Source organism: Pogona vitticeps, chromosome 4 (genome assembly GCF_051106095.1).
Source record: "Pogona vitticeps strain Pit_001003342236 chromosome 4, PviZW2.1, whole genome shotgun sequence".
In the NCBI taxonomy this organism is placed as follows: domain Eukaryota; kingdom Metazoa; phylum Chordata; class Lepidosauria; order Squamata; family Agamidae; genus Pogona; species Pogona vitticeps.
In genome coordinates, this window is record NC_135786.1 from 81,547,273 (window position 1) to 82,010,610 (window position 463,338).

Genomic DNA, 463,338 nt, shown 5'->3' on the forward strand with positions numbered 1-463,338 from the left:
AAAAAGTAAACTTTTTCTGCCTCTACCTACCTCATGGTTCCACCCAGCTATAAGCTGAAGACTCCACAAAGATCTTGTGGTGTTAAAAAAAACAAGAAACACAGAATTGACCTTCAAACAGCATCTGCAACTGAGTCCTAGCAATGGAATATACTAAAACATAGGCACACATATAAGGCAAAGGACAGCATCTCATTCAGAATGAATCAGCTACAGTATTGTGCTGCTGCTTTTTAAGCAGACACCACCTGATCTTTTTGTGTGAATACAAATGAAGCTTCTTTGCAGTGTCTCCGGGCTTCCCACTGAAGGATGTGACCTGCTGTGCAGCCTTGGTCAGTTAACCAAGTCTGAAAAGAAGCAAACTAGAGGAGACTTCAAAGAAAAACTTTTACACCCAGTGGGGCCATCTTAAGTGAATGCAAAACAGTCTATAATGAGGTAATGAAACCCTAGAAAATCTGTAGGATGGTTATGCTTCTTCAAGGTACTAATTATATATATACACACTTAATTGAATGGATGTCTGCTGCATTCTTCCAAAGTCCTTTCAGACAGGCTGATCCTGGGTTTCTATTAATAATTGCCCTGACTCCCCTACTCCTGGGGGGTTGCAGTTTGAAAAGAATGTCGTTAATTATTGTACAATTACAAGATTCAGGATTCCAAAAGAAAGGATAACAGAACTATTGTACAGTATGTCTTTCAGGATCGCTATCTAAAAGAACACATAAAAGTAAGAGGAGTTGTCCAAGAGGATGCACAATGAAAGCAGTATGAAAGTTTTCCCCCCAACACATCCCTATCAATTATTTATCTGCACCACTATTATTGTGGTTGTCATTATGGGCTACCTCTAACATCATTTTCTGCCTCAGGTCCCCATTTTGTATAGCGCCATCTGTATACAGTATATCACAGAACTGAGTACACCCTTTCACATTTCATAAATACTTTAGTACTGTATATCTTTTCATGTGACAACACTGAAGAAATGACACTTGGCTACAATGTAAAAGACTTGTAGAATAGTGTAAATGTGCTGTCCCCTCAAAATAATGCAACACACAGCCATTAATGTCTAAACTGCTGTCAATAAAAGTGAATACACCACATTATGAAATGTGAGGGGGTGTACTCACTTCTGTGATATACTGTATGTGTCCAGATCCCGAATTGCTACATGGTTATCACAGCCTGATAGTTCAGGCAGCCATTGTAGTTGCTTGCTCCTTGCCTTTCAAGCCTGATTCTATTTGGTAGGAAAGGGACGAACCTTTCTTTAACACAAAAAAGGCTGAACAATTATGAACTCTTTCTTAAGCAAGGCAGTGGTCCCAATGGGGCAATAGTGTGGCCATTCTGAAATCAATCTTGCTGGCACTGGAACAATTGGCCAGTGGCCAACAACCTCTTCCTAGGAAGATGCTTGAACGTGTGGACCAGCCAAATGCAGGCACATATGGGTGAAACTGATCTTCTGGACCTATTGGTGTTGGGATTTAGCCCTGGTTAGGGCACTCTGCTCATCCTATGAAATGGCCTGTGCCATTAGAGAGACAGTGAGTGCATCGTGTGAGATAATTTAGCAATCTAGAATGTCTATGCATATGCTACATGACCATTAGCCTATACTTTGTCATGTCTTCTGCCTCTGGTCTATCAGATTCTCTTGGGACATGGTCTGGTTGGACTATGTGTTTCACCTCTGATACTATTGAGTCCTGACACTGCTGTCTTTCTTTGGATCATATTGTGAATAATATTGTGACCTTAAGCAACCTGCTAGGCTGCTTTTAAACTCAGGTTGAGCTTGGCTATATATACTTGACCTTGCTCTCCGCCTCCAGTAAGAACTCAGGTTGACCTTGGATATACAGTATAGCTTCTTCTTCCTCTTTCTCCTCAGGTTGGAACTGCTTGTCTTTACCTCTCCTTCTTTCTGCTGCAAGCTACATGTGTATTATATATGGTGTGTATAAAATACTCCAAAGCAATGCAATGGAAGATGTGTCCTGAAAAACAAACAGAAGTGAAGTAGCGACATTACAGAAATGTAAATGTCACTGAAAACACTCCAGGGCTGGAGAGTCAGCTTTGAAGATTCACAGATCTATCTTTTCACCTCTTGAGCACCTTCTCTTGTGGTGGCATTAAAACAACAACGTTACACTTTTGGATAAAGTGCCTGCCATTTCTATCTCCATTTTCAAATGTAATTGGACAGACATGTGTTGGCTTTTCATCTACCAATTCCACCCCAATGCTGTTCTGCTGAAATTAGGTGTCAGTCAGCTAGACTCTTCGCTGTTTACCTTTCCAACTAGGGGCCAGTTTTTCCTCACAGAAATTGTTGACACTGTTTGTGTGCACTTTCTGTGACCATCTTTTAAAAAAATAAATGGTATAGCTGTAAGAAAGGAAAAATTAGTAAGGGAAATATATTTATCGATAAATAGAAGTGAGCTAGAAATAAACTTTTTAAATCATGTCCTTAAATTTCCCATGGTGCAACAGTATCTTCATTTTCTCACATTAATTTTCTCATATGATTCTTCCTTCTCCAAACTGTCACTCATTTTCTCAAATTATTCTGATACTATAAGATAAAAAGTTGCTTAGAAGACAGATGAGATCCAGTGGAGTAGAGTGGTCTTGGGTAGAGTGTCAGACTAGGATGCAGGGGACCAGGGTTCAAGTCTCCACTTAGCATCAGAAACTCACCAAGGGGTAGCAATAGTAAACTACTCCTTGAACATCTCTCGTATTTCAAAAACCCTATAAGAGCTTCCATAATTGGGAAATGAAGTGACAGTACAGAACAACAATAACAGGAAATGGTATCTTGGCCAAAGAGTCACAGTGGCTTGGTTCAAACCAATGTAAGACTGAAGAAATGCAAATGTAAACAAGCAGACAAATGATCATGTGCAAATCTGACACTGTATCCTCTTTTTTTAAAAAGCCCAATTTGGTTCCCATTTTCTAAGGTAAAGCAAAGCAAAGTAAAGCGTGCTGCTTATATATCACCCCATAGTGCTTCAAGCACTCTCTGGGCGGTTTACAAGTTAATTATGCAGGCTGCACATTGCCCCCCCCCCCCAGTGAGCTGGGTACTCATTTTACCGACCTTGGAAGGATAGAAGGCTGAGTCAACCTTGAGCCGGCTACCTGGGATTGAACCCCAGGTCGTGAGCATAGTTTTGGCTGCAGTACAGTGGTTTAATCACTGCACCATGAGGTACTGCATAGATCTGAATTCACCACAAAAGTTAACCACAAAAAAATGGTTGCCAGGAGGAGTAACTGTGTAAACACACCAAAAATTCACAAAGTTGTGACCAGACAGTCCTTGTAGAAAATAACCAGAAACAAAATTTTTATAGATTGGGTGAATGGTATTGCAGTTTTCCTGACACAAGATGTTGGGCTATTGTTTGAGTCTACACACGTCTTTGCTTCCTTCCTTCTTTGTCCTACTATAACCTCTCAACAAAATGCTAAGGCTTCAATATGTTTTTCACCAAACAGATGCAACATTTACTGTGCATTCTTCCTCCAAGGTTAGTGCTAGTGTGCCAAAAGGTTTCAGGGGGATAATCCATGGCAGATAGGACATGGGGACGGAATAGCCTGTCCCCTCGTCCAGGATAATAATAACTGGAAGGAGGAAGTGAATGTTCCAAGCATTATGCACTGAGTAGTACAGACAGGATCCAGTGGTACCCTGCCAGAAACTGAGTGTTGGGAAATAGGTCAAATCCTCTGGAACATCCCCCAATCCTCCAGAGCAGAGTGGTGAGTTCTAGGAACTCACCAGTCTGCTCTGAAGGATTGGGGGATCCTCCAGAATACATTTATGGTGAGCATAGGGAAGAAGAGAGATTCCTGTTGTGTGAGTGAAATCCCACTTTTATAATCTTTGGGCTTGGCTTCATGTGCAGATTTGGGGTGCTGGATGTTTGTTTATAGTTTTATATCCTGTTTTTATCCAGTTAGCTCAAGGTTGTGTACATAGTTTTGCTGCTCTCTACCTTGATCCTTTACAACAGCCCGGTTTTGTACTTAGGCAAAGAACAAGTCTACCTCAAGGTCACACAGTATGCTTCGGTCCTATACCCCGACCATTACACTGCACTGGCTCTCCTATGGCTAGGATGGGTGGAAACAGATTATTTAAGCAATGAATACAGATGATTCTCATGGTCCCTATAATTTCACTTCTCTTAAGATGTTAATGCTTCAAGACAAAATCTCAACATGAGAATAGATTTCTGTCCTCTTTTACTTTCTTGGCAAAGTTTTAAAATTAAGCATGTGTCATACTTCTGCAAATGCTATGAAAAAAAAATCAGCATAGCAATTCTAAAATGAATCTCAGACAATAAAATGTGCTATTTCTTATGTTGTAAGGGACGTGGTGGCACTGCGGGCTAAACCGCAGAAGCCTGTGCTACAGGGTCAGAAGACCAAGCAGTCGTAAGATCGAATCCACGCAACGGAGTGAGCTCCCGCCGCTTTGTCCCAGCTCCCGGCAACCTAGTGGTTCGAAAGCATGCAAATGCAAGTAGATAAATAGGGACCACCTCGGTGGGAAGGTAACAGCGTTCCGTGTCTAAGTCGCACTGGCCATGTGACCACGGAAGATTGTCTTCGGACAAAATGCTGGCTCTGTGGCTTGGAAACGGGGATGAGCACCGCCCCCTAGAGTCGAACACGACTGGACAAAAAAAATTGTCAAGGGGAACCTTTATCTTTACCTATGGGGAAAATACTGTTAAGCTTAGTGCTGTCAGATCTTGATAAAAGACACACTGGGAAGTTTTAGATATAATAAGAGCAACTTATTTAGCTGTACTTCAGTGTTTATGGAAAACTGTAGGCTATTTTTAAACACACAGTTGATAATTTCCAGTTTATAAAGCAACCTTGGGTAGCTTATTTTCTTAATCATAAATCATGAGGTTGAAGTGTAGAAATAACTGAGGATCCTAATCCTCAGTGTCATTAGTGGAAATCCTTCTTTTTCCCGAAAAGCATTCTCACCTGTTTTGTGTGTGCAAATCGTTGAAGTTTCTCGTTCCATGCATAAGCACTAATGTGAGAACATGTCTGTGGGTTGGATCCAAACTAAGAGCAGATCCATTGAAATCAATAGGATTTAGGGTAGTCATTGACTAACTTAATTCCTATTGATTTCCATAGGTCTGCTTTATGTAAGATTCAGGGGATTCTTCCGTTTTATGAGTTGCTGGTTTTGATTTAATGAGTCTGTTTCCCCTCCTTGGATGCATTACCTTAATGTGGCGAGGAGTCTGATTGTGTCAGGGAAGCTGAGAGCAATGCTGCCAGGAAGCCAGACTCTATTATGACCCTGGACTTCTAGCGGGGTCATTCAAGGCAGAATGGTCACAGCCAAGGCACCAAACTCAGATGAATCAACCCTCTTCGGGAGTAATGATTGCATCAACAAGTTCCAGTGGTGATGAGGATGGAGAAACCTCTGGACAGCAGCTACAGGACAGCAGCAGTAGTTAAAAGTGACTCTGGTGGAGGATCTTTTACAGACAATAGCAGTGCCACTCAAGCTCACTTTTGTTAGTATTGGGCTGAAGAAGGCAATGGTAAACCACTGCTGAACATTTCTTACTTTGAAAACCTTGAGACAGTACAAAATGAAACAAGGGATAGTGCTTGTAGCTGAGAAATCAGAGAGATTAGGAATGCTGAAAAACCAAGAGAGAAGCAGACGTATCTGGTCAGGGGAAAATCAAGAGGATATGAAAACATCATACTGAAGACCTATACATTTACAGAATTGAAAAAAAAAAGATGATAGATTCCTTTGAAAAGGAATCCTGTGATGAAGAACCTGCAATTCTAGAAAATGAAGTGGAAACTGCTTTGAAAGTCCTGGAAAGAAATAAATCATCAAGGTAGAAGGAATGCCAATAGAACTATTTCAAATCACAGAGATGGAATATGCCAAAATCGAAATAAGAATATATCAACAAACATGGGAAACAAAAGAATGCTCCACAGATTGGAAACATTTAATATACATTCCATTCCCCAAGAAAGGAGATGCCCAGGGAGTGCAGTAACAAAACAAGCATTTCTTTAATTTCCCATGCAAGCAAAATGATGCTCAAGGTGACAACAAAGGCTTTTACCTCATGCAGAGTAAGAGAAATAACTGATGTTCAAACTGGATTCTGAAAAGGAGGAGGCACTCAAGGTCATATTGCAAATATATGCTGGCTACTGGAGTGCACAAAAGAATTTCAGAAGAAAATCTGTCTGTACTTGATAGACTACTATATGAATCATAAGAAACTATGGATTGTTCTGAAAGAAATATGTGTGCTCAGCACTTGACTGTCTTTTTGGACAAGAAGCTAGTTAAGAGAAAATATGGAGAGACAGAATGGCTTCCTATAGGGTAAAAAGGGAAGACCACATATGAGATGGATTGACTTCCTAAAGGAAGCCACAGGCTTGGGTTTATAAGAGCTGAGCAAGGCTGTTGAGGACAGTTAATTCTGAAGATCACTCCTTCATATGATTGCCATAGGCTGGAGGTGACTTGACAGCATGTAACAACAACAATCTGTTTGCTTCAACATTTCTCTGGTATGTTAGGCACCACAGAATGTAGCTTCAAAATGATGACATTTTTCTTCTTTTATGTAGGAAATGAATAGCTGGATTCAAGATAAAGACATCCCTTTGTTCTGAAAGATTTTTTTTGGGGGGGGGGAGTGTCCTGGCTAGATGTTGAAGCTGCAGGAGCTGAAGAGGTGGAAAAAAATCAATAGATCTGCATCCCTTGAGGTGCAAATGGATATAATTATTGGTGAAGCTGACTCTTCAAATTCGTTATCTTCATCTTGGAACTTTAATTTAACTTGAGCTCATGTTGCTTCTAGAATGCTTTTTTAACTTGTTTATTCAAGATATGTGTTGACCAACCGAATGAAAATGTCTGCAGGACTAGAAAGGATACCTTTTTAAATGGTATTTTTGTGACCTAATAAATATATTACCCAACCCTCATTTGGGATTTTGCAAAAGACCACGGGGTTATGTTACTTTTTTGTTGAAATGCCATTCTTTTTACTTTGTATCCTCTCTCTATGCACACATGTGCATGTACGTGCAGACACGCACACACACACACACACACAGACGGGGGGGCAGAGGGGGTGGGAAAGAAATAAAGAGGAATTATGTAGTCTAAGCCCAATTCAAAGGATAATAAAACAGTGAAGTTAGCGAATGAAAAAAACAAATGGACCTTGCATATTTGGCAAATGAGAAACAGCATGGCAAAATCCACTCAATTTACTGTCCATGTGCTTACCTAGTTGCATTTAGGGGGATTTCATTTTGTTTATTTTGATTTTCAAAAATGGTAATGAGTTTCTAGGCAGATAGTATGGCTTGCAGTGCCTTGAGGGATCTTATTAAATTTCAGTAAAGGGACACTAATAAAGCTACAAATGCTTTCCATTAGTGTTTATGGAGAGTTAAAAAAACACTATTAGGATCTACAGTACCCTGAAGAGCTTTATACACTTGCTTTTTCAATTAAAGAAAAATTATCGGGGAAGATGGACAACGGCAATGTTGTCTGTGTTGCATGTCTCTAGGTCAGTTTCTCAATAAAACCAGTGTGTATGGTGGCTCAGGTGTGACTGGGTGATTTACATGTATATGAAGGTTTTATTGTTAGTTGTTCTTATTTTGTTTTATTGTTTTGTTTTAGCATCATCCATGCCAAGCAGAAAATAGCCTAACTTACTATGTGCTTTTCAGAAGTCTCAACTCAAGATTTCAAGGGCTATAATTCTAATTAGTCACTACTAAAATCAGGACCTTCGTGATGGAAATAAAGCTAGAAAGTTAGGAATTAGAAATCGATACAACCTCTTGCATACCCTTAAGGTGCAATCAGTAAAGCATGGTCAGTCCAAGTAATTTTAATGCCTGAAGTTGAACATGAAATGGTGCGCCTTCCACTAAGCTAAGATATATAGGCCAAAATCCTGTTGGGAAAATGTGAAGCAGAAGGGCAATTGTGTTGGGTTGTCCTTTCCCTGGCCAGCTGCATACTTCTTGTGAAATTGGTTGTGTCACCAATTATATGACTAGCTGCACAAATAACAGCCAGAGAGGAACTACTTGTTATAAGAATATTGATTATCTATGGGTTTGCTCTGTTAGCAGATCCCTTTGTAGGGCTGCAAGGGTGTTTAAAACCACCTTGATCTGTCTATTCCCTGGAGCAGTAAAACTAGGCAAAGGTTGAACTTTCTTTCTATCCAGTGTTGCACAATTTAAAAGCATGGATGTATAAGGAATATAGGTAAAATTAAAAACAAATTAAAATTAAAAGATAATTAGACTATTTTGGACCAGAAGCAGGCTACTTACGGTGTTATCTTGGCCATTTGCTAGATCTTCTTTTGTACACATGGTGGGGCATAAATTGCATGTACCTAGGTGCTGCATTGATAGAATTTATCCACAGCAACAGAAATTTATCCTCTATTCAAGTAATCCTATTTTGCTTCATACTGTAGTTCTTTGACCTTCCTACTTCACTTTTAAGTCTATTAAGGGACTTCCAGGTGGTCCAGCTAGTGTTTTATCCTTGTAAGAGATACTCTTCAGCATTCATCCATTTGGCAAGGCGTGTTCTTTTTTGTTTTGCCTAGCCTCTTCTGGTTTAATATTTAGAGCTTGACATGTGTGCAAAAAAACCTTTTCACCGTTTTAGATGTTGTCTAGTAGGTTGATGGATGGGTTTGCTCATCATTTGCTAGCACTTCTCTATGAACTTCTGGACGGGCAAAGCCAGCCAAATAATAGACTTTTGAAAGAGGTGTAGAGGCTGAACTTTAGTAACAAGATTATATCTAGAAGATTCTTCCAAAATCACTTGCATGATTGCTTGTGCACACATGACTTTTGCAAAAGGATGTTGGCCATATTACTCAAACTAGATAAATTATTTTGCCATATAAGGAACAAAATCCCACAAACATGTCTCGTCATCCTTGTGAGTAAAAACACAATAATAACAAGTAAACACTAAAAAATTGCTGCCTAGATTCACTGTCTAGGAAAGCCACTTTACTGCACCTAATAGTAGAGGTAGTCCTACCTCAATGTGTCCTACAGCTGGCAAAGATGTGTCAGTCATGTGGCACTGATTTATTGTCCTGGCTGGATTTTGGCTGAGAAATCCATTCTGTAGAGACAATGGTTTACTACATCCATCATTACATCTTCTTGTTTATCTGCTCTAAGTAAGGTAAGTGTACATCTTAAGGATCTGCATACCTATACCAAATGTTGAACTTTCTTTATGCAGAACAAGTATACCCCTAAACCTAGCAGGCATCTTGCTTTCAATGTTGTCTTGATTTGAAAATGCTGTAAAAAAATTTCTTGACTCCTGAAATGTTGGGGTAAGTTGGCCCCCTCATTTATAAATGCCTTCTGGTTTCAGCAGTCCCATACTTTCATATAGTATTTAACCTCTTGAATTGTTCTACAGACTGAAATTCTGCACATTTGATGCAGTAGATCCTAACAGTGACCTCCTGTGGATGATAGATTTTGTTTACTCAGTGGATAAATCTTTTTTCATATAGCAACCAGAAAACCCAGAAAGAATAGAAGTGCAAACATTATAGGTAGTGAAGCAAACAGAAAGTGAGTTTATAGTGCAGACCTCTTGGCATAGAAGAGCTGATTAATGTGGGCATTGAGAGAAAAGGTGCTGAAAACTTTTCCCATGAGAATTTCCGCTGTTCGCCATTCAATTCGATATAAAATAAATTTCTTTTGATTCAATGGTCCTACTTTAGTTGGGACTAGCAATTAAATTGAATCAGCTTTTTGACCCTGGTAAATTAAACCATTTTGTTTCTGTTCACAGAGGGGGCAGAGGAACTAGAGACCAAATTGCTAACCTGTGCTGGATTATGGAGAAAGCCAGAGAGTTCCAGAAAAACATCTACTTCTGCTTCATTGACTACGCAAAAGCCTTTGACTGTGTGGACCACAGCAAACTATGGCAAGTTTTTAAAGAAATGGGAGTGCCTGACCACCTTATCTATCTCCTGAGAAATCTATATGTGAGACAGGAAGCAACAGTTAGACCTGGATATGGAACAACTGATTAGTTCAAAATTGGAAAAGGAGTACGACAAGGCTGTATATTGTCTCCCTGCTTATTTAACTGATATGCAGAATACATCATGTGAAAGGCAGGACTGGATGACTCTGAAACCGGAATTAAGATTGTCGGGAGAAATATCAACAACCTCCAATATGCAGATGATACTACGCTGATGGCAGAAAGTGAGGAGGAATTAAAGAACTTCTTAATGAGGGTGAAAGAGGAGAGCGCAAAAAAATAGTCTGAAGCTCAACATCAAAAAAACTAAGATTGTGGCCACTGGTCCCATCAGCTCCTGGCAAACCACCATCAAACCAAACAGCTCCTGGCAAATAGAAGGGGAAGATATGGAGGCAGTGACAGCTTTTACTTTCTTGGGCTCCATGATCACTGCAGATGGTGACAGCAGCCCCAAAATTAAAAGACGCCTGCTTCTTGGGAGGAAAGTGATGACAAACCTTGACAGCATCTTTAAAAGCAGATACATCACCTTGCCGACAAAGGTCCACATAGTCAAAGCTATGGTTTTTCCTGTAGTGATGCATGGAAGTGAGAGCTGGACCATACAGAAGGTTGACCGCCGAAGAATTGATGCTTTTGAGTTGTGCTGGAGGAGACTCTTGAGAGTCCCCTTGACTGCAAAGAGAACAAACCTATCCATTTTGAAGGAAATCAACCCTGAGTGCTCACTGGAAGGGCAGATCCTGAAGTGGAGGCTCCAATCCTTTGGCCATCTCATGAGAAGACTCCCTAGAAAAGACTCTGATGTTGGGAAAGTATGAAGGAAAGAGGAGAAGGGGACGTCAGAGGATGAGATGGTTGGACAGTGTCACCGAAGGTACCAACATGAATTTGACCCCTCCGAGAGACAGTGGAACATAAGAGGGCCTGGCGTGCTCTGGTCCATGGCGTCACGAAGAGTCAGACACGACTTAACGGCTAAACAACAAGAACAAAATTAAACCCTCACTATTTTTAAAATGTTGTCACTAAGATGAAACATCTACATCCGGTTATCGTTTTCCACAGGTCATGACGTGTTTGTGACAGGCCACAATAGGATATTGCTGGCAAATGGCTACATATAGTAAACTGGGAGATGAAAAGGTGTACAAATCCCTGATAGTATGTGTTCCATTTTTCAGTCTTCTAACAATGCTTCTACTAATTGTTTTCCTCATTCAAGTACACATGGGGACCAAGCTGGTATCTGGGTCTGTCAACTAGACCTTCATGTAGAAGTTCAACCAGGTCAGCTTGTGGTACCAGCAACAGAACGACCCACCCTCAAGTTTTGGTGTGAGTTCCCTCCTGGTGCTCAGATCACAGAATGCCTACAGATTAAAATAAATCATTAGTGTTTAATATGGCTCAAGAGTCTTTGTTATTTTGGATGGTCATGATGCCATTGAAGCTTGGCAGGTGGAAGAAGTTAACATGACTGTCTGGTAGCCAAAAGAATTATCCCACTAGTTCTGGTATATGAAAGGGGGCTTTGGGTTTTGGTCCCTTATATAGGAAACTGAGGACTGCTGAGGTGTCTGTGGGTGTCTCTATTTCTACAGTGGGTGTGGAAGGAATCAGCAATGAGATGGCTGAAACTTCTGAGGGAATCCAGAGGTACTCTTGGGAACCTGGCCAGCATATGTCCTAGTTTTGTGTACAGATGAGAGAATGCTCTTGGATGTGGCTCGGAAATCAGTTTCCAATTGGCAGCAGCTTGTTGTGAAACAAACCTTAATTCTTGAAGTGTTTAAATTATTATAAAGGGTGTAAATGAACATAAAACTCAGGATGACACTACATGACACTGATGGTGGGGCTTAGGGGTACATTTGGGGTAGTGCTGGTGCACCATTTTCCCTGTGACCCAGCACTTTCCCTGCCAGGACTGAAGGAGTTTCTCTCAGTTTGTAGTGTTGAGCTGTCCCAGATTGCTTCATTTTAAAAGTGGGATTCCTGTGAAACCACTATCAAATCAGAGATCCCATTTAGGCCCACAAGTTACACCGCAGAAATAATGAATTGTTTGGTGCATGATCCTGCAGTGGCACAGAAATATGCATCCAATGCATGGATCCACATGATTTCCTATGATTCTTAGATGTAATCCTGCCTAAACCATTGTCAGGCCGTAGGTCCCATATGCACCCACAGACTGCACCACAGAAATAATGGCACAAAAATCGAAAGCACAGATCCTCATGGATCCACATGATTTTTCTGCAGGATCACCCCAAACAACCACCCAGTCATAGGCCCCATCTCTGCTCACAGTCTAAAATACAGAACTCATGGGTCCCCGAGCACATGACTTTGCAGTGGTGCAAACACATGGATCTGATGCATGATTTTTATCTTAATTTCATAAATCTGCCTTTTACTTTCCTCCTTGAAATCCTTAGTCAGAGATGGAAAAAGTTACTGTATTGGACCACTGTTCCCAAAACACCTCACACTTATTTCTGCACTTAATAAAAGAATCACCTCAGCAATGTCAGGTGGATGACAGAGCCCAGCTGGGGGAAAGTTCTGGTCCTGTTGCTCAGCAGTTCCAGATAGCCGCCAAACCTTGTGGTGTGCCTGGAGAAACAAAACTAATTTATTTGTCCCTTTCTTTCTGCTAAGAGAAGGACAGAATCCAAGGAGAGGCACAAGCAGGGCAAAGCTAGAGTCTCTGTGTGTGTTGTGTGTGCTGTTGTTACCGCGGTGAAGCTTTCCCTCCTTTTTTCTCCACCCCAGACTGTTGGTACAAAGGATTTTGGGACAAAAGAGAGTTTGTTCTGTGTGCCAGTGAAGCCTACAGGGTGGCATTTGGTATCTATTCGGAGATTCATAATTTTTTTTGTGAGGTTGTGTGCGTGTGCGGTAGTGTGTGGCGATCTCAACACACTTGAGAGAAACCTTCTTTTAAAATAACCAGCAAGGGGAAAGAAAGGATTCCCTATTAAGTCTTCCCTTAGGACTGAGATGAGGGGAAATAACCGTTTAAATGCCTTTCTTTAAAGAAAGCAAACAACCACAGAGCAAAACGCGAGGCATCTTCACGCCACAGACCTCGCTTCTCGTTCAGAGAGAGAAAGCGCCCCAAAGCCAAAGCTCCGACTTAACAAAAAGAGGAAAAAAGGAAAATTAAAAAGAAAAAAAGGAAACCCCAGCTCCAGAGAGCGAGAGAGCGGGACGAATCAAACCCCGTCACGTGACGGAGAGGAGGTGCGGGGCTGGCGCCCAGCCAGTGGCAGAAGCTGATGGGTGGAACAAGCGGGGCACGAAAAAAAGACCAGCATGACTAACGGATCTTGAGGACTGTTGTGGGCTCCTTATTTGGATCTCCAGGAATGTAGGCACGGGCAGTTTGGCGGCTCTTCCAACCCTCCTGCCTCAGCCTGGATCCCTTGTTTTACTCACAAAGCAGATCCCTCCCGCTTTGGGAGGTAAGGAAGGATACAACATGGCCTGCATTTTGAAGGTAAATCTCTATCTGTTGCTTGAATGGCTTGTCTGAAAAAAAAAAAGAACGACCCCCCCCCCCCGCAAAGGAAAGCCCCATTTGCCGCTCTGAGCAACCTAGTCCTGTTGCTGCATCTTAATCGGAATGGTTTTTCGGGGGAATGATTCCTCCCCCCATTAAAAAAAAAACCTTTGTTGCAAAATGAGTACCGAGCGATTCTCAAGCGTTGCAACCGTGTGGAAGCTCATCTCTTTCCCCCTTTCTCTCTCTCTTTCTCTCTCTCTTTCCACCTCTGTCATTTTTTTCCTGCCCTTTCTCTGCATTGTCGGAACTGCAGGCGACCAGCTAGCGGGGAGATGGATGGAGAAAGGGGGCGGGCAGAGGCGCCTCCACTGGCAGCAGAATGGGCCCGGCGGGAGGGAGGCAGGGCAGGCAGGGAAGGCTGGATCTCCTTCCCGGCTTTTGCTTTTTTGGCGGAATTTCGTGAGGCTTCGCCGCAGGGAGAGCGACACGGCCTTCGGCCGGGAGGGAGACGGGCGAAAACCGGAGGCACCTTCTCCCGCCTCTTCTTGCCAAACCCCCTTCTTGCAACCTCACGCTGCAGAATTTCGCAGGGTTTCCTTCCTGGCAAAAGCCGTACAAGTTGCTCCATTAAGCACAGACACAGACACACACAGACACACAAACGCATCTACCGGCCCCTTTCCCTCTCTTTGGAGTTTTGCCAAACGCATGTCCTGAGTCCTTTTCAGACGACCGAGCGCCACTCGACACAGCATCTCTTCCTCTCGCCCACAAAAACACACACATTATAGACAGCAAGGAAATCCTCTCCGTTGGAATGACCTCCTTGAACCCAGCGCCCCGCTTCCCCCCCCCTTTTTTTAATGCTAAACCCGTGTGGTGGCTGGGTTGAACACCGGCGGACCTGGGGGAGGAGGCGGAAGTGTGGGCAAAGCCGAGCCGGTCCGCTTTCCGACGACGCGGCCGACCCCCCCCCCCTTGCTGCTTGGCCTCAGGGACTGCCTCGAGTCGCCTGCTTCCCCCTCCCTGCTCCCGGACGATGCCCCCGCCTGCAGCCTCCAGCCTGGCATCCTGCTGGCGTCACTGGAGCCACCCAGCCCGCCCCTCCTCGTCTCAAAGCCCAGGTCTGGCCAACCCAGGGGACAGCGGAGCTTGGTCTGGCTTTTGTTGTCTCTCAGAAATTTGCCACCTGGGGTGAAGTCCGCCACCGCCACCCCCCTACCTACACACACTGCCGCGCTTGCTGCTCGTGGGAATAGGTTCTAGGGACCGTTCTGGGTGGTGTCACAAGGCCCTGCTTTTGATAGTAAACACGCCCACTTTCTTTGTAAGCCTTAGTAGCTAATTTAGGAAAAGATCCTGCAGTAAAATGTTACAGTGTGAAGGAAGGATACATGGCTCTTAAGTGGCCTACCTTTACATTCCCCACACCCTCAACCCCACAATCCTCACTGAGTATGCTCAGTTACCTTGGGCTTCTTCTTGTAGAGGTCCCCCCAAGAGTTTATGCGCCCACCCAAGAGTCACTGGTGGAACTGTAAATCCAGGGGTTCTCCCCTTCTCTCTGTGGGAATGTTTTGGCTACATAAGGACCTCAGACACAGGTCAGAGATGGTCATGTCATGTCATGTCTGAGGGGCTACTTTTTTTGGGAAGATGTCTCATTAAGAAGGCCGGGTTTTGCAACGTTTCTTTTTGGACTGCTAGTCTCAGAGGCTTCCAACAGGCAGATCACTGGGGATTCTGGGATTTGTACACAAAAAAAGTAACTTTGCCATCTCTGTTAGGAAAACCTACTGTGCTTCTGGCAATACTTGCACCCCATGAAGATAGTGACGCAAAGCTAGCAATGCAGAGTCAATCTGTGAGCTCCTTTATCTTAATATTATTTGCATTGCCTGGTTGCAGTTCTCTGGGGATTTAGACAGATCCTATCCGCAGTTCTAGCTTGTGATAACCAGGATGAAACCAGGGAGTTTCGCTATTAAAAGGACACACACTAAGTCTGAATGTACTGCTCTGATGTTCTCCTGGGCCTTGAACCTACTTCCTTGCAGCTAAAAAAACCAACGTTTTTCCGTTTAGCTGCCCCTGACTCACTGGAGCAAGGCAACATTGAAACCAAGTGTTGTCAAACTGGGAGACTTAATTTGAGTTGTTGAGTTCAGTGCAGAGGAAAAATAAATAAATGCTTACACTCCCGGTTCTAGTTTCAGAAATATACAAATACGTAACTGTTGTCTGCCAGTCTCATTTATACTGTCCCCATCCTTTCCAGGAAGATCTTTGACCACGAGGGCTGGCCTTCCTGTTAGAAAAAAATGAGACAGCCACCTTGGGCTGTACATTTTGGGTGGCATGAACCAGTAGCAAATAGCTATTTAATTTGATATTGTAAGTTTGTTATTGTGTCTGAAAAGGAGGGAGAAAGGCATTTGTAAGATTTTCTGCCTCAGGTATCAAAGTTCCCTGTGGCTGGTATCGTCAGAGTTCTGACTCCTGTCCTCTGAAGATGCCAGCCACAGATTGGTGAAACGGTAGGAAGACAAACCTCCAGAACACGGCCAAACAGCCCGAAAAACCTTACAACCACCATTGGATCCTGACCGCGAAAGCCTTTGAGAATTCCTTGGTAATCTTTGGGTACTGTTTCTGCCATGGCTAGGCCAGGTGTGGCAGTCGCTACTTTGGTCCAGGCAGCAAAATATCTTGAGACAGCTCTGGAATGTTTCTGGGAAGTAAGCCATGACTTCTTGAGTGTTCCTCATCGTATGGGACGTGCAGGCTCTTCTGCCTCCCTCCTCCCTCAGAGGCAGTTTAATCAGAACAAATTTGTGGATGCCTAGTTTATGGCATTCTTCTGCTTCAGGACAATGTGAACTGAAATATTGAGAAGAAGTATTCAGATTTTCTGGAAAGTGGTTAAAATACACGTATGTATCTTTGCAGACGAACGACATTCTTTTTCAAGCTGTTTGAAAAGAATCTTACAGGGAGGGGCAAGTTTGGTAACTTTGTTATAAGACTTCTGGACACAGAAACTTGTGACTTATGTGAAAATCTCATTGACGATGTGTCCTTCCTTCCTTCCCTTTTTATAAAACTACTGTATCATTGAGATATGATCCCTTCTCAAACATTTTGATCCATTACTTCCCTTCACTATTAAATGCAGATACATGCATGCATGCACAGGAAAGCATGGGAATTCTATAACCAAACAGTATTGTCCAGGCTAATGCTTAATCTTGTTAATTCTGGAAGGTGTGAGGATGAAAAGAAGAAGAGATAATGGGGAGATTAACCACACCATAAGGTGAACTACATGATTCCAGCTAAGAAGTCATAGAGGAAGCAATCTCTAGTTAACTGTGTAGGTTTTGTATCAAGATGGTCTGGCATATTACATACTTACAGAAATGCAATGATTAAAGGTAGACTGCTTCTAAATCATGGTGCTAAAGTGTACAGTTTTTATTGGGTGGCTTTTTACTGTTGAAAACTTGACATAAACCAAATCCACTTTCATTGGGTTTATTTCCTGATGAGGAGTCTTATTTCAGTTTTTCTTCAATGAAATGTGAGGCTTCCCTAGTGCATGGTGTTACTACTCTTGTTGTTTGTAGATTTTAGTGGAAAGACAAGTGCTGGTGTGTTTTACTGTAGTTTTTTTTTGGAAACGAGCAAGGTGAAATAAAATGAATAACAATGATGGCAGGAGGTTTATAAAAGGGTTCGTGGCCCTCAGTTTCCCTGGATATTGTGGCTGAAAATAAAGGTTTTTGGAGTGGTATCAAAGATAGTCTCTACCACTTTATATGATGCCCGGCAATATATTTTACAAATCCTTCAGTAAAGTGTCTGCATTGGTTACAGATGCTAATTTGTGAATGAAGCGGGCATTTCTTGATGAAACTTATACATTATATTTGTGTATAATCTTTTAAATCTACATGTATGTGTTGTGCGTGCACACATGGACACCTTTTAATAAAACCTTTTAAATTTGATGAACATATCAGTGGTCATAATTTTTTTGTAAGTACTTTTTTTTTTTAAAGGTAGCTGTGCTAATCTGTTTCCATCACAACCAAAGGCAAAACAAAACTATCAGTTCTGAAGAACTGAGTTGTAAGCCACAAAAACCTACACTGAAATACTTTTGTTTTTGTGCTTGTTTTGTTTTTTAAGTACATGTGTTGCATTGCATTGCATCACCTGCATTTAGATTATGTGTTTTATATATTGCATTGATGATTCATGTAATTTAATGAGGATAAAGTACTTTTGCAAGGTGCCCACATATCCAATGAACAGGATTTTTTACATCGGAGCCTACAGGATGCACCCCTGCACCCCACTGTGTTTCTTTGGGTTTAGGTTTCTCCTTGTGCATTTTCAAAGAACAGGTCATCCATTGTCTCCTTCCCCAACTGCCCATAGCAATGGGAAGAGATTGCAGTAGCCGAGTGCTGGCACGTGGTTGCCAGGTCTCATGCTAGTCTAGTGGCTCTGGCAGCAATCATCTGCAGAGGCTTGTGATGGCTGGGAATTTTTTGCCATGGCAAAACTGAGCGAGAAGGTCATGTCTGGAGACTTATGAGATGGTGCAGTCGTTTTCTGTCATAATAACTGGGCCTGCAATACTCAAGAGCACCTCTTAAGGAGAGATTGGCCTTTGTGCTGCAGCTCTGGACAGTATGATTGCCCTCTTTCCTTCTGTCTGAAGGCCCCCAGCTCTGTGCTGGGCACCTTTTGTAGGTGCTGGGAAGAAACATTTTCAAGTCATTGTGGCATTTTTTTTAATCTTAGGGGATGATTCTGTGAAGTTATGTTGTTTCCTGTGTGTGTGTTTGTGCATGCAGGCGTGCACACACATACACATTCTAAATACTGAATATGCTTTATGCTCCTGGTGTTTTAATCACAGCCGTATGTCTTTCTTTTTTCATAGTTAGCAGGTGTGAAGATAAGTGAGGGACACATGGAGCCCAACATTGGTGGGGGGGATGGAAACTGTGGAGCAGAGTGACTCCCCTATAGCATTTCCTGGTCCTTTTGGATTGGTGGCAGCTGGTCTTGAGCATGGGCCCCAAGAAGATTCCTGCTAAACTGGGCATGTGCACACAACTCTGCATCCTTCTGCACCACTGTCTTCTTCCTCTGTGCAGCGATCATGTTAGATTCCGGTTGTGGTAGAAATCAGCGTGCCGTGGGCAGAGTCACGCACGTACACGGGGCAAAGCTGAGCACGCAGGAGGGTACGTTGGCCTAAGTGGTTGGGACTACAAGCCTCAGGACACCCTCAGGTAACTGACGCATATGGGTTCTGTTCCCTTTCTCTTCTGGGTCAAATTTTCTGTGATAAATGCAATAAATGGTGTCCACCAGTTTTGATCCATACTGGATGTGCTGCTGATCCTTCTAGACACAAATGGTGATAGATATATGAGAGGATAAATGTTGGCCTAAACTGGGTCCGGTAAAAAAACAAACAAAAAAACCCCAAACCGAACAAGCAGCACCCTCCATTCACAAGAATTTCCTGTTTATTTACATATCTCAGGAAGCAAATACTAAAGCTTGGGAAAACTGAATGTGTGGTGCTAGAAGGCCTTTGTTATCCCTGGTGAATATACACATTTCTTTTGTCCACTGTTATTTACAGTAGAATGGATTTTGTAGGCTTTTGAAAAATTGGCATTCGCCAAGCCAGTTCACCAGGGTTGGCTGTGGAAATGAGTGTACGCACCACAAGCATTGATCCAAAGCTTGAAAAAGTGACTTCTTTGGGACCACATCTTCCAGATCACCCCTGCCAATATGCAGCTGTTGTCTGAAAAAATCAACTTTTTCCCCCATTCTGTTTTTATGCTGGTTTTATGCCATCTCCAACATTCTGAGACAAACCAAATTTGGGTTTCACATGATAAACATATACATTTGTGACCACTTTCCCAAATCTGTTTTCAAACTACAAGTAGGAACTATTATGACAGAATTGAACCTAATGTTGATCATAAAGTTCATTTAAGAAATGGGTGTGTTTTAAAAAGATCTGAGTCACATTGTCCCGGCAGTGAATGACTGTTGCTAACTGTATTAGGCTCTTTCTGATATTTCAATGGGAGAGCAATATAGATGGAAATTATGGGTGTGTGTACGTGTGTGTGTGTGTCTTCCTTTGGTTCCAATGGATTTTATAGAAGGCATGTGGCTATTTCAAAAGCTTTATTTTGTGGCTTCTAAAATCGTTACAGGACTCTGCAATTGAGACTATTATCTTCTGTATCTGAAATGGCTATCTTCTGTATCCGCTTGTACCTCTGAAAACTGGAGGGGGTAATAATGTTGAGAAGCCAGTAAGGCACAATGTTTCCTGTATTGTACAAGGAGCCCTGGGTTCAAATCCCTATATGGCTGTGAAACTCACTACGTAGTTGGCCTTGAACCAATCACACTCTAATCACAACCTTTTTTGTCATCAGAGGACAAAGGAGAGAGGAGGAGAGCCTGTGTACGTCACCTTGAGCTCATCAGGTAAAAAGTGTCATATAAGTGGGCAGAGTGTGGTTGCCTTCATATGCAGCAATGTTCACAGTGGCTGCATTTAGATGATTCTTGAGATGGTTTATAAAATGATGGACATCATTTTATAAACCAGCTTTTGCATCCTTCCTTCTATCCATTGCATTCTGGTTTATTATCTTCCATAGATCTTAGCGGATTCTCTTGGGTTTTTTAACGAACATCAAATCGGAGCTGTCCAATTTGGACTGGGAGTTGTGGGATCCAGATTCAAGTCCCGACTGAGCTGTGAAATTTACTGGGTGACCTTGGGTCAGTCGCTCACTTTCCAAGGCTAGCTGTTGCAGGTACCTTAATCACAGATAGAGGTTCACACTTTCAATGGGGTTGGAGGCAGAACAATGGAGAAGAAGGGAGGTAGCCCAAGCAGTTTATTCCACATGGAGGTGCATTTTGTACTAAGGCACAAAAATTGTGTTTCCACACAGCTTTTATAGCATCTTTGAGGAGGAAGGAGAACAGCGGCTATCATTTTCTACTGATCAATAAGCTACAGGCAGTCATCCATTTACCTATCAGCATACTATGTTTAAAGGGTCACCAAATAAGGCAGAGAAAGTGGAAAGCATGTAAGCAGATGACAATGGGAATGTTTTCACAGTAAGCAGTGTAAGACACTATCCTTGATGCAAGGGCATCCTGAATGTACACACTGGCGTTTTCATGTCAAGCAATACTGGACACTTTGAGTGAGGCTGTCTGGTTTACACAACTCTGTGGCAAGGAGACTAGTTGCTCAACCAGTTTAGACACTGACAGAAGTCAAAAGACTTCTACAAAGAAAGAGAAATATTAGGTGGAAAGAGAAGCATTGATAAGACAACTGTAGACACCCTTCAGTCTTGAGAGACTATGGTAACGTGCTGTGAATAGAGGTTTTGGAACAGTGTCTAGTGTGGCTGAGAAGGCCAATTCAAGAGTGACCATTCCTTCCACACTGAAGACAGATACAATAGCTCCCTGGTTTTGCTGGTTTCGGGACTGCCTCTTTGCCTCTGCCTGCTGGACAAGGGTCTCTTCAGATTGGGAAAGGCCATGCTGCACCGCCTGCCTCCAGGCTGAACACTCAGATGTCAAGGTTTCCCATCTGTTGAGGTCCATTCCTAAGGCCTTCAGATCCTGCTTGCAGATTGAGGCACAAGGATTGAAAATTAAAATTTCTCTAACACTAGCCTACCTAATCAAGTTTGTTTTTGTGAATAGAAAGTGGGGAGCAAAGCAAAACGAAGTGTGCTGCTTATATACTGCCCCACAGTGCTTAAAGCACTCACTAGGCACTTTACAATTTAATTATGCAGGCTATACCTTGTCTCCTCCTTGGTTACTCAGTTCACTGACATTGGAAGGATGGAAGGCAGACTCAACCTTGAACTGGCTACCTGAGCCCATTCGAAGTCAGCTTTTGAGCAGAGTCTTCACTGCGGTACTGCAATTTAACCACTGCCATTAGCAGAAGAACCATGTGCACTGTTTTCAGCCTAATGGAGGGAAAGAAGTAAAGAAGTACAACTAATGGGTAATAAAGAAATAATAAATAGCTTAATGCCACATATAGGTCATCAGAGTTCATCCTCAAAACATAGGACATTAATTATGTTAAGCTTATACCTCTCAGTCACTTAAAATTCCTTTTTTGGATATTGTTTCTCTAACAATGTAGGATTAGGATTATAGTTAGCCTCTCTTTCTGATACCATACACAACAAGCCAGTGAACTCACATGCAGTAGTGGAAGCAGCTACCATCATCAGCTGAATAGACTGTGGACTGGGATATGGAAGATACTTGTTCTTGGCCCCACTGAACCTTTACTTCCATGGAGTGACTGTGGGTGGCCAATTACACCCTCTCAGTCTGACCTACCATAGAGGGCAGTTCTAAAGGTTGCAAGAGTGTGTAGATGAAGGCTCTGCATGCCTTCTTGACTTCATTGGAAGAGAAGAAGGACAAGAGAAGGAGGACGCCAGTGAAACTGGGAGAAGATAATAATCTCCATTCTGAGTTATGAAAAGAAAGTGGAAAGGTGTATCAGTCTCAGTACTTGTCTGCAGCTTTATCTTTTATGGTTTGTGAAGCTGTTGCTGACTGTCCAACTGCAACCCGTGCGATTTCCAGTAAAATGAATCTGTTTCTGCTCTGGAGATTTCTGAAGCATGGTACAAGTCCATGCTGGTCTTTTTAGATCTCAGAAGACATTGCCCTTTTTGTTGTATTTGTGAGTACCTTCTATATTTTCTTATCCACAAGCTTCAAGTTAGGAAATAATGTATCCTGTACACCAAAAGCTGAATAACTTGTTGTAACTCACCATGTCAGAATGAGCCTCCTGGTCATTATCTTGTGGTCTGCCAAGGACTTAGCACCTTCTATTCCATTTTTTTCCAAAATTCCAAACAGTAAAAATAGGGAACCTAACACACTTCCGGGGAGGTTCTATAGAAGGCTTGGGATGTGCCAATTCATGACTTGGGGGGGCTGAAACTTGGGTTGGCCTCATACTTGTACACACTTGTGTTCGTATACTCACTGGAGTTGTAGCACCCTTGACTTGACTCTTTGGTCAACTCAAATAGTTTGGTTCTGCTTCTTGTCCCTTTCACACAAACCATCTCTGCCTAAAGGAAAGAGCAGACCTTTTAAAAAAATTGGGGAAAGTATAGCTTATCAACATTACAATTTGTATCATGTTGGAGGATTCAACTCCTGCAGTTTCCTTAACTGACACAGCTAATGATTTGTTCAAACTCTGTTTTTTAAATCAGAAATTGCGTGAGAGACACTGCATTCTCCAGAGCATGCTTTGTTGGTAACATTAAGGTGGCTGTTCTTGAACAGAAGAACTTCAGAGACAGATTTCAATGCAAAATGGCTGCAGAAGAAATCACCAGGAGCTCCAGATCATTATCCTATGGCTTGAATAGGGATAAAAGCTTTTCAGTCTCACTATATATGTTAAACAATCCATCAGAATGAAACTCTCCACTATCACCTAACTACTGATTGTTAATTACCACTATTAAAATTATAATTGCTCTTCATATTTTTTCTTGTATTTCCGACTCCACTGATTTTTATCCCCCATTCTGACCCCACTAATTACTATCCTCCACCACGGTGGAGTTGATTTAAATTAAATCAATGTAAACCATGATTTGAATTACTAGTTAGTAATCATTTTAATTTTTTTAAAAGTCTAATTTAAAATTTAAAAAATCTGATTTAAATTAAATTTTTAAAAAATTTTTAAATTAGATCTTTTTAAAAATAAAATGCTTACTGACTAATGATTTAAAACAGTTTGATTTAATGTCCTCCACCTAGGGATGCATATAACAAGCTGTGAACTGTGACAGTATTTTGTGCATCTAATGAAGCAGGCTGCATTCCACAAATGTTTGTGGCAAAATATGTTAGTCTTTTAGGTGCCCCAAGGCTATGTTGTTTCTGTATTAACAGTATAACACAGTTCTCTGTGATGCTTTTTAAAATTGGAGCCTGGTCAAGTTACCATTTTCAGAAAACCAGATGCTTGTTTAAAAAAAAAGAAAACCCCAGAAATAGGTTGGTGAAAAACTTGTTTGTATTGGGCTTTGCTTTCTGTTGCTGAAAATGGGTTTAGCCCAATCACCCATGGTACTTAACGTGATAAAGAAACTCAGCTGGCTCGGTATTGTCAGGATATAATTATGCCATTCTTCAAAGATTATCCACTTCCCTTTCCAAGGCTAGTATTTTCTTTTCTAAATCAAATTTCTTGTTCTTCTGATGTCAGTCTTTTGCGATATAAATGCAGCACATGATTATTGGCTAAATATAATCTTGGAAGAAAGTGTAGGAAGGAGATAAAACTGAAGATCCACCAATGTCTTTTCATCACATTTAAGATCTAGCTCTTCTCTCTCTCTCTGTCTACTCTCTGAGTACTCATGGTCTAGAGGGGCTGGGTAAAAATCGAATAAATAAATAAATAAATAAAATTAATCTCTCTCTCTCTCTCTCTCTCTCTCTCTCTCTCTCTCTCTCTGTGTGTGTGTGTGTGTGTGGGGGGGGTGTCCTCATGATCTCTCTCATCCTCTTCCCCAAGTGGCTGACTCTGATACTACCATTCCAGAAGCCACTGAGGACAGATGTTATGGCATGATTGCTGTTTTTACACTGGTGTGAGTGGGAACCTCATTCTTTCTACTTCAGAGTGGGAAGAGTGCAGCCTGTCTCCAGATGTTGTTGGACTGCTGTTGCCAGCATACTGGTTGTACTGGCTAGGTTTGATGGGAGCAGCAGTCCCCCACCGTGTGGAAGGATCCATTTTGCCTGTCCCTACCTGTGGTTGTTGTTTGCTTCTTTTGTCAAAATCAGACCTCTACTTGCTTTGGCCACTGCCCAATCAATTAAAATAACACTGTGCTTGGTCTTCTCTCTGTAGTATATTTAAATTTAAGAGCATTTTATTATCAGAATGATGGGATGACACAGCATCAAGAAATCACAGGCTAACATTTTATTGGCTCATTATTGTACATTCCAATATGGCTGCAAACCTTCCCTGGGCATGCATTAATAAGCCCGTTAAGGAAAAAAAAAACTCCTGAGGATTTTTAATAATACTAATAATGACATGTTTTTGTGATGTGTGAAATTGTGAGAGTACCTTTTTCTCCCCATAATATCTCTTGCCTTTAAACCTCATAATTCCTTCCACAAAGTAACAGGCTTTTTTATTACCTCATGCTACCATAGTATTTATGGAGAAGAAGGGGAAGACCCTGGCTCACAGCCTCAAGGGAGTCAGCTCTCTTTCAGATTATGCTTTAGCTGGAAGAAAGAGTGAAAGGTTAGAAATTATGAGAAAATAGGTGTATTGATTCTTCTTATGATTTCTGCTGCTTCTCCAGAAAGCCGCTGATAATTGCTCATAACCCTTGTCAGTGAAATAAAAGTCTTGTGTTCCTCTGTCTAATGGGTGGGCGGTAACTATCATTTCTGCTTGAAAATACATCAAGCTGTTATGTCAGAGATAGAAAATAGTTTGAAAGAGCTTGAAAGTAGCACAATGGAGGCATTGCTACCCTTGATGCTCTTGTTCATTTCTTTTTCTCTAATGTCACTACAAAAAGCACCTGTTTATTAGAGATAAGTGTGAAACAGTGTGTGAACTGCAAGCAGCACAGTCAGTTTTATGCTGTATACAGGTCTTTAAGACAAACAAAAAAATAAACAAAGGAACAAATCTGTCTTCAGTGGAAGGGCAATTATGAGAAGCAAGATCTTTTGCATACTCTCTTCCATTTCTGTCAATCCACACTAACATTCATATTTTACTTTAAAGCCATTGCAATTAAGTCTGCAATTAAATTCAGTTCATCAAAAAACCTCCTGTTTATGAATGTGGGATATTGTGCTTCTGTATCCATGATTCAAAACACCAGGAAATGGCCCAACATGGCTATGTAATGTTGTGCCCGTGTTGCCACCAGGAAAAAGGATGCCAAGCTTTACATAGCAAAGGGCAGGCTGAATGTTGACAGCACCAGTGGCAGTAGTTAAGATGGTTTACACCAGCCATTCTCAACAGGGTCCATATGAGTCCCTGGAGGGGGCCCTGGCCCATTTGAAGGGGGTCACAGACTAGAAACAATTTTCCACACACCGCCTTATAAGGTTTATTATGTGACTTATGCAATCCTGATTCGGTCTATATTTCTTTCATATTGTGTTTATGTCTGTGACCCACAAAAAAGGTTGGGAATGGCTGGTCTACTCTACAGGATGCCTTCATCTGCTCTCGACCATTCACAAAGTGACACCAAGCAAGAGAAAATGCCATTAAGCTGAATCCTTTTTTATCTGTTAACCACTTCTAACCCAAACTAAAAGCAATTCTTAGGACTGTTTTTCGACACGCGTGAGTGGTAGTGCTGGGATAAAATATGCGCTGTGCTTTTTGTAATGCAGGAATAATTTGAATATACCTTACAAACCTGTATGCAGATTCCCTGTAGCTACATGGCAAATGTCTCTTTCTGGAGGACTGTCACTCTATTACTTTTTAAAAGCAAACCTGTTTTTTGCAATCTTCAAAGAAAACCTGTCTTTTGACTCTCCTAGTGACATTTCATTGCCCTACTGTCTCCTCCTCCACAAAGGTGCAGCAATGTATCTACTGTGGAACCCCCTTGCTGGTAAGTGTGTGTAACAGAGTCACTGTTTTTCCCTGTACTGTAGCTTGGTTCCCTTAAACATTTAAAAAAAGTCAGTGGGACCAACCACTTTCTAAATAAGCAAGATTAGTCTTATCAAGTTACATCTGGGGAAATAAAAATTGCTTGTTTCTACATAAGGGGAAACAGTTTTACTTTAAAAAAATCATAACTAAAAATTCTTTACCCAAACTTCCCCAGATTTGATACAGAGCAAGAGCATACTGTTTGCTACATCTGTGCCAAATGTGGGGATATCTGAATTCCAGTTTCAAGGTTATAATGTTTTGTTTGGGGTGTTCCTCTTTTTAGAATTGCCTCGTAAAATATTGGCTCACTCTGCCAGCATGATAACATCACTGCACTCTCATGCAGTGGTAATATGGCTAGGGAGATGTAGACTAAGAGACAATTTAGATTTAGATTTTGACAGCTTTGTATTAAGGACATGTCGAGTTTTATTTTATTTTATTATGATTTTAAGATGATCAGATAAGTAAAGGTAAAGGTAAAGGTTCCCCTTGACAATTTTTGTCCAGTCGTGTTCAACTCTAGGGGGCGGTGCTCATCCCTGTTTCCAAGCCATGGAGCCAGCGTTTGTCCGAAGACAATCTTCCGTGGTCACATGGCCAGTGCGACTTAGACACGGAACGCTGTCTAAATCAAATAAGTAACTGATGCAAATAGAAGCAAAGAGCAGCAGCAAATATACTTTAAAAGAGAACATCAAGACTATGAGCCAGTAACTAGAAATGATTCTGTGTTCCCGGGCTAGAACTAGTTCACTGTTCTAAGAACTGTTGAAAACCCAGATGTCTCCTTGGCTTCATGCTGCTCTGCCAGTCCTTTCACTTGCCTACGTGATTGGCCCCTTCTGTTAGAGAAACATACAGTTTGAGTCAGCCAGTTTTATCTCTGCAATGATCTATGTTCAGATCAATATTAAGACATTTTTCTCACCAAACCTATCTTTCTCTCTAAATTGCTTGCTGCTCTATGACGTTGCCATCTCCGTAAACTATGCCAGTTGGCCATGATAATTTGGATTGCTTAATTGGAGTTGGTCTTGGATTTGGCTTTCTCACTATACATCTGCCTTTTCTTTCAATTAAACATCTTTAGCTGTTTCCATTGGGAAGAGCCATTCTGGCAGTATTTACATTGTTGCTTAATCACTAGCGGGCATTCTGTACTGCCCCAAATATGGAAATAATCGTATATGTCTCTGTAGCGATCACCCTGCTTTGGCTCAGGTAGAAGATTATATGCATGTACCAATGAGAGTTGTTGAGGGGCGGAGCCAGAGAAACTAGAAGGGAGGGGTGAATCAGACTCTAGTGAGTTCAGTCTGAGACAGAGAAAAAAGTTAGTTTTGGGGGTTAGAGGCAGAGAAAGTGTTTAAGGAGTGATTAGTCAGAGTGTGTCCTGTATTAATTAAGATGGAAGAGGTTAAAGTAAAATACTGAAGCTTTGTATAACTTTAACAAAGTGCTTAAGAACTATTACTAAAACAACTTGTAATCAATAAACCTGTTTCTGTTTGAAAGTTAAGTACTGAATGGACCTCAGTCTTTCATAGGAATTATAGGTTGATAAAGAGATCAACTGGTGTTGGGATACTTGGGTGAGCTCTTTGTTTGGTGAAACAAGCAGGGGCTATGCAGTAAATGTCACAGTATCCATACAATCTTATATGTATCCATTCAGTGGGACCCATTCTTAGATAAGTGAATATAAGGTCGCAGCCTTAGGCTGCATCTTGTTATTACTTACCCTAATCTTTAATCACATCCAGCAAATGTTTACCTACAATCACTTACCACGAGGCCAGTTGGTACTTGGGCCACTCATATGTACAGTGGTGCCTCGCTTTACGACGTTAATTCATTCCAGTGAAATCGCTGTAGAGTGAAAACGTCATCAAACGAAACTAAAAAACCCATTGAAACGCATTGAAAACCCCTCAATGCGTTCCAATGGGCTGAAAACTCACAATCCAGCGAAGGTCCTCCATAGGGGCGGCCATTTTTGGGTGCCTGTAAAGGGAAAAATGGCTCCTAAACACAGCGGGGAGCCATTTTGAAAACCCGACGATCAGTTGTTTTCATTGTCGTAAAGCGAAAATCGGTTCCCGAAGCAGGGAACCAATCATCGCAAAGTGGGAAACCCCATTCAAATCATCGGTTTGCGATCGCAAAAGCGATCACAAAAACCTCACCGTCAAGCGGATTCGTTGTTAAAGGGGGCAATCGTAAAGCGGGGCATGACTATATTCAGTAAAATCGAGTACATATGGATAGGTCTGTTTCCATGCAAAAAATGTAACTCATTAAGGTGCTGTTTTTGGTAGATTTCCACTCTGAATCCATGTGTATTGTAAGAAAGGCTGTCTCTGAGATGGGAAAATTTACCCTTTTGATGACTATTGTCAGGATGCCCCAGCAAGCCCAGTTAATGACTGTGCTGGCTGGGGGATTCTGGTAGTTGTAGTTTAAAAAACTAGCTTCTCCAAGCTGTAGCTGTAATGACTGCTAACATCCATTTACCCTTTCCCCCAGCTCTGTGTTTAATAATTAGAATAGCAGAAACATTTGACTAATATGTGAAATCTTGTTGAAATCCTGTTTTTCAGCTACACCCATGTAAGGCTGATGACATGATCAGTAGGGGTGATCCTACAGAAAATAAAATGTATTTCGTAATTCCCTTTTTCATTTGGAAGCTCTGGGAGGCCAAGGCAGGAGGAGGAAGTCTTTAATTACTGAAAATCACCACTGGCAGTAATCTTATCCATGTAGTGATTTTTGATCATTAAAGACTTCTTCCTCCTGTCCTGAGGATCCCAGACTTCCAAATGATAAAAGGGATTACACAGGAACTGTGGGAGCTACAGGATAGAATAAGAAGTGCTTACTTTCTGAAAAATTGCCCCTGCTGATGACATCATCAGCCTTATGTGGGCTTAGCTGCATGAACAGGAGTTCAACTTCTGCATTGTAGTGGGTCTTTTGACATCATATATAGTTTCTTCCATTTGACACAGTGAATGTTTGAATTGTACATACTGTAATTTCTTAGGTGGATGGGAGTATCACTGACATTTAGTTAGTGGAATGTCCTAATTTTGAATGCCACAAGCTTCCCTTTCTGGGAGTCATGATTCTTTTTAGGTCTAGGTATTATACCTGGGTGAAAATCCTTTGGGGATTTTACTCCAGGGTAAGTATAATTATATACATTGTAATGGCAAATTGTAATTGATTAAGAAGGTGCCAGTTGTGTGCCTGGTTTTGGCCTGATTGTATGCTTGTCACACAACAAGGAATGCAACCAGCAACTTGTTAATCAGCATCAGTTTGCTGTTGCATTTTATGTGATTTCACTTACTGTGGAGTAAAATCCTAACTGGATTCTGGTCCTGGTTTCCCAACACCCTTGATTCACTGGCTGGAAAATGTTGTGGATTCTCAAAAGAAATAAGGCATTGACTTAAGACTGCCATGCAGAATGCCCATTATATGGAGCATGTCACTTTGCAGTACTGTACTTCTGCCCTGTTAGTTTTAGGAAATGAGATGCAGTGTTAGGTAACTTAATTTTGTTTGGTTGGATTTTTGTCTGTTCATGAGTGTGTACAAGACTTCTGGTTGCTTTCTTTGTTATGCTAATCCAGTTTTGCATGACTTCACAAGTTCACTGTGTCCAAACTGAAAATGCAAGCATGGTGTGCCATAGGATTTGCAGTCATGATCAGCTTTTGAACGTGCTGCTGCAGAACTACACTGGAACAGTGTTTATACAGCTAACTAGGAACAAATGTGGTTAAAAGAAAATATGAAACTGAACTGGCAATTTCTAGCCTTAATGCTAACAGTTTCAAAGTAATTGGGTCACTGGACAAGGGAGTCCATTTGGGACATTGAGCTCATTTTTTCTTCATTGTATACAAAACGTGAGGAGATCTAACTAACATTCAGTCACCTTTGCACTTATGATCACTATCTACTGTTTTTGCTGAGGAACTTGTTAATTATCCAGAAAATACTTTCCCCCTCTCTTTAGGGCATCATATCGGACTTTCCCAGAAGCTAATTAACCTCTCTCCCCTTCTTCTGTCACACTCAGAATGTGCTGAGTGAATAAAAATGGCTAAAATAACTTCAGTAGTTGTATTCTGAATAATAGCCGGAGGTGTCACCCAACCTATTGCTCATTCACTTATCATTCCCTACGTTATCTATTATTTGAGAGATGGGGAGAAATTATAAAGATGAAGATGAAGAAGTGTGAAAGAAAAAACAGGGAACTATCCCTGTGGTGAAGTGTGAATTTTGCCTTCCTCTTTGAGTTGTATTCCTTACAAAAATGGAGTGTGGCTGCTTTCAAGGACAGTAAAAGTCATGGCACCATGTGTTACCAGCCAAATCTGAACTCAGGTTAGACCAGTGCTGGGTTCGAGTTCTCTGCCAAGGACCACAGGCTAAGGCACAAGACAGCTGAACAAGCCGATTTTATTTAAGTACAAAAGTACAGAAGTTCAGCTGGGCCTCCCATCTTAAAAGCAGGGGGAGACCCAGAACAAAGAGTGAGCCTATGTTTTATAATGGTTACAGACAAAGAGCCATAAAAGTACTACATTGCTATTGGTCATCTGTATCCCAACTTTTGGATCTCCATTGGAATGTCAGAGGAGGAAGGGAGCAATAATGGATACTCTTGTTCCCAGACTTTCAGGCAGCACCTTGGACACAGGTCAAAGAAACATCAGGCATAAAATTGATATTTTTTTCTGACCAATAGATTGGCTAAGTGAGCATCTCAGATCCAATGAGGAGCAGAATCCAGGGCTGGGGTACAGATGACCAATTGGTCAACTGCAGAAACACCTGAAGTCCAATCACGGCCGAGACCCAAAAGTTGGGCTACAGATGACCAATAGCAAGGTAGTACTTTTATGGCTCTTTGTCTGTAACCATTATAAAACATAAGCTCACTCTTTGCTCTGGGTCTCCCCCTGCTTTTAAGATGGGAGGCCCAGCTGAACTTTTGTAGTGTACTTTTGTACTTAAATAAAATCGACTTGTTCAGCTGTCTTGTGCCTTAGCTTGTGGTCCTTGGCGGAGAACTCGAACCCAGCACTGGTCCAACCTGAATTCAGATTTGGCCGGTAACACTATCCCTTTGGTGAAGTGTGAATTTTGCCTTCCTCTTTGAGTTGTATTCCTTACAAAAATGGACTCCGGCTGCTTTTAAGGACAGTAAAAGCAGAGAGAGAGAAAACATTGGAAACTGTTATCTCTGCTGCTCTTCCAAAAAAAAAAAAAAAAAGTCTAGAGAAAAGTCTTTCTCTTCTTTGTCAACAAGGCCCAGGGCATAGCCGTGATGCAAGGAGCTGTGACTGACCATGCCCTCCTAATGGCTCTATTAACACTTATCACTCCAGCTTTATCGGGAAAGTGCCTTGTGAAATGCTGCCTGAGTGGAACCAGGGAGCACTTCATGGGGAAGCTTAATCCATTTATGAAAATACGCATCCCTGTGGAGGGTGGCAAATGGAAAGTGTATTGATACGTAGTTCAGCTGTAGCACGAGGAAGGTCTTGTACAGAAAAAAAATCACATGTGGAAGCTTCCCAAACTATTTGTGGATTAAGAAAACAAATTTATTTAAATGCCAGAACATTATGCAATTTTGTAATCGTATACATATTTATTTGGAGAATGAGCTTGGAAAAGTTAGTTTTCTGGATTATAGTTCCTAGCATGAGGGATCTCTAGTCCAACCGGTAACTCTTGAAAGCTTTGTTTGTATTTCCATTGTATATAAAGGCCGATCTCCCTAAAATCCTCTAGATGCTTACTAAAGATTATGCCTTTTTGAGCATAGTGGAGCTCACTTCTGGGCTAGGTTGCATGGGATTGTGCTGTTAGCCTTTCTAAGCATGCCAGGCTTGCAGAGAAAGGCCACAAATGATCCCCTCAATTATCTTGTGTTTTAATCCCAGTCAATGATGTGGCATAATACGGTTCAGCTTATTTCTGGCCTCTTGATTGCAGCTGGGATTACTCAGAGCACGCGTACATTAGGTGACATGGGTGCAAACAGAAGGAAACAAGTGGCAAATAAGGGAAAATTTGGGGATTTTTCCAGTTGTCCTTGCATCCAAGGAGGAAGGACTGTAAAATTATTCTCCTCAGCCTCGTAAGGACGAGATATTTTTGTGGCATGAGGGAAGAGAAAGAGAAATGGGACAATTCTTTTCCACTCAGTAAGTAATGTTTTGCGGGGGGGGGGGGGAAGAAGATAGAAAACAAGTGACGCAAACTGTATAAAATGGCAGCAGCCACTGTTTTGTTGCTTTTTTTAAATGGGCTTTTGAGGATTAGAAGCATCAGAGGGGTTCTTTGCTTCCTTTTTAACCACCCCCCCAGCCATTCTGGGCTTGCTGTTATGCATGTGTTTTGTTTCTCAAAGGGGAAAGATACTGCTCTTGCCATTTGTGCAACCTACAGTATTATTGACAAGAAAAAAATCCTCTTCATCTTGCTTTTGCCTGGAGGCATGGAACCTTCTGAATAACCGAAAATCCATTTGCTGGCCTGTCTCATTGAGTTGCAGGAGCCTCAGCCAATGAGAATGAAGAATTTGGCCAATACAGTGGTGCCCCGCATAGCGAGGTTAATCCGTTCCGGATTAACCTTTGCTATGGGGAAACATCGCTAAACGGAACGGAAAAGTTCCATCGGGGCCCAAACTCATCGTTGAGCGAAGTTTCCCCATCCGGCCGCCATTTTTGCGCCTTCGGTAAGCGAGGGCAGGGCGCGAAAACGCTGCGCGCGGCCATTTTGGGTGTTCCGGCGGCCATTTTGGAACCGCCGATCAGCTGTTCCCCTGACATCGCAATGCGAAGATCGGTAAGCAAAACGCTTACCAATCATCGCAAAGTTATTTTTGCCCTATTCAAACATCGGTATGCGATCGCATTAGCAATCGCAAAATCCGCATCACTATGTGGATTCATCGTTAAACGGTGCGCTCGTCATGCGAGGCACCACTGTATTCTTTACATCCTTAGGCCATGCATTTCTGTAGGTTGTGGTGGTGGTGGTGTGTATGTGCACTTTTTGTATGAGCATGTTTGTATAAAAGCTGTTCGTATATGTCTGATGGATACTGTATAAGTCTTTCACCAATTGTATCACACTAGAGATGGGCCTCTGTATGCATTCCCTTTCCCCACCTCACCCTGGCCGGCTTCTCCACTCACCACTGGTGCTTGCTGCTCTTTCCCTCCTCTTCACCCAATTGTCCAGTTGCAGCAGGAGCGGATGCTTGCCTCCTCCAGCAGCCGCCCACTCAAACGAGGAGGTGGGGCAGGGATTCCTGCAGGGCTGCCTTTGAGTGGGCGGCTGCCAGAGGAGACAGAGGAAGGAAGCACGTGCTCCTGCTGCAACTGGACAATTGCGCAAAGAGGAGGGAGAGAGTGGCATGCACTGGTGGGTGAGTGGGGGAGCTGGCCCAGGATGGGGGAAGGGAAAGACTGGCACCTGTGGTGCTTGCACTGATGAACCTCCTCTACCTCTGATGGGTTCGTGCCCATCTCTATGTCACACCAATATGAATTTAGTTTAGACGGCCCTGATTTTCTGCCCCCTGCCCCCTTTTAAAAGCATAGTTGCAGTTGAATATGTGCAGGTAGTCTGGGCAGGGGAGAAAAGAGACACTTTGGGTAAAGTGAGCAGGATTTGAACTGGTTTAGAAGCAGCCTTCAATGCCTTGCATCATTCAGTAGCTATGGGTTGCTGCAGGTTAAATGGTTCTTAAAGGCCTAAAGAGCCCTTTGGCAAACCTAGCTGAGAAAGTGGCTGCTCAGTTCCTCTTGGTTTCATACGTTTCTCCGTATTGTCTTTGAAGTGGAGAATGAGGATGCTTGTGGGAGCCACAATTCCGGTTTTCTTAGCACTAGCAACAGGTGTGTGGTCCAAAGGCTGTTATTTACTGTAGTGGTCTGGAATATAAAAGGGCAGCTGGAAAGGCTTTTGGTGGTTTCATTAGCTTACAAATCAGGTTCTTAAAGAGCTGGAGAAAAATGTTTCCCTTCCTGTTTTGTGTATGGTTTTCTATTCACCTCCTGGGATGTGCCTGTGAGGAGCAGACCAAGCATCCCACCCAGCTCAAAGGATGAGGGCCGAGCAGAATAACTTTCTCCTCAGCTATCTTTCTTTCATCTTCCTAGCAGAGCTTGAAAGTAACTCCCTACAAAGAGCAACCTGCATATTATAAATCCCTTCCTGCAGTAATCAAAGGGCAAGTAAGTTACATTTAATGTAATGTAACCTAGCTATCTTTTGTATAAGGGCAACTGTACATTTTAGTTACTTTTATAGTTGCAGGATTTCAGCCTTGCTATTTACATATTTTTTGTGTCACACAGCAGCAACCTGAAGGATTCTGTTTTTTAGAATGCAACCGAAAGTGACTGCTTTCTTATTTTCAATAACAGGATAGTAACCAGTTGATTTTTGTTTTAAAAAAAGAATGTAATTGCAGTGGTAACCAGTGATAACTATTGGGAGACCTTGATGCTGTGACTGCCAGTAGCTACTTCTGAAAAGTAACTTTCCAAACTATGCGGTAGAGATACTCAGTAAATATCAATTTGATGTTCTCTGCTTGTCAAGAGCAGTCTTTCTATAGCAGGTATTTGTCAGCATATCCCTTGGCTTCCAGACTGGTGAGTCCCACAGTTTTAGGCTCACTGCCGTCACCCCTAACTTATTAATGTACTGCTGGATAACTCAGTGGTTTAGGCATCTGACTGTGGAGCCAGAGAATGGGAGTTTGATTCTCCACTGCGCCTTCTTGACAAAGGCTGGACTCGATCCATAGGTTCCATTCCAGCTCTGCAGGTCTAAAATTATTATATTTATGTTCACATACATGTACTAGGGACTCCTCTGTGGTTGCTTGCCCTCTCATAATTGCTACCTTTTAAGATGCAACCTTTCTCATGCAAGTCACAGAAAGAGGTAATGAAATATAATAGGTGTCACTCTCAGTATGAAAATAGAGGAGGATGTAATTTAATTTAGTCGATGGCGTTTCTTTGAAGTATAATGGCAGGTTCAAAGCACCACAACAAAGCAAGTTTAAAGCAACATATGTTTTGAAACTCTGGCTTCCAAATCCATAATTAATACCATTGAAAAAAGAGCTTGTAGCTAAAAGTCCTTCTTGAGCCTCTGTAAGAACAGATAACGAAGTTCAAGGAGAGTTTAAATTATATGGTTTAACCACTAGGATATCTCCCTGGTCCCAATGGGGTTTCTAGGTTTATATTGACACTTATAATGGGTTTCACCTGCTACTTCAGTTTTTTAATGTATTACATGTTTTTTCATCTCAAGATGAGACTGCAGATGAGCAACCATCATTTTAACTATGTTCCTGTCATCTGCTGCAGAATTAGGAGTCTGAATGGAGTCCTCCTGGAGATGCTCTCAGAGTGGAATCCTATTATATGCAGCATCTTTAGCATCTGGAGTAGATCAGTTTTCACATTTAGAAGGCTGGAGAAACAGCACTAATTAGGAGAAATCAAATTACTGTTACTTAGAAACGGCTGCTTGACAGGTGTAAAGAGATTTTGTATGTACCCAGAATGTTAGAAACTTCAGAATTTCAGTTAATGTGATCTAAAGAGTCTCAGTAAGTTTCGGTTCTGAAACGAATGGGAAAATTTATGCCTTTGGTTTTGTGCATAGTCTAAATGCAAAACACATCCTTAACATTTGCATCCTCTTGTTTATTGAACTGAAGAGCTGCTTCGTGGTACGACACTTTGCAAGACTAATACAGTGGACCCTCGACTTACAGACGGCTCGACTTACAGACTTTTCAAGTTACAGACTTCTCTGGCTGCAAAATTTAGATTCGACTTGCAGCCAGAGAATCGACTTTCAGACCAGAAAAAAACCAAAATGGAATAAAAATAGAATAAAAACCACTGGTTATGGGATTAATCGGCTTTCAGTGCATTGTAGGTCAATGGAGATTCGACTTACAGACTTTTCGACTTGCAGCCACCATTCCAATACGGATTAATTCCTTAAGTAGAGGGTCCACTGTACAAGCAGGCATGCTTCCAACATAAAGTTGAAACCCCAGGGCTGCAAAATACCAATTAAGAATCCTCTACTAACCTTACTGTACAGTATTCAGCTTAGGAGCAGATGAAGAAATTATGGATCTCAGCTGAGAGGTTTGTTTTCATCTTTCTATCTGTCTCTCACTGTCCTAACCAAGATGTATTGTCATGGAAGAACGAGCAGTGTTGTCACCAAAATGACCTCTGGAGGTCCATTTGCCCCAATGAAGGGTAGAAACAGCAGCTAAAGTGAGCAGAGTGGGCTTAAGAAGAAAGGGGATGTATAGTTACTGGGTAAAAAGAGATGCAACCACAGAGTAGAGGATCAAAAGGAATACACAGAAAGCATGTTTGGTGGCACAGCTATAAAACCTTTTATACCTTTTCTAAACAACAATGTAGCATTTAGTCAATAGTAAAGAAATCTTATAGTTTACGTGTACCAATTAATCTTGCTCAAATTACTTTCTCATAAACAGGATATAGGGACTTTCCATTGCATAACATTTCCAGCTTACATACTTGAGCACTTCTTGAGGTATTAACAATCACAATCATCATCATCATCATCATGATCATGATCATGATGTGCCATCAAGTCAATTCTGACTTATGGTGAACCTTTTCAGGGTTTCCCACATAAAGAGTACTTAGAAGTGACTTACCATTCTCTTCTTCTGGGGGTGCCCTGGGACTGTGCAGCTTGCCTAAGGCCACACAGGCAGGCTCTAATCACTGGTGGCACAGTGGGGAATCAAACTCCTAACCTCTGCCTCTGAAGTCAATTCTGATATATGGCATCCCTTTCCAGTCAGGTTGTTGAAATCATACGTGGTGATAATTGCACATCTCTAGCTATTATTACGCAGTTATGTGTATGGGGGCTTTCATCGAGGGGCTTTCATCTTGGCTAAGCATATCTGTTTATCTACATTAAAAACTAGGCATGCTAGAAAACTAACCTCTCTCAATGACAATACAGGTGCAAGAACATATCTGAGCCAACATTTTGACACTTATCACACAGAAACAACTTTCTCTTGTAAACAGTACTTAAGCACTTTGTAAGAAAAAGGTTAGCACAGTAAGATGGACGGACAGACGGACGGACGGACGGACGGACAGGTCGGTCGGTCGGTCGGTCGGTCGGTAGATAGATAGATAGATAGATAGATAGACAGATAGACAGATAGACAGATAGACAGATAGATGGTAAAAGGGAAAAACAGATTTTACATGCATTACCAGAACTAGCCACTAGAAGGTGCCAGAGTCCATGCTATATATTCCTTGCTGACTATTCATAACGTGTTCTTTGTCTTCCTCTAGTGGCCACTTCTGGTAATACAATGAAAATAATGTTTTCTGGATTTTTTTCTTTTAATATTTTTAATATTTTCAGACCATGGATAAGTGAATCAGTAGATAGTGATCCTGTGGACAAGGGGGTCCTACTGTATAAGCCTTTTAAGCAGATATGAATAGAGTGTTCCCACAAATGGCGAATAATTGCGGACATATATGACATTATTTGGGATTCTTTTCCCACAAGTAGTAAAGTCTAAAACGTTTCTTTAAAAAACAAAACAAATGCAGAAGCTTTGAAATTGGCTAGTCAGAATCTTTGCCTAGAGCCACAGTGTTCAGCTTCCTACTCCTTTCCAAATGGCTTCTTCATTGATTTTTTTTGATGTGGCATCCTTTTGTTATGTAGAGGATTTGTGTGTGTGTGTGAATTTTGGGAGGAGAGAATCTTGCTAAGGTGCTAGCATTGGGCAAAGAGAGTTAGTGGCTTTAGATGGCAAATTGTAAGGTGTGAGGATTGGACAAAAGTGTGTGTCTATGTCATATTCTGTGCCTCTGCTAAATTAGCCTGCCATGAACAGTTTCTTTTTCTTTCTTTCTTTCTTTCTTTCTTTCTTTCTTTCTTTCTTTCTTTCTTTCTTTCTTTCTTTCTTTCTTTCTTTCTTTCTTTCTTTCTTTCTTTCTTTCTTTCTTTCTTTCTTTCTTTCTTTCTTTCTTTCTTTCTTTCTTGGACAGCTACAAAAGAAATAAACATGGGTGCACAAAAACAGCAATTAAAACAATAAGCATACAAAAACAAAACTCATCCCCAAACCTCAGTGTCTAACTCATGTCACATGACTCACAAGAAAGAAAGAACAGTTGATGCAATACTAAAGAGTAGACCATCAACCTAGAGCCATCACAAAATTATCTTTGAATTAGGTTAAGAAGGAATGAAGTTTTCAAAGGCATGGGAGAAAAGCCAGGTTTTAATCTGCTTCCTGATGCTAAGGAGGGTGGGGGCTGATGCACCTCCAATAGAAAAGAATTCCAGAGTAAGGTGGCCACTATCAAGAATGCCTGGTTTGTAGCTGACCACTTTCAGATCTCCCTTGGAGTGGCCATCTGCAACATCAGTGTTTGGGAGGTGCATGTGCGGTGGAAGGTTGACCTGAGGGAAAGATGCTCTGGTAGGTAGGAAGGTCCTAAACCATACAGGGCTTTATAACATTTCAATTTGGCCCGGAAGCATGCTGGCATCCAGTGTAAACAGGCCAACATAAGCATGATATGATCAAATTTCAATGTATCTGTGACCAGTCTAGCAACTGTGTTTTGCATTTGCTGAAGCTTCAAACTGCTTTCAAGGACAGCCCCACGTAGAGAGCATTGAAATAGCCAGTGCTTCAGAATACCAACGAACCAGAGTTATTAGGGATCTTCTGTTGAGAAAGGAGCAAAGGTGCGCAATTTGCCTAAGATGTAACAAGGCAGATTTGGCCATGTCCAACATCTCATTCTCTGTCAAGAGGGCTGGGTTGAAAAGCACACTGAAAGTGCATATCTGATCCTTCAGGGTGACTGTGGCTCATCGAGACCAGGCAACAAACTCCTTAACCAATCATGGTGCCCCTTCCAACAAGAGGATCTCCGTCTTTTCAGCATTCAGCCTATTAGCCCTCATCCAGGCCACAATTGCAGCTAGGCAGCACTTCGGCTTCCCCTGCTGAAGAGGAAAATAAAAGATAGTGGTGTCATCAGTGGCAACACACTTCAAATCTCCAAATGACCTCTCCCAGTGGCCTCGTGTAGATGTTGAACTGCAATGGGGAGATGATCAACCCCTATGAGACACTACATTGCATCACCCATGGAGATAAAACAGCATCCCTAAGCTGAACTGTCTGGCACCAGTTGCTGAGAAAGGAATGAAACCAGTGTAATGCTGTGCCTCTGATCCCCAATTCTTGTTAACTGGTCCAGGAGGATACTGTGGTTGACAGTATCAAAGGCTGCTGACAGATCTAGGAGTACTAACAGGGTCACGTTCTCCCAGTTATCCTTCCATAACAGGTCACCTAGCAGGGCAACCAGAACTGTCTCAGTCCTTTGGCATGGCCTGAACCCCAACTGAAATGTATCCAGATTATCAGTGTTCTCCAATAATGTCTGGGAGCTGGTCAGCTACTACCCTCTCCACCAGTTTCCTGCTGAATGTTGTATTTGCAACAAGGTGATAGTTGTTTAAATTGTCTGTTGGCAAGCTGGCTTTTTTTCAGAATAGGCTGGATAGTCATATCATTCAAGGAGGAGAGCATATGTCCCTCCTGCATGGAAGAGTTTACGATCTGAGTGGCGCATTCAACCATCACCTCACTGCCCAGTTTTAAGAGCCATGAGGTGCATGGTCTGACCGAGAGATGGTGGCATTAGAGCATGCAAGCACCTTGCCAACATTATCAGACACCACAGACCAAAACTGATCCAGAATAACCAGACAAAATGGGGTGTTGGACATCTCAGTCTGGCTTATTGCGCTAACAGAGTCAAGGTCCCTATAGATTACTTCAATCGTCATACAAAAGAGGGTTGTAAATTGCTTACAATTGAGACAACAGATGTTGTCCGTCTCAAGTGTGGTCACAGAACACCCTAAAGAGCCCCACTTGGTGGTTAACTGCTGTGACGTGCCCCTTATATGTCCCCAGATTATTTTACTAGCCTGAGGCCCACGCCATGTTCCCTTTTACGTTGCCACCAGTTGATCTCTGTCAACAGTATTTACTTAGAAAGATGTAGGTCCATACTGCGTGTAAAGTTTAACAAAAAGAGGTTTATTGGATACAGTTCGCATAAACAGGTTACTCAAAGACTTTAAAGTGCTCAATGGTTTTGTAATAATTTGTTTCACACTTAACTCTCTATAAGTTCCACACTCTCAACTGCCTCCTCACAGACTAACTCTCCTCTCTGACTCTCTGAGTGACTTTTCACTATCTCTAACTCTCACTGACTAACTGACCAGTTGCTCTTATCTGCCTCACCCCTCCCTTCTTGTTTCTCTGGCTCCGCCTCCCAGCAGCTCCCATTGGTGCATGCAAATAACCTCCCATATGAGTCAAAGCAGGGTGATCGTTACAGCTGCCTCACTGTTATACCTGATGTTGTATGCTTTATTGAATGATATTACAATACATGCCAGACCGCTTTTTTAACTTCAGCCGATCCGAGGGAGCTTCCCTGCAAATGCTCTCTAACCTTCTTTTAGCTTGTTTCATGCCTCACAACTCTTCTATGAACCCAGGAGAAGGGTGACCCCTGAGACAGAGAAAACATTTGGGTGCAGTGGAGTCAACCGCCAAATACCATTCAACCTCTGGCCACCTCATCCGGAAATCCACCCAAGCCTCCAGTCGGCTCCTGGGTGGACCGTCCTAATTGGTCCCACCTCCCTGAAAGATTGCAGCAGAGTTTGTAGTTTATTTTGCCAGTATAAAAACAAGATTCAGCAGCAGGGCTAATATTTTTTTGTACATGGAAAGATGAAGGTGTCCTTAATCTCAGGTAGCAAAATGCCTTGTTATGGCCCTGAGAAACTGTGTGTGTCCTTAGAATGTACACATAAGCCACTCAATGCCAGCTGTGCATACAGTACATCTTAACTGAACAGAGGCCATGGCATCTGTTCATCAAGAGTGCAATGTGCATGGAGGGAATTACCATGGGGAGAATTGGTATGCTTTCTCTTGATTTGGATTAGTATCCATTCTGTGGTTTCCTGTCTGTTGAAATACAAGGCTTCTCAGGAATATTGGACTCAATTAGCTCATAGAATCCTGGAACTGGAAGGGATCTTGGAGGTCACAGTGTCCTCTTGCTCACTGGCAATCTGCAGTGAGCGCGGGGGGGGGAGTGACACATCCCTGATGGACTCCTTTACTAGCCTCCCTGAAGGCAAGTCCCCACACCACTACCCATCTGTCTAGACCATCTGTTCCACTGTTGAATGTTTCTTGCTGTTAGGAGGTTTTTTTCCCCAAAGATTTGTCTGCCACGTGTCTGGAATGCTTCTTGTCCAGCCTGTTAGAGCAACATAAAACAACTTCGCTACATCTTCATCATGACAAGCCTTCGGAGGTTTAAAGTCTGCCGTCATACCTTTCCTTAGGATGGAACAGAGCTTGGAAACGCAAGATTAAGGATTAGAAATACCAAGATCTTAATTGATTGACAACTCCTAAACTGCAATCTACAAAATCTCTTTAGGACTATATCTATCCTTGGACTAGAATTCCCAGAATCCTCTAGCCAGCCATGTAACCAAGCTCTGGTTAAAAAAGACATACCAGAGAAGAATTTGTTTAACAGAGCTCCTGTTCAGAAATCCATATTTCTGAACAGGAGCCTCCGTGCTTAGACAATGGAACCTCCATGCTTAGACATGGAGGTTCCATTTTAAAAAAGAATACAGTACTTTACCCTTTACATAGCAGGTAGGTTTTCTCTTGCCTGGTTTGTTCTTTGCCAATGTAATTCAGCAACTAACTGCAGCCCAATGTCTGCTCTGCCATTCCAGCCGAATGTGATTATTCCAGACATATGTGACTAGGGAAGAGGCTGTTACAGTTTCTCAGCTCAAATGTCCAAATTAACGTGCTGTTCTTTTTTGCTGGGCGTGAAGCCGACTCATCCCTGCACTGACTCTCTTTCTAAACTGGGGGTGACAGAACATTGCAAGCAGAAAGAATATCTTGGGGAGAGGGATTGATTCACTGAATTGTAGCCGTGCTTTGTCTTGATTTCCCCCTGGGCTCTGTTTAAAGTCCATATTCAGGTTGATTAACTTTCTCATTGAAAGAAGATGGCTCTGTGAAATTATACAACAGGGAGTTAGCACGAGGGGGGTGGGTAACTCGTTACTGATAGACCATTTCCATCAGGTTTCTTAAATGTAAAGCAGTGAATGGCTTATGAATAAGATCTTTATAAGTACTGAACATGATGAGCTCAGGATGATTGGATCCAGCTGTCTGTCCCTGCAGGAAGCTCTGCCTATGATCTCAGAATGTCTGAGAATTTTCTTCTTCTTCATAGTTAAATAATCTACTTCAGCTTTTGCAACTAATTGCTTAAACCCTCTTGAGTTTTGCCTGTAAGTCATGTTATGCCAGAAAAAAACGATTTTCCATTTGCATGCCCTTTCCCACTGGTAACAAACAACAAACTTGATTGGCATCTTGAGGTATTGGCTGGCATATTGCCTGCTCATAATGTCACTTAATTGCCTTATAGTTGCTATGTAGGGAAGGCAGTGAGCCTTTTATTGATAATAGAGAAGCATGTTCAAATTGCACTGAAACCTTGGGGCCGTAGTTTCTTCTGTATGCTTCCTATGCATGCGCACGCACATATACACAGAATGAGAATATATTTGAGCTCCAAAGTTGCATTGTGAATGTAATTATTCAGACTCTGGTGATGCCTTTCCATAGCAATGGTGGCTTATCTCCATTCAACCTATCTTTCTCATATAAAATCTTGTGAAGACGGCAGCTTGAAGTCTGAGAGTTTATGAACTGAGCTTGACCTTTCTTGGAGCACTAACAGTGCTGCATTGATAATAGCATATTGGACTTGAATATGATGGAGGAGATCTCGCAACAGAGCCCTCAGAGTGCACATGCTCTCAAGCAGGGCCACGGCAAGCCTTTGAACCTCTTTTCCTAATACCAGGCTGCTTTTCGAACTTTAGGTTGACATGGCAGAAACCAGTTCATGCCGGTATCAAGCATATTCATGTGGAGAGTGATATCCTGCTAGCTACCTTCCCTTGGGTTGTGGCTTCACCAAACAATATTTCTTATGTGCTGCAGAAAGGAGTAGAGCTTACTGGAAAAAAATGCCCTGGAGTGAAGATGTTTTCTTAATATGAAAATATATTTATTTCCTTAAGAAGCAACAGTTAGCTTAGACTTCCTTGATACTGTTATGTTCCCCGCATGTCCCTGCCCTTTCCTCAGCATTACCTCTTTTTTGAACTTGATTAACATTCACTAATATTGACTTAAAATGGACTGAGGCACAAGAGGGACTTTCTGGGTCAAAATGAAATAGAAATGGAGGTGCATGTGGATGTACTGGTGGCTTCGGGGTGCATTTGGGCCCCGGGGGGGGGGAGAATATATGGATCATAGGCTTCATGTATACCGGCTTTAAGGGAACCACTAGTGGAATAGTTGTTACCCATTTGTTTCCTTTCATCCCAGACAGTCTCTATCAGAGGAGAAGCTGGAGGTGGTGGGGTGGGTTTAGTGACGTAATATTCGACTGCATACTTCTAGGGTCCCTGGGACTGTTTCTCTCTCTCTCTCTCTCTCTCTCTCTCTCTCTGTGTGTCTGTGTGTCTGTGTCTGTGTCTGTGTCTGTTGTCTGTGTCTGTGTCTGTGAATACTGGTAGCCAGGTCATTATAAAAATTGTACACATTTTTACACCTGCTTATTTCATGTAGTAAATAAATTATGAATCTGTCATAGTCCATTCAGTCCAACTGCTGTACTCTTAACATTTGTGTAACTGTGGACGGCTGGTTGATGACGGGTCGGAGTGTTTCTTGGTCACATGCCTAGTTGTGCCCCGGATTGCCCAGTTGAGATGTGTCCCAGTACTTAAATCAGTTAGTCACAATTCGCCTTGCTAAATTATGCAAAACTTGACACCAAAAAGATTCTAGCCACTGTTAAAATAAAAAAGTAAAACCTAAGAAGAAGCAGTTGTCAAAATTATCATAGAATCTTGAAGTTGGAAGGGGCCTATAAGGCTATCGAGTCCAACCCCATGCTCGATGCAGGAATACAAATCAAAGGATGTCTGCCAGGTGGTTGTCTAAATTTCTCTTGAATGTGTCCAGTGTTGGAGCATTTACCATCTCTTGAGGTCATTGGTTCCATTGCCATACTGCTCTAACAGTTAAGATGTTTTTCCTGATATTCAACCATAATCTGGCTTCCTGTAATCATTATAGCATGGTTATGGAAGGAATCAGACATTAAACTGCCAAACAATACTGCCTTATATAAAACTTTTATATACCATACCACTTTACAGTTCCTGAAAGCACTGCTAGAAAAATGCTAAAAACGGTTAAGGAGAACGATCGAAAGACTGGAGTAACTCCCCTATAAGCTTGTGATTGCTTAGAAAAGGACAAGTAGGGCAGACATTGTGAGATGTATAGAATTATGCATGGTGAAGAAAAAGTTGGCGAAAAGAAGCTTTTTACCTTCTCTTACAGTACTAAAACACAGTGGGATCACCATAGGGGATTTGCTTAATAAAGTTTCACCTATATACTCTTCTGAAAACCGAATAGATTGCTTGACTGAGCTGTGAAAATGCCACTTTTTCTGTTCTTTGCCTATTAGAACAGTAGGGGATCCTGAGGCTTTCGATAAGCTGTAATTTTCTGGCCTTGTTTCTTTTCTGGGGGAAAAAAGAACGAAGTCTGGCACATCTTAACCAAAACCAAAAGAACATTGGGACACAGACAAAAAAAGGAAAAAGAAATGCACCCCATATCAACAACAGCTATTATAACGCCTGTACCCAGTGTAGTGTAGTAGATAGAGTGACGGACTAGGACTCAGGAAATACTGGGTCTGAATCCCTGCTTGGCCATGGAAGCTCGCTGGGGGACTGCAACTGGTAAAACCACTCCTTAAATATCTCACTTACCTTGAAAACCTCATTAAGATCCCTATAAATCAGTCCTGACTTGATGGCTCAGCACAACAACAACAATATCATAATGCCTAGGACACACTTAGGGGAGCTCAGGTATTTGTTATAAGCACAGCTACAGAGACTGCCTTTGGTTTGTGTTCATTTGAGCTTAATTCAGCACACAAATATGCATGCTTGGTCATGGCTTTAGTTACTTCTGATGGGCTTCAAGTATAGCAGCAGTCTTACCCTTTTTCCCTGCTTGACTCTTTTTTAGTAGACCTCTAATTCTGAATTTTGAGCATTATACATTCCTCCTAGGTTCAAACCATTTAAAAACATCTGTATGTCTTCATATGTCCATGCACACATGCATACATCTTTTGTTAGGGTTAGCTTTAGTTCACTTCACATGGAACTAATTAGCCTGCTAACTTGGATTTCCCCCCATGTAAGAGAGTATCTAGTTTCTTACAGAATAAATATCTCTTTCTTGGCAGCAGTATAATATAGAACAGGAGCTTTTTCTTCCTTGCATTCAAAAATAATTCTCTTCCTGTTAAAAGTAAAAACAATGAGTGGAAATAGCTATGCAAAATTATTCATGGACAGCCATTTTTATTGTACTTCAGGAAGGGCTCAGCAGTTTGCTTTATATTTATAAAATATGTTTCTCGCAGCAACTAGGCTACAGTACTTGTGACCCTTACCTAGAGACACCTTTTTGCTCTTACATATTGTATCAACCCTGAAAGACTGAGGAGAATATTTGATGTACTAGGGCTTCTTTGGCTTTCAAGAAAGAAAGAATGAAATCCAATTTAACAGGAAACAAAAGAAGATCGGGGATACGCAAAAGCTGGAACTGAATATTTTGGTATTCTGTACAGATTACCCCAACTGTGTGTGGAGGCATTAGCAAACAGGCTGGGAGATTGATATAAACTGGAACAACTTTCAGCGCTATAGGATGGATTGGAAATAGAGCCTTTAAGAAACAGACAGGGCCTTAAAATCTCCATATCTGGATAGTGAGAATAAGAGTCACAATTGTACTGGCTCTCCCATTCATGTAAGTACCAGGGAAGGAAAATCACTGACAAGCCTTCAATGGATCTTGCAAACTATGAATGAATGTTGTGGTGGTAGCTGACTGTTCTGTTTCCATTTCTAGCTGGTCGAAACACAGAGAGAGAAAGAAAATTGATGTAAAAAAAAGCAGAAACAGAGCTTGGAAGTTGGAATAGTTCCTTTGTTTGAGTATAACTTTCAGGCAGCGCACCCACCACTATCACCATAACCACTGGGTGATGCATGGAAGTTGTAGTCCAAGAAATCACTTTTCCAAACTTTGTAAAGTAAGAGGCAACAGGTTAATAGAGTGAGAGGATTGGGGGGAAGATGAGGTTAAGGGGATCCTCCAAAGGCGAGAACAACTGTGAAGGAGAGCAGCAGATAGTTGCTTTTGAACTGATGATTGTTCCTCATGGTCCAAAATTAGGGAATGATGGTGTAAATGACTTGTTAAATCAAACTTCTGAGGAAACAATACTATACATGATGTCTTCTGAATTGTGAGGTGACAGTTCACAACATGTGCTAGAACTCCAGTGTTCTAAATGCTGATGGTGCAAACACACGTAGAAGGTACAAGCGGCTCACTCCGTCGTGTGGATTCAATCTTATGACAGCTGGTCTTCTGACCTTGTAGCATAGAGGCTTCTGCGGTTTAATCCACAGCACCAACACGTCTGTTCTAGGGTTCATTTTCATCTGGCTAAGCTGGGCTCCTGGGATATTGCCCAAATACAGATGTCACTTGAGCAGTGTGTAGTTTAGGAAGAGACAGAAGACCAGTGTTGGAAAAATTCACATCAAAGAGCATTTAAAAATAATACTAGGTGTAATATTACATTTGTTAATGTGTAAGCATCCTTCAGTCTCAAGAGACTGTGGTAACGTGCTTTGTATGGAGGATGTGGAATAGCGTCTAGGGTGGCTGAGAAGGCCAATTCGAGAGTGACAATCCCTTCCACACTGAGACAGATACAATCTGTCTCCTGTCCAGCTCTCTGATTTTGGTTCAACACTGTATGTGAAGCTGGAGTGTCCTCTCCAGAGCACAAAGGCTGGGTAAAAATACAGTTGTGCCCCGCATAATGACAATAATTCGTTCCGTGAAAATAGCTGTTTAGCGAAATCCTCGTCATGCGAAAACCGTTTCCCCACTGGAATGCATTGAAACCCATTTAATGCGTTCCAATGGGGAAAAATCATTGTTGTTTTGCAAAGATTGCCCATAGGGAAGCCATTTTGTGAAACACTGATCAGCTGTAAAAATGGCTGTCCTGCGAAAAAACGGTCTGCAAAGCACGGACCAAATCATCATCAAGCGAAAATCAGCCATTGGAATGACTGTTTTGCGAATTGCTATAGCAATCGCAAAACTCATAGTCATGCGGATTCGCCGTTTTGCAAGGTCATCGTCTAGCGAGGTACCACTGTAATATGGAGGATAAGCTGTTACCCAAGGAGTAAATCCCCCCTCTCCACATCGCTGAAATAGTCCAATGGAAAAGCAAAAGCCAATTCAACTGGTTCCAGCGATGTTGCAGGAGTTGCCAGAATGACACGAACTGCCTCTGGGACTCCGGCTCTGAATTTTGCTTTGAGGTTAACTCCTGAAGCCTTTTCCATTGGTGGATATAGCCACAAGGCAGTGGAGGTTTGAAATCAGAGTTTTCCTTCTCTTAGATGGGCTGCCTTCCAAGGCTGACGAGCCCCACCTACTCTACATTGTTAATGTATACTTCAAAATAAATATCTAATCCTCTACATGATAACTGCACCAATACATCACTAGTGTTAAGAGGCCTGTCTACCATAATTTTTATGAAAAGTTACCTATTTTCGTAGTAAATAATTTCCTAAGAAATGGAACTGTGTACACAGTCTATACCAAGCCAGTTCTATGAATGCTTCATTAAGCAGTTGATCAATAACTGCTTTGCAAATGAATTTACGGCATTCACTAAAATTCCAAGGGCTGTCAACTTCATTATAAGTGACTTATTGAACATCACTAAAGCCATTTGGGAGAGATGGGCTGCCTTTAAAATAATGCATTTCTTGCAGTGATTGATATTTTAAATACTTTGAAAATTGCTAGCACGGTGTGAGTCAATTTGCTGTGCATCATCTAAAAGTGCTTGTTTATGAACAGCTTCTTAGTCCTCATTATTTGGCAATTTTTAAAGCACCTGTGGTTGTGACCCAACTTGCTCTTGAGTAATCTTACATACACTGAGATTAGAGTGCAGTGAAGGGCTGAGGTTTGGGGCCATAGTCATTCAGGTTTTGCCTAACAGCGGTGAGAACTTTCAAAAGATCAGCCTTGAATTAATATATTAGTGGCAAGATAATTTCTTGAATACAGTTTTTAAAATAAATAAGAATGAGTAATTGTTAATAGTGGCATGGAAGGAGGTGGTTGGATGGAGCCTCATGGCACAGTGGTTAAACTGCTGTATTGCAGTGAAAACTCTGTTCATGACCTGATTCAGTCCTAGCAGATTCAGGGAGCCGGCTCAAGGTTCGCTCAGCCTTCCAGCCTTCCAAATGAGTGCCCTGCTCGCTGGGGGAGGCAATGTGTAGCCTGCATAATTAAATGATAACCTCCCAGAGAGAGAGCTTTAAACACTATGGAGGGGGTATATACTGTATTTTTCCATGTATAAAATGACACTTTCCCCTAAAATAATTAGATAAAAAATTGAGTATTGTTTTATACGTGGAAGGAGGCAGTTGCACGTGTGCTTGGGTGCCTCTTGCTGCCGATGCCCAATGGCTTCTTCCAGAGCTGAAGGCTTGTCCCCTCCGATGGCCATGGCCAAGGCAGCGGCAGCAGCAGGAAGCGGAGGTGAAGGAGCAGTCACACGCGATCGGGCGCCTCATGCTGCTGCCTCCCCCACCCGCCCGATCACCACCTCCAGTGGGACTGGACTCAGCTCATGTCGCTTTTGTGGTGAAAAAAAAAAGCAGGCAAGGGTTCAGGAAACAGAGATTGGCTTTCAGCTTTCCAGATGGTACACTGATACAGTGGGGTCTTGACTTGAGAACTTAATCCGTATTGGAAGGCGGTTCTCAAGTCAAAAAGTTCTCAGGTCAAATCTGCATTTCCCATAGGAATGCATTGAAAACCATTTGATCCGTATCTGCTCTTTTCCGTCCATAGAAACTAATGGGAAGCTGCTATTCCGCCTTCAATCACTAGAGGGGGATATTTTGTTTCTTTTTTTTCCCCTTAGGTCAAGAAAGGTTCAGGGAAGGCAGGGAAAATACAGTCCAGGCAGTCCAGTACCAGGCAGTCCGAAGACTGTCTCCCAATCCACTCTCTAAACACTGGGAGGAGTGAGGAAGCAGACAGGCACCCTTTTCACTGGCCAACAGTTAACTGAAAGTTCAAATTTTGCACTTTCCCTGCCTCCCACGTGGTTTTTTTTTTCAGTTCTTAACTCAAATCTAAGTATTTAAGTCAAGTCAATATTTTCCCATGAGAGTGGTTCTTAAGTCAAAATGTTCTTAATTCAAGCCGTTCTTAAGTCAAGACCCCACTGTATTTTTTCCAGCCTGCAACTGACCCTTTTGTGGCTGTGCTGGCTTGGGCTCCACCCAGAACCTAGCTGCAGATCTTCTAGCATGAGATCTCTCTGAAGGAGAGTCTTCATCAATACTTCATTGGTTTGAATAAAGACTGTGCTCATGTCTTTATTCAGCCGCACTGTCTTGGGGCCCATCTTGTCCTCTATCCCTGCACTCTACATCTCTGCAGGAGAGGATTCTACAACCCTCTCTGAGGGTCCAGGTATTTCAGAGGCTGACTGTTTCTCAGTCCTTTCTGGGCCTTGAGGCTCTTGGTCCTCCTCTGAGAAGGATTCCTCCATGACAATATATTGAGTAAGTTGATTTGTCCTCTCACTTTCTCTTACTATTATGAGAATGCTCTACATTTTTATGACATTTCTATGTGGTTTTCTTGTTATTAAATAAATCAAGATTTTATTTGGGGGGGGGGGAGAACCAGACATTGTAATCTTTGTAGTTTCATCAGAGTAAGAGCATTTTCTGGCTAAATGGGGGGGGTCCTGCCTTGTCTTGGCATGGTCTGGTGAGGTGTCTTTTCTCAGATCAAGAGCCTTCAGTGGCTGTCATTTTTCACAGAAGAAGGGACGGCACTCATGAAAACCACTGGATTTTGATGTGATTCCTAGCTTTTCTCATCATCGGGCAGAGCTTTTTAAAATTATTGTTGTTGTCGTCGTCCTGTTTGCCTGAGTGGTTTGTTACACTGTATGTTATTAAGATGCTGTCTTGTCTTCACTGGCCTGTCAGAAACACACAAGGAAATACTGTCCAGTGGCCAATCCTGAAAAGGTACCTTCAAAGTAGTTAGAAAAATACAAAAAATGAAATGAAACTGCATTTGCCTTGCCACTTAACATTAATAAGAAGATGGTATAAAACTTCAACCATTCTGGTAAAAATGCCCCTTTACATGCCCTTTGAAAGTAAGTAAGGATGTGATCAGATGGCTGCAAAGGCATGTGTGTGATGGGACTGGAAAGGGTGTTTTGATGAGAGTGATCTTGATGAGAGCAACCCTTCCGACTGCTGGGGCCTTGCTCCAGCTGGACCCAAAAAGAGTAGTTCTACAGCTGGACCAAAAAGGTCCAGCTCAGGTATGGGTCAGGGTTGGGCAGAAGTGCCTTTTTTTGTACAATATGTGCTCACCAGGGAAATGGATTACACTGGACAGCTCCATAAACAGTCCTAATTGCAATCTAATTTCTTGTGTGATCATACCCAAACTTATTTAAATGATGAGAAAGTATCACTTGTTATACCAAAACCAAGTTCGTGAATGCTCATTATGCCACTTCCAACAGGTAACTTTCCCCCATCCTCATTATCTGCCAAGTAATTACTTACAGTTAACAATGTTATTTGTAACTAGTTACTTTCAAGCAGAGTGATTGGGTATGTTAGCTAGGTCATTGCAGTCCAACAGCATTTTGGGGGGGGGGCATACATTTGACACCCTTGTCATGCCCATTCTGATTTTTAAATATATAAATCAAGATTTTATGGGGGGGGGGAACCAGAAAGAAAGAAAGAAAGAAAGAAAGAAAGAAAGAAAGAAAGAAAGAAAGAAAGAAAGAAAGAAAGAAAGAAAGAAAGAAAGAAAGAAAGAACATTTCTGTTTCGGCAGTGGAGGGGATATTATTTTCATTCTCCAAATAATTTGGTGCACACTAATTCCTATTTCTCAGTTGGGAAGCGTCTGTTTCTTAACTCCTGCAGTGAACCTGCCTAAATGGCTCCATGTGAAATGAACAACTTTCTTCACAAAAAAATGGCTCTTGAAGGAACAGTGCTGAAGCCCTCCGCCCCCAGTGTGTCTCTTAATGGTTTTGGAACTTTTGAAGTCAATAGTATAACATCCCAATGTTGTTCTCCTAGCACAAGCAGAATCAGGTCTCCACAGTCTCTTTGCTGAGTGGTATTGACTCCTGATTGATTGCGGAGCATGCTGGGTGGGAACGTCTGTGCTGCTCTGCCTCCAGGGTGTCAGGCTAAAGATAAGCAGATCAGGTCTAGCCTTTCTCTCCTCTAACATAACCTATTAATCAGATAGCTAGGGAGGAACAACAAATCACCTTCTCATAACTTTCTCCCTTAATGTTTGCAAGCTGTAATTCAGAGTCAAGAGTTAAAATTTACAAGAATTTAGGGGGAGAAATTCTGCATGTGAATGTCTTCTCTTCCAAGGAAAGGTCACATTTTTGGTAGTAGATAAACCCTAAAATTAGAGCTGACTCTCAAACAATGTATGCATAGTAATATGACATGATCTGCCATCAGCACGTTTGAAAGATTTTAATGTTTCTGTGATGATGCAGTCTCTTAGAACCCCTGTGAACAATTATTTTAAAAGGCCAGTCCACTGAAAGATGACAGTGAGACTTTGAATGTGGCTATTTGTAGTTTATAAAATTCTAATGGGGGCAAAAAGTGCAACAACGACATTGGCAACACAGTTGTAACATAAAAAATTAAAAAAGCAGTAGTACAGTCCCAACTAACTCTTTTATGTTTCATATAAACTTGTTACCGCAAGGGCTAGGAACTCCCAGTTGACCTTTTTGAAACTTCCACAAAGATGCATCCATGTACATCTTCATGCAAGTTACTCGTTTTTCTCTCAGCTGTAGCTCTGCACCTTCTCGAGCCAAGGATGACCACTGATTGGCCAGAGGCAGGCTGAGTTGGAGGCGCCTAGCAACTTTTGTTGATGGTGGAACAACCCAATATCGCTTGCAGTTGCCACTGGTAGACTGATGAGGCTTTTGATTCCACCAGTGTTACACAGGATTTATTTGTTTATTATTTACTTCTTTGATTTCTGTGTGTTTGTGTGTTTAGTCGTTTAGTCGTGTCCGACTCTTCGTGACCCCATGGACCAGAGCACGCCAGGCCCTCCTGTCTTCTACTGCCTCCCGGAGTTGTGTCAGGTTCATGTTGGTTGCTTCGCAGACACTGTCCAGCCATCTCATCCTCGGTCGTCCCCTTCTCCTCTTGCCATCACACCAAGAGGAGAAGGGGACGACCGAGGATGAGATGGCTGGACAGTGTCTGCGAAGCAACCAACATGAACCTGACACAACTCCGGGAGGCAGTAGAAGACCAGGAGGGCCTATACCACCCTATTGTTGTGAAGCACTATTCTGGGTGGTTTACAATGTCATTTAAAAAAAGAGACACAAACAAGGACAATAGAATCGTAAATAAAACCAATCGGACAAATAAAACAACTCTAGAGTTCTGGCCTTGGGTGCTTATATGTGGTTTTTCTGATAGTGTGAGTTCGAACACTGAAAAAAGAAAGGGGGCACTATTACACTGTTTAAGATCTGCAGTTCACAATAGAGGTGCTCAGATTTGTGCTTTTAGGTAACAGCTCCAGAATTCCCCAGAGAGCCTGGGGCATCTGGGAGTCACAGTTCAAAAATACAAAGCTGTGGATCTCTAGTTTACAACATCATAGGCATTGGCCAAATGTTGCCAGAAATAGTTCACCAGGTTTTGTTATGAAATCTTCTCCCAGAAGTGGTTGGTATTCAATAGATACATGTGTTATACGGTACTAAGTGTAGATTATTATGAGCATTATTAAAGATGCTTGGAAAAATGACTCTATTGGATAGTACATATACTCTGTGCCTAACAAATGCAGTGTTAGTATTGCCGGAGGATTGATGAAGCCTTGTGTGTTGTATTGATTATCTCTCTCACACTGTTCAAATGAGTACTGTATTTATTTTAGAAAATGATGATTTCTGGGTGTTTTAAACCTCCTCCAAGAGAAACAGCAGCTAGAATACTGCAAGCATTCTTTTTATGACTTCAGTGCGATTATGTTTGGTAGCTTTAATGTGACCTCTGCTTCTGCCCTCATCTTAAGCTCTTCTTTAAGTCTTAATGGCCAAATGTCTTACTTTTTGAATCCTCAAAATTCCATATGCTTGTACTGACCTAGATTTTCTCAGCCAAGGCTGATAGCTGGGGGTGAGCTAAGCTGTTCTTTGCTAAAGCCTGAAATTTTATCCCTTATGATAGAAAGATGAGTATTCTTTTGTTTCCTGGTAGGGGTTTGTGTCATGTGAATCAGAATCAGGTGACTTAACAAGCTCTTTGTTCTGTTGTCTTCATCAGGGATCGCAAACTCTTATCAAATCCAATTCACACATCTCTCTCTCTCTCTCTCTCTCCCACCCCTTTCTCCTTTTATCCTCAGATTGCTTTTCAAAGGCAATAAATGTCCTTTTTTGTGGGTGCTTGGAGATCTGGGTGAGAAAGCCAGTTTCATGAGGTCTGAACTGTCCTGCAACCTCAAGTTGGGCAGGAATAGTAGCTTGTGGTGGCTCCAATTAGCCATTTTGCTAGTGCTGGCACTTGACATAAAGCATGGTGGGAAAGTGAGCAGGGGAGTTCTTTTCCTTTGTCAACAAGTAGAGATGTATGGAAGTGAGAGCTGGATCATAAAGAAGGCTGACCACCGAATAACTGATGCTTTTGAATTGTGGTGCTCGATGAGACTCTTGAGAGTCCCCTGGACTGCAAGGAGAACAAACCTATCCATTTTGAAGGGAATCAACCCTGTGTGCTCACTGGAAGGACAGATCCTGAAGCTGAGGCTTCAGTACTTTGGCCATCTCATGAAAACACTCCCTGGAAAAGACCCTGATGTTGGGAAAAGGTGAAGGCAAGAGGAGAAGGGGATGACAGAAGACGAGATGGTTGGACAGCGTCACCAAAGCTAACAACATGAATTTGACCCAACTCCGCGAGGCAGTGGAAGACAGGAGGGCTTGGCGTGCTCTGGTCCATGGGGTCACGAAGAGTCGGACATGACTTAACGACTCAACAACAACAACAACAACAACAACAACAACAACAACAACAACAACAACAACAACAAAGTGATCCTTGACTACGGATAGGTAGCCTTATGACTAAGGAAGTTTGGACTATAGTTCCCAGCAGCCTCAGTCAGCATGGCCATTGTTGTTACCATCAAGTCGCCTCTGGCTTACAGTGACCTTAGGAATAAGTGATTTCTAAAATGTCCTGTCTTCAACTCCCCTGCTTAGCTGTTGTACACTCAAGCCAGTGTCTTCTTTTAGGGTGTAAGTCTACCTTGTATTTGAGCTTCTTCTTTTCTTGCAGCTTTCCACCTTTCCCAGTATGGCTATTCACCAGCAATTTTTTTCCGGACTACATTTCCCAGAATACCCACCCAGAATATCCATCTCCCGGAATGCATCTATTTTAGAAACTGCTGTCCAACATGCAATGTTTGCCATTGCTGGATAGTATAGAGCCAAACCCTTGCTTAGGAAAGTCTCTCACTCCTTCAGCATATGGAAATATGTTTACTTGTGTTTGTTTGTTTGTTTGCTGTCTGAATTCACAACCTGCAATGTCTATAGTGTTGCCTTGGTTGCAGGAAACGTGGATTCACATTTTTTAACAAATTTAATAACTTGGGATAGGGTATGGGATACAGAAGGTAAAGGGAAATATAAGGGGGGGGGAAGGGGGGAGGAGAAACACAAAATATACAGTGGGGTCTCTACTTAAGAACTTAATCCGTATTGGAAGGTGGTTCTCAAGTTGAAAAGTTCTTATGTTGAATCTGCATTTCCCATAGGAATGCATTGAAAACCATTTAATCTGTATCTGCTCTTTTCCGTCCATAGAAACTACAGTGGAACCTCTACTTAAGAACTTAATCCGTTTTGGAATGGTGTTCTTAAGTTGAAACGTTCTTAAGTTGAAGCAAGATTTCCCATAGGAATGGACTGAAAACCAATTAATCCGTTCTGGCTGCTTTTTTGTTATGTAGAGGTGCGTTCGTACATTGAAGCATTAGTTCCCATAGGAACTAATGCAAAGCTGGTTAATATGTACTCTACCACTAGGGGGAGAATTTTTTTTTTAACCTAAGATGACCTAAGGTTAAAAAAAGAGCAGGAAAGGTTTTTTTCCCTGTTCTTATCTTGGATTTCTGTTCTCAAGTAGAAGCAAAATTTAGCAAATGGAGCTGTTCTTAAATTGGATTGTTCTTAAGTAGAGACGTTCTTAAGTAGAGACCCCACTGTACTGACATACATTCTACTCATATTGCAATATCCAAATTTAAACTTTCCGCTTTTCTACTATTCACTGCCTTCCAGATTTTAATTCACATTTACATCCTAGTTTTGATCTATGTTATTCAAGCACAATCTGGTGACTCTAACCATTTAATAAATAAATAAATCCCATCGTTCAGTTGCCTTTCGTATAGGAAACGTGGATTCACATTTTGACTCAGTTCTGGAAGTCACGAAACAGGCCTGGGCAACTCAACCTTTCCCAACCAACATGAAAGATTTAGGCTGAGTACAGCCCACAGCATTTTCATTTGATTTTAATCATGTTTCAGTAATAGAATGAGTTTAATTGTACTTTAATATTTGTATTAATTGTGTTATTTTACTGGATAGCTCAGTAGTTCAGGCATCTCACAGTGGAGCCAAACGTTGGGAATTTGATTCCCCGCCGTGCCTCCTTAACACAAGCAAGACTCTGTGATCGATATGGTCCCTTCCAGGTCTGCAGTTCTCAGATTATGATCATTATTAATTGTGCTTTTAAAACTATATCATAAGCTGCTTTGAGGCCCATTTTTGAGAGAAAAGTAGCAAGTAGATAAATAAATATATATATACATAAATAAGTAAGCAATTAAATCTCTTTCCAGCAGAGGGGTGTGTCCCTGTGTATATGACTGAGGCAAAATGACAGAAAATATCTCTAGAGAGTTGGACATGAGCTGACTCCAACTGTGTGGTCATCCCTAAGGAAGAGGGTACTGGAAGTAGTCACCGAGGCAGCATTAAGTCGGAGGGCTGAAGGCTACTTTCTTAGCCAGACTAAAAGCAAGCCAAGCTGCCTGGGAAAAACTTGAGGGAAATGAGATGAACTGCAGTCTCAGAGGTACTACTGACCATTTCACTTTTGGCAGATCTCCCTGCATGCAAAGCTGTGTGCTTTGTGAACTGAGGAGTTCCTTTGCCCTGCTGTTTTTCGCGTAGCAAAGTTTCTGCCCTTATTATTTTATCCAAAGTATTTATATTTCTTTTGAAATCAAGAGAGCAGATCAACTTTTACACACACACACACACACACACACACACACACACACACACACACACACACACACACACACACACACAGAGAGAGAGAGAGAGAGAGAGAGAGAGAGAGAGAGAGAGAGAGAGAGAGAGAGTTAAATAAAATATTGCAACAATATAAACTCCACAAAGTACAACAAACATAATTATCAAATGCCTGTTGGAATAAACCTTGAGAACTATCTGTGACGGTCCAGAGAATTTCACAGCTGTGTATTGGCTGGATTTGAGTTAAAATTATGATTTAATTTTAAAAAAAAATCAGATTTTTTTACTATTTGAATAATTGTTTTTTTTTTAAAAATTAAATTGTGATTAAATTCAATTTGAATTTTTTTAAAAATATATCTATTTTTACCCACCCTGGCTGTGTGGAAAGAGCCTAAAAGTAACCTATGTGCCCTCATAGCATTTGCTGAGACTGAAAGGTGACTCAAGATTATTAGTATACAGGATTTAGACTGAGGTGTTGTATTCCTGACATTGTGTTTTACTGGGCATTTTGGCGATCCAACTCCAAAGATTTAACTGGTAGTTTTGGCAGAAGCTGGTTGTCTGTGCACCTCCAGTTCGGGTCGTTTCATTATGCTATATTTTTCTGTAGAGAAACGTTTGAGGTCACCGAGCCCTGATTACGCAGGCAATCCTTTATCTGGAACACTTTGCCCTACAAGATTAGGTCATCTTCCTTTTTATCTGTGTTTCACTAGCAATTGAAGACATTTCTCTTTGAACAAGCATTTGACTCCGCTCTCGCTTAATTTGATGTATTGATTGTTCCTTTTTCCTCGTGTTTTTGCTGTAGCTACTGCTTTTCACTTTTTGTTAAAGTCTTTAAATCAGAAGTAACTATTTACAGGTAACATAGATACCTGCAACTAGTTATGACAGGACTTTTTAGATGTAGTGACAGTCACCTAGTTACTTTCAAAAGTTACTTTTAAAAGTTCATTATAAGACATTGTAGAGTCATTTTAGTGCAGATTCAACTACTTTTAAAATTATATAGCTATTTATTTTCTCTTCTGTTGGTTCCCTTGTTTGAGAGGTAGTCAACCCTCAGGGGCCCACATTCATACAATTTTCTACTGGAGACCCCTGCAAGGCACAAGGTTTCAGGAAAAAGAATTTTTTTCCCAAGGGATGACAAGATGTGTGGGGATCTTATGTTAAGTGAGAATCATATCACATGATCCTACTGGATAGACCACCTTTTTCAGTAGGTACCAGTAGGACACAGAGTTTGTAAACTTCCAGGAATTTTGATTACTGGAATCTCTGAGCCAGCTTGGCTGGGGAGATTTGCTGGTACTTTTTACACTGTCATTTCAGCACTAGGCAAAAACTGAACAAGCAAAGGAATTCCTAAACATTTTAGACTGTGTTTTAATCCTGGTTGCTCTTTTTTTTCTGCATGTTTGATTTTGTGGCTTTTAGATGGTTATACTTTTTCTATATAAATTTTAATTGTTAAAATCTTTTTGTGAAACATTCTGGGAGTGTAATTGAAGAGCAGTATAACCTATAATCAAATTGTCTACCTATCTATGGATCAGTAATAAATGATATAACAACGGAGTATAGAGTGTGTTTAGCTTTAAAGTTTGCTTGGATTTCCTGATTTTGTTTCATCCTATGCGGAGCTTTTTCTTCACTGATGTTCTGGCCTTCATAATAATAGCACTAGCTAATTACTATTCTTGGTATTCAAAGAAGAAGAAAGTGTTGGTAACCAGGCAACTCCTAACAGATGGGAGAAGTGAGATAATGAAGCTTTAGAACATTCAAGCTCCATCTTGTATAACATAGTAAAAAGAATAACAGGATGAATTGGCTCCCCCTCTTTTATAGATAAAGAAAATGGGGTAGAATGCTTGAATAGAACTTGGTCAGATCTTGGAAAACATCAAATACTTCCATAAATCATATTCATGCAAAATTTATCAAAAGGTTCATATGAGAATCAGTGTGACAGTAGACTTCATTTTTAGGCATTGTAGGCATGGAAGATAGTTTAATAAAGGACATTATCTCAGATCCTGACTCTTTTTCTGTAAACAGAAGCAAACTCAGATTCAGCAAGTGTTTTTTCCCCTCTGCTACCCTGTAACTTTTGCAGCCCCTTTCACCCCCACCAGAATCTGGTCCATAAAGTTGGGTGATCCTTTGGAATAGTTGGGGATATGATGCCAGGAGAGAGGAGCAGATGGAAAAGAAATGGATGGCAATCTGTTTTCACTTGTCCAAGTGGAAAAGCCATTCAGGCTGTAGCACCCTCCTTGGGCATAAACCTCACTGAACATAGTAAGTACTTGTTGCTAAGTAGGCATTTATAGGATTATTGTTGCTCTGTGCCCTAAAGTTGTTAGTTATTACAGCAACCCTATCAATTAATGATCTCTAAAAAGTTCCTACATTAACAGCCTGCCTCAGGTCTTAAAATTAAAGGCTGTGGCATCCATTATCAAGTTAATTCATTTCATGTTAGGCTTTCTTCTTTTCCTATTGCCTTGTACTTTTCCTGGCATTATTGGTTCCCCCCCACAACTGGATCTTATCTTCTCATTATGTTTCCAAAGTATGATAGCCTTTGTTTAGTTGCTTTGGCGTCCTGTGAGAGCTCAGGCTTGATTTCATATAGAACCCATTTTAATTGTCTTCCTGTTAGTCCATGGTATCTGTAAAGCCCTCCTCCAACGGCACATTTCAAATGAACTGATTATTTCCCCTTCAGCTTTCTTCACAGCCCAGATTTTACATACATACATAATAAACAGAAATGCCACAACGTAGATAATAATTTCCGTGGCCTCTCACAAATGCACTCTTGCACTTGAGGATGTTGTATACAGTAGTTTCTTCTAGGTTTCACTCTTATGATTTCTCGGCTGCAGTTTTGACTGATGACTGAAACATGGGCTGAATTTAGTCATGGGATTTTTGACATTTCTAGACTACAGCCCTCAAAAGTCTAGAGGAATTTCCCCAATAAGACTTCTGGTGGCTTTAGCCAAGATGAAATAACAATAACAAAAAAACACTTTCTGTAATCATTTTCAGCTGAGAAATAATGGCTTCTAGACATGAGAAAGACAGAGGAAATAGCTAGGTAGGACTAACGTTTCTGGGAACTTCAAGGCATTATGGGTCTGGTAATTTCCTGAGAAGCACCCTGGATAAAGCATAATAAGCAGAGAGACTACCAGACCTATCAGTCCTTGCAGTTCCCACAAAATGTAGCTCTGTCCAGCTGCTTTCTCTGTTTTCCTGATGTCCAGAAGAAGCCATTATTTCTCAGCTGAAAGTGATTTTGTTGTTTAGTCGTTAAGTCATGTCCAACTCTTCGTGATCCCATGGACCACAGCACGCCAGGCCCTCCTGTCTTCCACTGCCTCCCGGAGTTGGGTCAAATTCATGTTGGTTGCTTCGATGACACTGTCCAACCATCTCATCCTCTGTCGTCCCCTTCTCCTCTTGCCTTCACACTTTCCCAACATCAGGGTCTTTTCCAGGGAGTCTTCTCTTCTCAACAGATGGCCAAAGTGTTGGAGCCTCATCTTCAGGATCTGTCGTTCCAGTGATTCGGGACTGTGAAGTTTTTTTTAATCAAACCTCCCCCCCCCCCCAAATTAAGGCTACGGGAATTCTGGGTGCTATAGTAAATTGCACTGGAGTCATCTCATTGAATTAGTGGAGATTTGGTGAGTCATCTCTTCCATATGTTCCATTGATTCAAATGGAACTACTCTAGTTGTTACTCACAATGGAAAATCACAGGATTTAAGCCATAGTTTAGAAGATCTTTAACCATTTAGATTTCCTCCTTGTCAACTTTAAAAGTTATGAAAATCTGTTTTAAGTCCTTCTTGTCCTAATATTCAACTAAAATTCTGCTTTCGTGGTTTCTTTTTTAAATCTCCATCAGTCATTTCAGATCATTGCAGTTTTCTGCCAGTTACATGGTACTGTATATGATTATGTATCTGTATAAGAGGAAAGTCAAAAGAGACAGGACATGGTGCTGTTTAGTTTCCTATTATTCATCAGTAAATTTGGCTCTGGATTTTGATGTACTCTAAACTTTGGTGCCCTGAGGCAAAGCTGCCGTTGCTCCAACCCAGTTGCAGCCCTGTTTTGCACTCTTATTTTAAACCTTTGCCAGCCCTGCGGTCCTCATCAAGATCATGAATTGCCTGAAATTTATATTTGCTTCTATTTCAGTGCATTACTTTTTGGCAAGATAAATTACAGGTTTCCCCTCTGACCTTGACTGGGACAACACCAGGGGGCAAAACCTGTCTCCCGTCTACCTCTATGCTTGTATCACACTAAAGATCAATTTCTGTGTAGTTTCAAGTTTAAAAATGAGAAGATATAGCTGCGAGCTATAATGTTAAAGCAGGTGTTCCCAAATCTGTGTCCCCAAAAGTTACATAGCATCAGTTCCCAGAAGCTCAACCCACTGTGGCTAGTCATCATGAATTCTTGTGGTCCAGAACCTCTGAGGGCCGAGGCTTGGCAACTACTTCCTTTTTTAAAAAAGTCTACTTGACCTTCTGATCAATTCTCGGACTGAGGTTTAAAGAAGTATTGTGAGCATAGCATTTCACATTAGGGTTGTTCTAGAATTTTAGGTAAATAAAGCAAAGTATATATTTGGACTCCCAGTGTGGTGTAGTGGATGGAGTGATGATACCAGGACTCTGGAGAATCCTCACTTGGCCATGGAAACTCGCTGAGGGAGTGGAACTGGTAAATCCACTCCTTAAATATCTCACTTACCTTGGAAGCCCTGTTAGGGTATCTATAAGTCGATTCTGACTTGATAGCATAGTACACACCCACCCACCCACACGTATTTGGACTACAATGCAAGTTATTCCCAAATGACTGTAAGGTGTTTGCTATAATGATCAGCTACTGTACTGCCTGTTTATTCAGAGATGATCACTGAATGTAAGTCTGTCACTAAAACTCGATATTTTGTTGGTTCCATTTATAGTATTCATTATACCGTAGAAACATTCGGGATCCCTCCCCCATGTTCTAAGAACCATTTTCTTGTGACATCTTTCCCTGCAGTCATTCTGCCTCTGGAGTGATGGTAGCTTCCACTGAAATTTGTGCACCTGCCCCTCTAAATCTGGCTTTGCTTTTGCTGGTAACAGTTGTGAGGGCTAATGAGCACCTGCAGTTTTGAAATCCCTGGCATTAGTCAATATGTTACCTCCAGGCTACTGCTGCTGAGCCTTTCAGTTTTCATTTCCCTTTGTGCCAAATGATTCTCTCTTCAGACATCCCTGAGTAAATAGGCCATTATCCTCTGGAAATCGCCCACTGAAACCTGTCTTGAGCTGAAGACAGGCATCGAGGAACGCAGGGAAGCTTTTCACTTTATTTCGATTGTCTCCAGTATTTCCTGTTTCCAGGGAAGGTTTGCTTTGCTTTATATTGAGAAACCGGTATGTCTCACTGTTTCGGTCCATAAGAAGGATGGCTCCTATAGCACTGAATTCAGCCAGAGCATCTTGATGAAGTCTTTTTCTGTCATGGGCGGGGGGGGGAGGAGGGATAATACAGAGGAAATGCTTCAGCCTGTTGTCCTCCCCACCCACATGCATTCACATTTATGGAGAACATTTAAAAAAAAATCAGTGGAACAAATCCAGCTTAGAATATAGAAATTGGCTAGAATACAGAAACAGGTCAATGCAAAGTAGCATATGGAGAATAGTGTAAACTACTTTGTTGCAAGAGATTGCATAGGGGGGCATCTTTGTAAGTACTGTAGGTATAATATTAAAGCATTTGTTCACGCCAGAGGGCGCTCTTGCCACCTCAAAAGAAATACAAGGAACTCATTTACAGGCTCCGGGAAGGCAGACTGAACCGATTGCATTGGCTTGCTTTTGTCTGACATGGGATAATCTAGTTAGAAACTATAAACCCTGTTAACTTTACAAATGTGTATGGATTTGTTTGTTTGTTTGTTTTTTTGCATTGAAGTAGGTGGGTTTTCCTTTGAGGGCTTTCTGAAAGGAAAGTGCCCTGTGTTTGCAAATGTTACAATTAAACAGAGAAAACGATCAGGCCTTTCAGAAGATATTTGCTAATTTATATTTTCTGTCCTTTTCTTTTGTATGGCATTTGAGGTGTGGCATAATACTAAAGAGCCCCTCTTGTCTTGTGTTGCCAATCATATTTTAAGCAGGGGCGAGCAACACCCCGCCCCCCAGGTTTTTATATTGCTACTTCAGTCATTCCTCACCCTTGGCTACGCTGGCTAGGTCTAATGGAAGTGGCAGCAAAATTCAATCCAGTCTGCACAGTCAGAGGTTGCTTACCTCCCTTCTCTCTCTCCCCCCCCCCCCCCCGTTCTAAGACAAGGTCTTGTTCTGACCCTTAATGGCTACTTGAGAGGAAAGGCATGGAGCCACTGCTGGTGGGATGCAAATGGATTACATCTGCCTGGATGCAAGGGTTCCTGTTCTTAGCATCTTTTTAGAGAAACTGCAATGTCTGGAAGCATGAAAACCGAGTGCAATTCATGTGCCTTTTTGTTTCAGCACCAGTTGGGAATTCCCAAGTCCCCCTTTTCTGAATTGCTTTCTGGCTTCTCCTCAGTGAATGTTTGCCCTAAGGTCGTTAGGTTTTTGCTGACAGCTGCCAAAGAGTAACGCCTAACAAACACAGCTGTCGGTAACCTTTTGTGGCAGCAGGAAAACAATGAGGAATTGAATCCCATGTTGAATGCTGTCAGGTCTTATTTCTCTCTTCCCACTCTTAAAAGTGCCAGAGGCCATGCTGCAACAGTACTTCTGACAGCTGGTGTACCAGTCTGTAGGTCAGGGCGAGATGTTGCATTTTATATACATGTAGTGGTGGTGAGATTTCTGCTTGCATCCATGGCTGTTTGTTCCATTCCAGATGGGCCGATGATGATGGTGATGGTGATGAGAGGGTGGGTACCACCATCACCACTTTCCACTTGGGAATAGCCAGAGAGGGACCTTCAACTCAGTCATGCTTTTTTGGAGGCAAGAAATAAACTTTGGAGATCATGGTGGGAGGACAGATGTTTACCTGCTTGGGTTCTTTCAATGGTCTCATCAAATAGTTCAACACCATTCAAACAGGGTTAGATCCAGTGTCCTCCATAAGTTTTGGATTACAACTTCCTCCATCCAAGCTTGCTGGGGATGAAAGGATTTGTAGTATCTAATTTCATGGAGGGTGCCAGTTTGCCTATCCCTGCTCTGCAAAATTTGGTTTGTTCTGGAAAAACGGTCAAAGAGCTTGAGCAACAAAGAGAACACCACATGTTTTATCTAGTACACGTTTTCATGGACTTTGAATGCATTTGAAGAAGTGGACTGGAATCTATGGATGCTAATGCCAAATGGATACATCAGAGGCACACTTCAGAAAAACTTGTGTCTAATAAAACTTGTTCAGTCTTTAAAATGCCACAAGACTCTTTTTTTTTGCCTTTGATGTAAAAAAGTTGGGTCCATCAGGTTGAACTTCAACCTCCATAATCTCAGCAGAAAACGGCAGTGTTAGGATTAGAGTTCCTACCTGAAGAAGGAGATCCATAAGGTGGCTGTTCGCCAACCCTATTAGGAGCAGTGCTGGTGAGCTGTCCATCCTTTCTTTCCCAGAGGAGAGATTATGTTTGGCCTTGGGGGGAGCTACAGTCCATTACCAGAACACAGGAATTGTTCAGAATATTTGGTTGCAGCAAGTTAACATAATTCCTGCTTCACTTTCAAGAAATCTTTTTTCAAAAATTATCCCTGCTATGGTAAGGTAGCATTTTATCTCTATGGTAATCACTTGAAATTGGTTTTAAGGACAAACATGTTTCCAACTCAGGAGAGGAACTTTAATATAAGAAATAGGATGAAAAGTGGCTGATGATTATTAAGCATTCATTTGGCCAGAGCAGTACTTGGGAAGGTTTTTTGAACTACAGTGCCCAGAATTCTCTGAATAGTATGGCTGCTTTTCCAGGCTGAGGACTTGGCTACTCAGTGCTTGTTATTGCTAAAGATATTCTTCGCTCATTTATTTTCAGTTCTTCACTAAGGCGTTTGCTGCCAATCTTTTTGAACCATCTCTTTCCCATTTTTTTAAAAAATAAAATAGAGCTGAAATTTCTTTTAGAAAAGAGAAGAAGAAAAAATAATGTCACCTCCAGGAATGTACAAACATGGCGTTCAGATTCCACCCCTTCCGTTGCTTTTATGGAACAGTTCAGAGCTAATGGTGAAATATTGGATGTGTCTCGCAGACTGTCAGTACCTTCATTTATAATTCTGTCAGCTATTTATGCCAGCCACTAATGATGGGAGAAGAGGTGGCATTTTGTTGCTGGTGGGGAGAAAAAAAAAACCTACATTATATTCCAGACAGGTTGACACTGATACCCCAAAGAACAGGTTTGCAAGATAATTCTTAATCTCAATAGAAAAGAGGTGTCAAATTCAATTTCACTGAGGGACTGATCGTAATTTGCCTTTTAACTCCAGAAGTCCGCTGAAAGAAGAAAATGGCTTGACTTTCCCGCAAGTGTTTTCACTGCAGTGTCTGACCGTGTGCAAATGTCATGTAGTCTCCATACGTTACCAGTTCTCTTGCGCTTTGAATCAAATCACAGCTTGCTCTTGTCTTCTAAGTGTGTGACTGCATTTCTACATTGTATCCATATAGGAGGAGCCTCCCCCCCACCCCGAAACTGAAACTGGAAGTCAGTCTTGATTCTGAAAACCTTGGCAAAGTTAAAGGGGATGGAGGAGAAAAGAATATGAGAGAGATAGAGCTTGAAAGGCAAAATAGTCTAGTATTTTACGGATTTACTTCAGTTTGAGCTTTTGTGGCTCAAAATCCACTTCTTCAGACATAAGGAGAGCTAAGCTGGATAGCCCAGCCACCAGAAATATAGATGAGGATGCATATTGGCATTCCTTGTGTCTGAAGAAGTTGATTTGGATCCCCAAAAGCTCTCACTGATCTAAACCTGTTAGTCTTTAAAGTGCCTTCCTCCCCCCTCTTTTTTCCCTTTTAATTTTGCCAACATGCTGAGACAGATTAGCATGGCCACATTTTGGGAAACTGAAAAAAGGCCCTGTGGCCTAAAATGTGGAGGGAGTGACAAAATGGGCCTCTGCATCCATTAGATAACATGAGGGTTTTTTAAAAAATGTTAAAATAAAATAGACTGTAGCGGTGCTGGGGGCACAGGACTGTTCAGGACAACTAGGGCCTACCATGGAAGCCTTAGGGAACCTCATCCATCCCCTGGGCTGCCCTTTGATCCCATCTCATCTCACCTCCACCATCAACTGTAGACTAATCTGTCAGGAAGACTGATGGTGTATAACAAACAAAATGTAGAAGATGGTGTGCATTTCGTTCCCTGCAGGAAATAAAATGCATGCACATACAGCTTAATCTTGACAAAGAGAAATCTGGCTAAAATGACAGATAATAAAGCCCCAACTAGTTTCTACAACACCGCTTCTTATTTACAGTGTCTTTTGCTGTCATTCAGCTTATACCAGGAAGCACCTCAAAATTCTGAAAATGGAAAATTTAAATATCTTGCAAAAAAACTGCTTTTTTATTTTTAGCATTAAAAAGAGTTTTAGACGGTTGCTCCCTCCCTATTACACCACAAGCTGTAGCAGCAAGGTTGCCCTTTCTGCTGTTGAATTCCAACTGTGGGCTCTTCTATTCACTCGCTGTATGACCTTGAACAGCTCATTTCTTCCTAATTTGCTCAGCTATGTGTGTGTGTTTTTAAAAGGAGGCTCGCTGTAGCGTTACACTGGCATTGTGTGGGTTGATTAGTTAAATTTTGAACAGCACTTTGCATGGATAAAGTGCTATTATTCTGGAAGCTGAAATGTCAGTCATCTATATAGAGGGAGGGGGAATGGAAATGAAAATTAATCTTTGAAATCTGAAAACTACCTTGGCTACTGAATAGAATTTTGAATATGGAAAACATTGTTCCGACCAGAGTTGACTCAGCAGGGATTTTTTTTTTAAAAAAATGTTACTTAGGTCTTGCAGAAATATTAACAGGGTAATATTCATAATAACGACATATATGAAGCTGCTATTCTTTGGGCACACACCCATGATGGTTTAGCCTAAAGGTATGTTAACCCACGCCTTTCTTTCAGATGTGTCTCTGTGTTAAAATGACCAGACCAAAGGGAGAAGGTGAGAGAGGGGTAGCTTTTCAGAAGGTGTGGAAGCACAATGCCCATTATCCCTCATATTTGCCTTTGCTGGCCATGGCTAGTAGGAATCGCCGTGCAAGAGCACCTGGAGGGCCACATGTATCCCACCTCTGGCATATGTGGTAGGCGGGGAGGCCAGATGGGAGAGGAAGTTGTCACCACATTTGATGAAGCTGACAGATAGAGGGGATGAAGGAACTGTGATATAGGAATTGTTGGAGTACTGTGGGAAGATTGACAACAGAGGAGGAAAGTACATTGAAGCACTACGAGTAGAGGTCCAGTGACTTCATCCATCAGCAGGTTATCCATTTTGAGAGAATGTTGCAGACCTGGAAGCAGCATTGCAGGCAGGAATATAGGACAGATTGTCTGTGTGAACATAGACTTCTGCCCAGAGATTTAGGTGTTACTTTTTTGACTACTGTCCCCAGAATCCTCAGCCACTGGTCATATTGGTTGAGGAATTCGGGGAATGGTATTTCAAAGGAGTAATTGTTTCAAGTTTTGTCCCTTGGTTAAGTGGTGAGAGTGTTCTGCCATGCTTTCATCCTTGCTTGAATTACCAGCTTTCTCCCATGCTTTGACCTGTCTGTCACTTTGCTGACACAGGAACAATAATTCCTATGAAGGTCTTTAACTTTGAGCATCACTGTGCCTAGCTATGAAGGAAACTAATTGGTCCTTTGCAGTATAAACAGCTGCCAGAGTGGAAACGGTCAGATGGAAGAGAACTAGTGCACAATTGTACATAAGGGGCTTATGTCACTTCGAAGCAACTTCCCTTTGATATTTTAGCCCTTCTCCATATCATATACAATATTAAACTTGTCTAAAAAGTTGGGTGCATCATTAACAAGGTACCAGGAAGTCAGCTTGAGGTAGTTAATTGAACAGGATCTCCCAGAATCCTATGGCCAATGGATTCAGGAAGCTACAACCCCCCCCCCAAAAAAAGCAACTTTCCCAAGCTCCTCAGTAACTACGGATATGTACTTTTCTTCCTCACAGATTTCCAACTAAATATTGAGTTGGTTGAATCTAGCAAATTAAATTGTTTATAAATTGCTGCCTCCATTTTTACACTTGGAATGCTGCATTCTTTATAGGTTTGCAAGCGCAACTAAATATTTGATCCAGGCTCACTATGAAAAATGAGAAGTTCAAAGCATTCTAAGTTGCAGCATGTTTTATGGTTGTGACAACCACTCTCAGTGTACTTAGTGTGATTACTCTGCCACCATATATCACGTAATAAATACACTGGATGATAACTTATGTCACCCTTAATATGCTGTGGTGAAATATAGCTCTTGATCTGATCTACCAGACTTCTTCAGGGAGTATTTCACTAGATCTTACATATGTGACAGTGACAACAAAGTAAAAACAAAAATGGAACCCCATCTCCTTCTTTTTGTCCTAAGATACCTCTTGTGTGCAGGGTGGAGACTTAGCATTTCTGTTGTTAGGCGACTGGTCTTTTATTCATACAAGAATTCATATGAATTCCGTTAAACACCGTAAAGGTGAATTGGCCTATTTCTGAATATATCTTGAACCTGGAGGAATTTCTGTGAGACATTATAAAAGGGTCTCAAAAGTATCAGCAACAGTTTCAGATGTGTGCTATTAGAAGAACTGTGACAATTGTAAGAGCCCATGTGGGGTAGCGATTAGAGGAAACTTTGAAAAATCCAGTTTCTAGTCCCCAGTGGGATGTGAAAATTGGTGAGTGGCCATGGACAAATTCCTGTTAGGGTTCTGCTGAACATAAAATGGGAAGGAGGAGAAGAGCTGCTGTGTGTGCCCCTTTGGGCTCATTGAAGGAAAGATGGGGCATGGAGGTTACTGGTACTATTGTATCACGTTGTATCACATTGTATTTATTATGGTAATGGACTGAAATTGTATAGGAAACTGTGTGGAAAAGAAAATTCATCCATTCTAGTTTAAAATATCTCTACTGATTGTTGTGCTGTGTATGAACTGGGAACCCACCTCTGTGCAGTGATATGTCCATGACGTGCTGACCTGTATGGAACACATCTCTCTCTCACACAAACACACTGCAAGGCAGGCCCAAGCAGCCTTCCTTTGCTTGTCACACAGGAAGTGCGAACAAAAGTGAACATGTTACCCACACTACTGTTGCTACTATTGCTATTACTTCTGCTGCCACTTTGGCAGCTGCTGGTTCTGCTGCCACCTCTTCTACTGTTGGCTGAATGTCCTCATGACTATCTTGTCTTGAGATGTGGCAGCTCTAAACAGTGATGTGGGGCTGGATCCAAACGACTCCTTAAAGGCCTTTAGCTGATAGGCTTTTACTGGGTGGGAGACTGTGGGAACCATAATTCAGAGGAGTTACTTTTGCAAAGACTTAGTAATCATTACAGCACTTGGTCAGATGCTATTTACAGGAAGTGGGTGCTGTGTTCAGTCAGTAGAATGAGAGGATATCCTGCCTCTTGGAATCCATTTTAACTTTGCCTGAGATGAGATGTGCAAATATATGCTAACCCATTTAAAACAGCAGTTCCCCCCTTTTCAGTACCTAGTGGGAAGGGACCCTGCTTCTTATACCTGTGATAGTTTAAAAATCATGCATTATATTGAGTTATCCAACTGTTCTATATACATTTTATGTGCATTTTGGCACAGAACACATATGCTGTTCAGCACAGAGACAGTCAAGCTGCAATTCCAGCCTAGACGGATATCTTCACAACTACCGGTATTTACGATGTTTCCATGTTTTCAGAGGAAATTCTGTAAAAATCTTTTTCATTTTCAAGCAGAAAACAGGAAGCCATACACGCTGATTATTATATACAATTATCATCTTATTTAAAAAATTACAAACTCTGGGGATTTATTTAGAAGAGAACAGCATCACTTTGACACAGCAAATCCAGAAATGCATATAATTGCAATGACTTAGAACTTCTTGTTCATATTTTAGCTGCTCTTTGTAACAAATTACAGCCTTCGCTGGGTGGTTTAGGTACCCTTGCAGTGACTGCTGTACAGTGAAAATGGCTTCAGATTGAACAGTACTGGGCTTAATTACTGCTTTCATTATGACAAATGACAGATGAGTATTTTTAATACTAACCCCCCCCCAAACCTTCAATGTCTTTAATGAAAAATCCTGTAGTTATTTTCCAGGCACTTGTACTATAATTGATTCCTTTATAGCCATCTTTGTGACTTTTGAAAAAAGGCCTCCTTTTGCATATTCTAGTTTTGTTTTAAAGCAAGATGAAGAAGAACATTTTGAGTGACCACTAGGAAACTCATCATTCATTCAGTTAGATCAGTTTTATGCAGGTCTGGATAGACCCATGGATTAAGTTTCCGTCAAGTATGTCATTTATATTTTGTTTCCCATTTAAATGGGGATGTTGTGTTACTTTTTTAAAAACCCCAAACGAGATAGTAGATGAAAAAATGTTAATTTTGATCTGTCTGGAAATAAACAGTGGTGTAATAGGCACTGTTTTTCAAACATGGCACTTAAATTACTTTTCAAACATTAACCAGATGTGTGAGAAGCTTAGCACTTTGGTGTACTGGCCCTCCTTCTACATTTTCCTCTTAAAAAGCAGTTTGCTATATCCCTCAAAAGTAATTTGTATTATTTGTGTTGTAGAAAGGGGAAATCTGGCTGTGGCTATGTATTCAGACAGCTGTAGAGCAGAACAAAGATAACTCTGAGCAATTGATGTTTTAAAATCTGCATTAGTTATTAGTGGTCTCTTTGTCTCTGAAAAGAGAACTGCCTAGATTTATGACTACTATTATAATATAATGTCACTACCTTATAAAGCAGTGCCCCCCTCCCTTTGAAAGTGATATATGTTCATCTGAAACTGGGAGAAAAAATAAGGTCTACAACTGGTACAAAGAGGACTAGGATCTGGTTGTGGATTGTCCCAATCCAGGAATGGGGAAAAGTTGCTAACGATGCTGCCTGGAGGATTCTGGGAATGGTAGTCTATAAAAATAGTTTTGCTAAGCTCTGTCATCTTATGATGAATGGTTTTACTTCTCTCTTGTGCCTTTTGATTATCTGTGGGAGATCAAAGAAATTGGCGAGGGTGTAAGATTTCCCTTAGAACCATATGCTTTTATACCTCCACCACTTTCCCCACAAAGGTCTAAAGTTATTTTACACTTCTTGCAAGATGTTTAGAGCATCATATCCAATGGTTGTTGTGCTCTAGCATTACAACAGTCCAGTGAAGCAGGAAAGCTAGGATGGAAAGAGATGAGTGGCCCATGGCCGTGGTAACAGGGTGCTTTCAAGAGGCTGGAACCCAGGTCTTACCAATTCAGCTCCCATCATAACATCCCTGTGAGTGCACTATGCTATTGTAGTGCTGTATGGATATTTTAATGTTGTCATTCCTCCCTCCCCCCCCCCAAACAAAATAAGGAGCCATATTTGGATAGATAGCTTTTCCAACAAGGATCAACAATGCTGGCCAAAGAAATGGATGAAAGTCTGAGTTATTTTCTACTGTAGCAGCCACAGTGGAATTGACATACAGTATGTTGAGTATTTAGTATTCAGTGGCTATCATCTGCTGCTTTCTTTCATAAAGCATGCTAAATATTGAACCCAAGTCAAATATCTGAAGTGATGACCTTCAGGCTAAGGGGGCTTTTCAGTTGGCTTTTCCATCACTCATGGAAGACCTGTATGTGTCTTCATTCTGGCAGAAGTACTGTGTAAATATATCACTTTCAGTGTACCTGTTGGATGATATACGGTCAGCCTTGTGACTGGAGAAGCAGAAAGACCACAGATGGAGACTACGGCTTTGGAAATAAATAGCCTGCAACATTTGTAAACCCAGGGAAGAGTTTGGCCTGAGTCATCAGTCAAGGCCATAGAGAAAATTTTCTTTTTGATAGAAACATGTACTTCAGTATACTGGAAATAAAGGCCTACTTCCATTGATTCCATCTACCATACCAGCCTTCTTTCTTCCTTCCATTTAGCAGAAATTCAATGCCCAAAACATCCTTGACCCCAAAGGAGGCCCAGAGGGAAAGAACAAGAAACCAGGCCTCCTTGGTGGTTGCCCCCCGCCTATGGAACAATCTGCCCATGAAGATCCGCCTGGCACCCTCGCTGGATGAGTTCAAAAGAGCACTGAAGACCTGGCTCTTCCGCCAGGCTTCCCGGAGCATTAGGATCTCACCCTCCCTTTTTACCATTTTTGCCATCCTCTCCATCACCCTTTTTACCACCTTTATTGCCATCTGTTTTAATTTCCCTATATGTTGTGTATTAATTTATTTTTATTATGTTTTTAATATTATGTCTTATATTGTTGTTAGCCGCCCAGAGTGGCCTGGTTGCCAGCTGGTGTGGGATATAAATTCAAGTAATACCTACCTACCTACCTACCTACCTACCTACCTACCTACCTACCTACCTACCTACCTACCTACCTACCTACCTACCTACCTACCTACCTACCTACGCACTTGTACGGTATGTGTACACACATAATCCTGTCAAGTCAAGCTTTTAGAAAGCTTCCAGAAGGACCTATTGAAGTTTTTTTTAAAACAGCTCCAACTTTGACATAGAGGTGATTTTTAAAAAAAAGTTTTGGGGGACCCTACTGCTTAAAGGATCTTCCTCTCCTTCTCAAGCAGCACTACCACAAAACCACTGTGATAATAAAGCTTCGTTTCTTTTTTTAAAAAAATCATCAATTGGCAGCAGTGGAGCGTTTCACAGCTTAATAGTTGTACTGGGAAGGGGCAGTGGGCAGGAGACCACAGGACAGGGTGGGAGGCTGGGAGCTCCCCCCTCCCTACCTTTGGATTTCTAGTAGTATTTGGATTAAAGTGGACTGTAATTTGTTTTTGGAGATATGTTTGTGTATATATATACAGTGGTGCCTCGCATAACGTTTTTAATTGGTTCAAAAAAAAAAACCTTATGCGAAAAAAACTTTATGCGAAACACCATTTCCCATAGGAATGCATTGGAAACTGGTTAATCCGTTCCAATAGGCACGGATTGGCGTCCTTAAGCGAAAAAACCCATAGGAAACATTGTTAAACGATACAATGTTTCCTCCATTGGAATGTATTGAAGCCGACTCAATACATTTCAATGGCTTTGCGAAGTCAATTTTTGCAAATTTAAGTGTGTCATAAAAGGGTCAAAAATGGTTTTAAATGCTTGGATTAGCTTCCGCACCCTCTAAAACGGATGCAAAAGTTAATTTGGCTTTGATCTGACTTTTCGTTAATTTATGGTGAATTTTTTCCCCCCAACTTTTGACAGCTGTCAAAATCTGACAGCTCCATTGTTTCCTATGGGGGAGAAAAAAATTCACAAAAAATTAACGAAAAGTCAGATCAACGCCAAATTAAGTATGCATACATTTTAGAAGGTGCACTAATGATTCCAAGCATTTAAAACCGTTTTTCAACATGTTAAGACACTTTTGTAATTGAAAAAATGAACATCGTTAAGTGAAGCAGGGGACCTAAAACCAAAAACGTTAAGCGAAGCATGGTCCCAAAATCGCTATGTGAAAATCGCCCATAGGGAAAAACGTTATACGAAGCACAATCTGACTCTGAAAAAATAAACGTTAAGCGAAAAAAACGTTAAACGAAGCAAACGTTATGCGAGGCACCACTGTATTTTAAAAATGTAAACACAGGTTTTGCACACTGAGGTTGCCATTTGGGTTTTTATTTTCAGGTTAATTGCATAGGTCTCACCCTTGTGTTTATGGAGGCCATGGCATTCATAAGTATTTGATCACATATTAGTGAATTCATTTCTATAAATTACAGACCTTTGTTTGGACTACATGCGGACCGATTTCTGTCCCTACTCAGATATAACAGTGAGAAACAGCAAAGTACACAAATCTATTTTATACATGTTTATGCCTAAATACAAAGGACTATATTAGTCAGGTGTGAGTACAGGCAGTAAGTTCTGAACATCCAAAATATACCTGTCCTTATGGCTTTCCGTATCTACTCAGATGCAAGAAGCCTTACAGTTTTAAAACACAGTATATACATGCTTATTCCCAAATGGGAATGATAAGATTAGTCAACAGTAAGCAGGAGTGTCCAAACTTCATCCTTTGGTAATGTTTACTGAAATACAGAAACACCTTTTTCATCCTAGACATCTATCCATTTATGTAGATAAACCATCACCCCATTTATCCAGCCACAGAAACTACTACACCTATCCATTCTATCTCTGTAATATCAGCTATCCAACAAAAAACATACATGCCTTAGAGCCTAGTTACTTCCAAGGAAAACACACGCACAAAGGCCCCATGTTCCTGCCCACAAGGCACCCTGTGATTTAAGTAGACACATTCTAGATGGGTGGTATATAAATCTAATAAATAAATATAAATAAATCATGTCAGAGTTCTGACTCCTGTCCCCTGAAGATGCCGGCCACAGAGACTGGCGAAACGTTAGGAAGAACAACCTTCAGAACATGACCAAAGAGCCTGAAAAACTCACAACAACCATCAGATCCCGGCTGTGAAAGCCTTCGAGAATACAAAAATAAATCACCTCTGGCTTCCTGCCAGTTTTGTGCTGCTGCCTCCAGTCTTTACTCCTTTGGCAACTTCTTTTTCCTCTACAGAAAATGCAAGCTTTCCATGGCTGCTTTGGGCAGACCCTGGCATAGCAATGTGGATTTTGTCAACCAAATTGGATTGGATTTCTGGAGAATCAATTCCCATCACCTTCATCAAAGAAAAATCTAGGTTCTGTGGAGGCGTCTCAAACAGTACCACATAGGCTTCCTTCTCTCCCCCCCCCCCCACCGCTGATAGCTTTGTCGGTGAAGTAAAGTTCTGGAATGTGCACCTAGCATTCATATTTCATATCAGTTGTGGAATCCACAGTGTATCCAGGTCTCAGTGGAGCTTTCTGTGACTGCAAATGGTGTAATGGACAAGAAGAGGACCAGCAGGAGGCAAGCGTAGGAACAATGGGTCCCCTTTTGAAAGAAAGAAATAGAGTAAATGAATAAAGAGTTGGAGGAACATCAGAGCAAAAGGTTCAGGGTAAGAGCAAGATTAGGGCTCTCTGTCCTTACTATGTCTTTTTGTCCCAGCCCTGGGGCCATCTCTGTGTGGTTGTTCTGTTTTTGTCTGAAAGTAGGCTTCATATTCTTCTAGCTGTCTTTCTTTTGAAGCTTTTCTACCTTGTCTTTACCTAAACCTGAATTCTAGTAATTTCATTACAATTTATTTTTTATTATCATTTACGAATGAATGAATGAATGAATGAATGAATGAATGAATGAATGAATGAATGAAATTACAGAATTTTAATTAGGGGAAAAGAAAAACTGATGTATTTACCCATACCAACTGGTCATGTGTTTTATATTACAGTGGTGCCTCACTTGACGACGATAATCCGTTCCAGCAAAATCGCTGTACAACGAAATAGTCGTCAAGCGAAAGTAAAAAAAACCATTAGAATGCATTAAAAACCAGTTAATGCGTTCTAATGGGCGAAATACCTCATTGTCCAGCGAAGATACTCCATAGGGCGGCCATTTTCTGGTGCCTGTAATGCGAGGAATCCATCCTTAACACAGCGGGGAGCCATTTTGCACAGCAGGGAGCCATTTTGAAACCCGATGATCAGCTGTTTTCTGATCGTTGTTAAGTGAAAAATCGGTTCCCGAAACAGGGAACCGATCATCGTCAAGCGAAAAAGCCCATAGGAACATCGTTTTGCGATCGCAAAAGCGATTGCAGAAAACATTGTCATGAAGCAATTTCATCGTAGAGCAGAGTAATCGTTATGCGGGGTACCACTTTACTTTGCTTCACTTAATTTTTGTTGAAAGCAAAATTTCACAAAATTCTTTCATGGATAAAAATGAAATGGGCAGACTTTCTCACCTCTAATGCCATTACATTTAGTGGTGGCAAAGGCTGTGGAAGTGATGACGTCTCCAAGAGTCAACAGTCCATAACATCTGTGGTTAAATTCCTAAGCGACTCAGATGGATTGGGGATATTGACAAATCACCTAAAGACCAAAACCGGTGGTTACATTGGCCTCACCTGTGCAATAGGTTGATGATGTAAACCTTAGCAAGTTGCTTTTATCATACCCCTGTGCAGAGAGAGTGTGCGGGGTAGTAAAAAACTTTTTAGTTATGGGGAAGGTATCATTTGCTTGTATCAGGCCGAGAAGGCAATTATAAATTACAAGAAGGTTGTCATTTGCAAAAGCAGTTGTTTGACAGTCTGGAAAGAGTAGTAGCATGTGTGGAGACACAAGGGAGTCTGTTTTCTGCAAGTCTATGTATATATGTTTATGAATTACGAAAACATTCTTTCAGTGGAAGAACTACCATTCCAATTAATGGGGGCCCATACTGTGCTGAGAAGGCTATGGTAGTAATTAAAACTGTCTCCAGCAGTCGCTGCCAAAACAAATCATACTACGGTCTGGCCCAGCAAAAAGAATCAGAATGCTTCCCTGCTTCTCGCCCAAAAAATGCCCATTCTTCCTTCCATGCCTGATAGAAGGAAGTTGTTACAGAACCACAAAGGTATGTCAGGAAATGCCTTGCCCATTGCCTTACTGTCAGCAGTAGCTCCAGCTGGGTATCAACAAGACTGCTCTTGGCCTGTTTTCTTGTAAAATCTAGGATCTCATAGCATTCTAGTTTGGCTCTGTATCAAATCTGTTTCCATGGCTATTAGCGTGTTTATTGTTTTCAACATCATAAATACACAGCAGGCTGAATAGAAGGTTTGGCCAGTATGGTTTTGCTGTTAATTTTACAAATGAATGAAATCCTTTAAATTTATCGTGTGTGCTTTGGAATTAGCATTCTGGATATTAGACAAATTATTTCTTATTTTTAAAAGTTGTACATCACACTATCATTCCACAAAGGATGTCAGTGTGGTATACTTAAAATTTTAGCACAATCAAGCATTAATGATAAGGGTAACAAATAAATAACCATAGAGTAAGACTGCTGTACGTTCCATAAGCAATATGAGCTAGTGAGCTGTGAATTTGTTTAAATGTCACTGACTCACTACAGATGTAAATTTACAGTGGCAATACTGGTTTCCAACAAAATAATCCCCACTGTGCCTGACTGATACCCTCATGTCTGATTAAAATTAAACCCCACTGTGTTCACTGGGGATTCACCCCAAGTAAGCATGCACAGAACATAATCCCTCATTTGTACTGTTGGATTAATAAATCTGGTCTACCATAGAGTGTTATGGTAAGAAGAGGTAATGGATGTGATGTACTTTGAAGACTGTATCAATGGATAGAGAATGGGTGGTCTTTCAGATATTGCTGGATGACATCTTTCATTTGCCTTAGCTAGCACAACCAAGGTAAGGCATGGTGGGCATTCCAGTCCAACAACATCTGGAGGGCCACATGTTTCTCAGCCCTGGCATAAATGCTAAATGTCACTGCAAAATCTCTGCAATGTTTGAATAGAGAATATAAACATCTGAATGGAAAATACAACTAAGTTATGGCCATATTGTAGGCAAGCCAAAAACAGATATGTTGGTACTTCTGACATTTTTGTGTACAATGAGTAATGAAGAATAATATGTTGTACGGAATGTTGCAAATTGGGACATGTTTCTTCTCTAGTGGCCTTTTCACCTATTTGAAGAAGTAGTGTAGTTTGGGGAAGGACTCAGCACTCAATTTTAGAGCAGATGTCTCACTTGCAAGAAGAACCTAGGTTGATTTCTGGGATCTCCGGTTAAAAGAATCAGGTGGAGAAGATCTGCTGGATACCTTGGAGAGACACAGCTAAAGTAGAATCACAGGTCTTGGAAAAGTAAAAATTATGGGCTACAACTTCCAAAATCTATCAACCAGCAGTATCCTTGAGAGCTGCAAGTGCAAAAAGTAACTTTTGTAAGCTCCACTGTAGAGTGTACTGGGCAAGAAGGAAACCTGAAGTTGGGTACAAGGCAGTATCAAATGTTCTTTATTCCAACATGGCGGCATATTACAATGGAGGAAATGCTGGACTTGGTACAGGAAAACCTATGAAAATACAGCATAGCCATGATGTCTGCTGTTTGAAGTTGGGTTTAAATCTACGTAGAGCTGTAGAATTATGTGATGTTACAATAAAGTAACAATTAAAAGTGTGTTGAAAAGAATGGGGGGATACAAGTGTAATACATAAACTTCAGTGGAAATAAATTCAGGAGAAACATTTGAGTCCCCTCCCTTGCTTACAGATTTATTTTAGGAGACATTTTAGATTCTCCACCCTTGCTTACAGATTGGAACTGCGTTCATTGTACTGTAGAATTTTATTTCAATTCAGCAGTGTTTGGGCTTTGCTCAGCGTATTCACTGACCCACAAGGTGATGTTGGATTTTGTAGGAAGTAAGAATACTTTGCCCAAATGGCAAAAAAACTTTTCTGTTATTCAGAGAGACAAAGTTATTAGTATAAATTTGAAATTAAGTCCATGCGAAAAGCTTATAAAAGGAACATTTCTCTAGTTGATGTGTCCAATCATTATGTATTTTGTGCTTGAAAGAGTTGAAAATTAATGCTGGCAGTAAGACCTGAATATCTGTGGGTGAATGACAGATTAAGCACAAGGGATTTTAAAGTAGATTAGAACCACAGATGTCTATATCATTGCATATCAAACTTTTGAATGAAATTGTCTTATGTTTCATGTAAAAGCGGACTCAGTTATATTGTATATTCTCTCCTGGTGAGACATCTAACCATTTTAGGTAACTCAGTTTGACAGCTCAGTATAACCACTGTGCTCTTTCACTGATATAATTTTAGGGCAAACTTAAAGGTGTAAGTTCAACAGGCTATGTGAGCCAGTTTTCTTGCTATTTAATATTATTTGTAATGTTATTTACAAAGGGTGCATACCAACATGTTGGTCTGTCTTTGGTCACAAAAGAATGTGTGTTGTTCATATTGCATTGAACTTTCCTTCAGGAATAATAAAGGTGAGGAGAGTGTGGTCTCTGCTTTTCATCTAGATTTTTTAAAAAAACAATCCTGAATCAGTTACAATAAAAACAAATAAAAATCTCCCATAAAAACAGTTGCTAAAAACGATTTAAAAAACAATGAAAGAGAACTGAAAACAGTGTGTAACTGAGAGTGAGATCAGGAAAATAGTCAGGAAATGCTTCAGTAGACATAAGTCATTAACTACCAGTTAATTAGAAACTATTTCATTTTTTATGTTAAGTTAAATAGTGCTACTGTGTTTCCCTGAAAATAAGACATGGTCTATATTAATTTTTGCTCCAAAAATGCATTAAGGCTTATTTTCAGGGGATTTTTTTTTACATCTACATTTATTCAAATAAAGTGATGGCATCGTCTTCTGGTTGCTGCACAATGGTGGAAGGCAGGGTTTCACTTAAGTGGGGTTTATTTTTGGGGTAGGGCTTATATTACGAGCATCCTGAAAAATCATACTAGCGCTTATTTTCAGGTTAGGTCTTATTTTTGGGGAAACGGTAGTATATAGCATTCTAATATTTCAGGATCTTGATACAATTTGCCTGGTAAGTTTTGATTATAACTTTTGTGATTTTTCTATTTGTTATTTCCCTACCTTTTCTATTTGGTTGATTCTGTAATTAATTAATTGCAATATTAATGATCTTACTGTTTCTGTTGTTCTTGTATTTATATATTATAATAATATCAATAATAATTAATATTGTTCTCTGTGTTGTTTAGGGCTGATGGGGAATGTTGCTCAAACTCATCTGGGGGCACCTTGTAGGGGGGAAAAATCTAATGTTCAGAAATTTCTCCAGTGTATCACTGATTTCAGATGTAGAAATGCATGTGGGTGGCACTCTAAGATTTGTTTTTGGAAGCTGATATTTAGTCCCAAAACTGTTCATAGAGCTTGGACTGCTTTTCTTGCTTATGCTTAGAATAACATGTCGGAGATTGTTATTTATCTACCTCTCAGCTGCCATATCCAGTTCCCGGAACAACACTTACAAACTTATTTGAGGAAGTGTAAAGTGTTGTATATTTCTATTCATCCTTGTCTCAAAGGATCCTAGTGAGACACCCATTGTCCTCTCCCATTTCATAAGAATAGCACAGTGGTTAAATAAAGAAAATTGTCTCCACAAACCCTTCCAGTTGTCTCTCATATTTTCATTTTTCCAGTATCAGATAAAAATAGACCTCTTTGTTCAAGCTTTTGAAGAATAAGCCAGTGTTGGGTTTGTCTTTTACTACTGGTTGTTTGTATTTATTTTGCCAGATTTTAGCAGACGTGTATAACTGGCAGTTTAGAGATCTGTAATTGGTGATTATAAATCGATATAACTGGTGATTTTAACTGTGTGCTTTTATGTAGATTGTTTGCTTCCATGAGATTTTATGAGCAAGGATGGAGTATAAACTGATTAGACGCTGGTGTTGGTGGTGTTGGTATTCCTTCTGCTGCTGGCAATGATGAAAAGGAGGATAAGAATGGCTTTAATTTTTTTTAAACTCACATGTATGGAAGGGGGCTTTCAAAAAGCAGCCAATTGCCTGAGTATGTCCTGCTTCAGATTGAGTATCTTACAATTACATTAGACTAAGAAAGTGAGCCAGAGGTTGGCAGTTCGATTTCCCGCTGTGCCTCCTTGATAGGGGCTGGACTCAGTGATCCATAGGTCACTTTCAGTTTTGCAGTTCTAAGATTATGATGATGATTTGACAGTGCAGTGTGTAAAATGAAAGTCCTAAGTATTTGAACTGTTTTTGACAAGGACAGTCCAAAGGCATATAACATAACAAGCTGGCTTGGAGAAAAGGAGAAATTATATTCGTTGAGTGCCTGAATGGGGGAAATCTTATCAAAGTTTAGAAAAGTTGCTTTTTAGGGGTCTGCAGCACCCAGAGTCCCTTAGCCAGCATGCATCTTGTGTATATTGCCTTGAGTTCACCACTGAAAAAAGGCGAAATAGAATTATAATAAACAACTGTGTACACAAAAAGCTGAGCTTCCATGTGTTCAGTGGTGATAGTGTCACCTGTTTGGGAGAACAGAATAGAACTGGGATGAGGGAGCACATCTTCTTATCCCACCAGGGCCCTGTTGTGTGGAAGCTAAAACATCAATCAACTGTTTAGCGAACATGGGAAGGTCCTTGCACTTATCAGCTTCCTACCAGCTTGTAGCGATGTTGGAGAATATCTGGGTTGGAGCCAACTTGGTTTACAGAAGTCAATGTGGCTGGTAGTGATACACAACAGGTGTATCATTTTACTTTGATTTATCTGTCAGTGTTTTCAGATTCCATAAAGATGAGAAAACAAGCTATGCCTTTTAGATAAGCAAAACTGAGACAAATGCTTGTTTGCTGACCCTTACAACTGCCCCAAACTATAACAACTGCTGCTAATTTAAGACCATTAAGGAAGGAAGGAAGAACCCAGGTCTGTGGTTTTTATCCTAAGGCAAACCTTTTCCAGTAGAAATAAAAGTTAGAAATGCTAGAAAGAATTCTATCTTCTGGAAACAAATGTTGACCTATTATAGGAAAAGCTAGAAATATACTTCAGTTTCTTACGTAATTCCCTTTGTGTCAAGCTGATATTTACAACCGTGACAATGGCAGCCCGGATAGCTGTGTGAGCCCTTGATTAACGGTGGGAACTGCGCCTTATGAATCATTGCTTCCTTGGAGTTCTTGTCACTTCCTGAACCTCCCAAGACCATGCTGAAAAATGTCAAGTGTAAGCTTTCCATCCTCCTCCCCTGTACTGAGGAGAGCACAGAGGAGCTGAGAGAGGAGCTTATTAACTTTGGGGGAGTGAGAGACCATGTTCCTGTCATAATGGCATTCCGAGTGCTGCTCGAGAAGACAGATTATTTCCTTTTTCATGCTGTCTGAAAAGAACTTGTTGGGCAGGAAGCTGAATGAATGATACACAGAGGGAGGAAGACCTCCTAACACTTTGATTAGTTCTGATTTAAGACAATTTGTGCAATGGGTAGCCATTTTCTGTCTCAGTGCACTTCGGCATTCATCACTTGGAATTCTGATAACAAGTGGGTCAATTTCTGCATTTTAAGCACATTTGATAGCGGAAATGCTTATCATAAACTTTAGTCTTCGTTTTAGTACTTTTCCATGTGCGTTTTTGACAAACACATGATGGACGTGCAACCATCAAACGTAAATGAAACATCAACATATGGGAAAATGTAAAAAGAAATAGTAGATGTTTACGTGAAAAGGTTTATAACAGAAAACAGATTGTGGAGCCCAGATAAAAATGAGAGAGGGGGGTTTACAGACCACTCTGAGGATAAAATGCCAACACTGTGAGAACATAATGTTTGATTTAGAGTGCAGCGGTGCATCTAGGCCAGTAGTTCTCAACCTTGGCTAACACAAGTGTTCTTGAACTGCAACTCCCAGAAACTCTGGCCAGCACAGGTGGTGGTGAAGACTTCTGGGAAATGCAGTCCAGGAATACAGTATCTGGGTTACCCAAGGTTGGAAACCACTGACCTAGGTTGATGTGTATTAGATTGCAGGCTTTAAAATACAGATGCCTGAAATCACAGCATTTTTAGTACATACTGAAACAGAGATTTTACTCAAGCAGATGAATGAATTGATGAGCTCTCTGTTATATTCAGCATAATATGTCTATTTCACTGTAATCTTGTCCACCTCCCTTCACCTACCTGTTGATCTACATGTTCCTGCACTGAAGTGAAAAAATGAAAAGTAAAACTGATTTTGTATGTTGCTGGTATAGTGAGCCATAAAAACAGGTGATTACAAACACATATGCATATACATACTGAGTTCAAATAATTTATCTGTGGGTGTTGCATTGCCTGTCTTGGGTATAGTTCATGAGTCTTCTTAAAATACAGCTTTTAGAAAATCACAGGATACAGGGAATATGTGTGATGGAGTGATTCAGATATGTATATTTTCTAAGATTGTGGCAGTAGGGCAAATAAATTAGTGGTAATGGATATAGATGTTCCCATTGTGATTGCTGAGGAGTAACGTAATGTTTTTTTTCAGTTAAGCATGCAAAATTGAGTCAAACTGAAAAGGAAAGTACAGTTAAAAATGATTTGGCTTTGACTGGGAAATGGGAATCACTTCTTTCCCATGAATGAAAAATATGTGGATTTACCTATATCAGTTGATTTACATGTGTTTGTCATGAATGAATCCTAAAAGCTCTTGTTTCTGATTCTTCTGACAGACCTGCAGTAACTGTAACAACAGTTTTTAGGAATTCTGAAGCCTGAACTTCAGAATTGTCTCACTGCTAAGTAATGAGCTATGCCCATAAAACAGTGGTGAGGAAGCTGTTGGTGTAAATTCAAAGGCATAAATTGGCCTTTAAAATGTCCCTGCTCTATCATTACTTTTTGAAATTAATCTATTTTATAATGGCCTGTTCTATGCAGAACAACTGCTTCTCTTGGGTGACTCATATCCAGTTTTTCATTCCTCATCTCTAATTTAATTACATTTTCTTTAGGTTTATGATTTTATAATAGCTTACCTTGTGCCTCTGGCAGGTTTGGCTCCTTTGATAACAAAACATGCTATGCAAATATTTTGTTGTTCTGTAATGACATAGCTAATTACTAGCAGAAGACTTGTAATTTGCTACATGGAGAGCCTGATCAGAAAACTGATAGTAAGAGAGATATTGCAGATGGACACTAATGTTTGTATAAAGTCTTGTTGCCTTAGGGATAGCATTAAAAATAAAAATAAGATATGAGTGTCAAAGCGTCATGCATCAGAGCAAAGCACATTGCCAACAATCTTTTCTCTCTTTCCTGTTGGGTAACAGATGTATGTCTACATTCCTAACACTGTGTTGATAACTCTTCATATTTTTAATGAAGTGATGTCCTGGGATGGAACACATATGGACAATGGGAGTGATAGTTTGTGTCCAAGCTGAGAGGACTTCCAAATGGAAGACTTCTAGTGCATTTGGCAGCTGTTCTATCTTCTTGTCTTGTACCAAAAAAAGATGAAAGAATTGGTGGGAAAATATCAGGGCAGGAATGAAATGATGCAGGCTTTCTAGGGCTCTGTACTAAACAGATGGCAGCCCCAATGCACATGGCCTATTTTTACTGAGTCAAATGAATAACCAGCTGGGTAGCTCAGTGAGTTAGGTATCTGACTATAGAGACAGAGGTTGGAAGTTCAGTTCTCCACTGTGCATCCCTGAAGAGGCAGCTTGTGTGGTCGTCAGCAAGCTGTGGAGTCCCAGGAAGCCCCCAGAAGAAGGGAACAGAAAACCAGTTCTGAGTACTGTGCTCTCTACCTAGAAAGCCCTGAAAAGGATTGTAATAAGTCAAAATTGACTTGACGGCACATCATTGTTATTGTTATATGAATTGGGCATATCTTCAGCCAGCGCTGGAATGGCTGTTTTGCTTGCAGTGCCATATAAATGAATTGCTGTTTAAGATTGAACCAGGCAGGTGTGTGGTCAGGAAAACGAGGAATTTGGTCTGGTCTCCAGAGCATCAAGCAAAGGGTGGGAGATAAGACAAGACAGAGGAGGCTATGTTGTTGTAGTAGCAATCGTTCAGTCAGACTGAATGCATGACCTAGTGGTATGCCTGGGAATTTATTTTTATTTATTTATTTATTTATTTATTTTATATCCCGCTTATCTAGTCTCATTGAGTCCACTCTAGGAAGTCCCCCTCATTGGGATAAAGACAGCCTACAAACAAACAAACAAACAGCTGAAAGAGGAGTGGTTGTCATAGCATTTACTTTCACTATTTACTTTCACTCAGCTATGTGTCTTGTGTCCCACTGAGCTCTCTTTTGTGTTGGGTCACTGAAAGGTAAATCCATATTTAATTCGAAAGTCTCATTGTCCCGATTCATGACTCTGAGACAATTATGTTGCCTAAAACAGGCTCTCAGCTTGAACTAAGTATTTAATCTGATTTGTGTGAGTGTCAGCTAAGTATCGAACCTGGTTTGATACTGAGAAAGCAAGCCTAAATCAACCATTACTGTATACAAGGCCAACAAAGACTGTTTTGCCTTCCAGACCACTCTGGGAAGCCATTCTGCTTTGACCAGGCTGACTGGCTGCAATATCTTTCTTTGGACATTATGTTTGGCACCCAGGAGGCCAAGAGTTCCACATTGCTTGAGAGGACCTTCTACGAGAGCCCTTGTTTGAACATCCTTGCCCTTTACAGATCAATCAATTGCCTCTTTAGGATTATGATGGACAGAATTATCAACTTGGGCCAGCAATTTACTGGGCAGATCACAGAATGAGATTGGACAGTCTTTACTTCATGGAAGAAAGAAATGATATAAGCAAGGCAGATTCCACATTGTGCAATGGCTTCTTTTTCCTCATGCTAGTTTAGACCAATTTGGTGTTCCCATTTGGCTTGAACAGATTTGCTATCTGAAAAAAAAACCTGTCCTTTGGTACAGAACATGTACTCAGACACACCTAAAGTGATCAAATAAATATTGGAATCCTTCAGGTTTTTTTTTCTTGTAGGCATCCTGGAAAAGAATGCAGACTGTGCAAAATAAAGCATAAAAATGGACAAGTGCATAAAAAATGTTTCCTTTTGCTGTGCTGTAAAAATATATGTTCCTACTCAGAATATATATTCTTTTCTTGAACTAAGTCCAGTTACTACTGTTTTTAAAACCTTGTATGATACAAAGCCACTTGTCAGAGAAATAAATAAAAAAGATACCATTAATCTTCATAACATTGCATTCCAGTAGCATTACTACCGCACTCTGTTAACAGATGAAAAAAAAAGGCTGAAGACAAGAAGAGAAGAAGGAATCAAACATAAGTCCTGGAATTTGCTCTTAGGTTACTCTCAACCTAGTGTGGGTACCTTAGGTGGGTCTGAGAACCTCTGGAACCTACTGTAGGCCCTGCCCCAACCTTGCAGACAGTGCATGGTCCAAATTTAAAATGTTATCTGTACTGCGGCAGAGCTGGAAAAGCCCTTAAGTAAGATATGTTGCACTTTGCTACTGAAATTTAACACTGCGGTTTGCCCTCCGGTTTCAAGTTGTGCAATTTTGGGGACTCTGAGATTTAAAATGTGTCACCCATCCTCCTGCTAAAACACAGGGGAGGGGAGGTATCCCACAAGCCAACCAACCCCCCCAAAACAAACAAACAAACAAAACAAAACAAAGCAAAAAAAAAAAAAAACCCACAAGCAAACCCAAATATCTTGAAAATCACAACTACAGTAAGTCTATTAAGATACAATAATTATGAAAACATAGTATTAGGTCTTTAAGAAGAAGAAATGCAATTAACAATTGGTTAGTGCAGGTGGGGTTATTTAGTCACGGCCTACATGACAAGAAGGACACAGCCATGTGGAATTAACTACCATGAGGTGAACCACTAATTTGATTGGTTGGAGGTAGTATAAATTAAGAGGCTGGTTAGTGTGTCCTTCACAGTTCTATTTTGACTGACTGCTGAATGCCTATGTTTATGTTCCTGTGAGCACTATGTAAATATACACAGCATGTAAATATTCTCCGCACTTATTCCTGGTGTCTTTCTGTGTGCCTTACTATGTTAGAGCTTCTGGTCCAAACCTTCGTAAGGAGAAAATCTTCTGCTGTGATTTTAAATGCTAACTCATCCTTGGTCTTTAGCAATGAAAATATATACAAATACAAGAATCTATCTAGACACGGTAATTGTAAGCACTGTGGGTGATAATAGCAAAACTATGTGTTGCCAATTTGTAGGTAGACACTAGTTACAAAGTAAGAAGTCAATGTTTGTACTCCTCATTGTGTACCAACTTGCTTCTGATGTTTGAAGAGAAATACTAGCCTCAGCTTCTTAGTTGCAATGATTGACACTTTTTGACTTATGCCAAAGAACATTAATAATAGGATTTTGGCCAATGATTCAGTTTGGACTGGCACTGACACCTCAGGATTTCCCAGTAGATCCTTTCTCTGACCTGCTTGGAGACACCTGGTAATCCTTGGTCTCCCACCCAGGTACTAACCCGGATCGACAAAGCTTATCTTCTGAAGTAAAATGAGGCCAGATGTATTCAGAATGGTGTGGTGGTGTTTCATTAGCCAATAACAAATTATGATTTCTAATTATGGTTTGTAACTGCCTGAGAAACCAAAGTTTTCCTTTGAGGAGAATTTAAAACGATAGCACTAAAAGAAGTAGGTCAAATCTCTTTAGATAAGGAAGTCAAGAGGGAAGATTGGAATGTGGAATAGATGAATAATGAAAAATATGTCAATAAGGGTCAAGGAAAACTGTTACAAAACTGATGGTACCCAATGCCTGTTAAAATGAATTTAATAAATGAAACAGTATCTTTATGCTGGGGATTTTTTTAAAAAAGGGGTACTTATTTACATATGTCTTTGTTTTGTGAAAAGAGAGAAAAAAAGGAATGGTCACAAATTCAAAGAAGTAAATGGCATTTTAGATAAGGATGTACAAATGTCTTCAAAGATTGCTGAATATGGTTAGTAATAATTAAGTCAAGGAAAAAAAGAATTAACTTTTTATTATGGTGACAGTGGCATGGCTTATTATAGCAAAGAACTGGAAATCCAATAGCCAGCTTAATATGGGAGACTGATACAGTATAAGGAAATGTAGAATACGGCTATTAATGATAAACTAACTTGTGAGCTTAAAATAAGACAAGGAGTATTGTGCATCAGTGATTTTAGAGACATACGGAAACCACTTGTGTCATGTGTGTTTGAGAAGGGGAAAGGCTTTACTCCCTGTGAAGAGTCATTGTGCTTTTGGAGAGAAACAGGGCACTAATATAATAATTTAAAATAAATAAGTAATTAGTTATAAATGTTGGCATGAGAATAGAGAAGCTATCTCAAGTTGTTAAATGAGCACAAGAACGTGTAAGTATGTGTAGTTTTTCCCATTTTCTTTTCATTTTCTTTTATTGTTGTGATAATGTAATTGTAGTAAATGTCTTGTGTATTTTGTTTAATAAAAAAAAGAAAAAAAGGAAGAAAAAAGCCCAAAATTTGACTGTGGGGACTGATAAAGCAAGAACAACCCAGTATTTAACAAATCACAACCTGACTTCCTGCTGTGTAGACCTGACCCTCACTTTGAAGTGTTCTGCACAGTCTTGGTCTTTTGTCTATATCCTCCACAGAATCCACTCAAAGTGCATCTAATTATCTCAATTTCTGACCATCTATATTTATTCTCTGTGAAAAGCTAATCAAGTTCTCTTGCTTTTGCTGGTATAAAAGCAGATGACTTTATCGGTGCAAATATATTATGGCTGCTCTGACATTTATGGTTTCCACCGTGATAGCAGAATTATTTCAATGGAAGTAAATCATGTACATAAAACTAATGGTATAAAATGCCACATTAGGGTATTTATTCCTATTTGGGCAGGCAATGGAAATTTTAAAATGATTTTATACTTGACTTAATAGGATTTATTTCCCCACTATACGCCCAAGAAGCATTAACCTTAGGATCAAACACAGAGTCCTTTTGAGATAGGAAGGTTGGATATTCAGTGGGGAGAACATTAAGACTGTAAAGTTTTCCCTGGTTTTCAATGACTGAAACCTTATGAATAATGAATTTTAAATTAATAGATCTCCCATGCCTCCACCACAGCCAGATGGCGCTAATAAGTGTTATTTTCAGAATTACTTGGGAATAATTCTGTATGATTGCCTCATTCACTGAATAGGTACCACTATGCAACAGGTAACTTTAAATGAACTGATAACAAAATGAAAATGAATTGAATTAACTGTAAAGTAAAAATTGTCCAAAATCCTGTTGCTTAGCATACTAAATTGCAATTATAGCAGACCATCGAATTACTGGGAATTTGAAGAGTCAACTCCTCCGTAAGTTCCAGTGATTCAAATGGACATAATCTAATTGCAACTTATATTAAATTATGGAGAAGCTACTTTGCTGAGTATTTTGTAAGCACTTCAGAGTAGAAATGTTTAACAGTGTTTCTCACTCAATCCATGCAAGTTCTTTTTGTGTGTGTGTGTGCAATAATGTTTTTAATGTCAATTACATCTATTTGGTTTCACTAATCTCTAGATATTTACTAGAAGGTTTTTAAAAAATATGTTCCAAATACCTCAGAAGCTGTTGTTATTACCACCTAATACTCAGAAATCCTTGCAACATACTTTGAAATTCTTTGTTTAAAGTAAGGTAAATGTAAATGTTCCCCTTGACAATTTTTGTCCAGTCGTGTTCGACTTTAGGGGGCGGTGCTCATCCCCATTTCCAAGCCATAGAGCCAGTGTTTTTGTCCGAAGACAATCTTCCGTGGTCGCATGGCCAGTGCGACTTAGACACGGAACGCTGTTACCTTCCCACTGAGGTGGTCCCTATTTATCTACTTGCATTTGCATGCTTTCGAACCGCTAGGTTGGCGGGAGCTGGGACAAGCGATGGGCGCTCACTCCGTTGTGTGGATTCGATCTTACGACTGCTTGGTCTTCTGACCCTGCAGCACAGGCTTCTGCGGTTTAGCCCGCAGCGCCACCACATCCCTGTTTGTTTAAAGTAAATGCAGATAAATATACATATGCCCTTTAAAGACAGGTAGTTTACTGGTGTGAAGATTTTTTTTTCTAGAAAGAAAGTAGAATGGCAATTCAGAGTGAACCTTTCATCTGGAATGATGTAATAGACTGTTGTGTCACCTTCACTTGCCATGTATGTGACCTCCAGTTCTCCATCCCACCCCAATACCTAGGAGTAAAAGGTACATGAGAATAGTTACTGGGGCAATTTGATTGAATTCCTTAGCCCTGTTCCACTGCATCCCTGGAATAAATGTATGTGAAGAAGACTTTGGTTTATTCGCGAAGGCTTTCATGGCCGGGATCTAATGGTTGTTGTGGGTTTTTCAGGCCCTTTGGCCATGTTCTGAAGGTTGTTCTTCCTAATGTTTCGCCAGTCTCTGTGGTTGGCATCTCAAGAGGAGAGCATTGCATCTTCAGAGGACAACCCACAACAACACAAGACTTTGGTTACTTTGCTTTTCTTGTCAACTTATTGAGCATATGTGATGGTGTGCCAGACCCAGCTCACCCTGGAAACCACCGTGTTATGGTACTGAAATCTGGATTAAGATATCCCGGGGCCCTAAACTGTGTCAACAGTCCCCTGAGGAGTACTATAACAAGTGCATTATATAAAATGTGAAGTGTAAATCCAGCTGTTGGCCCCAGTCACTTGAGACCCACTGATTCAATGAAAACTACATAAGTTACCAAGATCCTAATGATTCAGGGTGTGTCAGCTCTAACTGGAATGAGGAATTAGGTGAGACATTTGCGGGGAGGGGGGTTCTTGGCTATATTTTGTTGTTGCTTTTATTTTTAGTTCATGTTTTCCTTATGACTTGGAGCCCTAAACTGTAGATTACATAGTTTGTGCTTCTGTCTGGCACTGGGAGCAGGGATCTATCCTCAGGTATGATGATGGTTCGTTGCTTTCACACACACACACAAAATGGAACAAAAGTTTGCTAACTATTATTAGATGTTGTGCTTAAATGGGACATCTCTGGCTGGAGGTGTCCCACAGCAGGGTATGGGAGGGCTAAATGATGGGCAATTGTCACCTTTAGGTCTTGCTTCTCAGATTTCAAAGCCATTTGGACAAAAGTCTTAGGGAAAAAAGATGTTAAAGTGGGTGGGCCTTTCAACTAATTCAGTAAGATGATTCTTAACGATCTGTTGAGGGTTTCATAATTCCCTAAATTAGGCCAGATGGTATTAGCATTTACCTGGGTGTCTTACTAATGGGATGAATTTTTTAATGTGTGTCCTTCTTACCTTGTTCATGAGCTTCATGTGAATGGTATCTCACTAAGAATTTTTTTAAAAAAAACTTCTGTTTCAAGTACCAAATTGATAGTCTTCTCATCTGCAACACGGCTGACCTGTGAGAAACAGGAAAGATGACCAGGCGGTGGAAATTAAGAGGGAAAAAAAATAAGAGCAAAGGCCACAGTAGTAAAGCACTTGGCTAAATGTCAGTGAATATAAAGAGATATTAAAATTCAGAAAATGTACTCTTTTGGGGGATAAGAGTGAAAGAGAACAGACGCAGCACACACATCTGCTATGAACCAGAGATCAGTAGGATAAACCTTTTCTTGAAAGCATATGGCTAAAACCCCAGTAAATGTCTTTGCAAGGAAAGAGTGTTATTAATTAGCTTTTTTGAAATGCATGCAAAACCCTGACCTAATTATTTAGGGCTTGTTCTTTCTCAGTGTTTGAAGACTAGGGGGGAAACAATGAGTTCCTTCATTTAACTAAAGCAGTCCTTTGGGTGACTGCTAGGTTTATTAGGTTTAATCTGATGCAGCACTGACATCAAAGCAAAGGCATTCATGGAAACAGCACAAAGTCATGTGGCACCTTAAAGACTAACAAATTTTAGTGAGCAGATGACTTTGAAGACTACCACCCGCACCATTAGATAGGAGTGTAGCATTGGTAGAACCACAGGGAAATTTGAAATGAGAGCGCAAAAAATGGCCTGAAGCTCAACATCAAAAAAACTAAGATCATGGCCACTGGTCCCATCACCTCCTGGGAAATAGAAGGGGAAGATATGGAGGCAGTGACAGATTTTATTTTCCTGGGCTCCATGATCACTGCAGATGGAGACAGCAGCCACGAAATTAAAAGACGCCTGCTTCTTGGGAGGAAACGATGACAAATCTCGACAGCATCTTAAAAAGCAGAGACATCACCTTGCTGACAAAGGTCCACATAGTCAAAGCTATGTTTTTTTCCGGTAGTGATGTATGGAAGTGAGAGCTGGACCATAAAGAAGGCTGACCGCCAAAGAATTGATGCTTTTGAATTGTGATGCTGGCGGAGGCTCTTGAGAGTCCCCTGGACTTCCAAGAGAACAAACCTATGCATTTTGAAGGAAATCAACCCTGAGTGCTCACTGGAAGGATAGATCCTGAAGCTAAGGCTCCAAAACTTTGGCCATCTCATGAGAAGAGAAGACTCCCTGGAAAAGACCCTGATGTTGGGAAAGTGTGAAGGCAAGAGGAGAAGGGGACGACATAGGACGAGATGGTTGGACAGTGTCATCAAAGCTACCAACATGAATTTGACCCCTCCGGGAGGCAGTGAAAGACAGGAGGGCCTGGCGTGCTCTGGTCCATGGGGTCATGAAGAGTTGTCGTTGTCATTTAGTCGTGTCCAACGAAGAGTCAGACAAGACTTAATGACTAAACAGCAACAACAAACTTCCACAAACTAGCTGTGGCTCCTTGTCCAGATGGAAGCCATATTCAGACATTCTCTAATGTGCCTTCCTCAACACAGTTGGAGAGGAGTAGCCAGCCCAGCACACTCCCTTGTCACTTTCTCCAGTGAGCAGGGATGAGTCTGAGGAGATGAGGCTGCAGCTTGCCATCGTGCACATAGGTCTGCACACGAGAAAGGATCCTGGAGAATCTCAACTTGTTAACAAAAAGGGGGGCAGCACTAGAGACAAGAGGAAAACATTACTTTGAACTAGTTATGTAGGGAACTACATTTGGGGCCAAAGTCCTGCTTTCTTCAGGTAACAATAGTTGCAAATCTGAGAGGTTTAGAGACATAGAGGTCTAAATCTAATGCTAGCAGCCAACTGCCTGTGTCGCAGTGCTTTCGTCTTCTCCCCACTTCCTGCCTCTTGAAAACATGATCCAAAGGGTCCCCACTCCTCCAAAACAGGTTTGGGAAGTGCTCAGAGAGCAGTAGGCTTGTTTGCACATGTAGCTTTTGCTCTTAATGTTTGTTTGTTGATGTGGCTTTAAATATAATTATGTTTTTATTTGTCTCCTCAAGATAAGTACAATATGAATATTCGGGGGGGGGGGGAAGAAATCTTTCTAACTCAAAGTTGTGGAGGTTTAAAAGCAGCCTGACCTAGATATATGTAGATGACACTCTGCTTTCCTGAATTTTAGCTTTTGGACAAGTAAAGAAATGCATCTTGAGTCTTAGCTTGATCTGCTGCTTTAAAATACAAACTAATTATTGCTGCTGCCGACCCCTTGTGTGTCAGTTCTGTTATACCATCTGTGACTCTGAAGTGGTTTACTATTCTGGGGGGGGGGGGGCACCCTGGGACTGTGCTCCTTGCCCAAAGCAACACAGGATGGCTCTTCTCTCAGGAGGCAGGCTGGGGAATTGAATTCCCAACCTCTAGCTCCACATCCAAATATCTAAACCACTAAGCTAAGCCAGCTAAGAACTATAAAGCCTGACATAAAATATAATGGTACTACAAATAGCAGCAAGAATACATTATAAATATATCCATACTATGCTTAGCATAGTAAGTTACAACTAGAGTTAGACCCATTGAATCAGTGGAATTTACAGAGGATTTGATTCACCAAATCCCCACTGATCCAGTAGGCCTGCTCTAGTTGCAACTTAGTACACAAAACAACAGGATTTCATTCATAGAGCAATTGCCTATCTAAACAGGAAAGCATTTGGCACCTTGGAAACTGTTTGTTGTTAAAGAGAATGCCTGCAAAGACATGCATCAATCTTTTTGCCCTTAAATCCATCCGGTTTTTAATTATGAACAATTCATATTGCACTTTTCGCTTTGTTCCAATTCATTGTTGTGCTATCTATAATTACATGAATCACGATGCACAATTGGTCCATAACTATTTTGTGTCTTTCCAGAAATTCAAGACATCAGTACAGTATTAGCCAGTGTTCAAGGTGAGGCACTAGACTTAATACATAGAGCCAGACAGTACTATAGCAGAACTGTTTCCTCCTCAGCAGTGTAAAACAGAAGATCAATGTAACAAATGGCAGAAGTGATATCAACAAACTTTATTGTGTGGTTGAAATCCTGTTGCACAACTTTATGCCACACAATGAGGATGATGTCACCAGCTATGGTTGTCTTGGGGCAATCCATAACTTCCTAGGGACAGGAAACTGCTGCTGCCAAGTGGCGGAAGTAGAACCACCAGCAGTAATTTCCCATCTTTAAATCATCCCTCCTCCTCTTTTGCGGCTTTCGACGGCTGTCTCCTGATCCCCAAAACTTGGTGGTCAGGAGAGTGTTCTAGGAAGCTTCTTATTACCTTGAAATGACTGTAGCATGGCCTTGGCTAATGATGACATCATCATCCTCCTTGCACAGTGCAAAGTTGCACAACAGAATTTCAGCCACTGTAATTTGAAGCTGTTGTTTTAAAGGCAGCAGTGTGTTTCATTCAGACAAATTTCTACCATACTTAAATGTCTGTGTATGCCACTAGTTGAATGTATCAGTCTAATCAGTGACACGTTGTAGATTATCTCAGCTTTGTGCAAGATAGGACAATCTTTGCTGCTGAAATAAATTTTTCAGTTAACATTCTCTGCATGTACGGGTATAAAGATTCTACATTACTTCTTTGCTTTCAGATTTTTGAGGAATAATATTACATGATCTTTTCCTATAGTTTCTTCTATTTCAGCAAATAATAGTCAAGTCTAACTTATAATTGAAGTTATTTCTAGGCTCCTGGTTGACAGGTGATTTTTTTTTTTTTTAGCAGAGCAGGTAACCACAACACAGAAATGTGGAAAAAAATCCTAGATCTTTCCCTCTTGTGCTTTACACTTCCAACACACATTGCTGTCTTGATTAAGACCACAGTTACCTCCTGCACATGCTGTGACTGCCAATGAGGTCAGAGATTAATATCTGGCTATAAACACTATGGTTTTCCCCTGCCTCATCTTGCCCCTGTTACATCTACAGTATGTTCTTAAAAGATCACATATGCTATTAATATATCCTTTTTGGCCCTCAGTGAGTGGTTGTCATATACAGTAGCAGTGGTTCACAACCTTGGCTTCCCAGATCTTCTTGGACTACAATTGCCAGAAATCCTGGCCAGCACAGCAAGTAGTGAAGGCTTCTGGGAGTTTTAGTCCAAGAACATCTGGGGACCAAAAGTTGGGAACCACTGTCATATAGGCACACAATGTTTTGTTGCAGATGATAGTCAAAGAAAGTTCGACTAGTAGTTTAATAGGACAGTGGTCCCCAAGCTTGGGCCTCCAGATCTTTGTTGGACTACAACTCCCAGAAGCCTTCACCACCACCTCTGCTGGCCAGGGGCTCTGGAGTTGAAGTCCAAGAATATCTGGAGGCCGGAGGTTGGGGACCACTGTAGTAGGCAATCAGAGTCAAAGTAGGACCATGGACAGCTCCAGTTGGAAGAGGGACAGGCATCTCATGTAAACAGAATGGGACGATATTTCAGCAGCAGACAACTCTCATTTGAGACTTTAAATGTGGCTGCACTTTCATCTGGGTTTCCATGTTCCAGCTTTTCTGTGAGGAGGTATTGGTAGTTAAAGAGGTCTTGCCTCTTTAGCAACTGTTGGCTCCAGCATTGCTGGGGACACTGGCTAAACAGCTGTTCATGGTATGGCATTTTGGATGTTGAGAACCAGGTGTACTGTCTGCTGTGGCTGAACAGGTGACAGCAAAGTAGGCCTTGTGTTGCAGTTTATTCTAGAAAAGGGAAGGTTATACAGGGATAGTGTTAAGTGGAGTTCCACCACACTGGTCATTTGTTCAGCCCATGGACTTGTCTGCCATATCTGCATTCCCCTGACACTCAGCATAAGAGATTTTAAGAGAAAAGCCAATGGCAAACTTGTATTTAATTTAAATCAAAGACTGTACATTCTTTTGCATGGTTGAATTACATCTTAGTGAATTTGGGGACTGGCCAGCTTGCTATATAAAATTATAAACATCCTTCAGTGTGTTTACAACTTGGAAATATCATCCTATACCTATTTGTCATGAAGACTAGTTATTAGTCAGGAGTGGATCGTGAGCACACTGTTGAGATCTATGAATCTGAACCCAAATTCTTTCAATCTCTCCTCATGGAATACATATGTTCACTCTTCCTTGATGACGGATTCATATATTTAATTAAGTGGATCCAACTTTGCTTAGGGCATGATCCAATGCCAAAAATAAAAGAAAAATCGACTGGTCTTACAGGTTCTCCTTTTAAAAAACTGCTTCCCTGCCAGAGGTCCATTTATTTTGGAGCAGATGTGGAATGAATTCATTGAAATCAATTCTGCGTATGTGAAAGCACCATCTACTTTTTTGAACATTCCTATCACCAGATAGCAGGAATAATAATGATAATAAAGTACTGGGTGTGCTTAAAAAGCTGGTGCCTATGTGGTTGCCTCCTCAGTTGCCCCATTGCCAGTCTCACCTGCCATCTCGCCCACCCCCTGCCCACCCCTTAGGCAACTGTCCAAAAGCCCTCCTATCTTAATCACTTCCCCCTTTCCCTCTCATCTTCCTCCCCTCCCTTTCCATTATTCCCATAATTGCCCCTGCCTGATCAGTCACCCCCCTTGCATGCCCTCTGTTTCTTTGCTCACCTCACCCCCAATCAGGCACCTGCCCCTGTTCCCTCCTACCCTCACCCCATTCCCTCTCCTCCTCCTCTCCCTGCTCCCCTCCCCGTTGGACTAATCCAAGAGGTGGTGGAGGTGCTACTGATGATAGCAGCAGGGAGCCGGAGGAGGAGGAGGTAGCAGCGGCGGTGGCAAGGTGAGGATGTGTAAACCGCCACAAAAGTTTTGGATTCATCCAAAGTCCACGTGAATTTAGGCCAAGTAAAAAATACAATCCCTCCACCAGTTGGGTGAGGATGTGTAAACCGCCAGAAAAGTTTTGGATTCATCCAAATCCACGTGAATTTAGGCCAAATAAAAAATACAGTCCCTCTGCCAGTTGGGTGAGGATGTGTAAACTGCCACAGAAGTTTTGGATTCATCCAAAGTTCATGTGACTTTAGGCCAAATTAAAAAAAATACAATCCCTCTTCCGGTTTATTCCAACAGTGGGGACAGGCCCTTTTTTGAGTCAACCAAGAGAGGTGTTCATAATATTTTCCATTCCCCCAACATCCTGGATAACATATTGCAGTCCCAGAAAGGTATATCAATATTCTGTGATTTTTCCCCCTCATCATCTTATACAACATAGATACTTTGCTCATACATCTTTTATTACTGTTTTATTACTGTTTTAATATTCTAGCTGTAATAGGGATCTGTGCAACTGTTAGGTATCTAAATATATGAGATATATTTAGTCCCTGCCCCTCAATTCCCCCAGTCATTCCACCCTATGTTTGCCCATCAATTCCTTTGAGAGTTCAGGATACTACAGCTTTTTGGATTATCCCTCCTTTCTCCCCAACCTTTTGTCTTCCTGTATTGTCATGAGAGAATGTAACTACAACTCTATTAAGATCATAGTGCTCTATGGAGGCTACTTTTGCAGATGTGGCTTTACTTTGCAAGGATCTGCCTTCATTATCTTCTATCTTTTGAAAGGTCGTTACCTGTATACCATAGATAAAGATAGTACTATCCTTCTAGGAAACATCTTCACATTTGTATGGATAACTCCATTTCAAAGGACTAACATACCTGGATGTGATATATCTACCAGAAGATCAATTTTTCAATTAGAAAATGCCTTAATCCCCAAAGCACTGTGCAAGTAGAATAATATATGTGATAATGTCAAGTCAATCACATTTATGATTCAAAAGAATTCATCAGTGCTCAAGCCATTGGGGCATATCTAGCCAATTAGGGGGGGAAAAAGCACTAGAGAAAATGATGTATTTAACATTGTGTATCAAATGAAGGTGATGGTTAAAATTTAACCTCAAACATGGATAACAGTTCATTCCCTAAAGGGGAAAAAAACACATCACTATAAAATAGAAAGTTATGCTTGAAATTCTACCCCCAAAGTAAGAACATTAAAGCCATAGTTTTTAAGTTCAAAACCACCCACAGGTGACACTTTTATTAGATCCCTAAATAAATCACAGACCAAAGCCAGCTTTCAACCCCTTACAGCGGTTCATCAGACAGGGTGGCACAGAGCTGTGCATGGTGCAGAAGAAAGTTAAAAGCTCCAAAAGTGATGGCTAGATGGCCATGCCAGCTTCCTTTTTTGAAAGTGAGTTTGAAAATGGGAATTGAAAACTTAAGCCAGGAATTTAGCTTTCAGATTCCACCCTTTGTGATATTGATTGGAATTCTGCCAATCTTGTTAGACAAACAGCTTTCATTCTAGACTAAATTTCAGCTTCTCTGATATAGGATTTAATTCATTTCTATTTACCTCTATCCTCAGCATAAAAAGGAACCTTGTGTTTCAATATAGGGCAACAGAGGCGGGGGAGAAATGCCAAATTACTGGCAACTCTTTGTCTACCAAGATTAGGAAAGGCATTCTAGTCTACACCAGCCTCCTGACTTACTAGTAACCACAGATGGCTTTAGCTTCCATGAATTTATTTAATGCCATTTCTAAGCAATCCAAAGAGGCAGTGATCACTATGTTTCATCACTAGTGAATTCCCCAGGATAACTACATGTTGTGTGTGATGAAGTACTTTTCTATCTGTGTTTCACCTCTCAGGTTTCTAGATTTACTTTTGCTTTTTCATTCACTGTCTCACAGATACAATTTGAAGTTACCTCCCAAATCCTCATCTGATCTTTCTTTGGGTCGTATTCCCCCATACCTTCTCTTTCCTTGTAATATCATTCCCTGCATTGAGTGACATTGCCAACATCTTGATGATTTATAAATTTTTTGATCATAATGCTCATATATATGGCACATATAACCATTGTTAGATGTGAACTGTCAGGAAGCACAAACCTAGTTGAGCCGTTGAAAACTTGGAATTGGCATTAAGGACAACTTAAAGACCACCTTCTGCATCAAGATTCCCTGATTTCATTCTTATGTCATTTTTATGTCAGATTTCATTCTTACTTTTTTTTTCTAGATCTCCGTGATCCACCTGCATGATCTAAACATATGTAGCATATGCATGTACAGAATCTCATTAAGTTTAGGTAGAAATATTTAATGCAATTGTAGTTTGGGCAAGAAAGGGCACATTTTAGACTACAGCTCCCAGAACACCCTAGATCAGTGGTCCCCAGCCTTGGGCCTCCAGATGTTCTTGGACCACAAGTCCCAGAAGCCTTCACCACCATCTCTGTTAGCCAGGATTTCTGGGAGTTGAAGTCCAAGAACATCTGGAGGCCCAAGGTTGGGGACCACTGCCCTAGATGCTTTGGTATCATCAAATGAAGGCATGCCTAGTCAAGAATTCTTTGACAATAACTGGCCTGTAGGAAATTTATCAGCAGTTTAACTATAGAGCATGTTCTAGCTTTTGTCCACCCCTTATCTATATGAGTGCAAAGTGAAAGATCTCTGGAGTTATTCATAATTCATAAATCATTTCATAGATTGTATTCCGTTTGAATTTATATCTTAAGTAATACAGTATTGTAAGCGGTGTTTTAACAGTAGAAGATTGCCAATGTAATTCAAATAAAATTTATTTTTTAATGATCAAAATAATGGAATGTAATAAGCAATGAGCCCTTTATTTTATTTTCTGAGAATGTGCTATGAAAATATAAAAACAACACTTCCCTTCCCAGGCATCCAGTTTATAATTAAAGAATATTCTACCCCTCTGTTCTGTTGTATGTTCATTTGCTGAGAAAAAACAAGGAAAAATTAAAATGTGAATAGATGTTCTAGAAAAGCTTTTTACAGGTTTTAAAAATTGTATTTGTTTTAGGGTCAATACAAGTGATAACTGAATAACTTTTGCCCATCATTTCTGATGAAGCCATTTATAATGCCTCTGTAGTCGCAGTAAGAGCGGTAGTAGAAAGAAGAAGGAGAAGTAGTGGCTCATTTGTATTTGAAGGCATAAACTAATCTGATAAGGATGTAGTCCAATAGTTAGCAACCTGGTCTGAATGCATTAATCAATAATCAGTGCAATTAAGTGGCCTGTAGCTTGATTGCACTTTAAAAATAGATTCTGTTATTAATTGAAGCAGGTACTTCTGCTCTTCCACTGCTAGCACCTTGACCTAATGGATGCTTTGGGAAGTAGCTTTGTCTCCGATAAAACCTTTACTGTTGGAATGAGGCACTGATCAAATACACTGTCTTAAATAAGAGAGCCAGGAGAGATGGCAGTTAATTTGTTTTCTTTTTGCTTTCCTCTCGTTTTGTTTCTTGATGTGGCAAAGCACCACATTTACATGCAGTGCCAGGCGTCTCATTGACCGTGGCATCTTCAGCTGGTATCATATATTCTTATAATCAGGCTGTGTCTCATCATATTTTGGATCGCCAGTTGTAAAAGTAGTCTTTAGGGTGATAGGAGTACCTTGTGAGTTTCTTGGATTGGTTCCTCCAGTGTGCAGGAAAATGCAAAGCATATATGGTACCTGCTGACATTGCAAGATGAATGTAATTATCACATGCCTATTTTACTGTGAATGTACTCCCTGTAGATATTATCTCGTAACCAGTCACATCTTTGCAGCAGTTATATTATTTGGTGTAGTGGTAAGAGTGGTGAAGCAGCGTCTGGAAGACCTTTGCAGAATCCTGCTCAATGCAGTGGAGCACATCCCTGTTCTGTTACCATGCCATTCTGAATGGAATACTCACTGAAATAAACAGAACTGCTTTCAGTGTAAGAAGGTATTGGGTACCTCTTCCCTCAACTTCATGGCTGATGAATTGCTTGTTCAACAGCCCATGCCACAAGTAGAACGAGTTAACACAATTCTGACCTGACTTTCCAGTCCTCACTTGGCCATGAAACTTGATGTGTGAAGCCTTGACAACTTTACAAGGTTATTGTAAAGATAAATTGGGGAAGAAGAGAGCCCCGAATGCCCACATTGAGGAAGGAAGAGATATAAATGCCAGGTCATACCATGTAATGGATGCAATAAAAGAAAAGCATATGAATACAATTACTCTAAAGAATATATCTTATGCAGAATAGGAGACATTGTAGATATTCCTTTTTCTTTTCTTTCTTTCTTTTTGTTTTCATAGTGAACCTTTTGAGAAAAGATGTTCTCAGACAGATAGTTACCCATGCCTAAGGGCCAAATGAATTTTTGTGTTATTCACACTTTTTTAAAAAAATGTACTTATTCTGAAGACATTTATCTTGAAGAAAAATCAACCATGGGGTCCTGATCTGGATTGCACCCCCAATACAGAATAGCCCCCAATTTGGAACCCTACAAGTCACTCCTCTGTTTATGCCTATGGCTAAGGGGTGGATGGGGGTGGAAATATGGGTGCACATAGAAGCCACTCCTAGCAGCATCTCAGGCCTTCGTGCATTGAGAATTCAATCTGCTTGGGTTCTGTAAGGAGACTTGGTTCAACATTCATCAAGGCAGAATGAAAAGGAGTTATAGATTCTCCTATAGACCTTCATGCTGAGTACATGAAGGCATGGAATGGTACTGGATATATAGTGAATCTAATGGATGGAGCATGTATCTATGTCCATGTCCCCATTTAGCTCCAAAGACACAACTTTGCAATGTATTTAGGGCTCAGTGTATTGCCAAAAATTGCCTTCCCCTCAGCTAGGGTTTACAGTGGACCCTTGACTTACAGAATTAATCCGTATTGGAACGGTGGCTGCAGGTCAAAAAGTCTGTAGGTCAAGTCTCCATTGACCTACAATGCATTGAAAACCGATTAATCCCGTAACAGGCCGTTCTTCAACGTGGTTCTCCATGAATCCACACTAATGGGTTAAGTCAGCACTTGTGCTGGCCTCTCGGAATCTTCTAGAGCTGCAAGAGAAAAGTAACAATGTTCAGGTTGCCCTGCACTGAGCATGCTCAGCCCGCCAACGGCTCAGTTCCTTTTTTCCGCTTGTGAAAGTTGGAACCTCTCGGACTGAGCTCCTGTTTTTTGGCTATTTTTCGTGATTTATCTTGACCGGACTGAATATCGCTGATCTGCCTGTTGTTGCCCTGACTCTGGACTGGATTTTGACCTCGCTTTTGCCTCTGGCGGCTTTGTTTACTCCTCTTTTGGCCTTATTGGCCTTTCAGGCCACCCTCTGAGGCGCCACGCGCCAGTTGGACTTACCGATCAACGGTAATTGGCCCCCTGCGGGGCGCCACGCGCCTGCCGGATTTCTTCAATTTTTTGGTATCCGGCGTCTTGGCCTACCTCCCTTTACCTGGGACTCCTGGTCTACTAGCCTTCACTACGTCCGTCGAAAGCTCCATAGCCTTCGAGACTCCTGGTCTTCCGACCTTTACCAAGCCCAGCAAACGATCCGCTACTCGGGACTCCTGGTCTACTTCCATCTACCGGTTAGTCTATGCCTCCAAAGGACAAACCATCCCCGAGGAGAGGACCCTTTCGCCTCTGTACCGCCTGTTCCCGGAAACTCCCTTTCCAGGACGGACATTCTCTTTGCCTGTACTGTCTTGGAGAATCCCACTCAGTCTCCAACTGTCAGCACTGCAAAAGATTCACTAAGGTGACTTTGAAGGCTCGGCAGCAACGTCTCAGATATTCCCTTTGGAAACAAACGTTGTCGGCCTCTCAACCATCGGAAATGGAGGTAGTCCAATCCTCCTCCTCCGTGCGGTCAGAGATCAGAGTGGTCCAATCCACCTCATCGGACACTCTCCAGGATGTTCCTAAGAAGGCTAAAACTAAGTCCAAGGCGAAAACCTCGTCCAAGAAGGTACTTACCTCAACATCGACTGGCTCCATATCTCCACCGAAGCCGGAACACCTGAAAAAGAAGAAACAAAAGCTGAAGGGAGCATCGACATCGAAGGAGGTTACACTGGTAGTTCCTCCTATCTCCACCTCACTCCCTTCTCCTTTCCTGGAGGACTCTTCGAGAGACCGAGAGTCCGCGTCAGAGCCTGGAGCCTCTCTTCCACCACGACAGGAACCATTGGTCGTCATCGAGAGGTCTCCCACGGCAAGCCAGATTGACAAAATCATCTCTGGCTTGACCGATGCGCCTCGGAGCCCTATTCTACCTGGGCAGGCGTCTCGATCCCGATCGTCTACACCGGGATTGCCGGCTACTAAGTCTCCGACACCCTCTCCGAGGAGACCTGGGGAGCCGAATGTACCGGTCCCTCCTCGACGCCCAACACTCGAGACCGAGGAGGAGACCATCCCTAAGAAACCTAAGCGCCATCGCAAGCGAAAACGTACTGCGGATGGCGATAGACGACGGAAACATCGACGTCGGGATTATTCTTCATCGGACTCCGATGACAGCCGTGAGAGGCGGAGGTCTCGCCGCCGTCATCGCCATAAGCGGGACTATACTTCTGATTCCTCTTCCACGTCGAGGGACAGATGGCGTCGACGAAAGAGGACCTACTCTTCCTCGTCGTCCACTTCCACCACGCCGCCTCCAAAAAAGGGTCGACGTCGAAAGCGCCCTCTTCCAGATAACGAGGAGCGCGCTACTCCGGCGGAGGGACGGTTTACCAAGCACCGTCTCCCGACGCCGACACCTTCTGACAAGCCCTCGGCGCCCTTGCCGAGCCCGAGTAGACCGTTACCCACTAAACCTCCCAAGCCTACAGAGGGCATGCCACAGCCTGTCGCCCCTCGGCTTTTGGAGGAGGAGGATGAACCTGGTTCGGTTTCCTCCTCTGACCACGAGGACGAAGGCACATCAGACGCCTCCTTGGAGACACCGGTACCAGCAGAACCACTGGGGTCTGATGCGGCGGATATCTATCCTTCATCTCCATCGGAGGATTTTTCGTCCTATCCTCAGATGGTCGCGAGAATGGCTGCTACCTTGAGGATGGAGGTGGAGAAGTCTCCTTCTCGTGAGGATGACCTCATCTTTGGGGACATTCACAAGGACAGGTCTCGTCCAGTTAGCCTTTCCTATGTGCCAGAGCTCATGGACCTTATCACTGGCTACTGGGACCATCCAGCTGATTCTCCCACTTTTTCAAGGAGGACTGAGAACATGTATCGGGTCCATGGTCCAAAGACGGAGTGCCTTCTCAAACACCCAGCTCCTAATTCTCTGGTGGTGGAATCTAGTGCAGGGCGTTTGCCCACTAAGGGTCATCCGACACCAACTAACAAAGAGGGTAGAGACCTAGAGGTGCTCGGGAGACGGCTCTACTCAATGACCACCTTTGCCCTCAGAGCCCTCAACTACTTGGTGGCCATGGGGGCTTATCAAAAACAATTATGGGCGAGAGTGCTCCCAGCGCTCCAAGTGGCACCAGAGGACATCAGGCAAGTATGCCTTGATGCTTATGCTGAGGCACAGACTGTGTCTAAACATCAACGTCTGGCTTCACGGCATGTGGCAGATGCCAATGCCAGAAATCTGGCATCCATCATCACATTGAGACGGCATGCCTGGTTACGGTCCGCCAATATATTGGATGACATTAAAGCCAGAATCAAGAACCTAGCCTTTGACGCCACTGGTCTTTTCAGTGAGAAAACAGACGAGAACTTGAAATCCCTCCATGAGAGTAAGAAAACGGCTAAATCTTATGCCATACAGCAACAACCGAGGCCTTCTAAACCTCAGTGGCGTGCCAGGCCACAACAGCAGTCGTACCAGCAGGCTCCAACCTCCACTTATCGCCAGTTCAGGCCACAACCACCTGCAAGATCTTCTCAGGCCTCTTCCTCCGCCTCTAGCTTCAAGACACACAGCAAGCGCCAGTCATTCAAGCCTTCTGGCCGGAAGTTCAAGCAATACCTTTGACTTCCCAGTCAGCATCCGGATTCACCATCATCTGACTCGCCTTTCTCCTTACCTTCAGAACTGGTACAAGATCACTCGAAACACCTGGGTCTTGAAAATTATCAGCTCCGGCTACCGCCTGGAGTTTATAGAATTGCCTCCTCTAGGATGGGTCAGGCATACATCCTTCGACCCCGTCCTAGAGGAAGAGATTCTCACTCTGCTACAGAAGCGAGCCATCCAGAAGGTACCCTACAGAGACATCCTGAACGGGTTTTACTCCCGATACTTTGCTGTTCCAAAGAAGGACGGGGGTCTTCGACCCATACTGGATCTGAGGGATCTCAACACCTACCTCAATCCTCGGAAGTTCCGGATGGTTACTCTGGAAGGGATCGTCCACTGCTCAAGAAAGGAGATTGGTTTGTAGTGGTGGATCTGAAGGATGCTTACTTTCATGTAGCGATCCACGAGGCCTACAGAAAGTACCTTCGACTGATTTTCGAGAACACCATATACCAATTTGTAGCTCTCCCATTCGGCCTTTCTACCGCCCCACGGACCTTCACCAAGTGTATGGCCCCCGTGGCGGCTTATCTACGTCTCCAAGGGATTCAAATTTACCCATATATCGACGATTGGCTGATCGTGTCAAAGTCCAAACACCAAGCCTACCGGGACGCTCGTCAAGTTCTGCAGACCCTACAGGCCTTGGGCCTATCCATCAATTACGACAAGTCTCATTTACAACCCTCTCAAGTGATGGACTACATAGGCGCCAGGCTGGATGCTGTGCAAGCCCGCCTGTTTATACTTCCAGAACGTATCCAGAAAATAAGGAAAGCAGTTCTGAGGTTCAAACCGAGGAGGACAGTATCTGCGAAGCTAGCACAACACCTGCTGGGCCTCATGGCCTCGACAACAGCCACCTTGCCCCATGCGAGACTCAAAATGCGCTCTCTACAATCTTGGCTGATGGCCCTGTTCAACCCTGTGGCAGACAGTCAGCACAAACGCCTCAGGGTCACTCCAGAACTGGCAAGGCAGTTGCAGTGGTGGCTTTTTCTTCCACATCTGCTAATTGGGAGGCCTTTTCGTCCTCTACAACTTACCATACAAGTGACAACGGACGTCAGCCCAGTGGGATGGGGAGCCCATTGTCTACATCACCAGATACATGCTCTGTGGCCCCCGCAGGAAGCATCCCTGCATATCAACCATCTAGAGATGCTAGCGGTGATAAAGGCCTTCAGGGCATTTCTTCCTCTTCTCAGAGGCGCAGCTGTGCAGGTAGTAACAGACAATACCACCACGATGTACTACCTGAACAAGCAAGGGGGAACGAGGTCCAAGTCTCTGCTGTTTCTCGCAGTACGTTTCTGGGAATGGTGCTACCTGAGGCACATTTTTCCAGTAGCTATCCATGTGGCCACATCAGACAACCAGTTGGCGGATGAACTCAGTCGTCGCCCGTTTCAATCCCACGAGTGGCAACTGGACCAGAAGGTGTTCACCTCCCTTTGCCAACGGTGGGGGCATCCACTGGTGGACATGTTTGCGAAGTGTCCACTCTATGCGTCCCGTGCGGGCGGAGGAGAAGGCTCCCTCGGAGACGCCTTCATGGTACCATGGAAGAGAGGCCTCATTTACCTGTTTCCCCCTCTACCACTCCTTCAGAGGGTCATAGTCCGTCTGCTACAGATGAGGGCAGAAGCAATACTAATTGCCCCTTGGTGGCCACGTCGACCGTGGTTCTCCACTCTGTCTCAAGCGTCAGTGGACAGGGTGACACTTCCATTGCAACCCAACTTACTCACTCAGAGCGGAGGGAATGTTCTTCATCCAGACCTCGATGCACTCCACTTGACTGCGTGGAGGATTTCCCATCATTGACAGAGGTCATCGACAAGGCACGGAAACCTGCCACTAAGTTGCTTTACAGCTACAAGTGGAGAAACTTTCTTAGATTTGCTGAGGAACGTGGACTGCATTCCTCACCTGTCGCCTTATCGACTCTGCTGTTATACCTTAGGCACCTTTTTGATTTCGGTCTGTCTAAGTCAACGCTGAAGGTTTACGCTGCAGCTATTGTGGCTTTTCAACCTCCGGGTTCAGAGTCATCCAGATGGTTCTCTCACCCAACCCTTAAAGCCTTTTTCAAAGGACTTGACAACATGCGACCCCCGACTAAAAGACCAATACCTCAGTGGTCGCTGCAGACTGTCTTGCATTGTCTTACAAGGCATCCTTTTGAGCCCATGGCCTCTTGTGACTTGAAATTCTTGTCCTTCAAGACGCTGTTTTTGGTGGCCATTACTTCGGCTCGGAGAGCTAGTGAGTTAGCTGCCCTACGTGCCGATCCTCCTTATTTGCAGTTTTTTAAGGATAAAGTTGTCCTTCATCCTGATGTCACTTTTCTGCCTAAGGTTGTGTCTACCTTCCACGTTAACCAGCCGTTGATCTTACCAACCCTTTTTCCTGATGCAGTTACAGAAGTCGAACGCATGCTCCATGCCTTAGATGTTCGTAGAGCACTGGCCTATTATGTTACCAGGACTAAAGATTTCAGGAAGGCCCACAGACTGTTTCTTTGCTTTTATGGGCCCCGTAAAGGTTCTCCTGCGTCCTCCTCTTCCCTCTCAAGATGGCTAGTCTCTACCATCTCTCTGGCATATGAACTGCTAAAGAAACCTGTTCCAGAAGGTCTCAAAGCCCATTCCACTAGGGCCATGGCTACCTCTACGGCCCTGCTAAGAGGAATCGACATCCAAGAGATTTGTCGGTCTGCTACTTGGTCCAATGCTTCTACCTTTGTTACCCACTACAAGTTGGACCTTCGGGCTAAAGCCGAGACCAAGTTTGGAAGGGCTGTTTTGACTTCATTACTTCAGTGACGGCCCACCATCCTGTAAGTGTGCTTGCTAGTCACCCATTAGTGTGGATTCATGGAGAACCACGTTGAAGAAGGACAGGTTACTTACCTGTAAACATGGTTCTTCAAGTGGATTCTCCATGAATACACACGTCCCGCCCGGCCTCCCCACATGTTCGTCACTGAGGAGTGTTCTGGGTTCCAACTCTTCACATGGCGGACAGGGGGAACTGAGCCGTTGGCGGGCTGAGCATGCTCAGTGCAGGGCAACCTGAACATTGTTACTTTTCTCTTGCAGCTCTAGAAGATTCCGAGAGGCCAGCACAAGTGCTGACTTAACCCATTAGTGTGTATTCATGGAGAATGCACTTGAAGAACCATGTTTACAGGTAAGTAACCTGTCCTTTTTGTTCCATTTTGGTTTTTTTCTGGTCTGTAAGTCAATTCTCAGGCTGCAAGTCAAACCTAAATTTTGCGGCCAGAGAAGTCTGTAACTCAAAGTCTGTAAGTCAAGCCGTCTGTAAGTCAAGGGTCCACTGTACAGTATAGTGTCGAAGGTGACATTTTGGCCTGTAACTTGTGGTAGCTCGGATGGAACATTTTCTGCTTCAGTGGCTGCTTTTTCAAAACAGGCATATTGTGTGTGTGCATGCAAGCATGTGCATACATGCACACACACTTCAAACTTGGATAAACCTAACTTCCACCTTAAAATTCAAATACCTTTTGGGGTCAAATCACATGTTACAGTGCATACCCCTCCATACATGCACTGTACCATGACCCTGGAAGATATCTGAATGTTAAGGCAGAAGTTAAGTTTACCCAGGTTACATTGAAAGAGTTTGAATTTGTATATTGGGGGAGATATTTCAAAAGATATACAAAAAACCACAAATGTTCCTGAGAGACTTTATAATACTACAATACAGTTTCGAAGTGTGGCAGTTCCTTGAGAAGCTTCATCTCTGAAGCTAGAGTTGCGTATGCTCATTTAGAAAGCAATATGTTTTTTCTACCTTTGAATTGTCTAATCTGGCAGGAATATCCGGTGTTCCTTCTGAAGTGCTCCTCTAACACCCATGACTGCTTCTCAGTTGCTGAGTGAGTGCCTCTTGAATATGTATGAGAAGAATATTCTTGTGCATGATAAATTTCCCTCTTTTTCTTTAATTGTTTGTTCACAGCTCAATGATACTGCCACAAAACCTGTAATTCTTGGCCAGGACAAACATAAATCATTATAACTTTCTTTTCGTTTTTCATGAAAAAGCAGCTGAGGAAAAAAAAGTTGTTGTCCAGGACTCTGCCTGAGACACATCAGCAAATGGTGCCTCATTCTAGAGTCACAGTTTGTACATACTACCTAAAGTCAACCATGTTACTTTGGCACTTGAGGCAGGAAATCCTCCAAGCACCTCTCCCTTCCTTGGCAGTAAAAAGGGCAATCATAAGGACTTAATAACTAACCATTTTCTGCCTTCTCATGACACTAAAGACCTGCTGCCAAAGAGGCCATATGTAGCTCTGCCCAGAAAGATGTGGTACTTAGGATGAATGTCTCCTTCTGGGTTGAGACCAAATTTAGAAATTGAACTAGGGATATTTGAATTAATTCAATTCTAATTCATGTCAGTTTTACATGTGCCCATTCATAATCACTTTTGTCCCATTTCCATATAGATTGAAAAAAAAACAGAAGCAAAATTGGCATATATAATTTTTTCCCCTAGAAAACCTACACTTGTGTACGAATATCTATATGCAAATTTTATCCTAACATATTGACATTGGTGGATATCGGTACAAGAACTGTACTGGAAAGACTTGAAGGAGTGCAAAAATCGAATGGTAATCGTGCTCCTCTTATTTTTATATTAGTCCGAGAAATATGCTTGTATGTATCAAAGAAAATCTTCTAGTACTTATAGTTAAATGTCAATTTATTTAAGGTATGAATTTTATTTATGTTATTTATATCCCTCCTTTGTTGCAAACTGGCGTCTTGAAAGACAGTAGTGATAACAACCGTATCTCACCTGAAGTTCTCTGGGTATTGGGAGAGGCTGCCACATCCAGCTAAAGACTTTTATTGAGCTTGTTTCAGTTTAAGGGTTTTTGGCTACCTCAGTCTCCTGTTGTGCCTGTTCCTCAGATACAGAGAACATTAGTTTTTCCTACTACAACTCTCAGAATATCCCTAGTTACTATGGTCATTGGCCGTGATAGGCAGGATGTTCTGAAAAGTGTCTAGAAAGTAATTTTCCACAGCTTTGTGGTTCTTCTATATTCTCCCTTTCTCCCTCTGTGTCCACTGGCTTTTTATCATAGAACTTGTGCAGATTTTCCACCTTGAATCCTACCAATCTGACTCCTTAATGCTTTGATTACTGGTTCCTTCTTCCACTTAAGAAACCATTTCATTTCTTACTTGAGTCCCACCCATCATGTATTCCTTCCTTCCTCCTCTGACACATGGCACGTTTGTCCAGTAGAAGCAGAAAAAGCCATCTAGATAAGTGCATGAGCTCACAAGCATGGCATGAAGTTGGTTACCTCCAGTTATTGCTTGTCTGTTCCTGCAGCATTTAGCACCCAGAGATTTGCTGCCTCTGAAAAAACAGATTAGCTGCTAATGCTGTACCTATATGAGCTAGAACAGTGATAGATAGAGGTATGTAAGCCTTCACATATTTTGAAATGTAACTTCCATCAGTCTCAGCATGCATTGCCCATTATCAGGGAATGTGGGACCTTTAGACCAAAGTATCTGGTGGAGGAGCAGGTAACCAACCTCTAGATGGGAACATGAAGAGTGAAGCGTTTCACCAAGTATTTTGTAGGAATGGCATCTGGAAAATGGAGCAGAATTCTCAGAAAGGAGGACCTGAATGAATGTATTCAAATCATTCAAAAGGAGATTTTGTTTAAACATAATGGCCGTATGCCCACGGAGAAGAAAACAACACACACATACACAAGGGTGTTGTTATTTAATATAGTAAATAAGGGTATTCACACAGCATCATCATCATCATCATCATCATCATCATCATCATCATCATCATCATCATTATTATTATTATTATTATTATTATTATTATTATTATTATTATTATTATTATTATTATTATTATTATTATTAGCCTTATGGCTTGCTATCCAGCATGTGACAGATTTCAGAACAATTTCTTCAGCCGGAGGAAATAGAGAAGTGTGATGGACAGACAGGGCATAGAAAAGTTTGCTTGTATGATTGTCTGTGTGCTCTGCGTGGATCCAAGAGGATTCTGGCCTAGGAAGAACTTCCTGATAGTAAAGGTTGTTCAGTCTTTACTGTCAGCCCTACGAACTACCTTAGAAGGTGGCAGGCTCTCCTTCATTGGAGATTTTTAAGCAGAGGTTGGTTGCCTCTTTGTCAGGACTGCTTTAGTTGTGGGTGTCCTGTTTCAGCAGAAGATTGGACTCTGTGACTCTTGACATTCCTGCAAGTTCTTAAGTGTATGACATGCTGCCTTTAGATGCCTTCCCTTGTCCAAAACTTTGCTGGATTATCTGACAGAAAACAGCATATATGAGAGTGTGCAGAACAGAGGCAGGATGTCTTTTATGACTGCCAGAATATTGGGAGTAAAAAAAGTAATATGTCTGCTTTGATACCGGATCATCCTTTAAACCAATGATGAGGAATACACACCCCTTCAAATGTTGTTGGACTGCACCTCCCGTCAGTCTAGTCAGCATTGCTACTGGGTAGCAGTGGATACAGGGACTTGAAGCTCGACAATGTCAGGCAGACCGGTTTATGCTCAAATACACAGCATCTTGTTTGAAACAAGTAAAATAATCAAATTATTTTGACAGGCCTTTAAGTGCCTATGTGCAATCAGTTTTAGAAATGTCATGGCACTTGACTCCCTTCTGTAGCAGGAGTGTATTCATAACCTGTGCCTTACATATGCATAGATTACATATAAAGCCTGCATTGGGTTCTGCTCATGGTTTTGCAGTGAATACAGATGCTATAATCCAGCAAAGAAATATTGGCTCTGCTGTCTTTAAAAGGTCATTATGGCTCAGGACTGTGGCACTGACTTCCATTTAATCAGCTGAAAGATTTCCTTGCTCAGAAAGTATGTGAATACTTTCTGAATTTCCACTTTACAAGGGGAGAGAAAAATTCACAAAGTAGCTGCAAGTAATTTTCGCTGAGCTTTGAAGAAGGTCTCTCATAGACTCTAAAAAAATGACATTAAAAAAAAGGATGGAAAGTTCTGGTGATGGCAGATGAAGTCAGGCTGATAGTGAACTGAGTCACCAGCACCATATCTTGAAGAAGCCAGCCTTATGGTTTCAAAGGCTAACCCTTTCCAAAGCCTTTAATTGTGATTTAGTAACTAACTAACTGACTAACTGACAATTTGAACTCTGGAAACTGGTCCAGAAAATTCCCCAAGCCACCCTGCACTTGGGGAATAGATGTGTATAATACATTGGTGTATGGAGAAAGCCAGAGAGTTTCAGAAAAATATCTACTTCTGCTTCATTGACTATGCAAAAGCCTTTGACTGTGTGGACCACAACAAACTATGGCAAGTTCTTAAAGAAATGGGAGTGCCTGACCACCTTATCTATCTACTGAGAAACCTATATGTGGGACAGGAAGCAACAGTTAGAACTGGATATGGAACAACTGATTGCTTCAAAATTGGGAAAGAAGTACGACAAGGCTGTATATTGTCCCCCAGCTTATTCAACTTATATGCAGAATACATCATGCGGAAGGCTGGACTGGAGGAATCCCAAGCCGGAATTAAGATTGCCGGAAGAAATATCAACAACCTCCGATATGCAGATGACACCACTCTGATGGCAGAAAGTGAGGAGGAATTAAAGAACCTCTTGATGAGGGTGAAAGAGGAGAGTGCAAAAAACAGTCTGAAACTCAACATCAAAAAAACTAAGATCATGGCCACTGGTTCCATCACCTCCTGGGAAATAGAAGGGGAAGATATGGAGGCAGTGACAGATTTCACTTTCTTGGGCTCCATGATCACTGCAGATGGAGACAGCAGCCATGAAATTAAAAGACGCCTGCTTCTTGGGAGGAAACGATGACAAACCTTGACAGCATCTTAAAAAGCAGAGACATCACCTTGCCAACAAAAGTCCGAATAGTCAAAGCTATGGTTTTTCCTGTCGTGATGTATGGAAGTGAGAGCTGGACCATAAAGAAAGCAGACCGCCGAAGAATTGATGCCTTTGAATTGTGGTGTTGGAGGAGACTCTTGAGAATCCCCTGGACTGCAAGGAGAACAAACCTATCAATTCTAAAGGAAATCAACCCTGAGTGTTCACTGGAAGGACAGATCCTGAAGCTGAGGCTCCAGTACTTTGGCCATCTAATGAGAAGAAAAGACTCCCTGGAAAAGACCCTGATGTTGGGAAAGTATGAAGGAAAGAGGAGAAGGGGTCGACCGAGGATGAGATGGCTGGACAGTGTCTGCGAAGCAACCAACATGAATTTGACACAACTCCGGGAGGCAGTAGAAGATAGGAGGGCCTGGCGTGCTCTGGTCCATGGGGTCACGAAGAGTCGGACACGACTAAACGACTAAACGACGACGAATACATTGGTGAGAGGTGCCTTCCCTGTTTAGGTCAAGGACCACTTGTTATCTAGAATAAGTTAACTGAACTTATTTCTCAGTTCATTGGAATTTAAATCATGACTAACGTCTCTTAAGGGTCTTCCAGACTGTTACTTTGGCCCCTTTTCTTATACTTGGTGATCAAAGTTCACAGTTAGGGATTTGGGCTTGCATTCATACACACCATGTAATCCTATACTTTTTCCCTCTTCCTCCTTTCTTTTAGCCCCCCTTGCCCCCAGTTCAAATCTCTTCTTTTTATTTGTTTATTGCCTCTTCTTTGTTTTCCACCTTTCTTAATCCCTGCCTCCTGTTGGGGTTGGCCACATAAATGGTGGTCACCTTGCGACTTGCTGTCCCTTTCTCCCAGCCCTGGCTGTTTCTTCTCTCATACAGAAAGGCACATGATCCCATTTCCTGGGCCTTCTCTTCCCCTCAGAGTCCTTCTCTCCTTCTGTTGTTCCCCTCATCCCACCTCTGTTCAAGGTGAAACTGAAGATACTGAAATGATAGTTTCCGGACAGTAGAAGGTGCTAGGAAAAAGCACTGAAGCGAGGCAAGAAAAATACCACACGGATGTCACAGGAAATGTGCAGATCAGATACTTAAAGGGGACCAAATGGCTAACCTGAAAGGGGCCCATGTCTGGAGCCAGCTGAATGCGATCTACGCTCAGTCAACTGTCAGCATCTAAGGCACTATATTGAGAGAAGCCAAGTGAGGGAAGCAGAAGTAACAGAGTTCATAAGAGAGGGACAGATGAGTATGAAATATGGGCAGGTTGGAGGTCCATAGTGCTCTTGGGATGTGTACCTTTTGAGCATTTCATTTCTCAATAAATAAAATAGAAAAAAAGTTTTATTTCAGAATATGGCTGATGGTTTTTGTTTGTTTGCAAGAGCAGAAGTGATGTAAAAGTGATTGACAACCCAGACCTGTCCAGCATGGTATCCAGCATTCAATCACATGTTTTTATAGAATGAAAAGCTGTTGGTAAGCAGTATGAGAAAACCTGTAGTTAGTTTTAGAAGGTGAGGAGAGAAAGGAGTGACAGACAGAAAAAGGCACTGGAGGGTAAGGCCAGCAAATATATAACAAAAGCAGACTCACATCTGCTAATAAGGGAATTGTCAGACAGGAAAAGGGAAAGAGAACAAATCCGAGACATGGAGCTCGTGAGGGCACGTAATGAGATAGGGGAAAAAACAGATTCAGAATGAAATCTTGTAATAAAAGAACTGTCAGGCAAATAATGAACCAAACCAAGACAGAGAATAATAAAGTGCAGAAAAAGAAAAATGAGACTCTCTTTTAAGGACTGAAAATAATCAGGAGGAATCTACAGAGGCAATGTTTGAGAGAGAAAGAGCTTCAGGTTTCTAAAGGCAAATTGTGACAAATAAAATAAAAAATAAAATATCAAGACAAATGTTTTACAAATTAATGAATATAGGTGTGGAGGGACAAATAGGTAATAGAAGTACGGAAGCCCGGATTACCAGGACTACTCCTGTGATCCAAATGAAGATTCAGCAGGTAACGCATTTCAAATCTTTGTCTTATGTGGTCAGAATAAAACTTCATCTCAGAGGACTGCAAGAACAAAAATTTGATGTGTGTTGTCTTACTATGTCATTAACACAGGAGCAGTATGTGAACAGAAGCTTGCCCTAAAAGCTGCAATTTATTAAAAAATAAATTGCATAAGTAACTTTTTATGATCATGCTCTGAAGGGAGAGAGAGAGAGAGAAGAAACTTATCTGGACCAGAGATGCCATGCTGGCCACAGTATTCCTTTTGTTGTTGTTGAAAAAAAAATTAGATGTTATCATTCAAGCCCTATTCAGGAATCAATGATGGGGCCAAACTCAACATAAGTGAAAAGGTAGCAGCCGAGCCCCATGTCCTCCCCTTCTTGCTTTCTCCGCATGGAACATGATAGCCTGAAGAAGATAATGCCCTCTAGGCAGGCAGCCTTTGCACATGAACAGAAAGCCTCTACACACAGCAGAGGTTCTGATTATTTCTTTCCCTGTGAAGAAAATGATGACCAAGGCTAGTGTAATCCTCTCCTCATGTGTTCATATCAGCCAAATTCCTCAACAGGGCTTCAGCATTACAGTAAACAAGAGTAAATTCAAACAGAATGGTTTAGGCTGAAAAACACTTCAGTATAGCAATGATTCCACATAAGGTGAAGTGAGAATAACCCTACACACCCACCCACACCCACATCCACACACCTACCCACACATACACCCCTTTTCCACATGTGTCAGAGAAATCTTTAAGATAACCATCCCACTACTGTAAATTTCTGCTACTTTTTTAAAAAAAAGTATTTTCCCAAACCATCAGAAAAAGAGAAAAGTCTAATAAACAAACATACAGCGCTCCCCTCCACCAGGGCCTTTTGGGACTAGCAACATATACCATTTACCTTTTGTGGACCCCCATCTCTCTTCCAGAATTGCATTCACTCTTACAATGGGCTTTGCCCCTTCCCCTTTATTAGTGTAAAATCAGTGAATTCTCCTCATATATCTATAAATTTTTCCTTGCCTGTTACTTCCCTCTTAAGTTTTATACTGTATTACATGGAAGTTTATCGTCCATAGCTATGTCCCAAACTCCCCTATACCAATCACAAAACTGGAAATTATATGTTCTGATTCCTATTAATAATCAATCTTGCCACTGTTAACAAATTAGAAATTAATTCTTTACACTCAATTACCTTCCTCCTTTTCAAATATTGATAAAAGTGCTATTTTAGGACATAATGGCTAAATTTAACTTGCTTTATTTATTTTATTTATTTCCTTGAATACCAATTGCCAAAACGTCAGTATATTCCCACACTCCCACCACATAAGAAAATAAATACCTGTTTTCTGGCACCTTCTCCAGCACATCTTGGAATAGTTACCATCCGTCTGATTTAATTTCATTTGACTGTGGTATTTGGGAGTTGTAATCTAACAACGGAGCTCTCACTTGTGCATGAAGGTGCTTCCCTCGGCGTGACTTTTCCATCCTTCCCACGGGAGAAGGAGCGGAGGAAGGAGAGGGAGAGAATATTGGTGCTGCCAAGGGTCTCCCAATTTATCACCGGGCGAGATGGGGGTATGATTTGCTTCGGGGACTCGGCCACTCTTTCTGCCTCATGCCTGGGATGAACTGAAGCCAGCGGGAGCCTTTCTTGACAGGGTTCTCGAGTAGCCTCTTTCGCCCCACCAGACCTTCCAAAAACTGTTTCTTCCTCAGCTTCTCTTCTCCGGTGACTGCAGGGCTGCAGCTGTCCTTTCCTTCATGGTCTCCCGCTGTTTCTCAGCAGTGTGGCAGTGCTTGGTCACTTCATTTCTTCCCAGAGCTGTGCAGGTTCAGGGACTCTAGTAGGGGTTGTCCCTCAAAAGTAACATCCCAGAGCACCATTTGCTCCCTCCATCCTGTTTTAGTTTATTAAATATTAAACATCCTCTAAAAATTAAGTGCATCAGGTGTGTTTTATGGAGCGAAAAATATGGTAATTACCCAAGGAGATTCATCTTCTTTGTTTTTTTTAGACAGCAGGCCGAGGAAGTTGTATTCATGATCAACTGTTTTTGCAGTTTGTTTATTTTGAGGGTTTATTTAACTATGAGCAGTTGTGTTTTGGTCTTTGTTGTTTTAATTTTGTTTCTGTTTTCAAGTTTTATTCACCACTTTGTGGACCAAGCTGGGCTAAAAAGCAGGAATAGAAAAAGTGGGGGGCATACTTGACATACGACTAATAGCTAGTCAGCAGTACCCCATCACAACACTCAATAACACTCAAAAGGAAAGTGAAGAAATTAATTCCAGAAGAGAAACCTCTGTGAACTAATACCTTTTCATAAGGAAGTTATCAAGAAATCTTGGCTTTCTATTATAAAAGTAAATAAACAGGTACTGTACAGTTAGGAGTTTGTGTAATGAAATGCATAATCTATAAGGTAGGCATGAGACAGAAACACACAATCATCAGGTTACTTGTCTGAAGATTTTTTAAAAAAGAATTGTTACTCTTGCTTGTAGTTTACAGGATCACTTTTCTTCTCTGTACTCATCAAAGTAAATGTCCCTTCACACCTAAAGAAGCTGACACTAAAAGTTACTGAGGAATGCAGACGTTTGGGCTCCAGGCAATACATGTCATATTTGGAGATGAAAAAGTTAAAAATTTATGTGGTTCTATTGGAATTAAGCTACCTAGGGTGCTACGTGCTTTCAGAGAAGACAAAGGGACTACATGCAGAATGATGCCTCAAGGATTAGAACTTCCAATGGTGACAATAAATTATGTACAAGATTCAAATATGAAATAAAAAAGAGATCTCAGTCAGCTACCTCTTGCTGTGACTCCCTTCCGCATAGTGCTATTCATACTTCCTTCTACTGATAATTCTTAGAACTATCAGGGCCACCCTGTGAGAATTTTATTGCAGAGCTGTATATGCATTTTAGTATAGTTTGAAACTGCATACCCAACCTGTGATAATAATGAAAGGGAAATAGGATCTAGCCGTGTTAAGCCCTAAAGATGAGTTTCATGAACATTATGCTTAGTTACTTACTGTAATAATACTTTAAAATGTGCTTCTGGAGCTTAAATAGTACAATGCTTGAATAGTACTATGCATGTTTGCACCTTGTATGTGTGGTTGCTTAGATAACACTGGCCTTTAAATAACACTTTCACAACTAGTATGGCTGTTATGGCAACTAATATACTGCCCCATATTGTTAGAGCACATCCTAGGCAGTTTGCAACATAATTATGCAAGGAACTCTCCCCCCCCCCCCCCCCCAGCAAACTGGGTATTAATTTTACCAACCTTGGAAAGGTGGAAGGCTGAGTCAACCTTGAGCCAGCTACTTGAACCCGTTGAGATTGAACTCGGGTTGTGAGCAGAGGCTTGACTGCAGTATTGGGGCTTGCAAATACAAGGTCTAAGGCAGAGACAAGCAACCTAGCAACATCCAAACAATTAGGCCTATGGTTCCCATATAATCTCTTACTATTGACTATATTACCCTGGGCCAATGGGGATTTATTCAGAGCAATTTGGGCAGTTGACTGGATGCTGATGAGGGGTTATATTTTTTATTGGCTTTTCATTGGCCTATTGAGGGAACAGGTTGGGTAGGTGGGACAAGTCACTCCTGGAAGGCAGCCCATCTAGGAGAAGGAAAACTCTGACTTCAAACTCCACTGCCTTGTGGCTATATCCATTCATGGAAAAGGCTTCAGGAGTTAACCTTGAGGCAAAATCCGGAGCCGGAGTCCCGGAGGCAGTTCGTGTCATTCTGTCAACTCCTGCGACATCGCTGTTGTATTGGCTCTTGCCTTTCCATTGGACTATTTCAGTGATGTGGAGAGGGGGGATCTGCTGCTTGGGTAACAGCCTTTCCTCCATATTATTTTATCCAGGCTTCGTGCCCTAGAGAGGACACTCCAGCTTCGCGTACAGCGTCAAAACACTAGACACTGTTCCAAGTCCTCCATACAGGGCACGTTACCATAGTCTCTCAAGACTGAAGGATGACTATGATGCCCTATATAAATGGTTTTGGGTCACCATAAGTACCAACTTTGAGAGAAAAGCGGCATATAAATTAAATAAAATGAATGAATAAATGCTAGTGGGAGTTAAGATAAAAAATATCTGTAAGACACCAAGTTTTCTGCTTATAATTTCATAAACTGCAATTGTCTTGCTCTTATGACATCTCCACCCCCCTCTCCCAAATTACAGTACCCAAGCTATTAAATGTTTCATCCCAGGTAAGCAGCTCATTTGGATCACAGCAACAAGAACTGGAATGACAGAGCAGAATATCTGTACCAACTGTTAAAAAAGCAACTTGAAGTGTGTGTTTCTCTTCTTGATTTTTATAATTATCACTCAACAGTAACAATTCTTCACATTTGTTCAAAGCAATGAGCATGCAATGTCTTGTAATTCTCATAGCGGTTGGAGGTGACAGTTAACTTGTACTGAAGATGCATGTCTTTGCCTGATGAGGAACAGAAAAAAAAGATACCTCCTTGGGTTTCTTAGACTATCCTTTGCTCAAACCTTGCCTGGCCTTTATTTGGCATATTAGGCTGATAGCCTCCTAAGGCTGTTGACTTTGTGTCTTCCTTCTTCTCATACTCTTTTAGCCTCTTTCCTGGGGAAGAGCATTTTGGCTTCACGGAGGGCAGCCAGAGTTCCCTTGCTTAGTCTTAGGGTCCTTATAACCTTGCAAAGTGTATTTCCTGAAATAAATATGAACTTTCTTGTTCTCTTCAGGAAGGAGTTTGGATGTGATCATCACCTTTCAGGGTAACCTCTTTTATTCTCTCAACATTCTGATGTTTCAGTGGAGCAAGTCCACATGCTCGCTCACTTTGATAACCACCACCATCTAATACACTAGGTCAGTATTACTGCAGATGAAGGAACTGAGGCTGAGAAAGAGTGCAGTCCCAAGTAGTATTTACAGGGAAATTCACATTTCTAGGAGTCTTCCATAAATATGACCACCTGTAAGCAAGGCAGACAGAAGGGGTATACATTAGAGATAGGGGTACAGTATTCGTATTTGTATATGAATATGAATATCCCCGCACAGATGGCAATAATGAGGGTCCAGCCCCATGGGGCTGGATGGTCCATTTATTGATCCGCCAGTGCCGCAGACACCGTAATCCTTCTAATGACTCCGGAGCTTACGATAGACGAGCCACTCTTCAACCTGGCTGGAAGGCTTGTCATCCTGCCTCCTCCCAGGAGTGGTGAGCTGATCACAAGCTCCAGAGTCATTGAAGGATTGTGGTGCCCACAGTAGCAGTGGATCGGTGAGTGGACCATCAGGCCCCATGGAGCTGGACCCTCTTTATCGCCACCTGTGTGGGGATATTCATATATTAATACCCCCATCCCTAGTATACATCTGAAAGGGGAGGGATGAAAAAGGGATGTAGGCACATATAGCCTATTGCTACATATTGCCCACCCCTTATTCTACTCTACTCTGACATACCTTCTCTGAGTGACCTGTTCGGACTTGCAGCAGCTCTCCCATTATCTGCTACCCAGTACTTTTTGTGAAAGATGTCAAGGAGGGAATCAAGAATGTATAAAGTATGCTGTCTGCTACAGAGCCACTTTCATGGAGGTCAGCTTCATAGAAAACAGTGGGGTGCTCTTCAGGGTAAATGTGTACAGGATTTGGCTAATGGATTCTCGGAGTGGTAGCCCTAGAGAGTAACTTTTCCAAAGTAATCATAGTTACAGATTAAACACTATTGCAGTGATAGATTGGGAAGTACTACAATCTTAGTTAGGTAGTAAATTCCATTGAAGTCAACATCACCTTTTAGTTCCAAGGTTGAATACGATAATGGGGGTGGTCATGAATCTTGGTCATATCTGACACTGCAATAAAGTGCCCACTTTGCAATCCATGGGATGTACACAAGCCAGGTAGGCCACTTTGCCACTAGATAAGAGGAAAAGCTACATCTTTCTATGTGCCTAGAGCAAACTGTCAGCAGAAACAGGTGGCAAGTGTTTTGTTTAAACTACTAGCATCGTACCAGAAGATACCACAAGTTGGGCCGATGGAGTGCCAGGATGTAGTGTGGGCTGCTGTTAGAAGAGAAGAACGAATGTCTGAAGACTGAAAACATGGTTCATTATTACATCCCATTTCTGATGAAATCGCACCATTTCACAGGAGTGCTTTTGATTGATGCAGATTTGACAGCTCTGCATAACTTACTACTGCATAATTTAGGGATTCTATTGGTGACTGTTGGAGTTTTTCCATGGTAGACAGTGTTCATTTTTTAAAACTAGCAAAGCACTACAAGCAGAAGAATTACTTACTGTTTGAATTACCACTTACTAGGGTAGCTCAGTGGTTTAGGTATCTGACTATGGAGCAGAGTTTGGGAGTTTGGTTCCCTACTGTGCCTCCAGGGTGAAGATCCAGCCTGTGTGGCCCTGGGCAAGCTGCACAGTCCCAGGAAGTCCCCAGAAGAAGGGAATGGTGATAAACCACTTCTGTGTATCCTCTACCTAGAAAACTCTGAAAAGGGCCACCACGAGTCAGAATTGACTTGAGAACACACTCACACTGTTACAGCAAAGACATAAAGATGATGACAACAGCTTATGATGGCAATTAGCTTATCTAATACTTCACAGTAAGAGTATGCTACTCACATTGTTACAGTTCATGACCATGCTACTCCATGGAACTGTTATGGGAGTTGTTGATGTCAGTTATTCTACTAGAGCGGTGAACAACACAGTGTAAAATATTAATATTATTACTGAACTTATGCCATGGATATTTGCAGATATTTACTAGAACAGACTCCTAATTCAGGCGGTTGAGAAGCTGCTTGTTATTTTAACCCATTTTTTAAAAGGTTTCTTTGGACCATTTTGGCCAAGGGATTCTGGAAGTTGTATTTTCATAGAGTAACTTCTCCTAATTCCATGTTCGATCCATTCTTAGCTTGCATTTACAAGTCATTCTGTTTGTCAGAACCTGACAGTGGGAGGCGGGGCTTTGTTGCGGTGCTGCCAGCAACTCCAGAGAGGAGCTCTCTCTGGAAAAAGCTGGAACCCTCCGGTCCGGGATCCCCCTTTTGAAATGGGGATCAAAGGAGAGTCTAGAAGAAGTCTCTCTGAAGCAGATGGTGAGCAGCAGAAGGAGAAGAAAGGGAGGCAGACCCGGACTTTTTTCTTCTGAAGAAATCACCGTGCACGGACTGGAGCGGGCGCCATTTTTTGGCACTGAGCCGCGAGGAACCCTTTACCGGGGGAGAGGAGAGCAATCAATATAAACTAATAATATATAACAAGTAAGTAAGCCGAAGCCTCTGATTTATGAAACAGCCTCATTAAGCTGAAATAAGAATGAAAATATTTGGCTGAAAGAATAAATGCAGTGGCGGGTTTATCTTATCAGTCTGACTCAAAAACGAAACTAAGCTTCTCCAAGTGAACTTTTAAACACCAGGCTGATTCTAAAGCCGAGAGTCTGAGATGGAAAAATAAATCTTATGTTTCTGGAGAAGAATCCCAGACAGCAACACCGTCTGACTGGATTTAAGAGACTTCGGTGGATGCAGTGTGGCTGGGATACGTTACTCTTTGCCTTCTCTGGACTTTGTGAACTATAAATAATAGAATCTGGTGATTTTCGGGAGAAGGAGCTGACGTGGCCGACTGGACTAAGGAGCATTAAGGGGTTAATGAAGATCACAAGACGAGCTCCAAGGACAATCTACTGGACAGTTTGAGACTCTGTGACTGTTGTTTTGTTTATCGGACTGCAGACCGCGTGTGAGTCTAATAATAGAAGCTTGCTGAACTCAGGAGAAGAAGAAATAACTGCGTCACGGTTCTAATTGATATTGTATTTGCTGGGCTAAAGTTGATTTTTATACTACAATATTTGGACAAAGATTGGAGGGAGATCTAAGGGGAGGTTTATGATGAGGGGTTTGAATTGTTGATAAAATTGTGGAAACTGGAAGGATTTCTAGGGGGTGATTATTGTGGTATTTATACAAACCCCAAAGCCTGAGATGGACCCCAAAAATTCAAAAGAACAAATGGAGACTTGGTCTGTTCAATCCCAAAGTTCTGGAATAGTGGTGCAAGAAATAGAAAAGGAATGGCAGATTAATATACAAAGGCTAATATTAACAGGGTTTCAGCAAGTGAATGCAGGTCTTAGCAAAATAGAAAATTTGATGAAAGGGACGAAAGAGGGGACAGTAGATGCCAAACAAAACTTAAATGAAGTTGTACAGACTTTAGAATCGTCTGTATTAGACATGACACCAGGTAATATGAATGCAGTAGAGAGTTATCCAGTGACCCATGCAGCTTCCAAAATTAAAAAGCATTATGACAAAAATCTTAAGGAGGCAGAGATACTGAAACCAGATAATTTTATGGTGAAAATATGGGAAGTGAAAAAAATGGATATTCTGTCAGATGGGCTGAAAGACTGTTCAATTCAAAAAGAAACTGAACGATGGGATGTATTGTATAAATGGCAGCAGCTACCAGACAATGTTGGAATAACATAGAATAAAATCAAAATTAAATGATAAGATAAAAGCAGGAGGGTAATCAAACTGTGAAAAAGCAAAAAGTTGATATGTATTAGTAATATGAATTGATTGGATGATGTTATACTTTATGCTCTCCTATCCCCCAAAACCATTTTTCCTTTCCTATCCCCTCTTTCTTTCTGTACCCTCTATCCCTGTTCCTAAATAAAATAAAGAATAATTAAAAAAAAAAAAAGAACCTGACAGTGGAGTGTAGCACAGTCCAAAGAAAATACCCGGACTTCTGAAAATGGAACATATTGCTCTGTGTAGCAAAACAAACATCCCCCAAAACCTGTGTGATCAGAATGAAGGTGCATCATTCTTCCTAAAGGGGAGGGGGAATCCTTTTTGTGAATGTTGTTGAAAATATCTTTATCATCTGTGAGTCCCAGTGTTGTGGTCTTCAGAAAGCCAGTACTGTCATCAATCAAATTATTCAATTCCTGAAGAATGGGATTTTTTCCCCTTTGTTATAGAAAAGCTTTTTTTCTCTCTTAAAAGGCTCTTGTCCACAGTTTGTTATACACCAAGGCTAGTGTGCTGCTTTTGTGCATGCTGAGAAGTAGCACTTGAGATTCATATACTGTACTGTACCTTCACGAAACATTTTTTGCTCGATGCCCTTCAGCAGTTGTACAAATCGGAAATGTAAGCTTGCAGGTTGTAATCCTTTAAGACAGCTTTCTCAATCTTCTGGGCCCAGGTATAATGAGCCGGTCTTTTGAGAACATGCCAAACCGATTGGGAGCCAGACTCCCCCTGCATGCAATTTAAACCCTGCTATTCCACTAGTTTGTGGTAAACATTCAACACTCAGATGCTAATTGAAGAGCATCAGGCTCTCCTGTTCCCATTTCATTTGCTTTAAATTAGTCTTAACAGTGGGAGTATGTAAGAAGCCTGGTAGTTGAAGCAGGGTTGTACACCTGAGTTGCCCCTAGTGATTTGACTCTGTTTTTCTTTCATTAATTCAATAGCCAACATTTGTAGCCTTCTCATTTCTCCCTTGTTTGAATTAGATCAGTTACTATTCACAAACCATTTTAATACACCTGGCAATTGTAAACGCATTATTGCCTCGAAAATGTGTTCAGAGCATCCACAGGAATAGCAGAATGGACTGTTTGATGTATGTTTGTTTTGTCCTAATTTAAAGATTTAAAACCATCCCCCCCCCTAATAATAAATATTTTACAGTAATATTATTTGTTACTCTTACACAACAGTAAAGTTCTACTGAAATCAATATCTTATGCTCATGCAAACATGATTAGAATTGAAAATCTAAATTATTGCTAGACTTGATGCACCAGGGTAATGTTTAATTCAAGTCACCTATGACATTCTTTCATTCTAAACTTCAAACATAGTACACTCTTTTGGAGATATGTTATGTAAAGATTTCTAAAGGATCTTGATATTATCACAATTATTCTTCTCCTTCTCCCTCTTCCTCTTCTTCTCCTGGATACCATTCTGACTTCGGTCCGTATTAGAGATAGCATAGTACATTGATTTCACCCAATACTTTTACTGTTCCAGTCTTACAAGTGAATTTTCTAAAATATAAAGCTATTCTCTCTTTGATGTTTGCAGAATTCATCTCCAAATAAACATGACTATCGTAGCCGAGCCACGTTGTACTTCACAAGGTTTTTCTAAGTTGTGGTAAAAAGAGACACATGGTTGTTCTGAGAGGGAAAAAAATCTTGAAAGCACAACTCACTCTTTATTTAAAGTATGAACAAGTTGTGTTTCCAAGCTCTGATTTAATATATGCAGAAGTAAAATGGTTTATATATATACAGTGGTGCCTCGCATAACGTTTTTAATTGGTTCCAAAAAAAAAAACCTTATGCGAAAAAAACTTTATGCGAAACACCATTTCCCATAGAGATGCATTGGAAACCGGTTAATCCGTTCCAATAGGCACGGATTGCCGTCCTTAAGCGAAAAAACCCATAGGAAACATCGTTAAACGATACAATGTATCCTCCATTGGAATGTATTGTAGCTGACTCAATAGGTTTCAATGGCTTTGCGAAGTCAATTTTTGCAAAATTAAGTGTGTCATAAAAGGGTCAGAAATGGTTTTAAATGCTTGGATTAGCTTCTGCACCCTCTAAAACGGATGCAAAAGTTAATTTGGCTTTGATCTGACTTTTCGTTAATTAATGGTGAATTTTTTTCCCCCAACTTTTGACAGCTGTCAAAATCTGACAGCTCCATTATTTCCTATGGGGGAAGAAAAAATTCACAAAAAATTAATGAAGACTCAGCAACTGTTCTAAATTCTTGGGTTCGTTAGAGGACCCCCTAAGTTGTGTGCAAACCTGATTTGGCTTTGATCTGAACTTTCGTTAATTTTTTGTAAATTGTTTTCTCCCCCATAGGAAAGCATGGAGCTGTCAGATTTTGACAGGTCCATTGGTTCCTATGGGCCAAAAAACAAAAATTCACAAAAAATTAACGAAACGTCAGATCAAAGCCAAATCAGGTTTGCACATGACTTAAGGGGTCCTCTAACGAATCCAAGCATTTAGAACCATTTTGGACCCTTCTAAGACACTTTTTAAATTGAAAACAAAAAAAACGTTAAGCGAAGCAGGGGACCTAAAACCAAAAACGTTAAGCGAAGCATGGTCCCAAAAACGCTATGCGAAAATCGCCCATAGGGAAAAACGTTATACGAAGCACAATCTGCCTCTGAAAAAATAAACGTTAAGCGAAAAAAACGTTAAACGAAGCAAACGTTAAGCGAGGCACCACTGTATATGCTTTTGGCTGGGGGGTGGGTGGAGGGGACACTGTATGGCAGAAGAAAATCAAACACAGCATGTTTGTATTTTTTTTTCCAAGTGCTGACAATTAGCACAGTATTAATACTGATATTCATAAACATCAATATTATTTCCCATAGCACGTATCTTTTAAGTAAGCCCCATACATCCATTGGTTAGAGTGACATTTGTATATACAGGTTTTCTATGGAAAATCTGGCATCACGAAGTCTATGTTTGCATTGTTTTTTTGTAGCATTAAACATCTGCTGGAGTTTTCTGTTTCAAACGATCTGTGTAGTCTATTTCTTCCGTTCTTTTATGTGCGATGGAAGCAGAAACAGCTTGCTTAGCATCATGTTCTCCTGGGGGATAGAATTAAAATAGAGCCTTGGGCCCGGATTCTTGAACCATGGGTGGTACCCCAGAACTGGGTCAGCAGAAAGTGGGAAAAGCTGGAAAGCTAAATGTTTGATGCATTGAACTCATTTTTCAATTCGATGCACTGAAGCGATGTTGCTATTGTATTGCAGGACATGTTACTTGTTTCCTCAATTTATACTCTTCTTTTTGGTCACAGTAGAAGCCACAGAGGCCAAAAGACAAAAATAATCTGATTTAACAAGTTCAAGTATTGCTTATATGCCCTGGATGCTTGAGGCTTTGCTAAAGAATGCATCGTGCTTTGAATGCCTGTAAACACTTCATAAAAGAACTGCAACTTAGAATTGTGTTTCCTGTATTTAAACAGATCGGACCATGCTCTTGTTTTGAATCTTTTTCTCAGATTGCCTTTATGAGTGTTCCAAATGGAACATGTGGCCTTCCAAATATCCAGGCCAGATATCCCATTGAGCCCCCCCCCCGCCCTCACCCCAATATTTAATGTGTCTTTGGTAAAGACAGGCCCTCTAATTATACAGAGTGAGATATCTGCCTCAGGCAGGAAATTTGGGGTGTCATGAAAATACAGTTGTTAATTTGTTAACAGGCTTGTGCATGGGGGAGTGATTTGGGAGGTTATAGTTCCAAAAGCAAGGTTTCCAAGTATTCTAGTCAAACAGCTGGAAAGTGTCTGTATATGAAGTATATCCTTGACCTCATGTACTATGAAGGCCTGCCAATAAATGTGGATTTTCAATAGGGGGTGGAAGAAAGTGTATATGGCGCTAAACAGTGATTGTTCCATTTGTTTTTGAATGGGTGCTGCAGTTATTTGCATCTTCATAAAAGTGAGAAGGAGTTGACAGTAAGTTATAATATTGTGTGACTTTATATAATATCGTTCTGGTTAGTGGAGTATGTTGAAATTAAATCTCAGCTGGGTATTAGAAACATCTTTGATGGAATGGTAATTACTTTAAAACTCACTCTAGTAAAGTTCGAAGGTTTATATTTAGGGGAAAGACATTAAAATTGAATGGCTCCCAAGCCATTAATTACTAGGGAGTCTCATAATTAAAGCATTGTTCATACCTTAAATCAGCTTTGAAAAGAAGAGTTAAGGACAGGGTAGCCAAGCTTATTTTTCTTGGCAAGGTTTAGAGATCTAAGTCCTCACTTATTTGATCTTTGCAAACAGAAAGAGAAATTTCAAAAGTTTTTGTGTTTTTTATTTTATTTTATTTTCCCTTTCTTTTTATGAATTTTGGGACTTTTTCCTCTGAGAAGTTCCTATGCTTCCTGCACAAAAAAGCCAAACAAACCACAAAAACTCGTGTTCTGTGGAAGAAATGTGTATTTTGAGCAAGATATACAAATTATATTTTTATTTACACAAAATACAATTTTGCAAAATGCCCATGTTTTGCTAATTTTTTTTAAAAAAGATGAAACAAGTGCCTAGTGCGTATTACTTATCTGCATGAAAACTAAGTGATATATTTCTATCTGTGCATGTATTGCGAAAATATGTGAGATCAGGAAAATTAAAACCCCTCTTTTTTCAAAAGAGATTATTTGGGTTCTTGAGGGCTCAAAGGGACAGTCAGCTGCATAAATACTTTTTTGTGGAATATACCAAAAACAGCATCCAAGGGGGGATTTTCCATTTTAGGATGAAATGAATTATCTTCAAACCTAATTTTATTGTGACTCAGACCTTCCGCTCATTTACTGACATAAAACGGATTAGTCAGTCACCCTCTATTTCCATACAGAGCTCTGAATTTCCGAAGTTGGTTGCTGCTATGTAGAATGCTAGGTGGTTATGTGTGCATGCAGCCCCAGTGGTACCTTGTATACTTTTAACCCTTCAAAACAGACTTTTAATTTGTTGCTTGACAGACAAAGAAGAAAATAAATTATTTAGCATGGACATTCCTCTTTAAAACACATTGTAATGTGACTGAAAAGGAGGTTATACAATTTGACATGAACAATCCTGTCCCAGAGCATAGTCTTTGCATGACTGGTTTCCTCAGGAGATTTTCAAAGTAACATCACTTGGATGTAGACAGTGACAAGGTGTGCTTTCGAAGTATTTCTGAAATGGTGAAATATTTAAAGGCAAGTACTTTAGAGGCAGCCTGTGTGTACATGTCCAGAACGCTGAATCCAGATGTGTTTATGAAGATGGTGGAAATGAGAGAAGGGCCTGCCGGAAGAGTTCAAGAGCCAAGAAGGCTAATATGGGGTGAGAATATTTCTTCAGATTAGGAAATTGGAATGCCACTTTCCCACCCACTGAGCTCACTGCATATTCTTTGGTTTAGGGATGAGCTTTGGTTTGCAATCTTGGGTCCCCCAGCTCTTGTTGGACCTCAAATACCAGGAGCCCAAACCTGTCAGTGGTGGAGCTTCTCAGAAGCGGAATCGAACAACATCACAGGACTCAAGGTTGAGAGCAGTTAGACTAGAAAATACAGTCAGACTCCAAGCGTGAGCCAATCTGTTTGTTATTAAATTATTAGACTAAATCTCACCCCTCACCCCCGCTGAAGGCCTTATTCCTTCAGAATAATCTGTTAGTGGCCGCGTAATGTGGCTATGGAGTGTCTCGAGCCCCATTCCACATCCATCCCTTTTCTTACTTTTTCTTCCCACATTCTTTTGTTTCCCTCTGGTCAAATAAATCAAGAAAGTTAATGTTTGTGTATCACTGCAATGGCTGGCATGTTTTCCTTGTTTGATAAAACCACATACACAATGTACAAATATTATGTGAGCACTCGTGTATTACCCATTGAAGTCAATCGGCCTTGAATGTTTTCATCTTTAATGGAATTGTGTGTCCTAGCATATTGACACAAAGACAGGTTGATAAAATCTGCAAATAAAAGAGCTGCCCGTATATCCAATATATCCAATCCATGTTAGTAAATGTTACTTTTTCTGAAGTCATAAAACTAATTTTTAAATATATTTTGGGAGTTGAAAAATAGAAGTTGACAATGTGGATGCTGTTCAGACTCATGGTCTATGTCCATTGGGGTTCACTGAATGTATGAAGGCAAGAAAGTGTGTGTGATTGAGAGAGAGAAAGATCGATATATAGATCGATATATAGATCGATAGATAGAGAGATAGAGAGAGAGAGAGAGAGAGAGAGAGAGACCCTGATTTTCAACATATTTAATTTCAAGCTGAAAAGATAGATCTAATGAAAAATGAATGGCCTCATTAATTTTGGACATCTGCAGGCAAATGAAAAATGATCAGTTGATGAGTGATCTGCAATTTGTTCTCTAGCTCCTCTAATAATGTGTGAATGTCACATTACATAATAGTTACAATGATTTAGGTTGATGATGACATTAGATAGGCTAGATCTTGTGTTCTTTCTCTTGACAAGTGGACGTCTGATTAATATTTCTCAGGGGAGTGGTCTTGAATTAAACAAACAAAAATATTTGTTGAGATGTGTGACTAAGAAAAGATTCTGAGACCCACTAACAAGATTTTCATAGTTAATGTTTAGGTTCTGGAGGAAAGCTTTTGAAGACCTGTGATGATGAAACCGAACGCTAATTTAAATAGTTGTTAGCGTGCAGAACATGTGAAAGCATAATAATGTTGCAACAGAGTTAAATTTGAGGTACTGTAATGCCAGTGTTCACAACTGAAGAGCTTATTTTGACTTTAGATTTATTTTCTTATCAGGATATTCTGTTTCAGAATCGGGATGGCAACAGTGGGATAATGGCCAAAATCTTGTTGAGTAACTGCCCTTGAGTAACTCGACATTATGTAATAGTAATGTTCATAGTGTCAAGGTGGAAGTGGCATTCACAAAGTAGTTCCACAGGTACATTGCACATTTGGTCAAAACAGAAAATGTGTTACTGATTGTTCAAATGAATTGCACAGACCTTGTTCCGTTGGCAGAATACCCAGCACTTCTATGTAGGCTTAACGTTACACTGCACCCAGACAAACAAGATTCCAGCCCCCTCAAAAAGGTGAAAACATTTGATTTAACAATGAAAGTATTGGTGCTGCTACCTACTATCTGCTTTTTTAGGCAGAAGTAAGTTTCTATCTGAGACAATATGTGCAACAGAGTTGGGCAACCTGGTGCCCTCCAGATATTTTGGACTATAACTTCCATTTGTGATCACTGCCCATGGTATCTGAGACTGTTGTGTGGGTCCTGATTCACCCTATATTTCCTGTCTACCTTTGCCTGCATGGCCAAAGATCTGAGATGATGGGTCTTACAGTACAAGATATCCAGGGCACCATGTTGGAAAATGCAATTTCAAAGGAACTGTTGTGCATTCATGTTCCCTGTGCTAAGAACAGCCCACAAACATATCTTGAGAGTCATCATCCGTAGAAAGTAGGACTCCCCCACCACATGGAGAAATAGTAATTCAATATGAGCAAACATTAGGAGTGTTAACATACCTTTTGGTTTTATTAAGCCCAATGAAGTGTTTGCTAAATTGGAGAATTAGAGGTATGTGGACCTGGTTTCCACTGAAAATCCATTGAACATCCTTAAGAAGGAGCCTCCACATTTGTTTTTATTGTTGCTTTAGACCAGTGGTTCTCAACTTTGGGTCCCCAGAAGCTCTTGGACTAAAACTCCCAGAAGCTTTTACCGCTTACTGTGCTGGCCAGCATTTCTGGGAGTTGTAGTCCAGGAAGATGTGAGGACACCAGGTTGAGAACCTCTGCTTTAAACAAAAGTTAAAGCCATACTTGCAGCAGGTGTGAGAAGGTGGGCCAAAGATTACGTACTAGTAGAGCCATTTTTGTTTTTGTTGGTGGTGGCTAATTCAGTTAAATTCAGTTAGAAATAAAACATTACTACAGATTTACTTCATGAAATTAAGACATATATACAGGAAACGTTGATCTTCCTTGGATGGGTGGGTGGGAAATGTAAATGTAAATCTTATATTTGGTTATATTTCTTCTGTGGTATCCCACATTGAATCAATCAGTTTTTCCTTTCCATGGTTTATCAGAGTTCATAGGAGGTCTGTACAGATAGCTTTCACCATTATTCTCAGGGTAATAAAGGAAGCCATGCAGAAAAGCCACCCATAAATGTCAGGAAACTGAGATGTTTTGTTGCATTCCAAGGGCTTTGAAGGTCGAGTTCAGTTAGCTCACCTAGGAGGACAGTGGTGTGATATGATGATCAAATATATGTTTAGGTGAGATATTGTATATGTTACTTGCCCTCTATTACTCTGTCAGGAGCAGTGGGAGATTAACCTTCAGTACCTAGAGGTAATGAAGATTGACCAAACTCCGGGAGGCAGTGGAAGACAGGAGGGCCCGGCGTGCTCTGGTCCATGGGGTCACGAAGAGTCAGACATAACTTAATGACTAAACAACAACAACAACACCTAGAGGAACTTCTCTGGAAAAACTCTATTAAACACTGAGTTTTCTCTTATTCTACATAAATCATTATAGAAAATGATGAGATCATGTTTTGCACACCTCTTAGCATGTTGGCATCTTAAATTTGACTTGGGCCTTTGGGCTGTTGTCATTATTTGAAAAACATGAAACTAATAATAATGGCGAAAAATATGCTTACATATCACCTGTTAAAACAACTGAAAATGTGGGTTCTTGCTCTTCATTCTAAACTACTGAACTTCCTGCAGGCAAAAGCAGTAGCAGCTTTTACCACCTGATTACTGACATAGCAAAAAAAAGAAGTCCAGCATTCAGATTACTACTGAAGGTTTGAGGCAGATATTTTCTACTAGAGTTGTAAATATAATGACTAGTTCTCCAAACTCTGTACACACTGTGGAGGTATTAAAAATTATATTTTAGAAAAGTTGTATTTTCACTCATTCCCAGAAGGCCTGGTGACTCTGAGTCACTTTACTCTTTACTCTTAGTTTCAAGGCCTTGGGTTCAAGGCCCATGGAATAAGTCAGGGGTGGGCAATTAATTTCTATAGGGGGCCACATGAAAAATCTGAACTGCGTTGGCCGAACCAACTTTACTTAAAAATAAAATGAAACTGTGATGTTATGATTGTTTTTATTTTAAACTTGTTAATCTTCGCAAATACTAAAGAGGTTTCTTGCGGTATGTTAAAGATAAGCAACTGATCAACTTTAGACAAAAAGGTATAAATGGTTTTGATGTTCAACTTGTTCAGTGAGAGAAATCCAGTCTGTCTTGGGCTTGAACAAGTGCACTGAAATCTGGCGGGCCGGACTGGAGCGACGACCGGCGGGCCAGACAGGAGCGGCTCAAGGGCCATACGCGGCCCGTGGGCCGCATTTTGCCCAGGTCTGAATAAGTGGTAGAGAACAAGATTTTCATGAAGAAAATCTTTAATTTAATATCATTTCTTCAAGATAGAAAACACAGAAAGTAACTGACAGTCAATATAAAGAATCTAGGCCAGAGCTCAGGACATTGTGGCCCTTGAGATGTTGTTGAACGTCTACCAGTCCTAACCTACATAGCCAAAGATAAGAGAGGGTTGAAAATGCAGTCCAATGACTTCTTGAGAGCCATAAATTGCCCAGTTGTGGTCATGAAACTACTGAACTAAATGGTATGATTTGGTGTAAGGCAGCTATCTATGCCTCAATTTACATGCTTTCAATGTTTCTATTTTATGTCTTAAAGTTAAACTTGAACATTCTCCTCTTTCCCCATCTCTAGTGCAATGCCTGAGCTGTCTTGAAGAGTCTGTCTACACAATTGCAGGGGTTTGATGCTACGTTAACTACCAAGTCTTTATGAAATCCTCAGATGTATAGTTTGGTGAGATGCTTAGAATTCTGTGCTCTATTCTAATGGAATGCACTAGTACTTTCTAGCACAGAATTTATCTCACCAAGCTACAACTTCCAGGATTCTGCAGCATGGAACCAGGAGAGTTAAAGTAGTATCAAATAATTACAACTCTACAGTGGAGACCATATGTCTCAGTGGGAGGCCATGTACATCTGTGATGGTAGAGGAGACAGAAACAAGATCCTCTTCAATTTTATGCAAATTATTGAGATTAATTGTGGCTGTAATCTCTACCTCTCTTATTGAAATTAGTTTACTATACAGAACATTCAGACAGAAAGAACAGCTAGCTTGAATAGCTTGCAATAAGCTGGCAGCTCTGATTCCCTGTCCCCCCATTTTCTGAGTTTGGTCACACTACAGCTCTAGAAATCCCCCAGCCTCCATTGCTGTTCTGTGTGGGGGTTTCTAGATGTTATCATCTGAAAAAGTAATTTTAGCATGCTAGGGCCACAGAGGGACCTTTCTTTCGTAGAAAAAAAGTGGAAAAGAAGTCACATTGTAACTCTACAATATGAATGTATATGTAAATCAGGCAGATAGAAGATAATCCTGATATCTCATGGCAAGGGAGTTTAAGATACCAGTTTCTGCTATAATACATTTTGTATGAGCCAATTGTTCAGAAAGTCTTGGTTCTAATGCTGGACTCAGCAAACCATTGCCAGCCCACTCTGATACTTGGAGCCCTTCCTGCACAGATGTTGCAATCTTAGAATAACAGAATCATAGAAAAGTGATGTTGGAAGGTGTCTACAAGGCCATCAACCCCCTGCTCAACGCGGGAATACAATCAAAGCATATCTGCCATGTGATTGTCCACGTTTTTCTTGAATGCCTCCAGTGTTGGAGCACTCACCGACTCCTCAGGTAACTGGTTCCACTGCCCTACTGCTCTAACAGTTAGGACATTTTCCCTGATATTCAACTGAAATCTGGCTTCCTTTAACCTGAGCCCATTGTTGCATGTCCTGGACTCTGGGATGATCTAGAACAGATCTTGCCCCTCCTCTGTATGACAGCCTTTCAAATACTGTATTTGAAAAGTGCTATCATATCTCCCCCCAGCCTTCTTTTCTCAAGGCTAAACATGTTCAGTTATTTCAATTTTTCCTCATAAAGTTTTGTTTCTAGCCCCCTGATCATCCTTGTTGCTCTCCTCTGAACTTGTTCCAATTTGTTATCATCCTGACTGGGGCTTCTGTAGTGACACTGGGGGAAAGCCCTCACCTCTGCATAGAATCACAAAGCCAGCCCCACATTAGACAGAATGAGGTGAGTGCCTGAGGCAGTAGATTTGAGGTGCCATGAACTTTTTTCTTTTTAAAAACTTTGCTGCTGTATTTTTACTGCCACACACAAAAGGAGCTATTTGTGAGATTTTTGCCTTGTATGCAAAATTAACTTGACTTGGTTTTGATGCTAAACATTTGCACATAAATGGATAAGAGATACAACTTGTTGCTTTGAGTCACTCACCAAAATGTTTTGGATTGACCCCGACTGGACCACCTCAAGGGGACTTTTGATGAGGAGGACAGGTAATCCTGAATATCCACATGAATATAATGCTAATACACTGTGACATCAACATAAAAGCATAGCAAGGAACTTGACAAGAAGTTCCTAGTTACACAAGGAAATGCTTTGACTCTCAGCTCCTACAGCGCTCAGGATGCTAAAATTTAAAAGGAACATCCCGTGCTACTCTTTACTGCTCTGTTGCCAGGTAGCTGCTGCCTACTTTTGTTGCTCCACTTGCAACATCTCCACAATAACATTTTCCATGTTTTTTTTTGTTGTTGCATTCCTGGAGGAAAACACACAAACCAATTGTGTTGTCTCCTGAGAGTATTTCTAGAAAGGATGGAAAGGGGGTGGGGAGGAAAACAGTTGCATTGCATGTTATTAACTAGAGGTGTGCAGATTTGTGGAACTGTAGTCTGATAACACAAACCTGCATACCTCTATTATTAACCAGTTGCATTGCCATTATTAATAGACTAGGGAAAAACAGGGAAGTATTCTATTTCTATCTAATGGTCAGTTCTGTTAACAGTAAAACTTACTTAGAACAATATGAACAACAACAATACCGCCAAAGAATTCCATTGCCACTGACATTTGTTAAGAGAATGGTATAAAACCTTTTTTAAAATCCTGTCAGCATGACTTAAAATGTCCTTTAAAGTTAACTTATGAAAGTAATGTGTTAATCATTATATCTGAAAAGTAACACTATGGCTACTTGTTACCTCACTTGTTACAAAAAATGACTTAATAGCAATTGCATTACTCACGAGCTTACATTCACAATCATCTTGAGCTGTATTGTTGAGGCTCTTGGATTTTCTCACACAACTAGCACTACGGGAACAATCAGTATAGGAGCATTAAGATTCCATAATATTGTACAGTACATGTGGTTGTTTTTTTAAAAAAACTGGAGAATTTTTTTAAGGCAAACAATAATAAACTTTAGATGAGACTTTGGGGAATGAATAAAGAATAAATATCTAAACACACAAGAAAAGAATGAAGTTGTGCACAAAGGACAGAAAATGCTTGTAGGCACTTCCACCATGGTGGCTTCCCTGCTGTTGTGATTATATTGGTTATTACAACTTAAAGAGGTCAGGCCATGTCACTGAATAACAGCTGATCTCTTGGGAATTTCTTGGAAGCCTCAGGAAATGGAGATTCAGTTAAGTGATTTTTGTAACTGTCAAATGCGGACAAAATGTTAGCAGACACTGTACAGCAAGAGGTAGTTGCCTGCAGATAGAGTTGGTAGCTGGCCTGAAACTAAGGATAGATGACTTGTCAAGGTGGTGCTTCGATCTCTCTCTCCTGCCCAAACGTAGTCTGTTTATACCCCAAATGACAGCTGCACTCCAGCTTTGTTGCTTAGAGAAGCTTTTTCAGAATCTGCATTTGTTCATACTATCACTGGTTGAAAATTTTGTATATAACAGCATTTAAATTCTGTATATAACAGCCCTTCACTTACGAATGGCCATATGAAACATGCACCCACACATACAATATATGACATATACAAGATAATTTTAAGCAAGACGTATACCCATATGGTAGATTTGGTACATTCTTTTGATTCTCTCTCTCTCTGTCTTTATAGAGGGTAAATACTGTACACATCAGGTTTAGAGCTATAAATTAGGTGAATAGGATCTTACTTTCCAGATTCCTCTACACAGGAAGGGCATTACTAATTTGTCTTTGGAGTTAAGTAGATATGGAAGTATCTTGCCTAACAGCAATCTATGGAAGTCCTTAATCTTGAGTGGGGTTTAACTGTGAAGAGTATACAGTGACAAGGCATGAATTTCTGACTCTGCTTTATACCCAGTTGAATATTTTTATTCAGTTTTTGGGCTTAAATCCCAACTTTCTGCCAAAGATGGGGCTTTGCATGACCCGCAATAAGACTGAGTTTTGAAAAATGCAATTAAGGCACAAAACAAGGTCAAGTATAAAAACTCAATTAAATTCAAAATAAGACTCAAACGGTAAAGAAAACAGAGCACCCAGTAGAAAGATGCTTCCTTTGCAATTGGTCAGTATCAGATGGGCAGGGTACAAATCAAATAAATAAATAAATACTGTAAATAAATAAATGAATAAATGAATAAATAAATAAATATATACATAAATAAACAAACATATATATAATATTAAATATTAAATATTTATTTAATAATATTTAATATATATAATAAATTATATATTTATATATATAACAAAAAGCCCACTAAATTAAAGTTTTTTCCCAAGTGGTAGAAAGACAACAAAGAGGAGGCAGTCTGTCTCTCTTAATACATAGTTCCATGCTAATGTATGATGTCTGTGTTACACAACCATGGAAGAGGTACTTCTAAAAATACCTGCAGTGGCTTTTTATTACCATACCTAGAAAATATATGAGGTGAAGCTGTTATTTCAGAACCTTACCCCAAAGTGAGTCCCTTCTGTGATCGTGTAAAATGATCATATACAAGCAGTGAGGACACCAAAGACAGAGACTGACCTAGGAGAACATTTTAAGTGGGTTTGTTTACCTCAGCTGTCTGGCTAACTCAATGTTAGGTCTCTGGCTGTGGAGCCAGAGGTTGGGAGTTCAATTGCCCATTGTGCCTCACGGGGTAACAGCCAGTCTTGGCTAAGCTGCACAAGCTTAGGATGCTCCCAGAAGAAGGGAGTGGTAAACTGTATTTGCGAAGGCTTTCACGGCCAGGATCTAATGGTTGTTGTGGGTTTTTGGTAAACTGCTTCTGAGTACTTTGTACCTAGAAAACCCTGGTAAGTGTCGCCATAAGTCAGAACTGAATTGATGTCACGATGACGATGACGACGACGATGATGGTGACAACCGCCTTAGATACATTTCTTCTGTCCAGCTATTATTACCTCTGATAATAATCTTTTTGTAACAATGTAGGACTTTTGTCAGTAGATGAAAGGGAAATGAAAATACATCCTGAGTAGTGCTGTATGTTTTAAATATTTAAATACTTTCCAACTCTCTTGGTGGTGGCAGGGGAGAAGAACGGCCATCTCGAGAATTGAGGTTTTTTTTTCAGTATGAAGTAACTGGAACAGACTTGAGCATCTTGGTTGAGTTTTTGCCCTTTGCTTTATGTATCTCTCTTTTGTGCTAAACCATCAGAGATCCCATCCATTCACACAACAATGTGCCTGTTGCTGCCCACACCATTCAGATTTCATAGGTAAGGCATGAGTGTCTGATAAGAGACAGGTTGCCATCATAAGCTTTTTTGTGATCCTTTGTAGTCTCTGAGGGCTATTGGGTGATACTTCTTTGCCATGGTTAAGTAGCTCTCATCCCCTGCAGGGCTATGCTCTTTGAAATGATTCTGACTTGCCTTGCTTTCATACCAATCTGGATTTTACAGCACCGTTGCTGCAGATGGCTGGTTACTTAGAAGTCAGTGTTACTAATTCCATTAGACTTACTTAGATGTTGCCCCTACTTCCCTCAGCAGAGTTTATGTTCATGTGTTACGGATGCCAGCCCCCAAGCTCCAAAGTGGAGGGATCATTCAGAGTAGAAAACCATATAACTTGACCATTCACCTCTTGGTTTCCTGTAACAATTAAGAAATGTTGCAGAAAAATGCAAATCCAGCATGAACAGCAAGATTCGCGTACTGTATTACTATGAATACTTGCTTTGTACAAGCAGCAAATTATGGCTTTAGCAAATGGACCCAAAGCGAGAATGTTGTTGAGCCAGGGAGATGAAATGTCCTTGGATGTGTGTGTGTGAATGTGTGTGTTGTGTGGCATGGGGGGTGAGGAAAAAGAAAGGGAATGGAAGAGAGTGTCTATATTTCAAGCTAAATATGGCAGGTTTTATCCTCAGACGTCCACTAAATCTGGTTGTCTGTCAGAGAAATATGGCTCTGCCAATTCTTTTTGAAGCAATAATAATCTTTTTGTTTTATTTCGCCTTTCACTTCAAGGGTGTGAGGGAAATGGTTGTTCACTTTCCCTCAGCTTTGAAAGCAAGCTGCTCACCTTATGGATGCTTGAAATTCTTTTTTAGTGAGAGTGGTATTGACTGAGGGATATGAAAGTCATAAGGAAAAGTACAAAAAAATGACTGCCTGGTTTCTTTTTCTTTTCTTTTTCTTTTTCTCTCTCTTTTTTTAGTGCCACTGAAAAGTCAGCACCCAATTTTGATAGATGGGGAAGAATACTTAAAAGAATTAGGGTTGACTTCCCACATGCCATGTGGTTGAGCCTTAGGCCCCCATGGGTCCATGTCATGAATCCTGAAGATTTCCTATAGTTTGCAGTTATAAGTGAAGCAAGCTGATTTTTGCTTTCAAGACTAATAATATGGAGTGGAACAAATTTCTCTTTTAGTTCTTCGTAGTGGCCTCTGTGAATGCACACAAATGGGTTTGTTCTGCACCTGCGCAGGTCGTTTGGAACATTCTAGAGCTTAAGGAAAAAAAAGAAACAATTTAGTCCCCCCCGCTAAGGAGCCAGCTCTGCCTCCTCAACCTTCCTTTCAGTTCCCTTTTTTCCGCTGTTTGGGTAGGACATTTGGAACAGCAGAGCAAGCAAGGAAAGTAATTCCTAGCATACTAGCTATTTTCCCCCTTATCTGCCTTTTCTTGTTTGTTTGTTTGTTTTTTACTCATTAGGGCGATAGAACCCTGAGTCTTGTTTTTCTTTGCCTTTTCCCACATTCTACCGCCCTTCCCGCCCCCCCCCCCCGGATTCCCCTTTTTGATTTTTCTCCCGTGTTCCTTTTTTTGTTTTATGGCCCCTCGGGGCTTCAAAACATGTTCCGTTTGCCTGAGAAAGATCCCGCTAACAGACAGACACGATCAGTGTCTTTTTTTCTATCTCGGGGAATCCCACCAAACCCATTCGTGCATCACGTGCAGGAGCCTTTCTAAACAGGCTATTAAGCTGCAGCTTCAACAATTGAGATCCTTTCTCTTCGAAAAGACTTTGAACCCTAATATGGAGGTACCATCCCTCCCTTCACCTAACCCTCCTCCCCTGGAGGCTACTAAAACAGCTCCTAGCCGACTTCTGGCTTGACGTCGCAACGAGACAGCAGCAGGAGGACAGAGCTCTGTCCCCTGGGCTGAATTCTGACCTGTTCGGGACACCCCAGGGTGTCAGAACCACCCTGGAGAGGTGGTGAACTGGGGGGGAAGCCTGTTGATCACGGGGGGGACGGTGGTCACCCCCGTTCGATCCAGGAAACTCCCTAATCAGCCAACGGGCAGAAACAAGCAGCTTGGGCTCGCTTGCAAGTCATCGGCAGCCGGCTAAAAGGAGCAAGAATCAGCTTTCTGGCATTGGTGTTACTATCGGGTGAGATATATTTTTACAACTAATTGCTTATGATTACCCCTGGAGAAGACAATTCCTATATACAGAAAAAAGAACCTGCTATCAATCTCAGTAATTATAAAGTGGCAAAAAATCTGGAGAGAGGGATAGCTGATGGAAAGAAAATAATTTAAAGATTAATGGAACATTAACTATTCATTCAAATACATTTAAAATATACTTCAAGGATATTGTAATTTGGCGCTATAAAGCTTAAGAAATTTTCTCATAAGTTATACTTGATAAATCTGGACTTTGTTTTGGCTACTTGAAGTCTTTTGGCATAAAGCCCAGGAAAAGTGACTTTGAGTACTCTACTGTTGCTTAAAGCTTGGAAATTTGTTTATTTCTTTTTGATTTTTTTTATGCCTGGTTGGATAAATTAACCCTAAAGTGGACCTTTAAAAACTGTGCCTTGGGAATTCGTAAACCTGTGGAATTAGACCATCAGGCCACGGATACAAACATTGCAATTTACCCTAGTACTTTGGGGGTTTAAATTTGATTCAGGCCTATTTAGCCAAAGCGGACCTTTTGAAATGACTCTGGAAACTTGGAATATCTGTTTAGCCGGCATCAATTTGCCAGGGATCAATTAGGATACAATCAATTTGCCAGGGATCAATCATCGACTGGACTGTGAGACTTGGGAACTTCGAATCTTGGCTTAAGCACTTGGGCTTAAGAATGGCACAACAAGGACAATTTTGGGATGAAACAAAAGCTACCCTTCAAACAATACTAGAAATAGTGAGATCCCATTACCAAGAGACAAAATTATTCAATCAACATCTGAAGAATTACAGTCAGCAAGCGACAGGGAACAACGAAGAAGAAAATGAGAGTGTTCCAGAAGATGTATGCCAATCAAAACAAGAGCTGGAGGAAATTAACCTAAGAGAAACGTCAGTCTTGGATCAGAGGAGAGTACCAAGGGAAGACAAAGGCACAAAATCAGCAAAATTAACAAAAAAGCCTGGAAGATCCATTGAAGATAGACCAAGTACATAAAGAGTTAGTGGACATAAATCAGATGTACAGAATGGTTTCAGAGGACATGAAAGATGGCAGAATGCTTAGAGACACAGAAATACAAAGTGAAAAAAGAGAAATCAGAGAGGGAATTACTTAGAAAGATGAAAAAGGGGAAAACAAGAAGGGGCCCCTTAATATTGAAAAACATGTATATATTTAACATCGGGAATTGTAAAAGGGTGTATATATTAAGAAGGAGAATTAAATTGAAATAAGGGAGCCTTAATCAGGGTAAAGATGTAATATGGTGGTTTTTTCATTTTAGGTAAACTAAACTAGATATAAAGCTGGGTCATGGATCTGGAACCACTTTCAATAAGAATGTTATTAGAAGACCTTAAGAATATTGTACAATATGAGAGTAATATTTGATAGTAGTCATATTATATACTAAAATATGTACATGAATGGTTTGAATGTTTGAAAGATGTTTGGAATTTGGGGGGACAACCGGGAAGACACTGAGATGTAAAAAGCATGTAACACAATGTTTGATAAGCACAAACCAATGTAGATAGATTGAAAAACTAATAAAATGTTTTTAAAAACAAAAACAAAAAACAGCTCCTAGCCCACTCGAGCAGCCTCTATCCAGCACGGCCTCTTCACTTACCAAATCCAAAAACTCCCATAAGCCACCTAAGCCAGCTTCGGCTAAGACTCAACTGCGGTCCAATGATCCTACAAAAACGAAAAAGGACAAACATAAAGTTACGAGGCAAAAGAAGACTGCTACGCCAAATACCAAACCTCTTCCCATGGCTCCTATATCGGTGGAGGATTCTTCAAGGGAAACTATTGGGCTCTCGGACAGGGAGGATTCTACCATTCCTCCAGCCCAAACGTCTCATCCAGGGGCCGCAGTTAGAGTCCCATCCCTTGACTTGAGTGGAGGATTCTTATCTCGCTATTTTGCGGTCCCTAAGAAGGATGGTGGTATTAGACCCATTATGGACCTTAGAGACCTTAATGAATACATACGCTACAGAAAATTCCATATGCTAACACTTGACTCCATTCTCCCTCTTCTATCCCAGGGGAGCTGGTTTGTCACCATCGACCTCAAGGTCGCATACTTTCATATATCAATCCATCTGTCTCATTGTCAATTCCTCAGGTTCCGATTTCAGCACACAACCTACCTGTTCACTGCCCTCCCCTTCAGGCTCTCTACAGCCCCCAGGACACTCACAAAGTTTATGGCCCCCATGATCTCCTACCCCTGTACCAAGGAAATAAAACTCTTCCCCTATATTGACGACTGGCTTCTCGTTGCCAAATCCTATCAAGATGCCATTGTAGTTATGAAAAACACACTCGACGCCTTAAGCAAGTTAGGCTTGGAAATAAACCAAGAAACCGTCACAGCTTGTCAACTACATAGGGGCGCAGCTAAATGCCATACAAGCAAGGGCATTTCTGCCACCACAAAGAATCTTAAAGATCCAAAAGGTGATATGGAACTCAATCCCTGAACCTCCTTCGCTTAACTATAAAGTTTTGGGAATGGTGCCACAGCCACCATGTTTTCCCCCAAGCAATCTACATTTCCTCAGAGGACAACTACCTGGCAGACTGCCTCAGCAGACTCCCCACCAGGATGCATGAATGGTCCCTTAACGATGTCAGCTTCACGCTGTGAAATGTGCAGAGTTTTCTGATTGAAGAAACACACACACGCTCTTCTTCTGTACAAAAAGACATGTGTATTAACAAATATACAAATATACAATGTAGCAGAGCTTCGGCGTAGCAGGCAAAAATATAAACAAAGTGGCATAGAGGATAGTAGCATAGGAAAGAAGGAGAAGATACATCAGTGTCCACACTGTTCCCTTATATACAGTTACACTGCTCCTTCTGTCCAATCTCTGGAAGTATTGCATCATCTTCCTCCACATGAGTGTCACCTCTTCTCCAGGCATTGCATCATCTTCTCCTTTGTCACAGTGACTCAGCAGGCACACAGCTGTTCATTATGGCAGCTCATTAATGTTACATCCAATAACTGTTCAGGCCTATAAAATTTTCAATATCTTGACAAACGACACGGTCTTCTGGGACATCTGTCTCAGGTGGGGCCGGCCTTCGATAGACTTCTTTGCATCCCATCTCAACACCGTGCCCTAAGTATTGCTCAAGAGCGGGCGTAGAAGTGAGGTCACTCAGAGATGCATTCATGATACCGTGGTCCGGAGAACTCTTTTACATTTTCCCTCCAATACCTCTACTGCTCAAGACAATAACCAGAATAATTCAGTACCGAACATACGCTATACTCATCGCCAACCTCAAGGAGATAACGGAGGAGATGTTTCACCTACCTTCGATACCGTTGATCCTCTCCCAGAATGACAGAGCCATTCTTCATCCAGATGTCCAATCACTGCACCTCACGGTGTGGAGGATAACCCCGAATTCCTCGCAGTCTTTGCTCGGGCTCAGAAACCGTTCTACATCTCGCCTATACCAGAACAAATTGACATCTTTGGTAAAATATACTCAGTCTAAAGGACTTACCTCAATCCCTACATCTGTCATGAGTACAGCCGAAGATCCGGAACCTGAAGGGTTAACTGTAGCTGAGGAGAATGCTGGGCGATTAGAAATACAAACAGTTGAATTGCCTCCAGATTCTCCTCCCCCAGTAGACAGGCTTCAGGCCAGGCTTCGGGGAAGACTTATGTCGAAAAGGTCAGAGGATCGCTTGAAGGCTGCCCGCAGAAACATCTGTTCAACTAGCCCTGAGTTCTGACAAGATGAAAAGGCTTCCAGCAGTTCAAGGACTGTTTTACCATATAAACGGCTCTCAGATGGCTGAAAGTCTGTGGAAGCAACAAGTCAAACCTCTGGCTTGCATCCACATCCTGACAACCTTGAACCTTGTTTTCTGAACCGTTGGCTTTGGACTCTGACCCTGGACTACGTTGTGTGAGTTGGCTTTGGTATTTGGATATTTGCTCTGCATTCCCAGAATTCCTGACATAGGACTGGCTTATCAGACTCTGCTGTTGTAACCCCGGGAACGTAACAACATCCCTCACAACCATACTTACCTTCATTCTGCGTCTGTTTAATCTTGGACTTGCGCACTCCACTATTAAAGTATATATCTCTGCCGCAGTGGCTCACCAACCTCCTGGATCCCGCTCTGCTAAGCTTTTTTCTCACCTCACTGTCAAAAAATGTCTTAAAGGTCTGCAGAACGTCAGGCCACCATCTCAACGTATTGTACCTCAGTGGTCGCTTCAACTCGTCCTTGAATCTCTTACAAAACCACCATTTGAGCCTATGGCAACCTGTAGTGACAAATTGCTATTTTTCAAGACCGCCTTTCTCGTGGCGATAACTTCTGAAAGAAGAGCTAGCGAACTATCCGCTCTCGGATCATACCCTCCATATCCCCAAATGCACCCTGATAAGGTCACTCTGTACCCTGATGTGTCTTTTCTACCCAAGGTGGTATCAGACTTCCACTGAAATCAACCTATTATACTTCCAATGCTGTTTCCATCCCCAACCACACCGATTGAGTGCAAGTTCCACACACTGGATGTTCGAAGGGCCCTCGCCTTCTACCTTAATAGGACTAAGCATTCCAGACGCTCCTTTTATCGATTCCAGTGGTACTACAGACCCAACGGGGTGCACCTGCCTCTCCACAGACTATAGGTGGATAGTTCAGACAGTACAGTTGGCATACCAGCTTGCAGGCAAGGCAGTACCAGACCATCTGAAAGCGCACTCTACATCGACCACTGTCCACAGAGGCATACAGATACAGAACATCTGTAAAGCGGCTACCTGGTCCAATCCTCTAACATTTACGAAGTACTACTGTGTCAACGTCAGAGCCAAGCATGATGCTGCTTTTGGAAGTGAGGTATTGTCATCCTTGTTACTGTGATGGCCCTCCATCCGTTGAGTAAGCTTGCTGTTCACCCATTTGTGTGCATTCACAGAGGCCACTACGAAGAAAGTTAGGTTGCCTACCTGTAACCATGGTTCTTTTAGTGGACCTCTGTGAATTCACACATCCGTCCCTTCCTCCCCTCTGTCCGTCACGTTCACTTAGTGTTCATACCGATTCTTGGTACCGGCGGACACAGGGAACTGAAAGGAAGGTTGAGGTGAGGAGGTGGACCTGGCCCCTTGGGGGGGAGGTGAAATTGTTTCTTTTTTTCTTAAGCTCTAGAATGTTCCGAATGTCCTGTGCAGGTGCAGAACAAACCCATTTCTGTGAATTCACAGAGGTCCACTAGAAGAACCATGGTTACAGGTAGGTAACCTAACCTTTTCCCACTTCACTAATTCTGTGATGAAGTCTTTTGTCTTTGCTGGAGAGAAGGTGGAGTACCACAGGATGGTACTGTGATTCATTTCAAAAGATATGCCAAGATTTTTGGACAAAATGCACACAAAAATCTATATTTTGAAGTAAAATGCATGCAAACCATGTATCAAAATGAGTTATGAATCAACACATGTGAATAGCCTCATTGAAATCAACCGCCCATAGCCCACACAACCTCCTATGCATAACAGTGTATGTGCACATGCCACACAAAATGTAATACCACATTATGTGGTAAAGCCTATATACTCAATTCTTGTGTTGTTTCATCATTTCAGGGGGAAGAAGGGGTCTGCTTGTCTGGTGGGATTCTGTGCCCAAAACGTTTTACAGTTGTTCTGGGACCATCTCTGTATGTGCTTGGTGATACCCACCAAGCACTAAGGCGCTTGGGTGGACAGAGGTTCGGATGCAGTCTTCCAGGGAAAGAAAACTATGCAGATCAAATACACATATGTTTGCCAGCACCACCTGTATCACATGCAGAACTTGGAAAAGTTAGGTTTTTTTTTTCCAATGGCAACTTTCAGAACCTTCAGACTAGAATTCCCAGAAACCCTGGCCAACACAACTGGTGGTGAAGGCTTCTGGGAACTGCAACCCAATAATAACTGAGTTACACAAGGTTGGGAAACACTTTTCTAGAAGTTACAGGTAAGAACCTTAGCTGTTCCAATCTCTGTTTACACACTGCAGCCTATCACTAGTCCATGTGTATGCGATTTCTGGCTCGTGTCTGTATGAACTTGTCATTAACTTCCAGAAGCAGCAACTTCTTGGAGTCAGGATGTGTTTTGTTGTTGTTGCTTTGTTCTGCTTTTGAGGTGTGTATGTGGAGGAGAGAAAATGTATACAAGTACCTTGCAAAAACAAGCTGTGGACGTCCTTCTGTTCTCGAGTGGCTTTTCAAAGGAAGATGAAGCGGAAAGTGGTTTCTATTGTTAGCTACAAATCAGACATGCCTGCTAGTAAATGTATCCAGAATTTTTAAAGGGCCAGCAATTTTGTCCACCTGGCAGGAGGCAACTAAATTTCACTTGCTTGAGAGTTCTGCTTTTCTTTATTTTCTTACCCTTTTCCCAGCAAGTATAAACCAGACATCATCAGAGGGTGATTTCTTGGCCACAAATACTTTTTTTTTCCACTGGACTTGGCTCAGCTGAGAGACTTGTTAACTGGACAGAGCATCTTCTCATGTTTCACAGTGATAAGAAGGGCCTTCAGTTCTTTTTCTCAATAAGATGACAATCCTTATTATTTACTGTTCAAATTAAAAAAAAACAAAGAAGAGTAATACTCTGTGTTTACTGGTTTGACAGGCATATGGAAACCTATGAGCAAAAGAAGGGAGTTCTCTTTCAAACACACACCCTATTTAGTTCCTGGCTGGATTACAGGAACATGCTCTATGTGGGGCTGCCGATGGAAAGTGTCAGGAAATTTCAGTGGGTCCAAAATGCAGCAGCCAGATTGCTGACTGGGGCTGGTTACAGGGACCACATAACCCCTCTGTTACAGCAGCTCCAGTGCCTGCTGATCAGTTTCCGGGCACAATGTTGTAAGCTGCCCAGAGGCCTTTGGGTAGTGTGGGTGGCATATAAGTTAATAAATAAATAAATAAATTTGAAGTGCTGGTTTTAACCTATAAATGGTCTGGGTTCAAGCTATCTCAAAGACAGTATTTCTCTTTATGGGTGTTAAGATCATCAGGAGAAGCCTCTCTCGGCCCCACCACCCTTGCAGGTGTATCTGATGGGGACACAGGAGAAGCCCTTCTCTGTTGCTGCAGAGGGAACTCCCTCCCACAGGAGGCCAGTCCAGTCCCGTCTTTGGTATTCTTCCACAAGCAGGCAAAACCATTTTTCTTCAGGCAAGCCTTTCCTCTGTACCTGGCTACCTATGTGTGATTTTTATATGGATTGTTATGCTTTGACTTGTGTTTTCCATTTTTCTGTTTTCCATTTCTCAGAGTGGCATTTGTTTTTCCCCTCCTTTTCAATATTGGTATACTTACTTTTCTTAGCTTTAAATATTGTATTTTAATGTTGTCAGCCACCATTGTATACTCATTGTTTTCAGCTTTAAATATTGTCCTTCAGTGTTGTAAGCCACCTTGGGTCCTTTTCAAGGAGAAAGGCGGGGTAAAACATTTTAAATAATAATAATAAATAATAATAAATAGGTCAAAAAGCTACATGCTTTTAAGCTTTTAAAGACCAAATGGATTAACCCAACAGAGCTTCCCCCACATTTTGTATAGTATATCTGAGATCTACAGCTTACATCCATGTGAGGATGTGGAATCTGTAGGCAGCCACATGTTGCTGTCCTACAACCCCAATCAACTCCATTGGGCAGGGGATAGTGGCACTGGAGATGATGCCAGGCATCAGTGGTAGTATCTATTATCACTTTCTTTCTTTTCTTTTCTTTTTTAGTTAGCTGTGTAGTTTTTTTCACACCAGTGTGACATGAACAGCAATTTTAAGAGTACTATTTAGTTTAGAGATATGAAACTACTTCTTTAGTGCCACTGTTGCAATTAGATTTTTAAAATATAGAGAAAGAACTGGGGAGGGAGATGTGTTTTTCTTTACTAGAATTCCCAGAATCCCCCAGCCAATCCCCTCTCACACTTCCCTCCTCCCCAGCTCTTCAAAAGACCCAGCCCTTGAAATCCCATAGCACATCTGGATGATCTATCTCCGTGGGAGCTGCGAACAACTACAGGCAACAAGAAAAGCAAGCTGGCTATGCCAAAAGTAGTAGAACCCCCTGCCCTGCCGATCTCCCAAAACCCAATTCTGAGTGCATCTTTAGAGATCATTGAATGGCACACCTGTTTTGATCTCAGTCCCAAAAACTTTGTGTTTTTACAGGGCTATTCAGGCCTATTACTGAAAAAAAACAACAGTGGAAATATTTCAGAGAGTTTTTTCAAAGGCTGTATAACTTTCTCATAAACATGATGGGGAGCTGATCATTGAAAGTATGAGGTGGTAGAGGATTGCATTCAAATCTTTTTTTAAAAATTGTAAATAATACTTTTCCTTTATTGATGATCCATCTTGGACTGAGAATAAGCAGCAACCCATAATGATACATGGGCTATTGTTTCTTCTTCTTCTTCTTCTTCTTCTTCTTCTTCTTCTTCTTCTTCTTCTTCTTCTTCTTCTTCTTCTTCTTCTTCTTCTTCTTCTTCTTCTTCTTCTTCTTCTTCTTCTTCTTCTTCTTCTTCTTCTTCTTCTTCTTCTTCTTCTTCTTCTTCTTCTTCTTCTTCTTCTTCATGGTGAGCCAAACATGCTGAAAAATTTGAGAAAATTCTGTAAATCCCCAAAGCAAGCACAGAACTTCTAGAGATTCCCTTCTCCCACTTTCCCTGCTTAAGAAATCTGGAGTTAATAATTCAGCCTGGCACTCATTTGAGCTGCATTTCAGACATAGGGTTAAGTTGACGAAGGGTAGAGAGCCAATGTAGTGTAGTGGCTGGAGTACTGGACTGGGATTGAAGAGTTACAAATCTGGGTTTCGACGGAGTCATGAAGCACACAGGGTAATGTGAGACTTGTCACAGTTTCTTAGCCTAACCTGTTTGTGAGAAAAAATTAGGGAGGAGAAAAGCCATATACCCCATCTAGGGATGTGCCATTCAGATTTTTTTAAAACTCCAACTGCCAAAATTCTCCACAGCTGCTGAAGTGCTGCCTGGGTGTTGTAGTGTTTCAGGAGGCAGCTCCTAGAGCATATCGGACAGTGAGGCTATCATTCCCAGAAAGAATTATGGTAGCTTCCTCCCAGGAAACATTTCATCTGGAAATGAAAACCTAAAATGCCATGCAGCCTAGAAGGAGCAGGCCCTGCTCCAGAGGAGCAAAATAGAGGTGTCTAAGGGGGCCCCAGAATTCTGCCAGGCAAATTCTTAGAGAATTCTGGAAAATGGAGTAAAAAAACCAAACAAAATTGAATGGTTCATCCCTAAAGCTATCTTGAGCTCATTGCCATAAAGCCACAATGTAAACCGAAAAATAAAGGCTTATAACCATATTTTAATGTGTTGAAATTACATTCAAAATGGTCTAGTTTATGTCTCTTTCTCCCTCCATCCTTCTTAGTCTTCAGAATGGGACAAGCTTTACATCTGAATAAACACTGAAATTGTAAATATTATCTACAAAATGAAAATTAGCAAGAGTGAGGTAAAATGTCTCTTTATGGAAGTATTTCATTTCCTATTCATTTAAAAAGATTTCATTTGTTTATTTTCTGATTGGTAGTAGCATTTGAATGAGACCACGCTAAAAGAAAAATGGAATAAAACAGGTTCTTGAAATGAAGCAAATTTACTAAGTGCAGCCTTTATTGTTTTCAATGGATATTACACATGAGTAAAAATCAAATGAAGCCTGAAAACCTGTACCAGTTGATAATAAAAGTATTATGATGTGCAGGTGTATTAAAAAGTGATTGAGTTCTTCATGACAGTCATAAAAATAGATATTGTAAAGCCAGCATAATATTACACCATATCATGTCATCTAAGAGAATCAAACCCTTTGCATTAATCTTAACTTTGAATTGTCCTTCTAGGTTTACTGTTACCGTATATTCAGGAAAACACTGTAGCAGATAAAATAGGGCCTATAAAAACATATTGGGGTGGGAAGCGGGGAATGAGAGAGAGAGAGAGAGAGAGAGAGAGAGGAGTTTCCACCACCAAGAATGACTGCATTGCATGTTAAGCTGCTTTTTGTAACTGGAGCTGCCTTTGTTCTGCCAAGATATAGATGGCATGTAAAGCGAAAAAGTTTATGAACAGCAATTCTAAGGACTAGCTAGTGATTGAAGTCATATTCTCTCTCCCCCTCTCTTTCTTTTTCTCTGCTTCTGGCTCTTGATCTCAATTTATCTGCAAGCTATCATTTGTCTGTTAGTTCCACTGCCTGTCTGCCAATGAGTGCACATTCATAGCTGTTTTCCCCATGTATTGTACAACAACCCTTTGGGGTAGGTCAGGCTGGATAAGAGTGGCTGATCCAAAACCAGTCTATTAGTTTCATGACTCAGTGAGAATTAGAAATTAGATTTCTTTGTCCCAGTACAATGTTCTAACTACAGTGGTGCCTCGCAAGTCAAATGCCTCGCCGGACAAAAAACTTGCAAGACAAATGGTTTTGACAAGGTGGGGGTTGATGACTCGCAAGACAAATGTTCCTATGGCCATGCTTCGCAAGATGAATGTTTTCCGTTTTTTGTTCCTGTCTCATGTTTGCTGATTTTTAAATGTTTTTCTATGATGTTTAAAAAGTTAAAGTTTTTTGATTGAAATTTTTTAAATCATCTGCACAATATGCATGGCTTTAAAAAGCGCTTAATAAGCTCTCTGTAAACCCAATTTGACTTTGTTCTGACTTTTTTGCCCATAGGAACGCATTAATTAGATTCCATTGCATTCCTATGGGAAAACACATTTCTCAAGATGAATTTTTCGCAAGACAACATTAACCGCGGAATGAGTTAAATTCGTCTTGCGAGGCACCACTGTACTGCATCAGACTGGGTCTCTTGACTGCTTCACATCAGCTCTGTGTCTTGTATGTGTCTGTGCTGTATTCATCTCTTGGTGGCTCTGGTGGTCACCAATATGTAAAAAAGTGTCCCTTTTTTACATATTGGTGGCCTGCAGAGGTGTTTGACTATAACCCTACGGGATCTGCCAGGTTGAAAAAGGCTGATCATGGGCTGAAATCCAGTAGTAAGCCACAGTTACTCTATGCCCTTTGAATCAGTGGGGTTTTGGTGAGTCAATTCCTCCGTAAATTCTGTTGAATCAGTGGGCCTATTCTAGCAGCAGCTTACAAATGGATTTCAACCAGGGTGCTTCCACTGAACTACAGAATGTTTTAAAATGGTCATATTTCAGTAAATCTGTGGATGAGGCAGGGGTGTACAGGTGTGATCCTTGTGTTCGGCCTACAGGCTACATTAGCACAGTCACTGATAAGCCAGCAGAGCCAGTTGTGGGGGGCTGTGGGAATTGACCACAAAGGGTATCCAAAAGTATCCTGACAACCACAGCCATCCAGCCCACCCCCGCATGGAAAAGGATGTTTAGTATCTATTGCTTTAAAATTGTCATGGGCTAGAACCTGAGTTATCATGACTGTATCTACAGTGGTTCCCTGCTTGACGTTAATCCGTTCCATTAAAATCGCTGTTAAGCGATATCGTCGTCAAGCAAAAGGAAAAACCCATTGAAATGCATTGAAAACCAGTTCAATGCGTTCCAATGGGCGAAATACCTCATCATCCAGTGAAGATCCTCCATAGGGGAAGCCATTTTCAATCTCTGTCTTCCGGAAATAGGTTTGGAAAACAGCGGGCAGCCATTTTGAAAACCTGACGATCAGCTGTTTTTGATTGTTGTGAAGCGAAAAATTGGTTCCTGAAGCAGGGAACCGATCATCGTGAAGCAGATTTTCCCCATTGAAACATCGCTTTGCAATCGCAATAGTGATCACAAAAACCTCATTGTTAAGTGATTTCGACGTCTACCAGGGTAATCGTCAAGCGGGGCACCGCTGTACTTGAAATGCAATTGTGCTTGAAAACATACAGAAGCATTTTGCATACGCATTCTGTACCAGTAATACATTTTACCCTACAAAATCATTCATCATTCTTATTTCCATACTAGGAAGATAGGAAGCATAGGTAGGAACATAGGAGTCACACAATTGATGGCTAAGGAAAAAAAAAGAGAAGAAGATGCAGGGCAAGACATGTGGCCCTCACAGCTCTATCCTCCAATATTTCACTGTCAGTTTCTTCAACTTTCTGTTGATAGGGCCAGCTGAAGTACAGTCTTTACTGTCAAGCCTGACTGTATCTGATCTCATCTGACTTCAAAAGCCAGGCAGGGTAGATAGAGCCAGGTTAGTACTAGTGGTGACGGCTTTAGGGAGTTGCAGTCCAAGAACACCTGGGTTACCAGGGAACCACTTCAGTGCAGCAATACAAGGTTTGAGATGAGGCTTTCTCAAACTTTTCTGGAAATGAAGATGGAAAGTTGAAGGTGCATATGTCTAAACACCTCGTGAACTTGTGAGGGGTGCTGCGTGCAGTTTGTAATTGAATGCATATTGTACAGTATGTAGAAATTTGCACCTTAGCCAGGCTGGACTAAGTTTTATTCAGTTTACCTTATTTTATTTGGTTTATCTTAAAAATATTGTGGTAAAAGTGTTCCTTAGAACTGCCTTTACACGAGACAGAGAGGGATTCAGAATGATCAGTCCCTATTGCCTGCAAAATCGGGTCCTGTAATTTTGCTCTAGGCGACTTCTCACTCCTTCACCCAAGTCTGTCTCGATTTTAAATAAACAATCTGGAAGGTCTGCTCTTCCTCTTTTATTACTTTAGGACCCTCATTTGGTAGCGTAATGTGGCCAGATCAAAACAATCCTAGTTCTAAAATATCCAATTTACTACAGTAGCTTGGTCTAAACAAGGAGACAGCTTACAGACAATTTGTCTTTTTATATTTTATTACAAAAGATATCATTTCAACAAGCTCATTTTAACGTCATTCAGTATTTTCAAATTATTTCCAAAATAACCCCCAGCCTTAGCCACCAGTCATTTCCTCTATAAAGTGAAAATAATGAAAATAATGAAAGTCTAACTATATCTTAAATAAGCATTCTTACGCAATCTCAAAATAAAGTCCTGTCGGCTGCATATCTCTCTGTGTGTCGTCTCTGGCTGTCGTGAAAGCAAACTCTTCCCCCATCTCTCTTCTCCGTTCTCTCTCTTTCTCTCTTCGCCCATCTTTCTTAAATTAAGAAGTTATGTCCTTGTCCATCGGAGTTGAGATAAGATAAGGGTCAGCTTGCTCTTCTTAACTCTTTTTTTTTTCTTTAGTTGGAGAAGAAGTGACCTTGTACATTTTTCTCTCCAATTAGCACCTGGGCACAAGCAGATTTCTAGCTTTTTCGTTGCAGCTCTGAAATAAATCCTATGAAATACAACTCTATTCTATTTTCATAATCAAATTCATGACAAATATTACCAACAGAATTGTAAGCCAGACTTTAGACTGTTCTCCATCTTCACAAAACATAAATTTTGTCCTAAAAAGAGTGATTCATCATGTGTTCTGCTTATTGATTTTGATGTATGTGCCAGGCAGAATGATTCTGACTGCTTAGAACTAAATGAGAGAAAAATCAAGGTTATTTTATTACTGAGATTGAATTTTTAAAATTGCTAGAAAAAGCAGTAAATCCCACATGTATTGCCAAGTTGTACTAGATGCGTCTGCAGGTTATTGCATTGTGTATATTAAACAATTTCATGTTCATCCAATTTTACCATATGGAAGAGATTAAGCATAGTGATTCTGAATTAACGTCTAGTTCAGTTATTCAGCAAAGTTAAGCACACACCCCAGTTCATTTATAAATATAATAATTTTCTTTTAATGGTTTGAATAGTGATGTGTGTTAAAAGAATGAGAGCATATGAAAATTATTATAATTTGCAAGTCTTCAAGCTATAAATCTGTTAAAAGAAGTCTCCGTGAGGGATTTTACTGTGCCTTCTTGGCAGCAGCAGTTTTTATAAAATATGAGCACAATTTACTGAGCGCTTTCCCTGCATAAAGTTTCATTGAAATGAAATGGTAGTTGCATCATGGTTAATGTCTACACTCTTCTTGTAGAAATTGTGTTATTGTACATCCTCCATTCATTTTAATGGAGCATTAAAGCTGGTCTCCCTAGTGAGCTGTGAACAGCTTTCACTTACCCAAAGTGGACGGAGGTCTCCTTCCCTGTAACAAACACAAATTCAAGTACATATTGGTTTTTCAGTGTTCCAAATGATTAGTTTTGTGGATCTTTACGCAGGCAGGCTGAAGACTAACTATGGCACAATAAATTTTAAATATGCTTTGGGATCTCTTGATAAAGTATCCTGTATTAAACGGGAACAACATTTATATTTCATCGATACGTAGTTGTCAACTTTGAGCAGGAGGTATTCCAGAAATAAGTGTACAAATGTTTCCTCCGTGCCTCATTTAAACAATAGTGTGCTTTTCATCAATGTCATTGTGGAACCAACCATACCATTACAGTAAGGCAGCCATCTTAGGCAGTTGATGCTGAGAACTTGGAGACAGTGATAAGATGCCAGACTACAAAGCTTTGTGACTGCTGCACAACTTGCTCTGCGTCCACTAAGCTAGTTTTCTATTTCAGGTGTGGTAGAAGGTTTGATCCAATAACTTCTGCTTAAGTAATTTTTGACTATTACTCTGGTTGACTTCTGTGTGTGGGATGAAAGGGAGAGGATATCAATTCATCCTTTACCTCTGGAAACAAAATATTTTTGGCTGGTCGTACTGCCTGGAGGGTTGTGGGATTTATAGTAAAACAACAACAACAACAACAACAATGTTTATAAGCTGTGAATGTTTGAAATCTTGCCTGCTGTGTTCTATCTGTTAATAACAGTCTACAAAAGCAAAACTAGAGGTTCAATGCCTGTTCCCTGCAATTAGCCTGTTTTTTCTTCCACAGTGCCCTTTCCAAAGAAATATGTGCCTTGACTTGCACAATAAGCTCTTGTTTACCTTTTGTGGTTAAAAACAAAAAACAAAGCAAAGTCTGCTGCTTATATGTGACCTCAAAGTACTTAAAGCACTCTCTGAGTGGTTTACAATAGAATTATACAAGCGACACATTGACCCCACCACCCACCCAGTGAGCTGAATACTCAATTTATTGACCTTGGAAGGATGGAAGGCTGTGTCATAGGCCTTATGCACCATCCCACCATTACCTAAGCCCATCGCAACCGAACTCAGGTTGTGTGTAGAGTCTTGATTGTGATACTGCAGGTTAACCATTATGCCACGAGGCTCTCAAAACAAAGGATGCTAAATGCAAAACACCAGGCTGAGCGAAATCTTGTGGTGTGGCAGAGCTTTTCCATCACTGAAGCAAGCATCTCTTCTAAAAGCATGCCAAGCAGGCGATTTAGTTTGACCCTGACATAGCTGTGCAGAATGACTAGGTCTGAGATTATCTTCTAGACTTGCCCGTTCGGTCTTTGTGTTCTCTCACTGCTGCCATTAAACACCCATGCAACTACCATAGCTGGTAACAGATGCTGTGCTGTACTCAGTAAAAGCCCTGTTTCGCTAGTAATTACATGTAGTGTCTGGAAGTCAATCTTCAAAAGCCATCATTAAGGCATAATATCACATTAAAGAGTACCAGAATATTTCAAAAGCATTAATTTGGTTTCCATTGCTGAAGCTTCTTTTCTAATACTGTAGGCCATCATGGAATTGCTGTCAGTACAGTGATTAAATATCTGGCGATGTAATGTTCCAGTAGGAGGAGGGATGGCAACTGACCCAGACATGAAAAATAGACAGATTTAATTTGCACATTTCCCTCTGCATCCTCCCTCTGCTGCTCAATTTCCACATCAAGCCACACACACACACCCAGCTTTGAGTATCACCACCTACCCTTTGGGTCCTCTTGGTGCCCCTCATGTCTTTATTAACTCATCACCTGAAACCACACTGAAGTGACAGCACTTCTACATACACCCCCACACTCTTGTGTTGACCCTGAGAAGCAAATGAGTGGTCCTCAGATAGCTGCTCTTACCTTAAGGGATGGCCATTACAAAAAAAAAAACAAAACAAAAAAAAAAAACAAAAAAAAAAACAAAAACCAGTACACTTCACTCTTAACAGGTGATTTCCCCCCTCTAAAAATATGGGGGCTGGGAGGTGAATGGGAATCTGTTGCTGGTAGTTTCAGGGACACTGTTTGCTGCCTGCTGCTCTACATAGTACAGGCCATATGTGCTCAGGACAGATGTGAGCACTAAATTACTGTGCTGGCAGAAAGGTGGTTGACAAGAAATTGTTTCCCACCATTTTCTAAATAAATAAGCCAACCAATAAACAAACAACCAACCAGAGAGGAGAGAAATAATATTGACAAAATCCTTTGTTCTCTCTCCGAAACACATTTCTTTGAGAGGCAGCCAGCCTTGTGTTTTCAAAAATGTTGAGTGCTCATTCGTTCTTCATCCCTATATGTACTGTTGTTGTTCCCTGCCATCAAGTTCCTTCCAACTTTGATGGTGATCCTGCTATGGTTTTTGAGTTATGTGAGATGTTCAAGGAGTGGTTTACCAGTGCTACCTTCCAGAGTTTCCATGATCAAGTGAGGATTTGAACCAAGGGCTCACTATAATACATTGGCTCTTTTATGTATTGTTAGGTGTAGCGTAAATATCTGCACATCTACCAATTGCTCATTTCGCCTCCAATCTTCATTTAGAGATTGGGGGCAAAATGATGTAATTTTATGGTAATAAAATATAATCCAATTTTTTCGGCTTTTCTGTTTCTTTTCTGGTAAAATGTAGCTTTATGAAAAGTGGCAGGGCGATTCCTGACCTTTTTGCTAGATTAAGTGTAGTATCTATTCTTATCAGTTCAATATCAGAAATGTCCTCCGCTTGAAGGCTATTAAATGAAGACTTATGTAGATGTTTTTCTCATGGGGCCAATAGTTATTAATAAAAATAACTGCTTATGTTAAATTGGTAAATGGGAATTTATTCCCATTCATGCCCTTTTGTGCAACCAACTAATTAAAAAAAAACCCATTGAAATGTCACTTTAGGAAACCCTTGAGAGTTTTCATCTTAGTGGCTTGATCCAGAGATCTCAATTGCTTACTTAGAGCTCTTTTAAATTGTAATAGCCTGTCCAAGCTATTCCTCTGATGAACAGAGAATAGTATTCTCATGTGTGCAAGAACTTCCCGTGAATATCAAATACATATGTAGAACACTGAACAGAGCCCCTAGTCTGTTTTCCCCTCAGTTGAGTAAGTCTTACAATTTTCTCTTTTACATTTGCAGCGCAAGGCTGTGATTGTATTTGGCTTCGTGGTGGCATTTCTGCTTCTGATCATTGTCCGCCTTACAAATGAATTTGACTTTCCTCTGCTGCTCAACTGCTTTGGAGAAGCCACTGTCAAATGGATGCCATTTTCTTATATACAGAGACGACCTCTAAGGACACACTATGGCTATATTAATGTGAGAACACAAGAGGTAAGCATTCATATCAAAGCGTATTTAATATAGAAAATGCACTGGCTGGAATCTAGCAGAAAACATATGCCAGTATAAGTCAGTTGATGTAAATTTTAGTCGTGAATTGCTTCAAGTTAAGAAGTTAGCATAGGTGTGTTTGCTCTTGCATGCTAAGTCATGCAACTAAAATATGACAGCAAATGGCTACATCAGCTTCTTACGTTGTGGCAATTCACACTGAGATTTATGCCAACACACTTAAGCCGGCTGGCATAGGTCATAGTCAACTGTACAACTGGAAAGTGGGAAGGCCTATGTAGTATAGCTGTATTTTTGAAATGATAAGTAATTGATCTAGTTATCGTATACTGTACATCTTTTGCTCTCGTTAGATGATTTTGCCCTCCTGGACCCTGCTGTGCACCACATAGATTCCCCACCACCGTTGTCAGTATTTCCCTCCATCTGCAGGTCTTTCCTCAAATTTTATGTTAAACATGGCTTGTAGGGAGTGGGCATCTTCTTTTAGAGGAGAATCATGCTTCCTGGGGGCTTCTTTGCTAAAGCGAAACATGGAGTCCTTTTATGACTTATTTAAAATTCTTCTTTTTTTAAAAAAATGGTGGGTTGATACATAAGGCCTATGGTCTTGTGAAGCCCTCCCTCGTTGAAAAAAAAAGCTGTAGGAGCTTTAGCCATTTTCACTGAAGACAAGAGGAATAGGTAAACAAACAGTAAAATTGTTTCAGATACTGTCAAACAGCAAGAAAAAATTGTGGTTTTTTTCCCCTGAATTCACTGGGAACTTATTATTTTACTTTTTTGGGGGGAGGTTAAGTTGGCCTTTCTTCAACAAATGGAACTTCTTCATAAACACATATAATTAAAATGTTCTCAGCCATGTTTAGTACAAACTGCATTGAGTGGAAAAACAAGTCTTGGCTACTTGGCTAACTTTCTTTATGGCTCTTTATGGGTCTATTGTTCTCCTTAGTCTCTTGGAGTTGTCGCTATAGCAACAGTTATAAGAGAACATTTAGCTGGAGATTCTCTTGAAGTCATTTAGTGCTGCATCTGCTTTGGATTTGGGGTTTTGCAGGTTGGAATATAGGGTTATTTCAGAGTTTTATTAGATTTAAATTGTTAAACTTTTCTAAGATCTAGCATAAACTTAAAGAGATGGAGAGGTACAGTTCAGTTGGATACAATCCTGTACACATTCCAGCATAAAATCACAACACATTTCTTGTGTGTGTCTACTCAGACATACGTCCCTTTAACTATTACTGCACTTACTCCCAAGTAATAGCATACAGGATTAGAGCTCTAATCTTCAAGTTAGGAATGTGACTTTTAAAAGACTATTCTGAATGCCTAATTTTAGCTGATGTACTGAAGGTATTTTAATTAGTAGCCCTAATTAATTACTTAACCTCTGTCACCCTCTTAATTAATCTGGATGAAATATGTGCAGTGAAATAAACAGAAGAAAAATCAGTTGCAACAATTAGTTCTACAGGATTTTAAGGATAAATTGTATAGGAGAGTTGATGTGAACTTCTGTAATTTAAAAAAGAATTATATATGCTGAAGTAGAATCTTTGTTACTGTTTTTGTTTCATACACCGTCATGGAGGTTTCTAAACCAAGCTCAGATTCTGTCTTACCTTCCTTTAAGCATGGGAATCAAGGCCAAACATCAGTGGCTCCCAAATGGTTCTCCATCTAGTCATGAACCCAGATCAAGACTGCAGTACTGTGTGCTCTCAGACCAGGATGTGGCCAAGGTATATATCTGGATTTGGGATATGGATGTGGCTAGGAATGGGAAAGTCAATCTTTTCCTTACTGCTCTGGTTAAATCTTAAATTGCAGCCTTGGAGTTTTTCTCTATCACAATAATTGCTTAGCTGTGCAAAATATAAGTAAAATTCTGCACACTTTCTCTTTAAATCAAAAGGAAAAGAAGTGAAAAATATCTAAGGTATCAGAGTTTGGGATGTTTCACTTAATCATATATATATATACCCAAATTCTCTTATACAATATACCTCGGCCAGCCCAGGAGAGTGTTATCTCTGGTAGAAGCTAATTAAAGAATTCCTGTTTCAAATTTGGGTTGTGTGTGACTATTTTCATTACATATTTGTTGTGCCTCACTTGAAGCTGAAGGAGAAAACTTTACTTAGAAGCAATCTGCTGCTCCCATTGATCTCACTCCTGCTATGCTAGGATACTGGCCGTAAACTATAATTTAATCTCATAGTTTGTCATGTCCAGGAAGCACAGGGTGAATAAATGTATTTCTTTTCTCGTGACCTTATTCTATATGATTTTTATAATTTTCCTCCTACTCCAAGATTGTTTTTTCTTGCCACAACTCTTGATTCTCTTGTTTTGCTTTTGCTTTTACTCCCCATTTATTGTTTCAATTTTGTAAAGTCTTGTTTATTGATCTATTGATCAATTCTTCTTCCATACCATAATTTTCTCTCTGCCTAGAAAACATTACAATTAGGTGGGATTATTGTCTCCAACACCTAATATGTTAGAAGTATCTTTTTGGAAATGGTAGATTTTTTTTATAACAGTGTAATCCTAAATCAAAGATCCACTGGTTGCATTGGGCTTGGCATGCACAGAAGCCATGTGTCTCAGCACAATAGCCCTTGGGTGACAGAACTCATTTGCATTGACTGATCTCAGCGATTGACAAACCAGAAGACAAGGCAAAGAGGGGATTGGGTGAAGGAGGAGCTGCATTATGGGAGTCCGAACCTCCTATGGCCACTATAGTAGTACAAAGTTAGGCCACAATAGTTTCTAGCATCCTAGGCTTCAATACAGGTTCAACTAGCTGACTCAGCTGTCAGCCATCTTGCTTCGTTAGGAGAGCATCCCAACACGAATGTTTCAACATGGAGGCATTAGCAATTCTTGCTCTGTTATTCTTTTTTTATAGCTACATAAATTTGGACACAAAAACGAAATTATTCTCCCAGACCAAGTCAAAATGCCAAATCCTTTTTTGTATTCTGAAAATTAGGAAATGGACAGGGGGGTGGGAGGGGGAAAGACTTTTTTTAAAATGACACGTAGATCTTGGTGGCATCTCATATTGAATTTACTGACATATTATGAGGGACTGCTTATTTTCCTTTATAGGATTATTCAATAGGATGTACTGCCAGTGGTCTTCATCAAGCACACAGGGTATAAATTCCAAATAGTTCAAAAATTAGGCCAGATGTGATGCTCATGGTTCTTAAACCAGACTGCCAACAGAACAAGATGGAGTTTGCAGATTCCAAGTGACACCGAGGTGTCAAACGTACTGATTTACAGTCTGCTTATACGTAGGCCAAAATGCTGTTGCACAGTTCTGTTGTATCATCAGTGGCATTTTGCCACTGGCTAAAGTCATATCGCTGCCAATTAAAGGCCAGTTTGAGGTTCACAAACTGCTATGTACCTTCGCATAATTCTGCTTTAAGCCTACGAGGAGGTGATGGATAGATCTGCAAGGTCAGTAGTCCATTGTTTGCACTGAATTCTGGACGGAGCTTACCTTGCCTCTTAGGGGTTTTTTGTCATTCAATAAAGTTATTGCCTAACGCAGAACATTTTTTCTCTGGACAGACTGCATGGCTGCTTTTTTTTTTAACTTGCACAATAAACCTGTCAGTTCCTGGGTGCCAAAAGTCTCCTTTTTAAACTGCAGTTTTGTATCCTGGTGTCTTGATCCCATCCTAGATGTAACATTTTTTTCTTACTTTAGTTGTCTTTTTTCCTTAAGGCAATTTTTAATTTTCAGTACCTCATCCTCTGAACAGTGAATTGTTCTTCTAGCTGCAGTTCTTCAAAGAGCTATGCAAGCCTACCTACGCTTCAACATCCCCAGATCTTGTAATGAATATCTGTACATATCCTCTTGACTGTGTGATGTTATAAAAGCACAGTATCATATAAAACGGGTTCTAACATGTAAAAACTGCCTGTCAAAAGCTATGTGAACAGCAAAAAGTGTTTAGTGAAATTAATCCTTTGCCTGTATTGAAATGACACCAGTATGACTTCCATTTAAAACTCATTAAGAGCATCAAGTCTTATGTTAAGGAAGCTGGAAAAATGAAATTTGTGAGAATTTGAGTGTGTTTACTGGAAGTTTTGTCTGTGGTACATATATTTTATATTCCGCTGTTAGGGCTCGAGTTCCCTTACCCTTCCTCTGCACAGCATCCCACAGTAATGACAGATTTTTCTTTTCTATCTTGCCTGTTTTTTAACTTTTTATGAATTGACATTTTCCAGCATTTTATTTTTCTGTTTTTTATACTGTGTACATTGCTCTGGGACGTACTTTTCAGAATGAAGGGCACTATAAAATTTGATGCCTGCAATATGGAAATAAATAATTCACTTGGAAGACAATCATACGGTGGATTGTTCTACATAAACTTCTCAGAGTAGGATGGTTGCTCAATAAGCTTTGACATACAGCATCCATTAGAGGTGAAGAAGTATGGTCTTCCAGATACTGTTGGACTGCAAGAGAAGAACTTTGAAAATGTGACCCGGATTGCTCCAAATACTCCTGTTTAGTTGTGTCTAAAAGGGCCCAGCAGAAGAGAAGAGAGGTAGAAGAAGAACCTTCCCCTCCCAGTTCTCCATCCCTAAGCACTTCAAATAGGACTTTGCTTGAAAAGCTAATGAGATGGAAAAAAATGAAAGTAGCCATCTCAACAGTTAAGGCAAATTCTTGGCCTATGGCTATGATGGGAAAAGGGGATAGAACTGAAGATGACAGGAAAAAAAACTTTGAAGTTTTGGTGGCATCTGGTTGGTTTAATCTGATCTATGAGGGCTCTTTTTAAAATGTCCCTGTCTTCTTTGAGCCATTTATATACTGCAAGTGCAACAGTGGCTTCACTGAAAGACTGCATGAGGGGTGTACAGTATGAGACATCTCTGCCCATCTGTAGGGCCTTCAACTAACCTGTTGTCATGATGGAAACTAGGAGTAGCAGGAAACTAGGAGTAGCAGGAAACTAGGAGTAGCAGGAGACTTCCTGGAGCTTAGAAAAATTGTTTTGGACCATAGGTCTTAGACATTTGTCTTTCTGGCTGGAGGATTTGGGGAATTGTAGTCCAAAAATATAATATCCAGGCTCCATGGCTTACAAATACATTCACCTGCTCCCACACCACTCTCCAGCTACGCCAATTAGTTGTATTGGTCGTTAGTGATTAACTGTATTAATTCCTGCAGTTCTTTCTTGTCTAAAAGGAGTGAGAGGGTGTTGGGAGCATTTGTTACCTGCCATGTTCATCCAAACATCTTTCTGCATCAATGGTATCTCTGATTCATTGATGTGTAATAAATAATTGTGGAACACTTAGTACTTGTCTGGAAATTGTATTTCTTCCCTGAGATATAATACGTAGCACTTAATAGGGTGAAATGTAGAGGCAAACTGAGATTGCTGATTTATTGACTATAGCACAGTGAATTGATGTCGGTATTTTTCTAACCATTGTGTTATTTCTACTTCAAGTTACAAGAGACTTGTATCAGCAGACTGATGTGAAAATCTCATTGTAAGATGAGGGACCTATCCAGTTGAAGTCCATGGGACTCCCACTGCTTTCTGTTTTGGAAGTTCAAAATAAAAACTCAGACAGTTATGGTTCCTGTAACTGCTTACTGCTTATATTTGTAAGATAGGGTGTATACATACCTACTCTTCATGCCTATGATTGTCTCATGTCCATAAGAGTGTAAAAGAATCACAGAAACTCTGCATTTTATACCAGAGCTTGGAAATAATGGCTGAAGTCCGTTTGCTTACCATAGTAAGTCATAAGGTTTGGTTCCTCAGTGTATTTCAGAAGTGGAGATACAAGTGTTTTCCCTTTGAGGAAGAGGCCAAATGGATTGAGTTTGCCTGTATAGGGAGCAGGACAATAGATTGACATAATGTACTTCATTGTGCTTGAAGCACTATGGGGCGATATTTTTTATATATATATATATATATATATATATATATACATATATATATACCATATATATATAAATAAACAGCATACTTTTTTTTTTTGCTTTGCATTGAGAGTGCATCAAACTAACAGTGCTAATTTTTAAACAAGTGTTCTGAGCATTGCACTCATGCATATACCTGTACTTTATTCTACATGCAGTGGGACAGATACCCAGGAATGTTGCTGACAGAGAGATTCCAGAAATTTTTCAAACCTTGGGCCTGCATTCTGTTGTGTGTTTTGGTTTCAGTGTTTCCAGCAGTGTGAACTGACGCCAATATTGGAATATTTTGCTGCTGAAACAGAAGTGGCACCCTGTCCTCCACATGCTATGATGATACTAAGGCAAGGTTACGTAGTTTGGCATTTGAAGTAGGCAGGAAAGCCCCCAAAATGCTTCCCCTCCATCCCTGGCAAAAACAGAATAAAATGAAATGAAGTAAAATTTAAAACCCTGAGAAACTATAGTGAATTAAGAGGCCTTTTATTGCCCTTTCATGGCACTCAAAGTCTTCTGCCTAAAGTGACCTCCTCACCTTTCCTAATGGTAGGGCTGGTCCTCCAGGGAGTGATTCAGCCCTTTGTCCTGCCCTTTGTGTAGCGTTTCCATCGCTTGACACTTTATTCTGCACTTATTCATTGTCTGATATGCCAAATGACACAGTAGCTTTTTGTAGGATTTCTGCTTTCATAGGCTTCTTCAGAGTGTGCACAACAAAGAGAAGAATACAATTTCTGGCATTTACTTTTATGTTCTGTGAGGACTAGAGCAGAGTATAGATATTTCAAATTGTGCAGCTCAGGGAAGCAGGGGGAATAACTTGCACTTCCTCCACCCTCTTCCACAAATAACTTAGACTGTGGGGTGTGTTGTGATCCCAACAATGTGGTGGGATATAAAACTGCTCAATGTCTAACGGACAGTATATGTGTTCTGAATCAAGTGTGTTCCGTCTGAACACCCTGTTCCAGAAAACTCTACGTGGAATAAAAGTGAAGTGATCTAAAGTAAGAGTGTGTGTGTGTCTGTGTGTCTGTATGTGTCTGTGTCTGTGTGTGTCTGTGTCTGTGTGTCTGTGTCTGTGTCTCTCTGTGTGTCTGTGTTTAACTGTTTAACTGTTTAAGTGCATGCTTCTTCTAACTCTACAACTTCCACCCCTCTTTCTCAAAGACAATTGGAATGCTTCCTTTTCTCTGAACTTTTTCTTCTTCTTGATATTCCATCAAGTCAGTTCTGACTTATGTTGACCCTTTTGAGGGCTTTCTAGCTGTACAATTTTTAGAAGTGGTCTACCATTTCCTTCATCTGGGGCATTATGGAGCTGTGCAGCCTGTCCAAGGCTAAACAGGATGGCTGTTGTCCTACAAGCACAGTAAGGGGTTGAACTACCCAGTTCCCTTGGAGGTGCTCCTTCACACTGAGCTATGCTCCTATGATAGGTCGGAAAGCTATACAGTACTACTCTGCAGATATTAGCTGCAAAAAATTTTGAACTCTGTGTCAGGTATGGATTGGGAAAGGCTGTCAGTCTGCTGTATTGATAACCCTGAAGTCATTTTTAAATGACAAATGGTAAGATAAAAAAAAGGTTTGTATAAAAATTATTTTTTTAAAGTACAGAGCAACCCAATACCTTTCGTTTTGGTCAATGTAAGTTAATTGGTTCATGCCTTGGCCATACATTTTCAACATACAAATCCTTGATCTCCATAGAACACCTTTGCTAGGTAGATAGAGAATGGAGATAGAATGGGAATATGTGGTTGTACAGTGGACCCTCTACTTACGGAATTAATCTGTATTGGAACGGTGGCTGCAGGTCGAAAAGTCTGTAGGTTGAGTCTCCATTGACCCTACAGTGCATTGAAAACCAATTAATCCGTAACCGGCCGTTTTTGTTCCATTTTTGTTCCATTTTTTTTCTGGTCTGTAGGTCGATTCTTCGGCTGCAAGTCGAACCTAAATTTTGTGGCCAGAGAAGTCTGTAACTCAAAAAGTCTGTAAGTCAAGGGTCCACTGCACTTGGGAATGTCCTTTGGAAATTCCCTCATTAAAGGGACAGAACTGGATCCTGATCCTCACTAGAGACTGCTTGATAGATCAGACAGTGCCACAAAGCTTTTAAACTCCTGCCCATGTTATACGCTGCATTCCTGCAAGTTTGAAGAAGATATCCAGGCTCCCTCTTCATTACACATGTAATATGCAGGGAGATCAGATGTGTGCTTTCTAGCTCCTTTCTGCATGAACATGGAGACCTTTTTCTGCATGGAGGTGTTGTTCTGTCCACCAGAGGAAGCATCAGGAGCCTGGTTACAAACTCAAATAATCTATATTGTCCTCTGTCACAGAGAGATGAACATTTTCTGGAATATGTACTGATATTTTAAGCTTACATTGTCAACAGATTTTTTTAAATTTATCAATGTAAATTCGGTTTCAGCCTTAGCATTCAAAACTAGGGCAGTCATTCTTTGTTTCTGAATAGATGAAACACAAAAAGTGTGCATTTATTGTGTGATATTTCATTATAACCTGCCCCTTTCCTTTCATTCCTCAGACCCCTCCTCAGCCTGTATATTCATTTGTTTTCAATGTCTTCTACTTTACATTTCAGTGTAGAACCTCGGTTGGTTGGTTTTAAAGGGTGATAGGAAGAAAATACCAGATTTAATTAATATCTCACTATTCCATCAGTATTAGTTACATCTGCCAGCGTAAAGCTAGTAACATAAATTTCATAGGTAAGTTGCCACGTTGAGTCACATAGATGTTTCCTGTTGTGTAACAGTAGCATGACTTAGTGTGCAACAGGAAATGCCTACACTGACTTCTTAACATGGCAGTTTATTTCTGAAAATGGCATCAGTGTTGCTACACCAGCAGAAATATACAATAGAATTCCAGCCATTACAATGCAATTACCAGCTATGTTATCCACAGGCTGCCAGGTAAGCATGGAGATGCTTTGCATGAGGTGGCCAGCTGAGGTAAACTGGTGTGTATATCATGTGTGCTTTGCTTTTGGCCTTACTCATATATATATGAGTAAATTAGTTGTCTAAATGGCTGTTGTGAAGAATTAAATGTGAGGTAGGACTCAACAATGATATGTCCTCTGTGCTACAACAGACCAGAGTGACACAAGGCAACATTGTCAACCAGGTGAAAAAGGAGACAGTCATGCCCACATTTGATCTAGCATGAAATGATGATGTGCCATGATCATACATAACAGTGCAAAGGGTTCTGAGGGGGACACAGTCACACCAAAGCCTTTTTCCTCCCATATGACCATCACTTCATTCTATCACAGCTCTATAAGACAAAATCTCCATACAGTCTATAAAAAGAGTTCGTCTGAACTTTAGGAAGGAGAAGAATGTTAGCATTGCCCTTCCCTGTTGTGGAGAGTGAGCAACTGCAGATGAAAGCATCCTTTACACATGGAGCTCTTCCTTGCAATTGAGGACCCTGAAAAATCAGTGTCATGTGGAGAGGATCCTACATGTAGAAGATTTTCTCCTTATCAGACAGTTGTTTCCCATATAAAAATGAGGTGGGGGCAGAATTGTCTTCCCATCTCACCGTTCCAAGTGGTTTTTTAATGTTTTTTTGTTTTAAACTTACCTGAATAGGGCTAAAAGGACTGTAGTATTTGGGATATGATACTACAGTGTTGGGGATATGAGATCAAACTAAAGACGTATCTATCTGGTCAAGAACATTGTTTCCCTTAGTCACCAGTGAGAAAACTCTAGGAAGCCCACAAACAAGGCATGAAAAACTTAAGCTTCTTCTGTTGTTGCGCTCCTGCAAATAGTCCTCAGAGATACGCTGACTTTGAATTCAGAGGTTATATACAGGCATCTTTTAAAGGCAAGGTTACTTACTTTGGCATCTGAGGGGGAAGGTGACTTCTCTTATTGTCAATACTAGTAATGATTTTTAATATAAATGTGCAGCAGTGTGCAAGGTACATTCCACAGAGGCAGCTAAAGATCAAGATTCGTTAAACTGAAACATTATAGCTTGTTTTACACATAACTCAAGGTGACTTCAATAGAACAACTTCTCACATACAGTTATGTAATTGAGAAGGGCAGGCTCTTTAGACAATTCATATAATCAATATAAACATGAGATTAGTTCACTATTGCAGAAGACTGACTGAATAATAATGCCTGGAACACTTTGCCGACATCAATCACTCGCTTTCTTATAAAATTTTTATCTCTGTTGCTCTTTAAGAACTCTCACACATTTTACTGAAGTGGAAAATCATCTTTCATAATTTATTATCTTTCATAATTTAACCTCCCATCCCTACGGTATCTCTGGTTTGGTTGTTCACCTATCACATTTCTTTACCTTTAGACATTTCCATATTATTATAATTAAGACAGAATTGTACATTGTATAACATCCCTCTAAATGTGGTCCCATAAATGCTTCATGAGTTGTATAGATATGGTGAGAGCAAAGTGTACTCCATGTTGCATAGTGAGCCTTAATAAATAACCCTGGAGATGTTTAATTTAAGAGTAAATTAGTCTGTCAAGCTCAGTGGAGTTCAAACCTCTCTGCAGTAAGCTTGAAACTTGCCCATCGTGTAGTAAACCCCATACAGTGTAATTGCATCTGTTTTGAAAGTCAAATCCAAGAGGAGAATAAGGCAGGACTATAACAGTGAAAATAGAAATGCAACAATTTAAGGAAGAAGGAAGAAACTGTAGCTCATACAAACCCTCCAAGGCTACTATTATACATTGATAATGTTACATTTCCCTCATCTTTGTGTAAGACATGGCTACAAGATTTACATCATGTAACAGGAGAATGTAAGGAGAAACAATTCTAAGGAAGAAAAATGCACTGCTGTTAATCTTCCTAATACAGTGGGGTCTTGACTTAAGAACGGCTTCAGTTAAGAACATTTTGACTTAAGAACCACTCTCATAGGAAAATATTGACTTGACTTACATACTTAGATTTGAGTTAAGAACTGAAAAAACCACGTGGGAGGCAGGGAAAGTGCAAAATTTGAACTTTCAGTTAACTGTTGGCCAGTGAAAAGGGTGCCTGTCTGCTTCCTCACTCCTCCCAGCGTTTAGAGAGTGGATTGGGAGTCTTCAGACTGCCTGGTACTGCCTGGACTGTATTTTCCCTGCCTTCCCTGAACCTTTCTTGACCTAAGGAAAAAAGAAACAAAATATCCCCCTCTAGGGGTCGAAGGCAGAATAGCAGCTTCCCATTAGTTTCTATGGTCGGAAAAGAGCAGATACGGATCAAATGGTTTTCAATGCATTCCTATGGGAAATGCAGATTTGACCTGAGAACTTTTTGACTTGAGAACCACCTTCCAATACGGATTAAGTTCTCAAGTCAAGACCCCACTGTAGTCTGTTATAATCCATAATTAACAGTGAGAAAAAATTTGAGCCTTGTGGGTTCTTGCTTGAAGAAGTTGACAAAATGGTGCCTAAAAATGTCTCTCTGAAAGATGCAAACCAAGCCTCTTGAAAATACAAGAAATCAGTATTGGTTTTTTTTTTCTGGTTCATGAGCATTCTTTGATCACCACCACCAAAGTCATAGACAGATGTAATCATTATTACGGATAATTGTTTATGCCCTGATAGAAGCAAGAGGCAATCAAAAGCAGTGTTCCTGTGTGTCTTGCACCTATTTCAGTGCACAGGAAACATCCTCATAGCACTCTATTGGTGGTTCTGCCTAAGATATAAGACATGATAGTCTCATTTGCGTTATCTATATATGCTCTGAGATCATCTTCTCATCCCTCAATTCTGCTACTAGTGATGAGGTGGGTATGATATATTCTAATGTTGGTAGTGCATGGCCAGGACTGCTTAAAAAGATGAAAACTGAGGTCAGTCAAGGTGGAGTTACAGCTTTCTCTAATTGTGGAGGCTTTTTGGCCTTTTGGGTAAGATCAAGGGTAATTGTAGCAAAAGAGACAAAAAAAAACATTTGAAGTACAGCTCCTCACAGTCAGTTGAAGTGGCATTGTATTATATTCAAAATGATGGTGCTTTGCTGTCTGGCAGAATGAAAGTTAAATTTGATGTCATGAAAACCTGGAATGCCAGTTTGATGATTATCAGGCTGTTAAGTGTTTTGCACATGTTCCAGTCAAATTTTAGCTTCTCCTTCTTCAGGTACCTGACGTCAGATATCTTAATATCAGATAGGGATAAACCCAGCCATGAAAATAATGAAAGGACCTCAATTGTTTCCAGATTTCCAATATCCCCTGTACTGAATAAGGCTGGCTGCATATGTAACAAAATACTCCTCCAAAAAGTCTTATGTCTCATCTTCAGGTGTACTTCTGCTTGCAGTGCTGACCCTCGGTGCTTTGTCAGTACAACATGGATACTAAATTATGGATGCCGGGGACTACCAGCTGGTGACTTGGATGCCACTTCTGTACTTTTTTCCAATTTTGATTCTATAATTCTTGAAATTATATATTGAATTTCCTAATGCAGCAACATCAACTGCCTTTGCCTATCTTTGCCAGCCAGATTGTTAACTGGGGCTGGTTACAGGGATCACATAACTCCCCTGTTACTCCAGCTGCACTGATTGCCAATCAAGGTAAAGTGCTGGTTCTTACCTACAAAGCCCTAAATGGCTTGGGACCAGTCTATCTCAAGGACTGCTTCTCCCTTTATGAGTCTGTCCTGGTGTAACATCATCAGGGGAGAGAGCGTTCTCTCAGTCCCATAATCCTCACAGTTGTTTTTGGTTAGAGCATAGGAGATGGCCTTCTCCGTCACTAGCAGGCGGAGAACATTCTTGTTAGGTAGGTTTTCCTTGGTGACTGTCTGTCTGGGAGGGGTTTTAAAATGAGTGTTGTGCCTTGTTGCTTTGAATGTGTTCTTGGTGTTGATTATTTCTACAGATTTAGTGTGGTATTTGTTTGAGTGTGGTATTTGTTTAATATGAGCATGTTTATTGTTTTTAGCTTTTAAATATTAAATATTGTCTTCTTATGATGTAAACCACCTAGGGTCCTTTTAAAGGATAGGGTAGGGAGCAGAATGGCTCTCATCTCTCTCTGTCTCTATACATACATACATACATACATACATACATACATACATACATACATACATACATACATACGTATGCATAAACATATATATATATATATATATATATATATATATATATATATATATATATATACACACACACACACACACATATATACATATACATGTATATGTATATTTATGTGTGTGTGTGTGTGTGTGTATGTATGTATGTATGTATGTATGTGTATGTATATGTATATGTATATGTATATGTATATGTATATGTACTGTATATGCATGTATATGTATGTATGTGTGTGTGTATATATGTGTGTGTGTGTGTGTGTGTGTGTGAGTAAAATAGTTGTGTTTTCTGTTTTACCAGATCTAGCCATTAGATTATTGGCATAGATAACTTAACCAGTGCCTTCCCTGCAGGAATAGTTTATCGGCTTGATTCCAGTTTTTCTCTAAGGGCCAATGGTCATGCAGCTTCAGGTTGGGCTGGAAAAGCTTCCTGCAACACTCAGTGGTCAGCAACTTCCTAGCTGATGAGAGATTATTTTATGAAACCTAATTTATGATATAATGTGTCCATTAAGGTCACCTAAAATGGTTTCAGACCCTCTAAATTACTGTGATTCTACATGTTTTAGATTTAGGTAACATGGTGAGGGAACATCCATTTGAGTTACAGCCACAGTTAACACTGTACATGTGGCATTTGGAATTCACTATTTATCTCCAGATTATTCAGGATAATCAGTAATATTAATGTAGATCCTCAAGTGCTATTTGATGCCCAGTTTAATTTTAAACTTCAAGCTTTGATCCGTGTATAATAACTTCCTGAAGGTGTAGTCTATGTCACTTTCAGTGGAATTTAAATCTATGGCAGTTGGTGTACCAGCAGCTATCTAGACTTTCGTCCTGTCCTGTTAAGATGCATTTGGTCCTAATACATCTGAATGGTTTCATTATGAAACACACTAATATTTTAAAAGAATTGTTTTTCTGTTAAATTTTCCCACACCATTAATATGAAGGCTTGTGAAGAACATTTTCTCTCCATGTAAAATAAGTTTGCTATTTATTCCATTATTCATGATAATAGCAAGATTAACACAGTATTTCTGTTTAGCTGTCTGTCATCATAAAATAAAGTTTTGTGAGAATATCTAAGGTAGTGTTTTTTTTTAAAAAAAATTGACTGTTCATTTTATTATATTTAGTTTTGTTTCCTGTTTTACTAGCTCTAGCTATTAGATTATTGGCTTAGAAGGCCCTCCCTAAACTCCATGGTCAAATCAGGGTGGATTTAATTTAAATCATGATTTAAATTTTTTAAAATTGGATTTTTTCATGATTTAAATAACAATGTTTTTATTAAAATCATGATTTAAGTCATGACATAAATTTGCATTTTATTCACCCTGATTACAGTAGAAAAAAGGGCCATGTTTATTAAATATTAAATATATTAAACATTAACTTTCTTGCTCTCTTCCACCCCCATACCCCCTTTGGTTGCCTGTCTGCCTTTAGCAAGCCTTAGTTTAATAGAAAAAAGAAAAAAAATAGAATGGGAAAAGGAAAGCAGATCCAGGCACCAGGTTTGTGGAGGAGAGGATTTGAATAGCACCTAGTTTCCCTGCTGCTCTGCCTCTCTAACTGAGTGAAATGGCTTGAAATAGAATGATTACAAACCCCGCTGCACTGCTTCATGTGATCACACATCTGAACTAATGCTAATGCATTCAGTTCCAAAAAAGTAGAAGGCCCATGGGCGGAGAAAAAATATATATGACTTTTTAGGTGGTGGGGGCGAAATCTCCAAGCTAATTCACATTGTATCATGTAGTCAATGGAAAATAATGTGAATCTACCTGTATTAATTTGGGAACATTTCGCACATTAGTTGTCAGTTGAGATCCCCTTAGTTTGGTACAAAATTGCATATCAGAATCAAATCCCCCAACCCAAATGGCTATGGTATGTGAGAAGTCACCCTGATAGACAAAAATGCTTATGACTTATCCTCCAACTGTAGAGTAGATAATTTTGGACAAGAGCAGGAATGGGAAATATGCAGCCCCTCCCCTGATATTGTTGGACTGCAACCATGGTTCTGCTAATGAAGGTTTCTAGGAATTGCAATCCAACAATACTAGAAGGAACCATGTTTCCCACAATTAGATGAGGATGCAAACCATATTTTAGTATAGAATAGACTCTTTAAGTTCTTTGCAAAGCAGTACTGAGGATGCTAGCTGTACAATGCTTCCAGTTAGGGAAGTTATTTTTGTATATAGGGAAGATTTTTGGATATAAACACAACAAATGCATCCACATGTTTGCATGTTGACTGTAGCAGCCAAATAAGTTGAGTTTTTGTTTTGAACTTGATGTCCTCTCACTTCAATGTGCCGTTTTGAATTTTTCATCTAACAGCACTCTAAACGGCAGGAGTGAATAGCTTTAAGTTTAATAAGCCATGTTCAAGGGGACAAAATACCAAACAACATTTAAGCTGATAGTGACTAAAACTGCCAGCATAGTTGTTAGTTCACTTGAAGAGTGAGCACTAAAGTAGGGAGGCATAAATATTGCAGCACTAATATGTTCCACTGGGATTGTGAATCCCTGTTGTGAATACATGAATGGAAGATGGAATAATAATGTATACATGAGAAATAGGGATGGTTTATTTCTTTATTTAGTGGAAATATTTGTATGTCACGTTTCCTCCAAAGAGCTCAAGGAAGCTAACCATAACGTGATTTATGTTATTAGTTTAAAACAGTTCTTATAATACAACAGTAAAACACCAAACTCCAGGAAAAACAACATAATTTCACTTGAAAAACATTGAAATCTACAAGTGGAAAGCTGGGACAAGAATAGAACAGTAAAGTGCCAAAACTACGGCAGAAAATGACATAATTGTATTTTGCAAATATTCAAAATATACACATGAAAAGTCATTGTAGGAAGATAGTGGTAAAACACCACCAAACCAATAGCAGAATATAAGAGAATGTTATTTAAAGAATATTCAAAATCCTGAGCCAGAAAGAAAGCATTCACATGCATTCCTATAAAGGAAGGTTTTCATCAACTGATGAAAAGCCAGTGGAGAAAAGGCAAGAGGTGTTTCCCTTGAAATAAGGTTTTAAAGCCTGCGCATGCTCACTAGAACGTGTTATGAATCTACATAAATTGGATGTGCTGTATTTTGAGTCATGTCATTGGGTCATCTAACCACTATTGTCTACGCTGACTCTAGCTCTGGACTGAACTCAGCTTTAGGTTGGACCTAGAACTATTAACTATTTGCATGTGCCATCTCTAAACACTAGACCTAGCCCTTAAAAGAAGAGGTGGGAAACGTGGCTTTCCAAGTGCTCTTAACTACAGTTCCCTTTGACTCTAGTTTTTGGGCATTCTTGTTGGAGATGATGGAAGGTGGTGTTCAACAAAACCTGAACGTCAACAGATTCTCCACCCCTTGAAACATGGTGGGAAGATGAGGCTGCCAAATTCAGGTATATGTGTACAAGTAGGAGCAATCTGTATCGGACCCAAATAGTGCATTTATGCGAACAAGACATGTGCATCAATAAAAAATAGATAATGGCATTTGAAGCAAAAATGCCTCCATGAATTTTCTCAAGACATACTGCTATAAATGGATTTCAATGCACATAAAGGCAAACATGAATGCAAATTTTACATGTTGCTCCCTGTGCAGCAACAGAGATATCTTAGACCTCAATGGATAAGATATTTACAACTCAATGGCTCATGTTCAGAACCATGAACAGCTGTGCTGCAAACTGAAAACACATATCTTGAGTAAGACAAGCAGGCTGAAAATTATGTGCTGGCAGTTAACATTTTTATTTGTACACACTGCTATGCAAAGCTGAGAGGAAATATCACTCTTCTAGGATTAATACATTTTGCAGCATAAATGGAGAAAATAGGCTGTCGCAGAGGACGATACTGCTGATTATAAATATCCCCCCCTCCCCGTTTCCCCTTCAGCACTGGTCTAAAATGACAACAATCAATACACGGGAGATTTTGTTGCCAAGTTAATTATATTTCCTTGGCGGTATGGGTGGCCAGTTTAATAATCTTGAGTAGCCAAATGGATCCGTCTTCTGGAAGAGAAAGAGGGAAATACAATCATCTTTGAAATTTCCTATATTAAACTCCTACGATGGCCATATATCTAAGGCAACCTTTGTAACACAGAATGTCTGTCAGCCTCAAGCCTCATCCTTATTGGTACAGCTATGGAAATTGGGTAGCTAAGTCTTTTGAGAGAGCATCACAGAATGTGAATGTTTGCAGGAATTGGGTTTATTTGATATATACCTCCTAGACCCAAAGGCAGTGCCTCCAGCGATTTCATGTGCAGCCTTATGGAAGCATCTCCACCTTCTGTTCTCTATTCTCTGAAGTCCAACAAACAGCCAGGAGGTCAAAATCATTGTTCTGCTATCTTACTTATGTATGGCAAAATCTAAGCTGTCTGCACTGACATCACAAAGAGACTTTACCTATCAAAGGAAAAAATTATTTCTTCCCTGGAATGTTCCACTGTCAGAGATGTAAACTCTTTCCATTTATGCATTTACTTACAATGTTTATGTGCATCTCAATATTACCTCTTTGGCAGCTTACAACGGAAGTTGCAGAACAGAATTTTAACCAGTGTGTTATAAGTAACCCTATCACTTTTAAAGCATTATGTCTAAGCTTTGTCTGAGTGCTTCATGTGGCAAATGCAAAGCTGCCAAATATTTATTTTTTATTTTTTAAAACTCCCAAGTAGTATAACCAGCAGGCATGTACCTTTGTCCAAAAAACAACTTTTCCCCTGACCTGGGCAATATGATTGCTGCATGTAGATATTGCAGTGCTTTCCACTGTAAAAGTATAATGTGTGGCTGCATACTACTTTTCAGAGTGACCAAATTGGGGATTCTCAATGTATGTGTTTAAAGATGTGTGGCCATGTATATTTCCCACTTATAGTGTATATGACTATTGAAGGAAATATAAGAATTAGAGATGGGGACAAATTAAAAAATGAATCACCAAATTTGTTGCAAAACTCACTAATTCATCAATTTGTGTTCATATGAATCAATGCCCCTGACAAATACAAATCACTGAATTTTAGTGATTTCTGATGATTTGTTGATTCATTTGGCTGTAAAACGGCCCCCAGGCACCTAGAGACACCAAAATTGCAGGGAAATTTCCCATGACTCTCCTCTACAATCCCTCCAAGTTTGGTGAAGATTTGGTTCACTGTCCTGGGGGGAACCACTTTGTAGATGTATAACTTGGACGTGCAAAACCCAAACTTTGCTAAACTTGCAGAGCTTGTAAAGGAGACTCGGGGAAAGCTTCCCTGTGATTTTGGTGTCTCAAGGTGCTTGGGGGATGTTTCATAGGGTTTTTAAAGGCAAAAACAGATAGACAAATTGATTCATTGATCGATTCATCAGGAAAAAAATCATAAATTCTTAATTCATGTTTTGTCGACCTTGACAAATCATGGATCAAAACAAATAATCGTTTTTCCAATTTGTGCCCATCTTTATTAAGAATTATAGTAAATGCATTGGTAGCTTGAGGTTGTAGTTATATCTTCTGGAGCCATTTCTGTTACACGAAATTCTGAAATTCAGGATCTTTCTCCTTTTTTGAACGCAGTAGATCGAGCAAAGACATCCAGCACTCCGCCTTGCCCAATGAGACTCGATCTCTTTCAGCCTGTGATGCCTGATATGATGGACAAAGCGTTTGTTTCTTTCCTCAGCTAAGTGGTAGAGATGGTGGTGGCTGACCACGTCCAGGCCCTTTTGGATGAAACCAACACCCTGGATTCATTTCAGTCAGGCTTCAGGCCACGTCGTGGTATGGAAACAGCATTGGTTGCCCTGTTTGATGACCTGCTGAGGGACGCCGACAGGGGCAAAATGTCTCTGTTGGTCCTTCTCGATATCTCAGCCACCTTTGATACTGTTGACCATGGTATCCTCCTGGGGAGGCTCTCTGAGCTGGGAATCGGTGGTCTGGCACCTGTCTGGCTCTGATCCTTCTTGGAGGAATGTCTCCATAGAGTACATCCTGAGGAGAGTGTATCACCTCCATGGAATCTCAACTGTAGGGTTCTGCAGGGCTTGATTATCCCCCCAATGCTGTTTAATATCTACATGATGCGCTGGGTCAGGTCCTCAGGGGGTGTGGGGCTTCGTGTCATCAGTACGCTGATGACACCCACCTCTACATTTTTTTCCAACAACAGTGGATGCCGTTTCGTCCTGTCAGCTCTGTCTGGAGACTGTATTGAAATGGATGCGGGTGAATGGTTTGAGGCTGAACCCGGACAAGACGGAGCTCCTGAGGGTGGATGGCCCCAATGTTAGTGGTTTTGGAAACTCCCTCACTTTCAGTGGTGTGACTCTCACCACAAAGAGTGGAGTTCGCAGCTTGGGGGTCCATCTGGATATGGTGCTTACCATGGAAACCAGTGGTCCACACTGCCTACTTCCATCTTCGGCAGATTGCCCAGCTGGGTTCCTATCTTGATGTTGGGGCCCTTACCACTCTGGTCCATCCGCTTGTAGTCTTGAGATTAGACTACTGTAGTGCGCTCTACATGGGGCTACCTTTGAGATTGATGCGGAAGCTTCAAATGGTGCAGAACGCAGTGGCCAGACTTCTTACTGGGGTGAGAAAACATAAACATGTCTCCCCCACTCTGGCGGCCTTGCATTGGCTGCCCATTCATTTCCACATTGATTTCAAAGTACTAATGATGACATATAAAGCCCTAAACGGTTTAGGACCTCAATATCTAGTGGAATGCCTCCTCCCACCTAGATCTACCCAAATCACTCTCTTTAGCCTGGATGGGCAGCTGAGAGGCCTAACTCCGAGGGAGGCCCTAGAGAAAGAACAAGAAAGTGGCCCTTCTCAGCACTGACCCCTCGCCTCTGGAACAATCTTCCCCCAGAAATGTTTCTGGCTCCCTCGCTGGGTGTTTTTAAGAGCAAACTCAAGATATTCGCGAAGGCTTTCACGGCCGGGATCTAATGGTTGTTCTGGGTTTTTCCAGCTTTTTGTGGCCGGCATCTTCCAAGGACAGCAACCTGTGCTCTGGCTGTCCTCCGAAGATGCTGGCCACAGAGATTGGTGAAACGTTAGGAAGAACAACCTTCAGAACACGGCCAAAGAGCCCGAAAAACCCAGAACAACCAGCAAACTCAAGATCTGGCTCTTTAGGCAGGGCTTCCCTCCTTTCAACACCTAATTTATTTCACCATCCTCAATTGTATTAATGTTGTTATTTTGTTTTATTTTATCATTATTTGGAGTGTTGTTAGCCACCCAGAGTATATTTCGGTCTAGGTGGGTGGGGTATAAATTAAATAAAATTAATAAAATTAAATTATATCCATACTAAAACTTCCATGTTAAGAAAGATCAAGAAAATAGAATAGTTAGGGATGGGATTCAAAGGTGACCCAGAATGATGAATGTCAGAAACAGAAAGAGACCATGAAAATAACCAGATTCACAGCAGTGTAGTCACTATAGAGACAGTTTGCAACCAGTCAACGTACCCTCTACTTTTCAGCTCCACCTCTCTCTTGTGGAACTTCTCCCCTGCATGTGAATGCAACTCTGCCCCCTGCAAATATGCGGGGTTCTGTCATGACCAGAACCAAAGGAGTTGTGTGGTGGAGGAGGAAAGCTGCACAGAGAGAGGCTTGACTCCCATACTCCTTAGAGGGATCCTCCCACCTAGCTTTGTGCCCTTCAAGTGAGAGTTCTGCATAGATCATGTCTGATGCATGTATTGCCTCCTTGTTAAAATCTGGTCATGAAAGCTTAATTGGAGCAGGTTATAGATATCAGGTTCTAATATCCATCAGCCAATTTCAGTGAATTTAAGTGACCCTGATAATTCTTACAGAGTTGATGATGGTATAATCAAAATGTTGTTTCCTCTGGCTATTCTAAGTTTAACCCATGTCAATTAGAGTGCATTTAATGTACAACCTGAAGTGGCTGGATCTGTGCAGTATGGACAAATAAAGCAAAGACTTTGAAAGGGTGAGAACCTCTTAGCTATCTCAATACTGCCTTCTTATCATAGCTAGCTATTGCTGTGGCCCAAGACGAAGCCCAAACTGTGTGCACAAAGGAAATCATAAATGAAAGAGATGAAAGTTGTTGTGATTATCTTAGGGTTCCCAGACTTAATGGCAGTGCATTTGTCTTGCAAGAAAAGAGTATCCATTTCAGTCCTTGCATCTGCATCCAAAAGGAATAGTTGCCAGGTGATGGGAAAGGCTTTTTCAAGTTTCAATGAACAAGGTGGGGCAAGAAGGACAAGCAGTTTGACCTCACATAACATTCTGAGTAGCAAAGGGTACCACTACTGAAACCCGAAGATTTTTCCTGCTTTTAAGCAATTAAGGAAAACTGCAACTGAATTAAATTTAAAAGCCTTGTTGAGTATTTTTGTTGTTGAGTCATTAAGTCATGTCTGACTCTTCGTGACCCCATGGACCAGAGCACACCAGGCCCTCCTGTCTTCCACTGCCTCCTGGAGTTGGGTCAAATTCATGTTGGTAGCTTCAGTGACACTGTCCAACCATCTCGTCCTCTGACGTCCCCTTCTCCTCTTGCCTTCACACTTTCCCAACATCAGGGTCTTTTCCAGGGAGTCTTCTCATGAGATGGCCAAAGTATTGAAGCCTCAGCTTCAGGATCTGTCCTCCCAGTGAGCACTCAGGGTCGATTTCTTCCAAAATGGATAGGTTTGTTCTCTTTGCAGTCCAGGGAACTCTCAAGAGTATACTGGTCCTCATAAAATTTCATGACAGCATGCAGTGAATTACATACAAAAGGAATGTTGTTGTTATGTGCCATCAAGTCAGAACTGACTCGTAGTGACCCTTATAGGGTTTTCAAAGTCATGAGACATTTATGGAGTGGCTTGACAAATTTGCCCCCCCGTGTGTTTCCATGGCAGAGCTGGGGAATTGAACCCAGGTCTTCTGAGTCCTAGTCCATTACTCTATGCCCCTTGAATGTAGTCTCAGCATAATTTAAGGGAAAAAATGTTGAGAATAAAGCAAAGTCCTCAGCCATACGTGTCTAAACAAATCACATTTCAATGGAGCATTTAACCAATTAAAGATAAAATAATTTCTGAAATTATGAAGAATAACCTGACAGTGTCTTTTTTCATGTAATTAATTTAAAAATCTATTTTAGTTTGCTTTGGGTCTGTTTTAGCTGTACTTGCTATTAATTATTTGTCACTTACTAATAGCATTCATTCTGTCAGTCTGAAACCTGCATACCGCTGCAAGATATCTGTAGGCAGTGAAAATGAATGGATAAAAAAAGTGGAAGTCATATTGATTCTTTTATCATCCTGTTTTTAACTCTATTATAGCAGACTTTTTAAAGAGACATGCTTGTTTCTTTAAAAATGATCTGACATTGGTTTGAAATCATTTCACAACGAATTATATTAGGGTGTATCTCAAGATTATTGTTTTATCTTTCATGAAGTATGAAGCATTAACAATGTGCAGTGTGTTTTCTTTTTTCCACAGGATTGCATTGATACAGGATCTGACAATCTTAGAGTGAAATGTAGGCTTCAGAAGCTTTCCGCTTGCCCTATTATTTTGATATATGTGGCAGTACTATTTTGGGCTCAATTTTTCCAACAGTGTTCTTCACCACATTTATAGCTGTGAAGGCTTTATGGTCTTATACATTCATGTAGCATGCTGTTCATGTGAATTAAGATTGAAAATGTGTGGAAATAACACCTAGAAATGTTAAGCTGGCAGCAAGCTCTGGATAGTAAAAGGAACAAAAGAGCACAGGAGAGGTGTTTCTTTCAATGTATCTCTCAGATCGCTTGGTGGTAGCAAGCTGCTCTTGAGATCAGGACCAGGATGCAAAAGGGATGTTGTTTCCTCTGGCCCCACAAAGTTGTTCACAAATGTCAGTGGCCTTTCACAGCCTCACAGTGTCTCCATATACATGGGTCTTGGGAGGAGGGGGGTGTCCCATTGAACTTACTTCATGTGCGATTAGAATGTTATCCCACTGATTTTGTTTAAAGAGTTCTGAAACCTAACAGAATGCTTTTTTTAATATGTCAGAATGTGTTGTGGATATAATGGCATGTACAGTATTTAATTGTCATACAGAAGGAGAATCTAAGCTCATGAGGGCATGGCCCTAGGTTTCCTCCAAATGTCTCTGGTCTAATTTTATGATATTGTGTACAGTCAAGTTAGATTGTAAAGGAAATACATTTTCTCTGTGATTATATGTTTTTTCCTCCAGCCAGGGAATGTTCTTAGATGTATCTGTCTCAGCAGTTAGACCTGCCAGGCACGCCTGGGTTTACCTGCAGTGGTCAGTGACAAAACAAATCACAGTTAAATGAAAGATACATACTGAAGGTGACGAGAACTGCATCCTGTGGCAAAAGAAAAAAAGATAAAAAAGAGATAAATGCATCATATAGTCTCAGCCTTACTCGTTTACAGTTATATTCTGCATACTAGTGTTGTTTCACAGAGAAGCACCCTGGCTTGCCTCCCTCTTCTGATTACATTCAGCGCTTTGGCACACCAGTGGCTAGCTCATTACTTCAGGCTACACCACATTTCCTTTTCATTAGCTCAAGGAACTGACGGGTCATTCTCCAATCCCAATATTGGAGTGGGTCTGTTTATCTGCATAGATGCTTTGTAGAGTCAGAGTAAAGGAGAGAAGATGGGGGTGAATGTGCGCTTCTGCTTATCTTTGGTATAATTTATTCCCAACCTTTTCCATAACCGTGGAATGAAATTACATATGACACCAATCCAAGTGGAGTTCCTAGTTATGCCTTTGAAAGTCAAGACTTCAGCTTCTGCTAAAGATACATAGTACAGATGGTTTTTTAATGTATAAAGCATTGTGCAGATGGTTTTGATGTATAATTCATGATCGCTACTGAGTCTTCTCACTGCTAAGGGCACTCTATTGTTCATCCTTACTTTTTTTTCTGTTTGAGCTTATATGATTGTTATTGCCCCTCTGCCTTGCTTACAATCTTCTATATTGCTCTACAAAAGTCATTTATTAAGACATGAGTTATGTCTACCAAAGTGCTGTGCTTCTCTATATCCCAGCTTGGCACAGTGACACATGTAATTTAGAAATGAGTGCTATGTAAGAAGCAGATTTTACATATTGGATTTTAGAGGAAGGCTGCAGCTTAGAAGGTATTAGTGGGGAGAGATTTATGATTGCACACTGCTATATTGTAGTGTGGATTTTAATTTGCAGAATAGGTCACTGAAGCGCAGGAAAGGCACCTGTAGCTATTTGTGTTAATTTGAGGACTCAGTCAAAGAGAATATACTCCATAACTTTATTGCCTTGAGTGGAATATTTCACCTGACATTACAGTTTGCATCTGACAAAATAACTGGAAGCTGCTTCAGTTCATTTTGAAACAAAATATATTATTGTTCAAGTACTAACATGAGGAATCGTTGCTGCTACTAAGAACAGAATGAGCCCAGCGTGGAAAAATAACTTTTGGATTTTGTAGTGACTAGACTCCCCAATTCACCGTGGTCTCTGGATATGCTAGATGAAGGTTTTTGTGAAGTAACTTTCCATAAAGTAGCTCCAAAAAACAACTTTTCCAAACCCTGAACTGCACAACCATCCAAAACCTTCCCTGCCGGCCTAGGTTATCTCCTGCTTCCTTCTACATGCAGGCATCTTTCTCTCACATTACCTTGGCCATGGCTCCATCACCAGAAAAGCAGGACATTCGTCACCCCAAAGGGAGCAAATAGTTGCATTATATTAATTATTATAAACTCATATGCACAGATATAATCATAATTACACTTATTACTTTAATTTGAGTAGAAATATCATACAGCATATCAGAATACAAAAGACAGTGACCTGTTATTTGGTCCCATTCTTGGGAGAAAGATGGGAGATAAATTAAATGGGTGATTAAAACATGGTGCCTCATCGCTCTCTGAACTTTCCTCACTCTTTAAATTTTTCTGCAGCTCATGGAATATGAATATATGTGACAAATAAATATTTCTATAAGCATGACAAAAACATAAAAGTAGCCACACTTATACTTCGTTGTTTGTTAAATGAAATAAAAACTAAAGTAATCAGAACTTTGGCTCCCCATCAAAACTGTAAGAGAAAAGTATCAGAAAAACCTGATGGCCATTTTTGTTGAAACTACCAACCCCTCCCCCTCAAAACAAACAAACAAAAAAAACAAAACCCAAACAAACAAGGAAAGCAGCATGCACCACTGGCTTCTGCTACAGGGATAGATCAAATTTCTTACCACTGGTTCTCCTTGTTTCGGTAGAGAATGAGGCAGGTGCACAGGTAGTCTTCAGAACCTTAAGGAAAAGCAGAGAGTTTTGGAGAAGGAATGTACACAATAAAAAATTTTCTTTTTCTTCTGGGATTGCTAGCCTCAATTTTCAGACATTTAACACTCCCACTTATTTGTCTTGCTGTCCCAAGGGCTTCCCCAAAGGTCCTAGGGGAACCCAGGATCCTGGAGAGGAAGAAGAAAATATGGCCATGGCTGATTATTTCATCAGGCTTATGTGGTGTAGCTCTGTGTTACTGGATTTCAGCCAGAGTTTTAGGAGGTTAAATGGTAAGACAAAAGTCAAAAGAAATGTTAAAAAAATCCATAGTATTTTTGTATGAGACAAATATTCTTCAAATTGTAAAAGTAACGTTGCACTCCGATACCCACTTTCATGAGAACATGCCCTACAGAACTCAGTGGAACTTACTGCTGAGTGGACATGCATAGAATTGCACTGGAAGGGCTCAGTCTTAACTCACTAAATTCTCTGTGGGCGCACTGAGCTTACACTAAGCCAGATGAGGCTGTGCTGAATCCAAACCGGCCCTCAATTTAAGAATGTTATGTAGGAGATGCTACTGTGAGCCTCGCCTAACTTGGTGCCAGCATAAGAGGTGCAACTCTAGTTTGGATCTGACATAACTCATCCTCTGCCTTGCACTACCTCTTTTCTTTCCCTTTTTTGCCCTTCTGCTAGCTGTAACCCTACGGGTTGTGTGGACAGATGTGCTAGTTGTGCTAGCACATCTGCGACCAATCAGCACAAGGGGGTTGTTCCACCACGAGAGGCTGCTTCTGCTTCCAAGCCCACTATAGGTAAACTATCTTTGAATTTGGTTCACACTGTAAATCTCTATGTCAAGTTGGCTTATTGTTGCATGACAACTGCCGTGATAAAAGAAAGTTATTCCTTTTTATGGGAAATCAAGTTGAGTGGAAGAGAGGACATTCCCCAAATAACATTAAGCAATCTCCTCACCATATCAGTGCTCTCTCCTACTCAACCCTCCCACCATACTGGTTCACCCGTCCTTTGCCAGCTATGTGGATCTTTTCTCTTCTTGCTCTTTCATTCTAGCCAAATGGAACTCCTGTCCTGTCCTGCATCTTGAATTACCCAGCATCCTGGGGGGGGGGTGTCACCTGGCTGTCTGGCTATTGGGAATAATTAAAATGTTTGATGTTAAAGAAAAAATAGCACTACTGAAGTGGAAAGTATAGGAAAAAATAATGAGGAGGGAAGCTGTGGCTGTGCATCGCTTGTCATACAAGGACCTCAGGAGGGAGGTTTTTAGGGAGGACAGGGAGAGAAGTGACGGGAAGGGAGGAGCCCCACCACAAGGCACAGCCATAGCAATAGATGATGAGGACAAAGAGGAAGGGATGATGATGATGGCATCTTTTTTTTAAAAGAAAAACATACACCACCAGCACACTGCCTGTCCAGACTGTGCAGAATCCGGATCAATTATAGGACAAAGGATCCATATGGAGGATATTTCAGCCCAGATCCAGACTATTGGCCACTTTATCCCACTCATACAGGTTTGATAGCTTCATTTGATGCAGAGTTCCACAACCCAGGTCTTCATAGGGAAGATGCACTACCAGACATTATGTAGCCTATTCTATCTACTATCCTTTGGCCTCAGTTTCCCACTGTGTTCTTAAAATGTGAATAGGGGTACATTCCCACCAATGATACTATTGTCTCCTTGAAACCTGACTTTCTTAGAGTTTCCAGTTTGGAGGCAATTAAATTTAAATGGAAGACTGAGGTTTCAGGATCAGACAGTTCCTGTTTTTAAAATATAAATGGTTGGCTGTAGAATTGTAGAAAATAAAACTCTCCTAAACATGCTTCACTGGGTAGGGTGAGAAGGAAATTTTCCATCATTTTCTCCTTTTTTCTTTCAACCAACTCTTCCGCCTAAGAAGCTTATCAGGATGGTTGGTGGGGCCAACTTGGAATACCATGGGAAGTGGTGTTAGGGCTGAAGAGCAAAAGAAGAAACAAGAGAAAATAACTTCTGTTTTCACTAATTCTATACTGGATCTCAAGCTCTTGTGCGAATGGAAGGAGCCCTTCTGGTCACATACAAAAAAAAAAAAAATTCTGAATCCAGCCAATGTTCTTTCTACTTAGCCCACTCCTACTCTAACTACAGTGACCCAGTGGGGCATACTGAACATTCTTAGATGTATCTCTTCCTGAAACTATGCTAAGAAAAAGATCAGTTACCTAGCATTCAGCAGATATGATTATTTCTTCATTTAGCCCCTTCCCCTCCCTTACTTTGTATTCCTTTGAGGGTATTGTTTTATGTCATCTCTGTTTCTTCTCTGTAAATTGTCAATAATCTTTACGACATTCTGTTTTTTCACAGTCATTATAAACACAAAAATCTTTCACAAATCATACTACTAATGTTTATCTGATAAGGAATATTAAAGCAGGTAATGTACCTCACAGATAAAATGTAATGTGTTGCATTAATGAGCCACTGTTATTTAATTCAAAACAAAGCAACCTTAAAACCTTTCTACATACTTGTGCACACTGACATCTTTCACTCAGAAGTAAGTTCTCACTGAGCCCAGGTCAGTTGCTATAGTAAATTACTTCCAGGAAAGTAAACATAGCAGTCTTAGGGTGCAATCCTAACTGGCCAAGGTGGCTGAGGCCAGCTGAGTTGACATTTAGGGTGGGAGGTTTTGATTTCTTAGACTGCAGATTTCATAATTATCCATTCTTGGAGTTCCACCAGATTTATAGACACTTAAATATGGCTTATCTGGGAGAAAGGCCTAAATTGGAAGGCTTTGAGTCTTAGCTGTGCCTAGACCTGCCCACATTTTGAGTTCCTGCCCTGGTGTTAAGTGGAAGCTTTTTTTCTGAACAGGAAGCTAGATTGTGCTAGGCTTAGCTCAGCCACAGAGGCTTCTAATTGAAGCCCCTCTCTTAAGTAAGCCATGTTTTGAAGTCTGTAAAATCTAACTCTGGTAGATCTCCCAGAATGGAGAAATGTGGGATTATGTTGGCACAAGAGTAGTTGTGCTGGCATAAGAGGCTTCTGCCCATTCCATATCCACTCTAGCTGATGTATCTCTGAGTTTGCACTTTTAAACTCTTGATTTTAACAGCTAACATTCTGGCCATTGTAACATTCAAGATCAGTTTAAGAAAAACTTGTTGTATGGCAGTTGACCATGTGAACAATGCACTTGTTTCCTATTTGTATGAAAAACACTTTTTTACTGCAGTATGAACAGTTACTGGTATTATGAGTATTACATGTTAATTAGTATTAAAATATTATTTAATATATTATTTATGATATTTACTATATTATTAGTATTAAAATACTAATAAGATTAAACGCACATCACCTTCAGTTTTATACAAATAGTATTTAAATCTGATTTGATTTTTGCCCATTTGGGTTGATATTTTTTTCTTCAGGTTAGATTTTTTTTATGTGAAAACAAGCAAACAATCACTTCTGCTATGAAATATTTTCCAGTCTAATGAAGTAAATTTTGAATGTTGACATAATTATACAGATATATTTTGGTAACGAGGTGGGCCATTATTATAGAATTTTGACCATTTGATCATTTCTGATCAAATACCGTTTTTAAAAAATACTGGCAACAAATGCAAATCTTTTGAATGAACAGAAAATATTGCTATTTTCTTCATCCAAACTAGTCAACAGGCCACTGTTACCTCATACAATTTGCATATTTAATCTTTTTTGTCAGTGGTTAAGCCATTTTCCTTAAACAAACCAAAAACACAGTAAACACAGCTTGCAATAAAATGGTTGTAGCCACGTCCTTGTGGTGCAACATATTTTTCTACTCAGACCTCGAAGTGTTTGGGTTTTACAGACAGTCACCATTTCTTCATTTTGTGGAATGATTTACAGTGCCTTCTGCTTGGCCTCTTCTTCAGTGCCATGCTTTCTTTCATTATAAATCAATTGGGTAGGTGAAACAGTATAAAACTCTTTCCTGAGATCCAGATAAATTATGTCCACTCTTTTACCACTGTGGAGATGCACTTGAGAAATTCACTCATACACAATCACCCTTTAAATAACCCATTCTCACTGGCCCTTGACTGTTCAATGATAACATAATGTTTTGTCATCTTGACACCTGATGGGTGCCATTTTGTAATAAGAAATGCCTTTGAAATATACAATTTTATCTCAGGAAACTGTTTTTTTGGAAACTGTTTTTTTGATTATAGCCCCCTCTCCGAATGTTCACTGCCCGTACTTGTTAGTGGATCCTGGCAGTTGTATTCTAAAAGAAGTAACTTTTTCAGGCTCAGCTCCAAGCCAAGCATGCTTGAATGGGGAAAAACTAAGGATGATTGAATGGGGAAAATGGCAGCAGGGTTCAATGGCATCCCTACATTAGGCAGTAAATTAGCTGTGGCTTCTGGACCACCCATGGGTGACTCTAGGGTCATTTTGACCACTCTAGGCGGCTTTCACCTGTTGAATGGCATCATGAAAAATGGTTTTGACTCCGGGCCAAGTATTTGGAAGGAAAGCTAGAGAAGACTGCATCTTTTCACAGAGTTTGATAGTAAGATATCTTGGCCATCAAAATGACCAAGGCCATGCATTTCAAAGAGAAACTGAGTTCAGGCTATTGAAATAAAGGATAGTCATGTGGTCCAAACAAAAATAAAAGACAAATGCAAAAATAGGCAATACCTTTATGGACCACTAAAAAATCATCCAATACATGAGCTTTTGTGGATCAAAACACCACTTCATCAGGTTTGTACCAGCGCGAAGAACTTAAAATCTCAAAGTTCATGGCAAAATGGATTTTGCCAAGAAAGTTACTCTTAGATGTAAAGTCCAGACATTCTGGGCTAAATCAGGCTAAATCCCCCCCCCCATCCATATGATAGACATATGCTTAAAAAACATAACATTTCAAAGCTTCTTGCTCTTGTACTGGACCAAATGTGTGCATCATCTCTACATCAGCATTACACAGTGTTAGCTCCACAACATGGCTATGGATATACAGCATGTCTTTGCACTGACATACAGAAAGAGGATTCTCCATACTGCATCACCAGAGAGAGAAACTTTATGACAATCGTCTTACACTGGCCCTGTAATTCTGAACCCACAAGAATTCCAACAGCTTAATTTATTTGCAACTTAGTTCTTAAACTTGAAGTAGCATTAAAGCATTATTGCATAGTTATACCCAAGAAAGTATAACCTGTATTTGCACAATTTATGTTTATTTAAAATATATTTACGCCACCTTTTTCCTTAAAAAAACTTAGAGCAGCATACATAATTAAAAGACAATATTTAAAAGCTAAAAACAGTATGTATATAAATGTTTTAAAAGAATCATGCAAATCCCACACTAACAAAATGTAAACCAAAACTCAACACCAAAAACAGATTCAATGGCTTATATAATTTTTTCAGAAGTTTGCTACCAAAGTAGTTTGAATTTTGCTTCATTTTTAAGGTTTGCATTTTGAAACCTCTTCTCTGTCTATTAAAAGATAGCATGTGAATGCAGCACATATAAGGATGTGCTCATTGCAATCATCACAGCAATTTATCTAATACTACTTTGATGAACGTCTCATCAAATGAAATGAGACCACAGATTTCTGGAGGTGCAAAAACCTGAAATCTACCGTATTTTTCCATCTATAAGACACTACTTTTTCCTAAAATCATTAACCTAAAAATTGAGGGCACTTTACACAGAAGTAAGCTGAGATAGCTGAGAAGAGAACAAAATGTCATATACCATATTTTTCAGTGTATAAGACTATACTTTTGTCTAAAATCTTTAGAAAAAAAATTGAAGGTCGTCTTATACACAGTAAGATGAGGAGAGAACAAAAACAAGTGGAAGGGAAAGCAGGGATCAAAGTGATCCTGCAGGGCTTTGATCCTCCCTACACTTGCTAAGTCCCACTTAGATTTCTTATTTTGGGGTTAGAAAAGTGGGGGGCATCTTATACATGGGGGTGTCATACATGGAAAAATACGGTACCTTGCCTCTGTAAACGGAGTCCCTTCAGCCACAAGGCTGAGTTTCCTACAGTCAGGAGACTTAGCTTCTTCCAATCAGAAGCCTTATGGAACTGATGTCAGCAGACCCTGAACAAACCAATTCGAACACACCTCCTTGGAGGTGGAGCCTGTAGGCTCAAGATTCAACAGAGACAAAATGTCATGTTTTGAGCTCAGAGGCTAAATCCTCAAAGCTAACTTTTCTGAATTTTGGGGTTAGAAAATTGGGTGGGGTGTCTTATAAATGGGGGTGTGTTATAAATTGAAAAATATGGTATATGGAAGAAAATGTTCAATCTTTTGTCCTAAATAGGCTAAACGGTTGGAGCATTACCAGATGAAAAACAAGGGGCTAAAAAGGATAATTAATTATTGTTATGAATAGTTTAATGGGATTGTGTTTTAGATATGCATGCACAAAGCACACAGTCTTATGCTTAAAAATCATGTGTTGAAAGGCTTTATTTTCTCATATAACCATGATTCTCCCTGTGGTGGTGAGGGTCATCCACGTTCACTTGCCCAATGTATGCCATCACCTTCCAAACCTCTGCAATAAGTGTGAGACTGCCATTTAACTTGTAAACAGGGGCTCCTTCCCATGGATTATTCATTCTATCCAACCAGGAAATAGCATTCACTTCACATACTGCTTAAATACTGCTAGGCAAAAGGCTGAATTTATACTATCCTTTTTTTAAGAGTGAGAACATTTTTGATGAAACATACACAATGTATGTTATTTTGATGACACAACCTTCATGGTGTGTCCTTATGTTGGCCAGTGGTATATCTTGTGACTTCAGCTTTCATCAATGATAAACAATTAGAAAACCAAAATAAATTAATCTAAAATAAATACAGTAGTACCTCAATTTACGAACGCCTCTGTTAACATAATTTTCAGTTTATGAACGGAAATCCATTGAAAATAATGCTTCAGTTTATGATTTTTTTCCTGCAGTTTCCCCATGAGTCATTGTGCCTGGAGGTTTATAGCCCCCCCTTTCCTATGGCAAACCACATTTTGGTTTACGAATTTTTCGCATTACATAACTTCCTGGAGAACACATTTGTTCTCAAGTGCAGAAGCCTATGAGAAGTCAGGAGGGGCGGAGTCACTTAGCAGTTAGAGGAGTTAGAGAGTGGGAGTTAGAGGAGGGGAGAAGGTGAAAGAGAGAATGAGAGTGTGGAGGAGAGAAATTGAATAGCCAAGATAGATAGAGAAGTAGAGAAAATAGATATTATTAATAAGTTGGTTAAAGTGAATAAATCAATAAAGCAAATGAAAAATTGAACGTGTAACCAAAGATAAGAAGTTTTAATGAGTGATTCTGTACAATGATTCAAATTCAATCTAAATAAACAAATTATGTTGGCAGCAAGTGTCTGATTCAGTATTGTGTGAGTGCGGATAAGGTATATCCACTGGTGGCAGGGAATGAAAGAGAAAACATCACCAGAGTGAACCTTGGTTTGGAGAAAACAAACAGGGAACACTGGATGGAACGTCACAACATTAAATTTGTAAACCGAGGTACGCCTGTAAATAAATTAAAGAGTGAAGGTTTCAGAGTTGCAATCTGTCATGTTTTTGTAATCAGATAGCCACAAGCTCTTTCAATTTTATTTCCTTTTTTCTTTAAAGTTTAAACCTGTTTTGTTCTTTATACATGAGTCTATGGATGCTTCCCCCACCCCCAGTTCCAACAAGAGCATACATTCCGATTTACAACTTCTTCATAAATACAGATATCTCAGCTCTTTCTAACAGCATAACTCTTAACTACTTCAGTTTTCTCTCTTGGACACAGACTTCATTCTAACATCAATTTCTGTCTCTAAGTCACTAAAACTACTGTTCACTCACACACATACAGTATATCACAGAAGTGAGTACACCCTCTCATCTTTCATAAATATTTTAGTATATCTTTTCATGTGACAACACTAAAGAAATGACACTTGGCTACAATGTAATGTAGTGAGTGTACAGCTTGTACAACAGTGTAAATGTGCTGTCCCCTCAAATTAATGCAACACAAAATAACGCAACTTCCCTATATACCAGAGGGCATCTCTATAGACAAGCAGCATACCTACCAATCAGTGTGGGGTCACATTCACACACTCCTTTCATTTGCTATCCTGGCACAAATCCAACCTACCATCACCAGTCAAAACCCAGTCACCCACAATACATAGCACCACATACTTATATAAAAAATATGAGTATAATGTGGAAATGCCACAGTACTCTCCAGTTTTCTTTTCTCTATCTGATATTTGGTTGAAATAATATATAAATGTAAACTGCCTTATGCCAACTCAGGCTTACTGGTCCATCTGGTTCACAGCTGTTTACATAGCAGTTCAAACAGGCAACATGTCATCAGAAAAGAGAATTCCTTAAGTCTGAAACGCGTGTAACTCAGGAGCAATTTTTCACACCTAGAATTAGCAAAATCATCTACTGTATGTTGCGATTTTCCACTGGGAGCTCAACATGGGCTTTGTTTACAAGTATTGCAAGAAACATTTGGTGGCTGAAATCCCTTTGCTGAATCATAACTTTTGATCTGTTCCTCCCTGGTAAACAAAGCATCCTCACAATTCTCGGGGGGCGGGGCATACATGTATGGACAAACAAAGCCAGCATATGCACGTGTCCCCAGGAATTGCAGCCAGGACAGCTTGTTTATCAGGGAGGGAGAGAACAAATTAGCTGGCTTATGCCAAACAAGAGGATTTCAGCCAATGAAAAAATATTTCCTCAGCTCCTTAACTCCAGTAGCATCCTCTTTGTGATGTGTGAGTGTTCAGTGAGACCTAGAAAGAAACTCTGTGTTTACACTTCATTGATTAATTATATGTGCACTGGTGAAGTCACCCAGTAGGGCAGTGAATTAGATATCTGGCTATGGAGCCAGAGGTTGGAAATTTGATTCCTTGCAGTGCATCCCAGTGAGTCAGCCTGTGGATCTTTAGGTAAGTTGCACAGTCCCAATGAGCCCCTTGATGAAGACAATGGTAAACCATTATTAAGTACTCTATACCATAAGTCGGAATTGACTTGATGGCACATCATTGTTCTTTTAGTTATCCCTCTGTCTTTACTCTTCCCTGTTGCTTACATAGAACCACTATATTGAGCTCCTCTGCTCATCCAGAAGAATGGAGCAATCTGCCAGGGTGAGGCAGATGAAATTTGGATTCTCCTGTCTCTCTGTAAAATGTGTTTTTATTCCTTGTGGGCACCAATAAAATAATTTTCTTTGTAAAATATAAATGCAGTGGAAGAAGGTGCTCCCCCCCTCCCCATGCTGAAGAACTGGTATGTGGACTGCATAGCTGAAACAAAGCTGAGGAAATTCAAGGGGGCATCATTGGGACATCTGAAGTTGAAGGAGCGTTGCTTTATTGATATAGGATTAGTGTACAACTTACTGTAGTTCTGGCCTGCAGTTGCTTTGACATGAAGGCCTTCCAGAATCATGTCTCTGGCCTACTAATATGATTTCACCTTCTAATTATATGCTATCTAGAACTAATTCTGACCACGACTTTGGCATTTGTTTCAGACAGCCCTGCCTGGATTGAACCAGGGATCTTCTGAGAGCAGAGTGTGTGCCCCACCATTGAGCACAGATGCTCTCCATAAAAATGAAACATAAGAACAAAAAGCAGCATGAAAACTCAAGGCTCCCCGCTCAGCATCTCTAAGAGTGACTCACTCTTTCAACTCCATCCTATAAAGTGCCTTTGCTTACCCCTCAACCTCTTACCATAATCTGAAAACAGTGCCTGCAGTTGAAGAAAACTATTGTCTGCAATTCAAACGCTTTCTTCTCGTTCTTTACCTTTCACATGGTACACTAGCCCTGTCCTTGCTGAGAAAGTGAAAAATTCACTTTGTCTTTTGCTTTTTAGATTGGACAACAGTGAGGATTCTTTTAGGCCACAGGGCAGCTTGTATAAAAGAAACACTTTTCAATAGAGCTGATAATGTTAGAAAGCTTACTGAAGCAATTGAAGGCAGAAAGAACCATTTCCTCAAGAATCCATGTATGAAGGTCAGTTTCCACCATGACTTTTTTGCTGTTTTAGAGAAAGAGTAAAAAAAAGGGGGGGGTTGCTCTCTGACTGAACCAATTATGACAGAAATCCTTCAGCATAATCAGTACACTGTGTTTTTTTTTGTATAGTGTTTCTATATAGTGTCTGGTTTGATTCTCTGCAACCTCATCTTAAGCCAATTCAAACATGGACAGGTCTGTAAATATATATTTCCCAACTCTTCTTTGGCCTCTGTGAACTACTCGGTTACTGAGTAAGATGAGCCTTTGATCCAATTGAACAAGCCAGTCCACTAGTTCAGAGACTCATTCCTGAAAACCTTTGTGTATGGAACTGAATCTGTCCTTTAACAGATTCAGTATCATACTTAATCTATCCTTTAACAACCTATCATGTCTACATATCCCCTGAACCCCTTGAACTGTTACAAATTTTCTTCTCTGCATAGGTAAAAATTGTGAGCATTGATTCATAGCATCATGGTAGGAGGATCAACAAGATACAATTTATGGCAAGGCACAGTTTCCCAGTCTGTTACTTGCAATAATACTGTATACCTAAGGACCTTGTTGAAGAACAGCATTGACAATTGTTTTGTGTTTGAGTGAGAAATGGTTAACTGATGAAAAAAGGAGTCAAGTTTTGGGATTTTTCTCCTGCTTGGTGTCACTTTGTGAATGGTAGTGAGCACAAGAGGGTAGCCTGAAGATCATCTTGACTACTGTCATTGGTCTCATTAACATTCACGCTGCCCTTTCTTATGCAATGCTTGGCACTCTTTTTCCTGCTGGCAATGTAGACACAAGGTTGCATAGCAACACTGGGCCCTATCCTAGGGTTTTGAATTGGGGATAGAGAAGGACAGAGAGGACGGATGGACGGAGTCACCTAGGTCAGACCAACGGCAAGATAGAGCACAGGGTTGCGAAAGGGCAGCAGCTGCTCCCCTAACAAGTTTGCACCTTGGGGTGACTGCCCCTTTGGGAGGCCCCCACACTATGCCACTTGATTGCAGGGGAAAGTGGTGATGGTGGGGTGGTTAGAAGCGAGGTGGATTTGTTTGTTTGTTTATTAAACTTCTAGACTGCCCATCTGACCGATAGTCACTCTGGGTGGTGTGTAACAATAAAAACAAACTATACAATATAGAACATAAAATATTGTCTCAATTGACTCAATAAATGAAGACAATGTTAATCTGCGAGACCTGAGAAGAACTTTCTGGAAAAGAGAGTATTACAGTAGGAAGAGAAGGTGACCTATCATGAGATAAAGGAAACCACTGCTATTGCTTTGCGGGATCTGAGCAGAACTGTTAATGACAGGACATTTTGGAGGTCATTAACTCATATAGTCATCACACATCAGAACTGACTTGATGGCAGAGAGGTGGTGTTTTTTTTTTAATTACCAAGCAATTGTACGATGACAAGACAGGTGGGAAGGTTGAGATACTCAGTTATCAGTTGAAGACTATGACAAAATATAGGCACAGAAGCAATGCTAACATCAAGTAAGACCATCTGCAGCCACAAAGCAAAAAAACAGTAATTTCACAGTTTAAATGATGGTGCTTCTGTTCCCTATTCTTTTTTTAAAAAATCTGTCTGTATTTTTTATAATCAGATACAAAATTCCCTTCCAAGCATGAATCCCAAACAACTTGTTTGGCTAGGAAGGAGTTGAAAAGTAATATTGGCAGTCAGCCTACTGGGTCCTGATTGACAGGTTCAAAAGCTCAGATTGCCCCAAATGTGGAGGGAACTTCACCTTTGAAAATATATGTCCAGAGACTATTGCATGTTAGAAATCCTGAAAAATCTTCACTGCAAGCACTTTCAGCTGAGACAAAACTTTATTGTTGTATGCTTTTGTAATGTTTGCAGAAATACTTTGAATATGCCTGACAAAATTGTATACTAATTCCCTGAAGATACATGGCATAATGACCCCCTTTCTGGAGGACTATCACTCCATTATTATTTTTTTTAAACAAGCCTGTTGTTTGACTCTCCTAATTTCTTTTAGTATGGGCTGTGACCTTTCCTTCCAATATTTCCCTCGCCCTGCTCCCCAGCTGTAACCTTTGCCAAATTAATTCTTCCTGACAAGCCTGTACCATGCAGCCTCTGTGTTTTACTGTTTCTCTCATTTGAAAGGCCTTTTTTTTTGAGGATCCCTACAGAAGAAAGGAATGTTTGGCCACTTCTTAAAACTCTCTACATTAAAAAAAACCCTGAAAAGGGTTGTCATCAGTCAGAATTGATTTGATGGCACACCATCATCGTTGTTGTTGTTGTCGTCGTCATCATCATCATCATCATCATCATCATCATCATCACTACTGCTACTACTACTACTACTACTACTACTACTACTACTACTACTACTACTACTACTGCTGCTGCTGCTGTACAGATCAATATTTCAGCCCCTGCAGCCTGGGTTCTTTTCAAATAAAGAAAATCCAATGAGGACAACAATAAGCAAGATTCTTCTTTTAAATTTATGTGAACCTGGGTTAGCTTGGGGTTGCGTATTTCTGAACAGCAGGGTAAAGGAATTTTACATTTTAAAAAATCATACTTCAAAAACTCTTTGTTCAAATCTCCCCAGATTTTGCACAGATCAAGAGTAGATTATCTGATAAAACTATGGCACATTTGGTGCTGATGTAAATCCAGTTTATGAGTTACAATTTTTGTTTCATGCATAGGTCCCCTTTACATTCTGTCTGTCTATCTGTAGATAATACATACTGCAGCCTTCCCCAGACTCATGCCCAACAGAGCTTTAGGGCTACAGTGCCTGTGCTCCATGCTGATTGGCCATGCTGACTGAGGTTGAGGGGAGTTTTGGTCTGCAGCATCCAGAAGGCACCATGTTAGAAAAAGCTGGCAAAGGATGACCTAGTGCATTTTGGTGCTTTATTAATACTAAATGATAATGATAATTATTCTGCTAGTGTTAAGATTAATTCATTTAGGTCTGTTGTATTAGTACTGGAAGTTATTTAATCATCTCCATTTCTGTTCCAAGCTTTCCCCCCTCACCAATAGTTGCATTAATAGACTCTTACAAAGTTATATATTTCAGCAGGTCTATATCTTGATATTTTTCATATGAATCATTCTCCTAAAATTAATAAGGAAGAAAGATGTACATGATTTGGTTCCAAAACCTATTAAATATTAAGATACTGAATATTTTAATGGAACTATTTTTCTTTATACAGATGTTCCTTTGTACTTAATAAGACTTTGGAAGTATGTGTACATGCACACATGTACGAGCCGAAAAGGGGGGAAAAACACTCCTCGCGAGTACCCAGCCTGCATAATTAAATTATAAATTGCCCTGAAAGTGCTTTAAATGCTATGGGGTGGTATATAAGCAGCACGCTTTGCTCGCCCATCCCCAAAAAGTACTAACTGTTTTGAAAACTTCTCAAATCTGTTCATGTTTCTGATTATTCAGTGGAAGGTGTTATGGGAATCAGGAGTATAGGATTAATGCATTCCCTGATATACAGTGAGGATATGAAGTTCAGTTTTTAAACCATCTAAGTATATAACTTGATAGTTATATCAATACAAAGCTAACTTGTATGGAATCTAATATCATCATCAACAACATTGTCTCTATACAGTAGTGCCCCACTTGACAATGATAATCCGTTCCAGGAAAATCGCTGTTAAGCGAAATTGTCATCAAGCAGAAAAAAAACCCATTGGAATGCATTGAAAACCGGTCAGTGCGTTCCAGTGGGGAAACACCTCATTGTCCAGCAAAGATCGCCCATAGAGAACCACCAATCAGCTGTTTAAAATCGCTGTCTTCCAAAGCAGGGGTCCGGAAAACAGCCATTTTGTGAAGGGAGGGAAGCCATTTTACGAAGGGAGCCGGAAAAATAGTCGTTTTGCGAATAAATGGTTCGCAAAGCAGGATCCTAATCGACGTCAGGTGAAAAAACCTCATTGGAACCATTGTTTTGCGATCACAATAGTGATCGCAAAAAACTCATCGTAAAGCGATTTCGCCATCTAACGGGGTCGTCGTCAAGGGGGGCACCACTGTATATTCTTTCATGCTGGCTCCCCGGCTTCAGTTATTGCAACTAACCATCTTGTTGAGGTTACAGAACTTCCAAGGGTAAATAACTTCCAAGACCAAATTTAGCAGCATTTGGCTTGAAGAGGATCTTTTAATTGATTTTGCTAAATACGGACCTTCTCGTTTGATTAATTGCAAGTATCTTTCTCATTAAAAAAAAATCCAACAACCCTTTTCCAAGGAATTGTACAGTAAGACTGCAGACCCTACAGAAATATCATATTTAAATATAGTGTTTGAATATTTTCCAGTTATCCATGTTTGGCTGGAAAGGAGGACCAGAAATATTTATGGTACTCTCCTGCTTTGACTGGCGACAATTTACTGGCTGTTGAATGGAATTTTCAACCATACCAGTGTAACAGAACAAAATGTCTAAGAAACCTGTAATACTGCCACCTGGAATGAATTTGAGGGTTGCCAATGACATGTTGGCTGCCAGAGAAATAGAGATTAATGGGAAGGTTTACAACTACAGCTTTATTTTCTTTGGATTTTATAGTACCTACAGTTGTACATTAAAGAGTTATAAGAAGGAGGAATCTCCTCACAATTATATTCATATTTACTGAAATTTGGTTATATAATTGATTGCTGAAAATTAGCTGCTGTAAGCATGCAAATGTATGTTTACTCAGAAGTAACACTTATTGACCGGTATCCCAATGGTTAGCTCATCCTACACAACAGGAGTAATATCACTGGCAGCAGCAGGTTGCTGCTAATTAGAGAGTTGCCTTTTCAAGTTTGGACTACATGTGGCTTTGTCTCATTGCACTTTCATCATGCATACCTCAAACTAAAAAAATAAAATAAATATAAAGCAGTCTCTGATTAGGGTCAGTCTGCTACTGATGGTGATATCATTCCAGCTGAGCAGGCAGAGCTGTGCAATAGCATATTGGCCACGGTATTCAGTGTACTTTATTCCCCTATATATTGGCATAGGCATACAACCAAAATTACATAGCATAGAAGCTGCTTTCATATGAGGTGTTTTCTCTCACCAAATTGAGGAACTTGGGGGAAAAACAGAACAAATGAGTCTCAGTATTATGATTCAATATGCATTTGTGATGAAAAATTCTTTCCCCTATTACAAGCTGCTCCAGTACACGCAGGCAATATATCTGTGGCATATGTTCTTCAACAATCATTTTAGGTCTGCAATCAGTAATATCAAGGTTAAGCAGAATAAAGAGCTCCAGTTAATGTACTTTACATTCAAAAATTTAACATCAGGTTAATGGCTTACAAACAACTCAACTGCAGATCATAGTGTCATATCCTGGCTTGTTTGGTAGGCCATTAACCATTGTTTCACAGTTTCCTGCTCATAAATAGCGGGAAGCTGCAATTAACTGGAACTTGTTCATTTAGTTGCTTGTGCTCCCAAAGTGAGGTGTAAAGCAGGTAGAGAGGAGTTAGTGTAGGTTAGCATATCGAGTCCACTCTAAAGTGAACCAATAGAATTAAAAAGTGTTTACCAGTGTAGCTGCCTCCTCCCCCATACCAACAAGAAAACAATTGGATTCTCACATCAGCAGAGAAGGACTGCAACCACTTAGTAATATCATTTTGGCTTTAATCTGACCTCAGTTGGCTAAACCTAGTGAGTTTACAAAATTATTACCCCAATTCTCAGACAGAGGAGTCAGGTTTTCTGTGTCAAATACCGCCGCCCCCCCATCAGAAACATATTCATTTCAGAAAAAGGCCAAATGGGGAGATGTGTCCACACACATGCCTGTGTTTCTTTGTTTGTAGAATTGGCTGCTTAAATTGCAACCGTAAAACAGCAACTGGACTCCTCACCTCCATCTAAGAGAGAGAACGGCGAATGGCCAAGAACTGCTGGACATAACATCTAAGAGCAATTTTCCTGACAAAAAAAATCTTGCCATATACCTTTTGACTTTAAGTTCTGCACACTGATACAGTCCTGATGAAGTAGTGTCCAATCCACAAAAGCTTGTTTAGTGTGTGATGATTTTTAGTGGTCTGTAAAGGTATCACCTAATTTTGTGTTTGTTTTGTTGTGACTGCACAGCTGCCCTTTACTTCACTTTGAAAGAGCTTTTTTCTTGGGATAGTGAATTTAGAGCTTAAAATATTTCTGCACTCAGGTAATTTGCAGTAGTTCTATTAACTTTCTCTATATCAGGATATTCCATCCAGTCAGGATTGCTTACCTCCAGCTGTGAAGCACCGGAAGGATTGATTTTGAGGAAGAGGAACTGAGAATGGTGGGAGATCTCTCATGCTTGCTTATGAATATATTTGGGAAAGGAGATAGTACAAATTTATACAGTGATGCCGCGCACAACGAGCACCCCATAGAGCGATGAATTCGCTCTACGGTGACACTTTTGCGATCGCTAATGCGATTGCAGAGCGATGCCCCCAATGAGCGAAAATCACAGAGCGAAGGTCGGTAAGCGGTTCGCTTACCAACCTTCGCTTTGCGACCCGCCGATCAGCTGTTCCGCGGCTTTAAAATGGCTGTCGTTCAGTGAGGGGAGGGCGCGAAAATGGCTGCCAGCCATCGGAGAAACATTGCTGAACGGTGAGTACAGCAGCCGATTGGAACTCATTAAACACTGTTTAATGCGTTCCAATGGGCTTTTCTGCCCCGCTCAGCGATGTTTCACACAGCAAAGGTTAATCCAGGACGGATTAACCTCGCTGTGCGAAGCACCACTGTATATTCATTTTCACCAGGCATAGGTAACCTGTTGGCCTCCAGATATTTTTCATTACAACTCCCAGGATCATTGTCAGCTCTCCATGTTGGCTCAGACAGATGGGTGTTGTAGTTCAACGTAACTGGAGGGTGCCAGATTGCCTACATTGGATTCATATTGCCGTTGAAGGGCTGATTGCCACTTTGCTGTCCTTGGTGTTCTGTTGTAATGAATTCAGTTGCTTATACACATTTAACAATTTCATAGTAGATGCTATTGGAAGTTGCACATGGCACGTCACAGGTAGTAGAAACTCCAAAGGCTTTTATGGAGTAAGTAGAAGAAGGATCTGGAACAGGTGGGAGAATACATTGAATATTTAACATGTTTGCTATGATTTTCCGGAACAGCTTCACAATTCTCTGTTTTCAGAACAGCTGGGCATGTGCACATCAAACTTTATGGCATTCTTCTTTATTTTTTCGTGTAACAATTAATGGTATATTGCATATCAAATATCAGCAGCCTGAAAACAAACAACATGCAAAATGCAAATGTAATCTCTGATCTAAATTTTGTAGGTCAAGCAGTGCAGTTACTCAGTGATATTAAAAGGCTCAAAGCTGCATGGTTGTTCATTAACACATTTGATATATTAGCTGCCGGATGACATTTTCCAGTTGACAGATACCTGCACTCCCAAGCATTACAAAGCCAACACAAACTAACCATTTTAAGAGAATCCTGCTAAGCAGATATAATGCACAGGCTGACATTCTACATTCAAATATGCTGAGCAGTGACCTTTATGACTCCATTTTCCACACGCAATTAATAAGACTGGATCAATTTTGCCATCATTATTTCCTGGGTGCAAGCAAGCAGATAAGGCAAGATTTAAAAAGGGATATAGCAAAGAGCTTCCTTATTACAAACAAGTGGACGTTATACACACACATAAATATTTAGCAGCAGAGAACCCAGGCAATCTTAGGAAAAACAATAACATTTAAACATATGAATGTTTGTCCATTTTTCTTAGACATTCAGACTTGTGATATGATTACAAAGAATAAAGCTAGAGAACCTTTTTCAGCCTGAAGGCTGGATTCCCTGGGGTGGAAGGTAGGGAATTTGAGGGGGATAAAATACAACACGGATACAAAACAGTATTCTACTGGAGTAAATATGTTAAAAATTAAGTGCATATTACACTGCAGAGTCTAAAGTGCTAGATTCTAAGTACTGACCATGGTAACATTTTAAAATAGCAGAAAGAAATGAAAACGCTTGGCATCCAAGAAGTAGCAATGTGTCAGGGGACCTCTTTTGAGGAGACCATTCTAGAGCTAGGTGATTGTGGTATTTCATCATCATAAAACACTTTTCTCTTGTTGATATTTCTGAGTTTCAGAAATAGGCCCATAAAGAAGGGCTTCTAGGAATAACCTTACGTTAAGGCATAGGTAGCTGTGGGGAGCTCAACATCAAAAAAACTAAGATCATGGCTACTGGTCCCATCACCTCCTGGCAAATAGAAGGGGAAGATATGGAGGCAGTGACAGGTTTTACTTTCTTGGGCTCCATGATCACTGCAGATGGTGACAGCAGCCATAAAATTAAAAGACTCCTGCTTCTTGGGAGGAAAGCGATGACAAACCTAGACAGCATCTTAACAAGCAGAGACATCACCTTGCTGACAAAGATCCACATAGTCAAAGCTATGGTTTTTCCAGTAGCAATGTATGGAAGTAAGAGCTGGACCATAAAGAAGGCTGACCACCAAAGAATTAATGCTTTTGAATTGTGGTGCTGGAGGACACTCTTGAGAGTCCCTTGGACTTCAAGGAGATCAAACGTATCCATTCAGAAGGAAATCAGCCCTGAGTGCTTACTGGAAGGATCGATCCTGAAGCTGAGGCTCCAATACTTTGGCCATCTCATGAGAAGACTCCTTGGAAAAGACCCTGATGTTGGGAAAGGGAGAAGGCAGGAGGAGAAGGGAACAACAGAGGATGAGATGGTTGGACAGTGTTATTGAAGCAACTAACATGAATTTGACCCAACTTCGGGAGGCTGTGGAAGACAGGAGGGCCTGGAGTGCTCTGTTCCATGGGGTCACGAAGAGTCAGTCTACTATTTAACAACTAAACAAGCTGTGGGGAAAGGCATTTCATTAGGAATGAAGGTCCCAATCCATGTAGGCCCTTATAGATCAAAAGCATCATTTTAAAGTGAATCCAGAAACAAGTTGGAACCAGCTGAAGACAAAGGAAGGACTGATATAATACAATCCTTCATGTTGTCTGGTACCAATTAAACCATCTTCTGCACTAGGTGGCTTGCAGGGATCTTTAGCTCAGTTTTCCAGATCATTTTCAAAGGAAACATCATGTATTATAGTGTAGCTTCAGAAGGCATGGATCTCTGCAGCTACACTGTCAACCTCATGATAAGGCAATAGCTGGGATATGAACTGTTAGTAATTCCTATCAGCTGTGTTATCTACATGTTAAGCAGTCACTGCAGGTTGAGAAAATTAAATGTGTTGGGATTAATGTGCAGTGTTAAAGTTTGTTTTAGGTATATGAGGGATGTTGAAATTTTTTTCTGTGGTAAAATGTTTGCTGATTGTCATGCTCAGACATTTGTTCACAAAGCAGATCTGCTTTTCCTCACAACACATAACTTGTGTTTTTTTAAAATTGTTTTTATTTTTTAAGATAGGGGGTAACAAAAAGGAAAAGGGAATTGGAATTGATGAGGAAGAGGGGAGACAATAACATACTGATATCCAATCTATACCTATTGCCATATCAAGATTTTAAGTTATTCTATTTACTCTTTTCTGCCTTGTAGATAAAGTTCTCATTTCAATATATGTTATTCAGCTGCTGCCTGTTGATTCAGTCCACTTGTTAAATAGATCCCATCTTTCTGTTGCCTTTTGCAGGGGTTGATCTTTCATGACTTCTGATAAGATATCCATTTCGGCTATTTCCTGTATCTTTTCAATAAGATCTTCTTGTTCCGGTACCATCGGGCTTTTCCAATTTCTAGCATATATTATTCTAGCTGCCGTCACAATATATATAACTATATATTTTTTTGACTTATCTATATTATCTGGTATCATACTCAGTAAAAACAGTTCTGGGGTTAATGGCACCTTACAGAGCAATATTTGTTGTAACATAGCATGTACTCTTCCAGTATTTTTTCGCTACTCCACATGACCACCACATATGATAATAACGTCCCACTTGTGTTTCACATTTCCAACACTTATTTGATACATCTGTATACATCTTTGACAATTTTTCTGGGGTCATGTGCCACCTATAAAACATTTTATATATATTCTCTTTAAAATTGACCGATCTTGTGAGCTTTATGTTATTTTAGCCATATTTTCAGCCATTGATCAATATCAATGTTATGCCCTATATTTTGTGCCCACTTAATCATAGATTCTGTAACCGTTTCATCTTGCATTTTAATTTCCAGCATATAATTATACATTTTCTTAACAATTTGTTCTTTTGAACCCAGTAAAAGTTTATCAAAAATCGTTTGCTCTGAGTAGAAACCTTCTATTTTATCTTTTTTATATCTAGATTCTAGCTGTGCTCCAGGCCACCAATCTATATAGACCACAACACATAACTTGTCATGCTGTTTCAACTGTAGTATTCCACAAATTGCTTCACAATTGCAACCAACAGTTCAAATGGTTTCTTGCAGTTTTTGTATCAATCTACTTTAAAGACAGTGCTTTTTCAATGGAATCGATGGCCTTAAGATACTCATGCCTCAGCCTAAGGTCACCATTACCAAAAGGTGGCAATGCCAGAAAGAGACAGCTAGAGTCTTATTGCTCATCATTGGTTTTGTAGACCTTGCTGGCAGTCTCCAAGGCATGAAGGAATGAGTGAGGAACAGATCTCGCATCAATGTTAAATAGCTGCACAGCTGACTGTGGCAAGACAAAAGGACTGTAGGAATGGTAATGAGCAATGAATTGTAGCTGCAACAGATGGTTCTTATGACGAAGCTCATTAGGAGCTCAATGAGTAATTGAGAAATGGTCTTCCCATTCACATGCCTTTCCTCTTCTGCAGCAGACAAGTTTTCCACTGGCTGTGCACTCATGTGGAATTCCCAGTGATATCTCTGTAGGTTGGCAATCTGCTGTTATTACTAAGACAGTATTCACCCAGGCCTTGTACTGAGTTGCAAGCAGCTGATTTCAGACAGAACCAATGTTGGCAGGTTGTTCAAGCCCTCCCTCCCTGAGTGAAATATTTTACAAAGGGTTCTGTGAAGATGTGCATGTTGATATATAATATACAGCTTATGACACAGTGATACATGTTGTTCTTTTGGACTGTCTTTTATGCAACCTGCTTTTTCAAGAAAGCTCCCCATTCAATGTAGACAGATTCATTCAAGCTATGTGCTTTTGTTTGTTGTACATAATACTGTTTGGGCTCTCGAATTGTTTTCTGATCTTTCCAATATGGTGGATGTGAGGTTACAGTTATTCCAGAGATTCCTTGTCAACTCATTTTTGTAGTTACTTTACATTTCCTACAGAATCTGGTTATTTCTCTGATCCTTCTTCACTATACCTCCTATTCTTCAACTCCCTTTCATGAGTCCATTATTAGGATGGTATAACACAGAAGGGCTTCTTCTGCAGATCTCAAAGCTCATGTAAGGTTGTATGGAGAAAAGCCTGGGCCTAATTCATGTAAGACATAACTAGCACTTTGAATTATTTATAGAATAGTCAATGAAGCTGTTATAGGAAGGGAATTATATGGAACTCCCAGAAGTACAAGCTGGATTTCAAAGGGGCAGAGGAACTAGAGACCAAATTGCTAATATGCACTGGATTATGGAGAAAGCCAGAGAGTTCCAGAAAAACATCTACTTCTGTTTCAGTGACTACGCAAAAGCCTTTGACTGTGTGGACCACAGCAAATTATTCAAAGTTCTAAAAGAAATGGGAGTGCCTGACCACTTTATCTATCTCCTTCTATTTGCCTGGAGGTAATGGGAGTTCTCGGTTCACATACTGCTGAAGCCTACCTGGTAGGATTTTGAACATGATGTTGCTAGCGTGTGAAATGAGTGCAATTGTACAGTAGTTGGATCATTCTTTGGCACTGCCCTTCTTTGGGATTGGAATGTAGGCTGATCTTTTCCAATCCTCTGGCCACTGCTGAATTTTCCAAACTTGCTGGCATATTGAATGTAGCACCTTACCAGCGTCATCTTTTAAGATTTTAAATAGTTCAACAGGAATGCCATCACCTCCACTGGCCTTGTTGTTAGCCATGCTTTCTAAAGCCCACTTGACTTCACCCTCCAGGATGTCTGGCTCAAGGTCAGCAACCACACTACCTGGCTTGTCCGGAACATCAAGATCTTTCTGGTATAATTATGCTGTGTATTCTTGCCACTTCTTCTTGATATTGTCTGCTTCTGTGAGGTCCCTGCCATTTTTGTCCTTTATCATGTCCATCTTTGCACAAAATGTTCCTTTAATATCTCCAATTTTCTTGAATAGATCTCTGGTTTTTCCCTTTCTATTATTTTCCTCTATTTCTTTGCACTGTTCATTTAAGAAGGCCCTCTTGTTTCTCCTTGCTATTCTTTGGAAGATAGCATTCAATTTTCTGTAACTTTCCCTATCTCCTTTGCATTTTGTTTCGCTTCTCTTTGTTATTTGTAAGGCCTCGTTGGACAGCCACTTTGCTTTCTTGCATTTCCTTTTCTTTGGGATGGTTGCCGCCTCCTGTACAATGTTACGAGCCTTCATCTATAGGCACTCTGTCCACCAAATCTAGTTCCTAAAATCTGTTCTTCACTTCCACTGTGTATTCATAAGGGATTTGGTTTAGATTACACCTGACTAGCCCAGTTGTTTTTCCTACTTTCATCATTTTAAGCTTGAGCTTGAGTAGCAGTACATACTCTGTTACAAAAAATATTGCTTTGTAATGTTCCATTAACCCCAGAATTGTTTCTACTGAGCATTACACCCAATAATATAGATAAGACAAAAAACTACCTAGTCACTGCAGCCAGAATTCTTTATGCTAAAAACTGGAAGAAATCGGAGATGCCGAAACAAGAGGAACTCATTGAGAAGATATGGGAAGTGGCAGAAATGGATATACTATCAGAAGTGTTGAAAGACTGTCCAATACAAAAGGCAACTGAACGATGGGATTTATTATAAAAATGGCTTGAGTCAGCAGATAGAGCTTGAATAACATAGAATTAAACTAAGCTGTAACTGTAAGTTGAAACCTGGAGGGCAATCAAATTGTAGAAAGGCAAAAAGTGGATTTGATATCGCAACGTGAACAAACAGATTGGATCATAGTACATTTTGTTTTCTCCTCCCTCCTCTTTCTTTTTTCTCCTACATCCCCCTCTACTTTTTGTATTCCTTACCTTATCCCTAGTTTTTTAAAAAAATAAAAATTAAATTGAAAAAAAAGATTAATAACATGCATTTTCCTGTACATTAAACTGTTGTACATTTAATGTGTTGTGAAATGTCCAGAGTGTGCATATCCCATGGGGAAGTATACAAATTGAAATAATAAGTAAATAAATAAATTTATTTCCTGGAGAAAATTAGTAAAAATGGAACAATGCTTATATTACTAGGATTTACTAAGTACATTCTCTGCCGTAGGGTTGCTGTGTACATAAGAGTTTGGCTATAAGCAAAAAAGTCAGCCATTGAATCTTAGCCAAGACAAAGGCACAGTTGTGAGAAAAGCTTCTCCTACTGATTTTTCTTCTACTTTTGTGTGAAAGTTCAGGAGTTCTGCCAGGTGGGGGAATTTTTTTAAAAAAAAAATAGGCAAATCTCTTTATACCACTCAGTAAAGGTGGCAGAAAAATATTTTCCTGACAGGTGGTGAAGAAAATAAAGGTCACTTTCAGAGCCAAACTATGGAAATGATTATTTTGGGCTGGAGGGTAAACACAGATGGGAAAATACTTTAGCAACTGCAGGTTTCTCATCTACAAAGAGGCAATATGTATGTTACACAGAATAACGGGAAAAGTGATATTTTCACCCTTCAGAATTAACATTGCAGATGGAGACAAAGCATAGCCATCAGAGTTTGCTTTATTTCTCTCCTTTCTTAAATGTTCAGAAGAAAAATTCCATAAAATTGGAAAGTTACCATGTTCTTGTAGATGCTTTTCCTTCTCACATATTTACACATATACTGAGAAAGAAGAAACTCTCTATTCAGTTCAGTCCTTTCCCTTGATATGTTATGTGCTGTCATTTTGCATCCAATTTATAGTGAACTAATAGGAATCTCAAGTTATATGAGGTAGTTAAAGAGCGGTTTTACTGATGCTGCCCTACAGTGGGTTTCTGTGCCTAAGCAGAGATTTGAATCTAGTTCTCCCAAATTCTAGTTTATCATTATATCCACTGTCTCCATTACACCACAATACTTCTCTTTTTTGCTATAGGGGTTTTTAAAATCTGGGGGAAGGGAGATATCACTTACCAATGTTACTCAAAACACTGGTAAAATTGTCCTCATGTCCATAAGAAAGGGTAAGAGGAAATCTTTGACCCAAAAACATTTTTCCACAAGAATAAAATTTGGTGTATCATCAGTTTGACCCTCATATCACAGGGCTTTCCTCTCCTGAAGGAGTGCACACATGGAATTCTGTGTGTTTAACAAACGTACATATTTAGGGCAATGTGAGGGAGAAAATTCATAGACATTTGACCCTCGCCCATATATTTCTGGAATTTCATGTCACCTTTCTAATGATGTGGTTTCTCATTCCAGAAAAAATCAGGTCTGTTCTCCTGAAGCAATCTTTCCAGCAGAAATTGTAGCCCTGTTCACTCTTCAAGGCATGCAAGGTGAATTGGGCATGTCTCCCCTCCCCACTTCTTTTTCAGTGAGCATTCCAGCTTTGCCCTTTCAAGTTGCGAAGCTTTCTGTGTTGGGAAACAAGATCTGAAAGGGGCTTCTACTCACATTCACCTGAATATGGGTTAAAATCCCACACACAATGCGGAACCCAGATGGAGTAAATTCCTTGATTGCACAGATTCTCTAAACCAGTGGTCCAACCTTGGTCCTCCAGATGTTCTTGGACTAAAATTCCTAGAAGCCTTCACCACTAGATGTCTTTTGAAGTCCAAAAACCTCTGGAGGCCCAAGGTTGGGGACCACTGCTCTAAACCACAAGGAGACTGTTTGTAGCAACTCCCTTTAAACATCCCCTGATCTATTTGGGGATGTCAAATAGTGATGAGGTCATTGGAAGCAAGAGTTCTCTCATACCCCTTGTAAGCCACCACGTTGAGACATAATGTGCTGAATAGAGATTCTGGTTCCTACAGTTCTACTGAATACAACAGTGTTTCATCTAATCCAGTGATTTTTCAGCCTTTGGTGCTCAGGATGTTTTAGAATTCGGTTCCCAGAAGACTCCATCATACTGGTGCTTGAGATTTGAAATCCAAAATATCTGGAGACCCAAGGGTGGAGAACTTCTGACCTCAGCCAGCATTCTCTTTAAAAAGCAGCTATTAACAAGTGCATACTTCTGGGAAGTTGAAAAATAGTAGCTTCATGCTTCTCTTTCCTTCCATCATATGGACATTTATTTAATATTCTTTATTTAAAATATTTTTTATCCTCCCTTTCTCCCTGAAAAGGAACCAAGGGACCTTAGAACAGTGAAAGAAAATATCTAAAGTTAAAAACAGTAAGTATGCAACAGTGGTTAACATCATTAAAAGACAATATTTTAAGCTAAGAACAAAGAGTAAAGAGGCATCTTGCATCATTAAAAGGCAATATTAAAGCTAAGAACAATAACTATACCATTTAAAAAAACCAATGCCACTCTGAGAAATAGAAAACACAGAAATGGAAAACATAAATAGTAATAAAAAGCCAATCACAGGAGTAATTTATAACAATCCATCTAAAAAACCACACACAGGTAGCTAGTTACTGAGGGAAGGCTTGCCTGAAGAAAAAGGTCTTTGCCTGGTTGTGGAAGGACAGCAAAGATAGTCCCAGTGGACATGAGAAGTTCCACTTCCAAGTTGCTTCCAGAATGAATAGCCATTGATCTGTGTCTTTTCTATCAACTCGTCTATTACTTTTAAATAGCAATCTAAGCCTCTGGGCCAGTGCTTCCCAACTTTCAGTCTCCAGATGTTCTTGGACTAAAATTCCCAGAAACCTTCACAGCTACATGTGGTGGTTACAATTTCGGGGAGTTTAGTCCAAGAATATTTGGGGACCCAAGTTTGGGAACCACTGCTCTGTGTCTTGTCATAGTGAAATTCTTAAGTGAAATACAATGCCTGTCAAGGTGAACATTGAACTAAAGTGAAATACAGGTTATACTGTGCGGGAAACTTCTGCTTAAAAGCTGTAGCTGCATTCTGCTTCAGTGATGTGCATAAACTCCTGGCAGGATGCGGCAGCTGCCAGCGGGTGGGGTAGCCTCCTCTTCTGCCATTTTGCTTAGAGGCAGAGCATAAGATCAAAGGGTTATTTTAGCCAATCCTAGTTACAATTAGGTACAGTGGTGCCTCGCTTGATGAGGATAATTCGTTCCGTTCAAATTGCTGTTAAGCGAAATCCTCATCAAGCGAAATTTAAAAACCCATTGAAATGCATTGAAAACCGGTTCAGTGCGTTCCAATGGGCGAAATACCTGCTCGTTTTGCAAAGATCCTCCATAGGGCAGCCATTTTCCGGTGCCTGTAAAGCAAGGAATCCGTCCTAAAGCACAGCGGGGAGCCATTTTGCACAGCGGGCAGCCATTTTAGAGCCGCCAATAAGCTGTTTTAAAATCATTGTCTAGCGAAAAATCGGTTCCTGAAGCAGGGAATTAATCATCGTTAAGCGAATTTTCCCCATAGGAACATCGTTTTGCAATCGCAATAGCAATCGCAAAAACTTCATCGTAAAGCGGATTTGTCGTTTAACGAGGTAATCGTTAAGCGAGGCACCACTGTAACTAGTATCCTGTTTCTCTCATGACATACTATGTAATCATGCTAATTCAATAAAAGAGCCATCAGGGTGTTGTCAGTTGGCTCCGCTGGCTGGACTTTCGCTGTCGACTCCTTTGTTCTCTCTCTAAGGCAATTAGCCTTCCTTTGTTCCATGATCACCCACAATACTGCACAGCAATATCAACGTTAAACCTCTTTATTAATTGCCAGTGCCCAAACTACCAAAATTATTAAAATAATAATGGAGGTTTCATTTCCCCCGTATCCTAGGATGCCAATTCCATATGTGCTTCAGCTGAAAAAAGTAAAGGGAAAATTTCTGAAAGTTTTCCAGTGTAAAGGGGAAGAAAGCATGTTGATGATACCGTATGTGTTTGATTGATTCTAGTGTGTGATATGAAAGACATGGCAACCACTGTCTTTGCATTAAAGTAAAAGTTGAAAGAGAACTTTTAAACAGTTTCCTCATGTTTTATAACCTATTTATATCACTCAAGGAGAGAAAGTCAGGGTGGGAGGACAAAAAGCCTTTTATTTTCAGGATAGATTGAAGCTTCTAAGCTGTGATTGAAGTTAAAAAGTTCAAATGAATAAATCACGCAAAGAGAAAGAGAATGACCACTCTTATTCTGCAGGATCTGAGCATCACATATTTTTTGAGAGTTAATGGGTATCACATGACCACAATGACAGTGATTGCTGATTAGCACAAGGCACAACTTTGACATCCTTTGAAAAAGAACTGGGGATTCAGTTCCAATCTGAGAGTAGCCATTTTCAAACAGGGACCCAGCATCAACATTCATTTCGGGTTGTTATAAATTTAAAAAGAGACCATTCTATAAATGACAGAGTTATTTTTAATGTACAACTTTTTCATTTTTTATTAATATTAAATTAAGTTGCTAATTTCATAAATCCAAAAGCTTGCTATAGAGAATTTCCTAGCCTCTGGAGTAGATTTTGAGAGAATATAGGTGAACTACAAGATGGACGATGGAAGGGCCACTCTCCTGGTTCTCCTGATAGAAGCCATTTCACCAGAAGAGTAGAAATGTTGGACTCCCCATTCTTATACGTCACCAAATATAGAAAAGACAAATTAATTAAAATATAAATCATATCAAAACGGTTGGCTTTGTGTGACTCAGCAATCCCATAACTGGAAATACTGCAGGCATCTGTGAACGTGGTGAACATGGCAACAGCATACACCCGTCAGAACCAGTGGCTGTGCAAAAGCAATTTTTGTTCATCAGTTTATCTAACCAGGCTTCAAAGCCACCTGCAGTCAGCTTATTACATTTGCTCTCACATGTTGTGATGACAGATGTTGAGTCGTATAGCGTTAAGAGCTTTGACAGAATGCTGGAGACAAGGGAGAACAGTAAGCTAAGACACAATGGTCATATGCAGCATCCAGGTTTCAGTAGCAGTTGCAAGGAAACAATAATAGAAGAGGAGTGTTTCCTGTATGTCCTGCTAATGAATTTCTTGGAAGTGCCTCGTTGGTTGCTAAGTGTAGTGGGCTGCTGGATGAGGTGGACCTTTAGCCTCATTCATCAATTTTTTTCATGTTTTTTTAAATGGCAATGGACAACCATCTTGGTGTCTTACCCTTTTTCTTTTGGCTGTGAAAATGCTATATGTCATGTATTATTTTATTATGTATTATGGTATTATTTTGAATGTTTTAGTATATTAAGTGTGGTCTGAACAAAGAAATCCTGGGTCAAAATATGGATGTTATGCTTGCTAGCACAAAAAGATAGCATAGGGTGGATAGGTAAAGGTAAAGGTTCCCCTTGACAATTTTTGTCCAGTCGTGGTCCCTATTTATCTACTTGCATTTGCATGCTTTCGAACCGCAAGGTTGGCGGGAGCTGGGACAAGCGACGGGAGCTCACTCCATCGTGTGGATTCGATCTTACGACTGCTTGGTCTTCTGACCCTGCAACACAGCCTTCTGCGGTTTAGCCCACAGCGCCACCACGTGGATAAGAGGGCCAAAGCTCACAATCCAGGATTAAGATGCAGGTTGATTCAACATTTAGCCACTGTTTTGTCCTCTTGTTTCAGCCAGGAAAAGGATCTTATAAAGGAGGCAGGTCTCCAACATCTGTTTGGAATCTTTTTTTACACCTGCTGCTCTGGAGAGAAAAAAAAAGGAACTCCCACCATCTCTGGCTCCCCCCCCCACTGCTTTTCATAGTTTCACCATAGCTCCCTTCATTTTTTTTCTTTCCCCTCAGCCTTTTGCACTGTGTTTAATCTTCCACTCCCCAACTTCAACTGTATCCACTGTTGCCATGGTGCATTGTTCTATATGCTTCCCTGGGGTCCCAGTGCCTGTTGATTCCTCAGTTTTTCTTCTTTCCCAACCCTTACTGTTCACCTTGTGAAATTGTGCCTCTGTGTCACATCTGGCTCCATTCTAGACAATGATCATTTAATGCTCAGCCCATTAACCTCCCCACTCTCTCAACATACCTTGAAATAGCTATTAATATTGTTAATTACTTTCTGTGGTCTCTCTTGCATTCTTGGGAAAGCTGTTTTCAAAGAACAAAGTAAAGCAAATTACATAAAATATTTTGTTAAAGTGGTCAAAAGTGTACTAAATAATTATGACCATGGTCATCATCTCCAGCTAGGGCGTTCTCTGTGATAAACTTGCTGAAATGCCCTGGTGATAGTCAAAGGTAATTAAATTTTGATTTGAAATAATTGACAAGTGATTGGGGATCGAAAAGCCACATATTGAATGATTTTGTCATCCTATCTGTGTGGCTCCCACAATGCCTAGGGCGGTTCATGACAAATGGATACAAGTGAACGTATCATGGGAATAGCCACCTCTAGCAAGATAAGAAATGTGCTCTCCATATTTAGCATATTAATGCATAGGTAAGGCGTTGAAGCTGGTCTTTGACTGATCATGTCGCTAAGAGTAGCTGCTAGGTGCCTTGCCCTTCTCAAATGTACGCCGCCTAAGAATGAAACCCTGCTCCTTGTTTTTCCCATTAGATAGCATTATCTCTATGGAATGCCAATTCATATCTCTTCATGCTATGTGTGGTTCTCACATATGGGATTTTAATAACCTTCATGCTGTGCTATGAATGTGTAAGTAGGCTCAACAGAGGAAAAGCACCACAGGACTTTATTCCACCTCCCGTCTGCATTATTGCTCCTTTAGTAAGAGAAAAAGAAAAAGAGAGCTGCAGCATTTCTATAAAGACTGTGTGACAGAATTTGCAATATTTCTGCTACCAGAAGAATGCACGTGCTACAAAGGAAAGGTAGATGAGCACACTTTTTATTTGCAATATCTTCCCACAATGTAATACACACCACATTCTGATTTTGTACCAAACAGGTTCTCTTAATTATGCCTTCTAATTCTCAAGCTAGGTGCATGCCTTCATGATAGACGGCTTTGGAGTTCTTTTGTTGCATTATCACTTTTAATAGAGACAGAGATCCTTATTCTTGGTTGCGAATTAATAATAATATGGGCTTCGTTGAAAGTTGATGTATAAGACAATGATCCATTGACTTTCTGCATTTGCAAATAAATGCTTCCAAATGTCATCTTATTTATTTGGAAAATCGTCATAATTATTTGCTGCCATCAGATATTTGGATGAGAACTTCCAAAATTCCCTTAGCTGACATAGCCCCATTCTAGGATTTAGAGTCCAAAAAAGGAGATTTTTTCCAAACTATCGGTGATACTTTTAATTTGTGATTGCATCTGGGTTGTTGCTGTTTTGTTAGTATAATCAAAATCAGGTTCTACCTCCAGGGTTTAAACCTCCCACCTCTGTATCACAGTCACTTGACACTTCCCAACACTCCCATTTGTGTCTCATTGATTAATTGATTGATCGACACCTTTTCTTCAAGGAGCTTTCCGCAGCATACAGATTGCTCTGCTTCCCCCTAACCTGTAAAGTAGATTAGTCTGAAAGATTAAAACTGGACTAGGGCAACCAGTACGGGAGAGGGGATTTGAATGTGGGTGTCCTCGGCCCCTCGATTTAATAAGCATAACACACTGTTGCAGGTGTGATGTTGCTGTTATGCAATATCTGGGCATTAATTTATCAGAGCTACAGTGTGTATGGGTGCGCACACATATTTGTGTATAATAATAATTGTGTGCCATCAATTCTGACTTACTGTGACCCTCTCCAGGGCTTTTCAGGTAGAAAGTACTCAGGTAGAAAGTATTCAGGTAGAAAGTGGAGGCATCCTATGTCTGTCCAGCTTTTATACTGTATATGAATACTATAACTTATATGCACGGAGATTTGTAGAAGAACATTTCAGCTTCATATAACAACATTGCACATTCAGAGGATACAGCTGCTTATCGCACTATATAGAATTAGGGACAATAATGTTTCAGCTAAGAACTGAAATGCTTGGCCAGGTGCAACTGTGTGGCATAATTTTCAGTTAGCCATTCAGCTACAGTTGAAAGCAAGCTAATACTCTTTCAAACCTACCAAGTGTTAAGATGTCAAAAGCAGAGATTTGTCCTCTTCCTGGGGTTCTGTGGGGACATTTTTATATTTAACAAAAACTTCATTCTACCCTCATGTTTTTGTCCTTCAGCTAAGTATATTAAGTTTGGGTTCTTCTAACTTCCCTCCTTTGTTTACAGTCCTGGCAGTGATTATGTAGTCCTGTTCAAGAATAAGGAAGAAACATCTGTGTTGCTTTCATTAGCTCTCCTGTCCAGTTAAATAGGCTTCCAACGGAGAAATAAGGAGAGCCTTCCAAAATGAAGACTTTTCTCCACGATATATGTGCTTGTCTGCTTATCTAGACATGGATATCCCTATTGCCACATCAGTGATATTTGAATTACTCTTAACAAAGGCCTCTAAGATCAGTGTTTGGCACCTCCTAAGGATGGATCCTATCTGTTATGTGACTCTTCAGGACCACTGTTGAAGACAATCACCAAGCTAGGATGTTTTGCTTTTCTGTTTTTTCCTTTCTGTTTCCCCCTTTGGACATGTACCTTATAATGTGACGAGGGGTTTTTGAGTGTGTCAAGGAAGGTGAGATCGATGCTGTCCAGAGGTAAGACTGTGAGACAAGTCTGGACTCCTAGCAAGGTCACTCAAGGTGGAATGGTCAAAGCAGAAACACCAAACTGAGATGCATCCACCCCCTTCAGGATTAACAGTTGCAGTTGTGGAAGAGAATTGATAGTTCTGTTGGGGATGGGTAGAGTGAGGACAGTGAGGAAGATCAGACATAATTTACAACATCCCAACCACAGAACAATCTTCCAGAGCTTACTGTTCTGATGGTTTGTCTGCCTCTCAGATCAACCTCCCACAGATTCATTTTGGCACCTTGCCCAAGTTCAGGGTGAAATTATCTTTGCTTCATTATTTATAATGAATCAGCAGTCATTTAGGCCTTCACAGTTGTCACCTTTTTGCAAATTGCAGCTACTCAGAACTCCGTGGAAGCATTGCAGTGCAACATAGATCCTCCCCTCCAAATGTAGAGGCCCCAAGAGTCTGAGTTGTAGGGAAGTCTCATGTTAACATTTTATGGTAAAATGCAAGCAGCAGCAGTGAATTGACAAGCACGTTGTGCTTTGTTTGGGCACTTTTTGTCCTGTGCAACTTTGTGTTTTATTTCATAGTTTATTGTGGGAACAACTGTAGGAATCTAAGAGAGAGGACCAATGCTGATAAGATATTAATGTGGGTATACGTTTAAAGCTATTTTTATAGCATTAAGAACTGGTGCCTGAGATTTATTGTTTTCCTTTTCATTCCTCATCTCTTTTTCTTTAGTGCTCTGATTTCTTAAAGTGTAAGTCAAAGTTGTTTTTATTAATCTCTAAGCCACCCTGGGAGCCTTGCCATCTGAAGAGTGGGTATAAATGCTTTAAACAAGCTAACATATAAATGTCTTGATGTTGAATGTTATTTTCTGTGAGCTACCTTGATTGATTTTTTTAAAATACACAAGTAATCTGTTTGGATTACTGTAACACACTTTATGTGAGGCTGCTTTTGGAAAGTGTTTGGAAATTTTCCAGAGGTATTCATCTACCCTCTTCAGGATCAGCAGTTGCAGTAGCAGGAGAGATTAGATTCTTCCAATGATGAGGGGATAGAGTAAGGACAGTGAGGAAGATAAGACATCATTTACAACAACCCAGTAACAAATCAACAGCAGAAAAAATTTTCAGAGCCTACTTAAGCAATTCCAAGACATTGTGGTTAGATCCTGACTGGAGCTTGCTATGGGCAGAATAGAAACATCTTGTTACACCAGTTTCACCAGCCACCACTCTCTTTCTGGACACAAATGAAAGTATTGGTCACAATGCAAAAGGTTATGAGATGCAGGTATTCGTATACAAGTATCTCCCAACAGGTGGAGATAACAAGGGTGTGGCCCCAATGGGGCCAGACGGTCCACTCACGATTCTGCCACTGACGCGAGCTCAGTGAAGCCTTCCTATCTCTCCATTGCTTGTGATGGATTAGCCAGGACTGGCTAATCCATCGCGAGCAACAGAGTAATAGGAAGGCTCCATAAAGCTCGCATCAGTGGCGGAATAGTGAGTGGACCGTCTGGCCCCATGGGGCCGGACCTTCGTTATCTTCCATTGTGGGGGGATAGTCATATACAATACCCCCATCTCTAGTCATAAGATAAAAAGCTCTATGTGTCTTGAAAGGAGTATTTATCAATATGAGTCTACCTGGTTCTTAAGATCTTCAGGTGAGGCCATTCTTGTTTGAGAATACAACAGAGGGCTTTCTCAGTTGTTACAGTTAAACTGCAGAACTGAGAGAGGCCTGGGCTAGTTCCCACCTTGCTGTTAGGAGGCCTTTTTATTTAAATAGTGCTTTGGCCACTAACTGGTTGTGGGGAAAGAGTACATTAACCTGTTTTCCCTGCAGTTTTTTGTAAAAATGGTTTTAAGTTCTTTCAATTTAATAGTTTGTCTATTAAATTTGGTTGTCTTAAATAGAGTAACGTTTATGTATTCAATTTTCTTCACTTGTCTAAAAATACCATAAAATATTTAAAAATTTTATAATGTATTGCTTTTCAGCTTTGTCATTCATGCTGTAAACTGCTTTTGGTCCTGCACAAGCAGAAAGATGGGATATATATAAAATAAACCAATAAATCAGCAATAAAAAGTTCTTGATCTGTGTTAAAATAAATGCAGCAGAACCCCTCATGCTGACTACCTCCCACAAGCATGCACTGCAGGCTTGTTTTTAATTTTTAAAGTTTTTTTTTTCCAAGGGGGATAGAGATAGTGTGACATGACTGTGAAAATATATGAGTCAGCAGAGAGAAAAGGGGCGAAAGCACATCTTCCTCCTTTGCAAAGTGAATAAGTTTCCAATATTGTAAATTGCTTCGGTCACAACACCACTACCATTCACATTTATTGAAAAACTGCCTTCACAGTTGCTTTGTGCTTGAGTGAGACAGCTTCCCCGGGCGGCTGATGAAAAAAGGAGTCAACTTCTGAGATTTTTCCATGCTTGGTGTCACTTTGTGAATGGTAGAGAGCACAAGAGGGCATCCAATAGACCATCTTGACTGATGCCAATGATGTTGTCAACATGCAGGCTGCCCTTTGCTATGTAAAGCTTGGCATCCTTTTTCCTGTGATATTGTGGCAATATCTGGCCTTTTCTTGACTCTTTGTATTGTGGGTACAGAAACACAATATCTCACATTCATATATCAGATTTTGTTGTTGGAAGAAAAGAATATTTATAGTTGCTCACTGAATGGCACCTGAGAAAACTAATATAAATTGTGAGGATGATCTTATTTTTTATTTAAGGATTAAAACAAGAAAATAAAGCAATCAGTGAGGAAATGCAGATCAGCCAAGCTGAAAGACTGTACTGGTTACATCAGGGCATTATATAAAAGATACTTCATATTGAATTAGAGCATTTCTCATAAGACTGCAGCAAAACTGTAAGCGATTCCTCCAAAAGACCCGCATAAATAAAGAACTATATTCATTCAGACATATATATGAGAGTTATGTGTGTACCACCTCTATTTCCAATAGCATTCAAATAATGTAAGGCCCTGGTCACATGAGGCGAATGTCCTCTTGTTCTTCCTATATGCACAAGCAGTGAAATTCTATATACTGGTATCTGTGCAGCAATACTGGCGATTCCCCCCCCCCCCCGGTGACATTGGCATACTAATGGTTCAATGTACCTATCTTCCAGAGAAATTTTAAAAAATTGTTACCTGCCAGTAATGTAATGGCAGTGCCCCCCCCGTGAAATCCTTTTGCCATCATATCAATGTACTGGCTGCAAAAAAATAAAATAAAATAAAAATAAAAATCAATATGCACATCTTCCTGGCTTCGAAGCGAGGTAGGTTGTGCACACGGGCAATCCTGGTAAGGAATGCACTGGTGCCAAATAATACAACCTTTGTGGTGAGGTGAGAATTTTCCACAGTTACACCACTAGCAGGGAAAATGTTTCAATGTTGACTGTGCGTTTTGTGACGGGGGGGGGAAGCAACTGTGAAATAATTAAAAAAACATTTCTATCATGTGACTAGTGCCTAAATTATGCAAGTTTCCAGATTTTGCCTAATTGTTTTCCTGATTATGGATCTTCCAAGATCTTGCTGATGTGCAGAGAGTTCTGTTCCAGCTTCTCCCAAAAGCAATCTGATTAAAGATAAGTGCAACAGATATTAATTACTGCTGTCAAAGAGAGGTAACATCAGAATTAGGTTTCTTTTGTGAATACAGACTGATCATTCTTTGGGATAGTGTCTGTGACACTTAATTTCAGGATTTAGAAGTCATCAACATTTATTAATTGGCTTCTTAAAGAAGTCAGTGAAGTAGGTAATGAACACAGTTTGAGAGTGAAAGTTATGAGAACCAAGCTCGTGGTAATCTGTAAAAAGCAAGCACTCCTCTTCCCCCCCCCCCAATGCACTTTACAATCCAGAATGGAAGTGTGGAGCATGTTGGCAAATACAAGTCCCGCAAAACTTGGTTGAGTGAACTGTGGAATCATAGCCACATTATGAAAGTCAGATTGGAGATGGCCTGGAGCAACTTCCTTTATATGAAGAATGTTACATGCGACAAAAAGTTAAAACTGGGGTTGAGCATGCACACTCTATAGTGCTACATATTCTCAGGTCAGTTCTGTGTCACTGAATCATGGGCATGGACAGAAAGATGAAACATATGCAAGCATTAGAAATATGAATTTCTTCCAAAAATGTTAAGAATTTCCTGGGTCGAGATGATCACCAGAAAAGAAGTACTTGAAGCAGATGTGTAAAGAAGAAGGATGGTATCCTGCTGCCTAAATCCAGAGTGAAAGGGAAGGTTGCCTGTTGCATATTTATTCTTGCACTGGTTGCAGGAACAGTCATGCAAGTGTTCATGCAATGGGGAATGTGGTGGAGGGGAGAGGAGCTTATGCAGTGAGCAACAGGATACTAACTCACAAAATCATAAAGCACCTAAACCTCAGAAAACAAGAAAAAATACAGATTGTGATAGATGATCCTTGAAGGTAAACTAAATGGAATAAGTACAGGAAGAAGCAGGTACTTTATACTGGTGCATATGCTTTTACTGAGAAGAATTTGACCGATCTGGTTCCATTGTTCTCCTGAAATATGTTTATTTAAGTCAGCTTCCCAGACCAGCTGTTCATCCTGTGGAAGAACCATATTCTTCCTCAGTTAACCAGCAGTACATAAAAAACACCTATGTTCTAATTATATTTAACTGGCTGATAGTCAAGGAGAGGAAGAGAGGACAGACTGGCCTCTTTAATAAACCACAAATTAGCAGACAATGAAAACTGGCTTTTTAAAAGATCCATGTGGCCAGCATGCCATTCTTTTGGACACTATGTCCTTTTAAAATGTTGGCTTTGTCATAGCTACAGTACAGCCTCTGAAGGCTAGCAGATCATCTTCTGTCCAGGGTAGGAAGTACTGGTGGGACGGCCTCTCTCTCTCTCTCTCCTCTGTTACCACTTCTTTTGTGACACCTGGCAGTTCTTCCTAGTCTCATTGGCTGGTGCTAGAAACCTATTGGCATATCCAACACAAAGCTTTACTGAGTCAATCTTCAATGTACAATTTTACTTTTTAATCCTGTGTTACTTGTTTATCTATTTAGGGTGTTTATATTCTGCCTGATATTCTTGATATCTCAGGGTGCGGTACAATATTAAAACAATATTAAAAATTCAGTACTTTAAACCCATTAAAACTGCATATATTAAAAACAGCAACAATCCTACCAGATGGTTGTTGTGGGGTTTTCGGGCTCTTTGGCCGTGTTCTGAGGGTTGTTCTTCCTAACGTTTCGCCAGTCTCTGTGGCAGGCATCTTCAGAGTACAGCACTCTGTGCTCTGGTGTAGTTTGCTTGGGAGTTGAGTATTTATGGCTATGAGATAGGCTTTTGTTCTTTTCAGGAGATGGGTGATTAGTGTGTCTTTTTGTGGGTGTATTGTTGTGATAAGGATGAGAGATTATCTGTCACTGTGATTGATGGGTGTCATTAGCTGGTCTTTTGTGTGTAGTGATCCCCGGTCCTTGTGGCTAGGTAGAGTTCATTGACCTTTTGCACGGTGTATTTTTCAGAGCTGGAAGCCAAGTTTTGTTGAGTTTCAAACTTTCCTCTTTTTTGTTGAAGTTCTGCTGGTGCTTGTGAATTTCAATGGCTTCCCTGTGCAGTCTGATGTAATGATTGCTAGTGTTGTCCAGTACTTCAAAAGTACATTACAATAGTCTAACCAGGAAGGTACCAGTGCATGAACAAATATAACCGGATTGCCCCTGTCCAAGAATTATTGTAGCTGACAGGCCAAAGATGGCCCCAGGCATTCCAAGCCAAGGTCTCCCCTGAGCCTCAAGTGACAAAGGTGGCTCAAGGAGTCCCACCAGACTATAAACCTACTCCTCAGGGAAATGCAACCCCATCCAGAGAGGGTCATCTACCTAACTCCTGGAAGATGCTGTGATTTATGGTACCATCATATAGAGATCCAAGAGGATCAACAGACCTGCACTCGCCCTGTCCTTACTCTGAAAAATGACCAAGGGCTGTCCCAGAGCCAAACCCTGGCCTGAAACCAGATGGAAACAAGTCCAGATAATCAGGGTGCATGTGAGCTTTTTGTGTCATTCTTCATCCCCATCTGGCTGTCCCACCATCTTTTGTACTCTGAAATATGCATAACCAATGGTTGAGAGAATACATTAGCCTTATTCAGGTATTTTAAAACTCTGGTGTTCTGAACATGGTGAGCCACTCTATTGTTGTTTTCTTTATTCCTTCAGCACTGAATCTGAAGGCAAGAGATTCTTTCCCCCAATATAATGTTTGCAAGCCAGCAAGAACCTTGGGAAATCTAAGTTCTTGCTCATGTGTGGGACATATACATGTGTGGAGCCTCTCCTCTTAAGACTCAGTGCTGTAAGCATGAAGAAAACAGATTTGGGAGGGCCTTTCTAATATTCAGAGTGCCAGAGATTAAAAAACATCTCAACAGGGCTCTGGTGAGATATGGAAGCATCTCAACAGAAAAAAAATGTGGGCTAAGCCTATAAGAATCTTCTCAGTAATACAAATGCAACACAACAGCCATGTAGGTACCTCACGTTTGTAATAAATATCACCAGAATGGGGAAGCATTCAAATTTGGGGTGGGGGTGGGGAACCAATAGCCCTTTCCCGCTTCTTTATCCCCCTCCTCCTCCATGAGCAATAACAATAACAAACTTTTAAAAGCAATTTAATTCTTTAGTCTAGAGTCTGAACAGAGATTTATCCTGAAGCTGAATTGTGCAGCAGGTTCTTAAGCATCTGTGGAAAAGATGATATTAAAGCCTTGTGCAGCTATTGCGTGATGCTATAAACAGTCACGGCTTGACACTGAGGGAGAGAAGAAAGGGCATGGCCGGAGGTGCACATGTGTTTTCTTAACAGATAAAATGCCTTGCAATTAAATATGCAGAAGTTCAGCATCTTGTTAAGGTTTGCCTTTTTGTCAAAAACTGGCATGAAGCATAATATTATTGTAATATTCCTTATTGTTATTCTTGACATGGATTAATTTCATTTGTGAAAAAAATGTATAATTAACATTTTAGCTTATCACTTTCTGTCCATGCATACAAAACAATTTGTTAGCTGGCCTTCCAAAAGTGACTAAATTAAATAATGGGTCTAGACAGCAGTGGAATTCAAGTGAATTAGAGGTTACGTTTTCCAGTGTGCTCACTGAGTTCCTGTGGGTTTGTACTCACCGTTACACCTTTAATAGCTGTGCAGTTTAATTCCTTCACAAGGCTTTGTTTCTTAAAATAACATAGCTTTCTCAGATCAGAAGATGACCTGCAGCAAGAAGCAGAGCTCAGTTTTGAATTATTTGAGTGATTTGTTTCTACTGAGGAAAAAAAACCCATTTGTGTCTCACGTAGGACCAGATTCCAAAATTTGTTGCCCTTGAAATATGCCAGGCTACAACTCCCATCATTTCCAGGCAGCCAGGGTGGCATGATGGGAGCTCTAATCCCAACAAAGTGACAGAAATTTGATTGGAGGAGATGAATAGAGCTGTTAGCCTACATTTCCATGTGTTCAGTTCATTCAAAGAGCATAGTGAGTGATATTGATTTGTCCATCAATGTTTCTCACAGAAGCCCTTGGTGGATGGTATACATCAGTGGTTCCCTACCTTGGCCATAGTTTCTAGAAACTGCAGTCCAAGAACACGTGGGTTACCCACTGTCGGGAACCACTGTTCTAGATTGCTGGTAGATTAGGGATTAGAAAGGAGCTCCCTTTAGTCCAGTGTGAGCTCATTTCATTGACAAACCAGTGTGGAGTAACAGTGGTTTGTTTAGTGCAGGAACTGGTAAGTCTGGACAACTTGCTGCAAAAATTCAGAAATGATCAGGTGTTCACTTCCTGCTTTTAAACCAGACTTTACCTTACTTAAACCTTACTTTACAGGAGAGCTGCATTTCTTTGAGAATTCTAGAAGAGCAGATTCTTACTCCTCTTCCTTTCCCCTGAAATATGTGGGAGGGGGTTACCCATGGCCTCTTAAGAACCATAAAATTATTAGTCATCCAAGCATCGCTCACCCCTGCTTTAATGTGATATTGAATACATGTTTTTCAATCCTCTTTGATTGTTTCTCTCTCAACAAGATAAACTGAGAGAGAGAGAGAGAGAGAGAGAGAGAGAAGAAACAAAGAAGCCTAGAATATTTTCTTTTGTATTCGCGAAGGCTTCACAGCCAGGATCTAATGGTTGTTGTGGGTTTTTGGGCTCTTTGGCCCTGTTCTGAGGGTTGTTCTTCCTGATGTTTCGCCAGTCTCTCTTCAGTTGTTTTCTTGGTTTGATGGCTCTTGTGATTTCAGTTTTGGAGTAGCCATTTGCCTATAGGGCCCAATTCAAATGGTTGAGTTCAGTGCTGAGAAACTGAACTTCACAAAACTGAAGAAGAAAAACAGCCATCCACAAATAAAGTATTTCTGCCATACATCAAAGGGGTCATGGACCGCATGGGGAAACTTTTGAAAGAACAACACCTACAAACAGTATTCAAGCCCACCACAAAAATACAACAATTGTTATGGTCAGCAAAGGACAGAAGGGACCCCCTCGTGTTGTGTTTAGTCGTTTAGTCGTGTCCGACTCTTCGTGACCCCATGGACCAGAGCACGCCAGGCCCTCCTGTCTTCTACTGCCTCCCGGAGTTGTGTCAGGTTCATGTTGGTTGCTTCGCAGACACTGTCCAGCCATCTCATCCTCGGTCGTCCCCTTCTCCTCTTGCCTTCACACTTTCCCAACATCAGGGTCTTTTCCAGGGAGTCTTTTCTTCTCATTAGATGGCCAAAGTACTGGAGCCTCAGCTTCAGGATCTGTCCTTCCAGTGAGCACTCAGGGTTGATTTCCTTTAGAACTGATAGGTTTGTTCTCCTTGCAGTCCAGGGGATTCTCAAGAGCCTCCTCCAGCACCACAATTCAAAGGCATCAATTCTTCGGCGGTCTGCTTTCTTTATGGTCCAGCTCTCACTTCCATACATCACGACAGGAAAAACCATAGCTTTGACTATTCGGACTTTTGTTGGCAAGGTGATGTCTCTGCTTTTCAAGATGCTGTCCAGATTTGTCATCGCTTTCCTCCCAAGAAGAAGGCGCCTTTTAATTTCAGGGCTGCTGTCTCCATCTGCAGTGAGCATGGAGCCCAGGAAGATAAAATTTGACACTGCCTCCATATCTTCCCCTTCTATTTCCCAGGAGGTGATGGGACCAGTGGCCATGATCTTAGTTTTTTTGATGTTGAGTTTCAGACCGTTTTTTGCACTCTCCTCTTTCACTCTCATTACAAGGTTCTTTAATTCCTCCTCACTTTCTGCCATCAGAGTGGTATCATCTGCATATCGGAGGTTGTTGATATTTCTTCCGGCAATCTTAATTCCGGCTTGGGTTTCTTCCAGTCCAGCCTTCCGCATGATGTATTCTGCATATAAGTTAAATAAGCTGGGGGACAATATACAGCCTTGCCGTACTCCTTTCCCAATTTTGAACCACTCAGTTGTTCCATGACCAGTTCTAACTGTTGCTTCCTGTCCCACATATAGGTTTCTCAGGAGACAGATAAAGTGGTCAGGCACTCCCATTTCTTTAAGAACTTGCCATAGTTTGCTGTGGTCCACACAGTCAAAGGCTTTCGCATAGTCAATGAAGCAGAAGTAGATATTTTTCTGGAACTCTCTGGCTTTCTCCATAATCCAGCGCAAGTTAGCAATTTGGTCTCGAGTTCCTCTGCCTCTTCGGAATCCAGCTTGTGCTTCTGGGAGTTCTCGGTCCACATACTGCTGAAGCCTACCTTGTAGGATTTTGAGCATAACCTTGCTAGCGTGCGAAATGAGTGCAATTGTACGGTAGTTGGAGCATTCTTTGGCACTGCCTTTCTTTGGGATTGGGATGTAGACTGATCTTTTCCAATCCTCTGGCCACTGTTGAGTTTTCCAAACTTGCTGGCATATTGAATGTAGCACCTTAACAGCATCATCTTTCAAGATTTTAAATAGTTCAACTGGAATGCCATCACCTCCACTGGCCTTGTTGTTAGCCAGGCTTTCTAAGGCCCACTTGACTTCGCTCTCCAGGATGTCTGGCTCAAGGTCAGCAACTACATTGTCTGGGTTGTCTGGGATATCCACATCTTTCTGATATAATTCCTCTGTGTATTCTTGCCACCTCTTCTTGACGTCTTCTGCTTCTGTTAGGTCCCTCCCATTTTTGTCTTTTATCATGTTCATCTTTGCGCAAAATGTTCCTCTAATATGTCCAATTTTCCTGAACAGATCTCTGGTCTTTCCTTTTCTGTTATCTTCCTCTATTTCTTTGCATTGTTCATTTAAGAAGGCCCTCTTGTCTCTCCTTGCTATTCTTTGGAAGTCTGAATTCAAGTTTCTGTAACTTTCCCTATCTCCCTTGCATTTTGCTTCCCTTCTCCTCTCTGCTATTTCTAAGGCCTCGTTGGACAGCCACTTTGCTTTCTTGCATTTCCTTTTCTTTGGGATGGTTTTCGTTGCTGCCTCCTGGACAATGTTACGAGCCTCTATCCAAAGTTCTTCAGGCACTCTGTCCACCAAATCTAGTTCCTTAAATCTGTTCTTTACTTCCACTGTGTATTCATAAGGGATTTGGTTTAGATTATACCTGAGTGGCCCAGTGGTTTTTCCTAATCTCTTCAGTCTAAGCTTGAATTTTGCTATGAGAAGCTGATGATCAGAACCGCAGTCAGCTCCAGGTCTTGTTTTTGCTGACTGTATAGAGCTTCTCCATCTTTGGCTGCAGAGAATATAATCAATCTGATTTCGATATTGCCCATCTGGTGATTTCCATGTATAGAGTCGCCTCTTGTGTTGTTGGAAAAGAGTGTTTGTGATGACCAGCTTATTCTCTTGACAAAACTCTATTAGCCTTTGTCCTGCTTCGTTCTGAACTCCAAGGCCAAACTTCCCTGTTGTTCCTTTTATCTCTTGGCTCCCTACTTTAGCATTCCAGTCCCCTAGAATGAGAAGAACATCTTTCTTTGGTGTCAGTTCTAGAAGGTATTGTAAATCTTCATAGAATTGTTCAATTTCAGTCTCCTCAGCAATGCTGGTTGGTGCATAAACTTGGATTATTGTGATGTGAGGGACCCCCTCACCACTGCAGAAGTATACCAGATACCTTGCAGTTGTGGACAGGTATATATCGGGACCACAAAATGCAGCATTCACACCAGAATCAAAGAACATGAGAGACACTGCAGATTAAAACAACTGGAAAAATCAGCAGTAGCTGAACATCCCCTGAAACAAGCTGGACATGAAATCCTATTTCAAAAGACAGAAGTACTGGACAACACCAGCAATCTGTATGTTAGACTGCACAAGGAAGCCATTGAAATCTATAAACATAAACAAAACTTCAACAGGAAAGAAGAATGCCTGAAACTAAACCCGACCTCTTACTCAGCCACAAGGACCAGAGATCATTTCAACAAAAAAGACCAGCTAATGACACCCATCAACCACAGTGACAGATAATCTCTCCCTCCCCCCCTCCCTCAGCACAACAAAAACATGCTAATCACCCTATCTCCTGAAAAAAGTCAAAAAGCTGTTCCGATAGCTATAAATACTATCCAACAAACACCAACAGAGCATGGACAGAGTTCCTACTCCAGTTCTCTGAAGATGCCGGCCACAGAGACTGGCGAAACGTCAGGAAGAACAACCTTCAGAACATGGCCAAAGGGCCCGAAAAACCCACAACAACCATTTTCTTTGTGTTTCATATTGTAAGATGTCTTGGGTCCTGTATTATTGGGGCCTTGGGAAAAATCTGGGGGGAAAAGCGACATATGAATAAAGTAAAATAAAAACCAGTTATGGAAACAAAAAGACAGCAGAGTGAAGAAAGCCTTGAACAGTCCAATGGCTCAGAAAACAAACCACAGAGCTTTGCTTCTCATAACTTACAAGCCAGGATTCCATGTGTTGTTATATAATCATGATCTAAGAGCATTCTTATTAGGGGTGTGCAGAGTGAAAATTTTGGTTTCTGTTTCAGTTCAATTTCTTCTAGGATGAAACTTACTTTCTTTCTTTCTTTCTTTCTTTCTTTCTTTCTTTCTTTCTTTCTTTCTTTCTTTCTTTCTTTCTTTCTTTCTTTCTTTCTTCTGTGAATCACTCCTTTTGTTTTTGGTCACTTCATTCCAACCCCTATTTCATTCATTCTTCTGGTGTTTGCTTTTTGGAGTAGACTTGTTTTGAAGTTATGTTGAATGCTTTTAGGGGAGTGGACCAGGAAGCCTAATACTCCTTCTCCTTATTTGCATGCATTCCATAAACATTATCCTCCCTGTCCAGTGTTAATTATTCTGTTAATCCACATTAAGTTATTTTAAGTATTCAGTCTTGTGAAAGAAGCAATCTAAGCCATTTTCCAATTCCCTCACATTGCTAGCTATTTCCAGGAGAAATAAACAACAACCCCAGCTTCTAGGGAGAAAAAAATGTTCAGATGATTTAATTCCAAATCCATCAGGCAACGCTGCGTCCTCCCTTTTAAATGGCAGACACTGAGATACAATTTACAATACAATCTCGGTGATCAAATTGGAGGGTGGATGTCTAGAAGGTTTAGAAAAGCATACTTGCTGGTTACATTTTACCTTGAGGTCAAGTAGGAAGTACAAAGTGGATTACATTAATGGAGCATGCTGAATAATCAATGTTTGGTCCACAGAGGCCCTTCTTCTATATCTTGTAGTAAACAGTAACATCACTTCTATTCTTCACACTATTTTATCTAGCGGGCTGTTGCTGACTGAAGGTGGAGAAAATTCAGCCTGGCATTGGGTCTTCATTGTGTAACATCCTGTCTAAGAAAGGTTTACATGGTATATGTTGGAAACATATTGTGCTGTGCTGCAAGATATTAGACGTGAGAAACTATTTTGGTCCTCTCCTGTTGAGAATCATTCACAATTCAGCACATGTACTGAGAGTATGTTCTTTCTCACCATGTGCCCTTCAGCTGCAACTGACATTTTACCTCCTGGTGTTTTCGGCTGTGTGTCAACCTAATAGGCCTGCCACATGGAGGAAATAATCTTCTGCAATGCCTGATTTCTAGTGTATTTAATTCTTCCGCTAATAATCACATGAAAATCTGCAAGGCTAGGTTCTTATTATAGGGTTGTCTTTTAAAAAACACCTAAAAATTGCATTCCTAATTGCTAACTGGATCCAGCAAGTGGCACTAAGTATTTTGGAGCCTTCCACTTGCAGACAAATTAAAGCAAGTGAAGAAAAAGCTTTAAGTAGTTTTTTTGGGGTGTGTGTGTGGAGATGGGGGCTGTCCCATACTGATTACATTTTGCTTAGCCTACTCAGTGCAATTTGATGGAACAGCTTTTTGCACAAATGGTGTATTATTGTTGGCTTTGTCCAAACAGCCGTGCAATACTAATGAGGGGTAGGTGAGCCACATTCTGGGTTTTTAAGACGAATGGCCTGTTGGCTTCAACATGCAGCATTTGTTTGGACCGACTCCCAGCTCTTGAACTAAAGCTGTGCAGCCTAAGAATTATCCAAATGCTGTATGCCTCTTTCTTTTGCTTTTGCACATGAACTGAACACTCGCTACTTGTTTCTGTCATGTAGAAAAAAGCGTTGTAAAGAAATAGGGGTTATTCTAGGGGGACAAAAGGTGCTAAATTTGGAGAAAGAAACAGGCTGTGGACACTTATTTTTGAAAAGGCGTTGTCTTCCAACCGCATTCTAATTCCTGCAGCAGCTGCCAGAAAAAAAGTACCTACATAAGTCGATTGTGCTGTCTAGGTTATGAATGCACTGGTACAGCCTGAGAAGTTAATACAGATGAAATCCATGACAATTTATGTCAGCTGCTTTGACATTACCAAGGCTCAACTAATATAATCTACATCTGATTTCCAAACTTAGCCTGTGTGTGGATTTCTTGAGGGCTGTGGCAACCACATGGCTTTCTTTTAATAACATAAACGCTATAAAAACTTAGTCTGTGTAGTTTAGTCTGTGTGTGGTTTGTTCAGGACATAAGGAGACCCTTGATCCCAGATGGCAATCTCACATGCATGAATCATATTGTATAACCAGCCTGTATCCTGAACGACATGCTTCCATCGATGGGCAGGCTAGACATAAATGTGCATTTAACATGCATGTTTTGGTTTTTGCTGTTGTCATACATATTAGGAAATTGCCTCCAATAGCTTTAAAGGGTTAATTTTCTTCAGGACCACAGTAAGGGAGAAAAAGATTAAACTCCATGTGCTTACTCAGTGTGATCCCCACTATCAGACACCCCACTAGCATCATCCTGTGGTGGACTGAAATTTTATATTGGCAGTAAAAGGAGTCAAGCAGAAAGAGACAAGCTCAAAGGGATCTCTTTCCCACAAGACACTACTGTATATTTTTTTAAAAATCTACTTATTTTGAAATCAAAGAAACACATTTGCCCAGATAACTGACTCTTCATATTTTTCCCCTGACAGACATAGTGTAGTATCTTATTAGAGCAGGAGAATAGATGGTTTATGACCCAAACCGGGATACGAATTTGGGATTGAGGTGCCCCCTGCTCAATCTACAAGCTGCTCTTAGTTCGGAGGCTGTAGTACACTTTTCTGTTCTTCAGCATGAGTTGTGATAATCAAAGTTCTTCCTCCTGAAGTCCCAAATAGCTTGATTGAAGCCTGAGGTTTTAGAGCCAGTGCTAGCATGAGTAGAAATCAACTTAAAGAACTTTATATTTCCTCTTGTCCCCTGTAGCATTGCTGGTACAGCAACCTTCCATCCAGTTGTAGGTAATTTCCTCTCATTCTTCAGCTCCATGCAGCAGAACTGTTCAGGAGGAACCCCTGACTTTCAGAGAGATTGGGGGGCAGGGATCTGAAGGAGAAAGACAGGAAGATAGAGCCTAGTTGTGTGCACTTCCATTTGTCTGCAAAAAAATGGTTGCAACATGGATACTGTATTAATTAGCTATGTGTTTGCCAACCTAGCAGTTTGAAAACATCTAAATGCGAGTAGATAAATAGGTACCATCTTGGTGGAAGGTAAAACAGCGTTCCCTAGTCACGCTGGCCACGTGGCAACGGAAACTGTCTTCGGACAAATGCTGGCTCTATGGCTTGAAAAACGGGATGAGCACCCTCTAGAGTCGGACATGACTGGACTAAAAATATCAAGGGGAACCTTTACCTTTATTCATCAGTTCACATGTCCAACCTTTCAGATGGGTCTCAGAGGCTTTGCTCTGTTCCATCCATACAAAATGCCAGGTAAAACCAATTGAAATGAAGTTCTCATTTTGATTTTCCAGTAACACGGTATTTTCTGCTTACAGGAATTACATTGCAAGGGCAGCATGTTGCACTGGTTTTGGAAATGGAGACCCATACGTGCGATTTGCTTATTGTTAAATAATTTCCAAATGTTAAAATTTTGATGAATGTGAACATTAAATTTTATGAAGACGGGGATGGTTTTTGCAGTATGAGACCCTGAGCCAGCTTGCTCGCTGGAACTTAAAATTGCAGGAGGAACAGGGGACTGAAACTCACACAGAAGTAATTAGAGCTAGCTGTGTATATGTGCATATATGCGTGTTTCATATTAGTTGTAAGCTGCGATTTTTATATAAAGTGCTCCTGAGAGCTGTACGAAACTGGAATATCTAGTTTGTGAACATACGAGCAACTGCAACACTGCATTTTATTTTCCTTGTCTGGATGTGCAGAGTTATTTTTTTCCCCTTGCAAAGTCGTTGCTCCCCTGCTGAGATCTGTAGAAAATAACCATGTGTGGATGAAAACAGCTTAGTTAGTTATTTCTGAAACACTAAAAAATTAAAATACAGTTTTGTGCCGGCATAAAATACTGTGGAAGGAACACCAGACAGTTAATGGCCCTTTTGTACCTTTCTTTTCAGAGATCTCAAAAGGGCATCGGGAAAATTCAAGGAAAACGCTATTCCCAGCTGGTATAATTAAACATGTTGTATTGTCTAAAATGAAAAACTCTAATGATATTCTGGAAGAGCTGAAGAATAAAGAGCACTACAATGAAATATGTATCTCTGGAGCTTTGGTACCTGCTTTGGTAGAATATAGGAAATTGGAGAATTACAGAGGGTCTCAAATGAGAGAACTAAATTAATCTGTGGTGCATGATGCTAATGATTGTTCCTCTCAGAACATTAAACAGATTAATAGTGCATTGTTTCTAAATTACAAAAAATTACGTTTCTGTCTCTAAGACAGCAACTGAACTTGGATTAGTTTGAATTTCCTGAAAGTTCATGAGAATCTCATCATCTTGAGATTCATTTTGTATGTGAAACAGAGAAAGTGGAAAGAAGACTTTGCAATCAAGGTAATGAGAACCAACAAGTCTTTTTTAAATTTTAGATCAGATTCATCCCTCTACACCAAGACAGCAGGAAGCACATACCAGTGATGCCTTGACTTATGAATGTCCCTACTTACGACCATTTTGAGTTACGACCAGCTTCTACTTGCGACTGGAACTTCCACTTACGAATAGAAAAGGGCAGGGAAAAAAGGCGGGAGATTCAAATTTCTAACTGTAAGTGGCAACAAAGCTGCTTCTTTGTAGCTCTTTCACCCCAGCAGTTAGAGAGTGTGTGTCAGAGGAGGCTTGGGACTGCCTCCTTCCGCTTTGGAGTGAGAGTGTGTTTGTGTGTTTGCAGGGAGGCTTCGGGCTCCCTGGTAAGGTAAGCTGCTGTTTTCTGCTTTTCAAAAACTGTTCTGGGTGTTTTTGCAGTGTGGTTTTGAGCGGGGGGTGGTTATGTTTCTGTACTGTGATGGGTCTTGGGGGGGTTGTTTTTTGGTTCCCCCCATTTCTGATGGGTCTTGGGGGGTTGTTTCTTTTTGTAGTGTTTTTTTCCCCATTTCCAATCGGTCTTGGAGAGTTTGTTTGGTTTTGGGGGTTTTCCCCCCATTTCCAATGGGTCCTGCATGTTTCCCTTGGTTTTTCCTTTGTTTTCTTTGCATTTCCGACCTGCCCCCTTTGGTCTCTGTGCATTTCCAGTCTGCTTCATTTGTTTTCTGTGCATTTCCAATGGGTCTTGCACACTTGATTGCTTTTCTCCCCCGGCTGGAAGGGATTAATCACATTTCCAATGAGTCTTGCAGTGAATTTTGTGTGTATGTGTGATATTTTTTCTTCGGTCGGAATGGATTAATTGCATTTCAATGCATTCCTATGGGAAATGATGCTTCGACTTACAACCATTTCGAGTTATGTCCATCTTCTGGAACGGATTGTGGTTGTAAATCGAGGCACCACTGCATATCTGTTTGGCCTCATATAAACACAAAGGAAGGGACATGGTGGCACTGTGGGTTAAACCACAAAAGCCTCTGTGCTGCAAGGTCTGACAACCAGCAGCCGTAAGATCAAATCCACGCAACGGAGTGAGCTCCCGTTGCTTCTCCCAACTCCTGCCAACCTAGCAGTTTGAAAGCATGCAAATGTGAGTAGATAAATATGTACCACCATGGTGGGAAAGTAACGGTGTTCTGTGTCTAGTCGCGCTGGCCATGTGACCACGAAAACTGTCTTCGGACAAACACTGGCTCTATGGCTTGGAAACGGGGATGAGCACTGTAGCCTAGATTCGGACATGACCGGACAAATTATCAAGGGGAACCTTTACCTTTACCTAAACACAAAGGAGCTATTATAAAGCACTAGCTGGTCTTGCTGATGACCTTTTCCAGCTTGGTCTCTTTCATTATTTATTAGTGTAACCTTGGTTTTTGTAGAGCCCCTTTGGTGCTTAAATGCAAAGATTTAATACTTGGATCTTCTTGATAAGTGACGTTTATTACATCTGCAAGAGGAAACTGCACTAGTTTTCAACTCCTAATTCATAGTTTTAATAATACTTTCTATTGATCATAAGCTTTTGTAGAAAACAGAAACACCAAACATTTTAGTATTCTGTATATGTACATTCTCTGCAAGTATCACGTTTATTTTTTTTAACGATTCATGTTTTATATATGTATCTAGAGTTGATGAGAGCCACATTATCTTATTATGTAGTTCTGTTTGGCAACCCAGTTCTATGAAGTAAACATTGGGAAGGAAGACATTTCAAGGCACTTCTAGGTGTCTTAAGAGTTACACTTCGAGCAGTTGGATTAATCAGGTCTTTTTGGAGGAACCAGGCCTCTCAAAGGGAATTACCGTAGCTTTCATAGGTTTCGTTACCAGGCAGAAGGAATAGCGGTATGATTCCACAGGAGAAAGGGCCAGGCTGACATATCTTAATAAGGAGAGGGGATGTTTGTACTTTCTCACATGCAAACCAGTGGCTGTTTTTGTAACAGCAGACCTATGTACACAATATTTAAGCAGACCTATCAGTAACTTACCTCATAGAACCTCATGCTGTTGTCTAGGTGAAGATCATATTTTGCATAATGTTTTTTAGACTTCACATAAGTAAAACTGCCAGATCCTGTGTTATGGAACTCCTGTATATTAGCTAGAATTATTTTTCTAAGGAGAACATGGGCCTTTATATTAGTGGCATTGCAAGTAATCTTTTTAGATCCTCTTCTTTGTTATAATTCATTGGTTGGTTAATTCATTTTAGCCGAAGTGGGATTTGCACCTATTCCAACCAGCAAAACCTGTCTTAAAGCCAAGGTTACTAAACATAAGCTTTTAAAACTTTGATGTAATATCACAATTTCTACACCTATGTAGAAAGGCTGATCTTGTTCACCTGACTCTTCTGGGACTCGGCCATCTTTCCAAAAGAGTACATTGAACAATTCAAAGACTGCTGAAACATAACAGCACTGTCTGAAGAAAGCAGTGTTGATATTGCTGTGAGGTTTGAAGTCAGGCTTCTTTAACTCAACGAAAGGAAGGAAATTAATTTTAAAAGAGCGACTATTGTCACAATGATCAATTCAGTTTACATCCTTACTATCCATGTGAGTTAGAAGCTTTCTAAGTTGAAGCATTTCCTCTCTTAAATATTTGTTGCATGAAAGTGAATCTCTTTTCAGTATTATCTGACCTTCTCTCAGCTTGTCTGTCAAATGTCTTGATGGTATGAATTGCTTAGCTGTGGTATCATCATCTATTGTCACAGAGTAGATTAATGCCTTTGATCACTTCCTAAAAATGTAGTGCTCTTCAATCCATTGGGGACAGAATGGCTCACATACAATATGCAGCTACCCAAGGGGAAAAAACAGCAAATGCCATCTTAAGGTTCTACCATTCCAAAGGGGAGTGATATATTCCAGCAGCCCAAAAACTCTTTCAGGCAAAGGTGGTCAGCCAGATGCTCTATGGCACCTTTATAGGGCTTTCATCTAGCTGCTTTGATCTGATAGAGCAGGTTCAGACTAAATTCCTTAGAGCAATTCTTGAAGTTCCAAGAGGCATACCAAATGCACAAATTCGTTTAGAGACAGGCTCACTAACAATGGTAGCCAAAATTACACTAGCCCCCCTTCAGTACTGGCTTAAAATAAATTAGCAATTACAGGGATTAACCCTACTATTTCTATAGGACAATTTTCAATTGAAATGGTTGAAAGCGGTCCTAAATAAATTCCAAGTTATGGGCTTCTCTCCACAAGCAATACTGAGTATGCAATGGTATGAAGCGAAATCAGCCCTTAAACAGAGAATAATGGACATGAAAAGACAGGTAGATCTTAGTAGATGCCCCAATTTTAGAGTGATAGACACGCACAAATATCGTTTGTTCCCCATGGCTTATTTATCACAGCTTGAGACATATAAGTTTAGGAAAGCCTTTACTCTGGCTAGATGTGAGGCCTTTCCCTCAGTGGTGTTGGAAGGCAGATTTAAGAAGATCCCGAGGGAACAGAGACTCTGCCCTTGTGGATCTGGTGAGATAGAATCCATTGAGCATATGATGCTCAGATGTAACAGGCATAACAAGATTCGAGGAAAATATATTACACTTCTCTTAAAAGACATGACAAGCCAATCAGACTCGGACTACTGTAACCAATTGTTAATTGATCAAAATCGGACTACACTACATAATTGGTAGTGAAATTTTGGGCGGCATGCCATAGTAGCCAGAATAGATAGCCAAACTTAGACATTGGTCTTACATTGTTATATTTATAGTTTTATTGCTTTTTGCTTATTTGATTTGGCTTTTTGCAGTATATGTCAGTACTTGAAGCTCTGCATTTAATTTTGTTTAATATATATGGCTTGATGCTGTAACAATGAAGTGTGTGTGTGTGATATAGTCCTCTATGTGTAAGTATTAGTGTCTGTGGGACTGATCTGGAAGGGTGTGAATCCTCTTGTGGATCTCTGTCTCTACATGGATTACTGTGGTCTCTTTATACTCATATGGTTACACTATTAGTTTATTTGTTAAATCAGAATTATAACTCTACAACTGCTTATCTGAGCTTCTTCTGAATATTGACGTATATTGCCTGAAGAGAAATTGCCACCTGTGATCAGTAGTACATGATGGAATTACAAGTAGACGGACGTGGAATATTTCAAACCCACACATTAAAAGCATTATTTATGAATACACTTTAAAAATACATCTACTTGCCAAATGGGGTCACCACTGATGCTCATTATTTAAATGTTGATGCCAAGTACTCGTTAATGATATATGGTTTGAAGGCTATCTCTGCCGTTGCTTCTAGGCTGAATATAGATCAGATAAATTCTCATAAAATTGATTGAGTAGTCGCTTGAGGGTTAACTCATGTCTTAACCCTTAGGACAAAATTGGCAGATTTTTTTCCCAAGGAGAATTTTAATGTTGTCAATTAATGTTTTTCCTTCTTACAAAGGAAATACAATAACTATGATGATGATCACTCGTAGTTCAATGCAGTCAGTTGTCACTGTCCAAGAATTTCACATGGTTATAAAATTCAAGGGCTTCTTCATTATTTTAATTTCCTTTGTAAATATTATCTTGTTATAGCTGTTGAAATCACCTGGGTTTGGTTATGTAAGGGGTTTAATATTTCTGTGAATACACACATGAAAGGCACAAATGACTATGACCCTGTTGACTCCACAGATCTTTCCTGTGTATCTCAAATAAAAAACTGACAAAATCTATATTTTAAATGTGTTATTAAAATATAATTACCATATCATTTTAGAATATATAATTTTACAGACTATAACAAAGCAACAGAATGTTCACAACGATCACAAAGACCATAGAATGTCTTGTTTAAACTACTTTATATATCTTGGGCTGCAAACCATAGATAGATAGATAGATAGATAGATAGATAGATAGATAGATAGATAGATAGATAGACAGACAGACAGACAGACAGACAGACAGACAGACAGACAGACAGATAATCAGTGAGTAAGCCCCACTGAATTCAGTGAGTTATACTTGTGAAAAAATATACATAAGGTTTCAGTATTTTAATTTTTTTAAAATAGAAAGACAAATTACAACTTGTGAAGTAGAATGCAAACAATTATTATCTGATTGACTTAAAGGAACACAGAAAGGAACATACATTTTAGTGAGAATATAGGTCATGAACTATCTCCTCGGGTTGTGTATGCGTTGTCATTCTGCTATTAAAAGGTTACACTTGTTTTCCAATGTTGGAACGGAGTCCTTTTTCCTCGCTACCACTTAATTGTACTTTTCTTTTACTGTGCTGTTTCAACCAGACAAAACTAGTGCAATTTAATATTATATAAAAACAGCATGTACGTAATTTTAGTTCTCTGTTAATAAGGCCTGTGTTGCAATGGATTTAGAGGAGTCAATCATTTGCTGGACTGCATTAATTACAGTTCTCAGTGTAACTTTTAAACAAGTACAAAAGTTTCTGAAGTGTTTCCCTTGCATGTTTTCTTTTTCTGAGCTCTCAAATGACATCTTCAGGCAAGCAACTTGGCATGCTCTAGCGAGAAATTGTACAGGCTACTTCTCTGTCCTGTCCTTAATAGTTCTGTAGCTATTCTCCTTAGTCGGATCCTTCCTATTCCTCAGCCTCTCTAATTATGTCCCTCTAGGGTCCTGGCTTTCCTCACCTTTTGGCAGACACCTGTCTCTCCTGTGCTGCTACTGCTGGTGGTCCAGCTTTCCAAAAATATTTTAATAGCTCTGAAAGAAGAGGAAATAGTGTCTCTCTCATTAAGATCAATAGCACCCCAAACCAGTCAGGACTAGTTTTTAGTAACCAGTGATTACAGCAGGAAGGTCTATTGCATACATTTCACAAAGAATAAACACAATGGGCAGTAACCAAAGCACCCTGGAATACTCAACCCTCCTTGCGGTTTTTAGCACTACTATTCTTCTGGTGACCGGCAAGCGAACCCTGCACAAGTTACTGAAATACAAAGTATGAAGTGCTTCTTGGAAAGGCCTGCTCTTAGATCAGGGCTGAGCTACTGTACCTTTCCTTGGTGGGGAAAACTGACCTCATATGTTTGTTCTCTCTTTTTTTTCCCATAGCCCCTACAATTGGACTGCAACCTCTGTGCCATTATTTCAAATTCAGGTCAGATGACAGAGCAAAAAGTTGGAGTTGAAATCGACCAGTCCTCCTGTATATGGAGAATGAACAATGCTCCCACCAAGGGGTTTGAAGATGATGTTGGAAAGAGAACAACTGTAAGAGTTGTTTCCCATACCAGTGTCCCTCTACTGCTAAAGAATCCAGAATATTTCTTTAAGGAAACCAACAGCACAATTTATGTAATCTGGGGACCTTTTCGAAACATGAGGAAAGATGGCAATGGCATCGTGTACAACATGCTGAAGAAGACTGTGGACAGCTATCCTGGGGCCAAAGTCTATGTGACTACCGAGAAACGTATGAGTTACTGTGATGAAGTCTTCAAAAAAGAAACAGGAAAAGATAGGTGAGTCCTGGCCTTGCAGACTGAAAATTCATACCAAATTTATACTACCAAATTTATTCTACCGTGTTTCCCCGAAAATAAGGCAGGGTCTTATATTAATTTTTGTTCCAAAAAAAAAGACATTAGGGCTTGTTTTCAGGGAATGTTTTATTTTTTTCATATACAACAATCTACATTTATTCAAATACAGTCATGTCATCTTCTTCTGGTTGCTGCACAATGGTGGAGGGTGGGGTTTAATGTAGCTAAGGCTTATTTTTGGGGTGGACTTATATTACAAGCATCCTGAAAAATTATCCCAGGGCTTATTTTCAGGCTAGGTTTTATTTTCGGGGAAACAGGGTAATGAGCAAACCATTTCCATTGTGTTCCTAATCTGTATGTGCCAACTATTAATAAATCTCTCAGACCAACATTTAAAATAGATTATTGTAAGATTTTGACTGCTATGAGCATCCGATGAGACCTTATCAGTCACCATTTCTGCCCTCCCCTTTACCGTAAGTTACATCCCATTTGGGTTGGCTTAGATCCAAACACTAGAACATTACCTGAAGCATTCTGAGCACGCTGTGTTGTATTTCAACTCAATTTACTGTGGATTAAGGTGACACATAATACAATGAGGAGTAGGAGTTTATTATGTGGAAGTATTATGTAAGCATCAAGTGATCAGTCCTCTTACTTTGAGAGAAGACTGAAATTGTGAGGGCACAATAATTTAATTATTAATGCTAGGGCAACTGGGCTGACCAGCAACATAGTGTTGATTGTATGGGAGTCGGAATGAAGGAATTTTCAATTGGCTGTTTGTTTAAGAGCTTTGGAAAATTTTCAAGCATTACAGGTTTTCTCTCTCTTTCTCTGTTTTTAATAAACATGCATTTGTTGGCAACCCAAACAGGGCAGAAGATTTTTTTTTATTTTTAAATTTGGCTTCTCATCTTTGTTTTTATTATTATTATTATTATTAATTTATTCTTCAGTACTTTAAGATCTTTGACAGGCTTCAAGGTTGGAAAATAGTTTAAACCAAGGTCACTTTTTCTGTTGATCAACAGAACATCTCTGTTGTTGGACTGCAGATATAACAACTATATATTTTCTCATCTTGCATGAAGAAGAGTGTCTTGACATGAAAAGATTAAGACTTCTTTTCAGCAGTACTAAAAAGAACGATATTTTGTCTTTGTGGAATATGTGGCTATGAGTGGCTGCTAGTTATGATGGATATATATTCCATCAAGTACCAAAGGCTATAGACTTCCATATATCATTTGCCAGAGAGCATGTTTGAGAGGCAGCTGTTGTACTCATATCCTGCTTGTGGGCTTCCCATAGGCAACCAGATAACTGCGGTGTAAACTGAATTAGACTGGCCTTTGGAATGACCCAGCATGTTCTTATTCATTCTTCCAACCTAACTTACAAAAGGAAGAACAGAAAAGCTTGCACTACTGGGTAGATGGCCCGCCTAACTAAAATCATTCCAACACTAAACCATCAGAATACTGAAGTAAAGGGTGTAAATTTTTATGCACAATTTTCCTTAGCATGCAACAGCCTCTATAAATCAGCATTACAGCTAATGCAGAAGTACAGCACAGAGTTCAGCCCTGTTATTCTGTATTTTTAAATGACATTACCAACATTGGTTGATAATAACTCCATTTGCAAAACTACTGGAAGGGGGTGAAGGGATGTATGCAGCTTGCGAAAGACCACCTGATGAGTTCATGGCAGAGGCCAGACTTAAAATTCACAATTTCTAGGCCCTAGACCGTTTTGTCCATGCAGCTGTGTTGACTGTGTTGCCGTATTCCATATGTTGCACTTTCGTTCCCCACTTCACCAAGGGGCCTGAGAATTACAATGAAGGGTATTCTGCATCTGTGCCATTAGCTGAATTCTGAAAGAGTAACAGAGCTCCCTTATGTGACGGAAATGACCACATTTTCCTTGCCAACCCGTTAGATGTCTAGCTGCTCTGTTTCCACTACTCAGTTCCTCTTACTTTTTTGCTTAAGCCACATACTCTTCTAGTTTCTCAGAGGAATAGCAGCTTTCCACTTTTGGTGTATAGAGGGCTGTGATTTTTCTTGAAAACAAGAAGGAAGCCAAATGCCACTCAAATGGTATGGAAACATACAGCTTGAGTTGGAACTGGGTATAATGGGAGGTTTATTTCACAGTATATTAACTGTGCTTGTGTTGTGTTCTGTCAATGTGTCTTAATGGTATGCCAGATTTCTAGCTTGTCAAGCTCTTATGAAGTTTCCTGTGACATTTTGGTCTTGAAAAAATGGAATATTCCCAGCACAAGGGTGTCTATATTCTGTGCTGCCAGTTAATAGACATGTGCTGTAGCCACGTCTGCAGTGGAAAGAATGCAAAAATTTTAAATTCAGTCATTAATATTCAGCTGGTTGCAGAGTCAAAGCCAGCCTCTGTTGTGGCACTAATGATCATCAACCTTTCAGGTTCCCAGACAGATCCGGTATTTATCTTATCCAAATACAAAATACCTTGCAAGAATGGGCTGTAGGAAGCTGGTGATTGTTCTTGACTCTCTAATAGTGGGAACCTGAAGGCAGGTTTGTTCTTTCTGGAGACCTTCATTAGTGAAGTATTTATGTGTTCAAGGCAGTGCGAACTCTCCTTTTTTCTGAATAACTGCTGTGCATAAATAATACACTTTGGCTGGCAGCCGCTCTTTCATACTAATGCCTCCTAGTTTGTACTATCCTGGAGGTACTCTAAAGCTGACAGCTCTTTCCAGTCCTTCATTAACACTTTTCAGAGCTGCATTATATACAGAGAGTCAGATGAAAGGAGAATTTAAACTATATTTGAAGGGATGCCAACCAGCAGCCAAATGTGAAAAGGATTCCCACCCCATTTGCGTGCGTGTATTTATGTGTTTAGCTGAATTCTGATGTGCCTCCGAGTTTTCTTGAAGTTTAAAAACAAAATAGAAAATCTTACACCATTATTTAATTGGTAATGACTGGAGGGGGGAAGTCTCTTTGTAGATTGCATTAAAACAAAACAACAAAAAAGGAGTTCACTCTGGTCTGATAAAAATGCACTGAGAGGAACTCTAAAAAGCATTTAATTAGCTGGCACCAAAGCTGCTCCACCCTCAGGGTTGTGTAAAAATTAATAATGGTTCAGAGCAAACAGATCAATGCCCCCCATACACCACAGCATTATGTGAAGGCGAGGAGGAGGAAGAGAGTCATTTGAGTTGCAAGGGCTCAGACTGAAAACCATTCACCCTTTAAAAAACATAGAAGTCACTTGAACACAGAAGCAATGCTAGAAATGAGCACAGTGCTGTTGTCTTCTAGGATGGCCTCCCTAGAGTTAGTTTGCAGATCCCTGTCACTCTCTGCATTAGAGATTGACCGCTCATAGTGGCACATGTTGTGCATTGGGTCTTGACCAGTGTGTCTCCATTCAATTATTGTATCAGCTTTCCATCCATGGTATTGAATTTCTTTCCAACATGTGATCGTAGCTGCAAACGCTATGCTTGGAATGTTGTATTATGGAAATATTATGTTTAGTACAGCGTTCTGCTGCTCCTTCATAAACGTAATTACTGAAGAATAGTGTATTTGAAGTTGGCAAAATTAAAGAGGAAAAGGAAAAGAAGAAGAAAAAGCCAACATATTGGAGCAATTCAAAAACTAAGAAATTTATTTCAGTCTGAGTTTTCATGGATCAACTCCACTTCTTCAGCCACAAGAAGTAGAAATCCTTACGTAAAGTGCCACAGAATTTCCCCCTCTTTTTCCTTTTTTGTCATATATACCCTTTTCTCATTAGTTTTGTTAACATGATAAAACAGACCGGCATAGCTACTTTTTTGGAAATTGTATTTATAGTCTGAAATCATCTTGCTTAATATTGGTAGGGTACGCTAGAGCAGAGTCATTGAATCCATGGGGATTTGTTGGGTCCACTTTTCCATAAGTTCCGTGGATTCAAATGGGCCTACACTAATTGTGACTTCCTTTAGTGTAGTAAGTTAGGACTACAATAGGTATATTTGAATCAGTGGAACATATGTTGAAGTTGACTCACCAGATCATCATAAGAGCATAAGAAGAGCCCTGCTGGATCAGGCCAAAGGGCCATCTAATCCAGCTCCTTGTATCTCATAGTGGCCTCGCCAGATGCCTCTGGAAGCACACAAGACAATTAGATAGCTGTCTCCTGATACCTCAGGACTCCTCAGTGAGTCAATGTTACTATTCTAGTACAACTTACTATGCTAAGCAACAGGATTTCAGCCATAGTGTAGTATACATATATAGCAGTTATATATTGTTTTCTACAATTCATGTAAAAGCAATATATCACAGATCGCAAACGACAGTCAGTGCATGTCACAGATGACATTCACATCAAAAATGCAGCCCAACACGAATGTACTAGTATTCTGAACAATGAATCTGTTGTCAGTATGTGAAGTGAATTGCTAGTATCCCATGAAAAGTTGTTATATTCCATTTGAAATTATCTAAGAGTTGTTGAAATTTCATGGACAGATAACAAGGAAAGGGGTAACAGAAAAGGATAAGATTGAACATTATTACAAATGTGGAAAGAAGAATGCAAGAATAAGTAGGTAACAGTGACTGAAATCCATTCAGACCTTGGTCTCCTCATTTAGGTGAAGAGAGAGAACAGCAGTGTCAGTGAGTCACTCATAAATGTTATGGAACCCTGGCAAACCCAATGCCTTATGTGTACTTGTGAAAACGGGCTTAAAGGGAATGCACATGCGTATATCTGTCCAGACACTGGCACCTCATGCAATATAGAATCCTAATCAAGAGTTGTGGATCTTTTCCATTTGTTGTGTAGACCCATTGAAACCAATAGAATTTATAGAAGGGGTGATTTAAAGATATTGTTTATTTCATCGGTCTGCTACAATTGGGATTGATATCCAATTTAGCTCTGAAGTGAATCACCAGACTAAAGAAAGGCTAATGGCTAGGTGATCACCGAACACAGAAAGTAATTTACTTTGAAGAGAAGTTAATGAGGAGTCGACACACGAAGATGTCCGCCAGCGGAGTCTCTTGGTCACGCCCTGAGAGCTCCCTTTATTAACCTTACAGTTTGTTGGTAGTACTATATTTAGATAGGATGCTGGTTACATAATGCCAGTTTGTATTGGCTGACAGGAAGCTTTGAAGTTTATGCTCTACGTCAGAATGGGAAAGAGGAAGAATGGGCAGCTGCTGGACCCACCCCCACCCCCTGGGAGCAGCCACATCCTGCTAGGAGGGTTTGCCCTCACCAGAACAGAAATGCAGCTGGCAACCTTGGAGATAAGCACTCCCACATAGCTCCTCGTGATTGTTTGATGCAAGGGTAATAATAAAGTTTTTCATTACTGATTGATTGCTTAATAAGATTCACTCTGCTTACTTAAGTGAACTAAGCAACTAGTCAGAGATCCCGACCTGACACTGGATTCAGACCCAAAGACTTGGACTGTGCATGTGCCACCCAGCTGATAGGCCAGCACGTACACAGAGACAGCAGGCCTGGAAGGGAAGTCGGGCTGGCACATGTGCATGTGCAGAGACAGCGAGCCAACTTCCCTTCCTGGATTTGGACCCTGCTTCTGTGCATGCACTGACCTATCAGCTGGGCATCAGTTGCATGGGTGGAGGCAGCAGCTGGCTCCAGTGGGACTTAAAGCAGACTCAACAGCAAGTCGTGACACGAGTCCCCATCCCTGGGCTTTGTTATCCCCTCCTCTCTAAAATGAGCCGCTGTGCTCCTGTTTCATTTAAGATGTTTAATAAGCATTCCCATCCACCACCACGTATTGGTCCATGTCCAGCTCACTAGACACAGTAAGTATCAGTCTCATCTCATTTTTTATTATTATTTCAAGATTTCACTGTATCTCTTTTTATTTCACGACTGTAGTCTTCATACTAGAGCAGCATTTTTTAAACTGCCTCCTCCCTTCTACTCCTCCTTTATTCTATCCTTCTCTTGGATATGCTTGCATTGTTTTTATTCATGGAGTGCTCCTAGTTTCTTAGTAAAGTAAATAACGATTGTTGTGTTGGATCTAAAATAATCCAAGAACTAGGAAAATACTAGAATTCCATGAAAGATGTAGGATCTTCCGGCCACTTTCGGAAGTGGAGAATGGACAAAATGAACCGAGCAATCTGCAGAACAAGTTCCCTAATCTGAAGGTTATTTCGCGTTTTATATAGCTCTCAAGGAAACAAATTGCTTTTGAGATTCACACTGCAAGTCCTTAATCTCCACAGTGTGCACGCCAGATGGTAGAACATATTTGGCTTTGAAAGAGATGTTTTATCATTGGAAGCAGAAAGATGCATCATCCAACTCTCTCACTTTTCTGTCAGAATTCAAGGATCTTAATTGCTGAAATTTATATTTTGGTCAAGCTACATTAGTACAGTTGCTTTGTTTCCATGACAGTGCATGTCTTGACACAGAACACAGTAACTCAGGTCATGTACAATTCCTTCTTCAAAAGTAACTGTGTTGGGACTTTGACTCTCTTACACACAGTTGTGAATTTTTCAAAACAAGACTGGCCCAACTGTGTGATTTCTTCCCATTTCATTACTTTATTACATTTGTATCCTACCTTCCTGGACCATGATCTGCTGAGAGTCAGCTTCTGGAACACTGAGAACCGAGTGCTAAATCTGTCATGGACAACTTGATTTTGAGTAAAGTTCTGTATGTAGCAGAGCATGTTTTCAAATTACACTGGCAGGCCTGGACTTCTTATATTTCTACAGAGGGAATGTCCAGCTGGCTCCAGAGGTGGGCAACGTATGTCAGGAGTGAGGACAATGCGCACCAGAAGTCATATCTGGCAGGATGCACATTTGGGCACGTCATCGATGGGTTTGGACATGGCAGCTGAGCTTGAACCACCCATGTATATTCTGCTCATAGTCATTACCTATCAAGGAACAGTCACTTCTTTTGTAGTGTAGCTCTATATTTTCATTACTTTTCATTATGAGGAGATGGCTTCATTAAATTATAAAGGAGGGATGTCACATGGTTGAAGCACTGGCTAGTGTTGCTGTTTCATGTTATCTTGAGAGTATTGATGTGGATCGGAGGAGAGCATATTTTCTGCTAGAGGCCAGAGGCTTGTCATATTTACATTTTCTAAAAGTAACTACAGTGCAACTCTTGTTACTTTTCTGTTTACTGTGCATAACAGAGTTGCTTTTTGAATTCTGACTCTATTTTTTAAAAAATATTGGAACTACAATCATAGCTAATTTTTAGAATTAACACTCCACACTTTTTTTTCAGATTTCACCTTTTGAAGGAAGGATGTATGTGTATATTTTATATACTCTGCCAACTCTAATGAATTCATTACTTGATTAAATTCCACTTTATAAGTTGGAAGAATCCCAAAAACTTTAATATGAACACTCCCAAAGCTGTTCTGTTCTTTGTTCTTTCTTTTTAAAGAGAAGTTCCTTTAGAATAGGTTAATGATATTGTCCATCTTCATGCATGGAATGAGTAATATTCTTGTTGTCAGTTAAGAACTCTTGATTGGTTGGAAAAAAAGAGTATAAAGTACAAAATGTTAATGAAAGTAATAGATTTTTCATTATAAAACACTTAAACCCTACCCTATAACACTGCTGGATGACAGTAATGTGGTTTGGGAAATGGTTTTATTTTCTTGTAGAAGTCCAGAATTAATAGACTAAGTACTTAGTCTAGAAATGGGTTAGATTTAATTCTAACAATTTATTAATGGTTTGTTTATGATTCTTCATAAAGCTTAATTAGTATGAACATCTATCTATGGAGGCGGATGCAGTTCTGTTTATGTACATGCAATGGAATGTACAAAGGGCATGAATGGCATAAATTCCCCTCCCTCTCCACAGTTTTTCTCCACTGCTGGGGCTTCTGCCTTTTTGGAATTGAATGCATTCACATTGGTCCAGAAAGGGTCATCACTTGAACTCATATGGAGGGGTTTGTAGCCATTTCATTTGAAGCCATTGAATCTGGCTGCAGCAGCAATGAGAGAGGTGGGGCTGTGGGGAAACTGGCTTCTCTTTGTATCAGCAAATGTGGTGCTTGGGTCTCCTTCCTTTCCTCCTCCCTTCCCTTCTCTTCCTGTTCCATTCTGTTCCATTTCTTTTCTTTTTTCTTTTTACCTAGGGTAGGTGACCAAAGGGGGGGTAGGGAGAAGTAAGCAAAGAGAGAGAAAAGAGGAAGCTAACGATCAACATTGTTTGCAGGTTGCTAAGGTAGCTGTTCTCCAACTGTTGTTGTTGTTTAGTCGTGTCCGACTCTTCGTGATCCCATGGACCAGAGCATGCCAGGCCCTCCTATCTTCCACTGCCTCCCGGAGTTGTGTCAAATTCATGTTGGTTGCTTCGCAGACACTGTCCAGCCATCTCATCCTCTGTTGTCCCCTTCTCCTCTTGCTTTCATGCTTTCCTAACATCAGGGGCTTTTCCAAGGAGTCTTCTCTTCTCTTGAGATGGCCAAAGTACTGGAGCCTCAGCTTCAGGAGCTGTCCTTCCAGTGAGCACTCAGGGTTGATTTCCTTCAGAATGGATAGGTTTGTTCTCCTTGCAGTCCAGGGGGCTCTCAAGAGTCTCCTCCAGCACCACAATTCAAAAGCATCAATTCCTCAGTGGTCAGCTTTCTTTATGGTCCAGCTCTCACTTCCATACATCGCTGGTGGGGGGGAAATCAAATTTATTTATGAGCTAATTTGTGTAGGATTACATTATAAACTGATATTGTGTTTGTTTAATACATATAAACTAGATAACATTAAAATTCCTTTGGACCACTCCTCATATGTCTTTCATGGCAAAGGATGACGATATTGCTGCAGTACAATCTAAATTCTAAACAGCCAAAAAAGCTAAGGTTTGCTGAATATGCTTAGGAAAAAAGAAATGAACATAAGGCCCACGATTTGGACCACATCAGAAATATAAGGAAGACATGACAGAGGTGTCAAAAATAATGCAGGGCACAGAAAAAGTGACAGAGGTTTTTTTCCCTGTCCTTGTAATAGTGGGACTGAGGATCTGTGCTGTAACTAGGATGGAGCAACTGGAGTTCTGTCACAGAGCACCAAAATTTAGAGGGGGCTGAAATCTAGCAGCAGATCTACTGGTAAGTGTCAGGAAAATGAAATGCAACACCTCCCAGCCCTATTCACTTTCCTTTTTTGAAAGCATAAACTTTCTCTTTCCTTTAGGGAACACTACATTCCCCTTGTTCTTAATCATAGGGGATGCATGCCCATGCCTTAGGGCAGAGACAGTGCTGTTTGCCTCCGCTGCCACAATTGTAGGTTACAGCTCTGTGAATGTTCATTCCCTGAATCCGAATGGTGGAGTCCAATGTAATACCTGGGATTCATGAGTATGCAATTGTGTCATAACTTCAGTGAGGCTGAGCCTGAGGAACTGGACACTCCCAAGCCTTGGGATGGAGGACCTGCTTGACCCTTGGACTCTCAGGGCACCAGGAGCTTGTGCTTACAGATCCCAGACCCTCAGAGACCCAGGATTCTGAGCCTGTGGATGGTAGGAGATCAGGAGCTGGTTTTGAGGAGGAGGTGGGGCAACCTTCCCACCCCTGGAAGTGAAGAAGGCTGAAAGCATGAGCCAGTTTTGAAGCCTCAAGGCAGTGTTCGACTGCAGGGGAGGTCTCCTCATGAATAAAAGGCCTTGTCACAAGTAGGCTTTTTGTCCCATGGAGGCTCATGGTCCAACACTTCTGATGGCCTCTGCCTTGTCTCTGTGTGTCTGGATTCCTTTTTCTGGATTGCATGGACCTTGTTTAGCCAACTTGAGTACCTATTGGGCTTTGACTTTGGATTGCTCTGTCTGAGTATCACTACAGTGAGCTTTACAGTTCCTGTACTTCCTGATTCATCTTTTCCTTGATCTGGGACTTTACTTGCCCGCAGCTTCACTTGCCTCACCCAATGTGGAACAAGGGAAGTTACTCCAGATGTTTGGGACTATTGACCAAGGTAGTAAAGCTATAGATGTGAAACAGCCATCCCAGTCCCATAGTGCCTAATATTGTAGGAAAGCATATGAGGAAGGAAAACTCAGATTTTCCCTTATCCATACAGTAGTGATTAATTAGTCTTTTGCATTTATTAAAGAATTGGTCTTATTAGGCATGGCAACGTCCCTATCAGGTTGTGAAGGATGTCTTATTTACAGAGAAAAGTTGTATCATTGTATCATATGCTGACTGGGCAGGCTATTCAAACTATTCAGAGGCCAAGAAAAGCTTGTCACTAGATCTGTAATATGGCACAATGTGTGAAGATTTACAGTCACTGACAGATAGTAGGAAAACTCATGTATGGCTGGTGAATCAACTTCAGCTTCTTTGTGCAGCTTTGTGTTAGAGCATTTTTAAAAACATTGAATATCTTGGCAACACAGCATACAAAACAATTACAGAAATATGACACACCTGCAAACTGATAACTTTAAAAGATGGCTGTTTTTGGAAGCGTTAGAATCTGCATGCTTGGCAAATTGATTTTGTAGAGAGAGAACTGTGTGATGAATAGCAATTAGAGATGGGGAGAACTTTGCTCAGTTCACCTTTTAATGCAAGCTTAGATTCCATATTTTCAAGCTAATTCATGAAATCTAACTTATTCCTCCTCTGAGGCTAAGGCAGGCTATGGGAGATGAGGAAAGCCTTGATTCAATGGGTTATCTTGTTAAATCATCAACATGGACCTATATGACAGAAAAGAGCCCTTCCGAATTCACAGATCACAAGCTCTTCTTCAAGAAAATAAGTACAGTATTCAGTTTGTTTGTTTAGGAAGGTATGAACCTGCCTTCTACTGTGTCAGACCCTTGGCCCATCCTGCTGAATAGTGTGAACTCTGACTGGCAGCGTCCCTGCAGCGTTTTAGGCGGGATGTTTCCGAACTTCTATCCATTCTGCTAGATTTATTTAGGATAAATAATAGAATCAGTCATCTAATACTTATGAGCAACTAAAAAGAGTGTATAGTCACATAGCTAAATCAGGTCAAGTCGATTCCAATTTATGACAACCCTCCCAGGGTTTTTGAGATGTAAAATAGTCAGCAGGTTTGCAGGTTCCTCTTTCTGGTGATGCTTTCGGACTGTGTAGCATCCCCGAGGCTACAGGGCACATCAACCACTGATACTTCGGGTGCTCTTGTTTGTTTCCTATCCCAGTGGGGGATTCAGCTTCCTAGCTCCTGGTTCTGCCACCAGGTCCTACCAGCACTAATGGTGTAAGGGAGTTAAGTGTGTTGTAATGAATGGAGTGTTGGACAGGGACTCAGAAAAGCTGGGTTCAAATGCCTGCTCCATCATGGAAACTTTCTGGGGGAACATCTCATGTACCTCAAAAGTCCTATTAGGATTGCCTGAAGTCGGAAGCAACTTGTCATCTCAGATCAACGGCATAGCCATGAAAAATAATATATTAGTTTTTCTCATCCTTAAAATTACAGTACTTTAAAATAATTTCTTAGTGTGAATATGATTAAACTTAGCTGGATTCAGTTCCTTCTTGCAGTTGTCAGGTACTTATCTGCCTAATTCAATTCTCTCCCCCCCCCCCCCCCGTTTCCACTGAAACTGTAGCTCACCCAAATTAAAAATATGGTCTAGGTTGCTAAATTACAGCTCCTGCCTTGTCCGTAGTATTGACATGCGCATGCAAAAGCATTTATAATTTGGCCTCTGTGTGTGGGTGGATTATTACAGGAGGTTTAAGAAATAATTGCCCACTAATGTGAAAAGTAGAAATATGTATAGTAGTACAGTATATTGCTTATAATGTAATCATTAAAATAACAATTATGTGATAATGAAAGCACTCATTATACTTAAGTTTATCTTTACATAATGTTAATAACTAACGAAAACTGAAAAGATTATATCTAATTAAATTGAACAACATTACCAAAAGCTGCTTTATAGAAAGGAGTTCTTTACCACAGAATAGTACATTCATAAGGAGGTTCACTGAACTCCCATTTTTTACATATTCAGAGAGGTGACCATTTTATAATCAACTGTAACAGATTCTTTTTCATTAAATGGATTGGAAATGCATTCACTCAGGACAAATCCATTAAATGTACTTGAAATTATGTTGAAGTCCCTGAATAAATGAGAAATAGAAAATTACACAACAATTTGTGCCATTATTATTACGGCCTACCATTCTGAAATGACTGCTGAAGCCTGCTGTTGATTGCAAATACTTCTTCAGAGGTCAGATAGCTCCAGTCAGGAGACTATTATTTAGATGTATTGACTAGTAGTTATAAAGTTTTGTTTGTAAAGGGTATCCTCCAGTAATCAGACCTAGAATGTGTCCCAGAGATATAAGTCAGATTAAAGGAGTCTGTTCATTTGTATGGCAATTTATACAGCACCCAGTTCCTTGGAGTTAAAATCCTGCCATTCTCACTCCCTGGAGAAGCTCAAGATTTCTCTCAAAAGGTTTCTCTTCTTTGTTTCCTAAGGAATATTAGGAAAATCCCAAGCCAATCTGAGGAAAACCTTGGAGAACCAACCAGTCTTTTATTATCACTAGTGGATTAATGACTAAGTGAAGAGTTGCACTGACAGCCTTTCTCTCTCACTCTTACTAACAATCACTTTTTAACTCTCATCTCAATCAATCTTATCTCCACTCCCAAACACCATGCACACCCCTTTATATCCCAGCTCCTCCCCCTTTAGTATCACCTTCCGTCCCCTCATTGGCTGCTGTTCCACTACCCAGCTGTGACGGACAGGTGACGGCAGGGCTGAACGTTACAGTAATCTGTTTGTGCAATCTTTGGACATTCACAGATGAAGTGTGCCACAGTTTCATATTTTTCTTGGCAGAGTCAACATTTGCTGTTAGCACTAGTTCCATGAATCTTAGCTTTCATCATGTTGGTTTGGGGTGCTTGTTCTTATGCAGCAAAAACCAAGCCTTTGGTTTCTTTCTTAAAGGTCCCCAGTTTTAGCAATGCCCATGTTGAATTATGATCATGCTTTCCATCAATATTTCTCAGGTGTTGTCCATGGAGTGGTTTTTTTCCAGCTGTTTAATTTCTTTTCAAATTGTTGTTTCTCATATTGAGCCTTTGTTTCTGCTTTCAAAATATTCTCCATTTTCACCACCTTAAGTATTTTTTCTCGACTTGTACTGATATAATCATTTAGGCTTCTTTTTTCCCTCCTCTTCTACCTGCTCTATTTGCAGTAATCCACTACCTCCTATTTTGTGTGGCAAAAATTATCCGTCCACATCACTTTTTGGATGTAGTGTGTGATGCATGTTCATTAGTTTCTGTATTTTTTGATCCAATTCTTCTAATACAATTTGAGTTAAATCTCTTATTCTAGCTGGGTATCTAATTAATGGAACTGCCCATGTGTTATTAACTTTGATTGTATTGCCACTATTTAATTTTGATTTTAAGATTTTCCAGTCTTTTGATATGTTCCCTTTCTGTTAATTCTTTAACTTTTATGTGGACTTTTGTGTGTTATATGCTTATAATATCCAAGATATTTAAAATTGTCATCACTTGATAGTGATTTTATAATATTGCCATTTTTAAACTCTGTTCCAACTAGTTGCTGGATCTTGCCACAGTGTATAGACAGAGATGCACATTTGACACTTCTAAATTTCATTTGACTATCTTCATCGAATATTTGCACTGTGTTTAGCACTGATTGTATCTCCCTGAAATATTTTGCATATAGTTTTAGGTCTTCTGTGTATAACATATGATTGATTTTTATTTGTTTTGAAATATGGTAGACCAATCCAGTTTTATTTAAAATTATTGACATGGGGATTAGTGAGATGTTAAACAGCAATTGTGACAAAGTATCTCCTTGAAATATTCTCCTTTTGAGGCTAACTTCCCCAGTTTCTTCACCATGGGCTATTAGGACAGTTTTCCATTTTTCCATGTTTTTCTTGAGGAACTTCTGAATGTTTTTACTAATCCCAAACATTTTTAGGCAGGTGTTAATCCAGCTGTGTAGCAGTAAGTCAAATGTCTTTTTATAGACTATCCAGACTATATTAAAATTTGTTTTTGATATTTTTGCCTTTTTAGCATCATTTTATCAATAAACAGCTGATCTTTGTGCCTTTTGACTTTATAAAGTTCCCTTTCTATTCAGTTGGGTATAGAGAATTTTCAGTTAAGTAATTATATATTGATCTTGCAAGTTTTCCTGTGAAGAGCTTGAACACTGTAATTGGTCTGTAATTACTGGGTTCATTGCCCTTTTGATGATCTTTTATTATCAGAAATGTGTGGTCTGTTGTCATCCAATCTTCGGTTGTAGAATTTTGAAGTAAGTGATTAAAATGCATTGCTATAAGTTTTAAATTCTTTAACCAAAATCTGTTCTGCTCATCTGGACCAGGTGCACTCCCATTTTTCACTTGTCTCTTAATGATTTCAGTTGTTATTACAATATCATCCATATGTTTTCCTTGAGTTTCTTTACAAATGCCTTTAATCCATAAGACATTTTGTTATGTCCGGTTGGGTGCTCCCAAATTTCTTTCTCAAATTTTGAAACATCATCTTTACATGGGCCTAATTTCTTTTTCTCTGCATTTTCCCCTTGATTTATGGAATAATCATTGGTTATTTCAAAATTTAATGTTTTCCCTATACTGCTTCCAGCATCCATCATAGCTTTCAATTTCCTTTCTGTAGCATTTACCCTTTGTTTTAATACTTTCTAGGTCATACATAGAACCATCGAATAATTAAGTTGGAAGGGGCCTCTAAGGCCATCAAGTTCAACCCCCTGCTCAATGCAGGAGTACAAATCAAAGGAGGTCTTCTGGGTGGATGTCTAAATTTCTCTTGAATGTCTCTGTTGTTGAGGCACTCATCACCTCTCGAGGTAATTGATTCCATTGCCGTACTGCTCTCTTTTGCATAGTCTGGCTTTTACTTTTTCATTTTAAAGTCATCATCATTTCAACTGATATATCACCCCATAACGTTAGAGCACTCTCTAGGGCGGTTTACAAGATAATTATGCAAGCAGCACCATTTTTCCCCCAGTGAACTGCGTACTCATTTTGTTGGAAGAATGGAAGGCTGAGTCAAGGTTGAGCTGGCTACCTGAACTAGTCTGGATCAAAGTTTGTGAAGAGAAGGTTGTCTGCAGTAGTGCAGATTGACCACTGCACCATGGGCCTCATACATAACTTCCACATATGCGAGCCACAGATTATGCTGTACGTGGAATTCTGGGAGTAGAAATAAAAGCATTGAACATTTTGCACTTCTGCCCAAACATATATCATGTGCAACAATATCAAGGCCTCTGAGGTGCCTTCCATGTCTATCCAGAGCAGGTGTTGGCAAAATCTAGAGAAGAGTGAGAGCAGCCTCAGATGTTTCATGGTACCTCCAGATACATTGCTGGAGTCGGTCATTCCCCCCCCCCGCCTGCATAATGTAAAAAAAACAACAGGAGCAAAGCAACAATGTCTGTGTTTCTCTCTTGCTTGTACCTCAATGACTTGACAATTTAAAATTCTGAAACCTGTTAACCAAGTGGGGGAAAAACTATCTTGCGAGCAAGGAAGAGCCACTGTATTGAGCCACTCACTGCATATATATAAGAACAGCCACTGCTTTTAACCTATGAGAATAACTGTAGGAAATCTTTAAATAAACTATGAATAGTTTATTAGTCAGGTATGAGGATGGTAGCTTAATGTGCTGTAATGACCTCCCTAGTAATGGGAGGAACTGATTTCTCTGTGATGATCATGGCTACCACACACCGTAGCTACAGATTAGAACATTGATTGTTTTAAAAATTAATGTAGCATGACTGAGTGGGCTGTGTGGCAAGGGGACTGCTGTTTTTGAAGGAGGAAGTAATGGTGGCTATAATTTTTTTAATTGACAACCAAACATGCAGGGTTTTTTTAAAAAGAAAATCACATTAATGAACAATCCCTAAGTGTTATATGGGGGCAGCAGATCTGGATCCTCATGGTGCTTTGTTCCTCTCAGATGCTTCAGTTAAAGCTGAACATCTGTGCCGCTAAATGCATTCACCTAAACCTAAATGAAATAACTTGTGACTGCTTTCTTTTTCTTTCCTTCCATCAATATTGTTTTCCAGCACCAGAGGATACTCAAAACATTCCAACAGTCCAAACACACAGCGCGATTCCGCCCTCTTTGCACTACTGCAGAAATGGGAGAAATCACACCAAGGTTATTTGGATTGCAAATGGAGAAGGTGATCGCAATAGGAAAGAGACATGTGGAAACCTCATAAAGGAATGCATGAGGCCGTTTCAAGTTCGGGATATTGAAAACAGCAGGAATCCCAAAAGTTCTAGAATAGCAAAAATATTGTTCCATGCACCCCATGCAGGAGCGCTGATGTGCTTTGAAATTTAAATTGTGAACTCCTTGCTGAACAGAATATTTTTTCTTCTTCTTTCCTCTTGGGGAAAAGAACAGAGGAGCTTCATCAGAGCACAAGCAAGGGAGTGAGAAACAGAGACACTGTTGCTTTGCCCCTGTTGTTTTCCTGCTTTTGAAAAAAAATCTGCCCTAAAAAGTTGAATTTTATCCCCCTAGCCCCCCACCCCAAAAAGAATTCTGGAGGTAAACAACTTTGAGCACCGCTTTGTTTGAAAACCACATGCATTCTAAGTGTAATCCCATCAGCTTCAGGAATGCCTCTCTTAACAACATTTAAAGCTTCAGACAGTCAATGGACAGTTTTAGGCACACATAAATTTAAATGGAATTATAGATCCAAATGAGCTATGGCCGTTTTTCTCCCTGTGAGGTAGATGGCAACTGCATTCATCAAGGCAAAAGGCTGATTATGCAATCAGGAACATTATTTGTGTCCTTGCATTTTGTTTCTTACACATTTTTCTCTTTTTTTCTCATCTGAACTAAATTTCCAGAAAGAAACTGGTTGGATATTTTTTACTCCTAGAATCACAGGTCTAGTTAAAGAAACACTCTTTCTTCCAGAAATGGGATGCTAGATATGCAAGGATCTTGCTCAGTAAAATGGATGATTGACATTGTCAGCTTTATTGATTGAGAGAGAAGGATGCCCATCAAAAGTGGCTGTTCAAAGCCTTTCTCTCCCTATTGCATGCTGATGACCACATTCTGAAGGGCAATCCATGCAAAGAAAATCCATTTTATATACATTGTCCTTTTTGCAGGATCTTAGTAATAGTCTCTCCTTTATTACAACATAATTTCATCCATAAACATAAGGTTTTTTAAGGTTAGAGGTTCCCAATTTTGTAAAAATGTTTGTTGAACCAATGATCTACTGTTAAGTATCATTCTGTACTGTATGAAACCAGCTTTTCCTGTTCTGCTGGTTCTCAGCTGCATGAATACTGTGACCCATACTTAATGTCCACATATCCATTAAGGAGAAGAGCAATTAGACATTTTATGCTTGTTCAGTTTTCTGGTTCTTCCCATCTGGAGGCTTCCTAGCTGCCTTTCTAGCTTCCTTCACACCTGATGATGCCAATTCACTCCAAAAGAAAATCTCCCTCATTCCTGACTGAATTGTGGATGGCAGAGGGCTGATTTGAGGTGTATCACCATGACATGCCTGAGAAAAAATGAGGCAAGGTAGTCTCTTGCTGACTTTGTGATAACCCCAAAATGCCCTTGCCTTTTAGGTCAAACTTTGCACCTAGGTTAAGACGACTCCTCTAAGTTTTCAGGGGGGAACTGTGTTATGAGTGGTAGATCAAGAAATCCTAAGAAAGACTGCCTCAGACCAGTTGGAATAGATGAGGCACCCAAAGTAAGTAGGGAAAACGAAGTGTTTGGAGTCCATTCTTAAAGATGTACATGGACTAGCTGACATCTTGACCATGACCATGCATGTTGTAATACCTGACTCATCCTGATAGAACTGGTATGTATGCTTGCAAACATGGGTATTTTCTTATATGTATATGTGGAATTGCAATTCCTATGTATAGCTTTATCTGCCAGTCAGTTAACTAAGGGCTTATGCATAAAGGCTTATATAACATACATAGTAGAAACAGACTCTACATGATGGCTTTTTCAGAATTCCATCATAATAATGGGTGTTTGATACTGGCGTGGATATTCAGTGCCAAGCAGAACAATTGTGTTTTTCAGATGTGTCTCCAGGATAAGTAAAGGTCATATGTAATCATACAATTACTTTGCTGGGTAATAACAAGGCACTCATTAGTAACTAGCAATGCAACTAATTTCTTGCAAGACTGGAACAATGATGATGGTAGACAGCCCATCCTTACATTAATGAATAATAGCACTCAATGTGCGGCCCAGGTACCACTTTGTAATGTTGAGCTAGGTTTCAGTTAAAGGGGTATGCTAGGAAAAGAGATGTGGTTCCTAAGGCACTCTCTGAACTGTTTGTGCTTTATTTGTTGAACTGAGCATGGGAATCTTCCACATATATGCTCTGTCGATTGCCCTGGACTGTATACTGAACTTGGATGTATAGGATTGAGTCTAGCAAAAATGTTAGACCATTTACGAATGATAGCTTACAAGATTCAAGGTCTCTCTTTGCATATGTCAGCTATAAATAAATAAATAAATAAATAAATAAATAAATAAATAAATAAATAAATAAATAAATAAGTCTTCATGCCACACATTTTAATGCAATTCTCAGTTCACAATGACAGTGGAAGTATGAAGATAGTTGTTTTTATTAAGGTGACAAACTATACTTGCCATATCTGGTTTACTACTTCGAAGACTAATTGAGTAGCAAGTGTGTCACAGAATGAGAAGGTAAGCCCTTCAGTGTGTCCCAGGCATAACCCTCCTAGCCAGCTAGAATTATTTTAGACTGATACACCACTGACATAGGGGCATTAATATCCAGAAGGGAGAAAGATTAGACAGGAGGGATTACCTCGAGGACCTTGATATCTGTAGGCCTTGACCTCTGCTAAGGTTTTCAGAAAAGCTATTATCTGTGAGATTGTAGTTCTGTTATGTGGATACACCTGTCTACCAGATCTACAGCGAACCCATCTCATACTGTGATCCAGGGATAGCAGCGCTCCCATCCACGGATAATAATCTCATCAAGCTATTATCCAAGGGTAATACGATACTCTTCTGGTTCTTATGCCTGTGTCTTTCAGGTTCTGACAATACTAATAATGCTAATAACAACAATAGCAATAGTGTTACTGATTATGATAATGATGATTCAGTGATTCAATGGAAGCTAGAGATGACATATTAAGAGGATTGTACAGCTCATTTTTTGTGTGTGTGGTCTGTCAGCATAGAGACATTTAAACTGAAAACATCCACCCTTTTTTCAGAGCTTAGCATGTTTACTTCATGGACTACAAATCCCAGAATCTCCCAGCCAACTTAGTCATTCTGGCTGCAGAATTCTGAATTTTAGTCCAAACAAGTAACTTTTTCCAGCTCTGTTCTGTTTCTTCTTTCAAATAAATTGGAGATATAAATCTAGACTTGTCTGGTTCTAACAGACGAGAATGAAAAATTTCAATAGATTTCTTCCTGCAAAATACAAGGTTCTGTGCAAAATATGAGGTTTTTCTGTCAAGCAATCTATATTTTTGACTAATACTGCCACTGATGAAAAAAGCACTGGTCTTTTAATTCTCATTCAGAAGTGAAAATCCTTGCTTTGGTTGACAGGTTTTTTTTTTCCCAGAGGAGTGTGTTAATATGTCAAGACACCCAATTTTGTTGAGGATGAGGAAAAAAAAATGCAAGTATTCACTACATTTGTCAGAAAGACAGATGTTTAGAGCAGACCATGCTGTATCTTTCTAATGTAAATAAACCTCAATACAGATTGGTGAACTACTCAAATGACAGTGCTTGATCTAGTCTGAATTTGACCTTAATCCTCCCATGGGAAGTGTCTCACCTGTGAAACCATTATACTACCTACTAGTGTTTCAAAATAATTAATATGGAACACATTGCAGCAGTATTTTTGAACCGTTAGTAATTTTCAAGTGGAAAGTACCACAGCAATTCCCTCCCTGTGAAAGCAGCGAGCCGTACAAAAGTGTCTAGGAAAGTAACTGACATGTACATGTTATTACAGCAAGATAAACATTTGGAAATCAGTCTCAAAATGACATTTACATACAGGCTTATGATGCATATATTTTTACACAGAGAAGCAGCCCTTTTGGTTTCAAATTTAAGAGGCTCAGAAGGAAGCAGTATCTGACATCTATGCTGTGAAGTTATTGATTTTTGCGGTTCCTGGCGGGAGTTGTTGCTGTTTTCAGTCCAATTGCACTTTAAAATATCTTACAGTTTCACACTTTAGAAAGTCATGTCTGTCTGTTGTTGAAGAAGTCTTCCAGAATGTAGACTCGGGAAAGTGGCTAGGGCCCTTTTTTCATTCCTGTTGAAAGGAAACAGAAAGAAAATTGCCTGGCGGGCTCTGTCTGGATTACGTTTCTACTAATAATCCCAATACTCATTCTCCTCTGTATTCTTCATAGTCTCTCTGATTCCATTGTGAAAGCAGCATTCCCCCACCCCACCCCAATAAAAAAGGGATAAATCATAATGACATGATTCTTTTGTATTCTCTGATGCTGTGGCAGTGGTTCCCTGATGGGATTGCATGGGTGGGTGGGGAATCAGCCATTATCTGAAGGGAAATAAAACCTATTTTTCATCCCAAATTAAGCAAACATTGAGAATGGAAAACCCAGAATTCTACAGGGACCATTAGTTTGCATACAATCTCACAAGACATTCTTATAATTCTTCATATGAAAGATAATACAGAAAATGTCTCATATCTATTTTGTCCTTTGCTGTGCATCATGGCAATACCTGTCTTTAAAAAAACACAATGATACAGACATCTAGGGAATTAAAGTTAGGCATTTTTTTTATTTTATAACAAACTTAGAATAAATGAAGAACATCTTAAACCAATCTAGCAGTGACTGATAACAGATAGACAGCCCTGCCCCCAAGTGTCAGTGTCACTCACTGCCATCTCTGCGCTTGGTTTTTAGCAGAAAGTCTGAACAGGAGGCACAATGAGCATCCCATTTAATTAACACAGAGGCTTCGAGGGATTAGGAGCCTATATATATACTGTACAAGTCATTTCAGTAACTATGTAAATGTTCCACAGTAGGCAGAAGAAAGGCTTAAGGACACTCTTCAGTATCTCTAGTCTTGCACTGAGATTAGGGTTAAAACAAGTGAGGACAAAAAGTGGATTAATTGCACCCCTCTGTCGTTCTGTGTGGAGATTGTTTGAGGGGACAGTGTTCCATATACATGCAGCATCACCGTGGAATTCGAACCCTGATCCATGTCTAGCTAAGTCACTCCTTTTCAGATTTTCACTGTCCCTATGATGAGAGCAACAATAGATGGGAAACAGGGCTGACCTGCTTCCTTTCACTGTTCATTCATATGAATCTTTTTCTGAATATCTGAATAGGGTTCACACTAGCCTTTTCCTGGCTGGCACCCTTCAAGTGCTTTGGATCACAATTCCTATTCACTTCGAATGGCACTGCCAATTGGAATAACGGGGATTATAGGCAAACATGACTGAAGGGTGTTTCTGGAAGAAAACTGATTTAGCTGTTCAATGTGATTTAAATAGACTTGGTTCCCTTTTCAGATCTTCTGACAGATAGTCAGAGGTTTGGGATAGGCTCTGCATAGACACTGACACTAGGAGAAGGAACAGTGAATATCAGCTGGCATGGTATCAGTCATAAAATTCTAGGATAAAATAAACACTAGGATTAAGTCACAGTGGAGAAACACTGAATTGCAACTAGAATGGTAGTTAACTGCTTTTGTGGGTCTTGGAACTGTAACTGGTTACTTTTGAAAAGTGTGTTTCCAAGCTCTATATAGATGACAGTGAACCCAGGAATAAAAATACAAAATAGCAGCTTTCTTCCCCCCACTTCCCCACATAAAGTCTCATTTTCTTGGGCTTTTCAGATAAACATCATTATTACTGTACATCACTAGAGAGAATGAAACCTTGTTATAATAATTGTGTGCTGTCAAGTAAATACTGACTTATAGCACCCTGGATACTGCACTTTAAGAAAGATGCCAACAAATTGGAACAAATTCAGAGGAGGGCAACAAGGATGATCAGGGAGCTGGAAACCAAGCCTTATGAGGAAAGACTGAAAGAACTGAGTATGTTTAGCTTTGAGAAAAGAAGACTGAGCAGGACATACAATAGCACTTTTCAAATACTTCAAAGGCTCTCATATAGAGAAGGAGCAGGATCTGTTCTCAATCATCCCTAAATGCAGGGCATGCAACAATGGGCTCAAGTTACAGGAAGCCAGATTTCAATTGAATATCAGGAAAAACTTCCTAACTGCTAGAGCAGTAAGACAGTAGAACCAATTACCTCAAGAGGTGGTGAGTGCTCCAACACTGGAGGCATTCAAGAGAATTTTAGACAACCACCTGGCAGATATCCTTTGATTTGAGTTCCTGGACTGAGCGGGGGGTTGGACTTAATGGCTTTATAGGCCCCTTCCAACTTGGTGATTCTGTGATTCCATGATTTTCAGCGTTTTCCAGGCACAGAAGTGGTTTATCATTCCCTTTTTCTGATGAGGGCCTCCTTTCTGTAAAGAAAATCCAGGGAAGAAGCCTGGGTGTGAGATTCCTTCACCCCCTCCAAGGTATGGACCTTCTGGACCTTCTGAAGCTGCCCTACATTGGCATACATGAAGAGAGTGACCCAACGGTCATAATTGACCCTACTCTATGTTATTGCGAAGGAAATTGCTGTGCATATTTGCAATTGATTTTCCAACTTCTTCATATGGTATCATTTCAACAATGAAAGACAAGTGCTGGTGTTGCCAGCTAGACGGCAGAGGCTTTCCAGGTTTTCAGGCAGAATTTTTCCTAACATTCACTGGAGACTCTGAAGACTGGGTGTAGAAATTTCCCCATACAAGTGACATACTTTTCCATAAAATTACGGCTTCTAAGGTTTTTTTTTTTAAGGATTTGCAGGTAATGGTAATAATAGATTTAAAGCAAAACAATTTCATTTGATACTGGAGAACTGTTTAATACTACACTGTGTTATGATAAAGCAGACTAGCTTAACTGGCTTTTATTTGAGTGCAAAGCAACAGAACCAGCACAGAATACTTAGGTGATTTTGTGTCATAGGGCAGGAATCTTTGACATTGAGTCTTAATGTAAAATGCATTAGCATTGCCAAAGGCAAGCCTCTGAAAGCCAGAGCTCTCTCCGCGGGATTGAATTTAATGCCATTCAGCAACTTGTATACTGTCAATGTACATATAATTTTGGACATAAAATATAGATACTTAGCTAAAACATTAGATTAAAACAAAGAAACAGCCAAACAAACACTCATACTCCCAAGAGTTGTAGGGTTGTGAACAAACCTGAGTCCACATACAGAATCACAGGGTTCTTCATTGATGCCACCTGGAAAAAATAAACTACTTCAGGTAAATGCTTGGATTGTTTCTGTAGCTAAATCAACTCTGTTCAGGGCTGTCAAAGCAACATTTATCTTCTCTGAGGTAAAGATGTCATGCAAAAATGACATATAACAAAGAAACAAGTGAAGTTCCTCCTTTTTGTATTTAGAGACATTCTGGACACTGTACTCAAAGCCACTCAGATAATCATGTTTAATGGCATTATTCAGACATACATCACAGTGTCATAAACAGAGATGGGTATGAATTGCCTTTTCGGCGTGGTTCGCCTACTGGCCCAACAGCTGATCTGTGGTTCGGCGCCTCCGGCTTTGTAATACTGGCAGGGGATTTTAATATGATTACGGATAAAGACAGTGACAAATGTAACATTACTAAAGCCGAGAGAAATAATAACGTTACAGTTTTGAACAGATTGATGAAGAGAACTGATTTGAGAGATGTTTAGAGTGATGAAAGGAGATGAAAATAAGTGTACTTTTTATTCTTCATTTTTAAAAAATTACTCTAGGATAGGTTATATATTTGTATCTAAAATTTTGATTTCAAGAGTTACTGTGTACAGATGTCGGTGTTATAAAAGTAACTGATCATGCTTTATTGAATATGAATATGAAAGCCAAAAGATGGAGAATAGATACTAGTATTTTTCAGCAAGAGAATATAGTTAAAATAGAAATATTCAGAGAAGGTTGCAGCCGGGTTCTTATATGGGATACTGTGAAACTGATGATGAAAGGAGACGTATAATTTTAAAAGACTATGAGAAAAATACATGAAAAAGTTTGAGGAGGAAATAAGGTTGTTGGAGAGAAGTATTTGATAGCTAAGGATAAAAAACCACTACTACAAATACAGGGAAGAAGGAAAGAAGTAGAGAATTTTTTTAGATTTGGGAAAGTTCAGAGAAATTTAAAATACTTGAAAAAAATTGTTTGAATTTAGTAAGAAAAACTGTAATTGGGACTAGTTGGGAGTTACAGTCATTTCCCCTCCCTTCTATGGGGCTCAATTCCCTTTCCAAAATTGCACTGATTCTTGTGACATGCCCTGAAACAAGCTGAACATGAAATCCTATTTCAAAAAACAGAAGTACTGGACAACACCAGCAATCATTATGTTAGACTACACAGGGAAGCCATTGAAATCCACAAACATCAGCAAAGCAACAAAAAAGGAGAGTTTAAAACTCAACAAAGCCTGGCTTCCAGCACTGAAAAAAAAATACAGCCTGCAAAAAGGTCAGCAAACTCTATCCAACCACAACGACCGGTGATCACTGCACACAAAAGACTAGCTAACAACACTCATCAACCACAGTGACAGATCATCTCCCGTTTTATCACAACAATACACCCATAACAAAAAACACCCTGATCACCATAATCACCCAATCTCCTGAAAAGGACAAAAAGCTGATCCTATAGTATCCTACAAATACTCAACTATCCCTTACGCTACACCAGAACACAGACAGAGTTCTAACTCTTGTCCTCTGAAGATGCCGGCCACAGAGACTGGAGGAATGTTAGGAAGAAAAACCTTCAGAACATGGCCTAACAGCCCGAAAAGCCTACATCCACTTCATTCTTCATCAGCCTACATCAACTTCATATGCACAGCTTTAAATATTTGTTAATATATAATAATTGTACAGATTTTTTTCAAAAATAAATAATATACAGCTAGTGAAGACATTATTGGTGACAGAAACAGTTCTACAAAGTGCTCAGTGCCTTTAGGCTCTACCAAGTGTCAAGCTGATCAATGCCATCTCAATGGATATCAATTGAAGTTTCCATCAAGTGGTGGTAACTTTGGGCTTGCTATATTACTAGTGACTATAGGTGGTTTCTCTACATAGTCCATGCTATCTGGGTTGTTACCTGCATGTGGTCATTGTGATGTGTGCAATCTTTTCTTTCCATTCCCAAAACAGTTTGGTAGGTGCCTGTCCATAAATCAATCACTTCATAAGTAATTACATAAAGAAAATAATACCCAGGACATTTTACCAGATCAGCACACATCACTTTATATTCCTGTTAAATTTCAACAGTATCCTTTGCAGTATCCTTTTGAAAAATGTCTGGAAGGAGGGAATTATCCCACAAGTTTCTTGTCCACAAACAGTTCTACTGTCCTCCACTAGTGGGCTTTAAACAAGAACCTTTGTAAAGTATATTCTCCTAGGCTGGGTTAGATATAATTTGAGCCCCCAAATTCCCATTATTATGGAGAGACACTGGATTAGGTAGCCAAATAAATGAGATAAGCATGAAATAATAATAGACAACTAAGAGTATGCTTTTTTGGGACGTGGTGGCGCTGCGGGCTAAACCGCAGAAGCCTGTGCTGCAGGGTCAGAAGACCAAGCAGTCGTAAGATCGAATCCACGCAATGGAGTGAGCGCCCGTCACTTGTCCCAGCTCCCGCTAACCTAGCGGTTCGAAAGCATGCAAATGCAAGTTGATAAATAGCGACCACCTCGGTGGGAAGGTAACAGCGTTCCGTGTCTAAGTCGCACTGGCCATGTGACCACGGAAGATTGTCTTCGGACAAACTCTGGCTCTATGGCTTGGAAACGGGGATGAGCACCGCCCCCTTGAGTCGAACACAACTGGACAAAAATTGTCAAGGGGAACCTTTACCTTTACCTTAAGAGTATGTTTAACAATTAAATATTGGCTCAGTACTGAAGAGGTTACCATGGCTGTCACACTTAGGTATCTATTGATAAAATGTGACATTTAAAATTGAAATAAGAAAATCTTTCATAAATTTATTTATTTATTTATTTATTTTATTTGTATCCCGCCCATCTGGTAGGTCAATACCACTCTGAGCAGTATTAGCAAGGCTTTATGATGCTGGACATTTGTGCCACCAGTTTGTATTAAGGACTGAAGAGAAATAGAAAGCATTGCAGAGGTTTAACATCTCTGAATTAACATTCAGGCAGCTGAACTAAACAGGTCTGCAGAAGAGTTGCTATTCCCAATTATTTGGAACCTCATTTTATACAGAGAAATTAGAATTTCAAGTTATCATTTGAAAGACTTTTCCCCTCTTTGCAAAGTAAGATTATAATAGTTACTGGGGATTTTGATTAGGTGACATTCTTATGTAATGCTAACCTTATCTCATCTCTAGTTCTTTTCAAGTGACAAACTGAATTAATGCCATATATTAATGCAAGAAGCTATGGAGATGCAACACTGTAGCTGAATTTTTTTGTAACTGCATATGAAGAAAGATATTTAAAGTTATGCACAATGTAACTCCTTCTAAAACACATTTGCAGTATAAGTAGCATTAAGTCAGTGTGGATACAAAGCGTACCAGTATACCTGGAATTAACAGCTGTGACATAGGGAGGAGGGAGTACTTAAGATCCTTGCAAAAAATAACTTGATTTTTTAAACATAAAATTGTGGTGTTTTTCATCCATGAAAAACGAATGCCAAAACCCCTGGCTGTTTTGGATGTGCAACATCGAGAATTATCCAGGTTTCTTTTCCACTCATGTGCTGACCTATGGCATTGTGCTGTCCTACGCCGCAGGAAACAGCTTCAGTATTGTGCCATCACAGATTACACAAGCAGAATTTGAAAATGTTAATTTTGGAACGAAAGCTTCCAGAATCCACCAGCCAGCCGAGTCAAGGGTCTGCGGGAATTGTAATCCAAAAAACAATGGCTTGAAGAATCACAATGATGGGTAAATAACCTGTTCTTCCAAGCAGAGCCCACAAGAAAAAGCTATATGGTTTCTTCTCACATTGTTGCAGTGCTCACATCGGAAAAACAGCAACAACTGATTGTGCTGGCATGTGCAGGAATTTGTGGATCACCGCTTGCCCCTAACATGACTACAAATGGCAAAAAGCAGCTGTGGTTTTCAGCAGCCTTAAATGGGAGCAACTCAGGTCTACAAACCTGAATATGACAAGAGGCCAGTTTTCATGCTCATGCAGTAGCGCTGCATGCTAGGCTCAAGTGATATAACTCACTCTAGTGATGAAGATATGTACTCCAGGCAGTGCTAAGTAAAAAGTCATTACCTGATACTTTGATGTTTCCTTTTGAAACATTTCAGGAAAAAAAGTTGACTGTTAATTCTCATAATGTAAAACGAGTGTGCATTTTTTAAAAGCCTCATTTTAAGAATGACATATTTTGCAAAAAAAAATAAAAAATCTTCCAGATACACTTGTGCTTTTCACTGGGAATAGTGTATCCTTGGCTTCCTCCAAAAACACTTGAAATTTTCAAAGTGGTGCATATTTTATTAATAGAATAAGCCCCTTTTTGAGCTTGTTCACTGGCTCTCTCTAGATCTGGGCTGTATTTACTGTCTCCTCCACTTCATTTCTCATTTTTACAGCCATTATACTAGGCTAGTGACTCTGTTCCTTCTGTTACTCTGGTGTTTTTAATGCAAAATAGATAACCTCCTATTTCTATTTTATAGACAATTACCTCTCAGATCAGCATGCTTTTGAGAACAGGCGTATTGTTTTTGGGGTTGTTCTGCACTTAATGCTTCCAGTTGATGGGGCTGTTGACATGGCAACCAATACCTAGCAAATAGGGCACTGGCTATAAAGATACAGACACTCCCCTTCCATGCAAATATTATCTTTCAAACCAGTATGTGAATGCAGTTTTGAATTTTGTTGCACTGTCTCACTGTAGAATATCTGAAGGATCAGGCTGGTTGATTGTCATTTCTGATTAACATTCAGGACCTGGTCTCCTTCTTATATTCACTGTATAGGCACTGTGTGTGATGCTACCATGTTTTCCTGAAAATAAGACAGGGTCTTATATTAATTTTTGCTCCAAAAAACACATTAGGGCTTATTTTCAGGGGATGTTTTATTTTACAGTCATGTCATCTTCTTCTGGTTGCTACACAATGCTGCACAATGATGGAGAGCGGGGTTTAACTGGGGCTTATTTTCGGAGTAGGGCTTATATTATGAACATCCTGAAAAATCATACTAGGATTTATTTTCAGGTTAGGTCTTATTTTCGGGGAAACCGGGTAAGTCAAAACCAACTTATAGTGACCCTAACAGGGCTTTCAAGGTAAGTAAGATATTTAGGGAGTGGTTTTACCAGTTCTATTCTCCCAATGAGTTTCCATGACCAAATGGGAATTTGAACACTGTTCTCTAGTGTACTAGTCAGTCAATCTATCCACTAACATCACATTGCCATTGCTCAAAGCACATTCTGGCTTTCAACAGATGGTTCATGGCAAGCGTGGAATTCATTCTAGTCAGTTCATTTTGAGGACATATATCAACTATGCTGGTTGTCAGTCAGTTTCCAGATCCAGTTCAAAAGGTTGATAGTACCTTTAAAGCCCCAAATAAGTGAGCAGCAGTCTACTTGAAGGAGAACCTCTCCCTATGTTCCCACCTGGTTATTATAGGATAGTCCTCAGATGGTTTTCTCAGGGTACCACCATAGAGGTGTGAGGAATGGCTACCAAAGACACTGGCTGCCTTCTCAGAGGAGCCCCCATGCCTGTGGAAGTGCTCTCCCAAAGAAAATGTTATTTTTTCCACATTAGTAACATTCAGATGCCAGGCTAGTATCTTCCTCTTATAGAAGGGAGCACTTTAATCCTTGTTTTCTATTTTTATCTTTGTTTTTATTGGTTAAGTGATGTTGCTGGCTCTTGATATTCTATTATTTTAGTGTTCTGATGCCATTGAAGTTGGTTTGATTTTATTGTAAAAATGTAGCTGGTTTGTTGGTTAGTTAGTTAGTTGTAAATCACCTCAAGAACATTAGCCAGTAGTAGTATTTTTGTTGTTTAGTCGTTTAGTCGTGTCTGACTCTTCGTGACTCCATGGACCAGAGCACGCCAGGCCCTCCTGTCTTTCACTGCCTCCCGAAGTTTGGTCCAACCATCTCATCCTCTGTCATCTCCTTCGGAGTAGTATACAGGAGTAGTATACAGATGTTTTAATTTTAAAAAAATTAATTCTTGACATTGACATTCAGAACCTGAAAGTCATCCAGGTCAGGCCTTTATTACAGTGGCACTTTGTAGAACCTGTTCCCAGTGGAACAACTCCTGGCTCCCTCCCTGTTAACATTTAGAAGGCAGCTTAAAACTGCTTGGTTTTACACCTCTTGTCCTGCTATCATATAGAGAATTTGCCTTTGGTGCCATTTGTTTTATCCCGTTAAAACATTTTTAATTTGCTATTGTTTATTTCTAGCTTATTAGTATATCTTTTACTAATTGTTGTAAACCACCAAGAATAGTGCATTGCAATAATGGGGCAAAGACATAATATCAATCATCATCATCATCATCATCATCACCATCACCATCACCACCACCACCACCACCTCTACTGGCAAAATAAATAAATAAATAAATAAATAAATAAATAAATAAATAAATAAATAAATAAATAAATAAATAAATAAATAAATAAATAACTTACAAAAGCTATTAAAATGGAAACAGTCACAAATAAGACAAATAATAGAGAGATAGACAAACAAAAACTCATAAACAGGATAAGGGTAAGTGTCCTTGAGATGACTTTTCACAACCAGACCAGTAACTTTCCTTCTTTGTCTCCTCCTGAGCCTCTCAACTATACCAGCATGACCTGCAATGACAGTGCTGTGGAAGTGTATAAAACTATAAATTTTAGCAGAGTCCAGCTATCAGTACATTTCACTGCTTTTATCAGCTCTGCTGCATTTAATGGCTTTGTACTCAAGGTATGATTTAAGGGAGGCTAGCTCCCTTCATTGGCATCTGGAGGGAAGCCTTAAAGAAGAAAGTTAAGGAGCAGCAGTTCCCACCACAAATACCAAGCCTATGGCACTTGTAGGTTCTGTTGCTACTGATCAGAGTTTCCCCACAATTCCCTTTGCTCCAGCAGGCTTCTCTTGGAGAGGACCAGATCTTAGAAAAATAACTTTTTAAAGACTACAAGTACCAGAGTCCTATAACCAGCCAAAGACTAGCTGATTCTGGATTTTGGCCAGCAGTCCAACAAGTTACTTTTCCACACCGTGGAAGGGAGTAGAAAGCTTTGGCTCAGGGTGCTCAACTGAGTAAAGAGGAAATGTGGTTCCTGTAGAGCTTGTCTGTTTTCAGCTGCCTTCTCCCACTCACAGCCGTAAGGCGCTTCCCTAAGGGATCCGCTGCTACTTTTTATGAAGATGTTTTTAGTACTTATGGCAGAGATGAGCAATTGTGCCCACAGCAGGTGTTTGTGGGTTGCAACTCTGATCAGCCCTAACTATATTAGCCAATGGAGTAAAATTGAACAGTTGTCCACACCTGATTTAGGCTGTGACTACATGATCAAATATTGCAGTATCTGCTTGGGTATAAAAGAGATGAAGAGATGCTATTTTTTAAACCAATCACACAAAGCAATGGACATTCATTCATTCATTCCTTCATTCAATTTATATACCACCCCATTAGAGCAGAAGCACTATTCTGGGTGATCTAACAGCAAGTTAAAACATATATTAAACAAACAATAAACAGTAAAATTAAAACACTAACAGCATAAAAACCAAATGGGGCCAGATACGGTTTCCCAATATAAGCAGGACAGGAGGCAGTTTGAATCAGTGCAGCTCTTTTTGCTTCCACCAGAGAGTTTTTTTCTCTCTGTTGCTGGGGCCTTCTACTTTTTTCAAGCTGGGAAGATTTGAATTGATTTTTCCTTATGTGATCAGTTGTTTTATTCTACAAATGGATGGGGGGGCATAACTGCATATGGTATTCTAGTGGCATGCTAAGTTGGACATGATGTTTTCGACAGTATTTATTTATTTATTATCGCTTCTCGGCCTTTTGGCTAAGATCAAGTGTCTATCTATCTATCTATCTATCTATCTATCTATCTATCTATCTATCTATCTATCTATCTATCTATCTATCTATCTATCTATCTATCTATCTATCTATCTATCTATCTATCTATCTATCTATCTATCACCTACCTACCTACAGTACCTACCTACCTACAGTACCTACCTATCTAGACCGAAATCCCCCCTGGAAATAGACAGGGCGGACCACTGACACTACCTTGATTTCCATGGTGAGCACCGGATGGACCCCCAAGCTGCAAACCTCACTCTTTGTGGTGAGAGTCACTCTCCCCAAAGAGAGGGAGTTTCCCAAACCACCAATGGAGAGGCCACCATCTTGTCCGGATTCAGCCTCAATCCATTCTCCTGCATCCATTGCAGCAAAGCCTCCGGGCAGCGCTGAAGGAACAAAACGGCATCCACTGTTGTTGGAAAAAAGGAGATGTAGAGCTGGGTGCCATCAGCGTACTGATGACACAAGGCCCCACACCCCCTGATGATGTTCAGGACATGGGGCCCTGGTGAGAAACAGGTCTCCTCCTCTGTCTCTGGCCAAGCAGAGAAAGGCCAAATGGGAAGGGATGTCTGTGTACATGTCCTGTGTCTCTTTGTGTGAAGAACTGGGGTTCTTCAATCTACAGCTGCCTCAGCTATAACTTTAAAACTACCACTCTAATGCAGCCTGCATCTTTCCTAACTTAACATCTAAGAAAGACATGCCTGGCAAAATCCATCTTGCCATGACCCTTTGGACTTTTGTTCTTCAGACTGGCATATGCCCGATGAAGTGGCACTGATCCACGAAAGCTCACATACTGTATGATGACTTTTTAAGCGATCTATAAAAGTATCGCCTACTCTTGCATTTGTATTTTATACTGACCAGATGAATCCCTTTTATTTCAATTATTCTCCTCCTATTACTTGAGGATGAATTGCCTGAAGTGCTCAGTGGCTATCCCCTTCCCCCATATTTATATATTTATATTTTATATGGTAAGGAATCTTATTCTAAGTCTTTAAGGCAGATGTTTTATTGAGTTCTTAGATATTACTGTGTTTGTATTTGGTGTTGGGCAATATTGCGTTGGTAAGCCTTACACTGATTTTAAAATCTGGTATTAAATGAGTTGTAATTAAAGAATTTTCAGATGCTTAGTCATGTTAGTCTGTAGAACCTCAAAGATTAAGCTTTCTTGGACTGCAGCTACCTTCATCAGACAAACCTTGCATCTGGTGAAGTAGGGTGTTATTCACAATTGATTGTTAGTCTTTAAGCTGCGATATAAAAGCCTTTGCTGTAACTGAGGAGTTAATGTTATATTATATTGCATTACAGTTATGGTTATTGCCTTTGTTCTGCTTCAAGCACAACATACTGTGAGAAATAAGGTGTTTTAGTAAATTGCTTCTGAGTATGGATTAGAAGTGAGAGAAGTCGGGTGAAAGAAATTTAAGGGTTAAACTGTACAAATGGGGAAATATTATTTTTATATGCAAAAAAAGTAAAAGAATAATAATGATCCAAAATATTTGGGTTGGTTTTGTAGAGAGTAGAAATGACAGTCTTCATATGAAAATCTTTTTATCCTAAAATATTCTAAAACTTCATCGTTCCAAAAGACCCATAGGTCTTCTGACAAAGGTTCCTGAACCTTCCTTGACTGATTTCTTGAGGCTTTTTCCCCAGTGGAAATTCAGTGCTGTTTTGTTCATCAAATACCATCAAATATCCTTCCCTACTTCTTTCACATTTGCTTCTGCATTAACAAGGTGCAATTAAAATCAGCGACTTAATAGGTGGCACTGATTTGCCACAGAGTTAGTTTACCCTTCACATAATTGCTCAGAACCTAGCCACCCTTCAACAAATTGCAAGATCAACCACCTCTTCCTTTAAAAATGGCAAGAAAGCAGCCCTTTTCTAGATAACTCAGGAGTTGATGCAAGAAACTAAAGAATGGTTTGTATACTGAAAACCGTTGCCACACAGCTGACTCTGTTAGTCTAGTAGCCGATTAACCACGGGCCAACACAAAGTCTTGGGGGTGCTTTCATGATCTCTTCAGGTGTTATGAAGCTGGAATTATGAAGGACGCATGTTGAGGGAATCAGTGGCATCAGCCCTCCATCTCAGACCCATTCTCCCCGTTTACAGACCAGAGAAAGTCTGCAGTAAAACTGTGGCCCTATATGCCCGAACGCAGTTAATAATCTATGAGATCAAGATCCCTGCTTTTCCTGGGGTGATGGTAATCTTGCTAAAGGTTCCTAAATTACATTTAGCAATTATCGCTGAACTACACTACCATTCCTCGGTTCCCTTCTAGTTATATTTTGCATGTTTCAACTTTGCAGTCATCTCATGAGCTCTTGCATTCCCAGATTTTTGCTCCCTCCCTTTTTTTTTTTGTTTCCGTATGAGTTTCAGTGTGTGCACGCATGTGTGTATGGGATGCTTGTGTGGGGATATCCCTCTAATCACCGGCCTGACAGACTCTCTCCGAGTTCTCCTTTCATTACAGGCCTCATCTGGCGCCCACCTCTCATCTCATCTGTGGCTCCAAGTGGCTGTAGCCTGTGGATTGAGCACCCCCCCCAGTGACCTGCACAACAGGCAGGCTAAAACACATGAGTGCACGGGTTCAGCCCTTGGGGATGCCCCAGCATGTGAAGGTTAGCATGGCTGACAAAGCAGAAGGGTCCATATGGATCTAAATGGAAGTCAGCCAAAGCCTGCCAAGCCAGTGATGTGTTCTTGGTATGCGTAGAGCAGGATGAGACTTGGTCAGCCACTGCACCTGGCTCCATCTTCATTGTCAACTTTGTCTTGCCACAAGATTATGGGAAGCAGTGGGAAGAAGCAATGAGGCCAATGCTGCACAAGTCCTCCTCACTTTAAAATCAATTCACTTGCAAGTCATTTCCATCACCTTTCTGCTCTAAGGTGGTCCTTCCACTCCAGCAGTGCCACTGGATTGTTTCTGGCACAGATGAAAAAATATATATAATCATAACATACAGTATCTGTCAGTCAATAAAAGCAGTTAATGTCAGACCTTGAAGAATCTCCCAGCCATTAAGCAGTCCGTACCCATGTTGTTTTTCTGGAAGTTTTAGTCCAAAGAAGGGATTTTTTTCCAAATTTTGATTTATACTTCAAAGCGATCTATCATTTAAGCATGCAGAAACCATGACACATCTGTAAATATTGAAGGCACAACAAGATTGTTTGTTGGTTTAGTTTGGTTTGGGTCTGTGATGCATCTTATTCACATGGCTTTCCCACATGAATCTGCCCAGATAAAGCTTTGTGATTATGTGGCTACCCCACAACAAACTTAATTAAATTATGCCCAACCTCCCACCACCCACATTTGATTGCCTACCATGCTACAAGAACTTGATTGCCTAGCAGCACCTTGATTGCCTAGCAACAGTTTGATTGTGGCAGCAGTGTGATGAAACAATGGCCCCAGTAAGAAATTCACCCCCCTCCATCTCATGAATCTAAAGTTTCATTGCCCAGAATTTCCTGTAAATGGCAATGAATCTGACAGAAAGTAAGAAGTATCTCTCAAAACGGTCCAACTGTATGCTATGTTGCCTTTCAGTAAAACCCAAACCCCATAATTTCTGAGATTGTTGCCAACTACCAATATATCATATTCCCAGTCATGTAGATGCCTCTATCCCCAGATCAGACCAGATCACAAGTACCTTGGGAGCTCATCTCCACATACTTGGAGGAGCTCCCAAGGTACTTGTGATCTGGTGTGATATATATTGGTATCCAAGTATGGCGAAACAACAAGCAGAGCCTAGAAAAAATTGCTTTGGGTGGGTAATACTGGCTGGGGGATCCTGGGAGTTGTGATCTGAAAAGTAACTTTTCTAAACTGCCAGCTACGGTAAATATCATATCAGGAGGTCCATACAAGATGTCAATAATTTTAGCTCTGTTTTTAAACATGTCTTGGCCCTTCCAGGAGAAGTCATGCTTCTTTCCCCATAGCTCATTATCTCTGCTAAGATGTCTGAACCATAAATAGCTCACTCTTCTGCCCATCATTCCTGCTATCGCTCTTGTTGCTGCTGCTAGTGATACTGCTATTAAGCACTCCTCTGATCTCAACAGAACTGGAATATTTGGTGAGCCCTTGTAAAATACAGGTATGTGGCACAAATATTGTCCACAACACAGATTTAAAAAACAAACAAACAATTTTTGGACTATCACTTTCAGTAGCCATTCTGGCTGGTAGCTTCAGAGAACTGTAGTCCAAAAAGATGACTCTTCCAAGGTCTCCTTTGGTTTGTCTTAGTGACGTCTCCCTCCCCACCCAGTGAACTAATGCTGAAGTGGCTGGGTAGCAAAGGAACAGCCTACCCCTCCTGAGCAACACAGCTGTCAAAATAGCCCACCGTCAAACATCCTAGAGGCCACACGACCACCACTTTGGGCTGTTGCTCTCAGGAACCTACATTTTTCTCCTAGCACTTTTAGTGCACCAGGTGTCTTGTCATACTTCTTATATCATATTAGAATTACAGAGACATCCTATCATTAATTTCTGGACTGGGCTGGGTGCAGTGCGATTGCATTTTCTTAGAGACTTTTAAATGCATCCTTTTGGTTTGTAGGCAAGTCTCTTCACTGGTGCTCTCTAGGCCTGCCTTGCTGACAATGTCATTGGCATTGCTGAGGTGGCTGAGGGCATGCCTTCCTCTTCTCCTGCAGTGTGTGAACACATTTTGAAAGCCTTTACAATAACACAGAGGTGTAAGCGCTTTCCACCTGTCTTTGCTTTGAAAGCAGAAACCTTAGAGGAAATGAACGTGTCATGTTTTCTGCAAGGTATGCAATCCAAAATCAACCTTGCGAAACCTACCTGTGATGTTATGGTCCTCCGTCCTTCACATAATTGGACAGCAAGGGCAAAATGTTAAAATGGTGGAGCCAGCTTCCAAAGTTTTCAATGCTACTATGAAATCTGAGACAACAACATATGTTAAACCCAGGACAGAGAAAGGGTACCAGGGAAAATGCTCCCACATCTGACTAAAGAAAACTTGCAAAGCCTACATTGATACTCTTTCATTGTCTATGTGGCTAGCATGTCCCCAAACCCCTCACATATCTGGAGTATGGATATGGGCTGCCTCTTATGGCAAGTGTAGTTGACATGTCTGAGAAACAGATCAAAGATAGACCCGTATCAGTGTTTCTCAGTCTGGGGGTTGTGACCCCAAGGGGGTCATGAACTGTTTTCTGGGGATATCATAAGTAATCTTATGTGTGACCCGTGACCCCTCTTTTTAATAATTGTAGCCTTTGTTTAATAATTTCTTCCTTGACCTTTGAGAGTGGGATATTAAAGTCAGTGTGTATGTGTGTTTATGAGCAACAGGCTCTGGGGATGGCGGAAAGAAACCTCTGCTTTCTGAGAAGGGATAACTTTACCCTATTAAAATGCATTTGTATGCCCATGTGGTGGGTTTGCAGGTTAGTTGGCTATTATAAAAGGGATCACAACTTGAAAAAGGTTGGGAACCACAGACCTATGTGCTTTTCGCATAATCCTGTTTCTCAGATCTCTTAGCAGTGCAACAAATTTGTTATTGAGAATTATTCTTTTCCTTGCTTGTTCTTTTTGTCTTTCTATGTATAGATGGTGTGTCATTAGGGGCCCATAAATTGTGCCAGAGCATAGTAAATAACCATTATTTTCTACTAGTCAGCTGTAAAGTCCAATCCCATAACAGTACTACAGGTCACAAGACAATTGCTGGAGTAAGTGGACCTTGTACAGAGAACTGTGGTAATGAAAATAATTTACGAAAAAAAAATACTCCACTTTATGTTATTTTGTAAATATATATACCGTGTTTTCCTGAAAATAAGACAGGGTCTTCTATTAATTTTTGCTCCAAAAACGCAATAGGACTTATTTTCAGGGGATTTTTTTTTCATGTACAACAATCTATACTTATTCAAATACAGTCATGTCATTTTCTGGTTGCTGCACAGTGCTGCACAACGGTGGAGGGCAGGGTTTCATTTAACTGGGGCTTATTTTTGGGGTAGGGCTTATATTACGAGCATCCTGAAAAATCATACTAGGGCTTATTTTCAGGTTAGGGCTTATTTTCAGGGAAATGATAGGTTTGGAAAACCTTGCTAATTATAACACAATTTAAAAAAAAAAACTTCTGAAAAAGACCACATCTCTTTTCTTCCACCCTGGAGAACGCAGAAGTGTGGAGAAAACTGTGCTGCTGCTGTCTGAATGAGAACATTGACAGGATGGCCCTTTTGAGACCCGTTTAGCATCCAGAGAAATAAACCTGGGATGGTTCTCTGGTTCTTCTCCATTTGGTAGGCTGCTTAAAAGTACCCACTAGACTCAGTTCTATGCAAAACAAGCAAACCAAAGCTACAAGGCGCTCTCTCAGTTGCAGCCACCGTGCGAATTATCTGGTGGTACGAAATCCTTCTTGTCACCGCAAATGCTGTCTACAGTTCTGTCTACAATTAGTTTGGAGTTAGGTTCCATTAAATGCAGTGAGACTCAGTGGAGAGAGAAGAGAGAAAAAGAAAAGATTTGAATCTAAACAAATACAAATGTCTGTGTAACACAATCACATCTTAATCTTACCTTAGTCATTGCAAGATTAGGCAAATATGTAAAGGTCAGAGCAAGTATGAACATACTTCTAACAGCGTGCTGCCTGAAGGCAGCGCAGAGTGTGTGGTGGGAGTGCTCATGAATGAGTGAGTAGCCACAGATGGTCATGACAGTACAGTGTGGATTTTTAAGTCCTCCCTCTGTCTTCTTTTTGTGCTTGTGGTAAGTGATAAATCCACTGTTTTAGCCCGTTGCCTGAAGGTTTGCTGTATGTTTTAAATCCCCCTACAAATCTGGCTCTTCATCTTCCTTTCCCTCCCCTGCCTTCTCTTTATCCAATCCCACAAGCAGCAAAATGCTTTTGTTTGACCCTCATGCCACCAGAACTGTGCTAAATGGCAAAAACAAAACAAAACAAAACACAAAAACAAAAACAAACAAAAACCCCAAACAAACCAGGGCTTAGAAAAGTTGCTCTCTCTTTTTGGACTGCCACTCAAAATAGGCATTCTATGAGGATTCTTTGTATTGTAGTCAAAAAAATTCCATTTCCAAGTTCTCCTAAGCCTGGTGTCTATCGGCCACATGGATTCTAACTCACCAAGGCCAAATCATTGTTCCTGGTAAACTGTTGAGCATCATTGTTAATGGCTGTATATTGTGTTTGGGAGGCGCATGCCAAATCTTTACTGCTTCTCTCCTTTAGTTTTACCTACTGAAAGTTTAGCTGCACCTTTGTGTCTTGCAGTGGTTCATTGTTTCTATGCAGGGGTGAAAGTTACTATGAAGTGAATAAGTTTTTTTCAGTGTTCTGAAGCCACACTATTCATGTGATCTCTGAGAAGAGCTGCAGCTTGGGAGTTTATGACCATTTCTAAACCATTTATTGTAGATTATACTTTTCTGGCTTTGTGCATAGTGTGTGAGAGGAGAGTTCACCAAATGTATTTCCATGTTGAGAGCTGAGCAGTTATCCTCTGAGCATACCTTTATGCGCTCCTTTATTCTAATGTTCTAGAAAAATCACTGTCTCTTTTCCCCAGTGTTGGGGAAAACTGTTGATAACAGTTTCAAATTATCCTCTTCTCTCAACTACAGCACTTAGGATGTTCAGGGTTCATTATATACAATGTACCAAATATATTGCAGCTGTCAAATGCCATTCCTTCCTAGAAAAGCAGGGTATAAATCCAGAAATCAATGAAGCTGTAAAACCCTGGCTGAAATCCTGTTTCTCAGCTCTGTGTGCAAAATGTGACGTTTCAAAATGGTAGAAATAAAACATGGCAAGGTGGAAGCAATATCCACGAAGCACTTCGCACCATGTCACACAACAGTCACAACATGCACTGCACAATCAGTTGTGCACTCAAATTGTGCAATGCTGGCTACCGTACCTGGCACACTTCCACAGGTGTAACATTACATTATGTGAGCTTGAGCAGGTATTTCAGCCACTATATATTTATGAACACAGCAAAGAGAAGGCATCTTCCCCCTGTAGCGAGCACGCTGAAGCCTCTACCAACTCAGGCCTCCAGGAGTGCTCACTCTTCTTCTCAGGTAGCTGCCACCAGGTACTGCTGTTTCAATACCAATAAATCACTGAATCGTGTGTTTCTTTAAAACTTAAACTTGTTTATTTGATTAATAAAATAAAATAGGTAAATCACAAGATGTTAATCAAGGTCTCTCACTCACTGACACATACAGACTCTTCCCTCACTGACTGTTTGGCTCACAGGCCCATAGACACTCCCATCACTCACTCTCACAAAATCTCTCTCAAATCTCCCCTCTTACCTCATACACCCCTTTATTTATACCAGCTCCTCCCCCTTCGGCACCACCTTCCGTCCCCTCATTGGCTGATGTTCCACTGCCCAGCTGTGACGGACAGGTGAGGGCAGGGCTGAATGCTACACCCTCTACCCTGGAGATTTTTGGATTAAAAATCCTTGGCTACCATTGGCCATCCTGGCTGGGACTGATGAGAGCAGTAGTCATTTTAAAGATTTTAGAAATGCATTTTGAGATGTGGAGTCAGAGCCATAACTAGCAAGCTTGGCACCCGGATCTTCACTGCCCTGTTGGTTAAGCGCAGGTTATGTGAGGTTGGCATAGTAGAGGAGAGGCTGGAGGAATAGGGAGGGCAAGTTTGGTGTATGACAACCATATTGGTTCTGTGAGACCGCCCCTGCTTTGTGTTTCCTTTTTGCCCGGGAGGAGCATTTGGGGGCAATGTACACACTCAGTACAGGCTGGTTTGCACAATTCCCACAAGTATTAATGGACAGCTTTACACTCTTATACCAGTAAATCTGGGGCCTTGTAAATGTTGGAGTCTTGGGGCAAAGCCTCAATTGCCCGGCTCTTGTTATGACTCCCTCATATAGCTTGCTTGAACTGCCTAGCATGCATCAGGTTACAGTGCAGTTCTAGAAATAAGACTGGTGCAGGCACCAAGATTCGGCATCAGTGTTTTCAGTCCTCTGCTTTCTCTCAAATAAATTAAAAACAATTGGCTGAAGAGAGCTCTTGCAGTTACTAGATTCAACTGGTGTCTAATAAAATGGCTGTGATTCAGGAGGTTTATCAGGACAGCCCCATTTAATCGCAAAGAGATGCTCCATTGAGAAAGAAGGATATTAAAACATTCATCTTGCCGATGAAATGCAAATACAGCCCTTTCCTCCCCACCTACAACATGATGTGCCATTCGGAACCATAATTGATCTTTTAAAATCAGTGTACTTCACAATCAATTCGAGGGAGATTGATGCATCCTGTGTTAATTGTGCCATTCCCGTGAAAGATGTCAAATGTCACAGCTTCTCCTTCTATCCTACCAAGTTTACATTGGGTTGTTTGCAAGCCCTTAATGGTAGGCATATGTTATCATTTCAATCAGGAAAATGGTACTACACAATATGCTTTAGCTCTTGCATGTTCTAGTTAGAAGATAAATGCTGCTTGTGATGTATCCCCACGCTCCTCCTTTTTGGTTCAATAAATGGTAAAATAGCCCATTTTCAACGGTTTTCTGCTGCTGTAGTGCAAGAGGTATAATTAAATTGTGTCCCAGTAGTGAAGGTTTCTAAATGATGATGAGCCAAAACTAATTGTATTGATTTGTTTATTACTGGCTTAGGAAGCTCATCAAACAAATGGACTGAAACTATTTCCATATTCCTATCTGCTTGCTAAATGAGAAACAAATAACGCTTCCATATGTCTGTTGCATAGTGTCACAGCACTAATACTAATACTGATGAGGAGCTCAAAGAAAAGAAGCAAGATTATTCACACTGCCTTGCTGAGATTGTGGGAGGCATCAAATTGGTGTCGGGCTAGAAGAGCACAGCTATGATGCAGCTTTAAGTCTCAGGATACTCTTGAAGTTACAATGTAGGTCAAACAAAGTGGTGTTGCAACTGTACACAGTGATCTCTAAAGGACATTTGAGGGACCAGTTCCCAGTTTTGCTTCAAGACCATTTGAAACTAGTCATAAGTAATGCATTCCACATGCAATGAAAACTGATTAACCTAGGGATGTGCACCAGATTTCTGTGCAACTTAATGCCCTTTCTCATGAAATCTATACAGACAAGATGCCACTATAACATTCCTGTGCATCTTGGTGTTTCTTTCACTCTTCCAAGCTGAATCATGCATTAAAAAGATGCCATTCTGCAGGGTCGCTGTCTTCTGCAGGAACAATGCTTGGTGTTTCTTCTGCCTTTTCCAGGTGACTTTTTTTGCCAGAAAGCTATTTCCGTTTTCTTTTATCCTTTCCAGATGAACCCTGCACAGGAAAGATGCATTTATGTGGGAATTGTAACAATCTTGTGTAGCTTGGTGTTCTGTCATTTCAGGTGAATTCCACACATAGTTCGCAGGAATTATATTAATGACCACATACATGTTCATGCGCACACATGAACTGTATTCATATGCACTATTCCTGCTTGCAAATTGGATCAAATTAGCTCTTTTCAAGTAGTGAGTTTCAAACCACAGCACAAATCCGTTGGGCATATATATAGGTGATTAATCACACTGGGTGTTCTTCCCTTTCTCCAGAGAGCTTAGGAAACAATTGATGCTACATCGTCAGAGCCTTAGGAGGTCCATAGACTGGGAATGACCTTGAGTATGTCAGAAGGAGTAACCTATTGCCATTTTGGGACAGTCAGGACTTCTGCTATATTGGAGCAGAATTTGAGTGGAGCTTTGTGCAAATGATAATACAGTACACATCCAATGCAGTTGGTAGCTCATCAGGCCATGTTCTGTATCAGGGGCAGCTTATGGACTGGGATGTGGGGTTCTTCACCCCAAATATTTGGGGAAACCCCATTGCCTCAGTTATAATCCTTCTATGGTGCCATGTAGATTTGAGGTTGCAGTGTAGCTTCCTCTCTGGGCGGTTTCAGACTTTATTGGCCCCAATTATGATATATATTGACAATGAGACCAGCTTACAAAGGAAACTCTTATGTGAGGTTGCAGCAACTGGTGTAGACTATCATCCAAAAGCCATTTCTGGATAATAATTTGGCAGGCTTATCAAGAGATAGGTAACAATGCAGTTTTGGCAAACAGTCAAAACATGATTTGAGAATGTAGTCCAGAAAAAAAGCCCCCCCCCCCATCACATGAACCTCATTTACTGCCTTTCACATGATGGCCCCAATAGGGTCCTCCACGAATGTGTCAATACCTAGAGAAGTTGATCTGGTTGTGGAGCAGAGGAGGGCTTTTTCTACTACAGCACACATCACGTCAAATGAATCCCCATTGAGGTCAGGTGTTTCTCTCTAATTAAGTCCCTATCCGTTGAAGGCTGCAGTCCTGTACTCACTTACTTGAGCGTCGATATATTTGAATCCAGTGGGACCTGCTTCTTAGCTAACATGCCTAGGGTAGTTTAGTTCTTGTCTGATTTGCCCAATATCCTGCAGGCTGCACAGTATGCTTTTCCCCCCTTTCCTTTTGGTCTAAAATGTATAGTGAAATTGCTGATGGAATAGTTTGCATGGTACTATTCACTAGATATTTTGGCAACCTTGGCTCAATGAGCATTTTTAGCTCCTGAAAAGCTTTCATAAACCTGGTGGCTGAATGACTCTTGCATCTCTGGAGAAGCTGATCCTGCCAGCTTGGCAGAAACTGTGCTCCAGCTGCAGCCCCAAACATTACGTCGAGAGGCTGTGGATAAGTTAATAACATACTGGAAGTGGATCTAAAGATAGAGGGAATTATATGCCACAGTTATTAATCTTTCACCTTCAACACGGCTTTAAAATCATAAAGCCCTTTTTAAAAGGAGTATAGTATACATGAGGTGGAAACTGCTGGGGAGGAAGCGGCATTTTAGTGCAATGCAAAGTTCAGGTGTCAGCACTTGTCTTCATAGTCTGCCTTCCTGCCGACAGCAGGGAAGGAAAAGGGCCTGACCTCCTGCGTGTCAGCTTCTCTGCAAATGTTTACCCACTGATTTAAGCAGAAGGGAAAAAAGAGGTTAGAACTCCAATTTTCTCCACACCATTGGAAAGCCACATTTGGGAAAGCTTGCCGTGGCGTGACAAAAATTGACGTTGCCTGTGTGTGACAAATGACTCCCCATGCTGAGCAGCCTTCAGGTGGCGGGATGTAAAGTGGTCACCTCACAGCTTCCTGGATATTTGAATCAGTCCTAAATGCAGTGATACAGAGGCATGTTTGAAGAGACAGGAAATGCCCCTGAGTCATACAGCTGCTCTTGTGCAGAACATTATTTTTCCCCCTTTTCTGATGTCCAATATATTGCAACAGAAAATCAAGCACAGATGAAAGAGCTTTCAGATGAATCTAAGGGAGGTGAGGTTGGCCCTCCTCCTTGTTGTCCCTCCACCAGCAGGCAAAAACATTTTTATTTAAGCCACTGACCAAGACCTTGTTAGTGATGGGTGTTTTGTTGCTGTTATAATGGTCAGCATCCTGCAATTGCAGAATCAGACATGTGTCCCTGGCCCAACCAATTGTGCAAAGCATCAGTGAAAGTGTTCCACTGGGGATAGTATTTCCGTCTAGATGTTCATGCAACTACTGCAGGCGCAACCTTCAAATTATGGGTATGTAGTGATGCAATAAGATTTTTGGCATTATATTTAAATGATTGAAAATGGTTTGGAACCTTATTACCTCTGCACTTGTTTTGTTCTAATAATTTATTTAAAGATGTTTTAATATTGTAAATTTTTGCAGGTTTTTTTTATCCCATTGGTTAGCTTTGTGTAACTTGTTCTGGCTAATTGCAGCAAATTAATAAGGGCACATCTTGTTTGGGCAGCAGTCAGGTGTATGACCAGGCATGCAACCATGACATGCCCCAGCACTTTCTCATATAGCTGCAATTGGAAAAACTGTTTTCAGTGGCTAGCAAACTACTTCAGTAAGCCGCACCCCATGCCATGCTTATAATTTAAATCAGTGTTTTCCAACTTGGGGGTCGTGACCCCCCCCAAGGGGGTGGCAGAGTGTTTTCTGGGGGATCCCAATCACCTTATATGTGTTGTAGCCAGAGGTGGGATTCAGCAGGTTCTCACCTATTCTATAGAACCGGTTCCTAAATGTACTGTTGGTTCTTAGAACCGTTTGCTGGCTTGAGATGAATGAAGGAGGAGGGGCCAGGTGACCAGCGATGAGCGGGGGGGGGAAGGGAGCACAATTAGCTGCCTCCCTTCCCGTGCCACACTGAGCCGTCTGAGGTGGGGTGGGGGTGAGAGAGACAGAGCCCTGGAAAGAGCAGAGGCATCACTGGGGGGAAAGGGGGGAGGATGACTCCTTGAGGGGTGGTGATTGACAAGGCATGTGGGCAGGACACAGAGGGAAAAAGTTTTGGAGTGAGACCGCTTCAGTCAAACACCCAACCGTCCTCGTTTTACTATGATTTTTTTTCAAGTTAAAGGTACCACATAAGACTGTTGCTCTGCCTAGAAACAGTTTTTTTAAAAAATATCTGAGAGAATATCCAATGCATGAACCAGTGACGGTCTCACTGATCCACGCAAGCAAGGTATGAAATAGAAAAGGCACTCACACCACAAAGAGATCAAACCTCCAAGCCTCATTTAGAATAGCAAAGAACTTTTCCTCCTGCCTCAAAACTGACAATTTTGGGAGACAAATGGCACACATATGGCCCACTCTGTTAGAAGGAGGAAGAAAGCTATCAGTATTTTAACACTAGTAAGATTTACTATTCTTGAAGGCCATATATCCAGGTCCAAGAAAGGAAAACACATAAACATATAAATAGATAAGGGGAATCAAAACTCTTCTCTCGGAAGCGGCCGCCGAGGGTGAGGTGGGGAGGTGGAGCCTGCCAGGGCTCTGAGGGAAGCCATCATCACCACCAGCGCCTCCACCAACACCAACACCCCTCAAAGCGACTGGTGAGGAGAAGCGGTGGGTGCGGGGTGGAGGGGAAAGATGGAGGAGGAGGAGACCTCAGAGAAGTCAGTAACTGAAGGACTGATTGAGGTAGTGGGGTTGAGGTGGAGTGGTGACAGATTGAAAAGAGACCATACCTTCCAAACCAGAAGGAAGTGTGTGTGTGTGTGGGGGGGGGAATAACTCCACAACAGGTGCATAAAGGCGGCCTCCAGGTAACAACAAGCAGGGCTATCAGTCATTTCAGGAGCAGGAAAGGGGAGGGAAGCAATTTTTGCTGGTGAGTTATAGGGTGAAATAGGAGGTAAAGGGAAGGAGAGATGTGTCAGTTCTCTGTCAAACTTGGTCATAAGCACCCACTGTGAGGTGTGTGTTTGTGTGTGTGTGTGTTTGGCACATGCCCATAGTGAGGGTAACAGCAGTGGTATGCCCAAACAGATACACTGTTTGCGCATACCGCTGGGAGACCACTGTGGAAGAAACCCTCATCGGATCCCACTGTCCTGGGCATTTATTTATTTATTTATTTATTTATTTATTTATTTATTTATTTATTTATTTATTTATTTATTTATTTATTTATTTATTTATTTATTTGTCATTAGGACATAGAACCTGTTGTTAATGTACTGTATTTGAATCCCACCACTGGTTGTAGCCCTTGTTAAGTAATTTCTTCCTTGTATCTTTTGGAGCAGGGTGTTAACGTTAGTGTATACAAGTATGTAAGAGGAAGAGTCTCTTTAGGGGGAAAAGAAGTCTCTTCTTTGTTTACCCTATTTAAAATGCCATTTTATGCAAATGTGGTGGGGAGTCCCTGGTTACGTAACTATTATAAAAAGGGGTTGTGACTCAAAAAAAGGCTGGTAACCACTGGTCTAAACTTTTGACTGAGAGTGTAAACCTCACTTATTCCCCCTTGAAGAGCAACAGCAAGGAACTAAAACATTGATTTCATCATCACATGGTGATGTGGGGTATTTTGGGGGGCTCTCAACAAGAATGAGGGTGAGATGTGCATCTATGTGTGTACAAATTAAGCAAACTTGTGCAAGCAACATTTTAATATCATATTTTATTGCAAAATAAGGCAACACGGGAGTGGCTGATGCTTTAGTGGCCTGGATTTGCACTGGAGGGTTTTTTTTTTATTCTCCTGAACAATCAGCCAAGTATCCTGTCCTATGTTTGCTTCACAGAGGGAGAGGACACAAGTTTTAGGGAGAAATAAAAATTAGAGATAAAAAATAGTGCCCTTTGTCTCATTGTTGGCCAGAGGAGGGGAATCTTAAGAGCATAGGAATATTCCCTTTGAGGTATCTCCATGAGACAGCCTAAACTGAAAAGAACAAAGGAATTAGGGAGGAGTATTTACATTTATAATGTTGACATATAATGAGATTGAAATGCTCAGGGTCAGACCACCTAATTGTTTGGAGAAAGCATATCATGATACTGTATATATATTCCAAGACTGGGGATAAATAATGATTCTACCAAAAAGAAAAAAAAGAGTAATGGTTTAGTTAAATAGCCTTTCCTCTAACTTTATCTGAATTTTTTTTTTGCTAATGCTTCTGCATTTTTGTACAGAAATAAGCACCACTGTATTTAGTGATGCTAGAACCAGAGACAGTACCCCTCAACTCCGATTCTGTTCCTTTTTTTCCATTCCAAACCAACATCAGCATGGATACCTCTCATTCTTCTGAATCTTCTGAATAAAGGTCTTTTTTTCTTTGTTTTATTGTGTTTAATTTTCAGCATATGAAGTCTCCCCTTTTGGTTTGCATAGTCTTTGATTTTTAAAAATTGCTAATAGTGGTAAAATCATCCTGCTGGCAGCAATTTCTGCAACTTAAAGTTGTGAGCCACCCCACCCTGCAGCCCCCAACAGCTCGCCACGATGAAAAGGAGCCCAAAGCAGCACGAGGACCTTTAGTGAGGTGGAGGGATAGGATTTTTTTTTTATTTCCAAGTCCTGTAGCAGATGACATCATCAACCTTACCCAACATCAACATAACAGGATTTCATGGAAAAGGAGCAGGATTTCAGCCACTATTTGTAAGAAGCCTTCTTCAATTTTTGCTCCTTCTTGTTTGTTTGTTTGTTTGTTTGTTTGTTTGTTTGGTTGGTTGGTTGGTTGGTTGGTTGGTTGGTTGGTTGGTTGGTTGGTTGGTTGGTTGGTTGGTTGGTTGGTTGGTTGGTTGGTTGGTTGGTTTGATTTGGTTTTCAAATGTATAATACTGCCAGTTATATACAGGCAGTGAGTTGCCAGTGTGGTGTAATGGACCAGGATTCAGGATGTCTGGGTTCAAATCCCTGTTTGGCCATGGAAACTCACTGGTTGGATTAACCATTCCTTAAATGTCTCACATACTTTGAAAATCTATTAGTGTTGCCATAAGTCAGATATAATTGACAGCATATAACAAAACAACACTGCCTTTGTTAGAATAAAATGACTACAAGAGAAACAGTCTGCTCTTTTATAAAAGTATGAGTTCTTCCATATTGAGTTGCTGTCTGTTAATATGATGGCCTGCCTGTGGACAGGAAAGTCAGCAGCCATTTGTCATCACAGCAGCAGCCATTTTGAATTCCCAAGTTTCAAAAAGCAATTCGGTACAAGGCTCTCTATGGTGGGAGGAAGGGAATCTAGTCATATTCTCTTCTCACTGGAAAATAATTTCACCTCTTTACACTCCTAAATACAGTTGAAACAAAGCAGTCAGTTTTGAGGTGGAAGAAATAGCATTGAGACATGAACTCTATTCAGCCACCTTCAGTGCTGGTTTTATTCGTTTTCTCGCTTGCTTGCTTGGAAAACTGGCATATAACTGTAATAAAGAAATAAAATGCTTGGGTGTTCTAGATAGACTCAAGCTGAATGTGTGGAAAAGGAGCAAGGTAATCTGCCCTCTGCATCTTAGCTTTCTTCCTCTAGAAAATGATAGTCTAAAAAGAAGATATTTGGAGACTCTTCATATGATCCACAACCCTGGAAAAGCAGGGTCTCTGATCATATGAAGAAACTGCATATATAGTGGACATACAGTAGTCCTTTTAGACTGTTGCTCTTCACACGGAGACAGCAAGGACAGAGGAGAGCAGGTTTGCTTGCTCCTTCTCGCATGTTCAAGCTAACTGTCTCCTGAACACCTAGAGGGTTTTGTGAGTTTGGTACAGCTGTAGTATGTTCTATTTTGAGCTGCAACATTTGACAAGATTTGATACCCAATTCAGAAGGACAAATTGACAGTTTTGATTATCAGATCTCAAAGCATTATTTCCAGGCCCAAGCATAGTGGATCTTTATTGATTTACAGCTAAAGCAGTGCCAATAAAACTATAATCTAAAGACAAATTGGAATACTGTACAACATCAAAGACATCTAATGGCTCAGAAATATAGTATTTTAACACATTTTTCAACAATCAGATAAAGAAATTGATGGTACATAAATTAGTATTTATTTCTTCTGGAGGCGGAAGGAGAAGAGATATTTAGGAGGGAGTTGATGCCCCTCAAGCCATAGACCTAAATCTATAACCCTGGCTTTCTTATTTGCCCTTGCAGCCTCTTCCTCTTTTCTTAGTTCTCTCATTAGCTCCAGGGCTGAAAGTAATTCTTTAGCCTTCAGACCTACCTGTAAGGTTTATTCAGCAGCATTAACCCTCATCCCTGTGTAGGTGAACCCAAGATGACATAACAGAAGAGCCCTTTATACAGTCTTAGAATCAGCCATCTGGTTACAGTCAAGTACACATTTGATGAATGGCTGTGGATCAACAGGTCAATAACCAATTAAAGAGAACCATAGAAGTAAAGCCACTGATCTAGAAAAGGGAGAAATTTATACTCTTTAACTTACCTTTCTCAAAACTGCTGGGACATAACACAAATAGAAACCAGGGGAAAATCTTGATGTCTAGATAACTGTAAATAAATCATGGGCAGCAAGGAATAAAGTCAATAAAAGAAAGTATTTGTATTAAGAATTCCTTGGCCTCAAGACAGATTTTCAGGAAGGTGACCAGATTTAAAATCTGACAATATGCACAAATCAGACACGAAAGTTGATTGGATCAGGAAGAGCACTACAAATCAGAAAAGTCTTTCTGTCCTTGGACTGAAAAAACAGTGGCAGACAGTGAGACAATACACATGGTGGTGGTACAGGAAATGTTATCCATTCATTTAGCCCAGGGATGGGCAATTCCAGTATGAGGGAAGGATGCACCAGCTCCCCAGGACACCGGAGGGCTGTACGTTTTGAACCCCTCACTACGCATAAAAACATTTTGGCCTGAAATCTCTGATTATGACTGCTAAGGCCTCGTGGGGAAGCGGTTGGACATTTTAGGCCATTGTTTCCCACCCTGGAGTGTTCTAAGCCCAAGGGGACATTTATCCCCATGTCGGCGGCCTAAAATAGCTCCAAGGCTCCTAATTTTGGTCTGCAATGGCTGGTTACACTCCCAAAGACTTTGGTGGACAGAATTTTGGTTACTTTTATGTGAAACATTGGCGGGGGCATAGGTGGGAGATCCGGAGGCTCAAGGGCTCAAAAAATAACTGAGAGGGCACAGGTAGCACTTTTCAAATACTTGAAAGGTAGTCATACATAGGAAGGGCAGGATCTGTTCTCAGTCATCCCACACATAATAATGGGCTCAAACGACAGGAAGCCATATTTAGGCTGAATATCAGGAACTGTTAGAGCAGTATGGCAATGGAACCAATTACCTAGGGAAGTGGTGAGTGCTCCAACGCTGGAGACATTCAAGAGAAAATCAGACAGCCATTGTTTGGGGGGGGGGGGGAGAGGTAGCTTCCTGTTCCTGCAGCAAACTAGGCTCAAACTCAGCCTATCCTGGGCCATGATGCGTACTAGCCCAGCTTCCCTCCACGTGAGACAATTTAGGTGTCTATCCGGCAGGTATTTATTTATTTATTTATTTATTTATTTATTTATTTATTTATTTATTTATTTATTTATTTATTTAATTTATATCCCGCCTATCTAGTCAGCTCAGGACCACTCTAGGCGGCTAACAATACACAAGTATAAAACCAGAACTACCCAGACTGCCTTTTCCAGTCTTGATGGTAGAACTCTCAGCATTGAGCATTCTAAGAATTGGAGTTCAAAGAAAAATGAATGCACATGCTTAATCCAGGATGCTAAACCTATTTGGAGGATAGGGTTAAGTATGTTGAATAGTTCCTGTAAAACCTGGAGTGGATTAAGCCCCTACCCCATCGGAGCCACCAACTTCCAATGACTGGAGGAAAAAAATGCTCCCTCTTTGGTTGGTACCTGATATATGATGCTTTCCCCCCACCCCAAAGTTTTTCTGTAAACTTCTGATAAACCTTATTTGCAATTTAAATTTTTATAAGTATCAACCCTCCTACAGAGTTCCAACACACTTCCTTCATATTTAATTGCTGTAGACACTTCAGTTACTAATTAAAGTTTATTGTTTATGACACTGCATTTTATTAACAGTGGTGATAAAACTTGTGTATTCTAGCATATTTCTTGCATGTTAATGTAGGAGGTGGTGTTTGTTATTTGTTTAAGAAAGCTGTCATTCACCAGCTTTCAATTTGCCCTGCCTGATCTGTCTTGAGCCATACAGATGTGACTTAGGTTCAGAGGAAAAGGCTGGGATTTACACATGAAGGAAGGCTCAACTGATTCAGGGCTCAGTCAAAATCTTTCAGTTATGTCTCACAACAGCTGCTCAGCAGCAAGCGCCAGCTTTGTAACAGGAAAAGTTGTTGTTTAACACCTGTCCAGAGCAGCTGCAGTAGTGGCAGGAGGGACAGGTATTGGATAGGGGAGGGTACTGTAAAAAATGTCTGGCCCCTTGCCCCACAAGCATCAGACCACCAGCAGGCAAGCCTTCAAGAAGTCTTCATAACCTTGCTCTCCCTTCAGTGCCTTCTGTAGTCACTCCCTATGAGAACTGGGTCAGTGGGTTATTATCTGTCCAGTATGGCCGTAGTAGTAATAGAATGCCTATTGGATTGCTGAGAGTACAGTGAAAAGCACCATTCTCCGGTATTTCCATTTGCCACTATCACCATATAAAGCAGGGATGGACCACTATGGCCCTCCAAACACATCTGGCCAGGTGTTTTTGACCCTAGACAGCATGTCCAAAGGTTTCAGGAGAGTACTGTCCAAAAACATCTAGGCAGCTGCAATTCCCTACCCCTACCATAGGGGGCAGCAGAACAAAGAGTCACATGATACACTCGGCGCTACCTAACATTTAAGATCTACCAGCATAAGGTCAGCCAGCCCCATCTGCTTATACCTTTCAACTGCTTTTTAGCTCACCCCAAAATATTCTTATGTCTCCTTTAATATCACTCTTTATTAAAAAGCTTGGCATGGATTTCTGGATGAAGCAGGATTTATGAAATGACACAGCCCCCCAAACTGATTTCTCCCATAGCTAGCCTGCATTTGCAGCTAGCAAAAGAGCCTTCCTAAGTACAGATTTGAAAAACTAATTGTCAGCCAAGACACTCATTAGTATAAAAAGGCTCAATTCTCCTCAGTACTTAGGCTTCTCCATGATGGCTTGTGGATCAAGCACATCCCATTTTGGGAACGTCATCTCAAAATGGTGGTGGTGGTGGTGGGGAGAGTGTTCCTCTTACAGTCAGTCCACAAACTGCCCATTAGCTTATCTTTTTAGTTTGCCTGCCTGTCTATAAATTGTTGGTTGCTATTTAAACACCAGTCTCTTTTAAAGACATGAATCATGTCTTTTGAATGCTAAAAATATGGTAATTTGGGCCATCTCATTGTCTTTCTCACTCATCCCTCCTCAACAGGGACTCCACAAATGGCCATGAGGTCACAAAGAGCTCTTTCACTGCTTACCAATATGAGGAAAGGAGTTTCTTTTGACTCCTGGAAAAGGTGAGATGGGACGAAATCTGTTGAAACCACCACTTATAGACATTTGCATCTGTTACATGTAATGATAAATAATGTGTTCTCTCATTTAGAGATTGCTACAAAGATGAAAGATTAAAGCAAGTGGCTGTGGCCACCCACTGGAGACTTGATCTGTGATCCAGCATTAAGAAAATACAGCCCAAAACGCCACACCTTCAGTGCATATGTGAATATCATGCATATTATCCAAGGACATCCATTGATACTTTGACTGCCAAACTAATTAAGAACAGATTCACAAAGAATCCTGGAAAAGATGGGCTGATTGTTTCTTTGTTAGATTTATATTCTTGGCATGTATACATTACTGAAACAGTGACGTCTATGTTGGCTTGGGCATGCAGTGAGAATGGCTGATGGTCGGGTTCGAAAAGATCTCCTGTATGGAGAATTAGTGCAGGGAAATCACCCCAGAGGGAGACCACAGCTGCGATACAAGGATATCTGCAAGCGGGATCTGAAGGCCTTAGGAATGGACCTCAACAGATGGAAAACCCTGACATCTGGGCGTTCAGCCTGGAGGCAGGAGTTGCCTCACAGCCTCTCCCATTTTGAAGAGACCCTTGTCCAGCAGGCCGAGGCAAAGAGGCAGTCCTCAAACCAGCAAAATTGGGAGCTGGCCAGGGGACAGATTGTATTTGTCTTCAGTGTGGAAGGGATTGTCACTCTCGGATGGGCCTTCTCAGCCACACTAGACATTGTTCCAAGACCTCTATTCAGTCTTTTGAGACTGAAGGATGCCTACTCTAGTTTTGGTGAGATTGGTGAAGCTGATAGTAATTGTTCTAAGATTCAGTAAGTTTCATGAGTATCAGCTACAATCTCTTATTTCCCAGGATCCCGTTCAACACTAATAGACCATACTTTCAGTGACAAGTGACTCCACTGGTTCATGCCAGTTCATACGCATAGCACCTGTGGTTCCAATCCCCTGCTTCTCCAGCTTCATCCCCCATGCACCAGCTGACACACACTCCTCACCTCTCCTCTTCAGCTGGTTGACCAATCTCTGGTAGGAGCATGAGGTTCCCTGCTCTGCCTGCTTGGCTGATCACCCACTTAGATAAGGAGGCAGGACAGACAAACCTCTGTTCCTGGCAAGGAATGGTTGAACAGCCAAAGAGGAGGAGGAGATGAGCATGATTGTTTCTTAGAAATGTGTTGGTCAGAATTAATTGTAATACAGTGGTGCCTCGCTTAGCAATCGCTCCGTTTAATGAAGAAATCGCTTAGCAATGCTGTTTTTGCGATGTTTCCTATGGGGAAAATTCGCTTTGCGATGATCGCGGGGAAGCGATCATCGCAAAGCCCCTATTTTCAGCCAGCTGATAGACAGTTCCAAAATGGCCGCCAGAAAACAAAATGGCCACCCACTGTGTTGCCTCGCTTTAGAGGCACCAAAATTGGCCGCCGCAATGGAGGATCTTCATTTTAAGGTTAGTTTTTAGTCCATAGGAATGCATTAAATGTGTTTTAATGCGTTTCTATGGGCTTTTAAAAATCGCTTAGCGATGTTATCGCTTAGCCGTGATTTTTGCTGCACGGATTAACATCGCTAAGCGAGGTACCACTGTAATTGTATTATATATGTTTATTTTAATGGTTGTTAACCTATGTAAGCCACCCCGAGTAGATGTAGTCTAGAGGGGCAGGGTAAAAACTGAATAAATAAATAAATAAATAAATAAATAAATAAATAAATAAATAAATAAATAAATAAATAAATAAATAAATAAATAAATAAATAAATAAATAAATAAATAAATAAATAAATAAATAAATAAATAAATAAATAAATAAATAAATAAATAAATGATCTGACTGGTGAGTAGGACATAGCCTGGGAGGTGGGGAAAGGGAACACATGGCAACTTTGGTGCCATGTCTATTAAGCTTCATCAATGTCCGAACCAAGGTTCATGGCCATCTCTAGTTGCATGAAGAAAGCCATGAAATGAGCCTCAGCCACCCTCCATGTCGCAGCCCTGGCCCATTGTTTAGGATGAGCATTGGGAAAATAATAATGCACATACGGAGCTGGTATAGAGCTAAATCACTTTTTTTTAAAGTCTCCTTTAATATCACTCTTTATTGAAAGCTTGGCATGGATTTCTGAAATGAAGCTGTGGAAAATGCTTGTGGGACAGGAGCATTGAAGCTGAAGCTTTTTCATGTAAACGAGAAGTAAGACTGCAAACATGGAACGTGCCATTTCTGACATTTCCTAGCAGATGTTACTGCCTCATGGCAAAGGCTGCCCTAAGCAGCAGCTTACACTTGCTCTTGACAGGATCAAGAAATCCAGGTAAACTAATTAATATATCCCACCTCTAGGCCACTTTGATCTCCAAACACTAGTATGATGTTGCCAGAGGGGTGGTTGTGTGGTTCAGATGACTTTTGATCAAGAGAAAAGAGCTTAGACACGTCCATCTGTACCTTTGAAACTCATGTTGTTCTGGATTCTAAGACTGAATCTGTTAATTTGCGTAATATCATTCCACTCTAAGTGTGGTGTTATGTTTATTGCCACACTACCATTTCATACACACACAAAAAAGTCTTCCCTTATGTACGATTCTTTATAATGCCCATGCGTGTGCTTTCTCTCCAAGAACTAAGTTTTTTTTCTTTAGCTGAGAGTAAATTCCAATAGGTAGGATAAAAGCATTACATTCAAGACATGAAAATCATTGGATATAAGCATAGAATAGAAATATATTTCTATTTCACAGAAAAATTGCATTTAGAGCCTGTTGTGTTTGTAATAATGCCTCTGTCTCAAAGTTTTCTTGTATTGGTAGTTCACACAAAGGATTCCAGGAACATCTGTTATTTCCCAGTAGTGAAACCAGACAAAGGGAGATATAAAGAGGATGAGTTGATTTGGAGAAGGGACATAATTTGGGGGAATTAATTAGTTTCTTGAGAAAAATTCACTTGGTTGGACCACAAACATAGACCCATAAACAGATATGCCTCAGATCTAATTCAGAGTGGATATGTGTGGGTGGGTGTGACCTGGAAAGTTTATTCTCTTACTTTTGTGGATAGTGTTTATAATCCATTAAAAAAAAAAACACTAGACTGCCGTTCATTCAGGGAAAGCTTGCCTGAAGAGAAAGGTCTTCACTAGCTTGTGGAAGAGCAATAAAGATGGGGCCAGCCTAGTCTCCTGTGGGATGGAGTTCTAGAGTCTGGGATCAGACTCTTATGGCTCAGAGTGGGGAACAGACCATTCATGGACGTAGCAATCCCCATCAGAACATTGGGATGAATTTTGGTTTGCTTGCCAGGTAGAAGCCAATTGAAGACCAGTTACACCAAATTAAAATATTACATTACCTATTGAGTGTGTGAGTTTAGATGTTGTTCTAAGTTATCCTCCTGCTTGTTTACTGAAGTTTCATAATCATAAACATCGATCAAAACATTCATAGATCCAACATGCTCTGGAGGCTGCAACTGATAATGTTTCCTAATCACACTAAATAGTTTCCCAAAAGAACACCAAGAAACTTTCCTTTCATTATAATATCATTTTGTAGTAATTTTGTCTTCAAGATTGTCACCATCTGGGAGCAAAACATCACTCAACTTTATAAAAAAAAAATTGTCAGTAACGTTGCCTCCATGATTCTCCTTCCCTTTGCTTGTTAATAGCTCCCTCTTCAGTGGGCCTCTTATTCCAGAGCTAGCCAATCTTCTTCCTACATAGTCTGAAGACAAAGGTGGGTGATGCATTTCTCAGATCATTAAAATATCACAAAAACAAGCCAGCTGTCAGTTCTATTGGGTAGCATCTTCTTTGGGCTGGGTATTGTAGAGCTATGGGTGATACAGAAGAAACATGGAAGTTCCAAAATCCATGGTCAGATGAATGTGGGCTGGGGTTCCTCATTTCAAGGAAGTGCCAAAATGGAAACTATAAACTCAGCTCAGAGGTGGAAGATTTCAGATTTCACTTCTGGCAGGGAGGATTTGAATGTCTCTCTCAGTCTTGTTAGAGAAAGGATTGCCAGTCTCCCCGTTACACTCAACGCCCTGAGCTGAATCTACGCACATACACCCATAACAAGGATTACACAGCTTTTTCTTTCTTTTTTGTTCTACCTTAAGGAACTTCTCTCAAGTTCTTCTATCTGTAAACTTGCTTTCACGCATGCTTTACTGTAATTAATATCTCGTTTAAAAGTCTGCTGGTCCTGGAGCCTTCATTGTATTTTATATTCCAACTCCCAGTGTTTAAATTATTCTTCTGCCTCATATTTCAGATTCTTCTTATGCCTCACAAATATACCAAGGTAGCATCCAGGCCATTAAGCTATCAGTGGAAAGCACACTGTGAGAAAAATAAAACTCCTGATATAAAATGTATGAAACATTAAATGTTGTGCAAATTATGCCGCAAGTGTAAGCAATTGGAGCATGGTAGGGAACTAAAACATGTAATAGATTTTGCCCATTGAAGTTTCCTGAGGTAAAATAGCTCAGGGGAGGGGGACTGAAATGAAGGTTTGTGGTGGGAGGACCTCCCTTTAACTACCTGATTTTCTGCATCCTATGCCATGACATCTCCTACCATTGATCAACTGAGCAGCAAGAAAAAGATGGCTTGATTGTTTCTTATTTGTAGGAGAGCCTAGTTAGGGCTGCAGCACTAAGCATTTAAATCCACTTTGTTTCTTTGTTCTGTGGATGTCAGTGTAGAGTGGGTGAATGGCATAATGGAGGTGAGAAAGGAAAACAGAAAGAGAAAGGCAAAGCATGTGTTACTGGTCATCTTGACAAGACTTTGCCTACTGGCTGGAGGATTCTGGGAGCTGTATTCCCAAAAAATGACTTTTCCAAGCATGATCTTAAAACACAAATTCCCAATCTGGTGTCAGGATCCCCAAGAGGGTCACTCCGACACCCTCCGAAAGAACTGCTCTCATTTCTTTCTGCTCCTCCACATCCACCTGTGGAGGACTGGTGTCATCCCTTCAAACCTGAATATTAGCCTGGCTCAAAGAGGCATGAATGTGGTGAGCACGTGGTGAATGCCAGGAATGCTGACGCCCAAGATGGCAGCAGGACTGAAACGTTGTTGCAGCCAAGGCAGCAGTACCTTTTGCTCCACCTGGTTTTCCAGCTCTTCCCGCTGCAAGGATGGTGGTGCAGTGAAGGGAGAGGGGATTTGGGCAGGGAGATGCCTCTGAGCCCTGCCTGAGTCATGAAGGAGAAAAGTAAAAGCAACAAAAAGGTGAGGGAGGAGAACCAGGGTGGGGATGGGGCAAGCCCCGTGGGGACGTGTTTATTTAGGCTTGAGAAGGAGGGGCTCTTCACTGAGGGGGCTTTTGAGGAGGGGGTGCACGAAGGCAAGATCAATTCCAAACCCCCAAAAGTAAATTAAACTCAAGGTGTATTTTTTTTCTTCTCAAATTTTATCTGGTAGAGGCAGATTTACAGCCCCTATTCCACATATTTAAATATCATTACATTAATATTGTTATATTAGTGTGGAATTATATTCTTAAAAATCTGTTTTAATGTGTTTACCTCATTAAAAATGTCTTTTTATGCAATTCTTGTGAGCGGGGGTCTCAGGTTACTTGGCTATTATTAAAGGGGGTTGTGACTCGAAAAAGGTTGGGAACCACTGTCTTAAGGCCATCACTGCCTAGGTTCTTCCTCTTGTTGCGCATCAGGTCTCCTAAGAAACACACACAGAGAGAGAAGCAATGTGGGATGATGATCATCTTGAGAGAGGGCTGGTGGGTTTGGTTCTACACATGCCTGACATACAGAAAGTGGCAGCTTTCCTTTGAGGAGCAGGGCTCTTGATGGACAAGAAGTTATTGCTCTTGTTTTAACTCAGTTCCTGTCTGCCAGAAGTCACATTCTCTGAGTTACTCTCTCACAGGCAGGGGATTAAAACTTGTCTTTAGAAAGGCAAATGTGAGTATGCTGTTGTGTATCCTGTCAGCAGCAGAGCTTGAATTCCTTGCTGTGTTTACCCAAGTTCTGTTCTGCTTCAGAATGCAGGTTTACATGACCTGGAGCATGTAATTCCTTTAGTGTAATCGATGATAAAGGCCACTGAAAAACTTAATTTTATTTCTCAGTTCTTTTGGACTGTACAGGAATATGAATAACCTTATTACTATACAGTGTTCATATGCATCCCTATACTAAGGAAAGGTGCTTGCCTCAGAAACAGTATTCAAAGCCATGTCATTGGCCCAGCCTTTCCTCATCCTGGTGCCCACCATATGTGGTGGTCTACAGCTTCCAGAGTCCCATAACTAACATAATTCCACTTCCTTCTGTCTCCAACTAAGGAATCCTGCATTACCCTCACAATCCCTAACTGTTATGGAACTGCATTCCTTGTGTTCTGGATCTTAGTAAAACACTCCATGCTTAGCCTTTTGAAGGTAGAACCTGGAAGATACATCTATCACAACATTAAAGCGTGCTGCTTATATACCACCCCATAGCGCTTCAAGCACTCTCTGGGTGGTTTACAAGTTAATTATTCAGGCTACAACATTAGAAACTCTCTAAAAAGCTCTCTGAAGAGGAAACTTTTTGTTCTATCACAAACTTCCTTCATTCTACATTTGGCAAATTGTTGTGTTTGTTGTTAGATGCTGTCAAGTCAACTCTTATTTATGGCAACCCTATGAATGATAAATCCAAGTGTCCTATCCCCAATAGCCCTGCTCAGCTCTTGTAAACTTACGCCTCTAGCTTTCTTTAGGGAGTCAAATGATCTCATGTTTGGTTGCTCTTTACTTCTGCCTTCCATCTTCCTTGGCATTATTCTCTTTTCTGGGGAATCTTATCTTCTCATGATGTACCCAAAGTAGGACAACCTCAGTTCCATCACTTTTGCTTCCAGTATAGTTCAGGCTTGATTTGCTCTAGGATCCATTTGTTCATCTTTCTGGCAGACCAGGGCATCTGCAAAGCTCTCCTCCAGCACCGTTTTTCAAACAAAACAATTTATTTCCTGTCAGCCTTCTTTACTGTCCTGCTTTCATACCCATCCATTATGATCAGGAATACAAGAGCATGGACTGTCTTGGTCTTGGTTACCAGCAACACGTTCTTACACTTGATGATCTTTTCTAATTCATTTCACTTTAAACTATCTCATCATAGGGTTTTCATAATAGGAAGATTTAGCGTGGGTTTGCCATTGCTACCTTCTCTGCAGTACTAATTGAAGTTCTTCGTGGCCTCTGTGAATGACACTATGGGTGATCCGCGCATGCGTGGAGCCTCGTCAGAATATTCTACAGCTTCTATGGTAGCAAAAAGATACTTTAATGCAGGCCCTTCCCCTTTGGTATGTGTACCTTAGCGCCAAAGCTCTCCCTTCAGTTTCTTTTCAATCACCACATTGAGAGCCTTGATCGTTGCTTCTGTGAATTTTTTCTGAAAGCAAAAGAAAGTTACCCTTTATTATTATTTCAAAATCTTCCCAATGCTAAAACAGCCTAGACAAGTAGGCCAAGAATTGTGATCAGCACCAACTCTAGCATTAACGTCTCCGAGAATGAACAGCGGCTCTCTCTCAGGGATTTTTAGATATAGCTGCCAGATCGTCATAGAAATTGTCTTTGATTTCTGTTATAGACGACAGTGTTGGTGTATATGCACTAATGAGGGTGACCAGTCCCGCTGATGAGTGGAGCTGCAGAGACAGGATTCTTTCACTCCCCACAGTAGGTGGAACAATGGATCTCAGCAGAGTATTTCTGACCGCAAAGCCAACATCATATTCCCTGGTCTCATTCAATGGTTTTTCCTACCAGAAGAATGAGAATTTTTTTTCTTATAACTGGTAACTGCTACTTCCCGTGTTATTTCAATGCTGTATGCAAAGCTGGAGTGTCCTCTCCAGAGCATGAAGCCTGGGTAAAATAATATGGAGGATAGACTGTTACCCAAGCAGAAAATCCCCCCTCTCCATATCACTGAAATACTCCAATGGAAAGGCAAGAGGCAATACAACTGGATCCAGCCACGTCACAGGAGTAGCCATAACGGCACGAACTGCCTCCAGGACTCTGACTCCAGATTTTGCCTTGAGGTTAACTCCTGAAGCCTTTTCCATCAGTGAATATAGCCACAAGGCAGTGGAGGTTTGAAATTGGAGTTTTCCTTCTCCTAGATGGGCTGCCTTCCAAGGCTATCGAGCTCCACCTACCTTGTTATATTAATGAAAACGGCCAATGCTTGCTGGAGTTTTGCTGTTATTATGGTCTTTGTGTGAGCAACATGTTCTTTAATATGAAGCTTCAACACAGAGTCTCTTGGAAACATCCTAGATCAAAGCATTGCCATCAGCTCAATTTGATCTTCACTTAGACGATCTAGTCTTCCTAGTATTACAGTCACACACAGTTATCAGGGTTCTGATTGCGATATTGATCACTCCCTGGTGTGTAGCAGAATAAAATTGCGAATCAAGAGATTGTGTCACATAAAAAAGAAAGGAAGCGCACATATTGACATCAGCAAGACTCACAATCAGAGAAAAGTGGAGGAATTTGCCCAAGCGCTTGAGGAAACTCTTCCAGGTCCAGCTGTTGCAAATGCACCTGAATGATGGGAATATTTTAAGAATGCCTGTTTATAACACCACCTTGTCCACATTTGACAAAAAGACCAAAAAGACGGCAGACTGGTTCGAAGCCCATTCAGAGGAGTTGATGCCAGCCACTGAGGAAAAGAAGAGAGCTCTGGTAGTATACAAAGCTTGTCCTAGTGAGCGCAACTTGCAGGTTCTTTGAGTTGCTCATAGCAAAGTCCAGCAGACTGCCAGGAGATGTTCTAATTATTATTGGCTTCAGCTCTGCTCTCAGATACAGATAGCGGCAGACACAGGTAACATCAAGGGAATGTATGATGGTATCAAGCAGGCTTTAGGTCCAATACAGAAGAAATTTACGCCTTTGAAGTCTGCTACAGGCTTGATCATCCAGGACTGAGCACAGCAGATGGAACACTGGGTGCAGCACTACTCTGTGCTATATTCCAGAAAGAATGTAGTAAATGAAGAGGCATTAAATATCATTGAGTGTCTGCCTGTCTTGGAAAAGTTGGACAGCGAACCAACTTCAGCAGAAATAAAAGCGGCTTTGGATTCCCTCGCCTCCTGCAAGGCACCTGGGAAGGATAACATTCCTACTGAAGTGCTGAAGTGCTGTAAAGAATCACCACTGAGCTGTATGAAATCTTTTGTCTTTGCTGGAGGCAAGGTGGAGTACCACAGGTCATGAAGGATGCAAACATTGTATAAGAACAAAGGCGACAGGAGTGACTGCAATAACTACCGTGGCATCTCTCTTCTCAGCGTTGTAGGGAAGCTGCTTGCCCATGTTGTGCTGAAGAGGCTCCAGGTGCTTGCAGACAGAGTCTATCCAGAATCACAATGTGGATTTCGAGCTAATAGATCTACCATTGACATAGTATTTTCCCTCAGACAGTTGCAGGAGAAATGTAGGGAACAACAACAGCCCCTCTGTGTGGCCTTCATAGATCTTACAAAGGCCTTTGATTTGGTTAGCAGGGACGGCCTTTTTAAAATACTTTCCAAGATTGGATGTCCACCTCGACTCCTTAACATCATCAGGTCCTTTCATGAGGAAATGAAGGGCACTGTAGTTTTTGATGGCTCAACATCAGATCCCTTTGACATCTAAAGCGGAGTGAAACAGGGCTGTGTCCTCGCACCAACTCTGTTTAGGATCTCTTTTGCTGTCATGTTGAAGCATGCTTTTGGAACTACAACAGAAGATGTCTATCTCCAGACTAGATCAGATGGAAAGCTCTTTAATCTGTGTAGATTGAGAGTGAAGACCAAAGTCCAGCTGAAATGCATGCGGGACTTGCTCTTCGCCGATGATGCAGCTGTTGTTGCCCATTCTGCTGAAGACCTCCAGCAACTAATAAATCATTTTAGTAAGGCCTGCCAAGACTTTGGACTAACAATCAGCCTGAAGAAAACACAAGTCATGGGCCAGGGCGTGGACTCGCCTCCCTCTATTACCATCTCTACACAAGAACTGGAGTTTGTTCATGATTTTGTGTACCTTGGCTCAACAGTCTCTGACACACACTCTCTAGATGTCGAGCTAGATAAACACATTGGCAAAGCAGCTACCATGTTCTCTAGACTCACAAATAGAGTATGACTCAATAAGAAGCTGATGGCATATACCAAGATCCAGGTCTATAGAGCCTGTGTCCTGAGCACACTCCTGTACTGCAGTGAATCCTGGACCCTTTGTGCACAGCAGGAGGAGGAAGTTGAAAACGTTCCATATGTGTTGTTTCTGGTGCATTTTTGGTATAACCTGGCAGGAAGAAGTTCCAAATAGTCCTAGAACAAGCTGGAATTGTTAGCATGTGTACATTACTGAAACAGCGACATCTATGTTGGCTTGGGCATGTCTCCTCGTGGCAAAAAAGGCACTCAGAAAGTGGGATTTTGTTGTTGCAGACCACACAGCGTTTGAACAGGCCTGAAGAGGCCATGAACTAAAAAACAGGGGAAAGGGGGGGGGGCGCTTCGGCCCTAACTTGATTTGGAAAAAATAATAAGGATTGTATTGAAAGAGATTTTGAAATAGTCCATAGGCATCCTTCAGTCTCGAGAGACTATGGTAACATGCTCTGAATAGAGGACTTGGAACAGTGTCTAGTGTGGCTGAGGAGGCCCATTCGAGAGTGACAATCCCTTCCACACTGAAGACAAATACAATCTGTCCCCTGTCCAGCTCCCTGCTTTTGCTGGTTTGAGGACTGCCTCTTTGCCTTGGCCTGCTGGACAAGGGTCTCTTCAAAATGGGAGAGGCCGTGATGCAACTCCTGCCTCAGCTGAACGTGCAGATGTCAGGGATTCCCATATGTTGAGGTCCATTCCTAAGGCCTTCAGATCCTGCTTGCAGATATCCTTGTATCGCAGCTGTGATCTCCCTCTGGGGCGATTTCCCTGCACTAATTCTCCATACAGGAGATCTTTTGGAGCCCGACCATCAGCCATTCTCATTACATGCCCAAGCCAACATAGACGTCGCTGTTTCAGTAACATATACATGCCAAGAATATAAATCTCCTGTATGGGGATTCCATACTTTTTGGAATCTTCCAGACTCTTTTGTAATCTTTTGTAAATGGAGGTCCCACACCAAAGGAAAGCCCTCTGTCTTTTGTTAGAGGGAAATCACTACACCCAGAGGCTGCATAGATGGCAGCTGTCATCTTTTTAATCCATTTTTTCAGCTATGTATCTAGGAGATGCAAAAAAATGGCATAGCCTTGATTTATAGTGACCCATGATCTCAGCATTCCTAAATATGTCACCTTGGGGTCCCCTTTCTTCACCTTCACATTATAGTAAATGAAATAAATAAAACACTGTCTACAAAAATAGCTCCCTACTTAGAGTCACTGAAACACTTTGTAAGCACAATAATTGATGATAAATGAACAATGAAAACATACAGAAGTTTCCTGAAGAGTGAGCCCCATATTTACTCCTAGGTAAGTGACTATAGAATTGCAGCCTAAAATTTCTTTGAGGTGTTCCTATGGTTGTTTCCCCCATCTCCCACTTACACGCTCTCACTGTTTTTTCTCTCTCTTGCCCACGGTTTAGTGATAGATGCAGTGCTTTTCATTTAGAAGGCTCCAGCTTCAACTTCAGTCCTCTCCAGGTAGGGCTGGAAATATTTCAAACCCTGGAGAGCCACTGACAGTCAATGTCGGCAGTGCTACAGTTGATGGACCAATGTACTGATTCAGTCTAACATAGTTTCTGGTTCAAGTTAGCTCTTCACTGTCTCTAGGCATCCTCCTCTTATCAAACTTTCACTTGCTTGCACTTTTTACTGTCTACACATTTTCTCATGCCTCCTAATGTATGGGGTTTTCTTTCCCCTTTCCCCTATTTGTTACTTAAAATTATTTTCATTTAGGTTGTGAGCATGGAGGCAGAGTCCTATGTTTAGTGGATGAGCTATGCCTCGTATGTATGTTTTGGGTGTTTTAATAGTATGAAACAATGATGATGGTATCTGAGACTCAGTCATACAACTGATATTTTCTTTTGAACTTGACAAATGGCTGCATCCGTGGTTATAGCATGCACTACAGAGTAGTTTTTTTTAAATTTCCAAAACAAAAATAAATACAAGAATACAAAATACTCAGAGTTAACTCTGCACTGGACGTCATCCTCAAAGTTCACTATATTTCTTCTTCAAAAGTAATATGACAGTTGTATTGATTATTACTTTGTTTTTATTTCGTTTTGGAGATGCCCACTGAATGTTGCCCAGCTACCCTGCCAGTCAAAGTTTGTATATCTCAGTGTCTTTGTAAATTGCAATGCATTTGTCTGGATTAATAATGCAGAAGGTCTTTCCTTTTTATTCTGTGTTTTGTCTTTACTGTGACCATAGACAAGAAATTTTACAGGTATTCAAATGTGAGCCCAAAAAGACTAGGGATTTCTTATCAGGCAGGTAGTAAATCTACTTTTGTGCATCTGCTGAGATGAAAAAGAACTGCAGACTTCAAAATATAATAAGCATGGAGTTGCAGCAACAATTTGGAAATGACAAAATTGTCGCGCTTACCTTCACTAGGTTGTAAGTACTCACATGGGGCTGCTTAGAATGTATTTTTATGCACCTTGAGACAAAATTCACAAGTCATTGCTCACAGTGGTGCTTTGCTTCCTTTTGCTGTTCATGATGAGGAGTTGTATTTGGAACACATCTCGCTGGATCTTAAAATATATTACTAATTTCCTTATTGGGCCAGGACGAGAGGGAAATTATATAAAAGTGCTGAATACAACTGGATTTACGCATACTGGTAACAGCGATTAATTTTGCATTTGTCATTTGAACTTCCCAGCATTTCCTAAAACTTCTGATTTCCACTGGGAAAAATAAATTGCAATAGGTTTAAATGGGTGTTCACAGTAAGAACAACAAATTATTCCGGGAAAAGATTTACACAGGCCTAGCTTTTCTTTTTATAAAATGTGGACATATACAGATCAGCTTATAAATAATCTAGTCATATTTGGAACTCCACTGAATCCCATTCTGTTTCAATGTTTGGCCTCCAAACAATGATTTTAATCAAGATCTACTCTCCTCCTATAAATTATGTTAGATATGGATAGATATATAGATCTCAGTTGTTTTGGGACCAGACATTGAAACAGAATAGATTTGAATGAAGTCCCAAAGATGACTAAGTTTTTTTTGTTTCCTGATTTGATATGTTGGCACTCTTTCTCCTACCTGTTGTAAACTTAGAAAAAGGAACATCGACATGAGTAATTTTTTTAAGACCCTACTGCTATAGTTGAACAATTTTATCCTTCCGGTCCCATTAAACTGACACTCTGATTGATTACGCATGTATTTGTTCAGGATATTTTTAAGTTGCTTTCTTAAACACATCCCTCCGATAAAGATTATTATCTCAGCTGGTGCAGACAGCAGGGAGAGATGTGATAAAAAAAAAACCCACAACATCAAAAACTGTAGGTACAGTCACAGAACAGGTAAGCAATTACTGACCTTAGCACTCTTTCTCATGCTGAAGCACATGAGAAGTAATTGGAAATTTCTGGTTGGTGCAGAACACAGGTGTCTAGCTTCTTATGGGAGCTAGATAAACAGAACATATAAAATATAGTTTCTCAAGCATTAACGTTCTGAACAGACTGGGATCCAGTAATTTTAAGTATCACCGGTACTCCCCTATACAAAGGTCTTTGAGCCCTAAGATTGGTCATAGAGATTCACGTGATTACCAATAAGATCTATTAGGACAGAGAGGCATAGGGCCTTTTCTTTGGTATACCCACTCTCTGCCGTGGTACTGAGATGAATATCTATCTATCTAACTGTCTGTCTGTCTGTCTGTCTGTCTCTCTCTCTCTCTCTCTCTCTTGAAATAAGAACAGGTTTATTGGTTACAAGATGTTTCAGGAATAGTTCTTAAGCACATTCTTAAACTTACACAAAGCATTCAGTATTTTCTTTTAACTTTTTCTATACTTAACTGAAACAGATAACACTCTGACTGTTCACTCCCTAAACACTCTCTCTCTCTCTCTCTCTCTCTCTCTCTCTCTCTCTCTCTGCCTTAAAACCGAAACCTTCTCTTCAAACCTCTCCTCTCTAGCTCTTCTCTATCTGCTCCACGCTGTGCTACAGCCCTCCTTCTATATAGCTGGCTCCACCTCCCAACAGCTCCCTATTCGTTCATGCAAATACACTGCTGAATATGCATGATAGGGTGACCACTACAATGACTTAAGTATTTTTATCCCATCTTTCACCTAAAAATAATCCAAGACAACTTGACCTACATCATTAAAAAGTAACATTATTAAAAACCAAAGCAATAAGTTAATAGAATATTTAGAAAGAATTAAGAAAAAGAAAGAAACCTCCTGCTAATGTTGATTATTTTTATATGTTTTGTTGATACACTTAATTATTAATGGCTTTAAAAGTAACATTTATGCCACATAAATACTTTTTAGTGACAATTCAGTCTTAGTAGTGTCTACTCAGAAATAGTCTACTGAATTCAGTGTACTGTATGTTAGCCTCAGAGAAAGGTGTACATGAGAGGTGCATAACATTTTCAGCCTTCAGGGCAACAACTTATGTCATTTGGGCACCTGGGAAGCATGCATGCTGACACGTCATACCTTGCTTCTACTCACATTCCAGCAATTCTTTGCAAAATAAGAAGGTGTTACTTTGTAGTAGAAATGCACATAATAAATTTTCCATGAAGACGTGATTCATACAGTCTTTCATAGACTTCAAAAGAACAGTGTGTTTTAGTCCAGAATAGAGATGGGCACGAACTGAACCACGAACCAGACAAAACGCACAAACTGGGCTGGTTGATGCTTCGGTTCATAGATCCCGTTTGGATGAAACAAATGAACTTCTGAGCTTCTTTCCTCTCTGAGCTTCATTTTGTTTGGCAAAAAGTGATGCCCATCCGCCCCCCTTCCCACTTCCCCCATCAGCCCCTTATCTTATCTTGAAGCCGTGGCCACTGCACCTGCTGCAGCTGCAGTTCTGACAGGCAACAAGCTTAGGCCTACTGCATATGTGCATGTTCCCACGGCTCAGCTGAGCAGCCGGAACCTGCTCAGAAGCAGCAGGCCCAGATCCTTGAAGCTAAGCCTGGTGCACATGTGCATGGAAGAACATGGGCCTGCTGCTCCCGTGCTGGCGCTGGCTGCTTATCTGAGCGGCATGAGCAGATAAACAGAACTGGGCCAGCAGCCTGCCAGGATTGCAGTGGTAGGGGAGGTGGAGGAGGCAGAGGCAGAGGCAGCTTCAAGGTGAGGTAGGGAGCTGACAAGGGCAGTGGGAGGGGCAGGAGTGATAGATGGCATGAACCCAAAAAACAATCCAGTTCATTTTGGGTATGTGAGATAGTTCATGGGTAGCCATAAACCATGAAACATCATGAATCACTGGTATTTAAGTCTGTGACCATTTCTAGTCAGCAACACCAGATAAAGCAAGCTAATGTGCCAAAATATGTGAGGTGCAAAAAGCTCCTATTGTGCACTCAGAGGCTTTCGGAAATTAAGGAATTCCTTCTTCTGTTCATGAAATATCTGCAGTGTTTCTCTCTATCTTTAGAAGTACGGACAAGTGCCATGCAAAATATATAGTACTCACTTTACATTGGCTTGTGCATACAGTACAAAGGGGAAACTAATATGCCATGCAGCCTCTTTTTCTATTTTAATTCTGTTCCATTTGGAGCTAAATTAGCTTGTTAAATTGATTCTTTGTAGTATTTTTTTTAACAGAGATGAGATGAGATTACACAAGCTGGATCCCAGAGGTGGTCTCCACGTACAAGATCCATCTGCATAATAGGGAATTCCATTCTATGGGGAGAATGCTATTTAGCACACCTAGCCTGATAGCAGTTTGCTTGCACAAACTAATTATTTAAGCTCCCCTGAAATTAATTCTTTCCACACAAAGCTTCTGCCAGCAAGCAGGGCTGGGAGCTCCTTCTATGGAAGAAGGATTGAACAGTATTTGCCACGAAGAAAATGAAGCCGAGGACTTCAGCAATGCAGATGCTGATGGGGTGCTCCAAAAGGACATGCATAGCAAATGTGAGGAGTAAAACATAATACTTTCAGCGTCCATTTCCTTTGCTTTCTTTTGCAAACAAGAGGAAATGGGCAGTGTGCCTGTTATTCCAGAGTAACACATTCCAGAGCTAATCTTATTAGTCCATAGTCTGTTGTAGCAAAAGAAGGGGAGGAGGGCAGTCTTGTGATCTGAAGAAGTAGGCTTCTTCAAGAAGAAAGCTTTTGCCAAATTTCCCAAGAAAGCTTTTGCCAAATAAAAAAACGGCGAGTCTTTACTCTGCCACAAGATACTTTGTCGATAAAATGCATATAAGATATTTAAATCTTCCAGTAAAATCTTGTCTGCGGCAGAAAAAAGAACAGATTTGTTGACTTGCCACTGCATGTTAAGACTGTACTTCTAGGAGTAATCTCGGGTGATACAGTGGAACTCACACCTAAGTAAGTGGGGCTACCTTTAGGCACAGGGAAGCAGTCATCTCAGGATGTGGAGTGCAGGTGGTGGCAAATTCCCAACTGCCTTGCTATTGCTGCATCTCTTTTGCCCTTGAAAGCTGCTGCTACTATATTTATTTATTTATTTATTTATTTATTTATTTAATTTTATTTTATTTTATTTTATTTTATTTTATTTTATTTTATTTTATTTTATTTTATTTAAAATATTTCTATGCCGCCTTTCTCCCCAAAAGGACCCAAGGTGGCATACATCCCTAAAACAGTATTTAAAAGCTGAAACAGTAGGTATACAAATACTTTAAAAGAATTAAACAAGTACTATATTAAAATGGTAACTAAGATCAATATTAAAACACATTTAAAACAACAAAGCACAACACTCCATTTAAAACCCCTCTCAGTCGTTAAGGAAAAGCCTGCCTGAAGAGAAAAGTCTTTGCCTGCCTGCGGGAGGACAGCAAAGATGGGGCCAGCTTGGTTTCCCATGGGAGGGAATTCCAGTCTGGGAGCAGCAACAGAGAAGGCCCTCTCCCATGTCCCCACCAAGCGCTCTCCAGGCCTCTGCCATTGAAAATAGCTGGTCTGAGGGGTTCATGAAACAAAAGCATAGGAGGAGGAGTCACCTGAAAAATCATTAGTGCTTCTGTCCATCATCTTTAATTTCCAGCCGTGTAAGAAAGGCTTTCTACTCGATAGGCCTGAATGTTTCCATGTATAAACTAAGGGTAAATCACAGCTAGTGTTTATTCATTGCATGTTGGTCCGACTGATTGAAAATAGTTTGCTCCGTGTCAGTGCATTTACCTGCCAGCTGAGGATAATACTTGGTGCATCTGGCAGAGTAGGCTGTTTATGCCAGAAGAAAGGTGTTTATTTCTGAGGCACTACAGGACTATCTGATACATATTCTAGACACTTGTAGTGTGTAAATAAAGTGTTAAAAACTCTACTGCTTGGATGCCGGATGCTCTTAATGTATTATAGCCCAAGGCCAAGCATGTATGCTCAGCCCAGTTGAATCCAGTCAGGATTTATTCCCTAATACACCTGCTTAGAATTGCATTCTCAGCCATACTTTCCCCTCCAGTAATATTTGTTCTTCATAAATCTGTTTTGACTAAGATCAGGGCTAAAATGAGAAGTAATATCTTCCTCAGCATAATGACTGCTTTGGTTTCACTGCTCTTGTTCTTGACAAGATTTGCTTAAGCCTATTCTACATATGTACAAGCCAATTTTATGAGCTTATTGTAGGACTTGGTGAAGGGGAAGTTGGAATTATTTCCCAGTGCACTCTCAGTAACTGAAGACCTTTTGACAAGCTGCTTCAGATGGACCAGTTTATGGCATGGGTTTCTTCACTGCAAGTTTGATTTGCATCAGATGTTTGTTGTTTAACCCTCTCAGATGTTGTTGGACTGCAGCTAATAGCTTTCTTCACCATTGGTCATGCTGTCTAGAGGTCATGGGATCTGCAGTCAAGCAATATCTGGCGGGCTTTATGTTTCCCACTCTTGATCTACCTGACTTTTACTTCTCAAGAAGGATAAGGGTCACTTCCAGCTATTTTTGAAAGAGGCTCTATCAGTACCATCTGGGGATTTGATTGGTGGTTTCAGAACATGCCCTGGATCCAGCAACTGAGCCCGTTTCTTCAAATGCTTTTAATACATAATCCTGACTTGGCAGTCTGGTAACAAAGCTGTAACAACTTGATTGATCCAGAACCACCCTGCCTGAACTCCTGAATGATGAGACTGCAAAAGGGAGCCTCTTGTGCATTTCCTGTGGCAAAAGTTCGTCAAAGTACTTAGGTCCAATAACACACGGCTGACTGTCACAGCGATGAAAAATGACACTGGTGGCTTTATTGGTATCATTTTATTGAAATACAGTGGTGATTTATATCGCATATTATGTGTGATGGCACAGTCTTCACTATGAATTTGAACAAATGAATTACAAGGCCACAGATACAGGGGCTAGGCTGCCTTATATAGCCACCTGCGGTTTGAGTTTAATGGAAAAGGGCATAACTCAGGAGCACAAAATAGAAGGAAGCACTTGAAGAGTGAGCGAATACAAGAAAACAAAGATTTTACATCACTTTTAATTGTGTAGCTTTTGTTTAGCTACTTAGAGCTAAATTAAACATGATGAATAATAATTGTCCAGTAGTCAGTCAGTTTCTTTGGCTTGTTTGTTTGCTTGTGTTAACACAGAACAGTTTCCAAAGTGCACACATGGAGTGAAGAGTGATGAAGAAGGGTTGTTGTTGGGTTTTTTTTTTGGGGGGGGGGAGTGTTTTCAACTACAACTCCCAGAATAACTCAGCCAGCATTGTAGTCCGAAACAGCCACTTTTCCAGGTTCTGGGAAATGACAAGCTTAGCTCTCTGCTGACAGTTTTTCTGCTCAAAATCATTTCACAAAGAGCACAGCCATTTACATTACAGGCAAGCGACAGGTCTTTGTCTTTAAAATCCCATTAAACATTGAACAAATATTTTCCCTGGAGGCTACCACAACAGGCTGACATTCCCTGAAAGTACTTCAACACTCCTGTATTCTTATTGTGTCAGTGTTTTGGAAACCAAATGTACTGTTCCGGGTGGCCAGGGGAGCGGGGGGGGGGCAAAAATTTTAGAAAAAGAGGAGGCTAGAGGTAGCCATAGCAGATGCTCTCTATGCACTTATTTTTTGCATTCACATTTTCTTTGATAGCGCAGACAGAACTAGATTACTGGGTTTTACTGACATGGCTTCTTCATAAAACAGAACTGATATAAATAATGTTGACATTTTGCTTAATCAGGATGTGACCCAGACCCTGCTCTTATCCAACTGCTTACATTATAGGCAAGCAATGGGGTTTGTTTGTCTTTTCTTCAGAATCCCATCAAATATTTAAGAAGTGTTTCCAGATTATATGGTATAGCGAACAGTGCTGTGTTTGGATACAAATATGAAATCAATCCATTTCTTCTCTAGTTCAGCAGCTTTCATACTCAGGTCAGGCTGTGGAGCTCCGTTCGTTCAGAAGGGGGGGGAACTATACTTTGAAAAAAGAGAGAGAGAGGCAGAATTAGATCAATAGATGCATATATGATCCTTTCCTTTCCTTTCTTTTCTCTTTTAAAATTGTCATATACCAGCAAGCGACCAAGGTATACGATCTGGAACAAGATCTCAAGTCCTGTATCTGTAAGCCAGTAAATCATTTTAGGTGTTGGGTATGACAAAACAGAGAAACAAAAATGGCCTGATTCATAGAGCACCACAAAAGGAACAGGAGCTGACTGCTACCTTTGCAGCTCTGGCAGGGTAGAAGAATGAGAGCCTTTTCAACATGTAATGGTGAGGGACAATGGAGATCCCTGCTATTTCCTGTTGGTCTCCCATCCCAGGTTAACCAGATCTGACCCTGCTTAGCTTCTGAATCAGAAAGGTATCAACTCAATTTTAGCCCACATTTCACATTCTGCAGCCACCTGGAAATCAGATAGGCATCGTAATGGCCTTTGACTGAATTCTCTTAGGGTATATCTTCAAAGTTAGATGGCATGGTGTTTTGTGTGGGAGGGAGACTCCACACAAGGTGGAGGCTTGCATCAGAAATGTGCCACATTTTATTGACTCACTGAATGGAATTGTCATCTGTAGAAAAACAATAATGCCATGCACAAAGAAAGCTAGTACATCAAGAAAACACCCTCTTCCCCTGCAATGCTAGATATCTCTATTCACTAACTTTAAAAAGATAAGCATACAGTTACTATGTCCTTCCTACCTGCAGTTTGAAATGGTACAACTCTGACACAGATGTACCACTTCCTTTAAAAAAAATCTGTACTTCTTAATTCCATTTCATCAAACAGCTGATTGCTGATAAGAGGCATCTACTGAACTCAATAGATTAGATCAGTATCAGTATGTGTAAATAGTAATTTTGTCTGATTTAATGAATCCATTCATTTTCTTGTCTTTAAGATAGGCTGCACTGGATTAGATTACGGGACTATAACAGTTTTGTCTGCAATGCATAGAAATAGTTATTTGAATTTGGAAATTCTCTTCAAGTAGGTGGGGAGGAACTGCCTTTTTCACTTCAATAAATATTTTTAGCACAAATAAGACAAGAACCATTGCTTCTGATCATAAGAGCCCATTTTTAGCTCAGAGCCAGGACAAAAACATCTTTACTCAGATGAAAAAGGGTTGGGGAGATCCTAAAACCTACCCCTCCAATAAAAATTTTGAACAGTGAAAATGGTGATCATAATTGAATTGATACCTTTAACTGTTGTTGTTTAGTCATTAAGACTCTTCGTGACTCCATGGACCAGAGCACGCCAGGCCCTCCTGTCTTCCATTGCCTCAAGGAGTTTGGTCAAATTCATGTTGGTAGCTTCGATGACACTGTCCAACTATTTTGTCCCCTTCTCCTCTTGCCTTCACACTTTCCCAACATCAGAATCTTTTCCATGGAGTCTTCTCTTCTCATCAGATGGCCAAAGTATTGGAGCCATTGTATGGTAGTGGGAGCTTCAGGATCTAACCTTCCAGTGAGCACTCAGGGTTGATTTCCTTCAAAATGGATAGGTTTGTTCTCCTTGCACTCCAGGGGACTCTCAAGATCCTCCTCGAGCACCACAATTCAAAAGCATCAATTCTTCGGTGCTCAGCCTTCTTTATGGTCCAGCTCTCACTTCCATACATCGCTACTGGAAAAACCATAGCTTTGACTATGTGGGTCTTTGTCGGCAAGGTGATGTCTCTGCTTTTTAAGATGCTGTCTAGGTTTGTCATTGCTTTCCTCCCAAGGAGCAGGAGTCTTTTAATTTTGTGGCTGCTGTCTCCAACTGCAGTGATCATGGAGCCCAAGAAAGTAAAATCTTTCACTGCCTCCATATCTTCCCCTTCTGTTTGCCAGGAGGTGATGGGACCAGTGGCCTTGATCTTAGTTTTTATGATGTTGAGTTTCAGACCGTTTTTTGCACTCTCTCCTTCACCCTCATTAAGAGGTTCTTTAATTCCTCCTCACTTTCTGCCATCAGAGTGATATCATCTGCATATCTGAGGTTGTTGATATTTCTTCCGGGAATCTTAATTCCAGTTTGGGTTTCCTCCAGTCCAGCCTTTTGCATGATGTATTCTGTATAGAAGTTAAATAAGCAGGGAGACAATATACAGCCTTGTCGTACTCCTTTCCCAATTTTGAACCAATCAGTTGTTCCATATCCAATTCTAATTGTTGCTTCCTGTCCGACATATAGATTTCTCAGAAGATAGATAAGGTGGTCAGGCACTCCCACTTCTTTAAGGACTTGCCATAGTGTCCACACAGTCAAAGGCTTTTGCATAGTCAGTGAAGCAGAAATAGATGTTTTTCTGGAAGTCTCTGGCTTTCTCCATAATCCAGCGCATGTTAGCAATTTGGTCTCCAGTTCCTCTGTCCCTTTGAAATCTAGCTTGTACTTCTGGGAGTTCTTGGTCCACATACTGCCGAAGCCTGCCTTGTAGGATTTTGACCATAACTTTGCTAGCGTGTGAAATGAGTGCAATTGTATGGTAGTTTGAAGCATTTTTTGACACTGCCCTTTTTTTGGATTGGGGTGTAGACTGATCTTTTCCAGTCCTCTGGCCACTGCTGAGTTTTCCAAACTTGCTGGTATATTGAGTAGAGCACCTTAACAGCATCATCTTTTAAGATTTTAAATGGATTGACTGGAATGCCATCACCACCACTGCCCTTGTTGTTAGCCATGCCTTCTAAGGCCCACTTGACTTCACTCTCCAGGATGTCTGGCTCAAGTTCAGCAACCACACTATCTGGGTTGTCCAGGGCATCCAGATCTTTCTCGTATAATTCCTCTGTGTTCTCTTGCCACCTCTTCTTGATGTCTTCTGCTTCTGTTAGATCCCTCCCATTTTTGTCCTTTATCATGTCCATCTTTGTACAAAAGGTTCCTCGTGGTGCAGTGGTTAAATTGCTGTACTGCAGCCAAAAACTGTGCTCAATCCCAGGTAGCCGGCTCAAGGTTGACTCAGCCTTCTATCCTTCCGAGGTCGGTAAAATGGGTACCCAGCTCGCTGCGGGGGGGGGGGGGAGGCAATGTGTAGCCTGCATAATTAACTTGTAAACCGCCCAGAGAGTGCTTGAAGTGCTATGGGGTGGTTTATAATCGGCATGCTTTTTTACTTTGCTTTCTTGCATTTCCTTTTCTTTGGGCTGGTTTTTGTTGCTGCCTCCTGTACAATGTTACGAGCCTCCAGCCATAGTTCTTCAGGCACTCTGTTCACCAAATCTAGTTCCTGGAATCTGTTCTTCACTTCCACAGTGTGTTCATAAACGATTTGGTTTAGATTATACCTGACTAGCCCAGTGGTTTTTCCTACTTTCTTCAGTTTAAGCTTGAGTTTTGCTATCAGAAGCTGATGATCAGAGCCACAATCAGCTCAAGGTCTTGTTTTTGCTGACTGTATAGAGCTTCTCCATCTTTGGCTGCAGAGAACATAATCAATCTGATTTCGGTATTGCCCATCTGGTGATGTCCATGTGTAGAGTTGCCTCTTGTGTTGTTGGAAAAGAGTGTTTGTGATAACCAGCTTGTTTTCTTGACAAAACACTATTAGCCTTTGCCCTGCTTGGAGTTCGCTTTGAACTCCAAGGCCAAACTTACCTGTTCTTCCTTTTATCTCTTGACTCCCTACTTTAGCATTCCAGTCCCCTATAATGACAAGAACATCTTTCTTTGGTGTCAGTTCTAGAAGGTGTTGTAAGTCTTCATAGAATTGGTCAATTTCAGGTTCCTATGCAGTATTTTTCTTTGCAGCACCGGACTTTCCTTTCATTTCCAGGCACGTCCACCGCTGAGCATCCTTTCGGCTTTGGCCCAAGCACTTCATTAGCTCTGGAGCTACTTGTACTTGTCCTCCACTCTTCCTCAGTAGCGTGTTGTATGCCTTCCGACCTGAGGGCCTCATCTTCCAGCATTATGTCTTTTAGCCTTTTGTTTCTCTCCATGGAATTTTCTTGACAAAGATACTAGAGTGGCTTGCCAGTTCCTGCTCCAGTTGGATTGCATTTAGTCAGAACTCTCCACTATGACCTGTCCATCTTGGGTGTTTTCCGCATGGCATAGCCCATAGTTTCTCTGAATTACTCAAGTCCCTTCGCCACGACAGGGCAGCAATCCATGACGGAATACCTTTAAGTAATTTCTCTTTAATATTCTGAGAGTGGCTTAAAGGAAACTAATTTAGTATGGTTTCTAATGTGATCACTGTTTCCAAATTAAATGTTGTTTATCTAAGTCCGGAATGGGCTGCGCAATTCAACAACCCTGGGACTACAGTCCCATAAGGTCTGGAGATCTGTGTTCTCCACCCTGCATTGATACATGTTAGCACTTGTCCCATAATGCATTTGTTAGCCTTTAAGGTGCTCCAGTGCCCTATTTTTTTCACTCAAACTTGCTGATACTGTTATGTAAGCAGATTTGCAGGCTTTTTATTTATATCTGATCCCCTCCCATTTTTGAAGCAACAAGCCATACAAAGCTAGTCTTATTTGGGGGATGCAAATATGGGGGAAACATTGAAGATACCTCCCAAGGAAAGCCCTGTCATTTTGAGACACTTCTGTTTCACCTTGGAAACAAACCTTTATTTTGATCAGATGTTGTTTATTAGGGGGGTATGTTTAGTCAGTTAAGTTCTGTATAAACATTCTGAATTGGAAAAGCTGCTTTCTTTTATGTACTCTGTCAGTCCCCAACCCAACATAAGCAGTACTGTATCTATAAACTTGCTGAAACTCCATCATAATTTGGATCTCTGTAGGAAGGCAAACTCATATCATTAGAGGTCTACAAACCAATGCATGTATATCAAGTCCGCATAGCTACCCACCACATTCCCTTGTAGACCAGAGTTCCCCAACCTTTTTACTAGTCCAGACCGGCGGAGTCCCTGACGGAGGTCGGGCGGCCCATCGTGCTTGCCCTCTCCGACGCACGCACATGGTGGTTGGGGAGCGTGCACGCGTTCCCTCACCACTTTGTGCATGGGCAGGAGCAGCTCCCCACCCATGGCGGCGGCGGAAGTCTGTGAGTGTTTTTAATTTTATCAGGCTCTTGCCCATCCCCCTAGCCGCCGCTGCCAGGAGGAGAGGGGTGGCTGGGGAGGCCCAGGTGTTCCGGTGGCCCTCCTCTCGGCGGGAGCTGTGGCGGCGAGGGTGAGGGGGTGGCTGGGGGAGAGCTGGAAGGCAGGGCAAGGCTTGGATGTTCCGGCGGCTCTCCTCCTGGCAGCGGCGGCTAGGAGGGTGGGCAAGAGCCAGATAAAATTACAAACACTTCCAGACTTTCGCCACCGCCGCCACGGTTGGGGAGCTGCTCCTGTGCATGCGCGAAGTGGTGAGGGAACGTGCGCTCCCTCACCCCTTCATGCAGGCTCCCGTGTGCACAAAGCAGCTGTGGGGAGGGGAGTGCGTGCGGGGGGCGGGAGGTCTGCCTTTGCGGCCCGGCGGCGATGGGACTGGGGGAGAGCCGGAAGGCAGGGCAAGGCCTGGGTATTCCGGCGGCCCTCTTCCCTGCAGTCGCCGCCGCCGCTGGGAAGAGGGCTGCCGGAACACCCGGGCCTCCCCAGCCTCCCCCTCACCCCCGTCGCCGCTGGGAGGGAGCGCTCATGCCGCTGACACGCGCGCGCGCAAAGCAGCTGTGGGGAGGGGAGTGCGTGCGGGGGGGCGGGAGGTCTGTCTTCGCGGCCCAGTCGGGCTCAAGCCACGGACCAGCAATGGGCCGCGGACTGGGGGTTGACGACCTCTGCTCTAGACTGATGGTGAGTAAATGGAATGATAAGAAACACAGAGACGTTAGTTTTCCTCACATACGTAGAAGAAGAAACATAGAATGGGAGATCCAATAGAAAACAACACAGAGGTGTTTTACTGAAGTCTAAGCTGCAGTGAATTTTATGCTGCATACAAAAAAATATGTCTCCCTGTACGTAAAAAGGCACTGTGTGAGGCAAAAGATTCTAACCTGTTCTTCCTGATATGATAAGTATCTGTTTGCATGGCCTTATTTATTTGTTTGTAAGTTTACTTCTCCACAGAGAACATTTATTTGGGTGAGAAGCGTCAAAAGTTGTATTTCATTTGTTACTGGTATAATAGCTTTTTAAAAGTAACTGTTTACTTTCTTGTTCTTTAATTGTAACTGAAATAATTACTGTTAATTACTTTTTAGAACTCATGAGAATGGTACATGCCACTGGATTTTGGTACATAACATGCCTGATTAGTGAGGCCACACACTTTCTATAACTATAAAAGTAACTAAATCAAAACAAAAAGTCAACCTTGAGCCGGCTACCTGGGATTGAACCCCAGGTCGTGAGCACAGTTTTGGCGGCAGTACAGCAGTTTAACCACTGCGCCACGAGGCTCTAGTTATTCAAAAATCAAGTTATTATTATAATGCAAATAGAGTGGTTATCCTTTGTTAACATCACAACCGTACCTTAGTTATTGCAAAAATGAATTACTTGCAGCAGCTGACTAAATGTAGCTTATTACATCCAGATTTTTGTTGTTTTACCACCTCAGCAAGTAGCCTTAGCGAGCAAATGCATTAATGAGCCGTTTCTTCAGATTCAAAGCTCACTGCTAGCATCTATTCCACTGAGGCACAGTAAAAAGTGAAAAGAACATCTTCCTGGGCAAAGCCCTTAAGTCTCCTGTGCCAAACATTTCCATAAATCTATTGCAAAAGATGTATCTTTAAATATGTATGTATGTATGTGTGTGTGTGTGTGTGTGTGTGTGTGTGTGTGTGTGTGTGTGTGTGTGTGTGTGTTTGTTTGTTTGTTTATTTATTTATTTATTTATTTATTTATTTATTTATTTATTTATTTATTTATTTATTTATTTATTTATTTATTTATGGCCAGGCAGCGCTGGTTGTAGAACAAATGGCATTAAAACCTTCAGGGCATCTTGACTTGCTTCAGTTGCAAGCAATATTCTTCCTTTAAGCCAACTGATGTTATTTTAATGAGTGCTACTTGTCAAGGATCATCCTTGCAATTTGCTGCATAAAACCATCATTTGCTGTGAGTTTATAAAACAGCCACTCTTTTGAAATGGTCGAGGCACCACACCGGACTCAGATGCATAGAGCAGGTGTTTATTTGAACCAAAAGAAGGAAACCAGATGATGGATTTTCCCCTGTCTCCCTCCTTCCCCCCACCTTCATCTTTCTTTTCTTGTTTATTCTAATGGCTTGCCCATTCTTTGACAAGCTATGTTGTCCCTGTATAACATAAATTATAACAAGCTACCTAGGGAGGAGGGGTACTGATTGCTAGCTTTCAAATGGTTTAAGTGACTGGAGCGTGACAGGTCGCCAGCGGAGCAGAAGGGCAGCTGACATCTTCATGTAACAAGGCATCCCACCAAAATTAGGTATTAGTAAGGCTCTGGCTGCCTTTGCTGCCATGAGGGTGTGATGCAAATCAAAATGACAAGTTCAAAACAAAGGCACGCTAATACTCCCCCCTTTTTTCCTTTCTTGAAGGGCTGCCCCTCCTTTGCCAAATGCGCCTTTATTAATGTCGATTTCGACAAGCACAACTGCTTTATGAATACGACCGCCTCAGACTATGGACTTAATGGCTTTCAACTAACAGCCAAGACAAACTTTTCAGAAGACTCAAAACATACAACGCCATCATCAGAAAAGCACATTTCATATTCTTTTCATTAATGTGCTCCCCCTGCCAACAGTGGTTGATCTTATGAGTTGCTAGATGTTTCATTATAATTCATTTTTATGCTAGAAAACCAACAGTGTGTTGTGTTACAGGAGTCTGTCTTATCCTGCCCGAGTGCTATCATATCGTGGAAATCTGAGAAAGCAGGACTGCTGAAGCCAATCACAGAATTGTCCCAGTGCTTAAGAGGAAAGGACTGTGAAATGTCTGAATCAGCAGCTACTGCACAGATGGCAAAAGGCGTGACACCATCCTTGAAATACAGGCAAGGAATCACTATAGAACTTACTCTTCAGTGGTGATGGCAGTGAAGAAAATATTCCTTCTCTGCCATTGTGTCTGTAAAACGTTGGCTACCATTTTACAGACACAAAGAGACTTGCCTCTGTACAACTGTGAGATCAGATAGAAGTCTGTGTATCACTGTAATACGGAATTGCATGCTGTCAAGTCAGTTCTGATTTATGGCCAGTCTTTTCAGGGTTTTCTAGATAGAGAATACTCATAAGGGAATACTCCCTTATTTTAGGGATAATCTTGTGACTGTGCAGCTTGCCCAAGGCCACACAGAATGATTTTTCTTCCAGGAGGCACAGCGGGAAATTGAACTCCAACCTCTGACTCCACTAGCAGATATCTAAATCACTGGTATCCAGCCAGTTTATGTATTGTTATGCCTAATCTGTATTACAATTTCCAGAGGACATGACTCACATTTGTTTCAAGCCACTACTTTGGTAGGGACAATTTATAACCTTTTATTAAAACAATGAATTTAGATCCCCTTATTCTGAGTAATTATTTCTACTGTTCAGCTCTTCAATAAGATCCTGGAAAGGTTTACTGCAGGTCCACTCCTGTTTTATCAGCTTATTACAATATCTGTCACTTGTTCAGACCTGGGTAGCTTCTGAGCCTCATGGCGCAGTGGTTAAACGGCTGTACTGCAGCCAAAACTGTGCTCACGACCTGGGGTTCAATCCCAGGTAGCCGGCTCAAGGTTGACTCAGCCTTCTATCCTTCCGAGGTCGGTAAAATGAGTACCCAGCTCGCGGGGGGGGGGGCAATGTGTAGCCTGCATAATTAACTTGTAAACCGCCTAGAGAGTGCTTGAAGTGCTATGGGGCAGTATTTAAGCATCACGCTTTGCTTTGCTTTTGCTTTTGTATATACTTTGTGGTTATGTGTTATGCTTCTTCATGGGCTCTTTAAAGTCTTAAGAGAATTTTTTTTCTTGTCCCATTAGGATGAAGTGTTTGCTTGGTAGGTTTGCCTCCTGAATCAGTGAGACGGTAGTCTGGAATATTTTAGGAAACTGCTTCTTGACTAGATAATTTTAAATCCCCAAAATACTACACTTTGAAAATGTACAGGCTCTGGGTTTTGTCATGTCTGTTCAGTATCCATCAGCTACATGTGTACTCAGGATTCTTGTTGTTATTAGATTTGCATTTTATCAAGGATTTTCAGTATCTTTCCTAAACATTGGGTATATGAGGCCCCTACTTTGACTGTACTCCATCTTTGTAGGAGCCCCAAGCAGCACTAACCAGTTGGTGCACAGATCTTTACTCACAGTATGTTAATCATGATGTACTACTTCAGGTGCTAATCCTGATACCAGAATTAGAGAAGAAACGGGCCAAAATACCTCTAACTACACCACAGGAAAACATAAAAACAATTACCCACCCCACCCCACCCTAATTGACACTACACTGGGAAGGTTATGGGGCACCAGGACAAAATATTGTTTTTTAAACTGCATTTTTGCTTTGTCTTGACGAGTAAAACAGGTCCAATAATGGTATTACCATTTTCTGGTACCTGTGTAATCTAATCAAATCAGACCATTCGTATCAGTGATAAGTTCAAATTAAAACTGTGTGCAAGAAAATCCAACTATCTAATGCTATGTCTTCTTTGAGAAAAATGAACTACCTAAGTTAATACAGATTTGTTCAGAGCTTTGAACTACGAGTAATGAATCTTTCAGACAGTTTATTCAAGCAGAACTGAAATAGAATCTACTTAAATGTATCCAGCAGTTGGGCTAAAACTTCCTGAGTTTAATAAATCTACAATTGCTGGAAACTATAATTGGATAAGTCTATATGAAACATTGTTTGACTTTAATAAAAAGGTTGCAGAATGGCCAAAATAATTTCATGAGTAAAGTTACCATCTTATTTCAGGGTGTGTTTCAGTTGACTAGCTACTTTTTAACTGATTCATTGCTTTATTAAGCCACTGATACCAATATAACTGCTGTTTTAAGGCTATTTAATGAAGATAGGTTTTCAAACTAAATAAAGCGGAAAAATCATTTATTTTTCATGATTGTTTCTAGAACAGTAGTGTCTGCCTAACCCATTTCTTCAAGGAGCAACTTTAGTTAAAAATGTATGTAAATCTTTATCTAATTCTAAGTTAATTGATTATAGCAATTAATCAGCACTGCTTAATGACTTTAGTCTTAATTTGCAACTTTTCTTTTTTAAAGTGCTAGAAACTTTACAGTCTATGGAAAAAAAATCATTATGAGAAGAAATCATTATGGCAGAATGGATTTGCATTCCCTTGGTTATCCTGTGCATACGAGGTTTGAATAAGTTGAGAGTATGACAACTGTTGCAAAGGGTATTAAAAAAATCAAAACTATGGTTGCTGGATACTTCAGTGGTTTAGATATCAAGCTGCAGAGCCACCGTTTGATTCCCTACTGTGCCACTTGTGAAGCAGAGCCAGCGTGTGTGGCCTTAGACAAGCTGCACAGTCCCAGGATGCCCCCAGAAGAAGGGAATAGTAAACCATTTCTGTGTATTCTTTTCCTAGAAATCCCTGAAAAGGGTCACCCTAAATCAGAATTGGTTTGACAGCACATTATTATTATTATTATTATTATTATTATTATTATTATTATTATTATTATTATTATTATTGTTGTTGTTGTTGTTGTTGTTGTTGTTGTTGTTATTGTTGTTGTTGTTGTTGTTGTTGTTGTTGTTGTTGTTTATTATTATTATTATTATTATTATTATTATTATTATTATTATTATTATTATTATTATTATTATTATTATTATTATTATTATTATTATTATTATTATTATTGGGTGCAAGTATTGCATCAAAGTTTTATAGTACTGATTTAAACCAGGCTAGGCTTAGTTAATCGAGGACTATCAATCCAAAGCGATCACACACTCCAGTCTCCCAAGCAGAGTGCTGTCCTCACCAGTTGAATAAGCAGGATTTGTTTTGAACAACAGCTCTCAGAATTCCTCCTGGAGTTGCACTCCAAAAAAGAGAGAGTAACATTTCTGGGCTCAGCAGGTAACTATAGATGCTGAGGACTGAATCTGATTTTTTTAGCCATGCAAACAAACCACTGGGGTATGACCGAGCACTCACGATGCCTCCTGCCTGCTAGGCAACAAGACCTTCAGTCCTTGTTGACTGCCTACAAGAGGAGATGGAGTCAAAAATGAAGGTAGCAGTTGGGAACCGGGGTCACCAACTCTTCAGAGAAGGTCGGGAAGAAGAAGGGACAGCTGAAATACATACAGCTGAGATGTCCAGTACTTCCCAAGGATGCCATTTCAAGGAGGAGCAAGATCTAGAAGCCCATTCTTTTTAAAGAGCCACTATGGTATTTATTTTAATACCTGACAGCAAATATAAGAGTAAAAAACACAACAAATGGATATACTGTTACCTGAAGTGAAGAGAGGTGTTCTTTTCATGTGCTTTCTTCCAGCATAGATTTATATAAGGGTCTAGAGTAAAGGTCATCATGTAGAACCAACAAGCTAGTTAGAGATGTGCTCCAACAATCCCATATTCTGAAACACTGTTGGGAACTTTTACTCTCCTAGACACCCACAGTGGCCCTGATATTTCTGAGGCTAACAATGTATATTTATTATATAGATTCAAATGTTTCCTTCCAGTGATGGGATGCTTGGCTGAATTTCATTTTCAAGGGCTGAGAGGTGGAAAGGACACATGGATATGTCTTAATGTACATTTTCTTTCTACTGTCAATTTCTCAGAATTATTTGTTATGCCAAAGCATTGTGCCAAGAAGAAGATACTTCTTTTATTAGTTTAATTTGGAAAGGGTACAGTGGTGCCTCGCAAGACGATTGCTTCACATGACAACGAATTTGCTTTACGATGAGGTTTTCGGAGCGATCTTGTGCTTCGTTTAACGATGTTTCCTATGGGCAATTTTCGCTTTACGATGTTAGGGACCTTGCCTCGCAAGACGGTTAAATTTTAGGTCCCTGTTGTTCGCTTTACAATGTTTTGACAGCTTGGTCTTGCTTCGCTATACAAGTCTTTTAAAGGTCTCTTTCGTGAGACGGCTGTCTTCGCTTGGGAACCACATTTCACTTAATGATGGTTCCTATGGCAATTTTCACTTTATGATGACAATCTGTTCCCATTGAAATGGATTATCAGGTTTTCAATGCATTTCAATGGGAAAACGTGTTTCGCAAGACGATGTTTTCGCTTAACAGCGATTTGTGCGGAACGAATTAACATCGTCTTGCGAGGCACCACTGTATTCTATTCTGGTACTATAGTCAGGTTTTTGCCTGCACTTTAACAGCCCTAACATTTTTTTTCAAATATTGAAGTCTGTTTCAAATCAGCTCTTGTGTAATTCCTTTTCCCAAGCTATTTCTCTAAACAAAATGCAGCTGTTAACATTCCAGCACTTTTTGGCAACAATAAACCAGGAAAATATTGGGAGAAACAAGTTTCCCTGTGTCACTTGTTCTATCCTGTTACAAGATTTCTCCATTTACCATAGGAAGCAGGGGATATTGTCTGAGCCAGCTTTTAGATGTATCATACTAAGCTTTGTAAACTTTGTAGGTCTCCACAAATCAACTGTTTTGATTCTTCTTCACTTGATAATTTTAGGGTGATTCATTCCTATTTGCGCATTTCTCTCAGAAAAGACCAGCAGGATTCACTCTTCTATGGCAATATCTTTTTTTCTTTTTCTGACAAAAGGCAAATGCAACAAACCTTTAAAAAATGTTCATAGCAAGCCCAAAGCACAAAGAAGAATAAAGGGATTCTATTTTATTTTTCAAATTAAATATTTATATTGCTACTAATCAGGACAATTTGATCTGTTTTGCTCCACAAGTAAAGTACTGTATTTTTCAGAGACCCACTAGAAGGCCTTGCTGAGGTTCAGCCAGATGATATAGATCCACCATACCAACCTGTAGCATGGAATCAATATCAGTATATAAATATGTGTTTTTAAATCATTCGTAAGCCACCTTTCTCCCCTTTTACAGGGGACAAAGGCAAGGTAGCAATTAAATAAGTAGTGTTGAATCAGGACTTAGCATAATCAGCCAGTGAAAGTCATGGGGAGAGGTGGTAATGGTATATTGTACTACTGCTTGAACACCCCATATCTCAATAACCCAATGTTTTTGGCATATAGCAGTAACATAACAACCTTCATACTCAATCTCATCTGATTTTGGAAGCTAAGCAGGTTTGGGCATGGTTAGTACTTGACTAGGAGACTACCTGGCATGGTGATGGCAGGGATTTCCATCAAAGACCTTTATTATACTTCTTTACTCATTCATTAGTCCATTTTTCTAATTGCATATAATTCAACCATGATATATTCTTATTTTGAAGCATTTGTTTCATTTGATCTTTTGGGGTGGCACTTTTAAACAAAGCAGACAATGGACGAGAAAGCAGCTTTGGACATTTGAACCATAGTCTCACTTAGATGGATTCCTCAACCCAAATCCAGTCAACTGCATCTTCCTATAGCATAAAACCTCAGGGTGGAGAACCTTTGGTATTTGTGCAACAATCTGGGTGCAAAGTAGATTAATCTCTGATTCTTGTTTGATTGCCCTCAATCATTTTTCCGCACTAGTCTTTATAAGTGGACTCTTCCTGCCAAGTCTTGTCCTGTGTATATGACCACCAATTCACAACTTGTGAAACAAATACTCCCTGGGTACCTTTGACCAGCTCAGGCTTGATGCTACAAGCCTTCCACACCTGCTTCTCTGCACAACGCATAAAGAAGCCACTTTGGAATAAATTATACACAATCACATAGTACTGGGTGAAGTTGTCTTCCAGTCTTTTAAGCTAAGTAGTGAACCAACAATTCCTTACTAGGAGCATCTTGTTACATGCAATAGAATTCTCACTCCAGAAGATTTGGGAGTCACTTTATGGGACAGTAGTCTGGTCTCTCTCTTGCCTCCCTGTTGCTTTTTGTTTTTTTTTAAAAAGGGCAGGGGGGTATTTTCTAATACCTTCATGTTGCTAAACAGGATCAGTGCTGGTGGACAATCTGTCCTTCAGAGAAGCTTGTCTATCATGATTGATCTTTTCATTAAGTAATGTCTGACAAACTTCCAAAATTAAGGGCTTTTTTGCGGGGGGGGGGGGGGATGAAAACAGCTTCTTGTGGCATTGGACCAATCAAAGACATATTATCTGGATTTCCATTTGAAAAAAAGGAAAGGGGAAAAATTACCTTACTGTATCAGAAAAGAAACTCTTGATCAGTTGATCAGTCTAACTGGCATCCACTTAATATTCCTCTGTGTTCTCAGGTATGGTACAATCATTATGCTTTTTTAGTAGAAGAGCTATAGCAATTGAATTGATTTTAGTGGGTGTAATTCTCCAGCTGCCACTTCATTTGTTAGGCCTATGTGACAGGGAAGATGCTCAGCTAGATCTCTTCCCTAGACTGTTCGTCAAATAAGGTTTTTGGAAGAGTTACTAGCAAAGATCCTGAAGAACTTCAGTTTGGAAGCCAAGTAACATGAGCACTATTAAATGAAGTTGCACCAGCTTTGGGGATAAAGCATCCATTGCAAATGGTGCAGGAAATATAAGCACATGATACTGGTCCTCATGTAGGGATCTAAGGATTACAAGTAAGATGGAAATAACCCCATAGATAACTAATTCATATCACGTTGTGCAAAATTAGAACATTAAAATTTTATAGATATAATCATACAATGAAAAATGTTCCTATTCCTTTTAGACCTTGGAAGTCAGACATTTCTCCTTGCTACAGCTATTGATTTGGGTTGTTGTGATACTTTTTCTTCCTTTCATTTTATGGAGAAGGAACTTTCTTAAGTTAGTGGAGATGAAGCATTAACTGGGCAGAGCACAGGGGAATATGCAAGGCGAGGAAATTGGCTTGAGCAAGACTGAGGATAGTCGTAACTGGCCTTTTCCATCTTTCAGTTTGTTGACATAATGACAACTGTTCCAAAGTTAATTTTCAAAGAGATAAACATATAAATAATATCTCTGCTGTGCATCCACACGTGCAACAGAGAAAGCAGATCTCTGAAGAATAGAGTCAAATACCATATGCTGTTCTCTGTGACCAACCTCCTTTTATTTCAAAATTGCATTCAGCCTGACTTGAGAGCTAGGTCCTCATGTGACGAGCTGCACTTTCGTGAAGCTCAATGAAACAGGATAATCAAATGTCTCATCATTACTAAACCTCTATACGGTGACGTATGTGTAATGTGATGTGTATTATGGCTGGATGATGAAGTTGTGAGGGGTAATTCTGCATGCTCTAGTAACAACTCTACATTGCCCTGGGGGTTGCACGTGGCCTGCAAATTTGCCCCAGTGCAGGTACACATTTCAGCAGGAAATGCTTTTATTTGAACACCCATTTGCCTCATTGTCTCAAGCTTCCATCTGCAATATGGAGTCTACCTTGCAAAGTTCCTCTAAGCACCACTAAGGGTGAAACCAGAGAGATCTATTTAAGTGTTGGGGAAGTGATCTAAACTTCTCTACTTCCCAACACCTTTTTTCTTAAGGCACAGAATATGTGTAGAGGTCATAACTTGCATACTTGAAAGCATCTGCCTGACCCTTCTGCATAGAAATTCTATATAAATAATGTGTATCATGTTTATGATTTAATTGTTTCTTCTTTTTACATGGTGTTAACTTCCTGTCAAGTTACATCCTTATCACAAGCCTGCAGCTTTTCACCTTTAGTATATATCTCATCAGATCTTGCAAGCTAAGCATTTCAAGCTTGGTCAATACTTGGATAAGAGATCCTCAAGAGACATGCAGGATGTTTTTTTGGAAATGGTTCAATAGGTGACATTCTCTTTCAGTCAGCACTGAACCAATCACCCAGCATGATGATGGGAGTCTCAAATGAGCACTGTGTCCCACTTAAATGGCTTACCTGCCACATCATATTGCTACAGTAACAAACAGTTTGCACATTTCAGCTTTTTAAGGTAAGAGCATTCTGTGAGGTGACACTCTTTGTGCACGCAAGTTCCAGCTAGCAAAACTTTTCTGTGCCCTTCAAGGTGAAAGGCCTATACAAGGCATATAGCGAACAAAAGTCTGGAGCATGCTGTAAGTATGTGCAGTTTTAAAATTCTTCATGCCACTTCATCTCAGAGTAACTCAACATCACCACAATCCGTAGTGCCACTTCTTTATCCCTTTTCTGGCCATGGGCCATTTCTCAGCAGTTCTTTCACCCCACAGTTTATTTCTCAAGATCACTTCAGCCATCTTCTATCACTGCCACACAGTTACATAGCAGAATATCCAGCTACGCATGTTCATGAAATACATTGCTCATTAGCAGTGAGGCTGTCCCTATGTCAGATAATAGTTTTGCAGAATTTAACTTTAGAGAGCTAGCCGGGTGGAAAGGTGAATCCTGCTTTTTGATGTGAGGTGAGGAATCCAGCATACCAGAGCAAAAAAAGGAATAGCTGGCAAGGAAATGAGCCAAGACAAGAAGTCACAATCACTTAGGCAAGGCACTGTAGTTTGTTGCTAAGAACATGATCGTTTTGGTCTAGAAGTCTTTGTCATCCTGTCAAATTAAAGGAACTCAGATGGCTACCTGGTTAGAAAGACTCACTTTAGAACCAGGGGGAACATGACAGTATTGGAGATATTTCACTGCACAAATCCAGGTAGTCATTTTCTGGTCTCTGATATGAAGATGCAGGAGGAATATGCTTCTTTACTGTAGAATAAATGCTACCAAGTAGTCTATTTGCTCATTTTATTGATCCTGTACTATGATCCCAGATGATGACTGCAGGAGTCTGTCTTCATTGCATTGCAGAATTAAATTGAATGATGGCCCTCACTATGGACTTTCATGAAGGTGGGTTACTGTTTTCTTTGACATCATGGGCGTTTTAAAAGGTTCAGCAGTTCACTCGGTTCTTCTGGTAATAAATGGTGAAGCCCTGAGTCTAAAAACAGGTTTGCTCATTCCTTTAAGGCAGCGGTACATACAGAATTAAGAATTCTACACGCTTCATATGCTATGTTAATATTAAAATACAATGGGAATCTGTCTTTGTACTTCTGCACAGTTTGATTTCCCCCTCATATAGTGTTCGTCATGCTTTTAATTTTTCCTCCAAGTGGATCTCTTTTATGTTTTCTATTTACTCTGCTTGGCAGAGTCACTGAGCACAGGAAATATACTATCTGCAAAATGCCACACAGGCATTCTTCTTAGTGTTCTCATAATAGGTAACTGGATGGTTATAGGAAAGGATCTGTACTCCATGCTTTACCTATTCATGTGCAGGGTTTTGATTTTATTCGAAATGAAAGGCGTAAACTCCAAGTCTGAAAACTAATAGAATTTCAGCATTTACTTGCTGATCCATAGCCTTTAGGTTAGATTGTGTGTCAGCCAGCAGTCAGCTTGTAGAATGAAGAATACTTTAACACAAAAAAATTGAAAAGATTTCTGTTAGATGCACAGCCAGTAGATATAGAGCATGATTCTTGTGGATTATTATTTGAAATATTTTCCACTCTGTATGAAGAACTCACGGGAAGAAGACCTGTTCAGATAATACTGACTTGTGAATCGCAGAAAAGGATTGTTATCCTGTTTTTCAGCATAAAGTTATATTGCTCGTTGATGAAACTTATAGTGTTTGAAAAGCCACTCTCACAGCATCATATGGACAGCACACTCTGGTAGTAAAAAAAAAATGATCGTGATTGACTCCACAATTGGTGTTCATACTAATTGGTCGATTGACATTTTGAGTACATGTGCAATGTAGTAATCTCATATCCTGATAAATTATAGGGCAACTGCGCAAAAAAAACACCATTCTGAAGAGCTCCCCAAAGTCTACTCAGTCAAGACTTTCTCAGATTGATAATGGATTTCCCATGATCACAATTATCTTAATTACTTAAATAATCCATGGGGAAGGGACAGTATATACTGTCCTATATAAGCAATAACTATTAGAACTTGGTAGATTCTGCCACTTAGATTTTTTTTTTTGCTCTGTTTTTCAATTTCAGATCTGTTCCCTACTCAGTCAGCAATAAAGAAACATGTTGGTTTGCCTAAAATAAGAAGAGTGTGTTTATTCTGGATTTACTATGAGGAGTAAAGCAGGAGTGTGTGGTTATTGTTTAAGCTTGAGACAAAAAAGAGATAGCGTGATTTGAAAAAATATGTTCCCTATGTTTCCAATTATAGTGACTATTTTTCCTTCTTTTTCTTGTGTATTTGATGGTAAAAGATGAAAACAGCCCTAGTGGAGTGGAAGCACTGTTGTGTGCACTACAGTTAGGTGTTGGGTGGCCACCTCAATTTTTAAAATTTCTTTTAATCTTGCATAGTGTTGATTCAGTGTGGCAGAGAGAGAAAAAAATAAAACATATCAGACTGCAAGCTTTTCCTTTCATGCATGTGTACACACAGAGAGAGGGAGGGAAGGAGAGGTAGTGATGGAATCAGCAACTGGGGCTGGTGAGTGAGAAGGCACACCAATGAGGGAAGGCAAAGAGAAATTGACCAGAGAAATGGATGAGATTTGCAGCTCTAGGCTTGTGAAGGAGTGAACATTTCCCTGGCCACCTTCTTCTCTTTGCTGGCTCTCTTTTCAGAACCCATTATCCTGGTACCCTTTACTTGATAGACACAATTTATACCAACAGAGGTGTTCCCATATGCCAAAATGATTCAAAATGAATCAATTTTACAAATGATTTAAATTAAAATTTATTTGCTGCAAAGTAAAATTCTTCACTTTCCCATTTAAAAAAAAAAAACACTTCCCTAGCCAAAATAAAACTTGCACTTCATTATGAATTGTGTAGTTGGAATTTTTAAAATTGATTTCAGAAATGCTAAACCCATTAAAATTAGGATTTTTAAATTTGTTCTATATTTATGTTATACAGCCAACATTCTTAACGTTTTACCAAGACTATGTGAATATTATTTCAACTACAGGCACACACAAGGTTGAATACATGACCTGTGTGGATTTTTATATTACATTTGAACTACTGTGGACAAACTCCCAATTCATTCAACATGATGTCCCTGTTCATACAGCCATACCAGGAGGTGGGGTGGGGACGAATTAAAAAGTGAAAATGTTGCTTTATGAAAGTGCCAGAGTTTATGAATCTTTGTTATGCATAGTAGGAACCACTACTTTGACAGTGGAAGACAGGAGGGCCTGGTGTGCTCTGGTCCATGGGGTCACAAAGAGTCGGACAGCAACAACAAAACCACTACTTTTGATGTTGCATCCTTTATAGAGGTGGCACTACAGGTATTTAAGAAAAACAGTCTGGATCCAACCAAGTTGGTAAGCCAGTGTGGAGCTCACGCTGCTTAGAAATATAAACTTGAAGCCCGGTGCTGTGTATTTATCGAGACAATGTTTTTAGGGAGCTTAACATCTTGTTTGCTGTATTCTGAGTCTGCATTTGATGCCCCTGCTTTGTATGACTTCTAACTAGTTGAACCATACCTCTTGGAATCTCCCCACCTGCATGCTCTTAGAACTGGACTAGCTTGAAACTGGACTGCTTCAAGACTTTAGTTTTGGATCCTCCTTGCCTGCTTTGCCTGACTCACTGGTAGTATTCCACTGATGACCTCTGCTTGGCCTCTTGCCACTGCTTCTGCATGTCATTAACAGGAATCTTGAAAATGGAGTGATGGTACAGCCTGACCTTGGTCTAATTTTTGGCTTCTATTTCTTTTTTTTTTAACTGCATGTTTGGAACATAAATTGAGAGATTATTTCTGCAAGGTGGAATCAATAAATCATTTATCAGTTGTCCCAGTTTGTGTAGTAAATTGTAATTATCACAATCCTTTTGTTGGCACAAGCTTATCAGACAAATAGGATTTGGAAGCCAAGAAAAAGCTTCCTAAACAATAATGTAGTTACGTAATGTCAATTGTGATGCTTTTGCTTGCAGCCTATGTGACTGAATTGTTAATATTTAATCTGATGTCTCCATTAGTGCTTACCTTTGCTTCCCAGCAACAAAATTGGATAATAAATTATTGGGCCAGTGTTTATCACTTTTGAAAGTAGCATGCCAAGCTGTGGTAGAGAAGACATTTAGAGATACTTCATGGAGAACAGACATTTTATAGCGGTAGAAGAGAAAGGGGGGGGAACTCAAGCCTTAACATTCTTTGAACACATAGATTTCCAAAGCCAACTTGGTATTTGGAACTGAGAATCCCTAATTTATTTGAATTAATTTATTTGAATATTTGAAGGCAGAGCTTGGAAGGATTACTTTCTTGGACTACAACTCCCACACTCCTCCAGCCAGCATGAGCACTGACTATGCTGATGGGGGGGGGCAAGTTAGGGAGCTGGGGCCCGATTTGTTGACAGCAGAGTGCTTTGGACTTGGAACGAGACATGGTAGAGAGAGCTGTGGGAAAGAGAGTTGCTAGCAGAAATCCTTTTTTTTTCTGTGCGAACAAAGGACCAACTTCAGATCCATTGTGCTTACACCTTGTTCTTAAAAACAATCCATAAGGATAATTAGAAATGAGTAGAATTTGCACAAGACCATGTATATGAATTTTCTTATTCTATCTATTTGGCTTGCAACTCTTAATACAGTAAAACATGCATCAGGCAGCAATGATAAAACAAGAAAGGGTTTTTTTTAAAAAAGATAAACTAAAACTGTGGGGCACTTCACAATGTTGTAACTTCCTTTGTATAGGAATCTTTGGATAACTGTAATCATGTCCATAGATGGCTGGATAGCTTAGTGTTTTAGATATCTGGTTGCGGAGCCAGAAATTGGGAGTTTGATTCCCCACTCTGCCTCTTAGGGGAAGAGCCAACCTGTATATCCATGGACAAGCTGCACTGTCCCAGGAACCCCCCAGAAGAAGGGAAGGGCAAACCACTTCTGAGTACTCTCTACCTAGAAAACCCTAGAAAGGGTCACCAAAAGTTGGAATTGACTTGACAGCACACTGTTGTTGCTGTTGCTGTTAATCACGTCCATGGAATATAATCTGTAGAAAGAGAAGGGAGTGCCCAACCTCACCCCATCCCTGGCTCAGTGTTATATTAACACACACTGCTGCCTTATTAAGTTCATTACAACGTTTCACTCATTTGAAATATTGAGCTATTTAAACAATTTTTGACAGATTTGTCAAGATAATTGGCTTTTTTTTGACAGTCTTCAAGAAAGATGGTATTCTTAATCGTTCTGGGCCAAAGTATTGTGAACAGTGGGAATATGAACAATGTTCAAGAAAATACTTTTTTCCAGATAGGCTAAAGTGCCCACATTCTGTATACTTACCTTGCGGTGGGTGGGGGTATAAAAGTACAGTGGTGCCTCGCTTAACGAGCGCACTGTACAACGACGAATCCGCATAGCGATCCCCTTTTTGGGATCGCTAATGCGGAGGCATACCGATCGTTCCAATGGGCAAAACTCGCATAGCAACGATCGGTAAGCGTTTCGCTTACCAATCTTTGCTTTGCGATGCCCCCGGATCAGCTGTTCGGCGGTTCTACAATGGCCACCGAATGCCCGAAATGGCCACGTGCAGCGTTTTTGCGCCCTCCCCTCACTTACCGAGGGCGCGAAAATGGCTGCCGCTATGGAGGAAACTTTGCTGAACGGTACGTTTAGGGCCCATTGGAATGGGTTTTTATGTTCCGTTTAGTGATGTTTTCACATAGCGAGGGTTAATCTGGAACGGATTAACCTCGCTATGCGAGGCACCACTGTAGAAGGAACTTCTGCGGCAGTGAAGGAATTTTCTTCGCAGGGCGAAGTACTGTAAATGGGAAATATAAATGAGGGATCATGGATGTTTGAGTACAGTTTTTTATTTAGAAATTCCTCTACAGTTGGAGAAAAAGCTCCTGTTGGGAAACAGTGTTAAATCACTCTTAGTTTGGTATTATGTAAACACAGTTTTCCCTCATAGACTCTTCTTCTAGTACTGTATAGCTATTTTCTTCATTTTCATTTTACGGTGGCTGAGCATAACATCTAAATCCTAAAGTGTAGTCAATGTGAGCTATTTTTTATTGAAAAAGTCAGTTTCATGAACTATGGCTTCAAGTTGCATTTTTCAGCAAACTGTAGCTAAAACCACCGTTTGCCTAGTTTCAGATATATTAAACTGTGGTTAGTTAAAATAATAGTACGAGTTGTCAATCTGCTTGCAAACATAGTGGACTAGAAGGAAAGAGAGGGCAGTATACAAATTTTAGGCTAATGTACCTAATAATAAATTAAACTGTAGTGTAATGTTGAATTGAGGCCAAAGTGGTACATAGATAAATGAGCCTTCAGTAGCCAATAGAGCAATTTCCTGTATTTGTGCATTGTTTGTGCAGGTTCCATATAGCCAACTGTCATTCTACATCTATCTAGAGCTGAATTATCCTGCTCTTTGAAAGAATACTCAATTGTTTGGAGCGTCCAAAAGGCCATTTTGATAAATGAAGTGGCATTCAAGATCCATTGTGTAAGACCTGAGGGCAAACATTTGTTACACAGAGTACACCATGAAGACTTCCATCACCGTTCCCCCACAGATATTACATGTGCAATATACCCAGCCAAAAAGCCAACATTCTCTTTCAGGTCAGGCCAAATACATCGAGTGAATATAACAGACAGGTTCTGAACATGAGACACTGTTCCCCTCCCCCCCCCCCAAAGTAGGGATAAGTGGTGGTTCTATTCCCAAGCTGCAAAAACTGTTGAATGCTTTTAAAGACATGTAGGAAGAATAGCTATTTCTCCTCTCTCCACTAAGAAGACACTGAGGTGAAAAAGTGATTGCAGTCCATGAACTCATATGACTTCAAATTACTTCAGAAAGTGACTTGATTCCAAACCTGGCTTTTCATCAAAACACTTCCTTTCTGATACATACCACTGAATCTAGACTATATTTGAAGATGCTCTCTGGGTGACAGTCCTTGGCAAAATAAATCACTGAGCCTGTAGATTTTTTTATACCCCCTCCTTTTCCTTCTTTCCAGTTATCTCCACCCCAATACTTCTTTGTAAAAGTCAGAAGGGATTAAAAAGATTATTTTAAAAAAATGCCCATGAATTTCAGCCACTTGGTTAGGAATGGAGACATCTGGTTAGCACTTGAGACCGGCTTTGTCAGCTTTTCAAAGAAAAGAAGAAAGGATAAAAGGAGCCTTCATGTGAAGAGATTTTTTTCTGCCTCAGATCAGCAGGACTTGGGGGCTAAAACAAATGTGTTGTTGAATGCATATTCTTCGTTTAAAAATAGCAGCTGCAGGGAAGAGGATGAATGGGACCTTTGGCACCCATGTTTGGCAGTTTCTCCTGTCAGAAAAAGCAGGAGGTTTGCCTTTTTACACATGCTGTGGTTATCCTTAGTTTGCTCCCTCACCCACAGCCTGCAGATGCTATTGTTAAAAGGGGAAAGTAATTTGTGTGTATTATCATGCCTGCTTTGGTCTTAACTAGCAGGCAAAAGTATGAGAGGAAATGGATAAATATGTTGGTGCGACACACCAGGCTAGTGCATGTCATGTGGGCTGACTGCTCTTTCCCCTCCCCTCACACAACTTTTCACAACTGTGGGAGCATGAGATAGATTACGTCATGAAAAGTTGCTGTTAATATAAACAAGTATTTTTGCAGTTATGGCAAGCATGTGAATAGGAACTAGTTGTGAATAGGAACTATTATCTGTACAGTGGGGTCTCTACTTAAGAACGTCTCTACTTAAGAACAATCCAACTTAAGAACAGCTCCATTTGCTAAATTTTGCTTCTACTTGAGAACAGAAATCCGAGATAAGAACAGGAAAAAAAAACCTTTCCTGCTCTTTTTTTAACCTTGGGTCATCTTAGGTTAAAAAAAATTTCTCCCCCTAGTGGTAGAGTACGTATTAACCAGCTTTGCATTAGTTCCTATGGGAACTAATGCTTCAATGTACGAACACACCTCTACATAACAAAAAAACAGCCAGAACGGATTAATTGGTTTTCAGTCCATTCCTATGGGAAATTTTGCTTCAACTTAAGAACGTTTCAACTGAAGAACACCATTCCAAAATGGATTATGTTCTTAAGTAGAGGTTCCACTGTAGTTTCTATGGACGCAAAATAGCAGATACGGATTAAATGGTTTTCAATGCATTCCTATGGGAAATGCAGATTCAACATAAGAACTTTTCAACTTGAGAACCACCTTCCAATACGGATTAAGTTCTTAAGTAGAGACCCCACTGTATAGCTTACCTGGTTCACAGAAAGGTTTCCTAATGGGAGGAGACATCATCTCATACATGTAAGGGATTGTTGTGGAGAAAAAGAGCAGCCTGGCTCATAAATCCCCATTCCAATAATGCAAAGTGGCTAGAATCCTATCGGCATTCACATAAAATTTGTATCACTTGCCATGGCTAATTGCAGCTTATTGATTAAATGCTACTTGTGCAGTTGGGCATGTGGCGAGGCACCCAACTGAGACATACCACACCATCTCATCAATTAGCCGCAATTAGCCACAGCACGGTCTGCAAGTGTTGCAGAAGCGCCAGTAAGACTCTGGCCAATGTTTTTTTTTCTTTGCACATTTTAGAAGAGGTCCCACAAATGCTCAGAGGTGCTTTTAGGTTAGAGTACAGCACAGTTCCTATCAGAGAAAAGAAACTTTGGAATGACATTTCAGAACTGCATGTTTGAATGTTTCCTTCCTATCTATAAAACTTTGAGTATGGAGAGCTGTCATGTCTAACACTAGTAAATTTGGACATGACACCCCTCAAAGACAGACAGCCATAAGAATCCAAAAATGCAAGATGCTTGATGGGTCCATCACAACAAAAGAGAAGGTCTTTTGTAAAGCTACTGTCTCTTAACTGGTCACTCAATCTGCACTCAAATATTATGCATTAGAACCATATATTGTCCCTGGGAAAACCAATTTCTTTGCCACTTACTTTAAGGATTGTAGCTAAACTTAAACCGAACAGGGAAGCCTCCAGTGGTGGTGGATGATGTCATAGTCCCTGCTAGATGGAAAATCCTGGGACTTCAACCCTGCAAGCCCTGGGTCCAGTAAACCACTGGTCACATTAAAAACGCAAACAAACCCAACTCTATGCTCTTCTGGGTTTCTGTGTAATATTGGTAGGGATTGGAAGAAGTGGCTGGGAGATTCTGGGAATTGTAATTTGCCCAATTGGTGGAGGTGGACAAAATTATCAGATTCTCTTTCTCTTGCAATTGAATGTTACTGTATGAATTTTGACACATGTTGATAAAAACAAATCAAAACAAAAGCCTGAAAACAAGGCATAACTGGCATCTGCCAGCAGTACGCAGTTCTGTAATATGAAGCATTCAGTCCGAGACTTAAATTTCCCCCCACTTCCTCTGCAATAAGGAACAGTGAATATAGCTAACTCTATGATTTCTGTATATTCGCGAAGGCTTTCACGGCCGGGATCTAATGGTTGTTGTGGGTTTTTCAGGCTTCTTGGCCGTGTTCTGAAGGTGGTTTTTCCTAATGTTTCGCCAGTCTCTGTGGCCGGCGTCTTCAGAGGACAGCACAGTTTGCTGTCCTCTGAAGATGCCGGCCACAGAGACTGGCGAAACGTTAGGAAAAACCACCTTCAGAACACGGCCAAGAAGTCCGAAAAACCCACAACAACCATCTATGATTTCTGTTATGATGATAAATGAACATGCTCCATTAAGAAACAATATCTACTTAAAATTCTGTTACACAGGAGGACAATTAGCATCTTTGGATTCTTCTCTTCTTAAAAAAATAGAGAAAATTAAAGGAGCAGAAAAGCTGTGCGGCCAAAGCTATGGAGCCACTGACTCGTCTGAAAGGAGTGACCAATAATTTGCATTCAAGGTCTCAATTTCTAAATTAAGCTTGTAACCTACATTTAAATTTTGATTCTTCCACATTCATTTCTCCTAATTTCACATCAATATACTTAGAAGTTGTTACCCAGATTTTTTTTTAATGAATGTTTTAAGATTATGCATCGCTTGAACTGGAGTCATATGTGCTTGGATTTGCAGGTTAACAACACAATTATGCCAAGATGGGTGTGGTAAAGAATTGATTTACAAGCAACAGATTATCCATGCCCCCCTCAACCCACCCTCTGTCAAAGCAACACAGCAGCATAACTGTTGTGACATTGTTGTGACTGTTGTGTCTATTGAAACTGTTGTGACTGTCATTGTAAAAAAAAGGGGAGTGAACATCCTTTTAATTCATTGACGTTCTTTCTAATAAAAATGAGTAATAGTGGCTAATTTTTAAAAAGCATATGGCTCAGCCTGCACTCCTGTCACTGGGAGTAGGCTCACTAGAATTCATTGGACTTACTCTTGCACATTGGCATTTTCTCTGAATACACCTGCATGCACTTGAACTATCGGTCATGTCGCCCTTAGTGGCCATTATTCCATTGTTATAGCCCCAGTTTAGAGCATTTTCAAGCTTGCCACAACTGAGTTGTAATGCTCATTGTCCATAACAGGATAGCAATCTGTGTTGTTTTAAAAAATCATTGTGGAATTTTTAAAGCAGACACGATTAACCCTCTTGCCGTTACAACCATATGCAAACACCTGCACACATACATGACTTGTTTATCCATATGGATTTCCCTTGCCACATTTGTATATAAAGCAAAAAAAGTAACACATGCTTCTTATATACCACCTCATAGAGCTTAAAGCACTTTCTGGGTGGTTTACAATTTAATTATGCAGGCTACACAGTGCTCTCCCCTACCCCTCCAGCAACTTGTCAAATTTGGAAGGATGGAAGGCTGAGTGAACCCCGAGACAGCCAACTGGAATTGAACCCAGGTCATGAGCACAGCTTTGCCTGCAGTACTGCAGTTTAACCACTGTGCCTCAAGGCTCGTAAGTAGAGGGAGGATTTCTCTGACATGTCACATTTTTTCTGCAACGGTATGTTTGAGTTTATTGGTGGGTTTGAACAAGTTAATGAGTAATCTGGTGAGAAACACCAGATTATTCATAAACTTGTTCAAGGTTTCAAATGTAGGTTACAGAGAAAATGAGAACTGTCATAGAGATCCTCACCCTACTTACAAGTATACAATAGAGTAAATGAGCAGAGAGAATTCGATGTGTTGGAGCAACTGGCCATGCAGCCAGGGACTGGCAGTTCAAATTCCTACTGTGCCATGCATAAAGGAGTCCAGCCTGGGTTACCCAGAGCACATGTAACCAATGGAATTATGTGCCTTGCCAGCTGTGCAGCCGTAGGAAAGTTACACACTCTCAAAGCACCATCAAAACGGTACACCATTTATGAGTACTCTATGCCTGATTTTACTGGAGCCTGAAGTGGGAGGGCCTGGTAGTTTGAATCCTGATTTTACTGGAGCCTGAAGTGGGAGGGCCTGGTAGCTTGAATCCTGATTTTACTGGAGCCTGTGTTCATCTTCCTTAAGGTTTTTGGCTGGGAAGGAAGCGAAAGGTAGGCATTTTGTGGAGAAGTCTGTTTTTTCCTGTCTCTTTGTTCTGGTTCATCACATGGCCTAGTGGGAGGGCCTAGTAGTTTGAATCCTGATTTTACTGGAGCCTGAAGTGGGAGGGCCTGGTAGTTTGAATCCTGATTTTACTGGAGCCTGAAGTGGGAGGGCCTGGTAGTTTGAATCCTGATTTTACTGGAGCCTGAAGTGGGAGGGCCTGGTAGTTTGAATCCTGATTTTACTGGAGCCTGAAGTGGGAGGGCCTGGTAGTTTGAATCCTAACTCTATCTCCAACCCCAATATGCTGAATATGGATGTCCTGAAGGACGGCAGAATTTCTGCTTTAGAAAGAGAATGAGGAGGAGAGTGTGTCACATGAAATTCCCTAATCCTATCTCTTACTTAATTTGGTAAAAGAGAGCAGGCCAGGTAGGTGGGACTCGTCAGCCCTGGAAGGCAGCCCATCTAGGAGAAGGAAAACTCCAAATTTAAACCTCCACTGCCTTGTGGCTATATCCACTTATGGAAAGGGCTTCAGGAGATAACCTCGAGGCAAAATCCGGAGCCGGAGTCCCGGAGGCATTTTCTTTCATTCTGCCAACTCCTGCGACGTTGCTGGAACCAGTTGTATTGGCTCTTGCCTTTCCACTGGACCATTTCAGCGATGTGGAGAGGGGGGATTTGCTGCTTGGGTAACAGCCTATCCTCCATACTATTTTACCCAGGCTTCGTGCTCTGGAGAGGACACTCCAGCTTTGCATACAGCGTCGAAACAACACGGGAAGTAGCAGTTACCGGTTATAAGTCTCTGCTCAATTGGCGTAGAGCAGGACGCCAGGGGCTACTTCTGACGGTGGGAGAGGTCATTGCACCTCACTAGGTAGATACCGCCCGCCTTAAGCTGGGCAGCCCCCAGCCAGTAAGGTGCTACCTCGCCACGGTCTGTTAACCTCACGGGGTGCGTGGGGTTTAGGGTGAAACCCGACAAGCAGATCGACAACCGTGCACCATGCAACAATCATAAGAAAACTTCTGCCCTAAAGCTGGGCACCTGGAATGTACGGACAATGACCCCTGGCTTTCCTGACTACGGCTTTCCTAACGACCTGCAAGAAATAGACGATGTGCGCAAGACAGCTGTCATTGACATGGAACTGAGTAGACTGCAGATGGACATTGTTGCCCTGCAAGAGACAAGACTGCCAGACTCGGGATCTGTCAAAGAAAAAAACTTCTCATTCTTCTGGCAGGGAAAACCATCGAATGAGACCAGGGAATATGGTGTTGGCTTTGCAGTCAGAAACACTCTCCTGAGATGCATTGTTCCACCCACTGTGGGGAGTGAAAGAATCCTGTCTCTGCAGCTCCACTCATCAGCAGGACCAGTAACCCTCATTAGTGCATATGCACCAACACTGTCATCCACTCCAGAAGTGAAAGACAAATTCTACGACGATCTGGCAGCTACTATCAAAAAAGTCCCTGAAAGAGAGTCACTGTTCATTCTTGGAGACTTTAATGCTAGAGTTGGTGCTGATCACAATTCTTGGCCCACTTGTCTAGGCCGTTTTGGCATTGGAAAGATGAACGAAAATGGCCAACGCTTACTGGAGTTTTGCTGTTACTATGGTCTCTGTGTCAGCAACACATTCTTTAATACGAAGCTGCAACACAGAGTTTCCTGGAGACATCCAAGATCCAAGCATTGGCATCAGCTCGATTTGATCCTCACTAGACGTTCTAGCCTTCCTAGTGTTACGATCACACGCAGCTACCAGAGTGCTGATTGCGATACTGATCACTCCCTGGTGTGTAGTAGAGTAAAACTGCGAACAAAGAAATTGTATCACATGAAAAAGGAAGGAAGACCGCGTATTGACATCAACAAGACTCGCGATCAAAGAAAAGTGAAGGAATTTGCCCAAGCACTCGAGGAAACCCTTCCAGGCCCAGCTAATGTAAATGCACATGAACGATGGGAACACTTCAAGAACACTGTCTACAACACCGCCTTGTCCACCTTCGGCAAGAAGACCAGAAAGATGGCTGACTGGTTCGAAGCCCATTCGGAGGAGTTAAGGCCAGCCATTGAGGATAAGAGAAGAGCTCTAGCAGCATACAAAGCCTGTCCTAGCGAGTACAACCTGCAAGCTCTTCGAGCCGCTCGTAGCCAAGTCCAACAGGCTGCCAGGAGATGCTCCAATGACTATTGGCTTCAGCTTTGCTCTCAGATACAGATAGCAGCGGACACAGGTAACATCAAAGGAATGTATGATGGTATCAAGCAGGCCTTAGGTCCATTACAGAAGAAATCTGCTCCCTTGAAGTCTACTACAGGTGTGATCATCCAGGACCGAGCACAGCAGATGGAACGCTGGGTGCAGCACTACTCCGAGCTATATTCCAGAAAGAATGTAGTAACCGAAGAAGCATTAAATAACATTGAGTGCCTGCCTGTCTTGGAAGAGCTGGACAGCGAACCAACCCTAGCAGAAATAAATGCGGCCTTGGATTCCCTCACCTCTGGCAAGGCACCTGGAAGGGACAACATCCCTGTTGAAGTGCTGAAATGCGTTAAGGAGATCATCATCACCGAACTGTATGAAATCTTTTGCCTCTGCTGGAGGGAAGGTGGAGTACCACAAGACATGAAGGATGCAAACATTGTCACGTTGTACAAGAACAAAGGTGACAGGGGTGACTGCAATAACTACCGTGGTATCTCTCTTCTTAGCGTTGTAGGGAAGCTGCTTGCCCGTGTTGTGCTGAAGAGGCTCCAGGTACTTGCAGACAGAGTCTATCCGGAATCACAGTGTGGATTTCGAGCAAATAGATCCACCACTGACATGGTATTCTCCCTCCGACAGTTGCAGGAGAAATGCAGGGAACAACAACAGCCACTCTTAGTGGCCTTCATAGACCTTACAAAAGCATTTGACTTGGTTAGCAGGGATGGCCTTTTCAAAATACTTCCCAAGATTGGATGTCCACCTCGTCTCCTTAACATCATCAGGTCCTTCCATGATGGAATGAAAGGCACTGTAGTTTTTGACGGCTCAACATCAGATCCCTTTGACATCCGAAGCGGAGTGAAACAGGGCTGTGTCCTCGCACCAACACTTTTTGGGATCTTTTTTGCTGTCATGCTGAAGCATGCCTTTGGAACTGCAACAGAAGGTGTCTATCTCCGGACTAGATCAGATGGAAAGCTCTTTAATCTCTCTAGATTGAGAGCGAAGACCAAAGTCCAACTGAAATGCATGAGGGACTTCCTCTTTGCAGACGATGCAGCCATTGTTGCCCACTCTGCTGAAGACCTCCAACAACTCATGAACCGTTTCAGCAAGGCCTGCCAAGACTTTGGACTAACAATCAGCCTGAAGAAAACACAAGTCATGGGCCAGGGTGTGGACTCACCTCCCTCTATTACCATCTCCACACAAGAATTGGAGGTTGTTCATGACTTTGTGTACCTCGGCTCAACCATCTCTGACACCCTCTCTCTAGATGCCGAGCTGGATAAACGCATTGGGAAAGCAGCCACCATGTTCTCTAGACTCACAAAGAGAGTATGGCTCAATAAGAAACTGACAACACATACCAAGATCCAGGTCTATAGAGCCTGTGTCCTGAGCACACTCCTGTACTGCAGCGAGTCCTGGACCCTTTGTGCCCGGCAGGAGAGGAAGCTGAACACCTTCCATATGCGTTGCCTACGACGGATTTTTGGTATCTCCTGGCAGGACAGAGTTCCAAATAGAGTAGTCCTAGAACGAGCTGGAATTTTCAGCATGCATACATTACTGAAACAGCGACGTCTACGCTGGCTTGGGCACGTTGTGAGAATGGCTGATGGTCGGATTCCAAAGGATCTCCTATATGGAGAATTAGTGCAGGGAAATCGCCCCAGAGGGAGACCACAGCTGCGATACAAGGATATCTGCAAGCGGGATCTGAAGGCCTTAGGAATAGACCTCAACAGATGGGAAACTCTGACATCTGATCGTTCAGCCTGGAGGCAGGCAGTACATCACGGCCTCTCCCAATTTGAAGAGACCCTTGTCCAGCAGGCTGAGGCAAAGAGGAAGTCACAAAGGAAGCAAAACCAGGGAGCTGGACAGGGGACAGATTGGATTTGTCTCCAGTGTGGAAGGGATTGTCACTCTCGAATTGGCCTCCTCAGCCACACTAGACGCTGTTCCAAGTCCTCCATACAGAGCACGATACCATAGTCTTTCGAGACTGAAGGATGCCTACACACATGCCTGGAAGATTCTGGGAGAATGCCCATAAGTCAGAATTGATCTGACAACATGTAATTACAGTGGTGCCTCGCATAGCAAGGTTAATTGGTTCCAAAAAAAACATCGCTATGGGAAAACATCGTTAAGTGAAACGTGTTTTCCCATAGAGATGCATTGAAAACCGGATAATCCGTTCCAATAGGAACGGATTATCCGGTTTTCTCCCCCACTATCGGGCGCAGCCCTTTCGGAGAAGCCTTGGGGAAGGGGGGGAAGACGGCATCGGCTCCTGCCTTCTCCCCCACCACCTGGCTTCTCCCAAAGGGCTGCCCCGACCGTGCTTGCAGCAGCGGAAGAGGTGCCCGGTGGAGGAGAAGGCAGGAGCCGATCTGTCATTTCTCCTCCACCGGGCACCTCCTCCGCTGCTGCAAGCAACTTCGAGGCAGCCCTTTGGGAGGAGCCGGGCTGTGGAGAAGAAAGGGAGAAGCCCATCCGATCTCCCCTCCCAACCATCGGGAGCAGCGGGAGAAGCTGCCCGGCATGGAGGGGGGGGAGATCGGATGGGCTTCTGCCTTTCTTCTCCACAGCCCGGCTTCCCCCAAAGGACTGCCCCGAAGTTGCTTGCAGCAGCGGAAGAGGTGCCCGGTGGAGGAGAAATGACAGATCAGCTCCTGCCTTCTCCTCCACCGGGCACCTCTTCCGCTGCTGCAAGCAACTTCGGGGCAGCCCTTTGGGAGGAGCCGGGCTGTGGAGAAGAAAGGCAGAAGCCCATCCGATCTCCCCCCCCTCCACGCCGGGCAGCTTCTCCCGCTGCTCCCGATGGTTGGGAGGGGAGAAGCCCATCCGGATCCCCCCACCCTCTCCCCGCGGCTTGGATCCGACCCGCGGCAGGCTACCCCATGCATGGTCGGACTCCTGAGAGTCCGACCATGGCCGGGGAAGCCGGCCGCGGGGAAGGGGAATCCCAGCGGTGGCCTCGGAAGGACCCTTCGGAAGGGTCCTTCCGAGGCCACCGCAGGCATTTCCCCCAGCTGAGCTGTGGGAGCACTCCTTCGGAGGCTCCCGCCGCTCAGCTGGGGGAAAATGGTGCCTATGGGGAAAACATCGCAAAGCGATTTTTCCCCATAGACAACATCGTTATACGATCGCAAAAGCGATGGCAAAAATGCCATCGCTATGCGAATTCATCGTTAAACGGGGCACTCGTTGTACGAGGCACCACTGTATTATGAACAGAATAAATATAGAAACCATGGTTCTATTAGATGCCCACTTTCCCTCTCCCTCTTTCCCAGTGTGCCCTTAACTTTTAATAAGCAACTACAGTATTGACTTTCTGGCTCACAAAAATTGGTTATTCCCTTTTTTGAGCCCTATATGAGAAAACGCATTTCCTTTCATCTCTTTCCCTCTGTAGAAAAGGACTCTGAAGCTGAAGCAAGCTTTTTGATGTGAGCATTCAACAAAAACTGTAGAGATTTGACTTTGGATTTGGAAATGTATTGCCTTATTCTGAATCACAAAGAATGATTAGTCCTACCTAGAGAAGACCCATTGAAACAAATGCATAGAACTCCAGCTGAAGTTTGGGGAAATGGAGCTGACCTACTTCCTCAGCCAGAAAATCCACTGGATGACTATGAGCCAGTTGCAATTTCTTGTTGTCTAGCTTACTTTACACTGATGTTGTGAGGATGAAGTAGGAAAAGAACTGTGTACGCTGCCATCAACACCTTGGAGAACAGGCAGGAGAAAAATGTAACAAAATCAGTAACGTTGTCCTACCTGAAGGGTATTTTGCAAAGATTACTGAGATATTTATTAGAGTTGTGCCAATCATCTGTCCCATGAGAATTTCAACCATCCTCTTTCAGTTTGATAGAGAAGACAATTCCTTCAAAAGGAATGTCAAAAGAAGAGAAATTTTGGGGAAACCCTTATGTGCAATGAAAATTCTTATTGCTGTTGTTGTTTCCAATCAAATGATACCTTCTTTTTGCACCCTAAATGACATGCACCATGTGCAGAGTCTCAGTTGTGACTCTAAGAAATAAAAACATTTTGTGGATATTACTGGATCCACAGATGCGCTATTTCGGTATGCAAGATGGCTGCATAATCTACCAAGCAGATGGTCATTTAACTTCAAAATACTGAACGGGATGAAGTTGGAATGAGCCTGAATTCTATTCAAAGCAAAGACCCCCTTCCTATATTATATTTTGGATCCAAAATAACTTGTCAGAAAAGAGCACTAGCAAGGTACTCTGATGGGCTCAGTATGGTAAGGAAACAAACTAAAACCACCCAAGGAGGACCTGAACCCATCAATAAAATTACAGATCAAATTGAGCAATTATCCAACCTAAGCTTGTAAGAGAATGGAAGAGTGTGCGTGTTTTTTTGATTCTACATGAGACATTGGCACAGCTTGCTTACCGTATCATGACAGGAAGGAAAACTGTTCTCTCTCTCTGTGTGTGTGTGTGTGTGTGTGTGTGTGTGTGTGTGTGTGTGTGTGTTGGAATCAACAACCATACAGCTTCAGAGACAAAGACCTAGGAGCGCCCCTCTCCATTATCTAAATGGCCATCCTATTGCATTTAAATTGCTTGTTAGCCTTCATTTTATCTGTGGCTCTAACAACAAATGATTGCAAATTGAAAATCCCTTTCATCCCACTGGAATTATTTTGCTTTGGCAGATTATCCTGCTATTATTTATTTATTGCTATTTAGGTATTTGGCAGTACAACTATTCTGACCCATTAAATCATCCTGTTTATTATCCCCCAGCTTGGTTCCACTGTCTCCTCTGTTGGAAAAGACAGTTATGAATCTCCTTATGGGAGCTACTGGAAGGTTGCCTATAATTTCCCAATTTAAGTTATCTCTCCTTTTCTGTTACAGTTTTTTACTACTTTTATTGGCAAAGGACACCAAGGACAGTTTTGCCAACCTACTAGGTCTCCACAGAGATAAGTGATCTCAACTTAATTCTTCTTATGGCTTCTACTGCCTGTAGCATCTCACATAATCCTTTTTGTTTGCATCACCTGCTAATTTCATCTAATGGCAAATATTCATGCAGTGTCACTCAGTGTAAATGGGATGAGTTTGCCCATCAAAAGGCTTAGAATCCCAAAGTTAATTTCCCAAGAGAACACAGACATTTTGAAGCTACAAGAGACATGTCATAAGAGAGAACGTGATATTTCAGAGGAACTACAACAATGCTAATGGAGCTGAAAGTTCCTCCAAAGCTTGTGATTATTTTGATAGGTCTGTCTCTAAGGTTAGTGTTTTCTCTTAAAAGATGTAATCAAAGAACACAAAGGAAGATACATAATTTTATCAAAGACACCACTGAGGGCGGAGGAATTCTCCAAGATCTATCTGCAGTCCTAATTTGAACCAAATTGCCTTTCTGTGAGAGACCCATGTTGCCTTGAACAATTCAAATAAAATGATGTAATTATTGGTGGTGACTTTCATTGAGTTCTGTGATACTAAGCAGGCTTTTAAAATTCCAGTTACCTACTATTAAACCCCTGGCTGAAAAAAGAATAGAATCAAGGTGTTGCAATGGCCTGGTCAAAGTCCAGACCTCAACCCAATTCAAATGCTGTGGCAGGACCTTAATGAGTACTGTGCACAAAAAAATACCCACAAACCTCAATGAACTGAAGCAATATTGTAAAGAAGAGTGGGCCAAACTGAAGCAATATTGTAAAGAAGAGTGGGCCAAAATTACCGTATTTTTGCTCCATAAGACGCACATACTTTCTCCCCCACTATTGGGGGGGAAGTGATTTCCCCAAATGTGGGGAAATCAATTGCCTAAGTGGGGGACTGTGTTTGTGGTTTCCCCTGGTCTTTCTAGAATCACTCTTTGCCCTTTGGTTCTTGGCTGTTTTCACTGCCTGCTGCCATAGGCCTGTTGGCCTTGCTGGTTTTCCAGGTGGGCTCCAGGAAGCAGATCCTGGAAAGTCAGCAGTGCAGAATGGTGAGGTCCAAACAGCAAGCAGTCTCTGGTGCCAGTTCAGAGGTCTCCCAGCATGGCAGTGGGAGGCTTCTGGGTGGTGGTGGTGGAACCCTTTTTTACTGTATTTGCTCCATAAGACGCACATACTTTCTCCCCCACTATTGGGGGGGAAGTGAGTCTTATGGAGCCACCGTTCCAATACGGATTAATTCCGTAAGTCAAGGGTCCACTGTACATTATTGTACCGCAGCAGGCTTCTGCGCAAAAAAACAACAACTGATACTAGCACAGAATATATACAATTTCACTTCAGAGGTAAACACTGATTTCTCTTTTTTTTGCCTGTGTTAAGCAGGTATGCCCTGCTTATATATACCCATATGTCACTGCATCCAGTCATGCACACCCATGTTGATCGGTGGAATTATGTGTTGGATTAATCTTGTCTTTTGATTTCTTAATTCTGGAGGTATGGTTTGTCGCTCTTGATTACTGCCAAGCTGTCAGCTATCACTTATCCTTCAACTCACATTGACTATCTTCATTTTCACATGTTGTGGGAAAGCTGTCTTTAGCAGTTACAGTTATAGTTTGGAACTGTTTATTGTATGTTTTTGAACTTGAAATAAATTTACTTTTTTTAAAAAAATTACCTGATCCACCTGGCCTAGTTAATAAGAACCAGCAATAACCCTGTTTGCTGCATATTCAAGAAGAAAGTAATGATAAGAATTGCAAAGTGAACAGAAGAGCAATGGTTCATGAAAAGGGACATAAAACCACAGTAAAGACAGAGATCAATCTGAAGGACCATATTTTCCTATATGACCCTGCCTTGGTTTTAAGGAATTCAGGAGAGGTCCATATTTCTATTCCTCTAGCTTCACAAGCACATTTAATGAGGACAAAACTCAGTGCCTTCTTGGTGTCTGCCCCAGGCTATGAAACCTTTCCAAGGGAAACTAGGCTGGCCCACTCCCTGTTGTCTTTCTCCTAGCAGGTGCAGACATCTTCGTTTAGACGTGCCTTTCGGCACTGACCAGGGCTTTTTTATTATGGGCATTCTATTATGTTGTTTTTAAATGTTCCTTAAAAGTGACTAAAGTTTGTTTTAATATGTGATAACTAGACATGGGGACAAATAAAAAAACAAATTGCAAAAATAGCTGATTCATTAAATATTCATCCATTCATATTTGTCCATTCCAGAGACCCTGACAAATACGAAGGGAGTAATATTGCCCCATTTTAATTCATCCCCCATAGGCAGAGTGGGAAAGCTATAGGCAAAGAGGGAAGGCTAGCCTTCCCTCTCTGCTTATGGCTTTCCCACTCTGCCTGTGGGCTTGCTGATTCGCTGATCAGCTGGCCCATAGGCAGGCAGCCAACCCCACAGCCTGCCCCCTGCCCCCTTCCCCTCCCTACCTTAGTCACTGCCATCATCTAGTGCAGTGGTTCTTAACCTTTTTGAAAGAAACGCCCCCTTGAGCCATTGAGGAAGTTATCATCGCCCCCCCTCCCCGCGGTGATTATATCTTATTTATTTATTTATTTATTTATTTATTTATTTATTTATTTATTTATTTATTTATTTATTTATTTAAGACACTTAAATCCAATGACCCCTGAAAACAAAATTAAATTCCAAGAAAATGAAATGCCCCCCCAAAAAGTAACATGTAATGATTTAGTTGCAAGTGAATTTTAAGACGCAAAAAGAAATATAAAAAGGGCATGAAAACAAATGCAGGAACTAAAAATTTCAAGACAAAAAGTCTGAAACTAAATTCAAATTGGAGGAAAATATATATTCATGCACATTGTAAAAAGGCTGCAGCCATCTTCACAGGTTTGGCTTGCTCCAGCGCCCCCCTACCGCCCCCCTTCTGCTCCAGCGCCCCCATGCTGCCCCTTTTCATTCTACCGCCCCCCTGAAAAATGAAATCGCCCCCTGGGGGGCATTATCGCCCACGTTAAGAACCACTGATCTAGTGCCACCACCATCCATCGCAAAAGGCAAGCCGGATTCCCTCAAGGCAGGCTGTAGCGGATAGCCCAGACGTCACCTGTCCATCACGGCAGAGCCAATGGAGAGACCAAAAGGCGGGGCCAGAGGAGAGTTGTGGGGTCAGGGAAAAGAGAGGGAGAGTGCTGGAAAAAGGGTTAGAGAGCTGGAGGCTTGGGAATTGGACCAGAAGGGTCAGAGATAGATAGAGTTAAAAGAGTGATTTGAATGAACCAAACCTTGTTTAATATACAGTATGTGATTCGCTTCCTGTGATTTATACTCCAATTTCCAACTGATTATTAACCCCACCCTGTTCAATAAACTGATTGTGTTTGGCAGCATAAGTGGCCAGTACTTAATTGATGTTAAAGAAACAACATCTGATGGCAGCGTGAAGAGGAGGAAGGAGTGCGAGCCTTTGTGAGGAGGAAATAAAATGGGCCACAAGGGCGAGTGCCACACAGGCCATAGTGTCAAAGGCCATCACAGCGAGTGGTTGTTCATGGTTCGTGGTTTGTCAGCTTTGACGGACCATGAACCCCATCTCTGGTGATACCCTTTTAAATACTGCTTTAATATTATAATTCACAGTCTTTTTAAGCTGAACCTTTTTTCTGAGTTTTTATTGTCTACTGATTTGGATCCTATAAGGGGAAAAAGCAGGATATAACTGAAAATAAAATAAATATTCAAATATCCATTTCCCATACCAACCCTCTCTTATAACATGTGCTGAAAGTTGTCTTCATCCTGGTCATTTGTCTGTTTATGTAATTCAAGTACCTCACAAGGAGGCAAAATGATGAATACTGCCCCTGACGCCCTCCCATAAGAATATGAATTTGTTCCAGCAGCTAGCCTTGAGACACTTAACAGCTAACCAGGGTATTTATTGTGCGTTCGCATACAATAAATAGCTAAAATATGATTTTAGTAGCTATACAACTAATGTTCTAATTCTGAAGAGAAAAACAAGAGTGGAAGGGGTGAGAAGAGCTGCCTGATTAATTTTCTCAAAAGATCCTATATTAACCTGAGCTCAGCTTCGTTTACACAAGCTGATTATTGACTAGAATATGTTATTTCCAGAAGTTGTGCCTTTGTGCTTTTATTTCTTTGTTTATTTGTGTATCTGATTCTTTGCCTCACCATTTTGAACACAATTTTGTACACTAATAACAAATTGTTTGAAGAAAATATCCCCCACCCCTTACAGCACTTGTTGAAAGAAAATTAGGCTAGATATACAAAATAATCCAGTGCACCACTACTGAGATATGGACTGCAGTTGTGCAAAATGGTTTGCCAGAGATCTGTGAGAACTCTGGCTTACCACAGATGTGCAGCAGGAGATGTGACATAAACCATAGAGCTTTGTTGTATGGTTTGTTTAGCGTCTCTCACAGACTTTGGAGCAGCTGCTTACTCTGGTTTGTTTCTCAGACCAACAAACAAGGGAAGGAATCCAGAAAAAAATCTGAAAACAAACCTTGGAATTCTTGGTGTGGCTGGGTGAGAACATTGTTAATGTAATTTTTGTATGCGTGTCTAATAATATGCTTAAAGGCTAGGTAATACATTTTACTTTACATTTATATTTTTGCTTTTTATAACTTTGATATTTTCCCATGCTTTTTAAGTAAGGATAATGCTTTTTTACTTATACAGTCTTATTCTTAATAACTTTAATATTTTTAGAGATGTACTGTATTATCTGTTTTGTTTTTGTATTTACTTCTTTTAGATTGTAATTTCATTTATTTTTTCATGATGCCTATAAATTAAGTTTTGTATTTGAATGCCTGCAGATTCTTATAGTTGTAAGACTGTTTGGATGGAAATCGCACTTGAAAGTTTTTATAAGTTGCTAGGAAGGGTTTTTAAGTATTTGTTCCTAGTTTTTCAGATAGCTACAAGATTTTTGCATTTTACAACAACTTTGAGGTAATGTTGTGCCTATGGGACATAAAAGCAATGCAGATAAATAAAGCTTGTAAAATCAGACAAGCTGAAGTTGCCTGTAATTATTGCAAGAATGAAAAGATTCATACTTTGATACTCAGATGGGTTTTAATTTGATTATCAAAGATTATTTCATTTCATTCTAGAATTAACCCTCTGTTGGGATAAATGCCAGCTGTGATGAACTCAAGCTTTGAGCTTTTTTATCTGGAGGTGTATGAAATTTTGAAGCACTCCAGAGGGGTTGGTGTTTCAGGTTTTAGTTCTATATGGAAAACTAGATCCTAGACAGTGCGTGTGCACGCACACACACACTCACAACTGGCCAATGTTGGATTGGCCCATATTTAGTCACGTGACCAATATACCCTCTAGTTTTCAGTCCTGCTGGGCGGGGCTCCACCTCTCGTGCATGCAACTTCTCCACTGCATGTGAGTGCAACTCAACCCCCTATGCACATGTGGGGTTCTGTCACGACCGGGACCAAAGGGGCTGTGCAGAGGAGGAAGAAAGCTGTGCGGAGGGAGGCAGGGTCATGCACATGCGTGCAGGTGCACACCAGAGAGTACAGCTTGGGGAGAGTGTCTCGGCCCCATGGAGTCTCAATTGTGGGGTTCCACAGGGGTCGATTATCTCCCCAATGCCGTTTAATATCCATATGAGCCAGCTGGCTGGAGTCATCAGGGGGTGTGGGGCTCTACATCTCCTTTCCACCTAGTGCAGGAGATGCCATCCTGTCCCTTCAGCGTTGCCTGGGGGCTGTACTGCAATGGATGCGGGAAAATGGGCTGAGGCTGAACCCGGACAAGACAGAGGTTCTGAGGGTGGGTGCCCTGACTGTCGGTGGCTTGGGTGACTCTCTCATTTGGGGGGGGTCACCCTTGCTGCAAAGAGTGGGGTTCGCAGCCTGGGGATCCATCTGGAAACTCAGGTGGCGTCGATGGTCCGTTCCGTATTTTCCATCTTTGGCGGATAGTCCAGCTGTGACCCTATCTCAATACAGGGGTGCTCACTACCTTGGTCCATGCTCTTGTAATCTCCAGATTATACTACTGCAATGCACTCTACGTGGGGCTACCTTAGAGGTTGACACGGAAACTCCAAGTGGTGCAGGATGCGGTGGCCAGACTCCTTAGTGGAGTGAGAAAATTCCATCATATTTCTCCTATTCTGGCCGCGCTGCACTGGCTGCCCATTCGGTTCCGCGCTGACTTCAAAGTTTTCCTATTGTCCACCTTCCATCTTGTTGAACTTGTTTATTATGTAATAATCCTTTTTATATTTATCCGTGTATTTTATGTTGTAAGCCGCCTAGAGTGGTCGTAATTGGCCAGATAGGTGGGATATAAATAAAATTAAATAAACAAACAAACAAACAAACAAACAAACAAACAAACATACATACATACATACATACATACATACATACATACATACATACATACATACATACATACATACATACATACATCTTATAGGGAACCTTGCACAGAACACTTTTCACTTCTTACAAAATTAGTTTAAAATACAAGCCTTATATGAAGGCAATGAAATGTGCTGTTTTCATCTCACCTCCCCACAAAATCCTTAGAAAGGTGGTACCATGTTTCCCCGAAAATAAGACGGGGTGAGATGAAGAGGATTATTCTGCTGTTTCAACTCCTGTGGAAATTCCTTTTTCTACACAGCTCTTAGACAGGTGTAGAAACCCTAACCTTTTTTCCTTCTGGGTTTTTCTCTCTCCTTTACTAAATAGCCTCAGAAAAACAAAAAAGTGCTATATTGAACCCAGACAAAAATGATTCTACGTTAAGTGAATAGAAGATTTTTTTAATATGTAAAAAGCCAACTTTGAAATATTGAAGTATGTTTTGGAATGTGTACTGTCTACTTCGTTTCTGTAGATTCCTCATACCTTTAAAAGGGTTTGCAGAGAGGTACATTTCATTTCTCAGAGATACCAATAATGTATTTTCAGAAAATCTGTAATGTGCATATTTAACAGTATTGAGAGAGACACATGGGGAAATGGCAGGAAAAAACACTGAATCTTGAATTCTGCTTTGAGAAGACCATGGAATTACTTACTGCCTGTGACCTGGAGAAACTAAATTTAAGTGAAATCGTATTACCTGATACAGGCATTCTCTGTTCCAAGAATTAAATATCTTTCTGTTCGGGCTTTCTTGTTGAGGTGTTCACTTTCTAGTTCACATATAAACCGTATTTTAAAAGAAGAAGAAAGAATGGTATATCTTCAAACATTGAACCAAAAGGTGGAGGAAGAGTTTTCATAAACAGAGTTTACCAGGATTAGACCACAAGCCTATTTAGTCCTGTATTCTGCTCCCATATTTACCAAACAGAGGACTGTGGGAGGCTCAGAAGTAAGAAATGATCGTTCCTGCTTGTGTTTCCCAGACATGATATTGAGAGGCAAAGTATCTTTGATGCCAATGGTAATATAAAGCCATCATTACCAACAGCCATTGATAAATTTATATCCTCTCTGAATTTGCCTAATAGGACAGGCTTATTTAGTACATCGAGGGACGTGGTGGTGGGTTAAACCTCAGAAGCCTCTGTGCTACAGTGTAAGAAGACCAGCAGTCGTAAGATCGAATCCACGCAACAGTGTGAGTTCCCGCCGCTTGTCCCAGCTCCTGCCAACCTAGCAGATGCAAGTAGATAAATAGGTACCACCTTGGTGAGAAGGTAACAGTGTTCCATGTCTAGTCGCGCTGGCCACGTGACCACAGAAATTGTCTTCGGACAAACGCTGTCTCTATGGTTTGGAAACGGGGATGAGCACCATGCCCTAGAGTTGGACACGACTGGACTAAATGTCAAGGGGAACCTTTACCTATTTAGTACATCAAAATGGCATTATGTTGCACAATCTGAAGAGCTAGACCTACCATGCTGACAAAATTAAATGGAAAAGAAGTGGGGTGGAGTGAAGGCAAGGGCAAAACACTGTGGCACTTTAAAGACTTACCAGTTTGCTTCGGTTTATACTAAGACAAATGTGTTGAAGTGCCACCCTATTTTGTCTTCCCTTTCTCTCCCCTTTTAATTTTGCTAGCATGCCTTTAGACATGGGACCATTTTATATTCTCCAATGCACCTGAATTATCATTGAGGATCAGAAAATATCTTCCAGTTCACACAGTGCCTCTTTTTTTGCTCCAGTGGATAAATGTCATAGCTATGCGAATTAGTAGCCATCACTATATTCTGTGTCAATGGATTCCAGAGATTAACTATGCGTGTTGAGAAGGAGCACACCCTTTTGTTTCTCCAGTCTCTTCCATCATCTTGGCTGCATCGAATGACCCTCATATCTAGTATTATGTGAGAAGGGGAAAGACTTGCCCATAGCTTTTCTCCATGCCACATGCCATTTTATGCACATGAAATGAAATCATGACCTTTACTGCCCATATATCATAGCTTTTACTCATGAAGATCCTTGCATTCTGGCCAAGTTTCAGCTGGTGCACATGGAAGGGAACAGAACAGTTTTCAGACTGCATAGGAATAGTGTGCCACCTCAGAACATATCCCTATTGCCATGGCAACTCAACTGATGCTCCGTTTTCCCACCGTTCACCGCAGCCCAGCAATGAGACATTGCCATTCCTAAACAACAAGAGCAGTGTATGTAATTTGGCCCTCAATGATATGATTACATAGCTAGATTTGTTTGGCCCTATAATGTCATAATGTTCACTATGATGCTGACTTGTAAAATGATGGAACTCAGCAGCTATGAACAACCTTAACAACCAAAAGACGTTGGGAATGTACATGGTGGTAATATTTTTAAAGGAAACATTTCACACTGCAAAAAGCACTACTGTTATCTGTGAAACTTTGGCAGATTCTTAAATGTTTACACATGTTTTATTGTTACATGTCATTGACTCAGGACTGACCTATAGTGGTCTTAATGGGGTTTTCAAGATGTGATGTATTTAAAGAATGATTTTATCAGTTTTGTAGCTAGCTAGCTAGCTAGTTCAGTGAGTTAGGTGTCTGGCTGAAGAACCAGGTTCCCACTGTGCATCCCAGAAGAACCAGTCTGTGTGGCCATGGGGAAGATGCACAGTCTCAAGTTCCCCCCACACACCAAAGATGAGGATGGTAAGCCACTTCTGAGTACTCTCTATCTGGAAAACCCTGAGAAGTGTCATCATAAGTCAGAATTGACTTGATGGGACATGATTATTATGATTTACCATTTCCTGGTGAATTTCCATGGCAGAGCCAAGGAATTTAACCCAGTTCTCCTGAGTCCCATTACTCTATGCGCTACACCACACTGAGCTGTATGTGTTCTAGTTAAACACATGCCTACTGATTTCAGTGGCACAACTAAGGACACAGCTGTCTTCCTGTTTATTCAACAGTAATTTCTTACAGTATTTTCAGAAATATACAGTTTCTCTTTATTTCTATCTCAGAAAACCAGTGTAGTAAGAGATTTTGTACAGCAGAACTGGTAGAAAGAGTGCAGGAGAAATGATCAAATAATTAGTTTATTTCTTATTTAGAGTTTGTACAGACACATAAAAATCTAAAAGCAGATAACAAATGAGTGCAATTTTTAATAAACATCTGACAGTAGTACACGTATCACCCATATGGAGTTTATCAAATGGAATTGTACATGCTAAAGCCTCCCCAGACAGAAGGTCTGAAATAATTAGGCTGTTGCTTTAGGCAAATTTTTGCATGGTGATGCTTATAAACAAGCAACAGAGGTACTCCTTGTGTCAAAATTGAGATAATATAATGTCATGAAAAGATTGCCATCTAAATAATTGCACATTTGAAGCAGTACTACGAATATAACTGCAAAATTACAGCTGTTGATTCACTTGCTATATCGTTGCATTCTATTGCTGACTTTAGCATGCTCCTCTGAAGTAAATCAATTGAACAAAGCCATAGTTAATGTCTGCTTACTCCTAACAGAGCACAGCAGAGAAACAAAACTGAGATGAACCCCAGGGGGGCAAGTGAACAGGAGTTTCAGGGGAGAGGAGTACTAAGGGAAAGGTCTAGTGGAGGAAGAGACAAAAGAAAAAGGGAGACCAAGGAGAAAAGGCAGAGAGATGTGCGATTTAGATTAACACCAGGAAGTGACCTGGAATAACCCCAAGAAGTAGTCTATTCAGAAGCACTGTGTGCTCACCTTGAGAGAAAGAGACCTGATAACTACTGAGAGTAATAAGTAGCAGCTACGAGGACTAACTCCTAACAGCACAGAAGAAGAATAAAACTGAGATGAACCCCAGGGGGTGACTGAGCAACAGCGGTCGCTATGCAAGCACCTTGACAACAATGCAATAATAAGCAAAAGCCAAAATGGATTTGTCAAGAACAAATCCTGCCAGACTGCTCTTATCTTGTTTTTATAACAGGTAACCTTTCTGGTAGACAGTGGGAATGCTGAAGATGTAATATATTTTGACTTCAGCAATGCCTTTGACGAAGTGCCCTATGATAGTCTAATTAGCAAGCTTGTTGTTGTTTAGTCATTTAGTTGTGTCCGACTCTTCGTGACCCCGTGGACCAGAGCACGCCAGGCCGTCCTATCTTCCACTGCCTCCCGGAGTTGGGCCAAATTCATGTTGGTAGCTTCAATGACACTGTCCAACCATCTCATCCTCTGTCCTCTTGCCTTCACACTTTCCCAACATCAGGGTCTTTTCCAGGGAGTCTTCTCTTCTCATGAGTTGGCCAAAGTATTGGAGCCTCAGCTTCAGGATCTGTCCTTCCAGTGAGCACTCAAGCTTGATTTCCTTTAGAATGGATAGGTTTGTTCTCCTTGCAGTCCAGGGGACTCTCAAGAGTCTTCTCCAGCGCCACACTTATTTAGCAAGCTAAATAAGTGTGGTCTGGATAGAATAATTGTCTGGTGGATACACAGTTGGTTACAGAATCCTACTCGGAGACTGCTTATTAATGGCTCTTTCTCAAGTGGGATGCTACAAGGTTCAGTCCTGGGCTTGGTGCTCTTCAACATTTTTATTAATGACTTAGATGAAGGGTCCATAGAATACTTATCAGATTTGCAGAAGACACGAAATTGGATTAAATAACTTATACCTTGGAAGACAGAAACAAAAATTTTAAAAAATCTTTATAGGCTCAAACACATAATGAAATTTAAGAGGGATAAGTGCAAAGTTCTGTACCTAGGAAAAAGAAACCAAATGCACAATTACAAGATGTGGATACTTGACTCAGTAATATTGCATATGAGAAGGATCTTGGAATTATTGTAGATCAGAAGCTGAATATGAGCCAATACAGCAATGTGGTTGCAAAAAAGACAAATGCTATTTTAGGGTCTGTTAACAGAACTATAGTGTCCAAATAATCCTGTGTAGTACTAGTTTCCCACTATTTGGCACTGGTTAGGCCTCATCTTGAGTACTGGGTTCATTTTGGATACTGCACTTTAAGAAGGATGCTGACAAACTGGAATAAGTTCAGAGGAGAGCAGCAGGGATAATCAGGGGAATACAAACCAAATCCTATGAGAAAAGACTGGAAAGGCTGGGCATGTTTAATCTTGAGAAAAGAAGACTGAGGGAAGATATGATAGGATTCTTCAAATTTTTGAAAGGTAGTCATACAAAGGAAGAGTAGAATCTGTTCTCAATCATCCCAGAGTGCAAGATATGTAATAGGCTCAAGTTACAGGGAGTCAGATTTTGGTTGAATATCAAGAAAAACTTCCTGTTAGAGCAGTACAACAATGCAATCAATTACTTCAGAGGGCGGTAAGTGGTCCAAGGCTGGAGGCATCCAAGAGAAAATTGGGCACCCGTCAAATATATCTTGATTTAGATTCCTGCACTGAGCAGGGGTTTGGACTTGACAGCCTTATAAGCCCCTTCCAACTCCATTATTCTATGATTCTGTGATAGTTCTATTTTTGATTGTCCATAGGATTTGATTTTGAGAAGACACCTTTTGTATATTTTTAATGAAAAGATTCAGAGTCAGCTGAAATCACATGTCTGTCTTTTTACGAGGTTCCAGATCTCAGGAGAATTTTTAAAATGGGCTTTTGAAAAGCTCTGTGCCATTTTCTTTTGTTGCGTTGAAATACTGCCTTCAATAAATACAGAATTTCATTTATTTCAGAACACGCTATCTCTGTTCTCAAACTCTTAGCTATTGTTACTGGAAACATACTTGTGTGCATTATGACAGCTTTGCCTATGGATTTTCAGTAAGTTAATCTTGGCAAATCCATATTTTCTTCATAGTTGCAGTTCCCTTGTGCTTTAACTGTAGTATTTTCTTCCCCTGTTTCCACTGGAGGAAAAATATGCTTTGGTCAAGCTGCAACTTGCTGGCAAAGTTTATTAATTAATTAATTTATTTATTTATTTAATTTATATCCCGCCTATCTAGTCGCGGTGGACTACTCTAGGCGGCCAACAACAAAGATAAAATACAATAAGATAAAACAACAAATTACAAAACAATTAAAGTAAAGAAAGAATAAAGGAGAAAAGAAAATCAAATTGCTGCCAGAACTCATATTTGAGTATTCCAAGGGGGTGGGGGAATGACACAAAGTACCCTGTGCTGCCTATGGTCAGAACCCTATTGTGTTATGAGATGTGTGAGAGCTACAAATGGAGGGAGGCATTGTGCAGGCCCTCTGTCATGGTTGATAGCACAATCAGACAAACAACCAGCAATCATAAAAAACCACTGGCACAATTGCTTTAATAGATGCAGGATTTCACAATAACAAATTGCCTCAACGTATTTATTGTATCATGGTTATCTATAATTTCTGATATATACATGTATTCCCAAAAGACAAAAATAACTTGTTTGGCTTAAAGGAGGGGAGCCATAAAAGGAGGGGAGCCGTAAAAGGAGGGGAGCAGGTCATTGATCAATCCTCCCCTCCTTACTCAAAACACAAGAATACTGATGCACCCTTCCTATACATGAAGTACCACCCAAATACACTCTAACGTATAAACCGTCTAGCTACCCCCTCCCTGAGCTATGTAGCTGAAACTGAACATAGACTTTAATGGTGCTGACATCTACAAACTGCAGCTTTGCACTCCATTCCTATTCACAGATACCTAAGCTCTGTATCTGTTCTGAACTGATTTATAGTGACCCTAATAGGGTTTTCAAGGTGAGATATTTAAGTAATGGTTTTACCAGTTCCACTCCCTCAGTGAGCTTCCATGGTTGAGCTAGGATCTGAAGCCTGTTCTGCAGAGTCCTAGTCCATCATTTTGTCCACTATACCACACTGGGGATCAAGCTTTGTTGGTCCAACCGATCCACATTTGGGGGTGGAAATCTCAGTGTCTTTAATGGGCTTAGGCCTAGGTAAGCTGAAGTTTTTCTCCACGGGGAATCAAAAAGTGGAGGCTACTTGTTTTGTTTATCCATAACGTCTTGGCCTTTTGGCTAAGATCAAGTGTAGTAAAGTTAAAGTGCAAGAAGTGTACACTAGTGTGCCCATGTTTTGAGTGAAGATTTTCAACTAGTTACTACAGTATCAACATAGTGGGAACTACTATGGCAAGGCGACTTGCATTATTAGCTCCATCTGTTACCTGGGTTCTAACTGCTGATAGGTAAGACCTCGACCACACTTCCACTAGTTGTTTCTCTCTTTCAACCAAACATGGACTGGATAGTCCTTTAACTGGAGGATTCCTTCAAATGGGGATGTATGGTCATCTAAAGTGCTTCAGTTAGAGGACTAGCTTTTTTCAACATGGTCACCATAGTGAAGCTGATGTTTTGCCTCAGTTAACTTTCCTCCTTTCTACCACATGTGCTCTGGAGCTGATGCACTGTTACAATTCACAGAGGATTTAGATTGACTACTGTGGCTTTTAGTTTGTTGTTGGAAGGAACTCTTGTGGTCAAGGCTTATTTTTTTTCGTAGCATTTCCCCCAGTGTTGGGAATTATGCCTTCTTACTGTGATATTTTCTGTTATAATTTGTGCTTTAATTCAGGAAGAGACTTGGTTTTGGGGAGTGAATAGGTTTGGCCATGCTCCATTAGCCTCTTGAGATGGGATTAGGAAGCTCATCAAGAGGTCCAAACAGTTTTGGGTGATAGTGTCAATTCTGTCATATGCATAGGAACAACTCGAAAACAGCACTCCATTCGTGTTTTCAGACAGAAGCAACCCAAGAGTCTGTTCATTCTTCCTTCCAAAGCTTGTTGAGCAAATCATCCGCCCATGCTGCCTGCAACAGGTTGAATGAACAGACCTAACTTGCAGTTATTGCCATCAAAGGCCAAAACAGGTAAGGACACACTTCAGTCTTTGTGCACCATGCTGGAAATGATTGTAAGAAGTTGGGCACTATTTTCCACTGTATTATACTTTACATGTAATTAATAGAGTGGATATCCATGGAAAAGCACATTCATTCCACAGGTACTAGGGGTTCTTTGCCACAAGATAAAAAAATCTATGCATAGTAATTACATGATTCTTACATGTACCTTCTCATGTGCACTGAATGCACTTCAACAATATGGACATTGTCCATTTTGTTCTATGATAGAATGACAATTAGGCTGTATGGAATTTTTATGCAGAAATGTCTCATATAAAATTAACTCAAAGTAACTACTGCTGCTGCTATGATGACGATGACGATGATGACAACTTTGAATAGAGGCATAGCTACTGCTTTTCTATTCTGTAATATATTTTTAGTGGATTTGGTCAATAATAACTTTGCAGGCTTACAACCTTTTAGGGAAGTTTAAAATTGTTTTCACACTTTCCTCACTGCCTTCATTAGTTTTCCATAAATATGTTTACAGTAACGTATTGAATTTGAAGGTGTTACAAATAATCCCTTGTTGAATTGTTGTATTATTTTGTTAACTGTGTCCTTCAGGAGAAAGGAAAAGCAGAAAGCCAGTTTTTGCTTTGAACAACAGAATCTGTATTCTGTTATGCCTTCCATCTTACAGGGAAGGTATCTGAGAACTTACTTGTCTGTTCCTATTTATCTTGCCGTGGAGTATATTGATGAGAAGAGTAAGGTCCAATGGTGTTAAAATAAGACATGAAATATTGATTAATGCTTTTTAAAAATTCCTTTTTGCTCCTGAGTGTAGCAGTTGCTAGATCGTATTGTCAAATAAGGTACTTTCCAATAAGCCTGTATTATCAGAAGAATCCCCCTTCTTCAAAACCCTCAGGTAAAGTGGCTATTATCATCCTAAACTGTTAGCTTTAAATGCCCAGGGTAGCATGTTTTCTGTGGCTAAAAAAGGAAACTGGATAACGGGAATGTAGCTAAACACACTTGTTCCTGATAATAATGGCCTTGTCTTTTCTCCCCAGATTGCACTGGAAACTGTGAGGGCAGTTAGTAGGAAATATTCCATGCAGCCGAAGGGAATGGTTTTTTTTTTTCCTGAGTAGCCAGAGAAACTCAGAGAATGAATAAAGAGAAGGATTAAGAGAACGCTACAAAGCTGGCAGTTGCAAGCACTGAGAAAAAGTTCAGGCTCAGTGTGACTTTATTAACAGTTCTCACATCAAAGTGAAGGACATTTGCAGTGTAAAAGATTTTCAGGGAAACAAGTCCCGTTGTGCTCAGTAGGACTTACTTCTTGGTGGGGTTGTAGCTGGTAATGATCCTAATGGTAAAAAGAATACAGTAATAGCTGTCGTGTGAAATGGGAAGGAGGAAATAAACAATCAGGCCTTGATCTCTTGGATGAAGCAGTTTTATTTAGCAAGAGGAGGAGGAGTGGTAATAAAGGCTGCAACTTTATTTATTTAAGAGATATTTATTTATTTTATTTTTATTTATTTTATTTATATCCCGCCTATCTAGTCGATAGACCACTCTAGGCGGCTTACAACATGGAATACCACAATAAAAACAACAGAATTACGTAAAAGAAAACTTTCAACAATTGGGTTAAAACATTAGGAAAGAAAAGAGAAGGGGATCAGGAATTAACTAGGAGGGAAGGCCTGCTGAAACATCAGTGTTTTTAATTGCTTTCTGAAAATACCGAGCGAGGGGGCCGCGCGAATATCAGGGGGAAGGTTGTTCCAGAGGCGAGGAGCCACCGCCGAGAAGGCCCAATTTCTTGTCTTTTCCTTCCGGGCCTCCCTGGGCGTTAGGCTCCTCAGCCTCACCTCCTGGCTTGCGCGAGTGACACGGGTAGATCTTGGTGGTAGAAGCAACAATACACAAGTTATTGGGGCCAATATGATGGGCATCTCTTGCTATTGCATCGAATTTGTGTGTTGTAGTTTTGTATTTTTAGGTCATTATCCCCTGATAGGTTGTTGAAAATGTTGAAGATGTAAGGAACCCCATCCTGTTAAAATGGGCGGCAAGACTGGAAGAGGCCTGACGTCTAGATGCGTCAGGTTCAAACAACTGAGAAATTGTAATTTGGGCCCAACCCAGGGGGAGGGGAAAAATAGTGGGAAAGATTGAAAACATGCTCACCAACAGCATATGTCTTGCAAATCATACACCAATCTATGGTGACCACAGTTGAAATTCTGTGTACAGCTTTGGTCCCTGCCCCAGGAAAAGGATATCGTAAAGCTAGGAAAAGGTAAAGCAAAACTATCAGGGGAGTGTAGCAACTCCCTTGTATGGAAAGATTTGTTTGGAGCTCTTTAGCTTGGAAAAAAGATGAGCAAAGGGGGACATAATGGACATCTATAAAATTATGCATGTGGAGATCTTCCATAGGGAAAGTTAGTGGTTCCTAACACAAAAACCCATTGTCATCCATCCAAGGCAGTTTAGGACTGATGAATGGAAGCTTTTTTTAAATACAGTGGGGTCTCGACTTACGAACTTAATCCGTATTGGAAGGCAGTTCTCAGGTCGAAAAGTTCTTAAGTCGAATCTGCATTTCCCATAGGAATGCATTGAAAACCATTTAATCCGTATCTGCTCTTTTCGTCCATAGAAACTAATGGGAAGCTGCTATTCCGCCTTCTGCCACTAGAGGGGGATATTTTTTCTTTTTTCCTTTTAACCTAAGATGACTTAGCTTTTAAAAAAGGGGGGAAAAGAGTTCGTAACTTGAATCTAAGTTCGTAAGTCGAGTCCATATATTCCTATGAGAGCGGTTCGTAAGTCGAAACGTTCGTATGTCGAGCCATTCGTAAGTCGAGACCCCACTGTAACAGGGTGTAGGTAAACTGTGGGAATTGCCACTGCGTAATCAAAGATTGCTATCAATTTCAATTGCTTGAAATGAGAATGAGCAAACGTCTCAGATTATGACGTTACACTGATGGCTTCTAGGGAAGTGCACAGCAAACACTTCATGTCTCTTTCATTTTGGGTTCTTTTGGATGCTTCTTTTGGTTATGTCACGTACGTGTGCTCAGGTTGCTCCTGCTGCTTTCATCCTGTTTTCTAATGAGGAGAAGTTCTCCTCTGCAGCTCCTACCCAGACCACTCCAGTGCTCCCCTGGGATGTAGGGCCAAAGGATACAGTACATCTCCAACCCACCACTAAACAAGGAAATCCCTAAGTGTGGCTTGTGTGGAACTCTCACAGTAGGGGCTTATCTCACTTGTCATAAGTTGTGTGTGTGTGTGTGTTTTTAAAGTTTTGTGATTCATCTCTAGGCTGTAGCAATGTGTTGTTGTTTTTTCCTTTGTACATTTGGAGGTGCAAATGACTTCCTCAGTTGTAGTTCCTGAATTTCAACATGATTTCAGCTGCAATGACAGGCTATCTCTAAAGTATAGTTTGGTCCTTAGAGGAAGGGCCTCGAAAGAGAGCTGCCATGGCAGTGAAGGGACAGGGAAATCATTGTGGTCCAGCCATTTGGGGGGGGGGGGCAATTTGGTCAAAAAGGATAGGATAAAGTTTCAACGAGCAAAAAAAGGAACAAATTCTCTGCCTTACCATATAGCATTTGTTTTTCAGGCTAATTCAGAGGGCCCAAGTTTGACAGAGTGAGATGACAACTATAGATAACACAAAACAATTACACATTTTTGTCAGTTTGTCAAGCTGCAGCATGCCTTTCATGCCATGTAACAGATGATGTGTCTTTGAGAACGTGTTAGCAATTTTTCAGTACACTCTCTTGTCTCGTTTACAGGGTCCAGTCAGGATCGTATCTCAGCACTGGTTGGTTTACCTTAATTCTGGCTATGGATGCTTGCTACCAGATTCATGTCTATGGGATGATAAATGACACCTACTGCAAGTAAGATCACAGGAAATTATTTCCATGCATCTACAATTCTGGTGCCTTGTCAACATTTTGCAATTCATTCCAATAGCATAAACTGGAAAAAATGGATTAAAGATGCATTCTCCCTCACACATATGCACAAATACCAGGAACAGTGTGTGTCAATGTGGCACTTTATTGTCAGTGTATTTAGTCCCCAGATGGCACACAGTATCGATTAAATAAAAGCATTTGCTAAAGTTGAATGTCAAATGCCATGCAGAACTTTTAAAGCGAATGACTTCCTGCCAAATCAAAATGAAATGGGGAGAACAGGAGATGTTCCTGATTCCCTTGTAGCTGCTGTTTACTGTAAGAGTGTACAATGGAAGAAATACAAATCTATTTTCTCCTTGAACCCAGAAAACCAATGGCAGTGGTAAGAACTGGTTTGTCATGATTCCGCTCAGGGGCTCCGCTCATACAAGCAGGCAGACATGCATAGAAGTATGACTCACTGGATGAGGAACCAGAGACATACACCAGATACATATTAAAATACACATTGCTATGTATACATCAACAAGCTTTCTTTTTTGCTTAGCTTTGCCTTGCTTTCAGCCGTTTCCCATCAGCATTCTGACATACATAGTCATCCATAATGAAATAAGTTGAAAGAGGGAAAGAGCTGAGGATAGTTTATTCAAAAGTAGCTGTCCTCAAGAAACAAGTAAAAAACTATTTAAATTGTTTCTTGACACAGTATAGCAGTTGTGTTTACTATTGATATTTTGCCATAAGAAAATATGGTGGCATATATTGTCCCTGGAAAGAGTTCTTGTTTCCAGGGTTGCAGTTAAGAGCAGAATTATAGTGCATTTGCAATGGGGTGAAGGGAAAATTGTGTTGTCTTATCCTTCTGATCCTTTTGAAGCCTCTCCGTAACTATGCCAGCTTTTAAGTATTATATTGGGGGGGGGGGGGCCTTGATGCATGTACCTGTCTGAAGTCCAGGTTTGCAAACATGTCTTTGTTGCATTTATACACACTTTGGTACATGCACAAGCATGCTAGGTATGATGATATTAATGTCCAAATCTTTTAAAGTCTCTTTAGGTAGTTGATACACATAATTTTTTAAAGCAGCCCTCCGATTGTGCACACATGCTTCATTGCTAAGGCACTTGGACAGTTCTCCTAGCGTTTCACTAAGCAGGTGCCACTTTCCATGTTTCATGAGGAGATTGTTCCTTTTATTAGATTTGAGTCCATCAGTCTATCCACTCCATAACACTGGTTCTTTTAATATAAACTATGCAGATAGGCATGTCTGCATAGACATAGGAATGCCAACCAGGGGTGCAGAGCAGAGAATCTTTGCTTATTTCATTCTTGCAGAAGAGAAAGGAAAATTGCAAACATTTCCTGCCCCCAAGTGAAATTCTGAAAGTTTCTGCACATTTTTCTCATTTGAGGAATTTTTTGCAGAAAATTTGCAAAAGTTTATGCTGCACAGTACTTTTGTATTTCACGCAAAAATGTGTTTCACACAAGAGCCATTTTGTGCAAAATTCAAGAGGGTTTTTTGCATTCAGTACAAGTTTTTGACAATGCTTCTGTTGATGGGAAAAGGCAGTGGATGGCATTTTTTAAAAATCACTCTTTTTTGTCCCAAATAAGGAAAATTGTGAATATTTGTTATGACTTTAGTATCAAAACTGTATTCATGAATTTATATCTTTTTTTCCCTCTTTGCTATAGGTCTGAAGGATTTAGGAAAGTTCCTTATCACTACTATGAGCCTGGAAGAGATGAATGTGATGAATACTACCTGCATGAAAATGCACCCTATGGAGGCCACAGGTTTATCACAGAGAAGAAAGTATTTGCAGAGTGGGCTAAGAACCATGCAATAATATTTACACACCCTAACTGGACATTGTCTTGATGCTGGTTCTCAGACTCTAGTACTAGTAGCATAATGTTCCATGCAAGACATATCTTGGTGTACAATCTTATTTGTAATTGACTTGACCTTCTCAACTAGGTAGTGGCATAAATTCCACTGTGTTATAAGGGCAAAAACCTAACACTCCATGGAAGACATACAATATGTTTATTCTGTCCCTTAGGAATGAGATAGTATAATGCATTTTACTTTTTAACTGGGTATTCTGAAGAAATTCAACATGGCGCCAGTTTGGTTTTAAGGTGAAAATGTTCTTAAGGAGGGAGATACACAGTCACACAGTCTCAATAACCTGGATGTTCTACAAATACTTGAATTTATGTTGTAGTTTCTCATTCTTAAGGCAACATCTTTTTGTCTTAGGCACAATGAGACAAATTATTATTAGCTACATAGCTATGTAGTAAAGGTTGTTTTTTTGTTGATTTTGTTCGCTTTTTAAAGTACATGGCTACTAATTCACTGTTATGTGGGAAAATTAGTGATGGGCTTGGAAAGATTCCTGAACTTCACTTGATTCTACTTAGGAGGATTTTGCATGTCTGATGCCCCAGGGTAATAATTATGCTGTGAATTTCAACCTGCTTTCATAACAATGAATGTTCCAGGTTTTCTGGGCATTTCCTCCAAATCTCCTATTGCAGATTAACAGCTACATTCTGCTCCTTCTGTACCCAGTTTTACTCTGATCTCAGAGCAAAAGTTTTGTAATAGCTGTGTTAGATTCTAAAGAAGGACTGTGGGCCTGAGTAAGGAAAGAGAGGCTCAGGATTCTGTACTTCTTAAAATGGTTTTGGAAAGTGAATCTTTTGTGGTCTTAATTACTGTGGCTCAACTTCCTGCCTCAAATCCTCTGTACTTAAAAATGAGGATAATACTTACCTCATGAGGACATTGTAAAAACAAATGATTACATCTACAGTGCTTTTTCAGTAAGGGATACTTTATTTGTATTACGGATATATACCCATAGGATCTTGACACACATTGCTCTGTGTTTGTTTCCTGAGTATATACCTTTATTCTTGCTGCGATGATTCAGTACACACTGACTTCTTTTGAAGATTCTTATCACAAAGCTATCCCTTCTACAGGAAAAGCTCTGGAATATTTCACACTTGTCCATTTCCAATTGAGGTAGAGTACTGCTCAATTTGTCCATTGGCACAGAACACATGGATTACGTCAACAATGAATATAGCTTTACAGTAGAAACAAGGATCCAATATGCAGAGAAGAGAACTGAGATGACGGGATCAAGGTTTGGATGGTGAGAGTTCTGTCGTACAGAATCTTATTACAGAATTATTTCAGTATACCAGAAGAGGTAGAATGTTCTTTTAACAAAACAAACCTTAAGGTCTGTGTCAATCCCTAAAAGACAGTATATCTACATTACTGGATTTCAGAATTACAACACTGTAATAATACTGCTAAAACTTGAAGAGAGGTTTATTCATTTTTATATAGAACTCTCAAAGAGCCTGAACAGTCACCCGGCATGCCACACTGTCTTGCTAGATCATGAAAAGGCAACTGCAAAGTCATATTTTTACATGTAATTATTTGTATACGGACTGTCTTTCCTATTGTATATTTGTATATAGAGCTCTATATTTTATATGTCAATGGTGTAGACATTTTCATTCCCTCATCACCATTATGTGCTGGGGGTTTGTGCACACATCATGCTATTATGTGCTCTTTTCTTGCCTCTTTCTCTATAGTACACAAGAGGTAAACACTCATTCCTCCCCACCTGTAGGGTTTCAGTGACCTCTAGGAAATTACCTCGAGCCTCTGCTTTATTTGTGGGCTTGTAACTACCTCACAGGAAACAAGAGATGTTTTTCCTGGTTCAACAAACAAGAGTCATAACAGAATGTGTGCACAAACCTTGTACAGAAAACATCTCTTTCCTGTTGTGCATTTGAGTTCTCTGTTTTGTTGCTGTTGCTGCTGTTCCATTTTTCCTGTTCTTTGGCTATTTAGTGATTAGCATAAAAATCAGCCCCAAATCTACCAGTGCTCATGTAGCAGCCATAGAGCAAGCAGTTTGGCTTTTACAGAGCTTGTGCAAGAAGATCTCCAGGATCTCCTTATGCAAGTGTAAGTCAGCTATTTGTGACAGGAGCCACTGCTTGAATAAAGGTAATGCCTCCACAAGTGGAAGGTCCTGCATTACTGTGCATAAAATTCGAGTGCAACACAATTTGTATGACCTGGTATTAGTATCCACAAGTTTTGTGAATGAATTGCTCTAACACTGACATCTACTTAATTAGATGCATTGCATTCTTAAGACAAAAACAGAAGATAATTTGTGATTAGATAAGGAAAATCCTTGACTAATTAAAGCTTCTAAGTGTCCCAGCAGGAGCTGCTCTCCCCTTTGGTAACAGGCAAATTAGTTTCCTTTGTTTGATGTTCGGTCTTCAGGACTTAAGCATGGGATGCTGTTGGAATCTAATTTCATGAACCTGAAAGACTGCCTCAGTCACTTTTCTCCAACATTAACACGTTTTCAGGTCTAACGCTGTCTAAAATGTCTGTTTAGGTGTAGCACCTAAAATAAGATCATGGTTTGAGCCCAATCTGCAGGTATCTAGCCACATGGGGTTTACAGAAGAATGACCTTGAATAAACCCTATATCTTATATTCAGAGTGCAATTCGTTGTGCACCAGGGCTTATGTGCTCTGTTTTGTTTCTTCAAATATAACAGATGAAGTAAGTAGATATACACATCCACTAATCATGTGCCACACATTGTTTGCAGTGAGAGTGTGGATAAGAAAGGTTAAAGGTGCAACACTATACATATGTACCTAGGATCAAGTCTTATTGAATTCAGTATAAGTTTTTTTTAGTAGATATATCAGTGCCCTGCTTTGCCCTGTTAAGGGATTAACCTGGAAATCAAATAATTCGGCCAAAAAGTGTGGGAGGGGAGTAGAATAATAAAAAAGATGAAATGGGAAATTGCCTTTTTCTTCTCTATCAATGAGACAGTCCAAAGTAATTAGGTAGCACTTTGGAACACTTTTAGAGCTTAAATGAGAGAGCAACTTGGAAGTACAAGTTAGGGATCCTGTTGCTTAGTGTAGTAAGTCACACTGGAATAGGGCCACTGAATCAGTGGGAATTTTGTGAGCCATGCCCTCCATAAGTTCAAATGATTCAAATAGAGCTCCCTAGTTGTAAATTACTACACTAAGCAATGGGATTTCAGCCATTGCCATAGAAGTAAGCTTGGTTCTATTGAACTTGGCAGTGTCAAATCCAATCTGACTTCTAGGGACCATATAAGATTTTCTAAGGCAAGCATGCATGAAGACATCAGCATACAGGCTAGGTCGATAGACCATCTCACATCTCCATAAGAACTGTTGAGTATTTCCCCTGTTGACTGGGGTGAGACTATGGCATTAAAAGATTATGCATAGAAAATAGAAAACCCAGGAGATTTAAGAATCCCAGAAACAGGAAAACATCTGCAAGAGCCTCGTGGCGCAGTGGTTAAAATGCTGTACTGCAGCTTAAACTGTGCTCACGACCTGGGGTTCAAATCCCAGGTAGCCGGCTCAAGGTTGACTCAGCCTTCCATCCTTCCGAGGTCGGTAAAATGAGTACCCAGCTTGGTGGGGGGGCAATGTGTAGCCTGTATAATTAAAATTGTAAACCGCCCGGAGAGTGCTTGTAGCGCTATGGGGTGGTATATAAGTCCAATAAATAAATAAATAAATAAATAAATAAATAAATAAATAAATAAAAAGACAAAATGGGGAGGGAAGTGGTTATAAAGAGTAAGCTTAGAGGAGTAAGTTCTGGCTGGATAGCTCAGTGGTTTAGATATCTGGCTTCGGAGGCAAAGGTTGGGAATTCAATTCTCCACTGTGCTTCCTAGCGGAATAGCTAGGCTGTGTAGACATAGACAAGCTGCACAGTCTTAAGGAATGGTAAACCACTTCTGAGTATTCACTAGATGGAAACCCCTGGGAAAAGAGCCATAAGAGGTTTCCCAGCATGGTGTAGTGGATAGAGTGACAGACTAGGACTTTGGAGAACAGGGTTTGAATCCCCACTTGGCTATGAAAATTCACTGTTTAATTTAAATCATGCCTTAAATGTCTCACTTACCTTGAAAGCACTGCTGTATTAGGGTTGCGATGAGTTGGTTCTGACTTGACAGCACAGAGCACATATAGAGGAGGAAGGAGGCAGGCAAGAAAAGGAGAAAGTAGAAACAGTCAGGCTGGAGGGAGGGAAAGAGGAAAACACCCGAGAAAAGAGAGTGAAAGAAGAACCTAATGAGGAGGGGTTGAAAGATGTGATCAAGGAAGAGCGTAAAGACTTCTGTCGGGCACACATGGAAAGACCAAGAGTGAAAGAATCACTGAGGAAGTGGGAATGAGTACAAAAAGAGGATCCATGGACTGGGGAACTGGTCACTTTGAGGATCCCCAAAGCAGAAGCTGAATGCCTCTACAGTGCTTTGGTTCCCCAAAAACTTTCCTTTTGGTGGGAAAGAGAGGAGGGGGGAATGGTGACAAATACAAGAAAGGCTGAGGCTGAGGGTGTCCAGTAAGACTGATCCAACTTGACCCATGCCAAACTCCTTTGTTGGTTAGAGTAGGGAAAGGAAAGAGAGGAAAGTTATCCTGCCTGTCCTCATTGTCATTATATAAGCCCCCTCCCCTTCTGCAAACATCCTTGATGCACTGGTGCAAGGGAAAAGCACACACCAGTGAACTGGTTGGGGAAATCAGGTGAAAGTTATCAGGAGCAGGGCTTTGTCAATACCTGAGAAGGACTCAGAAAGAGTTATGAGTTGTTTGCAGAGACCCCAGGTGTTAACCTACATTTAATTTCAATAAACCTTGTTGTGTATGATATGGATACAATTTGTATTATGGAACAGAATATGGATGAAAGACTTCCAGTAGGGCCCCAGCAGTGAGGTGGAGGCCATGGTGGGATATTTAAGAAGTAGTTTTACTGGTGCCACTGCTCCCCTGCCCCTGTAAATTTCAGTAGCCAAGTGGAGATTCAAACACAGGTCTCCTGAGTCTTGCTCCATTACTGCATCCACTGCACCTCACTGGACAACTGAACTTATCTCTAGGCAACTGTATAGCCTAAAATGTGCAACCATAATCAATCATAGTAGTACTCCTAGAATACAAAGATATTAAGAATGTTTCGTCCAAATTGAAAGTACCACATTTGTCTGAGGGCTGCGAAACAGGACTTGAGGAAGCAATGACAACAATCTAAAAAATGATGAGTAATCTAAACTGTAGTAAATCCTGTGAGCTGTAAAAGATTACACCTTGCTAGATTGCTCAGTGCTTTATGTATCTGATATTGGAGTCAGATGTTGGGAGAGGCTATCTAGAGAGAGTGGCTTCCTTCTCCCACAGTGTCCATGTTGACATCAGCAGTGGAGAGGGTACGACTAACCTAGTTCCATCAACACATCATATTTACTTGCTTAGTTAAAAACAGATCAGGGCTACTGGGCCAGTAAATATGCACCAGGTCATTGTGGGCAACGAGGGCTTTGATAATGGCTGGAGACCTATATGGCCCTCAGACAATATCTTTCTCAACTTAACTTTAGTAAATAAAAAGAGGTATGTTCCAAGCAAAAATCAACTGGTCTGGGTTGTATCCAGAGTTTTTGATCACCCTACAGTGGAAATTTTATTCCCTTCTATCCAAGGAAGATTCTTCTTCTAATAGACCAATGGAAAATTGGATCCAACTCTATAATCGCACTTGTTCATTATCTGTTTCTGTCAAATCAGCACTCCAATTCAGTATTTATAGATCAATATTGAGATGAACAAAAATCAGAAGGAAATTAATACTTCATTTACTTCTTTCTAGCTGTAAAGTTTTAGCTTCATTCCAATTGGTGGCCTGTGTGCCATCAAGCGGCATCTGCTTTAATAGGGTTTTCAAAGTCAATGAGGATTTTAGCAGTGGGTCCGCCACACCCAGTGAATTTCCATGGCCAAGTAGGGATTCAAACCAAGTTCTCCTGAGTCCTACTCCATCGTGCTACACCATACTACGTACACTGAATGTGTAGACTAGACCCACTGTATCAAACAGATTTGTCTAGTAGTCAGCAGTTGGTTCAATGAGTCCTCTCTAGTTGGGATCAGCCCAAGGCATTGACTTAAGACGTTGACAAAATATATTCAAACAAAAGGACTTAGTGCTAATAAGGTGTCATAGCTTATTATGTATTCCAATAGGGGACTTTAGGAATAATGTCAGATTGAACATGAAATTCTTGTATAATGATGTTCACATCTTCTAGTGACAGCAAACTTTTCTGAATGTGGGATTCTAGGAATTGTACTGGAAATATACTTCCCAAGATCTAAACAAGAGGCAGTTAGTTTGACATGAGGAATATAATACTGCACTAAACCTAAGTGATAGATAGCTCACAAAATATTCTCATAGAATCACTGTACATGAGAGGCAGTTTGCATTGCATGATATATGCTGGGTTTCAGATTTTGGCTTGGTGTCTGACTGTAAGGTGTAGTGTGGTGTAGTATGGAGGTCTGATGTTAGTAGTGATTAAGGAGAGTTATTACACTAGCTTGTTATGAAATAATTAAGGAATACACAACAGATTTGCTTCAAAATATTGTAAGATATTCTTTTTTGGGGGGGAAAGAACTGATAAATTATAGAATTATTTGAATCATGTAGGGCTTTCTGATAGCTGGGCATGCAGCGTGGAATAATAATGTTCCCCAGTGACCAGTTACCAAAAAGATTCTGACAGATTTTTCTTTTTCTTTAAAAGTTACACAGAAGGGGCAGGAGAGGAAAAGTAGCAGTTGAATTGTAAACGTAATAGAACTGTAAAAGAATTGTCCTGGTTTTCCCTAGACTTCTTGGCAACCTCAATGACAAAAAGATCCATTTAGAGTCACATTGTTCCAATATCTTGTTGCCACCTTTGGAACTTTAGAATGAGCACGTCAAACCATCATCTGAAGGAGAAAGGCCTAGTGGTCACATCCTTTCAAAAAATGTAAGAGATTTTAAGGGTCTGAAATGTCAATATAAAACCATCTGCCAAGCTTCGCTCCTGGCTTGATTCTGAGGTTTAAAAAAAAAAGGACTCAGAGCTGGGAAGTTTAGATTTTAAAATTGATTAGTTGGAGTTACGTGTTAGAAATTGGAAAACCAACTCATGGCTATAAGGTTGGGAAAGCGAAAAGATATAACTTGTTAAATCAAAATGGTCTAACTTGGCAAATTGGCGTTAGTGGCCAAAATCTTACAGAGCCGTTACGCCAGCATCAAACAACCTGTGTACATTTCATCAGCAAATTGCTGCAAGTTAAAAAGATGGTGAAGGTGCTTGTGGTTGCTTGCAGTCGTCTGACTTGGCCTGCAACAGCAAATGCCTACACTAACTTCTTAACTTGCAGCAATTCACCAACAAGATTTAGGCAGTGAGCGGGACCTCTGTTGGTACAAGCAGGCTCTCTTTTTCTTATTGTAGAAGCTGGGCAAGCCTACTATTGAACTGACAGACAAACCTTTACCTTCAGTTGCGATATTTGGAACCCAGTTCTTTCTGGCCACTTCAACAGTATGGCTTCTGCATTATGGCTCAGTGTTATTTCCAAGCTTTGAGACGGCTACACTTGTGCCTTTACAGTGGGGTCTCGACTTACGAACTTAATCCGTATTGGAAGGCAGTTCTCAGGTCAAAAAGTTCTTAAGTCGAATCTACATTTCCCATGGGAATGCATTGAAAACCATTTAATCCGTACCTGCTCTTTTCGTCCATAGAAACTAATGGGAAGCTGCTATTCCGCCTTCTGCCACTAGAGGGCGATTTTTTTTCTTTTTTCCTTTTAACCTAAGATGACTTAGCTTTAAAAAAAAGAGTTCGTAACTCGAATCTAAGTTCGTAGGTTGAGTCCATATATTCCTATGAGAGTGGTTTGTAAGTCGAAACGTTCGTATGTCGAGCCGTTCGTAAGTCGAGACCCCACTGTACTTCCACAAGGTGGAGAAGGCTTTAATGGAGGGAAGCTGGCTGGCTGGCAAAGCTAGTGGGCACTGATTGAAAAGCTGCTGTCTCTTCTGCCTTCTTGCTCTCTGGGCCCTGCTCCTTTCTGCTGAGCGAATCACCCCCTTTCTTAGGCAATTTTATTAAAAGGCTAGTCTGGCATGCGGACCGATTTCCCAGTCTTATGATCAGGTTTCTGTTAGGATTGAGTTGCACTGGAGGCATGGAAAAGGGTTTTGCCTTTGTTTTGTGGGCTGCAGAGAGGAAATGACTGGGATATTAATGGAAGGGGAATTGATTTGTGGGGATTGGATCAGGAGATTAATTTGGAAGGGAAATTAATAGAATGGGAATTGATTTAGAGGGAATTGAGGAAAATTAGTGTTCTAATTTAGCTTAATTGAAGAGGAATTGATTTGGAGGAAAATGAGAAAAAAATAAGTGTTTTGAGATAAATTAAGTTAAGAGGAGATTATTTTTGGCTATTTGAAGTACAGGGTTCAAACCACACCCCTGCCTTGGCTGAGCTTGGCTGAATGACTAATCTCTTACCTTCACATAGTTTGCCTTTAAAGACGTGGGAGAAAATTTCATGACACATGGTTAGTTTAGTACAGGAATGGGAAACCACCCAGAAGCCCTAGGAAGCATAGTGGTAGAGGATTGTGGGAGTTGTAGCCCAAAACATCTAGAGGGCTAAAGCTCCAGCCCTCCGGTTTTTATATCTGACTTCTAGAACCTCTTATCTGCTCCATAGCTGATTTGTGAGCATGGAAAAGGGCCTTTCCATACAAGATAAATCCATCTACAACTTTGTTTAGTTATGATGTGAACCTGAATTTCAATTTCTTATGTTTTGTTTCACATTTTTTTATAACAGCAAAGAAGCTTTTCTACAGAAAAGAGATAAAACAGTGCTCTGTTGAGCCATCTGAGTTTCTGTAGCCTCTTCTCCATATTTGTTACTGTTGCAAAAATGTGAAACAAACATAAGAAATTAAATCCCGACTCACATCATGGCAAGCTGAAGAGGGAGATATGTGCACCTTATATTAAATGCTTAAAGATTTCTCTTAAAGGTACAGTAGAATGGCATAATGAGTGGAACAGGGAAGAGATGTGAGAACACTGAAAAACAAACAGTGGGTGTGATCAGACAGGCATTAAGTCTGCTCTTCATTCTGTGCAGAGACGGGTTGGTTCACTCCTTTTTTCAGTGATCACACAAAGTCATCACTGAAGTGAGCCCGCTGTACCCAAAGCGTTCCTACCCACACCTTTCTAATTCCCTTTCAAGGGTTTCTACTTTCTTGGTGTGTATAGGATTGCTCCATTTTAGCTTGTTTCCAACATGTGTGATTGCTGGAAGTGAACCAAAGCGGGCTTTTGGCTGTCAAGGCTCCAAGGAGTGGCAGAGAAAGTTGTTTGCTTTTTTTTTAAATTAAGGCAGCGTAGATACACTGCACCACTTATAAGCACCAAATTCAAAACCAGACCTTTAAGACAAGTAAAATAAAATAAAAAATACCCCCCATTCCCCCCCCTCCTCTGTCCTACCACTTCCAGGAGGAAGTATTCTTCTTGTAAAATATAGGTAATGTAATAAATCTGCATTTCCTTTGTAGTCTTTGAAAAAATTACTTCCTCTGCCCATCCTTGGAGAAGCAGAGGAAGTATTTTATTTGCCAATGTCCTGAAGTGGCTCACTACTTTAGCCACTTCACAATACTGTAAATTGACAGCAGAAAGAGTCAAACCAAATAAGGTTGCTTGAAGTCCGATATGCCATTTGGATGTGAGTATCACACCCCATGGTGTACTGGACTTCTACCTGACCCCAGTCAACTCTATTCAACCCGCCTTAGCCCACTGCAAAAACATCCATGTAGATAAGCCAAATGTGAAAACGCAGGTGATCAGTCAAAGGAAAACTGCCTTTAAAGTTGTTTGCAGTGTGATGGGACTGCCTGTGAACGCTGTGTGTGCATATTACTGAGAAGATAAATCTGAAAGGAGAATTAGAAAACCAGACCTGTGCCAAAAATAATGTCTGATGGCATCCCATAAATAAAACACAGCTGATGCTAAAAACATTCCGGGTTTTTTATATTTTGTAAATTTCAAGGATAGTTTAAAATGTCATGTTTGTTGGCCCATAAATTAATTAAAAGGTGTCTCTGACCATCTGCATACAACAGATAGCTGCCCATTCTAAGTTTCTCTCCCTTCCCCTGCTTACAGCTTTCATAGTGGGAAGTGCTGTCTTCTAGCAAGGCTGGCGCTTTCTAATTCTGCATTTCTTGAAAGATGCAAAACTAACATGACTTCCAAACATCAAGAAGACTGTCTTGCTAAATAAATAGCTAGATTCTATTTGCTTCTTATTCCATCTTCGGTGCTCTGTGAAACCCCGCTGTCTCTTTTTATCTTTGTTCAAGACTTCCTTTGCTTTTTCCAACACAGTGCTAACTAAATGTGAAGCAGCAGCTGGCATCCTAATGGCATTTACCATGCATTTGCACGATGTTTTCCAAGGAGAAGGTGCCAGGTGATTGGTTGGCTCCTGCCATATTAACACACAGTCATCTTTCCCTGGAGTGGCATTGGCCTTTCCTGCAAATGTATTGCACAAAGAGTGGAAGAAGATATCCTCCCCCCCTACCAGTGCATGTACAGAGCAGGTGTGCCTGATTTTAGTTTAAAAAGAAATCAACTTATTTCCCTACAGTTCAGCACCCTAGACAAAATTGTTTTCAGGGGGAGGGGAAGACAATGAGGGCAACTGCCCACACTGGTTCATTCAAACTGGCCAACCCCTCAGCACTGATAGCAGTGCCCTCCAACTCAGAGCTTGGCAGATGTTCAATTGTATTTTTGCCCAGATCAGTTCACTTTCAAAATTTGTTTTGATCCATCCCATGTTCGGCATGAAAATGTGCCTGAGGAATATTCCATTTATTACCTGCCACCTCCTTTGCTTTGCCTTTCCCAGCCCCCAAGATAAGGTCTTGGGGTATAGATTCATCTGTAAGATGATCTATAAGTAAGAAGGTGGCAGTGATGGTGAAGATGGTTTACAAAATTAAGGGGCACGGCTGTATTGACCACACTAGAGAAATGCCCCCTCTCCTTTCTCATGTCTTCTGCTTCCTGTATAGTTGTGCATTGTGTCACATGGCATATATCCTGTGATAATGGTTCATACATTTTTTTTAACTGTTCCACTTTTTTTGGGGGGTGAATTAGATGTGCTACGTTCATCTATACCCCTCAAGCGGGACATACCCCCTTTTCTTGTGCCTTTCTCTGCTCCCCTTCCCTTTTAAGAACGTGTGTGGTTATATGCAGTGGTAGCCAAAAGACAATAGGGGGACTGATGCTCCATGGCAACATTCCCATTTGAAAATTAATGAAAAATATTAAGACAGTCCTACAGCAGTGGGTGAAGGAGCCGGGACTGCACACCAGATGCATAAGAAATTAATCAGTTTTGGAGTACACACTCAGTGGTATGTTGGTTGTACTGCACGATGAAAAATCAAAAAGCAAAGCATGCTGCGTGTGTACCACCCATAGCACTAAAAGCACTCTCTGGGCAGTTTACAAGTTAATTCTGCAGACTGCACATTGGGCCTCCCCCCATTTTACTGACCTCGGAAAAAGGCTGAGTCAATCTTGAGCCAGCTACTTGGGATAGAGCCCTGGGTTGTGAGCACAGTTTTGGCTGCAGTACAGCAGTTTAAAACTATACCACGAGGCTCTTACAACATGGAAGAAACATAGTAGTAGCCTCCCAGTAGGCTGGATTTGATGCAGAGATAGCACGGAAGAGGAACAAAAGAACCGATAATGGCTTTGTGTCATAGGAACCACACACAAAAAAAGGGGTCAAGATTCATGAGGAGTAACTCAGAAACATTTTGCTGATGTGATCACAGCCTCAGTCTTGCTCAGAAGTTCACAATGCTTAGGATTCAGGGCATGAGGGTTTCAGCACAAACCTATTTCAAAAGGAGGTTTGTGTATAGTGAGTAGGTAGGTAGGTGGGTGGCTAGGTAAGGAGATGGCTTCAATCTGAAATATTGTGAGTATTAAGGAGATGTAACGGAAACGTTCACACGCAAACAGAAACCATATTTTTTAAGAAGAAGGAGCTATGGAAGGGAGAAAAGAAATGGATACAACATACACAAGCGATAAAGTGATAAGGGGGATTCTGTTGTACTATTTTACTGCCTGATGCTGCAATCTTATGCTTACTTCCATAGGAGTAAATTGCATTGAAATCTGGGGGGCCTTATTTCTGAATAGAATATGTTTAGGAGTGCCCTGTTAACCACACTTAACCGCATTTTCCCATTCATCAGTTTCTAGTATTGGGTTTTGTAGCTCCCCCACCCCACCCATTTTGTTTTTGTGTATATACTATACAAGTAACCCAAAGTGTATTTCTTTAAATTGCTAATCTGCATTGTTAACAGAAATTATTTACAAGTCTCAATTATGTTCCTGCTTTTCTTTGAAGTTTTGCTAGTGCTGACAGATGTATGCATAATAGATTTCCCTCTAGAGTTCACAGTCACTTTTACCATCGGCATTTAAAATGTACTTTTGACATTTTGCCATTTGTCTGTTTTCCAACTGTAAATTATTTTGCCTTTCACTTTTCGTTTCACTGTTTTTATAAATTTTCAGGGTTTGGACCTGGGGAAAAATGTGCCTGGGATATTTTGAAGCTGAAACAATAAACATGTACAGGGTTTCTTTTCCCATATATTCTGTCTGTTCATTACATCAGCAACATGCACGCACAGTGGTTGTCTTGATCGTTCATTAACACTGCAGGACTGTGATACCTAGGAGGTTATCCAGGGGCCATAGGATATATCAGATCTTCCCCTCTAAGTGTAGAGAGAGAGGTCAAGTCTCAAAGGAGGAGACCCAGCCTCAGCATCTCTCCCTCCCTTCTGCCAATCACTGTAGAATAGTTTGTCCCTCTGTGACGTCAGAATTTCAGGCTTGGGAGAGAGAGGAGCCGGGAATGGGAATTTCAGGAGTAGGTCTGGAGAGTTCACATCTCTGCTGGCCTCAGGCATTTCAGAAGGTCTGTACCAGTCTCACTTTTAGGGGAGGAGAAATTAATAAAAATGGACCCAAACCAAGCCAGTCCACCAGGGGATGAAAAGAACAGGAAAATATTGGTTCTCCCTCACTTCCACCATGAATCCAGCATGGCTTTGTTTTTGTCAAAGTGCCAGTGCTGCCTCCAGAGAACTGTAGATGTTGTCATATGTTACCATTTGGCGATAAATAGGATTACACAGAAGAATTTAAGAGCCCTTCAACATGTGAGCTCAGTGATATGGAAGATGCTTGATTGGCTTTCCCAATCTTCTGCCGTAATATACATATGAGTCACCATGCTTTCTACCTGTCGCATGTTTCCCATCCATTTCTGATGGCAGTGTCATGCTTGACAATAGAACAGCATCATAAACAGGGGCACTATATGTTACAGCTCAAGTTTGAAGAGGCCATTTCTAGTATGCGTGACTCAGAAAAACAGTCCTTTGGGAGAAATGTAACCTGTCATTGTTAAGGAACCCAACTGACTAAACATCTTTTCTCCGGTCCTCCTGGAAATGAGGCACATTTTCCTTGGAAATTCAAGCTAAATGCAACATAGCAATCTGCAATAATGTTCTGATTCAATGCAAACCACTTCCTAAGCACTCGTTCATATCACCATGCCTCTGAGGATCCTTCAAACTACATCCTGTCAGTGGACCTGTTAAGAATGTGGGTTGCTTTTCAAATGTTTTTCTTAAAAGTTCTCTTCAGGGTCATTAGAGTGCAGTCAGGAATGAATACTAATAGCATGATACAGTCATCCGGGTAAATTATATGCTCCTCCATTCCAAACTGATCATTTATTTTGATATGTTATTCCTCATCATTCTTTCTGCCCAGCAGAAGAATAAATGCCAATCTATGCCATTATGCTTGATAGGTCCACCTATTCTTTTATGTTATGAAGTTTATTGAAATCATTACTGAAATGAATTCATGGTGATAAAAAAGCAGCTCTTGGACAACCACATGCGGAGGTCCCCGTGTATGCATAATGGCATCTCATTTAACCCCATGTTGTTAATGGTTTTGAGTATTGGCTTTTAACTGTGTCATGCGATTCAGGAGCTGGCCACATTTTCTCATCACCTACATTTGTCACCTTGAAATCCACTTAACTGAATACACAGAATTTCAGATAGCACTGCCGCTGGTCTGTTGTATTGATGGTGTGTTCTTGGAGAGATCTGGGGGCTGAAATCCTTAGGCTGATCGTGCAGATAAAAAGAACTGCCTCCCTGCCAAAGCTTTTTCATCAGTCCAAAATGTCAGTTTAACACCTGGGTTGCATTTCTTGCAGTGCTGATACTGTTTACTTGGCCATAACTGTAAGAAAACAGTGTCAAAAATGGGCATGGGAGAACATTTGGCTTGTAGCGTGTTTTAGACTACAACTCCTACAGTTCCTTACAATTAGTGGTGCTGGCTAATGTTTCTGGGACTTGACATCCAAAACATGGAAGACCTAAGGTTCCTACCTTTGATCTAAATCTTCCATAAACATATACTGTTAATTCTGTTTCACTAATATTATGATACTTTACATGTGCTACTACTATTTGACACCTCATACCTGCAGTATACCCTGAGTAGTTCCAGTGCCTTTCACTTCAGTTTGATCTGTAGACATGCAGTTCTCATTATATCCACATCACCTGACCCCAATCCACTTTTAGAAGAGGATGGCAGCTGGTGCAGTTGTTGGTTTGTAAACATTTGGGGTTGAGTGTTGAGAAGTTTGATTAAACGTGTATTCTCAAGACATTAGCAGAGTTAGGAGATATTTGCATAGACACTATGACACTGAGAGAGTAAAATACAGTGGTGCCTCGTATTACGACGTCAATTCATTCCAGCGAAATCGCTGTAGAACGAAAACGTTGTAATGAGAAAATAAAAAGCCCATTGAAACACATTGAAACCCCTTCAATGCATTCCAATGGGCTGGAAACTCACCGTCCAGTGAAGATCCTCCATAGGGCAGCCATTTTCAGTGGCTGTCTTGTGAGGAATCTGTCCCAGAAAACAGCAGGGAGCCATTTTATTTACCCAGCAGCCATTTTGAAACCACCGATCAGCTGGAGGAAAATCATCATTTTGCAAAGAATCAGTTCCCGAAGCAGGGAACCGATCATCGCAAAGTGAAAAAAACCCATTCAGACCATTTTTGCAAAAAGATCATCGTAATGTGGTTTCGTCGTAATGTGGGGCAATCATAAAGCGAGGCACCACTGTATAAACTTAGTCTGTTAACATATATACAGAGAGAATAGACATACATTTGGCAACACAACATGACATGATGCAACACATAGCACAGAAAAAAAGTGATCTGGCTTACAGCAGTTAAAATGTCCCCTTTTCACATGACTTATGTACAGTTCTGGGACCAATCAGAAACTACATTTCTTCATTTTGTAGTTACATAAGGTTACATCATGTATAACAGCTGTACAACATTAAGTCCTTAAACCTTGGTATCCACACTTGAATACAATCAGTCCAATAACTCAGGTAAAATCAGCCATTTTACTTTCACTATACAGCATTTATATTTAATACATATTCACATCAAAATCTCAGTATTGAGTCAGTCCATACAAGGCTAAACTTCAGTGGTCCTAGCTGAATACATGAAAATACTCCTCTGCAGGGTTGTGTCATTTAACTTGTTTAGTTTGCAATCCTGTTTCTCACCAGAGTTGTGACCTCTTAAGCCTCAGGATCTGGGTTCTCAATTTCCTCCACTCCAAACATATAGCTGCAAAAGTTGAAAGAATCAAAAGAACTCAACAACATATTTATTGATGTTGTTCATATCCTGTCTATTGTTCAAATAACTTATATTCATTTTTCCTCCCACTCTCCTGTATCTTTAAAACAATCCTGTGAGCTAGATTAAGCTAAAATAATGTAATTGGCCCAAGACTACCCAGTCAGCTTCAAGTTCACATGGGAATTTGATTCTAAGCCTCCCAGTGATAATACATGCTATGGCCACTACAATTTGCTATGGGCAGTTTCCTATAGAACATCCGCTGCATTATTTTGTGTTTTCAAGGCAACTGTGAAAAGATTATGCCTCCTGTACTTCCCACACATATAGGACTTGAAATACTTATCTTTCTGAGTTTACTATTTCATTATTACTGTAATAAGTATTCTTATTATTTCTTCCTTTTTCATATCCTATCTGTAAAGAAACTGGAAAATTGGGGAAACATGGACTTTGGGGATAAATCCAGGCCTTTCTTGGTACCTGGGAACAGCTGGGTGGGAGAAAGGAATAGAAGCACCACCTGTAGTTTATCTTTTGGGTGAAGACTTCAAGGCTGAGTCAGCTTGCTCCCTAGTACTGTGCTAATTAGAAAATTACTTCAGCTGTATGTGAAGAGAGGGGTTAAGGAACTGCTCTAGTCTTCATCAGTATTCAAAGGAACTTGAAGCCTAATTAGCAGACAATCTGAAAAGATCCAGAATTTGATGACTGAAGTATATAAAGGGGTTCAGAAGTTATTTTAGTTGGTTCTTAGAAGATGCTATGCTCAGTTGCTGTCTTGTTATGCTGTGCTGGGAGGGGTGCATTCATGCATGCTCTAAGACCATATTGATGCTACGCTAGTGTGCAAATACTAGGTAGTTTAGATAGCTTTCTTATTTTATCATGTGGTCTCTCTGTATGGCTCCTGCCTTAGATATTTATTGTTTGTTTGCTCCAAATACTTCTGATGCCTTTTTGAAAACTTTTGAAACTGTTGCCTTTTATTTTCTACTATCTTTAATAAAATATAAAAACTTCTCAATCTGATTGTCTGAATGTTTGTGTTAAGAGAGTTTATGTTACTTAAAACCAGGTCTTTCTTTGACCAACTACCAATAGTCTGTGTTTTTGTGGTGTGGTAGCAGTTCTAGATTTCAGGAATGGTGTGATAGTCATAAGTGCTCAACTTTGTAGATTTTTCAGAACTCCTAGAAAGCAGTGCCAAATCCTAGAAAGCAGTGGTTTCTAGCAGTTGGGTCAGACTTTCTTGGGCTTACCTACCCCAGAATCAACTGGGTAGTGTGAGTAAGTGGTTAGAGCAGGATTTCTTGAACCTGGTGGTCCATCACAATATATTTCCACCAACTAGCACTCAAGAGAGTTAACAAGAGGAACACAGAAAGTACAATAAGCAGCAAAAACAAAACACAACAGTAAAGCATCGATAAAATGTTATTCATCAATAAAATCAGCCAAAAAATACGTAGCTACATGTTTATAACTCAGCCTATAGGCTAAAGGCCTGTGTAAAATAAGAGTGTCTCATCTTGGCAACAGAAGATAGGGATCGTACAAAGAAGACTTCCTTTACAAAGAGTTCCAAAGCTGATATGGAACACTATTGTTTCTGTAGAGCTATAGAGTCAGCCCGCACATTAATTGTCTCTGAATGAGTGTCTGCTCAGGACAAAGCCATCGTTCCTACGTGTGTTTGTTGCATCATGCACATGTGTCTGTTGCTTCTCTGGAGAGGTTTGGTGGATATCAATTCTCCAGGTGGTGAATCAACTCATTCTGAGGACAAGCGGCAAAAAGCCAACCATGTCAGAAGGATTTGACCCAAGGCTCACTTATGCAATGTTGCACCTGAACTGGAAGATGTACCATGGAACATAGTTGTGCCCAATCCATCTTGGTTCCAGCTTTCCAGCAGCCCTATCTAGGTAAGTAGCAAGATGCTGCAAGTAAATAAGACTACGATACACAAGTGCATTAACTCAGTGTCTCAGCTTTCTCTTGCTTCCTTCTAGTAGCTTGTCTAGATTATAACATCTTCCTGGCTCTGCTATGAATTGTTATCATCAGGTGTCATACTTGCATTATACTGATCTATTGTTGATGCTGGACTTGGCTTGGTGTGTGAAGAATTCCTTCCATTTGATAGGGCTGTATGTCTGCAAACAGCATCAGTTCTGCCCTGTTACTCCAAACTAAGGGGAACTTCCCTGAATAATTTATGTACATAACGGCCAACTTTTTTGCTAGTTACAATTAGGGAGCTCTGCCAAACACTGCACAAGAATATGCCCTCAGAAGCTAATATAGTCAACTTCAAGATGCTAAAACAAATTCACTAAAGGTAGGAAAATAATGTTATTTTTATTATTTCTCCATTGATTCTATAGATTTCCAGGGAAATTAAGTTAGAGGGAATGACATAATATGATTGCTACCAATGATAGTCAGAGTATTGGAATCTTCTGTCTAGGGATAAACTGCAGAGATAATAGGACTCCCCTATTTTGTTTTGAATATCTGTGTTTCATAAGAAGGAGGAGGAGGAGGCGAAGAGGAAATTTTAAAAGTCAAGAGACACAAAGGATCAGCTGCTTATTGGTGAAATTAAACAGAAGAACACAAAAAGACAAAAAACAAATCTTAACATGACCTGGATAGACTATAAAAAGACATTTGATTCATTGCCACACAGCTGGATTAACACTTGCCTAAATTTGGGAGGGGGGATTAGTAAAAGTATTCAGAAGTTCCTAAGGAAAAATATGAAAAATTGGAAAACTGTCTTAATGGCCTATGATGAAGAAATTTGGGAAGTTGGTATCAAAATAGGAATATTCCAAGGGGATTCTTTGTCACCACTGATATTTAAAATCTCACTTATCCCCATGTCAATAATTTTAAATAAAACTGGATTGGGCTCCCATATTTCAAAATAAGCAGTAAAAATCATTCATCTATTATACATGGATGTCTTAAAACTATATGCAAAAAGTTCCACTGAGATAGAATCTCTGTTAAACGCAGTGTGAATATTTAGTACAGATACTGAAATGAAATTTCAGATGTACAGCTCTGTCTATACAACATGGCAAGGTCCAAAATTACTGTACATGGATTAGAGTTTAAAATGGTGATACTCTAAAATCACTATCAAATGATGAAAATTATAAATACCTTGGAATACTAGAAGCAGATACATCCTGCACACAAATGTTAAAGATCTGACAGAAAGAGAATACATAAAAAACTGTGGAAAATCTTAAAACCAAAACTCAGTGGTGGAAATACAATCAATGGCATAAACACATGGACGGTTCCAGTAATTAGATACCCAGCTGGAATAATAGATTGGACCCAAAAATGAATTAGAAGAATTGGATCAGGAAAAAACATGGAAACTAATGAACATGCATCAGACTCTATATCTAAAAAGTGATGTGGACAGGTTAAATTGACCACAAAAAATTGGAGGCCATGGATTACTGCAAATAGAGCAGGTGGTAGTAGAAGAAGAAAGACGCCTAAATAATTATATCACTGCAAGTCAAGAAAAATTATTTAAGGCACTGAAAATGGAGAATATTTTGAAAACAACAGAAACAAAGCTCAGTGTAAGAAACAACAATTTGAAAATAAACAGTTGGAAAAATAAACCACTATGTGGACAACACCTAAGAAATATTGATGGAAAGCATGATAATAATTCAACATGGGTATGGCTAAAACTCGGCTCCCTTAAGAAAGAAATTGAAAGCTTGATTTTTGCTGCACAAGCACTCCAAACCAATATGATGAAAGCTAAGATCCAAGGAATCGGTGCTAAAAGCAAATGTTGACTCTGCCATGAAAAAGATGAAACTCTGTGTCACACCTCATCTACGAATGTCCAAAAATTGCACAAACATATTACAAAATTAGACATGATAGAATGGCAAAGTTAGTGCCCTGGTCATTAGGCAACTTGCCAGCCTCAAAAACCCATAGGAACATCAGGTAGAGAAGGTGTCAGAAAATGAGGAAGTCAAGTTATCTGTTATATAATACCAGGTCAATGTTTTTATAATTTTGATTTACTGTACTTGGTATTTTTAAATTATCATCATCATAATAATAATAATAGTGTGCGGCCAAGTCAATTCTGATTTATGATTATCCTTTTCAGGGTTTTCTATGTAGGAAATACTCAGAAGCAGTTTACAGTTCCCTTCTTTTGGAGGCATCCTGGGACTGTGCAGCTTGCCCAAGTCCACTCAGGCTGGCTCTTCCAGGATGCACAGTGGAGAAATTGAACTCCCAACTTTTGGTTCTCCATCCAGAGACCTAACTCACTGAGCTATCCAGCTCCTTATGTATCCATTAATTACAAATCCAGCTGCTACTTTTTGCCTCGTTTATATATTCTCTTTCTTTCAAAGAGCTCAAGAGATGCAGAAAAAGGATTTCCCTATGTTATCATCAATAAACAGATCCATGTTGTTTAGAAGTAATAGGCACACCATCACACTGCATGGACTAGTTTAAATTTGAGTCTAGGTTTCCTTGGTCCAAGTCAAACAACAGATAGTTTCAATTGCCTATGTATGCATTGCTGCTTTTTTTACAGAAAGCACAGTGGTAAGTATAGATGTAACAGAAGATCAATGTGACTCTGAGAGATTCTAGCTATTCCTCCTCCACCCACCCACACACACACACAAATGTCATTATGTGTGCATTACTACTTAAACACAAAATCATTCTAGGGTCCAACCAATAACATTGTGGGATCCTTGTTTTCCTCTTTTGCCTGAGCAGCTTCAACACCTCCTCTCCTCCTCCTTGTAGTGCTCTGCAGCAGGTAGTGAGGTGGCCATGCAGACCAAAGGAGATGGTAACTGTAACGGGCAGCCAAAACATCACCTGTCCGTCACAGCTGGGCAGTGAGTCTTCAGCCAATGGTGTGACGGAGGGTGGAACTTAAGGGGAGGAGCCGGTATAAAAAGGGGGGTGAAGAGTGTGTGAGGGGAGATAGAGATAGAGTTTGAGATGAGAGTTTGAGCTGAGGGTTTAAAGTGATTGTTAGTTATAGTGAATGAGAGAGCCTGTCAGTGTGAAATAGTCTGTGGGAGCCAGTGATTTATTTACAGTGATTGACTTATTGATTCTTTACCAGTGATTTACTATTTTTATTTCCTGTAATCAATAAACCAGTTTTTGTTTTTCAAAGTTACACTTGTCCTTCGCTTGATTTTTAAGGATAAGTTGGTGGCAGCAGAGTTTTAAAGTAAAGTAGCAACCACTCTCTGAGGTTTGAGGGTGGCTGTTACAGTAACCTTCCTGCCTGCTCTGCTGATGAAGACAGCTCCCTCGGTGAAATAATCCTGCAGGATCCTGGTCTAAGAAAGTGACAGGGTGACTATCCAAATAAAATTCAGCTCAAATGCAAAATAAAAGACACATTTTAAAATCAAAGATAAAATGTACAGTGAGAGATGAAGATGCACACTTTGATATATACGTACGTAATAGGAAAATATTTTTATTATTTTTATAAAGTATTTTTATTATAAACTGCTGCAATAGTTTTTATCTAAATGGCTTCTTCAGCTTTCAACAGCGTATTTTAAAATATTATTCTGCTGCAGCGCTTTCTCAACTCTTTATCTTTTAAATGCTTTTGGACACACAGACCCTGGGATTAATTATATATTGCGAGCAACAATTCATGAATATTTAACACTCTCATTTATTCTTAATGAAGAATTATACATTTTGACAGTGTTGTTTAATGTGTTTTAAAGAAATGCTGCTTATTACTCTACTGTTTTGTTTGCTTGCTTCGGTTTGTAGAATGGAATCAGAATAATAAGATGGATATATGGAACAGCATTTAAATGCCAGTCCTCCTATATTTTTTTCTTTTGGGCTGTTTTGTTTAAATATCTATTCATAAGCGGGATAAGTTATTACATTTCATTCATACCCATTCTACAACAATTGTACTATAGTTGACTGGGAGTATGTTGCACCAAATTATGTTGGTCTTCTGCAGACAAATTGGAACAAGTTCAGAGGAGGGCAATGAGGATGATCAGGGGGATGAAAACAAAGCCCTAAGAGGAAAGACTGAAAGAACTGAGTATGCATAGCTTTTAGAAAAGAAGACTAAGGAAGATAGCATTTTTCAAATAATTTAATGGTTGCCATACAGATGAGGGGCAGGAGCTCTTCTCGATCGTCCCCACGTGCAGGGCATGCAACAATGGACCCAGCTTACAGGAAGCTGGATTTCAGTTGAATATCAGGAAAAACTTCCTAACTGTTAGAGCAGTATGGCAATGGAACCAATTCCTTCAAGAGGCAGTGAGTGATCCAGCAATGGAGATCTTCTGAGTCCTGCTCTATCATTCTATTCATGACACCAGTGGCTCCCAACTTTGGGTAACCCAGGTGTTCCTGGACTGCAATTCCCAGAAACCGTGGCCAGCATAGCTGATAATCCCACTTCTGCAGTCCTTCTCCATCCATTTTCATGGGTCATTGACGGTTGTTTGTAGTGGTCTTTCTGGGGTGTGTGGTCCTAATCTTTCTGGGGATGGATAAAAGGGCAGCATGATTAATAGGAGACAGATTGTATCTAAGGCCTCCACCTCTGTTGAGTGAGGGATTTTTTTATATGCACACGTGTGGCCTCCATGACCTCTCAAACCACGAGCCTATTCAGATCAGAGGGAAGTGAAACCAATTTGGAGGATGTATCAGGGATCTCCTACCAACTCTCCTCAGACTGAAGAAGCAGTGGACCCTCGATTTATGGAATTAATCCGTATTGGAATGGTGGCTACAGGTCGAAAAGTCTATACAGTGGGGTCTCTACTTAAGAACGTCCCTACTTAAGAACAATTCCACTTAAGAACAGCTCCATTTGCTAAATTTTGCTTCTACTTGAGAACAAAAATCCAGATAAGAACAGGGAAAAAAAACTTTCCTGCTCTTTTTTTAACCTTAGGTCATCTTAGGTTAAAAAAAAGTTCTCCCCCTAGTGGTAGAGTACGTATTAACCAGCTTTGCATTAGTTCCTATGGGAACTAATGCTTCAATGTACGAACGCACCTCTACATAACAAAAAAACAGCCAGAACAGATTAATTGGTTTTCAGTCCATTGCTTCAAAATTAGCTTCGTCAGAAGTGCTTTTAACACTGTTCCTTGACCTAAGGGAAAAAAAAGGAAAAAATCCCCCTCTAGTGGTAGAAGGCGGAATAGCAGCTTCCCATTAGTTTCTATGGACGGAAAAGAGCAGATACGGATTAAATGGTTTTCAATGCATTCCTATGGGAAATGCAGATTCTACATAAGAACCTTTCCACTTGAGAACCACCTTCCAATACGGATTAAGTTCTTAAGTAGAGACCCCACTGTAGGTTGAGGCTCCCTTGACCTACAATTCATTGAAAACTGATTAATCCGCAACCGGCTGTTTTTGTTCCATTTTTGGTTTTTTTGGTTTTTTTCCGGTCTGTAGGTCGATTCTCCGGCTGCAAGTCGAACCTAAATTTTGCAGCCAGAGAAGCCTGTAACTTGAAAAGTCTGTAAGTGGAGCCATCTGTAAGTCGAGGGTCCACTGTACTTGGATGAGTAGCGGAACATTTCAACCTAACAAGAAAGAAGTCCAGTTGCCATGACTCAGCTTCCAGAGAATCACACCTGGATGACTGACAATCTTCACGGATAAAGGTACTTCTGTTTCTCATTCTGAGAAGTATGGTTCAGTGCAAGGGGGGACCTTTTCTATCTGCCCACTCCTTTTACTTGACTGAAACTGCCTTCTCCATTAAACTGAAGATTGCATTCAGATACAGAAAGTAGCAGCTTGTTTAGATCTTGAGGGCCCCGCACCTTGGACTAGTAGCTGAATTAGATCCTCTAACCAAACCTGTTGCAAAGTTGCTATAGAAGGAAGTGCTACTTATTCAACACTATCCCCCATTTTAACTTGAAAGAGCCTTTGTATATGGTGTAGCATTATATAAAAGGCACTCTAAAAACTATAGTCAAGGAAGAATTTAACATGAAAAGAGGAGGAAAAAGCCATCATGAAACCTACAAAGACAGCTGAAGTCCCAAGAAAGTATTTTATTATCTTACAGGAAGTACCATTTCTGTTATAGAAATGTTTGTCTGGTTAGGCAAATATTTGTATTTATTTATTTTATTTATTCTATTTATATCCTTCCTATCTGGTCTTGCGACCACTCTAGGTGGTTTTCTTTTTGTTGTATAACAAAAAGAAAAAAAATCTCAAGAATCAGTATTGTGGAACACTGAGTATTTTGAAATGTGTGTTATATAAAAGCACTTAACTGCCCGTTTTAGTTGAAGAATAGAAAATTGGGAGCACAGTTTGGTCCCTTTCTCCTCTCCTCTGGTCTATTAAATTATTCCATTTAGCCATGGGTGTTATCAGCAGTTTTCTACCAGCAAGTACAGTTCCCTACCCGGTAACGGGGCTGTGGCTTCACGGAAGCTGTTTGCGGTGCAGTGGGGCTGATGTGGCTGATGTCCAAATGTCTGAGCAGGCAGGGAGAGCTTCAGCTCCGAGGAGCAAAATCTCTTGATATTGACCTAAAGAGCAGCGTGATGGCTCCTGTCCAATTGCTAGACTGGCCTTTCCTGCTACCTTTCGAAGTTGCAGAATTAGCCACCAGGCAGCCAATCTGGCACCAATATGTGAAGGTAAACTACTTCCTACATACAGCTGTACAATTTCAGGGAAAGCATGCTCGGATCTTGATTATGTTTCCCAGGCTATTTGCTGCTGAAATCACTGCTCTCTGGGCTTCCATTTTGATAAGGAAGGAAAGCAATAAAAAAAAAATCCAATCTGTTCACACTTTTGCCATGGGGGAAATCTTGAATTTGTGGAAGGGGGTGACTGATTATATGCATCACGAAACAAGATGCATAATTAAACAGCAGCTACTCTCTCAACATAATCTAGTCTTCTTTAGAGCAGTTGAAGCACTGGTGTTCCACCATCAGTAAGCACTCAAAGTCCCTTCTTGCAATCAGCCTGGAAGCTCACCAGATAAAAGGTATTTGCTGAGCAGACATAAAAGAAAGAGCTTAATCTCTCTAGTGCCACACCTCTGTGGGAGCCCAGAATAAGGTTTTATTAAAGAAGTAACTGGATATGTATGCAGAGGACAGGCAATGGGATGCAGTGGGGGAAACGTCCCATCTGGCCTGTTTGGTGAGGTAGACTTGTAGAAAAACCTCAAAGCAAGATTAAACTGGTCTTCTTCCCTCATCAGTTACCTGTACAACTTTCCTGTCTGTCTGCCTTAAAACTAAAAGAAAGGGGGAGCAAGGGAGTGGAATGTTAAGAAAGAGAATTTTTATTTGCTTATACTAAGAGCAAAAGGGGTCCAGCTCCACTAATGGTTAGCACTTTAGTTGGCCTTGGAAAATTTAGTCGGTTGGACTACAACCTCCAGAATCTCCCAGTTAGGAGGTACAGGCCAAAAACTAAAAGTAACTAAAAATAAGTGAAGTTCAGATTCAGCACTATATATAGCCTTGATCAAGAAAAGCGATCTGGAACTGGAGAGGACTGGGAGGTGCACAAATTCCAGTTATTTATTTAAAACAACCCATTTAAAAGGAAGAAGACTTTAAAGTGGTTTATAGTGGAGTGAGACAACACCAGGGGTAGTTTTTAACACAAAAACATAACTCATATTCATTTTGTTTGCAGCCTAATAAGATTGTTTGTTTTATTGGAATAATGCTGATACTGAAAAGAAAGATCTGTGGACTTAGGCCTGTTCATGTTCATCCTCAATCCAATAAGGGTCAAATTAGAACCCCTTCCTTTTATCAGAAGGTTGTCAAATGCACCTATGCCACAGTGGAGAAATCTGTAAAGTTCTCTGCCTGCGAACAAAGAAATATACTACCAGTTTTGCCATTAAATTTGGATATTGAGGACTTTGGCACACTTATGCTGCCCCCCCATCACATAGACAGGTGGCAACATCACTTATTTAAAGGAAACACAGCTCTCTTGTGGAGAAGTCCTGGCCATGAAGCAACAAACCAAGAAAACATTGTCCTGTCTTCAAAATAGAAGATCTGCAGAACTACAAGGTGGACGGTGTGCTTTTAATACTGGCAAAGACAGTAGAACAGATTATAAAGCAGTCTGCGTATAAGCATCGTGGTAACAATATAGCATTTTATAAATGCCAGCATGGATTTGTCAAGAATAAATTCACTCTTTGTCAAGGCTAAATCTTGCCTGATTAATTTTATCTCTCTTTTTAAATCAGGTTACTAGCTCAGTAGATTTTAGGGATGTCGTGGATGTAATTTATCTTGATTTCAACAAGGCATTTGACAAAATGCCCCATGATATTTTAGTAAGCAGGCTAGTTAAATGTGGGTGAAGTGATAATACTGTCAGATAAATTCACAGCTGGTTGAAAGATAGTATTTTTTTAAAAAAGAAATGCTGTGCTAATACTGGAAGCTGATTTCAACCAGGATGCTATACAGAGCTCTGATATGACCAAGATTTGTGTGGGGGGGTATTAACAGTGATGTAGATTAATAGGTGAAGAGAGTCCTATTAAATTTCCAGAGGGTAGAAAATTGGAAGTCATATATAATGCTCTGGTCAAGTGAAATAAAATTCAAAATAACCTTGATAGAATGAGAACCTGGGTTGGAATTAAGCAAACTAAATTCACCAACCAGTGGCTTGATGTGTCTGAATTGCTGCTTTGTCTGAATTTAGGTCATGTACACAAATATACAAGTGCCTAGATATAGGACAGGGACACCTGTCTTGGCAATATTACATCAAAAAGATATGGGGATTATGATCACCTGGCTAGTCAGGAATTGATGTGAATGCAAAAAAAAAGCTAATGTGATTTTCTGCTACCTTAATAGAAACATAGTTTCCAAGGATCAGAAAGCAATCATTCCACTTTAATCTGCACTAGCCAGGCTTTGTCCAAACCAGTGTCTAGTTTTGGATGCTGCACATTAAGAAGCATGTAAACAAGATGGAATGAGTTCAGATGAGAGTTGGGGGAAATGGCCAGACGTATGAGCAACAATTCCTACAGAATTTAATATTGGCTTTTAATGATGTAAGCTACCTTGGGTCCTTTTTAAGGAGAAAAGCGAGGTATAAACAAACAAATAAATAAATAAGTAAATAAGTAAATAAGTAAATAAGTGAATGTTTGTTCTATTCCTTTTATGGGTATTACTGTATTAATATGCTATTTCTGCACAAATTCACTCTGGGAAGACAAGGTCAGAAAGGTGACATAACAAACACCCTTCAAATACTAGAAAAGCTGTCCACGGAATAAGCCAAAGACTTGCTTGCTGCTGTTCCAGAAAGCAGAACAAGATCTAAAAGGCTTAACTTACAGGAGAACAGGTTTGGATTGACCATTAGAAGGAGTTTCCTATTTGTTTTATTCCATTTCATTTCTACCCCATTTTTCTGCCAATGCAGGGACTCCGAGCTACAGTGGTGCCTCACAAGATGATTTTAATTCATTCAGCGAAAATCATCATCTTGCAAAAAAATTGTCTTGCGAGGTAAATTTATTCATCTTGTGAGGCATCGGTCTAAAAAAAAATCTTGCGAAGCATGGCCATAGGAAAAAAACATCTTGCAAGGCACTATAGGGGATCGCAAAAAACAAGTGTCTTGTGGGGTTTTCGTCCCCCGAGGCAATCGTCTTGCGAGGCACCACTGTACTTACAAAGGATGGGAAAACTGTAAAATACAAGGGCCAGTGTCCTTTTGAGTTACAGTACATAATCATGGAAGGGTGATTGCCCCAGCTCCCCTCTTTATGCTGTATGGTGAATGGTAAGCTATTGCATTTTGTTCATGCATATGAAGAGTAGTTACCCTGACATTCACATGATGTAGCAACTGCTTAGCAGCAGGGGAAATGCATCCAAATTTATAGGAAGAAGTCCTGCCTGTTGTATTTATGGTTATATGGCTGGTATGCCCAATCCCACATTGGTTGCCAGATCAGTTGTGCAACCAGTTGTGAGATCTTTTGTACAATGAGGAGCTTGCTGAAATGGAGGAATACTTATGCTTCCATACTGGCAATCTATAAAGACTGTTTTCTGTCTTGAATAGTGTAGTCTTTCGCAGTGCAATCTCATATGTATCTACTCAAGAAATAGTAGAATAAGTGGGCTTAATAATGGTGGGGAAAGGCTCCCCACTAAATTTTGGACTGAGGCAGCCCCATTCTTGGTCCATTAACTACACCTGGTTATTATTTCTACATTCTGAGGGGTTTCCTTCCAGTTGAGTAAGTGTAGAAATTGTAGCGTTAATGTTTCTTGAGGTCTGGGTATATACTGAGTTGTGTAGGACTGAGGAGAGTTACTGTTTTCCTACATCATGATTAACATAACAATCAATGCAATGAATAATCTTTTATCATTTGCTGGCTGGAATCTTGTTGGGCAAATTCCACCTACACCAAAGGAATTATGTCATCATCAACGGCAGATTGACATTAATTAAACACTTCCCTTTTTTGTTTTTGCAGTGTGTGTGACTTCATCTGATTGTGTGCAACCTAATTTTTTTAAAGAGAAAGAGAGAGAGAGAAACCTTTAATCACTGGCCATCTACTGCGAATGATGATGTTGTTCCCATTACACAGATAGAGCTGTACAATGGAATTTTGGTCAAAATGAACAATAAAAAATCAAAAATTTTGCATTCACTAAAAATGATGACATGAACGAAACCTTTCAACAACAAAAAATGTAAAAACTGAAGTTCCAAGCTCTAGCGATGCATATTGTTTTTGAGATGGTAACCAGAGAGTTTTGCCATTAGAATCTGAATGAAGATATTTTATTGAACTGGAGCAATTAACCCTCTTTTTAAAACTGCACATTTACTTTATCATGATTTGGAAGGTCAGATGAGTTTGTAGCAGTGGAACTTTGACAGTCTTCATCTCTAGAGCATTCCCTTCTTAACTACTGAATGTCATCTTAATGAAAGATTTTTTCTTCCACTCTATAGATGTTAATGAGGGTACTAAAATGTCTTAATAAGAAAATGTTTGAGTTAATAAGGATATTATCACTAAGGTTCTGCCTGACTCTAAACTGTAGTATCTATGAAATGTCCTCTAATTATTTTTACATATGATTTATTATACTTTCTTAGCAGATTTCCAGGCTTCCTTGGAATAATTCCCAATACAGAGAATTTGGGAATACCAACTGATTTCACCACTGACAAATGGAAACACATAACCTCACTAAGTCTGTAGCACAGCCACTTATTATTCAGTTCTCTGAAAAGATCTTAGGTGGAGTATACAGCTGTAAAACATGTGGTGTTGCAGTTATTTGTATATTTATGCAGTTATTTCACCTTTTTATATATATATAATAGCAATCTTGGAACTGCAGAGCAGGAAGGGACCCTATGGATCATTGAGTCCAGCCCTTGTCAGGGAGGCACAGTAGGGAATTTAAACTCCCAACCTCTGGCTTCACAGCCAGATACCTAAACCACTGATAGGGACTGAATATCTGGTGGTTACCATGAGCATTTGTGGAAAGAACATTTGTCTGGCTCTAAGGTTCATTTAATGGTGCTAGCAATGATTCAGCTGGCCTGTCATATGCCACCTGCATTAAACACAAGATCTTCCTCTATAATCAATACACTGGCAAGTTTTTTTTATACCTTCCAACGTGGTAAGCAATGTCCATCTGAAATAGAGTATTATCCATACTCTGAGAATAACTACATTTATGTTACTGTAATGTGCTGCTCATGAGACTACGTTTTCACTCCATTCAGAAACTTTTGCTGGTTCAGAATAATATGGTACCCACATTATTAGCAAAGTTGGATTATAATGGACACATTTCACCTGTGCTGAAGGTTCCACGCTGGATTGCACTTTGTTTTCAGAGGCAATTTGAAGTGCTAGATTTAACCTGTAAAATCCTAAATGGCTTGTGACAAGGGTATCCGATGGATGCCTTACACTCATATCAACCTGCCAATAGCTTTCCATCATGCTCAGAAATTCCTCTCTGGGTGCCCTTGTCTTGGATTTGAGGTAAGATAAATGGCAACAAGAGAGAATCCCCTCTCATACCAGCCCAAGGGAAGCCCATAAATGTGTTGTTGAACCACTAGGTCAAGATTATGCTTAATCCTGCAGTTGTAGAACTGGATTACGGATTTGCTTTATGCTATGCCTACAGTACATCTCACAGCTGCAGATGCTTGGTTTAGCTTGTCATTTGTTCTGACAATTTACAGTTGTAATAATTCGGTTTATACAGTGGTTTTAATCAATGTAAAGCAAATACAATGTTATGGCAGTAAGGCGGAAAATAAATGTATACGTAGAGACACCTGGGCAGATTTTTTGGTCGATATTCAGGGAGAGGAGTGTGACATGGAAGGAATAGGAGAAGAGTGCTGTAGACATTCTGCCTGTATTGATATCTTTGTCACAACCAAAATAATTAACTTCTGTATTTATAAGTGCTAAAGCCTATAGATCTAAAAAGAAATAACATTTACTACATCTATTCATGCACACCATGTCATGAATGTGGACTCTGATGAGATCCTTTGTCTAAGACTGGCAAAATCCCAACCTGCTTTGCTTTAGAAAGGCTGCTGGATCATGTGCAGGGACAGTTTCAAGTCTGAGGTGTCTATGGGCATAATCTCCACTTGTGAAAAGTGGGCTCGCTTTGGTTTAACTAATAACAGCAGTACTCTCTTGGCAGGCAGGAGCACTGTGTTTTTTTTTTTTCCAGAGAGTCCCATAATATTTGACCTAGCATTGACCAAGGGATTTGTGGGAAATTTAAATTGCTCATTGCAAGCCTAGCTTGGTGGGATGAAGTTTGTGCAGGGCAGATACAGTGCCAATGAGCCCTGTCAGAGGGCTGGGGCCTCAGCACATCCCTCCGGAGGCCAGGGATTCATGCTGGGATTGTGTGTATGTCCTCAAATTGTTTGTCCAAAAGCACAAGATGCTAACCAGGAGGATGTCTAGCAGGCAATAAACCCTGGGTCTGCAATGAGATCCCTGCAATGAGAAACCTCAGTGGTTTTATACTTCCAAGTAGGAAGTTGAATATACTGTTTGCTGAGAAGGCTACAGAAATGAAGGGAATAATATTGCATTTGGTAATTGATTAACATCCCTACCTCTGTGTCTGACAATTGAGCACTAAACAAAAACCAACAGCTTTTGTCCATTTCACAAAATCAAATTTAGTCATTCTAATGTGTGTACCACCTCCTGGAATACAGGAGGGCCTGGCGTGCTCTGGTCCATGCCATCACGAAGAGTCGGACACGATTTAACGGCTAAACAACAACAATGTGTAGAAGTCCATGGAAAATTGCAACACATCAGTAACAGTGTTCTAATGGAACATAATATTTTTGTGCACCGTGTCCCAATTGTATTCTGTTCTGCTGACAACTTGCTGGAGATAATGAAGCAGTGAAGGAAATACAACATATCCTCATCGTAATCATCATCTTAGATCTGCAGAGCTGGAAGGGGCCTTAGGTATTTAGCAGCAGGTGACAGTTTCCCTCATGGATTACTCTTAAATATAAGATACCTCAATCTTCCTGTGTCATTAGATCCCATGTGTCTTAATTAAGAAAATCAACTAATTATTATTCCCAGCACAGCTGGGGTAGCAGGGAGAACCTGGTGCCCATGGAAGGGCCTCAGGAGGTTCAGAAGCAATGAAGTACGAAGCTTTCAAGATCCCTGGTGCCAATATGATTGGATTTTAAAAGGAACTATTGAAATCCATGGAGGTGATGACCACCAGGGGCTACTAATCAGAATGACTGTAACAGAGATGGTAGGACCCCTGTATATCAGTTACCAGGGCACATAGGATAAAGGGTGCTGTTGCACTCATGTCCTGCCAGCAGGCTCCCCAGGGTCAACTGTTAATTTTTAGTTGCTTGTGTCATTAACTTAATTTCATTGTGTTTATTATGTTACGGTTTGTTTGTTTGATTGTTTATCTGATTTGATTTGTTACTTTGTTAACTTTGTTACTAATTATCTGTTATTCTTTAGTCGTTAACTCTTTTGCTTTTCTCTTTATCCCTTGGTTGGCATGGAGTGGAATGCCTGCCCCCCTCCCCAGAGGGGGACTTTGTAACACCAGAGTGATATCTGGTAGAGGGAGATATGGTGTAGGTGCTGTTGCCACATATTACAGAAGAACAGTGAACAGATGCTTGAAATCTGTTCACTGTTCTGGCACTGTGACCTTCTGCCAGACTCGAGGTAGTCCGCTCAGCTGGCCCTCCACTCTAAACCTGGTGTTGTTGAATGCCAGATCTGCATCAAATAAGTCCCAGATCATACAAGATCTGATTCTGGAGGAGGGTGCAGATCTGGCATGCATAACCGAAACATGGGTGGGCAGGGATGGGGGTGTTCCCCTGACTCTTGCCTGCCCTCCCGGTTATACAGTCCAACATAAGGGTAGACTGGTGGGGTGGGGTGGGGGAGTAGCCATTGTTTATGAAAACACCCCTCAGGTTGTTATGTGCTCTGCTCTGTCGACACTGGGTCTAGAGGCCCTCCCTGTGTCGGTTGGGGCCAGGGATGGTATTGGGATCTTGCTGGGTTACCATGCTCTCTGCAATCCAGCCAGCCATTTCTTTTTCGGAGCTGGCGGACTTTGTCTCTGCAGCACTGTTGGTGTCCCCAAGGCTTTTGGTCTTGGGTGACTTCAACGTGCATGTGGAGGCGGAGGTTTCTGGTCCAGCTCTTGAGTTCTTGGAGACCATGGCCTCCTTGGACATGTCCCAACATGTCAACGGCCCCACCCATGTGGGTGGCCACACACTAGATCTGGTGTTCTCCACTGAGCAGAGTGAGTGTGCTCCGATGGTGACTGACCTTGTGACATCAGTGGTCTGGGAAACTCCCTCTCTTTGGGGGGGGTGACTCTTACCACCAAGAGTGAGGTTCGCAGCTTGGCTGTACATCTGGACCACCATGGAGTCCCAGGTGTCATCAGTAGTCCGTTCCACACATTTTCATCTTCGGTGGATTGCCCGGCTGCATCCCTATCTTGATGTGGGGGTGCTCACCACTTTGGTCCATGCACTTGTAGTCTCAAGATTAGACTGCTATAATGTACTCTACGTGGGGCTGCCTTTGAAATTGACATGGAAACTTCAGATGGTACAAAATGCCACGGCCAGACTTTTAACTGGGGTGAAGAGACACCAAAATATTTCCCCCACGCTGGCTGCCTTGCATTGGTTGCCCATTCATTTCCGCATTGATTTCAAAGTTCTTATGATTACTTATAAAGCCCTAAACAGTATACGACCTCAGTATCTGGCAGAGTGCCTTCTCCCACCCAGTTCTGCCAGAGACACTCGTTCTAGCCAGGCCGAGCAATTGAGGGGCCTAACGCCAAGAGAGGCCCGGAAGGAAAGAATGAGGAACTGGGCCTTCTCGGCAGTAGACCCCTCGCCTCTGGAACAACTTGCCCGTAGAGATCCGCCTGTCTCCCTCTCTGGGTGTTTTCAGGAATAAACTTAAGACATGGCTATTTAGGCAGGCTTTTCCTCCTGCTGTATTTTAATATTTAAATTTTTACATCTTTGATTTTTGCATGTTCATTGGTTCAATTGTTTTTAAATTTTGTAATGCCACCCAGAGTAGACTGTCTGTCTAGATGGGTGGGATATAAATCTAATAAAATAAAATAAAATAAAGGGTGCCTTTAGGTAATATAAATGTTGTCTTCGCTGTTCCAGGTATTATACTGAAAAAGAAAGAAAGAAAGAAAGAAAGAAAGAAAGAAAGAAAGAAAGAAAGAAAGAAAGAAAGAAAGAAAGAAAGAAAGAAAGAAAGAAAGAAAGAAAGAAAGAAAGAAAGAAAGAAAGAAAGAAATTAAGGATGAGTCTTGGGGCTTTAATCCTGCTGAAATCCTGATCTAGTTTCCAGTACTTACAATATTTTTTAAAAAAAGGCTGTTTCAGAATTACAAAGTTGAAACAACAAGTTTTTCTGTACTTTGGTTCAATCAATCCAAATTGTGACAATGGCTATGAAGGAGCTAGAAAATGTGTGACTGGAGACCAAGAGCAAGATCATTCACAATTACTTGGATGTGAAAGCTGGATGTTGAAGAAAGCTGATGAGAAAAAACTGATTCATTCAAAATGTTATGTTGGAGGAAAAATAAACAGCTATCATGGACTGCCAGGGTGCAAGCTCAAATCAAGCTTGGGCTCTCTCTAGAAGCAAATAATGCCTACATTAAGACTTTAATACTTTGAGCATCTCATGAGAAGACAAGAGTCACTGGAAAGAAAAATAATATGGGGAACGCTGAAAGCAGTGGAAGAAGAGGAAGACTAAATGGGAGATGAACTGACTAGATCAAGAAAGCCATAGCCTTTAATTTGAAATATCAGAGCAGTGCTGTTAATGATAGCACCTATTAGAGGTCACTTATTCATCAGGTCATCTTAAGCAGATAGCAACTTGTCAGCAACAGCAAGTTTTGCACTCAGCAGAAGGTTGCTTAAATCAAAATACTGCTCCTCTTTTTCAAATGCAACATTGCTACAAGTTATGGCTGTTTAAAAGGTTTTGACTGGAGGCCAGTTTATACATACTGATACAGGGAAGAAATGCCTGCCTTTTGCATCCTCCCACCAATCTCCAGATATGATTCTTACTATCCAACAGATATTTGTATTGCTAGTGCTATTATTTGGCTAAGGTACATTGAAGGAATAATGTGCAACCGTGAGAAAGATTGTGTTCTGGACAGAAGGATACACAGTGTGCAAAACAATGTTCTCAAGTTGGAGCAGGAGCCTATACAGTAGTGGCGGGGCTTTTACAGTGTCTGTTTGAACCTCCAGGCGTATTACAGAAAATAGTTTGAAAGGCTCTGAAGCACGCTAAGCTCTCAAAACAATAAAGAGGAAAGGGATGCTGCGAAATGACAAATAGAATGGAAGTTCGCATTTCTTTGTGTTACTGCCTATTGCACAGAATGTGTTAAGTTGGGATACACTCAGGGGAAATCCAAATGAGATGTAGCGTTAAGATCTCTCCAATCAGCTACTAAATATCACTAGTGTGACTCAGAGATCCGGCTGACAGAGCATTTATTCTGCTAGTTAAATACTTGATGCTTGAAGAAAGGAGTTGGAAAATTACATTTTGGGTGTCGGTAATATCTCAAGGGAAGGAACTCTGCTATGAAATGAAAACTTGGTGCTATTAAATATGAAATTGGCCTTTTGCACTCTGAAATTTTAGTATGTTTATCAGGAGACTGCAGGGAAGGCTGCACATGAGGAAGACGCACTGAGAACACTGGATAGTGAAGGCATTTGACTTTGTACACTCCGATGGTCCATGGAGACTGAGACAAAATTTGTTAAGCCTGGAGAATGATGGAAAGCTCATTTTGTTGGACTGTATGTCTCCTAAGCACATCCATTTTTCAAAATGAAAAATGTTGCCTAACTATAACAGGCTTTTAAATTAATTGGGAGACAAACCTTTAAAAAAAAACCTTCAGTACAGTACTTTTGAAAGATAGATGCCTAGCTCCTCAGCTCCTGTAAACTAGCAAGGCTTCATTGGAGGGAAGGAGGGATGTGAATAGTCCAAACCTAGGTAGGGATTGACTAATTTCACTGAAACTGGTTGTAAAAGCCATCAGAAAGAAGGAAGGAAGGAAGGAAGGAAGGAAGGAAGGAAGGAAGGAAGGAAGGAAGGAAGGAAGGAAGGAAGGAAGGAAGGAAGGAAGGAAGGAAGGAAGGAAGGAAGGAAGGAAGGAAGGAAGGAAGGAAGGAAGGAAGGAAGGAAGGAAGGAAGGAAGGAAGGAAGGAAGGAAGAATGAATCTTGATGACTGGAGCCTAGCTGACTTAGAGTATCTGATACAGTATTTCAGAATAATTACTCTTCTGTCACTGTGGCTAATGGTACTAGAAATGTCTAGTATCCAGAATTGTAACTGGCAATGGGTTTTCCAATGATTTTTCTGGAATGAGTACTGTGCCACCCTTCTTCTTGGCATTACATTATAGCACTGTTCACACAGTCACTTCATCACAATCGCCTTTGTAGTTTGACTGAATTATCATATAAAAATGCTGTGTTTCTTGTGGGCAGAGAGAAACTCTTCTGTAGCTTTCATATTCAGATTTTATTATTCTGCAGTATGCAACCTGCAAATATCCTCAAATGTCAACTTAAAAAAGAAAGAATGCCCGTGGTTACATATGCAGAGGAATATCCCCCCACCAGTATATTTTTCATTAAATCATATGATTTTGTACCTGTCTCTCTGCTACTGATAGAAACCACTTTTTAATTCCTTTGCTCTTTGATATTCCCTTCCTAATTGGCAGGATGAAAAGTGAAATAAGGGTTCGTATTTGTGTTACTGGTGTTGTTTTTCATTTAATTGATTTAGGCCACCATTCTATAAAAACAGACCTTCATTAAACTCAAGAGGACTTATTAAGAACAGACATACTCAAGACTGTGTTGTTAATATTTTGTTTTTCAACGGCATATTGTCATCTCACTTATATTTCCTTCATAGTATGCCTCGTAATGTATCTCAGCAAGAGGGTTTGTAATTAAATACAGATAGTATTGGACAGTGTGGTTATGCATTTGTTATTTACATATTAAGCCTAATTTCATTTCATTCCATGCCATAAGATATCCACAAAATTACTTTGTTCTTGCAGTTGTGTATACTTTAATGTTAGTCATACTGTTCAAATACAGTGGCGCCTCGCTAGATGATGATAATCTATTCCACTGAAATTGCTGTTTAGCGAAATCATTGTCTAGCGAAAAGCATTTCCCCATTGGAATGCATTGAAACCTGTTTAATGCGTTCCAATGGGGAAGAATCGTCATTGTCTAGCGAAGATCGGCCATAGGAGAGCCGCTTTGCGAACCGCCAATCAGCTGTTTAAATCGCTGTCTTGCGAAGCTTAGGTCCCGAAAACACCTGTTTTGCAAGCATGGAAGAAGCTGTCAAAATCATTGTCTAGCGAAAATTGGTTTGCAAAGCAGGGACCAAACATTGTCCAGCGAAATTCCCCCATAGGAATCACTGTTTTGCGAATCACTATAGCGATTGCAAAAAGTCAATGTCTAGCGAAAAAACTGTCATGCGGGGTAACTGTCTAGCGAGGCACCACTGTATAGTAAATAAAGTGTCTCAGTTGCAGGGTGCTTTATATGGCAATTAAACCATAGGACTGTTTTGTTGTTTGTGTTCCTTGGTAGATTTCATTTCTGATTTTTTCTGAAGTAACTTATGTTTCAGCATGATATTCCAGGAACTTTGCTCTAAAGGTTCCTAAAAGATTTTAACATATTCAGTAGATTCGTACTAACGTATTCCAAATTTAACTCTCTTTAAGTTCCACACTCTCAACTGCTTCCCTTAACTCCTGACTCTCTAACTGACTTCTCAGTTCAGACTCTCTGACTATCTAACTCTAACTCTGACTAGCTGACCAACTGTTCTTATCTGCCTCACCCCTCTAAGTTTCTCTGGCTCCGCCTCCCAACAACTCCTATAGGTGCATGCAAATAACCTCATACATGAGCCAAGGCCAAGTGATTGCTACAGTGAGCCTGGGCCAGAACTGGGGTATGGTACTTCTGTACTGCAAAGGTCTGTAGATGAAAGTTGCTTCTCATTGTGCATGTTGCACTGGAAATGAAAAAAATGGCTTGCTAATTTGCCCTGTGGTGGATATTTTAAACAAATGGTGGCAAACTGGGAATCAGCCCCGCTAAAGACTTATTTGTTTGTTTGTTTGTTTGATTGATTTAAAACCCGCCCATCTGGCCTATAAGACCACTCTAGGCGGCTTCTTCCCAGGTAAGCATGAATTAGGGTTGACTTGCATATGCTTTGGGTTTCTGTCAATAAAGGAGTATTATTATATTGACATCAAGAACAAGGAAAAGGCCATGTAGGCCCCACAATTACACAAATATAAGAGTGGGTGATACCTTTTATTTGACTACTTAAAAATTAAACAAATTGCAAGCTTTCATGGGGGGAAATCCACTTCCTCAGGCTAGGCACCAAAAAAATGTGGACAAAGTCAAAGAGTTATCCTAATTTATTTTTATAACAGTTAGTTATGAACATTGGTCGGGATAAGGTACATAAGGGCTATCCCAAAGCAATGTTTTGGAGAAGTGCTCTTCCAAGTGGTGAAAGATGTCTGTCAAAGCAGACAATTTTCCTCATCGGCATTTCTTGAGTTCACATAATTTGTTTTATGACTGGTCACTGGAAAGTAAACCATGGCTTAATTAGCACGTCTGATCACTGAGGTCATTTCTGTGAGGAAATTCCATTATGGGATTGCGCATCATAGGCCCGCAAAGCCTTTCTCCATAACATCCAGTTCTTCCCTCTGTGAATTTAATGACTCAGTAGGAATTTGAACCCAGATCCCTCCAGTTTGAGGATAAACAGTATATTCAGTATTCTACACTGGCACTCGTACATTATAGTTTGGGAAATGTTATGAAAGTAACATGCCATCTATGTGTATCTTTCCGTTGAAATATTTTGATATTAAGCAGATCATGTTTTGTCACCGCTGTGATTATCAATCTCACAGTAGCAATTTCAGGTGAAGTAAGATGATTGGATGGGGAGACAACATTGTTATTTATGCCAGACTATCCAGCTGTGGTGTGACTACTTGATTATTACTGCACAGGTTAATAGTAGATTACAGAGAATGCAGGTATCAACAGATGACATGAATGCAGCAAGAAGTCTGAATAATATATTCAAGGTCAAGAAGGTTTGCATCTTGGTAACAGGAGAAAAGGAAAGCTTAAAATGCTTACAAGCCTGCTACAAGTGTCACGACTGATGGTTTTTATGAAAATAAATCTGTCGACCGGTAGACTAGGAAAAGTGTCTTGAGCAACGCAGACTATTTCTTTCAACAGCATATCACTGATCCACCAGACAACCTGAGACCTGAGCCTGAACCTTGAAACCAACTTGTCTCAATAAATGTTTCAGCTCAGTTCTGCTGCTCCTCTAGAAATGGGTGTGACAACTTCCATTTATCTCCATTTCTGCAGAGGGAAGTATTATTCGGAAATATTCAAAAACAAAGTACTGAAGCAAGCAAGAGGAATGCTGATGAATGAGAACTTTGTTGTTGTATATGAATTTTTATTTCCTCTTGATTGTGTAGGCTGGTTTGACTTGTTCTGAAGTATGTGTGTATGCATGAGCTTGAGAAATAAGACAGCATAAATAGCTGCTGCCATTCATATTCATAGACACTCCATCAGTGAACCTTTGGACTGGCATCTTTAGGGAATATGATTGTTACAGTCTGTTTGAATCACAGTGTCATTTTAAAAAACCCTGCTATTCATTAACTAAGCACCTCATATTTTAAATAAGAAACATGTTCTGGACTCATGGTTCTAACGAGTCTTCCATCTTAAAGTTAACACTTTCTTTAGTAACATTGTGTAACAGCATCTTTAAATGACTTGTGCAATCAGGTACAAGATCTTGCTGATCTTCTCTTCCTTTCTCCTAAAATATTCAACTTATTTCACAGTACACTAATAATAAACATCCTGCAGAAAGCTTCCCCTGAGATGGCTAACCTCCTAAAGGGTCAGTTCTTAGACCTCAGCTGCCTCAGTAACAGAAATGGGTGTAAATATCTCCATGTTAACTGCCTGGTTCACACTGCAGTTCCTCCATAAATGACTGGATGAAATTGCCAGCCACATGTATAGACCAGTATCCCTTTAACCAGAAGCACCCAAAGCACCTTCAGGAAGAGAAATGGTGCCAAAGCAGAAGTCACCAAAAACCAATATATAATTGGAATAGGAATATAAGACCCATTTTGCTCAGCATTTGGGTAGCCAGACAGATCCTTCGGAGAAGTTCAAATACAGAATTGCAGTTTAATGACAATATCAGTGCTTAAGAGGAAAAAGTCACCATCCTCTGGTAGTCAGAGACTGATTCTGAGTATCGCTTCAAAATAAGCTGAAACAATCCAGTGCTGTTCCAGTACACCAATAATTTGTCTGCGAGGCAGAGCAGGGATGGAGAACAATCAACCTATCTGCAGAACGCAGTTGTTAGGTGCCCCACCAATATAATTCCCTTTGGGAAAAGTGATTCTCTCCTATCTCTCGTTCCAAGTGCCCAACTGGGGGGGGGGGGAGAGACATCTGCACACACAGCTGATCAGAGAAAAGAGATTCTGCCTGCCAGTCAGTCAGTCCAGCTTCAAGACTGAAAAAACACTTTTCATAAGACTACAGTCCTCAGTATCCCCAGAGAGGAGATGGCCACACTGACAGTGGGATATTGTGAGTTGCAGGCCAAGAACATTTGTCTTGAGAGTTTTGTGTGTCATCCTGTCTCCTTCCTTTCTGCCTATGGAAATAAATACCCTATGGAAATCCAACAGAAGAATCTAAATGCTCATATTCATTTTCCACAGCCAGAATTCTTGTCAATTCTACAGCAACAGCCTTCCAATGTGAATGCACCTTCAAATACAACAGTTTCTCATTTCTAATCTCCCACAGCATACTTCAGCACTGTACAACCAGCCTGTTTGTGAGGTCTCTAGCAATGACTTCTCTCCCTGAGTGATATAAATCATTCCTTCAGGTGAAATGTAACTAACACTCTTTATTAGTGATAAATGAGTAGATTGCTTAAACCTGATCACAGCGGCAATATTTTTTCCTTATTTTTTTTTGACAGCTCTTATTTCAAAGTAAAGAATTTAGGGCTATATTTATTTACTGCTTTGAACACAAATCTATTCCCAGCAGATGACAATGGTGGCTAACACCCTACCTTAATGAAAATTTTCATGGTAATGTTCCTTTTAATTTTACTTTATTAATCACCCTCCTGGATTTTCTGTTTCTTGCTTGTTTCTGATGCACACATCATTATTAATAAAACAGGTTATGCCTCTTACACAGGCCTGTGTCTCCAACCAGCCAAGCTAGCACAAAATATTTGGAAAGGGTATATCCATCTAGAAAAGAAGTCAAATAGTTAGATTCACATTAGCAATGTAAACATGATCCTACACACTTGAAAATAAAAAGAGCTCTAAGGCATAATTGTTACTTGTGTGAAGGACCATAATGTAGCCATAGTACAGATTAACATATCTGGATTTTCTCATCTTGGGTACATGCAACAGGATGTTAGAGCCAGCCTCAGTTCTCTGCTTGTGCACTTACGATTAACATTTAAAAGCCTCTATTTACCAGATTAATGCTTCAAGTTTTTAGATTAGTTAGTTATGTGCCGCCAAATTGGAACCAATTTACAGCAGGCCTAATACGGCTTTCAAGGTAAATGAGATACATAAAGAGTGGTTTTACTCGTTCCTCTCCCCCGTGAATTTGCATGGCCTTGGACTCCAGAGTCCTAACCCATCACTCTGTCCACACCACTACACCACACTGGGTACCTGGATTAATGCATAGAAAAAGCTTTATGATTGATTCATGCCACTAGGGCTCACCTATCACTATAATCCCCAACTACAGCAGTGGCTGGCTCACACTAGCCTCACTTCTTGATGATGTCATCAATGTGTATTTTGAATAGATAGTACGAGGTGTGACTTAGGGTATAGGTAGCAGTAACTTGGAAGCCATTGTGGGAAGGGAAGGTATTGAAAGATCTATGGGGAAAGGTAAGATGAACATGATCAAGACATGTTTCCCCTGCAGAGAAATGCTGCCTGAGGGAGATTTACTCCTCTTGACATACAAGCATGGAACATGTTCCCAGCTGAAGTGCTGGGGAGAAACCCCTAGTCCCATCCACCACAACAGCACTGGAAGTCCAGTGATGTCCAATGTTGTGGTCACAGTCCAGATCCAGTCCAGAGAAGCTGTGGATGGGGGAATCTGGCTACCCTCAGATACTTTGCATCGCAAAAGGGACAGTGTTCAACACTAAGCAGTTGATGAGAAAACCCGTCTCAGTCACAGCTACTGTGAGGATTGCAGCTAAGGTGAGGAGATCCAGTGAGGCAGGTCGATGCCATCATGGTCCCTGTGACTAACAAAGTCCTGAGTCTTTGACCGGTGAGCCCTGGCTCCACTATACCTCCGCTCACTCTGTTATTAGTTGCCCATTCCTGAAACAGATGACTATCTTGTTGAACACGGTGTTGTAAATATGAGGAACAAAACATACTTATCAAGTGAACTTTTAATATAAGTGACTTTGCCAGTGCCTGTGCATAATGTTTCTGTTCACAATTAATGAGGCCTTCTAATCTGAATAAAGTTCCTTCCATGCCATCACTTTTTAGGAAAGTAAAAAAAAAGTATGTCATGACAGAGTTTAAGTTAAATATTGCATAAAGCCAACAGACTTACATTTGTCTTTCATTTGAGCTGTTCTTAAACTGGTATCATAAAGTTCTGAGGAGATAGAATCACTGCTAAACGCAGTGCAAATATTTAGTGAAGGTATTCAAAGAAGATTTGAAATTGACAAATATGCAGCTCTGTATATACACCGTGGCAAGATATCTGTTTTCTACCTCTTCCACATTTACCCTGAATCTTCCTTTCAAAGATAACTTTAGCATTTTTTGTCAGGCTGTTTTCTGTGTGGGTCTCAGGATCTTCCAGAGAGCCACACAGACTGCCCAGATTGTGAAACTGAGCTATCCAGCAGTTCATCACTTTATGCAGGAAGTGGTGCCCTGGCAACTACAGGAAGCACAGCTGGAAGCTCCCCACATTTCCTGTAGGGGCTAGAGCATCATATCATTGAGTAAAGCAATATATATTTCAACATTAGGAACTACAGCAGGAGACAAGGTCTGACTTTGCTCTGAGCAGCAGAAGGCTCTTGTCTAACAGTTGGAAACAGAACAGGAACCCCATCTCTTCCTATCAATGATAATATAAAAGTCTTGTTACAAGAAAGCCAACAAGCCATGTTTAAAGATGGTACTAATTCTAGTGACCTTAAGTTTTAATACAGCAACAAGTAACAGGATGAATTACTTTTCAAAATTAAAGTCCCATGCCCTGTCCTAATTACTTACCAGCCATACAGCTGCCCATGGTAGAGCACTGGATCCAAGTTCTAGATTTGTGTCTTCAGCACAGAAACACAAGGAGCTAATGAAACTGTTCTCATGCAACTGAAGCCATCATTCCACATGGCAAAATGTCCAACTAACAATCACAGAGAATTATATAGCTCAAAAGGACTGGTATTTCAGTGTTTAAGTCACTAACTTGGAAACTGATAGGCTTTGTAACAGTTTGGGTCTTCTTACGTGTTTTCATTTACAAAAATCGGGTGGCTCAAGTTCTTTGTAAACAAAGCAAAGCTACAAGGACTAGCTAAAAAAAATTCAGGACTTTCTGCATACTATTTCTGTGGTAGCTTCTGCCCTTGCCTTTACATCTATACTTTCTATATTTCCCTTAAATCTTCCCTTTTTTATTGGGCAGGGATAATTTAAATCTGAAAAGGAGTATCTGAACATATATTACCTTTAAATTGTAAGATACATCACTTCTATGCTTTTAAGTTTGATCATCCAAAAAGCTTAATTTCATTTCAAAAAATGCAACAAAAAAAAAGCAGGGGGGAATTCCTTCTGTCAGAGTAAACAGAATGCATTATCCCTCTGTAATAACCACTTTTAAGCATACTTCTGTATCACTTTTTTCCACAGCTGTATTGCAATAAGCTTTGGAGTAATTGCCAGTTCTCTTCTCTAATAGGTTCATTATTCTTTTGCCATAATTGCAGCCATTATACGACCAATTGTTAAATTCCTACTCCCACATTTACTTAGTACTGTGTTTTATAATGGGGTGTATCATTATGGTACCCCAGTGGCTGCAGCAATTGTTCAAGTGGTTTCTAAAAAGTCAATGAGATCCATTTGAAATATGCTGCGATTTTTGATTTCCAAATAATCTCCCTCCTCGCACCCCCCTCAACCCATATTACTGTCTTTTTTTTAGCCATTCCTAAGATAGCAACTGCATGTAGGCAGCTTTTACTGAAAGCATAAGAAGCTGACCTATTCAGGAAAATATAATGGTATGACTTTAATATTTCTAAAGCACCACTTCCCTTGCGTTTAGGTAATGATTCATATGTAAGAAGAGGGCAGAGTAAAGATTTAACCAAAGAAATTAACACTTATGCCTTAATGGCTTTTTGAGTTTTCTGATTTATCTTTTCCCATGTTAAATTCGCTGGGATTTTGTCGGCACAGTGAAAGTGATCTAGCTGTTGGTGTTCGTTACAGTCATGGTAACAAAATGATCCATTTTATGCCTCTTGCAATGTTGTCTGAGATTCTGTGACAAACTGAATCGCTTATGTCATCCTTGATACATGTTTGTTGGTTTTGATGCATGTTCCTTGGTTTGCTGGTAAACATTTGAGCATCACAGTAGCCAAATGTGATTTCGTTTACTATAACATAAGAGGGTTTTTTTGAAGGCACAGAAAATGAACATTTTGTGTCCCTTGTTTCTATTAAAAAGGAAACTGCCTATATTAGTAATATTCAACAACATCAAAATAACATAGTTTCAACAGCATTGAACATCCTTATTTAAGAAGCAGAGTATCTAATCTGTCTGTACATACGGCAGTTTCATGGTACATTTCTTTACCTAGTGCATGTAAAGTGGCTAGCTTTTGGATTGTATTTTCATCAAACATTACTTTGGAATTCCAAACTATTTCCATATATTATGGCTTGAAATGATGGTAACTTCAAGACTGGACTATTAATGTGCAACTGCAAGTCTACTCAGAAATAAGTCCTTCTGAGTTTAATAGTACTTATTCCCTTGATTTTGTATCAGCTAAATGACTCAGAGAAACAGTAGCAAAGAGAGACCATTTCAGAAAGCCATTTCCCCTCAAAGCACTTGGGGAAATCTCACAGATCTGTGGTTGGATTATTGTTCTACCTCACCTTTATGCAGAATAGTGGGTAGATAGGAATATATTTGTCTTTTTCAGTCTCTGTGGTATCAGCTGTAAATATAGCTGCAAACGGTGGTAACCCCAAAGCTGCAGAGCAAACTTTTGTTAGTATATTTGTGGTCTCCCAGGTTCTACTATGTGAGACTGGAGCATAATGACTTTGGTACCAAGGCAAACTCACTGTCATAATGAGGAGGAGGAGGTTCCTTCTCAACTTTTGGCATATATCACATGAGAAAGAGAACTTCAAAGGAATAGCAATATTAAGTACATATTTACCGTGCTTTGTGTAACCATTTATAAAAGCTACCCTGTATGTTCTGGAATTCTGACTTCTGTATGTATCGATTTCCCTGCTGGCATTAATAAACAGTTTCCTGATACCTCGCGTCTTAATATACCTCCTGGCAAATTTCTAAGAAAAAGTGTCTACCGTGGATGAATGATATGATATTTACACAGATAAACTAAAATGAGCAAATTCCTCAGAACATAACACCTTTTTGTCAGGGTGCCTATGTATTATAGGCAATTAAATGTATTGATATGATGTCCTCTTGTCTAAAGATCAATAGTAGAAATACATCCCTGAAACAGGTGTTTCCAGAGACTTTCTAGAAGTGCTGAAGGCACTACTTGGATTATATGATGATGATTTTTTTTCCAACTGCGTATTTTAATTTGAACTTACTGCATCTCTCATTACTGGATCAGTTGTAGCTGCTGCAACCTGAGCACCTGATAAAAATTAAGCGAACATTGCTTTTTTGCCCTCAAACAGCAGTCTAACAACCATGTTAATAGAAATAATATGTCTGCCCTTTACTTTCTAGGCAAGCCTAGCCTCTCATATAAGTAAAGAGACAGTATTCCCACATAAAATATATAGGAGTGAAAAATCCATCATTATAAATATATTTGTTTTATTAAAAGAGCACTCAGACTTTGTCAAATTGCTGAGATTTGGTATGGTGGAACTCTCTTGGAAAACCTTTACAACTATAATCACATACTTGCTGAAGAAAACTTGGAGGAAAAAATGAATTACCATTTCCAGAGAGTAAGTGTAAAGGGTGTGTTAATTTAACCATTCTTATGTTAAGGCATTATTTGGCAAGTAAGCATGTCTGTACAGCTTTGAACTATCTGTACACTTGCAAAACCATCATGAACAGAAGGAAAAGAGACTGATTTAGATGGGAAGCTAAGGCATGACTAAGAAAGACGTTCCATCTTATACCTATATACATCCACAAGTGTGTTGGCTGCTACTTCTCAGAATGGATTGTTACAAAAGATGAATGGTTATAACCTGCATACAAGCATCTGTGATTCTCACCTGACTTCTAAAGCTTGTCCAGATAAGATACAGCACAGTTGCCCTAAATGCCAACACACACATACACACATAAGCACGCACACACACACCCATCCCTCTTTGAAGCCACCCCCAAGGACGAAGGAATCGCTCCTGTCTCTCATCAGAATGCCAACTGTTAGATTCAATTTTCAAAACTATTCCTCAACCTAAGGGAAAGAGTTGACATGGTAGGTAATAGAATCGCACATTTGGGTGGCTGTAATTTAGATAACTTCCATCATTTCCTCGTGCTATTTATACGTAAAGGAAAACCTTTGCATTTAAAACATGACAGAAGACTAGAAACAGCTTACAAACATCGGAAGGAATTAAAAAGCACATTCAACACCCAGTGGCTGAGGTGCCAGTCTATGCTACAAACTAGATATGACTGTGGCAAAGGAAATCTATTGTTGCTAATTGTTATTAATACTGGTCATAGTTGTTACTAACACTGATGATGATGTATCAGTTATTGTCACCCCTTGATACCATGACAGCAGCTTGTCTTGAGCCTCTATTACTGGTTTATTCTTCTCTTCCTCTGATTTCCAATGAATTGCTGGTTTTTGCACCACTTCTTTTCCTTTCAAGCATTCTCTCAAATCTCCTGTTTTTTTCAAAGAATCCTGCTTACCTTTTTTAGCCCTTAATTTAATATCCTGCCTTCCTTCTTTCGTTTCCTTCCAGATCCCATGTGTTGATGATATTAATATTCTTGATCTGTCAAGGCAGTCCATACACTTTACACCCACTTAGAAGCCAATGACAGATGGCACCTCTACCCCCCCCCACACACACAACAGTGGTGTACACTTTTATCCCAAGTTTTAACCACAGTTGGTTTTCAAAGAAAATATTACCATAAAGTGATAATATGATCATAATGCATACTCAGTGTGCATGTTGCTACAATACCCTTGTGTATTTATCTTATGTGTACACCCGCAGAAGCCCTGTTTATGCGTTCCCCTGAAGGTGCAATGGGGCTAAATGAATCACATTACCTTTGAATGTCACCATGAATTCAACAACAGCATAGACATTTGTGCTTTGAGGGTGACAACTTCCAGACGCCTATGTAACTACATTTGGATTACATTTGAGTTATGGCAACTGGACTTCTTTCTTATAGGTTGAAACATTTCACTACTCATCCAAGTTGCTTCTTCAGTCTGAGGAGAGCTGGCAGGAGAACCCTGATATATCCTCCATGTTGGTTTCACTTCCTCCTGGTCTGAATAGGCTGGTTAGAAGAACAAAGGACTAGGGGTGAGGGAAATCCCACTCCTGCAGTCCTTCTCCACCCATTGTCATGGGTAGTTAACAGTCATTAACAGTGGTCTTTCTGGTGTGTGTGGTCCTAATTAGAGATGGGGATGAATATAAAAATGGATCAGCTTTTTCAATGAAAATAGCCAATTTGTTAAATATTCATCCCTTCATATTTGTGGGTTCCAGAGACCCCAATGAATACAAAGGGACAAATATTTACCTTTGTATTTTTATTTGTTCCTCGTATTAAAAAAACAAACAAAAACCCATTGTGCCTACTGATCAGCTGATCAGTGGGGGGTAGGCAGCCACCCCTCCCACAGCCACCCAACCCCACAGCCTACCCTCCCACACCCTTCCTTTCTCTACCTTAACCCCCACCCTACCCCACCCCATCCCCCACAGACACCCCCTTATCTTAATCGCTGATGCCAAGGTCTCCTTCTCGCCTCCCAGACACACATGTAAAAAGGGAGACTGGCTACCCTTTGCAAATATGGTGGCTGTGGCTTCCCTTAGGGTAGGGAAGCTGCAGCTGCCATCTTTGCAAAGGGCAGCCTGGATTTCCTTAGCCAGTTGATCGGCGCCCGGTAGGCAGAATGGGCTTCTGTGCTGTGTGGTAAACTCTCCTGGGGGGGGCAATTTGTGGGTGAATAACTTGGATGTCCCATATCCAATCTTCACCAAAGTTGGCAGGCATGCTGGAGAAAGAATCTGCATTGTGATTCTGGATTCTCTAAGAACCTGGGGGAGCTTTCCTGGGGGTGTCCTCTTTGTGACTATATAACTTAGAGGTTCATTATTCACGGTTCACCAAACTTTCAGGAATTGTAGGCAAGCATCTGCAGAAGCTTCCCTGCATATTTGGTGTCTCTAGGTGCTTAGGGGCCAGCTTTATAGCCATTTACAGCAAAGACAAATCAACAAATTGATTCAGCGATTCATCTAAGACTATTTATATATTCATATTCATTGGATCGTTAATCTTGACAAATCACGAATAAAAACAAATCACTATTTTTTATTTGTCCCCATCTCTAGTCCTAATCTTTCTGGGGATGGATGAAAGAGCAGCATGATAAACAGGGGACAGATTGTATCTAAGGCCCCCACCCCTGTTTAGTGAGGGATTTTCTATATGCACATGTACGACCTTCCTGACCCCTCACTCAAATCACCTGTCTTCTCAGTCCAAAATGAGTACATCTTGGTCATCAGAGTTATTGGTTATTCAGACCAGGGGGAGGTAAAACCATTCTGGAGGATATATCAGAGGACTCCTTCCAACTCTCCTCAGACTGAAGAAGCTACTTAGATGAGTAGTGAAATGTTTCAACCTAACAAGAAAGAAGTCCAGTTGTCATGATTCAACTTCCAGATAAGCACACCTGAATGACTGAGAATCTTGACAGTACATTTGGATTTGTGAAATTTCAAAATTCCTGTGATTGGGAACCTGTTAAGGCAGGTTTTCCAACCATGGGGGCTCTATAACCACAATTAGCACAGATAACGGAAATGTGCATTTAGCATGAGTAAAGGAAATAGGTATGCACAGATGTATGGACAAGAGAAACATGTTTGTGCAAATATCAGAAATATGGCCTTCTATAAAACATTTTTAGACATTGCCCATGGAATTTGGCTTACTTGCAGTAGTCTAATCCTGACTAATAGCTGTGTTTATTGAAACATATTTGCTACAAATTATATTCCAGCAATTCAAAATAAAAAATGGATAAATTCATTTTATTAATTGTGTACTACCATGGCCACTCTTTTCAGGATTTTCAAGATACAGAATACTCAGATGTGATTGACCATTTCCTTCTTCGGTAGACATTCCGGGGCTAAGCAGCTTGCCCATGGCTACACAGGCTGGCTCTTCTTCTAGGTTACACTGTGGGGAATTGACCTTCCAGCCTATGGCTCTGTAGCCAGATACCTAACTCAAGCAATATATTAATTCATGTTTTTTCAGATAGTGATGTAGGCACATGCATCTTAAGTCCTTTCATTTCAGCCAAAGAAGCTTTTCATCACCATAGGCCAAACCAGCCGCAGTGCTGTAATTATACTTCACAGATAGAAATGCTTCATGTAGATTTACTCCAGTAAACTCTCTGAAAGGAATGTCATATGGGGTTGTTTTTTTTTTTTTTTTGAAAAATCTGTAAACTCTATACCACAAGGAGAGTTGGATGGCAACCCCATTACAATTTAGTCCCACTTTGTCCCACTGTTTTGAGGTGGCTCCACACCATACCACTAATCATAAAAAGGGCTGTCCTTTCTCCATTCCTATTCACATCTTTTCTGAACCACCAGTAGGGGCTTTTGCTTTCTTGTGGGCGGGGTGTGACTTTTCGTTTATGTTTCCTGCTTGTATGATTGCTCATATTCAATGAAAGCAGTCGTAGGGGCTGCGGCATAGGGTGAGAAGATGGTATCTTCAGTGGGGATGTGGCATGGCAGTGTATCGTGGGAGCTTCCCTTCAGTTGCTTTTCAGCACCGTGCTATTATGACAATCACCACTCTGACTATATAGGTGCTGAGCCTTTCACTACATCAGTGATTGCCATCCTTGGGTCCCCAGATGTTCTTGGACTACAACTCCCAGAAATCTTGGCCAGCACAGCTACTGGTGAAGGGTTCTGGACTACACCAATCCTGTTATTAGATATCAACCAGAATCATAGTGAACCTAATAGGGCTTTCAAGGTAAGTTAGCTATTTAAGAAGTGGTTTTACCAGTTCCGCTTCCCCAGTCAGTTTCCATGGCTGAGCAAGGATTCAAACCCTGAATCCTAGTCCATCACTCTATCCATTACACCACACTGCATATCTACGCCAATCCTATTGAGCACCAATTGCTACCAGTGTCAATTATATTGAGTCTATCCATGTCTCAGTATTAAGGTCTCAGCATTGACATGAAGATTGCTCAGGCTGGTATCTTTTCACAAACTGCATATTCAGTGCTAATTTTTTGGAATGGTTTGACCAACCAGCTCCCCACAATGCCTCAGGAACTGGCATACAATATTGTTAAACTTACTAAAGTTTGTCAGTTTGATTCTGTTTTTATGAATCTTAACCATGGTGTTTTTGTCTTGCTGCAATCACTTTCTTATGTAGAATATATATGTATTATTATGTATCCATATGGTTTTATGTGTAGCTATTCTAATGTTCATCTTTTTGTTTTGTATATATGAAACAGTCCCCTGTATTTGCACAGTAGGCACAAATAACAGCTGGATGATTTTTTTTTTTAAGTTGCCGTTTAGTCTAAGGATAAATTGGTTTCATGATATGGTTAAAAGCTTTACAGTTGGGAAAGTGATTACAACGGTGTAGAAATTGGAAGCATAGCTGGTAGGCATAACGGTACATAGGTTAGAAATCACGGTAAGGTGCTTGTGGATGTATATACCTATGGTATATAATTTGGATAATTTATGTAAAATTGCCCATGTATTTTAGTCACACCAAATTTAGCTAATCGTTATACCATGTGGTGTGCATTACAGCAGATATAGCATATGGAACTGTGAATTAATCACAGAGGTCCTTTTACACCAACTCCAAGTATTAGATGAAAGAAGCTTACTGAATTCGGCTTTTGTATCATACTTCTATTAGATGTACAGTGGTGCCTCGCTTAATGAGCGCTTCGTTTAGCGACAAATTCATTTAGTGATGACTTTTTTGGAGCGATCTTGCACTCCGTTTAACGATGTTCCCTATGGGTGATTTTCGCATAGCGATGTTTGGGACTATGCTTCGCATAGCGCTGACAGTTTGGGTCCCCCTGTTTCGCTTAGCAATGGTTTTGACAGCCTCATGTTGGCTGTTTTTATATGTTTAAAAATGTTTAAAAAATGGTTAGAATGCTTGAAATCATAAGTGCACTTAATAAACCCTTTGTTAAACTAATTTGACTTTGTTCCGACTCTTTTTAAATTTGTTGTAATTTTTCCCCCATTGAGATGCATTGAATAGGTTTCAATGCATTTCAATTGGGGAACTGTGTTTCACTTAGCGAGGTTTCCTATGGCGATTTTCGCTTAAGGACGGCAATCCGTTCCCATTGGAACGGATTATCCGGTTTTCAATGCATTTCTATGGGAAAACGCTTTTCGCTTATCAATGTTTTCCCATAGCGACGATTTTTTTGGAACCAATTAAAATTGTTAAGCGAGGCACCACTGTACTTAGAAACAGTACAAAATTACGAAGATCGGCAGAGAGATTTTGTTTGGCATATCCAATGTGTTGTCAATTTATTTGCAAAGGCAGCGAATTGTTGTCAGTTGTTTGTTACCAAGGTACAAAAGATACAGAAAGAATGTGTCTTAATTTTTCTCATTTTGCATTATGAGTTGCTTTCAAATGGAGAAAAATGTTGTTTGTCTTTGAGATGACACATTCTTTATAAGGCTTGCGAGTAGAATAGGTCCCTCTTTGAAGATGGCATAATTCTGTACAGTGGGTCTCTTGTCGCTTATAGTGAATTCATCTTAATATCATTAAAACATTTTTTCTGGCTACAAATGTATTTTCATTCCCTCAGTGTACCAATATCTGAGCTATAGCTGTACAAAATAACAAATATTAACATGGTTTATGACCCAAGCTTTAACAGCTGTTTCATATCTTCCCTGTTTTGCTCTTGGGACAGAGCAGTCTTTTAGAAGAAGTGGTTACTAAAGTTCCTGTTTGCTGCCATATTTCACCTCAAAGCAATCATTCAACATAAAGAATTATATGATCTCTAGAAGATGAAAATGTCTTCACTGATGGAACTTGGCATGGCCAATTTGTTGGCACAAAGCACAGAGGGTAAAAGACCAGGGCTCTTGGCTGCTTGGTGAATGGATTTATTTTCCTGTTCAAAGTTTTCATGATGGTCAGATACCTTGAGTTTAAGTAGGCTGCTTTTCAAGGCTGTGATTATTATGTTTTTCTTCAGCTTGCTGTTGATAACAGTCTACAACAGATGCAAAACTGAAAGATGCTGAAAGGAAGCAAAAGCAACAATGTTATCTATACATTTTGGCAATCAGTCACCTGTTTAAAGTACAATAGGAATATGTGGGATGAGATTATTTGATTCCATTATACTAGCATAGCGCTGTGATCAAGCAAATCAGAATGACAAAATGGGTGCACAGAACAAAAGGCTGCAGCTAAAAGCATTCATATTCACTTAACCATATGTGAGGCACAGTGAAGAAATGAAAGTGTGGCTATTCTTTTCAAAAAAAATATCTCTTTTCAAAAATTGTTAAAGATTTTGTTGTTTATTTGGGGGCGGGAGTCCTTTAACAGGTGTCTCTTTTCACATCTTAATTTGATCAGCACTGTCAATCCATGCTACAATTCAACAAAGCTTTTCTTCTGAGTCCAAACAGCAAGAGGGTCAGGTAACTCTGACCTGTATCGTTAGTGCTGAGTTGGCAGAAAGGCAGAGAAAAGGGAACTAGAGGCTCCCATAGTCGTGTGGAAGCTGTAGTTAGAAAAAGAAATGTTTCCCTTCTTAAGGAAAAACTAGCTGAGGTATTTGTCGCATAGCATGACACTGTGAAACTGATATTTATTAAACCAATAGCTGGGGAAGGAAGGGGCAAAGCCAGGTCAGGATTGCACCATGCTTGTTTGTGTGTGTTTGTGGCTTTAACCCCCACCACAGTCATATGTGGAATTGTAAGCAAAAGGCGCTTCGTCCAAAGGCAGAGCACTGCAACCCAACAATATCTGGATTATTCCCAATTGGCGCCAGCTGGAATTTTTAGCCTATGCTTTCTAACCCTGCAGAGGGCAGTGGTTGGACCAGTACAAGTAAGAGCCCTTTTGCTTGTAATTAAGGGAAAACAGAATGTGTAAACAAATGCTAGGGAGCAAGGTCATGTCTGGCTTGTACAGTGGACCCTTGACTTACAGACGGCTTGACTTACAGACTTTTTGAGTTACAGACTTCTCTGGCCGCAAAATTTAGGTTTGACTTGCAGACTGAGATTTGACTTACAGACCAGAAAAAAACCAAAATGGAACAAAAACGGTCTGTTACGGGATTAATCGGTTTTCAATGCACTGTAGGTCAATGGAGACTTGACTTACAGACTTTTTGACTTGAGAACCGCCTTCCAATACGGATTAAGTTCTCAAGTCAAGACCCCACTGTATTGGAAGTTTTCTATTGGGTTGTCTGTCATGATGGCAGCACCTCCAATGTAGTTGGGCTTTCAACTGAATCCTCCAGCCCCTGAACTTGAACATAGGATTGCACTCTGTTTTAAAAATTAGCACTATACATATAAAATTAAATTGCTATTACTATTAAAATATATTTATTTATTTATTAGATTTTTTACCCCGCCCCCCCTAGACAGCGTCTACCCGGGGTGGCTTACAAATATCAAAAAATCATAAAATATAATAAAACATTGTAAAAACAAATTTTATCTAGGGAAAAGTATCATTATTCCTAATTATTTGCAATAATATCTTCATATATTAGAATGAGCAGTAATATACCTTAAAGAAAGCATTCATATACCAGGTTTTTGTCACTTCATTTCTGCTAATAAATAAATCCTGTTTAAAGTATCTTATTAATGAACACATTTGTCTGGTTTCAGTACCTTTTCACTTTTGTGAGTTGACATGTTATGGTATGGCTGATAAATTATCGGGCTGGTAGACAGATACTACAGGAGCATCTAACTAAGAAGTGGTTCATATTACAATAATAAAAACATGTAGCTGCCTGCATAGTGTAGTTGGTTGGAGCAACATTAGGAGTTCAATTCTATTCACTGGGGTCAAAGTCCAAGGCCTCCCCTTGTCTGTAAGAAAACATTCTTCCTGTATATTACAGGAAATTGTGTAGAAAAATGAATGTGTATTTTTATACATTCACTCAAAAAATGCACACAATTTTTCAGACTCTAAAAAAAAATCACAGATGGTTGTGAAAATAGGATGGAGCAAACATGTCTTTGAACAAACACAATCATTACAGAAAATGGAAGAGAAATCTCCATCTGTCTTTAGTTCTAGCTCCCTGTGCTATTAAAAGAGGTGAAATACTGCTAGTGTCTTTAAGATACAATGTGCTGTTGAAGTTTTTGAACAAGCTACACTCTTGTTCCCCTGAAGAAGGCAGAAGAAGAAATAGGTTGGGCATTTCCAGTCTTTTATGAAAGTTTTCCACATGTCTATAAACGTTGTTCCCTTTCTTAACGTACTTTGGTCAGCTGTTTGATGCTGCTGCCATATTCGGTGGAAGAGAAACAAGAGTATGTTTTAAATGTATTTCACTTGCTATTCAGTCTTCTCTTCCTGTTTCCAAGATGGAGATTTATCACTTATAATAGTTTCTCCTTCCTCCCAGTCTGTGTTTCTGAGGTGTTTTAAAACAGGAAGTTGGCTATTTGAGCATGTGAAAGACCTAGCATTACTCCTGCTGCCACCACCACCACCATATAACAAAGAGCGCTAGCATGCACAAATGATTGTTATGAGGGTGATTAGGACTACTGCCCTGCCAAAAATTTCTCCCAGAAGAATTTCAACTGTTCTCATTCAGAAAATAAGTTTCATTTGAAAAGAATTTCAATGGAGGAGAAATTGCAGAGAAATTCTCGTGGGTAAGCTTCAAGAGCCCCATCCTTAAAGGAGCAGCTGCCATAAAATAACTCATTTTGCATGCCTTTCTGAGATAAGAATGTGTAGGTAGTCAGGGAGGCTGCAACGTGATGAAGAAATGAGTAGAATGGAAGGGAACACAGATGCAGCACCATGTTGAAATGTCACAGTAGGCTTGAAAATGGAAGGAAAACGTGCTTTGAGAATGAGGCAATAAAATGGAAGCCTCCTTCATGTGGAAATAAAACTCTGGGGAAACTGAAGAACCCACAATGGCACCGCACTAACAGTGCCATTCTCCTGCAGTTGAATACAACACTGCCCATCCTCATACCTGTAGTATAGCTGGCATGAAGGCGGGAAGCACGGTGTCCACTCCAGTGTCATATCACTTCCTTTACTGTTCAACAACAAAGTGAAATACACCAAAAGGCACCCACCTGCCACCAGCCTTATTTGAATGAAGTCACCTAATCCAGAAAACATACTGCCAACACTGAGATTTCATGTAAATTGCATGTTACATATGTGGCCGTAAGATTAGTGATAGCATGAGCTGCCACGCCACTCACTGCTACCCCAGCTTCCCATTGTACTTGCTGTGCATCCTCCCTTTAGAGAATTATGCCATCTTGAGAAACTAGACACCATGGCTTTCCAGAGGTCTGAGGAGCCCTGCTAGCTTCTCTCCCGTACTGGCAGGGCTATCCAGAGCACCCACTGTGGTATCACCTCAAGTCTACCAGGCAGTTGGGAGCCCAATATATCTCTCTTCCTGCTCTGGCTCCATGGAGCTTATGTCACGGCAAGGATAGCCCTGAGCATGACTCTTAAGAGCTTTTAGCATTTCTGTCTGTGTAATTATGGATTTACAGAAGGGATGGGCAAAATACAGCCTAAGAAGGGGACACATGAGGCCCCCAGGGGTGTTTCAGTCATCCCGAGAATCACTCTTTTGCTTCCTGCCCAAGAATTGGTATATCTTGGCCAAGATGTTCTTGGACTAAAACTCCCAGAAGCCATCGCCACTACCCGGCCAGGATTTCTGTAGTCCAAGAACATCTGGGAACCCAAGTTTGGGAAGCATGGCTCTACGAGCAACTATTCATCTTTTAAATAAAAAAATTATTTTGAGAACCAGAATGGAACAACTGAACATTTCTGGCTTTGCAGTTTTATAATCTGAGCAGTCTGTGTGGGTCTCTGGAAGATCATGGGAGCAGAAAACAGCTTGACCAAAAATGCTGAAATTATCTTTGAAGGTTGAGGATAAATGTGGAACAGATAGAAAACAGATTTCTTGGATGAGTCACATCAGAGATTGGCTGGGCCATGCTAAAGAACAGCTAATCCTCATGACAACTGCAGGACAGCTGCAGGATGGTTTAGGTATCAGACTGTGGAGCCAGAGGTTGGGAGTTCGATTCCCCACTGTGCCTCCTTCACAGGGGCTGGACTTAATGATCCATAGGGTCCCTTCCAGCTCTGGAGTTCTAAGATAATGATGATCAACCCCTTGTTTATTCACACCAGGTGATAATATTGCAGGTATCAGGCACTTGCAGCAGGGTTAATGTCGCCATGTTCTGAGCCCCTTGGTAAGTCTCCATGTCTGTAAGAAAAAAAAATGAAGGTTTATTCACCAGCACAAGGAAAGTCAAGGTATTATTTTAACACCAATAGCATACATCTCTGCTGGAGATGAAAAAGACAAATCATTAGGGAAAATATAGATTATACTTCTCCCAGGTGCTCTCTAAGGTGAGAGACGAAGGAGGAAAAAGGAAGAAGCTAAATCTATCCCATATGAGTTTCATCAGCCAAAATAAAAGAAGGAAAAGAAAAGAAAATAAGAAAAACTGGAGGCTTGAGAGAAGTAGGATATGAAACAATTAAACTTGAAACCCTGCTTGCTTATCATATGTTCAGCAGTGCTTTTTACAAAATCAGGTGTGCTTGATTTTCTGTAAGTGTCAGTAGTCTCTGATTTATACCACAGAATGCAGTTTCTTACATATTAGAGATCTTTGTCAGATTATAATCCTACTACATATCTGAATACATAGCAACAGAACTATACTGTAGACACTAAGAGCAAGAGAGAGAGAGAGAGAGCAACTCCTTCCCTGAATCTTTTCTCCTTCCAGCTTGCAAATGTTATCTATCACTCTTTCAGCATAACACGAGTTGGGATGTGGAGGCTAATCTTAAAAATCACACAAGGAGGCCTTCATTCAGTCAACTGAATAAGCACAGGCTTGTTAAACTTGGTGTAAAGAAACAAAGCTGCCTGATAATAAAAGAGATATGAAACAATGTTGTGGTGGATATTTTCCTTCCTCCCCCTGCAGCAAATTTCTCAAATAGTGAGGTCCATCAGGGATTAGGGTGAGAAGGATTCCTCTGGCAGACACTGTAGGATGAAAAAAGAAAGGTGCTGTGTTTCTTATGCATGGCCCCAATCAAGTATTTATAAAAAGGATTAAAATGAGCGAGGCAGGAGAGATGTAAACTCCCAATGTCTTGTTGCCTGCCATGGTCTGAAGAGGACAATGGCTTGTATGTGTGAAACCTCTGTCATGATTATATGGTGAGCTTCAACACATAACAAGAGTTCTGCCTCTTCAGACTGTTGCTAACCTCATTTAAAAACCAGTAATAGAAGTGGTGGGGGTGAATGTGCTCCCCTTGCATGTTGCTTTCAGCCCTCCTTGTAAACACCCACATCTTGGATGAATCGGAAACAACAAAAAGGCTTAATGGCACCTTAAAGACCAATGCATTTATCATGGCACAATCTTCATTGAATAGAGACTGTTTCCTCAGAGGCATGCAACATAAGCTTAGGACAGCACCTGATTATAGAGAAGGTTTTTTAGAAAAGAAGCAGGGATGTGAGAAGCATGAATCTCTGAGAAAAGTGAAATGCAGAAAGTACAAATTGGTTTTAAAGTTTAAAACTGAAATCCTGTAAACACTTGCCTGGAGCTAAGACATATTCAACTCAATAGGACTTACTTCTGAGTAGACAGGTACAGGATTGTAATGTTTGCTAGGTAAAATAATTAGTGACTACTTAGAATGTAATGATTGTAAACAAAACAACAACCACCTGGCATTGTTGGGGTCCAAGCCAGGCTTTTCTCTGAACTGAAAGAGAAGTCTGTTAACTGATCCTTCTATCACTTTTGTCTCCTGGGTATTCTGCAGAACTCTATTTGCATATATATTTTGTTTCAAGAGTAGACATGGGCATGAATCTGGATCATCAGATCATTGTACCCGCACCACAGGTGCCGTGTGGCCCATCCTCCATCCCCCCCAGCCAGATTCTCCCATTCACCAGCTGGCACACACTCCACTCCTTCTCCTCTTTGGTCATTTCACTTCCCTTCTCTGCCTCCCTCAGCAGCTGCTCATTCAAAAGGGAGGCAGAGCAGGGATTCCTGCACCACTGCCTTTGAGTGGGGCTGCTGCTGGTGCCAGTATGACAATCCAGCATGACCTAATTATCTCGATTCATGCCCATCTCTATTCAAGAGTCACAGGCACCACAGCTGACTTAATTTCTGAACTATTTTACACTCTGTCACTCATAACAATCTGGAAGAAACAATGTTGGACTATGACTCCCTAGGAGAAGCAGGAAACCAGAAGGACCCTGGAGATAAGGAGTTACCCTTGAAATGCCAAAGGGGGCGTGTCAAAAGGAATTGGGGGGGGGGTGGAAGTTTGGGAAACAAAGAGAGCCAGGGAATGAAAGAGGAAAACTTATAGGGTGGAAAAGACCTTTGGGAGATAAAAGGTCTAAAAGAGGCAGCAGAGGGGGCTAGAAGGAAAAAGGGAAGATGAGGGCAAGGTGGATAGATCTAGTCAAACTGAGGGAAGACCTGTGGACTGGAGTGTTAGTCCAGGTTACGGTACCTAAGGAAGAAGCTGAGAGACACTGTAATCCTCAAACACCTCCCAAACCTACTGGGGTACGCAGGCAAGAAGAAAGAGAAGCCACTGAGTCCAGGAGGCAACACTGGGGTTGTTCCCAGTGTGGATTTATAAGCTGTCCCTGCTGTATCACCCAGGTGCCCCCTCTGGTAAGGTTGGCAGGGACTAAGAACTCTGTTGTCAGAACAACAGCAGAGGTGAGAGGCTCAGAAGTAAAAGACTTGGGACTTTGTAACTGAGCAGTGTCAGAAAGTAGTTCAGAACTGTTCGACGACGTGGCTGTCCCCAGTTTAATAAACTCTGTTTTGGTACAAAACCTTTCATCCTCTTTTATGCAACAGAGAATGGAAGAAAGAAACCCTATAGACCTGTTAGGGGCTAGCAGGGTTCACAGGGCCTACAAGATAATTGAGAATCACCCTTTACTTCCCCCATCGCAAAAAGAACTACACCTACCTTCCACTGACAGATTTTTTTTTTTTAGTGGCAGAGCCAAAGTGTAAACATTTGAATTAAAATCACTGAAAGATTTGACTTTGATCTCTTCAGTTGCAAATCTTCTTTTACCCGATGTGAGTACAAAAATCAATAAATAAAATCAATCCTTTCCACATTTATTATTTAAGAAATTATTCAAGAGTTTCTATTATTAGGTGTAGTCTTTGCATAGTAAGCAGACCTGGCTAATTTTACGAAAAAATAGACATACATGGAGTACTTTAAACCCCTGAATCAATATAACAGCAACATCCTAATTTAAAAATTATAATTTGCATTCTTAAAATGCACAACTGAACCTGCACATTAATTACTATTTCAAAAAAAAATATTGTGCCTTGAAATAACATATTTCCCCAACAAGTTACAGCAAACGTTTCATGCAAGACTCCAATATACTTTGGATAAAAATCTAACAGTTCATAGGTAGCAGGTATTAAAAAGAGATAAAGGTAATCAAATATTTCCATCACACTGCTGCCACAATCTCGTCTTTTCGGGAGCACTGACTGGAACGTAGTTTTGCAACCCTCCATCAAACTTCACATGCAAAGCAGGCTCTGAAAGACCTTCCTGGCTACATATGACCTGTCATTCTACATCTTCTATATCCTTAAGAAACCAGGAGTTTAACATGCAACAGGCCTACCAGATGAAATTTGGGGTATATGTGAGCTGTTCTATTTCTTCCTCTCACTTGACTTATGCTTTTATTCCTGTACTGTTTCTGGCTCTGATGGAAGAAGGACAACGTAGCCCATGAGAGGGGGGAAATGGCCTTTTAAAATTCAAGTCTCTTTGCCTTTATATCAGGGGTCAGGGAACTTTTTTACTTTTTACCTCCCCCCAAAAATTTATTTATGTTGACATTACTTCCCTGGCTCTTGCCATCCGTGACTGACCCCCCACCCCTCCTGCTCTCGCCCGGAACCTGTGGCCACCATCCGGGCAGCCAGTCTGGAGCTACCACACCGCTGGGAAAGTGCGTTTTTGGCAAGGGGAGGCGGGCGCCACAGGGCCGGCAGGTCCACTGGCCATGAGCTCAAGGGAGGCAGTGTGGGATGGGGGCCTCCTCGTCAGCGCACCAGGCAGGTGGGTGCGGGCAGGAAGGAGAGCCCTGGCCAGGGCTCTGCCAGGCAATGAATACAGCTGGCTTGATACACGCCCTCCCCCCCTACTTTGGAGGCAAGGAGGACAGGCGGGTGCCCTGTGCAGTTTCTCACCAGGGCTCGCTTTCCCCGCGACGGAACGCCCGCCTACACACAGCATCGTCGGAAATAAAATGCCTGAGTGTAAAATGCCTGCCGTGACCATCCTCATTAAACCCAGGATTTTCATTTCCCCCATTTGGGGTAATTGACCCCTGACCACTGCTTTATGTGGTCTGTATTACTATTATTCTTGTTTCACATCTTATTTCTTTCTGGTAAGAAAGTGTCCTTATGAAGGTTTATTAAATTAGATATACTTTATGATAAATCCTTTGTTGGTGGTCTGATTATTTTCAGCACAAGCTCAAAGCCAGGCTTAGAACATCCACTGTATGGCAATCTGCTCCTTAGATTGGTTTGCTTGTCCCCAAACCCTGGGAGGAACAACAGGTAGGTTTGGCCTTGGAGTTCAAAACAAAGCAAGGCAAAGGCTAATAGAGTTTTGTCAAGAGAACAAGCTGATCATCACAAACACTCTTTTCCAACAACACAAGAGGTGACTCTACTCGTGGACATCACCAGTTGGGCAACACCGAAATCAGATTGATTATATTCTCTGCAGCCAAAGATGGAGAAGCTCTATACAGTCAGCAAAAACAAGACCTGGAGCTGATTGTGGCTCTGATCATCAGCATCTCGTCTCCAAGAAATCTATACATGGGACAGGACGTAACAGTTAAAATTGGATATGGAACAACAGATTGGTTCAAAATTGGGAAAGGAGTACAACAAGGCTGCATATTGTCTCCCTGCTTATTTAACTTATATGCAGAATACATCATGCAAAAGGCTGGACTGGAGGAATCCCAAACCAGAATTAAGATTGCCGGAAGAAATATCAACAACCTCCGATATGCAGATGATACCACTCTGATGGCAGAAAGTGAGAAGGAATTAAAGAACCTTGTAATGAGGGTGAAAGAGGAGAGTGCAAAAAACGGCCTGAAACTCAACATCAAAAAAACTAAGATCATGGCCATTGGTCCCATCACCTCCTGGCAAATAGAAGGAGAAGATATGGAGGCAGTGAAAGATTTTACTTTCCTGGGCTCCATGATCACTGCAGATGGTGACAGCAGCCACACAATTAAAAGACACCTGCTTCTTGGGAGGAAAGCAATGACAAACCTAGACAACATCTTAAAAAGCAGAGACATCACATTCCGACAAAGATCCGCATCATCAAAGCTATGGTTTTTCCAGCAGTTATGTATGGAAGTGAGAGCTGGACTATAAAGAAGGCTGATGGCCGAAGAATTGGTGCTTTAGAATTGTGGTGCTGGAGGAGGCTCTTGAGAATCCCCTAGACTGCAAAGAGAACAAACCTATCCGTTTTGAAAGAAATCAAGCTTGAGTGCTCACTGGAAGGACAGATCCTGAAGCTGAGGTTCCAATACTTTGGCCATCTGATGAGAAGAGAAGACTCCCTGGAAAAGACGCTGATGTTAGGAAAGTGTGAAGGTTGGAGGAGAAGAGGACAACAGGGGATGAGATGGTTGGACAGTGTCATCAAAGCGACCAACGTGAACTTGACCCAACTCCGGGAGGCAGTGGAAGACAGGAGGGCCTGGCGTGTTCTGGTCCATGGGGTCACAAAGAGTCGGACATGACTGAATGACTAACAACAACAACAAGCCCTGGATACCCTGAGGCCATCACCTGACCCTGAGGGGTGTCTCAGGTGACATAGCCCACAGAGGACCATAGCACAAAGGGAGGAGAGGCTAGCTAAATCCTTAAACAGAATCCTGACAAAAACCACACCCTTTCTATCAACGGTTATCTTTCTTAAAAGCAGCAGCAGGAAGTAACACTTCTGTTTGCACCAATTCAAGACACTGAGAGTTGTGTCTTGAAAGACTGTGGCTTTGAGAAGCGCAAGGCAGCAGTGTTGAGGCAGCACCTCCATGCATCTCATCATGGATCTTTCTGATCCAGTCAGGTTTTCCTCTGAGTCAGGCTGCCCCCCGCAGGGCTGTAACACATCACCAAGATTTATAATAGTCAGCCACAGACTGCACAGCTGTGCCTTTGGATGGCATAACAAGAGTTTGAGCCTACACTTTCATTCATGAATAGTTTATAAAGAATTATGTACATTAATCAAAAATTCACCTGCCCCTAAGGCATACTTCTAACGTCAATGCTGTCCTATGCTGGTGTTCAGAACAGGACTAAATTGAAAGTGTGAGCAAGGAATGGGCTCTTCGAGAGGAAAGATCCAGGTGTCACTCTCCTCAGAAGATTCATGGTGGCTGCAGCTCCAACAGACCCTCTCCACTTAAGTCCTTTGTGCCACAAAGGCAGAACCAGGCAGTGGGTGGGGCTACTTACAAGGGGACCCACCTTTTCCTCACCTTTTCTGATTAACCTATTTTTTTTTTTAACAACCTTCTTGAATTTTGAACAGGACTTAAATACTCGCACAGTTTGACTGGTTCAGGTAACATAGTGCCCTTTCGGGTGAATTCTGCACAGAAAAGTTTAGATTTTGTGCAGGGATTGTAATAATTTCGAGCAATTTGGCTTTTCTTCCAGAAAAAAAAATGACCAGGATATTTCAGAGAAATCCCATAAGATTTCCCAGGAGATTTTTTGGAGGAAAAAAAATAAAACTCAATTACATAAATTTTGCTGCAAGAAGAAAAAAAAAGAGACACACCCACCCCTTGGTATCTCACTGAGAATGAGAGACTGCAAGATTTAGATCAATAATTAGTACTATCAACTGCAAGCATCTATCTACAGTACCGAAATAAGAGATTTAAAAAAACATTTTCTGGTATAATGCTTTCTTTTGTAACTGTGATCTCTCTCTCTAAATCTCTCTCCCCCCCACCGCGCACACACACACATTGTTTATTGGTACATTTCTTCTACTCTGTTTAATTTCTGAACCTCAGTTCTTTTATGTTCAAACCCATAAATTAGCAAATAAATACTATAATAGGCCAAGAAACAGGCCTTAAATTCTAATCAAGACCTAATCAAAATAGCTGTTCAAAATATCTTTCAAATCCAGACCTACTGAAAGAATAGTTTCCCCTCCAACATCAGTTTTGATTTCAGCCTTCATTCAGCATCTCCTCCCCCCCTCCCGACAGCCGTTCCATCTCTAACTAGTTCTACTTCTTCTCTCCTGGGACAAAATGGATTTATAGGGAAAGAAAAATCAAAGTACCAAAAGATATAATGGCCAAAATCGTACTATGTAATGTAAGTAAAGCCAGAAGTTTCAGTTTGGTCCTCACAAGACAGTCCCTGCTATAATTCTGAGGCACATGCATGCACATACCAATCCAGCATGTGCATGCTCCCCAAGAATCATGCTTTTTATTTATCAGCAAGGAACAAGCCAAAATTTGCAACTTTGCTCACATTGTGCAGCAAGATTTGAGCCTCTGTTTTCGTTTTGCATTTTTGCTCTGATTTGACTCCAAACTCTTTCTCTTCATTTTTTTTACTGTTATTATTGTAAACTCTGAAAATTTTAATACTGTTAGGAATTTAAAAACACTGCCCCCCTCCACCCTTGCAAGTGTTCCTCGCCAGGGGAACTCTCAGCCAATGGGTAAAAAATGTCTGCTATCTTTCAGCATGCGAAGATGCCCTTGTTCTAACAATGAGCTGATTTAATTGTTTAGTGTGGCCCTTGATTGGATCTATGTGGGGATGACTTAGATTAGCCTAAGGAGCACTTTGAGGGGCTTACCCACTGTTTGACCAAAATGTGAATGTTGGATTCTTTTTGGCCATCTCTCTGGCAAATGCTCAAGTCCTGCACTGATGCTTCCTTTTGAATTTAGACGATGTAGGGGGAATATTGCAATGACATTTCACATTTTCTCTGCAACCTACATTGGAACCCATAAGCAAGTTCAAACATGTTTCTCACCAGATTACTTTTAAAACATGTTCAACCCTCCAAAAAACATGAATCCTCCCCCAGTAGTTAGCGTTACTACCTTCTGTACACCCATAGTTATCCTTGGCTAGAATGAATTTTGCATATGTTGTCATGGCTCTGGCAAAGGCACTTTTAAAATATGAATTTTCTGTCCTCTGCTACCTGCTAGCCTGCATCTTAATCATATTAGAAACAAATCATTTCCTACTTTTAAAACTCAAGTTTGATACTCCTGTTATGCCATTTGCAAATTTCAGTTTTGGAAGCCAAGTCAAAATAGTTCTTTTACTGTTGCAGAAATAGCCTTAAACAGCTGTGAGTAAGATCTGAGTAAGGTGTAGCCAACTGGCTATTCAGGCAACCATGTGAATTATCCATACACAATGTACCATGACTTACTACTATGACTTAGAGTCTCTAATTGTGCAAAGAGCTGTGAGAAAGACTGATGTATGAGGGGTTGATGTTACAAGACATAGACACTAGTACACTGGAATGTATTTGTGCAGCTGTAGTTTTCCTTTAGCAAAGTTCATAGAGAAAAGTGCACTGCTTGGAGGGTACTGACCAAGATGCTATGCAACAGGTTTCTCTAACAGCCTGTTATTTTTCCCTGTTCCTTAACTTCTTGATAGTAACTTTCCCATACAAGCCAGCAGAGTGACAGAGTGGGCCTCTGTCTTCTGTCTGGAGGCGTCCTCTATGTCAATGGCTGTGCAGTTCAAGACCCGTTTAAGACATGGTCACTGAAGTTGCCTATCAATAGACAGAATTTGGATGATAGATTGATAAGGTATGACTTGATCTGATCAGTCTTTCCTATTGTGGTGGTGGGGGGTTTAAAACAAAGTTAAATAATATTTTGGATATTTAGTTAACATTACATATCTTAGTCTGTATCTACTACAGTAGTACCTCGGTTTGCAAATGCCTCAGTTTATGTAATTTTTGGTTTACAAACCGAAATCCATAAGAAATAAAGCCCTGGTTTAGGTTTTCTTTTTCTTTTCTTTGCACTAGAAAAGGATTTTCCCAGGCCACATTGTGCCTATAGTGCCACCCCTTTCGTAGCGCAATTGGCACTTCGGTTTGCGAATTTCCGTACTACGTAACGTCTCATAGAACGGATCTGTTTCGCAAACCAAAGTATTACTATATCCACAAATATTATGCAAACTAATGTTTTTTTGACCTTTTTTCTTTTGCATGGGCTGCTGGTGGTGCACTTTCTCTCTCTGAAAATATGTAAGCATCTACTCTATGATGTTCACACAGAGTGGTCACATAGAAATGCAAACCATTAGACATGCAGACTATAAATACAAACCATCTCCAAAAAATGTGGTTGCATTATTTCATAGATATTTCATCTTTCTGTAATCATTATTTTCATAACAGCTTAACACAATATATAGCATGATATTACTTTATTGCCTATTTCTTTCTAGTGCTCATCCCCTGCTTGCCCATGAATTTGATCATACAGCTTATCAGTTTTGAATGACTCTACAAGTAATTTGGTTTGTGTACGTGTTCAACTGGCTTCAACTACTATATGGTTGTAGCTTTAAAAATGGTTTCTAAGCTTTCCTTTTATTTGTATTATTGCAGCTTGGGAATTCCATTGGCAATGTCTAATGGCAAAAATATGAAACAAAAAGGAAAGACAAGAGATCTGTTCCATAAGATCCAAGAAATCAAAAGGAAATTTAAACTTATATTAGGGATACTCAAAGATAATATGGGTATATATATTATATATGATCAGGATAAAATAAGGAGGAGACAGAAAGTATATATTGGGGAACAATACAAAATATATGTGAAGATGATAAATTCCTTTACAGGACCATCATTTAATGAAGAGCCTTCAGTTTTACAAAGTAAAGTGAAAGCTGCTCTCAAAGAAATTGGAAGGAAAAAAATCACAATGAGTGGCTGGAGTTGACAGGGCATTAGTAGAGCAGTTTCAATAGACAGGGTCTGAATCCATCAAAATCCTACCAAGAATATGCAAACAAATATGGAAAACAAAACAATACCCCTTAGACTGGTAAAATCCAATATACATTCCAATCCCAAAGAAAAGAGACAACAAAGATTGCAGTAAACATAGGATCGTTGCATTAATTTCCCATGCAAGCAAAATGATCCTCATGATCTTACAATGGAGACTCATACTATACATTGAGTGAGAAAAGTGATATTTTCAATTTGGAGATAGAAAAGAAAGAGGCACTAGATATCATATTACAAATATACATTATCTCCTGGAGTATAACAAAGAACTGTAGAAAAAAAGTTTGTGCTTCAGAGATGACTGTATGTGTGTGTATCCTAAAAAAATATGGATTCTTGTACAAATATGGATTCTTGTACAATATGGATTCTTGTGTGCCACAATATACTATTGTCTTAATGCATAAACTATATATTTGGACAAGAAATTATTGTAAAGACACAATACAGAGGAAAAAATGGTTTCTCATTGGCAAAAGTGTTATCTCTTTATCTGTTTAATTCATAAAGGAAAACCGGACTAAATAAAAGTGGAAGAAAAAACATAAATAATGTAAGACATGCACATGACACCATATTACTGGTAGAAAACAGCAATGACCTGAAATTACTACACAGCGATATGAAAGGGGGGAAAATGTGAAATCAGGGTTAGCACAAAACATTAAGAAGGCAAGATAATTACTATAGAAGAATTGCCTACATTTAACATTAATAACATATATCACTTGGTTCAATCATCAACCAAAATGGACATTGCAGCTAAGAAATCAGATGTGAAAACCAAATAATGAAGAAAGACAAATAAGTGGTTGCTAGCTCAAGCCAAGCTTGAATGTTCACTGGAATTTGAAATGACTAGGATAGGCCCTACTTTGGACATAATAAGAAAAAAAAAGACTCGCTGGAAAAAGCAATAATGCTAGGAAAAGTGGAAAGCAGTAGGAATATAGGAAAAAACGAGCATGAGATGGATTGACTCAATAAAGGAAGTCATGGCCTTCACCTTGCAAGACCTGAGCAGGACTGTTAATGATAGCACCTTTTGGGGGTCATAAATTCATCAGGTTCTGGCATTGGTGTGCCTGAATAAATTCTGTATGGCTATTTCTTACTTTGGGGTTTTCTTGATTGATTGCTGTATTCACCTCAGCATGTAGCATATTTAGTACGCAGAAGTAGGTATGTAAAATTCTTTCTTTCGTTACAATTCTTAGGGTGGTATTAAAAAGGGGAAGGATATCAAGCCCACAGAAAGAACTCACTGAATGGCTTTTCTGTCCCTCTCCTAGTTGAGTAATCTATATTTCATATTATTAGGCAGAAGAGATGTTATATTGAGGGAGGGGGCTGTTCATATTCTTTTCACTTGACACACTGTCTATGCTACTGCCTTCCAGAAATACTGGGAGAAAACATATGCTGTGACAGAAAAGGACACAAGTGGCATTTATTTCTGTTTCCCTATTGGTAGTCCTTATAATAAAAAACCAGACCTGAGCAATGCTCTCAAACTGATATGTTCCCATTTATTGTTATTATTCTCTGTTCAGAGCTCTTCATGCCATTTCAAAACCCCATGAAATTATCTAAAGTAATTTTAATTAATTTTTGCACATGATATTGTAGCCAAGGCACTTGTAAGAAGTGGTTTGCTAAAAGTCACTTTGTTTAGCTATTGTATTATATATCCTTCAGTGATTTTCCTCCCAAAGAGCCGGTATATGTACACACAATTTCTTAACAAAATGATTCTTTCAAGGCTAGTTCATTTTTGGTTTTGTAGATGCTACAGTTTTAGAGCACTTTAACCCACTTAGTTGGTTCAATAAGAATATTTTCCTGACTCTTGCCCACCTGTTGCAGGAGGAAAAAAATAACTCAAGTTATTGCAACATAATAGTAATCCACTTCATAGGTTCAGATATTGAAGTATCAGCTTTACAAACAGCATGCTGTTTGGCAATTATCACTCTTAACAGGCCAGTTCAATTATGTAAAGGTAGAACAGATACCTGTTACAATTAACAGATAACAATTACAATTAAAAAACAGATAGCTGGTCTTTTGCACACAAAAAAACAGCTAATGACACCCATCGATCACAGTAACAGATAATCTCCTCCTCCTTATCACAACAAAAAAACACGCTGATCACCCTATCTCCTGAAAAAAGACAGTTATAAATACTCAACTATCCAACAAACAGCAACAGAGCATGGACAGAGTTAATACTCCAGTCTTCTGAAGATGCCAGCCACAGAGACTGGCGAAATGTCAGGAAGAACAACCTTCAGAACACAGCCAAAGAACCTGAAAAACCCACAACAACCATCAGATCCTGGCCATGAAAGCCTTAGAGAATACGTAGAACTGATAGTTGTAATAGGGTTGACGCATACCTTATCGGGTCCCATCATAGCCACAGTTGTATATGATCAAGGTCTGTCAGTTCTAAAAATTTAGCACTTGCTACACAACTTAGCTAAAGTGGAACATATTTTGCCCCAGTTAATCCATTGGTTATGAGCATTAACACAAGCATTTACTGAACAACGTAGCCAGTAAAGGTGATTGTAGAGCAGCCATTCTATATGTGGCAATGCATATGCTCTCTCTGCAGAAGGTGTCAGGTTCAACCATTGCATTATCTGAGCACAATTTTTAGGGCCAAAACAGATAAGACTGTGAACTTCGCTGTTAGAATTAGGCAGTAAAGAAGATGTAATTACCTCTAATAACTTCCACAGTTTCCCAAATTGCAAATTTGCCAATGCTAATTCAACAGGTTTGATTGCTGTCTGGCCTCTAGGAGAAAATAACTGAAATCTACTCTGGGTGGTTGATTTTGCAAGCATGGCTTCTTTTGAGATGTACCTTTGTGGGAACAATGTGTTATCACATCTTAATTGCAAAGCTGTTTTGACTGTAAGAAAGGACCCTGTTTGGCAGAGATGCCAGGTAGTGTAGTATAAAGCAGAGCAGACAATTTCAAGCCACATAATAGATCAATAGTCAATGTAATAATAGATCAATAGACAATGTATTTGGCTGTGGAGCCAGAGGTTGGGAGTTCAATTCCCTCTTGCACTTCCTGCAAATAGAGCCAGCCTGTGTGGCCTTGGACAAACTGAACCCTCAGAAGAAGAAAATGATAAACCACTTCTGAGTATCCTTTACCGGGAAAAGCCTGAAAAGGGTTGCCATAAATCAGAATTGACTTGATAGCACACAGTTATTAATATTCAATATTCTTAGTCCATATAAGTCATGAGGTAATTGTTGAAATGCTTGCAAAGAACAGGCAAGGTATGATGATACCCCACTGCTGAAACCAACCCAGTATTTATACCACCAGCAAGAACTCAACGTGTGGCAATGCTGATAATTCCATAGATTTAGAGCTTTCAGCTTGCACTGGCTAAACTACAAAGAATATGAACATTCAGAATATCATCATTTCAATCTACCCAGGGTGGACTACAAAGACCACTGCTGTCTTCATTTAGTACAGGCACATTGCTTCCTGGGATCCAAAATTCCCATTACTAGACTTCATAGTTCTTCTATTGATCCCAATTTCAGATTACAAAGAAGCTAAATTGTACCTCAAATCTTTATTGCCGTTGTCTTTCCCTCTTCACCAGGCTCTTGTTGTTTGGAGAATCTGCTGAAACTGTACAATTTCCCTTGCTGTAATTTCTGAAGACTTTTTGTGTCAGGGCTCTAAGACTGGGTTGCTGGCATTTAAGTTGTCTTTTGTTGTTCTTATTATTTGCTTGAACCATAATGTTTGCTTTAACCTATTAAGTTAAGGTAATGCAAGCTTTTAAAAAACAACCTCTTAGATCAGACAAGAATGGCCAGCTATTTAAATGGATAGTGAGCTTTGCTTCTCAGTGTTACACCTTTTCTTCTTGAAAGATAAAGCTCATTCGTCTTCATGAGAGACCCCTCAGCTAAGGCTCTATGCTGCAAGCATTTCTAATGGAAGGTTACCGATTTGGGCTTATGATACAGCAACAGAAAGAGCGGCCACTGAAGAAATATAATTGAGGTATTTTGCATAGATATTAGACAACACACAGACAAAAAGCAGGATAAATGCTGGACAGGAAGTTCACTTAACATACAGGAAGCTCATTTCCATAATCTTGTAAAGTGTATTGTCAGAAATAATAGCAATGTAACTACTTATGTAGGTAAAAACTTAAGCACCTCTGAACGGCAAAAACTGCATCTAGCATGGAAAGATAGGGGAGCAGCATTTGCCTCACACACTGGTCTACCATGCTGTAGATGCTACTGCTGTTTATTTGCATATGTTGAGAACCAATGAGCTCAACTGCTTAAATGTGTGTGATCTGCTTTAGAGCAACAGGGTTAAAACTTCCAGTGGGCTCCCACAAAGGAGGACGTTAATTTTCAGGCATTTGCAGTTAGGGCAGAACAATAGCACCAGATACTTTGCACTCAGGAAGGAAAGGCTGGACAGAAATGAATGGACATCTGGCCACATCTTAGTGAACATTCTCATAAAAATATGCATTAACCCATAGAAAAAGAGAGGAGAATGCATATGTTGTAGTCTGATGGCCCAGCTTTGCTAAGTTGTCCTGACCTTTGGGGCTAATGCTCAAGCCCCTAGTGTTGTCCACCCCTTCCCAAGATGGCTGGTTTGCCAGGAATAAGCCTTATCTCCAGTCGCGGAAACCTCCAGGGTAGACACCCCCCCAGCTGCTCCATCCACAGTCCTTGGTACAACTCTCTTCACAGTAGCCCTTTCTCTCCTTTTCTTCCTATCCACCAAGTTGTGACAAGCTGCTGACAACAACATACAGTACATAATATTTCACAGGTCAACGTCCAGTACAAGATCAATTCTGTACTAGTGGAACCCTTTTTTTAACTCAACAAACTTATGTGTTTATCAGAATATCTTATTATCAAATCTTTACTTGCTTACTTATAATAACAATCATGTGCTGTCAAATCAATTCTAACTTATGCTGACCCTTTTCAGGGTTTTCCAGGTAAAGCATATTTGGAAGTGATTTACCATTCCTTTCTTCTGGGGGTGCTCTGGGACTGTGCAGCTTGCCCAAGGCCACCCATGCGAGGTCTACTCGCAGGAGGTACAGTGGGGAATCAAACTCCCAACCTCCGGCTCCTTAGCCAGATACCTAAACAACTGAGATATTCAGACAGCTCACTTCCTTATTTACTGGTTTGGTATGTTCCCAGATACAAGCTTTATATTTTGGGTGCAAGCCATCTTTTGAACTACTTTTCCCACCTTAGAGATTTTGAAGGGACCTGCCCAAATAGTGTGGGGACTGTGAACCCATTGGGTCACCCCCTGTCAGCTGATACACTCTGGAAGCACTTCATTCATGTCATTGCTTCTGACGTGAATGAAAAAGGACTCTTCTTGTAAATAAACAGGATTTGGACTACAACATACTGTAAATACTTAAGTAGAAGAATGAATGAATTTTTAAACTCCTCGTACAGAGAAATGAACTCAATAAATGTAAAAAATTGAGCAATTCAGTATTTATTTTTAATGAAGATCCTAAATGGTACACTGTAGTATTGCTCTCATACCAATTTTAGAAGCATCTTGTTTTGACGTACATGGGAAACAATTTTGTCAAGAACATAGGCAACACAATGGGAAGATATTGTGTAAAACCTGTCAAATTCTATATAGTTCATACCTAGTATTAAGAAGTAACTGAGAATGAAAATCAAATATTTGAAGACAAAGAGAATAGATATGTGAGGATAGATTAAGTTTAAAACGTGGTGCTTCAAATCATTTTAACTTAAAAATAAAACAGTAATGGTGCAGTCCAAGGACACCATCCAAGAGCCATAAAGTATACTGGATCTCATTTTCCAAGGATGGAGAGAGAGATCTATTATCAGACCTCCCAGTCCTTGTGAAAACATCCATGCCCTCTACTTCTTTGTCATGAGGGTGAAAGAAGAGAAAGATGCCACAGAGGTGTGATGAGGAGGTCCACTGATTTCATTGCTTTACTCCCAAATAAGGGGGGAAAGTTATCATGCTTGAAAGCTAATGTGAAATGTTTTAACCTGAAATATTAAAACTGGTGCCTTTTGTAAAATGTAAAGCCAAAGGTTTGGACTCCAACTTAAACTTCCACATAAAGAAAGATTTTTGCTATCCACAGCAGATCCCCTGAGAGGGTGCCCCAGCCCAGCAGCAAGCTTTCAGCCAATCACTCTGCCTTTCTCTGCATCTCTCACTCGTTTCCAAACCTGTTCTGTTGGTCCTCAGAGCAGAGATAGATCTTCATCAAAGGTTTCCCTTGAGGACAGAGCAGCTTCTCAAAATTCTAATGGTTCACAATTGACAAATCTCCAGACACATCCTCACTATTAACAGTCGCTAGGAAAAAAAATCAATTCTGGTTCATTTGCATGCAGTCTCTTGGGCTATTAACAAAGTCGCAGCCATAATGGTATTTGTTAGTCTTTGGATCAAGACAGTGATTCACAAAAAAAAAAAAAAAAAAAAAAACAGTATTAAGATAAGCAAAGAATTATAAAATATTTAAATTACAGGAAGCTAAGATATTTTGGTCATACATTGAGTAATGAAAAGTGCTAATTGTTCCAGCTGGTTATTCAAGGCCAAGTAAGTGGCAAGAAGTACAAGAAGTAAAAAACAACAACAAAAAAAGAGGTGTGCAGATATGTTTGACCTTCCCTCCAGTCAATCCCTGATTCCCCCATTCTCCCTTCTATTTGCCTATTTTATTATGTCTATTTTTTTGTAAAATTGTTTTACAGTGGTGCCTCGCTTAGCAATATTAATTGGTGCAGAAAAAACATCGCTATGGGAAAACATCGCTAAGCGAAATGCGTTTTCCCACAGAGATGCATTGAAAACCGGATAAGCGAAAATCGCCATAGGAAAAATCTAAGCGAAACGCGGTTCCCCCATTGGAATGCATAGAAACCTTTTCAATGCATTTCAATGGGGGAAAAAATCACAAAAAATTCAAAAAGAGTCAGAACGAAGCCAAATTAGTTTAACAAAGGGTTTATTAAGCGCACTAACGATTTCAAGCACTCTAAACCCTTTTTAAACAATTTAACACCTTTTAAAAATAGTGATAACGGAGCTGTCAAAAACATTGCTAAGCGAAACAATGGGGGCCTAAACTGTCATCGCTAAGCGAAGCAAGGTCCCGAACATCGCTATGCGAAATTCCCCCATTGGAAACATCGCTAAACGGAGCGCAAGATCGCTCCTGAAACCTCATCACTAAGCGATTACATTGTTAAACGAGGCAATCGCAAAGCGAGGCACCACTGTACATATATTCACTGTTCTATTTTATGCTGTTAGCCGCCTAGAGTGGCCTTAACCGACCAGATAGGTGGGATATAAATAAATAAATAAATAAATAAATAAATAAATAAATAAATAAATAAATAAATAAATAAATAAATAAATAAATAAATAAATAAATAAATAAATATGTTTTAGGACTACTATTTCCAGAATCTACACAATTCTGCCAGATGAAGAACCTGGAATACTGGTTGGTATCTGTGAACCAATATAATTGTCTGAATTTGAATTGCATTCAAATTCAGCATACGCATTATAACATCCTTGCAGAGGAGAAGGAGAACATGACAGTGATGACAACTAACTACTACCGTGCAGTACCTAACGTAACTACTAAGTAAACTGGAACTCTTCCTGTAAGTAGGCTCACATTGAAGAAAATGAGATGCTACTACGTCATTGTCATCTATATTGTAATAAAATCCTTCTGGCATCTGCTTCTAATGTTGCCAGCCTGTTGAAATGAGTGCTTTATCAATCATGTTAGGAAGATGATAAAGCTCACAATATACAGTCAAGACATTTTAAAAAATATTTCTTTATATCCATTAGTGGATTTTCCCACACACACACAAATATGAGAGAATGCTGTCACAACATTCTTAAATCATGAACTGGATGATCCATTATATCTCACAACTACTGAAAAAGAAGATGGGGTTATATATTTTACAGCTACAAATTAGTTTAGATGGGTGATATTTTAATACTGTGTAAATACAAATTAACAGAACTGAAAGATACATTCTGTAATGTTTCTCCCTTAAGCATCCAACTGACACAATTAATAGGAAAACATGTATATGTTTTCGTAGTAGTAGTACAGTATTTAGAAATGTGGTGATGTCATGATATGCAGATGTCTTACATCCCCAAAGGAACTTTTCACTTCCTGCTTTCAAAGGTTGGAGACCCTCTGAACCAAATCAAGATCAAGCGGTCCTCAACACCATTGTAACATGTACACTGAAGTGTTTTACATAAGACTAATTTGGGTTCAGAGTCAGACCTATTGACCATTCAGACAATAGGTCTTAATAATTTTGTTAGGCAATGGATTAGTCTGATGCTGCATCATTGGCCAGAATTCAACTGAATATTTACACCAGTGTAAGTGCAATGGCATTACTGAAAGTGATGAATAGTTGCTTGTTAACAAGTCCCCAATTGAATTCCAAGTCATCTGCTGGGCCATGCAACTGGCACCTGACTAGGAATTCAACTGGGGACTCATTAATTAGCTGTTATTATTCACTGTTTTAAGTCACACCATTGCACTTAATGCTAATGTAAACATCCAGCTGCATTCTAGCCATCATTAACCAAATGTTTAACCAATGAAATCCTGACAAAGTCAAAATTGGACCCTAATAAACCAATTAATTGCCTAAATAGTAGGCAGCAATTGCAATATGGAATGTAAAATCAGGATTAATTTTCCATTGCTGCTTAGTGTTTTATTATAATCTAGGCATATGTTTATCAGAGAGCATGGCATGAAATTGCCTTCCTGCAGCATTATATTGGGACCATCCACAGATGCTTTCAGCATGTAAAAGCTAATTAATTCTCAGCTTGTTCACTGTCCCCAGAAAAAGGACCTAAATGCATCTCTTTATACACATTATCCCTTTCATTTGCTTTAAATTCAGTTATGAATACAACTTCACAACAAAATGTTACTAATTACCTGTTTTGTTAAAAGCTTGATGCGAGTGCTTGTTTCAATTTCCAGCCAGCAACATTTTGAAGCTTTGAACTGTGTGTTAAAATTATATATCTTTTGGAGATCTCTTGAAATTTGTACAAATTTGTCTTCAAAAAGTTGTTCTCTAAGGGACAGTGGTTGCAGTCCCAAAGTCAGTTACTTAGAAAGTTGCCTCACTGAGCATGCTGCACTACTTCCAAGGAAACACATGTATAACTTCTGTTGTAAGTCTCTCCGCTTTCTTTTAAATTTACTCGATTCCAACAGCAGAATGTCAGTACGTTACCAACAAGACAGATTCTTAGCACAATGATGCACAAATGTTTTATTAAACACATTTATTTTCTGGACCCAGTGGAAGATCTGATCCCATTAAGATACACGGGGCTCTGGCACCCTAACAACTCATCCACATGACATCAGGATCTTATCCTAACCAGTTGTAAATCATCCAACGTGTGGATGGGAGGCTCTGTAGACAGTGAACTGCAACTTCCATCAGGCCTAGGCAACATAGCCAACATTCACGGATGTTGAAAGCTATAGTCCATCCTGCTTGGATTACTGTAATGCATTTTACATGATGCTGCCTTTGAAGATGGTTTGGAAACTTCAGCTGGTGCGAAATGCTGCACCCAAGCTGCTGACTGGGACTGATTACAGGGAACATGTAAATCCCCTATTACAACAGCTTCACTAGCTGCTGGTCCATTTGCAGACTCATTTCGTAGTGCTGGTGATGATCTATAAATCCCTTGGTTTCAGGCTGTCTGAAAAGTTATACCTCCCTCTCCTAGCATTCACCAAAGATCTTCAAGAGAGGCCCTCCTCTCAGTCCCACTGCCCTCACAGGTATGCTTGGTAGGCCATCTCTGTGGCTGCAGAATGCCTTTCTTCGGGAGGCTAGATTATTCCCCACCCTCTTGTCCTTCAGGTGTCAGGTAAACAGGATTTTCACAACCATAGTAGACATCAAAGCTAGACTCTCCTTGAAATCTTGATTCATAGATGTGGTCAATTTTTTATGTTATTGCATGTTTTACTGTTTTAATTATATATTGTCTTTTTAAAGTTTACCTGTATTTTAATTATTTCAAACCACCTTGAATCCCTTTTAAAGGGATGTGGTGGCACTGCGGGTTAAACCGCAAAAGCCTCTGGGCTGCAAGGTTGAAAGACCAGCAGTTCAAATCCATGTGACGGAGTGCACTCCCGTCGCTTGTCCCAGCTCCTTCCAACCTAGCAGTTCGAAAGCATGTAAGTAGATAAATAGGTACCACCTCGGTTGGAAGGTAACGGCGTTCCGTGTCTAGTCGCGCTGGCCATGTGACCACGGAAACTGTCTACTGACAAACACTGGCTCTACAGCTTGGAAACGGGGATGAGCACCGCCCCCTAGAGCTGGACACAACTGGACAATTGTCAAGAGGAACCTGAATCCCATTATGGGAGAAAAGAGGCATGGAAATGAAATTTAAATGAAGCAAAATAAAATAAACATCTACCCAATTCCTTGCCAAAGTGACCAACGACATGTAGTAGCTGATGTAACTGTTGGGCCCTTAACAGTGAAATTTCCAAGTATATTATGGCATATTCTGTGACTGGAAACAACTTCAGTGAAGTTAAGTTAATGCTCCTAGCATGCATGTCACCTAGACAGTTCCATTCCTTTTTTAGGGAAACAGAATACAATAGCATTTTACCTAGGTGTATGAGAGTTTGCTACATATAAGGGAACAGAGAATCAAGGTTTAAGTCAGCTCCTCTCATAGTTTGAGATTGTCAGCAGTTTTCATTTATTAGTTTTTAATTGTTTTGAAAAGCTGATCTGCCTTGAAGCACCAGAAGCAATTAACTCACAGCATATGCTAATAGCATGACACGTTAGGAAAAAAAGGTTGCAGAGGAACTCAGAAGTTTCCAAAATAATGGCAGGAAGCAGATTGCAAAGCAACATCAACATAGATGTTGTACACCCATTTTCCAGCTATAATTTCGTTTCATCCCTATCATAGCTATAAATCCTTAGAAATAAAGGTGCTCTTAGTGGAACAGTTGAAGCTTCCTCCTAAAACCATAGTCGCCCAATCTAATTAGAGAAGACCAATTGGGTAAAAAGAGATTTGATGTTCAGCCAGGGCTCATTAAAGAAGGCCATGTGGATCACTGTTGATGGGTAATGGAGAAGCATTTATTTACCATGTAGAAAAGAAATTGGAAATGACTTTATTCACTTTTTCAGAACTAGGCACATCTGAAGAAAAAGAGAACCAGACTGAAAATTTAACTTTTTCAGACTAGATGCCCCTGCTGTTTAGGAGGATTCTGGGAGTTGTTCTCAAAAAAAAAAAAAAAAAAAAAAAAAACACTTTTCAATTGTTTGCCTCGAATATCTGTGCATCTCTGTGTATAACGTATGACAAAACACCACAGGTGTATAACCTAAAACCCCACATTCCCTTTTTGGCTTGTAAAGTCCTTATCAAAACACAACAGAAGCATGGAAGGGAGGGGGATTGGCTGTATTACAATTTGAACTTTTCCAGCACTCATACAAAATGTTCAGAGTAGAATTTGGGGACACCTAATCATTCCTGTCAGACCAAATTGTGGCTTCCTTCTGCAGTCTATGCTCCTTTCCAGATTTTCTGTTGTACAAAGCTAGTGATGCTAATGTCATTGTCTGTATAGCTCTAACTGGCATTTCCTTGACAGGTTGCATAAGGATCACGAATGATCAGGTCTATCCACTCGTTAATCACTATGTACTGGTCTGCTTGATGGTGGTGCAAGGCTGCATAGGTGGGGATTGGGGCTATCATAGGGTTGTAGCAAGCATCTTGGCAGTCATTTGTGGTGTGTTCTTCATCTTTTGTTCTTCCTTGATTGTTGTTTCAAGCTTGCAGTTCTCTGGCTTCTTTCAGCATGTTCTTCCAAAATGCCCACTTTTAGTACATGGAGAATGCCTTTAAGGATGAATACATATACACAGTTAACACAAAGCTCTTTGCCACAGACATATCAGGAAGAAACACAATCGTCTATCTCTCCTACACTAACCAAACTTTCCTTCCACCTTTTGAAATTCAAAGACAGTGCCACGTCTCTGCTGAATGTTCTATCCCTCTACTTTGTTGGTTGCTGGCAATAGTTTGTTGCTGTTCAGTTAGTTGCTAATATGTATGCAGTAAAGCCTGCAATATACGCAAGTCTGTAATTTCCAGCACCTGTAAGCAATTATTAACTTATTTCTTCTACAAATGTCTCAGAGTGAGTTACTGAGACTTTAAGTGCCAGTTAATGAGAAAAGGGTGGACTATGGAGAACTTGAAGCTAATATCCTTTGCAGATTTCTGCACTTACTATGTAGCAAAAAGAGAATTTTACCAGAAATTCAAAACTCTGCAACAGAAGTCACTAAAAATGTTAGGTAATGTATGTCACAGGGAACACACTTTATTCCTTCCTGGTTGATGTGTGTAGTAGGGATGTCCCTCTTATATCCAAATAGGAAAATTCTGTTTACAACAGTAAAAACAAATGTTAACAAAACCCCTTTTGCATTACTGTTCCTTGTTCATTCAAACTCCAGAATGCTGGGACATTGCATGCATTACTTAGACAGTGTGAGTATAGCATGATGTTCTGTGTCTCAGGTACACCCTACACAGTTACAGTAGTTGTTGTATCACTACTGTCTTGGAACTCAAATGGAATTAACTCCCATATTTGTCTGTTCATTAGAAGAGACACATCAAATCTATGTGACTGAAGCAATTCTTCCATGTGGCAATTACTTAGCTGGCAATGGCCCACCTACACATTTAAGGATGTGGCCTACCTACGTGCTTCCCCAGAGCCAATTTTCCTCTCAAGCTGAGAAATAGCAGAATAAATAGAATGTCTCTACAGGAAAACAAACCCAGACAGATGAAATATGCAATCATAATATGTATGTACAAGGATGTTTGTGTGTATGAGTACAGTATCTATAAGGATGTATGTGGGTTTGGGTTTGTGTGAAATCAGTCTCAGTACAGTAATTAGAAAGGCACCCCGGGGCTGTACAGCTTGTCCATAACTACACAAGCCGGCTGTTCTCACAGAAGGCACAGTGAAGAAGAAAGCTCCCAGCCTCTGGCTCTGCAGCCAGAGTCCATAAATCACTGAGCTACCCAGCAACTTAATGGCACACCATCATTATTAATTGGAATAACACACATTGGTTGGATAATCCCACCCACTGCTAACATGTGACTGTTCTCTGTTAACAGAACAGAGTCTGTGGCCTAGTTTACTGTCCTATGTTTATGTGTGTTCTCTGTTGTCAAGTCAGAACTGACTTATAGAACTGACAGTAAGTGAGATATTTAGGGAGTGGCAATATAAGTCAGAGCAAGACATCAGAAGAAACACACAGCCATTTAGTTCTATGCAGCAAGTTTGGCGCTAGGGAGGCACATAGTTTTCGAACAAAATGTGCAGATGTGTCCTGATATAGGATACTGGTACATTTTCATAGCTAGAACAGGATGGAGCAAAGAGTCCAGAGGCAGAACGCACACACACTTCACAGATCCCTCATGTTAAATTGAATTTTTTTGGGGGGATGGGAATGAATGAATGAATGAATGAATGAATGAATGAATGAATAAATAAATAAATAAATAAATAAATAAATAAATAAATAAATAAATAAATATGCTGTATGACTGAAAGTTGGGGAAAGGGAATTTAAAGGCTCTGTACCTTAGAAGGAAAACACTAAGATGGTGCCAAAGGAAGAGACCTCCCAATGAAGCCCAAGACACCTGCATACTCCATCTGCCAGCCTACAGCTGTGACTTTGGTTTTGTTTTTGTTTTTTGCTTTAGTGCCAAGCAAAGGGCATCTGTTGGTGTAGAATGTGGCATGACTTCTGCATTCTCAAATTCAGTCTCTTCCCCCCCCCACTTAAAAAACGTATTTACACTACATGTTAGTTGGACTAATTTGCTCTGCTGGGTGTACATGTTATGGATACCTCCCTGCCTTCCTATATACATTTTTAATGATTCGTTTTTGAGTGTTTGCATTTCCCAACCTCTATTTGGTTTTGATTTTCTTGTTGATATGTGGTGTCAGCACTGCCAAAGTTCTTCATGTCTCCTGCTTCTCCGCTTGGTATGTTTTCTGGACTGGAGGTGGGTGAATCATTCTGCCAGAACGAACACTGATAATGCTTTGCAATATCCCTTCGCCACCCTAAATCACAGCTATTAGCATTTCCCCATTCACAAATATGGGATTTTTCTGAGAGATCCAGAAATTCAAAAGACTGACAAGGACGCAGATAAAGATTGGATCGGACTGTCTCCAAGCAGGCAGACGTTGGGGTCAGCCACTAATCTGTGCACTTTTATTGAGGCAAGGATTGGTTTGGGTGGCCAGGTTCTATTCTATTTGGCAGATGCCACATCTGTCTATTTTACTGGGGCGATTATAAATAATAATAATTGGGAAAGGTTAGGAAAAACGTGGCATTGAGAGTAAGAGATTTAAATAACAAAAACATGACCAACACTTCTAAAGTATCTGACTTGGAATTGTAATGTGTCAGGCTTACTCCTGTTTCTTGCAGAAAGAAAAATATACACAAACTTACAGTGTGTATTTTACTATTACATGTGCAGGTTTTATTCTACACATGCAGCAGCTAATGTTCAGATGGCAAAACTATGGGGATTTAAATAATATACAACACTGGTACATTATGCCAAACTATAGTTAGCAAAAGGAAATGTATGATAAACAAGGATATCCTTTCCCTTAAGGCTAGAGTAGGAAATATCTAAGCCACCCGGATACTGAAAAAACAATTATTTCTTAGGCAGCTTTATATTTCACTCCTCTGGCAGAAGGAGATGCACGAGTCATAATTTTAAGCTGGTCCCAAAGAACATTATATATCAAATAATGGATATTCCAATTGGTTTTCTTGACAGAATTTTATATGACGTGACTGTCAAGAAGCTATTATAACAGCACATTGCCACCTTTTACAGATGGCATCCACAGGGATCTAGACTTTTTATAATTCTGTCTGATTTGGGGAGATGCTGACCAGCTAAACCAACTGTGTATGATTTCTGAGGTACTTTAAAACTGGTTCTGCTTTGCCAACCCGTGCTAACAAGCCAATTCTATTCAGATATATGTAATTCCTCCTTTTCTTCCCCAGGTAGAAGAAACCGTTCCATTTCCACTTGAGGCTGTTTAGTTACAATGCAGTTACTTCAAATCCAGAAGGTCAGTTCAAGTAAGTTGCTTCATTTATGCCTTTTTACATTAAATATGTGAAGTAACTGAAACAGCCCTGTGATACCTCTCTTTTTTGTTTTTGTTTTGTTTTTTAATACAACCATAGAAATGTAAAGCTGAAAGGGAACCAAAGGCCCTTGAGTCCAAAGCCCTACTGAAGAATATAGTAGTAGGGTCCCCCCCTTCAAAAAAAGACTCAGTCTGATTGCTTTTCCTAAATATGTGTATGCTTTAATGATTGTTTCATTTATTCTATTGTTGCAGTGTTTTAGGCTGAATCTGTGACTGCATAATAAAGAGAGAGGATACATGTTTTTCATTTCTTTCTCATTTCTATCATTTCCATAATTATCTTTTTTGGGGGGTTTTATACTAGTTCCTTGGATCCACTTTATTTATAAGTGTTTTCATGATACGGTATATATTTATACCGCACTCGTCCCACCTAAACATTTAGTTACCCTCCCCCTAGCCATATAATTCTTAACACCCCGCCCTTGTTCTAGCAAGTCAGTTTTCCAATTCATCACTCTTTTGTTTATGTGTAATATGAGTGTGATGTGCCGAACTGACTTGTAGTGACTCAAATGGTCCTACTCTAACTGCAACCTTCTTTAGCATAGGAAGTCACAGTTAGATTAGGCCCATTTGAATAAATGGAATTTATGGAGGGATTTATTCACCAAATGTGCAGTTTCTACACTAAGCAACAGGAGTTTGGTCAGTGAGTGTATAATCTCTTAAGAGTACAAAATGTGTGTGATGTGCTGAACTGACTTGTAGTGAAGGTAAATAAGATATTTAAGGAGTAGTTTTATCAATTCCACACACAGCCCTGTGAGTTTCCATGGCTGAAGTGGGATACAAACTCAGGTCTCCTGTCTCGAGTTGTAGTCTGGCAGTCCACCACACTGGATATACACACTTATGGGCCATCTGAAAACCCTCATTCAGTTGAAACATACATTACAGAAACATTTTTAGTTATTTTTAAATCATATTTGTATGAAATGAATCCAGACTGAAAACATAGTATTTATTACAGAAAACTCGTGAGATAAATAGAGGTGGAGAAAGTTACATTTTTCAGGTCACAATTGCCCTAATCCTGCAGCAAGCTTTGTACTTAGACATGTTGACTGTGAGATTCAGAGCTGTAGTCCAAAAAAGTAGGTTTCTTAACCTCTGGAAAATGTTCTCTCTGACATAACTCATAACTTTGGAATCTCCATTATTCTACTTTGTTTGTGAAGCTAGCTGTACAAATTGACCTTATACAACATTTGTACCAATTGCAATCCCGCTTCTTTTGGTAAACAAATGCAGGAGTAACACCTCCATCCTTACAAACATTGTGAGATGGAAAACTAGACAGGTACTTCAGTTTTATTATCCCATAGTTGCCAGGTTTCTGGACATTGGCTGAATTCTCAAGGAATTCTCTGAGTCTCCAGGAGGGGGGCAGACGCACCAGAGCTAATGGTGCTGAATGAACAGAAAGTTTTGTTTTATTGTGTGTGGTGGGTTTTAATGCCTGGGAATGGCACCCACCTCTTCCCCTCCCCCACAGTTGATGCCAAAATGTATGAGTGTGCAAATATTTGTTTATAAGGTAGTGCAAGAAATCCATATTGTCTGTTCCATAAGATCCATGAGAAATTTATAGCAGATGCATGTACATCAAATGAGCCTGGTGTCTGTGCCCAGGTTTCGGTCCCGAAATCTTAGGGTATAAGATGATGGTGACCCGGCAATCCTAAATATCTGTGTGAAACAGGATAAAAGCCATTTTCAGATTTTTGCAACAGATGATAGTTTATCCTTGCCATGAGTCAAATACATTGTTAAAATAAAAGAGAGGAGATCGTTGCTGGGAAGGGTTAGATCTGAGACTTACTGCAGATGGCAGCCATAAATTGGAGCTTATCTCAAGATGCCAGAGCTGGCATGCTGCACTGCCAACTGCTCTCAGGAATCAAGTGAACGAAGAAGAAAGGAGGGAGAAAAATATTTCCTAAAAAGAGATTGCAGGCCTGGAAGACTCCCAACTACCAACCCACTCGCCCACCTAGATGCAGCTGTCACTGTAAACCCCATAACAGGACTGCAAACAAATACAAATGAAAAAAAATCAGATCTTTCTTAAAGAACTGATGTTAGCCACAGAGCTCCAGTTAAGCACACATGGTTTGACTTGTATAAATATATATATCTTAATCACTTGGAGCTGAACTGCTAAAACAAACTAGACGAACAAGAAAACAACAAAAACAAAAGGCGCCGCTGCCTCCCACTGCCTAGAGCAATATGGATTTGATAGATGAATCCTCTGCTCATTTTCATTCTGCACTAAGCCTGGCTCTCCAATGCCATCAATATCATCAGAGTTGTTACTGCAACTGCTGACTGAAGTTGATGCAATAACTATTAATTAGACCACTCTGTCCTTTTGCAAAAGGGAAGCTAGCTGTGCAGTTTCTTTGGGAGTTAACTTTAATCTGCTGCGGTTTGTACAACTTTCAAAAATACCATCCATTTATTTATTTATTTATTTATTTATTTATTTATTTATTTATTTATTTATTTATTTATTTATTTATTTATTTATTTATTTATTTATTTATTATGCTGCCTTTCTCTCCATAGGGGACCCAAGGTGTCTCACAACAAATTAAATCATACAATACTAGCAATTAAAATGCATAGTATTCTCATAATACAACACATTTCACCACTCCAACTTTTAAAATACAATAAAAAAATCAAAACAATTAAAATGCAATTACAATATATACTCTAAAAATTGCCATCGGACCCACAGCTGATTTTATTTCAATTAAAAGCCTTCTGGAACAGGATGGTTTTGACCTGGCGCCGAAATGTCATCAGCGTCGGCGTCAGACGAATCTCAGTCGGGAGGGCATTCCATATTCTTATGATATCAGAAACAGGCATGACGTAACATTTCCATGAAGAGTTCCAGTTAGGCTCACAAAAGTTGCTATTAGAAAACGACAACCTACAGGCTACTATCCAGAGTTCACTCTATAGATCAAAGAAACATTGCTGTTCTTTCTTAGTGTAATCTCTTCAAGCAGATCATTCAAATGATTGCGTCCTGCCTCATAAATGTTGGCCAGAAACCTGTTGTTTAGCATAGCAAACCACACTGGAGTACATTCATTGAATCAATAGGGATTTAGTGACTCAACTCCTCCATATGTTTGACTGATTCAAATAGGCCTATTCTAACTGTGACTTGCTTTGGAACCATGGTAATTCAAACCTGAACTCATTTCAAAAGTTGTGATGAAAAATAAAACATATATCTCCCTTGATGCTTAATATCTTCAGAAGATTCCTAATAATAAATATTAATCATTTGCAGTGTCACAGATGAGTACATTTCTATAATTATAAAAAACAGACATACTAGCGTAGTGTTCAAAATTAATTATTGCAGGGAAATGAGCTTTCCATAAGGGAATTGCATTTACACACCAGAGTCAGTTCATCTTGCGTTTCAGGTTGCCCTTGTTAAACTTTATTTAGTCGTTCTTTGTAAAAGAGGAAATTAACTTACAATCACTTAATGAAAATGTTTTTAATTACAGGGCTTCCCCCTCCCGCTGAGATATGTATTTCAGTTGCACTAAGGTGTGCTCAGGACTACCTCCAAAAACCAGTTATAGGGTAAGAATAACAATTAATGAGTAACAAGCACCCATATTGCCAAAATACTTAGCAGTCTCAGATGGCCTTTTTACAAACAAACAGAGAGAGTGGGAGCTGATATATGAGTTTCTTTTTAGAATACTGAAGTTTCAAATGACGGACAATAATGTTTAGACCATACCTTGGTTTTCAGTAGGAGAAAGGCATTAAAATAAGCAACATGCCATTAAAATAGCACCAAATAATTTTCATGCTCTGTCTTTTATGAAAGTTCCTTCATAATTTGTATTTAATATATGACAATATATACATATGTCAGGGTGAATAAATATTCCAGTGAATATATGACTGTTTTGCAGTACAGTACATATTAAATTATATTTTCATATGTTCAATTGTTTCTTGGTGGGCTGTTCCCAACATGTTTAGAAGTTGTTGTGCTGTTTCCCCAATGAATAGTTGTGTAATTATATAAATATGTGAAAGTCCTTTCATGTGTAAGCATGAGACCGATCGTCATGGATCTTTGTTCTTATTGCCTTTGGACACATGCAACAAGGATTGACTAGTCTATTCTGCAACACATGAAATCCCACCTATGCTGAGCTGCAGCTCACAAGGGGGAAAGCACCATGCAGACAGTGTGAGATGAGAATTAATGACGTATGATAAACTTAACTCAGATTGCATACTATATATAACAAAATGACTTCTATTACACAGATAATGAGTTTACCCAACATCGCATTTCCACATGGTAGCCACAGTAATCTTTTACAGCAAAATAATAGTGTGACGGAACCCTAACCAGTTTTACCTAGTTACAGTAGAAATAAGGTGATCGCCTGGAAAAATGCAGAAGGGGAGCCAATCCAGAAGAGCCTGCAGGAGCTGGAGTGAAGAAAAGCTGAAGAAAATGGAGGACAGTTATATTGCATCTTGAGAGAGATTGGATTTTAAGAATGGGCTGTACCTTGAGTTTGTTTTGTATCTGGGAGCGGGAAGTTGAATGTTTCGAGCTGGCATGTAAATAAGGGTAAATTTATTATGAACTCTGTTTAGTTTTACCAGTTACTAAACAGAGTTCATTATATGATTTATTCTTAAAACTGCTTGGGCTCATATGCCTTGGCTGAATGCAAGCCTATTAAAAGTATTTTAAATGTGATTAGCCTGGGTAACTTCTGGTCACAAATAGTCACATGGCTCCATTAAAGTCAACAGATTTATTATAACCGGTACTTTCATAGACATAAGAGTCTGACATACATGCATAAAATGTACGTATGTCTCTTTCTGTGTACAGTGGGGTCTCGACTTAGGAACGGCTCGACATACGAACGTTTCGATTTACGAACCACTCTCATAGGACTATATGGACTCAACTTATGAACTTAGATTCGAGTTACGAACTCTTTTTCCCCCTTTTTTAAAAGCTAAGTCATCTTAGGTTAAAAGGAAAAAAGAAAAAATATCCCCCTCTAGTGGCAGAAGGCGGAATAGCAGCTTCCCATTAGTTTCTATGGACGAAAAGAGCAGATACGGATTAAATGGTTTTCAATGCATTCCTATGGGAAATGCAGATTCGACTGAAGAACTTTTCGACCTGAGAACTGCCTTCCAATATGGATTAAGTTCGTAAGTCGAGACCCCACTGTATATCCACTACATATGGTTCTGGTGAGATATAGACAATAGAAGGATAGCAAATTTAAATGCAGAATTATCAGCAATGTCAGTTACATTGAATTACTCTGAAACACTGGGAATGCTATAAATGTCTGCTGTGAGCAAAGCTCAGAATGCTACATTTTGAAAGAGTTGGAAGAGGCCTATATGGCAATTGAATCCAACCCCTTGCTCGATGGAGGAATCCAAATCAAAGCATATCTGACAAAATGGTTGTCCAATTTTCATCTGAATGCTTCCAGGGTTGTGGAGTGCTCACCACCTCCCAAGGTCATTGGTTCCATTGTCGTACTGCTCTAACAGTTAAGAAGTTTTTCCTGATATTATGTGTCCTGCGCTCTGGCATGATCATGAGCAAACTGCCCCTCCTCTGTATGGCAATCTATCAAGTATTTGAAAAATGCTATCATATCTCCCCTCAGTCTTCTTTTCTCAAGGCTATACATGCCCAGTTCTTTGAGTCTTTCATCGTTGCTAATTAGCTAGAAGGTAAAAGGCATTGCACAAAGAATCCCTTACTAAAAGCAGTTTGCTTTCAGAAAGGGAGAGACCCACATTCATTTGTTCGTTCATTCATTCCTTTATTTATTTATTATTTAAGTGTGTAAAAATGCTATTACTTATAAGAGCAATGCCCTAAGCTTGAGATGTCTAACTTATTTGGAGAGGTCTGTAGTGTGTCAGATATAAACCTGAACAGATTTTTTTTAAAATTGTCTAAAAATGTATGTATGGTATATATTCTTTTTATTCCACTTTTCAAGAAAGTTTCACCATGTGTTTCTGCCCCATTTCAATGAAAACTACTGATCTACTTCATGCAAACTTGTTGAGAATGATTGCCTTTCATTGGTTGCCAAGGTTTAGAGCAGTTAGTCAAAAACATTTTCAGGACCTGTTAAAGGCTTCAGCAACTGGGAGCAAACCTCTTTCATGCTTTCTCAATGTCAATTGAAGACTACAGTGGTACTAAGTCCTGCAATCATTTCAAAAATATATGTGTCACACTTCCTGTGTTCAATGTCTCTTTTCTTACTTGCTACATCTTACAACAAGAACCAGAAAGACTGTCTTAGTGGTTGGTCCTAGAAGACCAAGGAAAAATTATATACTGTATCTGTTGAGGCTTCAGCCTTTTAATTTACTGGCTTTACAGATTCTGAAGGAACACCAGATAACCGTATCTTTGCTCTTAAACCAACATGGGTTTGAGTCAGCCTTTCAGTCTCTTTCTCTTTCACACACACATTGTTTTAATTAGTGTACAGAGCAAGAAACATAAATATCACCTGCCACAAGGAAGACCTTTGGTTCAAATGTCTTGGGAAAGCTTTACTTAATAAATTGCTACTTTCCAGTGCCAGCTCCAGGCTTGCCTTTCCCTTTGTTTTATCATACCCTCTAGGATTTTTAAGTACAGTTAGGCTCACTTGTTTAGCTGGGTTGAGGGAGAGGGAGAACTTCCTTGTAGGATTTAAATGCTTGCCTGTATCTTGAATACACTGTAGTTCCCTGACTAAAACTGGTTTCTATTAATCATGTGTAACCCCTATGAAATACTGGTTTAGCCCAAAGGGATGGGATTAAGAAAGAACAGGGCTGTTGAGTAAGAGTTTTGAATCAGAAAGACCAGGAGAGCTAAATAGGCCAGACCTGCTGTTGCCACTTCAGACTGCTAAGGCCCTTGCCAATTTTATCTAGGTACATCTGCTGTGCCCATTCTTAGAGAGTTCTGATCTGGCCATGGTGACACATGCCTTATTACATCCTGGCTGGATTACTGTAACATCTTCTGCTCTGAAAAGTGTTCAGAAACTTCAGCAGGTCCAAAATGCAGGAGCTAGATTGCGAAATGGGGCTGGTCACAGGGATCACATAAACCCTTTCGCAGCAGCTACACTGGCTGCCAATCTGTTTCTAAGCAGAATTCAAAGTGTTGGTTCTAACCTAAAAAGCCCAAGGTATCTAAAGGGCTGCATATTCCTTTATGAGCCTACTTGAGTGTTGAGATAATCAGGAAAGTCCTTTCTCTTTGTTCTGCTACTTTCACAAGTGCATTTGGTGGGTACCCGGAAGAAGGCCTTCTCTGTTGCTGCTCTCTCAGACTTTGGAACTCACTTCCACAGGAGGCTCGGCTGGCCCCATCTTTGCTGTCCTTCCGCAAGCAGAGAAAGACTTTTCTCTTCAGGCAAGATTTCCCTTATGACTGAGTAGGGTTTTAAATGTATTGTTGTACCTTACTGCTTTGAATATATTTTGGCTTTGTGGTAGTTTTTAAATCCTTTTTTTTTTTTTTTTTTTTGGTATTTGTATATTCACTGTTGTTAGCTTTAATATTTTTTTAATATAATTTAAGCTGCCTAGGGTCCTTTTAAAGTAAAAAGGCAAGGTAAAAATGTGAAATTCAAAACGACACTTAAATTTGCAAATCTCCAAGCACCTTATGTATTGGTGCTGTGTGCAATGTCTAGGGTGCAAAAATTGTAGCACTTTGTTGATATGATTGCTCGTGTTGTCTGTTATTTAACTGTGAATAAGAAGAGATCATTTTGGGCAATTGTGTTTCCAAGTTTTGTCAATAGATATCTAAACAAACAAATAGCCCCATAGGTTGTGCATTAAACGTTCTTACATTTAGCAGGAGCAATATTTGCTGCAATCTTATCATAATATTGGACTGTTTCTTGGCTGAAATACTAGGATGGTGAAACAAAGCACAGACATCAGATAGGAGTGAATTTCTCTCACAGCTTCACTCCTTTTGACAGAAAGTAATCAAGGAAGCGAAAATGCTAAAAAAGAAAAAGAAACCCTTGCTAATTGTTGCTTTCTTTGTAAAGGTAACATCACAGCAGTATACCACTCCTGCTATTCATCTGGCTCTCTCAAGCACGCCTACGTTCAGGGCGTTGTTGATAAGAAAAATGTACTGGATGGGAGGCAAAGAAAGACTTACAACCAGCCCCCAGCTCTTCCTCTTTATTGTCCGGATCTTTGATTTGCTACCTTGCTATACTCTTGTGGCTCAAGAGTTGCCTTAAAATTGTAATTATCTCCAAGATAAAACATAGCAACTCATCATGAAAGGAACACTCTTAAAATGGGTGTTTTTGCCACCATGGCTGCTCTGCTTATTCTAGCTCGAAATGTTTTATGTACAGCAGCTAAGAAGCCCTGGTCATTGGGCATCTGTGGCCAGCTTGCTTGTAAAAGCAAAGTAGGAAACAGTGTTGTATCATTAGTATGCATCTTTACTCAGAAAACCATCACTGATGCAATATGTTTACAGCAAATTTTAAAACTTCCATCTCAGTAAAAAGAGTAACTGCCACTCAATTCAGAGAAATGCTTTCTCAGCGTCAAAAGATGCTATTACCACAGGGCTGGCATCATTTTTCAACTTAAAGAGGACATTAAATAAGCACAACAAATTCGTGCAGGCCAGCTTTCTGCACTAAACATAAAATAAAACCCCATGTTGTTCAGGATGAATTATTTTAATACTTATGCTTTGGCTCAAATGGCCAATAACTTTTCCAATTTATTAAGGCCTATATTTTGAAGCAAAATGGGTCTACATGACCCACATTCTTACACACTTTTGTCTGATCTTAATACCATTGTAATCAACAAAACAATGCTGTTTGGGCAGCATCTGTTGGTCAGCACCTGATTTGCATAATCTGGTGCAAAAAATACATGAGGAGAGCAACAATTAATTGTGAAATATTCCTTCTGAAAGATTAAACTTCTTTGCTAATGAGCAACAGCTTTAATGAACTGTGTGATGAGGAAAGAGTGGGAAAACAGAAGACTAGCCTGTTCACATGATGTTGTTGATGATGTTGATTATGATAATGATGGTTATAAGCCGGGTTAAAACTAGCAGCCAAAGAAACCATGTGCATGATACACTGTCTCGTTTTGTAAATCCTCTTTTAAGACTCTATGTTAAGTATATTACCTATTAATTAGTTTAAGTTCATGTGTTTAGTCCTTGAAGGATGGACAAAGGTAGTAGAGCCCCTAATTAAACCTACACACTCCTTGACACCTCATTTTCGACCATTTATGTCCCTCACGGCCTACCTAGCACAGCAGCCAAAGGGGACATGACAAAAAGTAAGGGTTGTGGGGACAGAACCAAGCATTAGTAATAGCTGCTAACTATGACAGGAAAATCCTTAGTTAATGAAAATGATGGAATATCACAGCAGTCTAGGAACGTGTGACCTGGCTGCCTTTGTTTGCTGATTGGTCATCATGACTTAAGCACAGGATGCCTTTGAAGTCCAGTTCCACAAACAGGCAAAGACTGCCTCAATCACTTCTCTGCAACATTAATGTGCTCTCAGCTCTAATTAATTGTTTATGGCCTGAGACAGAGGCAGCCTACTCATTATAGCATGTGAGGCAAAGCTACACCTATACCCTGCACTGTATCAACTCCCACCCTTGAGACTGCATTAAAATTTTATTGCGTAAGGCCAAAGGCTTTTGCACAAATACAAAATCAAGAAAAGAACTAGCTAAATCTGTTCACTGTAACTACAGGAGTACAACTTAATGGATTCTTTAAAAAACAACACTATGGTACTATGTGAATGGAATAAACTCAAAGACGACTTGCAAATTCTGATTTTAAAAAAATGCTTATAATTTTCTAACAGCTGTAGCAAACAATGCCACTCTATGAGTAATGAAAGTGAGTTTTTAAATAATAATAATAATAATAATAATAATAATAATAATAATAATAATAATAAATAATAATAATAATAATAATAATAATAATAATAATAATAATAATAATAATAATTATTATTATTATTATTATTATTATTATTATTATTATTATTATTATTATTATCATCATCATTATCATTATCATTATCATTATCATTATTATTATTATTATTATTATTATTATTATTATTATTATTATTATTATTATTATTATTATTATTATTATTATTATTATTATTATCATCATTATCATTATCATTATCATTATTATTATTATTATACTACCATGTGATGTTTAATTTTCATTGTCTGAATCCTGCTGCTTAGTGTTATTAAGTCACAACTAGAGCAGGCCCACTCAATCAATAGGGATTTGGTGAGTCAACTCCTCTGTAAATTCCAAATGGGCCTATTCTCATTGCAACTTAGTAAGTAACAACTAATGTAGGCCCATTTGAATCAATTGAATTTACAAAGATGTTGAGTCACGAAATTCCCACTGATTCAGCTTACTCTAGTGCAGTTTAATGTGCCAAGGAACAGAACTTCAGCCATAGTGTGAGAGGGCAGAGGACAAAAATCTTGCCCTTTGGTGAGGATATGGCAGGGAAAATAATAAATAATGGTAGAAATCTAGTAGCAGAATTTACATCACATAATGTCATCTGCCTTATTGTGCTCATAGATTCCAGCCGTTAGATTATATCTTCAACAGAGTTAAATCCCAAGCATAAATTTGCTCTCGTGGAATACTAAGACCTTTTCTTCCATGATATGCAGACATCGTAACTCAATTAAAGCACTACACAGTTAGTAGTCAGAGTTGTTACTCTCTTTGGTCATGGTGTACCACTCAGAAAACTGCATATTTTTAAAGACTGTGGAATTACCTTGAACATCACAGCCAAAAATCTCTTCCTTCAAGGCCGAACGGTACTCACTTTCCAGAAAATTCCCAATTGATAGATTTTAAACCTCCCAGCATCTTGAAATATTCCTGTATCCAACTATTTCTCCTTAGAAATTCAAACCAATGGATGGGAAGTGTTGTTCGTTGCATCTAATCTTTACCAACATTTCAAAGAGAATAAAAGCACCCTACCTGCAATGAAAGGTAAGCCAGCTTTAGCACTGAAGAGAGTGCAGTGAAATCGTTGGAGGAAATGCAAGACTCTTCTTAGGCATATTATGAAATATTTCCACATTTTCTGCAGTGATCTCTTTTAATATCTCAGCCCAATTTAGCATTTGGGTGAAAACTTTAAAAGTAGACTGTCTTTAGAGCAGGAGTCACCCACTGCTTTCCCCTGACATCGCAAAAAGGAGGTCATCTGCCACTTTTATTATAATGTTTTCACTGTACAGTATGTGAAAAAGATATGCTGGCTGGATAGCTCAGTGAGTGGGAGTTCAATCCCCCATTGTACTTCCTGGCAGAAGAGCCATGCTCTGTAGCCTTGGTCAAGCTGCATAGTCCCTGAGTACCCTCAGAAGAAGGGCAGGATAAATCACTTCTGAGTAGTGTATGGCTAGAACACTCTCAAAAGGATCTTCTTAGGTTGTGATACATATTTTAATAGATATTATATCCTTCATTTCATGAAGCAGGCTGTTACTGATATACATGCAGAGCCCAGAAGCATTTCTTTCTTCAGTTACATCTTCCAGTATCTCCCAGCCACTATGTTAGATAGTAACATTAGCCCTATTCAGGTGTTAATATTGGACTATGTTCGGTTGCAGTTTTGAATTTGGGGCTAAATTCCTCCAGCTGTGCAGCAGAAATACAGGGGTTCACAAAGAAGATTTAGCTTCAGATTCCCCAGATTAGTCGACCCCTTTTTCTGATTGACTGGCACTTACAGTCTCAATAACTCACTCTGAGACGTTGATAATAGGAATAACAGATTTCATTACTCACAGTTGAACAGATCTACAACAAACTAACAAAACATAACTGCTTGTAGCAACAGGCCTCAACAGACTCCAGACTGCCAATAAACTGACTGATTCCAACAAACAAAAGAGAAGAAAAATGTTTTTTTTAATCATGGCTTTCTTTGAATCACAGGCAGGGAAGGAATTATCGGTTAGTGCTGGTTTTGATGGGCACTCAGCCAGACCCATAAAGGTCCTTCCCAGGCATGCCTACTAAAGGCAAAAACTAAAGGCGAGGATGCAAAAACTCCAACGTGCTCATGACATGTCAAACCCAGCCTCTTTCCTTCATCACTCTCATCATCTTAAATGCATAGAGGGCAATGAGCTGAATAGAACAACCTACGCTATTTGCACTGACTCTCCACTTGAACTGGAAGACACATATTCCAAGGTTTCAATTTGCCTGGAAAGCAAACAGATAGTGGAGGCTGTGTCATTTGGACTCTCTGCCTTCCATTCATTCAGGGTAAAGGAAGGGAAGACCGAGGAGGGTGGAACTGCATAGCTCCCCTTGCTTGTGTGGAGAGTACACCAGAATATTGATATCTGTAGAGATATTCTAAATCTAGTTAGAATAAGGTTTAGTGTTTGATTACCAGTTTTCAGGGCAGCTGCTCTTGTCCTCACATTTTTCTCTCTTTCCTTTTTACTACTATTCTATTTTCATTTGTTGGCATGTTTTTGTTTAAAATTAGAGGACGTCTTTAAGAAGCTACATTTAGATTGGGATGTAAATTCAGAGAGGCCAGAAGAAGCTGCAGATTCCATTCAGACAGTCCAGACAATGTATACTGTGAACACACACACTCTCTCTCTCTCTCTCTAACTATACAGATATACTGTGATTGCCAGCTTCTTACGCTGGACAAAAACCAAACAATCATGAAAGGTAGTAATTGGATTTGCTGTTTAAACTCGGCAACTTAGAGCACTCCTTCTCTAGATACGTTGGTGAGCTCCGTCTGGTATATGAAGTGAATGTAATGCTGAGACTGATTTGAATGCAAAGCCTTGACCTAGTTTCTCAGGGAAATAATTTCTCTGATGTGGATGGTGCTTAGATGCCATATCACCAGTGAAATTGGAAGAAGGCATCTTCCTTTGGTGTGTATGGGGGACTGTGTGTCAAGGGATAAGTTACTAAATATGCTTGTAATCCCTGAGTAATCTGGGTTTCTGTACATTTATTTAATCCGCTCTATTTCCAATGTTCAGAGATAGTGTTGCCTATGTGAACAAAAGAGTGTTAGCCATGCTGTTTTGTAGGGAATACTGAAGATTTGTAGAGCAACATAATTGGGGGGAGGGAGATTTAAGGAGGTCTTCCTTTTGAAGCAACGGTTGTGGTCATTAGTTAGCAATGCAGAGTATTGGAGGGAAAATAAACAGATAAGCAGACAGGAAAAAGCATGGTTTACACTTAAGAAAAGCACACCATATGGCTGCATATTGTTGTGGGTCCTCTTTGTGCTTAAATAGTTCTGGTGTTATGGTGATCTTTCCTGGGGGTTTTCAGGTACAAGGTACTTAGAAATGATTTACCGGTCCCTTCTGCTCGAACCTTTTTCTCCTTCTGGTGATGCTCTGGCTCTTATCCCAGGAGGCAGAATGGAGAATTCCTATTCCTCTACTTCTGCAGCCAAGCGTTCCCACTGACTGAGCTATCCAGTCAGCTATTTCTGTACTTCAAATACTTGGGATGTTATTTAAAGTGTTTCCAAGTGCTAAACTGGCACACAAAAACCAAAAACCAGAACAGCAGAGCAGACACTTTTTAAACAAAACAAACACATGGTTAAAAATAAAAATAAATAATCTAAAGAGTGGTCCAGTAGGGGAAAAATTTGACATCACACATATAGGTCAACATGTGAATATGTATATTCAGACTACTTGGAAATCCAGCACCATTTAAAGGTTTCTCCTCCTCTGCCTCTTTAGCACTCTGAAGCATTAAAAACCTGCTCCAAAGTGTTTCTGAGATGTCCAGAACCAGAATGTATGTGTGTATGTGTGCATGCATAGGAGACCTCCAAGACGGGGTGGGGTAGTCAGTTTTTGTGGAAGGAGTTAGAAAAAGCATTCCATGGATTGTGACCTTACTGTATATGTATATGTATATGTATATGTATATGTATGTGTATGTGTATGTGTATATGTATATGTATATGTATATGTATAGCAACCCCAATAGGGCTTTCAAGGTAAGTGAGATTTTTAAGGAAGCATTTTACCAGTTCCATCCCACTGCAGTGCATTTCCATGACCAAATAAGAATTCAAACCCTAGTCCTAGTCAATCACTCTACCCACTACACTGCACTGGGCAACATATGGTATACATCATCCAAATGAAATGTCCAATACTTTTTAAAAGATCTGATCAAAAATCAGAAGAAGCAGGTGATAAAATTCTTCCCAATATTTGAGATAAAGAAAGATAATGTTAAATGTGCATAGCAGTACATTACTCTCAACAAATGGCTGGCTGTATTCAGA

The 463,338-nt window shown here is 40.4% G+C and overlaps 1 protein-coding gene across 3 annotated transcripts; it reads left to right on the top strand.

Annotated features, from left to right (window-relative positions):
- Nucleotides 1–13,022: 13,022 nt before the first annotated feature.
- ST6GALNAC3 (ST6 N-acetylgalactosaminide alpha-2,6-sialyltransferase 3) lies at nucleotides 13,023–369,079 on the top strand. Of its 3 annotated transcripts, XM_078392996.1 has the most exons (6): nucleotides 13,506–13,661; nucleotides 158,370–158,564; nucleotides 232,719–232,896; nucleotides 238,814–239,223; nucleotides 364,391–364,498; nucleotides 366,227–369,079. In XM_078392996.1, the coding sequence occupies exons 4-6, from the start codon at nucleotides 238,865–238,867 to the stop codon at nucleotides 366,411–366,413; spliced, it is 654 nt and encodes a 217-aa protein (XP_078249122.1). In that variant the 5' UTR covers nucleotides 13,506–13,661; nucleotides 158,370–158,564; nucleotides 232,719–232,896; nucleotides 238,814–238,864; the 3' UTR covers nucleotides 366,414–369,079. The 3 variants fall into 3 exon arrangements, with proteins under 3 accessions (XP_020650355.2, XP_020650357.2, XP_078249122.1); XM_020794696.3 differs by lacking the exon at nucleotides 232,719–232,896 and having other exon boundaries at nucleotides 13,023–13,661; XM_020794698.3 differs by lacking the exons at nucleotides 158,370–158,564; nucleotides 232,719–232,896 and having other exon boundaries at nucleotides 13,427–13,661.
- Nucleotides 369,080–463,338: the final 94,259 nt, after the last annotated feature.

Bases quoted from the DNA above. Each gene is read 5' to 3' on its own strand.
- ST6GALNAC3 (XM_020794696.3), top strand. The intron at 158,565-238,813 runs GTAAGCATTCAT...TTTTTCCCATAG, and splicing joins TTAATGTGAGAACACAAGAG to CCCCTACAATTGGACTGCAA. The intron at 239,224-364,390 runs GTGAGTCCTGGC...TCTCGTTTACAG, and splicing joins AAAGAAACAGGAAAAGATAG to GGTCCAGTCAGGATCGTATC.